Source organism: Felis catus, chromosome D4, assembly GCF_018350175.1.
Source record: "Felis catus isolate Fca126 chromosome D4, F.catus_Fca126_mat1.0, whole genome shotgun sequence".
NCBI lineage: Eukaryota > Metazoa > Chordata > Mammalia > Carnivora > Felidae > Felis > Felis catus.
Window position 1 is genome coordinate 86,516,384 of NC_058380.1, and position 552,289 is coordinate 87,068,672.

The window sequence follows — 552,289 nt, forward strand, 5'->3', positions numbered from 1 at the left end:
ATACCTTCTAAGGTCAAGGAGAGGAGCGGGGTGGAGTTCACGGAACTGTAAGAGGAGATGACGGGGGTGGGGGTGGCCACTGGTGCCTTCGAGGGCACTTGGGCTTTGATGGCAACATCATACCCCAAAGCTTTGCTCATTCTCACTTCCTGCCTTCATCACCCTGACAGGCCTGAGGGGGCAGGGATCCCTTGGGGGCCTTTCTGGCTTCGGGGAGGTGGAAGCCATCCCCTACTCACCACCTCAGTACCCCCGGAGTCCCTTCCCTCGGGGTGCACCACCCAAAGGCCATGCTAGGGGAGCTGGTTCCTCCGTAGCAGGTGGAAGAGCCCCTGAGATCCCCGGGAGTGTCATCTGAGGCCAGTGAGCCCTCAGGACAGCCTCAGGTCAGGCATTCTGTCAGTGCTGGCTCTCTTGGTGACATCTAGGAGACACTGCCCAGGGTCTGAGACCCATCGCTACCTCCATGGACAGCCAAGCCCCCATGAGGAAACTGTTTCCCTCCAGGACAAAGCTGGGATCAGCCACGGCGAGAACACTTCTGGGGGCCCAGGCATAAACGCCTGGGCTCCACAGCCAAAGACTATGGCCGGAGATGGCAGGTGACCCCTCAGTGACCTCTCAAGGATGAGGCTGAGTCCTAGCACTCACTGTGACCCATGGTTCCCGGTGTCCAGAGCAGCAGGGAGAGCCCCCCTTGGGGCCCCAGCCCCTCACCCCTTTTCACATAGTGAGGATGCATGTCCCCCATTGTCCTCCCACAGGATGGAACTGGGACTGTAGCCTCAGAGCTCTGCTCTGTCAAGCTGTCCCATTTATGGCCGGCATGCCCAGCTTGGGGATTCTGTCCACTGGGCCCACGGGAGGGACCAAGTCCCTTAGGAGCCAGGTGAGGTCTGGGTTCACCCTACCAATGAGGCATGGAGATGGGGAGGGGCTGACTCAAGATGGGAATGGTGGGACTTTGAACCTGACAGCCAAGAAACAATTCTTGAGACATCTTTGGTGCACAAAAGGTGATTTTATTAAAGCACAGAGACAAGATTCTAGGGCAGAAAGAGCTTCACTGGGGTTGTGAAGAGAGACTGGTTCGATACCATGGGGTTGGGGAGATCAAGTCAAGAGAAGTTTCTAAAGGGATTTTCCTATGGTCAAGAGACAGCAGGGAATTCCTGGAGAAATATTATACTCCATATTTGCCTCAAGAATTTGTCAACGGGCTACAGATCATAAAGAAATTATCTCCTATTTCCTTCTTTTAAAAAATTTTTTTTTAATATTTATTTTTGAGAGAGAGAGAGAGAGAGACAGAGTGAGAGCAGGGTTGAAACAGAGAGAGAGAGAGGGAGACGCAGAATCTGAAGCAGGCTCCAGGCTCCAAGCTGTCAGCACAGAGCCCGACGCGGGGCTTGAACCCATGAACCATGAGATCATGACCTGAGCTGATGTCGGAAGCTCAACCGACTGAGCCACCCAGGTGCCCCAGTCTCCGTTTCCTTCTTGCCTTTGTTCCCCGTATAACTATACTCAGGAAACTGAGTATAGGTTTCTGGAAATTAGGCTACTGATAAGATTCCCTTTTTCTCCTAATTTACCAGAATATAGGTAAACTGATGGAGGACTGTGATTTCTATCACGTAACCATTTGATTTCTTTCCTTTCCTTTGTTGTAGGTCAGTCAGGAGCGCCTGAGGAATGTCACACAGATCCCACCTGGGAGGAGAGGCATCCTATCATGTGCTTTGCCCTCGGCTTGCCTTATGTCCCTCATCAGGAACACTCCCCAGCAGGCTTTCGGTTGTGGGGTCAGGGAAAGGGTGTCTCACCTTGTGCCAGGGCCTGGGGTGGGTCCCTGGGAGGGCCAGGAACTGGGCTCTATGAACAGCACAGGGTACACTCTGTCCGTCCCTACCAGGAATGTCCTCTTTCAGCTGCCTTCCCTTCCCTTCCCTTCCCTTCCCTTCCCTTCCCTTCCCTTCTCTTCCTTTCCCTTTCAAGACCCACAAAGCAGCATGGTTCTGTTGATGTGAGCATTCTCTGCTTTGATCAGGTGCAGGAAGGGGACCTCACTGCACTTACGCCATCCTACACTTGGGCCAGAGCAGAGAGGCTCCTGGCAGTCAGAGACGACAGTTGGTCCAGATCGGAGACCCCTGACCACACGCAGTGCTAACCAGGGGGAAGAGAGTGTAGAAGGACTCACTGTCCCTGCCACAGATGTGGAGATATGGGGAAAGCCCCCTCCCTACCTCCCAGACCTTCCTGTCCCTCATCTTGCATAATACTGACCTGGGGAAAAGAGCGGAGAGCTTGCCAAAAGTTTAAGCATGATTTGCGGGCAATTGCCTCACCCTTCCTGGATTTGGCAAAGGATAAGTTGCTCCACCCTGGGGTAGCCATTGCTCAGCAGGACCATAAAAGGGGCCCTCCGGAAGCCTCCTCACTCACCTCCTCTTTCAGCTGATATCCAGAGTGGTGCCAGCTTCCTTGGCCCTGAAGTCATGGCCCTAGGTCTCCTGTGGGTAGGCCTTGTCCTGCTGGGGGCCCTGCAGACCCAGGCCCAGGACTCCACCCCAAACCTGATCCCAGCCCCGCCTCTGCTCAGGGTCCCTCTGCAGCCTGACTTCCAGGATGAGCTGGTAAGAGGCCTGGGGAGTGGGGGGCAGCTGCAGGGAAGCTCCGGGAAGAGTGTGAACAGAGGGGAGGAGAGGCAGGATGGGCTCAGGCTTTAGCTCAGTCTACCCTCGGGTCCCCTGATGGAAGGCACACCCCATGCCCCAATCCACACCCAACCTTGCTGACAAGAGGGTCAGCTGAGCAGACTCCCCAGGTCCACACTCTCTTTCAAAATCCCTGCAGTCCTCGCAAGGTGGGAAAACCTTCAGACCCTCTACATGATGAGGAAACTGAGGCTCAGGGAAGCCAGCTGGCCACTTGCCAAGGGTCACCTTCTCCCTGACACACTCAGGGCTCCCTCCTGGCCTAATGGCTCCTGCTGGCTTCATCAGCATATGGCCAGTCTGGGTCCCAGCAGCCCAGCTAGAGGGGATTCTGGTTCTGGGCCAGGCTGCCTAGAGGTGCCTGCAGGGATGGAGCAGGAGGGCCCCCTGTGTCTGCTCCTGGCTCTGCCTATCATCAGTCCCCATTGTAGTTCCAGGGGAAATGGTACGTCGTAGGACTGGCAGGGAACGCATTTAATAAAGAAAAAGACAGCCAGTTCAAGATGTATGCCACCACCTATGAGCTGAATGAAGACAACAGCTACAATGTCACCTCCACCCTGCTCCGGTAAGAGCCACCACCTCCTATGGGAATATGGGGGGCCCAGAGGGCTGCCGTGGGGGTCCAAGAGGCAGACTGATGACATAGCCAAGGGGTGACCAAAGCTGAAAGATGATCATTCATCCTACCGCTGGGCAATTGGTCCCTGTATTTATTCCTTCTTTCATTCACTGGATCAACATTTCTCAGTCACGTCAGCACAGACAGAAGACAGTCCTGGGAATGGACACAGACCGTCATCAGGAAACAAGACAAAGAGAACAGGGTGTCCTAGAATGGGAGGAGGGTCACTGGATCCAGCCTGGGATCCCACCTAGGGCTTTGTCAAGAGCTTCCAGGGAGGTGGTCTGTGGGATGGGCCTTGAGGAACCAACCTGCATCAGAAGGAGGGCTGGGACCTTCATGGCAGGGCTGTTGGACTGAGTCAGAGAGAGCCACTTCTTCAAGAAACAGCAAGCCATTGCATGGCTGCCCTGAGCAGCAGCTGATGAGCGGTATGGAGGGGGTGGTGACCACAGTGGCGGGGGCCTCAGGTACTGGTGAGGAGTGGGTGTGGCTGTAGCAGGGAGAAGAACGATGGTGTGCAGCCCAGGAGGCTGATCAGTCGTAGGTGGGAGATGACCAGAGCAGGGGCAGATTAGGACCTAGAGAGGGGAGGCAAGGCTTACCCAGCTCCTCTGGGTTTCTGGCTCTGGCACTTGGGGATGGGGCTAGAGCATCTGTCATTGAAGAATCCGAAGAAGGGCAGGTGTTGGGAGATCGGCTCTGGGTTCCCAGGGGACCAGACGGGATGCAGCTGAGAGGTCAGGGTTGGCCCAACAGCTAAGGGAGTCTTTGGCATCCAGCAGACTGGAGCCTCTGTTGATTCCCCCAGGAGAGGTTATAGCAGGAAGCCACAAGACAGGCATAGGGGACAGGGGACCCCTGGGTGGCTCAGTCGGGTAAGCCTCTGACTTTGTCTCAGGTCATGATCTCACAGTTTTGAGTTTGAGCCCCGTGTAGGGCTCTGTGCTGACAGCTCACAGCCTGGAGCCTGCTTTGCATTCTGTGTCTCCCTCTTTCCCCCCTCCCCCACTCAGGCTCTCTCTCTTTCTCTCTCTCTCTCTTTCTCTGTCTCAAAAATTAATGAACATTTTAAAAGTTTAAAAAAAAATAGGAGACAAATACCTTGGGTAAGGGGACAGTGTAGAGGAAAGTCCACCAAGGGAAACAGCCTCAAAGATGGAAGGACAGCAGGTGCAGAGGGAGAGTCTGAGCACCTCAGGTGGCTCAGGGCAGAGTAGGCAGGGACAGGCAGGGATGGGCTCAGCGAGGAAGAGACAGGCCCATCTGAGGGGTGGCGTGCGGGCCTCCTGCTGTGGCAGGATGGGGTGTCACCCTCTTACCCACACACCTCTTGTTCCACAGGAACCAGCTCTGTGACCACTGGATCAGAACTTTCCTCCCAAGTTTCCAGCCAGGCCAATTCAACCTGGGCAACATTGAGCGTGAGTCCTGAGTGGAGTGGGTCTCCGGGGGCAAGGACCTCACTGCCCCTCCACACAGATGCCAAACAGTGGAGGCAGGGGAGGAAGCAATAGCTCCCTCTCCCTGGCCAGGGTGGGCTGATCCCTCACTGTCCACCATGCAGGTTACCCTGGAATCCAGAGCTACACTGTCCGAGTGGTGGCCACAGACTACAACCAGGTTGCCACGGTGTTCTTCAAGAAAGTTTACAAAAACCGGGAGTTCTTCAAGATCACCCTCTATGGTGGGTCTTACCCCTTCTGGAACCTTGCTCTTGGTCATGCTGGGAGAGAAGAGGCCCACAACACCCAGCCCCCAAGGTCCCCTTCACTCTGAGCCCTGGGAGACGGGAGAGGGGTCTTTCCACAGACCCCTCAGGAGGGAGGGGTCTGAGGCATCATTCATGGGTTCCACAATATTCATGGAGCTTTCGCCAGCCACTCACCAGCCATCTTGGCCACAGGGAGGACCAAGGAGCTGACCCAGGAGCTGAAGGAAAACTTCATCACCTTCGCCAAATCCCTGGGCCTCACCGATGACCACATCATCTTCCCAATCCCCATCGGTAATCAGCAGCTGGGGAGAGAAGGGCACATGGGGACTGTCCAGGCCTGATGTTGCCTCACTAGGGAAGCGGGGAGAGGAGGGAGGCAGAGCCCTGCTGTGGTCACTGGAGCTCCAGGAGCCACTTTGGGTTCAAGAAGACCCTGTCACACCCAGGGTTCTGGTTCCCAAGTTTCCTCCTTCACAATAGCTCAGTCCTGCCCACATGAGAATTACACATCTGGGGCCAAGCTTCCCCAGTCTCCTTGCCTGGCCATTTCCCCCTCTTCCTCCTCCCTGCCTGACCTGTTTGTCCTGGGCCACCTCCCCCTTTGCCCTGGGGCTGGCTCACCATTGACTTGGCAGGCGCCCTTGTCCTCAGGCAGCCCGGTCTGGGCAGGTGCCTCCCCAAGGCTGAGGGTGTGTCAGAACTCAGCAGGTAAACAGGCAGAAGGCTTGGTGCCCAATCAAGACCATGGCTGGGCCTCATCTGCCTCCTTTGGAGAATGGGTGTCACCCAGGTCTGCTAGTCCTCAGGCCTCTCCCCGAGTCCCTGCCCCATCATCCAGCCCTCTGCTGTACCGTCTATGAAGGGAAGGGAAGCCCCAGAACTTCTGTGGCTAGACCAGACTGAGGCCCAGGGTAGCCCAGGGGCAGTGCAGGGCCCTGGAGGTCAGGGACCCCCCCAACCACACCCCTGTCCATACTGACCCCTCTGTCCCCCACAGATCAGTGCATCGATGAGTGAGCAAGTGTGCGGTAAGTATGGCTGCAGAGGGGGCTGATGGGAGCCAGGGTGCAGCTGGGGGGTGGTCCCAGGTCTGCCTTTGTCCCACCTGCCCAGCACTGCTGCCCTCTCTATTCCCTTGACTCCCTCTCAGGTGCCCCCGGCTCTGTTTACTCCATTGACCTCCCTCCAATCTCTGTCCAGGGCACCACCTAGCTGTCCCCACCAGCCTGGACGCTACTGAAAGATGTGGAGACCCTTCTCACTGCACAGCTCACCATCTGCTCCCCAGGCTGTCTTGCTCATGGAACCCCTCCTTGTTTGCTAAATAAACATGTGTCGTCTAGTCTCTAGTCTGTGCTCTTTGACCTCCGGGCCCTCTGAGAGGGAAAAGAACAAAGCAAAGGCTCCTGTTAGCATCACTCCCAAGAAATGTGGTTTCCAGAAAGGGATTGAGGCCACAGAAGCAAAGTCCAGCTCTGACTGAACCCTTCTAGCTCCCAACTCCAGGCCCAACCCCAGACCAGCAGGAGTCGTCCCTTGCCCCTGCCTTGTAGCACACTGCTGGGGCACAACTCACACCTATTTTCAACCACCTGCAACAGGTCCAATGACAGAGGCCCAGGCAGGGCCAGGCAGCTGGGGAGAGTTGGGGGGCCGAGGTGATCTCACCACCACTTAACCAGTGATGGAGGGTGATAGGGGTGGGGTGATGGAAGGGTCTGGAGCCAAGGGCCAAGAAAGAATTCTTGAAGATGTACTTGGGTCAAAAATGTGATTTTATTAAAGCATGGGGACAGGACCCACGGACACAAAGAGCTGGACTTGGGTTGTGAAGAGTGACTGGTTATGTTATGGCCTTGGAGGAGGTAAAGTCAAGGGAAGTTTTAAAAGAGATTTTTGATGCTAAAGAAGATTTACAGAATACTGGAGGCCTAGCTATTGTCAAGTTAAGGTATTTTTCCCTCTAGCAAACATCAACATTAAGACAGTAGGGAGTTCCTTGAGAAATGTTCTCTGCCAGCCTCAAGTATCTGTCAACGGGCTGCAGGGTATCAGGATATTTAATGTTCCCTGCCATTTCCTTCTTGTCTTTCTTCCCCATATTACTATGAGGGGTGATGTGGGGGCTCCAGGAAACTGAGTCTATAGGTTTCTGGAGATTAGGCTATTGATAAGATTGCCTTTTTCTTCTAATTTACTAAGATATTTATAAACTGATGGAGACTCATGTCCTGCATGACTGGGATCTCTATCAGTTAACCATTTGTTTTCTTTCCTTTCCTTTGATCTTGGGAAGCCAGCAGTGTCTGAGGCATGTCACACACATCTCACTTGGGGTGGGGGGAGGTGTAATGCTAGCTTGTACTTTGCCCTCAGCTTGCCGTATTCTTCCTCATCATATCACCCCTAAACAATTTTGACCCTTACATCTTTAAGGTTGTTGAAGGGGAAGGTCTCATCTTCTGTAGCTTCTTCCTGTTCAGTAGGGGAGTAGAGATGTCCCTACCTATGAGTCAATATTGATCAGTTGGGGAACATATAAGAAGTTACAGAAGGCAGAGACAGCTGGATCCAAAATGGACAATGAGTATGAACCTCCTTTAGTAGAAAGGATCATTTGTTGGCTTGAAGTTATTGTAGTGATGGAGTCTTGTCACCAGGCAGAGAAGACAGGAGAGAAAACAGCCAGATGTAATTAGAATAACAAGAAAGAGCAGCCCGAATAAAAGTCTTTTGGTAACTGATGAAAATCCTTAAGTCCAGGAGTTTAACCAATCATGAAAGGAAAGTGAGGAATTGTTTAAAGCACCAATTTGAGTATTCAGGTCAGTTAGAATCCAGAAATATTTGTGTGGTAATCTAGCATGTACACTGATGATGTTTTGGGGTTTTTCTGTGTGGTGGTCTGGAGCCAATGGACAAGAAATATTCCTGGAAGACGTTTTGTGCAAAAAGGTGATTTTATTAAAGCGTAGGGACAGGACATAGGGGCAGGAAGAGATGCACTGGGGTTGTGATGGGTAACTGACTATATACCCTCAGGCGGAGAGAGGGTCAGGGATAGAGTAAGTCTCTAAGGTATTTTGGAAGCAAAGTTTCCAGGACCTTGAGGGGCTAGCTGTTGCTAGGGAAACACCATTATTACTGTTGAATAAAACCTCAGTCGAGAGACCCTTCAGATGCATATTGTGGGATCATAAACTTGGAGTATGATTGCCAGCATATACCTTGGGGCAGTTGAGATAAAGGAAGTAGACTTACAGGATCCTGGAGGTTGGGATACTGTTAAGCTAAGGTTCTCTTTGCCCCTGGCAAACTGTCATTAATGAGGCAGCTGAGATCCCAGAGGAAGGTTACTCTGCTGGTTTAAAGGACTTGCCAATAGGTTGTAGGCATTTCATTTGCCTTAGTTTCCTACATCACCATGGCAAGCATTTAAATGCCTTTCCTTTGTTCTTGGGTAGCCAGGAATGTGTGAGAAATATGTCACATATTCCACCTGGGGGAGGGGAGATATGCCAGCCTGTTTTGCCCTCATTTTGCTCCACGCTCCTCAATCATATCTCCTCTGAACGATTTTGACCCTTATATCTTTAAGGTTGTTGAAGGAAGAAGGTGTCACCTTCCATAACGTCTTCCTGATGAGTAGGGTAATACAGTTGTCCCCATCTATAGGTCAATATTGGCCCATCAGGGAACAAAAAGGGAAATCAAGGTGAGGCAGGTGAATCCAAGGTGGATCACATGTATGAACATCCTTGAGTAGAAAGGATCATCTCTTGGCTTGAAGTTATTGTAGTTATGGAATATGGCACCAGGCAGACAGACGTGGGAGAAAACAGTAAAACCAAGTACAATAACTAGCAAGATTAGTTCAAATGAAAAGTCCTTTGGGATCTAACCAAAATCCTTCGGTCCAAGAGTTTAACTCATCACTAAAGGAAAGAGAAGGGTTATTTAATACACCAGTGTGAGTGTCATGATTGTTAGAAATCCAGAAATATTTTTGAGGTACTCCAGAATGTATATACAGTGTTTTGTTGTTATGAGAGTTTAAGTTCCACCTTGTGCAACACTTAAAACATCTAATGGCACTCTGTTTTGTAGAAGTGTTTTATGCATTTGAGTTATTTTATTTTTAATTTTTTTTTACATTTATTTATTTTTGAGAGACAGAGAGAGACAGAGCACAAGTGGGGAAGGGGCAGAGATAGAAGGAGACACACAATCCAAAGCAGGTTCCAGGCTGTCAGCACAGAGCATGATGCGGGGCTCGAACTCACAAACCATGAGATCATGACCTGAGATGAAGTCGGATGCTTAACCAACTGAGCCACCCAGGTGTGCCTTGAGTTATTTTAGTATTTAGTAATATAATGGTATTTTGAGAGTCATTTAATTCTTTAACTGTGTAACAGGTGATGTATAGCCATCATATTGACTCTTTTGTTTAGTAACCAATCAGGTAATTAAAAAGAGATACTTTTGGGGCGCCTGGGTGGCGCAGTCGGTTAAGCATCTGACTTCAGCCAGGTCACGATCTCGCGGTCTGTGAGTTCGAGCCCCGCGTCAGGCTCTGGGCTGATGGTTCAGAGTCTGGAGCCTGTTTCCGATTCTGTGTCTCCCTCTCTCTCTGCCCCTCCCCTGTTCATGCTCTGTCTCTCTCTGTCCCAAAAATAAATAAACGTTGAAAAAAAATAAAAAAAAAAGAGATACTTTTATAGAAAAAAGAAAAATACAGGTTAATTATTAGAGCAGATTAAAAGCCCAGTGTCTCCCAGTGCTGCTGGTGAGATTTTTTAGACATTAGGCTTGAAGCATCCTCAGATGCTTCTGGGAACAGGCAGTAGGAATCACATCGGTCTTTTGGCTTGTATCTCAAATGTCTGTGGTGATCCTTTTGAATGGCCCATTGTAAGAAGGAATTGTTAGTAGAAATTGGGAAAAGAGGATGAAAAAGAAAGGTACAACCATCCTAAGAGAAGTTGGAGGTCTTCCACAGGTTCACAGGAATAAGAAGGCATATTAGTTTGCTCGTTGAATTCCTGGGAAGGGGGCACAGGTTTTATTTTAGATATAGGAGCCCATGAAGTGTGCCCCTCTAACTTTATTGCAGTGGGAGTTTGTAATATGACCCAGTAGGGGCTCTTCCAGTTTGAAGTTAAACCCACTGTTGTATTAGACTTTCAATCCTTTAAATAAACCAGGTGTTTTGGGTTTATATGGTGTGGGTTTCTAGCAACCGTTAGATCAGGTTTAGGAAAGATATGTGTTGCATATTCATTTAGAGATTTAGGAATTGCACATACATTTGAACAGTTCCAGCATTTACCCAAGCAGTATCACCTAAAATTTACCATTATTTAACAGGGCTTCCATTTAACATACCAAATAAAAAGTCCTCATTGGTCAAAAAGACTTTTTTACAATTTAAATCCTGGGAAGTTTGTTAAACCTTACAAAGTATAGAGCACATCTGAAATGGGGTTGAGATCATTACAAATCTTAAAGCTTTAAATTATGTATTTAACCAAGATGGCATTAAGAGATTCCAAAGGCAAATATGTAGGGTTATATAGTTGTCAGCAAAACTTAACCTCCTTTAACAGTGAGAAATCTTAACTAAGTGATTAAAGACCTGATAAGGGCATAAGGTAAAGCTGTGGTTTTCCCAGCAGACAAAAGAGAATACAATCCTTTGTATACATGCATACATATATATGTATATTTTTTTCTTTGTATCAAGAGATAAACAATCCAAAAAACTTTGTTTTTTGAACAGAGAGAAAAGCAGAATTTCAACCTTATACCAGTGTACTTTAAAAAATCCATTCTGCAACATAGTCTGTCCTAATCACACATAAAATTCCTTTCCAAAGATTTCCCTTCATGAACCTTCTACGACTTTCCTTTGCATTCAAATTTTATCCCAAGCCATTTTTCTCCAAACCAGTCTCATTTAGGACAAAATTACTTTCTTTTACCTGCAACAAAAAAATATATTTCCATTCCTTCTCTCTTTTTTACACATTCCTACTTTTTTACATATAGAGTTGCTTTCCTTATTTCCATCAGTCTTAATTACATTTAGCAGAATTTTGACTCTTAGCAACCTTGGTCTCCAGCTGAGACTAAGTAGTAACCATTTGTAAACTGTTACACCAGAATCCTTTAGATGGAAAATTCATGAATCAATTAAGCATAAACCATGTTTTCCAATAGACCCAAATGTTCTTAGTTTCTCTGCAATAAGAAGTCAAAAGCAGAAACCTATATTCAGCAATCAATGCTTTAGCACTCCATTCTATTTGGAAAAGACCTAGATATCCAGTGAATTCAATCCCATTTATTCAAGTGTCAGATTACCAAAGACATTGAAAGCTGTCTTAACAATTTTCTGTGAAAACTTTGAGATAAACAAAATTAACCATTATTTTAAGTCATCTTGTTGCTAACAAATTGCAACAGAGACAACATGAGCTTATTTGGCCTTTAGGAAATCTTGGCAGAATAAAAGTTTCGTATTTGATGCCAATAACTCTAAATACATGTCTATCGTAGTTAAACTAACGAATTTAAATAATATTAAACACCGGATATGTTCCACCTGCGTTCACTTAAAGGACAGTTTGTTCCCCATTGTCACTTTTTTACCTAGGACAGCAGTGGGGGAATCTGAAGTGGGTGATCCAAGGGGGTGCTCATCCCTCCTTGACATCGAGGTGGGAGGATGGTATAGAAGGCAGTTATGTAGGTCACACGGAAGGTGATGCAGAAACAGGAGGAGGGAGAAGAGAAGGCAGACAAGGTGAAGTGCCAGAAGGCAGAGAAAGAAGATTCCTAGTTCTAAACCTTGTCAGCTGGGAAAGAGGAGATCCCTCTTTTTTTTTTTTTTTTTTTTTTTTTGTCTTTTTGTTTGTTTGATTCCCACCAAAGTTGAAATAGGGAGTCTATGTCTTGCTAGATAAGTTGGGGGATTTCCTTGAAACAAAGTGAGAAGGGTAGCTGCTTGGGAATATTCTTTAAAGTCCCCAACCCGAGGTAGACTAACCACAGTTGATTTCAATTATAGACGATAACTCAGGAAATGAATGAGGGAGAGGTCCCCACATCTATTAGGAGGAGGAACAGAGAAGCAGTCAGCATCCCCCTTTGTCGTGGATGGCCTGTTTCCTCTAGCAACTGAATTCCATCAGGAGGAGGCCTGTTAGGACATCCACGATGTCAGGAGGGAGTTTACTAGCCGAACACATTTGGGCCAATACATTCAATCTGGCCTTTGGCAAATACATTCAGGCCTTTCAATCCGGGTCCTGACTTAGAGCTGGGAAGGCCTGGACCTTGGGTACTTCCGTCCATTGACCTTGTTTCCTGCAGAAGAAATTTAGCTGCTAGATCCTACAAGACCACACAATGTTACAGGACATCAGTCCTTTCCTAAATTTTGCAATCCAAATTGCTTCTAGTGGGTTGAAAGACATCCCAAGGGAGAGTCCTTGGGGACTGAGGACAAGCTCCTGTCCTCCTAGAGACAGAAAAGTAGAGAAGATCCATTACCACAAAAAAATGCCCCCCAAACTCCCATGTGGTGTCCTCTGCAGAGGATATATCAGAGGTTCCTGAGGTGTCATAGTGACCCAAGACGTACCTTTAACCAAATCGCTATTGTCACCGACCAAATACTAAGGGCGTCTGTAGGAGGGATGCTGGTACCCCCTCCCCCGCTTTCCCATTGTATCCTAGGCTACAAATAGGAGCCAGCAGATGGACCTACTTTGCCTTGCTGAGAAGGCTGAAGAAACCACCGTTTTTAACCCATGGAAAACACTGGAAAAGTTTTACAAGGGAGAATTGCCCAATTTTCTATTTAAGTAGTAGTTAGTAGAGGACATTGACCAAAAACAATGAAGACAGAAACTCATCATGTTCCATGTGACATTCCAACACATAGAGCCTTTACAGCCAACTTCCTAGGAAATGGTCCCCAGTTGGGTTTTAATTCAATCAGGTACTGTTTTCAACAGTAACGGGGGAGGTCCCATAGCCAGAAACAGCTAGACCAGGGATGTGGAAGGGATCACGTTATACTAATGAGGAGGAAACCTCACATGCTAGTCACTTAGGTGGCTGTTCCGTGCCCAAGGCAGACAACAATATATAATGACAGGAGGAAAGAGAGGGCCCAAGTTTCTGGGTATTTTTATTATTCTAGCCTGGGGACTCACTTCCAGCCAAAAGGCAGGCTTTCTTCTCCCCATAGAGTAGCCATGGGCTAGAGGAGTGCAGACTGAGCAATGGACGGGAAAGTGTTCCAGTAACACCATACTCCTTGAAAAGCCCCAGAAATAAAAGTAAAGGAAGAGAAGAGAAAGTACTCACCAGGTTTGCACAAATGCTCAGGGCCCAGAAGAAAAGACTCAGGCCCCCACATAGGACACCAAAAGATGAGGTTTTTGAGTGAAGTGGGCAGGGGGTTCCAGGGCCGATGGCCAAGAAAGAATTCTTGAAGACGCATTTGGTGCAAAAAAGAGTGATTTTATTAAAGCACGTGGACAGGACCCATGGGCAGAAAGATCTGCACTCTGGTTGTGAAGAGTGACTGACTATATACTATGAAGCTGTGGGAAGTAAAGCGAAAAGGGAGGGAGGTGTCCAGAGGGACGTTGACATGCTTATGAGGACTCCTAAGATACCTGAGGCCTTGCTATGGTCAAGCTAAGGTTGTTTTACCTCTAGTAAGTCATTAATATTAGGAATGGTAGGGATTCCTGGAGACATTGTTGTACTTGGTATTTGCCTCAAGGATTTGTCACTGGGCTGCAGGGTATCAGAAATTTAATTTTATCTGCCATTTCTTTCTTGCCTTTCTTCCCCACATCACCATGGAGGGTAGGATGCTAATAGGGGCTCCAGGAAAGTGAGTCAATAGTCTTCTGGAGATGAGACTATTGGTAAGATTGCCTTTTTCTTCTAATTTACTAAGATATTTGTAAACTGATGGAGACTCATGTCCTGCATGACTGGGATCTCTATCAGTTAATCATGTGTTTTCTTTCCTTTCCTTTGTTCTTGGGCAGCCAGAGGAATGTCACACATATCCCACGGGGGGGGGGGGAGGTTTAGGGGGTTCTAGTTTTACATTGCCCTCACCTTGCCATATGCTCCCTCTTTACCCAGAGTCTCTTCTCTCAGGGCCCACCACCTAAAGGCCACGCTAGGGGAGCTGGTTCCCTTACAGCAGGTGGAAGAGCCAATGAGGTCTCCAGGAGTCTCATGTGAGGCCAATGAACCCTCAGGTTAGCCTCAGATCAGGCATTCTGTCAGCCCTGGCCCTTGTGGTGACATTTGGAGACACTGCCCAGGGACTGGGCAGGGACTGGGATGGCCAAGCCCTCATGAGGAAATTATTTTCCTCCAGGACAAAGCTGGGATCAGCCATGGCAGGAACACTTCTGGGGTCCAGGCCTAAGGACCTGGGCTCCACAGCCCAAAACTATAACCAGAGATGGCAGATGGTATCAGTGATCTCTCAAGGATGAGGCTGAGTCCTAACACTCACTGTGACCCAAGGTTCCTGGTGTCCAGTGTGGCAAGGTAGAGAGCCCTCCTTGGAGCCCCAGCCCACCACCTCTTTTCACACAGTGCAGATGCATGTTCCCCACTGACCCCCACCAGGATGAAGCTGGGACTATAGGCTTAGAGCTCTGCTCTGTCAAGCTGTCTCATTTGCGGCTGGCATGCCAAGTTGGGGTTTCTCTCCACTGGGCCCACAAGAGAGGCCAAGTCTCTTGGGGTCCAGCTGAGGTCTGGGTTCACCCTGCCAATGGGACATGGAAGAGGGGAGGGACTTACTCAAGATGGGAATTGTGGGGCTTTGGAATGGTGGGGATTCAGAGCTCACAGCCTAGAAAGAATTCTTCAGATGTCTTTGGTGCACAAAGGGTGATTTTGTTAAAGGACATGGACAGGACTCTTGGGCAGAAAGAGCTACACTGGGGTTGTGAAGAGTCATTGGTTATATACCATGGGGTTGGGGGCCATAAAGTCAAGAGGAAGTTCCTAAAGGGATTTTCATATGCTCAAGAACACTGGCACATTACAGGAGGCCTAGCTGTTGTCAAGCTAAGGTGGTTTTGTCCTCTAGCAAAGCATTAACATGCAGACACTAGGGAATACGTGGAGAAATGTTATACTCCATTTTTGCCTCATGTATTTGTCAATGGGCTGAAGGTCATAATGAAATTTAATACCATGTGCCATTTCCTTCTTGCCTTTCTTCCCCATATCACTATGGAGGGAGGGTGATATTTGGGCTTTATAAGTTTATAAGTTTCTGGAGATTCAGCTATTGATAAGATATCCTTTTTCTCCTAATTTACTAGGACATGGAGAGAGTCACGTCCTGCAGGACTGTGATCTCTATCACTTAACCATTTGATTTCTTTCCTTTCCTTTGTTGTAGGGCAGTCAGGAGTACCTGAGGAATATCACACAGATCCCACCTGGGAGGAGGGGCATGCTATCATGTGCTTTGCCCTCGGCTTGCCTTATGTCCCTCATCAGGAACACTCCCCAGTAGGCCTTTGGTGGTGGGGGGAGGGGAAGGGTGTCTCACCCTGTGCCAGAGCCTGGGGTGGGTCCCTGGGAGGGCCAGGATTGGGCTTCATGAGCGGCACCGGGTACACTCTGTCCATCCCTACCAGGAATGTCCTCTTTCAGCTGCCTCTCCTTCCCTTCCCTTTGGAGAATCACGAAGCAAAATGGGCTCTGTTGATGCGAGGTATTCTCCACTTTCATCAGATACAGAAAAGGGATGCCACCCCAGTTACTCCACCCTGCACTTGGCCCCAGCTGAGAGGCTCCTGGAGGTCAGAGATGACAGCTGGTGCAGATCAGAGACCACTGTCCTCACACAGTGCTAACCAGGGAGAAGAGAGTGTGGAGGGAGTCACTGTCCCCGCCAGAGATGTGGAGATATGGGGAATGCATCCTCCAGCCTCCTGGACCTTCCTGCCCCTCATCTTGCATAATCCTGACCTGGGGGAAGGGCAAAAACTTACCATGATCTTCAGCACGAGATACTAGCAATTGCCTCACCAATCCAGGATTTGGCAAAGGATAAGTCGCTCCACCCTGGGGTGAGCCATTGGCCACAGAGACCATAAATAGCATCCCCCAGAAGGCTCCTCACTCACCTCCTCTTTCAGCTGATATCCGAAGTGGTGCCAGCTTCTCTGGCCCTGAAGTCATGGCCTTAGGTCTCCTGTGGCTGGGCCTTGTCCTGCTGGGGGCCCTGCAGACCCAGGCCCAGGACTCCACCCCAAACCTGATCCCAGCCCCGCCTCTGCGCAGGGTCCCTCTGCAGCCTGACTTTCAGAATGTGGAGGTAAGGGTCCTGGAGGGGCAGGTGCAGGGAGGCCCTGATAAGAGTGTGAACAGAGGGGAGGTGAGGCAGGATGGGCTCAGGCTTTAGCTCAGTCTGTCCTCTGGTGCCCTGATGGAAGGCACACCCTGTGTCCCCATCCACACCAACCTTGCTGACAAGAGGGTCAGCTGAACAGACTCCCCTGGTCCACACTCTTTTCCATATCTCTGAAGTTCTTACAAGGTGGGAACATCTTCAGGCCCTCTACATGTTGAAGAAACTGAGGCTCAGGAATGCCAGCTGACCACTTGCCAAGGGTCACCTTCTCCCTGACACACTCAGTGCTCCTGCCTGGCCTGATGAGCTCCAGCTCCTGCCAGGTTCATCAGCCCAGCCTGTGTGGCCAGTCTGGGTGCCCGCAACCCAGTTAGAGGGGCTTCTGGTTCTGGGCTAGGCTGCCTAGAGGTGCCTGCAGGGATGGAGCAGGAGGGCCCCCTGGTGCTGCTCCTGGCTCTGCCTATCATCAGCCCCCATTGTAGTTCCAGGGGAAATGGTACATCTTAGGATTGGCAGGGAATGAATTTAATAAAGAAAAACACAGACAGTTTAAGATTTACGCCATCACCTATGAGCTGAATGATGACAACAGCTACAATGTCACCTCTACCCTGGCCTGGTGAGTACCACCACCTTCGACGGGAACATGGGGGGCCTAGAGGGCTGCTGTGGGGGTCCAAGAGGCAGACTGATGACATAGCCGAGGGGTGACCATAGCTGAAAGATGATCATTCATCCTACCGCTGGGTACTGGGTCCCTGTATTTATTCCTTCTTTCATTCACTGGATCAACATTTCTCGGTCACTTCAGCACAGACAGAAGACAGTCCTGGGAATGGACACAGACCGTCATCAGGAAACAAGACAAAGAGAGAATAGGTGTCCTAGAATGGGAGGAGGGTCACTGGATCCAGCCTGGGATCCCACCTAGGGCTTTGTCAAGAGCTTCCAGGGAGGTGGTCTGTAGGCTGAGCCTTGAGGAACCAACCTGCATCAGAAGGAGGCCTGGGAGCTTCATGGCAGGGCTGGTGGACTGAGTCAGAGAGAGCCACTTCTTCAAGAAACAGCAAGCCATTGCATGGCTGCCCTGAGCAGGAGCTGATGAGCAGTATGGAGGGGGCGGTGAACACAGTGGTGGGGGTCTCAGGTACTGGTGAGGAGTGGGTGTGGCTGCAGCAGGGAGAGGAATGATGGTGTGCAGCCCAGGAGGCTGATCAGTCATAGGTGGGAGATGACCAGAGTGGGGGCAGACTAGGACCTAGAGAGGGGAGGCAAGGCTTACCCAGCTCCTCTGGGTTTCTGGCTCTGGCACTTGGGGATGGGGCTAGAACATCTGTCATAGAAGGAGCAGAAGAAAGACAGATGTTGGGAGATTGATTCTATGGTGCCAGGGGACCAGATGGGATGCAGCTGAGAGGTCAGGGTTGGCCCAACAGCTAAGGGAGTGTTGGCATCCAGCAGACTGGAGCCTCAGTGGTGATTTACCCCAGGAGAGGTTATAGTGGGATCCCGCAAGATAAGAATAGGTGTGTGGCACTGTTGGCTGTCACCCTCTTACCTACCTATCTCTTCCTCCACAGGAACCAAACCTGTGACCACTGGCTCAGAATTTTCATCCCAACTTCGCGGCGAGGCCAATACAACCTGGGCAACATTGAGCGTGAGTCCTAAGTGGGGTGGGTCCTCACGGGCATGGACCTCCCTGCCCCTTTACACAGACACCATCCTATGGAGGCAGGGGAAGAGTCAATATCTCCCTCTGCACAGCCAGGGCAGGCTGAGATCTCACCATCCACCATGCAGGGTACACTGGAATCCAGAGGTATGTTTTACGAGTGGCGGCCACAGACTACATCCAGTTTGCCATGTTGTTCTTCAAGAAAATTTACAGAAACCAGGAGTACTTCAAGATCACCCTCTATGGTGGGTCTTACCTCCTCTGGGCCCCAGGTCTTGGTCATGCTGGGGGGAGAAGAGGCCCATTGCACCCAACCCAAGGTCCCCTTCACTCTGAGCCCTGGGAGACGGGAGAGGGGTCTTTCCACAGACCCCTCAGGAGGGAGGGGTCTGACGCGTCGTTCACGGGTTCCACAATATTTATGGAGCTCTGGAAGGTGGGAGAGTGGTCATCCACAGAACCCCTCAATAAGGAGGGGGTCTGACACCTCGTTCATGTTTTCAACAATATATATGGAGCTTCTGCTAGTGACTCACCAGCCATCTTGGCCACAGGGAGGACCAAGGAGCTGACCCCTAAGCTGAAGGAAAACTTCATCAGCTTTGCCAAATCCCTGGGCCTCACCGATGAGCACATCATCTTCCCTATCCGCATAGGTAATCACCAGCTGGGGAGAGGACAAATGCATATGGGGACTGTCCAGGCCTGATGTTGCCTCACTAGGGAAGGGGGGAGAGGAGGGATGCAGGTCCTTGCTGTAGTCACTGGAGCCCCAGGAGCCACTTTACATTAAGTAAGACCCTGCTGCAACCAGAGTCCTGGGACCCAAGTGTTCCTCCCTCACACTAGCTCGGGCCTGCCCATATGAGAATTGGAGGCATGGGGTCAAGTTTCCTCAGTCTCCTTGCCTGGCCACCTCCCCCTCCACCCAGGTGTGTTTGTCCTGGGCCATCTCACCTTTGTCCTGGGGCTGAGTTACCACTGACTTGGGAGGCACCCTTGTCTTCAGGCAGCCTGGCCTGGGCAGGTGCCTCCCCAAGGCTGAGGGTCTGTCAGGACTCAGCAGATAAACAGGCAGAAGGCTTGGTGCCCAAGCAGCAGTGTGGCTGGGCCTCACCTGCCTCCTTTGGAGAACAGGGGTCACCCAGGTCTGCTTGTCCTCAGGCCTCTCCCCGAGTCCCTGCCCCATCATCCAGCCCTCTGCTGTACCAGCCCTGAGGGGAACCCCCAGAGCTTCTGTGGCTGAACCAGCCTGGGGCCCAGGGCAGCCCAGGGGCAGTGCAGGGGCCCTGGAGGTCAGGGATCCCACACACACACCCCTGTCCATACTAACCACTCATTCCCCCACAGATCAGTGCATGGATAAGTGAGCAAGCGTGCGGTAAGTATGGCTGCAGAGGGGGCTGATTGGAGCCAGGATGCAGCTGGGAGGGGGTCACAGGTCTGCCTTTGTCTCACCTGCCCAGCACTGCTGTCCTCTTTATTCCCTTGACTCCCTCTCAGGTGCCCTCTGGCTCTCTCCACACCATCCACCTCTCATCGACTTCTGCCCAGGGCACTGCCCTGCTGTACCTACAAGCCTGGACACCACTGAGAGAGCCAGGGGACCCTTCTCATTACACAACCCACCAGCTGCTTCCAGGCTGCCCTGCTGATGGAACCACTCTTGCTTGCTAAATAAACACATGTCCTCTGGTCCCCATTCTGTGTTCCTTGAACTCTGGGCCCTCTGAGAGGGAAAAGAATAAAGGGCAGGCTCCTAATGGCATCACTCCCAGGAAGTGTTGTCCCCAGGAAGATAGGGGACCACAGAAGCAGAGTCCAGCTCTGACAGAATACCTCTAGCTCCCAACTCCAGGCCCAGCACCAGACCAGCAGCACCCTCACTTACGCCTGCCTGCTAGCCCACTGATGGGGCACATCTCACACCCATGTTCAGCCACCCACAGTAGGTCCAATGGCAGAGGCCCAGCCAGGGTCAGGATGCTGGAGAGAGTTGGGGGGCCAAGGTGCTCTCACCCCCCACTTCACCAGTGATGATGTTTTGGGGTGATGGTGGGTTCCACAGCCAAAGGCCAAGAAAGAATTCTTGAAGACATCTTTGGTGCAAAAATGTGATTTTATTAAAGCACAGGGACAGGATCCATGGGCAGAAAGAGCTGCCCTGGGGATGTGAAGAGTGACTGTTTATATACTCAAGTTGGAGGCAGTAAAGTCAAGGTAGTTTCCTAAGAGATTTTCATATGCTAAAGAAGATTTACAGAATACTGGAGGCCTAGCTATTGTCAAGCTAAGGTATTTTTCCCTCTAGCAAACATCAAGACAGTAGGGAGTTCCTTGAGAAATGTTCTTCTCTGCCAGCCTCAAGTATTTGTCACTGGGCTGCTGTGTATCAGGAAATTTAATATTTCCTGCCATTTCCTTCTTGCCTTTTTTCCCCCATATTCCTATGGAGGAGTGATGTGGGGGCTCCAGGAAACGGAGTCTATAGCTTTCTGGAGATTAGGCTATTGATAAGATTGCCTTTTTTCTTCTAATTTACTATGAAATTTGTAAACTGATGGAGACTCGTGTCCTATATGACTGTGATCGCTATCAGTTAACCATATGTTTTCTTTCCTTTCCTTTGTTCTTGGGCAGCCTGGAGTGCTTGAGGAATATCACACACATATATCTCACCTGGGGTTAGGGGAGGTGTAATGCCAGCTTGTACTTTGCCCTCAGCGTGCCTTATGCTCCCTCATCATATTCTCCATAAACAATTTCACCCTTACATCTTTAAGATTGTTGAAGGTGGAAGGACTCATCTCTGCAGCTTCTTTTTGCTCTTTAGGGGTGAAGAGATATCTTTACCCATGAGACAATATTGATCACTTGGGGAACACATAGAAGAGCTATAGAAGGCAGAGGCAGCTGGATCCAAGGTGGACAACAATTATGAACCTCCTTGAGTGGAAAGGATCATCTGTTGACTTGAAGTTATTGTAGTGATGGAGTCTTGTCACCAGGCAGAGACATGGGAGAAAACAGCCAAATGTAATTAGAATAACAAGAAAGAGCAGCCCGAATAAAAGTCCTTTGGTAATTGATGAAAATCCTCAAGTCCAGGAGTTTAACCAATCATGAAAGGAAAGGGAGGGATTATTTAAAGCACCAGTTTGAGTATTCCGGTCAGTCAGAAATCCAGAAGTATTTGTGTGATAATCTAGAATGCATACTGATGAAGTTTTGCATTTGACGGGGTGGTCTGGAGCTGATGAACAAGAAAGTTTCTAGAAGACATCTTTGGAGCAAAAATGTGATTTTATTAAAGCACATGGACAGGACCCAGGGGCAGGAAGAGTTGCACTGGGGTTGTGATGGGTAACTGATTATATACCCTCAGGTGGGGAGGGGGTCAGGGATAGAGCAAGCCTCTAAGGTATTTTGGAAGCAACGTTTCTGGGACGCTGAGGGGATAGCTGTTGCTAGTAAACACCAGTTATTACTGTTGAATAAACCCTCAATCATGAGACCCTTCAGATGCATAACATGGGGCCTTAAGCTTGGAGTATGATTGCTAGCATATACATTGGGGCAGTTGAGATAAAGGAAGTAGACTTACAGGATCCTGGAGGTTGGGATAATGTTAAGCTAAGGTTCTCTTTGCCCCTGGCAAAATGTCATTAATAAGGCAGCTGAGATCCCAGAAGGAGGCTACTCTGCTGGATTCAAGGACTTGCCAATAGGCGTAGGCAATAAGGGGATTTAATTTTTCATTTGCCTTAGTTTCCTACATCACCATGGCAAACAATTAAATGCCTTTCCTTTGTTCTTGGGTAGCTCGGAGTGTATGAGAAATGTGTTACATATTCCACCTGGGGGAAGGGGCATATGCCAGCCTGTTTTGCCCTCTGCTTGCTCCACCCTCCCTCATCATATTCCCCCTGAACAATTTTGATCCTTAAATCTTTATGTTTGTTGAAGGAAGAAGGTCTCATCTTCTGTAGCTTCTTCCTGCTGAGTAGGGACATAGAGTTGTTGCTACCTATGGGTCAATATTGGTCCATCAGGGAACATAGGGCTGTTAAGGTGAGGCAGCTGAATCCAAGGTGGACAACATGTATGAACCACCTTGAGTGTTACGGAACCCAGGCTGGAACGCTGGCGGGAAAACCAACTGGCACTCGGAGATCTTGGTGGATCAGAGATTAATTTAACACCAGCGGACACAGAGGAGACAGTTTCTCCAAAGATCTGAGCCCCGAATGCCAGCAGGAAGGGTAATTTATAGTTATCATCCTCCATATTTGCGGGGGGGGGGGGGAGAGTTTTGCGCACAGTAAACAAAGGAAGAAGAACCCAGAGGAGGGGTCTCTAAGCTAGAGACCAGAGTTTGTTTTCACTCCATCAGCCATCTTTGGTGTACTTTATCCACTTCTCCAACATTTCCCCCTTGATGCCTTAAAAAAAAAAACTTTTAGTAGGCATCACCTTTCAGTTTTACAGGTTGGTACTCTTGGAAGGCTAAGATGTGTGCAGTAGTTTGGTGAGCAACAGTGTTTTCAATAAAATGTACCACAGCATTCAGTATACAGGGGCCGATGGATACAAATAAAATTATGGAGAGGAGGGGCCCCGCCAGGGCAGGAAGCCAGGATGCCCAATCCGTGAGATCCTATCCTTTCCATTGATTGATACTTTTCTGTTGTCTATGTTGAATTCTTTCCTTGAGTTCCTGAACCTTAGTTGTAACTATTCCTGACTGGTTTATGAAATAGCAACATTCTTCCCCCAGAAAGATGCAAGTCCCTCCTTTTTCTAAAGTGAGGAGGTCGAGGGCTTGCCTATTTTGGAGGGTCACTGCCGCCAGAGAGTTTATTTGGCTTTGTAAGGTTACCAGAGAATCTGCCACCCGTTCCGTGTCTTCATTTATCTCTTGAGATAGTCTATGGTACAGTCCTACGCATGAACATGTGCCCGCTATTCTGGTTCCTATTCCTGTCACAATTCCTGCGCCTATCAGAATGGGTAGCAGGATTGCCCGTTTAGCCCAGAACTTGGGGCTAAAGGCTGTTAGGAGCTGATCTTCAGTGTACACGGATATCTCTGGGGTTAGGAAGAGGAAATAACATCTGAGTCCAGTTGGCCTCTAAGCATCGGTAGGCTGAATTAGAGGTCAAAGGGACAGGAGTGGCTAAGTAAACCCTCCGGCTGAGCGGCAAGCACATCCAAGCAGGTTTGGGTGTGATTATCTATTTTATGGAGGAGTTGTAGAGTAGTGTTGTCCCAACGCTGGAGTGGGGAATTGGTAAGCATCTGATTGAGGGCTGAAAGGTCAAACCTTGGTAGGCTGTCAGGGGAGTGGTCACCTTTATGGCTTATATTACCCTATCCTGGGTATCCTTTATAACTTTTTGAAGGGCCCTGTCTGGCATCCCTCCCCCATCCGAGATCCCTCATTGAGGAAGGTAAGTGTAGCAAGCTCGCTTCCTTCTCTGGAGGCCCTTGTTGTGACATGGGTCCCTGACATTTTGGGTTATCTCTACGGTCCAATACTTAGTCCTTGGGGCACCAGGTGACTGACAGAGAGTGGGTGTTTTTCCCTTGAAGTAATCTTTGTGGAGGGAGGTGAAGGTGCTGAACGCCCTTGACCCCCTTATTTTTATATAACAATCCTGGGGGCAAAGTGGGTAAGCGGCAATTGTGAGGGTGAGAGAGGTTATCATAATATACAGGAAATACTTAATAATCCTCCCATCCAGAGGAGGTATGTGAGACCTGGCATGGATCTTTTTTAAAAACTGTTTAAATGTTTATTTATTTTTGAGAGAGAGCATGAGCAGGGGAGGGGCAGAGAGAGACAGAGACACAGAATCCAAAGCAGACTCCAGGCTCTGAGCTGTCAGCACAGAGCCTGTTGTGGGGCTCGAACTCACGAACTGTGAGATCATGACCTGAGCTGAAGTCAGCTACTTAACCAACTGAACCATCCAGGCGCCCCTGGCATGCATCTTTTGTCTCATATCCAGCTTGTTAGTGCAGTCTCTATCAGCCCAACAGTAAGAAGTAAGATCAGGGCTATGACACCAGTAAGGGGCAAGGGCTCACAGAGTTGCATCCAAACCGCTGGGCTTAGTCCACATGTTGATTCCTTAAGCTTCTGCCGTGCGCAGGCCAGCCAGCTTCTGGGGTGTGGCTGGAGCAGGGCTGGAGATCTCAGGGGCCAGTGTCTTTTTGAGGGTCAGTTTAAGTGGGTTGACTGGATCTGGATCACTTTACCAGGTTGAGGGTTACTCTGAGTTACCTTCTTAGCTCTGGAGTGATGGATCCATGGGGTGATACCTGAAACTGAATCCTCTATTTGGTTATATGTCAGTAAAGTCCACCTCCAAGTCTTCAAAAGGGGCGGGTTTCTGGTAACTGTCAGATCAGGTTTAGGGAAGATATGGTTTGCATATTTAGAGACCCATCCTGTCTAGTTGTTTAAATAATCATGCCCATGGGGTCTTATTATTATCCCCTAGAATAACAAGCACTGAAGATTGTCTATACACGAAATACAGTGACAATTTTCTGAAGTTTATGTCAAGTTGTCTAGTTTAGGCAAACAACAAACATTTAAAGGCAATCATAACTAGAATTTAACATCCATAATGGTACATTGTTGAAACATAGTTGTTTTCTCTAAAAATCCCCCCTTTCTAGAGATAGCCCAATTGGGATCAATTTATTTGTAGAACAAATCCAGTCTTAACAAATCTGGCCTAATTATTTACATAAGCTCAGCAAGAATAGCGATTAGTCATGAGGATCTTTTAAAGTTTGCTTTGTTGGGACCTTTTATAAGGAATCTCTGGGTTGAACTTTTAGTAGCCTTTCCAGGCCAGAAGCCAAGCTAAATACTTGCCATCAGACAGGCCTGCAATATCTGTAGAATTGGGCGAATTCCTCTTCACAAGGTCCCCAAGATATCCTGAGGTTCCTGCACCTGCCAGGAAGTGACCTTCTTTACTCACTTGGTGAGGCTGCTGGGAACTCTGTAAGTCAGTCACCAGGCCAACATTTCCAAGGGGCTTTATGGCTCCATGTTTTATAAAGCCAACCCTAATTCCTTAAAGCTGTCTGGTCATATCTGAGTCTATGAATGTCATCCTCAAATATGACATTCCAGTCAAAGCCTTGGTAAAATAACCAGTATTTCCAGTGGTGACCTGTTACAAGATGAACAGATTCTTACTGAACTTATGCAAGCAATTGTAATTGCCATGAAAGAGTTTTGAATTTCAGGGGAGTTATGTAGAGAGAAAAGATAAATGTTTCAGTTTATAAATGCATATTTTATGACATTTTTGTATATCATAGATATCTTAAGAGAAAGTTTCCTTAATCTGGAAGACGAAACATTAGAGAACCAGAAATATTTTTTTTTATTTTTTTTTCAACGTTTATTTATTTTTGGGACAGAGAGAGACAGAGCATGAACGGGGGAGGGGCAGAGAGAGAGGGAGACACGGAATCGGAAACAGGCTCTGAGCCATCAGCCCAGAGCCTGACGCCGGGCTCGAACTCACGGACCGCGAGATCATGACCTGGCTGAAGTCGGACGCTTAACCGACTGCGCCACCCAGGCGCCCCGAGAACCAGAAATATGTTTAACAAGAATCACAAAACTATAATCTTCCTCAGTTTATTGAATCCCATGTTCCTAATTTTTGTTCAATTTGAATGCAGCTTTTGAGTTCTGGAAATTCTTACCCATTTTAGTATTAATCTTAAAGATGCTGAATACCTGTATTTATCCCCAAAGTCCTTTTTATGAATCTCCTTGAAGAAGAAACACGTTTTGTGAGAGAATAAGAACAATTATAAATGACAAAATCTTAGAAATAGACATCATTCAAGATCTGATGAGAGTTCATTATGATGCAATTGACAAAGAAATTCAGTTATTTCTGTGACACATAACATCTCAAGTAATCAGAATATTAAGTGATGACCTTATATCAAAACATTAAAACTTTAGGAATTGCATATATTCGGGCAGTTACAGCATTTACCTGTGCAATACAACCTAAGGTTTACCATTGTATGACAGTGCTTTTCCAAGTAACTTAGCATCCCAAATAAAAGGACCTAGTTGGTCAAGAAGACTTTATTTACCATTTAAATCCTGAGAAGTTTGGGGGCGCCTGGGTGGCGCAGTCGGTTAAGCGTCCGACTTCAGCCAGGTCACGATCTCGCGGTCCGGGAGTTCGAGCCCCGCGTCAGGCTCTGGGCTGATGGCTCAGAGCCTGGAGCCTGTTTCCGATTCTGTGTCTTCCTCTCTCTCTGCCCCTCCCCCGTTCATGCTCTGTCTCTCTCTGTCCCAAAAATAAATAAAAACGTTGAAATCCTGAGAAGTTTGTTAAAACCCCAGAAGTCATAAGTGCATCCTAAATAGGATTACAGATCATTACAAATCTTACAATTTTATTTATTCAACCAAAGTGGCAATGAAATATCCCAAAGGTGAATGTATAGCATTATACACATGTTATTGAAACCTAGCTCCTTCAACATTGAGAAGTTTTAACTAAGTAATCAAAGACCTGATAGAGATGAGACCTAAAACTTTTATTTTCCTGGAGGATAAGCCTTTGTTTGCATTGTCTTACCAAGAGCAGATCAACAGTTCAAGAAAACTTGTCATTTGAGCTGAGAGAAAAGCAGAATTTCAACCTTATACCAGTGTACTTTTAAAATTTCATTCATCTTTACCTGCTACAACTTTCTTTCGCTTTCAAATTTTGTCCCAAAGCCATTTTTTCCCCAAATAACCAGTCTCACTTAGGACAAAATTACTTTCTTCTACCCTCAAGAAAAGTGTATTTTCATTCTTTATATCTTTCTTATATACCTCCTATTTTCCTATATACAGGGTTGTTTTCTTTATTTTCATCAGTCTTAGGTACATTTACCAGAATTTTAACTCTTAGGAAACCTTAGTCTCCAATTGAGGACTTAGTAACCAATTGAGAGGTGTTTACATCAGAATTTGTAAAATTTTTTTACATTTATTTATTTTTGAGACACAGAGAGAGACAGAGCACAACTGGGGGAGGGGCAGAGAGAGAGGGAGACAGAATCTGAAACAGGGTCCAGGCTCTGAGCTGCCAGCACAGAGCCTGACGTGGGGCTCAAACTCACAAACCATGAGATCATGACCTGAGTCGAAGTTGGATGCCCAACCGACTGAGCCACCCAGGTGCTCCCAGAATTTTTTTTATATGGTAAATTCATGAACCAATTAAGTACAAAGCATGTTTTCCAATAGATCTGAAAAGCCTTAAATTTCTCGGCAATAAGAAGTTAAAAACACAAATCTGTGTTCAATCATCAAAGCTTTAGCATCCCATTCTATTTCGAAAGTTTCAGGTTACCAAGGACCTTGAAAGTTATCTTAACAATTGCCCATGAAAACTTAGAGACAGAAAAAATGAACTGTCATTAACAAATTGCAACAGAGATAACATGAACTTATTTGATCTTTGCTGATAACTTTAAAGACAGGTCCAATAAACTTAAATTAGTTTAAACATCGAATATGTGTCACCTGCGTCCACCTAAAAGTCAATCAACTTTTCCCCATTGTCAATTTTCATCTGGGGCACTAGTGGAGATATCTGAAATGGGTGGTCCAAGGGGGGGGGGCGGGGTGGACTTTGCTCCTTGACTTGGAGGGTGGGACAAGGAGCCAATGGTGCCTGAGACATTGAGGATGGTATAGGACCACACCCAAGTTGGTGCAGAAACATGAGGGGGAGGGGAAGGCAGAAGCAGCAACTGCTTGGGAATGATTCCTTAAAGTCCCTGTCCCGAGGTAGACTAACCACAGTTGGCTCTAATTATAGCCATTAGCCTGGGAAATGAGGGAGGATCCCTCACCTCTATTAAGCAGAGGAACAGGGAGAGAGAGTCAGTGTCCCCTTTTAGTCTGGTTCTATCTCAGCTAGACTATAAGGTCCCCTTCTCGAGGTTCCTCCTGATTTTGGCTGGGGTTTTGGGACTTTTCCCTGGTTGGGACACTTATTCTTTTTAAGTCCTTTCCCCTTGAAGTAGGTCTATATTTATGGCTTTCTCGGCTTCCTGCTCTGATCCCTTGGAGAGCCTCTTGATAGCAGTGGATGTGGACCAGCATCTGGAGAGGGCCTGAGCCTGGTGGCAGCAACACAGACAAGGGAGGAGTTTCAAGCTCAGGGAAAGGGAGAGGGAGCCTAATGAGTCATGAGGAGGCAGAACACTAGGGGAGTGTTGGGTTGCTTCTTTGCCTCCCTGGGTGAGTCTCTGGGTAAAGCAGCTAAAACCTTTGCCTGGCTCTCCTTGCTCCGTCCCAACCCCATGATGCTCCCTTGAGGCGGAGTCACAAAGACAGAGGGACAGGGGCACCCCCTCCAATGAGGAGACCAGCCAGATGCCTGCCTGGCCATGTTCTGAAGGAACCCAGGTGACACTCAGCCCCACACGTCACAGCCCTGCAACCCACGATCAGAAACCACTCTGATATTGCCACAGACCAAGTGCCATCCATCATGGAATTGCAGACGGGCCCACTCAGACTCCATGGGCCCCTAGGACCCCAAGGGCACCCGCCCGTGGAGCCACAGAATTGAACTCAGCAGGCAAGTTAGACCGAGTCGCACATTCACATACACACCAGAGGTTATTACATTCCCTCCCATAGAATCCCTATTTGTGAGACTTCTGAAGTCTCGGGGAGTGATCAGGTCCCCCTTCCACCCTTGTGAGTGGGCCTGACTAGATTGGGCCCCAGCCTTACCAGTTCCGACGTGGGGTCCAGGTCTTCACCTGCCAACTTTCCTGGAGTCCGGCGGGAACAGCAGAGTGGGGGCTGGCCTGAGGCAACTGAGCAGGAGACTGCCAAACTTCAGGCAGGGTGCTCACTCTTCCTTGCAATCCCTCATTCCATCACCACCTCACCGTTCTCCCAAATCGGTGGCAACAATGGGCCAGCGTGGTTGGGTTTACTGGTCAGGGAACCAAATTTGTTATGGAACCAGGCTGGAACACTGGCAGAAAAACCAACCAGCACTCAGAGATCTTGGTGGATCAGAGATTTATTTAACATCCATGGGCTCAGAGGAGATGGTTTCCCCAAAGATCTGAGCCCCAAATGCGAGTGGGAAGGGTAATTTATATTTATTAGCCTCCATACTGGGGGGGGGGGGGGGTTCGTGTATGCAGCAAAGGAAGAAGAACCCAGAGGAGGGGTCTCTAAGCTAGAGACCAGAGTTTGTTTTAGCCCCATCAGCCATCTTTGGTGTACTTTATTCACTTCTCCCACAATAGAGTGACTTTCCTTATTTCTATCAGTCTTAATTATGTTTAGCAGAATTTTGACTCTTAGCAACCTTAGTGTCCAGCTGAGACTAAGTAGTAACCATTTGTAAACTGTTACACCAGAATCATTTAGATGGCAAATTCATGAATGAATTAAGCATAAACCATGTTTTCCAATAGACCCAAATATTCCTACTTTCTTTGCAATAAGAAGTCAAAAGCACAAATCTATGTTCAGTAATCAATGCTTTAGCACTCCATTCTATTTGGAAAAGACCTAGATATCCAGTGAATTCAATCCCATTTATTCAAGTGTCAGATTACCAAAGACTAGGAAAGCTATCTTAACAATTATCCGTGAAAACTTTGAGATACACAAAATTAACTATTATTTTAAGTCATCTTGTTGCTAACAAATTGCAACAGAGACAACATGAGCTTATTTGATCTTTAGGAAACCTTGATAGAATAAAGTTTTAATTTGATGCTGGTAACTTTAAATACATATCTATCTTAGCTAAACCAACAAACTTAAATAAGCTTAAACGTCGAATATGCTCCACCTGCGTTCACTTAAAAGACAATCGATTTGTTCCCCATTGTCATATTTTACCTGGGACAGCAGTGGGGGAATCTGAAGTGGGCGATCCAAGGGGGTGCTCATTGCTCCTTGACATGCGGGTGGAAGGATGGTATAGAAGCCAGTTACTTAGGTCACAAGGAAGGTGAGGCAGAAAAGGAGCAGGGGGAGGGGAAGGCAGAAGAGGCAAAATGCCAGAAGGCAGAGAAAGAGGATTCCTGGTTCTAACCCTTGTCATCTGGGAAAGAGGAGACGCCATGTTTGTTTGTTTGTTTGTTTTGATTTCCACCGAAGTGGAAATAGGGAGTCTATGCCAGGCTAGAGAAGACAGGGAATTTCCCTTATACAAAGGGAGTGTCAGCAGCTGCTGGAGAATATTCTTCAAGTCCCTGCCCCTAGCTAGACTAACTGCAGTTGGCTCCAATTATAGCCATTAACTAGGGAAATGAATGAGGGAGAGGCCCCCACATCTATTAGGAGGAGGAACAGAAAGAGTCAGCATCCTCTTTGTCAGGGATGGCCTGTATTTCCTCTAGCAACTGAGTTCCATCAGGAGGACGCCTGTTAGGACATCCACTATGTTGGGAGGGAGCTTACTAGCCACACACATTTGGGCAAATACATTCTGTAAAAAAATTTTTTAACATTTATTTATTGAGAGGCACACACACACAGCATGAGCAGGGGAGGGGAAGAGAGAGGGGGAGACACAGAATCCGAAGCAGGCTCCAGGCTCTGAGCTGTCAGCACAGAGCCTGACGGGGGGCTTGAACTCACAAACTGTGAGATCATAACCCGAGCTGAAGTCAGTCGCCTAACTGAGCCACCCAGGTGCCTCAAGGTAAATACATTCTGCAACAGACCTTTTGGTCTGGGTCCTCACTTAGAACTGTGAGGACCTGGAACTAGGGTGCCTCCGTCCATTTACCCTGTTTTCTGCAGAAGAGATCTAACTTCTCCATCCTACTAAGGCCATGCAGTGTTACAGGAAATCAGTCCTTTCCTAAATTTTGCAATCCAAATAGTTTCCAGTGGGTTGAAAAGGCATCCCAAGGATGAGTCGTTGGCAACCAAGGAGAAGGTCCCATCCTCCTCCTAGAGAGAGAAAAGTATAGAAGGTCCATTACCACAAAAATCCACACCCCCCCCCAACTCCCAGGTGGCATCCCACGCACAAGATATATCAGAGGTTCCTGAGGTGTCAAAGTGATCTGAGGCATACCTTGATTCGCTATGATCAGCTGCTAAGGACTTCTGTAGGAGGGATGCTAGTGTCCCCCTGTTTTCCCATTGCATCCTAGGCTACAAATAGGTGTGAGCAGATGGACCTAGTTTGCCTTGCTGAGAAGGCTGAGGAGACCACTGTTTTTTGTTTTTTTTTTTTTTTTGTTTTTTTTTTTTAATTTTTTTTTTAACGTTTTATTTATTTTTGAGACAGGGAGAGACAGAGCATGAACAGGGGAGGGTCAGAGAGAGGGAGACACAAAATCTGAAACAGGCTCCAGGCTCTGAGCTGTCAGCACAGAGCCCGATGCGGGGCTCGAACTCACGGACCGCGAGATCATGACCTGAGCCGAAGTCGGCCGCTCAACCGACTGAGCCACCCAGGCGCCCCGAGACCACTGTTTTTAACCCATGGAAAACACTGGAAAAGTTTTACAAGGGGGAATTGCCCAATTTTGTAATTTAAGTAGTAGTTAGCAGAGGTCATTGACTGAAAACAGTGAAGACAGAAACCCATGATGATCTAACCTACATTCCAACACATAACATCGTTAGAGCCAACTTCGTAGGAAACATTCCCAGTTGGGTTTTAATTCAATCAGGACTTGTTTTGCCGGCACCCAGGGTAGGTCCCACGGCCAGAACTGGCTAGACCAGGGATGTGGAGGGGATCACATTAGACCGATGAGGAGGAAACCTCACCCGGGAGTCTTAAGATTGGCAGCCATGCTAGTCACTTAGGTGGCTGTCCCGTGCCCCAAACAGACAATTATGTATAAGGATAGGAATAAAGAGAGGGCATCAAGTTTCTGGGTCATTTTGCCTTTCCTGACTGGACACTCACTTCCAGACAAAAGCCAGGCTTTCTCCTCCCCTTAGAGTAACCATGGGCTAGAGGAGTATAACCTGAACAATAAACAGGAAAGTGTTCCAATAACACCATACTCCTTGAAAAGCCCCAGAAATAAGAGTAAAGGAACCAAGTTTGCACCGAAGCTCAGAGTCCAGATGAAAAGACTGACACTTCCATATTGGGAGACAAATGATAAAGTTTTAGAGTGTGTGTGTGTGTGGGGGGGGGCGTTGTTCCAGAGCTAATAGCCAAGAAAGAATTCCTGAAGATGTGTTTGGTGCAAAAAAAAGTGATTTTATTAAAGCAAGGGGACAGGCCCCATGGGCAGAAAGAGCTGCACTCTGGTCGTGAAGACTGACTGATTATGTACTATGAAGTTCGAGGGGGGTATAGTCAAAAGGAAGGGAGGCCTCCAGAAGGACTTTGATATGCTAAAGAGGACTCCTAATCACCTCAGCCTTGCTATTGTCAGGCTAAGGTTGTGTTACCTCTAGTAAGGCATTTGTATCAGGAATGGTAGGGGTTCCTAGAGAAATGTTGTTCTAGTCCTTGCCTCAATTATTTGTCAATGGGTTGCAGCATATCAGGAAATTTAATTTACCTTATATTTACTTCTTGCCTTTCTTCCCTGCATCACCATGGGGGTGGGGGTGATAATAGGGCTCCAGGAAATTGAGTCTATAGACTTCTGGAGGTCAGGCTATTGATAACATTGCCTTTTCTTATAATCTACTAAGATATTTGTAAACTGATGGGAGACTCATGTCCTGCATGACTGGGATCTCTATCAGTCAACCATTTGTTTTGTGTGTGTGTGTGTGTGTGTGTGTGTGTGTGTGTGTGTGTGTGTGTTTTACCTTTTCTTTGTTCTTGGGCAGCCAGAGGAATGTCACACATATCCCACCTGGGGGGACGGAGTTCTAGCTTGTACATTGCCCTCAGTTTTCCTTATGTTCCCTCTTTACCCAGAGTCCCTTCTCTCAGGGCCCACCACCCAAAGGCCATGTTAGGCTAGCTTGTTCCCCTGCAGCAGATGGAAGAGCCATTGAGGTTCTGGGAGTCTCATCTGTGGCCAGTGAGCCCTCAGGACAGCTTCAGGTTAGGCATTCCGCCAGCTCTGGCCAACTTGGTGACATCTAGGAGACACGGCCCAGGGGCTGGGACCCATCACTGCCTCCCATGGACAGCCAAGCCCCCATGAGGAAAGTGCCTCCCTCCTGGACAAAGCTGGGATCAGCCATGGCGGGAGCACTTCTGGGGGTCCAGTCCTAGCCTGGGCTCCACAGTCCAAGACTATGGCCAGAGATGGCAGGTGGTATCAGTGATCTCTCAAGGATGAGGCTGAGTCCTAGCACTCACTGTGACCCAAAGTACCTGGTGTCCAGAGAGGCAGGGTAGAGAGCCCCCCTTGGGGCCCCAGCCCACCACCCCTTTTTACAAAGTGCAAATGCATGGCTCGCATTGTCCCCCAGCAGGATGGAACTGGGACTTTAGCCTCAGAGTTCTACTCTGTCAAGCTGTCTTATTTGTGGCTGGCATGCCTAGCTTGGGGTTTCTGTCCACTGGGCCCACAGGAGGGGCCAAGTCCCGTAGGGGCCAGCTGAAGTCTGGGTTCACCTTGCCAATGGGGCATGGATGAAATGGAGCAATGACTCAAGGTATGAATGATGTGGCTTTGGAATGGTGGGGATTCAGAGCTGACAGCCAAGAAAGAATTTTTGAGATATCTTTGGTGCAGAAAAAGTGATTTAAAAAATTTTTTTAAATTTATTTTTTAAATTTACATCCAAGTTAGTTAGCATATAGTGTAACAATGATTTCAGGAGTAGATTCCTAATGCCCCTTACCCATTTAGCCCATCCCCCCCCCACAACCCCTCCAGTAACCTTCTGTTTGTTCTCCATATTTAAGAGTCTCTCAAGTTTTTGTCCCCCTCCCTGTTTTTATATAATTCTTTCTTCCCTTCCCTTATGTATATCTCTTTGGTATCTTAAAGTCTTTATATAAGTGAAGTCATATGATATTTGTCTTTCTCTGACTAATTTTTGCTTAGCATAATACCCTCTAGTTCCATCCATGTAGTTGCAAATGGCAAGATTTCATTCTTTTTGAATTGTCGAGTAATACTCCATTGTGTGTATATGCGCGCGCACACACACACACACACACACACACACACACACATATATACCACATCTTCTTTATCCATTCATCCATCGATGGACATTTGGGCTGTTTCCATACTTTAGCTATTGTTGATAGTGCTGCTATAAACATTGGGGTGCATGTGCTCCTTTGAAACAGCATCCCTGTATCCCTTGGATAAATACTTAGTAGTGCAATTGCTGGATCATAGGGTAGCTCTATTTTTAATTTTTTTGAGGAACCTCCATATTGTTTTCCAGAGTGGCTGCACCAGTTTGCATTCCCACCAGCAGTGCAGAAGAGATCCTCTTTCTCTGCATCCTCGCCAACATCTGTTGTTGCCTGAGTTGTTGATGTTTGCCATTCTGACAGGTGTGAGGTGGTATCTCATTGTGGTTTTGATTTGTATTTCCCTGATGATGAGTGATGTTGAGCATTTTTTCATGTGTCAGTTGGCCACCTGGATGTCTTGTTTGAAGAAGTGTCTATTCATGTCTTTTGCCCATTTCTTCACTGGATTATTTGTTTTTTGGGTGTTGAGTTTGATAAGTTCTTTATAGATTTTGGATACTAATCCTTTATCTGATAAGTAATTTGCAAATATCTTCTCGCATTCCATCATTGCCTTTTAGTTTTGCTGATTGTTTCCTTTGCTGTGCAGAAGCTTTTATTTTGATGAGGTCCCAGTAGGTCATTTTTGCTTTTATTTCCCTTGCCTCTGGAGACATGTTGAGTAAGAAGTTGCTGTGGCCAAGGTCAAAGAGGGTTTTGCCTGATTTCTCCTCAAGGATTTTGATGGTTTCCTGTCTTACATTTAGGTCTTTCATCCATTTTGAGTTTATTTTGGGGTATGGTGTAAGGAAGTGATCCAGGTTCATTTTTCTGTATGTTGCTGTCCAGTTTTCCCAGCACCACTTGCTGAAGAGACTATCTTTATTCCATTGAATATTATTCTTTCCTGCTTTGTCAAAGATTACTTGGCCATACGTTTGTGGGTACACTTCAGGGTTCTCTATTCTGTTCCATTGATCTGAGTGTCTGTTTTTGTGCCAGTACCATACTGTCTTGATGATTAAAGCTTTGTAATACAGCTTGCAGTCCAAAGGTGATTTTGTTAAAGCATGGGGACAGGACTCTTGGACAGAAAAAGCTGCTGCACTGGGGTTGTGAAGAGTGACTGGTTATATACCATGGGTTGGGGGAGACAAAGTTAAGAGGAAGTTTCTAAAGGGATTTTCATATTCTCAAGAAGACTTGCACATTACTGGAGGCCTAGATGTTGTCAAGCTAAGGTTGTTTTGCCCTCTAGCAAAGCATTAACATTAAGACAGTAAGGAATTCCTGGAGAAATGTTACACTCCATTTTTGCCTCATGTATTTGTCAATGGGCTGCAGGTCATGATGAAATTTAATGCCATGTGCCATTTCCTTCTTGCCTTTCTTCCCCTTCTTGCCTTCCCCCCACTATGAGGGGGAGGTTGATACTGGGGCTCCAGGAAACTGAATATAGGTTTCTGGAGATTAGGGAATTGATAAGATTCCATTTTTCTCCTAATTTACTAGAACAAGGGTAAATTAATGGAGACTCAAGTCCTGCAAACCTGTGATCTCTATCAGCTAACAATTTGTTTTCACTCCTTTCCTTTGTTCTTGGGCATCAAGGAGTGCCTGAAGAATGTCATACGTATCGCACCTGGGGGAAGAGGCATGCTAACATGTGCTTTGCCCTCAGCTTGCCTTATGCTCCTTCATAAGGAACACTCCCCGGTAGGTCTTTGGTTGTGGGGTCAGGGAAAGGGTGTCTCACCTTGTGCCAAGGCCTAGGGTGGGTACCTGGGAAGGCCAGGATCTGAGCTCCATGAGTGACACAGGGTACACTCTGTCCTTCCCTACCAGGAATGTCCTCTTTCAGCTGAGTCCCCTTCCTTTCCTTTTGGAGACCCACAAAGCAGCATGGGCTCTGTTGGTGGGAGGCATTCTCTGTTTTCATTAGGTGCAATGAGGGGGCCCCACCGCACTTACCCCACCGTGTACTTGGGCCAGAGCAGAGAAGCTCCTGGAGGTCAGAGATGACAGCTGGTCCAGATCACAGACCCCTGACCACACACAGTGCTAACCAGGGGGAAAAGACTGTGGAGACAGTCACTGTCCCTGCCAGAGATGTGGAGATATGGGGAATGCATCCTCTAGCCTCATGGACCTTTCTGCCCCTCATCTTGCATAATCCTGACCTAGGGGAAGGGCAGAAAGCTTGCCATGATCTTCAGCATGAGATACTAGCAATTGCCTCACCCTTCCAGGATTTGGCAAAGGATATGTCGCTCCACCCTGGGGTGAGCCATTGGCCACAGAGACCATAAATAGCATCCCCCCAGAAGACTCCTCACTCATCCCCTCTATCAGGGAATATCTGGAGTGGTGCCTGCTTCCTCAGCCCTGAAGTCATGGCCTTAGGTCTCCTGTGGCTGAGCCTTGCCCTGCTGGGGGCCCTGCAGACCCAGGCCCAGGACTCCACCCCAAACCTGATCCCAGCCCCGCCTCTGCACAGGGTCCCTCTGCAGCCTGACTTCCAAAATGAGCTGGTAAGGGGCCTGGAGGGGCAGGTGCAGGGAGGCCCTGAGAAGAGTGTGAACAGAGGGGAGGAGAGACAGGATGGGCTCAGACTTTAGCTCAGTCTGCCCTCTGGTGCCCTGATGGAAGACACACCTGAAACCTCCAACAACATGCAACCTTGCTGACAAGAGGGTTAGCTGAGTAGACAGACTCCCCTAGTCTACACTTTCTTCCATAATCCCTGTAGTCCTTGCAAGGTGGGAACACCTTCATGCCCTCTACATAATGAGGAAACTGAGGCTCAGGGAAGCTAGCTGGCCACTTGCCAAGGGTCACCCAGTCCCTGACACACTCAGTGCTCCCGCCTGGCCTGATGGGCTACAGCTCCACCAGGATCATCAGCCCAGCCTGTGTGGCCAGTCTGGGTCCCAGCAGCCCAGTTAGAGGGGCTTCTGGTTGAGGCCCAGGCTGCCTAGAGGTGCCTGCAGGGATGGAGCAGGAGGGTCCCCTAGGGCTGCTCCTTGCCCTGCCTATCACCAGCCCCCATTGTAGTTCCAGGGGAAATGGTACATCGTAGGATTGGCAGGGAATGCATTTAATAAAGAAGAACACAGCCACTTGAAGATGTATGCCACCACCTACGAGCTGAACGAAGAGAACAGCTACAATGTCACCTCTATCCTGGCCTGGTGAGTGCCACCACCTCCTAAGGGAGCATGGGGGACCTACAGGACTGCCCTGAGGGTCCAAGAAGCAGACTAATGTCTTAGCCAAGGGGTGACCAAAGCTGAAAGATGATCATTCATCCTATCACTGGGTACTGGATCCTTGTGCTTATTCCTTCTTTCACTCACTAGATCAACATTTCTTGGTCACTTCAGCACAGACACAGTAGAGTACTGAGGATGGACAGAGACTCTCTACCAAAGAGAGCAGGGTGTCCTAGAATGGGAGGAGGGTCACTGGATCTAGCGTGGAATCCCACCTAGGACATTCTTAAGGGCTTCTAGGGAGGTGGTCTATGGAATGGGCCTTGAGGAACCAACCTGCGTCAGTAGAAGGCCTGGGACCTTCATGGCAGGGCTGCTGGGCTGAGTCAGAGAGAGCCACTTCTTCAAGAAACAGCAAGCCATTTCATGGCTTCCCTGAGCAGGAGCTGATGAGCAGTGTGGGGGGGGGGGGGTGGCCACAGTGGCAGGGGCCTCAGGTACTGGTGAGGAGTGGGTATGGCTACAGCAGGGAGAGGAATGATGGTGTGCAGCCCAGGAGGCTGATCAATCATAGGTGGAGATGACCAGAGTTTGGGGCAGATTAGGACCTAGAGAGGGGAGGCAAGGCTTACCCAGCTCCTCTGGGTTTCTGGATTTGGCACTTGGGTATGGGGATAGAGCATCTGTCATTGAAGGATCCGAAGAGGGGCAGGTGTTGGGATATCAGCTCTGGAGTGCCAGGGGACCAGATGTTGGCCCAACAGCTAAGGGAGTCTTTGGCATCCAGCAGACTGGAGCCTTGGTGGTGATTCCCCCAAGAATGGTTATAGCGGGGTCCCAAAAGATAAGAATAGAGGACATGGGCACTTGGGTACCTCAGTTGGTTAAGCGTCCAACTTTGTCTCAGGTCATGATCTCATGGTTTGTCGGTGTGAGCCCCGCGTCGGGTTCTGTGCTGACAACTCAGAGCCTGGGGCCTGCTTTGGATTCTGTGTCTCCTTCTTTCTCTGCTCCTCCCCACCTCTTGCTCTGTCTCTGTCTCTCTCTCTCTCAAAAATTAATGAAAATGTTAAAATTAAAATATATATATATATATGGGGCAAATGCCTTGGTGTGAGGAAAAGTATGGAGCAAAGGCTGCCAAGGGGAAACAGCCCAGAAGAAGGAAGGACAGTAGGTGCTGGGAGGGAGAGTATGGGCAGGTCAGAGTGAGCTCAGGGCAGAGTTGGCAGGGAGAGGCAGGGATGGGCTCAGTGGGGAAGAGCCAGGCCCATCTGAGGGGTGGGGAGTGAGGCTCCTGCTGTGGCACGGTGGGCTAATCACCCTCTTACCCACCCATCTCTTGCTTCCACAGGAACGAGACCTGTGACCACTGGCTCAGAATTTTCATCCCAAGTTCACAGCCAGGCGAATTCACCCTGGGCAACATTGAGCGTGAGTCCTGAGTGGATTGGGTCTCCAAGGTCACTGACCTTCCTGTCCCTCCACACAGATGCCAACCTGTGGAGGTCGGGGTGGAAGCAATGGCTCCTTCTACCTGGCCAGGGCAGGCTAATTCCTTAGTGTCTGCCATGCAGGTTACATTGGAACTCAGAGCTACACTGTCCGAGTGGTGGCCACAGACTACAACCAGGTTGCCACGGTGTTCTTCAAGACAGTTTACAAAAACCGGGAGTTCTTCAAGATCACCCTCTATGGTGGGTCTTACCCCCGGGACCTGGCTCTTGTTTGTGTTGGGGAAGAAGAGGCCCACAACACCCAGCCCCCAAGGTTACCTACACTCCGAGCCCTGGGAGGTGGGAGAGGGGTCTGTGAAAAGAGAGGTGGGGAGGGGTCTGAGGCATCATTCATGGGTTCCACAATATTTATGGGGCTTTTGCCAGCTACTCACCAGCCATCTTGGTCACAGGGAGGACCAAGGAGCTGACCCATGAGCTGAAGGAAAACTTCATTAGCTTTGTCAAAGCCCTGGGCCTCACCGATGAGCACATCATCTTCCCTATCCACATTGGTAATCACCACCTGGTGACAGGAGAAGGGTATATGGGTACTGCCCAGGCCTGATGTTGCCTCACTAGAGAAGGGGAGAGAGAAGGGAGGCAGAGCCCTGCTGTAGTCACTGGAGCTCCGGGAGCCACTTTGGGTTCAAGAAGACCCTGTCACACCCAGGGTTCTGGTTCCCAAGTTTCCTCCTTCACAATAGCTCAGTGCTGCCCACATGAGAATTACACATTTGGGGCCAAGCTTCCCCAGTCTCCTTGCCTGGTCATTTCTCCCTCTTCCTCTTCCCTGCCTGGCCTGTTTGTCCTGGGTCACCTCCCCCTTTGCCCTGGGGCTGGCTCACCACTGACTTGGCAGGTGCCCTTGTCCTCAGGCAGCCTGGCCTGGGCAGGTGCCTCCCCAAGGCTGAGGGTGTGTCAGGACTCAGCAGGTAAACAGGCAGAAGGCTTGGTGCCCAAGCAGGAACTTGGCTGAGCCTCACCTGCCTCCTTTGGAGAATGGGTGTCACCCAGGTCTGCTTGTCCTCAGGCCTCTCCTTCAGTCCCCTTCCCTATCATCTAGTCCTCTGCTGTACCATCCCTGAAGGGAAGCCCCAGAGCTTCTGTGACTGGATCCAGGACAGCCCAGGGGCAGTGCAGGGGCCCTGGAGGTCAAGGATCACACACACACACCCCTGCCCATGCTGACCACTTTGTCCTCCACAGATCAGTGCATCGATGAGTGAGCAAAGGTGCGGTAAGTATGGCTGGAGAGGGGGCTGATGGTAGCCAGGGTGCATCTGGGAGGGGGTCCCAAGTCTGCCTTTGTCCCACCTGCCCAGCACCTCTTTATTCCCCTGACTCCCTCTCAGGTGCCCTCTGACTCTCTCCACCCCATCCCCCTCATGTCGACCTCTGCTCAGGGCATTGTCCAGCTGTCCCCACCACTCTGGACACCAGTGAGAGATCCAGGGGACCATTCTCACTACACAGCCCACCAGCTCACTGCTTCCCAGACTGCCCTGTTAATGGAACCCCTCATTACTGTCTAAATAAACACATGTCCCCGAACTCCAACCTGTGCTCCTTGACCTCTGGGCCCTCTGAGAGGGAAAAGAATCAAGGGCAGGCTCCTATTAGCATCACTCCCAGGTATTGTGTTCCCCAGCAAGGGATGGAGGCCACAGAAGCTGATTCCAGCTTTGACTGAACACTTCTAGCTCCCAAATCCAGGTCCAGACCCAGACCAGCAGGAGTCGTGACTTGCCCCTGCCTCCTAGCACACTGAAGGGGCACATCTCACACCCATGTTCAACCACCTGCAGCAGGTCCAATGTCAGAGGTCCAGCCAGAACCAGGCAGATGGAGAGGGTTGGGGGGTGGTTTGAGGTGCTGTCACCCCTCTGTCACCAGTGATAAAGTTTTGGAGTGATGGGGGGCTCCCAAGCTAAGGGCCAATAAATATTTATTGAAGATATCTTTGGTGCAAACATGTGATTTTATTAAAGCATGAGGACAGGACCCATGGGTGGGAAAAGCTGTACTGGGGTTGTGATGGGTAACTGATTATATTTAGCCTCAAATTGGAGGAGGTCAGGGATAGAGTAGGTCTCTAAGGTATTTTGGAAGCAAGGTTTCCAGGACCTTGAGGGGCTAGCTGTTGCTAGGGAAACACCACTTATTACAGTTGAATAAAACCTCAATCATGAAGCTCTTCAGATGCATATCAGGGGCCATAAGTTTGGAGTATGATTGCCAGCATACACCTTGGGGTAGTTGAGAGAAGGAAGTAGACTTCCTTCCTGTAAGGATCTTGGAGGTGGGGATAATGTTGACTTTAGGTTCTCTTTGCCCCTAGCAAAGTGTCATCTTCAAAGCAGCTGAGATCCTAGAGGGAGGTCACTGCTGGTTTAAGGACTTGCCAATAGGCGTAGGCAGTAAGGGGATTTAATTTTTCATTTGCCCTAGTTTCCTACATCACCATGGCAAGCAATTAAATGCCTTTCCTTTGTTCTTGGGTAGCCAGGAATGTGTGAGAAATATGTCACATATTCCACGGGGGGGGGGGGGGGCGGGTTGTCAGCCTGTTTTGTTCACAGTTGCCTCAGACTTCCTCATCATGTCCCCCCTGATCAACTTTGACCCTTAAATCTTTAAGTTTGTAGAAGGAAGAAGGTCTCATCTTCCATAGCTTCTTCCTGCTGAGTAGGGGCATAGAGTTGTCCCTACCTATGGGTCACTATTGGTCCATAGGGGAACATAGGTCAGTCAAGGTGAGACAGCTGAATCCAAGGTGGAAAACGTTGTATGAACTTGCTTGAGTAGAAAGGATCATCTCTTGGCTTGAAGTTATTGTAGTGATGGAGTCTTGGCACCAGGCAGAGAGACTTGGGAGAAAACAGCAAAACGTAAGTAGAATACTAGAAAGATCAGCTCAAATGAAAAGTCTTTGGTAGATAACAAAAATCCTCCAGTTCAAGAGTTTACCCAATCACTAAAGGAAAGAGAGGAATTGTTTAATGTGCCAATTTGAGTATTCTTGTCGTTAGAAATCCAGAAATATTTCTGTAATAGTGTGGAATGTATACATAGCATTTTGTACTTATGAGAATATAACGTCCACCCTGTGTAGCACTTAAAACATCTATTGCCAGTCTGTTTTGTAGAAGTGTTTTATGCATTTTAGTTATTTTCATATTTAGTAAAATAATGGTATTTTGAGAGTCATTTAAGGCCTTAACCGTGTAACACGTGGTATATAACCATCATATTGACTGTTTTCTTTAGTAACCCATCAGGTAATTAATACGAGGTACTTTTATAGAAACAAGACAAATACTGGTTAGTGATTACAGCAGATTACAAACCCAGTCTCTCCCAGTACTGCCAGTGAGCTTTTTTTTAGATTTTAGGCTTGAAGCATCCTCAGATGCTTTTGGGAACAGGCAGCAGGAATCAGATTGGTCTTTCTGGTTTTTAACTCAAATATCTGTGGTGATCCTTTTGAATGGCCTGTTGTAAGAAGGAACTGTTAGTAGAAATTGGGAAAGGAGGATGAAAAGGAAAGGTACAACTACCCTAGGAGAAGTCTGAGGTCTTCTACAGGTTCACAGGAATAAGAAGGCAGATTAGTTTACTCATTGAATTCCTGGGAAGGGGATACAGGTTTTATTTAGATATAGGAGCCCATGAAGTGTGCCCCTCTAATTTACTGCAGCGGGAGTACATAATATGATCCAGTAGAAGCCCTTCCATTTTGGAGTTAAATCCCCTGTTATAGTAGGCTTTCCATCCTTTAAATAAACCAGGTGTTTTGGGTTTATATGGTGTGGGTTTCTAATAACTGTCAGATCAGATTTAGGTAGGATATGTTTTGCATGTTCATTTAGAGATTTAGGAATTGCAAACACATTTGAACAGTTCCAGCATTTACCCAAGCAATACCACCTAAGGTGTATCATTATTTAACAGGACTTTCATTTAACATACCAGATAAAAAGACCTCCTTGGTCAAAAAGACTTTTTTTACAATTTAAATCCGGGGAAGTTTGTCAAACCTTAGAAAGTTATAGTGAACATCTGAAATAGAATTCAGTTCATTACAAATCTTAAAGCTTTAAATTATGTATTTAACCAAGATGGCAATATGAGATTCCAAAGGCAATATATAGGGTTATATACTTGTTAGCAAAACTTATCTCCTTTAACAGTGAGAAGTTTTTACTGAATGATCAATGACCTGATAAAGACAAACCTAAAGCTGTGGTTTTCCCAGGAGACAAAAGAGAAAACAAACCTTTGTATACTATTTATTTATTTATTTTTTAAATCAAGAGCCATACAATCCAAAGAAAACTTTGTGTTTTGAACAGAGAGAAAAGCAGAATTTCAACCTTATACTGGTGTACTTTTAAAAATCCATTCTGCAACATAGTCTGTCATAATCACACATAAAATTCCTTTCCAGGGTCTCCTGGGTGTCTCAGTCGGTTGAGTGTCCCACTTCGGCTCAGGTCATGAGCTCACGGTCTGTGAGTTCGAGCCCCGCCTCAGGCTCTGTACTGACAGCTTGGAGCCTGGAGCCTGCTTCGGATTCTGTGTCTCCCTCTCTCTCTGCCCCTCCCCAGCTCATGCTCTGTCTCTTTCTCTGTGAAAAATAAATAAACATTAAAAAAAATTTTTTTAAATTCTTTTCCAAAGATTTCCCTTCATGAACCTATGACTTTCCTTTGCATTCAAATTTTGTCCCAGGCCATTTTTCTCCAAACCAGTCTAATTTAGGACAAAATTACTTTCTTTTATCTGTAACAAAAATATATATTTCCATTCCTTCTCTCTTTTTTACACATTCATACTTTCTTACATATAGAGTTGCTTTCCTTATTTCCATCAGTCTTAATTATGCTTAGCAGAATTTTGACTCTTAGCAACCTTAGTGTCCAGCTGAGACTTAGTAACCATTTGTAAACCATTACACCCGAATCCTTTTTTTTTTTAATTTTTTTTTCAACGTTTATTTATTTTTGGGACAGAGAGAGACAGAGCATGAACGGGGGAGGGGCAGAGAGAGAGGGAGACACAGAATCGGAAACAGGCTCCAGGCTCTGAGCCATCAGCCCAGAGCCCGACGCGGGCCTCGAACTCACGGACCGCGAGATCGTGACCTGGCTGAAGTCGGACGCTTAACCGACTGCGCCACCCAGGCGCCCCTACACCAGAATCCTTTAGATGGCAAATTCATGAATCAATTAAGCTTAAACCATGTTTTCCAATAGACCCAAATGTTCTTAGTTTCTCTGCAATAAGAAGTCAAAAGCAGAAACCTATATTCAGTAATCAATGCTTTAACACTCCATTCATTCTATTTGGAAAAGACCTAGATATCCAGTGAATTCAATCCCATTTATCCAAGTGTCAGATTACCAAAGACTATGAAAGCTATCTTAACAATTATCCGTGAAAACTTTGAGATACATAAAATTACCCTTTATTTTAAGTCATCTTTTTCCTAACAAATTGCAACAGAGACAACATGAGTTTGACCTTTAGGAAACCTTGGTAGAAAAAAATTTTCATATTTAATGCTGATAACTCTAAATACATGTCTATCTTAGTTAACCAACAAACTTAAATAAGCTTTAACACTGAATACGTTCCACCTGCGTTCACTTTAAGGACAATCAGTTTGTTCCCCATTGTCACATTTTACCTGGGACACCAATGGGGGAATCTAAAGTGGGCGATCCAAGAGGGTGCTCATCGCTCCTTGACATCGCAGGTGGGAGGATGGTATAGAAGCCAGTTATGTAGGTCACACAGAGGGTGATGCAGAAACAGGAGGAGGGAGAAGGGAAGGCAGAAGAAGCGAAATGCCAGAGGCAGAGAGAGAGGATTTCTGGTTCTAAACTTTGTCAGCTGGGAAAGAGGAGACACCATGTCTGTTTGTTTGATTTCCACCAAAGTGGAAAAGTGGAAATAGGGAGTCTATGTCAGGCTAGAGAAGACAAGGGATTTCCCTGAAACAAAGGGCGTTTGGGCAGCTGCTTGGGAATATTCTTTAAAGTCCCTGTCTCAAGGTAGACTACCCACAGTTGGCTCCAATTATAGCCAATAACTCAGGAAATGAATGAGGGGGAGACTCCCACATCTATTAGGAAGAGGAACAGAGAGAAAGAGTCAGCATCCCCTTTGTCAGGGAGGGCCTGTGCTTCCACTAGCACCTGAGTTCCATCAGGAGGAGGGCTGTTAGGACATCCACTATGCCCGGAGGGAGTTTACTAGCCAAACACATTTGGGCAAGTGCGTTCTGCAAGAGGCTTTTGGAACAGGTCCTGACTTAGATCTGTGAAGGCCTGGACCTGGGGTATCCCTGTGCATTGATTCTGTTTCCTGCAGAAGAGCTCTAGCTGCTAGATCCTACTAAGGCCATACACAGTTACATGACATCAGCCCTTTCCTAAATTTTGCAATCCAATTTGTTTCCAGTGGGTTAAAAAGACATCCCAAGGAGGAGTCCTTGGGGACTGAGAAGCTCCCATCCTCTTCCTAGAGAGAGAAAAGTAGAGAAGGGCCATTACCATGAAAATCCCGCCCAATCACCAGGTGGCAGCACCCGTGCAGGATACATCAGAGGTTTCTGAGGGGTCAATGTGACCGGAGGCGTACCTCGAAGCAAATCTCGATGATCACCAACCAGCCTTTAAGGGCTTCTGAAGGAGGGATGGTGGTGTCCCCCCCCCCCACTTTCCCATTTCATCCTAGCCTACAAATCGGTGCCAGCAGATGGACCTAGTTTGCCTTGCTGAGAAGCTGAAGACAACATCATTTTTAAATCATTTTTAAATCATACTGGAAAAGTTTTACAAGATGGAATTGCCCAATTTTGTAATTTAAGTCCTAGTTAATAGAGGACATTGACAAAAAACTGTGAAGACTGAAACCCATTATGATCTACTCTACATGCCAACACATACAGTCTTTACAGCCAGCTTCCTGGGAAATGGTCCCCAGTTCATCAGGGTACTGGTTTTGCAGGCTTCTAGGGGAGGTCCCACAGCCAGAACTGGTGAGACCAGGGATGTGGATGGGATCACGCTAGACCAATGAAGAGGAAACCTCACACAGGAGTCTTAAGATTGGCAGCCATGTTAGTCACTTAGGTGGCTGTCCTGTGCCCAGGACAGACAACAATGTATAAGGACAGAAATAAAGAGAGGGCACAAGTTTCTGGATCTTTTTACCATTCCGGCCTGGGGATTCACTTCCAGCCAAAAGACAGGCTCTCTCCTCCCCAGAGAGTAGCCATGGTCTACAGGAGTACAGCCTGAGCAATAGACAGGAAAGTGTTCTAGTAAGACCAGACTCCTTGAAAAAATCTGGACTCAGAGCTTCAGTGCAAGTGCTCACCAAGTTTGCACTGAAGCTCTGAGTCCAGATGAAAAGACCCACACCCCACATTGGAGGCCAAATGGTGAGGTTATTGAGTGGGGTGGGGAGGGTTCCAGAGCTGACAGCCGAGAAAGAATTCTTGAAGATGTCTTGGTGCAAAAAAAAAAAAAAAAAAAAAAAAAAAGATTTTATTAAAACATGAGGACAGGACCCATGGGCAGAAAAAAGCTGCATTGAAGTTGGGAAGAGTGACTGGTTATACACTAGGAAGTTGGGGGAAGTAAAGTCAAAAGGGAAGAAGGCCTCCAGAAGGAGTCTGACGTGCTAAAGAGGACTCCTAATCTACCCTAGGACCTGCTATTGTCAAGCTTAGGTTGTTTTACCTCTAGTAAGGCATTTATATTTAGGAATGGTAGGGGGTCCTGGGAAAATGTACCCTGTATGTGCCTCAATTATTTGTCACTGAGCTGCAGGGTATCAGGAAATTTAATCTTACCTGCCATTTCCTTCTTGCCTTTCTTCCCCACATCACCATGGTGGGGAGGGTGTTAATAGGGGCTCCAGGAAGCTGAGTCTACAGGCTTCTGGAGACTAGACTATTGATAAGATTGTCTTTTTCTTCTAATTTACTAAGATATTTGTAAACTGATGGAGACTCATGTCCTGCATGACTGGGATCTCTGTCAGTTAACCATGTGTTTTCTTTCCTTTCCTTTGTTCTTGGGCAGCCAGAGGAATGTCACACATATCCCACCTGAGAGTGGGGGGTGGGGGGCTCTAGCTTGTATATTATGCTCCCTATTCACCCAGAGTTCCTTCTCTCTGGACCAACCACCCAAAGCCCAGGCTAGGGGAGCTGGTTCCCCTGTAGCAGGTAGACATGCTAATGAGGTCTCTGAGAGTCTCATTTGAGGCCAGTCAGCACTCACGTCAGCCTCAGGTCAGGCATTCCATCAGCTCTGGCCCTGGTGGTGACATCTAGGAGACACTGCCTGGGGGCTGGGGCCCATCACTGCCTCCCATGGACATCCAAGCTCCCATGAGGAAACTGCTTCCCTCCCAGACAAAGCTGGGATCAGCCATGGCAGGAACATTTCTCGGGGTCCAGTCCTATCCCTGGGCTCCACAGTTCAAGACTATGGCCAGAGATGGCAGATGAAATCAGTGATCTCTCAAGGATGAGGCTGAGTCCTTGCACTCACTGTGACCCAAAGTTCCCGGTGTCCAGAGTAGCAGGGTAGAGAGCCCCCCTTGGAGCGCCAGCCCCCCCCCCCCCACTTCACACAGTGCAGATGCATGCCCCCATTGTCCCCCACCAGGAAGGAACTAAGGGCCAAGTCCCTTAGGGGCCAACTGAGGTCTGGGTTCACCCTGCCAATGGGGCATGGAGGAGGGGAGGGGCTGATTCTTGATGGCAATGAGGGTGCTTTTGAATGGTGGGGGTTCAGAGATGACAGCCATGAAAGGATTCTTGGAACATCTTTTGTTCAAAAAAGGTGATTCTATTAAAGCACAGGGACAATAGTCTTGAGCATAAAGAGCTACATTGGGGCTTTGAAGAGTGACTGGTTATAATGCATGGGGTTGGGGGACATAAAGTCAAGAGGAAGTTTCTAAAGGGATTTTCATATGCTCAAGTAGACTCCCACATTACTGGAGGCCTAGATGTTGTCAAGCTAAGGTTGTTTAACCCTCTAGCAAAGCATTAACATTCAGACAGTAAGGAATTCCTGGAGAAATGTTATACTCTGTACGTGCCTCAAGTTTGTCAATGGACTGTAGGTTTTAATGAAATTCAATTCCATCTGCCATTTCCTTCTTGCCTTTGTTCCCCATATCACTGTGGGAGGGAGGGTGATGTTGGGGCTCCAGGAAACTGAGTATAGGTTTCTGGCGATTAGGCTATTGATAAGATTCCCTTTTTCTCCTAACTTACTAGGACATAGGTAGACTGATGGAGAGTCATGACCTTCAGGGCTGTAATCTCTCTCAGCTAACCATTTGTTTTCTTTCTTTTCCTTTGTTCTTGGGCAGCCAGGAGCGCCTGAGGATTGTCACACAGATCCCAACTAGGGGGAGGGGGATGCTAGCATGTGTTTTCCCCTCAGCTTACCTTATGTTCCCTCATCAGGAACATTCCCAGGTGAGCTGTTGGGAGGTGCAGGGAGCAGAAGCGTGTCTCACACTGTGCCAGGGCCTGGGGTGGGTCCCTGGGAGGGCCAGGATCTGGGCTCCATGAGCAGCACAGGGTACACTCTGTCCTTCGTGCCAGGAATGTCCTTTTCAGCTGCCTCCACTTCTGTTCCCCTTGGAGAACCAGAAAGCAACATTGGCTCCTTTGGTGTGAAGAATTCTCTGTTTTCACCAGGTGCAGGAAGGGGGTCCCACCACCCTTACCCCACCCTGCTCTTGAGCTCCAGTTGAGAGGCTCCTGGCAGTCAGACAGCTGGTCCAGATCGAAGACCCCTGACCACTCACAGGTCTAACCAGAGGGAAGAGAGTGTGGAAGGAGTCACTGTCCCCTCCAGAGATGTGGAGATATGGGGAATGCACCCTCCCACCTCCTGGACCTTTCTGCCCCTCATCTTGCATAATTCTGACCTGAGGGAAAGGGCAGAGAGCTTGCCATGATCCTCAGCACGAGTTGCTGGCAATTGCCTCATCCTTCCAGGATTTGGCAAAGGATAAGTTGCTCCACCCTGGGGTGACCTATTGGCCACAGAGACCATAAATAGCATCCCCCCAGAAGCCTCCTCACTCATCCCTTCTTTCAGGGAAACTGAAAGTGGTGCCTGCCTTCTTGGCCCTGAAGTCATGGCCTTAGGTCTCCTGTGGTTGGGACTTGTCCTGCTGGGAGCCCTGCAGACCAAGGCCCAGGATTCCAGCCCAAACCTGATCCCAGCCCCTCCTCTGCTCTGGGTCCCTGTGGAGCCTGTCTTCCAGAAACAGCTGGTAAGTGACCTGAAGGGGCAGCTGCAGGGAGACCCCCGAGAAGAGTGTCAACAGAGGGGAGGAGAGACAGGATGGGCTCAGGCTTTAGCTCAGTCTGCTCTCTCGGGTGCCCTGATGGAAGGCACACCCCATGCCCCCATCCACACCCAACCTTGCTGACAAGAGGGTCAGCTGAGCAGACTCCCCTGGTCCACACTCTCTTCCAAAATCTCCACAGTCAGTGCCAGGTGGGAAGATCTTCAGGCCCTCTACATGATGAAGAAACAGGCTCAGGGATGCCAGTGGCCACTTGCCAAGTGTCACCTTGTCCCTGACACACTCAGGGCTCCTGCCTGGCCTGATGGGCTCCAGCTCCTGCCAGGCTCATCAGCCCAGCCTGTGTGGCCAGTCTGGGTCCCTGCAGTCCCATTAGAGGTACTTATGTTACAGGCCCAGACCGCCTAGAGGTGCCTGCAGGGATGGAGCAGGAGGGCCCCCTGGGGCTGCCTCTGGCTCTGCCTATCATCAGCCCCCACTGTAGTTCCAGGGGAAATGGTACGTCTTAGGATTGGCAGGGAACGAATTTAATAAAGAAAAAGACAGCCAGTTGAAGATGTATACCGACACCTTCAAGCTGAATGAAGACAACAGCTACAGCGTCACCTCTGCCCTGGCCTGGTGAGAGCAACCACTGCCTAGAGGAGCATGGGGTGCTGAGAGGACTGCTGTGGAGGTACAATAGGCAGACTGATGTCATAGCCAAGGGGTGACCAAAGCTGAAAGATAATCATTCATCCTACCACTGGGTACTGGATCCCTGTATTTATTCCTTCTTTCATTCACTGGATCAACATTTCTCAGTCACTTCAGCACAGACACATGACAGTTCTGCAGATGGACACAGACTGTCATCAGGAAACAAGACAGAGAATAGGTGTCCTAGAATGGGAGGAGGGTCACTGGATCCAGCCTAGAATCCCACCTAGGGCTTTGTCAAGAGCTTCCAGGGAGATGGTCTGTGGGATGGGCCTTAGGAACCAACCTGCATCAGAAGGAGGCCTGGGACCTTCGTGGCAGGGCTGCTGGACTGAGTCAGAGAGAGCCACTTCTTCAAGAAACAGCAAGCCATTGCATGGCTGCCCTGAGCAGGAGCTGATGAGCAGTATGGAGGGTGCGGGGGGGGGGGGGGGGGTGGCCACCTTGGCAGGAGCCTCAGGTACTGGTGAAGAGCAGGTGTGGCTGTAGCAGGGAGAAGAATGATGGTGTGCAGCCCAGGAGGCTGATCAGTCATAGGTGGGAGATGACCAGAGCAGGGGCGGATTAGGACCTAGAGAGGGGAAGCAAGGCTTACCCAGCTTCTCTGGGTTTCTGGCTCTGGCACCTGGGGATGGGACTAGAGCATCCATCATAGAAGGATCAGAAGAAAGACAGATACTGGGAGATTGGCTCTGGGGTGACAGGGGACCAGATGGGATGCAGGTGAGAGGTCAGGTTTGGTCCAACAGCTAAGGAAGTCTTTGGCATCCAGCAGACCGGAGCCTTGGTGGTGATTTCCCCAGGAGAGGTTACAGCGGGAAGCCACAACATAAGATAGGTGACAGGGTGCCTGGGTGGTCAGTTGGTTAAGCATCTGAGATTGACTCAGGTCATCATTTCATACTTTGTGGGTTCAAGCCCTGTGTCGGGCTCTGTGCTGACAGCTCAGAGCCTGGAGACTGCTTTGGATTCTGTGTCCTCCTCTCTCTCTGCTACCACCCACACCCCAGTTCATGCTCTGTCTCTCTATTTCTCAAAAATTAATGAACATCTAAAAAAAAGTTTTTTTTTTAAAAAAGAATAAGTGACAAATGCTTCAGGTGGGAGAGAGAATATAGAGGGAAAGCCACCAAAGGGAATCAGCCCAGAAGAAGGAAGGACAGTAGGTGCAGAGAGAGAGTCTGAGTAGGTCAGGTGTCTCAGGGCAGAGTTGGCAGGGACAGGCAGGGATGGACTTAGCGGGAAAGAGCCAGACCCATCTGAGGGGTGGGATGCGGGTCTCCTGCTGTGGCATGGTGGGCTGTCACCCTCTTATCCACCCTTCTCTTGCTTCCACAGGGGCCAGCGCTGTGACCACTGGACCAAAATTTTCACCTCAAATTTGCATCTAGACCAATACACCCTGGGCAACACTGAGCGTGAGTCCTCAGTGGGGTGGGTCTCCGGGAGCAAAGACCTCCCTGCCGCTCCACACAGATGCCATTCTGTGGAGTCCGGGTAGGAATCAATAGCTCCCTCTGCCTGGCCAGGGCACGCTGATCCTTCACCATCCACCATGCAGGTTACACTGGAATCCAGAGCTACACTGCACAAGTGGTGACCACAGACTACAACCAGTTTGCCATACTGTACTTCAAGAAAGTTTATGACAACCAGGAGAATATCAAGGTCATCCTCTATGGTGGGTCTTACACCTGGTGCGACCCAGCTCTTGTTCATGCTGGGGGAGAAGAGGCCCATCGCATCCAGCCCTCAGGTCCCCTTCACTCTGAGCCCCAGGGAGGCGGGAGAGAGGTCTTTCCACAGAACCCCTCATGAAGAAGGGGTCTGAGTCTTTGTTCACATGTTCGACAATCATTATGGAGCTTTCACCAGCCACTAACCAGCCATCTTGGCCACAGGGAGGACCAAGGAGCTGCCTCCTGTGAAAGCAATCTTCATCATCTTTGCCAAATTCCTGGGCCTCACCGATGAGCACATCATCTTCCCTATCCCCAATGGTAATCACCAGCTGGGCAGAGGAGAAAGGCACATGGGGACTGTCCAGGCTGGATGTTGCCTCACTAGGGAAGGGGGGAGAGGAGGGATGAAGCCCCCTGCTGTAGTCACTGGAGCCCCAGGAGCCACTTCAGGTTCAGGAAGACCCTGCCACACCCAGGGTCCTGGTTCCCATGTGTTCTCCCTCACACTAGCTCAGACCTGCCCACATGAGTATTGCACATGTGGGACAAGTTTCCTCAGTCTCCTTGCCTGGCCACCTCCCCCTCCACCCAGTCCTGTTTGTCCTGGGCCAACTCCCCCTTTGCCTTGAGGCTGGTTCACCACTGACTTGGCAGGCACCCTTGTCCTCAGGCATCCTGGCCTGGGCAGGTGCTTCCCCAAGGCTGAGGGTGTGTCAGGACTCAGCAGGTAAACAGGCAGAAGGCTTGGTGCCCAAGCAGCAGTGTGGCTGGGCCTCACCTGCCTCCTTTGGAGAATGGGTGTCACCCAGGTCTGCTTGTCCTCAGGCCTCTCCTCCAGTCTCCTGATCCATCATCCAGTCCTCTGCTGTACCGTCTATGAAGGGAACCCCTAGAGCTTCTGTGGCTAGACTAGGCTGAGGCCCAGGGTAGCCCAGGGGCAGTGCAGGGGCCCTGGAAGTCAGTGATCCCACACACACACCCCTATCCATGCTGACCACTTTGTCCCCCACAGATCAGTGCATCGATGAGTGAGCAAAGGTGCGGTAAGTATGGCTGGAGAGGGGGCTGATGGAAGCCAGGGTGCAGCTGGGAGGGTGTCCCAGATCTGCCTTTGTCCCACCTGCCCAGCACTGCTGCCCTCTCTATTCCCTTGACTCCCTCTCAGGTGCTCTCTGGCTCTCTCCACCCCATCCTCTCATGCCGACCTCTGCCCAGGGTACTGCCCAAGTGTTCCTACCAGCCTGGACAGCCCTGAGAGAGCCAGGAGACCCTTCTCACAGCACAGCCCACCAGCTGCTCCCCAGGCTGCCCAGCTGACAGAACCCCTCCTTGGTTGCTAAATAAACACATGTCCCCCGGTCCCCATTCTGTTCTCCTTGACCTCTGGGCCTTCTGAGAGAAAAAAGAGCAAAGGGCAGGCTTCTATTAGCATCACTGTCAGGAGCTGTGATCCTCAGAAAGGGATTGAGGCCACAGAAGGCCAGAAGCCAGAAGACTGAATACTTCCAGCTCCCAACTCCAAGACCAGCTCCAGACCATCAGCAGCCCTCAGTTCCCCTTGCCTCCTAGCACACTGCTGGGGCACAACTCACACCCATGTTCAGCCACCAGCTGAATGGTCCAATGGCAGAGGCCCAGCCAAGGCCAGGCAGCTGGAGAGGGTTGGGGGGGCTGAGTTGGTGGCACACCCACTTCACCAGAATTGAAGTTGGGGTGATTGGGGGTCTGGAGCCAAGGGACAGGAAAGAATTCTTGAAGACATCTTTGGTGCAAAAATGTGATTTAATTAAAGTACGGGACAGGATCCATGGGCAGAAAGAGCTGCCCTGGGGATGTGAAGAGTGACTGCTTATATACTCAAGTTGGAGGCAGTAAAGTCAAGGTAGTTTCCTAAGAGATTTTCATATGCTAAAGAAGATTTACAGAATACTGGAGGCCTAGCTATTGTCAAGCTAAGGTATTTTTCCCTCTAGCAAACATCAACATTAAGACAGTAGGGAGTTCCTTGAGAAATGTTCTTCTCTGCCAGCCTCAAGTATCTGTCAACAGGCTGCAGGGTATCAGGATATTTAATGTTACCTGCCATTTCTTCCTGCCTTTCTTCCCCATATTACTATGAGGGGTGATGTGGGGGCTCCAGGAAACCGAGTCTATAGGTTTCTGGAGATGAGGCTATTGATAAGATTGCCTTTTTCTTCTAATTTACTAAGATATTTGTAAACTGATGGAGACTTATATCCTCCATGACTGGGATCTCTATCAGTTAACCGTTTGTTTTCTTTCCTTTCCTTTGTTTCTGGGCAGCCAGGAGTGTCTGAGGAATGTTACACATCTCACCTGAGGTGGGGGGAGGGGTAATGCTAGTTTGTACTTTGCCCACAGCTTGCCTTATTCTCCCTCATCATTTCACCCCTTGTTGCATCCACACGACTCCTGAATCAGAATGCTATGGGCACCAGTGACAATCACAACAAAGTTTATTGCAATGAGAGGCAAGCCAACCGATCAGGACTGACACTTTTGACAAGAGTGCGGTCTCGAACAGCCAGGGTACAGAGTTTTTATAGCCAACCACATCATCTTATCATCACCTGGGAACAGAACAAAGGAATAGTTCCCAGATGGAGGTGGAAATAGTTCAGACACGCCCTTGCCCCAATCCAATCAAACACTAATCCAGTTGATTTTCCTTGAACTTTTGTTCCCTTGATTGATAGGATAAGGCTGTTATCTCTTAACCTATAGTGTTAAAACAAAGCTGTTATTTCTTAAGTCTACAGGTTAGCCCTACACTACAATTTAACCCTTACACCCTAAACAATTCTGACCCTTACATCTTTAAGGTTGTTGAAGGTGGAAAGTTTCATCTTCTGTAGCTATTTCTTGCTCAGTAGGGGCGTAGAGATGTCCCTACCTATGAGTCAATATTGATCAGTTGCTAAACATACAGAAGAGTTACAGAAGGCAGAGGCTGCTGGATCCAAAGTGGACAACAAGTATGAACCTCCTTAAGTAGAAAGGATCATCTTTTGGCTTGAAGTTATTGTAGTGATGGAGTCTTGTCACCATGTGGAGAGACATGGTAGAAAACAGCAAAATGTAATTAGAATAACAAGAAAGAATTGCCCAAATAAATGTCCTTTGGGGTGTTGGTGGGGTGGTAAGGAGCTGACAGCCAGGAAAGAATTCTTGAAAACATCTTTGGTGCAAAAAAGTGATTTTATTAAAGCACAGGGTCAGGACCCAGGGGCAGGAAGAGCTGCACTGGGGTTGTGATGGGTAACTGATTATATACCCTCAAGTGGGGAGGGGATCAGGGATAAAGTAAGTCTCTAAGGTATTTTGAAAGCAAGGTTTCCATGACCTTGAGGGACCAGCTGTTTCTAGAGCAACACCATTATTACTGTTGAATAAAACCTCAATCATGAGACCCTTCAGATGCATATTGTGGGGGTGGGGGGTGGGGCATAAACTTGGAGTATGATTGCTAGCATATACTTTGGGGCAGTTGAGATAAAGGAAGTAGACTTACAGGATCCTGGAGGTTGGGATAATGTTAAGCTAAGGTTCTCTTTGCCCCTGGCAAACTGTCATTAATGAGGCAGCTGAGATCCCAGAGGAAGGTTACTCTGCTGGTTTAAAGGACTTGCCAATAGGCTGTAGGCATTTCATTTGCCTTAGTTTCCTACATCACCATGGCAAGCATTTAAATGCCTTTCCTTTGTTCTTGGGTAGCCAGGAGTGTGTGAGAAATATGTCACATATTCCACCTGGGGGAGGGGGGATATGCCAGCCTGTTTTGCCCTCATTTTGCTCCACGCTCCTCAATCATATCTCCTCTGAACAATTTTGACCCTTATATCTTTAAGGTTGTTGAAGGAAGAAGGTCTCATCTTCTTTAGCTTCTTCCTGCTGAGTAAGGGCATAGAATTGCCTACCTATGGGTCAATACTGGTTCATCAGGGAACATAGGGCAGTTAAGGTGATGCAGCTGAATCCAAGGTGGACAATGTGTATGAACCACCTCGAGTAGAAACGATCATCTCTTGGCTTGAAGTTATTGTAGTGATGGAGTCTTGGCACCAGGCAGAGAGACATGAGAGAAAATAGCAAAACATAAGTAGAATAACTAGAAAGATTAGCTCAAATGAAAAGTCCTTTGGTAGCTAACAAAAATCCTCCAGCCTAAGAGTTTAACCACTCACTAAGGAAAGAGAGGGATTGTTTAATGTGCCAATTTGAGTATTCATGTCAGTAAGAAATCCAGAATAATTTTTGGCTGTAATCTGGAATGTATACACAGCGTTTTGTTCTTATGAGAGTATAAGTTCCACTTTGTGCAGCACTTAAAACATCTAATGCCATTCTGTTTTGTATAAGTGTTTTATGCATTTGAGTTATTTTGTTATGGAATGTGGTCTGGATCACCCAGCAGAAGAACCAAGCAGCACTTGGAGATCTTGGAAGGCAGGAGGTTTATTTCACACCGGTGTACCCAGAGGAGATAACTCTTCAGAGGTCTGAGTCCAGAGCATAAGCAGAGGGGACAATTTATAGTCTGTTACTTCTGCATTCTGCATTAGTTGTAATTTGGTGTGCACAGCAAACTGAGTGGGAAGAAAAACCCAGAAGGGGAATCTTCAGTTGGGGACTGGAATTCACCTATCAGCCCTGTTGGCCATCTTATAACAGATTTTTCCCTATCATTCCCCCCCTCCCCTTTGATGCCCCTTTAAACAGATGTAGGCTGTATTAAAGGGCATCATCTTCATTTATTAATGGCTTGTCCTTTTCCTTAGTTCCCTGACTTTGGTTGTGACTATGTCTGACTGGTCTCTGAGGAAGATACAGGTGCCCCCTTTCTCAGCAGTGAGGTCTAGTGCCTGTCTGTTCTGGAGGGCAACCCCTGCCAGGGAACTTATTTGGCTCTCTATGGACACTAGGGAGTTGGCCACTCGTTAGTCTCACAGATGAGCCTATGTCTCCTATGTGACTCCCTATCCCCATGGCTATCCCTGCCCCTAGGAGGACGGGTAGTAACATCACTCGTTTAGCCTGGGCCTTAGAGCTGAAGGTTAATCTAAGCACCAACTTTTATCCTCAGAATTATTTAATCTCTTTTTCCTGACGCTTGAGGCACATACATCAGAGCAAACACTTCCCAAAATGGCATTAGGAACCTCCCTACTGGCAGGCAAACCAGTAGACTGAAAGAGGTTACACCATATTTAAGCTTTTAAGCCCCCCAGATTCTTCCACTGAAGGTGCCCTGCTCTTACAAATGGGGCCCAGATTAGAGGCAATCAATACCAACAAAACATCCTATCCATAAGAGGAAGGTGAGTGCAAACAGGAACCTCTCACTGTTTCCCCAGCTTTCTGGGGCAACCTCTGCCAATCTGATGGCAAAGAGTAAAGACAGTGTATTTATTTTATTGGACCAGTGATTCCTCAAGCTTCTGCCATGCATAGAGCAGCCAGCTTCTGGGATGTGGCTGGAGCAGGGCTGAAGATCAGACTTGGGTCAGTCTTCCAAGTCTGGGCTCCTCAGGATTGGCCCTCTTGACTCTGGAGTGATACCTGTGACCTTGAGGGCAGTAAGGGTGGTCGGGAGAATGGTATGAGGCCCAGTCCACTGTGGTTTGAGAGGGTCTTTTTTCCAGTCTTTGACCTAGACCAAGTCCCCTGGTGAGAAGGGGTGTACAGGAGATCCTAAAGAGATTGGGGCCCTCTCTATGGTATATCATTGTAACTCATTTAGGGTGGCCCCTAAAGCTTGAAGTTGTTCTCTTATTCCCTTCCTGGGAGGCTCCCTAGACATGGAGGGGGCTTCCCATATATTAGCTCAAAAGGGGAGAAACCTTGGGTTCCTGGTGTGTAATGGGCATGCAGGAGGGCCAGGGGCAACAGGTCCGGCCATGGGAGGTTCTGTTTCTTGACAGAACTTGGCTAAGGTTCCCTTAAGGGTGCAATTCATCTGCTCTACTTTTCCTGAGCTTTGAGGCCAGTAAGCAGTCCACCACGAATGCATGCCCATTATTGCTATAGGTTGTGGCTGGTAAGCTTAACTGGGGGACAACTTCTTTGAACTCCTGGTGGGGGTCACAGCATGGATAAGGGAGGGAGCTATGTCTACCTCCTTATTAGCTGCTATATTGGCTGCTTTGTCTGCTAGACGATTTCCTTGTGCTGTAGGGTCATCTCCCTTCTGGTGTCCTTTGCAGTGTAGAACTGCAACTTTTTTGGAAGCCAGAAGGCCTCGAGGAGCTTTAATATTTCCTCCTCATTTTTTGATGGTCTTCTCCACCATGGTGAGGAGGTCCCTCTCTTTGTAGATTGCCCCATGTATGTGTACAGTAGCAAAGGTGTACTGGGAGTCAGTTGACTCGCTTGTCCTTACTAATGGTGAGGGCTCGGATTAAGGCATATCACTGCATACCCCGCCTTTTGGTTTTTTGTTTGTTTGTTTTTTTGTTTTTTTTTTTTTCAATATATGAAAGTTATTGTCAAATTGGTTTCCATACAACACCCAGTGCTCATTCCCAAAAGGTGCCCTCCTCAATACCCATCACCCACCCTCCCCTCCCTCCCACCCCCCATCAACCCTCAGTTTGTTCTGTTTTTAAGAGTCTCTTATGCTTTGGCTCTCTCCCACTCTAACCTCTTTTTTTTTTTCCTTCTCCTCCCCCATGGGTTTCTGTTAAGTTTCTCAGGATCCACATAAGAGTGAAAACATATCGTATCTGTCTTTCTCTGTATGGCTTATTTCACTTAGCATCACACTCTCCAGTTCCATCCACGTTGTTACAAAGGGCCATATTTCATTCTTTCTCATTGCCATGTAGTACTCCATTGTGTATATAAACCACAATTTCTTTATCCATTCACCAGTTGATGGACATTTAGGCTCTTTCCATAATTTGGCTATTGAGAGTGCTGCTATAAACATTGGCATACCCCGCCTTTTTTTTTTTTTTAATTTTTTTTTTCAACGTTTATTTATTTTTGGGACAGAGAGAGACAGAGCATGAACGGGGGAGGGGCAGAGAGAGAGGGAGACACAGAATCTGAAACAGGCTCCAGGCTCTGAGCCGTCAGCCCAGAGCCCGACGCGGGGCTCGAACTCACGGACCGCGAGATCGTGACCTGGCTGAAGTCGGACGCTTAACCGACTGCGCCACCCAGGCGCCCCATACCCCGCCTTTTGAATGCCCTCTGTGATGAAACTGCTACCATCACTGAACAAGGTGAGGTCTGGGTTTTGGTCATACGGATCTGCCTGGTCATGCAGATCTGGGCAGCTTGCGAATACTTTATCCGTCACCTCAGAACAGTCATGATCTGGTTTCTCTTCCTCAGAAAGTAGGAAAGTTGCAGGGTTCAGTGCACTATTTTAAGAGGGACCCATGGATTCTCACAGAGGGGCCCCTGGTATTGTTCTAGCCAAAAGTCGGAGAGGCATGAGAGACATGACAGCATGAGGAACCTTGACATTTAGTTCTTGTCCCAGGGTGAGTTTATCTGCCTCTTTAATGAGCAGAACTGTGGCCGCTAGTGCCCTAAGACATAGTGGCCATTCTGCCGCCACTGGGTCCAGCCTCTTCTGGCCATTGCCAAGGTCCAACGGTCTGTGTGAGAACCCCAAGGGCGACCTTTTCCTTCTCATGCACAAAGAGATTAAAAGGCTTTTTTATATTCGGCAGGCCAAGGGCTGGTGCCTGCCCCAAGGTGGCCTTTATCTCTAGGAATGAAGCTTTAGCCTCCTTTGTCCAGATAGGTGGTTCTCAATTCAGTCCTACCAGGAGATTATAGAGGGGTCTTGCTATTGCTGAGAATCTGGGAATCCAGATTTGGCAGAATTTTGCAGCCCCAAGGAATTCTCGTAGCCCCCTCTTAGTTTGGGGCTGAGGTAGGGAGGTGATGACCTTCTTTCTCTCTGGCCCTGGTGCTCTTTTTCCTTGGGTTGGACTTGCTGTTGGCAGATCTGTACCTTGTTTTCATGAGACCTGATACCCTGAGTCTGACAGGAGTTGGAGGAGGGCCCTTGTTCCCGCTGTACAATTTTCTTGGGTATAGCTGACAATGAGGAAGTCATCTACATACTGGAGAAGGTGCAGCATGTGACCTCCCTTGGAAAGCTGGCAAAATCTCTGGCCAGTGCCTCCCAAAAGAGGGTAGGCAAATTTTTAAACCCCTGTGGGAGGTGTGTCCAAGTCAGTTGCATCTGATGCCCTGGGTCTGGTTCAGTCCATTTGAAGACAAACAAATGTTGGCTCTGGGGGGCCAAGCAGAGGCAGAAGGCATCCTTTAAGTCTAGACAAGTAAACCATCTGGTAGAGCCTGGGATATGGCTGAGGAGAGTTCGGGACCACCGGGTGCAAGGAGCTTGAATTGGCCGGTACCCTCCTACCGGCTTCTTGACTGGCAAGAGCAGAGTGTTCCAGGGTGGTTGACATTCAACCAGAATGGCTGCTTCTTTGAGTCTGGTCAGGTGTTCTTGGATGCCTGCCCTTGTCTCTTGTGAGAGGGAGTATTGCCGCTGTCTCTGTGGGTGAGCCCCTGGGATTAACTCTACAATGACAGAGGCCCCTTGTGAGCGAGTCCAGGGAGGGGGGTTGTCCTCGGTCCATACAGTGGGGAAGGCAGTCCTGAATTTGGGTGGGCCACTTGGTTGGGCCTGGGTGCAGGATAGCCTCCACTTGGATCCAATCAGAGGTTGGCGCAACCTGTTGGCTCAAAGGTTACTTGGGCCCCCAGCTTTGAGAGTATATCCTGGCTGAGGAGAGGGATAGGGCACTCAGGTAGGTAGAGAAACTCATGTTGTACCGTGTGGCCCCTGAGTTCACATAAACATCATAGTTTGATCCCCTACTTTTATTTTGACCATGGGCTCATAGGGGCCAAGAAGAACCCTGGTCCCCCTCAATCTGAATCTATTCCTGCTAGGCCTATGAGGTCTTTTTTGCAGGGTTCTTGTGCATGTCGGCTGGGTTTCTGGGACTTCCCCGGTTGGGACATTTATTCTTTTAATGTCCTTTCTCCTTGCAGTAGGCGCACTTATCCCTTGCTAAGGAGGTTTTGGGCCTCCTCCCTTTTGGTGGCTGGACCTTCCTCCCCATCCTTTTGTGGTGGATCTCTTGTGCCTCAGGGTCAAACTGGGTGTAAGCCTTGCATAGCATCTCATAGTAATCCCTGGGGGATTCTCCTTGCTGCTGAGCATATTAGTGGGCTTCTTTGTCCCTGCTCGGATCCCCCGGAGGAGAGCCTCTGGTACTGGTGGCTGTGGACTGGCATCTGGAGACTGCCTGCACCTGGCTGAGGGCACAATCTGGCCGATGGTCTGGGGGAGAGAGGATCTTCCAAGTCCAGAGGTGGTGGGGAGACTGAAGGTGACAGAGTATCAGGAACTGGGGGATTGATATCGTGAGGGCAAGATTGGTTCTTCCTCTGGATCACTGGCAAGAATTTGTGGAGGTCAGGACTTCTGTTGACCTTCCTTGAGCCACTTTGTCAAAGTGACTAAGACCCTAGCCTGTCCCTGTTTGTTGCAGGTAAATTTCACCCAAGGGGGTAGGGTTTGGGTAATCTCTAACCAGGAATCGATATACAGGAACTGATCAGGATAACCTGGGTCTCTGGTGACAACATGCCAGATGCAGAGGACCGTTGGGACATCTAAGGTTCCCTCTGAGGACCATCCTACACCAAAAGTTGGCCATTCTAACTCACATAGATTCCTGAACTTGCCGGGGGGTATCTTAATTCCATAGTCTCCTGAAAACCCCTTCTTTGCTCTGTTCTGACCCCATAATGCTCCTGTGAGACAGAGTCACAAAGACAGACAGAAGGGTAGGAGTGCCCCCTCTAATGAGGAGACCAGTCAGATGCCCATCTGGCTATGTCCCAAAGGAACTTAGGTAATGCTTAGCCGTAGCAGTCTCAGCTTTGTGACTTTCAATCGGAAACTATTCCGATACCACCATAATCTGTGTGCTGTTTACCACGGAATCGCAGATGGGCCCATTCAGACTCCATGGGCTTTTGGGGACCTTAAGGGTGCCCACCTGTGGAGCCACAGTATTGAACTCAGCAGGCAAGCCAGACCAAGTCACACATTCACACTCACATAGACACCAGAGGTTATTACATTCCCTCCCACAGAATTTCTACCTGTGAGACCTCTGAGGTCTCTGGGGATTGATCAGGTCTCTCTTCCACCCCTGTGGGTGGGTCGGACTGAATTCCTACCTGTGAGACCACTGAAGTCTCTGGGGAGTGATCAGGTCCCCCTTCCACACTTATGGGTGGGCCAGACTGAATTGGGGCTCCTTACCTGTAAGACCTCTGAGGTCTCCAGGGAATGACCAGGTCCCTCTTCCACCCCTATGGGTGGGCTGGACTGAATTGGGGCTCCCTACCACAATTCCTACCTGTGAGACCACTGAGGTCTCTGGGGCATGATCAGGTCCCCCTCCTACCACTATAGGTGGGCCAGACTGAATTGGGTCCCAGGCCTTACCGGTATCTGATATCAGGTCCAGGTCCTCATCTGCCAAGTCTCCTCGCATCTGGCAAATGGCGGAGCGGGGCCAGCTTGAGGGGACTGAGTGGGAGACTGCAGAAGATCAGGCAGGGCACGCCTTCTCCGTTGCGATTCCTCATTCTGTCACCACCTCGCTATTTTCCCAAACCAGTGGCAACAATGGGCCAGTGCAGTTGGGTTTCCTGGTCAGGGAACCAAACGTTATGGAAAGTGGCCTGGATCACCCAGCAGAAGAACTAAGTGGCCCTCAGAGATCTTGGAAGGCAGGAGCTTTATTTCACACCAGTGGGCTCAGAGGAGATAACTCTCCAGAGGTCTGAGTCCAGAGCATAAGCAGAGGGGACAATTTATGGTCTGTTCCTTCCACATTCTGCATTAGTAGTAATTTGGTGAATGCAGCAAGCTGGGTGGGAAGAAAAACTCAGAAGGGGAGTCTTCCATCGGGGATTGGAATTCCCCTATGAGTCATGTAGGCCATCTTATAACAGATTTTTCCTTATCAATTTTAGTATTTAGTTATATAATATTAAGAGTTATTTAAGGCCTTAACTGTGTAACAAGTGGTAATAGCCATCATATAGATTCTGTTTTGTTTAGTAAGCAATCAGGTAATTAAAAAGAGGTACTTTTATAGAAAAAAGAAAAATACAGGCTGATGCTTACAGCAGATTACAAACCCAGTGTGTTTCAGTGCTGACAGTGAGATTTTTTAGATGTTAGACTTGAAGCATCCTTGGATGCTTGTGGGAACAGGCAGCAGGAATCAGATTGGTCTTTCTGGTTTGTAACTCAAATGTCTGTGGTGATCCTTTTGAATGGCCCATTGTAAGAAGAAATTGTTAGTAGAAACTGGGAAAGGAAGACGAAAAAGAAAGGTACAACCATCCTCAGAGAAATATGAGGTCTTCCACAGGTTGACAGGAATAAGAAGGCACATTCATTTGCTTGTTAATTCCTGTGAAGGGGGTACAGGTTTTATTTTAAATATAGGAGCCCATGAAGTGTTCCCTTCCAACTTTATCACAGTGGGAGTATATAATATGACCCAGTAGGGGCTCTTCAAGTTTGAAGTTAAACCCACTGTTGTATTAGACTTTCAATCTTTTAAATAAACTAGGTCTTTTGGGTTTATATGGGGTGGGTTTCTAGTAACTGTCAGATCAGGTGTAGGGAGGATATGGTTGGCATATTTAGAGATTTAGGAATTAACCTGGCCTCCAGTGAATAGTAAAGCACTATAGTCTTTATACAGTTATTGGGGGAATCCATCCCATTTTCCAGTTATTTAAATAATCATATGCCCATGGGGACTTATTATTATCTCCACTGAATAACAGGCACAGAAGATTTTCTATACATGAAATATTGTGACAATTTTTCTGAAGTTTACCTCAAGTTGTGTAGTTTAGGCAAACAGCAAACATTTAAAGACAATCAGAACTAGAATTCAACATCCAGAAAGCTGCATTATGGAAATATAGTTATTCCTCTCTAAAACCTTCATTTCCAGAAAGAGCCAAATCAAGACTAATTCTTTTACAAAACAAGTCCAGTTTTAAGAAACTTTGCCTAATGATTTACATAACCTCAGCAAGAATAGTGATTGATCCTAAGTATCTTTTAAAGTTTGCTTTGCTGAAACCTTTTATAAGGAATCTCCAGATTGAACTGGAGACTGAACTGATTGGCCTCTCCAGGCCAGAAGCCAGGTCAAGTACTTCCATCAGACAGGCCTGCAATACTTGTAGATTGGGCAATTCGTCTCCACAAGGTCCCCAAGATATCCTGAGGTCCCTGCACCTGCCCAGAAGTGACCCTCTTTACTCATCTGGTAAGTCTGATCGGAACTCTGTAAGCAAGGCATCAGGCCAACATTCCCAAGGGGCTTTATTTGCTCCATGTTTCATAAAGTCAACCTTAGTTCCATAAAGCCATATAGTCATATCAGGGTCTATGCATTTCTCTCAAATAGGACGTTCCAGTCAAAACCTTGGTAAAATGAACAGTATTCTCAATTCTCAATGGTGTCTTTTACAAGGAGGACAGATTCTCACTGAACTTACGCAGGTAAGTATGATGGCTGTGGAAGTATACTTAATGAGACATTTGAATTTCAGAGGGTTCAGGTAGAGAGAAAAGTTAAATGTTTCAATTTATTTATAGAGGAATATTTTATCACATTTCTGTACATGATACATATCTTAAGAGAAGGTTTTCTTAATCTGGAAGAGCAAACATTAGAGATCCAGCAATGTTTTCAACAAGGGTCACAAAAACTATAACCTTTCTCAGTTCATTTAGTCCCATATCACTAATTGTTGTTCAGTTCAAGTGTAGCTTTTTAGTTCTGGACATTCTTACCTATTGTAGTTTTAGGATTTTAAAGCTGTCAAATACCTGAATTTGTCCTAAAAGCCCTTTTCATAAATCTCCTGGAAGAGGAAACATGTTTTGTAAGAGAATAAGTACAATAATTATAAGTGACAAAACTCAAAAATGGACATGGTTAACAATCTGATGAGAGTTCGTTATGATGCAATTGACAAGGATATTTGGTTATTTCTGTGATACATAACACTTTAATAATCAGAATGTCACATGACAACCTTATTACAAAAACGTATTAAAACTTTGGGAATTCGAACTTCAAGCTGTATTACAAGCTGTAATCATCAAGACAGTATGGTACTGGCACAAAAACAGACACTCAGATCAATGGGACAGAATAGAAAACTCAGAAATGGACCCACAAACGTATGGCCAACTAATCTTTGACAAAGCAGGAAAGAATATCCAAAGGAATAAAGACAGTCTCTTCAGCAAGTGGTGCTGGGAAAACTGGATAGTGACATGCAGAAAAATGAACCTGGACCACTTTCTCACACCATACCCCAAAATAAAATCAAAATGGATGAAAGACCTAAATGTAAGACAGGCAACCATCAAAATCTTTGAGGAGAAAGCAGGCAAAAACCTCTTTGACCTTGACCACAGCAACTTCTTACTCAACACATCTCCGAGGCAGAGGAAACAAAAGCAAAATTAACTATTGGGACCTCATCAAAATAAAAGCTTCTGCACAGCAAAGGAAACAATCAGCAAAACTAAAAGGCAACGAGGGAATGCGAGAAGATATTTGCAAATTACTTATCAGATAAAGGATTAGTATCCAAAATCTATAAAGAACTTATCAAACTCAACACCCAAAAAACAAATAATCCAGTGAAGAAATGGGCAAAAGACATGAATAGACACTTCTTCAAACAAGACATCCAGGTGGCCAACTGACACATGAAAAAATGCTCAACATCACTCATCATCAGGGAAATACAAATCAAAACCACAATGAGATACCACCTCACACCTGTCAGAATGGCAAACATCAACAACTCAGGCAACAAAAGATGTTGGCGAGGATGCAGAGAAAGAGGATCTCTTCTGCACTGCTGGTGGGAATGCAAACTGGTGCAGCCACTCTGGAAAACAGTATGGAGGTTCCTCAAAAAAATTAAAAATAGAACTATCCTACAACCCAGCAATTGCACTACTAGGTATTTATCCAAGGGACACAGGTATGCTGTTTCGAAGGAGCACATGTACCCCAATGTTTACAGCAGCACTATCAACTATAGCCAAAGTATGGAAAGAGCCCAAATGTCCATCAATGGATGAATGGATAAAGAAGATGTGGTATATAGATACAATGGAGTATTACTTGGCAATCAAAAAGAATGAAATCTTGCCATTTACAACTAGGTGGCTGGAACTAGAGGGTATTATGCTAAGAGAAATTAGTCAGAGAAAGACAAATATCATATGATTTCATTAATATGAGGATTTTAAGATACAAAACAGATGAACATAAGGGAAGGGAAGCAAAAATAATATAAAAACAGCAAGGGGGACAAAACACAAGAGACTCTTAAATATGGAGAACAAACAGAAGGTTACTGGAGGGGTTGTGGGAGGGGGGATGGGCAAAATGGGTAAGGGGCATTAGGAATCTACTCCTGAAATCATTGTTGCACTATATGATAACTAACTTGAATGTAAATTTTTAAAAAGTAATTAAAAAAAAAACACTTTAGGAATTGCACATATCTTTGAACAGTTACAACATTCACCCAAGCAATGTCACCTAAGGTGTACCACTATTTAACAGGGCTTTTCACTTAATATACCAAATAAAAAGTCCTCCTTGGTCAAAGGGACTTTCTGTACAATTTAAGTGCTGGGAATTTTGTTAAACCTTAGAAAGTTATAGAGCACATCTGAAATGGGATTCAGATCATTACAAATCTTAAAGCTTTAAATTATTTATTTAACGAAGATGGTAATAAGAGATTCCAAAGGCAAATACGAAGGGTTATGTAGTTGTTACAAAGCTTTGCTCCTTTAACAGCAGTTTTAACTAAGCGATCAATGACCTGATAAAGACAAAAGCTGAAACTGTGGTTTTCCGGGCAGACAAAAGAGAATACGATCCTTTGTATATTATTATTACTATTATTTATCAAGAGCCGAACAATCCAAAAAAACTTTGTCTTTTGAACAGGGAGAAATGCAGAATTTCAACATTACAACAGTGTACCTTTGAAAATCCATTCATTGCAACTTAGTCTGTCCTAACCACACATAAAGTTCCTTTCCAAAGATTTCCCTTCATGAACCTTCTACAACCTTCCTTTGCATTCAAATTTTGTCCCAGGCCATTTTTCTCCAAACCAGTCTCATTTAGGACAAAATTACTTTCTTTTGCTTGCAACAAAAAATATATTTCCATTCCTTTTCTCTTTTTTACACATTCATGCTTTTTTACATATAGAGTTGCTTTCCTTATTTCCATCAGTCTTTTTATGTTTAGCAGAATTTTGACTTTTAGAAACCTTAGTCTCCAGCTGAGACTAAGTAGGACCCAATTCTAAACTGTTACACCAGAATCCTTTAGATGGCAAATTCATGAATCAATTAAGCACAAAGCATGTTTTCCAAAAGACCCAAATATTCCTAGTTTCTCTGCAATAAGAAGTCAAAAGCACAAATCTATGTTCAGTAATCAATGCTTTAGCACTCCATTCTATTTGGAAAAGACCTAGATATCCAGCGAATTCAATCCCATTTATTCAAGTGTCAGATTACCAAAGACATTGAAATCTCTCTTAACAATTATCTATGAAAACTTTGAGATACACAAAATTACCCTTTAAGTCATCATTTGCTAACAAATTGCAACAGAAACAACATGATCTTATTTGACCTTTAGGAAACCTTGGCAGAATAAAAGTTCTGTATTTGATGCTGATAGCTCTAAATACATGTCTGTCTTAGTTAAACTAACACACAAATAAAATTAAACACTGAATACGTTCCACCTGCATTCACTTAAAGGACAATCAGTTTGTTCCCCACTGTCACTTTTTTACCTAGGACAGCAGTGGGGGAATCTGAAGTGGGTGATCCAAGGAGGTGCTCATCGCTCATTGACATCGCGGGTGGGAGGATGGTATAGAAGCCAGTTATGTACGTCACAGAGAAAGTGATGCAGAAACAAGAGGAGAGACAGGGGAAGGCACAAGAGGCGAAGTGCCAGAAGGCAGAGAAAGAGGATTCCTGATTCTAAACCTTGTCAGCTGGGAAAGAGGGGATGCCATGTTGTTTGTTCGTTTGCTTGTTTGTTTGTTTGATTTCACCAGGTGGAAATAGGGAGTCTATGTCAGGCTAGAGAAGACAAGGGATGTCCCTGAAACAAAGGGAGTTTGGGCAGCTGCTTAGGAATATTCTTTAAAGTCCACATCCCAAAGTAGACTACCCACAGTTGGCTCCAATTATAGCTGTTAACTTGGCAACTGAATGAGGGAGAGGCCCCCACATCTATTAGGAGGAGGAACAGAGAGAAAGAGTCAGCATCCCCTTTGTCAGGGAGGGCCTGTGTTTCCTCTAACACCTGAATCCCATCAGGAGGAGGCCTGTTAGGACATCCACTATATCAGGAAGGAGTTTACTAGCCAAACACATTCTTTTGGTCCAGGTCCTGACTTAGAGCTGTGATGGCCTGGAACTAAGGTACCTCCATCCATGGGCCCTGTTTCCTACAGAAGAGATCTAACTGCTAGATCCTCTTAAGGCCACACAGTGGTATGGGATATGTCCTTTCCTAAATTTTGCAATGCAAATTGTTTCCAGTGGGTTAAAAAGGCAACTCAAGGGAGAGTCGTTGGGGACTGTGGAGAAGCTCCAGTCATACTCTTAGAGACAGAAAAGCAGAGAAGGTCCATTACCACGAAAATCCACCCTCCCCACCCCCACTTCCAGGTGGCATCACCCATGCAGGGTGTATCACAGGTTCCTGAGGTGTTAAAGTGACCCAAGGCGTACCTCGAGGCAAATCGCAATGATCCCCGACAAGCAGTTAAGGGCCCATGGAAGCTGACCTCCCCACTTTCCCATTGCAACTTAGGCTGCAAATAGGTGCCAGCAGAAGGACCTAATTTGCTTTGCTGAGAAGGCTGAACAAACCACTGGTTTAACCCATGAAAAACACTGGAAAACTTTTACAAGGGGGAATTGCCCAATTTTGTTACTTTATTAGTAGTTAGTAGAGGACATTGAAACAGTGAAGACAGAAACCCCTCACGATCTCAGTGACATTCCAACACATACAGTCTTTACAGACAACGTCCTAGGAAATGGTTCCCAGTTGAGTTTATATTCAATCAGGTACTGGTTTTGCGGGCTTGCAGGGGAGGGCCCACAGCCAGAAGCAGCTAGGCCAGGGATGTGGATGGGATACTTTAGACCAATGAGGAGGAAACCTCACACAGGGGTCTTAAGATTTGCATCTGTGCTAGTCACTTAGGTGGCTGTCCCATGCCCAACACAGATGATCGTGTATAAGGACAGGAATAAAGAGAGGGCACAAGTTTCTGGGCCTTCTTACCATTCTGGCCTGGGGATTCACTTGCAGCCAAAAGACAGGCTCTCACCTCCCCATAGAGTAGCCACGGGCTACAGGAGTACAGCCTGAGCAATGGAGACAGGAAAGTGTTCTAATAAGACCAGACTCCTTGAAAAGCCCCTGAAATAAGAGCAAAGGAAGCAAAGAGAAAGAGCTCACCAAGTTTGCACTGAAGCTCTGAGTCCAGATGGAAAGACCCACACCCCACATTGGAGGCCAAATGGGTGAGGTTATTGAGTGGGGTGGGGAGGGTTCCAGAGCTGACAGCCAAGAAAGAATTCTTGAAGATGTCTTGGTGAAAAAAAAAAAAAAGATTTTATTAAAACATGAGGACAGGACCCATGGGCAGAAAAAAGCTGCATTGAAGTTGGGAAGAGTGACTGTTTATATACTAGGAAGTTGGGGGAAGTAAAGTCAAAAGGGAAGAAGGCCTCCAGAAGGAGTCTGACGTGCTAAAGAGGACCCCTAATCTACCCTAGGACCTGCTATTGTCAAGCTTAGGTTGTTTTACTTCTAGTAAGGCATTTATATTAGGAATGGTAGGGGGTCCTGGGGAAATGTTGTACCCTGTATGTGCCTCAATTATTTGTCACTGGGCTGCAGGGTATCAGGAAATTTAATCTTACCTGTCATTTCCTTCTTGCCTTTCTTCCTGCATCTCCATGGTGGGGAGGGTGTTAATAGGGGCTCCAGGAACCTGAGTCTATAGGCTTCTGGAGACTAGACTATTGATAAGATTGTCTTTTGCTTCTAACTTACTAAGGTGTTTGTAAACTGATGGAGACTCATGTCCTGCATGACTGGGATCTCTATCAGTTAACCATGTGTTTTCTTTCCTTTGTTCTTGGGCAGCCAGAGGAATGTCACACATATCCCACCTGGCTGGGGGGTTCTAGCTTGTACATAATGCTCCCTATTCACCCAGAGTCAACTTATCTCCAGGTCCATGCCCAAAGCCCATGTGAGGGGAGCTGGTTCCCCTCCAGCAGGTGACAGAGCCAATGAGGTTGCTGGGAGTGTCATTTGGAGCCTGTCAGCCCTATGGTCAGCATCACGTCAGGCATTCCATCACCTCTGGTCCTCGAGGTGACATCTAGGAGATGCTGCCCTGGGGGCTGGGTCCCTTCACTGCCTCCCATGGACAACCAAGCCCCCATGAGGAAACTGCCCCTCCCCCTCCAGGACAGTGCTAGGATCAGCCATGACAGGAGCTTACTTCTAGGGGTCCAGTCCTAGCTCTGGGCTCCACAGTCAAGACTATGGCCAGAGATGGCAGAAGGTATCAGTGATCTCTCAAGGATGAGGCTGAGTCCTTGCACTCACTGTGACCCAAAGTACCCAGTGTCCAGAGCAGCAGGGTAGAGAGCCCTCCTTGGTTCCTGAGCCCCCCATGCCATTTCACACCGTGCAGATGCATGTTCCCGTTGTCCCTCACCAGGAAGGAACAGAGACTGTAGCCTCAGAGCTCTGCTATGGCAAGCTGTCCAATTTGTGGCTGCATGCCTAGCTTGGGGTTTCAGTTCATTGGGCCCACAAGAGAGGCCAAGTCCCTTAGGGCCAGCTGAGGTCTGGGTTCACCCTGCCAATGGGTTGTGGGGGAGGGAAGGGGCTGATTCATGGTGGGAATGATGGGGCTCTGGAATGGTGGGGATTCAAAGCTCACAGCCATGAAAGAATTCTTCAGGAATCTTTGGTTCAGAAAAGGTGATTTTATTAAAGCACGGGGACAGGACGCTTGGGCAGAAAGAGCTACACTGGGGTTGTGAAGAGTGACTGGTTATATACCATGGGGTTGGGGGACATAAAGTCAAGAGGAAGTTTCTAAAGGGATTTTCATATGCTCAACTAGACTCCCACATTACTGGAGGCCTGGATGTTGTCAAGCTAAGGTTTCTAGCAAAGCATTAACATTCAGAGATTCCTGGAGAAATGTTGTACTCTGTGTGTGCCTCAAGTGTTTGTCAAAATGGGCTGCAGGTCATAATGAAATTTAATTCCATCTCCCATTTTCTTCTTGCCATTGTTCCCCATATGACTATGGAGGGAGGGCGATATTTGGACTCCAGGAAATGGAGTGTAGTTTTCTGGAGATTAGGCTCTTGGTAAGATTCCCCTTTTCTCCTAATTTACTAGCACATAGGTAAACTGATGGAGGACTGTGTTCTCTATCACTTAACCATTTGATTTCTTTCCTTTCGTTTGTTCTTGGGTGTCCAGGAGTGCCTGAGGAATGTCACACAGATCCCACCTGGGGGGAGGGGAGCATGCTAGCATGTGTTTTCCCCTCAGCTTGCCTTATGTTCCCTCATCAGGAACATTCCCCAGGAGGCCTTCGGTGGTAGGGGGAGGGGAAGGGTTTTTCACCCTGTGCCAGGGCCTAGGGTGGGTCCCTGGGAGGGCCAGGATCTGGGCTCCATGAGCAGCACAGGGTACACTCTGTCCTTCCCTACCAGGAATGTCCCTTTGGGTTGCCTCCCTTTCCCTGTCCCTTTGGAGAAGCACAAAGCAGCTTGGGCTCTGTTGGTTTGAGACATTCTCTGCTTTCATCAGGTGCAGGATGGGGGTCCCACCGCACTTACCCCACCCTGCACTTGGGCCCCAGAGAGAGGCTCCTGGAGGTCAGAGACGACAGCTGGTCCAGATCAGAGACCCTTATCCTCACACAGTGCTAACCAGGGAGAAGAGAGTGTGGAGGGAGTCAGTGTCCTTGCCAGAGATGTGGAGATATGAGGAATGCATCCTCCAGCCTCCTGGACCTTTCTGCCTCTCATCTTGCATAATCCTGACCTGAGGGGAAGGGCAGAGAGCTTGCCATGATCCTCAGCATGAGTTGCTGGCAATTGCCTCACCCTTCCAAGATTTGGCAAAGGATAAGTCGCTCCACCCTGGGGTGAGCCATTGGACACAGAGACCATAAATAGCATCCCCCCAGAAGGCTCCTCACTCATCCCCTCTTTCAGGGAAACTGAAAGTGGTGCCTGCCTCCTTGGCCCTGAAGTCATGGCCTTAGGTATCCTGTGGCTGGGCCTTGCCCTGCTGGGTGCTCTGCAGACCCATGCCCAGGATTCCACCCCAAACCTGATCCCAGCCCCGCCTCTGCTCTTGGTCCCTGTGGAGCCTGACTTCCAGAATGAGCAGGTAAGTGACCTGGAGGTGTAGCTGCAGGGAGGTCCCAGGATGAGTGTCAACAGAGGGGAGGAGAGACAGGATGGGCTCAGGCTTTAGCTCAGTCTGCTGTCTGGTGCCCTGATGGAAGGCACACCCCGTGCCTCCATCCACACCCAACCTTGCTGACAAGAGGGTCAGCTGAGCAGACTCCCCTAGTTCACACTCTCTTCCATAATCCCTGCAGTCCATGCAAGGTGGGAACATCTTCAGGCCCTCTACATGATGAGGAAACTGAGGCTCAGGAATGCCAGCTGGCCACTTGTCAAGTGTTACCCTGTCCTTGACACACTGAGGGCTCCGCCTGGCCTAATGGGCTCCAGCTCCTGCCAGGCTCATCAGCCCAGCCTGTGTGGCCAGCTGGGTCCCAGCAGCCCAGTTAGAGGGGCTTCTGGTTGAGGCCCAGGCTGCCTAGAGGTGCCTGCAGGGATGGAGCAGGAGGGCCCCCTGGGGCTGCTCCTGGCTCTGCCTATCATCAGCCCCCATTGTAGTTCCAGGGGAAATGGTACTTCTTAGGATTGGCAGGGAACGGATTCAATAAAGAAAAGCACAGGAGGATGAAGATGTACATTGCCAACTACGAGCTGAACGAAGACAACAGCTACAATGTCACCTCTACTGTGGCCTGGTGAGAGCCACCAGCTAGTAGGGGAGCATGTAGGGCCTAGAGGGCTGCCCTGGGAGTCCAAGAGGCATACTGAAGACATAGCCAAGGGGTGACCAAAGGTGAAAGATGATCATTCATCCTACCACTGGGTACTGGTTCCCTGTATTTATTCCTTCTTTCATTTACTAAATCAACATTTCTTGGTCATTTCAGCACAGACACAAAACAGTACTGCGGTTGGACAAAAGCGATCATCAGTGACAAGACAAAGAGAGCTCGGGGTGTCCTAGAATGGGAGGAGGGTTGGTGGATCCAGCCTGGAATCCCACCTTGAGCTTTGTCCAGGGCTTCCAGGGAGGTGGTCTGTGGGCTGGACCTTGAGAAACCAAATTGCATCAGGAGACCTGGGACCTTTATGGCAGGGCAGCTGGACTGAGTCAGAGAGAGCCACTTCTTCAAGAAATAGCAAGCCATCTCATGGCTGCCCTGAACAGGAGTTGATGAGCAGTCTGGTGGGGGGCCGGTGGGGGGCCACCCTGGCAGGAGCCTCAGGTACTGGTGAAGAGCAGGTGTGGCTGTAGCAGGGAGAAGAATGATGGTGTGCAGCCCAGGAGGCTTATCAGTCATAGGAGGGAAATGACCAGAGCATGGGCAGATTAGGACCTAGAGAGGGGAGCCAAGGATTACCCAGCTCCCCTGGGTTTCTGGCTCTTGGGGATGGGGCTAGAGCATCGGTCATGGAAGGAACAGAAGAAAGGCAAGTGTGGGGAGATTGGCTCTGGGGTGCCAGGGGACCAGATGGGATGCAGGTGAAAGGTCAGGTTTAGCCCAACAGCTAAGGGAGTCTTTGGCATCCAGCAGACTGGAGCCTCAGCGGTGATTCCCCCCAGGAGAGGTTACAGTGGGTGCCTGCAAGATACGTATAGCGAACAGGGGCACCTGGTAGCTCAGTTGTTTAAGCGTCCAACTTTGTCTCTGGTCATGATCTCAGGGTTTGTGGGTTTGAGCCCTGGGTCGGGTTCTGTGCTGACAGCTCAGAGCCTGGACGCTGCTTTGGATTCTGTGTCTTCCTCCCTCCCTCTCTGTCCCTCCCCATCTCTTGCTCTGTCTCTCTCTTTCTCAAAAATTAATGTATATCTAAAAAAAAGTTTTAAAAAAGGGGGAACAATTCCTCAGGTGGGGGAAGACAGTAGAGAGGGAAGGCCACCAAGGGGAAACAGCCCAGAAGAAGGAAGGACAGCAAGTGCTGGAGGGAGAGTCTGAGCAGGTCAGGTGACTCAGGGCAGAGTTGGCAGGGAAAGGCAGGGATGGGCTCAGTGGGGAAGAGCCAGGCCAATTCCAGGGGTGGGGTGCATGTCTCCTGCTGTGGCAGGGTGGGCTGTCACCCTCTTTCCCACCCATCTCTTGCTTCCACAGGAACCAGACCTGTCATCCCTCGACCAAAATTTTCCTCCCAAATTTGCATCTAGGCCAATTCAACCTGGGCAACATTGAGCGTGAGTCCTGAGTGGGGTGTGCATCTCAGGGGCCCCGGACCTCCCTGCCCCTCCACATAGATGCCAAACAGTGGAGTCCGAGGAGGAATCAATAGCTCCCTCTGCCTGGCCAGGGCACGCTGATCCTTCACCATCCACCATGCAGGTTACACTGGAATCCAGAACTACACTTCAAAAGTGGTGACCACAGACTACAACCAGTTTGCCATACTGTACTTCAAGAAAGTTCATGACAACCAGGAGTACATCAAGGTCATCCTCTATGGTGGGTCTTACACCTGGTGCGACCCGGTTCTTATTCATGCTGCGGGAGAAGAGGCCCATCGCATCCAGCCCCCAGGTCCCCTTCACTCTGAGCCCCAGGGAGGCGGGAGAGAGGTCTTTCCACAGAACCCCTCATGAAGAAGGGGTCTGAGTCTTTGTTCACGCATTCGACAATCATTATGGAGCTTTCACCAGCCACTAACCAGCCATCTTGGCCACAGGGAGGACCAAGGAGGTGCCTTCTGTACCGAAGGCAATCTTCATCAGCTTCATCAAATCCCTGGGCCTCACCGACGACCACATCATCTTCCCTATCCCCAATGGTAATCACCAGCTGGGCAGAGGAGAAAGGCACATGGGGACTGTCCAGGCCTGATGTTGCCTCACTAGGGAAGGGGGGAGAGGAGGGACCCAGGCCCCTGCTGTGGTCACTGGAGCCCCAGGAGCCACTTTAGGTTTGGGAAGATGCTGCCACGCCCAGGGTTCTGGTTCCCAAGTATTCCTCCACAAGAGCTCAGGCCTGCCCATATGAGAATTGCAGGCCTGGGGCCAAGTTAACTCATTCTCCTGACCTGGCCACACCCCCCTCCACCCAGGCCAGTTTTTCCTGGGTCACCTCCCCCTTTGACCTGGGGCTGGCTCACTACTGACTTGGGAGGCACCCTTGTCTTCAGGCAGCCTGGCCTGGGCAAGTGCCTCCCAAAGGCTGAGGGTGTGTCAGGACTCAGCAGGTAAGTAGGCAGAAGGCTTGGTGCCCAAACAGGAGTGTGGCTGGGCCTCACCTGCCTCCTTTGGAGAATGGGTGTCACCCAGGTCTGCTTGTCCTCAGGCCTCTCCTCCAGTCCCTGCCCCATCATCCAGCCCTCTGCTGTACCATCTATGAAAGGAGCCCCAGAGCTTCTGTGGCTAGACTAGGCTGAGGCCCAGCGCAGCCCAGAGGCAGTGCAGGGGCCCTGGAGGTCAGAGACCCCAAAACACATCCTTGCCCATGCTGACCACTCTGTCCCCCACAGATGAGTGCATGGATAAGTAAGCAAGTGTGCGGTAAGTATGGCTGCAGAGGAGGCTGATTGGAACCATGGTGCAACTGGAGCGGGGTCCCAGGTCTTCCTTTGTCCAACCTGCCCAGCACTGCTGTCCTCTTTATTCCCCTGACTCCCTCTCAGGTGCCCTTTGGCTTTCTCTCCACCCCATGCCCTCCCACCAGCCTGTATCCAGGGCACCGCCCAGCTGTCCCCACCAGCCTGGACACCATTGAGAGAGCCAGGGGACCCTCTAACTGCACAGCCCACCAGCTGCTCCCCAGGCTTCCCAGCTGACAGAACCCTTTCTTGGTTGCTAAATAAACACATGTCCCCCAGTTCCCATTCTGTGGTCCTTGACTTCTGTGCCTTCTAAGAGAAAAGAGCAAAAGGCAGGCTCCTATTAGCATCACTCCCAGGAACTCTGGTCCCCTGGAAGGGATGAAGGCCACAAAAACAGAGTCCAGTCTGACTGAACACTCCTAGCTGAACATTCCCAACCCCAGGCCCAGCCCCACACCAGCAGCTGCCCTCACTTGCCCTTGCCTCCTAGCACACTGAGGGGCCGCATTTCACATCTTACACCATGTCAGCCACCTGCAGCAGGTCCAATGGCAGTGTCCCAGCCAGAAGGCCAAGAAAGAATTCTTGAAGACGTCTTTGATGCAAAAATGTAATTTTATTAAAGCACAAGGACAGGACCCATGGACAGAAAGAACTGCACTTGGGTTGTGAAGAGTGACTGTTTATACACTATGGCTTTGGAGGAGGCAAATTCAAGGGAAGTTTTTAAAGAGATTTTCATATGCTAAAGAAGATTTACAGAGTACTGGAGGTCTAGCTATAGTCAAGCTAAAGTATTTTTCCCTCTAGCAAAGCATTAACATTAACACAGTGGGGAGTTCCTGGTGAAATGTTCTTCTCTGCCAGCCTCAATTAGCTGCAGGGTATCTGATAATTTAATGTTCCCTGCCATTTCCTTCTTGTCTTTCTTCCCCATATTACTATGAGGGGTGATGTGGGGGCTCCAGGAAACTGAGTCTATAGGTTTCTGGAGATTAGGCTATTGATAAGATTGCCTTTTTCTTCTAATTTACTAAGATATTGGTAAACTGATGGAGACTCATGTCCTGCATGACTGGGATCTCTATCAGTTAACCATTTGTTTTCTTCCCTTTGTTCTTGGGCAGCCAGGAGTGTCTGAGGAATATCACACACAACTCACCTGGGGTGGGGGGGGGGGTAATACTAGCTTGTACTTGGCCCTCAGCTTGCCTTATTCTCCCTCATCATATCACCCCTAAACAATTTTTTTGATAATGTTAAGCTAAGGTTCTCTTTGCCCCTGGCAAACTGTCATTAATGAGGCAGCTGAGATCCCAGAGGGAAGTTACTCTACTGGTTTCAAGGACTTGTCAATAGGCTGTAGGCAGTAAGAGGATTTAATTTTTCATTTGCCTTGGTTTCCTACATCACCATGGCAAGCATTTAAATGCCTTTCCTTTGTTCTTGGGTAGCCAGGAGTGTGTGAGAAATATGTCACATATTCCACCTGGGGGAGGGGGGATATGCCAGCCTGTTTTGCCCTCATTTTGCTCCACGCTCCTCAATCATATCTCCTCTGAACGATTTTGACCCTTATATCTTTAAGGTTGTTGAAGGAAGAAGGTCTCATCTTCTTTAGCTTCTTCCTGCTGAGTAAGGGCATAGAATTGCCTACCTATGGGTCAATACTGGTTCATCAGGGAACATAGGGCAGTTAAGGTGATGCAGCTGAATCCAAGGTGGACAATGTGTATGAACCACCTCGAGTAGAAACGATCATCTCTTGGCTTGAAGTTATTGTAGTGATGGAGTCTTGGCACCAGGCAGAGAGACTTGGGGAAAAATAGCAAAACACAAGTAGAATAACAAGAAAGATTAGCTCAAATGAAAAGTCCTTTGGTAGCTAACAAAAATCCTCCAGTCCAAGAGTTTAGCCCATCACTAAAGAGAGGAATTGTTTCATGTGTCAATTTGAGTATTCATGTCAGTTAAAATCCTGAAAATTTTTTGTTATAGTCTGGAATGTATATATACCATTTCGTTCTTATGAGAGTTTAAGTTCCCCTTGTGCAGCACTTAAAACATCTGAGGCCATTCTGTTTTGTATAAGTGTTTTATGCATTTGGGTTATTTTGGTATTTAGAAATATAATGTTACTTTGAGAGTCATTTAAGGCCTTAACTGTGTAACAGGTGGTGTATTAGTTTTGTTTAGTAAGCCAGCAGGTAATTAAAAAGAGGTACTTTCATAGAAAAAAGAAAAATACAGGTTAATGGTGAGAGCAGATAACAAACCCAGTGTCTCCTAGTACTGCCATGAGATTTTTTTAGACGTTAGGCTGGTGAGAACAGGGAGCAGGAATCAAACTGGTCTTTCTGGTTTGTAACTCAAATGTCTGTGTGATCATTTTGAATGGCTCATTGTTATAAGGAACTGTTAGTAGAAATTGGGAAAAGAAGATGAAAAAAAAAAAAAGGTACAACCATCCTAAGAGAAGTTGGAGGTCTTCCACAAGTTCACAGGAATAAGAAGGCACATTAGTTTGCTCATTGAATTCCTGGGAAGGGGGTACAGGTTTTATTTTAGATACAGGAGCTCATGAAGTGTTCCCCTCTAACTTTATTGCAGTGGGAGTACATAATATGACCCAGTAGGAGCCCTTCCATTTTGGAGTTAAATTCCCTGCTGTATTAGACTTTCAACCCTTTAATAAACCAGGTGTTTTGGGTTTATAGGGGGTGGGTTTCTAGTAACTGTCAGATCAGGTGTAGGAAGGATATATTTTGCATATTTATTTAGAAATTCATGAATTAACTGAGCCTCAAATGAATGAATAAAGCAATATATTTTATCTATTGATAGGTCTACAGTGAGAAAAGACTTTTCATATACAATTGGGGGAGTCCACCCCACTTTCCAGTTGCTCAAATGCTTGTATGCCCAATGGGTCCTGTTACTATTCCCACAGAATAAGAAGCAAAAAGGTTGTCCATACCTGTGCTATTATAATTTTTCTGAAGTTTACCTCACATTGTCCAGTTAGGCAAACAACATTTAAAGACAATCAGAATTTAACATTTGTAACAGTGAATTACTGAAACAGTTTCTTTCTCTCTAAACACCCTCATTTCCAGAGATAGCCAGATCAAGACTAATTTGCTTGTAAAACAAGTCCAGTTTTCATAAACTTGCCCTAATTGTTTACACAAGCTCAGCTAAAATAGTGATTGATCATATAGATCTTCTTTAATTTGCTTTCCTGTAACTTTTTATAAAGAATCTACATTGAATTTTCAGTAGCCCCTCCAGGCCAGAAGCCAAGCCAAATACCTGGCATCAAACATGCCTGCAATACCTGCAGATTTGGGCGAATTCCCCTCGACAAGGTCCCCAAGATATCCTGAGGTCCCTGCACCTGCCCAGAAGTGACATTCTTTACTCACCTGGTAAGGCTGCTGGGAACTCTGTAAGCAAGGCATCAGGTCAACATTTCCAAGGGGCTTTATTGGCTCCATGTTTCATAAAGTCAACCTTGGTTCCCTAAAGCCATATGGTCATATTGGGGTCTATGCATTTCTCTCAAATAGGACATTCCAGTCAAAGCCGTAGTAAAATAAATAGTATTTTCAATTTTACAAGGAGAATAGATTCTCACTGAACCTACACAGGTAAGTATGATGACTGTGGAAGTATACTCACTGAGACTTTTTGAATTTCAGAGGGTTCATTGAGGTAGAGAGAAAAGTTAGATGTTTCAATTTATTTACAGAGGGATATTTTATCACATTTCTGTACATTATACATATCTTAAGAGAAGGCTTCCTTAATCTGGAAGAGCGAACATTAGAGAGCCAGCAATGTTTCCCACAAGAGTCACCAAAACTATAACCTTTCTCAGTTCATTTAGTCCCATATTACTAACTGTTGTTCAGTTCAAATGCAGCTTTTTAGTTCTGGAAATTCTTACCTGTTTTAGTTTTAGGATTTTAAAGCTGTCAAATGCCTGAATTTGTCCTAAATGCCCTTTTTATAAATCCTCTTGAAGAGGAAACACGTTTTGAAAGAGAATAAATGCAATAATTATAAGTGACAAAACTCACAAATGGACATGGTTAACAATCTGATGAGAGTTCGTTATGATACAATTGATAGGGAAATTCAGTTATTTCTGTGATACACAACACTTTGATAATCAGAATGTGAAGTGACAACTTTATTACAAAAACATATTAAACTTTAGGGATTGCACATATCTTTGAACAGTTACAACATTTACCCAAGCAATATAAAGTAAGGTTTACCATTCTTTAACAGGGTTTCCACTTAACATACCTAATAAAAAGCCCTCGTCGGTCACAAAGACTTTCTTTACAATTTAATTCCTGGGAAGTTTGTTAAACCTTAGAAAGTTATAGAGCACATCTGAAATGGGATTCAGATCATTACAAATCTTAACGCTTTAAAATATTTATTTAACCAAGATGGCAATAAGAGATTCCAAAGGCAAATATGTAGGGTTATACAGATGTTAGAAAAACTTAGCTCCTTTAACAGAAGTTTTAACTAAGCGATCAGTGACCTGATAAAGACGAAACCTAAAGCTGTGGTTTCCTGGCAGACAAAACAGAAAACAATCTTTGTATATTATTATTATTATTATTGTTATTTATCAAGATCCGAACCATCAAAAAACTTTGTCTTTTGAACAGAGAGAAATGCAGAATTTCAACCTTATACCAGTGTACTTTTAAAAATCCACTTGGGGCGCCTGGGTGGCGCAGTCGGTTAAGCGTCCGACTTCAGCCAGGTCACAATCTCGCGGTCCGTAAGTTCGAGCCCCGCGTCAGGCTCTGGGCTGATGGCTTGGAGCCTGGAGCCTGTTTCCGATTCTGTGTCTCCCTCTCTCTCTGCGCCTCCCCTGTTCATGCTCTGTCTCTCTCTGTCCCAAAAATAAATAAACGTTGAAAAAAAATTAAAAAAAAATCCACTCATTGCAACTTAGTCTGTCCTAACTACACGTAAAATTCCTTTCCAAAGATTTCCTTCGCGAACCTTCTACAACTTTCCTTTGCATTCAGATTTTCTCCCAAGCCCTTTTTCTCCAAACCAGTCTCATTTAGGACAGAATTACTTTCTCTTACTAAAAGAAAAAATACATTTCCATTCCTTCTATCTTTTTAACACATTCCTACTTTTTTACATATAGAGTGACTTTCCTTATTTCTATCAGTCTTAATTATGTTTAGCAGAATTTTGACTCTTAGAAACCTTACTCTCCAGCTGAGACTAAGTAGGACCCAATTCTAAACTGTTACACCAGAATCCTTTAGATGGCAAATTCATGAATCAATTAAGCACAAAGCACATTTTCCAAGACCCAAATATTACTACTTTCTCTGCATTAAGAAGTCAAAAGCACAAATCTATGTTCAGTAATCAATGCTTTAGCACTCCATTCTCTTTGGAAAAGACCTAGATATCCAACGAATTCAATCCCATTTACTCAAGTGTCAGATTACCAAAGACTTTGCAAGCTCTCTTAACAATTATCCATGAAAACTTTGAGATATGCAAAATTAACCATTATTTTAAGTCATCTTGTTGCTAACAAATTGCAACACAGATATGAGCTTATTTGATCTTTAGGAAACCTTGGTAGAATAAAGTTTTATATTTGATGCTGGTAACTCTAAATACATATCTATCTTAGTTAAACCAACAAACTTAAATAAGCTTAAACGTCGAATACGTTCCACCTGCGTTCACTTAAAAGACCATCAATTTGTTCCCCATTGTCACATTTTACCTGGGACAGCAGTGGGGGAATCTGAAGTGGGTGATCCAAAGGGGTGCTCATCGCTCCTTGACATCGCAGGTGGGAGGATGGTATAGAAGCCAGTTATGTAGGTCACACAAAGGGTGATGCAGAAACAGGAGGAGGGAGAAGGGAAGGCAGAAGAAGCGAAATGCCAGAGGCAGAGAGAGAGGATTTCTGGTTCTAAACTTTGTCAGCTGGGAAAGAGGAGACACCATGTTTGTTTGTTTGATTTCCACCAAAGTGGAAATAGGGAGTCTATGTCAGGCTAGAGAAGACAAGGGATTTCCCTGAAACAAAGGGAGTTTGGGCAGCTGCTTGGGAGTAGTCTTTAAAGTCCCTGTCTCAAGGTAGACTACCCACAGTTGGCTCCAATTATAGCCAATAACTCAGGAAGTGAATGAGGGAGAGACTCCCACATCTATTAGGAAGAGGAACAGAGAGAAAGAGTCAGCATCCCCTTTGTCAGGGAGGGCCTTTGTTTCCACTAGCACCTGAGTTCCATCAGGAGGAGGCCTGTTAGGACATCCACTATGCCCGGAGGGAGTTTACTAGCCAAACATATTTGGGCAAGTGCATTCTGCAAGAGGCCTTTTGGTCCAGGTCCTGACTTAGATCGGTGAAGGCCTGGACCTAGGGTACCTCTGTGCATTGATTCTGTTTCCTGCAGAAGAGCTCTAGCTGCTAGATCCTACTAAGGCCATACACAGTTACATGACATCAGCCCTTTCCTAAATTTTGCAATCCAATTTGTTTCCAGTGGGTTAAAAATGCATCCCAAGGGAGAGACCTTGGGTACTGAGGAGAAGCTCCTGTCCTACTCCTAGAGACAGAAAAGTAGAGACGGTCCGTTACCACGAAAATCCAACCCCCCCCCCCCCATCTCCACTCCCAGGTGGCATCACCCATGCAGGGTGTATCACAGGTTCCTGAGGTGTCAAACTGAGCTGAGGCATACCTTGAACCAAATTGCTATGATCACCAACCATTAAGGGCTTCTGTAGGAGGGATGGGGGTGTCCCCCCCCCCACTTTCCCATTGTATCCTAGTCTACAAATAGGTGCCAGCAGAAGGACCTAGTTTGCCTTGCTGAGAAGGCTGCAGAAACCACCATTTTTAACCCATGGAAATAACTGGAAAGGCTTTACAAGGGGGAATTGCCCAATTTTGTTACTTTATTAGTAGTTAGTAGAGGACATTGAAAACAGTGAAGACAGAAACCCATCATGATCTCAGTGACATTCCAACACTTTACAGCCAACGTCCTAGGAAATGGTCTTTACAGCCAACGTCCTAGGAAATGGTTCCCAGTTGAGTTTATATTCAATCAGGTACTGGTTTTGCGGGCTTGCAGGGGAGGGCCCACAGCCAGAAGCAGCTAGGCCAGGGATGTGGATGGGATACTTTAGACCAATGAGGAGGAAACCTCACACAGGGGTCTTAAGATTTGCATCTGTGCTAGTCACTTAGGTGGCTGTCCCATGCCCAACACAGATGACCGTGTATAAGGACAGGAATAAAGAGAGGGCACAAGTTTCTGGGCCTTCTTACCATTCTGGCCTGGGGATTCACTTGCAGCCAAAAGACAGGCTCTCACCTCCCCATAGAGTAGCCACGGGCTACAGGAGTACAGCCTGAGCAATGGAGACAGGAAAGTGTTCTAATAAGACCAGACTCCTTGAAAAGCCCCTGAAATAAGAGCAAAGGAAGCAAAGAGAAAGTGCTCACCAAGTTTGCACTGAAGCTCTGAGTCCAGATGGAAAGACCCACACCCCACATTGGAGGCCAAATGGTGAGGTTATTGAGTGGGGTGGGGAGGGTTCCAGAGCTGACAGCCAAGAAAGAATTCTTGAAGATGTCTTGGTGAAAAATGAAAAAAGATTTTATTAAAACATGGGGACAGGACCCATGGGCAGAAAAAAGCTGCATTGAAATTGGGAAGAGTGACTGTTTATATACTAGGAAGTTAGGGGAAGTAAAGTCAAAAGGGAAGGAGGCCTCCAGAAGGAGTCTGACGTGCTAAAGAGGACCCCTAATCTACCCTAGGACCTGCTATTGTCAAGCTTAGGTTGTTTTACCTCTAGTAAGGCATTTATATTAGGAATGGTAGGGGGTCCTGGGGAAATGTTGTACCCTGTATGTGCCTCAATTATTTGTCACTGGGCTGCAGGGTATCAGGAAATTTAATCTTACCTGTCATTTCCTTCTTGCCTTTCTTCCTGCAACTCCATGGTGGGGAGGGTGTTAATAGGGGCTCCAGGAACCTGAGTCTATAGTCTTCTGGAGACTAGACTATTGATAAGATTGTCTTTTGCTTCTAACTTACTAAGATGTTTGTAAACTGATGGAGACTCATGTCCTGCATGACTGGGATCTCTATCAGTTAACCATGTGTTTTCTTTCCTTTCTTTTGTTCTTGGGCAGCCAGAGGAATGTCACACATATCCCACCTGAGAGTGGGGGCTGGGGGGTTCTAGCTTGTACATAATGCTCCCTATTCACCCAGAGTCAACTTATCTCCAGGTCCATGCCCAAAGCCCATGTGAGGGGAGCTGGTTCCCCTCCAGCAGGTGACAGAGCCAATGAGGTTTCTGGGAGTGTCATTTGGAGCCTGTCAGCCCTATGGTCAGCATCACGTCAGGCATTCCATCACCTCTGGCCCTCGAGGTGACATCTAGGAGATGCTGCCCTGGGGGCTGGGTCCCTTCACTGCCTCCCATGGACAACCAAGCCCCCATGAGGAAACTGTCCCTCCCCCTCCAGGACAGTGCTAGGATCAGCCATGACAGGAGCTTACTTCTAGGGGTCCAGTCCTAGCTCTGGGCTCCACAGTCAAGACTATGGCCAGAGATGGCAGAAGGTATCAGTGATCTCTCAAGGATGAGGCTGAGTCCTTGCACTCACTGTGACCCAAAGTACCCAGTGTCTAGAGCAGCAGGGTAGAGAGCCCTCCTTGGTTCCTGAGCCCCCCACCCCATTTCACACCATGCAGATGCATGTTCCCATTGTCCCCCGCCAGGAAGGAACAGAGACTGTAGCCTCAGAGCTCTGCTATGGCAAGCTGTCCAATTTGTGCCTGCATGCCTAGCTTGGGGTTTCAGTTCATTGGGCCCACAAGAGAGGCCAAGTCCCTTAGGGCCAGCTGAGGTCTGGGTTCACCCTGCCAATGGGTTGTGGAGGAGGGAAGGGGCTGATTCATGGTGGGAATGATGGGGCTCTGGAATGGTGGGGATTCAAAGCTCACAGCCATGAAAGAATTCTTCAGGAATCTTTGGTTCAGAAAAGGTGATTTTATTAAAGCACGGGGACAGGACGCTTGGGCAGAAAGAGCTACACTGGGGTTGTGAAGAGTGACTGGTTATATACCATGGGGTTGGGGGACATAAAGTCAAGAGGAAGTTTCTAAAGGGATTTTCATATGCTCAACTAGACTCCCACATTACTGGAGGCCTGGATGTTGTCAAGCTAAGGTTTCTAGCAAAGCATTAACATTCAGACATTCCTGGAGAAATGTTATACTCTGTGTGTGCCTCAAGTGTTTGTCAAAATGGGCTGCAGGTCATAATGAAATTTAATTCCATCTCCCATTTTCTTCTTGCCATTGTTCCCCATATGACTATGGAGGGAGGGCGATATTTGGACTCCAGGAAATGGAGTGTAGTTTTCTGGAGATTAGGCTCTTGGTAAGATTCCCCTTTTCTCCTAATTTACTAGCACATAGGTAAACTGATGGAGGACTGTGTTCTCTATCACTTAACCATTTGATTTCTTTCCTTTCGTTTGTTCTTGGGTGTCCAGGAGTGCCTGAGGAATGTCACACAGATCCCACCTGGGGGGAGGGGAGCATGCTAGCATGTGTTTTCCCCTCAGCTTGCCTTATGTTCCCTCATCAGGAACATTCCCCAGGAGGCCTTCGGTGGTAGGGGGAGGGGAAGGGTTTTTCACCCTGTGCCAGGGCCTAGGGTGGGTCCCTGGGAGGGCCAGGATCTGGGCTCCATGAGCAGCACAGGGTACACTCTGTCCTTCCCTACCAGGAATGTCCCTTTGGGTTGCCTCCCTTTCCCTGTCCCTTTGGAGAAGCACAAAGCAGCTTGGGCTCTGTTGGTTTGAGGCATTCTCTGCTTTCATCAGGTGCAGGATGGGGGTCCCACCACACTTACCCCACCCTGCACTTGGGCCCCAGAGAGAGGCTCCTGGAGGTCAGAGATGACAGCTGGCCCAGATCAGAGACCCTTGTCCTCACACAGTGCTAACCAGGGAGAAGAGAGTGTGGAGGGAGTCAGTGTCCTTGCCAGAGAGGTGGAGATATGGGGAATGCATCCTCCAGCCTCCTGGACCTTCCTGCCCCTCATCTTGCATAATCCTGACCTGAGGGGAAGGGCAGAGAGCTTGCCATGATCCTCAGCACGAGTTGCTGGCAATTGCCTCACCCTTCCAGGATTTGGCAAAGGATAAGTTGCTCCACCCTGGGTGAGCCATTGGACACAGAGACCATAAATAGCATGCCTCCAGAAGGCTCCTCACTTATCCCCTTTCAGGTAACATCTGGAATGTTGGGTTGCCTGCTTCTTTGGCCCTGAAGTCATGGCCCTAGGTCTCTTGTGGCTGGGCCTTGCCCTGCTGGGGGCCCTGCAGACCCAAGCTCAGGACTCTACCCCAAACCCTATCCCAGCCCCACCTCTACTCAGGGTCCCTCTGCAATCTGACTTCCAGAATGAGAAGGTAAGTGACCTGGAGGGGCAGCTGCAGGCAGGCTCTGGAAAGAGTGTCAACAGAGGAGAGGAAAGGCAGTATGGGCTCAGGCTTTAGCTCAGTCTGCCCTTGGGTTCCCTCATGGTAGGAACACTTCATGCCCCCATCCGTATGCAACCTTGCTGACAAGAGGGTCAGCTGAACCGAACTACACTGGGGTCACACTCTCTTCCATAATCCCTGCAGTCCACTTAAGGTGGGAACATTTTCAGGCCTTCTACATGATGAGAAAACTGAGACTTATGGTCTCCAGCTGGCCACTTGCCAAGTGTCACCCTGTCCCTGACACACTCAGGGCTCCAGCCTGTCCTGATGGGCTCCAGCTTCTCCTGGCTTTATCAGAGCAGCCTGTGTGGCCAGTCTGGGTTCCTCCAGCCCAGGTGAGGGACATCTTGTTCATGGTAGGCTGCCTAGAGGTGCCTGCAGGGATGGAGCAGGAGGCCCCCTTGGGGCTTCTTCTTGCTCTATCATCAGTTCCCATTGTAGTTCCAGGGGAAATGGTACGTCTTAGGATTGGCAGGGAATGGATTTAATAAAGAAAAAGACAGCCAGTTGAAGATGTATACTGCCACCTACGTGCTGAATGAAGACAACAGCTACAATGTCACCTCTACCGTGGTCTGGTGAGAGCTACCACCTACTAGGGGGACATGTGGGGCCTAGAGGGCTGCCCTGGGAGTCCAAGAGGCATACTGAAGACATAGCCAAGGGGTGACCAAAGCTGAAAGATGATCATTCATCCTATGCTGGATCCCTGTATTTATTTCTTCTTTCATTCACTAGATCAACATTTCTTGGTCACTTCAGCACAGACACAGAACAGTAATGGGGATGGACAAAGGTGGTCATCAGTGGCAAGACAAAGAGAACTCGGGGTATCCTAGAATCGGGGGAGGGTTGCTGGATCCAGCCTGCGATCCTATCTAGGGCTTTGTCAAGGGCTTCCAGGGAGGTGATCTGTGGATCAGGCCTTGAGAAAACAACCTGTGTCAGAAGGAGGTTTGGGACCTTCACGGCAGGGCTGGTGGACTGAGTCAGAGAGAGCCACTTCTTCAAGAAACAGCAAGACATCTCATGGCTGCCCTGAGCAGGAGCTGATGAGTGGTCTGGAGAGGGGGGTGACCACAGTGGCGGGGGTCTCAGGTACTGGTGAGGAGCGGGTGTGGCTGCAGCAGGAAGAGGAATGATGGTGTGCAGCCCAGGAGGCTGATCAAGTCATAGGTAGGAGATGACCAGAGTACCAGAGTGGGGGCAGATTAGGACCTAGAGAAAGGAGCCAAGGATTATCCAGCTCCTCTCACTTTCTGGCCCTCTACTTGGGTGGGGCTCTTGCATCTGTCATGGAAAGAGCAGAAGAAAGAAACACAGGTGTGGGGAGATCAGGCCTCGGGTGCTATGGGACCAGATGGGACACAGGTGAGAGGTCAGGGTTGGCCCAACAACTAAGGGAGTCTTTGGCGTCCAGCAGATTAGAGCCTCAGTGGTAATTCCCCCAGGAGAGGTTACAGCAGGAGCCTACAAGATTAGAATAGGGGACAGGTGCACCTGGGTGGTTCAGTTGGTTAAGTGTCCAACTTTGTCTCTGGTCATGATCTCACGGTTTGTGGGTTTGAGCCCCGCATAGGGTTCTGTGCTGACAGCTCAGAGCCTGGAGCCTGCTTTGGACTCTGTGTCTCCCTCTCTTTCTGCCCCTCCTCCACTCTTGCTCTGTCTCTCTCTTTCTCAAAAATGAACATCGAGAAAAAGTTAAAAAAAAAAAAAAAAGAAGAAGAAGGGACAAATGCCACATGTGGGGGAAGACAGTATAGAGGGAAGGCGACCAAGGGGAAACAGCCCAGAAGGAAGGACAACAGGTGCTGGAGGGAGAGTCTGAGCAGGTCAGGTGACTCAGGGCAGAGTTGGCAAGGACAGGCAGGGATAGGCTCAGTGGGAAAGAGCCAGGCCCATACCAGGGGTGGGGTGCGGGTCTCCTGCTGTGGCATGGTGGGCTGCCACCTTCTTACCCACTCATCTCTTTTTTGCACAGGGACCAGAGCTGTGACCACTGGACCAAAATTTTCATCCCAAATTTGCATCTAGGCCAATTCAACCTGAGCAATATTGAGCGTGAGTCCTGAGTGGGGTGCATCTCCAGGGCCCCAGACCTCCCTGCCCCTCCATGCAGACACCAAACTGTGGAGGCCAGGGAGGAAGCAATAGCTCCCTCTGCCTGGCCAGGGCATGCTGATCCCTCACCATCCACCATGCAGGTTACACTGGAACGCAGAACTACACTACCCGAGTGGTGACCACAAACTACAACCAGTTTGCCATACTGTACTTCAAGAAAGTTTTCAACAACCAGGAGCACATCAAGGTTACACTCTATGGTGCGTCTTACCCCCTCTGAGACCTGGCTCTTGTTCATGCTGGGGGAAAAGAGGCCCATCACATCCAGCCCTCACATCCCCTTTACTCTGAGTCCCTGGGTGGTAGGACAGGGGTCTTTCCACAGAACCTCTCATGAGAAAGGAGTCTGAGGTTTCATTCACATGTTCAACAATATTTATGGAACTTTTGCCAGCCACTAACCAGCGATCTTGGCCACAGGGAGGAACAAGGACCTGCCTTCTGTGCTGAAGGAAATCTTCATCAGTTTCGCCAAATCCCTGGGACTCACCGAAGACCACATCATCTTCCCTATCCCCATCGGTAGTCACCAGTTGGGAAGAGAGGAAGGGCACTTGGGGACTAGCCAGGTCTGATGTTGCCTCACTAGGGAAGGGGGTAGAGGAGGGACCCAGGTCCCTGCTACAGTTACTGGAGCCCCAGGAGCCACTTCAGGTTCAGGAAGACCCTGCCACATCCAGGGTTCTGGTTCCCAAATATTCCTCCTTCACAATAGCTCAGGCCTACCCACATGAGAATTACATATCTGGGGCCAAGTTTCCTCAGTCTCCTTGCCTGGTCACCTCTCCCTTTGCCCAGGCTCGTTTCTCCTGGGCCACCTCCCTTTTGCCCTGGGGCTGGCTCCCTACTGACTTGGGAGGCGCCCTTTTCTTCAGGCAGCCTGGCCTGCGCAATTGCCTCCCCAAGGCTGAGGGTCTGTCAGGACTCAGCAGGCAAACAGGCAGAAGGCTTGGTGCCCAATCAGAACTGTGGCTGGGCCACACCTGCCTCCTTTGGAGAATGGGTGTCACCCAGGTCTTCTTGTCCTCAAGCCTCTCCCTCAGTCCCCTGTACCATCATCCATCATTCTGCTATACCATCCGTGAGGGGATCCCCAGAGCTTCTGTAGCTGGGCCAACCTAGGGCCAAGGCAGCCCAGAGGCAGTGCAGGGGCCCTAGAGGTCAAGGATACCACAAACACATCTCTGCCCATGCTGACCACTCTGTCCCCCACAGATGAGTGCATGGATAAATGAGCAAGTGTGCGGTAAGTATGGCTGCAGAGGGGGCTGATGGGAGCCATGGTGCAGCTGGAGGGGGGTCCCAGGTCTGCCTTTGTCCCACCTGCCCAGCACTGCTGCCCTCTCTATTCCCTTGACTCCCTCTCAGGTGCCCTTTGGCTCTCTCTACCCCATCCCCTCCCACTGCTGTCTGCCCAGGGTACCGCCCAGCTGTTCCCACCAGCCTGGAAACCACTGAGAGAACCAGGGGACCCTTCTCACTGCACAGCCCACCAGCTGCTCCCCAGCTGCCCAGCTGACAGAACCCCCTCCTTGGTTGCTAAATAAACATATGTCCCCCGGTCCCCATTCTGTGTTCCTTGACCTCTGGGCCATCTGAGAGGGAAAAGAGCAAAAGGCAGGCTATTAGCATCACTCCCAGAAACTGTGATCCCTAGAAAGGGATGAAGGCCATAGAAGCAGAGTCCAGTCTGACTGAACGCTTCTAGCTCCCAACTCCAGGCCCAACCCCACACCAGCAGCAGCCCTCACTTGCCCCTGCCTCCTAGCACACTGAGGGGCCTCATCTCACATCTCACACTCATATTCAGCCACCAGCTGAATGGTCCAATGGCAGAGGCCCAGCCAGAGCCAGGCAGCTGGAGAGGGTTGGGGGGCTGAGTTGCTGGCACCCCCACTTCACCAGTGATGAAGTGCTGGGGTGATGGGGGGTTTCTGGAGCCAAGGGCCAAGAAAGAATTCTTGAAGACATCTTTGGTGCAAAAATGTGATTTTATTAAAGCACAGGGACAGGATCCATGGGCAGAAAGAGCTATATTGGGACTGTGAGGAGTGACTGGTTATACACCATGGCCATGGAAGAGGTAAAGTCAAGGGAAGTTTTCTAAGAGATGTTAATATGCTAAAGAAGATTTACAGAATACTGGAGGCCTAGATATTGTCAAGCTAAGATATTTTTCCCTCTAGTAAAACATTAACATTAAGACAGTAGGGATTTCCCCGTGAAATAGTCTTCTCTGCCAGCCTCAATTATTTGTCAATGGGCTGCAAGGTATCTGGAAATTTAATGTTACCTGCCATTTCCTTCCTGCCTTTCTTCCCCATATTACTATGAGGGGTGATGTGGGGGCTCCAGGAAACTGAATCTATAGGTTTCTAGAGATTAGGCTATTGATAAGATTGCCTTTTTCTTCTAATTTACTAAGATACTTGTAAACTGATGGAGACTCACTTCCTGCATGACTGGGATCTCTATCAGTTAACCATTTGTTTTCTTTCCTTTCCTTTGTTCTTGGGCAGCCAGGAGTGCCTGAGGCATGTCACACACATCTCACCTGGGGTGGGGGGAGGGTAATACTAGCTTGTACTTGGCCTTCAGCTTGACTTTTGCTTCCTCAACATAACACCCCTAAACCATTTTGACCTTTACATCTTTAAGGTTGTTGAAGATGGAAAGTTTCATCTTCTGTAACTTCTTATTCAGTAGAGGTGTAGAAATGTCCCTAACTATGAGTCAATATTGATCAGTTGGGGAATATATAGAAGAGTTACAGAAGGCAGAGGCAGCCGCATCCAAGGTGGACAATGAGTATGAAACTCCTTGAGTAGAAAGGATCATCTGTTGACTTGAAGTTATTGTAGTGATGGAGTCTTGTCACCAGACAAAGACATGGGAGAAACAGCAAAACATAATTAGAATAGAAAAAAGAATTGTCCAAAAAAAAGTCCTGTGTAATTGATGAAAATTCTCAAGTCCAGGAGTTTTGCCAATCATTAAAGGAAAGAGGGGGATTGCTTAAAGCACCAGTTTGAGTATTCAGAAATATGTGTGTGATAATCTATAATGTGTATTGAAGCTTTGGGGTATTGGTAGGGTGGTCCAGAGCCAACAGCTAAGAAAGAATTCCTGAAGATGTCTTTGGTGCAAAAGGTGCACCAAAGTTGCAAAAAGGTGCAAAAAGGTGATTTTATTAAAGTACAGGGACAGGACCCAGGGGCAGGAAGAGCTGCACTGGGGTTGTGATGGGTAACTGATTATATAGTATATATCCCTACCCATCAGGGATAGATTAAGTCTCTAAGGTATTTTGGAAGCAAGATTTCCAGGACCTTGAGGGGCTCCCTGTTGCTAGGGAAACACCACTTATTACCATTGAATAAAACCTCAGTCATGAGACCCTTCAGCATATCAGGGTCATAAACTTGGAATATGATTGCCAGCATATAACTCACGGCAGTTTAGATCAAGGAAATGGACTTACAGGTCCTGGAAGCTGAGAAAATGGTAACCTAAGGTTCTCTTTGCCCCTAGCAATGGGTCATTAAGGAGGCAGCTGAGCTCCTAGAGTTAGGTCACTCTGCTGTTTTCAAGGACTTGCCTATAGGCTGTAGGCAGAAAGAGGATTAATTTTTCATTTGTCTTAGTTTCCTACATCACCATGGCAAGCACTTAAACACCTTTCCTTTGTACTTGGGTAGCCGGGAGTGTTTGAGGAATACCACACATATTCCACCTGGGAGAAGGGGGTATGCCAGCCTGTTTTGCCCTCAGATTGCTCCACGCTCCCTCATCATATCCCCCCCTGAACAATTTTGACCTTTATATCTTAAGGCTGTTGAAGGAAGAAGGTCTCATCTTCTATAGCTTCTTTCTGCTGAGTAGGGGCATAGAGTTGTCCCTACCTATGGGTCAATATTGGTCCCTTAGGGAACATACAGGGCAGTTAAGGTGAGCCAGCTGAATCCAAGGTGGACAACGTGTACGAACCACCTTGAGTAGAAAGGATCATGTGTTGGCTTGAAGTTATTGTAGTAATGGAGTCTTGGTACCAAGCAGAGAGACTTGGGAGAAAACAGCAAAACTTAAGTAGAATAGTTAGAAAGATTAGCTCTCATTAAAAGTCCTAACAAAGCTAACAAAAATTCTCCAGTCCAAGACTTTAACCCATCACTAAGGAAAGAGAGGGATTGTTTAATGTGCCAAGTTGAGTATTCATGTTAGTAAGAAATCCATAAATATTTTTGTTGTAGTGTGGAATGTATACACAGCATTTTGTTCTTATAAGAGTATAAGTTCCACCTTGTGCAGCACTTAAAACATCTAAAGCCATTCTGTTCTGTAGAAGCGTTTTATGAATTTGAGTTATTTTAGTATTTAGTAATATAATGGTATTTTGAGAGTCATTTAAAGCCTTACCTGTGTAACACATGGTGTGTGGCCATCATGTCGACTCTGTTTTGTTTAGTAAGCCAGGCGGTAATCAAAAACAGCATTTTTATAAAAACAAGAAAAATACTGGTTAATGGTTAGAGCAGATTATAAATCCAGTGTCTCTCAGTACTGCCAGTGAGATTTTTCAGATATTAGGCTTGAAACATCCTCGGATGCTTCTGGGAACAGGCAGCAGGAATCAGATTGGTCTTTCTGGCTTATATCTCAAATGTCTGTGGTGATCCTTTTGAATGGCCCATTGCAGGAAAGAACTGTTAGTAGAAATTGGGAAAGGAAGATGAAAAAGAAAGGTACAACCATCCTAAAAGAAGTTTGATGTCTTCCACAGGTTCACAGGAATAAGAAGGCAGATTCATTTACTCACTGAATTCCTGGCAAGGGGATATAGGTCTTATTTTAGATAGAGGAGCCCATGAAGTGTTCCCCTCCAACTTTATTGCAGTGGGAGTATATCATATACCCAGTAGGGGTCCTTCCATTTTGGAGTTAAATCCTCTGCTGTATTAGACTTTCAATCCTTTAATAAACCAGGTGTTTTGGGTTTACATGGAGTGGGTTTCTAGCAACTGTCAGATCAGGTGGAGGGAGGATATGGTTGGCATATTTAGAGATTTAGGAATTAACCTGGCCTCCAGTGAATAATAAAGCACTATATTCATAGGTCTACAGTGAGAAAATCTTTGCATACAATTATTGGAGGAATCCATCCCATTTTCCAGTTATTTAAATAATCATATGCCCGTGGGGACTTATTATTGTCTCCACTGAATAACAAGCACAGAAAATTTTCTATACATTAAATATTGTGACAATTTTTCTGAAGTTTAGCTCAAGGTGTCTAGTTTAGGAAAACAGCAAACATTTAAAGACAATCAGAACTAGAAATTAACATCCAGAGAGCTGCGTTATGGAAACCTAGTTTTTCTCTCTAAAAACCCTCATTTCCACAGATAGCAAATCAAGACTAATTCGTTTGCAGAACAAGTCCAGTTTTAAGAAACTTTGCCTAATGATTTACATAACCTCAGCAAGAATAGTGATTGATCCTAAGAATCTTTAAAGTTTGCTTTGCTGGAACCTTTTTTTTTTTTTAAAAAACGTTTATTTATTTTTGAGACAGAGTGCTGGAACCTTTTATAAGGAATCTCCAGATTGAACTGGAGACTGAACTGATTGGCCTCTCCAGGCCAGAAGCCAAGCCAAGTACTTTCATCAGACAGGCCTGCAATACTTGTAGATTTGGGCAAATTCCTCTCCAGGAGGTCCCCAAGATATCCTGAAGTCCCTGCACCTGCCCAGAAGTGACATTCTTTACTCATCTGGTAAGTCTGCTGGGAAGGCATCAGGCCAACATTTCCAAGGGGCATATTTATTGGCTCCATGTTTCATAAAGTCAACCTTAGTTCCTTAAAGCCACATGGTCATATCAGGTGTAATCATGTCTCTCAAATTGGATATTCCAGCCAAAGCCTTGTTAAACAAACAAACAAACAAACAAACAAAAAACATTATTTCCAATGGTGTACTGTTACAGGGAGAACAGATTCTCACTGAATTTATGCAGGTAAGTATGATGACTGTGGAAGTATACTCACTGAGACTTTTTGAATTTCAGAGGGTTCATTCAGGTAGAGAGAAAAGTTAGATGTTTCAATTTATTTACAGAGGGATATTTTATCACATTTCTGTACATTATACATATCTTAAGAGAAGGTTTCCTTAATCTGGAAGAGCAAACATTAGAGATCCAGCAATGTTTTCAACAAGGGTCACAAAAACTATAACCTTTCTCAGTTCATTTAGTCCCATATTACTAACTGTTGTTCAGTTCAAATGCAGCTTTTTAGTTCTGGACATTCTTACCTATTATAGTTTTAGGATTTTAACGCTGTCAAATACCTGAATTTTTCCTAAAAGCCCTTTTCATAAATCTCCTGGAAGAGGAAACATGTTTTGTAAGAGAATAAGTACAATAATTATAAGTGACAAAACTCAAAAATGGACATGGTTAACAATCTGATGAGAGTTCGTTATGATACAATTGACAAGGAAATTCGGTTATCTGTGATACATGATACTTTAATAATCAGAATGTCAATTGACAACCTTATTACCAAACCATATTAAAACTTTGGGAAATGCATATATATTTGAACAGTTATAGCATTTAGCCAAGCAATATCATCTAAGTTGTACCTTATTTAACAGGGCTTTTCTCTTAACATACCAAATAAAAAGGTCTCCATGGTCAAAAAGACTTTCTTTTCAGTTTCAGTCCTGGGAAGTTTGTTAAACTGTAGAAAGTTATACAGCTATTTGCAATAGGATTAGAGAACATTTCACATCTTAAGGCTTTAAAATATTTATTTAACCAAGATGGCAATAAGAGATTCCAAAGGCAAATATGTAGAGTGATATAGTTGTTAGCAAAACTTAGCTCCTTTAAACAGTGAGAAATTTTAACTAATGATCAGAGACATGATAAAGATGAAACCTAAAGCTGTGGTTTTCCCGGCAGACAAAAGAGAAAACAAACCTTTCTATATTATTATCATTATTATTTTATCAAGAGCCGAACCATCAAAAAAAAAACTTTGTCTTTTGAACAGAGAGAAAAGCAGAATTTTAACCTTATAAGAGTGTCCTTTTAAAAACCCATTCATTGCAACATAGTCTGTCCTAACCACACATAAAGTTCCTTTCCAAAGATTTCCCTTCATGAACCTTCTACAACCTTCCTTTGCATTCAAATTTTGTCCCAGGCCATTTTTCTCCAAACCAGTCTCATTTAGGACAAAATTACTCTTTTACCTGCAACAAAAAAATATATATTTCCATTCCTTCTCTCTTTTTTACACATTCCTACTTTTTTACATATAGAGTTGCTTTCCTTATTTCCATCAGTCTTAATTACATTTAGCAGAATTTTGATTCTTAGCAACCTTGGTCTCCAGCTGAGACTAAGTAGTAAGCATTTGTAAACTGTTACACCGGAATCCTTTAGATGGCAAATTCATGAATCAATTAAGCATAAACCATGTTTTCCAATAGACCCAAATGTTCTTAGTTTCTCTGCAGTAAGAAGTCAAAAACAAAAACCTACATTCAGTAACCAATGCTTTAGCACTCCATTCTATTTGGAAAAGACCTAGATATCCAATGAATTCAATCCCGTTTATCCAAGTGTCAGATTACCAAAGACTCTGAAAACTCTCTTAACAATTATCCACGAAAACTCTGAGATACACAAAATTACCCTTTATTTTAAGTCATCTTGTTGCTAACAAATTGCAACAGAGACAACATGAGCTTCTTTGACCTTTAGGAAACCTTGGTAGAAAAAAAGTTTCATATTTAATGCTGATAACTCTAAATACAAGTCTATCTTAGTTAAACCAACAAACATAAATAAGCTTAAACACTGAATACGTTCCACCTGCGTCCACTTAAAGGACAATCAGTTTGTTCCCCATTTTCCCTTTTTCACCTGAGACAGCAGTGGGGGAATCTGAAGTGGGTGCTCCAAGGAGGTGCTCATTGCTTCTTGACATCGCAGGTGGGAGGATGGTATAGAAGCCAGTTATGTAGGTCACACAGGGGGTGATGTAGAAACAGGAGGACAGGGGAGGGGAAGGCAGAAAAGGTGAAGTGCCAGAAGGCAGAGAAAGAGGATTCCTGGTTCTAAACCTTGTCAGCTGGGTAAGAGGAGACCCCATGTTTGTTTGTTTTATTTCCACCAAAGTGGAAATAGGGAGTCTATGTACAGATCAACATTTCTCAGCAACAAAGGAAGTTTGGGCAACTGCTTGGAAATATTCTTTAAAGCACACATCCCGAAGTAGACTAACCGTAGTTGGCTCCAATTTTAGCTGTTAACTCAGGAAATGAATGAGGGAGAGGTCCCCACATCTATTAGGAGGAGGAACAGAGAGAGTCGGCATCCCCTTTGTCAGGGATGGCCTGTGTCTCCTCTAGCACCTGAGTTCCATTAGGAGGAAGCCAAAAGGGCATCCACTATGTCAGGAAGGAGTTTACTAGCCAAAACACATTAGGGCAAATACATTCTGCAAGAGGCTTTTTGGTCCTGGTCCTGACTTAGGTGAAGACCTGGGCCTAGGATACCTCTGTCCATTGATCCTGTTTCCTGCAGAAGAGATGTAACTGCTAGACCCTACTAAGGCCATGCACAGTTACAGGACATGAATCCTTTCCTAAATTTTGCAATCCAAATTGTTTCCAGTGGGTTAAAAAGGCATTCCAAGGGACAGTCCTTGGTGACTGAGGAGAAGCTCCTGTCCTTTTCCTAGGGAGAGAAAAGTAGAGGAGGTCAATTACCACAAAATACCCAACTCACAGGTGGGGTCCCCTGTGAAGGATATATCAGAGGTTCCTGCGGTGTCAAAGCAACCCGAGGTGTACCTGGCACCAAATCACTCTGATCACTGACAAGACGCTAAGGCCCTCTGGGGGAGGGAAGCTGGCATCCCTCTGCTTTCCCATTGCATCCTAGGCCACAAATAGGTGCCAGCATATGGGCCTAGTTTGCCTTGCTGGGAAGGCTGAAGAAACCACCGTTTTCAACCCCTGGAAAACACTGGAAAAGTTTTACAAGGGGGAATTGCCCAATTTTGTAATTTAAGTAGTAGTAGAGAACATTGACCAAAAACAGTTAAGACAGAATCACATCTTGATCTAAGTGACATTCCAACACTTACAGTCTTTAGAGCCAACTTCCTAGGAAATGGTCCTCAGTTGAGTTTTAATTCAATCAGGTACTGGTTTCACCAGCAACAGGGGAGGTCCCACAGCCAGAAATGGCTAGAACAGGGATTTGGAGGGGATCACGTAAGACCAACGAGGAGGAAACCTCACATGGGAGTCTTAAGATTGGTAGCGGTTCTAGTCACATAAGTGGCTGTCCGGTGCCCAGGACAGACAAAAAGATATAAGGAAAGGAAGAAAGAGAGGGCACACGTATCTGGGTATTTTTACCATTCTGACCTGGGTACTCACTTCCAGCCAAAAGGCAGGCTTTCTTCTCCCCGTAGAGTAGCCACAGGCTAGAGGATTACAGACTGAGCAATGGACAGGAAAGTGTTGCAATAAGATCATCCTCCTTGAAATCCCTAAAATAAGAATAAAGGAAGAAAAGAGAAAGTACTTAATCAAATTTGCACCAAAGCTCAAGGTCCAGATGAAAAGACTCAGACCCCCACATTGGGCGCTAAAGATGAGGTTTTAGAGGGGGGAGGGCAGTGGGGGTCTTCCAGAGCCGATGGGCAACAAAATAATTCTCAAAGATGTTTTTGGTGCCAAAAAAGTGATTTTATTAAATCATGGGGACAGGACCCGTGGGCAGAAAGAGCTGCACTGAGGTTGTATACTATGAAGTTGGGGCAGTAAAGTCAAAAGGGAGGGAGGCCTCCAGAAGGGCTTTGACATACTAATGAGGACTCCTTAGATACCTGAGGTCAAGCTAAGGGTGTTTTACCTCTAGTAAGGCATTAACGTTAGGAATGGTAGGGGTTCCTGGAGAAATGTTGTACTCTGTGTTTGCCTCAAGTACTTGTCACTGGCATGCAGAGTATCAGGAAATTTAACTTTTACCTGCCATTTCCTTCTTCCTCTTCTTCCCCACAGAACGATGGTGGATAGGGTGTTAATAGGGGCTCCAGGAAACTAAATCTGTAGGCTTCTGGAGATTAGACTATTGATAAGATTGCCCTTTTCTTCTATTTTTTTTTAATTTTTCAAGTTTATTTACTTTTGAGAGAAAGAGACAGAGCTTGAGTGGGAGAGGGACAGAGAGAGAGGGAGACACAGAATTGGAAGCAGGCTCCAGGTTCTGAGCTGTCAGCACAGAGCCCGATGTGGGGCTCGAACTCACGAGCGGTGAGATCATGACCTGAGCTGAAGTCAGACGCTTAACCAACTGAGCCACCTAGCAACCCTCTTCTAATTTTTTAAGATATTTGTAAACTGATGGAGACTTGTGTCCTTCATGACTGTGCTCTCTATCAGTTAACCATATGTTTTCTTTCCTTTCCTTGGTTTTTGGGCTGCCAGAAGAATGTCACACATATCCCACCTTGAGGAGAGGGGGTACAAGCTAGAAGCTTGTTCTTTGCCCTCACCTTGGTATATGGTCCCTTCTCACCCAGAATCTCTTTTCTCAGTGCCCACCACCCGAAGGCCAGGCTAGGGGAGCTGGTTCCCCAGAAGCAGGTGGAAGAGCCCATGAGGTCTCTGCGAGTCTCATCTGAGGCCAGTGAGCCCTCAGGTCAGCGTCAGTTCAGGCTTTGGTCAGCTCTGGCCCTCGTGGTGACATCTAGGACACATGGCTTGGTGGCTGGGACCCATCACTGCCTCCCATGGACACTCAAGCCCTCATGAGGAAACTGCTTCCCTCCTAGAGAAAGCTAGGATCAGCCATGGCAGGAACACTTATGGAACCTAGGCTTAGGCCCCTGGGCTCCACAGTCCAAAACTATGGCCAGAGATGGCAGGTGATATCAGCAGTCTCCCAACGACGAGTCTGAGTCCTTGCACTCACTGTGACCCAAAGTTCTCGGATACAGAGTGGCAAGGGTAGAGAGCCCCCATTGGGGGACCACCACCCCCACCCTTTTTCACACACTGCAAATGCATGGCCCCCATTGACCCCCTCCAGGATGGAGCTGGGACTATAGCCTCAGAGCTCTACTCTGTGAAGCTGTCTCATTTGCAACTGGCAGGCCCAGCTTGGAGTTTCTGTCCACTGAGCCCACAGGAGGGGCCAAGTCCCTTAGGGGTCAGCTGAGGTCTGGGTCCACCCTACCAATGGGGCATGGATGAGGGGAAGGGCTGACTCAAGGTGGAAATGATGGGGCTTTGGAATGGTGGGGGTTCAAAGCTCACAACCAAGAATGAATTCTTGAGACATCTTTGGTGCACAAAAGGTGATTTTGTTAAAGCACAGGGACAGAACTTTTGGGCAGAAAGAGAGCTACACTGGGGGTTGTGAAGAGTGACTGGTTATATTGTTGGAGAAGTGAATAAAGTATGCCAAAGATAGCTGGTGGGGCTAAAACAGACTCTGGTCTCTAGCTTAGAGACGGCTCCTCCGGGTTCTTCTTCCTTTGTTTCCTGCACGCGCGAAAACCCCTACAGATATGGAAGCTGACGACTATAAATTACCCTCCTGACTCGCTTTCAGGGCTCAGATCTTTGGAGAAACGGTCTCCTCTGAGCGCACCAGTGTTAAATAAATCTCCAATCCACCAAGATCTCCGAGTGCCGCTTGGTTTTTCCGCCAGCGTTCCAGCCTGGTTCCATAACATACTTGATTCCCTGACCGGGAAACCCAACCGCACTGGCCCATTGTTGCCACCGGTTTGGGAGAACAGCGAGGCGGTGACAGAATGAGGGATTGCAAGGAAGAGTGAGCACACTGATTGAATTTTGGCAGTCTCCTGCTCGGTTGCCTCAGGCTGGTCCCCTCTCCACTCTTCCCACCAGACTCAGAGACCTGGTAGGTGAGGACCTGGACCCAACGTTGGAACCAGTAAGGCTGGGGCCCCAAAGAAGTCAGGCCCACCCAAAAGGGTGGAAGGGGGACCTCATCAATCCCTGGAGGCCTTAATAGGTCTCACAGGTAGAAAATTTTGTGGGAGGGAATGTAATGAACTCTGGTGTGTGTGTGTGTGTGTGTGTGTGTGTGTGTGTGAGAGAGAGAGAGAGAGAGAGAGAGAGAGAGAGAGAGAGAGAATGTGTGGCTCAGCCAGACTTGCCAGTCGAGTTCGAGTTTGTGGCTCCACGGATGGGCACCTTTAAGGTCCCCAAAAGTCTACGGAGTCTGAAAGGGCTCTCCTGTGTTTTGGTGAGAATATAAGGTCTAGGGCGGTATTGGATCAGATTCCTATCACAAGTCACAAAGCTGAGTCTGCTACGGCCAAACCTCACCTAAAGTTTCCCTCAGGAACACGACCAAAGGGATATCTGATTGGTCCTCTCATCTGAGGGGATACCCTCCCTTTGTCTTTGTGACACCAAATACAAGAAAGAAATTAATAAGGGATCAAACAGCGTAAGCCTATGATTTTAGAGGTCATGCTCAAAAATTTTAAAAAGGGATTTTCAGTCAATTATGAGGTGAAAATGACACCCAGGAAGTTAAGGACCTTTTGTGAACTAGAATGGCCCATATTTAGTGTAGGATGACCCCCATAAGGGACATTAGATGCTCAAATAGTGCAACAGGTTTAGCTAATAGTCACTGGGAACCTAGACCACCCTGATCAACTTCCATACATCAACTCCTGGCTTGAAATTGCCCAAAATCCTCCAACTTGGGTGTGATTCATCATTAGCAAACAGAGCCAGGCAAAGGTTTTAGCCACTTTATCTGGAGGCTCACCCAGGGAGCCAAAGAAGCGACCCACCGCTCCTCTAATATTTAAAGGAGACATGGAGGAAGATATTGTCTTTCCACCTCCTTATAACTCTTCAAGCTCCCTCCCCCTTCCCCCTGAGCTTGAAACTCCTCCCCAGTCTGTCTCTCTGCAGTGGCAGCAGTCACTGCCGCTCTGCCCTGCCGCCCATCTCCCCACCCCTCTCAGACTCAGAGAACCCTCCCCCACAGGGGCCAGCAGCCAGACTGTGCCCCAGACCCAGACCTAACGCTCTCCAAATGCCTATAAGGGAGACAAGAGAGCCTGAAAGAGAATGTGAACAGAACAGTCCAGCCCAGCCATTCCATGATGTATTATTAACCTTTCTCTACAACTGACCTCCTCGATTGGAAAGACAACACTCCATCATACTCTGAAAGCCACAAGTAATAGTCGACTTGATGGAGTCCCTCTTCCAGACCCACTGACCAACTTGAGAAGATTGTCAATGGTTACTCCGTACTCTGTTTAATACAGAAAAAAGAAGAATGAGAGAAACACGACAGTACCTAGAAGATCACACACCTCCGGGGATCAATGACCCTGATGTCTGGGCTCAAGCTGCCGCGGCTGAAGAATGCCCAACATGGGATTTCACCATAGAAGAAGGACAGGTCCACATCCAACGATACCAGGAAGCCCTCCTTCGGGGAGTCCGAGCTGGAGCCAAAAAGCCCATGAACATGACTAAAATAGTGTCAGTCACACAGCATCCTGGGGAGTCTCCCAGAGACTACTAGAAAGATTATGTAAAATATATCATGTATACACCCTGTTTGACCCCGAGGCACCAGAGAGTCAACAGATGGTAAATACCTCTTTTGTGGCACAGGCTGCCCCAGATATCAGAAGAAAACTCCAGACGTTGGAGTGCTTTGCTGGGATGAATATCACTCAGCTGATAGAGGTCGCCAATAATGTTTTCATGACAGAGAAGTCACAGCTGAAAGAGAAGTGGAGAGAAGACTAAAAAAGAAGGCCACCCTTCTTACAACAGCACTAAAAGAAAGATGCTGCAAAGATGGGAAGACACCAACCACCAAAAGGGGGAAAGCCCAGAGCCCCCTTAGCAAAGGACCAATGTGCATACTGCAAAGAGAAGGGACACTGGAAGAATGAATGTCTGAATTGGAAGGGACCCTCAAAACCCAGCTGATATTGAGAAGAACCTTGAGGCCAGAACCTCGTTGGTCTGGCCGGGGTAGAATCGGACTAAGGGGGACCGGGCTCTTTCTCGCTTGGCTCCCATGAGCCCACGGTCGAAATGAAGGTAGGGGGGCGAACAATAACTTTCATGGTTGACCCTGGGGCTGAATACTCCATTATTACTTCCCCGGTGGCGCCCTTAAGCCAAAAGACAGCAACCATACTTGGGGCTACTGGGACACGGGAGATCCAGCAGCCCTTCTGTCAAGCTCAACAATGTGAACTTGGGGGTCACAAGGTCTGGCATGAGTTCCTCTACTTACCTGACTGCCCAATTCCTCTCCTGGGCTGGGATCTGCTCTCCAAACTTGGGGCCCAGATAGCTTTTGAACCCACTGGACACACTAGCCTCCAATTAAACCCAAGGCAGAAGGAAACCCGGGTCTTGGTGATTACCCTGCCAAGGGAAGAAGAATGGAGACTATTCTGCACCCAGGCCCTACCCTGTAGCCCCTCAGAATTCAGGCTTACATTCCCCTCCATATGGGCTGAAGATAACCCGCCTGGACTAGCTTAGAGTCAGGCCCCCATCATTGTTGACCTGATCCCCAGAGCCCAACCTCAGAGACAAAGGCACTACCCCCTTCCACTCGAGGCTAGAATGAGTATATAAGAGCACCTGACCAAGCTCAGAGAAGCAGGTATTCTAGTTGAGTGCCAGTCGGCTTGGAATACCCTGCTCTTGCCAGTCAAGAAGCCAGGAGGAGGATACCGACCAGTACAGGATTTGAGAGCCATTAACAAAGTGACTGTTGCCTTACACCCAGCGGTTCCAAACCTGTATACTCTCCTCAGCCAAATTCCAGAGTCAGCCAGATGGTTTACATGCCTCAACCTAAAGGATGCTTTCTTCTGCCTCCACCTGGCTCCTCAAAGTCAACCATTGTTTGCCTTTGAATGAACTGAGCCCGTTACAGGGCGCCCGATGCAGCTGGACACGACTTCCCCAAGGTTTCAAGAACTTGCCCACTCTTTTTGGGGAAGCACTAACTGCAGACCTCACCAACTTTCCGAGGGAAACCACAGGGTGTGTCCTCCTCCAATATGTAGACTACCTCCTCCTTGCCAGTGATACCCAAGAAGACTATCAAAGGTACCAAGGCTCTCCTGCAGCTCCTATCCTACTTGGGGTACTGGGCATTGGAAAAAGGCACAGATTTGTCAGCAGCAGGTCTGATACTTAGGCTTCCTCCTCACAAAAAGAAAAAGAGAACTAGGACCGGAAAGGAAGAAAGTTATCACCACACTGCCACAGCCCCAAACAAAACGAGGCTTGAGTGAATTTTTAGGGGCCGCAGGGTTCTGTTGCATTTGGATTCCCAGATTCTCAGCCAGAGCGAGGCCCCTCTATGACCTGTTGGGAAGAACAGACCAGGAGCCCCTCGCATGGACTGAGAAGGCAAGGGCTGCTTTCACAGAAATAAAGTTGGCTCTGGGACAAGCCCCAGCCCTCGGTTTGCCTGACATAGAAAGGCCCTTTAACGGCTTCGTATGTGAAAAGGACAAAATAGCCCTTGGAGTGCTCACTTAGAGCATGGGGCCTTTGCAATGGCCAGTGGCCTACCTGTCAAAAAAACTTGATCCTGTGGCTGCAGGATGGCCACGGTGCCTCAGAGCTCTGGCAGCCACAGTCCTGCTCATCAAGGAGGCAGACAAACTCACACTGGGACAAACACTTAATGTTAAGGTCCCACACGCGGTCATGTCCCTCATGAGCACCCAAGGATATCGTTTCCTCTCCAATTCTCGGCTGACACAATACCAAGGCCTTCTCTATGAAAACCCAAGTGTCACTCTCAAAACAGTAAGAACACTAAACCTGGCCACCTTCCTTCCCACGGAGGAGGGAGAACCCGACCATGACTGTTCCGAAGTAGTGGATGAAGTCTACACCAGCCGCCTGGACCTCCAAGACCAAGCTATGACAGGCCCAGAAATCACCCTGTTCAGCCATGGGAACAGCATTTACAAGAGAGCAACCGAAGAGCAGGATATGTGGTAACCACAACCACCGAAGTTCTGGAAGCCAAGGCCTTGCTGGAAGGATGGTCAGCACAATGAGGTGAACTGTACGCCTTAACCCGAGCCCTCATCCTTAGCAAAGGTAAACGAGTTAACATCTACACTGATTCCCGGTATGCCTTCACTACTGTGCACGTACACGGGGCCATCTATAAAGAGGCCTCCTTACTGCTGCAAAGAAAACTATCAAAAACAAGGAAGAAATACTAAAGCTTCTTGAGGCCGTATGGCTGCCAGACAAGGTAGCTATCCTACACTGTAAGGGACATCAGAAAGGAGATGAGCCCATAACTCAAGGAAATCACCTGGCCGACAAAACAGCCAGAGCAGCCGCCTGTGGTGACCCAGGCGAAGCTCCTACCTACACTATGACTCTAGCGCCCCAGAGGGAAGCCTCCCTGCCCCTGTACACAGACGAAGAAAGAAGTTGGGCCTTGACAGAAGGGGGCACGCTAAGCAAAGAGGGATGGTGGGTCATGTCAAATGGATACATCTTTGTCCTGTCGTCTATGGGAAAACACCTAGTGAAGGAAGATTACCAACATTTACCAACCTAGGGAAAACTGCACTAGAGGCCCTCCTCAAAAAGAACTACTATATCAGCCAGCCTCTGGTATTATTCCAGGCGTCAGTGAATAATGTGTAACGTGTGCCAAAAACAATGCTTGGTGTGCCCCATGGCCCCTGCCTGGCACGCAAAGGATGGGGGTCACCCCTTTCAAAGACTTAGAGGTGGACTTTACCGACATACAACCAAATAAAGGGTTCAGGTACCTCCTTGTAATAATCTGCACATATTCAGGATGGGTCGACGCATTCCTGACCAGAATGGAACGAAGCTGCGAGGTGGCCAAAGCTCTTCTATGGGAGATCGCGCCTCGATTTGGTCTACCCTTAACCATACACAGTGATAACAGGCCTGCATTTGTGGCAGACATTATACAAACCCTAACAAAGTCCCTCAACATTACCTGGAAACTGCACACTGCTTTCCGACCCCAGAGCTCAGGGAAAGTAGAGCAGATGAATCGCACCCTCAAGGAAACCCTGGCTAAGTTCCACCAAGAGACTAATCTCCCATGGCCAGATTTACTGCCGCTGGCCCTCCTGTGTGCCTGATGCACACCTGGGGCACTAAGATTCTCCTCTTTTGAGTTATTTTATGAGCGACCCCCTCCCCATGTTTAGGAAAAGTCCCAGGATACCTACACCAGATTGGAGACAAAGGAATAAGAGAATAGCTCCAGACCTTGGGGGCAGTCCTAAATAAGTTACAGAGATACACCATAGAGAGGGCCCCAATTTCCTTAGGGACCCCCATTCACCTCTTTCAACCAGGAGACTCTGTGTGCACAGATTGGAAGAGGGAACCTCTTAGACCACGGTGGACTGGGCTCATACTGTCATTCTAACAACTCCTACAGCCCTTAAAGTTTCAGGTATCGCCCCATGGGTCCATCACTCCAGAGTTAAGAAGGCCAACTCAGAAGAACCCACAACCTGGTAAAGTGATCCAGATCCAGTCAACCCACTTAAACTGACCCTCAAAAAGACACTGGCCCCTGAGATCTCCAGCCCTGCTCCAGCCACACCCCAGAAGCTGGCTGGCCTGCGCACGGCAGAAGCTTAAGGAATCAACATGTGGACTAAGCCCAGGGGTTTGGATGCAACTCTGTGAGCCCTTGCCCCTTACTGGTGTCATAGCCCTGATCTTCTTACTGTTGGGCTGATAGAGACTGCACTAACAAGCTGGACATGGGACAAAAGATGCATGCCAGGGGCGCCTGGATGGTTCAGTTGGTTAAGTAGCTGACTTCAGCTCAGGTCATGATCTCACAGTTCATGAGTTCGAGCCCCACAACAGGCTCTGTGCTGACAGCTCAGAGCCTGGAGTCTGCTTTGGATTCTGTGTCTCTGTCTCTCTCTGCCCCTCCCCTGCTCATGCTCTCTCTCAAAAATAAATAAACATTAAAAAAATTTTTAAAAAAAGATCCATGCCAGGTCTCACATACCTCCTCTGGATGGGAGGATTATTAAGTATTGCCTGTATATTATGATAACCTCTCTCACCCTCACAATTGCCGCTTACCCACTTTGCCCCCAGGATTGTTATATAACAATAAGGGGGTCAAGGGCATTCAGCACCTTCACCTCCCTCCACAAAGATTGCTACAAGGGAAAAACACCCACTCTCTATCAGTCACCTGGTGCCCCAAGGACTAAGTATTGGACCGTAGAGATAACCCAAAATGTCAGGGACCCATGTCACAACAAGGGCCTCCAGAGAGGGAAGCGAGCTTGCTACACTTACCTTCCTCAATGAGGGATCTCGGATGGGGGAGGGATGCCAGACAGGGCCCTTCAAAAAGTTATAAAGGATACCCAGGATAGGGTAATATAAGCCATAAAGGTGACCACTCCCCTGACAGCCTACCAAGGTTTGACCTTTCAGCCCTCAATCATATGCTTACCAATTCCCCACTCCAGTGTTGGGCCAACACTACTCTACAACTCCTCCATAAAACAGATAATCACACCCAAACCTGCTTGGATGTGCTTGCCGCTCAGCCGGAGGGTTTACTTAGCCACTCCTGTCCCTTTGACCTCTAATTCAGCCTACCGATGCTTAGAGGCCAACTGGACTCAGATGTTATTTCCTCTTCCTAACCCCAGAGATATCCGTGTACACTGAAGATCAGCTCCTAACAGCCTTTAGCCCCAAGTTCTGGGCTAAACGGGCAATCCTGCTACCCATTCTGATAGGCGCAGGAATTGTGACAGGAATAGGAACCAGAATAGCGGGCACAGGTTCATCCATAGGACTGTACCATAGACTATCTCAAGAGATAAATGAAGACACGGAACGGGTGGCAGATTCTCTGGTAACCTTACAAAGCCAAATAAACTCTCTGGTGGCAGTGACCCTCCAAAATAGGCAAGCCTTTGACCTCCTCACTTTAGAAAAAGGAGGGACTTGCATCTTTCTGGGGGAGAAATGTTGCTATTTTATAAACCAGTCAGGAATAGTTACAACTAAGGTTCAGGAACTCAAGGAAAGAATTCAACATAGACAACAGAAAAGTATCAATCAATGGAAAGGATAGGATCTCACGGATTGGGCATCCTGGCTTCCTGCCCTGGCGGGGCCCCTCCTCTCCATAATCTTATTTGTATCCATCGGCCCCTGTATACTGAATGCTGTGGTACATTTTATTGAAAACACTGTTGCTCGCCAAACTACTGCACATATCTTAGCCTTCTAAGAGTACCAACCTGTAAAACTGAAAGGTGATGCCTACTAAAAGTTTTTTTTTTAAGGCATCAAGGGGGGAATATTGGAAAAGTGAATAAAGTACGCCAAAGATGGCCAATGGAGTGAAAACAAACTCTGGTCTCTAGCTTAGAGACCCCTCCTCCCAGTTCTTCTTCTTTCGTTTACTGTGTGCAAAACACCCCCTCCCCCCCACACACACACACAAATATGGAGGCTGATAACTATAAATTGCCCTCCCCACTGGCATTCAGGGCTCAGATCTTTGGAGAAACAGTCTCCTCCGAGACCGCAGTTGTTAAATCTCTGATCCACCAAGATCTCCGAGTGCCACTTGGTTCTTCCACCAGCGTTCCAGCCTGGTTCTGTAACAATATACCATGGGGTTGGGGGAGATAAAGTTAAGAGGAAGTTTCTAGAGGGATTTTCATATGTTCAAGAAGACTCGCACATTACTAGAGGCCTAACTGTTGTCAGGCTAAAGTTGTTTTCACCTCTAGCAAAGCATTAACATTAAGACAGTAGGGAGTTCCTGGAGAAATGGGATACTCCATATTTTCTTAAAGAATTGTCAATAGGTAATAATGAAATTTAATGCCATGTGCCATTTCCTTCTTGCCTTTGTTGCCCATATCACTGGGGGGGGGGTGACAATAGGGCTCCTGGAAACTAAATATAGGTTTCTGGAGATTAGGCTTTTGATAAGATTCCCTTTTTCTCCTAATTTACTAGGACATAGGTACACTGATGGAGACTCACATCCTGCCAGATTGTGATCTCCATCAGTTAACCATTTGTATTCTTTCCTTTCCTTTGTTCTTGGGCAGCCAGGGGTGCCTGAGGAATATCACACAGATCCCACCTGGGGCTCAGGGAGCATGCTAGCATGTGCTCTGCCCTCAGCCTGCCTTGTGCTCCCTCATCAGGAACACTCTCCAGTCCACCTTTGGAGATGGGGGAGGGGAAGGGTGTCTCACCCTGTGCCAGGGCCTGGTTGGGTCCCTGCGGGGGACAGTGTCTGGGCTCCAAGAGCAGCACAGGGTACACTCTGTCCTTCCGTGCCGGGAACCTCCTCTTTCACCTCCCCTCCTTTCCTTGTCCCTTTGGAGAACCACAAAGCATGGAGAACCACAGAGCATGGGCTCTGTTGATATGAGGCATTCTCCGCTTTCATCAGATACAGAAAAGGGGTACCACCCCAGTTACCCCACCCTGCACTTGGCCCCAACTGAGAGGCTTCTGGAGGTCAGAGATGACAGCTGGTCCAGATCAGAGACCCTTGTCCTCACACAGTACTAACCAGGGAGAAGAGAGTGTGGAGGGAATCAGTGTCCTTGCCAGAGATGTGGAGATATGGGGAATGCATCCTCCAGCCTCCTGGACCTTTCTGCCCCTCATCTTGCATAATCCTGACCTGGGGGAAGGGCAGAAAGCTTGCCATGATCTTCAGCATGAGTTGCTGACAATTGCCTCACCCTTCCTGGATTTGGCAAAGGATAAGTCATTCCACCCTGGGGTGAGCCATTGGCCACAGAGACCATAAATAGCATCCCCCCAGAAGCCTCCTCACTCACCTCCTCTTTCAGCTGATATCCAGAGTGGTGCCAGCTTCCTTGGCCCTGAAGTCATGGCCCTAGGTCTCCTGTGGGTAGGCCTTGTCCTGCTGGGGGCCTTGCAGACCCAGGCCCAGGATTCCACCCCAAACCTGATCCCAGCCCCGCCTCTGCGCAGGGTCCCTCTGCAGCCTGACTTCCAGGATGAGCAGGTAAGGGGCCCAAGGGGCAGCTGCAGGCAGACCCTGAGAAGAGTGTGAACAGAGGGGAGGAGAGGCAGGATGGGCTCAGGCTTTAGCTCAGTCTACCCTCGGGTCCCCTGATGGAAGGCACACCCCATGCCCCCATCCCCACCCAACCTTGCTGACAAGATGGTCAGCTGAGCACAACTATGTTGGTCCACACTCTCTTCCATAATCCCCGCAGCCCATGCAAGATGGGATCATCTTCAGGGCCTCTACATGATGAAGAAACTGAGGCTCAGGGAAGCCAGCTGGCCACTTGCCAAGTGTCACCCTGTCCCTGACACACTAAGGGCTCCCCCCTGGCTAGATGGCTCCAGCTCCAGCTAGCTTCTTCAGCCCAGCCTGTGTGGCCAGTCTGGGTCCCAGCAGCCCAGTTAGAGGGGCTTCTGGTTGAGGCCTAGGCTGCCTAGAGATGCCTGCAGGGATGGAGCAGGAGGGCCCCCTGGGGCTGCTCCTGGCTCTGCCTATCATCAGCCCCCATTGTAGTTCCAGGGAAAATGGTATGTCTTAGGACTGGCAGGGAGTGAATTTAATAAAGAAAAACACAGCCAGTTTAAGATTTACTCCACCACTTATGAACTAAATGAAGACAACAGCTACAATGCCACCTCTACCCTGGCCTGGTGAGTACCACCACCTCCTACAGGAACATGGGGGGCCTATAGGGCTGCTGTGGGGGGTCCAAGAGGCAGACTGATGACATAGCTGAGCGGCAACCAAAGCTGAAAGATGATCATTCATCCTACCGCTGGGTACTGGATCCCTGTATTTATATCTTCTCTCATTCACTAGATCAACATTTCGTGGTCACTTCAGCACAGACACATGACAGTTCTGCGGATGGACACAGACTGTCATCAGGAAACAAGACAAAGAGAGAATAGGTGTCCTAGAATGGGAGAAGGGTCACTGGATCCAGCCTAGAATCCTACCTAGGGCTTTGTCAAGAGCTTCCAGGGAGGTGGTCTGTGGGATGGGCCTTGAGGAACCAACCTGCGTCAGAAGGAGGCCTGGGACCTTCGTGGCAGGACTGCTGGACTGAGTTAGAGAGAGCCACTTCAAGAAACGGCAAGCCATTGCATGGCTGCCCTGAGCAGGAGCTGATGAGTGGTCTGGAGAGGGGGGTGACCACAGTGGCGGGGGTCTCAGGTACTGGTGAGGAGCGGGTGTGGCTGCAGCAGGAAGAGGAATGATGGTGTGCAGCCCAGGAGGCTGATCAGTCATAGGTGGACGATGACCAGAGCAGGGGCAGATTAGGACCTAGAGAGGGGAGTCAAGGATTATGCAGCACCCCTGGGTTTCTGGCTCTGGCACTTGGGGATGGGGCTAGGGCATCGGTCATGGAAGGAGCAGAAGAAGGGCAGGTGTGGAGAGATCGGCTCTGAGGTGCCAGGGGAGATGGGATGCAGGTGAGAGGTCAGGTTTGGTCCAACAACTAAGGGAGTGTTGGCATCCAGCAGACTGGAGTCTCAATGGTGATTCCCCCAAGAGAGTTTAAAGCAGGAGCCCACAAGATAAGAATAGGGGACAGGGGAGCCTAGGTGGCTCAGTTGTTTAAGAGTATGACATTGTCTCAGGTCATGATCATGGTTTGTGGGTCTGAGCCCCACGTTGGACTCTGTGCTGAAAGCTCAGAGCCTGGAACCTGCTTTGGATTCTGGTTCCCCCTCTCTCTGCCCTTCCCTGCTCATGCACGTACACTCTCTCTCAAAAACTAATGAAAATCTAAAAAAAAAAAAAAAAAAGAAAGAAAAAGAATAGGGGACAAATGCCTTGGTTGGCAGGGACAGTATGGTGGGAAGGCTACCAAGGGGAAACAGCTCCGAAGAAGGAAGGACAGGAGGTGTGGAGGGAGAGTCTGAGCAGGTCAGGTGGGTAAGAGCACAGTAGTCAAGGACAGGCAGGGATGGGTCAGTGGGGAACAGCCAGGCACATCTCTGGGGTGGGGTGCAAGCCTACTGCTGTGGGAGGGTGGGCTATCACCCTCTCACCCACCCATATTTTGCTTCCACAGGAACCAGACCTGTGACCACTGGCTCAGAACTTTCATCCCAACTTTGTGGCGAGGCCAATTCACCCTGGGCAACATTGAGCGTGAGTCCTGAATGGGGTGGGTCCTCAGGGGCATGAACCTCCCTGTCACCCCACACAGAAGCAATCCTGTGGAGACGGGAGAAGATTCAATAGCTCCCTCTGCCCAGTTAGGGCAGACTGAGATCTCACCATCCACCATACAGGATACACTGGAATCCAGAGGTACATTTTACGAGTGGCAGCCACAGACTACGTCCAGTTTGCCATGGTGTTCTTCAAGAAGATTTACAAACACCAGGAGTACTTCAAGATCACCCTTTATGGTGAGTCTTGCCCCTCCTGGAACCAGGAATCTTGGTCATGTTGGAGAAGAGGCCCGTGACACCCAGCTCCCAATGTGCCCTTCACCCCAGATCTGGGAGGCAAGAGAGGGGTCTTTCCACAGAACCCCTCAGGAGGAAGGGGTCTGAGGCATCGTTCATGGGTTCCACAATATTTATGGAGCTTTCACCAGCCACTCACCAGCCATCCTGGCCACAGGGAGGACCAAGATGCTGACTCCTGAGCTGAAGGAAAACTTCATCACCTTCGCCAAATCCTTGGGCCTCACAGATCACCACATAATCTTCGCTATCCCCATTGGTAATCACCAGATGGAGAGAGGAGAGGGCCGTATGGGAACTGTCCAGGCCTGATGTTGCCTCGCTATGGAAGGGGGGGAGAGGAGGGATGCAGACCTCTGCCATGGTCACTGGAGTCTCAGGATCCACTTTGGTTTCAGGAAGACGCTGCCACAATCAGGGTTCTGGGCCCCTAGTGTTCCTCCCTCACCCTAGCTCGGGCCTGCCCACATGAGAATTGCAGGCATGGGGCGAAGCTTCCTCAGTCTCCTTGCCTGGCCACCTCCCCTTTTGCCCTGGGACTGGCTCACTACTGACTTGGGAGGCACCCTTGTCTTCAGGCAGCCTGGCCTGGGCAGGTGCCTCCCAAAGCCTGAGGGTCTGTCAGGACTCAGCAGGTAAACAGGCAGAAGGCTTGGTGCCCAAGCAGGAACCTGGCTGGGCCTCACCTTCCTCCTTTGAAGAACGGGTGTCACCCAGGTCTGCTTGTCCTCAGGCCTCTCCCCCAGTCCCTGCTCCATCATCCAGCCTTCTGCTGTACCATCCACGAAGGGAACCCCCAGAGCTTCTGTGGCTGGACTAGGCTGAGGCCCAGGGTAGCCCAGGGGCAGTGCAGGGGTCTTGGAGGTCAGGGATCCCACACACACCCCTGCCCATACTGACCACTCTGTCCCACACAGATGAGTGCATGGATGAGTGAGCAAGTGTGTGGTAAGTATGGTTGGAGAGGGGGCTGATGGGAGCCAGGGTGCAGCTGGGAGGGGGTCCCAGGTCTGCCTTTGTCCAACCTTCCCAGCACTGCTGTCCTCTTTATTGCCCTGACTCCCTCTCTGGTCCCCTCTGGCTCTCTCCACCATATCCTCTTCACGTTGACCTCTGCCCAGGGCAGCGCCCAGCTGTCACCACCAACCTGGACACCACTGAGAGAGCCAGGAGACCCTTCTCAATGCACAGCCCACCAGCTGCTCCCAGGCTGACCTGCTCATGAACCCCCTCCCTTCTTGCTAAATAAACACATGTCCCCTGGTCCTCAGTCTGTGCTCCTTGACCTCTGGGCTCTCTGAGAGGGAAAAAAATCAAAGGGCAGGCTCCTATTCGCATCACTCCCAGGAAATGTGGTCCCCGGCAAGGGATGGAGGCCACAGAACCAGTGTCCAGCTCTGACTGAATACTTCTAGCTCCCAACTCCAGGACCAGCCCCAGACCAGCAGCTGCCCTCACTTGCCCCTGCCTCCTAGCATACTGAGGGGGCACATCTCACACTCACGTTCAGCCATCTGCAGCAAACCCAATGGCAAAGGCCCAGCCAGGGCCAGGCAGCTGGAGAGGGTTGGGGGGTCAATGTGCTGTCACCCCCACTTCACCAGTGATGAAGTTTTAGGGCTATGGTGCAGGGTCTGGAGCCAAGGACAGAGAAAGAATTCTTAAAGATGTTTTGGTGCAAAAAAAGTGATTTTATTAAAGTAAAGGGCAGGACCCATGGGCAGAAAGAGCTGCTCTGGGGTTGTGAAGAGTGTCTGGTTATATACTCTGGCTTTGGAGGAGGTAAAGTCAAGGGAAGTTTTTGGAGATTTTCATATGATAAAGAAGATTTACAGAATACTGGAGGCTTAACTATCATCAAGCTGAGGTTTTTTCCCTCTAGCAAACATCAATATTAAGACAGTAGGGAGTTCCTGGTGAAATGTTCTTCTCTGCCAGCCTCAAGTATTTGTTAATAGGCTGCAGGGTATCAGGAAATTTAATGTTACCTGACATTTCCTTCTTGCCTTTCTTCCCCCAAAATACTATGAGGAGTGATGTTGGGACTCCAAGAAACTGAGTCTATAGGTTTCTGGTTGTTAGACTATTGATAAGATTGCCTGTTTCTTATAATTTACTAAGATATTTGTAAACTGATGGGGAGTCATTTCCTACATGACTGTGATCTCTATCAGTTAACCATTTGTTTTCTTTCCTTTCCTTTGTTCTTGGGCAGCCAGGAGTGCCTGAGGAATGTCACACACATCCCACCTGGGGTGGGGAGGGGTAATGCTAGCTTGTACTTTGCCCTCAGTTTGTCTTATGCTCCCTCATCATATCCCCCATAAACAATTCTGACCCTTACATCTTTAAGGTAGTTGGAGGTGGAAGGTTTCATCTTCTGTAGCTTCTTCTTGCTCAGTAAGGGAATAGGGATGTCCCTACCTATGAGTCAATATTCATCAGTTGGGGAACATATAGAAGAGTTACAGAAGGCAGAGACACCTGGGTCTAAGACAGACAATGAATATGAACCTCCTTGAGTAGAAAAGATCATTTGTTGGCTGGAAGTTATTGTAGTGATGGAGTCTTGTCACCAGGCAGAGAGACAGGGGAGAAAACAGCCAAATGTAATTAGAATAGCAAGAACAGCCCAAATAAATGCCCTTTGGTAATTGACGGAAATCCTCAAGTCCAAGAGTTTAACCAATCATGAAAGGAACAGGAGGAATTCTTTAAAGCACCAATTTGAGTATTCTGGTAATTTAGAAATCCAGAAATATCTGTGCGATAGTCTAGAATGTATACTGATGAAGTTTTGGGGTGTTGGTGGGTGGTCCTGAGCCGACGGCCGAGAAAGATTTATGGAAGACGTCGTTGGTGGGAAAAAAATTGATTTTGTTAAAGCACAGGGACAGGACCAATGGGCAGGAAGACCTGCATTGGGGTTGTGATGTTTAACTGATTATATACCCTTAGGTTGGAAGCGGGTCAGGAATAGAGTAAGTCTCTAAGGTATTTTGGAAGCAAGGTTTCCAGGAATTTGAGGGGGCTCACTGTCGGTAGCAAATGCCACTTATCACCATTGAATAAAATTTCAACGTTTATTTATTTTTGGGACAGAGAGAGACAGAGCATGAACGGGGGAGGGGCAGAGAGAGAGGGAGACACAGAATCGGAAACAGGTTCCAGGCTCTGAGCCATCAGCCCAGAGCCTGACGCGGGGCTCGAAATCACGGACCGCGAGATCGTGACCTGGCTGAAGTCAGACGCTTAACCGACTGCGCCACCCAGGCGCCCCATAAAATTTCAATCATGAGACTCTTCAGATGCATATCCGGGACCATAAGCTTGGAATATGATTGCCAGCATATATCTTGGGGCAGTTAAGAGAAGGAAGTAGACTTACAGGACCCTCAAGTTTGGGATAACGTTGAGCTAAGGTTCTCTTTGCCCCTAGCAAAGTGTCATCATCGAAGCAGCTGAGATCCTAGAGGGAGGTCACTCTGCTAGTTTCAAGGACTTGTAAATGCAGTAAAGGCATATAATTTTTCATTTGTCTTACTCCCCCATCACCATGGCAAGCACTTAAACACCTTTTCTCTGTTCTTAAGCCCTCAGAAGTCTTTGAATATCACACATATTCTACTTGGGGTGGTGGTAGAGGAGGATGTGCCAGCCTGTTTTGCCCTCAGCTTGCCCCACACTTCCTCATCATATCCTCCCTGAGCAATTTTGTTCCTTAAATATTTAAGGTTGTTGAAGGTAGAAGGTCTCATTTTTTGTAGCTTCTTCCTGCTGAGTGGGGGCATAGAGTCATCCCTACCTATGGGTCAGTATTGGCCTGTCAGAGAACAAAAATGGTAATTAAGGTGAGACAGCTGAACCCAAGGTGGATAATGTGTATGAACCTCCTTGAGTAGAAAGGATCATCTCTTGGCTTGAAGTTATTGTAGTGATGGAGTCTTGGTTCCAGGCAGAGAGATATGGGAGAAAACAGCAAAACATAAGTAGAATAACTAGAAAGCTTAGCTCAAGTGAAAAGTCCTTTGGTAGCTAACAAAAATCCTCCAGCCCAAGAGTTCAACCAATCACTAAAGGAAAAAGAGGGGTTATTTAATGCGACAGTTTGAGTATTCATGTTAGTTAGAAATCCAGAAATATTTTTGAAGTACTCCAGAATTTATACACACCGTTTTGTTCTTATGAGAATATAAGTTCCACCTTGTGCAGCACTTAAAACATCTAACACCATTCTGTGTGTTTTGTAGAAGTGTTTTATCCATTTGGGTTATTTTAGTGTTTAGTAATATAATGCTATTTTGAGAGTCATTTAAGGCCTTAACTGTGTAACAGGTGGTGTATTAGTTTTGTTTAGTAAGCCAGCAGGTAATTAATAAGAGATACTTTTATAGAAACAAGAAAAATGCAGGTTAATGCTTAGAGCAGATTACAAACCCAGTGTCTCCCAGTGCTGCCAGCACGAATTTTACATGTTAGGTTTGAATGCTTGTGGGAGCAGGCAGTAGAAATCAGATTGATCTTTCTGGTTTGTAACTCAAATGTCTGTGGTGATCCTTGTGAAAGGCCCATTGTAAGAAGGAACTGTTAGTAGAAATTGAGAAAGGAAGATGAAAAAGAAAGGTACAACCATCCTAAGAGAAGTTTGAGATTTTCCATAGGTTCACAGGAATAAAAAGGCACATTAGTTTGCTCATTGATTTCCCCTGTAGAGGGTACAGGTTTTATTTTAGACATAAGAGCACATGAAGTGTGCCCCTCTAAATTTTTTTGCAGTAGAAGTACATGATATGACCCAGTAGGGGCTCTTTCATTTTGGAGTTAAATCCCCTGTTGTATTGGACTTTAAATCTTTAAATAAACCAGGTGTTTTGGGTTTATATGGGTTGGGTTTCTAGTAACTGTCAGATCAGGTTTAAGAAGGATATGTTTTGCATATTCATTTAGAGATGTAGGAATTTCACATACATTTGAACAGTTCCAACATTTACCCAAACAATATCACCTAAGGTTTATGACGATTTAACAGGGTCTTCACTTAACATACTGAATAAAAAGTCCTCCTTGATCAAAAAGACTTTCTTTACAATTGAGATCCTGGGTCATTTGTTAAACCTTAGAAAGTGATAGAGCACATCTGAAATGGGATTCCGATCATTACAAATCTTAACGCTTTCAAGTATTTATTTAACCAAGATGGCAATAAGAGATTCCAAAAGCAAATATGTAGGGTTATATTGTTGTTAGCAAAACCTAGGTCCTTTAACAGTGAGAAATTTTAACTAAGTGGTCAAAGACCTGATAAAGACATAACCTAAAGCTGTCGTTTTCCCAGAAGTCAAAAGAGAAAACAATCCTTTGTACATTATTTTATCAAGAGCCTAACAATCCAAAAAAATTGTCTTTTAACAGAGAGAAAAGCAGAATTTCAACCTTATACAAGTGTACTTTTAAAAATCCATTCTTTGCAACTTAGTCTATCCAACCACATGTAAAATTCCTTTCCAAAGATTTCCCTTCATGAACCTTCTACAACTTTCTGTTTCATTCAGATTTTTCCCCAAGCCATTTTTCTCCAAACCAGTCTCATTTAGGACAAAACTATTTTCTTTTACCTGCAATAAAAAATGTATTTCCTTTTTTCCTCTCTTTTTTTACACATTCCTACTTTTTTACATATACAGTTGTTATTCTTATTTCCATCAGTCCTCATTATGTTTAGCAGAATTTTGACTCTTAGAAACGTTAGTCTCCAGCAGAGACTAAGTATACCCAAGTGTAAACTGTTACACCAGAATCTTTAGAAGGCAAATTTATGAATCAATTAATCACAAACCGTGTTTTCCAATAGACCCAAATGTTCTTAGTTTCTCTGCAATAAGAAGTCAAAAGCACAAACCTACATTCAGTAATCAATGCTTTAGCACTCCATTCTATTTGGAAAAGACCTAGATATCCAATGAATTCAATCCCGTTTATCCAAGTGTCAGATTACCAAACTTTGAAAACTATCTTAACAATTATCCATGAAAACTTTGAGATACACAAAATTACCCTTTATTTTAAGTCATCTTGTTGCTAACAAATTGCAACAGAGACAACATGAGTTTATTTGACCTTTAGGAAACCTTGGTAGAAAAAAAAGTTTTATATTTAATTCTGATAACCCTAAACACATGTCTGTCTTAGTTAAACCAATAAACTTAAATAAGCTTAACCACAAACAACATTCCACTTGCGTTTGTTTAAAGGACAATTTGTTCCCCATTGTCACATTTTACCTGGGACACCAGTGGGGCAATCTGAAGTGGGCGATCCAAGGGGATGCTCATTGCTCCTTGACATCGAGGGTGGGAGGGTAGTATAGAAGGCAGTTATGTGCATCCCATGGAAGGTGATGCAGAAACAGGAAGAAGGGGAGAGGGAGGAAGAAGAGGTAAAGTGCCAGAACAGCAGAGAAAGACGATTCCTGGTTCTAAACCTTGTCAGCTCTAAAAGAAGAGACCCCATGTTTGTTTGTTTGTTTTCCACCAAAGTGGAAATAAGGGAATCTATGTCAGGCTAGAGAACAGGGGGTTTCCCCGAAACAAAGGGACTTTAGGCAGCTGCCTAAAGGGAATATTTGCCTAAAGGGAATATTTTTTAAGTCCCTGCCCAAGGTAGACTAACCACAGTTGGCTCCAAATATAGTCATTAACTCAGGAAATGAGTGAGGGAGAGCCTCCCCATCTATTAGGAGGAGGAACAGAGAGAAAGAGTCAGCATGCCCTTTGTCAGGGATGGTCTGTGTTTCTTCTAGCACCTGAGTTCCATCAGGAGGCCTGTTAGGACATCCACTATGCCAGGAGGGAGTTTACTAGCCACACACATTTGGGAAAATACATTCTATAAGAGGCCTTTTGGTTCGGGTCCTTAAAGCTGTGAAGGCCTAGACCTCAGGTACCTCCGTCCATTGACCCTGTTTTCTGCAGAAGAAATCTAACTGCTAGATTCTACTAAGGTCATGCAATGTTATGGGACATCAGTCCTTTCCTAAATTTTGCAACCCAAATTGTTTCCAGTGGGTTGAAAAGGCATCCCCAGGGAGAGTTTGGGGACTGATGAGAAGCTCCCATCCTCTTTCTAGAGAGAGAAGAGCAGAGATGGCAGAGATGGTCCATTACCACGAAAATCACCCCCACCTCCCAGATGGTATCCCATGTGCAGGATATATCAGAGGTTCCTGAGGTGTCAAAGTGACCCGAGGCATACCTTGAACAAAATTGCTATGATCACCAACCAGCCCCTAAGGGCCTCTGTAGGAGGGATACTGGCATCCCCCCACTTTCCCATTGCATCCTAGGCTACAAATAGGTGTCAGCAGATGGACCTTGCTGAGAAGGCTGAAGAAACCACCATTTTTAACTCATGGAAAACACTGGAAAAGTATTACAAAGGGGAATTGCCCAATTTTGTACTTTAAGTAGTAGTTAATAAGGAACATTGACTGAAAACAGTGACGGCAGAAACCCATCATGATCTAATCTACATGCCAACACATACAGTCTTTCAGCCAACTTCCTAGGAAATGGTCCCCAGTTGTGTTTAAATTCAATCAGTTACTAGTTCTATGGGTTTCCAGGGGAGGGCCTACAGCCAGAAGTGGCTAGATCAGGGATGTAGATGGGATCACTTTAGACCAATGAGGAGGAAACCTCACACAGGAGTCTTAAGATTTGCATCTGTGCTAGTCACTTAGGTGGCTGTCCCGTGTCCAACACAGACAACTATGTATAAGAACAGGAATAAAGAGAGGGCACAAGACTCTGGGTCTTTTTTACCATTCTGGCCTGGGTACTCACTTCCAGCCAAAAGGCAGGCTTTCTCCTCCCCATAGAGTAACCACGAGCTAGAGGATTACAGACTGAGCAATGGACAGGAAAGTGTTGCAATAAGATCATACTCCTTGAAATTCCTAAAATAAGAGTAAAGGAAGAAAAGAGAAAGTACTCACCAAGTTTGCACCAAAGCTCAGGGACCAGATTAAAGGACTCAGACCCCCACATTGGCGCCAAAAGATGAGGTTTTAGAGTGGGGTGGGTGGCAGGTTCCAGAGCAACAGACAAGAAAGAATTACTGAAGACAACTTTGGTGCAAAAAATAAAAAAAGTGATTTTATTAAAGCACGGGGACAGGACCCGTGTGCAGAAAGAGCTGCACTGAGGTTATGAAGAGTGACTGGTTATATACTATGAAATTGGGGGAAGTAATGACGAACTGGAGAGAGGCCTCCAGAAGGACATTGACATGCTAATGAGGACTCCTAAGATACTTGAGGCCTTGCTATTGTCAAATCTAGGTTGTTTTACCTCTAATAAGGCATTAACATTAGGAATGGTAGGGGTTCCTGGAGAAATGTTATGCTCTGTATTTGCCTCAAGTATTTGTAACTGGGCTGCAGAGTACCAGAAACTTAATTTTACCTGCCATTTCCTTCTTGCCTTTCTTCCCCACATCACCATGGAGGTTAGGGTCTTAATAAGGGCTCCAGGAAATTGAGTCTATGGGCTTCTGGAGGTTAGACTATTGATAAATTGCCTTTTTCTTCTAACTTACTAAGATATTTGTAAACTGATGGAGACTCATGTGCTGTATGACTATGATCTCTATCAGTAAACCATTTGTTTTCTTTCCTTTCCTTTGTTCTTGGGCAGCCAGAGGAATGTCACACATATCCCACCATGGCAGAGAGGTTTCTAGCTTATATATAGCCCTCAGCTTGCCTGATGATCCCTCTTCGCCCAGAGTTGCTTCACTCAGAGCCCACCACCCAAAGGCCAGGCTAGGGGAGCTGGTTCCCCAGAAGCAGGTGGAAGAGCCCATGAGGTCTCTGCGAGTCTCATCTGAGGCCAGGGAGAACCTAAGGTCAGCCTCAGATCAGGCATTTGACAGCTCTGACTCTCGTGGTGACATCTAGGAGACACTGACCGGGGGCTGGGACTCATCAGGCCTCCCATGGACAGCTAATCCCCCATGCGGAAACTACTTCCTTCCAGGACAAAGCTGGGATCAGCCATGGCAGGAACACTTTTGGGGGGCCCAGGCCTAGCCCCTGGGCTCCACAGTTGAAGACTATGTCCAAAGATGGCAGATGGTATCAGTGGTTTCCTAAAAATGAGGCTGAGTCCTAGCACTCACTGTGACCCAAGGTACCTGGTGTCCAGAGTGGCAGGGTAGAGACACCCCCCCCCCCTTGGGCCCCAGCCACCATCACTTTTCATACATGCAGATGCATGTCTCCCATTGTCCCCCACCAGGATAGATCAGAGACTATAGCCTCAGATATCTGCTCTGTCAAGCTGTCTCATTTGTGGCTGCCATGCCCAGCTTGGGGTTTCTGTCTACTGGGCCCACAGGAGGGGCCAAGTCCTTAGGGTCAGCTGAGGTCTGGGTCCACCCTACCAATGGGGCATGGATGAGGGGAGGGACTGACTTAACGTGGGAATGTTGTGTCTTTGGAATGGTGGGGCTTTGGATCTGACAGCCATGAAAGAATTCTTGAGACATGTTTGGTGCACAAAAGGTGGTTTTATTAAAGCATGGGGACAGGACTCTTGGGAGAAAGAGCTGCACTGGGATTGTGAAGAGTGACTGGTTATATACATTGAGGTTGGGGAGATAAAGTTGACAGGAAGTTTGTAAAGAGATTTTCATATTCTCAAGAAGACTCACACACTACTGGAGGCCTAGCTATTGTAAAGCTAAGGTTGTTTTCTCCTCTAGCAAAGCATTACCATAAATACAGTAGAGAATTCCTGGAGAAATGTTATACTCCATATTTGCCTCAAGTATTTATCAATGGGTTGCAGTTCATAACGAAATTTAATGCCATCTGCCATTTCCTTCTTGCCTTTGTTCCCCATATCACAAGGGAGGTGGGAGGGTGATGTTGGGTGTCCAGGAAACTGAGTATGGGTTTCTGAGGATTAGGCTATTGATAAGATTCCCTTTTTCTCCTAATTTACTGGGACATAGGTAAACTGATGGAGACTCACATCCTGCAGGACTGTGATGTCTATCACTTAATCATTTGTTTTCTTTCCTTTCCTTTGTTCTCAGATAGTCAGGAGTACCTGAGGAATGTCACACATATCCCCTGGGGGGAGGGGCATGCTAGCATGTGCTTTGCCCTCCACTTGCTTTATCCTCCCTCATCACAAACATTGCCCAGTAGACCTTCGGTGGTAGGGGGAGGGGAAGGGTTTTTCACCCTTGTCAAGGCCTGGTGCGGGTCCCTGGGAGGGCCAGGATCTGGGCTTCATGAACAGCATAGGGTACACTCTGTCCTTCCCTACGAAGAATGTCAACTTTCAGCTGCACCCCTTTCCCTGTCCCTTTGGAAGACCACAAACAGCATGGGCTCTGTTGGCACAAGGCATTCTCTGCTTTCATCAGGTACAACAAGGGGACCCCACCACATATAGCCCACCCTGCACTTGGGCCCCAGCTGAGAGGCTCCTGGAGGTCAGAGATGACAACTGGTCCATATCAGAGATCCATGACCACACACAGTGCTAACCAGGGGGAAGAGAGTGTGGAGGGAATCAGTGTCCTTGCCAGAGATGTGGAGACATGGGGAATGCATCCTCCAGCCTCATGGACCTTCCTGCCCTTCATCTTGCATAATCTTGACCTGAGGGAAAGGGCAGAGAGTTTGCCATGATCCTCAGCACGAGCTGCTGGCAATTGCTTCACCCTTCAGGATTTGGCAAAGGATAAGTCGCTCCACCCTGGGGTGAGCCATTGGCCACAGAGACCATAAATAGCATCCCCCAGAAGCCTCCTCACTCATCTCCTCTTTCAGGGAATATCTGGAGTGGTGCCAGCTTCCTCAGCCCTGAAGTCATGGCCCTAGGTCTCCTGTGGCTGGGTCTTGTCCTGCTGGGGGCCCTGCAGACCCAGGCCCAGGATTCCACTCCAAACCTGATCCCAGCCCCACCTCTGTACAGGATCCCTCTGCAGCCTGACTTCCACAATGAGAAGGTAAGGAGCCTGGAGTAGCAGCTGCAGGGAGGTCCCAGGAAGAGTGTGAACAGAGGGGAGGAGAGACAGGATGGGCCAGGCTTTAGCTCGGTCTGCCCTCGGGTGCTCTGATGGAAGGCACACCCCATGTTCCCATTCACACCCAACCTTGCTGATAAGAGGGTCAGCTGAGCAGACTCCCCTGCTCCACACTCTCTTCCATAATCCCCCCAGTCCATGCCAGGTGGGAACATCTTCAGGCCCTCTACATGATGAGGAAACTGAGGCTCAGGGAAGCCAGCTGGCCACTTGCCAAGGGTCACCTTGTCCCTGACACACTCAGTGCTCCCACCTGGCCTGATGGCTCCAGCTCCTGCTGGCTTCATCAGCACAGCCTGTATGTTTATGTCCCTGCAGCCCAGTTAGAGGGGCTTCTGGTTGAGGCCCAGGCTTCCTGGAGGTGCCTGCAGGGATGGAGCAGGAGGGCCCCCTGGGGCTGCTCCTGGTTCTGTCTATCATCAGCTCCCATTGTAGTTCCAGGGAAAATGGTACATCATAGGATTGGCAGGGAATGAAATTAATAAAGAAAAACACAGCCAGTTTAAGATGTACACCACCACCTACGAGCTGAAAGAAGACAACAGCTACAATGTCACCTCTACCGTGGTCTGGTGAGAGCTACCAGCAACTAGGAAGCATGGGGGGCCTAGAGGGCTGTGGTGGGGGTCCAGGACTCAGACTGATGATATAGCTGAGGGGTGACCAAAACTGAAAGATGATCATTCATCCTACCACTGGGTACTGGATGTCTGCATTTAACTTTCTCTCATTCACTGGATCAACATTTCGTGGTCACTTCAGCACAGACAGAAGACAATCCTGGGGATGGACACAGACAGACATCAGGACACAAGATAAAGAGAACAGGGGTGACCTAGAATGGGAGGAGGGTCACTAGATCCACGTAGGATGTTCTCAAGGGCTTCCAGGGAGGTGGACTGTGGGCTGGGCTTTGAGGAACCAACTTGCGTCAGAAGGAGGCCTGGGACCTTCGTGGCAGGACTGCTGGACTGAGACAGAGAGAGCCACCTCTTAAAGAAACAGCAAGCCATTGTATGGCTGCCCTGAGCAGGAGCTGATGAGCGGTCTGGAGAGGGGCGGTGACCACAGTGGTGGGGGCCTCAGGTACTGGTGAGGAGTGGGTGTGGCTGCAGCAGGAAGAGGAATGATGGTGTGCAGCCCAGGAGGCTGATCAGTCATAGGTGGGAGATGACCAGAGCGGGGACAGATTAGGACCTAGAGAGGGGAGCCAAGGCTTACCCAGCTCCTCTGGGTTTCTGGATTTGGCACTTGGGTATGGGGCTAGAGCATCTGTCATTGAAGAATCCGAAGAAGGGCAGGTGTTGGGAGATCGGCTCTGGAGTGCCAGGGGACCAGATGTTGGCCCAACAGCTAAAGGAGTCTTTGGCATCCAGCAGACTGTAGCCTCGGTGGTGATTCCCCTGGCAAGGTTACAGCAAGAAGCTGCAAGATAGGAATAGGGGACAGGGGCGCCTGGGTTGCTCAGTTGGTTGGGCATCTGACTTTGCATTAAGTCATGATCTTGCAGTTTTTGAGTTAGAACCCAGGTCGGGCTCTGTGCTGACTGCTCAGAGCCTGGAGACTCCTTTGTATTCTGTGTCTTCCTGTCTCTCTGCCCCTCCCCTGGTCGTGCTCTCTCTCTTTCTCTCTCAAAAATTAATGAAAATCTTAAAAAAGTAAAAAAAAAAAAAAAAAAAAGAATAGGGGACAAATGCCTCAGGTTGGGGGTTGAGTATGGAGGGAAGGCCACCAAGGGGAAACAGCCCCAAAGAAGGAGGGAGAGTAGGTGCTGGGGGAGAGTCTAGGCAGGTCAGGAATCTCAGGGCAGAATAAGCAGGGACAGAGAGGGTGGGCTCAGTTGGGAAGAGCCAGGGCCATGTGTAGGGTGGGTTGTGTGCCTCCTGCTATGGCAGTGTGGGCTGTCACTCTCTTATCCACCCATCTCTTGCTTCCACAGGAAAAAGGCCTGTGACTACTGGATCAGAACTTTGGTCCCATGTTCTCGTCCAGGCCAATTCACCCTGGGAAACATCGAGCGTGAGTCCTGAGTTGGGTGGGTCTCTGGGGCACGGACCTCCCTGCCCCTCCACACAGACGCCATCCTGTGGAGGCCGGGAAGGAAGCAATAGCTCCCTCTGCCTGGCTAGAGCAGGCTGATCACTCACCATCCACCATACAGGTTACATTGGAACCAAGAACTACACTGTCCGAGTGGTGGCCACAGACTACAACCAGTTTGCCATGGTGTTCTTTGAGAAAGTTTACAAAAACCAGGAGTTCTTCAAGATCACCCTCTATGGTGGGTCTTAACCCTTCTGGGACCTTGCTCTTGGCCATGCTGGGGGAGAAGAGGCCCATCGCACCCAGCTCCCAAGTTGCCCTTCACTCCAAGCCCAGGGAGGTGGGAGAGTGGTCTTTCCACAGAACCCCTCAGGGGGAAGGGGTCTGAGGTGTCTTTCATATATTCTACAATATTTATGGAGCTTTCACCAGACACTCACCAGACATCTTGGCCACAGGGAGGACCAAGGAGCTGCGTCCTGTGCTGAAGGAAATGTTCATCAACTTTGTCAAAACCCTAGGCCTCACTGATGAGCACATCATCTTCCCTATCCCCAACGGTAATCACCAGCTGGGGAAAGGAGAACATATGGGGACTGTCCAGGTCTGATGTTTCCTCACTAGTAAAGTGGGGAGGGGAGTGACCCAGGCCCCTGTTGCAGTCACTGGAGTCCCAGGAGCCACTTTGGGCTCAGGGAGACCCTGCCACATCCAGGGTTCTGGGCCCCAAGTGTTCCTCCCTCACACAAGCTTGCGCCTGCCCACATGAGAATTGCAGCACCGGGGCCATGTTTCCTCAGTCTCCTTGCTTGGTCACCTCCCCCTCCACCCAGGCATACTTGTCCTGGGTCACCTCACCTTTGTCCTGGGGCTGACTTACCACTGACTTGGGAGGCACCCTTGTCTTCAGGCAGCCTGGCCTGGGCAGGTGCCTCCCAAAGCCTGAGGGTCTGTCAGGACTCAGCAGGTAAACAGGCAGAAGGCTTGGTGCCCAATCAGAACTGTGGCTGGGCCTCACCTGCCTCCTTTGGAGAACAGGTGTCACTCAGGTGTGCTTGTCCTCAGGCCTCTCCCCAAGTCCCTGCCCCATCATCTAGCCCTCTGCTGTACCATCCACAAAGGGAACTCCAGAGCTTCTGTGGCTGGTCCAGCCTGGGGCCCAAGGCAGCCAAGGGGCAGTGTAGGGGCCCTGGAGGTCAGGGATAGCACACATATACCCCTGCCCATGTTGACTATTCTGTCCCCCATAGATCAGTGCATGGATAAGTGAGCAAGCGTGCGGTAAGTATGGCTGGAGTGGGGGCTGGTGGGAGCCAGGGTGCATCTGGGAGGGGGTCCCAAGTCTGCCTTTGTCCCACCTGCCCAGCACTGCTGCCCTCTCTATTCCCTTGACTCCCTCTCAGGTGCCCTCTGGCTCTCTCCAGCCCATCCCCCTCACACCAGCCTCTGCCCACAGCACGGCCTAGATGTCCCCAACAGCCTGGACAGCACTGAGAGAGCCAGGGGACCCTCCTCACTGCACAACCAACCAGCTGCTCCCAAGACTGCCCTACTAATGGAACCCCTCCTTGTTCGCTAAATAAACACATATCCCATGGTGCCAGTCTGTGCTCCTTGACCTCTGGGCTCTCTGAGAGGTTAAAGAACATAGGGCAGGCTCCTATTAGCATCTCTCCCAGGAATTGTGGTCCCCAGCAAGGGATGGGGGCCACAGAAGCAGAGTCTAACTCTGACTGAACACTTCTAGCTCCCAACTCCAGGCCCAGCCTCAAACCAACAGCTGCCCTCACTTGCCCCTGCCTCTAGCACACTGATGGAGCACATCTCACCCCCATGTTCAGCCACCTGCAGCAGGTCAATGGCAGAGGCCCAGCGAGGGCCAGGTGTGAGGTTATGTCACCCCACTTCACCAGAAATGAAGTTTTGGGGGTAATGGGGGGCGTCCTGAGCCAAGGGCCAAGAAAGTATTCTTGAAGACATCTTTGGTGCAAAAAATAGGATTTTTTAAAGCACAGGGACAGGATCCATGGGTAGAAAGAGCTGCACTGGGGTTATGAAGAGTGACTGCTTATATACTCTGGCGTTGGAAGAGGTAAAGTCAAGGGAAGTTTTCTAAGAGATTTTCATATGCTAAAGAAGATTTACAGAATACTGGGCACCTAGCTACTGTCCAGCTAAGGTACTTTTTCCCCTAGCAAAGCATTAGCATTAAGACAGTAAGGAGTTCCTTGAGAAATGTTCTTCTCTGCCAGCCTCAAGTATCTGTCAATGGGCTGCAGGGTATCAGGAAATTAACATTACCTGCCATTTCCTTCCTGCCTTTCTTCCCCATATTACTATGAGGGGTGATGTGGGGGCTCCAGGAAACCGAGTCTATAGGTTTCTGGAGATTAGGCTATTGATAAGATTGCCTTTTTCTTCTAATTTACTAAGATATTTGTAAACTGATGGAGACTCATGTCCTGCATGACTAGTATCTCTACCAGGTAACCGTTTGTTTTCTTTCCTTTGTTCTTGGGCAGCCAGGAGTGCCTGAGGAATGTCACACACATCCCACCTGGGGTGGAGAGGGCTAATGCTAGCTTGTACTTTGCCCTCAGCTTGTCTTATGCTCCCTCATCCTATCCCCCATAAACAGTTTTGATCGTTACATCTTTAAGGTAGTTGGAGGTGGAAGGTTTCATCTTCTGTAGCTTCTTCTTGCTCAGTAAGGGAATAGAGATGTCCCTACCTATGAGTCAATATTGATCAGCTGGGGAACATATAAAAGAGTTACAGAAGGCAGAGGCAGCTGCATCCAAGGTGGACAATGAGTACGAACCTCCTTGAGTAGAAAGGATCATCTGTAGGGGCGCCTGGGTGGCTCAGTCAGTTAAGCATCCAACTTCAGTTTAGGTCATGATCTTGTTATGCCCAGAATTCGTGATCCCCAAAGACCACTAGGGAGCCGAGTCTGATGCAAAAGCAAAAGAGCCTTTATTTGAGCTAGCTCGAGCTCAATCCCCTACCTGCACCGACGCAGCGGTGAGATACTGGAGAGAGCAAATTTCAAAAGGACAAAGGTTTTATTGGGGCCTAGGGGCAGTTGGTGAGGTAATGGCTGTGGCCTCAGCCGATTGGCTGGGGAAGGGTCTGAGTCTTGTTAGGCAGGTGAGGGGGGAGGGGGGTTACTCAAGGGGAGGAGGTGTGGTCAAGGTGAAGGACACAGAACAAGATGGATTCTGCCGGCGTAGGCCTGCCCTTTCATTCCCCCCTGTCATGTAGCTTACGGACCCAATCATGGGACCAGCTGCATTTATGGTGACAAGGGGAACAGAATTTGGAGGTTTACGCAAAGTTCTGGTAACCAAGTGTCCCTGGGGTGGCTCTGGGAGGTCTGATTAAGTATTGTCCCTGAGCTGGTGTCTATGATCTGCCAGGTGATGTTCTGGGGGGCGTGGGGACTCCCAGCAGCATGAGCAATGACAAGCAGAGTTAACAGAGTTACCAATATTAGGTGGGTCGAATGCGCTGTAGCTTGAGCTTGAGCGGGTTGTGTTGGTCCCGACTGATGGCCCATCGCGTGACGACGTCCTTCCGGATCGAGGAGGGGTCCGCTGGCCGAACGTGGGTGTGATGGACCCAGGTCGAGATGCTGTCTACTTTGAGAGTGGTGGGGGTTGTCAGCACCACTATGTAGGGTCCCTTTCAGCGCGGCTCAAGGGTCTCTCAGTGGTGCCTCTTGACGTAGACCCAGTCTCCCGGCCTGTACTGATGAGGTGTCGGGGTCGGGCCAGCCTGGTAGATGGCACAAAGGCGCGGCCAAATGTCCTCGTGCGCCCTCTGGAGCCCTCTCAAGGAAAGAAAAAGTTCTTGATCTTTAAACTCAGCAAGAAGTTCAGCTCGAGGTTGGGAATAACAGGGGGTGGCCTGCCAAACATAATCTCGTAGGGAGTAAAACCCAGAGTGTAAGGAGTGTTTCTAACCCAGTAAAGGGCATACGGTAGGAGAGTCACCCAGTCCCCACCAGTCTCCATGGTTAATTTGGTAAGGGTCTCTTTTAGGGTTCTATTCATTCTTTCTACCTGTCCTGAGCTCTGGGGCCTATAAGCACAATGTAAGTTCCAGTTTACCCCCACTGCCTTGGCTACTGCCTGTGTTACCTGCGAGATAAAAGCTGGTCCATTGTCTGATCCTACCATGGCAGGAAAACCATACCTGGGTAAGATGTCTTCTAGTAGCTTCTTAGCCACCGTCTGAGCCGTTTCATGCTTGGTTGGGTATGCCTCCACCCAGCCAGAGAAGGTGTCTGTAAATACTAAAAGATATTTATAACCATACTTTCCTGGTTTGACTTCAGTGAAGTTGACTTCCCATCAGGCTCCCGGTCTGGTGCCTCTGAGCCTGGTTCCTTTTTTTATTTGATGTGGCTCTCGCGTTGGTGAGTTGGCAGGTCTTGCAGGCAGATACAACTTGCTCTATTTTGGTTTTTTTTTTTTTAATTTTTTTTTAACGTTTATTTATTTTTGAGACAGAGAGAGACAGAGCATGAATGGGGGAGGGTCAGAGAGAGAGGGAGACACAGAATCTGAAACAGGCTCCAGGCTCTGAGCAGTCAGCACAGAGCCCGACGTGGGGCTCGAACTCACATACCGTGAGATCGTGACCTGAGCCGAAGTCGGACGCTCAACCGACTGAGCCACCCAGGCGCCCCTAACTTGCTCTATTTTGGTGTCCTGTTGGTGAATCTTGATTCTGGCATGTCGGATTAAGTCTTTTAATTTTCAGGCCCCCATGTGAGTAGACCGATGCATGTGCTCTAATATTGAGACTCCAAGCCGGTCTGGCAGCACGAGTTCCTTGTTAGGTGTATACCACCATCCCTTTATCTCCTGGGCCATGGGGAGTTTCTTGATCCGCTGTAACTCCTCCTGGGAGTATTTGGGCTGGTCTGGTAAAACTGGGTCTCCCAAGTCCGGTAGTTGTTAAGCCGTTTTCTAGCTCCCAGCATCAGCGCCTTGGTGAGGGCTATGAGTTCTGCTCGCTGGGCTGATGTTCCGGAGGGTAGAGCCTCCGCCCATACGGTGTCCGTTTCGGTGACCACTGCTGCACCTGCATACCTGTGTCCATCTCACACAAAGCTGCTGCCATCAGTGAGCCAAGTGGCATCGGGGAGGGGCCGGTCGGTCAGGTCCATCCGGAATCCATGTACTTGTTCCAGGATTCCCGCACAGTCATGTAGTGGAGCACCTAGGTCAGGGTTGGGCAGCAGGGTTTCAGGATTGAGGGCTGCACTGGGGTGGAACCGCACTCGTGGAGGGTTGAGTAGGAGGCTCTGGTAATGAGTCATATGTTTGTTGCTCATCCATATATCAGGAGGCTGTTTCAGGACCCCTTCAATGGCGTGTGGGGTCGTGATCCAGATCTCCTGTCCTAGGGTCAGTTTGTCTGCGTCCTTGACTAGGAGTGATGTCGCCGCAATAATTCTTAGGCATGGCAGCCAGCCGGCAGCCACTGAGTCTGGTTTCTTGGACAGGTAAGCCACTGGGAGGTTCCAAGGGCCTAAGGCTTGAGTTAGAACCCCTTTTGCTATTCCCTTATGTTCATCTACAAAGAGGTGGAAGGGCTTCATAATGTCTGGTAGGCCCAGGGCTGGAGCACTTAGGAGGGCCTTTTTTAACTGATTAAAGGCAGTTTCTTCTTTTTCAGCCCACTTAAATGTTTTCCCCTCTTTGGGAGCTTCATATAGGGGCCTGGCGATCTCAGCAAAACCTGGAACCCAGAGGCGGCAGTAGCCAGCTGATCCTAAGAATTCCCTTACTTCTCTTCGGGAGGTGGGAGTAGGGATCTTTAGGACAGTTTCTTTTCTGGCATCTGATAACCGCCGCTGTCCGCCCTCCAGGATATATCCCAGGTAACTTACCCTCTCCCTGCATATCTGAGCCTTCTTCGCGGATGCCCGGTACCCTAAGGCCCCCAGGGTAGCCAGCAGGTCCTGGGTCCCTCGCTCACAGTCTTTGGCCATGTCGGCAGCAATTAGGATGTCATCTACGTACTGTAGAAGGGAGAGGCCAGGGTGCTCCCTTCTGTACTCACCCAGGTCCTCATGTAATGCCTCGTCGAAGATGGTGGGCGAATTTTTGAATCCCTGAGGTAGCCGTGTCCAGGTGAGTTGCCCACTGTAGCCCTCCTCCGGATCATGCCACTCGAAGGTGAACAAGGGTTGGCTCTGGGGTGCCAGTGGCAGACTGAAGAAGTCGTCCTTTAAATCTACAGTATACCAGACCCTGGAGGGCGCCAAGGATCTCAAGAGAGTGTATGGGTTGGGAACAGTTGGGTGTATGTCCGCCACCCTCTTATTTACTTCCCGGAGGTCTTGTACCAGTCGGTAGTCATTTGTGTGAGGCTTTTTGACCGGCAGTAGGGGGGTGTTCCAGGGAGACTGGCAAGGAACTAGTACCCCTAGGGTTCGTAGTCTCCGGATGTGTGGCTGGATCCCCTTCCGGGCCTCCTGAGACATGAGGTATTGTTTGATCCTTACCGGACTCTCTCCTGGCTTGAGCTCTACCAGGACCAGGGTCCTGTGAGCGGCTAGTCCTATCCCCCCCCACCCCCCCGTCTCTGCCTAAACCGAGGGGAATTCTTGTAGCCATCTGTCTATATTATCTTCTTGGGAGCGCCTCCTGGTGGAGGCGGTATTCATCCTCCAGTTTCATGGTCAGGACCTGGATGGGGTGGCCCTTGCCATCGGTGACCTGAGGTCCCCCCTTGTCTGAAAGTTATCTGAGCTCCAATCTTGGTCAGCAAGTCCCGTCGTAACAGCAGGTAGGGGCATTCTGGTTTTACCATAAAGGAGTGGGATAACCGGCCTGTCCCCAAATCTACTGTTCTTCAGGTAGTCCATGAATACTGGCTCATACCAGTTGTCCCTTGTACCCAGGACTTCTTGCTGGCTAGTTTTCCTTGTGGGGTGCGGAGGACCAAATGTTGTGCTCCGGTGTCAACAAGGAAATCAACAGGGGTCCCCTCCACTTTAAGAGTTACCCTGGGTTCGGGGAGAGGGTCCGAACCCCGACTCCCCTAATCACTTAGTTCATTTAGCTCTAGGACTTTTACTCGATCAGTCTTGCTTCCCTTCCCGCCCGCCCTTTTCGGACAATCTCGGGCCCAATGCCCTATCTCCTTGTAGTATGCGCACTGATCCTTCTGCAGCCTCTGCTTTCCCCCCTTGGCGGTTCCTTTACCTTTTCTTGCGTCGTCTGCCAGCTGCCGGAGACGGTGGTCTCGTTCCTCGGGGGAGTCAGCAGTGGTAGCTAGTAGTAGTCTGGCCAGGTCTCGAGTCTGCTTACTGCTGGCAGCCTCCATGGCGCGAGCCTGCTTGTTCTCAGGAGGCTCCCAGTTATTATATACCTTTTCGGCTACCACCAGTAAGTCCTGTAGACTTTTTTCTCCTAGTCTATCTATTTTCTGTAATTTTTTCCTAATGTCTATGGCCGATTGGTTTACAAAGGCCATAACAGCTGCCTTGCTTTCCGGAGCCTCTGGATCCATGGGGGTATAAGTACGGAATGCCTTCATGATCCATTCTAAAAAGGCAGCCAGAGATTCATCTTTTCCCTGTTGTACATTTCCTACCTTGGCCAAATTGGTTGGCTTTCTAGCAGCCATTCGGAGACCCCAAATTAGAGTCTGGTGGTAGACCCGGAGCCTCTCCTTACCTTCTGCCGTGTTGAAATCCCACTGGGGCCGAGTTAAGGGGAAGGAGGCATCTATCTGAGCCTGGTTGGTGGTGGGATTCCCGTCTGCGCCCGGAACTAGTTTTCGGGCCTCATTGAGGATTCTTTCTCTTTCTTCAGTCGTGAACAGGACCTGCAAAAGCTTCTGGCAATCGTCCTACGTGGGCTGATGGGTAAAAAGAACAGAGTCTAATAAATCAATAAGCCTTGCCAGTTTCTCAGAAAACTTAGGATTCTGAGCTTTCCAATTGTAGAGGTTACTAGTGGTGAAAGGCCAATAGTGATGGGGCTGATTCCCCTCCACGTTGGGGGTCCGGTGGCTTGCAGGGGCAGAATAGTGGAGTTGGTGGTGGAGGCAGATTGCTCCCTCTGAGCCCTTTGTCTGGTAAAGGGCGGGCTTCCCACTGGAGCGTTTCTACCTCCCGCTCTTGGAACAGCGTCTGCCTCCCCCAAAGGGGGAGGATGGTGTTCTTCCAGCATCCTAGGGGGGTTATACGGGGGAGGAAAAATTAATTCTTCAGTCCCCCCCATAGGACAGGGTAGAGGGGTGCTGAAGGCTGGGTAAGACTTTTCTTGTTTTCCTTCTTCTTTGTCCCCTGCAAAGAAAGAATGGGTTTTGGCTCCGGAGGGAGTGGGGCTAGGAAGGCCTTAAGCCAAGAGGGTAGGTAGAGGGGTAGTCTGATTCTGTCCCATAGCGTCCGTCCAGTAAGTCCACAGAACAAAACAGAGAAACACAGAAACAAATAGAGGGCCCTTAGAAAGTCTTCCAAATCCATGGAAGCAAAACTGAAAGCTAGCTTAGACCTTTGAGGAGATTCCACGTCCCTCCAAAACCGAAAGCTAGATGACGGCCTCACGCCGACCAGCAGGAGCGACCCGCCTTGTCTCAGACCTTTGAGGGGATTCCATGTCCCTCCAAAACCGATGAGGGGATTCCACGTCCCTCCAGAAGGGAGGATCGGAACGTCTTCCGAAACTCCCAGCCCGTGGTCCTCCAGTGCATCCACTTAGACCACGTCGAGCACTACCAGAATTTCAGAAATGAGCTCACACAGAAAAAATGGAATAAACAGACACTAACCATGGCCAGTCAGGCTCTCCGGGTCGGGGGTCCCTCAGGGGTCTTGGGGATCCCGGACGAGCCCCCAAATGTTATTCCCAGAATTCGTGATCCCCAAAGACCACTAGGGAGCCGAGTCTGATGCAAAAGCAAAAGAGCCTTTATTCGAGCTAGCTCGAGCTCAATCCCCTACCTGCACCGACACAGCGGTAAGATACCGGAGACAGAGCAAGTTCCAAAAGGACAAAGGTTTTATTGGGGCCTAGGGGCAGTTGGTGAGGTAATGGCTGTGGCCTCAGCCGATTGGCTGGGGAAGGGTCCGAGTCCTGTTAGGCAGGTGGGGGGGGCGGGGGTTACTCAAGGGGAGGAGGTGTGGTCAAGGTGAAGGACACAGAACAAGAAGGAGTCAGCCGGTGTAGGCCCGCCCTTTCAATCTCACAGTTTGTGAGTTCGAGCCCCACATCAGGCTCTGTGTTGACAGCTCGGAGCCTGGAGCCTGCTTTGGATTCTGTGTGTGTCTCTCTCTCTGGCCCTTCCCCTCTTGAGCTCTGTCTCTCTCTCTAGAAAATAAATAAACATTTAAAAATTAAAAAAAGAAGAAAGGATCATCTGTTGGTTTGAAGTTATTGTAGTGATAGAGTCTTGTCACGAGGCAGAAAGACATGGGAGAAAACAGCCAAATGTAATTAGAATAACAAGAAAGAACAGCCCAAATAAAAGTCCTTTGGTAATTGATGAAAATCTTCAAGTTCACAAGTTGAACCAATCATGAAAGGAAAAGAAGGATTGCTTAAAGCACTAATTTGAGTGTTCAGGTCAGTTAGAAATCCAGAAATTTTGTGTGATAATGTAGAATGTATACTGATGAAGTTTTGGAGATTGGTGTGGTGGTCCAAAGCCAATGGCCAAGAAAAATTTCTGGAAGAAGTTTTTGATGCAAAGAGGTGATTTTATTAAAGCACGGGGACAGGACCCAGGGGCAGGAAGAGCTGCACTGGGGTTGTGATGGGTAACTGATTACATACCCTCAGGTTGGGAGGGGGTCAGGGATAAAGTCTCTAAGTTATTTTGGAAGCAAGATTTTCAGGACCTTGAGGGGCTCACTGTTGCTAAGGAAACACCACTTATTACCATTGAATAAAACCTCAGTGGTGAGACCCTTCAGATGCATATTGGGGGCTATAAGCTTGGAGTATGATTGCCAGCATATATCTTGGGGCAATTGTGAGAAAGGAAGTAGACTTACAGTATCCTCAAGGTTAGGATAATGTTGAGCTAAAGTTCTCTTTGCCCCTAGCAAAATGTCAACATTGAAGCAGCAGAGATTGAAGAGGGAGTTCACTCTGCTGGTTTCAAGAACTTGTCAATGGGGTGATGGCAGTAAAGGGATTTAATTTTTTTTTTTTTGCCTTAGTTTCCCACATCACCATGGCAAGCACTTAGATGCCTTTCCTTTGTTCTTGTGTAGCCAGTAATGTTTGAATAATACACATATTCTACCTGGAGGGAGGGGAGGATGTGCCAGCCTGTTTTGCCCTCAGCTTGCCCCACCCTAACTCATCATGTCCCCCCTGAACAACTTTGACCCTTAAGTCTTTAAGGTTGTTGTAGGAAGAAGGTCTCATCTTTTATAGCTTCATCCTGCTGAGTAGGGGCATAGAGCTGTCCCTACCTATGGGTCAATATTGGTCCATCAGGAAACATATAGGGCAGCTAAGGTGAGGCAGCTGAACCCAAGGTGGACAACGTGTATGAACATCCTTGAGTAGAAAGGATCATCTCTTGGCTTGAAGCTATTGTAGTGCTGGAATCTTGGCACTAGGCAGAGAGACCTGGGGAAAAACAGCAAAACATAAGTAGAATAACTAGACAGATTAGCTCAAATGAAAGGTCCTTTGGTAGCTAACAAAAATCCTCCAGACCAAGAGCTTAACCAATTGCTAAGGTAAGAAAGGGATCGTTTAATCCACCAATTTGAGTATTCATGTCAGTTGGAAATCCAGAAATATTTTTAAGTAGTCCGAATGTATACATGCCGTTTTGTTGTTATGAGAGTTTAAGTTCCACCTTGTGCAGCACTTAAAACATCTAATGCTATTCTGTTTTGTAGAACTGATTTCTGTATTTGACTTATTTAATATTTAGTAATATAATGTTATTTTGAGAGTCATTTAAGGCCTCAACTGTGTACAGGTGGTGTATACTCATTATATTGACTCTGTTTTGTTTAGTAAGCCAGCGCGTCATTTATAGGAGGTACTTTTATAGAAACAAGAAAAATACAGGTTAATGCTTAGAGCAGATTACAAACCCACTATCTCCCAGTGCTGCCAGTGAGAATTGTTAGATGTTAGGCTTGAAGTATCCTCAGATGTTTGTGGGAGCAGGCAGCAGGAATCAGATTGGTCTTTCTGGCTTATATCTCAAATGTCTGTGGTGATCCTTTTGAATGGCCCATTGTAAGAAGGAACTGTTAGTAGAAATTGGGGAAAGAGGATGAAAAAGAAAGGTACAACCATTCTAAGAGAAGTTGGAGGTCTTCCACAGGTTCACAGGAATCAGAAGGCAGATTAGTTTGCTCGTTGAATTCCTGTGAAGGGGGTACAGGTTTTATTTTAGATACAGGAGCCCATGAATTGTGCCCCTCTAACTTTATTGCAGTGGGAGTACATAATAGACCCAGCAGGAACCCTTCCATTTTGGAGTTAAATCCCCTGTTGTATTAGACTTTCCATCCTTTAAATAAACCAGGTCTTTTGGGTTTATATGGGGTGGATTTCTAGTAACTGTCAGATCAGGTGGAGGGAGGATATTGTTGGCATATTTAGAGACTTAGGAATTAACCTGGCCTCCAGTGAATAGTAAAGCACTATAGTCTTTATCTACTCATAGGTCTACAGTGAGAAAAGTCTGTGCATACAATTGTTGGGGGAATCCATCCCATTTTCCAGCTTTTTAACTATGCCCACGGGGATTTATTATTATCTCCACTGAATAACAAGCAGAAGATTTTTCTATACATGAAATATTGGGACAATTTTTCTGAAGTTTACCTCAAGGTGTCTAGTTTAGACAAACAGCAAACATCTAAAGACAATCAGAACTAGAATTTAACGTCCAGAGAGCTGCATTATAGAAACATAGTTTTTCTGTCTAAAAACCCTCATTTCCAGAGATGGCCAAATCAAGACTAATTCGTTTGTAAATTAAGTCCAGTTTTAACAAATTTGGCCTAATGATTTACATAAGCTCAGCTAGAATAGTGATTGATCCCAAGGATCTTTTAAAGTTTGCAAAGCAACCTAAGGAATCTCCAGGTTGAACTGGAGACTGAACTGATTGGCCTCTCCAGACCAGAAACCAAGCCAAGTACTTGCATCACACAGACCTGCAATACTTGTAGATTTGGGCAAATTTCTCTCCACAAGGTCCCCAAGATATCCTGAGTTCCCTGCACCTGCCCAGAAGTGACATTCTTTACTCACGCAGTAAAGCTGTTGGGAATTCTCTGAGCAAGGTATCTGACCAACGTTTTCTTTTCTTTTTTTTTTTTTAATTTTTTTAACGTTTATTCATTTTTGAGACAGAGAGAGACAGAGCATGAATGGGGGAAGGTCAGAGAGAGAGGAAGACACAGAATCCAAAACAGGCTCCAGGCTCTGAGCTGTCAGCACAGATCCCGACACGGGGCTCGAACTCACGGACCGCGAGATCATGACCTGAGCCCAAGTCGGACGTCCAACTGACTGAGCCACCCAGGCGCCCCTGGCCAACGTTTTCAAGGGGTTTTATGGCTCCATGTTTCATAAAGTCAACCTTAGTTCCCTAAAGCCATTTGGTCATATCAAGGTCTATGCATTTCTCTCAAATAGGACATTCCAGTCAAAGCCTTGGCAAAACAACCAGTATTTCCAAAGGTGTCCTGTTACAAGAAAAATCTTACTGTACTTATGCAAATATCTGTAATTGCCGTGAAAGAAAGAAGACTCACTGAGAGTGGTTGAATTTCAGAGGGTTTAGGGAGAGAGAAAAGTTAAATGTTTCAGTTTACAAATGAAAACTTCATGACATCTCTGTACATTATAGATATCTTAAGAGAAAATTCCCTTGATCTGGAAGAGGAAACATCACAGAACCAGCAATATTTCAAACAAGAGTCACAAAAACTATAATCTTCCTCAGTTTATTTAGTGCCATGTTCCTAATGCTTGTTCAGTTTGAACGAAGCTTCTGGAAATTCTTTCCCATTTTAGCTTAATCTTAAAGATGTCGAATACCTGTATTTCTCCTAAAAGTCCTTTTTATGAATCTCCTTGTAGATGAAATACGTTTTGTGGGAGAACAAGAACAATTAAAAATGACAAGATCTCGGGGCGCCTGGGTGGCGCAGTCGGTTAAGCGTCCGACTTCAGCCAGGTCACGATCTCGCGGTCGGTGAGTTCAAGCCCCGCGTCAGGCTCTGGGCTGATGGCTCAGAGCCTGGAGCCTGTTTCCGATTCTGTGTCTCCCTCTCTCTCTGCCCCTCCCCTGTTCATGCTCTGTCTCTCTCTGTCCCAAAAATAAATAAACATTGAAAAAAAAAAATTTTTTTTTAAATGACAAGATCTCAGAAATGGACATTGTTAAAGATCTGATGAGAGTTCACGATGATACGATTGACAAGGAAACAGTTATTTCTGTAACCCATAACACTTCAATAATCAGAATATCAAAGGAGGACCTTATACCAAAACATTAAAACTTTAGGAATTATATATATATATATTTGAGCAGTTACAGCATTTAGCCATGCAATACAACTAAGGTTTACCATTATTTGACAGTGCTTTTCCAAGTAACTTAGCATACCAAATAAAAAGGTCTAATTGGTCAAAATCTTGGGAAAGTTTGTTAAAACCTTAGACAGTTATACAGCACATTCTAAATAGGATTACAGATCATTACAAATCTTAAAACTTTATTTATTTAACCAAGATGGCGATAAGAGATTCCAAAGGCAAATATGTAGCACTGTATAGTTGTTAGCCAAACCTAGCTCCTTTACCATTGAGAAGTTTTAACCTTAAGTAATCAAGGACTTGATCAAGAGGAAACCTAAAGCTTTCGTCTTCCCAGTAGACAAAGAGAAAAAAAACATTTGTTTACACTTTCTTATCAAGAGCAGATCAACAATGCCAGAAAACTTTGTCTTTTGAAAACAGAGAAAAGCAGCATTTCAACCTTAGGCCCATGTACTTTTAAAATCCATTCATCTCTGGGCAGCTGGGTGGCTCAGTTGGTTAAGCGTCCAACTTCAGCTCAGGTCATGATCTTACAGTTTGTGAGTTTGAGCCCCGCAACAGGCTCTGTGCTGATGGCTCAGAGCCTGGAGCCTGTTTTGGATTCCGTGTCTCCCTCTCTCTCTGCCACTCCCCTGCTTGTGCTTTCTCTCTCAAATATAAATAAACATTAAAAAAAATTTTTTTTTAATAAATAAAAAAATAAAATCCATTCATCTCAACCTTAGTCCATCCTGACCACGCATAAAATTCCTCTCCAGGGGCGCCTGGGTGGCTCAGTCCGTTCAGCATCCGACTTCGGCTCAGGTCATGATCTCGCAGTTCGTGAGTCTGAGCCCCGCGTCAGGCTCTGTGCTGACAGCTCAGAGCCTGGAGCCTGCTTCGGATTCTGCGTCTCCCTCTCTCTCTCTGCCCCTCCCCTGCTCATGCTCTGTCTCTCTCTGTCTCAAAAATAAAATAAAATTTAAAAAAAAAATTTAAAAAAATTCCTTTCCAAAGATTCTTTTCATGAACCTTCTACAACTTTCCTTTGCCTTCAAATTTTGGCCCAAACCATTCTTCTTGAAACAACCAGTCTCATTTGAGACAAAATTACTTTCTTGTACCCTCAACAATGAAAAATGTATTTCCATTCTTTATCTTTCTTACATATCTCCCACTTTCCTACATACAGAGTTGCTTTCCTTATTTCCATCCATTTTAAGTACGCTTAGCAGAATTTTAACTCTTAGAAAACTTAGTCTCTAATAAAAACTTAGTAACCAATCATAAACTGTTACACCAGCATTCTTTAGATGGCAAATTCATGAGTCAATGAATCGCAAACCATGTTTTCCAATAGACCCAGATTTTCTTAGTTTCTTTGCAATAAGCAGTCAAAAGCACAAACCTATATTCAGTAATCAATGCTTCAGTAATCAATCTATTTGGAAAAGACCTAGATATGCAATAAATTCAATCCCACTTATCCAAGTTTCAGATTATGAAATACTTTGAAAGCTATCTTAAGAATTATCTGTGAAAACTTTGAGGTACACAAAATTAACCATTTTTTTAAGTCATCTTTTTGCTAACAAATTGCAACAGAGACAACATGAGCTTCTTTGACCTTTAGGAAACCTTGATAGAATAAAAGTTTCATATTTAATGCTGAAAACTCCAAATACATGTCTGTCATAGTTAAACCAACAAACTTAAATAAGCTTAAACACCAAACACATTCCGCCTGCATTCACTTAAAGGATGACCAATTTGTTCCCCATTGTCAACTTTTACCTGGGACACCAATGGGGGAATCTGAAGTGGGTGATTCAAGGGGGTGCTCATCACTCCTTGACATCGAGGGTGGAGGATGGCATAGAAGCCAGTTATGTAGGTTGCATGGAAGATGATGCAGAAACAGGAGGAGGGGGAGAAGCAGGCAGAAGAATGGAAGTGCCAAAAGGCAGAGAAAGAGGATTCCTGGTTCTAAACCTTGTCACCGGGAAAGAGGAGACCCCATGTTTATTTGTTTGTTTGTTTTCCACCAAAGTGGAAATAAGGAGTCTATGTCAGGCTAGAGAAGACAGGGAATTTCCCTGAAGCAAATGGAGTTTGGGAATATTCTTTAAAGTCCATGTGCCAAGGTAGACTACCCATAGTTGGCTCCAATTAAGTCCATGTGCCAAGGTACACTACCCATAGTTGGCTCCAATTAAAGCCATTAACACAGGAAATGAATGAGGGAGAGGTCCCCACATCTATTAGGAGGAGGAACAGAGAGAAAGAGTCAGCATCCCCTTTGTCAGGGATGGCCTATGTTTCCTCTAGCAACTGTGTTCCATCAGGAGGAGGCCTGTTAGGACATCCGCTATGTCAGGAGGGAGTTTACTAGCCAAACACATTAGAGCAAATACATTCTGCAACAGGCCTTTTGGCCCAGGTCCTCACTTAGAGCTGTGAAGGCCTGGACCTAGGGTGCCTCCATCCATAGACCCTGTTTCCTGCAGAAGAGATCTAACTGCTAGAACTTACTAAGGCCACGCAGTGTTACATGACATCACCTCTTTCCTAAAGTTTGCAATCCAAATTGTTTCTAGCAGGTTGAAGAGGCATCCCAAGGGAGAGTCCTTGGGGACTGAGAAGAAGGTCCCATCCTCCTCCTAGAGAGAGAAAAGTAGAAAAAGTCCATTACCATGAAAATCCCCCCCAACTCCCAGGTGGTGTCCCACACGCAGGATATATCAGAGGTCCCTGAGGTGTCAAAGTGACCCGAGGCGAACTTCAAACAAAATTGCTACGATCACCAACCAGCCCCTAAGGGCCTCTGTGGGAGGGATGCCGGCATCCCTCCGATTTCCCATTGCATCCTAGGCTACAAATAGGTGTGGGCAGATGGACCTACTTTGCCTTGCTGAGAAGGCTGAAGAAAACACCATGTTTAACCCATGGAAAATACTGGGAAAGTTTTACAAGCGGGAATTGCCCAAGTTTGTCATTTACGTAGTAGTTAGCAGAAGACATTGACCCAAAACAGTGAAGACAGAAACCCATCATGATCCAAGTGGCATTCCAACACATACAGTCTTTACATTCCAACTTCCTAGGAAATGGTTCCCGGCTGGGGAACATTTTAATTCAATCAGGTACTGGTTTCACCAGCAACAGAAGAGGTCCCGCAGCCATAAGTGACTAGACCATGGATGTGGAGGGGATCACGTTAGACCAATGAGGAGGAAACTTCTGCCATATTCTAAAGATTGGAATCCATGCTAGTCATACAGATGTCTGTTCCATGCCCACGACAGACAACAATATATAAGGACAGGAAGAAAGAGAGGGCACAAGTTTCTGGGTATTTTTACCATTCCTGCCTGGGGACTCACTTCCAGCCAAAAGGCAGGCTTTCTCCTCCCCATAGAGTAGCCACGGGCTACAGGAGTACAGCCTGAGCAATAGACAGGAAAGTGTTCTAATAAGACCAGACTCCTTGAAAAGCCTCTGAAATATGAGTAAAGGAAGAAAAGAGAAACACTCACCACATTTGCACTGAAGCTCAGAGTCCAGATGAAAAGACTCACAACCCCATATAGGCGCCAAATGATGAGGCTGGGCGGGGGGCGCATATTATAGAGCTGACAGCCAAGAAAGAATTCTTGAAGACATCTTTGATGCAGAATAAGTGATTTCATTAAATCGCGGGGACAGGACCTGTGGGCAGAAAGAGTTGCATTGGTGTTGTGAAGAGTGACTGGTTATATACCATGGGGTTGGGGGAGATAAAGTCAAGAGGAATTTTCTAAAGGGATTTTTATATGCTCAAGTAGACTCCCACATTACTAGAGGTCTAGCTGTTGTCAAGCTAAGGTTGTTTTCTCCTCTAGCAAAGCATTAACATTCAGACTGTAGGGAATTCCTGGAGAAATGTTATACTTTATACTCCATATGCACTTCAAGTATTTGTCAATGGGCTGCAGGTCATAATGAAATTTAACGCCATCTGACTTTTCCTTCTTGCCTTTGTTCCCCATATCACTAGGGAGGTAGGTGATATTTGGGCTCCAGGAAACTGAGTATAGGATGCTAGAGATTAGGCTATTGATAAGATCACCTTTTCCTCCTAATTTTCTAGGATATAGGTAAACTGATGGAGGACTGTGATTTCTATCACTTAACTCTTTGTTTTCTTTCCTTTCCTTTGTTCTTGGGCAGCCAGGAGTGCCTGAGGAATGTCACACAGATCCCACCTCTGGCTCGGGGAGCATGTTAGCATGTGCTCTGCCCTCAGCTTGCCTTATGCTCCCTCATCAGGAGCACTCCCCAGCAGGCCTTCTCTGGGGAGGGGAGGGGAAGGGTGCCAGGGCCTGGGGTGGGTCCCTGGGAGGGCCAGGATCTGGGCTCCATGAGCAGCACAGGGCACACTCTGTCCTTCCCTACCAGGAATGTCCTCTTTCAACTATCTCCCATTCCCTACCCTTCCCTTCCCTTCCCCTTGGAGAACCACAAGCAGCATGGGCTCTGTTGATGCGAGGCATTCTCTGTTTTCATCAGGTGCAGGAAGGGGGCCCCACCACACTTAATCCGCCAGGCACCTAGGCCCCAGCTGAGAGGCTTCTAGAGGTCAGAGATGACAGCTGGTCCAGATCAGAGACCCATGACCACACACAGTGATAACCAGGGGGAAGAGACTGTGAAGAGAGTCCCCGCCAGAGATGTGGAGATATGGGGAATGCACCCTCTCACCTCCCAGACCTTACGGCCCCTCATCTTGCATAATCCTGACCTGGAGGAAAGAGCAGAGAGCTTGCCATGATCTTCAGCATGAGTTGCTGGCAATTGTCTCACCCTTCCAGGATTTGGCAAAGGATAAGTCGCTCCACCCTGGGGTGAGCCATTGGCCACAGAGACCATAAATAGCATCCCCCAGAAGGCTCTTCATTCATCTTCTCTTTCAGGGAATATCTGGAGAGGTGCCTGCTTCCTCAGCCCTGAAGTCATGGCCCTAGGTCTCCTGTGGCTGGGCCTTGTCCTGCTGGGGGCCCTGCAGACCCAGGCCCAGGATTCCACCCCAAATCTGATCCCAACCCCGCCTCTGCACAGGGTCCCTCTGCAACCTGACTTCCAAAATGAGCTGGTAAGGGGCCTGGGAGGGCTAGGTGCAGGGAGGCCCTGGGAAGAGTGTCAACAGAGGGGAGGAGAGGCAGGATGGGCTCAGGCTTTAGCTCCATGTGCTCTCGGGTGCCCTGATGGAAGGCACACCCCATGCTCCCATCCCCACCCAACCTTGCTGACAAGAGGGTCAGCTGAGCAGACTCTCCTGGTCTACACTCTCTTCCATAATCCCTGCAGTCCATGCAAGGTGGGAACATCTTCAGGCCCTCTACATGATGAGGAAACTGAGGCTCAGGGAAGCCAGCTGGCCACTTGCCAAGTGTCACCCTGTCCCTGACACACTCAGGGCTCCCGCCTGGCCTGATGGTCTCCAGCTCCTGCCAGGCTCATCAGCCCAGCCTGTGTGGCCAGCTGGGTCCCAGCAGCCCAGTTAGAGGGGCTTCTGGTTGAGGCCCAGGCTGCCTAGAGGTGCCTGCAGGGATGGAGCAGGAGGGCCCCCTGGGGCTGCTCCTGGCTCTGCCTATCATCAGCCCCCATTGTAGTTCCAGGGGAAATGGTACGTCTTGGGACTGGCAGGGAAGGAAATTCATAAAGAAAAACACAGCCAATTGAAGATGTACACCATCACCTATGAGCTGAACGAAGACAACAGCTACAATGTCACCTTTGTCCTGCCCTGGTGAGATCCATCACCTCCTAGGGGAACATGGGGGGCCCAGAGGGCTGCCGTGGGGGTCTGAGAGGCAGACTGATGTCATAGCCGAGGGCTGACCATAGCTGAAAGATGATAATTCATCCTACCGCTGGGTACTGGATCCCTATATTTATTCCTTCTTTCATTTACTAAATCAACATTTCTTGGTCATTTCAGCACAGACACAAAACAGTACTGGGGTTGGACAAAAGCGGTCATCAGTGACAAGACAAAGAGAGCTCGGGGTGTCCTAGAATAGGAGGAGGGTCGGTGGATCCAGCCTGGAATCCCACCTTGAGCTCTGTCCAGGGCTTCCAGGGAGGTGGTCTGTGGGCTGGGCCTTGAGAAACCAACTTGCGTCAGGAGACCTGGGACCTTTATGGCAGGGCTGCTGGACTGAGTCAGAGAGAGCCACTTCTTCAAGAAATAGCAAGCCATCTCATGGCCGCCCTGAGCAGGAGCTGATGAGCAGTCTGGAGGGTGGGGGGGTGGCCACCCTGGCAGGAGCCTCAGGTACTGGTGAAGAGCAGGTGTGGCTGTAGCAGAGAGAGGAATGATGGTGTGCAGCCCAGGAGGCTGATCAGTCATAGGTGGGAGATGACCAGAGCAGGGGCAGATTAGGACCTAGAGAGGAGAGCCAAGGATTCCGCAGCGCCCCTGGGCTTCTGGCTCTGGCACTTGGGGATGGGGCTAGAGCATCGGTCATGGAAGGAGCAGAAGAAGGGCAGGTGTGGGGGATCAGCTCTGGGTTCCCAGGGGACCAGATGGGATGCAGGTGAGAGGTCAGGGTTGGCCCAGCAGCTAAGGGAGTCTTTGGCATCCAGCAGACTGGAGCCTCTGTTGATTCCCCCAGGAGAGGTTATAGAAGGAAGCCATAAGATAGGCATAGGGCATAGGGGACCCCTGGATGGCTTAGTCGGGTAAGCCTCTGACTTTGTCTCAGGTTATGATCTCACAGTTTTGAGTTTGAGCCCTGTGTAGGGCTCTGTGCTGACAGTTCACAGCCTGGAGCCTGGTTTGCATTCTGTGTCTCCCTCTCTCTCTCCCCCCTCTCCCACTTCGGCTCGCACTCTCTCTCTCTCTCTCTCTCTCTGTCTCAAAAATTAATGAACATTTAAAAATTAAAAAAAAAATAGGAGACAAATGCTGCGGGTGAAGGGGACAGTATGGAGGGAAGGCCACCAAGGGGAAACAGCCTCGAAGAAGGAAGACAGTAGATGCAGAGGGAGAGTCTGAGCAGCTCAGGTGGCTCAGGGCAGAGTAGGCAGGGACAGGCAGGGATGGGCTCAGCGGGGAAGAGACAGGCCCATCTGAGGGGTGGCGTGCGGGCCTCCTGCTGTGGCAGGGTGGGGTGTCACCCTCTTACCCACCCATCTCTTGCTTCCACAGGATCCAGCGCTGTGACCACTGGATCACAACTTTCCTCCCAAGTTTCCAGCCAGGCCAATTCAACCTGGGCAACATTGAGCGTGAGTCCTGAGTGGAGTGGGTCTCCACGGGCAAGGACCTCCCTGCCCCTCCACACAGACACCATCCTGTGGTACCAGGGGAGGAACCAACAGCTCCCTCTGCTGGGAGGGCTGATCCCTCACTGTCCACCATGCAGGTTACCCTGGAATCCAGAGTTACACTGTACAAGTGGTGGCCACAGACTACAACCAGGTTGCCATGATTTTCTTCAAGAAAGCTTACAAAAACCAGGAGTTCTTCATGGTCACCCTCTATGGTGGGTCTTACCCCCTGGGACCCGGCTCTTGTTCGTGCTGGGGGAGAAGAGGCCCACGACACCCAGCCCCCAAGGTCCCCTTCACTCTGAGCCCTGGGAGGCGGGAGAGAGGTCTTTCCACAGACCCCTCAGGAGGGAGGGGTCTGAGGCATCATTCACAGGTTCCACAATATTCATGGAGCTTTCGCCAGCCACTCACCAGCCATCTTGGCCACAGGGAGGACCAAGGAGCTGACCCAGGAGCTGAAGGAAAACTTCATTAGCTTTGCCAAATCCCTGGGCCTCACCGATGACCACATCATCTTCCCAATCCCCAACGGTAATCACCAGCTGGGGGGAGGAGAAGGGCACATGGGGACTGTCCAGGCCTGATGTTGCTTCACTAAGGAACGGGGGAGAGGAGGGAGACAGAGCCCTGCTGTGGTCACTGGAGGCCCAGAAGCCACTTCAGGTTCAGGAAGACCCTGCCACAATCAGGGTTCTGGGCCCCTAGTGCTCCTCCCTCACCCTAGCTCGGGCCTGCCCACATGAGAATTGCAGGCATGGGGCGAAGCTTCCTCAGTTCTCCTTGCCTGGCCACCTCCCCCTTTGCCCTGGGACTGGCTCACTACTGACTTGGGAGGCACCCTTGTCTTCAGGCAGCCTGGCCTGGGCAGGTGCCTCCCAAAGCCTGAGGGTCTGTCAGGACTCAGCAGGTAAACAGGCAGAAGGCTTGGTGCCCAAACAGGAGTGTGGCTGGGCCTCACCTGCCTCCTTTGGAGAACGGGTGTCACCCAGGTCTGCTTGTCCTCAGGCCTCTCCTCCAGTCCCCTGCCCCATCTTCCAACCCTCTTCTGTACCATCTATGAAAGGAGCCCCGGAGCTTCTGTGGCTGGACCAGGCTGAGGCCCAGGGTAGCCCAGGGGCAGTGCAGGGGCCCTGGAGGTCAGGGATCCCACACACACCCCTGCCCATGCTGACCACTCTGTCCCCCACAGATGAGTGCATTTATAAGTGAGCAAGTGTGCGGTAAGTATGGCTACAGAGGGGGCTGATGGGAGCCAGGGTGCAGCTGGGAGGGGCTTCCAGGTCTGCCTTTGTCCCACCTGCCCAGCACTGCTGCCCTCTCTATTCCCTTGACGCCCTCTCAGGTGCCCTCGGGCTCTCTCCACCCCATCCCCCTCTCGCCAATCTCTGCCCAGGGCACCGCCCAGCTGTCCCCACCAGCCTGGACCAGTGAGAGACCCAGGGGACCCTTCTCACTGCACAGCTCACCAGCTGCTTCCCAGGCTGCCCTATTCACAGAACCCCTCCTTGTTGCTAATAAACACATGCCCCCCAGTCCCAAGTCTGTGCTCCTTGACTTCTGGGCCCTTTGAGGGGGATAAAGAGCAAAAGGCAGGCTCCTATTAGCATCCCTCCCAGGAACTGTGGTCCCCTGGAAGGGATGAAGGCCACAGAAGCAGAGTCCAGCTCTGACTAAACACTCCTGGCTCCAACCCCAGGCCCGGCCCCAGACCAGCAGCTGCCCTCACTTGCCCCTGCCTCCCAGGACACTGAGGGGGCACATCTCACACTCATGTCCAGCCACCTGAAGCAGGTCCAATGGCAGAGGCCCAGGCCCAGGGAGATGGAGAGGGTTGGAGGGCTGAGGTGCTGTCACCCCTACCTTATCAGGACCCCGTGGATGCTGGAAGATTGCAATAGAGGGGTGCACAGTGGGTGAGGCAGAAGGTTGCCCAGCTGGATACCATGCCAGACACAGAGTGTCACCAGAGGTGGTCCCTTTCCCTCTGCCAGCCCCCTATGGGCCCACTGCTGGGTGGCAGTGTCCATGCCAACCACATTCTGAGTGCTGCCCCTCACCCACATCCCTCTACCATGAGGACCTCTGGAGAACCTGGGGCAAGGCCAGGGGAGGCAAGGATGAAAATGAATATGCTGCCAGGAATCCAGATTCTAGAAGACTCAAGGGTTCCAGCCTTACACCCCTCATTTGGCCGGGCCTGTGTCTGGGGCCTGACCAGCCTCTGTCCACCCCTCTGTGTCTACATCACATGTTTGAACCCCCTCCCTGGTCTCTTCTCCCCTTGCAAGGTCAGAGGCTGGAGGGGGCGAGGCTCTGAAGAAACCCAGGCTTATCCGCCCCACAGACTTGCATACTTACCCCTTCACCCTTGGGTTGGGGGAGTGGGGAGATAACTGGAGCTCTGAGCAGTGCTGGCCTCAGCCTCCAGGGGGCAGGACAGGGTTGACTGCTACAGCCTCAGGAGTCTGGGTCAGATCCAGGAAGAGACCAGCTTGCTGCAGCCTGGGTTGAGGGACGGATGGAGGCTCTGCCCAAGTCCAGAGACACAGAAGGGCACCCAAGGGACTGCTGGCTAGAACGCCACTAGCTGGCCGAGGGGGCGGCAGGTGCACCCAGCACGCCCGGGGCTTGGGCTCCACTTTGGGCAACAGCCAGTTTCTTTGCCTTGGCCCAAGCATACAGCTTCCTGCCACCATTCGGGGCCTCCTGGGTCTTCCAGGATCAAATTCTTAGGACGCAAATGGGCTTTGTGTTTCTTCCTGGAGTCACTGGATTTTACTGGTTTCCTATTGCTGCTATAAGTTTTCACACACTGGCAGCTCAAGACAACACGCATTTGTTCTGTTACAGTTCTAGAGGTCCCAAGTCTGAAATCACTTTCACTAGCTAAAATCAAAGCCTCAGCGGGGCGGCACTTCCTCCAGAGGCTCTGGGGAGAATCTCCCTCTTTAACTTGGGGGTCTTTCTTCCTTAAAGACAGCAGTGTGGCATCTCCAAACCTCTCTCTCTCTCTGGTGATGTCATCACATGGCCTTCTCTCTTGTCTGCAGACAAATTTCCCTTGGACTCCCTCTTTATAGGGACACTTATGATTACATTTTGGGCCCACCTGGCTAATCCAGGGTAATCTCCCCCTCTCAAAACACGTCATGTAGGGGCACCTGGGTGGCTCAGTCGGTTAAACGCCCAACTCTTGGTTTCAGTTCAGGTCATGATCTCACAGTACATGGGTTCGAGCCCCACATTGGGCTCTGCACTGGCAGAGTGGAGCCTCCTTGGGCTTCTCTGTCTCTCTCTCTCTCTCTCTCTCTCTCTCTGCCCCTCCCTGGCTCATGCTCTCTCTCAAAGTAAATAAACTTAAAAAATTAAATAAACAAATAAAAACGCTTCATGTGATCACATCTGTACAGGCCCTTTTTCCACATAAGGTACTGCTCTCAGGTTCTCAGGATTAAGATCCAGGTATCTTTGAGGGTGGACCACCACAGTGGGCTTAGAGAGGGAATGATGGCAGGGCTTGTGGGCTAGGGAGACAGAGGTGAACAGGGACCCCAGAAGCAGGGCAGCACCCCGGCACACGGCATTCCCCCATCAGCACTGGAGGGAGCTGGTGGCTGTTTTGTCCTGTGGTCCGGTTTGTGGGCCTTAACCACAGGAGTGAAGTGGGCAAAGGGACAGGCCCTCCCTGGGACCACAGCAGCCTCCAACCAGGAGCCCTCACTTGCCCTTGGAGGTGGGTGGACTTGGGCCTCATGCGACCCTGTGCAGGCTCCACGCATGCGCATTTACAGCCACCTGCTGCATCCGCGTAGTAGGTGTACCTGCGCGTGCCTTGGCGCGTTTCTCAGAAACTGCCTGTCTCTCCGGGTTTTTTAGCCCATCCCATGTGCCCTGGATTCAGCATGCTTCTCCCCCGGTCTGTGGGCTCACACATAGAGTCAGGGCCTGTGATCCCAGGCGTGGTTTCAAACTGAGAGAAAAACATGTGCCCGTGGTTTTCTTTGGCTGTCTCATGCTTACAAGGATAAATGTGTTTGGATTATGTCAGCATGTCCACGTGTGTGATCTGTGTTTCTGCCACGTCTCTGCAGACCTGCGTGCCACATGAAGATACAGGTGTTTCTATGCCAGGCAGGGCACCTGGGGCTCCGCTCTCTTGGTCGGTGAAATGCTTGATCCTAAGGGGGACCTCTAACCCCTCAGCCAAAGGCGGATGCCCAGCCCTCTTTCTCAGCCCTGCCCACTGGTTGAATGCAGGCCTCACCTCCACCCAAGCCGGTTCAGGGAGAAGGCCAGGCTGCCAAGAGTGCAAGTCCGTGGTGGCTCTAATTGCAGGCGGTGGACTCAACCTCACCTCTACCTTCCTCAGGTGACATGACCGGGCAGCTTCTGGGGCAGAGAAGATCCCTCCCCGTTGTCATCATTTGGGACATATCCAGGTCCCCGTTGGGGCCCGACATCGCAGGCTCAACAATGGAAAGCAGCGACAGTCCGGTTGCTCCGACAGCCAGCGCCAGGCTGAAGGTGGAGGCGCCAGATGGACAAGCCTAACTCCTATCCCAAGATGTCCTGCCCACAGGAACTACCGGTGTGAGCCCAGGACCGGGCTGCTGCTTCCATAGGGCCTCCTGGCAGAGTCCCAGTCCCCTCTCGCCTGGAACACGGGTCTGGCTCAGCTGGACCCCTGGCCAGGATCACCCTGGGTCCAGCTGAGCTGGGTGCTTGGTGGGTGACTTTCGGCATGCCTCCCTTTCTCAGCTGGTAAAAAAGGGGTGGGGGATGATGGCCAACCTTATCCCGAAGCCGCACGCAGCCCTGTGCCAACCCAGACCCTGACTCTCGCTGAGGCTGTGAACGTTTATCTTCTGAAGCCATAGGGAGCCTTAGAAGTCACGCGTCTCAGAATTTGCCCACGCGGAGGCTCCGGCTCAGGAACTCGCAGGTCCCCACCCGCAGGAAGGGCACAGTGGAGGCTGCCCCCACCCCTCGGCCGGGCTCGCTCGCCCTAGCTGAGGGCCTGCGCCCCCACCACCTAGGCTCCTCAGCCAGCGGCCGGGATAGCCACGCCCGGCGGCCTGGAGAGGGGCGGGGCTCAGAGCTCGACTGTGAGGCAGGGTGTGGGCGGGACGCGAGGGCGGAGTCTGACGGGCAGGGGAGGAGTTCTGGCGGCGGGGCGGGGTGGGGGCGGAGCTCGGGCCGCGCGGTTCCGGCCTTGGGGGCGGGGCCGCGGGTGCCGGGCCCCGTTCCGCCGCGCCGTGCCACTCTTCCGGCCCAGCGTTCCATCCGGCGCCGCCACCTTCCGCCCGGCGCCGGCTCTCGGCGCGACGGTCGCCCCGTTCCGTCGTCGTGCTGCCCTCGCGGCGCCGGAGCCCGCAATGTCGGGCCCCAACGGGGACCTGGGCATGCCGGCGGAGGCGGGCGTGGAAGGCGAGGATGACGGCTTCGGGGAAGCAGGTGACCCAGGGGGGCTGCTGGAGCGACCTTTGCTTTCTCAGGGCTGCCTCCTGGAAAGGAGAATCGGGGTCGGACTGGGGACTTGGAAGGGACCGCAGAGCCCTCCCACCCCTCGCTCCTGGGTGGGTTGCAGCTGCGGGCGCTGGCTGGAGGTTCAGGGCGAGCGTCAGTGAGTGGGTCCCTGGAAACCGCAGCACTGGAGAACTGCGGGCAACCGGCCCCGTTTTACAGATGGGGAAACTGAGACCGCTTCAGGGTCACTCGCCCTTTTGGCATCTGCTCCAGCCGCTTCCTCCAGCCCCTGTGGCGAGGGAAGTTCCTGAAGGGGCTGGGCGAGTGGGCCGTTTTGGCTTAGCGGGAGGGGCTGTCTGGGTGGGCGAACCCGCCCTGCTGAGTCAGCATCCCCAGCCACCTTTGCTGTGATCTGGAGTCTTGGCGAATGCGACCTGCTTACCGAGCAGCCTGTTGCCTACACAGCGCTGCGGGGGAGGGGGCGGATGGGTGGTGGAGAGAGAAGCATCAGCTCCCCTCTCACCTTTGGGAGCCTCAGCTTCCCCGTCTGTAAAGTAAGAATAATAATGTGTCTCCTGCATTGAGAGGTGTCAGGATTCAATGAAAAAACAAATGGAAAATAGTAGGTTCGAAGCATGCAAGTGAGCAGTTATTATTCTCTTTAGTGTAATAAAGATGGGTTTCTCAAGTCGGAAGACAGGACCTAGTGAATGTAAGAGAAGTATGGAGTCTGCTTTTTGTTTTGTTTGGATAACAGCTTTATTGAGCTATAATTCACATACTATATAATGTATCCATTTAAATTTTACATGTCAGTGGGTTTTAGGATATTCAGAGTTGTACATCCATCACAGTAGTTTTAGAACACTTTGATCACCCAGGGTCTGCATTTAATAAAAAGGTAGAGGGCCTCCCACAGGGTGGCAAATGGTGGACTGGCCAGTGTTCCCTAGGCACCGCAGGTCAACAGTGGCCAGATGTGTCAAACGGGGCCCACTGCAGTGGTGGGAGTGATCTGGAAAAGCCACTCAAGTGTCACAATGAGTAGATGTTGGCAGGTTCACAGGACTTGGTGCAGTGGGGAGGAGGCTGTCCCAGGCAGATGGCAAAGCTTAGAACTAGGAAGTGCCCTTGACATGGATAAAGCCTGGCCCCAGTGGTGTGGAAACACTCGCCTCCCCCATCCTGCTTCGGGCCTGTGTCTCATGACACAAAATGTGCAGTGTTGATAATCATCATCTACTAAGTACTTGTCGCGGCCAGACCCTGAGTTCTTAATGTATTTGAATCCTTACAACAACCCAGTCCTTATTCCCTTCCCAAAAGATGCAGTCACTTGCTGGGGCAGAGCAGAGCTGGGAATGAAACCCGTGTGCCCCTGCTCTCTCTAAATCTTGGCTATGCCACCAACCAGCTGGAGGATCCTGGGTAGGTCCCTTCCTTCTTGGGCCTCGGTTTCCCCATCTGTACCACAAGGGGGTTGGACTCTTAAGATCCAGCAGAGACTTTCCAGGACTCTGTCCTCTGGGAGGTGTGCCAGCTCTGGGTGATGGTGGTTCCCCATCCCCCCACCCCCCCGAAGGCAGACACACTTGCACCCATATTCCAGACACACTCCTCCAGCCCTGGCCTTTTCCAAACACTGCCAGCTGCTTCCCCTCTGTCCCAAGCTGGCACCTGAGTGTATCTGAGTCATGGGCTGGCTCAGAACTGGGTCCGCAGTGGGCACAGGCCCAGCCCTTGGATCCTAAGGGACATTGTGTTGCTGAGAGGCAGGTCAGGAGTGGCCATGGAGGAGGGAGTGATGGTTTCTGGCGGACACCAGGGAAGGCTTCTTAGAAGAGGCGTTTTGAGCTGGTCCTTGAATAGCTGTTGTGGTTGAGGCATTCTGAGTGGCAGAGACAGGTGAGCAAAGGCAGAAAGGCTAGAAAGTCAGAGCCTTCATTCATTCATGCATTCATTCATTCATTCATTCAACAAGTGCTTATAGTGTGGCAATGAGGGCGTCAGGGGAACAGCAGTGAACACGAGAGCATTCCCCCTCTCAAGAGCTCTGCAGTCTGGTCGGGGAGACACAGCAGCACACGTAGCAGTCAGGCCAGAGGTGAAGGAGGGCAGTGGAGGCATGTGGAGGGCAAGGAGGTCAGACATAGAGGCTTGATCCCGTCTAGGGCATTGGGAGGTCTCTCTGTGGCAACACCCATGCTAAGACTTGAAGGAGGAGAGGGGGAGGGAAGCAAGACAGGAGAAGGACGCCCTGCAGGCAGAGGCAACAGCAGCATGTTTTAGGGGCCCCGAGGTGGGCAAAAGCGGGTGAGGAAAGGGTGAGGAAAGGAAAGGGTATGGGAGACGGAGCTAGAGAGGGGGAGGGGCCTTGGGGCTTGGGAGGTTCTTTTCCCTCAGGGCAGAGGGAGCCTCAGAAGGGCTGGAGAGTAGAGCCTGCCTGGGGACTGGGGTTTTGATTGCCCGGCAATGACTCGGGAAGGTGGGCCCTGGCCTCCAGGCAGCTGATGCAGGAAGTGGAGAGAAAACTGGCATTGGCAGGACAATGTCTGGCAGACCTCCCCCCACCACCCTAACCATAGAAAAAAGGATGGTGCCCTAAGGTATTATGTCCCCAAAGCCTTTCACTTTTGGCATCCACCCATTTTCCCGACGGTGACACCGAGGCTCAGGAAGGAATAGGGACTTGCCCAAAAGCCCATTTGTCCCCCAGGTTGGGACACAGTGTGGGTGGGGATGTTTGTGAGCCCCGAGGAGACACAGAACCTTGGCTCTCTTTTGCCTTCCTCCCAGAATATGCTGCCATCAACTCCATGCTGGACCAGATCAACTCCTGTTTGGACCATTTGGAGGAGAAGAACGACCACCTCCACGCCCGCCTCCAGGAGCTGCTTGAGTCCAACCGGCAGACACGCCTTGAGTTCCAGCAGCAGCTCGGGGAGGCTCCTAGCGATGCCAGTCCCTAGGCTCTGGGAGCCTCCAACCAGCCCCAACCCTGTCTTCCTGGGCTAGGCTGTGGCCTGGGCACTCACCACCTGGCTTAGATACCTTCTTAAGGGCGGGTCTGCAGGTCCCTCTAGTAGGTCTGCCTGCCTGGGCCACCCTTCTGGTACTTCCTTTGGCATGCCTGGGCCAGCCCCCAACACCTGACGTCCCCTCCTGGGGTCAGGTGTGGGCCTGCGACCCACCCACCTTGCCTGCCTGCCCAATTCCAGGACACTCCCCACTCTGCCCAGGCCTTGAGCATCCACATTAAATGGGTCTCCAACATCACTGTGCCTCTCCTCTGTATCCTGGGGTGAGGACCCCACTGGCCACTAGCGGTGAACAGGTCAGTGGAGGCATTCCAGGCACTGATCATACACTGATGGCTCACGGGCCTGCTGGTAGGCCTGGGGTTCTTGGCTTTCTTGTATTTCTGGACACAGAGGGTACAGGTGAGGCAGGGCTTCCTCCCCACCTGGTGCACTCCTGGCCAGCAGCTGCCTCCTCAGCCCAGCCCGTCAGATACGCTGTGTGACCCAATATGATACACTCAGCTTCTCTGGGTACTAGGGCCTTTCACTCAGCCAGCCAACAGCAATTCATGCTGTGTAACCTTGGCCATCATCCTCTTGCTCCTGGCCTCAGTCTTCTCCACTGGCCAATAACAGGTTGGTCTGGCTGTCTATCTCTAAGGGTCATTCCAAATGGGGAAATAGCCCGTGGAAAGAGCCAGCTCAGCCTCGGCCCCGTTCACAGATGATTCATCTTAGGGTCGCCTGACAAGGAGGGGTGGGACCAGAGGAGTGGGGAGGGTCCCCACTCCTGCACTTAAGCTCCCACGGGGTTCAGGTGGACAGAAAGGCCAGCACAGAGCCAGAGCTCAGGCCCAGGACCAGTTGTATGGCCTTCAGCAAGTCACTTGACCTTGCTAGGCCTCTTCACCTGTTTCTTCACTTGTAATTTGGAGATAACAAGAAGACCTGCCCCCTAGGGTCCAGACTCTGAAGGCTGAGGCAGATCTAAGTTGAAGGTGCTTTCCCTAGCCCCGACCACCTCATCAAGAGGGAAGCAGACTCGGGGAGGTGAAGTGCCTTGTGACCTCAGAGTCCCTGGTTAGGGAGCCCGTCTTTGGCCTTCCAGCTCAGCCACCACACCGTGCCCAAAGAGGGTGGGTTCTGGCTGAGAGCTGGCAGGGTTGCCCCCTCACCCTGTCCACCCAGACAGAAAGGCTGGTGGGCCCTGTACAGCCAAACTACCTTCTTTTATTAGATTTTCAGTAAAAACACCAACCATGTCAAAATTTCCACACAGACTTCTAAAAAGCAAAGCAGACCTAGACCCAGACGGGATGGGCATGAGGAGCTCCCTCTATCAGGTTTTGAGGCGGGTTGAACGCCGGGGAAGTGGGGGAGGAGGGGGTTGGGCCGTCACCTTGCTGGGGGTTTTAGCTGTGTCCTGGGTGCTGGGCTGGGTGGGTGCGCGGCCACCAGAAGTGAACAAAGCAGTCAGGGCGTTCCGGGCGTTGATTGCACACCGGCGGCTCACGGGCCTGCTGGTAGGGCTGGGGTTCTTGGCCTTCTTGTATTTCTGGACACAGAGGGTGCAGATGAGGCAGGGCTGCCTCCCCACTAGGTACGCTCCCTGCCAGCGGCTGCCTCCCCAGCCCGGCTGACGCTGCAGCGGACACACTGTGTGATGCTACGCGATGTCCTCAGCCTCCCCGTGCCAGAGCTCTGGAGCTAACAGCCTGGCCCTCGGCTTCGCCCCCCCCCGCCCCCCACCCCCCGCCCCCCACCCCCCGCCAGGACAGCAGAAAGAGCTGGGCACTACCCCTGTTCTGATTCCCTCTGTGGGCAGGGCCTTCTGTTGGGGGGTTGTGCCCCAGGGCTGAGGCCTTACCCATCAGCCAGGGCGGGTGGGGCAGGAAGCCTGGCTCACCTGCAGGTTCTCGAAGTGGGCCAAGGACTTGCAGTGGGAGAGCTGTGCCCCCGAGTTGCTGTGGTAGAACTTGTGGCAGATGCGGCAAATGTACCCCATCACGGGCACCAGGAAGTCCACACCTGTAGGACGGCAGCATCTGTGCACTCGTCCCTCCAGGCCAACCCGTGTCCCGCCCTCCCTAGGGGCCCATTTGCTCACCCAGCCTCTGAGTGGGACGAGGGGAGGCGGGGTCAGGGCTTGGGTCTTACCGTATGCAGTACTGGGGCTATAGGTCTCTGAGCCTTTCCACTCCTCTATGGATATATCTCTGGACCTCACCTGGAAATAGGCAAGTGTGGGCCTCAGTTCTGACTTCCCTGAGCTCTTCGACACCACTCCCTTGATACCCAGGAGGATGATCCCCAGGAGGTCGTGGGTGGCATTCTCTGAGCCTTTGCACATGCCTATCCTGCCAGAGTGCCCTTCCCGACCTAGACTGTTTTGGGTTCAGCTCCATCAGTCCCCTCCTCCAGGAAGCCCTCCATAATCCATGCCAGGCGTGCCCGACACATCCCAAGTGTCGTCTCTGAACTCCATAACAACCTTCTACACTTCACTCATTTTAGAGAAGAGGAAGCAGGTCCAGGCACAGTAACTCACTGGCCCAGGGTTTACGGAGGAGCAGCGTATTCAACCCTGGTGGGCCCCAGGCCCTCGTGACATTTCTACCCACGAGCCCCCTGCCAGCTTCCTGAATTCCTATCTGATGTCGCAGTGACCTGCTCGGGTGACTAAGGACCCCTCCTCCTACCTACCAGACATGAGCCCCTTCCAGACGGGGCCATCTGATTCCAGCCACAGCAGCCCATGCTTAGTAGCGCCCTCCTCCACTTACCAAGCAAACAAATGTGCCTTCCAGGAGTGACAACCACTCCCATTTGCCACCCCCGCCTCAGGCCGGGCTTCGGCCCTTCCTTAGAGCCTGAGTTGGGACTCTTAGTTCTAAGCAGAGGAAACGGGGGTTGGGGGGGGGGGTGCTCAGAGAAGGCGAGGGGCTTGCCTGAGGTCATACCACGGCCAACTGCTGAGTAACAAAGCGATCTCACATCAAACCTGCATAGGGCTGGAGGCCACCCTTGCGACACTCCATCCACAGCCCCTCCGCGATGCCCCTTTGCCTGGCTCCCCACCCCCCCACCACCCCCGGACTGCAAGGGCAAGCTCTGGGAGGGCAGGGCCAGGCCTTAATCCCCATGTATCCCCACATCAAGCACCAGGGCGTGGCTCAGAGGAGGAGCTGCGGTGTTAGGAGCACGGGCTCTGGCATCTCACTTCCCAACATCCAAGTGGGTGGGTCTCTGCCAGGAAAGTGCTTGGTACGTAACTGGCACACGGTAACTGCTCAAAAAGTGTCGTCTGCTACGGGTGTCATTGTCATCATCACCTTATGCTGACTCTTCTGTGTCCCCTGCATAGTTCCCTCTGTGCCCTTATTGGCCTAAGATGCCCTTTCCCTTCCTCAGTGCAGGTCAAAATTTCAGCCAGATTTTGAGGTCCTCACCCATGTAACCAGCCGCCCTGCAGTCATCGTGATGTGTATTTATACCTAGCCATACAGAATACAGTCCTATTTGTACTAAATTGTGGCACCCGTTAGTGCCTACAAATGTCAGCACTGTGCCCCCTGGCCCCGGGAGGTGGGGCGAGGTCCCGCCTGGGCTGGGAGCCCAGCCTCCAGCCTGCCTCCCACCCCACCTCGCCCCCCAAGTACCTGCTTGCAGAATTCTTCCTCAACCTCGATCTCTTCTTCTTCATCCTCCTCCTCCTCCTCCTCTTCTTCATCGCCCTCAAAGCAGCCCACGGCGTCCACCGTGATGAAGTGGTCCTCATCTTGACCGGCGATCTCCTTCTCAAGCATCTTCAGCTGCCCAGGAGAGTGGGCCAGGGCTCAGGTCAGCTCTGGGCAGCCGAAGCGCCCCACCCCACCCGCCCCACAACTCTGAGCGTCCCAATCCCTCCAGACCTGGTATGAGTTCAGGCTGGGAAAAACCTCAAATTGCTGTGTGGCCCTGGCCAAGGCTCTGTACCTCTCTGGGCCCATGTCCTGTGAGGGAGCTGGGGTTACCTCCTTGGCTTTGTCCTTATGCCCCTGGGACTTCACATGCTCCACAAACTTGCGGGGGGTCTTGAAATAGCGGTTGCAAACAGTGCAGAAAGGTCGCAGGGATTGCTTGGCAATCTGGGGAAAGGAGGGCAGGCCGAGTGGGTGGCAGGCAGTGTCCCCGGGTGCAGCCAGGCTGTGCCCAGTGAGATCGCATCTGCCACCCGCAGACTACCACATCTGTAACCAGCTGGCTGTGCCCCGCCCCTTTACCAGAACATGGGCAAACATATCCACTCCCTGTGCTGTTGGCTACAAGACGGGATGGCAGATGGCAACAGGACAGAGAGAAGACGAGCCGGGGAGAGAGAGTAGCCGCCAAGAGGACCCCACCAGCCCCGTGGCTGAATGACAGGATGAGATGGTGCTTCACCCACTTGGAAAAATGGAGAAACTGAAGCCCAAAGAGGAAACATCGAGAAGCCACGCTTCTGAGTTATGACCATCCAGAGATAAAGAGTGCAATTGTCTTTCCGTCCCCAACCTCGGCTCCCTCCTTCCCAACCCTGGGCTTGGAGATAGATGTGTGGGTACCTTCGCAGCACACAGGCCCTCATACCTTGTGGTCCTGAGTCCTGCGGTGCTGGATCAGGTCCCCCATGTAGTAGACCTGGCAGGTGTTACACCAACGCCTCGGCGGGGGCTCTCTGAGTGACGGCAACCAAAACAAGGGTATACAGTGGGATGCTGTCCTTGTTGGAAAGACAGCCGCTCTCCCAAGATGCTCCCCATAAATGTAATGCAGTTCCAACGGGAGCTTTTTTAGAAACTTATCAACGGTTCTGAGATTCATCTGGAAGAATCCTTAAACAAGAATAATAACCAAGGAGGAAGGAGAGGCAGCCAGTCTGAAGGACTGGCCTCAGGGGGCCAGGTCAGGATTCAAGGGGTGACGTCATCAGGAGACAGTTCGGTGAATCTCCCGCACCTAAAGCCTGTTAACAGACGGGCCACATCCTTCTGCTTTTCTTGTGTCACGAGATCCCAAGCTCATTCTGCACGTGGCAGTTTTGAACCTGTTCTAACCTGATGTTGCATCCTACCTGCTTCCTCGTTCTCATGAATTCCCTGCCGTTGTCCTGTTTATTAGAAGCACTCCACCAAGTGCACAAGCCTGATCTAACTAATCCCGCAGGTTTCGATACTCTAGAAAGTTTCCAATTAAAATCTGTCACCATTACATTACTCTGCAAGGAACATCTTTGTGAGTCATCTTTCTCCTGTATTTATGATTATTTCACCTAAGCATAATTCCTAGGTCCGCAAGCAGGGGGAAGTTTAAAGGTCGAGAGCATACTGCACAACCACGTAGGGAAGTTCTTCTCAAAGAAGCACCTAACAGAGACACCGCTGCCTCTGGAGAGAGGGTTCCGTCACCCAGAGCGTGCGGACAGGGAGCTCCAAGCTGTGACCCTCTGTAAGCGCTCAAGGCTGAGTCCCCAACCACTGCCTCGGGGACCGTCCAGCCTGTGAAGGAGTTTGGTTCGGCCTCCATAGGCTTTGTTTCATCTTGATTCTGAGCTAGCTGCTAACATTTTGAAATTGGGAGATTTCACATACAAAGCTGGGTTTCTAGATTCTCTGGAACAATTAGGAGACCTGGAGCTGTGGGGCAGCTGTTCTGTGACAGAGCCCATGTCCCCCAGCATGGCCTGAGGCAGTGCCTACCTGCTTTCCACCCCCCCCCCCCCGCCCCTCCAGCCCCCCAGCAGGCCTCCATGACTGCCCACAGGGTGTTGAAAGGTCTTGTACCTTCCACCAGGCCTTCTTAGCCCAAGAGCTAGTTTTGGACTCCAGGAGGGCACATATTTTGGGTCAATGAAGCCCCTATGGCAATGAAAAAGGGGTGGCACAGTGTAGCTGTAACCTTAGGCCACAAGGTGACGATCCTCACCATTGTGTGTCCCCACCCCCCCCCCCCAGCTGGGGTCAGCACATATGCCGGAGAAGCAGGGCTCTGTGCCACAACCCACTTCCTTCCCATGTGGGTGGTCCCACTGTTCCTGCCTGGATGGAGCCTTAAGAGACCATCTAGTTCATGAATTCTTACATTGCATCCTTCACCAGGCCATTTTACAGATGAGGAAAACTGAGGCCCGAGGCTAAACCATTAATGGTGCGGAGAGGCCTCTGGCAGAGGGCAATGCTTAACCGAAAGGCGGACCTTGAAGATGGCAGACTCAGGGCCCTTCCCAGCCTCGCCTGACCTGCAAGACTGTCTACCCCCCAGTACAGAGCCTCCGAGATCCCCCACTCACTCGTCCTCTCTCTCCAGGACATCCCGGGGCACGGGCAGCAGGGACAGGAGGCAGGCTTGGCTCATGTGCTGGATCTCCCCCAGACGCTGCTGGTGCTGGGCCCCCGCCATGTGGTCCTGGAACTCCTGTAGCCAGCAGAGCGAAGGATGGGCCTGAAGAACGAGCCCCGGAACAGCGGGCAAGGGTGGAGGAGGAGGCCTCCAACCTCGGCTTCATGGCCACCCCGCCGCTGCCGAAGCCGTCTCCCTTACAACAGCCCCGTGGGGGCCACAGAAGGATGGTGAACTGAGACACCAAGTGGGCACAGAGCGGCCGGAGCTTCTGCTCCTTCCGGAGACTGTGTGGGCCCCTCAAAGGCAGGGAGCAGTCCGATTAACCTCCGGATCCCATGGCTCTGCTCCGGATGACAGAGGTAGCAATAGCCAGGGGAATAATAATTATTGTTATTATTACGAGCCTAAGGCTGTTATTAACGTGCTGCTCGCTCCAGGAGGCGCTTGGGGCTCGTGATTTCAATGTCAGGTCGCTGAATCCTTGGAACCTCCGGGTGAGGTGGGTTCCAAGCGTTTCTTCATCTGATGCATGAGGAAATGGGAGTCATAAAGAGGAGAACTCACCTTCTGAGGTCTACGCAGCTAGTCAGGGCTGATTTATACCCGGTCTGCCGGACTCTAAATTCCTAACTTCTTGGCTGGTCAGGAACTGTTTTCAGGGCAAACGCACAGCTGCCCTGGATGGTGCTCACGGGGCCCTTGTGGCCACTCAGGCGCCGCGGGGAGGCCTGGGCATCCGCCAGAGACACCCTCCACTCTGCCCACCGGCCCTCCCCCCGTGCCGGGGCCTGGCTGGCAGGTACCTGCTGGCTGCTGCAGCTGGCCTTGCAAAGGTAGCAGAAGAACTGGAGGGTCTGCTTCGAGGGTGTGCTGGCGGAGGCAGGGGTGGCGGAGGTAGAGTCACCCGCGCGGGGCACGGGCGTGAGGGGGACTGTGCTGAAGGCCCGGCTGTCACTGCTCTGCAGGATGGTGACCTTCAGGGAGCCCCCGGCACCCCACACCTGCACCGGGAACAGGGGCAGAGCTACCACCAGGTGGGCACCTACGGTGGGCCAGGCTCTGTGCTAAACACCCGCGAGCAGGGTCTTACTGGGCCCTCCTGACAGCCCGCTTCACAGATGGGGACACTGAGGCACTGAGCACCAGGCCCACAGAGCTAGGCAGTACTACAGCCGGGACTCAAACCCAAGCCCACCCAACTGTGAAGTCCACCCCACCCCACCCTCACGTGACAGACGGAGACATGGAGACACCAGGAAGGGAACGGGTTTGGCCACGATCACACCAAGAGGTAGAGCTGGGACCCAGACGGCATGCATAGGCCTGCCCTCTGTGTTCTCTCCACTAGAGCAGTGCTCCCCCGTCAGGGACCAAGGGCTCTATTCCAGGGATGAACACGTTGGAAGGGACTTGTCACCAAAAGTACCTCTAGTTCTTCAGAGCAAAGGCATGTGAAGGCAGCACACCACACAGGAGCTTGACGACCCTCCATCAAACCCACGGCCCCGGCAGAGGGCGGCTGTCACCTTTCACAGGTGGGGAAACACAAGGGGTCCTCCCGCCGCCGGGCCCCGCGGTAAGCACACAGCCACGGTAGCGTATCTACCCACCCCTAGCATCTCTCTTGCCCTTTTTTCACATTCTCCCACATCCAGACCGCTGGTCAACTCCTCCTGGCTCTCCACGCTGACCTGGGAGCCTCCTGGCTCTGGCGAGGCCTCCTTCGGGCCTGAAATGACAGAGGGGTCCATCTCCCACCCAGGCCCAAAGCGATCCGGGCCTGAGAGCCACCGTTTCTACCCACAGCCAGGACCTTGAAGCCTCTGGTGGAGACAATGCCAGGGGAAGGGCAAAGGGTCCAGGCCGAACTGTCCCATCACGGGGCAACTGGGAGCCAGTGCTCACTTACCTGCTCCGGCGTCTCTCGGATCTGGTGGTGTCTCCGGCACCGTGGAACGAACCAGAACCGGTGCTTGCTCCGACGCTGGCATGGACACCTGCGGCCAGGTCTGAGGCTGCCCCTCAGTCCGGTCAGGGGGCTGCACGGGAGGCTGTCCTGGTGGCTGCTCTGGTGGCTGGACCTGAGGATATGTCTGCGTCTGGGCCGGCTGCTGCGGCTGCTCCTGCCCAGGGGGCTGGGGATGTGCCTGGCGCTGCACCTGTTTCTGTGGCTCCGCCTCCTTCTGCACCTGCTGCGGCTGCACCTGCTGCGGCACCAAGTGGTCTGGAGAGGTCTGCGTCTGTGCCTGTTTCTGCAGTTTGGGCCGTGCCTGGGTGTCCCCTGGAGGCGGGGGTGGCGGCGGCTGCGGCTGCGGCTGTGTCTGCGTCTGAGGCTGCACTTGGGCCTGGATCTGCAGAACCCGCGGCTGGAATCGTGGCAGCACTCGGGCTTCCGGCGGCTCAGGCAGCAGCTCAGGCGTCTGGGTCTGCTTCGGTGCCGTGGTCCGGGCCTGAGGCTGGACTTTCGCCTGCAGCTGCCCGGGGGCGCCCTTCTCTGTGGGCAACTCCGAGCTAGGGAGGATTGAAAGAGATCTTCCGATGTCTCCCAGTTGGCCCCAGGGGCTCGTCAAAAAGGCCAAGACCCACGTTCAGTCCTAGTTATAGCACGTGCGAGCCCGAGCCGGACATTTGGCCGAGCCCCTCCGGCTCTCCTGGCCCCAGTTGTACCTAAATAAATGGGCAGGATCACTCGCCCCCCCGCCTCCCACCACCTGCTATTATGTATCCAAGGCCCTGCAAAGCCGCCCATCCTCCGCCCACTCTGAGGACCCAGATGCACATGTTCACCTCTCCGAACTGGCCACCAGGTGACTCAGGCCCAGTGAAGAGACTCTCTGGCCTGGGGTCTTCCCAAGTAAGATGCAGAATTGGGTTTGACCTTCCTCCAAGCCAAAGGTCAAGGCCCTTTCCTTGTTCCAGCTCTCTATAAAGGGTCCTGGCCGTCAGCTACACCCACCCCTGGGCTTTGCAAGAATGAGAGTACAGGGCCCCTGGGCCCAGGGAAGGTTTTCAGCATCGGTTACCTCTTTGACCTCTTAGCCGGTGGCTCCGATGCCTCACAAGACTCGGGCTCAGGTGCTACAGTGTGTTTCTCTTTAGCGATGCCATCTGGGCAGGGTGGGGAATCTTGGTCTGGAACGGAGGGCAGATGAGTGACCGCCAATGCCGTGAGCAGCACAAACTAGGAGCTCCCCCCTCGAGGTGGGGCCTGGGCTCGCCCCACACCAAGATCCCTGCCTCCCAGGTCTGCCTCCATCACCGACCCCTGCACCCGCCTGCCCCAACCTGTGTCCCACCCAGAGGGCTAGCAGCCTCCCTCCCTTACCTTCTGGTGTGTCTGTTCGGGACTCGACAACTTCCTCAGACCCCTCTGGGGGGTCTGACTTGTCTTCCACGGGCATCGTCTGGGAAGAAGAATCCTGCTTCCTTTCAGAAACTGTTTTTGACACTGGCCACCCACCCTCGTAAGCAACCCCCTGGCCCAAGAGCAGCTTCAACAGTCCCGCAGGGGATGAAGAGCTGCCCAGAGACGATCCCCAGCACCCCAGGAATCCTGTGTAGGCTACCTGGCTGTTAACCCAGATTTGGGGGATACAGAGCCCCCTCCCGGCGGGCCCATGGTGCTGCCTGACTTCCCAACCACCTTCTCCACAAAGCAGCCGGAAGGGTCCTTCTAACACGCAAACCTGATCATGTCTTTTGTCTCTTTCAGGCTGAAACCCTCCTGTGACTCCTCCGACTCTAGAGTATTCCTTCCTCACCCAAGCCGACCCAATCTGCCCTCTGCCCCTACGCCCCCACCTCCAGCCAACTCCCCACTAGCCTCCTCGCCCTCTCTACGTCCACCCTGGCCTTCTCTCTGGTTCCCCAAGGTCCTAGGTCTCTCCCTGCCCCAGGGCTTCACCCCGAGCCTCAAAGGCACTTCTTGTGGGAAGCCCTCCTGACCCCAGAGTAGATAGACCCTTAACACAGGCCCAGAGGACCTTGGGCTTCCTTTTTGTGGCATTTGCCACAATGTGAATTAACTGGTAGGAACATTATTTGCATTCACGTCTTACCACTGCTAACACCCTCCTCCCCAGGCTAAGACCTCCAAGGAGGGTCAGGCCAGTCACACCATCTGTACCACTGGGGCTCCTACCAGACTTACAGATGTTTGCTAAATAAATGCACAGCTCCGGCTGGTCCTGGGCACTCCAGTTAGTCCCAGGAGCCTGCCCACAGCCTCTGTCCCTCCTCCTAAGCCCGAGGAACCAGCGCTGAGTGGAACCATGCATCCCATCAGGACTCCATGCCCTTCAGAACTACCTGCCTCTCACCCTGCATGACACGGGCCCTACTGTCCTGTGAGGCTCTGGGTCTGTCTTGACAGCTGTGCAGCATGGGGCAGCCTCCACCATACTCCCTGAGCCTCAGCTTTCCCATATGTAAAATGGGTGGGGGAGAACACCGGACAAGACCATGTTAGGAGGGGCCCAATGGGCAGGTTGAAGGCCAGGACCGCTCTCTGGAGGGAAATGCCTCACTTCCAGATGTGGGCCGGCCTGAGAGCAGCCCAGAAAGGGCAGTGTCATCCCTGCCCCCTGGAATGCTCTCAGAAGGGTGCCATATGTGAGGGGCTGCCGGGACATTCAGGGACACGACAGTCCCAGAGAAGCTATTCCTTCGACTCTTTCTGCTTCTGTCAGGGTGAGCCTCCTTCTAATGCCTTGCACCCTCTTCAAGGCCCAAGGAGGTGGCGGTGCAGCTCCAGAACCTTCCAAAGACAACACTGTAGAGTTTAGGGTCCTGTAATGTTGTTTTACCTTTTCCTTCCTTTCACTTCTGTGTACAGCAATTCTTTTGGACTGCTTTTGAAATTTCAGGTAGTGACATAATGTTTCCTTGTTAAATAAATGTAACTGAGGAGAAGCGAATTCATTTCAAGCTCAGCTACTACAGTTAGTAACCCCTGGCCGCGGGTGCCTGGCTTTTGAGTTTTCCAAAGGTAGCAAGCCAAATGGAGATACATGCCAGAATTTGGAGACTCAGTACAAAAGAAAAAGGAATGCAAAACGCCTCACTCGCGTTTTAAAATATTGATTGGAGGTTGAAGTTGTCATGTTTTTTACGCGTGAAGTTAACTCAAATCTTACCGAAATTCATCTCACTGGTTTCTTTTTACTTTGTTAGTGTGATGGCTAAAGAAATTTAAATTCCATTTATGCCTCATGTTTTATTTCTATAGGGTGGCGCTGGTTTACCGAGAACTGTGACAGGACACTTAATACAAATACAGTGTTATGGGTCATTTGTATCTCCGTGTGTTTACAAAGAGAGAAATATCAGGTAAACAACAGGATTGGTGGCGTTTGGACGTGGCAAAAGTCCCATCAGAGAGTCACAAAGATCTGAAATTTGGGAAACACTAGAAAAGTCCAACTCACTAACCTCTTCCCCCTTTTTACAGATGGGGAAACCGAGGACAAAAAGGGATGTGACCTGCCCAAAGGCCCAGTGTGTGCCAGAGTGGGTGGAGTTAGGCTGATACCAGGTATGACCTTCCCACGCCCATCCCCACCTGCTGCGCCCCAGCCATCACTCACCTTGCGATTGGGGGTGGTGGAGGAGGGGGTGCGGGCCTGTTTCTGGGGAGTCCGCCCTGGAAGGTTGATCTGGGAGGGGTTTATGGGGACTCCAACAGGAGGGGCCCCCAGCAAGGACTGCCGAGTGGCCTGGGGGAAGAACTGCTGTAGATTTGGGGTGGCCAGCTGGGGGACCGTGAGGCTGGGGCCCGTCAGGTTCGGGGTTGGCAGGTTGTAGCCACGGAGGTTACCTGCAGGCAGGAAGAGGGGAGAAGAGGTTAACAACATGGTTGGACGGTGGAGGCCAGGGTCAGGCATCAGCCCCCCAAAGCATCACGGGAACAGCACAGATCACTTGAAAGGGAACCCTTCCCATACTAGGGCAGCCAGGGGAGGCAGATGAGAGCCAGAGGCCCACCCCCACCTTGGGCATTAATGGTGAGGGGGCCTTAGGGCTGGTTTCCTGCTCCAGCTGAGGAGGAGAGAGGCACTGCCTTCTCCCTCTCCAGATGCCTCCCTGGTCCCCGGCTGCCTCCCTGGTCATGCTCCCAGTGCATTCCCAGCAACCCCACTCACCCGCAGGCATGCTTTAGGGTACACCTTAAGGGATGCGACAGACCCAGCACAGGACCCATAGGGAGAACCAGCAAGTTGACTGACTGGTCCCCGGAATAATAAAACACTCTCCTACCCCCATCCCTCTACCCCTTCATCAAAAGTCTACTGGGAACCAGGCACTTGCTAAGCACTTTGCACGCGCGGCCTCCGTCACTGGGCCCAGCCACCATCAGGGTAGGTATTAAGAGCTCTACTAATGACAAAACAGATGCAAAGCAGAGATGTAACTTGCCCAAGATCTCTGCACATTCTGCCTTTGCCCCCTCCCCATGCTGCCTAAACCCTTCTGTAGCTCCCTGCTGCTTGGAGAGAAGCCCATTCCTCACCTTGCAGGGTCTGGCCCTGCCCTCCTCCCAGACCTCCTTTCTTGCCCTCCTCCCCACACACGTACCCACTACATTTCAGCCACAGGCTTCTGTGCCTTACCTCAACAAGCCTGGTTTCTTCCCGCCTCTGGGCCTTTGCACATGCCATTCCTTCTGCCTGAGCTGTTCAGCGCCCACTACCTCCTGGTCATCCTTCAGGCCTCCCTTTAGGTGTTTATCCTCTGGGAGACCTTCCCACATTTTCCCTGTGTCCCCAGAGGCAGACTTCCTTCCCTGTTCTAGAACCAGCTGCACAATTTCCTTGTCTGCTTCCCATTGCCCACCACCCAACCACACTGGGAACTCCTTAAGGGCAGGCACCTCATCTAACTCAGAGGCCCAGTGCTCAGGAAGTGTTTGAGCCATAAAAGACAGTTCAAATCCTTGCCCCAAAGCTGGGACAGGAAGCACAGGATTGAAAGCGTGGGTCAGATGTGCTGTAAGAGCTAGTTCGAGTCCTACAGCCCAAGCTCTGTGGCCTAGAGCAAATCATTTCCCTCTTCTTAGCCTCAGTTCCCTCATCTGTACAATGGGATAATAATAGTGCCTGATTCACTGTTTTATGAGGATTCAATGACATATGCGAGTGTGCCTGGTATAGAGTCAGCGTTCAGCTAACATTAAAACAAATACATGTACACATATGTGCAGAGAGCCAACCGGCTCTTAAAAACAGTAAGATCAAGAGATCTAAAAGATCTAAAAGAAAAATGGACAAAGGACATGGACAAGTCACAAAAAGAAATATGAATGTTGAAACAGACAAATATAAAACGTTTGGCTACACTAACACTCCAAGAAATGTAAACTGAAAGATTAACGATATAGCTTTTTTGCCAACCAAGTTAGTAAGTTGTATGCGTGTATACATATATATATATATATAAAAAGCATATAATACCCAAGGTTGCCGTGGGCATGGTGAGACCGACACTGTCAGACGTGGCTGGTGGCATTGCAAACTGGTCCAGTCCTTGGGGAAAGCAAGTTGGCAATACTTATCAAGAGCCATAAAACATCCATCCCCCGACCCAGTCATCCACTTTTGGGAATCCACTCTACGAAAATAGTCTCAAACGTGATATTCATCCCAGGGTTATTTAAAACAGAAAAAAAAAAAAAAAAAAAAAGAAGAAGACGGGGAAAAAAAAGAAAAAAAGGGGGGAAAAAAGGAAGCAGCTGAGTGTAGGTACGCAAGAGCAAAACAAAACAGCTGTTAAAAAATAATCTTGGGGCGCCTGGGTGGCGCAGTCGGTTCAGCGTCCGACTTCAGCCAGGTCACGATCTCGCGGTCCGGGAGTTCGAGCCCCGCGTCGGGCTCTGGGCTGATGGCTCGGAGCCTGGAGCCTGTTTCCGATTCTGTGTCTCCCTCTCTCTCTGCCCCTCCCCCGTTCATGCTCTGTCTCTCTCTGTCCCAAAAATAAAAAAATAAAACGTTGAAAAAAAAATTTAAAAAAAATAATAATCTTTACAGAGACTGTCAAATCATCTGATAAATGACCAAGTCATTCTACTCCATGAAAAAGAAACAAGATATAGCTTTTCACTTACATCAATAACCAACCACAATCATATACAAATTCCCAAGTTTGTGCCTAGAAAAAAAATGGGAGGAAATACACCAAAATCTTCACGGGTGTTTTTTATTGTTGTTGCTATTGTTGTTTTCCTTCAGGAGGTGAGTGAGTCTATCTATGACAATTTGGGTTTTCTTGTCCTCTCAAAAATTTGTTTTCACTTTTCTTTGAGGAGTGTGACTTTTTAAATGGGAAAGAAAAGGGGGGATACATACATATGTATACATCGTGGGTCCCTGTGTGTGGTTTTCTCTCTCCAACTATCCATTGATCCTTTGTCAGTCAGCTCCAGGACCATCCCCGCTACGTGGCAGGGCTGAAGAGTGACAGCCACCACATCTTCTGACCTGGCAGCATACCCAGCTGGACGGCAGGATAGCCTGGTGTCTAAGAACATGGCGCTGGGCTCTAATTCTCCCTCTAATCCACATCTACTCCCTGGGTGACCATGGGCACATGATGCCTCTCTAGGTCTCAGTTTTTTCATCTGTAACATGGGATCATGGTATCCCCCTCCCAGGGTTGTCAGCAGAGTCAAGGAATTGTGTATGTAAAGGTCTCAGCACAGTGCCCCACCCAGAAGGACCACCCAGCAAGCCACAGCTTCCATCTGGGAGGGGCTGGGTCTGAACCTGAGCTGGCCGCAGGTCACTGGGCTCCTAAGATTACTCCCAAAGGGGCTGAAGTATCTGAAGCAGCATCTTAGAAGGAAGAGCTGAGAGACTGCTCTCCACATGGGGAAACTGAGACAAGGGCACCGGCCTAATACACAGGGCTAGAGGCCTAATACACAGGGCTAGAGACGCCCATTCAGAGACCCAGGGGGTCAGGAGCCTCAGGCCTTAATCTAGCTGTGTGATCCAGCACAAATGACTTCCCCCATCTCTGGACCTCCGCTTCCTCATCTATCAAATGGGCCGTGGGGGCAGGGGGCGGGGTGTCAAAATAGACCTTTTCACCCATCGTTTCCTCTAATCTGAATGTGAGTGAGGGGTGCTGAGGACAGCCCACAGAGTCAGCACCATGGCCAAGGGCACACCTCGGTGATCAGCATAGACCGGCATCCAGCTGAGCAACTTTGGGACTTCCACCTCCTGGGGCCTCAGTGTCCTCATCCGCAAACGAGGACGCTGAGAGTAGCTCTCTCTCAGAGTTGGCGTGTGGATCTGGGGGAGATTTAGCGCAAAAGGGGGATGCTAGGGCACCACCACTAAGATGCAGTGAGAAGGGGCCAGTAGCTATACCTTGCAACTGCTGCAGAAGCAAAGCTCTCTGTAGCACAGAGCCGTTGAGGAGGGAGGCGGGGCTGGCGCCTTGGAGGTTCAGGAGCTGCTGCTGTGGCTGCTGTTGGGGCAGCCCCCTGTGTGTTGGGAGGGGCTGTCAGAGGGCTTCGGGAGAGTCGGACCCTCCCTCTTCCCTCACCTCCATCCTCTGCCCCCTCTCTACGGCAGACAGAGGGACCTCTTAGGGTGGGAACTGATGGCTCCCAGGACTTAAACGGGGACGACCCCGGGGCGAAAGGACTGGGATGGGGTCTCCGCCACAGGGATCTGAGCGGCGGGACTGAAGCCGCCCACCCCTCCAGAGGGGAACTCACCTGCTGACGGCCATGGGCAGGGGGGGCTGCGGTGGGGACTGCTGGAGCAGCTGCTGGAGCTGGAGCAGCTGCTGCTGTTGCAGCTGCTGCTGCTGGAGCTGCTGGAGCTGCTGCTGCTGGTTGAACATGGTGGCTGAAGGGAGGGCGCGGAGTAAGGCGGGACCCGTCCTTCCCTCCTCCCCCGCCCACGGCCCTCAAATACCTGCCCGCTGAGCTTCACCGCTACACCCCAGGCCTGCCTACACCCCAGTCCTGCCAAGAGCACGCCGCATTTGCACCCTCACGCTTTCAAGAACCCCCGCCTCCCTCCACTTTCCCGTAAATCCTGTCGACAGTCCCTCCCTCAAATGCCCAACCCCGCCTGCCATCTCCCCTACTCCCACGGCTCTGTCCTTCCCGGGGCGTCCTACCCAAATGCACCGCCACCCCGCCTCCAGCCTTTCTCGCGCCACCGCGTCCCGATGCCAGCCCCCCTCCACGACAACCCCACCCTCTTCCTCGCGCCTACTTTGGTGTCAATAACAGCACCCCCAACCATTCGCTTTGGCCTCTGAACAAAGTAGGAGGAAGGCTTCCCTCCCCATTCTGTTAACCCCTTCTTCTGCCGATCGAGCCAGGCTTACACATCAAATCCGGTTACCCCACCTGCGCGCGACGCCCTCAGCCTCCATCCAGATGGCCCCTAAACCCTTCCGTGCGTCCCAAGCGGCGCTCGGCCCGCGCACCTCACTTCCCCGCACCCCCGCCGCAATCGCGCCGCCCCCACCGGCAGAACGGGCGGGGCGGCCCGAGCGCTCCGCTTCGCTGGGGCCTGACCGGGCCACAGCAGCGCCCTCTGGGGGACGGGAGGACTCGGTGCAGCGGCCCGTGGCGCAAGATTCTGCGCTGAGCTCGCGTCCGGCTGCGGGGGCGGCACCCGCTTACCCCGCGCCTCGGCTGCGGCTGGAGCGGCTCGGAGCTGCGAGGGGGCCCGAGGCAGCTCAGGCTCTCCGCCCCGCATCCTCCGCACCGGGAACCCGCGGCTCCGACCCCGAGGTCCGTCTGTCGCCCGGAGGGGTCTGTCGTCTGGTGGGGACATCGCGGGCTACGTCGAGGAGGACCGTCCCCAACCGACCTCCCCGCGGCCGCCACTGTCCCGCGATCCTGGGGCCCCCGCGCGGGGCTGAGGTGGGAGGGGCCGTGCAGCCGGCAGCGGCACATTCGGGGACCTAGACCGGGCGAGAGGGTGACCAGCACAGCGGACAGAAGAATTTGCCCTAAAACGGGCTGGCGAGGTCCGTCTGGAGGTGTTTATTCGATTTGACTCGGGAGGGGGTGAGGAGGGCCGAGTTCAATTATTAAAAACGGCGTTCATCCTGATCCTGAAATTGTCCTGCCCCAAGGACCCTTTAATTACGACTCAGTCCCGCATCCCGACGCCCCTCTCCCTCATCCCCACGTGGAGTCACTGAGCCAAACAACCGGCGGTTACTAAGTAGCGATCCTTTTTCGCTTTTCTATTACCTAAAGTCGTTAATGCAGGTAACCGCCGGGGGCAATCCTCTTCTTTTGCATTAAGCGCCAATTGTGCGCGGACACCGCGCACGGTGGCGCTAGAGGCGCGCAGACTGGAGGCCGGCCCGGCGCGCCTAGGCGCGGAGACCTGAGTGTCAGCCAGTCCCTGCAGTCGTGTGACAAGCTCTGTCCTAGAGCTCTGGACCGGCTCCACTGCAGCCCCAGGCAGCAGCACAGGTGCCTAATTCGGCCTGGATTTAGAGACGCGAAAGTGGCTCGAGTTAGCAGGACGTTGCGCCCTTGGGTGGAAGGGCAGCCTGGAGCATGGGAGCTTTGAAGGCCTGGCCTTGGGCTTTATCCCCGCAGGGCAGAGAGCGCTAGGGTATGACGGCATCGCATCCGCCTGGATTAGAAAACTCACTCTGGTGAGAACCGAGACAGAGGCAATGGGGAGGGAGAGAAGGAGCCGAGTCAAGATCGCTTAGGCTTCCACCCAGGTCCAAGCACGCTGACACCTGGTCTGAGTGCCAGCAGAAGTTGGAGAAATGGAATCGGGGCTTCACTACCTTCTGGTTAGGTGACCCGGGTTGACAGGGGAGTCCTCTCTGAGCCGGTTTCTTCTTCCCTTCCATGGTGGGTGTGAGGATAATATTATGTAATGCTTAATACTGGCACTTGACACAGTGTGAGTTTAGTAAATTGCCAGAGTAAAAACAAACAAAACACTAAAAATAATGTTCATGCTGGTGATCCTGTGTTGATTCATCTTTCTGAAAATCTACTGTAAATTCTCCATCAAGACTATTGAACGTGTTCTGCCCTTTGACCTGGTAACCCCTCTTGCAGGAAACTTGCCCAAGAAACTAATCAGAAACAAGACTTTTTAAAGCCAGTAGGTCATTCATGGAAACATTACTGATAATAGCTGTCTGGAAAGTAATCAACTTTAGGGGAACGGCTAGGTAAATCATGAGGTCTGCCTCTTAAGGAGTGGCAGGCATACAGCCATGAGAAATTATGCTTTCAGGGGCGGCTGGGTGGCTCAGTCGGTTGAGTGTGGGACTTTGGCTCAGGTCATGATCTCACTGTTCATGGGTTCCGCCCACATTGGTTCTGTGCTGACAGCTCAGAGCCTGGAGCCTGCTTCTGATTCTGTATTCCCCTCTCTCTCTCTCTCTCTCTCTCTCTCTCTCTCTCTCTCTCAGCCCCTCCCCTGCTTGCTCTCTGTTTCTCAAAAATGAATAAACATTAAAATTTGAAAAAAAAGAAATTATGCTTTCAGAGCCCAAATGTCCATCAACTGATGAATGGATAAAGAAGATGTGGTATATATATTCAATAGAATATTATTTGACGATCAAAAAGAATGAAATCTTGCCATTTGCAACAACGTGGATGGAACTAGAGTGTATTGTGCTAGGCAAAATAAGTCAGTCAAGAAAGACGAATATCATATGATTTCACTCAGATGTGGAATTGAAGATAAAAACAGATGAACATATGGGGCACCTGGGTGGCTCAGTCGTTTGAGCGTCCGGCTTCAGCTCAGGTCATGATCTCACTGTTCGTGAGTTCGAGCCCCACGTCGGGCTCTGTGCTGGCAGGTTGGAGCCTGGATCCTGCTTCGGATTCTGTGTTCCCCTCTCTCTCTGCCCCACCCCTGCTTGTGCTCTGTCTCTCTCTGTCTTTCAAAAATGAATGAACATTTAAAAAAAATTTTAAAACAGATGAAACTAAGGGAAGGGAAGCAAAAATAATATAAAAACAGAGAGGGAGACAGACCATCAGACTCTTAAATACAGAGAACAAACTGAGGGTTGCTAGCAGGGTGTTAGGTGGGAGGAAGGGGCAAAGGGATGAGGGGCATTAAGGCGGACACTGGTTGAGATGAGCACTGGGTGTTATGTGTAAGTGACGAATCACTAAATTCTATTCCTGAAAATAAATAAATATATATACTTGATTTGAAAAATGATGTTTCAAAGGGTATGCAAACACTCACAATATGATGTGAAGTGAACTCAGCAGGTTACACAACCGTATACACAATTATGATCCTGGTTTTGGAAAAAATAAATATATGTGTGTAGTGGGGCGTTTTCACTTTTCTTTTTTCTACTTTACTGTGATGGGTTTGGATGACTTTATCATGGGAAAGGAGTGAATTTTTAAAAATGCATCTGACTCTGTGCTGACTCCTTGAAGACTAGACAAGATAATAGCTGGTAACTCGTTGGGGACCCTGTTCAGCACTAGACTCGTGTTAATTGCTTTTAACCAATACCTTGCTGACAAAGCCCCCCAGTGGACTAGATTCTGAGGCAAAAGAGAAACCCCATCTCCTTGCATCTGAAATGAAGTCTGAGGCTGTACCATCACCTGGAGGCCTCTTTCTTGCCTCTAATTCGAGCTGCACCTTTATTATGTAATGAACTCTTAGACTCACAAAGATCTATGTCCAGACCTATTCTGCTCCAGGAATCTACCCATCTCTCCCCATGATGCTACCATATAATGTAATTATTACAGTTTTGGAATACATTTTAATGCCTCCATAGCACAAGTCCCCAACACTGTCATGCTTTACAAAAAAAAAAAAAATGTCTTGCCAAATTCCCAATCATATAACACCTTTTTTCCAGGTAAATTATAGAATGATTTTGTTAAAACCCTCCCCCAACTCCCCACCCGATCCCAAGGTGCATATAATAATATACATCAGAGTTTCTCCAACTTCAATAGGAGTTGAAGGAATAGAGTATCTGGGGAAGGAATGGGAATCTTTTGGGGCTCTTGGTTCTTGTTAATCGCAGGCTATGACCCAACAGATCATGAGTAGAGCCTGAGATTCCACATTTCTGACAAACCCCAGGTGATGCCCAAGCAGCTGGTGTTGCTGCATCAGTGATACAGCAGTACCAGAACTATAGTATGATCCCATTTCTGTAAAAACAAAGTCAAATAAAATGAATATATAAGGAAAAACCCACAGAATAAACACTATAAAAATTATAAGGGCCCCCCGGGTGGCTCAGTCAGTTAAGCATCCAACTCTTGATTTCAGCTCAGGACATGATTTCAGCATTGTGGGATCAAGCCCCAAACTGGGCTCTGCACTGAGTGGGGAACCTGCTTGAGATCCTCTCTGTCTGTCTCTGTCTCTGTCTCTGTCTCTGTCTCTGTCTCTCTCTCTCTCTCTCTCTCTCTCTCTGCCTCTGCCCCTCTCTCCCCCCTGTAAAATAATAATAATTAAAACTATAAATAACAGTTATCTGTGGGTGGGAGGATGACCGGAAGCTTTCAAATATTTGGTAAAGTCTTTTACAGTAAGTTTCACTACTGTAATTAGGGAAAACAACCCAGCCATGACGGTGCCCCTCCGGGCAGACATCTGTAAACTGCACCCCCTCCCCAAACTAATGGCTCCCCACTCCAGGCTTCCTCTCCGCCCTCTCTGGTTCTCAGAACATCATAAAGTGGCTGGCTCTAAGCAGCTGTTCAAGATGAGCATCGTGGGTAACTGAAGCTCCAGCTGCCAGGAGGGCTCAAAGCACTGGTTTAATAACGTTCTCCTGAGCACCAGGCCAGGGCCAGGCTCTCACAGGGATTCTATTCTCTCATTATCCCCATTACCCAGATTAGATAACTGAGGCCCAGAGGCATGTGAGCACCTGAATCACACAGCTTGACTAAAGCCCAGGCCAGGCTCCTGGGGCAAGGTCTGTTCAGTTTCCTCTGCTTGCCTGGAACCCCCAGCCCCACCCCCCCCCCCACACCTAGATGTCCACGCGGGTCGTTTCCTTACTTCCTTCAGGTCTCTGCTTACATTTGTACCAGAATCTTATGCTCATCACCCTAAAAAACACTCCCCTGCCCCTGACTTTCCCATCACGATCTGACAGAGTCATATTCATTGGCTTGTGGATACTTTGTCTCTCTTTTTCCACATATGGGTAAGGACTTTGTTCATTTTGCCTACCGCTTTATCTCTGGGGTCTAGCATAGCGCCTGGCTCAGTTAATAGGCATTAAATGGGTGAATGAATGACAGTCTCTGATTCCCAGGCCGCTGCCCTCCCAGCAGTGGCCCCCACCCCCACCCCTCACATTCACATACAGGGTGACCTGCTGATGCCCAGCAGCACAGGGTATGTTGACCTCTCTTCCCTAGACTCTTTGTGGGCTGTCCAAATGAGGTTTCTTAAATGCAGAGGTGAATGGCTAGGCCTGCGGCCCCTGGTCTCTCCGTGTGAAAGGGATAGATAGGGTAGATAGATAGGAGTCCTGGATTCAAATCCTAATTTTACCAGCACCCTGATGGGTTGGGGCGAAGTCTGACACTCTCTAGGACAAGAAGTCCCCACTCTCAGAAAGAAGGCCTTGCAAGGGTCAGGGCCCTTATACTTGCTGTTCATTCAGTTTGACCTGCTTTCCCCTCCTGATCTGCCTGTGGCTGGCTCCTTCTCATCATCTAGGTCTCTTCTCAAATGTCACCTTTTCAGAGAACCACCCAACTCCTCCCAGGCTAAGTAGACCTGCGCACCCAACACAGGTACCTCTCTTCACATCCTGTTTATTTCTTCCATCACTATTGGTATAAACTGTTTTCACTATTACTATTTCATTCACCTGGTTATTCATTTGCTGTCTGTCTCCAGCACCCAACGTAAGATCTGTAAGGGTGGAGACATTGTTGGTCTTGTTTATTGCTGTATCTCTACTGCCTACAACAGGGACTGGGTTTTGGTAGGTGCTCAATAAATATTTGTTGAATTAATGTTCTTTCTCCTTCTAGAAACAGGGAAACTGAAACCCAAAGGCGGGCAGGGGCATGTCGCCATGAATTAGTATCAGAACCTAGAGTAGAAGGAAGCAATAAGGCCAAGTGGAACTCCAGGTCAGGATACTGTGACCTTGAAGGAGACCCATCTCTTTCCAAGCCTCAGTTTCCTCATCTGTAAGACTGAGTGAGACAGCCATGACCACTATCCAAGAGGCCCGGCACTAGGGGTACACCTCGCCCATTTCCAGGAATGATACCCTTTGCAGCATCAGAGCCCCCCCGCCAGACACGGCTCCGGCGCCCCAAACCCGCAGATGAAGAAAACTACAATCCCCATGGTGCCGCAGGCTGCACCTGCGCACGACTGCCATCCCGCAGCGCCGTGGGCGCCCTCTGGCGGCATCCTGACGCAGAGCTCCGATCCACTCCCGGAGGGGCGGGGGGTCCGCGGCACAGGCAGTCGGAGCGCGCGGCTGCAGCGGCGGAGCCGGAGCCGGAGCCGGGAGCCGGAGCCGGGAGCCGGAGCGGCGGCCGGATCGTAGCCCGCGGGGCCCGCCGCAGCCATGGGGAACCGCGGCATGGAGGATCTCATCCCGCTGGTCAACCGGCTGCAGGACGCCTTCTCCGCTATCGGCCAGAACGCGGACCTCGACCTGCCGCAGATCGCCGTGGTGGGCGGCCAGAGCGCCGGCAAGAGCTCGGTGCTCGAGAATTTCGTCGGCAGGTAGGAGCGGCGCGCCTCGGAGCGGGGACTCCCCCCGCCCGGGCCCCCGGGCCTCCGCCCCCCCCCCCCCCAGCCCCGACGGCACCGCGACCTCGCAGCCCTTGGCGCTGTACCCGCGGACGGCGCGCCCCCCACCTCCAGCCACAAGGAGGCGGCCCCCCCTCCCCGAGAGCCCCTCAGGGGCAGCAGCGCCCCCCGCTTGCCCGCAAACGTCGTCAAGCCACCGACCACGGTATCACGCCCCCCTCCTCTGCCACATCCTTTAGGGAAGACGGCGCTCTGCTAAGAGACCCTGGCAAAGGGTCCCCCCTCCCCCAGTACAGGCACCAAGGGGGCCTGCATTACTCAGCGCCTCCCTTCGGCTCCCGCGTTCCCCGGAGCGCGCAGCACCCCAGGGGCAGTGCTCCCCGGCCCTGGGCTCCACGGAAGACAGCTCCCTCCCCCATGAGGATCCCTGGGCCAAGGCTGGGATCCCTCTCCCCAGCTGTGTCCCTGGGAGAGGACACAGCCCCCGGGCATCGAGGACCAGGCACAGCCTCCCCCCTCACACACACACACACACACACACACACACACACACACACACACACCTCTGCAGCTCCCGCCGCCATCCGTGCGCAGCGCGGCGGCCGGGGTGGGGGGGGGGGGTGTCGGGGGAGCTGCAGGACCAGGATGGGGGTGGCGGTGAGACCGCTTCTGATCCTCTTGCGAGCCGCCGGCCGCTGGCTCCGCCGCCGCCCCTGGGTGGGGGGCGCCTGCCGCCGTCGCTCTCCCCCGGGGCCTGGCAGAGGGCTTGTAATGGAGGGAGAAGGCGGCGGAGGGCAGAGATGACTAAGACAGGGAAGCAGGATGGCGGGGAGGGGGGAGCCATTTGCAGAACCTAATCCCCCTCCTGCCTCTGATCCCACAGGGCGCTGGGAGGGCCAGGTGGCAGGGAGTGGGGGGCAACCGCAAAGACAAAAGGTCCTGGGTTTAGGGGGGCAGGTAGGGTCGTGACCCCCTTGCCCAGGCTCCCCAAATAAAATGGACGCGGGGATGGCTTTTCCGTGCTGAGAAGAGGATGACGCTCTCCCGGGAGGGGGATGGGGGCTGGGCAGACAGGGAGAAGGCAGTGACACTGGCCTCCGCACTCTGGCATGTCCCTCCCTCAGCTTCTTCAGAAACCCTAGCTTTCTCCCAGTGACCTTCCAGGCTGAGGAAGCCACTGGCGAGGGAGGCAGAGGCCCCTCCCTCAGAGGGCAGCGGTTCTAAGGAGACATCCTGGATCCAAGCCAGGTTCTGCTGTGACGCCTCAGACCGATCACTTGCCCTCTCTGAGCCTGTTTCCCCACCTCTAATGAGGACAGCTGGACTGGATGGTTGCTCCTGCCCCTCATATGACTGAGAAGACCAGGGGCAGCCCTGGGGCTCAAGGGAAGGGTTCTGACTGGAGCAGTGTATCTGGGAGACGTGGGAAAGCCACCATTGGGGGGGGCTGGGCCCATCTGGTCAGCAGAGGGGGAGGCCGTCTGTCTCTTGGGGACCGGCTCCCACAGAGCCCCCCTCCTGCTCACGTGACCCCCCCCCCAGAGCTGCAGAGACAAACCGGCAAGAGATACACAGATGGGCCCCTTCCCTGTGGCCCAGCAGTCAGGGTGAGGGAGTGGGGGGACTCTGGAGACAGTAAAGCCCAGAGGCCTTAGTGCTTTAATGGCACCCATGGAAATGCAGCACTTTACGTGTACAGACCATAGTCCTACCTTCATCCATTGAACATTTGCTGAACGCCTGCTTATTGAAGGCTGTGTGCCCTGGGCCGAGGCGGTAGGCGGGGGGGGAGGGGGGGGGGCAGGGAAGGTGACCTCAGCCCCCATCTGCTGAGCCCTTCTCGCGTGCCCCACACCATTCTTCTCGGGACGGCTCACAACAGCCCCATGAGGCAGGTACCATGGTGCCCATCCTGCAGATGAGGAAACAGACCCAGAGTCACACAGCCAGGAAGGACAGCATCTATTATATTCCAAAGCCCAGGTTGCTAATCTCAATCTTAAGAGCCCCCGAGAACGAGGCCCTGAACCGGACACGGGGACATGCAGGAGCAGGGGCCTCCATTTTCCCCATCTGTGGGATGGGAACACTGGCAGTGGCTGCCCTGCCTTCCTGAGAGGGTGGCGCAGGGCTCCGGTGAGTCCCTGGGTGTAAAAGCCCGTGCTGGGAGGGAGCTGCTGATGGTCAGTTAGGTGGTTTGGGGACCCATGCGTGCTAGGGCAGACCTGGCCCCTGTCTTCCTGGAGTTCGCTGTCCAGCAGACCAGCCAGGCCCCAGCTGACTGTAGCCGCTGTTAGCTTGTTGACTGGAGCAAGATGTGGACTCTGTTCCAGGAGCCCTGGGCCCTCTTATGCCTCCTGTACCTGACAGTGGCCCTGCAGGGGGATAGGCGGGGTGTCACGGGCTCCTGCCCTCTCCTCCGAGGGCTGGGTCCCCAGACTGGTGAGCATGGTAACAGCCGCTCAGCCTCCTGGGGCTTCCCAGGAGCCAACACCCCATGGAGAGGAAGTGGAAAATGCACCAGGGGAAGCAGAGGCTGCTCCGGGCCAGCCCGGGCTCCTGGGCACCCCGGGGGGGGGGGGGGGCCTGCTGGCAGCTATGCAACGGAAGTGGCCCCGCAGCTGCCCAGGACGCTGCTAGGACTTCTCTGGGCCTATGCTCTTTCTTCATCCCACTTTGAAAGAAGGGGAAACTGAGGCCAATTCATTTAGTCACTCGGACATTCGTAGAGTGTCCACAGTGTCACAGCACTGGAGATTCCAGGGTGGAAAAGACAAAAGCTTTGCATTCCAGAGGGGGAAACCTCTGAAATAGTAAACACAGGGACAGGTACATGAAGAAGGCAACCGGAGAATGTGGTCAGTCCCGTGGAAGGAGGAAGGGCCGCTTTCCACAGGGAGGTCAGAGAAGGTTTCTAGGAGGGGGTAGCGTCTGAGATGAGAAGCCATGGGACGGGGAAGCATTCTAGGCGGAGAGAGCAAAGGCAAAGGCCCTGGGGCACTAATACATTTGGTGTGTTCAGAGAACAGAAAGGAGCCACGGTAGCTGGTTGTTTGGTGGGCAAGGGCAACATGGCATCAGAGAGAGATGGGCAGGGGGTGGGTCTACAAGGCCCTGAGGCTACGATGAGGAGTTGGGTGCATTTTCATTATTGCCAGAAGCTTTTAAGTAGTAGAGTGCCTTGAGCTGACTCTAGCAAGTGTGTAAGTTGGGGAGGGGGTGAGGGACAGGGGAGGAGGAGGCTGCTGCGGTGAGCCAGAGCTGCTGGGGAGCCTGGCCCAGGGCTCTCGCAGTGGGGAGGAGGAGAATGGTGGGCTTCAGGGGACATTTTGGAGGGAAGTCCCCACAAGACTTGCTGGGATGGGGATGGGGAGGGTGAAGAAAGGGGACTCAAGGCTGACATCAGTGTCTTTGACTCTGGGTGGGTGTTGGTGCCATTATCGGAGGACGGGAGGAGCAGGCACGGGGGTAAGATCGGGAGCTTGCTTTTGAACATGTTCAGTCTGAAGTGTAAGGTGGGCCGTGTGGTGATGCAAGCCTGAAGCTCAGGGGAAGGCGGGCTGGAAATGTAAATTTGGAAGTCCCAGTAGAGGTGAGATTTAAACCCATGGGAGTAGATGAGATCATCTCGGGGTAAGTGCAGACAGAGGGGTGCGGGGGGCCCAAGACACCCCGGCATTTTGTGAGCAGATGCCTGCTGCCCCGGGCCACCCTCTGTCTGCCCCTGGCTACGGGCCCGCTCCCTGCGACACCTGTCCAGTCCCAAGAGTGGGGTGTCCCGGGGCAAGCTTTCAGGCTCTGCTCCCCTCTCTCTGGTGCCCGGTCGACTGGACAAGTGGATAGTGGCCCCCCTTCCTCCCCTCTTGGTCCCTGGGGAGGCCAAGGCCGGTGCGAATGTGGCCGAGGGGCTGAGAGCTCGGGCTCTGGAATCGACCCTGGGTTTGTAGCTCGGCCCTACTACTTACAAGCTGAGTGACCTTGGACATGTTTCTTAAACCCTGCTCAGCTGCCCTTTCCTCATCGGCAAAATGGGAATAATAATAGCACCTCCCCCATGGGACTGTGCCGAGTGTTGAGATAATGCCCACAAAACACTCAGGGTAAGGCCTAGCACAGAGGACGTGCCCGTTCTGTTCCATCCGAACCAGCTGGGAGGCGGGCCGGGGTGCAGGGAGGGCAGGGGGTCTGGTGGGTGGGCTTCTGCCAGGAGGCGGCTCTGAGAGGCAAGGTGTTGGGTTTCCCTAGTGCCTCTTGCCTCTACCCCTGCTCGGGCTCCCTGCCTCCTACCAACCTCCTTGCCCCTTCCTCTACGTTCTCAGCCCAGCACAGGCTTGGTGCTGGTCTCTGGCCTCTGAGAGCCCCTCTTGAATGGTTCCATTTCCCGGATTTGGAGACTGAGGCCAAAGAGGATTAGGGGATATCTGAGACATCGTAGGTAGAAAGTCACTGACTGGAGGGGACGGAGGGGACTGACGTTTGCTGGGCACTTACAGTGTGCCAGGCCCTAGGGATACAGCTGTGAGCAAGCAGGACCCATCCCTGCCCTGGGGGGTCGAGGGGGGCGGGGAGTTCACAACTGAGCAGGACAGACAGACACTAGGTGACACAAAGAGCTCTTTTGTTGTGTGGACCCCCGAGGAAGTGGCCATTGAGGCTGGACATGAACAAGAAAGGGACCCAGTCAGGCAAAGGGGTGAGCACACTCCAGGGGCAGGGTCCCACCCGAGCAAATCGAGAAGCCAGACAAACAGCAGTGTCACCGAGTGAGGAGTGGAGGCCCCGGTGAGACCAGGCCAGAGAACACCTTTTCCAACCCCCCACCCTACCCAGTGGCCCCAAGGAGTCAGGCATGAAAGGTGACTCTGGCAGACCGCATCTGATCCCGGCTCCAACAGAATCGAGTTTCCCAGACCTTGGCTGGGGTCAGAGGGTCAGAACCTCGGGGGAGGGGATGCAGGGGGGCCTTTGCGGAGGAGGCCGGTCTAGGGCACCGTGTTATCAGGCGTGGAACAAGAGCGGGAAGGGAGGCCCACGTGCCACATGTCTAAATGTTCCAGTTACGAATCAAGCGAAGGGATTGCTGAATACGATACACTCTGTCCTCCCACCTTGGCAAACACACCTTCAGAACGACCTGGCTGACCGGGTTTGAATTAGAATTTCAGACTCCTCCGAGCTCCGTGATGGGAGGTAGAGTGTGGGGACAGGTGGCCCCTCTCCCCGACCTGCCCCTGTCTCTTACTCCAGCCTGCACCACAAGGGGCCTCCTGGGCTCCCGTGTGGACACCCAGCCCTCACATCTGGGCCTGGGACTGCCCCTAACAGTTAGGTCAGACCCTGAGGGAGGGCTTGAGACCGACGGGAAATTCCAGAACACTCCAGTGTGGCCTAGGAAGGGTACATGGGCTCCAGCTGGGACCCTCGGCCCCTGGGGGCTCCTTGCTCTAGAGATCCAAAAAGCGACCCCCCTAAAGAATTGGGCAGGGGCCCTGATTCCCCACGTCCAAGGGCAGTGTTCATTATTTTCTTGGAACCAACAGCCCAGCCCGTTAGTAGGAGAGGCAGACTATCATCCCGGGTTTTCAAATGGCGAGATGGCTCAGAGAGGGTAGGGACCTGCCTGAAGCCCCACAGCACTGGAATTAGAGGCAGGACAGGAAACTGCCCCGGTCTCCTGCCTCTGGGTCAGCGTCCACCATCTTCACCCCCACCCGTGTGTACGTGTCACATCCCTCAGCTTCCCCTCTGCTCTCCCTGGTTGTCTCTCTGGACCCTTACCCCTCCCCGGACCGGAATCCAAGAAAGGAGCAAGAGCTGTACGGGGAAGGCAGCTCTGGCAACTTGGAGTTACTACAGGCACCAGGGAAAAGGACTGTTGGCCTTGGAAGGCGTTTAAGGAAGTGGCATCTTCCCACTGCCCTGGCCAAAGGCTCCTGGACCAGCCTCCCCTCCTGTGTCATCCTCCCCACGCGAGTCGGGCCCAAACCCTGTGGATCCGGCCCCCGGCCCACCCACCTCTCTGTATCTCAGCTGCCCCCTCCTTTGTCTTAGCTCCTGGGGCAGCCTTCTCTCGTGCCCCCAACCCATTCTCCACCCGGCAGCATGGAACTTTCTGTGGCCTCCCAATCTGATCCCCTCCGCTTAACGCCCTCCTTGGCCCCTGCCCTCCAGACAGAGCCCTCGCTCCTGCTCCCGATTTGGGCCCCTGAGGCCTGCCTGCTTTAACCCAGCCTCGCTTCCTGTCCAGCCTCTCCCTGCAGGTGCGCCCTCTTAGCTTACAGTTCATGGGAAAAAAATGGGTCCTCACCTTCACCGTGTCTTCGTCTTCCTCCTTCACTGGCTCATCCTCAAAGTCTCACATCAGCCAATACCTCCTCCAGGATGTCTTCCCTGACCACCCTCTCCCCTGTGACCTGACCCTCGGTGTGTGGGGTAGGGCTCAGTTTTCTCCCACGATGAGGGGCTGCGGAGGAAGAGCGAGGCCACTGCCTTGGGCTGAGGGCTCCCGGCCGACTGCAGTTCCAACCGCAGTTACCAGGGACATCTTACCTGTTTATTAGTGCCTCAACCCTTTCATGACTCTGGCTCAGGCGTGTCTGGTCTGAGCACAGGGGACTGAGGCCACCAGCCAGGATGGGGAGAAAAATCTCAGCAGGTGAATGCGCACTCACCTCTGACCCAAGTCCCAAATTTGAAGGAGTGAAATGCTCCCTAGCACACACACAAGGCACCTCGCCTACGAGCGCCAGATGGCTCGTGTGGCACCGCCAATGGACACCCTCCATTAGACCCTCCCACAGCCGGGATCTCAGCAGCCCTAGGAGGGAGCTGCTGGGTTGTGCCCATTTCACTGATGGGGAAACTGAGGTTCGGAGCAGGGAAATCATTTAGTGGTAGTGCTACGATACTTTCACATCAAGCTGCTGGTGATAAGAAATGAGCATCCAGACGTAGCTCCATATTGAATGACTTGATGAATGTCCTTGATGAGCTGTTAGGCAAACAGAGCTGCTACTTAAGTGTGCACCGGAGGCCGGTGCATGTATAGGCACGTGAGGGGTACCTGACCTCGTCTCCCGTCCCACCAGCCTCACCCAGCCTTGCAGGGAGCAATCAAGAGGACGCAGGGGACACCGAAGCAGGCTCAGTCAGTAAAGAATGCGACTCCTGATCTGAGGGTCGTGAGTTCGAGCCCCACGTTGGGTGGAGAGATTCCTTAAAAATAAAATCTTAAAAATAAAAGCAGGTGGAGATTTCTTAAACAGCTTTATTGAGGTACAGCTTGCATGCCATAAAATTCACCTGTTTGTGGTGCGCAGCTCGATGATTTTTAGTGCATTTACACAGTTGTGCAGCCATCATCACAATCTAATTTTAAAACACTTCCATCACCCCAAAAAGAAGCCTCGTGATGATGCGGATTTTCAAGTGCCTGGCGGAGCCCCTGACCAGCAGTGCCCGATCCGTCAGTGTTTGCCATGATTATTATTGCAAATGATAAAATGTTTACAATGGAGAGCCCCAGGTGTTGGGGTGATGGTTGCTCTTTATTTTTAAACATTTGGTGTATTTTCTGAATATGTTTTCAAAGGGAGAACACACGACTTTTACAAGTAGGAGGCAAAAGAGAAATCTATTTCCATCTTGAAAATATAAAGTCATCAACACTGGAAAGGAGGGAAAGAAGGGATGAAGGAGGGAAGGATACGGAGAAAGGAAAGATCATGGACTTTTTTTAGTAGGGAAAGTGGTTGCTGAGGGGAGACTGTGTGCTCAGAGTCCAGACAGACCCCCACGTGTCAGTCCTACCCAGTCACCAACTTGCACTGTGGTCTTGGACAACACTCTTTCCCGCCTTGTGCCTCAGTTTCCACACCGATACAATGAGGGTGATGGTGGGAAAACTGGAGGAGCTCGCCTTCAAATCATTCTTTTGGCCAGCTGGGCTACCTCGAGTGCCAGCTACCTGCCCTGCTCCATGCTGGGGGCTGGGGACACTGGTAAACAGGACCAGCCCAGTCCCTGCCCTCAGGACATCAGAGCATCGGGAGAAGCCAGGCCAGGACTGCCCTGAAATGTTCAAACCGCAGCTGGAAATTCACAGGCTGTGTGATGTGGGCATGCCTGGGGCCTCCTGGGATAATGGGAACAGAGAGGGACTTCTTGCCTGGAGGCGGCCTCACCTCCTCCCAACTGTATTTCTTGGCCCACCCGCTTCCTCGCCTCCACCCCAGCTCCGTGCTTCAGAGGGCACCTCAGAGCCTGCCGGCCTCCCTTACCTTCCGCTTTCAGGGGCAAGATTTGGCTGGAAATATCCTGGCCCACCCGCCCACTCTTCCGGCCAGCCCCCGGGAGACCCACCTTCCAACTTCCTCCCTGCTGCATCATTTGGTGGAAGCCCAGCCCGTGTTCTCAGCTTGCTCGACAAGTTATATTATTTATAACCATAATAGCTACCATTGATTCAGGCCTCAAGTTATATAAGCCTCACGGCAACCCATTTTACTGATGTGGACACTGAGGTTCAGAGAGGTGTAGCCCTTTGTCTACAACCACACAGCTCCTGAGTGGCAGCTCTGACATTCAACGCCGGGCCAAGCCCAGGAAACAGGAGGCTTAGAAGCAAGACTGGGTACAGACCAAACATGCCGCTTTCTGGTGGTTTTTGCATTCCACAGGACGGGGGAAGCAGGGTCCCTGAGCTCCGGCCACAGATCTCAGGTATGAGAGTAGAGTAGGGGAGGGTCACTTTGGACGTTTGGTGTACTTTCTCCGGACCCCTCTGGGCGTGACAGCACCAAATCAGGCAGGGAGCGTGCGGCGCTTGGAGGTCCTGAGGGGTGTGCATTTCATCCTCCCTGTGCTTCAGGTTTGAAGGTGCCTCTGCAGATGGCAAGGCAAGGCCTCCTCGGGAAGCCACCATCTGTCCAGAATGAGTAGGGAGAGCTGGCATGCCACCACGCACCCCTCCCACGTGGCCCCCGAGGCTGGTGGGCCCAGCACGCTTTTCTCTGCGCACCTGTTCTGTCCTCCCTCAGCCTAAGCAGGAGCTGGGTGGGAGGTGCAGGGTGGCGCTGGCTGGAGGCCAGATCAGGCCCGAACCCCCACTTTATCAGGGCGCTGTGGGACAGTGTGTCCAGGTGGGAAGCAGGAGCCATGGAGCTATTTAGCCATGCTTGATCCTTTGAGCATCGCCTGAGCACCTACTATGTGCCAGGCCTCTGGCGAGCGCAGGAGTCCAGCGGGGGAAAAAGGAGCTCACAGTCTGGACGTGCGAACCCGCTGGCACTCTTTGCACCCGCCCAGGCCTGGAGCCCTGACCCCCGATAGGCCACTTCCTCCCTCATTGCACCTCCCTGCCCCTCTCTGGGCCTCTGTCCCCACCTCTGGACAATAACGGGGGACTGACATGGTCTCTGAAAACTTCTCCTCAGTGTTCATCATTTCCATCTAACATTTCGTGGTCAGAGTCCAGAGATCCGAGTCGTGCCTGGAGGAGGCCGTCAGAGGGTTCTGTGGGATCTGTGTTCCTTGGTGACATTTGGGAACCCTCCTAGAGAGGGGGCTGCTGAGCGCCTACTGTGTACCAGACCCAAGCCACGCTTTTTCCATGCCCCCCCCGCCCCCCCCCCCCGAGGCTGCTGGGCCTTCTTGCGGCCCACGTGGGCTAGAGGATAATGCCCGGTTTCTATAAGGCCAGTTTGCAGCTGAGGGCTTTGAGGCCCAGAGAGTGAAACACCTTGCCCAAGGGCACCAGGCGGCAGAATGGCCAAGGCGGGATTCGAGCCCAGGGATTCGAGTGCAGGCCATGTGAGGGCCTCAGTCTGAGAACCTGGGCCGTGATAGAGACGGGGCCTCTCCCCCAACCCAGGCACCTCCATCCCCACCCTGGCCGCACGAGATCCTGGTCTGAGGAGGGGCTCTACTCCCACACATAGCCCTGCCCCTCTAATCTCTGCTTCCCTTAAGCTGCTTGTCCCTTAAGTAGCCCTGGAGAGGCAGTGACTTGGGGCAGGCTGGCCCAGACCCCTGACCACCCTTCCAGCTGGGCCCTGGGCGCCGCCCCGGTACCCTCTAGGTGGCACCTCGTTGACCTCTGACCTGCAGGTCGGCAGGGACCAAGTGGGCCCATCTGTGCAGGGGAGGCCTCTCAGGGAAGAGCTCCGGGGAAGGTCCATGTCTCTGCGTGGGGGGCTTTCTGTGGGGAGTCCCATCCTTTCCAGCCCCTCCTGCAGTTTCCATGGCAACTACTGTTGCCATGGTATCGCTGGGTGAGGAGCGGGTGGGGAAAAGGGTGGACCCCAGGCCCCCAAGCCCAACCCAGCCTCTGAGAACAGATGTCCTATCTCCACAGCCCTGGGGGATCCCAAATACTAGAGGGTCACCCCCCCAAAGGAATGAGTAAAGGATGGCAGAGATAGAGATAGGAACCCCCCCCCCACCCCCGTTAATCCCCTCCTTCTCTCTGCTGACTGGTGCACCTCCGTTCCAGCACATGTCACACTGTATTGCATTATCTGTTTACTTGTCTGTCTCTCCCACCACACTGGGAGCTCCTCCTCCGGGTAGGGAGCGGTCTGACTCATCATCTCGCTTCCCCAGGGCCCAGCACAGGGCCTGGCACAGAGCAGCTGCTCCCAAATATGTCCTAGACTGAATTTAATTGAATTACATAAAAAGCCACGTCTGGCTTCTTGGATTGAAGGAGCAGCACACTTTGACAGGGAAGTTCCCAGGCTCTGGGGTCCAACAGACCCTTGGGTTTGAATCCTAGCTCTGCCATTCCCATCTGGATGACCTTGACAAGTCCCTTCACCTCTCTGACCCTCAGATGCCTCATCTGTAAAGCAATTTCCATATCAGAGCACTGTTTTGAGGCCCTGGGGATTCAGTCAACATTTATTAAGTACCTCTTGGGTGCTAAGCCTTGGGCCGGACAGTGGAATACAGTGGTGGACAGGAAGACGCCAGTCCTGCCCTTCAGAGGCTTAGTCTTGCAAAAATGAAAAGTGCTTGCCTAGCGCCTGGAAACAATGAATAAATGCAGGATTCATCATCCTTCTCCTTCCTCATTGAAGTGGCTGACTCCTCCCTATTAGCCTCTAACCTCCCCAAAGGAGGGGCAGGGTGAGAACAGGATGAGAGAGTCCTCCCCAGGGCCCAAGAAGAGACCTTGAACCCAGGAGCCTGGGCCTACTCTGTTGTGCCCGGGACCCTCCAGGCTAGGGAGTGGGGGCCGGGGGGTGGTGCAAAATGCTGTGTGGTCCCGGTCAGGCTCTGAGCTGGGGGTAGGAGGCCTGGGTTCTTCTCGGGCTCTGTCCAAGTCCTATAGGAACTTGAATGTGTCTTTTCCCCTTCTTGGGCCTCCATGTGCCTCTCCATGAATGAGGTGGCCAGCTGGAGCCCTATGGTCCCTCAGGCTGTAGCCTGCTCCCCCTTTCCTGGGTCCTGGGGATCCCGTGACTGCAGTTCTGACAGCCTGGTCCCTGAAGAGGTGCCCACCCTCATGCTTGTGCTGGCCTGGGTGGGGCCAAGGGCGGGCGGGGATATGAGAAGAGCTGACAGGACAGAGAATCCACCCACAAGGGTTAGCCAAAAGGACTGCTGAGGTTCACACTGGCACAAGCAGAAATCTGAGGTATAGACATCAGGCCTAGGGCAAGGGGCGACTTTGGGAAGCTCAGGTCCAGTCCTTCAAAGACTGGGTCTTCAGGGGACCGAAGGGCAAGGAGCTCTCACTGCAGAGTCAAACAGATCTGCATCCAGGGTCTGCTCTGCTAGCTACTGACTGTGCAACCGAAACACCTCTGAGCCTCGGTTTCCTTATCTGCAAAATGGGGATAATAATGGCACCTACCGGGGCAGGGCGCCTGAGTGGTTCAGTGGGTTGAGCATCTGACTTCAGCTCAGGTCATGATCTCACAGTTCGTGAGTTCAAGCCCCACATTGGGCTCACTGCTGTCAGCCTGTCAGCGCAGATCCCACTTTGGATCCTCTCTCCCCTTCTCTCTGCCCCTCCCCGGCTTGCGCTCTTCCATAAATAAATAAATAAATAAATAAATAAATAAATAAATAAATATTTAAAATAAAAATAATAATAATGGCACCTACCTCACAAGGCAATATCACGAGAGATTGCCCACAAAGAGCCTGGCATGCAGTAGGCACTTAAGAAGCATGAATTCTTGTCCTTGCTTCCTCCTTTCCCCCATGCCCCCCTCATCCTCAACCCCAGCCAGATGGGGCCCTGGGAAGGGGAAGTGAGATGCTGCCTTTCCCCACGGCGGAAGGGAGGGAAGAAGGTGCAGCTCCATTTCCTTGAGACGCACTCTGTGGCCACTGGACACTTGGGCATGTGGGGTACCCCGCGCCTCAATTGAATGGCAGTGCCTGGGTTGAGGCAGCGACTTGTTGGCCCAGAAGCAACACAGAGCATACCTGAGAGAAATCTGGGAGTTATTAGTCTTGTCTCCTGGCAGCTCACACGCATAAATCTGTGACCCAGGGTACATGGGGGAGGTTCTTTCCACCTTTCTTGCCTGTCATCTCCCCTTAGTGACCTGAAACCCTGAGGCTAAGGTGTAGTGGGCACTTTAGGAGAGCTTTGGAGCTCCCGGTGGCAGGACAGGTGCCCCTGGGACAGGCCTTGACCCTCCTCTCACTCCCAACTCATTGCAGAGACTTCCTGCCCCGAGGGTCAGGCATCGTCACCCGACGCCCCCTGGTCCTGCAGCTGGTCAATGCCACCACAGGTACGCGCTTTCGTCCACGAGCATCCCGACCGGGCCTCTTCAGTCCCCCACCCTATCCCCCAGGGAGGAGTCCAACCTAGCCGCTGAACTTGCTTGCTGTGTGACTTTGGCCCTAGATTCCCCACCAGGACAGTGGGGAACAAAAATGCATAACGTTAGACCTGGCGTTGTTGTGGAGAGGGAGGGGACAGAAGGCGGTATTTGGGTGTGTGGGGGGGTCTATTCCCAGTGGAAGATGGGTCCCAGGTGGGTTCCGGGCTAAGATGCTTACCCATCCACCCTTCTTCCCTCCACCCCACCCACACTTTGGGGACAGAATATGCCGAGTTCTTGCACTGCAAGGGGAAGAAATTCACCGACTTTGAGGAGGTGCGTCTGGAGATCGAGGCTGAGACCGACCGAGTCACTGGCACTAACAAGGGCATCTCGCCGGTGCCGATCAACCTCCGCGTCTACTCGCCGCACGGTGAGGAGACGTGGCCCCGCCCCCGGCCTCCTGGCTCCCTCGCTTAGCTCCGCCCCCGGGACTGAGTCTTGGCCACGCCCCTTTGCTCATTCCTCCTAAGGCGGGCTCCGCGCCTCCTGCAGACTCCGCCCCCACAGCGACCCCTCCTCTGCCCATCCTACCCCAAGCTCCACCCTGCCATGACTCCGCCCACCCCTGGCCACGCCTTTAACGGGCCGCCGCTTTGGCCCCGCGTTTCCCTAATCCCGTCCACCTGCCGCCAAACTCCCAAATGGATCCTCTCTAAACCCGGCCCTGTTCCTTAATCCGCCCGCCCACGGCCACGCCCCTCGCCTTGAGCCCGCCCTCTCGCCGCCCTGTCCAGTGCTGAACCTGACACTGGTGGACCTGCCCGGAATGACCAAGGTCCCGGTGGGGGACCAACCTCCTGACATCGAGTTCCAGATCCGGGACATGCTTATGCAGTTCGTCACCAAAGAGAACTGCCTCATCCTGGCTGTATCCCCGGCCAACTCCGACCTGGCCAACTCCGATGCTCTGAAGGTTGCCAAGGAGGTGGACCCCCAGGGTAGGTTCCTAAGGGCAGCAGAAGTGCAAGGCCCCGGGGGTCTACCCTCAGTGCCAGGCGGAGGGAGCTGCTCTGTGAAGAATGAATGAGGCGGGAGAGCAGAGGCAGGCAGTGGGGGAGGGAGGGCGTGGGGAGGGAGATGTGGGGAGCGGGATGGCAGTCGGGGTGCATGTGGGTCCCATGGGAGGGCAAGTGCAGGTGTAGACGGCCCTCTCCTGCTGCCCTCCCCCTCAGGCCAGCGCACCATCGGGGTCATCACCAAGCTGGACCTAATGGACGAGGGCACAGATGCCCGTGATGTGCTGGAGAACAAACTGCTCCCCCTGCGCAGAGGTAGGCAGGCTCCTCCCCTGACCCGCTCCACTGCCCTTCCCTGTCACCCCACCCTGTGCAAGGCTGGTTGCCCCTGACCTGGACCCCCTCCCACAGGCTACATTGGGGTGGTGAACCGGAGCCAGAAGGACATTGATGGCAAGAAGGACATCACGGCGGCCTTGGCCGCTGAACGCAAGTTCTTCCTCTCCCATCCGTCCTACCGCCACTTGGCTGACCGCATGGGCACGCCCTACCTGCAGAAGGTCCTCAACCAGGTAGAAGCTCAGGCCTGGGGAAACCAGCATGAGGACAGAATCATTTACATGTGTTTTGGGAGGGTGGCCAACAGAGGTTAGCGTCCACATCGTGCGTACGATCTGAGCCCCAGAAAACAAAGCAACTTGCCCACAGCCCCACCCACCGTGAGGTAGCACCAGAGCGTTGCTGACTTTTCCCTGACAGGGGCCTGGAAAGGGAGCCCTGTAGGCCCGGCGGGTGGAGAGAAGACCCAGACCTTGTGCGGAGGGTGGCACTGACAAGGGCTTGGGTTTGGGGGCCATCACTAGAGTGTACTTGGCCGAAGACCTTGCTTCCTTCTGAAACGGAGAGAGGCTCGTCTGGAGACAGGGATGGGCGATCCCAGGGGCTTCCCTAGGATGTTTCTCCATCTGGAATGGGGCTTCCAGAACTGAGGCATGTGTGTATGTGATGATGGAAGGGAGGCAGTGGGGAAGGCAGGGTGGTGTAGGGGCAGAATTGGGGACTCTGGAGGCCACAGACCTGACACTTGAGCTCTCTGAACCTCCATTTCTATAAAATCCTGATGATGGGAATAAGGCCCCATTTCATAAGATCCCTGTGTAGCTTCAGGGAGATACTGTGTGTGGGGACCGAGCCAGAGCGAGCCCCAGTACTTGAGAATTACCTTACAGGAGGCCTAAACCCAGAGGGTACAAGGGGACAGCCCCCCCAGCCATCCCTGTCCCAGAGAGATTTTATTTGGCCCTCATCGTGTCTAAAAATATTGTTAGTCAAAAATCAGGTAATTTCAAATAAAAATCTAGATTTCTGGCTTCTGCTGAAACTTGCATTATTCGCTTATGAATTTAGTTAATACCCCCCTGTATGCCAGGCTCTGCCCTGGGCAGCTTTCCTTCTGGTAGGCAGGGCGGTAGTGGGCAGGGTCATGGCTGCCTCCTGCAGCTCTCAACCTGACCACACCCACAGTCCCCCCGCCCCCCTCCCCCGCCCCCCTCCACCGCCCCCGGGCATCCTGGTCCCTGCTTGACCCCGTGGGCATCTGTGTTGGTGCCCATGGCCTTAACCCTTGTCTCATCCCCGCCCCAGCAACTGACCAACCACATCCGGGACACCCTGCCGGGGCTTCGGAACAAGCTGCAGAGCCAGCTCCTGTCCATCGAGAAGGAGGTGGAGGAGTACAAGAACTTCCGGCCAGATGACCCAGCTCGCAAGACCAAGGCTCTGCTGCAGTGAGGCCCTCCCCAACTCCTGACTCCCCGGCACTGAGCTGCCCTCCAGCGCGGGGTTCGCCCAGGGCTCCCTCCGCTAGGCTCCTGACGTCGCACCACTCTCCCCCCAGGATGGTCCAGCAGTTTGCCGTGGACTTTGAGAAGCGCATTGAGGGCTCAGGGGACCAGATCGACACCTATGAACTGTCAGGGGGAGCCCGCATCAACCGGATCTTCCATGAGCGCTTCCCCTTTGAGCTAGTCAAGGTAGGATGGTCTCCCCGGGGGCGGGGGGAGAGGGGAGGCTTAGAACTACCACCCTCCCCCCAGGACTTTCACACATATCTTTGCTGACCTGGCACCCAGCCCCGGGTGTGGGCCGTCTGTCTGTCTTGGCCTTCCAGGGAGGAGGAAGGCCCTGACCGGCTGTCTCTGGCTCTCCTACACAGATGGAGTTTGATGAGAAGGAGCTCCGAAGAGAGATCAGCTACGCCATCAAGAATATCCATGGCATTAGGCACGTATTGGGACTGGGGAAGGGGGCTGAGCCCTGGAAGGCAGGGGTTCTGGTGCCACGGCACGGGGAGTGGTGAAGTGAGCCGCCCTCAGGAAGGACCAAGAGCTCTGGTCCCCAGTCCCCTCGACCCCTTCTGGCTTCCAGCTCAAACGGGCTCGAGCTGGGGGAGGTGGACGGGAGGCCTGGGCCGCTCCCTCCCCGCACCTGCTGTCCTCCTTTGCTGTCCCTGGGAGCAGGGCCTGGAGGCTGGACCAGGTGGGCAGAGCCCAGGACATAGGTGGCTGGGGAAGCTTCTCCGGGCTTGGGCCCCTGCCTGTCCTCAGGATGAGACAGCTTCCCCCAGTCCTATCCAGGTAGCTGCACACAGCTGGCCAAACCACTGGGGAGGGCCTGGGATGGAGCATCGAGGTATTGGTCTGTGTCCTTTTATGATAGGACAGGGCCTCTCAACCCTCCAGATCCTCCCATAGTCCCATTAGCCCGAAGTGGGCCCCATTCTACACCACTTCCCTCCTTCTAGCTAACCCCACTGCCTTTGGAACAGGAAGGGGGGACTGGAAAAAAAGATTGTTCCTTAAAAGCTTAGCCCCCTTCAAGGACCCAGATCTACACTGTTCATTCAACAAGAAAATTTAAAGCATCTGCTATGTGCCAGGCAGTGAACAAGACAAAATGTCCCTGCTTTTATACAGGTTGAATTCCAAGGTTTGGTATGGAATTTACAGACTGATAACTGCATTGGCCGAGGCACAGAAAAAAAAAAATATATATATATGTATCGCTCCTCAGCTTAAAATAAAATGTTTTATTCCCAGAAAGGCTCCTAAAGAGAACCCAGTTTGGCATTTTTCATACCATTTCTGGCCATAGAACATTTTGTATGAATAGAATCTTAAGAGCAAGCCAGACACACATGACAATTATAAGCCGACCTTGTCTTGCCCCCAAAGAGCATCCACGGAATGTCCTTCATTCAAATCCCTCCTGCCCATTTTACAGAGAAGGACACTGAGGCCCAGAGAGGGGTAGTGGGAGGACCCCAAGGGCAGAGTTCAGGCGGTCGGGGTGGGGCCCTGACCTGGCACTCCTGGCAGGAGCTGGCCTGTGACACTGTGCCCTTCTCCCGTTCCGGGCGTTCAGAACGGGGCTCTTTACCCCAGACATGGCCTTTGAGACCATTGTGAAAAAGCAGGTGAAGAAGATCCGAGAACCGTGTCTCAAGTGTGTGGACATGGTTATCTCGGAGCTAATCAGCACGGTTAGACAGTGCACCAAGAAGGTAACCCGGTGGCCCGGGCCAGCCCCCCCCCCCCGCCTCTGCCCCCATCCTGCATTGCTGCCAGGCTCCCCTCTCCCACACCCCCCACTGCCTCCTCGGTAGCATGTACAGACCTCAGCGGGGTGGGGGAGGCAGGCCACCACAGACCAAGATGGGGGGCCTCTCCGAGGGGGCCTTACCCACCTCCTGGCCCCCAGGCACAGGGAACAGACATTGATAAGACAGGTGTGATGGTGGCTCTTGTCCTGAGAGCCCACCAAGAGCTCCCCCAGCTCAGGGAGAATAGGCCTTGAAGGGCCCCGAGCCCTCTTCCTGCCCTCAGAGGTGAGGTCATCTCTAGGGGCTCCAGGGAGGGGTCTTGGGGACACCTTGGCCCTGCAGACAGGAGAGCTACGGGCCTACTTGGCTGCTGCTCTGGGGATCTGGATGGCCAGAGGGGTGCAGAGGACCCAGGTCTGGCAGGTACCTGACTCCCCACTGTCCTTCATCCCCCCCCCCCCCGCCCCATTCCCACCCTAGCCTCACTCAGGACCCTGCCCTTCCCTTCCATCCACATCCAACCTTCCAGGGACAGAATCCTCTTCCATCTGCTATGTCATCTGAGCCTCACAGAACCACGCAAGGAGGGAAGGGCAGGGCAGGGAGGATGGCGCCCATGTCACAGCAGGAAGACTGAGGCTTAGGAGATCCAGTGACTTGTCCAAGGTCATATGAGCCGGCAGGTGGCAGAGCTGTTACTCGAAGCCACGGCTTTGGACTCCAAATCCAGTCCTTGTTTAATTCCACCCCCCAGCCTCCCTTCCTTTCCTCTCTTCACTACTGCCCTGGCCCCTCTCTACCACCTCCACTCTTTCTGTCTTTCCTCTTCTCTCTCTGTCTTTCCCAGCTGAGTTCTCCAGAGCCTTTTGGAAGAGAGGCAAAGGATGCCCCTTGAGGAGAAAGGGAAGGGCAGGAGTAGAGTAGGGAGCTGGAGAGTGGAGGTCAGGCAGCTACCCTGCAACTCCAGGAGGCATCATCTGCACCACAGTCTATGCAAATGGAGCCCCCTGGAGTTTTGCAGTGCACAGCCTGGGCAGCTGGATGCAGTAATCCTGGTGGACGTACGGAATTGTGCTGGGCTTCGGAGTCAGGATGAAGTGAATGCAGGAGGTGCTGGCAAACCTAGAACTGAACAGAATGGGTGGGTGGGGTCCTGGCCTGGGCCAGCCCCTTAGGAGGACTCAAGGCTGAGACAAAGCATCAGGAAAGACAGAGAGGGCCGGCTCAGGGTAGCTGGGGGTGGAGGACACCAAGCCCTGGGGAGAGGATCTGAACTCAGTAAGGGGCCTTGTACAGAACAGGGGGTTGGTCCCTCAGAAGCCTCCCCCCCCCCCCTCCGCCGCCCCATACCCACAGAACCCTTCAAGATACCTGGCCACTCCTAGGAGGTGCCGGCCCTGGGGGGCGGTAGGGAGGGCCGGTCCCACACTCACATTGTCTTCTGTTCTCTCTTTCTCTGTGTCGGTGTCTCTCTCTTTTCCCCCATGCCTGTGCCATCCTCCACTCCTGAATCCTGGCTCTGCTTGGCTTTCACTCCCCTTCCTTCTCCCGGCCCTGCCCATGGCTGCTTCTCCTCCTGTCCCCTCCTCCTCCCCGGGTGCAGGACGGGCCTCTTCACACCTGACCTCGCTTTTGAAGCCACAGTGAAAAAGCAGGTGCAGAAGCTCAAAGAGCCCAGTATCAAGTGTGTGGATATGGTAGTCAGTGAGCTCACGGCCACCATCAGAAAGTGTAGCGAAAAGGTATGACGGCCACCAGGGCGGGGCTGGGCCTGGCCGTCCCTTCCTCATGGCCAGGGACTCCCGTGGGCAGAACCATCTGCTGAACAGACCCGGCAGCCTCTCGGCCACCCACGTGGACCCAAACACCTGTGCTGGCCAGGTGACTCCGGGCCCTTAAGTTTCGTGCCAGCTTATCACCCTGGGTCTGTTTAAATTTATGATCCTTTTAGGCCCCCATCTCTGCCAGAGACCACCCCAACCCACGCATCCTCAGTGGCCCCTTTTCACCAATAAGAAGGGCAATGGCGACAATGCCAAGGGGACAGCTGCTATTTATTGAGCACCTATTATGTGCCGAGCACCGAGCTAAATGCTTATCCTTTTTATCTCACGTTAGCCTCTCAACAACCCTAAGAAGTGGGTAGTATTAACCCCATTTTACAGATGAACAAACTGAGTCTCGGACAAGAAGAGCAGAGTGGGGTTCTGATTTAGGAAAGCTGAGGGAGTAGACCTGGGATCAGGGCCTCCTGGAGTCGGGGAACTATCCCAGTTCCTTAAACCAAATTTGCCTAAAAGCATATTGGATTACTCACTTTCTAGTAATCCATATGCATTCGACAGGGTCAGCCTCTTTTGGGTCTGTGACCTTTTAGATGCCTTCTTCCTATTTGTCCACTTTGGGGCATTTTGAGGATTTTTAGCCAGATATTCCCAACACAGTCCTTCCCTCGGGGGAGTGCATGAGAATCAGTTGCCTGGGGGAACTCTTCCAGAATTCAAAGGTCCCTGCCCAGCTGGCTGAATCAGAATCTCAGGGAGAGCCCAGCCTCACCTGTACTTGAAAAAGCTCCCCGTGCTGGGAGGTGGGGGCCCTTCTGCCCCAACTTCACGTTTCAAATACATGGGTTTTCATGGCTCGTACATAATTAGTCATGTGCACCGCCCCCCCTCGTTATCCTCTATCACTTTGCCCACTTTTCATGCCTAATGCAGACGGTAAGCAAATTAACATCCACTCCATCCCTGTTTCAGGTGGAATAAAATCTGGGCTGGACTCCCCACTGCATAGTATTTACCACGACGTCTGAGTCATGGTCCCACTGCACCTTGACTACTAAGCCACACAATCTCACTTTTGTTACATTTTTAAAAATACCGAGTTTAGTTTAAGCTGCCTCAAGTCTCTTTACAAACGAAGACAAGGTATGACTACATTTTTTTTTTTTAACTTTGGCTTTTAATTGTAAAACTAGTACATTCTCCATTTTAAAAGTTTGGTAAACGCCAAGGCTTAGAGAGAAGGCCACCCCCCTCCCTTTCCAGGGAGGCACCATGGAGATTTTTGTACATTTCTTGCAACGTACACTCCTTTAAAAAAAAAAAAAGAAAGAAAGAAAAAAAGAAAAAGAAACGATCCTTCTTGATTTTGTTCTGATCATGCAGGATTGTTATAAAAATATTCAAGCAGCACAGAGAAAGCAAATCCCCACAATTGAACAACTCTAAAGATAAGAACAAATACGTGGACCACGCTTCCTAACTAATTATGTATATATGCCAGTTTAACCTAAATGGACCGTACTCCACACACTGATTCGGGAACTCTTTTTTACCAAGCAGTGTGTCATGGGAATGTAACCACAGGAAGATGTGCCCTTGAACTGCTGAATCGTAGCCCACGGTAGAAACGTGCTGTGATCTACATATTCAATACCTCTTGACATTTAGATTGTTTCAAACTTCTTTTTCTCTTACAAACAGTGCTGCAGCGAACATCCTTATAGATGTATTTACAACATATATCCTGTTGCTTCTTCTTTGGTTTAATGTTTATTTATTTAGAGAGAGAGAGAGAGAGGGAGAGAGAGAGAATCCCAAGCAGGCTTCGTGCTGTCAGCGCAGAGCCCAACGCGGGGCTCGATCTCACCAACCGTGAGGTCATGACCTGAGCTGAATCCAGAGCCGGACGCTTACCCGACTGAGCCATCCAGATGCCTCTCCTGTTGTTTCTTTAGAGCAAATTTTTACCCAGAGAATCGCCTAGTCGAGAGAGATGAGCATTTCACGATTTTGGTAACTTCCACAAGAGTGCTCCCCAGAAAGTGTTACCTTATTCCTCCAGATATTTTTTTCTATATGTAGGTTTATTTACTCTGTTAGGTAGTCACACTGCAAACGTACTAGCATTCGGCTTTTTCTTTTAGTAGCACACATTTTGGGGGGGTATTATCACATAGTCAACATAAACATTTTTTAGTGGTTGCATAATAGGTTTATCATGGTTTACGTAACAGTTTTCCTATTGGTGAACATTTAAATTGTCTCCAGTTATTCAATATTATAAATAATCTGACAATGAACATCTTTTTTTTTTTTTTTTTTTTTTTTTTTTTTTTTTTTTTTTTAGTGTGTATTTATTTCTGAGAGAGACAGAGAGAGACAGAGTGTGAGCAGGGGAGGGGCAGAGAGGGAGACAAGACTCTGAAGCAGGCTCCGGGCTCTGAGCTGTTGGCACAGAGCCCAACACCAGGCTTGAACTCGTGAACTGCGAGATCATGACCTGAGCCGAGGTCAGATGCCCAACTGACTGAGCCACCGAGGCACCTCCCCCCCTCCTTTTTTAAGTAAGCTCTACACCCACAATCCTGAGATCAAGTGTCGCAGGCTCCACTAACTGAGCCAGCCAGGTGCCCCTGAACATCTTTTATCTGTTCAAATGTTTATTTTTCTGTCTCTAGGATTTTTTCCTTAGGATAGATTCCTAGAAGACGGATTACTAGATACAAACACTTTTTAAAAACTGTGAAACGGGGCGCCTGGGTGGCTCAGTCGGTTAAGCGGCTGACTTCAGCTCAGGTCATGATATCGTAGTCTGTGAGTTTGAGCCCCGCATCAGGCTCTGTGCTGGCAGCTCAGAGCCTGGAGCCTGCTTCCGATCCTGTGTCTCCCTCTCTCTCTGCCCCTCCCCTGCTTGCTCTCTGTCTCTGTCTCTCTCTCTCAAAAATAATAAGCATTAAAAAAAATTTTTTTAAATAAAAACTGTGAAACACTCTGCTGAATTGCATTCCAAAAGAAAGCAGTAATTATCGTATATGGTAAAATTTTGGAAACAACCCAGATGTCCACCAAGAGGCGATCGATTATGTAAAGTATCACCCAGTCAACAGCAGACTATATGTTAGAAGGGCAGGCATATTTATTTCCATTCACATGTCCCTCTACAGTGTACTGTGGGGGGAAAAAGCAGGTTTCAGAAGACAGTGTGTAAATATTTGGGGGGAGGAAATAATATAGATAAATAACAAAATCCCAAAGGCACAGTCACCAAATTGCTAACTGTTACTTTAAGAGCAGGCAAGGAAAAATGGGAACTTTCCCATTTCCCCTCTGAAAAATTTAGTCTTACAGTGAGTCTGTAGATTTTTGTCAGGAGGAATATGGATCGACAAAAACTTTAAAGGGGAAACCTTATAAATTATTTATTTCTAAAGTTTATTTATTTTGAGAGAGAAAGAGCGAGTGGGGGAGGGACAGAGAGAGAGAGAGGGAGAGAGAGAATCCCAAGCAGGCTCCACACTGTCAGCACAGAGCCCTACACCGGGCTGGATCCCACGAACCGTAAGATCATGACCTGAGCTGAAACCAAGAGTTGGATGCTCAATCGACTGAACCACCCAGGCGCCCCATAAATTGTTTCTAAAAAATAATTTTGCCTTTTGATTTATTTAATGAGTAGTAATGATCTCTTTTCTTTACATGGCAAAATACACCCATCTTCGTCTAATTTTTTCCTCCCCAAGTCTTCTAGAAGTTTAGCAAGGCCCCCCCTGACAGAGGCTTCTAAATAGTCAGCTCTTAACTATTCCCAGACCTGCTGGGACTGCAACTTTCCTCTCTGGATAAAATCTAAAGTTTAATGTCACACGTGGGACGTACTGCTCAATCCTCTCAGCAACGCCAAAGGGGAAGGTGCTGTTACTACCCCATTTTACGTGTGGAGAAGCCAAGGCTCGGAGAGGTGGCAGTCACTTTTTTAAGGACAGTCGGCAGGGCAGGGGCTGGCTTTGAAACAAGAGTCATGTGGCTCCAGGGCCTGTGTCCTTGGCCACGAACTCGTGGGCTCCAAACTGACCGCCCTGCTCCCTCAGCCAAGGACTGAGAGAGAAATGTTCCATTTTAAAAACTGGCTAAAAGTCCTGGAAATGCTCAGAGGCAGCCAGAATGGAAAAAGATGCTCAAAGGGAACAGAACTTCTCAAAGAGGCTGAGGCTGCCCTGTCCTGTGTGACACGTGGAAAAGTTGACAAATGTAACGTCCAGGCGGTTGGTGGGAGAACTGGTCATGGTCTTTGGCAAACTGCTCCCTCGGCCCTCCCCCCCACACCCCTGTCACAGCCCCACCCTGGGAGGGAGCGCTTGGGACCACCTCAGAGGAAGCCTTCTGCTGGTGGTGACTCAGTCCTGAATCTCTGCCCCAAGTCGGAGACTTCGAGGAGGACTAGGAGCCCCTCCTTGGGCCTCGTGGGGCAGCGGACCCACCAGGCCCGTCCAGCCAGCGTTTGTTTTGAAGCCCCAGGTCTCAGGCCACCTCTCCCCCGGGTCCCCTGTGCTTGGCCACGTCAGCCGCACCTTGGCATAGGCATGGGATGGCCGAGGGTGGAGGGGGGAATGTCCCATCTCTCATGTCTACCTCTCCTGGGCATCCAGGGTGCCACTTTCTTCCCCATCCTCTTGCCTCTCCCCGTGCCCCCCCCCCCCGCCCCATCTTCTCAGCCTCCATCTTGCCCTCAGAATCACTACCTGCAACCCAGGCACGCTAACCTCCAGGTCTCTTCCCACATAGGAGGATCCACCTGAGGGGCCTGACCCAGGCATGGGAAGAGGGACAGGACTGGTTTGAGGTTGGCCCTACCTGGGTCCCACGTGACCACCAAGTGGGGAGGGCAGGCCAGTGGGACTCGAGGTTCCTGTGGGTGGGTTCCCCATCATCAGCTCAGCGAGGCCCCCTCCCCGAGGAGGAGCTTGACCATGAGCCAGAGGAACTGGCGTCCACTCACCCTGGCAAGGAGGGCAAAGACATCCATCCTTCATTCATTCTCTTTCCTTCAACATGCCCTCTTTGAGCCCCAGCCTCGTGCCTGGCCCTGCCCCTGCCCTCAGGGCAGCCACAACCCTGTTGATGGGGTGGGGGGGCCACAGAGAGGCCCCTAACCCAGCTCTTGGGGTGGTCAGGGCAGGCTTTCTGGAGGAGGTGGCAGCCAACAGTCTTGAAGGAGAATGAAGCAGCCTGGGCTTTGTCCAGAGCCGGGCTGAGCTGAGGGCAGAGTTCACAGGCAGAGAGAGAAAGGTTTGGAGCCAACTTCCCCTTCGTCCTCAGTTGATAAAAACTGGAGGGAAATGGGTGCTGCTGAGCTCCTACCCCAAAGCAGTGGGGTAGAGACCGGTCGCCTGGCCGGCTCAGAGCTGGTCGGACACCGCTGGGGATGATGGTGCCAGGCCGGGGCATGCAAAGGGAGGCAAAACTGGGTGGATCCTACCAAGAGGGCCCGGGGCCCAGTCAGGCCCCCGCGGGGTACTGCTCATGCTGCTGGCACCCCACTCCGCATGCCGCCCATCCTGTGCCCTCGCATGTCCTGCCTGGGGCTCCTGCATGTCCAGTATGTGCCTGCTTGCTTCCCCTGGCCCCTCCCTCAGCTCTGACAGGGCCACTGCCTGTCCCCAGCCTGACTCAGGAGGCCAGCTGGCACCTTGGGCCCTGCCCTCCCCAGACTCTTCCTGGATAGGAATCTCGAGGCTGTTCTCTGCCTGATTCCACCCGACTCCTGATTCCACCTGATTCCTCCAAGCTTCTGGGAGGACAAGGAGTGGCCCCAAGAGTCAGCGAAAGCTTTGGGAGCAAACGGTCCCCCAAACAAAGCCCTCAATCGAACAGTCTGCTTCCAAGATGGCTGCCACCAAGGCGGCCGAGGAGGCTGAGCCCCGCGGCATTTCCGCCCTTGGGAACTGCCCTCCCCCGGAAGTTGCCCAAGTAGGCCAGTGAAGAGGGCCTGGAACCAGAAAGACCTTTGAATTGCCATTTGGATCCCACACTTGGGGGAAAGGGTGGCCGTGGCTTGGTGCCTTCAGCTTCCTGGGACCCCAGGCCTCTCTTCCCCTCATCTCGGGCATTCTGTGTGTGCCTCCCACCCCACGCCCCTGGATCCCTGGATTCTGGTGGGGTGGGGGTGCCCCCCGCCGGTGCCCCCTGTGTACGTGGCTCTCTCCCCTCCCGCCCTTCCCCAGCTCCAGCAGTACCCCCGCCTGCGGGAGGAGATGGAGCGCATCGTGACCACCCACATCCGGGAGCGCGAGGGTCGCACCAAGGAGCAGGTGAGTCCCTCCTGCCCCCCTCCTCTCCCCCTCCCCACCCCGGGCTCTCCTCCTCCTTCCCATTTTGTCTCTTCTGTCTCCATCTCCCTTACACTTTCTCGCCTCTACTCTCTGCTTCTCTCTCTTTTTTTAAAAAAAAAATTTTTTTAATGTTTATTTAATCTTGAGAGAGACAGAGACAAAGAGACAGAGCGTGAGACGGGGAGGGGCAGAACGAGAGAGGGGCACACGTTATCGGAAGCAGGCTCCAGGCTCTGAGCTGTCAGCACAGAGCCGGACGCGGGGCTCGAACTCACACACTCACGAGCCATGACATCATGACGTGAGCCGAAGTCGGGTGCTTAACCCACTGAGCCACCAGGCTCCCCTCTGCTTCTCTTTTTTATTGTGGTAAAATATATATAACATGAAATTTACTATTTTAACCATTTTTAAGCATGCAGTTCACTGGCCTTAAGCACATTCACAGTGTCACGCAGCCATTAGCACCATCTGTCTCCAGAACTTTTTCATCTGCCCAAACTGAACCTCATTAAACAGGGACTCGCCAGCCCCTGGCAACCATCTTTCTAGTTTGTGTGTCTATGAATTTGACCGCTCTAGGTGGAAGCTTACAACTGTCCTGTTTGTTTGTTTTTTTCTGTTTCTTTTTTTTTTTTAAGTTTATTTATTTTTGAGAACAAGAGGGAGATAAGAGAGAGGGCGTGTGAACAGGGAAGGGCAGAAAGAGAGGGAGAGAGAGAGAACTCCAAGCAGGCTCTGAGCTGCCAGCGCAGAGTCTGATGTGGGGCTCGATCTCACAAACCGTGAGATTATGACCTGAGCCGAAACCAAGAGTCAGACGCTCAACTGACCGAGCCGCCCCGGCACCCCAACAATTGTCCTTTTGTGTCGGGATTATTTTACTTAGCACAATTTCTTCAGGGGTCATCCCTGTTGTAGCGGGTGTCAGAATTTCCGTCCTTTTAAAGCCTTTTAAGGTATATGCCGCATAGTGTTTATCCATTTGGGCTGTTTCCACCATTTGGCTCTTATGAATAATGCTTCTATAAACATTAGTGTGCGAATGTCTCTTTGAGACCCCGCTTCCAGCTCTCTGGGGTATACACCCGGAAGTGGGATTGCCGAATCATTTGGTAATTCTGTATTTAACTTTTTGAGGAGCCGCCATACTGTTTTCCATACTATTTATTTCCATAGTATTTCCATCCTATTTCCATACTATTTACTGGAGCTGTGCCATCTTGCATTTCCACTATCTCCTTCTCAACCTTCTGACAGTCTGTCCTCTCGTCGTCTCTCTTGGGGCCTCTCTCTCTATTTTCTACTTCTCCGGGTCACCATATACCTGTCATAGCCACCCCCTCTTCCATTTACGTAGTCATTTATCAAGTATTCATTCATTCATTCATTCATTCATTCATTCACTGATTCATTCAGTCACGAACATGGTCCCTGTTCATTCATTCATTCATCGATTCATTCAATCACAAACATGGTCCCTGAATGTTGCCTCTGAGCCGGAGGAGCAGAGATGAGCAGGCTCCCTCACGGCCCTCACGAAGCTCACAGGCGAGCCCTCCTTGCTTGTCCATCTCTCAGTCATCCTTCTGTCTATACCTACCTCTGGCTCCCAATTCCCAGCCCTTCTCCATGATGGTGCTGTCCACGTCTTTGTTTGGATGTGGTGTTTTTGAATCCTTGCAGATCTCTTTCATTTCAAGAGTGATAAATACTTAATAAAATATTCAGTCAGTATAAAAGCAATTAAATTACAAGTAAGTGTTCCTTCATTGACTCTTCCCTGCCCCCAACTCCTCCCACAAAATAACCATCATGCACAGTTCGATGTGTTCCCTTCCAGACCCAGGCATTTTTTTTTTTTTCTAGGCGCATCCAGATTCCAGATTCCATCTTAATCTTCCGTAACCACAGCCCTGCTGTGTGTCTTGCCTTTTTTCTCTAACGATAATTGTGGTAGCTAACATCTGTGGAGCCCCCGTTACATGTCAGACATGTGATCTGCCTCATTTCATGTGTCTTCACCACTCCTGTGAGGCAGAAACACTTCATCTGTGGAACTTGAGGCTCAGTGAGCACAGGCTTATTACAGGGAGCAGTGGGGCTTGGGTCAAAACCCGGCAGTGTGCCTCAGGAATGTCACTCTGGGGGCGCCTGGGTGGCTCAGGCGGTTGAGCGGCCGACTCCGGCTCAGGTCACGGTCTCACGGTTTGTGGGTTCGAGCCCCGCGTCAGGCTCTGTGCTGACAGCGAAGGGCCCACTTCGGATCCTCTGTCTCCCTCCCTCTGTGCCTCTCCCCCGCTCTTGCTGTCTCTCCCTCTCTCAAAAATAAATAAACATTTAAACAAATTTTATTTTTTCCACTTTCCACTTAAAAAAAAAGTCACTCTGGTCGTGACTCAGTTCTGAATCCCATTAGTCCTCATTATTTGCAAAGGGGATCTTCCCATGCCAGAACTTAGAAATTGTCCTCATTCTTTTTTTTTTAAGTTTTTAGAAGTTTATTTATTTATTTTGAGAGAGAGAGAGCACAAGCAGGGGAGGGGCAGAGAGAAGGAGAGACAGAATCCCAAGTAGGCTTTGCACCATCAGCGCAGAGCCCGAAGTGGGACTCGAACTCACGAACTGCGAGATCGTGACCAGAGCCGAGATCAAGAGTCAGATGCTTAACCGATTGCACCACCCAGGCACTCCTGTCCTCGTTCTTTTGAACAGCTGTAGAGTGCTTTATTGCTTAGAAGCGACCATAATTTATTTCACTTTCTTATGGACGTTGGCTTGTTTCCAATTTTTCACTATTACCAACCACACCACACTGAACACCCTGGGATACATAGCTTTGCTCACTTGATGAGCTTATCTACCAGATAGATGCCAGCTAGATAGATAGATAAATAGATTTCTAGAAATGAATATGTGCATGTTAACATTGTTAAATATTTCCAAATTACCCTCCAAGAAGGTGATGCTAATTTACATTCCCACCAACAGTGTATGAGAATCTGTCTCCCCACAGTGTGCCCACACTGGTCACTATCAATATTTATTATTCATTTGATAGATTGTGAAAGGGTCTCATTGTTTTCATTTACATTTCTTTATTAATGAGGGTGAGCTTTTTTTTTTTACACATCCTTATTGATTATATGCGTTTCTTCTATGAATTACGCAATCATGTTCTCTGACTATTTTTGATTTGTGTTTCTTGTCTGCCTTTCACTTATTGACTTGTAGGAACTCTTTTATTTATTATGGATACTATTACTGATGTGTTGATTGATTTATTATGGATTCTGTAGGTGCCATAAGTATATTTCTTCCAGCTTTTCATGAATTTTAAAACTTTGCCGTACTTTTTCCCCTTGCCTGCTGACGTGTGTATCCTCAAAGGTCATGCTTCTCATCGATATTGAGTTGGCTTACATGAATACCAATCATGAGGACTTCATAGGCTTTGCCAAGTGAGTGCTCCCTAGGCAGAGAAGGTGACAGCTCCCGTGAGTGTGTGTGTGTGTGCGTGTGTGTGTGTGTGTGCGCGCGCGCATGCATGCATGCATGTATAGGACACAGGCCTGCTGGGCTGACCCTCTGAGCGTGGTGCCCACTGGGTAGTGGCATTGAAGCAAGGCCTCTTGAGAGAAGTTCTGAGACTCTTCCTTCGCTCCCTATTAGTGCTCAGCAGAGGAGCAACCAGATGAACAAGAAGAAGGCTTCAGGGAACCAGGTGAGTGAACCCCAGTGCCCCAGCCGGAAGGATGGAGGGTGCCGGACGGACGCCAAGCTCTGAGAGTCCCCTCCCCCCGAGGGGAAGGGTCTCACAGGGGCCAGGGAGCCTGTCAGCTGCCAGCCACAAGCCTCCCACTCTGCCTCAGTAACCCTCTCTCCTCTCTCCCGATGCTTCTCGTGGTTGCTATGGTTACCTCTTTGCAGGATGAGATTCTGGTGAGTACCAGGACTGGGGCTCTTGGCTTATGTAGTGAGGGGGAGGAGGGGGCCCATTTGTAGTGGGGACACACGGGGGGGGAAAGGGCACCCTGGCCTGAGCTGCTTGCACACACCAGCACATGGGTGTCCACACACGATCTCAGTCCAGAGGCAAGGCTTAGCCATACACAGAGCCCATCAGCCTACCCATCAGCGTGCATGAGCTAAGTATCTACTTCAGTCAGAGGTAGATCATGTGGGCTGGGTGAGTGAAAATGGCTGGTGGGGGCCTGGCAATCATTAGGTGCTCCTTAAATATCTGTTGGATGGATGGATGGATGGATGGATGAGAGAGAAATCTATTTTTAAGGTAGCCATCTCTACCAGAGAGTTAAGAGATGAGTGAAATATCAAGAAACATGTCCCTCTTTGCCTTCTTCTGCCCTTCAGATCTCTGCTGAAACACCACTTCTCATCCTCACCTGTACACACAAGCCATAATCTGGAATTTTCCAGAGGCCATAGTTTCTTTACAATAATCTAGGTGTTTGTGTGATTATTGGCTTCATATCTGGTTCCTTCTCAAACCCCATGAGGGAAAGGGCCGGGTCTCTCTTGTCCATCAGCACATTCTCAGCCCTCAGCCCAGGGCCTGGCACACAGTAGGTGCTCACTAGAATGAAGGCACTGATGAATGTAATATCCCAGGGCAGTTCGGTTCAGCAAACGCTCGGTGGCGTCTACGCTGTGCTGGTCCCTGGACAGGAGTCAGACCTTGGTCCTGTCCCTTGGAGGCCTGAGCCTGCAGTCAGGACCCAAGCAGGGTGGGAGCTGGAAGAGCAGGAGGTCTCTGGTGCAGGGGCTCTGGAAGGAGGTTTGGCAGAGCTGGTGGTGGCCGAGGGAGGACGAAGGCTGCAAGTCAGCAGGAAGTAGCATGACAAGGTCTGCTGGTCAGATCCTGGGGTATGGAGTGCCGGGGTGTGGCATTTGGACTCAATTCTGAAGAGAGTGACAAGACACTGGGGGGATCCTCACCGAACCAGGACAGGGTGGGAGAAGGATCATGGGGCACCTGGCTCTCTTGTTTCTGTTAAAGGCTAAGACAGCTACACCGCTACTGGTCCACTGCATGACTTGGGTTCTCTGCAAGGTTCTTGGGGAAGCCAGAGAGGGTCAAGGAAGGCTCCAGGAGGGTTTTGGGGTCCTCAGAAGTGGGCCTGACCCCAGAGGGCTTTCCTGCGAGTCCCAGGCTCCTCTTGTCTTCTCTGGATGCTCAGAGAAGCCAGGGAGGTCAGGGCCAGGGGATGGAGCAGAAGAAGCTCCCTCACGCTCAGGATGGCCCACCGCTAGGGTCTACTTAGTGGCCTTGACCTTGAAGTAGAATCTGCAGGCCCTGGTCTGCGGTGATGGCTCAGGATGGTCTTGGGGACAGCAGCTTCCTACAATGAAAAGAGACCTGTGCCTGTTACTCTGGGCTCCCCAGGGACAAAGGGGCCTGTTCAGTTTGTGCTCAGCCTTTCCCCTTGCTCCCACTCCCCAACACCCCACTCCTGTCCAGAGCCTGGGGCCAGAGACCCGGAGAACCCTACTTCTGTTGCATTCATGTGTTCATGTCACAGATGTTTATTGATCACTTTCTGCCTGCCAAGCACACTGCAAGGTGCTGGAATATACCAGTGAGCTTTTAGAGAGCTCACAATTTAACAAGACAGGCATCAAGAGATGATCTCTCTCTCTCTCTCTCTCTCTCTCTCACACACACACACACACACACACACACACAGACAATTTTGAATATCAGCCATTGTCACAGAAGGGAGTGATAAAAGACAATAAGACTATAGTGGGGGTCCTGACTCCTACTGGGGGCCAGGGAGGACCCACCTGAGAATGTGACTCCTGAGCTGATGCCTGGGGCGGGGGGGGGGGGGGGCGCATAGGAATTTGACAGACAAACAGGAGGGGAAGTGCGTTCTAGGCAGAGGCGGCAGCAGCATGTGCAAAGTCCCTGAGGTCAGAAACAAGTCTTACAATAAGGTGCATCTCAAGCTGAAAAGACCTTCAGAATCGTGTGGCCCAGTTGGCCACCTCAACTCGACTCCACGCTTTGAGCAGTGGGGAGCTCATCCCCTATGAAGGCTACCAGTCCCCTACTCAGGTGGCTCTAACTATCAAAAGGCTCTTTATCCCGACCCGACCTCTGCCTTCCTGCCTCTTCCAGTCTGTTCACTTGTGGTTCAAACCAGAGCAGGTCTGGCCTGCTCTGACTGGCCAGGCCTCCAAGAGCTAGACGAGGGGCAGGCTTTTGAGCACCTCTCTTTGCCTACCCCATCCTCCGCAGGGAATCCGGGCCTCTGCCCACTGACCTCCTGCCCTCTCACCCTCCAGGTCATCCGGAAGGGCTGGCTGACCATCAACAACATTGGCATCATGAAGGGGGGCTCCAAGGAGTACTGGTTTGTGCTGACGGCCGAGAATCTGTCCTGGTATAAGGATGACGAGGTAAGGAAAGAGCCACTGGTCAGGGGGTGAGGCTCAGACACCCTGGGCTAGGAGTAGACCGAACCACCCAACAAACGGGTTTTTTTTAATCCCATCAAAGACCCTTGGATGGAGTTGGGCTGCAAAGATCCAGGCAATCCCGGGAGCTCATCCAGGCTGGACAGAGAAGATGGCTTATCAGGATCGGGGAGCCTGGGGCTCAGCGCCCTGGAGAGGGTGGGCAGGGGTGCTGGGCACCCCCCTGACCCCACCAGCCCTGTGGCCTTCCTGTTTTCCTGCTCCAAGGGCGCGCCGCCTCCCCCGTGGCCCCCACAGGCCTATGACACACACACGTCCGGCTGCCAGACGCCCTGTTAACCCCTGCACCCCAGTCCCCCAGACCCTGTCGGTGCAAAGGAGGTGCCCCAGATGCCTCGAGGCTGAAGGACCAGGAGCGATGGGGCCCTGTAGAGGAGCCACGGAAAACCCCTCCTTGCCCACAGGGGCAGACAGAGCCCCTGCCGTCTCCCTCCCCTGCTGCTGGTCTCCTTTAAGAATGAGTCTATTTGGCTTCCACATCTGGATTCCAGAGGTGACCAGAGAGAATAGGGAGGGCTGGGGGCGGGGGGGGGCTTGTAGTAATGAACTCCAGCTGGCCACAGAGTGGGGGAGGGGACCCTCTTCCTGAGGAAGCTTTTAGAGGAGAGTGCGCTCTCGGTGGGGGAGTGGGGCTGGGGTGGGGGCTGTGATTTTGGTCTCCGAGCCCCCTCCTTGATCCCCGCCCCCTCCAAGTCATCCCGGGCAAGCCCCCCCCCCCCCATCTTGGGCCGGGCCCTCTGTCGTCACTGGCTGGGGCGCCAAGCCATCTGGACCTCATTACCCCAACGCTGGCCTCTCCCGGAGCATGGGGCCCCTGGAAGGGAGGGAGTGTGAGGTGGCGTGAGGAGGTGGGGGGGGGGGGTCGCTTCCTGCTCTGTCGCTCAGGCAGGCTACCTAGACCCCTCGTGGGCCGGGGGTGCTGACCGCTGGCCCCAGAACTCCTGGTGCCCTTATGTTGGGCAACTCATACGGGGCCAGGGGACCGTGTGACCTGGGGCTGAGGGCTACACTGCAGGGAAATGTATCCAAGAGGGGCCCTGTCCTCCCGTGACGGGGTCTCATTGAGCTTTGTGTGCACATTCGAGTGGGGTCGCCTGTGGGAGCCGTGCTGAGTTGGTGTGGGCGGGGTGGGGGTGGGCAGCGAATGCCGGGAGGCGGGGTGTGCGAGGCTGGTGGATGTTGGGGGGGGTTGTGGGAGAGCGTTTGGGGTGTAAGCATCTAGGTGTGGTTGGGGGCAGACGGTGTGTGCCTGAGGTCTGACTCTGGGGCGTGTGCGCCTGTGCTCGGTGTATAAGTGAAGGTGCGTGTATGTGGCAGATGGACTTGAGGAGGGAGGGTGTGCACGGGGAACAATATGCATGTACTTGGGACGTAAGGATGGGAGAGGGCCGGTGTTCCATGGTGAGGGTGCGCGTGTGCGCGCGCGTGTGTGTGCGTGAGATGTGCAGGAGTCACAGATGTGTGATTTTAGTTTGGGTGTGGGAATGTATGTGCCTGAGTTGTGGGGGGTGTGCGTGTCGAGTCGTTGAGTTCGTGTGTGTGTGTGTGTGTGTGTGTGTGTGTGTGTGTGTGTTGGATGTGAGCGGAGTTTTGCACTAGAACACCTGGGGGACATGGAGGTGGTCTGGGCTGTGAGGAGCGTGATCTGTCCCCCTCTACCCCAGCCGCCAGCCCTCTGGCCTTTGGGACTTGGGTGGCCCTCTGGGCAGACAGGCGGCTGCCCAAACCCCCAGCCCTCGCTGACCCCCCGGCTTCTCATTTCTTCCTCTGCCACCCGTCAGCACCCACATCCCGTCTCACAGCAGGGTACCCCCCCTTCCCTCTGCACCTCCTCCCAGCATCCCTCCCAACCCGCCCCCCCCCCCCCCAGTCCCCTGCCCGGTCTCCAGACTCCAGTTCTGGGATGGCGTGTGGGGGTCGGTCCAGCTCTCCAGCGGCGGTGCCGAGGGTCTAACCCAGCCCAGCCTAACCAATGTGCAGACTACTGTACAATTTGGGAGTCCTGAACAGATAGTCTAAACACTGGGTAGACGGAGTGGAGGTGTCCTCTGATCCATCCAGGCAGCAGTGTCTGTCGGTCGGGTGGGAGCTTCGGCCCCGTCTCCTGGAGATCCAAGGCCCCCCAGCCCCAGCCCAGCCAGCCCGTGGTCCCCTCTCTGCTCCCGACTCCCCTTCTGCCTCCTTTGACGTGGCAGGGGTGAGCGGGAGCTGTGGCTGGGAAGGAGGGGCCTGGGGAGGGGGCCGGCCAGCAGGAAGGGAGGGGTGGGGGGAGGAGGCCGCTCCTACCTAGAGTCCAACCCCAGAGCGCAGGCAGGGCGGCAGGGCGGGTGGTGGCGGGGCCTCCCTCGAACGCTTCCAGATGTTCCCTGGCCGCGTGTGCAACTTCCTCCTCTCCTCCCCCAGCCGCCCTCTGGGGCTCCTGGCCACCCGCCTGGCATAAAGAAGGCTTTATGTGGCTGGATGGGCCAGGCGGGTGGAGGGGGGGGGGGGCAGAAGGAGGTGGGCAGGACTGGGAGCAGGGTCCTCCTAAACCCAGCCCCTGACCCGTGGTCCTGGTCGAGGCTCGTGCCCAAGCCCTGAGTCCCTGAGACCCACATAGACATCCCCGCCCGCCCCCCACACCCCACCCCCGGTCACAGCATGGGTCCCGTGGTGTGGGCAAGTGGGGTGCCGGCAGCAGAAACCCTTGTCCTCCTCCCAGAGCCCCATCCTGGACTATCTCGTCCGCAGATCCCCGGGCCTTCCCTTGAACGTAGCAACCTACAGACAGATCTCAGCCCATGGCAGGCACACACACGCGCGTGCACGTCGGCCTGGCGCCCACATGCGCATCCACAGATACACATCACTCCTCCCAGAGGGCTCCGGCCAAACCAATCCTATTAAACAGGCCACAGGCACGCAAATGTGTGTGCCCACAGTGTGGCCCGCGGGCACGCTCCGTACGACACAGGTATTTACAGTTGCCACCCGCATCTACAAAAGCGTGCACACATCCGCCTTGACACACGGTGGTGACAGCGTACGTGCTCGGGCCGGCGTGCGTTCGCACAGGCACACGGCCACACACACGTTGCACACACAGGCGTACCACCTCCGGGTCTGTGCCGTGCGCCTGATTGCTAACACATGGGTGGGTTGGGGGGAGTGGGCTGAGCCGGCCCTTTGAAGCCGCCGGGGCTGCCGGCGGCCCCCCCTTCTCTGTCTCTCTGTCTCCACAGTCAGGAAATGAAGTCAGCAGCTTATCCGAAGCAGGTCTCCTTTGGCCGGGCCGGCGGGGAGAGAGGCTTTGAGGGCGGGGTCCCTGGCTGGGGCCGGCCTGGACTGCATCCAGGGCTCGCTTGGGGTGGGACTGGGACCCACCCTCAGCCTGGCCACCCTGCGCTCTTGGGAACGGCTTGAAGGTCATTGGGCACCAGAGGTGCTCAGCAGGCCCAGGGCTCCAGCTCTCTTCAGACAGCACCTGTTCAGTGCAGGGGGCCCTGGCGCCCAGAAGCCCGGGGCCACTCTGGGGGTCCGCAGCCCCAGCCCCCCGCCCCCAGCACAGAGTGCTCTTCGGACGTGAGGCGCGGCCCCCCCTCACCGTTGCTCCCATCTCTATCCGCAGGAGAAGGAGAAGAAATACATGCTTTCCGTGGACAACCTGAAGCTACGGGATGTGGAGAAAGGTTTCATGTCGAGCAAGCACATCTTTGCCCTCTTTAACACTGAGCAGAGGTGGGTCCTCAGACCCTGCAAGCCCCAAACCAGCCTCACTGGGCAGAGAGGGGAGGGACCCTGCCCTGAGCCCCACAGCGCGTCCGTCATTCATTTGACAGATATTTACCCAGTCCCTACTCGGTGCTGGACTTCATATCAAAATCTCCTTCCCCCTTCCGCCGCACCCCCCCCCCCCACCTTCCAGTCATTCGGTTAGTGGGTTAGTGCCTGTTCTGCATAGACTCTGCCGGGCACTGGGGACGAAGAAAAGCCCATCAGGCCCGGTCCCCTTCTTGTTGCTCAGTGTCCAGTGGGGTCCGTGACAATACCGGGTCTCTCCCCTCCCAAGCCAGGGCTGACTCCTGTGGGCTTCACCTCCCTCGAGATGAAGGTTCAGTACAGTTGCCATCAGGGAGGTCCCCAGAGGGCCAGGGAGGGAGCCACTGGGGGCTTCCTGGTCAGGGATGCCCCTCTTATGAGGGGCTCAGTCCCCCTTTTTCTTAGAGCATCGTACTGCTGGTTTCACTGAATCCTGACAGTGACCCAGGGCGGTAGGAGTCATTATTAACCCATCTTCTCGACAAGGAAACTGAAGCTTGGAGAGAGGAGGATTGCCCGGGGTCACACAGCTGGGAAGTGAGAGAGCCAGGACTGGACCCCAGGCATGATGACCCCCCCCCATCCATGCATGCCCTTAACCACCTGGGTGAGTGGGTTTCATGCCTTTTCCCCTCCCTGCCTGCCCTTGCAGGAATGTCTACAAGGATTATCGGCAGCTGGAACTGGCCTGTGAGACACAGGAGGAGGTGGACAGCTGGAAGGCCTCCTTCCTGAGGGCTGGCGTGTATCCGGAGCGCGTTGGGGTGAGTGGTAGTGCCGGGAGGGGGCCAAGCCACCTGGGTCACCGGCCTCAGCCCTTAAGGGCTCAGAAACAGCACAGATCCTCCCCCTACCTGTCCTGGGGCGGGATCAGAGTTAAGCCTTCCTCCCGTCCTCCAATGCTGGTTTTACGTGACCCTCCTCTGCCCCGTTGGCATTTCGCGCATCCCCTGCATATAATGGTGGTTTCTTGTGGCTACTTCACTTTCCTCCTCTCTTTCCCTGATGTCTAGAGTTGCTTTAGAGTGGGGGTAGGGTGCCCTGAGTTCACTCCCCTTCTCCTCTCTGTGTGTGTCTGCTCCGGCTCTGCTTGCTGGTGGCGGCGGCGGTGGCAATGCTGGTGGCGTGACCTCTGTGGCTTTGGCGTGGGCCTCCCAGGACAAGGAGAAAGTGAGTGTGCCCCTCCCTCACCTTCAGCCAGGTGTCTCCAGCCTGGCCGCAGCTCCGGCCAGGTCTTTAGAATCAGGAAGGGACCTTGGAAAGCCTTTCCTAATCGATGGACTGGGAAACTGAGGCAAATTCTAGGCACTAGACTGAGAGCCGAGATAAGACTGAACAGGGTCTGGGGTCTTAAGAGGCACTGGGCAGAGCCCAGATGCAGAGCGTTTGGGGGAGTTGGCATCTGTGTGTGCAGGCCATTTGTTCTGTGCGCCTCAGTGTTCCAGGCCACCCTTGGAGGGAGGGGCCAAGCCCCTGGGGGTGCCTAGAACCTGGCTGCGAGAGCCCAGCCACCCTAATGCCCTCTATTCTCAATGGCAGGCCAGCGAGACTGAGGAGAATGGTTCGGACAACTTCATGCACTCCATGGACCCACAGCTAGAGCGGCAGGTGGAGACCATCCGGAACCTGGTAGACTCGTACATGGCCATCGTTAACAAGACCGTGAGGGACCTCATGCCGAAGACCATCATGCATCTCATGATCAACAATGTGGGTGCAACGCTTCGTGGGCGGTGGGTGCTCTTTTGGGACCAGGGAAGCAGAAGCCAGGTTGGCCCCGGGGAGGCACAGGCCAGTCCCATGGGACCAGGTCTAGAGAGGTAGGTATAGGGCCACGCCAGAGCTGTCCAAAAGAAATAAAATGTGAGTTCCTTATATTATTTTGTAGATTCACATATCCAAGTCACTACAAATGTTCTTAAATGTTTTCCAAAAGGGACTAGGAATCACATCTTTTGAGAAGTCCCAGACTGTGTTTTAAAATGCATACCCCAGAGGGGGCGCCTGGGTGGCGCAGTCGGTTAAGCGTCCGACTTCAGCTCAGGTCACGATCTTGCGGTCCGGGAGTTCGAGCCCCGCGTCGGGCTCTGGGCTGATGGCTCAGAGCCTGGAGCCTGTTTCCGATTCTGTGTTTCCCTCTCCCTCTGCCCCTCCCCCGTTCATGCTCTGTCTCTCTCTGTCCCAAAAAAAATAAACGTGGAAAAAAAAAAATACATACCCAGAGAACCACTACCATCCATGGCTTAGCGAAGAAAAGCATGGCTGCCAGAGAATTAGTACTGTGTTTGAATCCTGGCTTTGCCACAAATTCTGTTTGACTTTCAGTAAACTACCCTCTCTGAGCCTCTGCTCCCTTGTATGTAAAATATGGATAATAACAGAGTTGAGAATTAAAGGGATAAAAAGAACAGAGTAACTCAGTGCCTGGCACATAGTAGGTGCTCAGCACATCACTGAATAACGAACGAGTAAGTAAGACACAGGCCTGTGGCATAAAAAACCTCAGTGCCTCTCCATGAATATCCCAGAGCCTGGGCCAGGTAGCACCTGCGGAGTTTAAGGAGAACATTAACCCCCCCCCCAACCCCCTACACACAGACACATTTCATCCAATCCAAACACACATTTACACCTGTCACTCAAGGGCTCAGAAAATTTAAACTGTCATCCACCTTATTTTGGCCCAGTGGAGCATGCAAGTCCTTGGACAGGGTGCAAATGCCCCATTTTACAGATGGGGAAACTGAGACCGAAAAAAACCTCAACAACTAGGTGTCCTGGTTGCATGATAGGCCCTGGGAGCCCTCCCCAATCTATGACTTGGAACAGGTCACTTTTCCTCTCTGGACTATCTGAGGAAAGAGCAAGGACGGAGACGGGGAAGTGGCGGGCGGGGGAGATCTCCGAGTTCAGGTGGCGGCAAAGCCAGGACACTTCCCTCTCCCCCGGCCCGGAGTTCTCAGTCCAGCGCACACACCACGGCGCAGTCAGCGTGGTACAGGCGTCAGAGCCCAGCCTGTCCTCTCTTCGCTTCCTCGCCCGCAGACGAAGGAATTCATCTTCTCGGAGCTGCTGGCCAACCTGTACTCGTGCGGGGACCAGAACACACTGATGGAGGAGTCGGCGGAGCAGGCACAGCGGCGCGACGAGATGCTGCGCATGTACCACGCTCTGAAGGAGGCGCTCAGCATCATCGGCGACATCAACACGACCACTGTCAGCACGCCCATGCCCCCGCCTGTGGACGACTCCTGGCTGCAGGTGCAGAGCGTACCGGCCGGACGCAGGTACCAGGGCCGGCCCCCACGGCCCCAAAGCCCCCCAGCCCGGGGCCCGCGGGAGGAGGGCCGGGACCGGGCAGTGGCGCGCCCGCGTCGCCGGAGCGGCTCCCACCTGGAGCAGGGGGCGGGGCTTAGAAATGGGCGGGGCTTGTTGCGGGGCGGGGCTTGCCGTGAAGCGCTGGCTGCGGGGCTGGGTGGAGCTGGAACTTTAGAGCCACCGGAGGCGGGCCTTAAACTCCGGGAACGAGTAGGGCGGGGCGGGGCGGGGCGGGGCTTGCGCGCATGGGCGTGACCGGCACGGGGCTGGGGGCGGGGCTCAGGGTGGGGCGGAGCTGCTCATCTCTCCCTTCCTTGTCTTCCGCACCCTGTCGCCCGCAGGTCACCCACGTCCAGCCCCACTCCGCAGCGCCGAGCCCCCGCCGTGCCCCCAGCCCGGCCCGGGTCGCGGGGCCCTGCTCCTGGGCCTCCGCCTGCTGGGTCCGCCCTGGGGGGGGCGCCCCCCGTGCCCTCCAGGCCGGGGGCTTCCCCTGACCCCTTCGGTCCTCCCCCCCAGGTGCCCTCGCGCCCCAACCGCGCCCCGCCCGGGGTCCCCAGGTGAGTAGGGGCTGAAAGCGTCGGAAGAGACCACCGGGCGGGCGTGGCCGGGAGGGAGGTGGGGCCAGAGCCGACCCCCTCCATCCGGGGCGCTTCGGACGTGGGTGCCGGAGCTACGGGAGGTGTGGCCGAGGGCTGGCGGAGCCTGCCCCCCCAGGGAGCGCTGAGTCCCGGAGGTGGTCGTTTCTGCGGAGGGGGCCGTGGGACTCATCCCACCTGCCCCCTTCTTTCCAGCACTTGCATGGCGCTTCCCTCCCTTTTCACTTCTCTCTCCCACTGTTGCCTACCTCCTCCTTTCTCCTCGCTCTCTGCCGTTCTCCATTCCGTCCTCCACTTCTCTCTCCCAGCCCCTAGTGACGCACCTCACGTCTGGGGATTTGAACTCAGATCTTCTCCAGATGTGGAGTTTGTTCACTTACCCTCAGGGCTACTCTGATGCCCCCCTTCTGAGTCCTGACTCTGAATCGTCCCAAGGGGCGTGTCTGGCCTCTGGCCCACAGCAACAGAGGCCAGGCTGTGACTGTGAGCAGCAAGGTGTGTGTGATGTGTGTGTGGGCGTGCACACGGGTGTGAGTGTAAGAATGGCACTCAGGCACGGGGCTAGGACGCCGAGCAGCTGGGAAAGGGGACTGGGAGGGACGGGGCAATCTAATGGCTTTCTTCTTTCCCCCTGCCCCTACCTGGCCTGGACCAACTTGGTGGGTGGGGGGCAGCAGTGGGTGAAAGGCTGCCCCGTTGCCAGAGATTTCCAGGGAAAATCATTCTACTTCATCCCTTGGCTTTGCCTTCTTGATTCATGACCCTTTTTCAAGGAAGCTCGTTCTGATATCTCAGTCCGTGTTTCCACTGGCCACATTCTCTGAGGAAGAGCACATCAGACCAATAGCATCCACCTGTGTTTCCAGATGGCTGGAGGGTAGGACCTAGCCTTCATGGGTCTAGTTTCCATGAACCCCAAAAGAAGCAGAGATGGGACTTGCTTCCACGGTGCTCTGATGACCAAAGCAGATGGGTAAAGCAGGCAGCATGGTATTGGTCAAGAGCGCTGGACTGGAGCCCAGAGGTTCTGGTTAACCCTGTGCTTGTAAGCAAGTCACTTTCCCTCCCAGGGCCTCAGTGTCCCTTCTACCACATGATACTTAACATTCTGCCTTTCTCCCAGGGTTGGCGTGAAGATGGAGGGAGAGAGACAGTGACTGTAGAGAAGCCGCATGAAGTGCAAATGTGGCTGTAGGAACACTTTGCTAACTTCCCTGGGTGTTCAGATTCTTAAGGGAATTTGGCACGCCCAGGTGCGCGCTGAGGTGTGACACAGGGGAAGAGGAAGATCTGGCGCCTGCTCTAACTCCAGTCTTGCCAACACACAGGAAACCCTTGGCAAGTCACGGCCCTGCCTCGGGGAAGAGAACAGTCTGGGAAGCTTCAAGACAGCTTGACGTGGGGGAGGTCCGGGGGCCGCCTGGGATAAGACTCAGGTGGTGAGAAGTCAGGGGCATCTGGGTATGGAGCGGTGGTGTGGGCGAAGGTTTAGTGGGGATGCATTGAGGAGAGCCGCTGGCCAGAGGAGAGTGCAGACGGAATGAGGAAGAATAAGAAAAGGTTGCCCTGAGTACAGTGGGGCAGGCTGCAAAACCTTAAAAGTTCACAGAAGTTTGTCTTCTTGAGGCTCAATGCTGTGGGGAGTAGGGAGCCCTGGGAGGTTCTTGGGCAGAGAAATGACAGCTGGACCCTGAGAAAGCAAGACCTGTCCCTTACGGAGCACTGCAGGTGGCCCTCTGAGCACGCCAGGCACGAGTGTGCAGGGAGCTGGTGCAAACGCCTCCTGTGTCCGGGCGAGCTTCTGTGTTGTGACTCAGCCCGCGCGTGTGCTTCAGTGTGCCGAGTGGCTGCATGCCCCGGATCCGTGCTGCACGTGCCGGCCAGTGAGGGTGCTGGGCAGCGGGAGGCGGGGGAGGTGTGTACGTGTGCGTGTTGTTTGTGGGCATGTGTCAGCGTGCGCATGCGGGGCCAGGGGGCCTCACAGCATGTGTGTGCACGCCCGGGCGTGTGCGTGTGCGTGACCCCACCCCCCGGGCCTGCCCCGTCCGTGCGTGTGAACTGCCATGTTGATTTCGTGCTGTCTTTCAGAATCACTATCAGTGACCCCTGAGGAGCGTCAGCCACGGTAGGTACATACATGCCTCTCTGCCTGCTGCATGAACGGTGTGTCTGCCCCCCCGCTGCACCAGCTCCACACTGGGGGGCGCACCCGGGACCTCAGAGCCAGGCTCCCCTCCCTCTCCCTTCTGCAGCTCCAGACTTATTCTTTCCTCTTTCTGTCCTTGCTGCCAGCTGGCTCTCTCACCTCCCTTCTCAGCGAGCCTCGGGACTCAGTGCCACTGCTCAAGACCTCCATGGCTGAGCCTGGGGAGCTCTTGGGACAGGCTCCGCACCCAGGCTGGCAGACATGGGTGCTCTCTGGAGCCGTCAGGGAGGGCAGAGAGCTCACGGTTTATGGTGTAGAGGCAGGGAACTCGGAGGGGGCGGGCGTCGCTGTGCGTGGGGCTGGACTCAGACAGCCAGAGGCCTTGGAACTTCATCCTGGGGACGCCACGCTCATTCCCCCATCTGAGCTGTGCTGTTGGGGCAAGGAGCTCTGGGAACCGAATCCACGGTAGGGCAGAGGAAGCCAGAGCCCCATCTCCTCTATCAGATAGCCAGCGACTGAGCAGCAATCTGGGGCCAAGGCTCTGGTTTTGTGCTGATTTCTGAAAGCTGGAGGGCCCTGTCCACACCTCACAGGTGAGGCAGGGTCACACGGCCCCTTCCCCTCCCTCCTTGGTGTTGTCACGCCTGTGAAGGCACACTACAAACCACAGCGTCCTCGGCCCCAGACAAAGCACCATAGCCCGTCCACGGGCTCATGGGCTTGGGCCTGTTGCTCCTCGGGGTGACCTACACTTTTCAGCCCAGGGGACGACAGTGTCCACTGACCTGAGCCTAGTCAGCTTCTCCGAGTCCCACCCTGTCTGGGCCGCACATCCACCCGGCGACCCGCCTGTCACTCTTCCCCTGCCGCTGACTCTTGCTCTTCTGCTTTTCCCCAGCAGGAAGGGCCCAGCCTCACCTACGCGACCTGTGGTCCCCCGACCAGCTGAGGCTCCCCTCTTAGACTTATAAGCCTGTGGCCAACTGGCATCCGGCCGCCTGACCTCCCTGCCTCCCCAGGGTCCCTTCCGAGGACTCCGGGCTTTCTGCCCGCCCAGAGGGGTGTCCAGTGCCCCCTCCAGCCATCCTTTTAGCTTCGCCCTCCTGGCTCAAACAGTGTTCTTTCTCCTGTCTCTCTCCATGAGGACTGGTAGCTGTGGCCACGGGGCACGCGGCCCCACACTCCAAGGCTAGGGGTGGCCCTGGGCCAGTACGTTGGAAGACAAGGGGGCCACAAAAAGAGGGAAGGCAGAGGGGCCGAGCATGTGTCTGGAGCTGTGGGTGCACTGCCTGGTGGTGTATGAGAGACCAGCGTGCGTGGCGGGGGGGAGGTGGGGGGGCTGCCTTGACCTCCACCCCAGACCCTGGGGAAGCTGTGGCCCCCATTCATCTCCAGTTCTCCCACCTTCCCTTTCTCATCTCTCTCCTCCATTCCAGAACCCTTGCCCACACCCGCAGCTTCCTTTTCTCCCCCTGCCCTCCCCTCCTGCCCCACCGGGCTTGGCATTGCTTGCCTTACCAGTTCTCTCCCTCCTTCTCTCCGTTCTCTCTTTGCTTTCTCTCCAACTGCCAGCCGATCGGGTCAGGCAAGTCCATCCCGTCCTGAGAGCCCCAGGCCCCCCTTCGACCTCTAACCAGATCCCTCTGTTCCTCGGAGACCTCCCTTTCCAAGCCTGCCTGGACGGCTGTTCTGTGACTTGACAGTGGCTCCCCAGCCCCAAAGCCTCCCCCTTCATCTGTGACTTAGTCTGTTGTAGTGGTGAGCTGACACATCCAGGCGTGATGTTGGTGAAAACTTGTGCCCCCTCTGTGGTATTGCTCCTACCCCATTCTATAAATATCTATAAATATTCATATATATATACATACACACACACACACACACACACACGGCCGCCACAGCCTCGCCGCTAGTGTTGGGAATCAATCACCATGCTGTCCCTGAGGAGTCTTGTGGCCCAACTACAAGGGAACACTGTCACCCTGACATCCCCCTCTCCAGCGCGTGCCACCTCTGATGAGCCTCCCCATCATGCCCAGCCCGTGGACAGCCACCTTTCCGTCCCTCCCCCAGTCGAGCACGGGGGTGCCATACTGGCAGCTGTGTGGTTCCCTGACTACCACCAGTCTTGCTGTCTCTTGGCTGAGAATAAAACCCATTTCTGGACAATGGGAAACTGTCCTCTGTCGGCTTGTGTTCTTTGTGGAGTTCAGGAGAAGGTGAAGGCTTAAACCCTGGGATGCAGGGGTGGGGAAGGGCCCAGCCACTGCTAGTGTGCTGTGAGGAGTGGCAAAGAAAGGCGTCACCCTTTCCCAGGCCTACTGGGAAAGCACCGGGGGGCTCACAGGTCCTTATTCTAGGAAGCCTGCTCTGCCCACTAGGGGGGCAGGGCCACCAACTCAGCCTGGAGGGAGGACTGGGGGCACTGGCACGCACTATGGAGGGACGGGACAACAGGCCACCAGAGGGGCAGGGTGACGCCACAGAAACTGCCTGACCTGGAAGTCGGCACTCTTGAGTGCTGGGACCTTGCTTGCCCCTCCCCAGGATTGGATCAGGCTTCTGAGCCTCTTGGCCATTAGGGCAGGAGCCCCCCCCCCCCCACCTTCGAGTCCCCCTGAGATCCCCCAGGCTTCCCCAAGCAGCAGGAGGGCGACAGGGCTGGACCGTCTCTAACAGCTCCTTTGGGCAGGTTCAGACACAGCGGGGCTTTGCACAATCCAGAAGCCTGCCCTCTGCTGGCAGGACCTGCTCCCTGTTCAGCACCCACAGCACAGACCCCAGGACCTAGTGACCGGTGACTGGAAAAGAGGCACACACGAGGCCAAGCAGTATGGCTAAATCCATTTATTCTGAGATAAAAAGCAAAACAGGAGTCGAATTACCCCTGCAGGACCCCGTCCCCACCCCCTTCCTCTCTGTCCTATGCTATCAATAAATAAGTTTCCCTATATTCAAATATTTAATAGAAGTTTCTCCCCATTTGCCAGTTCAAACCTCTGCTATGGTACAGGGGCTGCCCTATCCCCAGAATATACAAAATGTTACACAGATAAGTATGTACACTGGGGAGGGAGCTGGGGAGGAGCCCACCCCGCCACCAGCTTACGCCTTTGCTTGGCCTCAGTTAGCCCTGACATCCCAAGGCCTGGGAGAGTGCTGCCCAGTCATCTAACTGGACAGTGTGGGGGCCACTTGTGCCCCAAAGTGCCTCTGAAGAGAGGATGCATGAGCCCCTCTGAATGAAGGACTACCTGATGGGGGCGAGGAGGCCACCAGGGAGCCCCTGCTCCCCAAAAGAGGCAACCTCCTAAATAAACTATATTTATTGAGCCTCTGGCTCTTTGTTTTTCCGGAACTGTGAACAGCCCAGAGATAAAGATACAGCCGTTGCCAAGGTGGCAAGGGGTCTGCACATATTTGTCTCCCTCGTTAGGGGGTTCATCATACCCCTCTCGAGGGTCTTATCTTGGTAGTCTAAGGATAAAAGGGTGGTCGGGAAGGAATGATAGGGTGGTAGGGACAGGCTGGGGGCAGAGACCCCAGCCCCACTTGTCTAGGCTTTGTGTGCTAGTGTTAACTCCTAGACCACCGTGATCTTCACCTCATCATTTTCATCGGCCCGGTAGAAGAAGGGGACACAGGGGTTGTTGCCCAAGCCTGGGCGTTCTCGGGGGTTCTGGATCTCACACAGCAGCTGCATGATCTGCTGAGCGGTGGGGTTCTCAACTCCAGTGTGGCGTGACAGGGCCTCTCCCTGGGGAGGCTCCGCACTGTCACTGTCGGCCAGGCTCACTTCTCGAAGATCATCTTCGGGGAGAGAGAGGGGCGGGGCCCTGAGCGCTGTGCAAGCCCTCCCCCACCGCCCGCCCACCCGCCCGCCCGCGGGCTCTACTCACCACCCCGGCCACTGGCAGCGCCAAGCTCTTGGGCTGGGGGTGCCGTAGTGGGTTCCCCAGCAGGGTTCTGGGCAGTGGCCAGGAACTTGCCCTGCCATTCATTTCGCTCGTCCACCAGACGGAGCACCAGCTCCTGCAGCTCCAGTAGCTTCACCTGGAGGGAGAGGTGCTGAGCCCCAGCTCTACCCCGGCCCCGCCCCGCCCCCTCTCTGCTCCCGGGGACGCTGAGGGCCCACCTTCATTTCTTCTTTGTCCTGAGCCAGTCGGCTAATGTACTCCTCTTTCTCCCGGTGCCGCTCCTTTAGCACGGCCCTCTGATTCTGGTAGAGGGTAATGTACTCTCCTGCGGGGCAGACCGGCTGACGCTCAGGCTCTGCGAGCCCTCACGGAGCTCCCCCGACCCCGGGGGCTGGCCAGCCCGCTCACCTATGGTGTCCGTCTCTCCAGAAAGCTGGATGCAGCGATGCTCCAGGTCCTCCACCCGCTCCTTCAGATCCACTTTCTCCTGCATGAGCTCCAGGAAGCGGCTCTGCGGCCACAGCAGCGGGGGTCAGGGCTCGGCAGCCCTCCCTAGCCATCTCCGCCCCCCCCGCCGGGGCCGTGCCGGAGCCGATTCACTCACCTGCAGCTTGTCCATGGCCACCTGGAGGGCCTGGTGGGTCTCCCCAGGCACGCTGTCCTCGGTGGTCCCAGGGGCCACCAGGCGAGCCAGGCGCTTGCAGCGCAGCCTCTGCTCCTTCAGCTGCCCGCGCAGCCGCGCCTGCTCCTCCTCGGCACTGGCTAGGGCCGAGTTACAAAATGCCACCTGCGGGCAAGACGTGTACGCGTGCGCCTTTGTGGGGGAAGCTCGGGACGAGCCGGGGCCGGGGAGGCAGAGAGGAGCTCCTCTCACCGCCTCGGTGGGCACACCTGGTGTTTCGAGGATGGCGCAAGGTCGGACCACCGGCTCCCGGGGGAGGCTGGGGGTCAAGAGAAGCCGAGGGGGGCAAACCAAGAGAGGAGAAGGGTGGCGGGGGACCCCAGGGGGAGGCGGGAAGGTGGGACGGGGAAGGGCCGCTCACCAGGGCCTCGCGGCTCTCTAGGTCCTCCGGCATGCTCAGCTTTGGCGGGGCTGCCTCCCCGTCCTTCTCCTCACCGTCCAGTCCGTCTCCTGTCGAGGCAGCCGGAGGGGCCTCAGACAACCCAACGGGGGAGGTGGAGCGGGCAGGGGAGGAAAGCCGGGCTCTGCCCCACCTCCCAGAGCGACCTTGGGCCGGCGCGTCCCCGGAGGAGGAGGAGGAGGAGGATCCGCCGCCCTGAAGTCCCCCCTCCTCCCTCCTTGGGCTCCGTCCTCTTCCCTGGGCAGGTCCCGCTTACCTTCCTCAGGCATAGCCATGAGGTTCAGCTGCGCCTGGAGCTGCTGGTTCTGCTGGGTGGCAGCTTCCAGGCGTCCCTGAGGGGCCGGGAAGGAGTGAGAAGGGATACAGGCCGCAGGCCCTCCCCGGGGGCCCGGCGCTCCAAGCCCCTCACCTGGGTCTCCTGTAACTCTTGGCGGGCCATCTCGGCCTCCGCCTTGCCCTGAACTTCCTCGTGCCGCAGCCGGTCCATAAGCTGCGTCTGCAGCAGCACCTGCTTTTGCAGCATCTCCTTGTCGGAGGCCAGCTGCTGAAAGGCGGCCACGTGCTGCTGATAGGCTGCCACGTACTGCTGCAGGTGGCTCACGTACTGGTCTCGCTGCTGCTGCAGGCTCTCGGCCTCCTGGCTCTTCAGCTCCACCTGCGGGAAGACCCTGGGAGTGAGGCAGGCGGGGAGGTTCCCTGCCGTGGGCGGGTGGGGGAGGGGGGTGGCCTGGCTCCTCCACTCCGGGACCTAAGTGACTGCCCCCTGGTGCAGAGCCCCACGCCTCCCTCACCCAGCCTCACACCTCCTGACAACCTTCTTTCCATTTTAACTTTAGTGGAAAATCAAAGCGCGCCCCCCCCCCCCCTTAAGGGCATGGTTGTCATTTAACCCTCGACACCTCTGTGAGCAAAAGGGTCATCTCCCTTCTAGATTAAGGAAACTGAGGCTGAGAGATGAGAAGTGAAGAGTGACCACTGGGGTCAGAAGCCACAGCTGAGTCCAAGAAGCTTTCGCCCCTCACTGGGGGCTTGAAGGCTCTAGCTGGAATGATGACCTTCGGCCCAGGGCTACCCACTTCTCAAAGTCAGGAGCTAGGAGCCACGAGGAGCTGTGCTCAGAAGGACTCTGGAGTCACATGCCCCCGCCACCAACCCCAGGCTGGAACCGCGGGTCCTGGCCACGCCCCCCGCACCCCCCCCTCCCCCCGGGGCCTCCGCAGCTGACGCGGGGGTTACCGTCTCCTTCAGCTCCGCCAGCTTCTCCTGCAGCTGGCCCAGCTTCTTGGCCAACTCCTTCTTGACATGCTGCTCCGACTGCAGCGCGCTGGTAATCTCCATATTCTCGTTGCTCTGGACGAAGAGAAGGAATCGGCGGCTACCCAGTGTGGTTGGAGACCCCAGAGCTTGGTGTCTGCCTCCCACAGCTCAGGGAAAGGTGGAGGCAGGTGGGAAAACCCCCCCACCCCACTCATCTGCGCTCACAGGTGCCGTGATTGGCACCGTTTCACGTAAGGTCCGTACCCCGCCCCCCACCGGCCCCATTTTACAGTCGGGGAGACAAAGGCCCGGAGAGGTCAAGAGTCTTGCCCAGCACCAAAGGACTCAGCCAGGGAGGAAGGGCTGCGCACCAGCCTGACGAAGCCATTCTGCAGCTCAGCCAGCTGCTCCTTGAGCTCACGGTTCTGGGACAGCGCACGGCTGATGGTGGTACGGTCATTCTGCATGGTTTCCAGAATCTGCTTGCGCTCCTCAGCCTGCTCCCCCCAGCACTCGGCGGCCCGCTCCAGCTCCAGCAGCCGCTGCTCCTGCTCCCAGTTCAGGCGGCTCAGGCCTTCGTTGTCCTGCACCTGGGCCCGCAGCTGCCCTGCCAGGTTCTCCAGCTCCTTCTGCAGTTGTTCGGCCTCCGCCTGCAGTCGCTCTTCCACCTCCGAGGGCCCTGCTGGAGGTTCCTGGGCTGGGGGGACCTCTGCCGGGGGCACATGGTAGAGGCTTCTTATCCCTGTGCCTTCAAAAAACCCCTCTTTCTGGTCCGCAGCTCCTAGTGTTTTTTTTTTTCTTTCTTTTTTAAAGGAGGCTCCACGGGGCGCCTGAGTGTCTCAGTCGGTCGAGCGTCCGACTTCAGCTCAGGTCATGATCTCGCGGTTCGTGAGTTCAAGCCCCGCGTCGGGCTCTGTACTGACAGCTCAGAGCCTGGAGCCTGCTTCGGGTTCTGTGTCCCCCTCTCTCTTCGCCCCACTCCTGCCTGTGCTCTGTCTCTCTCTTTCAAAAATGGATAAACATAAAAATAAATAAATAAATAAATAAATAAATAAATAAATAAATAAAGGAGGCTCCATGCCCAACAAGGGGCTGGAACTCACGACCCCAAAATCAAGAGTCGCACGCTCTACCGACTGAGCCAGCTAGGCGCCCCTCGGTCCACTGCTCCCAACGGGGCTTCCCCACCCCAAACCTTGGCTTCCTGACCAATAATCCCTCACACTCATAGGACGTGCAGTCTTTCCAGACACTTATGAATAGAGTTCTTCACGTTTTTATGCTCAAGACAACTCGGGGTAGTTGACAGTGGGCACTCAACCCAGATATGCCAACTCCGGGTCCAGACCTCCTTCCCTTGGCCACAGTGCCCTTCCATCTGTCCGCCTTCCTAGAGCATTCGAAGGCATCCTCACTGGCCCTCTGACACCAATCCTGTTCCCCTACCGCTCCGGCCCCAGCTTACCTATCTGTTTCTTCAGTTCAGCCAAGCTGGCCTCCAGCTCCTGCACCTGACTCACACTGTGCTCCTTCTCTTCCTTCAACTGCTGCATCTGCCCAGAGCACAGAAGGGATGGACATGTGGGGGGTGGGGAGGGAGGGATGGGCACGTGGGGGCTGCGGAGGGAGGGACGACCAGGCAACCGTCGCCCTCTCCACCCACCCCACCCCCACCGCCCCCGCAAAAACCACCCAGCCACCTCTGGCTGCACACAGCAAGTGACAGGCTTCCCACTTTACCGACGCCCCGAAAGATCAAATGACCTAAGGTGGGGGGGCCGAAGGTCACACCTTACCTTTTCAGACATCTGTTTCATCCTTTCCTGCCAGAAGGCATTATCCTCTTTCAGATTCTCTACGTACTTGTCTCTCTCCAGCTGCATATGCTTGAGGGTGTCTTTCAGCTGCAAGAACGGGCACAGAGGTTAGCAGGGGCAGCCACGAGGCCTCACCAGCTCCTGCTTGCCTGCGATCATCCTGCTTCCACACCCCTCGCCCTGCAAGGCCTCACCTGCCCCACACGTGTCTCCAGCCGTGCCCGTTCTTCCAGGGCCTGCTGTAACTGTTGGTTGCTGTCGGGGGGTTTAGACCCACTAGAAAACTGGAGAGTAGAAAACGAGAAGGTTAGCGTTGGGAAACCGGGCTGCTCTATGCAGGTTCCCGCAAACGGGTGTGCGCTAGGATAACGTGCATCCACATCGACGAAGAGGTCCACCCTCACATCATTAGTACTATGTCCGCAAAAGCCTCATGTTTACTGAATATTCATTGTAAGTGGCCCTCTGCCTCCCAGGCCCATCAACCTGGTGTTCATCCTTCCAGATCCTTCCTGGCTATAATGATTAAGGCTACAGAGTGGTGCTTGTCCCAGAGATGGGGTGTTCAGGTCACAGAGGACAGGCATCCATCAACTCCGGAGCAAGCATAAGCCCTCACTTTTTATCTCCAGCAGGCCATTTGTTAGACTGCCCATCACAGGAATGGGCACAAAGGAGGCATTCCAGTCGTACTGGGTGGATGGATGGGTGGATGGATGGATACAGAGCTCTGTATGCTGCCCAGGCCAGGCCGAATCTGCAGACTCGTGTTTTGCTCTGGAAGACTGACTGTAAGAGGAGCCCTGACAATTCAGATCCCATCCAGAAGAAAGCAATCAGGAGGGTGACAGACCGTGGGAGAAACAGTTGGGGCTGTTTCGGTAGGAAAAGATCTTAGGGAGGACAAGGAACCTACGCACACTCCTTCTCAGAGTATCTGAGGGTCTGTCTTGGGCAAGAGGCAAGATTTTTCCTGTGCTGATCTGGAAGGAAGAGCCTTGCCGAAGGAAGTGACATGAAGGCTGAGCGTTGCTCAGTGTGAAGAAGCACTGACAAGGGGGGGCGCCTGGGTGGCGCAGTCGGTTGAGCGTCCGACTTCAGCCAGGTCACGATCTCGCGGTCCGTGAGTTCGAGCCCCATGTCAGGCTCTGGGCTGATGGCTCAGAGCCTGGAGCCTGTTTCCGATTCTGTGTCTCCCTCTCTCTCTGCCCCTCCCCCGTTCATGCTCTGTCTCTCTCTGTCCCAAAAGTGGATAAACGTTGGGGAAAAAAAAAAAAAAATTAAAAAAAAAAAAAAGCAGCACTGACAAGGGGAAGCTCTCTGACCCAGGCACCCTGACGACCTGGTGGCCCGGCCTCCGAGAGGAAGCAGACAGACGCATGGGCTAGAACTGCCTTGTTATGTGTCATGACTCGGAACTATCATCTATACGACAACGGTTTTCAACCGGGGCGCTTTAAAAAAAAGCAAAAATAAAAAAGCCCCATCCCGGAGATTCTAATTCCACAAGTCTGGGCGGGGCCCGATTTGTAGATGCTTTATCAATGTCTGCAGCAGGATTCTATGGCAGGAGCAGAACGAGAATGCGAATCTTCCAGCTCCTGGCTGGAGACGGCGGCCCCAGATGGATGGGGCCCCAACTCCCTGGGACTCTGGCCTCACCTGCTGCAGCAGGAGCTCCGACATCTCCAGCTTCTTCTCCAGCTCCTGCACCCCAAGCTGCAGGGCCTCCTTCTCTTTCATACAGACACGCAGCCTCTCTTCCAGCTCTGAGTTATGCTCCTTTAGGTCCTCGTTGTCTTTGCTGTAGCCACGGGCAGCAAAGAAAGGTACGAGTCAAGAACAGAAAAGAGCGCTCTGGTGATCCACCCACCACCCTCACCACAGAGCCACGGAACAGTGGCGTCGGAAGGGACCCGGGGATCAGGAGTCACAAGTGGCAGGCCAGAGGGAAGACAGGAGCGGCCTGAGGCCACGGCCTGTGTTGATTGCACAGCTGGGCCCAGAGCCTGGCTCTGCATCTGTCCTAACCCATATGCCCCCCCCCCCATGTTCCTGTCCCCCTCCCACTTCCCAGCCCCCAGCCATCCTACTTGTTCTTGTATAATTCCAGTTTGAGGGCATCTCGCTCTTTGGTCAAGTCCTTGTTGTGCTGCAAACACAGAAAGGCGAGGTCAGGATCGGGCAGGCAGAAGGTGCGTCTCAAGGACTAATGGCAGCACAGGGACTCCTCTAGAGCTGTGCTTCTTCAGCCTGCACCCGCCCTTGACATCTTGTTCAAAGCATTCCCAAGCCCATGTTCTCACGTGCCTCAGCTAAGAACTCGGTAAGGGTGGGAGAGAGCCACAGCTGGCTAGCAGAGGCCCACACAGGGCAGGTAGGATTGCAATCATTATTACTAGCGGCACCAGCACTTCTGAACCTTTACTGGGCACTTTACTGGGCGCCGAGCTAACAATCGCACTGAATCCCTGCGATCACCGCCTGGGGGAGGCATGGGTGCGTGTCTGTTTTACAGGTGAACAACAGAGTAGCACAAGTTAAGTTGTCACCGAGACAGAGCTGGGATTAAACATCTGATTCTTCACCCATTTTCCCCCTGGGGTGGGGGAGCAGACACAAGGAGGGGAAGTGAGTTTGCATCGTGATCTCTGTTCCTTTTTTTTAACGGATGGTCTGTTCACACAGCCCACCACCCAGAAGGACAGAGGTGACATGCCTCCCAGCTACTCTGTTTCTCTCCCTGGGTATTTATACATCCTTTCACACACTTTATATCTAGCCCACACACCCTTCTCCCCTTCCTGTACAAATGGTAGCATACTAAAAGTACCGTTCTAGGGGCACCTGGGTGGTGCATCAGCTAAGCATCCAACTCTTGGTTTCGGCTCAGGTCATGATCTCATGGTTCATGAGATCGAGCCCCAAGGCAGGCTCGATGACCACCTGGGACCTGCTCGGTCCCCCACTGGCACATGTCTCTCTCAAGAACAAACATTAAAAAAAAAAAAAGTACTGTTCTGTACTGGCCAAGGTCCACAGCCCATGGAGGGCAGGGCTGGCTCTCAGCCTCTGGGCTCTGCATTCAGTGCTCCCTCCAGAAAGCAGCTCCCACCCCTGCCAACTCCCTCAAGTCAGCCAGCTCAGCCCCAGGTTGCTTTTAATAACCACACAACTTTAAAGCGGCGAGAAATGGCCCGTGCTGCCTTCTGGGCAGCAAGACACCCCGTCGCACCGAAGGGACCTTCAGGCCATTCCCCTGTCAGGGTAGCTGCGCCTCCAGTGGATGCGTCAGCTGCTGGGCTCACCTTGTCCGCCTGTTTCTGCTGTGTAGAGACAGCAGACAGCGTGCGCTCCAGCTCTCCTACGCGCTGGCGGGAAGACTGCAGGCGACTAGCAAGATCTTCGGACTCTCCTGGAATGACAGGGTTCGAAGTGGGACCCAGGAAGGGATCCCACCAAAGCCCTGCCAACGTGCCAGGCTGACATGGGTGTGTCTAGACTCCTACCTGCTTTCTGCCTGACTGCCTGCTGTGTATGGACCAAGGCTGTATGCAAATCGGTCTTCTCAGACACCAGAATCCCTATGGTCTGGATGTGAACCTTTGGGAGGGAAGGGGAAGCAGCAGTGAAGAGGAGGAAAGGAAGCGTTTCCTGGGGGGTGGGAGGGAGACCTTGACACCACACACCTGTAGCTGTTCCCTTAGAGAACCCTGTTCCTTCATAAGCTTCTGCTCAAACTCCTTCTTCTCCTGCAAGAAGGACACGACATCCCTGACTGGGAGGAGGCAGAGTTGAAACAGCAAAAGACACGCTCCTGGAATGCCACCGATGGCCCAGGACAGGCCGAACAATGAGGCCAGATTTGGGGCCCGGGGGGGGGGGTGGGGGGTGGGCAGCAGAGGTGGAGGGCAGGGGTGCGGGAAGAGGGGGCCCTTTATTTCTCCAGGCTGGGAGCAGACCCAGACGAGAATGGGCCTCTACAACTGAATCCTCCCCAAACCTATCCGCCACGTAATCAGCAGACAAATCATGTTACGTTACTTTTTCCAGTTGATCCAAAGTTTCCTGGTGCTGTTGTTTCTGTGGAAAGAGTCAAAGGAGGGTAACTGAGGCTGTCCCCCTTTTACTACCCTCCCCAGACCAAAACGGAGGGATGGGCAGGGGCCAGAAATGGGTTTTAAAGGGAAAGTTCATGGGGACATGAACTGACAGACTCTCCTCAAGCTCCCAAGGAAAGAGACCTTGGGTCTTGGGTGGTTTGCCTCACATCTACACAAGTGAGAGTCTGAATCCAGATACCCATGAAAGGCCAAGGACATAAACCTCTAGAAACGGGAGCTGAGAAACGAGACTACCCTTCTGCCAGCTCGTGGCTTGGAAGGGTGCACTCATTCAGCAGATATTTACTGAGCATGTACCATAGGCCCCATTCGGTTCTTAACAGCAGGGATATGGGAATGAAGGGCCCTGATCTTCTGAGCTAAATCGGACAGACTCGGACACCTCGAATTCTACCTCCTCAGGAAACTGAAGCCCACAGAGGAAAGGTGACTTGTCCGAGTTCAGAGACAGAGCAAATTAGGGACTGAGTCAGGGCCAGACCACACCAGTCAAGCCAGTGCTTCCTCCAGAGGCAACAGCCCCGGGGCAAGTGGGGAGAGGACTCGAGCAGGGGTGTCTGGAGAACAGAGAGGAGGCAAAGAGGACAGCCACAGAGAGCCATGCTGCATGCTCCGTGCTCCGGGGTCCCTCCAGCTGAGACCTAGGCCCCCCAGCACCCCACTCTCCCTTGGCAGCAGGGGCCCCCAGCCCCTCTCTTCAGAGCCCCAGGGGAAAACTAGAGCCCCAGATTGGCAGCGTGAAACCAGGGGACCCCACTGGACTCTTACCAATTCCTCTATCTTGCTACTGAGTTGTTTGTTTGTTAGATTGCTGGAGTCCAGGGCTAGTGATAGCTCTTGGTACCGGCTCTGAGGCGCATGCAGAGGAGGAGGAGGAGGAGGAGGAGTTGGACGAGGGTGGGGGGAGAGGTAGAGAGAGCAGTCATTAGGGTTGGGGGCTGTCTGGGCCGTCTCAGCTGGCAGAGGGGCACCCAGCCCCCGCTGTGGGAGGAGGTGGGGGCTGGCCTGCAGGATCACTGGGCCGTGGTCCAGGCCAACTTACCTCCAGATCCTTTATGTTAGCAGAAGTAGCCAGGCCCTCCCCATTGATGTAGGATGAAGACTAGGAGACACGAAAGGGCTCACATGGAGACGCGCGCTGTCCCCCTCGGTGCCTAAGCTCTCCAACTTCCTGTCTTGCCCAACAATTGCAAACTTTTCTAACTTGGCAGTAACCCCTTTGTACCAGCTCCTCCTGGTTCTTATCTCCCCCTCCTCCATCCCCCTCCCAGGCAGCTCTCACTCTGTGCTTTCTGCAGCAGGATCAAACGAGGTAACCAGCCTCGAGGTCCAACCCCTTCATTCGGGGAGCTTCAAAGAGGACACTCAGAGGAGCTGTGACGAGCTACACATCACCCAGCAGGCCAGCTGGTCCCAGGCTCTTCCCTCTCTCCACCTCTGTTGCTTTCTATCATATTTTCCCTCCCCATTTACTCCCCTTTGGGCTTCAAGTTCTGGGGTACCTCAGACACAAGACCATTGAGCTGCTGAGAAAGCTGTCGCAGGCTCTCGGTAGATGACAGACATCTGCGGATGAACACAGGAGTCAGGGGTGTAGGAGGCTCGAAGAGAAAGAGGGGGTCACGGGCAGTGGCCCGCCCCAACTCCCTCAGCCTAGGGACCGCTGCCCCCATAGGAGTTACTCACTTGCTTTCTTCTATGAGAAAAGGTTCATTTTTTGCATCATGGTTCTGTTAGGGAAGAAATGCATGAGGTAGTCACTCAATTTCTGGTAAGACCACCCAGGGGTGGGGGCGGGGGGGAGCCAAGCTCATTCTGACAACCTTCCATCTTCCCAAACTTCAAGGAAAGACCTGGTCTTGGCCTCCCTCACTTCAGTCCTCGGGAAGGGTGCTTGGCTCTAGAAACCAAACTACCTGAAGAACGGGGACGAGGGCCCAAAGCAGGTACGGTCCTCTGAGGAGGAGCACGGGGCGAACGTACAGTGGGGTGGCAGGCAAGGGGGGAGGGGGCACAAACCTGAGTTGATGCCATGCTAGTGACACGGGGGGGACTAGCACAGGGGGAAGGGACACCGCCAGGTGACACGGTGTCATCAACAGTTGGTGCAGCAGGAGCGGCGCGGTCTTTGGGCGCCTGTCACGGAACAGAGCAGGGGGTTAGGGGCCATGCAGGTAAGAAGGTGCCTTGCTGCCACGGATGCAGGGGTACAGAGCGGGCAGGACAGGGGTTGCTGTGGTCAGAGTGACAATCGCACATGCTGGGAGCCACTCTGGAGCGTGGAGGGCCGCTCTGCAACCTTCTGGATGGCCAAAGCTCAAAGCAGGGTGTGCATGACCTCCTTCATGAATACATGATGGCTTTGCTCTCCCTGGAGCTCAGCAAGAGACAGTACCAGGCTCTGACCTTGGCAGCCACAGCAGGTGGAAGATAGGTGTGCCCAGTCAGGGAGGAGACAGGCACGGCTCTTCCGGAACGCCAGAGTGACCCTCACCCTGGGCCCCTGCTGGGCAAGAGGGTGGTGGTGATGGAGATGTGGTCGACGCCACCCTCTGCCTCCTTCCTCTCTTGCTCTCTCTTCCTCTCCCCCCTGCTCCCCCCAATCACTGGCCATGTTTGCCTTATTCAGGCCTTTTCTGGGAAAGCAGCCGCCCAACTAGAAGCCTCACCCTCTGCCTGCAAGTAAAAAGAAAAACACGGCCACTACCCCCACCCCAATCTCCTGGCTCTAAAACCAAGAACCAACCCAAAAAGCCAGAGGTAAGATGTCTACCCTCTGATTCTTGACATCCTGGAGAACAATCCTGGGAGTGGGGACAAGGAGCCATGGAGAAACCACTTCCTCTTCCCTACCTGGACCTACTTGCTTGACCAGAGCCCCACCCAGACTCTTTCCAGGCTCAGGCCTGACACTCAGTCCAAGCGTCTGGCCCCTAGAGATCTCATGTCCTACAGGCCAGATGAGCAAAGAGATGGGGAAGATGGCTGACAAATTCAAGTTTGATGAGGGGAGAGGAGTAGGGAGCAAAGGCCCAGCCAGTGAAGCCAGCAGGAGGAGGCCATACCTCTTGCAGGGCCCAGGGCTAGCTGCTCTCTGGACCCATCAGCCCTGGCCTCTGACAATCCACCCCTACCTCCCTCCTTAGATCAAATGCTGCAGAGCCTGGGGAGCTGAAGATGAATCATTTGCATGTTTACTGTCCGTGCTGTGACCTTTGACCCCGGAACCTGGTGTTGCCATGTCAACCTGTTCAGGGAACCTGGGTTCCCATGGATCCCTAGCATGAAACACAAGAAAGTTCAGAAAAGGACAAAAGCAATTTTCTGAGGACTTAAATATATATAACACGACAATCCTGTGAACAACCAGGTTATTTCACACCGTTAGGTCTTGTAGCTAAAGTCTGGAGTGTTTAAAAAACACTGTCCACCCCCCCAAATGTCCCATTGAAACCAATCTCTCCATGATTCCCCATTTCTGGAAATGCTGTCAGCTCTGTCCAGGACCCTGCAACCACAAGCCTGCATTGCGGGAACAGAAAACCAAAGTGGGGAAACAGCTACTGAGACAAGCAGGGGCACCTGGGTGGCTCAGTCAGTTAAGCTTCGGCTCAGGTCACGATCTCACAGCTCGTGAGTTCGAACCCCACGTCGGGCTCTGTGCTGACAGCTCAGAGCCTGGACCTGCTTCGGATTCTGTGTCTCCCTCTCTCTCCGCCCCTCCTCCACTCACGCTGTCTCTCTCTTTCTCTCAAAAATAAGTAAACATTAAAAATAATAAGACAAGAAGGATCTGGGTCTTCATTTCCAGGACCACAGCAGGATACAGACACGGAATCATAGAACTCAGTGCAAATACAAGCTTCCAGACTCCTCTAGGCCTGTACTCCCTTCCCCATGCCCCTTAGCGGCTCCTCTGAGCCCATAAGGTATGTCTCACCTTCTCCAAGATGATAAAAGATGTGGGGGAAGGAAAACAAACCCAATCAACCAAGCAGGTGAAAAAGCAGACATGAACAGGCTGAGGGTTAATGACAGCAACATAAAATAAGCCAGAGGCAAAGTATCCCCCAAACCAGAGAAGCCTTGGAGCATGCACAGCTGGGAAAGAGCAAGCCAGAGAGGGGGCTCGGCACTGCCTCACCTTCCACTTGTCCAATGGGGGGAGCGCTACCCCATTGGAGCGGTTAAGGTCGGACACCAGCACCTTCAGAATGTCCTGAATCTACAGGAGGCGAAAAGGGAGAAACAAGGGCAGGGGGAGAGAGAGAGAAAAGTGGCTTAGAGAGAGGTGAGAGAGTCAAGGAAGGAAGAAGAGATGGGGTCACGAGAATGGATTGCTGGAAAAGAGAGACGGGAACGAATCCATGGCCTGTGCCGCCTTCCCAAACGGCCACCTGGCGCCTTGCAGAAATCAACGTGCACAGAGAGAAAAGTCCCCTGAAAGATGCAGTGACACAGAATGCAGTCACCTGCCCGATGCAGCTGTTTTCTGAATACATCCGTGAGACCCTCTCCTCAGGCCCAGGATGCCGGGGATGAATCTGACAGGAATCTCATCTCTGTTTTAAAAACCAGACTGCCGAGGGAAGGGTTCACTTGAACAAAGGGGGCTCCAGCTAGAAGTCTGGAAGACACTGACCTGCTGCAGCAATATCATCTTACAGATGAGGCCACTGAGGCCCGGGGGAGGAAGTGATTTTCCCGAGGTCTCCCAGCCAACAGGTGGCAAAGATGGACTCAAAACCCACTGTCTCCTGACCCAAGTGCTTGGGGCTCCCCTCACCACACCCTGGGCCTCTCTTGGTGCTTCCGAAGGGAAGGCTGTGGTGGCAAATGGCTGTTCGCACTGCCTGGCTTCCCCTTGAAGCTGGGGATGAGGAAAGTCACCCCATCAGTCACACAGCACCACCCTTGACTGAATGTTTACCCCGCACATGGCCCTATACTAAGGGATTATTCTAAAAACAACATCAAGGGGCGCCTGGGTGGCGCAGTCGGTTAAGCGTCCGACTTCAGCCAGGTCACGATCTCACGGTCCGTGAGTTCGAGCCCCACGTCGGGCTCTGGGCTGATGGCTCGGAGCCTGGAGCCTGTTTCCGATTCTGTGTCTCCCTCTCTCTCTGCCCCTCCCCCGTTCATGCTCTGTCTCTCTCTGTCCCCCCAAAAAATAAATAAACGTTGAAAAAAAAAAAATTTAAAAACAACATCAATCATCTCATTTCAGTGTCACAAGTGTTAAGTCAGACCACAATGACCCCAATTTTTACTGACGTGGGAGTATATCCCCAGCAGGGACAGGTCTCCAGCAGAGGGACAGCTGGATTCAAACCTGTACCTGACACTTTCTCCACAACCTTCATCACTGCCCTTTACTACCCCTCACGTACCCCTGTGCCCCCGGAAGCCTGGCCAGCCAATACTCACATCCTCAGGAGTGTGACAACCATCAGCAGTGGCTGTCTCAGGGTTACTGCCATTTTTAATCTTCCTTTTCTTCTTCGCTCCTGCAGGAACACCAGGGCTGTTCCTCTGCTGATACTCTCTCAACTGCAGCAAGGAAAAGCAGTAGGACTCGTGAGAACCGTAAACCCCCATATTCACATCCAACTTTGTTGTTTACAATATACTCCTCTATCCGCCACCTGATTTATTTTTTTTTCAACGTTTATTTATTTTTGGGACAGAGAGAGACAGAGCATGAACGGGGGAGGGGCAGAGAGAGAGAGGGAGACACAGAATCGGAAGCAGGCTCCAGGCTCCGAGCCATCAGCCCAGAGCCCGACGCGGGGCTCGAACTCACAGACCGCGAGATCGTGACCTGGCTGAAGTCGGACGCTTAACCGACTGCGCCACCCAGGCGCCCCAATCTGCCACCTGATTTAATGCCACCAGCAACCCGACAAGATGTTGTAATCCTTAATGACTGCAGAAATGGATAGGTAACGGGGCTTTAAAATAAAGGGGGGGGTGGGCAATAATGGAATTTAAACCCAGTCTTCTGCCTCTGAGTTCTGGGGTTATGCTACAAAATCAGCAGGTGCCAAGAGGCAATCCCAGAGGCACAGAGGTGGAAAAGTAAACATCTGAAACATCTGAATAATCAGACATCAGAGTCCATTCCTGCACATCTGTCAAGGCTGCAGACTGGTATTTCTCAAACTTTTACACCAACAGACCCTGAAGGCAGAAAGCAGTGAAGGCACACGCCTGGTGAATTTGGAAACACAACAGAACAAGGGCAACCCAAGCACCATTTCAGAGAGAAGTCTATTATAATCTTACAAATCTATGCAAATGTCATCCCTAGGTGTATTAACATAAAAGGATTTTTCTCAAGAGAACTAAGCAAAAACTGAGGCTTTGGTCCCATATTTATCCTGTGGCACTCAGGACACTCCATGTTCAGATGATGATTGGGGGAAGATTCCCAGCTGTGAAGTTCAGTTTCCAGAAATCTGTTCCACAGAGGGTAAGCAGATCTCACTCCAAAGAGCAGTGATTAAGAGGCACTGGTTCCAGAATCATAGGAAATTAAAATGTGAGGTAGAGGATTTAGATTTAAAATGTCAGAAATCTTTCTGAACAGTAGAAACCTAGGAGGATACCAAACTAAAGGAAACACATTCTCCCCATTGTCATCAAGGTGTTATCAACGTGTCTCGATCACTAGTGAAGTCAATGTCTAAGGATGGGGTACAGCCTAGTAAGGGCGCTTGAAACCCCTCCCACCTAGGTCCTACAGTCCCCAGTTCCCTTCAAACTGGAAATTTGTGCCATGACCAGACACCGGAAAGGGGATGAAAACACAGGTGGACTGAGTAGTTAAGATCAAACACCAGGCTCCTGGCGCTAATGACAGTTCCGAGGGGGATTGTGACGTAACTACATTCCACTCCTCCCTACCGACGCCCGCGGCTGGGCTCCGCGGTGGGGGAGGGGAAGGCAGGGCTAGGACCCAGGTCCTTGGAGACCGGGATCGGCCCGGGGAGCCCAGGTCGTCTGGTTCTGGGTGGCAGAAGGCGAGAGCCGAGCCCGGAGTGGGGAGCCCAGGGAGTCACTGCCCAAAGTCACCCAGGGGCGACGGGAGAGGGCGGGGGCTGGGCTGCCAGGGGGCGGGACGCGCTGAGAAGACTTTGGTGGGGGGGCGGGGGGCCGCCAAGGGGCGCCGAGGGGCTCTCCCTGTGTGCCCTAGGGGCAGCACAGACTCTGACCACCGCCCGGCCGTCGAAGGGGCCTTTGGCTGGGTCAGGGAGCCGCGACTCGGCACGCTTTACCTTTTTCCTGGCCGCAGCCAATTTGCTCTGTCGGGTTTCTTCCGACATCACGGGAAGGGGAGGGGGACGGGGAGGGCCACATCATCGCAATCCCAGCAACCACTGCGGAACTGCTCCCGGTAGTCACCGCGCAGACGTGATGGCCAGAAAAGGAGGGACGGGGCGTTTCTAGCTCCAGCTGGGTGGAGCGTAGCCTCAATCCTCCAATCCTATTGGCCGACAAGAGAGATGAAAGGGAAAGGGGGCGTGGTTAGAGCCCCGCGAGCTCAAACGGACAGGTGGAGTCACAATGAAAGCTGCGCGCGCAGCCGCTGTCCCCGCCCACCTCGAGGGGGCGGGGCGGGGCCTGGGCTCGCAGGATGCGCGCGCAGCTCGCTACCTGTCCGTTGCCGGTCTCCATCCTAAGCTTCCGGTTACCTGGCGGGCCTGAGAGGCCGCTCTCCCGCCTCCGCCCTGGACGCTCCTGCACTGCAGACTCCCCCGAAACGGGGGCCCCGGACCCCAGGGCTCAGAAGGTGGGCGAAGAGCGGACAGCAGAGCGAAAGCGCATCCCTTCACGGCCCCTTTCCTGATGCCTCATAGCCCTGCCCAACTCTCATCTCAGAGATCACTTCCTGAGCCCCCATCTAGCCCTCCACACTCCCCTTCTCAGAATCCTCCTTCCTTGAGGATCCCTGCCCTGATCCCGGACCCTATCTGCCCCCTTCCCAACTCCTTACCTCCTACACCCCCACATACCCGTTTCCTCCCAGCGCGGATTCTAGGTTCAATCAGTCTTTTCCCTCGGATTCCTCTCCAGGACTCAACCAGGACTTTCCAAAAGTTGCCGCGGGGCCTTCCAATCCCCTGTGAGTACCCTTGTGCCCGCCCCCCTTCTCACCCTCCGCGGCGTAAGTGGGTGCTGCCCCCAGCCCTCCTCCCCGTCCCCAACAGTAGCTGACCCACCCCAGCCCTCGTCAGGCCTTCACCCAGCAGACCTTGTTCTGCTGAGAAACTCCAGGCCATTTCTCAAGCCTTCCCCTTCTTTTCCTCCTGCCCACCAAGCTTCAAAGAAGAAACGGGGTCCTGGCCTTTGCCAGCGGTACCCCACGTTCTCCAAGCCGGCTCTGTCTCTCCTCCCTCCTGACAGCACCACAAGTGGTTGGTTTTGTTCTTTTTCACACCACGATCCACCCCACACAGAAACCATTCTCATTCCCTCAGACGCATGTGTTCTTTCCTGCCTTGGCCATCTAGATACACGCTCCCCTTCTGGAATACTTTCCTTCCAGCTTTTTGCCAAGCTGATGCTTGCTCATCCTTTAGAGTTGAGGTCCCTAAGAGAAGCCTCACCCCAACTTCTGGCTCAGTCCGGTTGCCCCGTTAGGCGCTCCCTTAGCACACGGTACTTCAAGTTCAAAGCACTTTTCAGGCTTGTTGTTAGTTGGTTAATTATTTGTCATTCACTCATTCATTTGGCCCATTTTATTGAATGTCCACCACGTGCCGGGCACTGTTGGGGACACAGTGAACAAAACAAAGTCCCTGCCCTCATGCATTCTACACTCCAGTGGTGTAAGGCCAACAAGGAGCATAAGGTTATTAATGAAACGTCTATGTCGGGTGGTGATGGATGTTATAAAGTATCAGGACAAAGGAATAGTGGGCCATTGAGAAGTGACCGTTTTAGGCGGGGTGGCCAGGCAAGGCCTTTCTGGTGAAGTGTGAGTAGAGCTTTCAGTGGAGCTCTCTGGAGGGAAAACACGGTTATTGGCTGTTGTAGATACATTCTGTGAAGGCAGGGGCCAGGCTTGCGGTCTTATCCGTTGCTGAATCCCTCCCTTCCTCGGTCTCTTCTGTCCTGTGCAGACAGTTGATCCAACACACATTTCCTGAAGATTAGCAGCGTCCCAGGCACTGGACTTCGCAGCTTCTAGAGGCAGAAAGGGCAAAGGTGAACAGCAGCTCCCGGGAAGGGTTTTGTTATCCAATGAGATGATAAACCCAGCGACATCATAGACTTGAGAATCCAAGAAGTAGACTTGAAGCAGATTATCTGAGGTCAGATTAGGGGCCAGGGTGAGCCCACTGGTTAGGATTACGTCCGGCTGGGAGTGAAAGAAAACCCCAAATAATGGTGGCCTAACCCTAACCCTCAGGGACCCAGGTCTATATCTTGTTTTACCACATCTTCAACATGGGTTCCATCTCATCGCCCAAGATACTGATCAACTCTATCATTAGATTCACATTCCAGCCAGTGGGAAAGAGGAAGGCCAGAGAAAGGGAGGCCCTCTTCCTGGAAGGACAGTTCCCAGACGTTGTACACACCATTTCTGATTAACTTCTACTCGCCAGAACTTACAGGGACCACATCTAATTCCAAGGGAAGCGGGGAAATGTAATCTTATTAAAAGGTGGGGGGAGGGGCGCCTGGGTGGCGCAGTCGGTTAAGCGTCCGACTTCAGCCAGGTCACGATCTCGCGGTCCGTGAGTTCGAGCCCCGCGTCGGGCTCTGGGCTGATGGCTCAGAGCCTGGAGCCTGTTTCCGATTCTGTGTCTCCCTCTCTCTCTGCCCCTCCCCCGTTCATGCTCTGTCTCTCTCTGTCCCAAAAATAAATAAACGTTGAAAAAAATAAAATTTAAAAAAAGAAAAAAAAGGTGGGGGGAGTCTGTCAGCAGGCAGAAGCAGGGGTAGGCTGTTGAGGACAACTTGTAGGTTCTAAATTGTGGATAATGGGTCAGTGTGGCTAATGACTTTTTTTTTTCATTATTGCTTTATTTTTGAGGGGAGGGGGGGCAGAGAGAAAGGAGGACAGAGGATCCGAAGCAGGCTACACGCTGACAGCAGCGAGCCTGATGCGGGGCTTGAACTCACAAACCCATGAGATCATGACCTGAGCCAAAGTTGGATGCTCAGCCAACTGAGCCATCCAAGCGCCCTTGGCTAATGACTTTCTGTGCCGCTCAGCGGCCATCTCCCAAGTCAGGCCAGGCTGATGGAGCCAGCGAGGATTCTCTGCACCTTGACATTCAGAAACTGAAGGAGAAGAGGGACCTGCTGGACACGGAGATCTCCCAACTAATATCTGAGTAAGTCTTGCTGGACCCCTCAGCATGTTTAAGATAACTTTTAACCAGTGCCCAGTAACTGAAACCCAGCCGCACTAGCTTAGTGTAAAACTAAGGACCGTACCCCATGCCCTGCTGTTGGATTCAGGGTGTCTCAGCTGAATCTTTCAGGTAGGGTGTGGTCAGACCCAGGAGGACCTGGAACTAGGAAGAGGAAAGCTGTCCAGAACAGAGGTTATCCCTCTCGAGGTCTCTCTCTGGGCCCTGGTTCTCTGCCTCTGCTCCCATCTGCACATGGACTCCATTCTTTCTCTCTATGCAGGTGGGATTCTCAGTGCCTGGGGGGAAGCTGGCTCTTTCCCAACTCCTAGATTTTCCCATGCCCCATGCTCTGGCCACGTGGCATAGACTGAGGAGCCTTTGAATGTGCCTTTCACACATGAGGGGATCTGAGTAGCCACTCCTGTGCTTATCTGTGAATCCCTCGGCTATGGCCAAGGTCACATAGTACCAGCGTGTGGCTGGGAACCACCCCCTAAGGGCACAGAGACGTTTGCCAGGAGCGAGGGGCTGGACAGATCCCCGCCCTACTGTAAGCTTCCTCAGGGCCCTCCCTGTGTCCCTAGTAGGCCCCTAGTGAACATTTGTTAAATAGATGCCTTGTTACTCTCTGAACCTTGGGTCCTCCCCAGCTTTCTTAAACATTTTCTCTCTCTCTCTCTCTCTTCCATCCCTCATCCCAGAGGCTACAGTGTGGATGAACTGGAGGACCACATCTCCCAGCTCCACGAGTATAATGACATCAAGGATGTAGGCCAGATGCTGCTAGGCAAGCTAGGTGAGCATCAGGACCCCAGAGGAGTAGCCAGGGCTCAGAGGGAAGGAGTCCCCATTCCCCAGGATGTTTGGATTTTGTTCCTGGGCCCTCTAATTTTCCAGCCCTCCCATCCTCAGCTGCCCTGCTCCCCAAATGCCCCAAAGCAGCTGGACAGCTCTTACAGGAGTCCCTGAGGTTTTTTCCTTCAAGTATAGGGCCTGCATCAGAGCCAGAGACAGGTTTGAGCATGAACTCACCAACCTGCCAGGTTGAGGGCTATGGTTCCCAGTCTTCTGGGGCCTATTCAGTAAGCAAAGGAGCACAAAGGAAGGAATTATAAAATGTGTTAACTGCTATGAAGGAAACAAAGGCCAGAGCTGGGGAATACTGAGACATGAACAGGGTGGCGGGTGGGGATGAGCTAAGGTGGTTAGAGAAGGCCTCTGAGGAGACCCCTTTTCCCTGAGAGGAAAAAAGAGTCCTTGAGGGAGCAGGAAGCATGGCATCACCAAATGGCCAGGACATGGCCCATAGGGCAGCCTAAGGAGTGAGAGTTTTCAGCAGGCCCCAGGCGCAATGTGAATATAAATTTACATCTTCAGCATATGGCTCTAGCTGCTCAGTGCAGTCTCAGCTTTGTTTGGCTCTTCTGCGAAGTGGGGTGAGGGTTCAATGAGTCTAGTTTGGGGTGGCCAAGTAGGGCCCACAGTGGAGGGGTCTAGAAGGAGTAGCAGGAGGGTATCTCGGCCAACTAGAGGAGGAGGAATAAGGTGTAGGAGTGGGTCCTGGGTAGCTCAGTCCTTGGGCCATTCTCCTTCCTATGCCTCCCACCGGACACATTCTTTCTTCCTTCTTTCCTTTCAGCCGTCATCCGAGGTGTCACCACCAAAGAGTTGTATGCAGAATTTGGCTTGGACATGAATGACTGAGCAAAGGCTAACAGCCCCTTGCCCATGGCCCACTGGGACAGGCAGATTTGGACATGAGAGGCAGCGAGAGCCCAGCCAGAACAGAACACCCACCCAGCAAGAAAGGGTCAGGAGCCCTTTTCTAGAGAGCTCAAGCTGAGTGAGGAGGGAGCCCAGAGAAGAGGCAGACAGAGAAGAAGGGCTGTTCCCTGCTCCAAGTTTCCTGAAATGTCCAGTGATATCTGTGTGTGTGTGTGTGTGTGTCTCCTATTTGTAAATAAACATACAAGCAATCTTGGTATAAATCTGTACATGGAGTCCCTCTCCTCTGATCTTCCCTGGGAAGCCCCCTGGTCATCCCTGGGAGAAAAACAGTCTGCCTTGGATTATAACAAGCTTACACAGGATGCCTGGGTGGCTCAGTCAAGCGTCTGATTGACTTGATTTCAGCTCAGGTCATGATCTCACAGTCGTGAGATCGAGCCTCATGTCAGGCTCCACGCTGAGCACAGAGCCTGCTTGGGATTCTCTCTCTTTCTCCCTAAAATTAAAAAAAAAAATGGGGGTGCCTGGGTGGCTCAGTTGGTTAAGCGCCAGACTTTGGCTCAGGTCATGATCTCAAACTTTGTAAGTTCAAGCCCCATATCGGGCTCTGTGCTGACAGCCCAGAGTCTGGAGCCTGCTTCAGACTCTGTGTCTCCGTCTCTCTCTGTCCCTTCCCCGCTCTCACTCTGCCTCTTTTTAATTAAAAAATCTTTTTTAATTAAAAAAAAATTGTGGGGCACCTGGATGACTCAGTCTGTTAAGCGTCCGACTTCAGCTCAAGTCATGATTTCATGGTTCGTGAGTCTGAGCCCTGCATTGGGCTCTCTGCTGTCAGCACAGAGCCTGCTTGGGATCTTCTGTCCCTCTCTCTCCGCGCCTCTCCTGCTCTCTCTTTCTCAAAAATAAATAAGCATTAAAAAAAAAATTGCAAACAAGCTTACACGTACCAAGCACTATGCTGAGTACCCTTCATCCATCATCTCTAATGCCGGAGTCCATCCTATGAGGACTTAGTATTGCTAAGGATGAGGAAATTGAGGCTCAGAGAAGCAAAGTGACTTACCTAAGGTCGCACAGCCAGTAAGTGGCAGAGCAGGGATTCAAGCACAAGTCTAGTTCTGAAGCTTACAGTTTGCAGAATTGCCTTTCTGGGCTGGGGCACAAGCGGGTAAGGGCTGAGGGTGAAGCCATGACACTGGAGGAATTCTTCCCTTGTGAGTCCTTCTGCACAATGAGCATTCCAGTCCCCAGCTATAGTCCGCCAAGCCAGGGTGAGCCGTGTCTTCCTTGTGTGTTGCTTATCCTGAACCACCAGCACCAGCAGAAGTCAAACTAGTGTTTCAAGTGCTCAGTACCATCCAGAATGACAGGACTTCACACTGAACTTGCCAAGTGTTCTGACTGTTCGAGCTGCTCATCCGGCTGTCCCTGCAGGACATCTTCTTAAGATCTTAGATGTGATAGCAGTGCTTGAAGACAGGCTGTCATGAGGTGAGGGATGGACGGTTTCGAAAAACCGGCCCTGTAAGTCGGGCCTGACTGTGGGTTCCGGCTCCATCCGCTTATGAGCTGTGTGGCCACAGGCCATGACCTGGCCTCAAGAAGCAGAAATAATAGTGGTATTGTATGCAGTGTGGCGGCGTGCACTAGCTACCTCAACAAACAACCCCCAGATCTCCGTGGCTGAGCACCGGAAGGGTTGATTTCATAAAGTCTGATGAGAGTCTGGCAGCCCCTCCCCCCGTCCCCCACCTCTTCGGGCTTCACCGCCGGAATCCACAGCAGGGAGAAGAGAAGACGGGAAGACACATCAACTCGGAAGGGAGCCCTCCCCAGGTCAGCAGCCATCACTCCTGCTCGCAGACAATTGTCCAGAGCTAGTCACGTGGCCCAAGCCCGCTGGGGACTGGGAAACAGGAGTGAGCAGCACATGGCTATTTGGTGGAGACTGGCTGCCGTCCGAGCCACAAGTGCCTGGCTCCACAGCATTCTTCCAGGACTCGGTGAGCAGCTGCACCTGCGCTTCCGTGGCTGGCCTGAACCATGCTGGCGCTCCAGCCCTTTCTGGACCCCAAACGCTTGTTTGCGTCTCTGCGTCCCTGTTCATGACCATGAAAGCCCAAGTACATTCTCGTTTTGGGGTTTCTTCTTTCCATCCTTGCCATTTCCTGTACTTTCACATCATAATGTCAATAGGTTTTCACAACCCCCTGATGGGATAGGTTCTATTAGAGTCCCCATTTGGCAGGTGAGGAAACTGAGGCTCAGAGAGCAGAGGCAACTTGTCAAAGTCAGAGAGTGGCCGAACCTGGACAAGAGCCCGGGTCCGTCTGGCTCTGGACCCCAGGCTTTTTCTAACCTGGACCTCACGCCGTGAGGCCTTGTGGGGCTGGGCGCCCTCTGAGGACAAGACTGTCAGATTCATCTTGGGGCACCTGGGTGGCTCAGTTGGTTAAGTGGCCAACTTCAGCTCAGGTCATGATCTAACAGTTTGTGGGTTCGAGCTCCCTATTGGGCTCTGCGCTGACAGCTCAGAGCCTGGAGCCTGCTTCGAATTCTGTGTCTCCTTCTCTGTCTGCCCTTCCTCTGCTTGCACTCTGTCTCTCTCTCTCAAAATAATAAACATTTTTAAAAAATCAGACTGTCGGGGCGCCTGGGTGGCGCAGTCAGTTAAGCATCCGACTTCAGCCAGGTCACGATCTCGCGGTCCAGGAGTTCGAGCCCCGCGTCAGGCTCTGGGCTGATGGCTCGGAGCCTGGAGACTGTTTCCGATTCTGTGTCTCCCTCTCTCTCTGCCCCTCCCCCGTTCGTGCTCTGTCTCTCTCTGTCCCAAAAATAAATAAACGTTGAAAAAAATAAAATAAAATAAAAAAATAAAAAATCAGACTGTCACTTTTCCCGCCTGCACCTCACACATACTCGTTATTTGCCAAACTGAATGTGGCCCTGATCCCATCCCCTTAGGTCCTGAAGGAGAGCTGATGATCTCACTGGAAATGGATCCCGGACTGGGACAGGCTTCTGAGCCTCTAACATGTCTCAGATCCTACCCAGCTGTCACCTCACTTGACTTTTCCCTTTCAGCTTCCTGGGCCACATCATCTTCCAGTGGAGGAGGAAGAGGAGGAGAGGTAAGCAGCCAGGCTCAGGGTGGTGGGAACCCCAGGGGGAGTGGCCCCCTCCTGGAGGTTCCCCCCCACCTCACACCATTTTCTTCACCTGGACAGCTGGCTCGTCCTGTCTCTGTCCACACGGAGCCTCTCAGTGCCAGGAGCTGGGGAGCCGTGGCCTCTGGGTCTCTGCCACACAGTGTCCCCCGGCAGCAGGAAGTCAGGGGTCTAGGAAATGATGACAATACAGTTTGGTACGTGGTTGTAGTGGGTTACAGGAGCACACGTGAGCAGCACCTAATCAGTTTGGGACACTGGAGAAATGTCCTTGGAAGGAGACACCAATGCCTGTACTGAGGGTCAGCCAGACAAGAATATGGGTGAGGATTCCAGGAGGGGAAAAGGTGTGGGCAGAGGCCCCCAAGGCTAAGATCTTAGCGGGCCCAGGACGGGCACTGGGGGACTCCGTCTGCTTGGACAACGATTAGCGACAATTTGCTGACTGTTCACTTGGACTCTTGATGCAGATGGGAGCCCACCCCAGACACAGTCATAACCCAACTCTGAGTTTGGGGCTGATCTTTTTCTGGCGGGGAGATGGATACAGTTTTTATTTTTATTTATGATTTAACTCTTACGATTTAAAAAAAATCCAGGGGCGCCCGCGTGGCTCAATCGGTTAAGCATCTGACTCTTGATTGATCTCGGCTCAGGTCATGATCTCACAGTTTGTGGGATCAAGCCCCGTGTCAGGCTCTGCGCTGACAGCACGGGGCCTGCTTGGGATTCTCTCTCTCCCTCTCTGCCCCTCCTCCACTCACACGTGCACACTCTCTCTCTCTCGCTCTCAAAATAAATTTAAAAAAACCTTTCATTCATTCATTCATTCACTCATTTAAATCCAATAAAGACTTTAACTCCAGTGAAGAAGATGGGAGGATCCTTGGTGGTTTTCCTTTTCTCACCTTTTTCTCTACGGCAGCAATGCAATTGCATTAGGTGGTGCAGCTGCCGGGACCTGCTCATCCCCACACCTCCACCTGCTGACTCTCTCAGTTCACAGTCCAGCCAGTTCAACCTGACCTTCTTGTAATTGATCCTTTCTTTGCTTTATTCCTCCCCTTTTCCCTTAACTCTGGGTTATTTTGCTTTAATGTTAAGCTTCTCTTCAACCTTAATTCCAAATACTACTAAAAATCACTTTTCCCTGGACACTTGCCTCTTCAAAGATACAGATAGCCTGGGGCGCCTGGGTGGCTCCGTTGATTAAGTCATGCTCAGGTCATGATCTCCTGGTTTGTGGGTTCGAGCCCCGCATCAGGCTCTGTGCTGACAGCCCAGAGCCTGGAGCCTGCTTCGGATTCTATGTGTCCCTCTCTCTCTGCCCCTCCCCTCCTTGTTCTCTGTCTCTGTCTCTCTCTCTCTCAAAATTAAATAAGCATTAAAAACAAAAAAATACAGATAGCCTGGAGTCCCAAGACCACCTGTGGCTCTGTATTTGTGTTCTGGCAGTTGCCCTGAGTTGCCTTTCTTCTGGAAGGCAATAGAGGGCACTAGGGTCGATTCCGGGTTTTCAGGCTGAGAGTGCATACACTGCCCAGAACTCCAAAGACGTTTGTATTTTGGACCAATCATAAGGCACCCAAGGAGGACGCTGGGAAGGAAAGCATCATCTGGATCCATTTCCTCTTATATGGGGTCAGCTCTACCGGGTGTCATGGCAGGCAGAGACCTCGAGGGGGCAGTGTCTATCCAGAGATGCTCCCAACCGCGTGGGAGGCAATCCCTGGGAGAACCTTGCTGGGGAAAGTCCAGGCCAGCAGAGCTGCTGGCTGCAGACCAGATCTTCAAAGCACCCACATGGAAGTGGGGTTCTCTCTGGCAGCACCTTACCCAGGAATCTGAAGCGATCCCCACCCCCACCACAGGTGGTAAGGAGCCAGCTGGTTGTGAGATGTGGATAGTGACAGGTGCCATTGCTGGGGGTGTGTCCCCTTGGCAGCCAAGGGTAACTCTGACACAGACCTGATTTGATCACATCTAATGTAAACCTTAGTCAAAAATATTATTCATGGGGCACCTATGACATTAACGCGACACAGCCTGCATTCTCATCCTCCTTGGGGACCGAAAGAGGCTATTTCTGGACAGTACATCCCCATGGAGGCAGTGTCACCAAATAGCACCCCACTTGAGCTTTGCTCAGAAGAGGATACTTCGGGGGGAGAGGAGACACGGGAAGACGGCCAGAGGCCCGGAGCCTCACTGTGATGGGAGAAAGGTGCCCGTGGGGCCCCCCACCCTGATGTCCTAAAGGCATTGTGATGAAAGTTCTAAGTCAGGTGGAGGGGGACTGAGAAACGAGGTGAAAGGTGACAACCACACACTCAAACCAGTCACAAGCCGGAAGTTTCCCCAGAGAAGGGTTTGATGGTGGTAACAACCAACCTTTACGAAACACACTTGTTGGTCGAGCAGGGAGACACGCACGTCACAGGCGCTGTCCCATCGGCACCTCCCAGTCGTGGAGCATGTGAGGTGGAGTCTCCTCATTTCCAAACTGCAGCTCAAGGGGTGGAGTGATTTGCTCAAGGTCACAGGTCCAGTAAGGACTGAACTGTTCGTTGGACTCCAGGCCCTGGCCCACAGGGTGCAATCCTGCCTCCCCAGCAGAGGCCCAGCCTCCCACCCAATGTCCCAGTCTCTTACCCAATGTCATGCACTGATTAAAGGAGTTAGAACTTGAACCTAGAACTCTCTGAGCCCTTAAGCCCAAGGTCTTAACCACAAATCTCTGCTGTGCTTCTTATAAGTTGTATCTGCCCAAGCCCTGCCCTAGAGGCCAGGCCAGTGGCCAGAAATGAACAGCCTCAGCCTTGGCCCCTCTCTCCTATTTCCTCTGAACCAGAGGCTTTGCTCCCTTCCCAGTGACCCTCTCATCCCTAACATCAGGACAGGAGCAGAGCCCCTCCTGACCTTCAGCTTCCTCAGCCCTTGTGTTCATCCCAGAATCCCAAAGGATCCCAGCTGGAATACCCATCACAGCAGCTAACACCGGGATAACGTGCTCTGTGCCAGCCCCCAGGCCTTGTGCTCAGCGTAACTATTACATGTGTTTGCACGTATTCCTGATGGTGGCCCTAAGAGGTACGTAATTATCTCCATTTTCCAGATGAGGCAAATGAAACTCAGAGAGGTTAAGTCACTTTCCCAAGGTAACACAGCTAAGAAGCAGACTCAGAGGTTGAAGTTTCCAAAGACGTGCTCTTTAAAAACCAGGGAATAATTTCCAAACCCCTGATTATCACAATTATCTGAAAGGGCTTTTAAAAATAAAGATTTGGGGGCGCCTGGGTGGCTCAGTTGGATAGGGATCTGACTTCGGCTCAGGTCATGATCTCACGGTTTGTGGGTTTGAGCCCCACATCCGCCTCTGTGCTGACAGCTCAGAGCCTGGGTCCTGCTTCCGATTCCTTGTATCCCTCTCTCTCTCTCTCACTCTCTCTCTCTCTCTGCCCCTCTCCCACTCGTACTCTGTCTCTCTCAAAAATAAATAAACATTAAAAAAAATTTAAAAAATAAATAAAGATTTGGGTCCCTAACTCCACCCTAGGGATTCTGATTTTGTAGGCCTGGGGCAGGCCTATATTTTTTGAACAGGCTCCCCAGCTGTTCTTGATATGTGACCTCTCGGGTGAGTGTTCCTTGGTGGTTGGTGAAATTGCTTCTAACCACAGTAATAACGTCCGACCAAATCCTGCCTCCAAACCAGCCATTTTCAAACCCACCTACAGAGTCCCTGGACCCGAAGAGCCAGCTCCAGATCAAACTCAGGTGGGATTTATCTGGCTTCTCTTCAGCGCCTGCTCACAGGTCCGGGTGTTTATTAGCTCTGCGACTTGCCTGGAGCCGACCTGCGGCCGCACCCTCCACCCTGGCACCAGTGGACCTGCCCAGCTGGTTTGCCGGGGAGCAGCTCGGCCTATCTGGCCATCTTGGGGCTCTTTTCGCTTCTGACTGATCAGAGGCTCAGGAAGTACCTGTGGGGCTTGGGAGCAGGGACCACGTGGAAAAGAGTGCAGGGTAGGGAGTCACTTTGACCATGAGCCCCCCCACCCCCGCCCCCAGACAGCCTCACCACCCCACCAGTCACCCCCTGGCCACCCACCTGATGCCTGTCTCTCTCAGTCAACCTCTACCGCCCCCTGACAGGAACTTCTTTGGTGTGACTCATGTAGGTCCCTCCTGCCATCCAGCCCATCTCCGGAGTCCCACGCTTCCTGCTAAGTGCTTGAAGGAATGGGTTAGTTAGGGACTACAGGATATTGCAGAAGAGGTCAAGACGTGGATGACATGGCGGTGGAAATAGTTTTTTGTCAGTTGTCTAATCTGTGGCCAGAGAAAGCTCAGCGGGCCATGCCACGTATAGACAGATGCAGGAGGGTGGGTGGGTTGGCACAGACTTCACCAGGGCTTAGTTTCCTCATCTACAGTGTAGGTAAAATAAAACCTGCTGTGGCCGCTTTGCAGATGATCATAGGTGTAAAGGCGGAGTTAATGATTCTAAAGATATAGGTCATTTTGTCAGCTTATTATTATGACGATGCGTTTGTGTGTTCTAAGCATACTCCTGGCCCCCAAGGAGTGCAAGGGCCTTATAACTTCAAGTGGGACCTTTACTAAGCCTGCCTCCAAACCAGCCCTTCCAGGAAAGTCCGGGGGGGGGGGGGGGAGGCGCTGGGAAGGAAGGAGTAAGAGAGGGGGCACCTAGGAGAGAAGGTAGAAGGGGAGGGGGCTGGGGAGCCCATAAAAGTAAAATTCTTACCTTGAAAGCTGTGGTTATCTGGGCATTCATTCGTTCCTTCGTTCATTCAGTAAGTATTATTTCAAGCACTGCTCTAAACCCTGGGGGTGCCACAGTGAGGAAAAAATAAATACCCGGCCCTCGTGGAGCTTACATTCAAAGGTGGAGGAGGAGACAATAAAGCGAATAAAAATAAATAAATAAATCGGTCTTCAGATGGCGATAAGTGCCAGGGAGAAAAATAAATCCGGGAAAAAGGGATCGTAGCTGAAGCTTATAAAATTTGGGCCTCCTTCCCCTCCTCCCCCAAATACATATTGAATGAATTGAAAATGCAGGTCCTGGGCCCAGGAAGGGGCCTGTTCTGGGGCAGTTTTAAGCAGGGTGGGAAGGGATTAGGGGAGTTGAGACCCACAGGAGGCGAGGGAGGGGCCCCTGTGGACACCTGCAGGGAATAGCAAGGAGAAAAGGCCCTGAGGCAAAAGTGTTTGAGGAACAGTGTAGAAGGCAGCTTGGATCTCAGCGGGGCAAACAATGGAGATGAGTTGGGGGGTGGGGGAGCAGAGAGTGAGGACCTTCCAAGCCGCTGGAAGGACTTTGGCTTCTATCCTAGGTGAGAAGGAAAGAGCTTGCAACAGAAAAGTAGCAAGACTAACTTGCATTTTACCAGAATCCCTCTGCCCACTAGGTGGAGGGGGTCACAAGGGTGAACGGTGGTGATCAGTAGTCAGATTCTGGAAACAACGATATTTTGGGGGCAGAGCCAGCAGCATTTGCTAATGGATGAAGTATGGGGTGTGTGGGAAAGGGGGCCTGCTGGGATCTGGGCGGAAGTCACTGGAAGGGTGGAGTCGCGTTCCCTGGAATGAGGAAGTCTGGGAAGATAAGGAGCTAGGTTGGGGTTCTTCGAGGTTTGAGACTCGCCAACTCATCATCCAAGTGGGAATACTAGGCGACAGGTATTTGGGAACGGAGCTCACAGGGAGGGTCAGGTGAAATGTAGAGATGGGGGCGCTGACCGTCTGACATTCCCTGGTTTAGACAGCCATGCGATTGCCCACTGACATCACCTAGGAGAAGGAACCAGGAAGGGAGGAGACCACGGGAACCACGGGAAGAGAATTGGGGACAGTCACCAGAGACAGCCTTTCCAAGAGTTGTGCTCTTAAAGGTGGTAGAGAAATGAAATTACTGGAGAGAGCCATGAAGTCAGGAAGGAGTTAATGTTTCTTTTCGAGTTTGGGCTTTTTTGGGTGGGGGGGGAGGAATATACACAAAATTGACTGTTTTAACCCTTTTTAAGTGTAGTTCAGTGGCCTGTGTACACTCACAACGCTGTGCAACCACTACTACCGTCCATGTCGATAGCTCTTCTCCTCTTGCAAAACTGAAATTCTGTCCCCGTTAAACACAGATTCCCCAACACGCCCACCATTCTACTCTCTGTGTCTATGAACTCAATGACTCTAGGGACCTCAAACAACCGGAATCATACAGTATCTGTCTTCTCGCAATGGGTTTATTTCACCCACCATGAGGCCCTCGAGTTTCATTCATGTTATAGCAGGTGCCAGAATCTCCTTCCTTTCTAACACTTGAATAATATTCTACTGTACGGACAGACCACGTTTTATTTATGCATTTATCCTTCGCGGACACATGCATTGTTTCCCTTTTGTCTACTGTGAATGCCACTGTGCACGTGGGTGTGCAAGTATCTTTTTGAGTCTTTGTCTTCCGTTCTTCTGGCTGTATGTCCAGAAGTGGAACTGTGGGATCAGACTGTCAGTCTATGTTTATTTTTTTATTATTTTTTAAAAATTTTTTTAAAGTTTATTTATTTTGGAGAGAGAGAGAGAGAGACAGAGTGTGAGCTGGCGAGGGGCAGAGAGAGAGGGAGAAACAGAATCCAAAGCAGACTCCAGGCTCTGAGCGGTCAGCACAGAACCTGACGCGGGGCTCAGACTCACAGACTGCGAGATCGTGACCTGAACCGAAGTTGGACACTTAACTGACTGAGCCACCCAGACGCCCCAGGTCTGTTTTATCATTTGAGGAACTGCCACGCTGTTTTCTGCTTGTTTGCTTTTTAAGTTTTTTTTTTTAATTTACTTAAGTAATCTCTACACCTATCATGGGGTTTGAACTCACCACCCCAAGATCAAGAGTTGCACATTCTTCTCACTAAGCCAGCCAGGTATCCCACTGCTTGTTTGTTTTTAAGACAGGAAATACAGCAGCATGTTTGTATGCTGATGAAAGGGATCAAGTAGGGGGACCCGGGTGGCTCAGTAGGTTGAGTGTCCGACTCTTGGTTTCAGCTCAGGTCATGATCTCACAGGCATGAGATCGAGCCTCACATTGGGTGCTGTGCTGGGCGTGGAGCCTGCTTAAGATTCTCTCTCTTCCTCACCCTCTGCCCCTCATCTCTCCCTCTCTCTCTCTCTCAGAAATAAAGGGAAGGGAAGGAAGGGAAAGAAGGGAAGGGAAGGGAAAGGAAGGGAAGGGAAGGGAAGGGAAGGGAAGGGAAGGGAAGGGAAGGGGAGGGGAGGGGAGGGGAGGGGAGGGGAGGGGAGGGGAGGGGAGGGAAGGGAAGGGAAGGGAAGGGAAGGGAAGGGAAGGGAAGGGAAGGGAAGGGTACAAAGGAGGAAATGATCAAGCAAAAGAAAGGGAGAATTGCCAGGGTGATGAGCTTGGGTCAGGAGAAAAGGTGGAAATTTGTGCACAAGACAGGCACACCTCATTTTATAGTACTTTGCTTTATTGTGCTTTGCACATATTGTGTTTTTTTACAAACTGAAGGTCTGTAGCCACCATGCATTGAGTCTACTGGCACCATTTTTCCCAACAGCATTTCCTCACTTTGCGTCTCCGTGTCACATTTTGGTAACTCTCCCAATATTTCAAACTTTTTCATGATGATTCTATTTGTTATGGTGATCTGTGATCAGTGATTTTGTGATTGTTACCGTTGTAATTGTTTTGGGGCACCATAAACCTTGCACATGTGAGACAGCAAACTTAGTCGATAAATGTTATGTGTGTTCTGGCTGCTCCAGTGGCTGGCTGTTCCCCTCTCTGTCTCTCTCCCTCTCTCTCTCTCTCCCCTTGGGCCTCCCTATTCTCTGAGACACAACAATATATTGAAATTAGGCCAGTTAATAACCCTACAGTGGCCTCCAAGTATTCAATGGTCTGGATAGAAGATCAAACAGGCCACCACCCATTCCCTTATGCCAACACCTAATCAAGAGCAAGGCCTTAATTCTCTTCAATTCTATGCAGGCTGAACGAGGCGAGGGGGCTGCATAAGAAGTCTACTTTACAAGCTAAAGTAGAGGTTGGTTTATGAGGTTTAAGGAAAGAGCCATCTCCATAATATCCAAGTGCAAGGTAAAGCAGCAAGTGGCTAACATAGAAGCTGCAGCAAGTTTTCCAGAAGAATTAGCGAACATTAATGAAGGTGGCTACACTAAACACAGATTCTTTTTCTTTTGTTAAGTTTTTTTGTAAGGTTTTGTTTTTTTTTTTGAGAGAGAGAGAGAGCATGCATGCATGCAAGTGGGGGGAGGGCAGAGAGAAGGAGAGACAGAATCTCAAGCAGGCACTGTGCCATCAGAGCAGAGCCCGATTCGGGGCTTGAACTCACGAACTGTGAGACCATGACCTGGGCCGAGATCAAGAGTCAGATACTTAACCGACTGAGCCACCCAGGTGCCCCTAACAGCCGATTCTTTCTTTATTTAAAAAAAAATTTTTTTTAAGTTTATGTATTTATTTTGAAAGAGAGAGAGAGAGAGCACAAGCAGGGGAGAGAGAGAGGGAGGGAGAGAGAGAATCCCAAGCAGGCTCCGCATTGGCAGCACAGAGCCCAAAGTGGGGCTCGAACTCACGAACTGTGAGATCATGACCTGAGCTGAAACCAAGAGTTGGATGCTTAACCAACTGAGCCAACCAGGGTGCCCCACAACAGATTCTTAATGTAGACAAAACAAAACATCCTTATATTGGAAGCAGATACCATCTAGGACTTCCATAGCTAGAGAGGAGAAATCAATGGCTGGCTTCAAAGGACAGGCTGGCTCTCTTGTTAGGGGCTAATGCAGCCAGTGGCTTTCAGTTGGAGCCAATTCTCATTGACCATTCCAAAAATCCTAGGGCCCTTAAGAATAGCTTAATCTACTCTGCCTGTGCTCCATCAGTGGAACAACAAAGCCTGGATGACAGCACATCTGTTTACAACATGGTTTACTGAATATTTTAAGCCTACTGGTGAGACCTTACTGCTCAGAAAAGAAAGATTTCTTTAAAAAAATTTTTTTTACATGTTTATTTATTTTTGACAGAGAGAAAGAGAGAGACAGAGCATGAGTGGGGGAGGGGCAGAGAGAGAGAGAGGGAGACACAGAATCGGAAGCAGGCTCCAGGCTCCGAGCTGTCAGCACAGAGCCCGACGCGGGGCTCGAACTCACAGACCGTGAGATCATGACCTGAGCCGAAGTCAGACGCTCAACCGACTGAGCCACCCAGGTGCCCCAGAAAAGAAAGATTTCTTTCAAAATATTGCTGCTCATTGACCATGCACCTGGTCACCCAAGAGCTCTGACAGAGATGGACAATGACATTATATTTTCATGCCTGCTAACATGACATCCATTCTGTGGCCTGTGGGTCAAGTAGTAATTTCTACTTCCAAGTGTTATTATTTAAGAAATATATTTTGTGGGACGCCTGGGTGGCTCAGTGGGTTAAGTGTCCAACTTCTGCTCAGGTCATAATCACTGAAGACTGCTCAGAAGCCCTTTAGTCAAAGAATAACACATGGTGGTATTTCTATGCCATGGAGCTGCACAGCAATAAAAAGGAAAAGAAACCACTGACCTGTCCACTGGGGTTAAATCTCAAATACACGAAGCCAGTCTCCAAAGTTTATATGCTGTCTGATTGAATTCAAACAACGTTCTGGAAAAGACATAACGATAGGAACAGAAAACAGATCTAGAGTTGCCAGGGGAGGGGCTGACTGCAAAGGGGCAGCGTGAGGGACTTTTGGGGGCGATGGGCCGGTGGGTAGCCTGACTGTGGTGGGAGTGGGTGGGCAACTGCACGCACTTGTCACGAACTGCACACCAAAAGTAGTGAACTTGCAAACACTATTTACAAAAACACAAAGTAGAGATTGAGCCTGAAAAAAAAAGTACTCTCCGCTATTTCTTAGACACCTGCCTCCACACACACAGCAGAGGAGGGTTTACCATGAAGCTAATGACACTCGAGCTTCATTCTTTTTCTTAGAGGACCCATAAATTGCACAAGCTTCAGGCCCCTCGAAACTTGGGTCCACCCCAGGACTGGGCCCCACAGGGGCGTCTGGCCCTGCCCCCTTCTCCATCCTCAACCTTCTCCCATTTGCCCAGTCTGGGCCGGCCACACCACCGCAGGGCCCGGTGTCTCTGTTCCTGTCTAGGAAGCTCTGCCCCCAGCTCTGCCCCCAGATGTCTGCACGGGGGGCTCCTCTGACATCCAGGTCCCGGCTTCTATGTCACCACCTCAGAGAGATCCTCCCGGGAGCTCTGCTGCACCACTCTGCCTGATTTCCTTCCAGGCACTCATTTCTGCCATTATATTCTTACCTGCTCTTCTCGCGATGTACCCTCTGGGAAACCAAGGGTGTTCTCTGTCCTTCGACACCAGCACCAGAGCCGGAGCAGTGGCTGGTCCACGGAAGTACTTGGGGGAAGGCTGAACTAGGGAATGACCAGGCGGGTGTTGTTTTAACCCCCATTTTACAGTGGGTGGACTGGTTTCACAGAGGTCGAAATACCCAGTGCAAGGTGGGGTTCACATGCTGGCCCTTCCGCTGCCAAAGGTTTACCGCGACACGCAGGAACAGGACAGGCAACGGCAAACCGTTTGCCCGTGGGTTTGCTGATGAAGCCGCTGTTTTGTTTTATTTTTATGTTTATTTTTAAGAGAGAGAGAAAGAGAGCACAAGGTTGAGGGGGGGGGGGAGGGCAGAGAGGCAGGGAGACACAGAATCTGAAGCAGGCTCCAGGCTCCGAGCTGTCAGCACGGAGCCCGACGTGGGGCTCCAACTCAAGAACCATGAGATCATGACCTGAGCCAAAGTCGGACGCTCAACCATTTGAGCCACCCAGGCACCCCTAAGTTGCTGGTATTTTAAGACCATGTTTTGTGCACAGTCAGTGCATGAAGTTGCACTTTCTTTGGCTTTAAAAACACAGTCTATTTCTTTCTTGTTTTCTTTCTCTTTTTTCCTTCCTTTTCTTTCTTTCTTTCTTTCTTTCTTTCTTTCTTTCTTTCTTTCTCTTGAGAGGGAGAGAAAGGGTGCAAGTGAGCAAGGGGCAGAGAGAGAGAGAGAGAGGAATCCCATGAGGGGCAGAGAAAGAGAGAGAAGTAGAACTCACCCAAAGTGGGGCTTGTGTTCACCCAATGTGGGGCACAAGCTCAGGCGATAAGGGACTCGAACTCACCAACCGTGGAATCATGACCTGAGTGGAAGTCAGATGCTTAATGACAGCCTCCCAGGCGCCCACTATTTCTTGAAATAATGAACTCAATAGTATAACTTAATGGCACAAAAACAGACACTCAGATCAATGGAACAGAATAGAGAACCCAGAAATGGACCCAAAAACGTATGGCCAACTAATCTTTGACAAAGCAGGAAAGAATACCCAAAGGAATAAAGACCTAAATGTAAGACAGGAACCATCAAAATCCTCAAGGAGAAAGCAGGCAAAAACTTCTTTGATCTTGACCGCAGCAACTTCTTATTCAACACGTCTCTGGAGGCAAGGGAAACAAAAGCAAAAATGAACTACTAGGACCTCATCAAAATAAAAAGCTTCTGCACAGCAAAGGAAACAATCAGCAAAAGCAAAAGGCAACTGATGGAATGCGAGAAGATATTTACAAATGACATAGCAGATAAAGGGTTAATATCCAAAATCTACAAAGAACTTATCAAACTCAACACCCAAAAAACAAATAATCCAGTGAAGAAATGGGCAAAAGACATGAATAGACACTTCTCCGAAGAAGCCAACTGACACATGAAAAAATGCTCCACATCGCTCATCATCAGGGAAATACAAATCAAAACCACAATGAGATACCACCTCACCCCTGTCAGAATGGCAAACATTAACAACTCAGGCAACAACAGATGTTGGCGAGGATGCAGAGAAAGAGGATCTATTCCGCACTGCTGGTGGGAATGCAAACTGGTGCAGCCACTCTGGAAAACAGTATGGAGGTTCCTCAAAAAATTACAAATAGAACTACCCTATGACCCAGCAATTGCTCTACTAGGCATTTCTCCACGGGCATGTCTCCTCTGGCTCCAAAGGCTGTTTCGAAGGGACACATGCACCCCCATGTTTATAGCAGCACTCTCAACAATAGCCAAAGGATGGAAAGAGCCCGAATGTCCATCGATGGATGAATGGATAAAGAAGATGTGGTCTATATATACAATGGAGTATTACTCGGCAATCAAAAAGAATGAAATCTTGCCATTTGCAACTACGTGGATGGAACTGGAGGGTATTGTGCTAAGTGAAGTTAGTCAGAGAAAGACAAATATCATATGACTTCACTCATACGAGGACTTTGAGATACAAAACAGATGAACATAAGGGAAGGGAAGCAAAATTAATATAAAAACAGGGAGGGGGACAAAACATAACAGACTCTTAAATATGGAGAACAAACAGAGGGTTACTGGAGGGGTTGTGAGAGGGGGGATGGGTGAAATGGGTAAGGGGCATTAAGGAATCTACTCCTGAAATCATTGTTGCACACTATATGATAACTTGAATGGAAATTTAAAAAAATATATTAAACAAAAAAAAATAGTACAACTTAAAACTGAAGTTACAAATCTCATGTTGCTAATATATTTGGCACCATTTAACAATCACTGTTAAGTTCTAGCCTTTTTTTTTTAACATTTATTTATTTTTGAGAGACAGAGAGAGGCAGAGTATGAGCAGGGGAGGGGCAGAGAGAGAGGGAGACACAGAATTCGAAGCAGGCTGCAGGCTCCAAGCTGTCAGCACAGAGACCGACGCGGGGCCCGAACTTACAAACCGCGAGATCGTGACCTGAGCTGAAGTCGGATGCTCAACCGACTGAGCCACTCAGGCGCCCCAGTTCTGGCCTTTCCAAGGTTAAAGACACCTACTGAAGAAAACATTTTACTAATCCCTAAGGGATTTGGGGTGGTTTTCCCAGCCCACTGAGGCTGCATATTGACCGGATAGTTTGGGCATGCCTCAGGGTTTTCCAGTCCCCTGCAATCCCGAGGCCCTGACAGGCCACACTGAGTCCTCTTTCATAATCTCTGTGCCAGTAAGGACTCCAAATGGGGTGGTGGGACAGCTCATGTATCTGGGTCCCAGTTATCTAATTTTCCCCCCTAACTGAGATTTGCATACACCCTCTGCTGCCCCCCAGATTTCCTCACCGTTGGATTGGATCCAGCTAACCTACACCTTACTTGATTTTATTCTGAATTTTCTACGTGCAGAAATGTGTATTTTCACATGTCTCCTATCTGTCAGGACCACAACTCTTAGATAAGATTAGATTATGTGTGTCTCCTCTGGCTCCAAAGTCTTGGTAGGAAAATCCAACTGGGGACCTACCCAGGGTACAGTTGGGTTGGGCCTAGGTCGGGCCAAGGTCAAAACAGGGAGGCCATGGTTAAAGAAGGAATAAGGGCATAGGTTCTGGAGTCAGAGTACCCAGTTCAAATCTTTTTTTTTTTTTTTTAAGTTTATTTATTTTCGAGAGAGAGAGAGGGTGCATGTGCGAGCAGGGAAGGGGCAGAAAGAGGGAGAATTCCAAGCAGGCTCCGCACTGCCAGGACAGAGCCCACTGTGGGGCTTGAACTCCTGAAGGATGAGATCATGACCTGAGCCGAAGTCAAGAGTTGGACGTTCAATGGACTGAGCCACCCAGGTGCCCCTACCCAGTTCAAATCTTGAGTCTACCCTTCACTGGCTATCTACCCTCTACCCACTTGGTGCCTCAGTTTCCCCATCTGCAAAATGGGGATTCAATTGCCTGGGAATTTTGGTGTGAGGGTGGGGCCATCTAAGAGGGGTTGGTAGGTGGAAGCTTGGAGTTGCTAAACAGCAAGAAAGGTGACTGCCTGGGGGCAGTGAATGTGGCTTGAGTAAGGAGGGGTGGAGCAGACATCTATTCACGGCTCAGCCTGCGACAGGTGCGGGTGACTGCGGTCAGAGAGGCAGGACACAGACAGGACACATGCGGGTTAAACTGAGGTGGGGAACATCTACCTGCCGCAGAAGTCATGGAGACAGCAGGGTCCTATTGGGACGTAAACGCTCCCTGCCAGCTTCCTCACCCATAAAACAGGAATAATCATAGTATCTTTCATACTGGGGTGAGCGTGCGAGCAATGGAGATAGTGAATGTGAAAGTCTCAGTGCAGAGCCCGGCTTATCAGAACCCCACAGTAAATGATAGCTGCTGTGGATGAGGGAGTTTGGGGCAAGTTGAGGGCAAAGTACAGGCTAACAGTACCCCCCCACACACCAGGTGGAATACGTGTGATATTCCTTGGACACTCCTGGCTACCCAAGAACAAAGGGAAAGCGTTTAAGTGCTTGCCACGGTGATGCGGGAAACTAAGGCAAACGAAAAATTAAATTCTCTTACTGCCTACAGCCCATTGACAAGTCCTTGAAACCAGCAGAGTGACCTCCCTCTAGGAGCTCAGCCGCCTGGATGATGACACTTTGCTAGGGGCAAAAGAAAATCTTGGCTTAACATTATCCTGACCCTCCAGGAACCCGTAAGTCTACTTTAACATATAAAAATTCCTTTGGAAACTTCCTTTAGCTCAAATCCCCCAAGATATATGCAGGCAATCGCGCTTCAAGTGTAACATGCCCCGCTGATATACATCAGAAGGGTCCCATGACTATGGTTTTACTAAACAGTAATAAATGTCGTTTCCCTAGCAACAGCTCAAGGTCCTGCACACCTTGCTTCCAAAATACCTCAGAGACTTATTCCATCCCTAACCCGCTCGCAACCTGAGGGTATATAATCAGTAATCTGTCATGACCCCAGTGCAGACTTTCTGCCCACGGGTCCTTTAATAAAATCACCTTTTTGCACCAAAGATGTCTTCAAGAAGTCTTTCTTGGCTGTCGGCTCCGGACCCCCCTCCACCCTCCACCATCACCCCAAAACTTCATCAGCTGTTATTAATGTCAGTGTTCTCTTGCCTTCAAATCAGCAGACCTATTGATCACCAAACATGCCCAGGCCCCAGGCTCGGCACTGGGCACTGGGCCCTGGGAATAATTTACAGTGATGGCACCAGTTTAGCCTTTCTGGAAGGCACTGCGCGCAGCCAGTTTCTTCCTTCTATTGAAGTTATTGGCTGAAGTGTCAAAAGGAAGGCCCAGAGGGGCTGGGGCCTGTCTGAAGAAACAAATCCTGGTCATCCTGGCTCTTAGCCCTGTGAGGTTCAAGAAAATGCGTAGATGACGAAATCGAGGTGGATCTTCCTTCCAGCAGATTATCGGTCAGATTATGAAGCGAAAGGTCCAAGGTCCCGCTTTCTGACAACACAGGACACCCACCTCCGGCGCAAAGGTCCTCAAGGTGATTCTCATTCACAGGCAATAAAGCCAATCTGGGTGCTGCTTCACCACAGAGGGCCTATTGTCCCCTGATAAGTCAGATACTCTTTGACCTGCACTGGCTGTTCCCTTGGCCTCAAAGGCTTCTTCCTCCAGACAGTTTCCTGGCTCCCTGCCTCACCTCCTTCAGCTCTTTATTCAAATGACCCCTTCTCAGGCTGCCCCTTTAACATCTCCACTTGGTGTTTGGGCCGTCTTGTTAACCGAGGTATTCCCGGGGCTTACCACAGGATCAGGAAACCGGTGGGCACTAAATAAATATTTGTTGAGTGAATTCCGGATAAAGTGGCTGGAACCCAGACCTTGGGGAAAGCTGACCCATCCTAACGGCAACAATGTGCTATGGGCAGGAATAGCCCAAGGCAGGGAGAAGGTCGGAGGCTTCCTGTACCTCTTCCTGTCCCCCTGGGTCTGGAGGAATTAGCACCCACACTTGATGGACAGACAGGGAGAAATGGTCACTCTCTATTACACATGAAAGAAGTTGTGCCACACTGCCTATTATAATTCCACCTTGTTAAAAAAACTAACCATTTGGGTTATTCATTTATTCAACACACCGATACTGAATGCATATACAGGTAAGAGAAAAGCGCCTCCTTTCTCTGCACACGCAATAGTTCTGACACCAAATGAGTGGGACTTTCCGGACCAAGCAATTCTTGGTGGGCAAGGACTGGTGTCCTACAGTTTAACTCAATTCTGATACTCACTGCCTGGAGTTAACACCAAACCCACGGGTTCAGGGCTCAGTCCCACAAGACCGGCCCCCACTTCGGGCGCTAACCACGAGTCCCAGGTTGTCACCGGGACTGCAGACCAAACTGGCTATACACCGGGAGTTCCCATGACCCCTTCATCAAGTTTGATCGTTTGCTTGAACAGCTCATAGAACTCAGAGAAACAGTTACCTACGTTGACCAGTTTATTGTCAAGGATACGACACTGGAACAGCCAAATGGAAGAGCCGCGCAGGGCCAGGTACGCGGGAAGGGGGCGGAACTTCCATGCCCTCTCTGGGTGCGCCACCCTCCTGGCACCTAGACGTGCTCCCCAACATGGAAGCTCTCAGAGCCACAACATTTAGGGGTTTTCTGGAGCTCCCACTCAGTAGGCAAGTGTGGTTGAAATGGGGCTTCTTACAAATGACAAAAGATGTTCCTTTCACTTTTATTACTTAGGAAATTACAACAGTTTTAGGTGCTCTGGCCAGGAGCCGGGGAGGAAGACCCAAATATGTATTCCTTAGGATATCTCGATATCACAAGAGGTATTCAGTTCCTTAAGCACAGAGTTACAAAGCACCTACTGTGTGCCAGGCCTGGGACTAGTTGGTAAGCCGCCACCACAAAAGCAGCAATACCACCAGCAGAGAGGCAGGGTGGTGTCGTGGTTAGGAATGTGTCTTCTGGACAACACATCTGATCCCGGGCTCTGACTCCCTTGCTGGGTGTCCTTGGACATGTCATTTGCCCTCTTCATGCTGCAGTTTCCTCATCTATAAAAGAGGGGTAGCCATAGTGCCTAAACCTCAGGCCTGTTTGAGGATTAAATGAGATCAGGTATGCTCCCGTTCTTAGCCCGGGGCCTGGCACAAAGCATTTGCTCACCTGGCTCATCTTGGCTCATCTCATCCCTGTATGAGATAGGCACCATTGTCACCCCTTCTGCATGACAGGAGAGGAAACCAGGACTCACCCACGTGAAGCTACTGGCCCCTTTCACATAGTGAAGAAAGGGCAGGGCTGGTATCCAAACCCAGGTGGTCAATCCTACAGCACCCCTTGGACCATTTCAGCTTGCAGAGGGAGCATGTTTTGTGTTCCTAAATGAAAAAGAGATGCATCCTGTTGTGATGAAGTTTGTGATGAAGACGTTGCTGTGAAGGCATCCGAAAAATGAAATTAGCATTTAAGTCAGTAGATTTACCAGACTACCCTCTGCAGTGTGGGCGGGCCTCACCTAATCAGTTGAAGGACTTCAAAGGAAAAACAAAAAGAAAGTGAGGTCCCCACAGAAGAGGGAATTCTGTTTCCAGACTGTCTGGGGACTTAAGCCGGCAACATCAAGTCTCCCCTGGGCCTTCAGCCTGTTCTTCTACCCTGAAGATTTTGGACTTGACAGGCTCCACAATCACCCGAGCAAATTTCTTAAGACAAATCTCTCTCTCTATATACACACTTATTGGTTCTCTTTCCCTGAAGAACCTTGACAAACACATATCCCGTCCCAGGAGCCTATGGCGTGTGGCTCTGGCGAATGAAAGAGACAAAGTCCTCATCTCAAAGGACTCCCGAGAGATACTTTTCTCTTTTATAATCGAAGACCAATGGCTCAAACTTTGTAAATCCTAGAATGAGACCCAGATATACTTCTTCTTTTTTTAATTTTTATTATATTTTAATGCTTATTTATTTTTGAGAGAGAGACACAGAACCACAAGTGGGGGAGGGGCAGAGAGAGAGGGAGACACAGAATCCGCAGCAGGCTCCAGGCTCCGAGCTGCCAGCACAGAGCCCGACAAGGGGCTCGGACTCACAAACCATGAGATCATGACCTGAGCCGACATCGGGCGCTTAACCGACTGAGCCACCTAGGGCATCCCCAGATAGACTTCTTATATACAGTGCAATCAAATAAAAAGTTTAAATTCTTACTTGGCTAAGGGAAGGGGAGATGCTTGCTGAAAGCCCTGGAGAGAGGCCCTGATAGGGACAGCTAGATCCCCTGACCCTGGCTTGCCACCTTCTAGATCCACTGGGGCCCTGAGCCCTCCCCACCACCCCCGGCTGGTACGGAAGGCTGTGAGCGGCTCCAGTCCCTAGCACTCCTACCAAAGAGCTCCTAAGGGAGCGTTGACTAACCACAGCATACCTGCCCCAGTCAATCTGCAGCAGATATGGAGGGAAGCACGGGGAGTTTTCTGGTCACGTGACAATAGTGCTCTGAGGAGCACTGAGCCAGCCCAGGTGAATGTCTTACCATGTGTTGTGGGTCGAATTGTGTCCCTGCAAATCCTCATGTTAAAGTCCGAATCCCCTGGTACCTCAGAACGTGAACGTTTCTGGAAACAGGGTCATTGCAGATGTCATTAGTTAAGAGGAAGTCATATTGAGCACAGCGGGGACCTAATCTGACCAGTGTCCTTAGGAAAGGGGGAAATTTGGACACAAGGTGCATCCGCAGGGAGAAGGCCATGTGAACTTGAAAGCAGGTATCTGTGTGATGCCTTCTACCGGCCAGGGAACCCAAGATTGCCAGCAAACCAGCGGAAGCCCAGAGAGAAGCTTGGCAGATTCTCCCTCACATCCCTCAGAAGGAACCAGCCCTGCTGGTTGATCTTGGACCCCTAGTCTTCTACATCCAGCCTATTGCAAGACAGTAACTTTCTACCCTTTAAGCCACTTGGTTTGTGGCACCTTATTAGGGCAGCCCTGGTGAGGTAGGCAAACCCTACCACTTGTGGCTGTTCGCTACTCTCTTCTTCAAGTTTACTTATTTTAGGAGGGGGGTGGGCGGGGAGGGACAGAGAGAGGATCCCAAGCAGGCTCCCCAGTGCCAGCGTGGAGCCCGATGCGGGGCTCAAACTCACGAACCGTGAGATCACGACCTGAGCTGAAATCAAGAGCTGAACACGTGACCGACTGAGCCCCACGTTGGCTACTCTCTTCTTAAGTGGCCCTCAAGGAGCCATCACTTTGGCTCCTGATGACTCAGAGAATGGCGATGCCCAGCTGGCTCCTGGGGGGCCCTGTGTGTACAGCTCTGGTATCAGATCCTTTAGGCACTTGCTGAAATGCAGATTTCCGGGCCCTGCTCCAGACCCACTGAGTTAGAATCCGAGGGCTAGCGCTAGAATCTGGATTCTCAAAGATCTCTCCGGCTGATCTTTTTGCCAATGGACTTTTTTTTTTTCTTTTTTTAAACAGTTGTTTGCAGAAAAATTGAGATGACATACAGAGAATTCCCATATACTCAACACGGACTCTGCCGTATTATTGTACTATTTAACACTTTACGTTAGTATATTTGTTACAATTAACGAACCAATACTGAGACATTACTATATAGTAGCTAGTGTCCAGAAATTACTTAGATTTCCTTTATTTTTACCTGAAGTCCTCTTTTTCTGTTCCAGGATCTCTATGGGAGACAGACATCTGGTGTCATGTCTCCTTAGGTTCTTCTTGGCTATGGTGGTTTCTCAGACTTCACTACTTTTGATGACCTTGGTAAGTTTTTTTTTTTTTTTTTTAATGTTTACTTATTTTTGAAAGAGCATATGTGGGGGGAGGGCAGAGACAGTGGCGGGGGACAGAGGATCCGAAGCAGGCTCTGTGCCGTCAGCATGGAGCCCCGTGCGGGGCTTGAACTCACGAGCCATGAGATCACGACCTGAGCCGAAGGTGGTGGCCCAACCGAGCCACCCAGGTGCCCTGATGACCTTGATGATTTTGAGGAGTCCTGGTCAGGTATGTCGTAGGATGCCTCACTGCCAGAATCTGTCCCATGTCCTCAGAAGACTGGAGCCATGGGTTATTGGGAGGACGACCACAGAGGTGAAGGGGCATTTTCATCACCTCACATCAAGAGGACATACAGGCAACGGCAACAACTTTACCACTGTCGCTGTTGACCTTGATCACCTGGCCAAGGTGTTTGTCCAGCTCCCAGCTGATTATCGCCCCAGATAAACAAGAGGTGATGGAGAGAAGGCCCCTGACTCTGTGACAGCTCTCTTAGGTCACCGTTCCGAAGAAAGCAGCCACGGCAGGCGGATGGCTGGATGGCTCGCACACACAGCGCTGGTCTTACCCACAGCGAGCACCTCACCATGACTTCATGTGTAACAACCCCACAAGACAGGCAGAACCATTATTCTCATATTACAGGTCAAGGAGCTGCTCTTTGAGGCCCCACAGCCAGCAGCCCACAGAGCCTCACCTGCCTGGCACCATGCCGAGGCTGGCGCTGCCCCCGTGGGAAGGTGAGGACGCCAAGGTGGCTGGGGTCTCCTCTCCCAGGGTGACAGCAGGGACAGGAGACATGCAGTGTTTCCCTTTGGGGCCCAGACTGGAACCTTAGTCAGAGGCCAACTTGCTCCTTCTACCCCAAATGTGAGTAGGAAATATCTATATGGATAGAGGTTAAAAGAGAGCCAGACCAAAAAACAAAACAAAACAAAACAAAAACCCTGTTCACAAGGGATCAAGGTGTCCAAAGCCTAGAGAAAAACCAAATTGGCAGAAAAAAAAAGGCTACAAAAATCAGTTTTTGGTTATTTTCCTGACAGTATTAGAATAGAGCCTTTTTTAGATTTAACTTTTTTTAAGTTTATTTATTCAACGTTTATTTATTTTTGGGACAGAGAGAGACAGAGCATGAACGGGGGAGGGGCAGAGAGAGAGGGAGACACAGAATCGGAAACAGGCTCCAGGCTCTGAGCCATCAGCCCAGAGCCCGACGCGGGGCTCGAACTCACGGACCGCGAGATCGTGACCTGGCTGAAGTCGGACACTTAACCGACTGCGCCACCCAGGCGCCCCTTTTAAGTTTATTTATCGGGGTGCCTGGGGTGGCTCAGTGGGTTAGGTATCTGCCTCTTCATCTCAGCTCAGATCATGATCTCACAGTTTGTAAGATCGAGTCCCACGTCACGCTCTGTGCTCAAAGTGCGGAGCCTGCTTGGGATTCTCACTCCCTCTCTTTCTCTCTCCCTCAAAATAAACTTTTTTGAGGGAAGAGCATGGGAGCGTGCACAAGCATGCACACACAAGTGTGTGGGGGGGGGGAGGGGCAGAGAGAGGAGAGAGAGAATCCCAAGCAGCTCTGCACTGTCAGCACGAGCCCGATGAGGGGTTGGAACTCACAAACCATGAGATCGTGACCTGAGCAGAGATCAGGAGTTGGAAGAGCCACCCAGGCACCCCAATTTTGTTTTTTTAGACTTATCTCTATACCGTGGGGCTGGAACTCACAACCCCGAGATCAAGAGTTGCGTGTTCTGGGAGCCTGGGTGGCTCAGTCAGTTAAGCGTCCGCCTTTGGCCTAGGCCATGATCTCGCTGGTCCCGAGTTCTAGCCCTGCATCGGGCTCTGTGCTGACAGCTCAGAGCCTGGAGCCTGTTTCAGATTCTGTGTCTCCCTCTCTCTCTCTCTGCTCCTCCCCCACTCACACTCTGTCTCTCTCTCTCTCAAAAATAAACATTAAAAAAAAAATTAAAAAAAAAAAAAGTTGCGTTTTCTACTGACTGAGCCAGCCAGGCGCCCTTAGAATAGAGAACCTTTTGACCCTATATACACCTTGTCTATTTATACAGTCCCTTACCGATGGAGGATAGTGACATTTCCTATTTGCTACTATTAAAATGCAGCTATGACCATCTATGTACCTACAATTTTCTGCAATCAGAGTAAGAAGACAGATTCCTGAAACTGCAACCACTGAGTCTCAGGGCAGGAGTGTTCTTAGTGTTGACACATACTACCAAGTATTCCTAAAAGGTTCCACAGTTGTGCATTCCTACCAATAGCACAGATTGCCCATTTTCTCACATCACCAATACTGGATATTCTCTTTTTATTGTTCTGAAAGGCAAGGAGAAGGCGTATCATTTTCACCTGTAAATCTTTCATTATTAGAGAGATTGAGCATCATTTCTGGTTTACTGGCCACTTGTATTTCTTTCCATGTATACATATTTATGTGTATATATATATGTAGAAAATATACGTATATAGAACATATATATATTATACACACACACACACACACACACAATTCATGCCATTGGCCCAATTTTCTTGTCTCTTTCTTTTTTATAAGAGCTCTTTATACATTATGGCTATTCATTCTTAATCACATTGCAAGTATGTTTATCAGTCTGTCATTTGTTTACCACCTTTTCCTTCACAAAGAAGTCCTTCCTCTTCAACTGTTTCAAGTCTGTGGATCTTTTTTCTTACAGCTTCGGAGTTTTATGTCACATGTAGAAAAGCTTCCCCCTACTCTTGCTTTCTGCACAGTTATCAGTGGCAGCTCAGGAACAACTCTTGTCTTTTCCATCCAGTGCCCCACCCGTGGCCTGGCCCTTCAATGCCCAGCACCATTCTCCAGCCCTGAGGCAGAGCTCGGCCCCCTGGAGTCCCAGGACCAGCTAGGGTTGGGGCGCTGCCGGGGTGCCCAGGCCTGGCCTCAAGCTCTTCTCCAGTTCCACTGCCACCCGGGGAGCCGTGGCCTGGATGGCATTCTGGATGCTGTGCATGTCCCACTGGGTCCTCAGGAGGGCGTCGTCCAGGGTGAAGAAGCCGTCACGGGTACGCCGCACTTGGGAGCAGACAGCAGTGGTCTTCAGCTCCAGGCCGATCTCGTGCACCAACTTTCGCAGTTGCTTCTGTGTCTCGTGCATGCACTGTACCTCTGCCAGGGGTACATGACAACAGATCCCACGGATGGGAGCACAGCCTCTGGTGTCTGCTGATCTAGATCCACACCCTGTGATACCTCCTGGCTGGGTGATAACCCTAGCAAAGTATCTTAGTTCTCCAGGGCTCTGCCATTCCAAGTGTAGCCCAAGGGCCAGCCCTGAAAGCTTGTTAGACCTGCAGAATCTTAGGCCCCACCCAAACCTGCAGAGTCAGAAGTTGCCTTTAAAGAAGACACGCCCCCCCCCCCCCCCCCCCGCCAGAGCTCTCTCTCTCTCTCTCTCTAAATGAATAAATAAACTTCAAAAAGGGGTGGGGGTGGGGGTGGGGGGGTGGGCACCTGAGTGGTTCAGTCAATTAAGCTCCGGACTCTTGATTTTGACTCAGGTCAGGTCATGATCTCACCAATGAGATGAAGCCCCACATCGGGCTCCGTGCTGAGCGGAGCGTGGAGCCTGCTTGAGATTCTCTCTCCCTGCTCTCTACCCCCTCCCCGGCTCACGCTCTCTCAAAATAAATCAATAAACTTAAAAAAAAAAAAAAAAAAAGACCCCCAGGTGACTTGTAGGCAGGTTAATGTTCCAGAAATGCTGCTCTAAGACTCCGTATGTTCATCCATAAAATGGGTGGTCGTGAGGAGTCTGAGAGATAATCTCCATAAGGTGCTTAGTACTGGGAGAGCCCTGGTCGGTACTCAAGGAAAGGAGCCCTGGTTAGTAAGACAGAGAGAAGGAGGTGGGCAGGACTGGGGAGGCGAGGGTGCCGTCTGCCGGCTTACTGAAACCTGAAACGCTGCGAAGATCCGGGAATGAGCTGCTGAGTATAACTCGCTCGCTAAAAGCTGGCTCTAAAGGGGGACTTGGCAGCGGATAGGACAGCATTCGATCCGTGTGCCGTGTGACTTGGCCAGGTCCAGCCCCGTGCGGAGAAGGACGCTGGTCCTGGCGCCTTAGCCAGCAGAGACTGGGCCTGTCACGTGGCAGCCTCTGTAAACCCATGAGCCCCATCTCACTGCTCCAACTTCCTGGGGGAGCCTACCTAAGAGGAACTCCGGAGGCGCAAAGTGGAGGCATCGAATGCCCGTTATCAGCATCGGGGACTTGTTCATGGGCCGGATCAAGCCTCTCACGGCCATGTCGTAGGCCTCCTGGGTCTGCAGGTCGAGGTTGGAGTACCTGGGGATGAGAAGGGGACTGGCGTGGAGTGGGGAGCTGGGCAGACTGTTTGCCCCCAGCCCTGCCCCCTCTCACGAAAGAGCTTTCCTGAAGTTCTTCATTCTCTTTCCATCTTCCCTGCCCTTCCAGCCACCTTTTTCTCTGTCCCCTCCAATCTTTAGATACAGGCTCTGCCCTCCTCTGCACACACCCCCCAGCTTCCAGTCATGCACAGGCTGCCTGCTCCCACCCCCTGGCTCTGCATCATATCATGTGGGTTCCTGGCTTCCTTCTCCACTAAATCATATATTCCCACTGAGGCCAGCTGGGGTCTCTTGTTCCCCCTTGGTCTCCCCAGGGGCTGGCCTGGCACAAAGAAACACTTCTGCGTGCTGTGGAAGGAAGGGCTGCTTCAAGTCTGCTTTCGGGCTCCAAAGAGATGCATGGAATCTGCCCCAGGGTGGGCGGAGCCTACAGGGAGCCCAGTGGGCATTTCTTGCTCTTCCAACACCTCCTCAAGGGCCCCTTTCAGGAAAGTGTGGGTTGGCCTCCACGTACATCACCAGGGCCTTCTGATGGGAACCTTGGATCAGGGCCAGGATCCGGTCCAGTTTCTCTCTGGTCACGTGGTCTGGAAAAGCCAGGGGGGATGGTCAGCACACAGGTGCCTGCTGAGGACAGGTGAACTCCCTCCCCCCAAACCAGCCCTGTCCTTGGAACCTGGAGGGTGTCCCAGAGCACCCTCTGTCCCAGAGTTCCCATTTAGAGGATTGAGAGTCCTTTGAGAATCTTGTGAAAGCCCAGAACCCTCTTCTTACAAAGTTATATCTGAACTCAGCATTGTGAGGACATTTTCAAGGGGCTCATACACTCCAAGTTTCTTCTGGGCGCGCCTGGGTGGCTCAGTCAGTTAAGCGTCCGACTTCAGTTCAGGTCATGATTTCATGGTTCACAAGTTCGAGCTCGCACTGGGCTCTATGCTCACAGCTCAGAGCCTGGAGCCTGATTCAGATTCTGTGTCTCCCTCTCTCTCTCTCCCTCCCTTGCTCGTGCTCTGTCTGTCTCTCTCTCTCTCTCTCAAAAATAAATAAACATTTAAAAAAAAGTTTCTTCTGGAAATGAGATTTATCCAATATTCTAAGCCAGGTCCCCTGAACCCCAATCTAGGGTTGCTTGTGCCAGGGACCCTGGGAGGGAAAGCACCATCTGTCTCAACGCAGAAACAGATGGCAAGAAGAGGGAGGGGCTCTGCCTGCTGGACCCACTGAGTGACAAGGGCAGGCAGCTGCCAAGCCTGGGGACGCTCATGAACTGCTAGAAGGCTGATCCTGGGACCCAGCTGGGCAGGTGCCAACTTCTGACTCCAAAGGCCAGAGCTCTGGGCACAGGTATGGTAACCAAAGGCTTTCCAGCTTGGAAGGGACTAAGCCTTTTATTCCTTCTGTCTGGCTTTATTCACCTTGTTGCCTTACCTGAAATGCACCCACCACTGCTTCCTTCCCCCTCGTTTATAGCCTAGTTCAAATGTAGCCTCCTCCACGAAGACTTCCTGGAGCCTGTCACTTTTTTTTTGAAGGAGAGACAGAGCATGAGTGGGGGAGGAGCAGAGAGAGAGAGAGACATAGAATTTGAAGCAGGCTCCAGGCTCTAAGCTGTCAGCACAAAGCCCGATGCAGGGCTCGAACTCACGAACTGTGAGATCATGACCTGAGCCAAATTAGGACACTTAACCGACTGAGCCACCCAGGCGCCCCTGGAGCCTGTCATTTCTTTCTCCTGGCTCCTGCCACTCTGCACCTGGGTCTCTTCCCCAGCATTAATTTGCTCTGTTTTTAACTTTTTTTTTTTTTTTTTTTCATTTTGAGAGAGAGAGAGCACAAGTGGGTGGAGGGAGAGGGAGAGGGAGAGGGAGAGGGAGAGGGAGAGGGAGAGGGAGAGGAAGAGGGAGAGGGAGAGGAAGAGGGAGAGAGAGAGAATCTCTAGCAGGCAGGCTCCACACTCAGCACAGAGCCTGACACAGGGCTCAATCCCATGATGCTGGGATCATGACCTGAGCTGAAATCAAGAGTGGGGCGCTTTAAAAAAAAAAAAAAAAAGAAAGAAAGAAAGAAAAGAAAAAAAGGACGCCTGGGTGTGTCAGTCAGTTAAGCAACCAACTTCAGCTTAGGTCGTGATTTCAGGGTTTGTGAGTTCAAGCCACGCGTCGGGCTCTGTGCTGACAGATGAGTCTGGAGCCCGCTTCAGATTCTGTGGTGTTTCCCTCCCTTTCTGCCCTTCCCCCACTCGTGCTCTTTGTCTCTCAAAAATGAATAAATGTTATAAAAAACTTTTAAATCTTCATTAAGAAATTTACAATAAATTGGGAATGCAAGCTGGTGCAGCCACTCTGGAAAACAGTATGGAGGTTCCTTAAAAAACTAAAAACAGAACTACCCTACGACCCAGCAATTGCACTACTAGAGGGATACAGGGATGCTGTTTTGAAGGGACACACGCACCCCAATGCTTACAGCAGCACTGTCAACAGCAGCCAAAGTATGGAAAGAGCCCAACATCCATCGATGGATGAATGGATAAAGAAGATGTGGTCTATATATACAATGGAGTTATTACTCGGCCATCAAAAAGAATGAAATCTTGCCATTTGCAACTGCGTGGATGGAACTGGAGAGTATTATGCTAAGTGAAATTAGTCAGAGAAAGACAAATATCATATGGCTTCATTCATATGAGGACTTTAAGAGACAAAACAGATGAACATAAGGCAAGGGAAGCAAAAATGATATAAAAACAGGGAGGGGGACAAAGCTTAAGAGACTCATAAATATGGAGAACAAACTGACGGTGACGGGAGGGGTTGTGAGAGGGGGGATGGACTAAATGGGTAAGGGGCACTACGGAATCTATTCCTGAAATCATTGTTGCACTATATGCTAATTTGGATGTACATTTAAAAAAAAAGAAGAAATTTACAATAATTTTTTAAGTTTATTTATTTTTTGAGAGAGTGAGAGAGAGAGAGAGAGAGCACGTACACATGCACAAACATGCAGGGGTAGAGAGTCCCAAGCAGGCTCTGCACCATCAGTGCAGAACCCGACGCAAGGCTCAATCTCATGAACCACGACACGAGATCATGACCAAAGTTGGACGCTTAACCAACTGACCACCCAGTTGCCCTTCTTCTTTAAGAAATTTAGATTAGGGGGCACCTGGGTGGCTCAGGGCATGATCTCATGGTTCACAAGTCCAAGCCCCACATCAGGCTCTCTGTCAGCACAGAGCCTGCTTCGGATCCTCTGTCCTCTCCCCCCTTTCTGCCCCTCCCCCACTTATGCATACTCTCTCTCTCTCTTAAAAATAAGTACACATCAAAAACGAAAAACAGAAATTTAGATTAGCATTAACAAACACCTCCCCTCTCCTCCAAATTCTGCCTTCCTCTCTCCCAGAAGTGTCAACTTGCTAGTTATCTTTAGATGTGTTTTGTATGCTGATACACCCACATGTACAGACAACCGTGTTACTTTGCCACATGTTTCTAATCCTCTCCAGGTGACGTGGTGGTGTGTGTTTGCTCTCCCTGCCGGACTGTGAGTTCACTGAGATTGGGGACCCCATCTGACTCATCATACATCCTCTCCCCACCCCCAGTACCTAGCACGTGGCTGGTGCTCAAAAAACATCCATTAAATAAGAAATGAATTAGATCTACGGAAAATGTCAGAACACAGGGAGAGTAAGAAGCAAAGAATGAGCCACCCAGCCATCCATCCCCCCATCCAACCAGCCAACCCTCCAACCATCCATCCATCCAACCAATAAGCACCTCCCATGTCCCAGGCTCTGCGCTGTGTAACCACAGGAGTGGAATGACACAGTCCCTGTTCTCACAGGTGACAGTGTAATGGGAAGACAGATATTAAATAATCACGAATCATTAGTCGATTATTGTTCTGAGAGTCCACCTCGTTCATCTGGGGGTTAGAGGAGCTTCCCTGGGGAGGTGACATTTATGCCAGGTGGGGAAGCAAAGGGGGAACACACGGCACTTGTTTATGGAAGACAGAATCATGTGCCCAAAGCCTTCTAACAGCCAGACTGAACTTAGTGTGTTGGGAGTCACCGAGGGAGGCTGAATGGTCTGCGTGGGGAGTGGGGGGGACCGTAGGAACCAAGGGACAGCAAATGCAAAGGCAGCCACAGCTGCTCCTCCCTCTGCCCTGGGATCCTGCAGGCTCTCACCATATGTTGACTTCTCCACCAGCCGCCCGTCTTCACAGAAGTCATCTGTGGCTTTGCCCAGGAGGCCACGCACCGTGTAATCCTGCAGGGACAGGGAGGGGAAGATAGGGTCAGTGTCCCTGCTCTCCCTCAGCACTGAGGAAGGAAGTGAGCCACCAGTTCAAACCCCCAACCTGCTAGACAGGCCACGGGTGGGGGGGTCCTCAGGTCTCCCCTCAGGGAGCACAGGCACTCAGAGACCCCCAGCCACCTCACTGCCTCTCTCGGGAAGGGCACCAGACTTTTCTATGACTGCAAAGGACAATGACGACCCTACTATGACCACCTCATGCCTGCATAACTCTCCTCTCCAGACAAACCTGACAACTTATCATGCTGGGCCCTTCCCAGTGCACCCTGCTGGCTTCTCCCCACCCCTCCAAATACAATCTGTGCAGCTGCCTCTGTCAGAGATGATGGCAACAGTGACAATAATTTATTGACTGTGCTAAGTGCCTGTGCTAAGTACATTGCATGCAGTTACTAATTTAAACTTCAGAGTAACCCTATAGAGGAGGTACTATTAACTCTTGCATTATAGACTTGAGGAAGGGGGGATACACAGATATTAAGCAATCCACCCAGGGACCCAGAGCTGGCAGAGGAGTAGAAGCTGTTTTTTGTGTGTTTTTTGTTTTGTTAATGTTTTTATTTATCTTTGAGAGAGAGAGAGAGAGAGAGAGAGAAAGACAGAGTACAAGCTGGGGAGGGACACAGAGAGAGGGAGACACAGAATCTGAAACAGGCTCCAGGCTCTGAGCTATCAGCACAGAGCCCGATGCAGGGCTCGAACTCATGAACTGTGAGATCATGACCTGAGCCGAAGTCAGACGCTTAACTGACTGAGCCACCCAGGTACCCCTGTGTTTTGTTTTTTAATGTTTATTTATTTTTGAGATCGAGAGAGTGGGAAGGACACTTTGAGATAGAGAGAGGGGAAGGACACAGAGAGAGGGAGAGAGAGAATCCCAAACAGACTCTGGGCTGTCAGCACAGAGACTGACACGGGGCTCCAACTCACAAACCATGAGATCATGACCTGAGCCGAAATCAAGAGTTGGACGCTTAACCAGACACCTTGAAGCTAGTTTTAAACTGAAGCCATTTGGCTCCAAAAACTGCTCTTAACCACTAAAAATGTAGGCTCTCTGACAGGGCACCTCTGTCCCCATTCATGATGCCAGACTCCATGGCCCCAGTCCAGACACAAACTCCTTGAGGTCTAGGCGGTGACATCCACTTCTCAGTCTTGAGGACGGAACGGAGTGGTGTCATGATCGGGCTCTGGTGTCAGACAGATCCAGGTTCAAATCCCAGCTCTGTTCCTTACAGGCTGCACAACCCTGGGCAAGTGACATCCCCTCCCAACGCCTCAGTTCTCTCATCTGTAAGGTGGGTTAACACTAGATCCCACTTTTTGGGGGAAGTTGTGAGGCATCCACAAGGGAGTCCATAGGGGTCCACGTGCAACGCTCGGCACAGAGCAGCCCGCACGCAGTAATGCCTACAGCCGTTGCTGTGTTATCCTTACCCCCCAGCACACGGCCATAAAACAATGCCTGCTGATGGCCGGGCCCTTTCCCCCACAGAATCCTCTCGGCTTCAGAGTCCCACCAGTGACTCCCAGGGAAAGGACTAGGGGCTAAATGAGTTGTCCCCAGCACCCCCATACCTTGGTGAGGTGAGCATTGTACATGTCGGTGAGGAGGCTGCGTCCGTGTCCCACGCCAAGCACTGAAAGACAGCAAGGCTGATCTCACACCTGGCTCCCCCTTCCCTGGGACCCCCAACCCTTACAGCCACCACCAGAATACTCCCACCTTCAATGCTACTAAAGCCAGCGGGGGGGGGGGGGGGGGCAAGGACAGCACAAGTAAGCTCTTCTGCATAGATATGAAAATGCAGATTTCGGGGCCCACCCATACATACTGACTCTGACTGCTGGAGGGGAGGGGCCTAGGATCCTTAGTAAGCTCACCAGGGGATTCTGATGTGCTCAAAAGCAAGAGACCACTGGCCCAGTCACACAGACCTGCACTCAAATGTGGGATGGCTCTAAGCATGTCCTTTAACCTACTTGGGCCTCAAGCTCCCCATCAGCAAACTGGGGATAAAAATGCCATCTGATCCCTGCGGGTGTTGTGAAGGTTGAGGCAATGCACAGGAAGAAATCAGCACAAAGGAAGGGCCCAATAAAGGGGCACTGTGACCACTCCCTGCCTTTTTCTGGCTGTTTCTCCCTCTGGCTGAAGGAGAGAATGACCCTCCATTCACTCCTGGAGAGGGAGCATGAGATCACGTCTGCCTGCCTGTGCCCCAGGAAGTTAGACAAGGGGACTGTGACTATCGTGCATGGAGGATGTGGCCACCGCCTGACCCCGGGGGCACAGATGGCTCATGACTCAGGGCTTTGTGTGTCCAGCTCCAGCGACATTCAGACCCTGGCCAACGGGGCCAGTCACGCGCTTGGCTACCCCCCACAAGTGATGACCATTGTCCCTCCCTGGACGAGGGGCATTCACTAGCCACGTGACCCAGACCAAGTCACCTAAGTTCCTGGAGCCTTCTTTTCTTCATAAAATCATAAAATATCTACCTAATAAGGTTGTAGTCAGGAATATATGTGCACAAAGGGTTTTGTACCACATGTCAGATACAGGAATTACTTGATAAAGGTGGGCAATTGTGACATCCCCTCCCCTCCACCCCCCACCGGCCCTTCCAGCAGCTGATCAGACTTGGGGCAGGAATCAGGGGAGGAGGGCAATGGTGAGAAATGGCTGTCAGGCTGGAAGTAAGCCGGGTTCCTGGTAGCTCCCCAGTTCTCCCCCAGGCTCACCACATCACTGCACCCCCAGGCTCACCACATCACCTACCAAGTACCCCAGATGCCTGGGCATCCAGCCGGTGTCCCACGCCAACCTTCAAGCTGGTGAATGCTGGTCCACAGACTGGAAAGAAACAAACAAGGTCCCTTTCCTCAATGAATCCAGCTTCCAGGATGACTTTGGCCTGCATGGTGACCTCATTCCTAGAATGTAGCTTCATGGAGCCCAAACCAGGATGGGGGTGGACTCTCGGGCTTCCCTACCATGGATTCTGGGGCCTAGAACCACTTCTTCAGTTCCCTGGGCCCAGAAAAAGGGCTTGTTACTCTGTCTCTCATCGCTCCCCCAGTAAGAGGCTTTGAGTGGACTGGGCATAACACTGGGACTCGAGTTTCCTACTCAGCTGCTGCAGAAGGAGACTCCTGGCCACCCCAGGGAGAAAATGGACATGGTAAGTTCCTGAAGGCAGGGCGTGGGTTCCTAATTCTACCCCCAGAGAACCTAGGTGCTCAGGAAATACCTAGTGAAAGAATGAACGACTCATCAAAAATACATACGTTAAAATATGTGGTTTTTTTGTATATCAATTCTATCTCAATAATGCTGTTAAAGAAAAAGAAAAAAAAAAAAAGACCGTACGCAGGAAATGAGTCAGAAGCATATACCCTTCTATAGATCAAGAGGTGTCTAAGGGAAGGATACAGGATAGTTAAGTGCCTACTGAATTCAGGCTATGTTACTTAATGTCAACACTGAGCCTCAGTTTCCTCATTTGAAAAATGAGAACAGGACCCACCTCATAGGATTGTGGTGAAGATTCTAGGAGATGGTATTTGGTAAAAGTTTAACACAGTATCTAGTACAGAGAGGATCCTCAGTACATCATACTTGTTATTGTTACACTTTAGAGTCACTAAATATCACTGTCAAAGGGATTTTAATGGTTTCTGGACAAGCCCCTCAATCTTTCTAATCTCATCTAGTGACAGAGAGCTCATTATAAAACCAGTTCCATTCTTGGGCAGCTCTGTTGACTAAAAAAGTCACTCTTTCCCAAGGGTCCGAAACTCCCTCCTTAGGACTTCTACCTGCGGGTGTCAATTGCCATCTGGAGTCCCAGAATAATTACAGAATAATTAAAAGGGGTCAGCAAACTACAGTCCACAGGCTATATCCCCAAACTTGTTTTTTTAATGGCCCATGAGTTAAATTTCTTTTTTCTTTTTTAAATGGTTCAAAAAAATCAAAAGAATAATAGTTTGTGACACAGGAAAATTATATGAAACTCAAAGGTCACTTTTCACAAATAAAGTTGCATTGGAACACAGCCAGGCTCATTGCTTTGCATACTGCCTACAGGTTCTTTTTTTTTTTTTTTAACGTTTTATTTTATTTTTTGAGAGAGAGAGAGAGAGACAGAGCGTGGACAGGGGAGGGGCAGAGAGAGAGGGAAACAGAATCTGAAGCAGGCTCAAGGCTCTGAGCTGTCAGCACAGAGCCTGATGCAGGACTTGAACCCATAAACAGGAGATCATGACCTGAGCCGAAGTCTGACTGATGCTCAACGGACTGAGCCACCTGGGTGTCCCATCTACAGGTTCTTTTGCACTACAATGGCAGAGTTGAGCCTGCAAAGCTTAAAATATTTACTATCTGGCTCTTTTCAGGAAAACTGGCGAATCCCTGGTCAAGTATGTCATCCCTGCTGTGGCCCTTCAAGGATCCGAGACAGGAATCTAAGCACTGACTGGGACACGGACTCTGGGCAGAGATTACCTGGGGAGTGACACCCAGGCCCTGGCCTGAAGGTGCCTTACCCAGCGGATGGTTGGTGAGAGAAGGCACACTGGTGGCTGTGAGGGTAAGCGCCTTCTCTTCGCTGCCTTCCATGGGGCCCAGCAGGAACCGAACACGCTGTTCAGGGGCAGGAGGCTTCCCAGCATTGACACCTGAGTACACAAAGGTAAAGGATATCCGGTCAGTTCTGTCTGAACACATGGGGAAGGTGGAACAGGGAAGAATGGAGATGTAGAAGAGAAAGCCCACGATGTAGCAAATAGCAGCAGTTAAGACACAGACTTGGGAAGGTGGGTGGGGAACGGGTGAAATAGGTACTGGGAAATAAAGAGTACACTTATCATGATGAGCACTGAGTAATGCATAAAACTGCTAAATCACTATATTGTCAAATCACTATATTGTACACCTGAAACCAATTTAATACTGTATGTTAACTATACTGGAATTATAATAAAAGCAACTTAAAAATATAAACATAAGGAGAAAAGGCAAAAAAAAGAGAAAGAAACAGACTTGGGTTCAAATTCTGATTCTACTACTTATGACAACGAACACTGAGTCTGTTTACCCATCTGAACGCGGGGGGAAAGCGAGGAGTAAGGGAGTGTACAGAACCAGCGATTTGGAAAGCGATCGGCCCGGGGAACTGGGTCACGTGACTTTATTTTGCCTGAAGGATGAGAAGCGGAGATGGATTCCCGGGAGAACCGGAGCGGGGTTGCGGGTCCGGTTCGAGGCACTCACCCTTCAGAAGCTGCAGCTCCACGGTGTCCCGCAGGTGCTTCCATTTCAGCCCCGAGGGTTTGTAGACCGCGAAGAGCCCATGCAGCCGCGCCAGCGCCAGGCGGCGGGACCCCATTCCCCTAGGCCCACGGCGCGGGTTAGTGGATTACCGGGACCCCAACGGAAGTGCCGTACTGTCCCGTTCCCAAATGTGTCCTGACCCTGGGCGCCGCCATGTTTCGCAGCCGGAAGAGGTTCGTTCTTATTGGCCTCGGGGAAAACGAGCAGTGGGGAGGGAAGTAGGGGCCGGCGCTGAAGTCCATGCCAGCGGGGCTCACGTGGGAAAGTTTTCTGGGAGTGAGGCGACATGGGGAGAGTTTTGCTTTAGTGGACGTAGGTAGTGGACAGGCCGTCTGAGTTTTCTTCGGATACTTAGCGATAGGACCCTTTGCTGGCCGTACTACGATTTTTCCCCTCCAAACGCCCTTCAGAGCGCTCCGCGCCCGGAAAGGCTTGCGGCTTCCACCCGGCCCTGCTCGCGGGTGCCCGCTGCCATGGCGACCCTGCTGCGAGCTGCCCTGCGCCCTCTCCGCCCGCCCCCCGGGCACCGGGGGCCGGCTGCAGGTAAGTGGCGGAGGCGAGAGGGAGGCCTGGGGCGCCCGGCTCCTCTGACCGCGGCGCTTTTTTTTTTTTTTTTTTTTTTTTTTTTGCCTGTAGACGTGCTGCTCCGAGGCGTGCGCCATGGCGCCGGCCAGCTCTACCCTGAGCACATCCCCACCTCCCCGCTGCAGAAGGTTCTGCTGGCCGCGGGCTCGGCCGGAATGGCCCTCTACGACCCGTACCGCCACGGTAAGGAAGCCTGGACAGGTGCCGACCTCTCTCTACCCGTCTCCTAGGGGGTAACTGGAGAATAAACTAGGCCGGGGTACCCAAACCTGGCTGCACCCCATCATCACCCGCAAGGTTCACAAAAATGCAGATGCCCGGGTCCCACCCTGACCTCAGTCTGGACCGGCCAAGCCTGGGGAAGGGAAGGGAAGGGAGGGGAGAGAAGGGCCTGCGTTTTTAAATAAACTACTTCCCGGAAGATTCAGTTATCCAGCCACATTGAGAACCTCTCCACTAAATAGATGATTTGTTTGTTATAATAACATGCGTCAAATTGTAACAGCCCACTAAAAATTAAACTTTATGAGGTCAGAGACCATGACTGCCCTATTCCACTGTATCAGCAGCATTTTTTAAGTAATCTCTATGCCTAACATGGGACTCGAACTCATGACCCAGAGATCAAGAATCATACCTCAACGGGCTGAGCCACCCAGGCACCCCTCAGCAGTATTTTAGATTGTGCCTTGACACAACAAATGCCCAGTGTTTGCTGGATGTAAACATATTGGGGTTCTACAGTACTTTTATCCTCCCTCTCAGGATTCTTAGTATTCTGGAAAGTACTATTACTCCTACTAATAAAAATGATAATGCTGGGGCACCTGGGTGGCTCAGTCGGTTGAGTGTCTGACTTCGGCTCAGGTCGTGATTGCACGGTCCATGAGTTTGAGCCCCGCGTCGGGCTCTGTACTGATGGCTCAGAGCCTGGAGCCTGCTTCAGATTCTGTGTCTCCCTCTCTCTGCCCCTCCCCCCCCCCCCCCCGCACTCTGTCTCCCCCCCCCCCTCTCTCTCTCTCTCTCTTTCTGTCAAAAATAAACATTAAAAAAAAAATTTTTTTTTTAAATGATGATGCTAACTGCTCACCAAGCTTTTATTCTGGTTGTTTACTGCAGTAAGTAAGTGTTCTATGTACACGGTGTTCTTGATTTTTCACGTTAACCCTATAAGAAAGGTATTCTCCACATTTCATAAATTAGGACCCTGAGGCTTGGAAGCAGTTTGCACAAGTTAACCTAAATAGTGAGATTGCAGCTGAACCCAAACCTAGCACTCTGATGTCAAAGCTTGGCATGATATTCTGTTGTAATAATGGGCGTAAAAGTGATTTGTAAACTCTTTAGAGCACTGTGCTAACCAGAGCCTTCTCAACCCATTAGATTGGTAACAATGGTAATAATTATAGGTACATGTATTTTGCACTTACTGTGTGCAAGGAGATTTGCTAAATATTTAACAAATCCTTGTACCTAAGAGATAGATTGTATTTCAGTTTATTCTGTAGGAGACAGGCTCAGATCAGGTCTGGTAACTTACCTAAGATCATGTCCTACATTTGTCCCCATTTCTTTTCTTTTAGACATGGTCGCGGTTCTAGGGGAGACCACAGGACTCCGTGCCCTGAAGGTCCTCAGGGACCAAATGAAGAGGGATCCAGAGGGTGCCCAGATCCTACAGTAGGTCCCAACTCTGCTTGGGGGATTGAGGAAATTCTCTGGGGATCCTGATCTCTCTGAGGTCACATTGTGTTCCTCTGGGGAGGTCTTCTTGATGCACTGGCCATGGATGTCTGCCCAGGCTGGGCACTGCCCAACTCCATGGGCGCCATTCACATAACACTGTGATGACCCGTGGGTAGTGCAGTGTAGTGGCCTCAGCCCAGTTCCAGCCACAGAGCCCTCTGCCTTCCCTAAGCTCTCCTAACAGGCTAGCTATAACCCCCCAGCCCTGCAGTGCCCTTTGTGAGTACCCTGATTACATCTGAGACATGCCCCCGAGATTGTGCCCCTATAAGCAGAGACTGTGGCCTTAGCTTGTCATAATCTCCTCGGCACCTGCCATCGTCCTGCAGTAGGATTTGTGGCCCCATTGTTGCTCTCTGCCCTTTCACTTCTCACACCCTTGCTCTAACTGGATCTCTCACCTGCCTTTGCTGATGCGCTTCTAATACCTAAGTCCTGCCTTCTGCCTTGCAGGGAGCGTCCGCGGATCTTACTGTCCACCCTTGACCTGGACAAGCTCCGTAGTCTGCCTGAGGGCTCACTTGGCCAAGAGTATCTCCGTTTCCTAGATGTGAATGTGAGTTTCCAGCTTCTGTGCATTTGACAATCACCAGGAAGGGCAGAGAAGGGCATGGGAGTGACATCCTGAGGAAGAAGGAGTCCTGAGTGGCCACCACGGGCAGGTGTGCTTTTTGTCCCTTGTGCCAAGGCTTTGTCATTTTCTATGGGACAGGCAAATGGGCCAGGAACTCCAAGGGATAATACTGGCCAGTATTTAGTAGTGTCTTACTAAAACAAAACAAAACCAAACTCTCTTATTGAATGTCAGGTGCCAGGCTCATACCTGGTCTTGCTGAACCCTCCCAGCAGCCTAGTCAGGTATGTCCTATTATTATCCCCTTTAATAGATGAAGAAACTGAGACTCAGAGCACTTAAGCAACTTGATGATTTCATATAGCCGGTATAAATGGAGGCAGTATTCATACTTAGATCACATCTTTTTTTTTTTTTTTTTTTTTTAACATTTTAAGTAATCTCTACACCCATTGTGGGGCTCAAACTCACAACCCTGAGATCAAAAGTCACATGCTCTACCAACTGAACCATCCAGGCATTCCCAGATCATGCTCTCAACTGCTGTACTGTGTCCCCCCAGTTCTAGAGATAGGGTATGACAAGTCGTGACACACTCTGCCCCAGGCAAGGAGGAAAGGAGCTGGTGGGGAGAGTCCCAGCTACTGAGGAACTCACTCATTTGTTCAGAACCTGCCCTGTGCCATCCATGGTTACGGGTGCTGGAGATATAATGGTGAACTAAACAAAGTCCTGCTCTTGAGATACCAATATTCTGGTTTGGAGAAGAAAACAGTAAAGCAATAAGAGAAAAAAAAATGTGTAAAAATTCAGGTCAAATAGTTATTGACTACTTAGAATGTCCAATACTGTTCTCAGTAGTTGAGACACAGAGAGCGGAACTGGCAAAGAGCCTGCTGTTGTGGACCTTCCATTCTCGCAGATGGTGAGAACAACAGTCAGCATGATGGAGGACGACGAGGCAGGGTCGGAGGCCCATGTCTGATGGGGAGGTCACAGGAGGCCCCTCTGAGGAGACTCGGAAGAGGAGGAGGAGCAGAGGGCCTGGCAAGTGCAAGGCCCTGTGTATTTCAGGACAGGAAAACTGACCAAGGCGGCCACATAGGAGTCGGGGGGGGCAGCCAGTGGGTGACAGGTCAGACCCTGCCAGCCATGGAAAGAAGTCTGTATTTTATAATGGGAGCAATGGGAAGACATGGAGGGTTTCAACTAGGGTAGTAACATGACCTGATTTGTTATTTTTTTTTAATGTTTATCTTGAGAGCACGAGAGCGAGTGGGGGAGGGGTGGGGAGAGAGGGAGAGAGAGAATCCCAACGTGGGGCTCGATCCCACAAACCGTGAGATCACAACCTGAGCCAAAACCAAGAGACTAATGCTCAACCAACTGAGCCACCTAGGTGCTCCATGGCCTGATTTATAAAAGGGCCTTAGGATACAGCTAGGCCTCCTTCCCTGTCTCAACCCCTCCCTCCCAAAATACACACATCCCATAAAAGCACTCTGTCAAATGGCCCTCTGGGTTGCTCTAGAACTAGGCTTCGGAACCTTGGCACTACGGACTTTTGGGCCCACTTAATTCTTTGTAGGGGCTGCCCTGTGCATTTGTAGGGGCTGCCCTGTGCATTCGAGGATGTTGAACAGCCTCCCTGGCCTCTACGCGTAGATGCCAGTAGCACCCCATTAAGTTATGACAACCACCAGTGTCTCCAGACGTTGCAAATATCCCCTGGTGGACAGTTGAGAACCTACTACTCTAGAAGATCATCGTCCCTGAGAAAATAATCTGCTCCCCGTACTCTCCTGACACTTGCCCCTGCCCCATTTTCTACCATCTGCTCAGATTTCACCAGGAAGCAAGTTCTTTCGTCAGTGGGAAACCCACCAGGGTAGCCTTCCCCAGGTGCCACCCAGGGAGGGACTGCCTTTCATCTTGTTGCTGTGGAGGGGATGGGACTGCCAGGGCCTCCCTGGGCACCCTGCCCAGTCTCAGCCCTAGTTGTGATAACAGCCCTAGAGATTGTGACACTTGTAGAGCACGGACACCAGCAGCCCACGGAATGAGAAGGAATACCTTTGTCCCAGCAGAGATTTATATCAAAGTTCAAGGTGAGGCTACCCTCCCTGAGGCTGACATTGGTAGAGGGTATGGTCATCTTGTGGTGTCAAGATTTTGAGCATGGGCGCTGGAGTTAAGAGTAGCCTAAGTTAGGATCATACCTCTCTTCCCAGCTTTATGGCCCTGAGCAAATCATTTGTCCTCTCTGAACCTCATATCACTTATCTAAGGTAAGGGAACCTAATGTTTAATTGCCAGGGCACTCAACATGGTTTATAAATAATGGATGTTAAGGCTACTGGTTTTGGAATCCAACAGACTTTGTTCCAGCCACTTGATTAGCTGTGTAATCTTCGGGAAGTTACTTAACTTCTCTGAGCCCATTTTTCTTATCTGTCTCTGAGGCTCATAACAATATCTACCGCCAGATGATCATGAGGGTGCAGTGTGATGATATATGTAAAGGACTTCATACAGTGCTGACACATAGTAGATACTTGATAAATATAGTTGTTGTCACCGTGATCGCCTTCAGCTTCACACGGCATGTAGAAGAAATTAGGAGGGGGACCTGGGTGGCTCAGTTGGTTAAGTATCCAACTTCAGCTCAGGTCATGATCTTGCAGCTCGTGAGTTCAGGCCCCACACTGGGCTCACTGCTGTCAGCGCAGAGCCCGCTTCGGATCCTGTCCCTCTCTCTGCCCCTCCTCCTCTTGCACTCTAAAAAATAAGTAAAACATTAAAAAAAGAAGAAGAAGGGGGGCACCTGGGTGGTTCAGTCAGTTAAGCGGCTGACTTCGGCTCAGGCCGTGATCTCATGGTTCGTGAGTTCAAGCCCCGTGTCAGGGCTGTGCTGACAGCTCAGAGCCTGGAGCCTGCTTTGGATTCTGTGTCTCCCTCTCTCTCTGCCCTACCCCTGCTTGAGCTCTGTCTCTCAAAAATGAATAAACATTAAAAAAAAAATTAAAAAAAAAAAAAAAGAAGAAGAAGAAGAAGAGATTAGGACCCGGGACCCAATGAGGTCACAGATGCGGACCAAGGCACTCAGCCAGCAACCCCAAAAGCAACGAAGACATCAAATCCTTTGGCCTCTGGACAGGCTGACACCATGCTTTGAGGACAGGAACACCACACTGTTCTCGTTCTGCATGGGTGCTGCTGAGGACTGAGGAGGTGAGTGGGTAAGAAGAGGACAGTTGTCATCCCTACCTGGAGTCAGAAAGTTGCCTGGAGCTGGCCTTTTACTCACGTATTCGTGAGACGTTTATTCACCCAGGCCCTGGCGATACAACAGCGAGCAAATCAGCCGGTAGCCCTCTGCAGCTGAAAGGCTGCTACCCCACCGTTCACAGAAAGAGACCGCAAGCCAATAGGAGGCTTTAAACTTGCTGTTAGCCACTTCAGTAAAAGCAGAAAGAAACAAGTGGAGTAACTTTAATAGCATATTACCGTATATTTAGCCTAATGGACCTAAAATATTATTTCAGCATGTAATCAATATTTCTAAATTACTGAGATTTTACATTGCTCTCTTCATGCCAAGTCTTCAAAACTCAGTGTGTATTTTATACGCACTACAGCACATTTCAAGGCTTGGTGGCCACATGTGGTAAGTGGCTGCTGTACTGGAAAGTCCAGGTTTAGAAGAAGGGCAGACTCACTACGTCACAATGCAAGATACAGGATGCTGCAAGAGACCGTAACGTGGACCTGATCGGTCAAAGGTCATAGACAGCCTCCCTGCAGCAGGAACACGTAAGGCAAGTCATAAAGGACAGATAGAAATTGTCAAGGTGAAACTGAGGGTTTAGGGGGAGAGTACCCTAGGCTGGGAGCAGCTTATGCGAAGGATCAGGGCCAGGACACCTGGCTGGTTCAGTCAGCAGAGTGTGCAATTCTTGATCTCAGGGTTGTAAATTCAAGCCCCGTATTGGGTATAGAGATTACTTGAAAAAATAAAACCTTTTTTTTTAAAACAGGATCAGGGGTCTTAGAAGCTTCTTCTTTTCCTATTTTATTTCTAATTGTGGTTTAAACCTAACATAAGGTGAAATAACATGAGAGTTGCTATCTCAGGGGAGCCTGGCTGGCCCAGTCAGAAGAACATGTGATTCTTGATCTCAGGGTCAGGAGTTCAGGCCCCATGTTGGGGGTAGAATTTACTTAAAAAAACAAAACAAAACAAAACAAAAAAAAAGGCGCCTGGGTGGCTCAGGTAGTTGAGCTTCCAAGTTCGGCTCAGGTCATGATATCACGATCTGTGAGTTTGAGCCCCGTGTCGGTCTCTGTGCTGACAGCTTAGAGCCTGGAGCCTGCTTCGGATTCTGTGTCTCCCTCTCTCTCTGACCCTCCCCCGTTCATGCTCTGTTTCTCTGTGTCTCAAAAATAAAACATTAAAAAAAAAAAAAAAAAGTTGTCATCTTAACCATTTCTAAGTGGAGAGTTAGTAGCGTTAAATATATTCGCGTTGTTGTGAAACCTCCAGGACTTTTACCTGGAACTCTATCCGCTTAAACAACTACCACTTCCTCCTACCCCATGAAGCTTCTTTGCCATAAATTCCAACAGGCTGAGACATTCTGTGTGAGTTGGGGTAGGCCATGGGGGTGTCAGTGCCACTATATCCCCTGCCTGCAGACTCCCCTGTTGGCAGGTATGGACAGAAACTGTCCTCAGAGGGAGCGCTTGGGTGGCTCGGTCGGTTAAGCATCTAACTTCGGCTCAGGTCATGATCTCACAGTTCGTGAGTTCGAGCCCCGCATCGGGCTCTATGCTGACAGCTCAGAGCCTGGAGACTCTTTTAGATTCTGTGTCTCCCTCTCTCTCCCTGCCCCTTCCTGGCTCGCACTCAAAAGTAAATAAACGTTTAAAAAAAAAAATTATTTATTTTAAGAAAAGAAACAGTCCTCAGATTTTTGGTGGGTATGAATTTGGTGGGAGTGGCTCACAGTCAAAGAGAGGTTGGCCAGTTAGGCCTTGGGGACAGTTGGGAAGAGATACAGGGGAGGGTCATTGTTGTCAGAGGGTCTCCCCAGACACCCGAGCACCCACCCGATTCGTGGACGATGAGGAACTAGCATATGTGATCCAACGGTACCGGGAGGTACACGACATGCTCCACACCCTGCTGGGGATGCCCACCAACATGCTGGGTGAGTGCTCCCCCCCAGTTGCCTTGAGAGTGGCGATGGGCGGGGTGGGGGGGAGTGAGGTGGGAGGTTCCAGCCAGCCTGGCCACCTGGGTCTGTCACCCACCAGTTAGCCAGCTCAGTGCCTCGTTTTCCTGCTTTCTGAACGTCTTGGGCGTGTGTGTGAACCACTGCCTGTACGATTCCTAAGCTGACCCGGGCTCCCTGCTCTGAAACCCTCTGCAACTCCCTGAGGCCTGGAGGAACCACCCTGGACTTCTCACCCTGGCTTTTAGAGTCCTCTGCACGCTGACCCCAAGCTTCCTTTCCAGCCCTTATCTTCTTCCGCTCTTCCCCAGGCCCTTTCCTGCACCCAGGCCAAGCGCTCCAAAGCCCAGTGGGAACCAGGACTGGGCACAGCTAACCTGGTAGAGATTAAAGAGGAGCCAGTGCTTTGCTCCGCTCCGCCACGAGCACCATGGCCTCTCCTCCTGGGCCCTTCTCACCTCCCACCCCATTCCTCGCCCTGCCCCCCAGGGGAGATCGTGGTGAAGTGGTTTGAGGCTGTCCAGACCGGCCTGCCCATGTGCATCCTGGGTGCTCTCTTTGGACCGATCCGACTCCATACCCAGTAAGTTCTCAAGTGGCAAGGGGTTGGGGGAGAACTCAGAGGAGCCAGGGCTCCAGGAAATGGGACAAGCCCCAGAGTTCTCTAGGAAGCCAGGGTAGAAGGAACGGGGCAAAAAGGTGAAACCGGTCTGGCATAGGATCTCCAAGGCAACGAATGAAGTTTGGATGTTTCACAGGACTCTCTAGGGGCTTTGGGGCCAGGCCTCAGTGTTGGGTCAGAGCAATGGACTTGCGAGGGTGGGGCTGGTGGGAAGGAGTGGCAAATCCAGGGTTAGTTTCCGGAGTTAGGTAGCCCCTGATTTAAATCTGGGCTTCAGCATATTCAAAATATGTAGCTTTGGGCACAAGATTTTGCCTCACTGACTTTCTGTTTCCTCATCTGCTAATGAAGATAATAACTACCTTCTTTTCAAGGTGTTTGTGAGGGTTAACTGAGAAAATGTGCATCAGCTTCTGGGCACATAGTGTGCCTGGCCCTGGGGATCTTATGTCTTCTTTTTCCTCTGCTGCCCCACAGGGGCCTGCGGGTGCTGGTTTCGGAACTGATCCCGTGGGCAGTTCAGAATGGGCGCAGAGCCCCATGTGTCTTCAACCTGTACTACGAGCGGCGCTGGGAGCAGCCCCTGAGGGCTCTACGGGAGGAGCTGGGCATCACAGACCCCCCGATGCTTGTCAGGGCTCTGGCCTAGGCCCTGAGGTACTGCCCACCCTCAACCCCTGGGGGCAGAAGACTCTTTTGCCATACCTTTGCTCCTTTTCTTTGAACACTGACCCTTGGACATCATTTGTCATAATTTGTTACAACCGCTGCTGAGTGGCTTGAGGGCCACCCAGGAGGGAGCCAGGAGTTGCCCAAAGAGAACCATGTGTGAGTGGGAATCAGTCATCCAGGCTGGTGGGGGCGGGATGTCTCAGGTCCACTGCCCCTGTTCTGGACTGCTCTTTGCCATCCAGGGTTTTTTGAGGGCCAGGCTGGATTTGCTCCAGCAGTGAGGACTATACCCAGGTACAAAGGCCTGAAAAGGAGCAGGTGAGTCTGCTGTCTGAATAAAGCCCGCCATCAGGCCAACTATCTACCTCTTCCTCTAGCAGCCTTGGGCCTTTGAGCACCAAGGGCAGCCATTCCCTTCAGCCTGAACTTCAGCTACTTGTCCTGTTTCCTTTGGTCTAAAGTCAGACAGACTGGGACTCAGATTCCCAATTCCTCCATCATTTTCCGGCAGAGGAACTTGGCCCCCCCGTCAGCCCATTTCGTCATCAGTAAAAGGGGAATGAAAACAGCACCCACTTCCTAGGGTCACTGTGGGGATTTCGTGAAGTGACACTCAGAAGAGGGCTTCAGAGAAAGGGCCCGGGGACAGAAGGCAATTATCCTCATTGTGGTCACAGGTGAGGAGGCAGCTCTGAGGCTGCTGATTCATTTTGGAATGGCACCCAGACATTTTCCCTGGGTCAGGGCCAAGGAGTTGGGGACAGGCAGGTTGAAAGGATCACCGGAAGAGTGAGTGACCCTGTCTTGGCTTTTAGAACGAGAAACACTGAGAGTTTTGGGGAGTCAGCTCCCCTTTGTGTGGATAGGACAACCAAGGCCCAGGGATGGGCAAGGAATTGCCCGAAATAACTAGAACACAGGCCACGTGTCCTCCTTGGTTGGGTTTCCTATGCCTCAGTTTCCCTATTGGTAATAAGGGTTACAGTTTATTTACAGCTGTACTCTGTGCGTTAGCAATTGAGATGCATTATTGCACTGATGCCTCCCAACAACCCAAAGAGAAAGGCCATACTATTGCTTGCATTTCACTAATGAGGCAGTAGGAGCAGAGCTGGGTCTGGAACCACGGGCCTCTCCAAAACCGGCCCCACATTGCCACACCAGCGCCTCAGCCTTCCTTGTGCCGACTGAGTCCCAGTCCAGGGCTCCCGCTGATAGAGCTGGGAGGCTGGAGGCCTACCTCGGAACAGTGGCCTCTTCCAAGAGGGAAGCCTTGTCCAGAGCTCTTTGAATTTCTGCAGAAAGAGGAGAGGATTAGGGTGAGCTTTCTATATCTAATCCTTCTTTGCAGCTTAGGCCATCTTTCCAGACCCAGCATGGTTCCATGGCTTTCCAGGGTCCAGGCACCCCTTACCCCCAGGTCAGTAAAAGTCAACAGTGCCAAGTTAGGGGGAGAAAGGCCTGACTCACAGATGGCCTTCTCTGCCCAGCTGGGGAGTTCACCTGCTCCAGCCACCTGGTGCCTGAATGGCCCTGGGCCTTTACGGCATTCAAGAGATGGGCACTGGCTGTCACAATTAGCTGGGAATGAAGTCTGGTCTCCAGATCTTAGGGTGGCACCAACTCACGATTGGAAATAAGTTATACACTGGCAACAGCTACCACTTACTGAGTTCTTACCACAGCCCATAAGGCTCTGCCAACATCTACCTAGAAACTTCCACTCTTCATCTCAATAAACTATGTTGGCCTTCTGTTTGTTGTTGTTTGTTTTGTTTTTTTAAGTTTATTTATTTTGAGAGACAGTGGTAGCAGGGGAGGGGCGGGGGGGAGGACACAGAATCTGAAAGGGGCTGTGTGCTGACAGCCCGGCGTGGGGCTCAAACTCAGGAACCATGCGATCACGACCTGAGCCGAAGTCAGACACCTAACCGACTGAGCCACCCAGGCACCCCTTCTTCCTACCTTTGGGAATAGCATCCTGTCCCCTAGTCATTACATGGCCAACTACTTGTCATTCACATTTGTGCTCAAATGTCACCTCTTCAGAGAAGCCTTCCCTGACCACCCATTTGAAGAGGTTCCCTCCCCCTTGCCACACTATGTCACCTTTTCTTCCCGGCACTTAACCACTCTGAAAAGATGTCATTTTTTAACATGTGGGGCTTTTTTTGTTTTTTTGTGGGTTTTTTTTTTTTTTTTTTTTTTGAGAGCAAGGGAGGGGCAGAGAGAAGGAGGAGGGACAGAGGATCCAAAGTGGGCTCTGTGCTGACAGCAGCAAGCCCCATGCGGGGCTTGAACTCACAAACTGTGAGATCATGACCTGAACCAAAGTGGGACACTTAACCAACTGAGTCACCCAGGGGCCCCTTATTTGTTCATTTATTTACAAGTTCTCTGTCTGTGCCATGGGAGCAGGGACCTTGTTCTTTCCCTTCACCGCTGGGAACAGTGCTTGGCACATGGTAAGGGCTTGCTGCTTCATAGTGGAAAGCATGGATGCTAAGCCCTGCATGTGCAAAACTACATTCGGTCCCCACAACCACCTCACTTCACAGTGAAGACCATGGGTCTCAGGTCCAGGGAGCGTCCTCAAGTCACACATCTGGGCTGTGACGGAACTTGTTTTGCAACAGACAGGTCTTGAGTCCCCTTCTGGCAGCTCAGGGAAAGCTCCCTTTCCCTCTGCCTGATAAAAAGCCATATGTAGCTGGCTTCAGAGCCATGTTTGGGGGCACAGGCTCTGAGGACAGACAGACATGGCCCTGCCACTGATCAGCACTGCACCCTTGCAGTAGCCTGTCACCCCTTTGAGCCTCTGGCTCCCTACCTGTAAAACGGGGAGAGTATACACCCATCCCACAACAGGGCCGTTATGCATGTGTAGTGTTAGCACATAGTAAACATTTAGGAAATGGAAGCGGTCATGTCCCAGGAAGATCCCTCAAGACCTCTGAAGTCACCACATATGCAACGAAGCCAGAGGCATTTACTCTGCACACACCCAGGGTGGGCGGACTTATGTAGTCCAAAGGTCCTGATGCCAAATGCAACCAAGCATCTACAAGATGAGCATCCACTGTGTTCCGGGGCCAAACCACTGTAGTCCCCTCCGGACCTTTAATGCCTTCAAGTCCTAACTCTTACCTGAAAAGTCTGGAAGTTTAAGTGCTGATGTTCGTTCTCTAACGCAGGGCAGACAGGGGCCATGTCAGTGGAAAGGAGCCCACTGTGAGGTCAGCCTAAACTCAGCCTGTCCCACAAATAACGGCACCCAGCTCCTACCCTCCTAACCCTCAATGGCTCTTTACTGCCCCCAAGATAAACTCCTCAGCCCAGCACACAAAGGCCTTCCAATCACATTTCCCACCACAAGGTCCTCCCCTGTCCATGTGTCCCGATGCACAAGCCCCCTGGTCTCCAGCTATTTCACAAATGCCTTCTGAGTGTTGGCCAAATGCTGGGGGTCCTGCAACGATTGAAATAGCTGCATCCGCCCGCCTTCTTGGGAGTTGAGCGGTTACAGCAGCTAAGGGCCTCCAACATGACCGCCCTATGCTGAGAGCTTGACATGCGCCATTTCCTTGAGTCCTTACCCACCCCTAGGAGGCAGGGACATGATGACTGTATTCGCATTTTATAAATGAGGACACTGAGGGGGCACCTGGCTGGCTCAGTCGGTAGAGGATGGGACTCTTGATCTCAGGGTTGTAGGTTTGAGCCCCATGTTGGGTGTAGAGATTGTTTAAAAATAAAATCTAAAGGGGTGCCCGGGTGGCTCAGTTGGTTAGGCATCCGACTTCGGCTCAGGTCGTGATCTCGTGGTTTGTGAGTTCGAACCCCGTGTCAGGCTCTGTGCTGGCAGCTCAGAACCCAGAACCTGCTTTGGATTCTGCGTCTCCCTCTCTCTGCCTCTTCTCCAGATCACACACACACACACTCTCTCTCTCTCTCTCTCTCAAAGATAAATAAACATTAAAAAAAATGTTTTTACTAAAATCTAAAAAAGAAGATGAGAGACCGAGGCTCCGTGAGAAGAGGTGATTTGCCCAATGCCTCACAGATGGGACTGGGAGTGTAACCCAGGTGTATCTGACTGAAAAGCAAAGAAGACAAGTCATAATAATGTGTGGTGGGTGTTGACAGAGGTATGGTGAGCAGTTGGTGAGGGGCAACCTATTTAGTCATCTAATCTCCACCTGCCGGTGTATCCAACTAGACTGTCAGCAACTTGAAGACAGGCTGTCTGTCTCATTCCCTCTATGTCCCCTTGCATCTCCCCCACAGGCCAGGCCCAGGGTCTGGTGGAGTACTGCCTTGGCCTCACCATTGTGACCGGGCTAGGGGGAGGAGAACAAGGGAGCTGGTCACCACTGCCATCTTGCAAACTCTCATTTGCCCACATTGTATATGACCTCAGCAAATGATGTGGACACGATCGTGTTTACACCCCTGGATCCTGTGTGGATCAGATCAGAGCCTCCAATTCACTCTCGCTGTCATTCATTCAACAAACATTTATCGGGCTTCTGTTATTTCCTAAGCCCTGCAGATATAATCAGAGATAATCTACATGTCTAGATTTTACATGAGCTTTGTGGTCAGTGAGCTTGTAAATTACAATAATAAATACGTCAAACACGGACTCAAATTCTGGGAAGTGAGCACTAGCAGTGTGTCCTCATTTTTATATATAAGAAGTGGAGGGGCACCTGGGTGGCTCCCAACTTCAGCTCAGGTCATGATCTCATAGGTTGTGAGTTCGAGCCCCGCGTCAGGCTCTGCCCTGGCAGCTCAGAGCCTGGAGCCTGCTTCCGATTCTGTGTCTCCCTCTCTCTCTGCCCCTCCTCCGCTCCTGCCCTGTCTCTCAAAAATACACATTAAAAAAAAAAGAAGTGGAGGGGTGCCTGGCTGGTTCAGTTCAGTGGAGCATGTGATGACTCTTGATGTCAGGGCTGTGGGCTCAAGCCCCATGTAGGGTGTAGGGATTACTTTAAAAAACTATTTTATTTGGGAATGCAAACTGGTGCAGCCACTGAGGAAAACAGTATGGAAGTTCCCCAAAAAGTTAAAAATAGAACTACCCTAGGATCTAGCAATTGTACTACTGGGTGTTTGCCTACCTAAAGAATAAGAAAACACACCAATTCTAAAGGGATACATGCACCCCTATGTTGATAGCAGCATTATTTCCAATAGCCAAAATACAGAAGCAGCCCAGTGTCTATCTATTGATGAACGAATCAGGACAATGTGGTGTGTGTATATATATATATATATATATATATATATATATATATATATATATATACATACACTGGAATGTTGTTCAACTATAAAAAACGATGACATCTTGCCATTTGCAATGACATGGGTGGAGCTAGCGGGTATAATGCTAAGTGAAGTTATTCAGCCAGAGAAAGACAAGTGCCGTATGATTTCATGTGGAATTTAAGAAATAAAACATGGGGTGCCTGGGTGGCTCAGTCGGTTAAGCATCCGACTGCAGCTCAGGTCACGATCTCGCGGTCTGTGAGTTCGAGCCCCGCGTCGGGCTCTGGGCTGATGGCTCAGAGCCTGGAGCCTGCTTCCGATTCTGTGTCTCCCTCTCTCTCTCTGCCCCTCCCCCGTTCGTGCTCTGTCTCTCTCTGTCTCAAAAATAAATAAACGTTAAAAAAAATTTTTTTTAAAAGAAATAAAACATGAGCAAAGGGGAAAAAAAGAGAGAGGCAAGGCAAGAAACAGACTCTTAACTATGGAGATCAAACTGAAGGTCACCAGAGGGGAGGGTGGTGGGGGGATGGATTAAGTAAGTGATGGGGATTAAGGAGGGCACTTGTGATGAGCACCGGGTGTTGTATGGACCTGTTGGGTCACTACATTGTACACCTGAAACTAACAGAATACTATATGTTAACTAACTGGAATGAAAATAATAACTTAAAAACAATAATAAATAAAAATGAAAAAAAAAACACTTTTATTTGTTTGTTTTTGAGAGAGAGAAAGAGAGCACGAGCAGGTAAGAAGCAGAGAGCGAGGGAGATAGAGGATCCCAAGCAGGCCTCACACTGTCAGCACAGAGCCTGACATGGGACTCCATCTCGTGAACCTTGAGATCATGACCTAAGCCAAAATCAAGAGCGAGATGCTTGGGACACCTGGGTGGTGTCTGACTCCGGCTCGGGTCATGATCTCATGACTCGTGTGTTCGGCCCCACATCGGGCTCTGTGTTGACAGCTCAGAGCTTGGAGGATGCTTCAGATCCTGTGTTCCCTCTCTCTCTGCCCCTCCCCTGCTTGCAATGTCTCTCTCTCTCTCTCTCTCTCTCTCTCTCAAAAAGAAATAAACACTAAAAAAATTTTTTTTAAACATTGGGACACTTAACCGACTGAGCCACCCAGGTGCCTGCCAAAAATAAAATCTTTTTTTTTTAAGGTTTATTTATTTTGAGAGAGAGAGAGAGAGAGCAGGGGAGGGGAAGAAAGAATCCCAAGCAGGCTCTGCATTGTCTGCAAGGAGCCTGATGCAGGGCTTGATCTCAAGAACTGTGAGATCATGGCTTGAGTGGAAACCAATAGATGGATACTTAACTGACTGAGCCACCCAGGAGCCACATAAAATCTGGAAAGAAAAGAAAAGAAAAGAAAAGAAAGAAAGAAAGAAAGAAAGAAAGAAAGAAAGAAAGAAAGAAAGAAAGAAAGAAAGAAAGAAAGAAAGAAAGAAAGAAAGAAAGAAAGAAAGAAAGAAAGAAAGAAAGAAAGAAAGAGAAAGAGAGAGAGAGAGAGAGAGAGAGAGAGAGGGAGAGAGGGAGGGAGAGAGGGAGGGAGGGAGGGAGGAAGAAAGAAAGAAAGAAAGAAAGAAAGAAAGAAAGAAAGAAAGAAAGAAAGAAAGAAAGAAAGAAAGAAAGAAAGGGAGACTTTGAACAAACACTCGGCTGAGAAGCTGACCCATGTCTGTTGGATGCCAATGCCCATCACCACTGCACCACACTGCCTCCCACGAGGGAGACGGAGCTTTAATTTACCTAAGTCCCCCTAAAGGATGCACTCTATACTCTGGAATAAATAGGTCCAAGTAATTATTAGACCAAAACTTCATTTCATTTTTGAGCCCTCTGACTAGACCCTGAAAATTGCCCATCCCCCCCTTTAAGGACTTCTTCCTGGACTAAGGAATTAGTGGATGTATTTCAGGATAAGAAGTGTGGACGCCCAACATGTTTGATTATCAAGGAATCAAGTTTTCAGAGGTCTCAGTGCCACACAGGGCTGGGAAGCTGGTCAGTGACCCAGGACTCAGCAGGTGGCATGACAAATGTAGTCGTAGGCTTAGAAGTTAGCTGATTTGCTGCAGGGTCCAGAGAGGTCCGAGGCCAAAGTTAGGTACAGGTCTTCAGATCCGTGCCCTTTGTACCACGAGGTGTGTCAAACTGCTTACAACACACCACGGCTAGAAAGGATTCCTAGGCAGAAATCCTGACGTCACATTTATTGCCATCCCAGAAGCAGAGGTTCCAGCCTCTGGTCTGCAGATCTTCTGAAACTCGTGAAGGTACTGAAGGCCGTAAAATATCCCCATGAAAGTGAGGGAGGAGGTATCCAAAATTCGACTCTGGTGGGACTCGAACCCACAACCTTTGAATCACCACACCAAGGATCGGCTAGAAGTCCAATGCGCTATCCATTGCGCCACAGAGCCGGCTACTGAAACCTCCCCCGGCTCACCCCCCTCAGCCTAAGCCGCCCTTTTAGCGTTCTTCTAGGGGCGGCTTTGGCCTCTCCGGAACCCTGCTCGTGTCTGCGCGCGGACTCTGGATTCTCCGCCCACGATGCTGGCGGGGGTGTTCCCCCCACGTCCGAACGCCCTGGACTGGGGGCGCAGGACCCACTCCCAGCCCGCGGGTCTCCTCCCGTCCCGGGGGTCTCCGCGGCGGGGCCGGGCAGGGCGGCGCGGACTACAACTCCCAGCGTGCCGCGCGGGATGCCGCCCGAGGCCGTCGCGCGCGCAGGGCGGGCTGGGCCGGGCGGCGTCGGCGCGTTGGAGCTGCGCGTCGCCGCGGTCGCTGCGGCTCTCCGGCCGTGGGGAAGGCGCGGGAGGCGGTGCTGCGGGCCGGCGCAGCCGGTTTGGGGTTGCAGGAGGCGGGCGGGGGAGGAGCGCCGCGGGCGGGCGGGGCCGGGAGGCAGGCGGGGCTGGCCGGGCGGCCGGGCCATGCAGGGCGCAGAGCCGGCAAAGCTCTGCTGAGACTCGGCTCTGCGCGCCCAGGGGCGGCTGATGCCCCCAGCGTTCCCCACTCCGCTGCCGCAGCCAGGCCGCATCTGGACGGGGCACCGCGCGGCGGGGCCGACGCTGGGTGAGCAAAAGCCAGGCCAGTGGGTCCCCGGGCGGGGAATGTGCCCGGCTGAGTCTCGGGGAGGTGGCGCGGCCGGCTGGGATGAGGGACGCGCCCTGCTGTTGTGTCTCCTTGCCGGGCGCTCTGCTGCCCTGGCTCCTTAGGGGCGAGGGCGGTTCGCAGTGACCAGGGACGGGGGCGCGAGGTATCTCGGCATCCCTTTCCCTTCTCGTCCCATCCCCCAGCCATCCAGGATGGGTTCCTGTTCTCTTCCCTGGCCGGTTCTGGGAGGACTAAGGACCTTAGAGACCTTGGCATTGGATTTAGGAGTGCTGGTTTGGTCTCCCTCCCGGCTTTTGATTTTCCCGTGGAGAAGGGGGAGATGGCATGTAAGGGCTCCCTGTGGTCCAGACCGTGTCCTCATACTGGCTTGGAGACTCTCAGGCTACATCACAGCCGTGACCTTCAGCCCCCACCCACGAATCGGAGAACCCTGCAAGAAAACGGAGTCCCATCTGCTTCCTCTTGAGCAAGTCCCTAAGGCTCCAGGAGAAGAGCCCAAGACTCCTAATCTCAGTCCAGTCAGCTGTTCCCCTTCCCCTATAGCCCAATCCCTAAAGATGCATGTAAATGGCTTGCTGAGTGTGTTTGTAAGGGGGTGCCTTCAGTGCCCTCTTGTGCTCCCTCAATCACCTTTCCCCTCTAGGCGGTCATCTCTCAGGCACCTCCAGGCTCTAACCCGTTTGCTCTGTCGCCCTCTGTGGGCCAGCAGAAACATGGCACCCTGCGAGTTTGTGGGCAGACACTCGGCCAGGCCCCTTTCCGGGGAGCTTGCCCCTTTGGGTGTTGTGGCTTGGCCTGGTCATCCAGAGACCCAAAGACCCATCCTTGAGTATTTGGATGAGGAGTCAAGCCAGAGACGCTTAAGTTAATACCCCCTCCAAGACATTTTGGTTCAAGATCCTGGATGTCAGGAGGGTAGACTGTCCTGTTTTGGCTGGAAGGGCTTCCAAGAGCAATTCTCACTTACACCATAGCACAGAGGGGGAGACTGAGGCCTAAAGCAGGAAAGGAACTTACCCAAGGTCACTGGAAGAGTCGTAGGAGGACTAAGGGGCTAGAATCTAGCCTCTGCGTCTCAGCCATGGAATTACTCATCTCTAGTCCCGTGCTTCTAGCCTGTTTCAAGACAGCTGTGGAAAGGGACCCCATCCTCAGCTGCCTACTCAGTATGGCTAAGCCTCACCTCACTACAGGTTGACCCTTAGGATCATAGTAGCTGCCTAGGCCAGGAGGTAGGGGACATAGACATTTGGCTCCACTGACTGCTCTGTGCCCACAGGCCGCAATGCTGCTCGGGGCGTCTCTGGTGGGGGTGTTGCTGTTCTCCAAGCTGGTGCTGAAATTGCCTTGGACTCAAGTGGGGTTCTCCCTGCTGTTCCTCTACCTGGGATCTGGAGGCTGGCGCTTTGTCCGAATCTTCATCAAGACCATAAGGCGTGATGTCTTGTGAGTATTTGGTCCAGCCCATCTTGGGGTCTCCCTAATTCCCCAGATTTCTCCAGACCAGACCAGGGCACCTGGGCCCCAGAGGAGGAACCTCTGCTCTACCTCCTTCCCCCAGCAGTAGTACCTGGTATCTCCATCTTCCAAGATGAAAGTCTTCTCCTAGGGCATCTCCCTAACTTGATGCTGTTTAGCCTAGGGCAGACTTAGGGGCCCAGGACATGCACTGAATGCCAGGTGTGTTGAGAAGACATCTACAAAGAGTCCTGAGGACATGTTTTAATTAGTGAGATGATGAAGAGGAACCCTGTGGGAAGGACCCTGTACCTTGGGTTGGCATGAGTCAAAGAGGGCACAGAGGTCAGAGCAGCGCCCTGAAACAGATGCGTGGAGGAACCTGCTCCCCAAAGAAAGTCAGGTAGGGTCTACAGGGCCATCCTGTGCCAGAAACACCTGCTGCTACCTGCTCTGTGCAAGGCATCGGGCTGGCTCTGGGACCCAGGGAGGAACAAGGGAGACCTAGTCCTGGGCCCGGCTCAGTCTGGTCAGGGAGATGAGAAGGTGATACAGTAAATCCCTAAACTCACAATGTTGTGTGGGCAGAGACCCTGGCCATCTTGCTCACAGTGGTGTCCCAGTGCTCGGCACAGTGACCCACACTCAGAACAGGCAGCTCGCTCATCTGAATTGACTGCAAAAGGAGGTATCGAGCGGCCACTGCAGGAGGGGTGGTAGCAGAGAGCTGTGAGAGTATGGAGCAGGGAGAGAGGGCTTTAGGCGTAAGCCTTGGGGAATCAGGGAGGCCTGGAGGACAAAAAGCTATGGTTAAAAGGCTCCTCCAGGTGATGGGAGCAGGCATAGAAGAGTGGAGCTCCAGTGGCGCAATTGGTTAGCACGTGGTACTTATACAACAGAATAGGCATAGAAGTCAGGGAGCTAGGAGGGTTCAGGGGTCAGAGGTGGCAGGGGCAGGCAGGAAAAGGGGATATTGCCAAGTGATTCCACATCACCTAGTGAAGCTCTGTGCCCGGTACTGAGTGAGACCCGGGGGGGTCTCGGGGTAAGCAGGATGGAGCCCCTGCTGGGCTCACAGGGAGGGAGACCGAACAAATCACAAACTTATCCCTTATTTACTGTGAGAGTGGTCTGGAGAGGTTGCAGTACAGGGCTGTGGGAGGTCCCAGATGAGCTGGGACTTTGACTTGGGCCCCAGAATCTTGGAAGACTCTGACAGAACACTAGATTCCAAGAAGAGCTTCAAGGGTCCTGGGTGTTACACTCTGGAGCCAGAGAGGACTGAGATTGTGATCTTAGCTTGTCGCAGCCTGGGCGAGCCGTGGTGCTGCAGGGCCTCGCTTTCTCCCTTGTACTGAGGAGGGAGTCACCCCCCGGGGTCCCTGGTGTTATTGTGAGGCATCAGTGGGCTGGTGCCTGTAATGGTGCCCAGCACACAGGTGCTGGGAAACGGGAGTGTTGCAAGTGATCAGGCTCAGGAGCCTCAGGCCCGTGGGACAGCAGCCTGGGCCAGGGTGTCGGGAACCCTGCTCCCAACCCCAGCAGTCACGGCTCCCTTGCTTGCTCCCACCTAGCGGCGGCATAGTGCTCCTGAAGGTGAAGGCAAAGGTCCGGCGGTACCTGCGGGAGCGGCGGACAGTGCCCATTTTGTTTGCCTCCACGGTCCGGCGCCACCCTGACAAAACAGCCTTGATCTTTGAGGGCACAGACACACATTGGACCTTCCGCCAGCTGGATGATTACTCAAGCAGCGTGGCCAACTTCCTACAGGCTCAGGGCCTGGCCTCGGGCGACGTGGCTGCCCTCTTCATGGAGAACCGCAATGAGTTCGTGGGCCTGTGGCTGGGCATGGCCAAGCTGGGTGTGGAGGCAGCACTCATCAACACCAACCTGCGGCGGGACGCCCTGCGCCACTGCCTGACCACTTCCCAGGCCAAGGTCCTCATCTTTGGCAGTGAGATGGCTCCAGGTGAGCCCCTGGGGTGTGGGGTCAGGCAGGGAGTCCCACAGCATCTTGCACAGACTACAGCCCCCTTCTGGGCCTGAGGGAGGCTATGTGGCTCAGAGGTTAAGGGCATGAGCCTTGGTGTCCGATGGCCTGGCCTCTGCCACTGGTAAGCTGGAGATCCTGAGGAAGAGACTGGAAATGTCTGTGTCTCTGTTTTCTCACTGTCCTACCTACCACATACTGTTTTTAAGAAGATACTTTGCCTGCAGCACTAACAAAGTAGCTGATGCTAGGTGAGCCCTCAGCTATGATGGTAACCATTCTTATGAGTAATTAGGCCTCATTTGCTTCATCTATAAAATGGAAACAATCTCTTTTCTGCTGTCTGGCAGAGCTTATGTTTTTGCCGCGGTGTGGAGTGCTGACCAAGACTGAGCTTGGTGCTTTAATAGGCAGCTCTAGGGGTGCCTGGGTGGCTTAGTCGGTTGAGCGTCCAACTTCAGCTGAGGTCATGATCTCAGTTCGTGAGTTCGAGCCCCGCGCCAGGCTCTGTGCTGACAGCTCAGATCCCGGAGCCTGCTTCAGAACCTGTGCCTTCCTTTCTCCCCCTCCCTGCTGGTGCTCTGTTTCTCTCTCTCAAGTATAAATAAACATTAAAAAAATTTTAATAAGCGGCTCTAATCTTCACAAAGCCTGGTAAAGTAGGGATGGCTGTCTCGGCTTTACAGATGAGGAGACAGAGGTTCCGAGTGGTGTGAGGAGATCATCTAAGGTCACACAGAGGCAGGATTTCATCTTGGGCTTGACCAGTGTCCCCTGTCCCGCATGGCTATGGTGCGGGATGACGGCCAGGGAAGGTGACTGAAATGCAGAATGGGAGAGGAACGATGCAGCAGGGAGAGGGGAGAGGGTTGGACAAATGTAAAGGGAGGCCGAGGAAGTGGGGCTGAGGGGGCCGGGACTGGCCTGTGCCTGGTGCGGGTGAGCCCCTGGACTGTGGTAGTGCACAGGGGAGCCTGAGAGAAGGTTCCCACCCTCTGACCCTCCATGCCTCCTTTCCAACCACACACGAGCGTGGCACAGTGCGTAAAGGCACAGACCTTGGTGTGCGGTACAGCTGGTCATTCTAGCTGTGAGCAGGCCCTGCCATCCTGGGAGCCTCGTCTCCTCATCTACGCAATGGGCTGCCGTTGGTACCTGGGCTGTGTGAGCAGGAAGGAGCCCACCGTGTAGCTCCATAGCAGCTAGGGAGCTGTTGCTCTTGTCAGCATCTTTCTTACAATGAGGCTGGTGCTTCACCATCGTGCCCCCCACACACAGCCAGTCTCCCCTGATGACATGCCAGCCTTGACACAAGCAGAGGTCCTGAGGACATGGAGTCCCTGGCCTGCCCCCTGATCAGCCCTGTCTTCCCCACAGCCATCTTTGAAATCCATGCCAGCCTGGACCCTTCGCTCAGCCTCTTCTGCTCCGGCCCCTGGGAGCCCGGCACGGTGCCCGTCGGCACAGAGCACCTGGACCCCCTGCTGGAAGATGCCCCCAAGCACCTGCCCAGTAGCCCTGACAAGGGCTTCACAGGTGAGTCCCCTGCCCCACAGAAGGGTTCTCAGAGGGGCCCAGGACAGAGCGCTGACCTCAGGGCGGGAGGCCTGCATACTCCTGCAGACTTGTCATGTGACCTGGAGTGAGTCATATCACCTACCTTTTTCCATCTGGGAAGATGGGCACAGTTACTATGGGTCACTCTGAAGGTTAAAGGAGCTGAAGATGCCAGGCACGGTGCCAAGCACTCGGGAGCTCACAAAACCTGATTCTTGGACTTGTTGAACGAGCCTTCATCGCTGCCCAAATGTGCAAGATCACGTGGAGCCCAAGAAACTGCTGGGTCTGAATTTCGGCTGGGGTTGGACGGGGGGCAAGACCCTCTAAATATTCACCCAGCACCTGTTTGGTGCCGGCCCCTGTCAGCCTGCGATCCTCTCCCTGCCCTAGACTGTCCTGCCTGCCCATCCCCTCCTCCAGGTAGCCTTCTGACCCTGTAGCCTCTCCTCTATGCTCCACCCTGCCCTACGGAACCCCCAGCTTGCTGCGCCACCCAGAGGGCGAGAGCTGGTGCCGAGCACATTCAGCAGCCCCTCTGCTTCCCTCGTGTCCCGGAGCACCTGAGCTGCCCTCTGAGCCTCGGTTCCCGCAGCTATAAAATCAGGGGTGGTAATGGAACCTATTTTATGGAGTGGCTTTGAAGATTGTAAAAGATAACAGTGGAAAACTAGGGTGTGACAAGAAGTGCTCAGTAACCGGTCATTGTCATTGCGGTCATTTCATCTCTGTCATACGTGGATTTTGTCTCCCGGTGCTTTTGTAAGCTACTTGAAGACAGGGTGTCTGTCTGGGTCAGCCTGGTGTCCTCATGGTGTCCAGCCCTTGGCATCAGCAGGCATCCAGAGGGCATGAGATGGTTGACACACAGCGTGCAGCTGTCCCACAGCGTTCCAGACCTAGAACCCCCAGCCCAGTGGGGAAACTAATGTGACAGCCCCTGACCTGGGCTACAGGGTGGGATGGAGAAGTGGTCTGTGGTACAGAAGTTCCCTGGGCACTGTCCTTCCTGCAGATAATGCCTCCCCAGCCCTGTGCTGTCCCTTCTCAAAGCCATTTATGTGTCTGTTTTCTTTAGATAAGCTCTTCTACATCTACACATCAGGCACCACAGGGATGCCCAAAGCCGCCATTGTGGTGCACAGCAGGTAAGGGGCAAGGCTCCTGGGGGGAGGACTGGGGGTGGTGGGACCCAGGGGCCTCTCTTCCTCCTTTCCAGGGCCCACCGAACACTCTGTGCCCTCCAGGTATTACCGCATGGCTGCCCTGGTGTACTACGGATTCCGAATGCGGCCGGACGACATTGTCTATGACTGCCTGCCCCTCTACCACTCAGCAGGTAGTACTGGGCCCTTCCTCTCAGTCTCTGGCACCCCAGGCCTCAGGAGCCCCCCCAACCCCCTCAGCAGGCAGCATCTTGTGGTAGAAACACATGAGCTTTGGAGTCAAATCTGGGTTAAAATTCAGAGGTAGCCATTGACTGGACCTCTGAATGAAGACAGCAACGTGAACCTCACAGCTTGTGTGTCCGCAACACACAGGACACCTGGGTTAGTCTGTTCATTTTCATGGGTGTGCACACCCTTGCTGCTTGGTCTTAGGAGCTTTAGGGAAGACAGAGATGGAATAAATATAGTTCCTGCCCTCAAGGTGCGTAGAGTCAGATGTGTATTTAAGGCAGGATGAAGGATGGAACCCCAACCTGACTTTAATTCGGGAAATGACATGGTGAGTGCAGAGACAGGCAGGGAGCAGGAACTCAGCTCAAGAGAAGAGCCCAGTGATGGCCAGGAAAGCTTCCTGGAGGAGATGCATTCAAGTCAGGCAGATGTGAGGTGCAGAAGCCAGGTGGGCTAGCTTGTTCCCCCCTGGATGGATGGCAGCATTACAGGTACAGGAGCAGGAGCTTGGGGCCAGCTCCAGAGGCCCCAGGGAACAGTCTAAGGAGTATGCACTTGATCCCACACTGGGGAGGTACTGGGGAGCCATGGAAGACTAGGGGAGAGGTATGATTAGTGCTGGAGGAACAGGACAGGAAAGAGGGACTGGGGGAAGGGCCTTTGAGGAGACGGGCTGGACAAGAGGAGGCTCTGGAGGGAGGGGTCTCCTGGCTCCCAGACCTCCATGGCCCATCCCTTCGCCTTCAGGAAACATTGTGGGAATCGGGCAGTGCCTGCTCCATGGCATGACGGTGGTGATCCGGAAGAAGTTCTCAGCCTCCCGGTTCTGGGACGATTGTATTAAGTACAACTGCACAGTGAGTGAGGAGGGCAGGGGATGAGCCGTCCCTGTCCCCTTGTGGCCGAGCAGCCCCACTCGGGGACGTCAGTCTTACAGCTAAGGCCAGTTGTTCACTGGGGGCAACATCCCCATTGTTCGGACGGGGAGGCTGAGGCCCGGGGCCTACAGGATTGGGAGGTGAAGTGAGGGCAGCCACGGGCCAGCCTCACTCCAGGTCCACCCACAGATCGTGCAGTACATCGGCGAGTTGTGCCGGTACCTCCTGAACCAGCCGCCCCGGGAGGCGGAGCACCAGCACCAGGTGCGCATGGCACTCGGCAATGGCCTCCGCCAGTCCATCTGGACCGACTTTTCTAGCCGCTTCCACATCCCCCAGGTGGCCGAGTTCTACGGGGCCACCGAGTGTAACTGCAGTGTGGGCAACTTCGACAGCCAGGTGGGCAGTGGGGCGGCGGAGGGCGGGCAGGGTCCAGTGTGGAGTGTGGTGGGCACCAGAGCCTCCACCGTCTGGTTAGGGCGGGCAGGGTCCAGCACAGAGGGTGGTGGGCACCAGAGCCTCCGCTGTCCGGGTAGGGCAAGGCAGTCATGGGAGTGTGAGGGCCAGGCCCCCCAACACTGCCTAGTCTCAGGCCTGTGGCGGGAGAGCCCAGGTCCAAGTCTTGGCCTTTGCAGGTGGGGGCATGTGGCTTCAACAGCCGCATCCTGTCCTTTGTGTACCCCATCCGGCTGGTGCGAGTCAACGAGGACACCATGGAACTGATCCGGGGGCCCAATGGCCTCTGCCTTCCCTGCCAGCCAGGTCTGCCCCGGGGCTGGAAGTGTGGGCAGAGCAGGGGAGGTTGGCCTGGGAGATGGGACTGGGATGGGTGAGTGGGGAGCCCTTATTCTGACCAGTGGCTGTCACTCAGCTCTTCTCTTATAGCTACGAGTCCTCTTTCTTCATCCATCTGTTCCTCCATTCCTTGTCCTCTCTACCCATCAGTCAATTAACTCACTGTCGTGTGGAGGACCCTGGGATTGATCCTGGCTCAGCCCCTTCCTTAGCTCTGTGCCCAAGTCCCCTCATCTGCCAGTGAGGCTGATGGTGGCGCTGCCTCCTGCGGCTGCCCCGGGGGTCACGTATGGTAAAGAACGGACCGCTCTCTGAACAGAGCCAGGGGCCCAAGGAGTGCTGGCCCCGGTCAGGCTGTCCCCATAGCGCTTGGCCACCCTTTCGTATCGTTCATCTTTCCATCTCACAGGCGTTACTCAGACATTACTGAGTGCCCATGTGCCGCAGACCCGCCCAGAGAAGCTCCCTGCCCTCCGGGCTCCCGTACCAGAGCAGGGCAGCGTTTCTGTGGGAAGCAGTGTGAACAGAAGTCAAATCAAGATGCAGGGCACATTGCGGGGGGGGCGGGGGGGGGGGGAGGCTGGTGGTGGAGGAGGCCTAACCCTGACCCTTCCCTGCACCCAGGTGAGCCAGGCCAGCTAGTGGGCCGCATCATCCAGCAGGATCCCCTGCGGCGCTTTGACGGCTACCTCAACCAGGGTGCCAACAATAAGAAGATTGCCAAGGACGTCTTCCAAAAGGGAGACCAGGCCTACCTCACCGGTGGGTGGGCACCAGCCCCTTTGGGGTGGGCAGGGTGGAGAGGAATGAAGGGGCCCTCGCCCACCTGCAGAGAACACCTGCCCCAGGACGCCCCAGTCCCAGCCGTCCCTGTCCAGCAGATCCCGGGGTCCGGTGAGGCCTGCCGGCCCCAGCCCTGCCTCACACAGCGCCCCCCTAGGTGACGTGCTGGTGATGGACGAGCTGGGCTATCTGTACTTCCGAGACCGCACGGGAGACACGTTCCGCTGGAAAGGCGAGAATGTGTCCACCACCGAGGTGGAGGGCACACTCAGCCGCCTGCTGGACATGGCCGACGTGGCGGTGTATGGTGTCGGGGTCCCAGGTATCTGTGGGCTGGTGGGAGCTGCCAGGTGTGGGTGGGAGGCACCCCCAGGGGGCACGGCCAGCTCCTCACGGTCCGTGCTGCCGCCTCCAGGAACCGAGGGCCGGGCTGGAATGGCTGCGGTGGCCAACCCTGCTGGCAGCTGTGACCTGGAGCATTTTGCACAGCTGCTGGAGAAGGAGCTGCCCCTGTATGCCCGCCCCATCTTCCTGCGCTTCCTGCCTGAGCTGCACAAAACGGGTATGTCCCCTCCCCTGCTCCAGCTTACAGGCCCCAGGCCTGTGCCCCTTCTTGGTTCCTTTTGGAGAGACCCGGGCGGCTGTCATTTGACCTTTACCCGCAGCATTGCTGTGTCGTTGGTAAGCAGACCTCCCTGTGTACAAGTGAGTGGACTGAGCCTTCAGAGAGAGAAGGTTCATACATCCGTTAGCGGGATGAATGTTTACTGAGTACCTACTACGTGCCTGCCAGGCTCTGTGCTAGGCTTTTGGGGATATAGGTAACAAATTCTGATGGGACCTTTGCCTTCTTGAAGCCTGTTCAGCGGTAGGGGAGGCAGCAGAGGACACGGAATTCCAAATGTAAAGGATAGAATACAGATCACACTGACAGAAAAGCAAATGAATGGGGGTGGGGTGCCTGGGAGGCCCCCCTGAGGAAGTGATGTTTGAGCTGAGACCTGAATGAAAGGGCAGGGTTTGTGGGGTGGGAGGCATTCCAGGCAGGTCCTGAGACAGGACAGCGCTTGGCCAAGAGAGGAAGGAAAGGAGGCCCCCGAAGCTGGAGCCAAGGGAGGGGGGGTGGGGGCAGGCAGTGATGTCAGGTGGGGCAGAGAGGTCAGTGGAGGCCAGAAGACTCTGTGGGCTGGGGAGGGGCCTGGACGGAGCCACAGAAGTGTTTGAGCAGAGCAGTGACCTATGTCGGGTGCATGTTCCACACAGTCCTCTGGATGCCATGTGGAGTGCAGGAGAGGGCTGCAGACAGCTCCAGGGGGGTGGGGAGACAAGTGAGGGGCTCTTGCTGTTGTCCAGGCGAGAGGTGAGTGGTGGGTCCACGGTCACATAGCAGGGCAGTGCCAGCCTCTGGCTGTTGGACCACTGACGGGTCCCCTGATGGGCAGGAAGTCTGGGGGTCCTGCCCAGTCCTGCCCCCAGCTTGCCTTAGTGCTTGTTGCCCTGTCCGGACTCTCCCCCTGCTCAGCCTCAGGCCACCTCCCATACGCTCATCATGTCAACCCCTGCCCTGCTGGAAGGCCTGCCCTGACCGAGGTGGCCCCTGCCAGGTAGTAGGCCCCTAGGAGCACCTGAAACAGTGTGTGACTGAGCCTGAGAGCTCCTGAGTTTTTGGGTGACAGCTGACTTCTCTGTGCAGGAGAGGCAGGGAAGCTGTCAGCCCTCAGGTTTCAGAGGCTTTGCTACAGCACAAACACCCCAAAACTTACTTTAGGGCATAAAACAGTCATGTTTTTGCTCTCAGTGGTGGGTCAGCAATTTGGGGTCAAGTTCAGCTGAGCGGTTCTTCTGCTGGCCCCCCCTGGAGTGGAAGAGCTGCCATCGCTTGTGACTCAGCTGGGGCTGGAGGGGCCAGGATGATGTCCTTACCCACCCGTCTGGCTCCCGGCCGGTTCTGCAGCGCCGGCCAACAGACCTGTGTGTGAGGATGATGATGTTCTGTATGTGCGCTGACCGGCACGGCAGCCACTAGCCCTGCGTAGCTACTGAGCGCTTTTTTAAATGGGGCCGGTATGACTGAGGAACTGAATTGGACATTTTGTTTAATTTTAATTAAATGTGTGTGGTCTCATATGGCCAGTGGCTATCCTACTGGATAGTGCCAGCCCAGGGGGCTTTCCTGGGATGTTTCCCCTCTGTTCTGCGTGGCTTCCCAGCCTCCAGAGACCACACCGGTGTCAGGCACTGCCAGGAGGGAGGGAGTAGAAGCTGCAAAGCCCCTCGAGGCCTAGACCCAGCACTCGAATGTTCTGTTGGTCAAAGCAAGTCACAAGGCCAGTTTGGGTTCAGGTGGGGGATGGAAAAAGACTCCAGCTCTTGCTGGGAGACATGGCCAAGCCACAAGGTGGTGGAGTGCGCGTCCAGGGAGGGAAGGAATCTAGCCGTTCGGGCAATTTGTCATACATACCTAGGTTCAAATCCCAGTTCCAGCGTTGATGAGCTGTGTGATGTTGGCCCCGGGGGCGTGTCTCACTGCGCCAGTCTCTCCTGCCCTGTAGGGGTGATGCCCCTGAGGAGAGATGGGGAATTTACATCACGAGTGCTGAGAAAACATTGCTGCCTGTTGAAACGACTTCAGATATGTTAAAAGCTGAAAATGACATGCATCGTAGAATCCATAGAAGAGTGTTGAGCACCTGCCTCTGGGGTTGATGTGCAGATTAAATTAGATCATGCCCTTCCCTGGGAGGTGCTCAAAGCCCAGATCTGAGTTCTGGTTCTCACTCTGCTGTCACTCAGTGTGTGTGGCCTTAGATGGATGGTTTCCCTTCTTTGGTTGTCAGTTTCCCCATTTGCAAAAAGAAGACGGGTAATGCAGCCCCCCCACCCCTTCACCAGGGCTGCTCTGAAAAGCAGGATATAATGTAATTAACTGGAGCCTCCTTTGCAAACTGTAAAGGGCTTGGCCCTACCGTGCTCTAGGCCGCTTTCCCGTGTTCTCTCCAGCCTTCCTTCTCTGTCCCTCTTCAGTTTTGGTGGGCAGCCTCCTGAGGCCCAGGCCCCTGCCCTGCACCCTCTGATCCATCCCCATTGCTCCCTCAGGGACCTTCAAGCTACAGAAGACAGAGCTGCGGAAGGAAGGCTTTGACCCATCAGTTGTGAGAGACCCACTGTTCTACTTGGATACCCGGAAGGGCCGCTACATCCCGCTGGACCAAGAGGCCTACGCCCGCATCCAGGCAGGCGAGGAGAAGCTGTGATTTGCCCCTGAGTCCCTCTAAGGGCCAGTGGGTGCAGGATCCAGAGCCCCAGCTCCCACCCCAGAGGGGTCATGGGCGATGCCAGACCAAAGCAAGCAGGGCCCAGCACCTCCGCCCCGAGGTGCTGACCCCCTCCCCATCAAAACTGCCAAGTGACTCACTGCCACCTCCCCCTGCCCCCCAAGAGGGCTTTCTGTGAAAGCCTCATGTCCGTATTACGTCTTCGAGGCCAGGTGGGGCCTCTAGGCCCCAGGCTAAGATGGACTGTGGCCTCAGGAGGACGTCTTGGGTCAGGGCAGGGCCAGGTGGAGGGCCGCCAAGCACTCCCCCAAAAGCAGGGAGCTTGTAAATGGGACCAGGGCAGAAGCCCCCAGACTCAGGAAGCCAGCAGAGTGGGCAGGGGCTGCAGTGGCTGTTGATCAGGTGGCCGAAGAGGATCCTAGCCCTGGAGCTGTTCCAGTGTCGCTCAGCACTGCCTGCGCCTCAGGGAGGGTAGGAGGACCACCCTGACCTGCAGCGGGCAGTCTGGACTGAGCCCCCCGCCCCGCCCCGCCACCATCCTTCTCCTCGGTGGCTGCCTGGCTGCCCCTCAGGTGGGACCTTTCTCTTTGTAGGTCTGTCTGTGTCACTTTCTCCATCTCAGTCCTGGGCCGGTTATGAGAGGAGCAGGGGTAGAGGGGGTCACTCAGGGGCCAATAAACTGCCTTGACTCCCCCTAGCCTGTGTGCGTGCCACCTGAGCTCACCCTACCTGCTCAGGCCCCCACCTCCTGCCCCTCCGGCCCACTCACTCACTCCGACTTAGGGATATAGCGGTTAAGATGCCTTCAGTGAGTTGGCAAGGTATTTAATAGCGTGAGCTTGAAAGTCCAAACCAGCCGTGTCACTTTTGAGTTCGCGGCCTAGGGCAAATGACTCAGTCTCCTCTTCTGTGAAAGGGGAGTAATCGGGAGGATTCAGAGAACAAAGGGACCCATTTTGAGGAAAGGGCTGTTCAGAGCCTTTGAGGGAGAAAAGTCTAACCCAGGATGGGATCCTGTCTCCAGACCCTCACTTGTGCTGTTCGCCTTGCCTGGGGTGCATTTCTCCAGGGGTTCGGTGGCTGTGCAAAAGCCAGAGCAGGCCTGCCTGACCAGCTGGGGCAGAGTCCAGGAAAAAGCTTCCTGGGGCGGTGTTACCAGAGCTACAGCAATCAGCAGCGCCAGTGGAGAGCCAGCTGTCTCCTGGGCCCCATCACTGGAGTCACACCCAGGCTGGAAACGGGTGGCCCATTGGGAAAGGGGTCCAACTCACCCCAGGGCAGTGGGCAATGTGTGCCCCGGGGGCTTCATCTTCACTGTTCAACCCTCACCACGGCCTGTCATTTGCTGAGGTCACACAGCAGTGGAGGCGCGGCGCTGGAAGGCAAACCCAAGCCCCTCTTGCTTCCTGCTGCCCCACCCGCCTGCTGGTGCAGAAGGCAACGGGAAAACCAACAGAGCTTCCATTCCACGAATGCCTGTGGAGCCAACTGTGGGCCCCGCCCTAGGCCTGCAGCTGACAGCCAGGGTGGAGGGGGGCCAGGGTGAGATCCGGGGTGCCTCCTGGGGGAGCGACTTTGAAAGAGGAATCTGATGCTGCTCAGGGGAAAATGGGGGGCAGAGCTGGAGTAGGGCCCTTGGAGAATGGTGTTGAGGGGGTTTAGGAGGGAGTGGTAGGCATGGCTGCAGTGTCCCAGTGTGACCAGCAGAGGGCATGCAGAGCTTGGAGAATTCCTTCTTGGCCCTTCTCAGCCTCCAAAAGCAGAAAGGAGGGGCTGCCTCATCCCCAGGCCGGTACCCAGCCCAGAGCACTCCGTCTTTGAGGGCCCAGGGTCGGACTTCCATGGGCTGGTCCTGGCTGACAGCTTTGTATCTAACCCTTAGTAGTGAGTACTTTCCAATGGGATAGCGCTGCCACCCACCCAGGGGCCCCTATTCCTTCCTGGAGATTGAGCGCAGTCACCAAAAGGCAGTATGGAGCGGTGGTTGGGTTAACAACCTCCAGCTCAAAAGGGCAGGTGCTCAAGTCCATTTGCCAGGCTAAGCCTCAGGTTCTTCTGCAAATGGAGATTCAGGGTAGTTGTGAAAATGCATTGTGCCTGGAGGTCTCTTAACTCTGGGTCTGGTGCCAATACCTGCTCAGTACACAGCAGTTACGGGGTAAAAAATGAAAAAGGATATATATACAGGTGTCAGGACCCCAGACTAGGCCTGAGTTTACCACTTCCACACTGCTTCCCCCTCTGCACCCCCTCCCCCCCGCCCCAGTGAAGGGCCTTGGGAGCTCTCCCATCTGCCTCTGGTCATCCTCAACCATGGCTCTGTGAGTTATGCGCACAGTAGCTTCTCAATATGTGCTTGTGAATTTAACGATAGCTACTGTTTATTGGGCATTTCCTGACGTTTCTATGCTGTTTCATGGTTTACAAAGTACCGTGTTAAGTTCATCTGTGGAGCAGAGTCTAAAGGCCTGCTGGGGGCAGGGGCAGAAGCGGCGCACGGTAAGATAGAGAGACCTGGGAGCCCACTGTCCGGGGACAGGGGAGAGGGAGCTAGCGAGTTAAGAAGCAGCCGGTGAGGTAGTTAGCTGCACCCAACCCAGCGCGCTGGCCAGGTAGGCAGTTGTGTTTCACGGTCAGAGAGGCTATTCAAGAAAGAGTTCTCCAAGAATTGGAGTGGGAAGAGCATCCCAGACAGGAGTAGCAGCAACATGTAAAGGCCTGCAGGGCAGGTCTAGGAAAGCAATGAAGCTGCAGGGGAGTGCGCATCCGGTGTGGAGTAGGGTTGAAGCAAAGTATGAAAAATGAGTCTTTTGTGGGCACTTTCCCTTGCACACTTCCAGACAGTGGGGGCTCTGCTAGGAGGTCCCTCATCCCTCCTCTCGGGTCACACCCACTTCCTTCGACTTGCTAACGGCCACACCGTATGGAGCCCTTCCTCTGTGCCAGGCGATTTGCAATGCGCTACGTGTGCATCAGTTTGCTAAATCCGTAAGGAAAAGCAGCTACTATTTTTACCCCCATTCCACAGATGAAGAATCTGAGGCTCAGGGAGGCAAAGTCTCTCCAAAGACCACAGAGCCTGCGAATGGCAGCTCTGGGGGTAAGACCCCTTCCTGGAGCCTCAGTGTTCCCATCTGCAACAGTGCCTGGGGGCGGGCAGAGGCTGGAAAGAGCCGGCCTCGAGCATCCCTGGAGGTCCTACCGCCCTCAGGACAGGCAAGTGGCCGACCGGGCCAGTGCTTGGAGTATCACTTTCAATTCCTGGGAAGAAGGTTAAATACCTCCGAGGGGCCCATTTAGGCGGTGGCGGCAAGGGAGGGGGTGACCAAGTGACTTTCAAAGGGGCCTGAATGCTCGGCCGGCCCCTCCCCCCACCGAGGAGGGGGCCCTGCTTCCTCCCAGCCTAATGATATTCCAGGCTCAGCCCTCATCTTTGGCGGCAGTTTAACCCGAGCCGGGGCGGATTTCTTTCTCACTGATCTCAGCTTGACACCCAATTAGCACAAGAATGGGAGGAGGAAGCCTGCGAGAGGCGCCTCCCAGCCTCCCGGGGCGCGTGAGGGGAGCAGGCTGGAGACAAAGGGCAGCAGGCAGGGGGGCACCCGCGCCCTCGCCTCCCCTGCAGACCCCGCCTTTGTCTCCCTTGGAGCTTCTGAGGAGATAGAGGCCGCCGCCCGGGCTGGCCGGCCTGCTGGAGGAGACAGGGGATGGGGCCCAAGCCCCTCTTCTGTGTGGATCCCAGGGGAGGGCATCTGGGTGAGCCTGACCCAATGGGAGGCAGTGAGGGCCAGTGATGCTGAAGGCACTACAACCTGGGGTTGAGGCCTTAGGGGGCATGAGACACTTAGGGGCCATGGGCAAACCACTGGTTCTGAGCCTCAGTTTTCTCATTTGAAAAATGGGGATAATAGTAGTCTCTGTGAGCAGCCAATCAGGTAGTGCATGTAAACACCTGGCAGGTGGAAGGTGGGCATTCAATAAATACTCTTTTTTAAATACATTTTTTAAGTTTATTTATTTAGAGAGTGAGAGAGGGAGATCATGAGCAGGGGAGGGGGAGAAAGAGAAATCCCAAAGCAGACTGTCCTGTCAGCGCAGGGCCCGACTTGGGGCTCTAACTCACAAACCGTGAGATCATGACCTGAACCAAAATCAAGAGTCAGACACTCAACCGACTGAGCCACCCAGGCGCCCCGCAATAAATGCTCTTTTAATGAATATGAATATGAACTAATATTGTTACAATTAAGAGATTGAGTGGGGTAGGCTTGTGATCAGAAGGAAGGACTTTCTGAGACCCAGGCATTCACAGAATGGGCTGACTTACCCAGAAGTGAGCTCCCAATCTCTGGGACTATGTAAGAAGCTGGAGGAACCTGTTTGTCGAGATATGGGAAGATGCCTCCTCTGGCCTTCCTAGGTGCCATCTCCTTCCCACCATCCCTTTGGATTTGGGCTTGTGTGAATTCTGGGAAGCCTTCTCTGATCCCAGGGCTGGATTAGGGGGCTCCGCCAGCTCCCACAGGGCCCCATGTTCCCCCTTTATAACATTGATCACACTGTGAGGTCCATTTTTACATCTCTGGCTCCTGCAACAGCCCCAGGAGAACAGGGACCTGTTGGTTTTGCTCACTGTTGTGTTTCCAGCACCAGCTCTGGGCCTGGCACTTAAAAAGTGCTCAGTGAATGTTTGTCAGACGGATGAAGCCCTTCAAATGCTCCCTAGCTCTCATGTTCCAGCCCCAGGAGGTGGCAGTTCCTGGGGTGAGAGGATATTCAATTCTCGAAGAGGTGAGCTGAGTTCAGAGGCTCAAGGGCTTTACCTTGTTGGTAAAGAGAAGCCATTAAATGACTTTGAGCGGGGGAGTGAAAGGTGTTCGCTTACTCACTCAACAAGCACTTACCAAACCCCTACAATTACAAAGCTCCTTACTGCAAGCTAAGGATCAAAGATGAATCAGGCAAGATTTCTGCCCTGGAAGAGTTGGGTCTAGTGAAAGAATCTTAGAATATTTTTGCTGAAAGGACCTTAGATCATTTGGTTCCCAACCTTCTTCACAGATTGGGGAAACTGAGTGCCAGAGAGGGAAAGTGACCAACCCACACAGCATGGTGAATATGGGGACTTTCCATTAACCACAGGATTCCTTCATGCTCTGAGGACCAGGCTGTGTCTGACTTGTTTTCACTTCGCCAGTGCCCCGGAACAGTGCCTAATACATTGGAATGGCTCAGGGCTATCCACGGAGTCAAACTACAGTGAAGTCATGGCCACAGTGAGGGAGATGGGAGGCAGGCAGACAGAGAAGAAGCAGGTACAGGTGCCAGGTGCCAGGGGTGGCGGTGGAACATTTTGGGGTTGCAAAATCAGCTTTAGGAGAGGAATCCAAATTGATGACTTTTTTTTTTTAAGATTTTAAGTAATCTAAGTAATCTCTACACCCAACATGGGGTTTGAACTCAAAACCCCGAGATCAAAGGTCCCATGGTCCACTGACTGAGCCAGCCAGGAGCTCCTCAAATTGGTGACTATTTGGATGTGGGACAGAATTAAGAACAATGTCTAAAGTTTCTTGCTTAAGTGTTTCAGTGTGTGGCAGTGGTATCCTTGAGATGGGGAACACAGGGCAGGGCCTGTGTTAGGGAAGGAGGCGCTGTGGCAAGAACTCATTTAGTCCTCGCTACAACGCTGTGAGTTATAGGGGGTGTTACTATCCCCATTTTACAGGTGAGGAAACTGAGGCACAAAGATGATAAGGGACTTAATGCAAAGAAACATCTAGGAAGTGGTGGGAACTGGATACAAAGCTGGCAGCTGAACTCCCAGCTCTTAACCATTATATCATTCCACCACTGACCTTCAGACTACCCCCCCCCCACATGCTACCAATGCTAAGTTCAATTTGGAAGTGTTGTGATTTAGACACCCCAGTATATCTACTTTACCCCACTTCTCCCCTGGCCTTTTGCAACAGGCTCCAGCGGTCTCCCATCTTCTTCCCTGTTCTTGTTAAACCATTCACACTCCAGCAAGTAAGGATATTTTACAGTATAGTTCTAATGTCACCCCCTCCCCAAAACTTTCAAAAGCCTCCCACTGCTCTTAGAATAGAGACTGAAATTCTTACCTGGCTCTCAAAGTGTGATTTGGCCCCTGCCCCCTTCCTAGCATCATCTCTTACCAGCCCCTCTGCTCCCCAAATTCCACTTTCCTCTCTTGGTGTCCCAGCATGGTCTCCAACTCAGGGCCTTGGCATCTTCTGTCCTCCTCATTGGAATGTTTCAGAGGTTTCTCTCCACCCTCACATCCACCTACGTTACTCAGCTTTATTGCTTAGCTGTGTCCAGCCCAATTGGTTTTCTTTTTGAAGTTCCTATAACTTCAGGTCACTTCTTTCAGTTAGAGGTTTTCTATTTATTAGTATGATTGATCTGTTTCTCTGATTACAGTTAGCTTCCACCACTACACTGTGAGTGCCCTAAAAGCAGGAACCCTTCTCATCCCGTTCACCACTGCACCTGTAGCACTGACCAAGATGCCTGGTACACGGAGGACGTGCAGCAAATGTCTGCTGAATGAGTAAAACCCAAATCGATAACCAAAGGAGCGCCCGGATAGCGACTCAATAGCTCAGGAGAGATTTCTGGGCTGGAAATAAAGACTTGTAGTCACTTATAATTCAAGTCAAGTCAAGACGAATGGACGGGCTCACCCAAGCGGTGTGCGGGCTTAAGACAGACTTGTAACTTTTGCAAGATAAGCAGTAACGTGGCTCACAGGTACGACGCAAAGATGCCCGGGCTCCCCGCCTAGCTGTGGCTCGCACGAACCGCTGCCCACTCAGCTCCCTGAGGCCCGTCTCAGAAAGGTAGGTGACCAACTCAATTGCCCCTAACGAGAGCCGCTACCTCCCCGCCTAGCTCCCGGCCTTCCTCCAATGGCTGCAGAGGATGACCCTCTGGGCACCGCCTCTTCCGCTCGTGGCGACCGGAAGTGGGCGGGAGGGCCGGAAGTTTAAGGGAATTTCCTGTGAGCTCGGCTTCCTCAACATGGCAGCGCCCTTGTCGGTGGAGGTGGAGTTCGGGTGAGTCACAGAGCTGGGGCACTGTGGGGATGGATTGAAGTCGTCGGGCCCGGAACTCCCCTCCCTCTGCTTTGGGGCCTGTCACGACCGAATCGCTGAGGCTCCTGGCGCCTTCCCAGAGCTACGCCACCCGCCTCGAAGAGTCTGAGAGGCTCGGTCTCCCTTGGCGACGAGACCGTATGTCCGGGAATAGAGGCGCAAGCCCGGGCGTGGAGGTGTCCTCTGGGCACTCCTCAGTTGCCCCGTGGCCTGCCGGACTCAAAAGGCATGACGTTAGCAGGCGGCCTCCTTACCTTCTTTACTAATCTCGTTTTGGACCAGTCCCGTTTGTCTGGCATCTGAGCTCCTAGAACCGAAAAGGACTACCCTTCACCCCCAGATTTCTTCTTCGGGCAGCAATTTCCGCTTACACGGTTCCTGGAGCCTTGTTTCTCATGGGATGTGTGGCCAAGGCGGCACTCCTTCTCTTTCCCAGGATTTGGGGATGTTAAACAGACCTGAACCTTTTTCAGGTCCTTCAGTAAACTGGCTGATTGCCTTCTGCAGATCTTGAGTCAGGCGAAGATACGGGGATAAATAGATAGCACAGTGGAGGAGAATAAGTTGACAGTGCAGTTATACACAAGACAAGAGGAGCAGGAGTGGGACACACACACCCAAAAGCTGAAGAAACACACATCAGGGAGGAAGTCTCCTCAAGCCACTATCTTCTATCCCCTACAAACGAGTTTGTCGTGTGATTTCAGAGCTGAGAGAAACTGCAGAGCTTGGAGGGAAGGCAAAGGAACTGAGACCCAAGAGATGGGTGGTATAATTTCGAGTCACATGGAAAAAGCTGGGACTAGATGTGTGTGTGCACGTGTGTGTGTGTGTGTGTGAAGGTAAACAAGCCAAGGCTTATATGAAAGGAAAAATCTGAAATGGTAATCTAAAACCTCTACCCATAAATGCCTTTCCTTCCATTGGATGCCCTCAGTTTCTTTCATGTTTTCCCTTCACTGGATAGTCCATTCAGTAGTCATTATTGAGTGCCTATCATGTGCCAGGCAGTGAGCCAGGCACTGAGGATACAAAGATAAATAGAACTCTGTCCATGCCCTCCAGTGCTCAGTGTTTCTGTCCCTTAGAAGGGGTAGTCTCATGAATGTTAACTGCATTTTAATTGACAATATTGTCTGGCCCCGTGGGTCCAATTAGGACTATGCTGGTCTGGTCTCCTCACTATTTTGCTTCACCGACCCTTGGCTCGGCTATGCCCCCTACGCCAGCCCTCCCGTAGCATGGAAGTTCTAGGAAGATCCCTGCTACTTTGACAGGCCCCAGCAGAGCTGAAAAGGGAGAAGCTGCAGACTACCGGTATCGAGGTTTCTCTGCAGTCAGCTTACCTTTCGTTGTCACTGAGTCAGACCTGGTTTTTGTTCATCAGAAATGTTTTCCGTCTGCCAGGTACTGTGCTGGCCGCAGTGGGGAAGTCCTATAAGGAAAGTATGGTCCTTGCCTTCGAGAACTTATAAACCAGCTTAATTACCCCTTTTCTAGTCTAAACATCGCTAGCCTTAGCCTCCCTTACCCGCAAGAGCAAGAGTGAGCCCCACAACATTTCTCCCCCAGTCTACCCATCTTTGAATAGTTCCGCTCACCACCACAATGTCCCATGAGAATTGCAGCTTCTCAGGAAGCAAGAATATCTAAGGTGTATTTTAAACCCAGATTCCCTGTCTCTTTGTGTCAATGCATGCTTTTGCCCCTGGCTTTTCCTTCATTTTCTCCATTTCTTCGCGGACTTCCTTCACCCTTCACTCTGAACCTGAGCAGCTTTGCAAAGAAACCTTGCCCATCATTCTCTCCCTTTTGTTCCTGAGTGCCACAGTGATCCTTGAAGTGTGTGGTTAGCCCCTGACCAGATGTCGTCCTGTCAGTCCTACCTGCTTTGAGAGCCTCTCTAGACGACCTCTCATACCTTTCATCTTGTCAGGAACCAATTCTGCCATCCTTTGTCTTGCCACCTGAAGTGTCCTTAGCGGAGCATTTTCTCAGGTCACACAAAATTCAAAGTATGCGGTAGAAATGCGTTTTGCGTCCCTGAGGTCCAGATGTGAGGTTCCCTCTCCTTTTCCTCTTATCCTTCCTCCTGAGACTGGTAGGTGTTGGCAAAGAGAGGCAATGCCATTGAGGCCAGAGAAGGAGGAGAAATGGGCATTTTCATTCATTCAGCAAATACTTCTTGAGTGCCTGCTGTGTGCCAGGCTCTGTTTTAGGCCGAGCTTGCATTCCAGCAGGCAAAGGGAAAGAAACAAAACTAAAAACGCATGGGGTGATCAGATAGAGACAAGCTAGAAAAAGTGAGGGCAGTTTGAGGAGCGTATATACCAGCCACTGGTACCAAGAAACACCCCTGTCACAAATTGGGGAGTGAAGGGAAAGATGAAGTGTCTTTAGATGTAATTCCTTAACTGAGTTTGAACAGCAAACCCTATAGGACATAAGAAAATCTGGCTTTGGTTCTCTTCTGGGGTCAAAACAGGCCCCTTGCCCGCCTCCCGAATCTCTGCAGGGGCTAGGCGTTCACCTTCCACCCCTCCAGATGTGCTGGCAGCACAAACACCAGCCCCTCCCTTGAAGGCCAGTGAACCCAGTGGTGACAGGTCACTCTGAGCCAGACTGCTTCTCCCTTACCCGCTTGCAAAGGGAAAAACAGCCTTGGCCTCTGAGCCTGGCACCACCAGGTTTGGCCGCTCTTGGTTGTTTGCCTGGGTTCCAGTGCCCCCAGTTCCCACCCCTCTTCTCTGACCCCCAACTCCTGAGCCCCTTGCCTGTCACCCTCCCCCACCCCAGCTGCTGCATGTGCCAGCCCCCACCCAGAAGAGAACGAGGCTCTTGGAAGGGGATAAATGGAGGCTCTGTGCAGGCTTGCAGCTGAAATGGCCCTGCGCGCGGCCACAGATGGGCCTCCTCTCCCCCTCCACATTTCTGCATCAACAAAGCGTGACCTTGTTTGGATGACAGTCGCCCCATGTTTCCCCCATGACAATGCTTGCCTTGCCTTTGCCTCCCAGTGGACCGTCTCAGGACATCTCTGTTCTCTGAAATTGGGAAAGGGTGGTGTAGCGGGAAGCGTCACATCCATCAAAAGTCTGTTAAGGCCTTCTCAGTTAAGATCCACATGAAGTCCGAGATGGGAATCAGGAGACCCAGAGGAAGAAGCACTGTGGGGCATTGAAAGAGCCCTGGTGTCCGCATCATAAACCCCTGGCTTCTGGACTTGGCTCCGAGCATCTCTGCTATCCCGGCCTCCCCTTGGCCAGGTGCTGGCACATAGAAGTGAGCCAAGGTCTGCCCTCAAGGGGCTTTCTGACCTTTGCGGAGTCTTGTTTTCTTCCTGCCAAGGCTGCTGGGGCTAAGCAGAAACCAGCTGGAATTCAAATCCCACTTCAGCCACGGCCTGTGTGACCGTGGACAAGTCACTTAACCTCTCCGGGCCTCCGTCTGCTTCTTCATCGGATGCAACTAGTAATGTCTTCCTCCCTTCCTCCTTACCTGGGCTGCCCTCAGAATGAAATGAGATGAAGAATATTCTCATGAATGGCAAAGTTATTTGCTAAACCCAGTGGAGTCTCAACCTCCAGCACTGTGGTGTGCCCACCGGGCCCAGCAGTGAGTGGCACAAGCAGGGGCATTTCAAACCCTCCCCTGGCCCAAGGAGACCCCTCAACACACAGGGTCTCCACCGTGCCTGATGCTGGCTCCTCACCACTTCTGTAGATGGAAAGATTGAGGCTTGAGAACATGGAGTCACATGCCCAAGGTCTGGGCATCAGGCAGAGGTGGAGCATGGCCTCCATCTCAGGGTGACAGCTCCAAAGCTTGTTCTCTGCACCTGTATGCTAAGCCGCCTCTTGAGAAAGCGGAGGAGTAAAAATGAGAGTCTGCAATTTTGGGTACTTGATCATTGGTAGAGACTATCTGCACCCACTTCACATTAGGAAGTCACATTTGAGAATCCATCACAGTCTGGTACCCGAGCTGTTCCTGAGCCTTGGTCTGTGCGTCTCTTGGGCTTCTAATGCCAGCCCCTGCGGTTTTCAGTCTCCACCAGGTATTTGCAGGAGCTCACCCGGCTGTCTTTCTCTGGCCCTCCTTTGCAGAGGCGGCGCAGAGCTCCTGTTCGACGGCATAAAGAAGCATCAGGTCACCTTGCCTGGACAGGAGGAACCCTGTGAGTATGAGCATTCCGAGCCCCGCTCTGAGGGCCGCTGAGCAGGAGCCTGGGGTCACTCAGCCCTGTGCAAGGGGGAAGGGGCAGGGTTTCCCTGGCCAGTGGGAGAGGGGAGAGGGAGGAGGAGGCATCACCATCCTCTCTGGGATGAGCCAGCTTTGTAGGAAGGAGATAGCATAGCTTAGTCCTTACAGATGCAGTTTCTGGATTCAGACGGACTCAAGTTTGAATCTCTCTAGAGCCTTAGGCCAGGCACCTCACCTCTCTGAGCTTTAGTGTTCTCACATGTGAGGTAGGGACAGAAATCCCTACGTGCTAAAAGCTGTAGCGCGCATCTCTGTTGTTGCCGGATGGCAGCAGAGAGGCGTCCTCCTGAAGGGGGTCACCTTCAGCAAAAATAGAGCCGTGTGGATGGGCTCACGTGGTGAGAGGATTTAGATGAGGAGAAAAGTATCCAGCCAGAAAGGAGGTGTGATGGGGAAGGTTGACTGAGGGGGAGACAGTGGGTCGCTGGGGTTTTTTGTTTTTTTGGTCCATTGAAGTACTTGATCTTCTTCCTTTAACAAACGTACACTGAGCATGTCCTGTGTGGAAGACCGTGTGCCAGGCACTGGGGAGACATGTAAAGAAGGGCCGGTCCCTGCCTTCACACTGGGTGGGGAGGGGGGTCGAAGAGGTAACTTACAGGGGTCCAGCTGGGTAAATACTGGGGTAGCCTGGAGGCAGGGGCCCGGGCACCGCAACCCTGAAGGGGCTCGGCAGCCCTGGCAGTGGGTCCTCGCCAGAACAGAGCGCTCGGGAATGGGAACCCGTCTCCACCTGGGGATGAGATGGCCCTGCGGGGAGGGGAGATCAGTCACATGAGGAGGCAGGGGAATGAGGTCCACGGAAGCGGGCCGTCGAGAAATGGTCATGAGGTTTGACGGGGTTCTTCTGGAACTGGACACACGTCTGCCAGGAATCAGACAATTCCCCAAATTCACTGGCTGCCAAGCTGTCTCTGACCCTCCCTTGGGTCGGAGAGCAGTGGCACAGGGTGGATCTGTGTGCCACATTCAGAGGCTGGGGGACGCCCACCAAAGTACAGGACACTGCCATCCTTGAGCTGGGAGCGGGCATGAGGCTGGGGTTAAATGTCGGGATTGGGGGACCGTGTGCATCCCTGGTGGGGGAAGACTGGGGAAGATGAAGGTGACTGTTCCTTAGTTTGACAGGTGGCCACACAGCCTTGGGAGGGAACAAGGGGCTCTCAGAAGCTTCTCAAAGATTCAGCCTTAAAGACCTGGCCAGGAAGTTAGTACAGTCTCACAGGTTAGGATTCGTTTCCCCTGCATTTGCATGGCAGGTTTAGTGATTCCAGTCCCCTTCATTCATCCGCTGGCTGAGTGTTTACCGTGTGCCAGAGATGGGAAGAAGTCCTTCGCGGTTGCGGTGGGCATATCTGGTTTTGAGTGCCCCCTTTGTATCAGGCACCGTACTAGTTGCTGGGTATTCGGTGGTGAGCAGAACAGATGTGGTTCTCGCCCTAAATGGAGCATAATGGAAGTGGAGGCAGGCAGCAGACCGGGAAACCCCTAATGTAAACTGCCCAGATGGTGGGCATTGGCATGAGGAGAACACACAGGGGCTTTGAACGCCAGCAGGTGGTAAGGGCAGGCTTCTAAAGAGGTGACTTTGAGGCGAAGACCTGAAGGATAGAAAGAAGCTGGCCTCATAAATTGGCAGGGAGAGCAGAGGTGCAGAGGGCCGTTCCAAGTAGAGGGGGTAGCTCTTGGTAAAAACCCTCGAGGTGGTCCAGGAACTGAAGAAAGGCCAGTGTGATGAGGGGCACAGGCTGAGTTTGGCGTGGTAGACCGCACCCCTGTCGTTGTGCAAATAATTGTCACAGATTCCTAGGCGGTAGCTGCCGTTATCATTCCCGTTTTAAAAACTGGAAACCCAAACTCCGAGACATCAAGGTCCACACCGTGCAGTTATTTAAGTGGCAGAACTGGGATTTAGAACCAGACTTCAGGGTCTCCAAAGGCCTTGCGTGGTGCCACTAACTCCCTTGACCTATTTGACCTCTCCTACCTGCAGTGTATTTTCTGGTTTTGATACTTTCCGTTCGTTCGTTCATCCATTCATTCATCCATGCCTTCAACAGCTACTTACTTTGATTTGTGTAGTGACCATAGTAAATATTATCTGTCAAGAAAACCAGATCTCCGAGAGAGACAGAAAGACCTGTCCAGAGTTACAGAAATAGGGAGACTGGGCTAAGCGCAGATGTTTGATGTCTCATTCTCCATTTACTGCTTATGGGGCCGATGGGGCCTGTCCTCCCCTCTCTGGGATGGCCGAAAAGGAAGTGGGAGAGAAACTGAAATGGCCCCTTTACTCAGCCTTTGGGCCCTTGGCAGTGGATCTTTACCCCTGGTTCCCATTTTTGCCCTGCTGCGCCCAGAGGCATAGGTCACACCGCAGCCACGGAGCTGGCTGGCAGCTGCCAGACATTACCCTGGCACACAGGAGCCCAGCGGGTGCCGCCAGCAGAGTCTCACTCTTCCCCCAAGCCCGTGCCCAGCACTGTCGACTGGCAGCCTTCCCAGCCCGGGGGCTGCAACTTGGCCAAGCAGGTCTTGGAGACTCCAGCAGAGAAAATAGCAACCATAAGATTATGGATTGTGACAAGTCTCACAAACAAGGGGACTCCGGGGCCCTGGGTCCTGGGCCAGGGGAGAGCTTCCAACCGAGCCAACTTGGGAAAAGAGGATGGGCAAGGCCAAAGGGGGTGAGCTTGCAGGAGGAGCCCTGGCAGTGTGCGTTTGCAGATCACTTAGTTCCTCGGGCCTCTTTTTTCCCATCTGTGAAACGGGAGGTTGGGTTAGATTTAGTCTTTATTGAGCTGGCTATTCATTGGACATCCACAGTCTGGGAAAGTTGCTTCCAGATCTGAGCATACAATTCTGGGAATCGGGATGTGTTGGTGAGAAGTTATGCGCATAGAGGGAACCTCCTAACAGCCATCTCCGTGGAGCAGGCCTTGATTGGCAGAGGTTGGTAGCACCATCAGTTTCGGACATTGTGGCTGCTGGGGGCTGGCTTTTATACATCAAGAGTTCCTTCGGTGCAAGGCCCCCAGCCCATGGTTGGTCAGTGGGCTGGAGCAAACCCAAAACTTCAGGGGAGACAGACTGTCCCCATGTGGGCCTTACCTGCCCCGGCCCCCAGGAGGAGACACTAGGCCTCACCTTTCCCTGCCCTTCTTCCTCTGCCCTGCCTTTGTATTACAGGGTGGCCCGGCCAGGGAGCTGGAGGGAGCTCCCGGGCGCTTTAAACTGCTTAGCATGCATTTCACAGCCTCTCTGGGGCCAGCTGTTCCTTTCTCTGCTCTGGGGCCTGTTTGCTGATCCCCTCCCCACCGCCCTCCTCTCCCCCAACCCCTCCCAGTCCCTGTGCAAAATTGCTTTTGAAAAGATCCACTTTCTGCTTAATTAAACAATGAGGAGCGTCCCCTGCACATCTGTAAACCTCCTTCTGAGGCCAGTTTAGCCCACAAACTGCTCCATTCTTACCCCCATTCACTTGTAAATAGACCCTCTGATGTTCCCTCTACCCTCTCTTCTCCTTTACTCCCCCCATCTCTGCTCTTTCTTCTCCCTTTTCAACTAAGGCCTGGGGTGGGCTCCCAGAAGAGCCTGGAGCCTGGTGGACTTGGTGGGAACTGGAGCGGTTTAACCTTATGGAGGAGAAGACTTAGGGGGTCTGGCTCTCCCAGAACTGAGTGGTGTGTGGAAGAGGGGCCACTTTTGTTGGTGTGGTCCCTGTGGACCAACCAAGGCCAATTGGGTGCGAGTGTCAGGAAGATAGATTTCTGGTTGGGGGCAAGGTTCTCCCTGGAGGTGATCAAAGAGAGGCTGGATGTGGGTCTGTCGCAGGCGAGTTCATGAGCAGATAAGACCTTGGGATTGTTCTCTTTCAGCCCAAGAAGCTAGGATGGACACCAGTGGCAGGGAGGGGCTGCCACAGTGGGTGGTCAGTGTCCGCAGACAAGGACAGGTCCACTGGGTGAGCAATCCTGGTGGAAGCTTCCGTAGGTGCTAAGAGGGGAGTGTGTGGTGCCCCTTTGCCAACAGCCTGCAGGAGAGGGGTCTGGCAGCCAAGGGGATAAGGAGCCCTGAGTCACTGTGGCCAGAGGACATTGTCCTGTGCGGTGGACGCTCCACAGGGCCTGCTGCTCCCTTTATGCCTGAACCCTCACGGCAGCGCTTTGGGGTTTGGATCGCTGTCCCCGTATGTCAGGCCGACTCTGCAACTGGTGCCCTCCCAGGGCATCTAGCAGCAGCTCAGGGTCCCCCAGCTCCAGAACCCCAACTCTTAACCACTCCGCCACAGAGCAGCAGCTCCCATTATTGCTGTTTCCCAAATGGGCGGGCCAGGCTTCCTTGCTGGAGACCTCGTATTAGGTGCCCATCAGATGCCGGCATTCTGGCCTCCACAGCCTCAGAATGTGATTCCTTCCACCTGGGCTGCCCTGGGAGCATCTTAGGGGTCTGAACATCGAAAATGGAAAGGAACACCTGGCTGGCTCAGTCAGTAGAGCTCTTGACCTTGGGGGTCATGAGTTCAAGCCCCACATTGTGTATAGAGTTTACTTAAAAAAAAATATATATATATATATACATATATTACATATATATATGTAATATATGTATATATATATTTTTTTACATATATATATATATTACATATATATATACATATATTACATATATATATATATATATATGTAATATATGTATATATATATATATATGTAATATATATATATATTTTTTTTAAATAATAAAGTGGAGGGAAGGCCAGTGTCTGGGGTCCCCTCACTGCTCCCAGCCCCCTACCCCATTCCCCCATTGCCTTTCCAGCTTTTGATGGCAGTGGATCCTACAGAAAACCCCAGCCAGTCCCAGCATTATCTGATGAGTCCTTGACTGTACTCCACCCCCGAGACTGTCCGAGCACATCCCCAGGGTGCCAGGGGCCTGAGCAGAGCTTGTGGAAGCTCAGGACACTGGGAGAGAGCAAAGGGTACGGGTTTTTCCTCCGGATCACAGAACAGTCACGGCACTGACGTGCCAGGAACTTTATACGGATCGTCTGATTCAGTCCTCATGACCACTGTGTGAGGCGTTCTTACCACTCCCATTTCCCAAAGGAAGCTGCGGCTCAGAGAATCCCACGGCCAAGGTCATAGGACCAAGAAGTAATGGGTTTAAACTCAGAACTGGGACTGTCTGTTCCCAACCTCTTCTCCCTCCATAGTCGTCCACATGTCCAGCAAACATCTCAGGCGGGTTCTGTGTGTGAGATTCTGTGCTGTGTGCTGTGGCCACACCAGGTCCTCGGAACACACTCTGGTTCCTAACGGTCATTCCATGAATTTGAGCTGGATCTCGATAACGTGCGTAGCCAGAGAAACAGGGAGCCCCAGCCCAGGCAGTGTGGGTTCTGTACCCACGGAGCAAAGTTGGAGTACACGAGGAAGGAGAGGCCTCTTCCGGGGAAGACCTGTCTCGAGGCCCCTGCACGCCCTGCATGGTCTGGCCCCTGGCTACTGCTTTGGTCTCATCTGCTGATCGTTTTGCTTTCTCTGTTCTATTACCTTGAACCTGCCAATTCCGTCCCGCCATTAAGTCTTCATGTGTATTCTTTCTCCTGCCTGGGATGCTTCCCCGTCCTGCCCTACTCATCCATGAGGCCTCAGCATCAACACGAACGTCCTCAGAAAAGTTTTCCTGCACCCGCACAAAAGAGATAGCATTTATCACAACTGATTGAATAAGTGGTGGCCGTCTCCCCTGCTGGCCTGTTAGCTCCATGAGGGCGGGCTCTGTGTCCTTCTTGCTCATTGCCGTCTTCCTAGCACCTGGCACATAGTAGTTGCTCAGTAAATATTTGCCTTGCAAATCCCAGGAGGGAAACCGCCCTCCGTGGGAGCGGGAAGGCAGGAGGACATAGAGGGGGAAGGTGGATCGAAGATTCCCCAGAGCCACCAGTCCCTGACTCTGCTTAACCCTTCCTCCTCCCCTGGGCGCCTTTGGAAGCCGACCATCTGGCTTGGAGATTATTTGCATATTGTCTGGGTCTCAGCAAGCCTAGCAAGATGTCCCTGGGGGTGTGTTTCAGGCCAGGCCGAGTGGCCCTTGCAGGCCTCCTTGTGAAGGGAGCCGTGAGTTCCACCTCTCCCCACCCCCAAATCCAGGCATGGGGGAACAATACGGTGGCCTCACCATGGAAACAGGCTATCAAGAATGTGGGCAGGCCTGGGGGGCACAGAAGAGGGAGGGAGTGACCTCAGCAAAGAGGAGCATCATGATAAATGAGCCCGTACCGACAGCGGACTCACCCCCCAGCCCCCAGTCCACCCCTCTGGGACTCCATGATGGTGCCTTCACTTGGATGACCCCGACATGACCACTAGCCCTCTCCCCTCCCCCCAGCCTATCCAGGGTGGAGCAGAGCCCCCCCCCCTCCTTTTGGAGGGAGCCCGGGCCTTTACCCAACGGGGTCCTGGTTCTGTACCGGCCAGCCAGGGCTGTGGAGGTACAGCTGGTGGCCCTCAGGCCAGGCACTGCCCAGTGCCTCTCAGCTCCTCCACGCACGCAGGCACAACCCCGCCTGCCATGGCTGGCTGATGGATGCGTCAGACCCCGGCGGCTGTATCGAGCGGCAGCAAGATGTATGGGCTGGCGGCCCACCAGACAGTGCCAAGATGGAGGCCAAGGGGAAACCTCTGAAACCAGGCCTCAGGGAGAAACCCAGCCAGAGTGTAAACGGACCGCATCTAGTCGGAGGCTGCACTCCCCGTCCCCTGCCCACTCCAGAGACCGTGAGGACTCGAATCTGCTTTGTGTAAAAGCAGGAATTAAAATCGAAAGGCGGCAGCCTCAGACATTGGACACTTTGCCCATGGTCCTGTGCTCTGCTGGCATACGATCCAGGGAAGTTGGCACGGAGCAGAGTGTCCAGGTCCATCCGGGGTGCAGCCTGCCTGCCTCCTAGAAGGCTCCCACGCGGGTCAGGGAGAATGCCTTAAAGTCCTGCCCAAGGCTGATGCCAGGGTCGAGACACGCTGCTGGGCCTAGACTGGGGCAGAACTGAGCTTCTCCTTGTCCAAGACGGTTTTCCCTCACCTGTGTGCCAGGGCTGTCGTTCTAGGCAGAGAAACCAAGGCACTACCTGGGCCTTTCTCCAGCTTCACCCCGGAGCTTTGTCTCAGGCATGTGTTCAGGACAGCAGACCCTTCTGAGAGACTAAGTCAGGATAGGGGTGGCTCGCCCCAGGCCCCTGCTGATTTTCCAGAGACAGTTGTCTCCCCAGGACTTTCAGTTCTCAGGTGGTCTCGGGGAGAGAAGGAACTCCTGCAGCCTTAGGAGACAGTCTGTTGGAGGTGTGGATATTTGAGAGCCATAGGCTTTGAGGAGTTCATAGAGCCAGATTTCAGTGTGCCGTGGCCAGGGACCCTGTTCCTAGGAAAGGAGAGGTGACCCAGGGGACAGATGGCTCTGAGCCTCCACATGATGTGCAAAGAGCTTGGTGACTGTCCCAGAACCAGAGTGGCAGATCTCAGTGTCCAGCTGGGAAGGAAAGGCCCTTTCAATCCTGAACCTCTTGCCTCTTCAGCGTGGCCGTCCCCGGCCTGGGGGCTCTGTGAAGGTGGGGGCAATGGGGCAGTGATTTGTCAGCGTCTCCGGCGGGTGAAGGATCCTTCTCTCCCTCTGCCAGAGGAAATTAACTGATGTTATCGGCCCAGCAATTGTTTTTCTTCCCTCACAAAGGGAAATATATGCAGACCCCTCCAAGAGCAAAGATGAATCCCCCCTTCTGGGACTGGCTGGAGACAGAAAGGTGGAGGGGGCTCTTCAGGGCCCTCTCAGAAGCCTATCTGTGGCAGCTTCAAACCATCTTCCGGAACTTGTGGGGGCCTGTCTTCCAGCCCTTTCACATGTGACAGTTCCTACTGCTGTCTGTCTTGAGGCCCCGTCACCTCCTTAAGTCTTGAGCAGAGCCACTTTCTCTGAAGACCTCTCTGGCAGGGCACCAACCTCCTAACCCATTTCCTCACCTTGGGAATCCACAAGTTCTGGGGCCATGAAAGCCTGGTCGAAAAGACGCCCCCAGAATCCCATGTTCACTTCTGATCCAGGCAAGGCTCTGAGGGCCAGAAATCATTGGGGTTTGGCAATAGTTTGTTCTGTGCCTTCCTTTCCAGGGGACATCCGGAACCTGCTTGTCTGGATCAAGAAGAACTTGCTAAAAGAGCGGCCAGAGTTGTTCATCCAGGGAGATAGCGTGTGAGTCCCTTCCTCCTCCTTCCCCGAGGAGGGCAGGCGGTGGTTTTGGGGGGAGGGGAGTGGAGGTTTGAACCCCTATCCTTGGGTTCCCCTGCAGCCTTCTTGGGGTCCTCTTCCCTTTATCCTCCCTTTGTCTCTGGGCCTCGGCTATTCTCTCCATACAGAAAGTACTGAGAAAAAGATGCTGCCCTTGCAAGGTCCCTTTCATCCCCCGACAATTTGGGACTGTCGTCCTGTACAACTTTCTGTGATGATGCAAATGCTGTGTATCTGTGCTGTCCAGTAGAGTCGCTAAGCACATGAGCCTTTTGAGCCCTGGAAATGTGAATAGAAGCTCACAGATAGGTGTGTTGGAGCGCACGGGTCTAGAATTCCAGGGAGTCAGTGTGCGCACGTGTACGCGCACGTGTACACACGCGTGGACTCACACAATACGCACACACGCACATTTGTGCTCACTGGGGACACCCCTACACCTAGCCCAAAGCATCCGTACCTGTCCAAGGCCTAGCCTGGCCTCCTGGGAAAGGAGCCATGTGCCAAGAAGTCGCTGTGCTTCTATAAGGCCAGCCTAATGTGAAAAAGAGGTGGGCAAGGTGCTTGTGGGACTCAGTCATCCCCTTGAAGCAGAGGTCACCAGCACGCCCTGGGGGGCTAAGGCTGCCATTCAGACCCCTGGCTCGGGTCACAGTCCAGCGGTGACGGAAGCTGCCCCCAAGGACAGTTACGCTCCTTGGGCTGCTGCCAGCAGGAGCCAGACCGATACCTGTCCAGACATCAGCCTACCCAGCCTTACACCAGACAGGGCCGCTCCTGGGCATGTGGGTGCTGGAGGCCACTGGCAGCCCTCCCTGATTCTGAAGAGCCAAGATAGTCTCCTCTCCAGCACGGGCATGTGGGAGGCCTGGGACAGTGAGGTGAGACACCTGGAAAAATATGCTGCTACCAGTGTCACCATGATGGACACGCATCATGCCACCTCATCTGGCACAGTCCGGGAGGAAGGCTGTGAGTTAGGCCATTTTCAGATGAGGACACTGATGCCAGGAGAAACAAAGTGAGTTGCCTGAGGTCTGGGAGGTGGTGCTGGAATTTGCACCTGTTTTCCATATCATCCCAAAGGCCATGACTGTCTGGCCTGGTTTCCCGTAGACTCAGAGTGTCCCCTCCTCTTCCTGGGTGATCTTCGATCAGAACCTCAGGAGGAAAATCTTCCACCGCACCGTCCTCCAGCCCAAGTGTCTCAGCCTCTCTACCCCTGCTGCCTCCTGCCTCCTGCCTCCTGCCCTTCACTGCCTGCTCCTCACTCCCTCTTTCCCACAGGCGGCCAGGAATTCTGGTGCTCGTTAACGATGCCGACTGGGAACTGCTGGTCAGTACCTTGGGGGATATCCCTCCCCTCACTGCTTCCCTAGGACAGCCTTCCGCCTTTCATCAGGCCCAGAGGGGGTGGCTGGTTAGTCCTCTGTCCCACTTGGCCTCCAACCTGAGGCCACTCAAGTCTCCCGTCCCGGGAAGGAAGGAACGGGTAGCTGGGGGAAGTGTGCTTTCCTCCGTCCTGGAGATGTGCAAATTAACGTCAGGGCACCCGTTTTTCTGGTAGATTTTATCCTTCTCTCCCAAAGCATCCAGGCCCCCCCCTTCCCTCCCGACCGCTGAGGAGAGGCTGCAAGAAGGGCCCTGACAGTCTCCTCTCTCTCCTGGACCAGGGTGAGCTGGACTACCAGCTGCAGGACCAGGACAACATCCTCTTCATATCCACGCTGCACGGCGGCTGAGGGCCCCGCACTGTGCCCAGGCTCCCTTGGGGTGGGGAGAAGAGAACAGTCAGACATCCCCTGGGGCCCTGCTTCCAGGTCTCCCTGTCCCCCTTGGCCGCTTTCTTCCCTGCTCTGTCCCCCGAGCTCCCTCCAGGCAGGGAAAAGAGGCCAGGTGCTAAAAATGAGCCTTTCTCAGGCACGTGAGTGGGGGTGGGCAGGCTCAGCCCTGCCTCCCTTCCCAGCAGCTGAGGTGGGGGAGGGTGCCCCTCTGGTTGGTCACAACATGAAGGGGGCTCCGTGGCCAGGTGACCCAGCCACCTCCCACTCCTTGTATCTCAGTCTGAACACTGAGTGACCACTGACACGCTCCAACTCCTGGGCTGTAGCGTCTTTGAGGAGAAGAGGAACGGACCCGAATAGCTTATAGGAGGCCCCTCCCTTCTCAAAGATGGGAGGAGTCTCTGCCTCAGTTTCCCCATCCAGACAGCAGAGGGCTCTGGCTGTCCCCCACTGATATCATTATGGAACCCCAGCTGGGGTCCCCTATTCAGTGCTGACTCCCCCCTCCCAGCAGCTGCTCTTCCAACCACACCCCTCCTCCTGCTCCCCCAGCCCCAGCCCTTGACCCTGGCTGGCCTTCCCCCACACACACAGGCCACCAGATGGGCTCCTGAGACCCTCCCCTAGCAAAAGGCTGCCTGCAGCCCATTCTGGAGAGAGAGAGCAGGCAAAAGCTTGAACTGGCAGATAGCGGCCTGGGGAGTCAGAGTGCCTCAGTTTCCTCTTCAGTGGCAATTGAGTATTTATAGTATCTGAAAGCAGGCTTGATACTTGATGGCACAAATGCAGACTTCATCTCCTTTCCCACCTCCTGCAGGAAGCAGGATGGGGGCAGGCAGCACCTGGTAGGCAGGATGGTTTGCCCCTCCTCCCTCCATCCCTTCTGGAAGTCTTGGGGCCTCAGTGTCTGCAACAGCTGGCCTTGGGCAAATAAAAGACTAGGTTGTTTACTAGCTTTGCCTGGAGCTTCATCCTTAGAAACCAATGGCACCCCACATCCCCCCAGCCATGGTCCCCGGTCCAGTCTCTGCCCCAGCCAAGGGCTTTCAGAGCTGCCCTTCACCCAACAGAGGGCAGGGGTTGAAACCCAGACTACACAGGCTGTCTAGGAGGGGGTGATCCGACATGGCCGTCTGGAGACAGGGACGGCAAAGCCAGTCTGTGCTGACCTGTCTGGGTCCCAGGACACTTCTCTACTTTGTCTGTCTGAGGCTAGGCTTTGTCCCACCAGCTGCAGGCCCAGAACGCAGAATGGGGGTGGCATATAAGACTGCTGAACCTCCCTTCCCATGACCTGGAGGAAAAGCCTTGCTGGAGGGAAACCTCAAAAAAAAAAAAAAAAAAAAAAAAAAAAAAAAAAAAAATTAGGGCATTAACATCATCCCACCCAAAACATTGCTTTCTATTAAATGTCAATGGTTTAAGGTGGAATTTCTCTCATTCTTTGGAGATGAAAAGTGCCAAGTGGTTGTCTCAGCAGCGTTGGGGATGGGGGTGATGTGTGTGCACATCATTCTCAAGGCCTAGGGGGACACACGACCCCTGGCTTCTGGGCTTCTTTCCAGTGCTCTGGGGGTAGAGACCTCCTGGGTTGCATAGGTGGGGGCCAGCCATGTTGGGGTTATGGGTAGGAGCTGGTCTGAGTGCGAGTTAAGGCCAGTGTTGGGGTCCAAGTGCTGTCTGGAAAGGCTATATGACCAACCCACCCAAGGTGCTGAGGTCAGGATATCCATGTTAGGGAACAGAGCAAGGGATTTGAAATGGCCCCCTACAATCTCACTGATTCCTGTAACCTGGAGGTCCCTCCCTGCCTCCAGCCCCACTGGAATGGCCCATTGTCCCACCTGGGATTCCAAGTCCTGGAAACTGGACGGTAGTGTTCCTTTCCTGCCTGCACCGGGAAGAGGGAGAGTAGATTCAGGATATCCCTTCTGCCAGGGCACCCCCATTTAATGCTGAGGAGTAGGGCAGGAGGATGCACTGAGAAAACCAGGTTCCCTGCGGGGAGGAATGCCAGCAGCACCACCGAAACTGGCCCAAGCGCTCTCCAGCATTTCGGGTCTTTTTCAGCCCCCATCGGGTCAGGAACAGGTGACCTGGGCTCAGCCCCAGCAACGCTCAACTGCTCCCCGCCGGCCCCCCCCCCCGCAACTCCTGACCCCCACTTGTGAGGAAATAAACAAATAAGTAAACCCCACTATCTCCGAAGATTTGTCTTTAATGAAAAGGATTCGTTTGTCCAAGTTCTGTTTCCAAAGCCGAGGCGATTGCCCGGCTGGAGCGCATCATTCCCGACGCTTCTCCGACTCCTGACTCCTGCAGCGGCTAAAGGAGGCTCAGCCCATCGGTCCGTCTGGAGGGGCTGGCGGGAGGGGTCGGTTTATTTGGGATTTAGGGGTCGGTTTAGGCTTTTTTGTCTGGGGTGTATTGGTGGGGGCTAGGTTAAAACCAATTCAAAACGAATTAGCGAGCGCGTTCCGCCGGCATCTTCTTTCGCCCCCGACTTGCTGCGGCTCGGGCCGAGGGCGGGCTACCCGGACCACATTCGTGCTCCGCCGCGGCGTGCCAGCTTCGTTCCCGGCCGAAATTTGAAAAAGGGGAAAACGACGCGATCGACTGGAGGCCCCCGCCATCCACGACTGGTCACCCGCAGAGGAGGAGGAGAAGGACGACGACGACGACGACGAGGATGAGGATGGCGGCGCTGGTGGCAGGGACCGGCGTCCCTCCTTTGCGCGCCCGGCCGGGGCCGCGATCCTCGCGCTGGGGCCAGCCAGCCGCCTCCCCGAGGGGTCTCGCCCGCGCCGAGCTCTGTCCCTGCGGCTCCCGCCCCTGTTGCGCCCGGAGCTCAGCCACAGATGTCCAGCCACAATTCTCGGTTGGCCGCAGACTCGTACAAGAATTGCGTTTGGACAATCAGTGGCGAAGCCCCCGAGTTCGGGGCCCCGGTCTCCTGCGTGCGGGGTTCCGCTTGGCTTCTTAAAAGCGCCGGACCAGGAGATCTCCGGAGCTGCGCCTCCCACTACCTCGCAGACGCTCAGCGGCAGCGGCCCATCCCGCGGTAAGGTGGCCGAGCAAGCACGCGGATCCCGACCCTGCGTGGGGATCCCCATCGCCCCTGGCGTGTGTCTCCTTCGATCTTGGCCCGGGGTCCCTAGAATAGCCCGCGTTGGGTCTCTGCGCCGCCCTGAGTCGGGGGAATCTCCTCTGTCAGGCCCGGGGAACCCCAACTCCCCTCTCCCCGCCCCCAGCCTGGGCTCCCCAGGCTCGCCGGGAATCCGGAAAGCAGGGGCCCCCGAGGCCGGGTCGCGATTCCAAGCCCGGGGGTGCGGGCTGCTGGACTCGTGGGGTCCCCGCCCCCGCCCAGCCCCGCGCACGCACCGGCTCGGGCGCTCTCCGCTTCCCTGTGGCTGAGTCGCGGCCGGGGCGCCGGCGGTAGCGGTGGCGGCGGTGGCCCGGGCGGCGGGGAGCGCTGGAATGCGCCGCCGGGTCACCTGCAGCGCCCGGGGAGCCGGGCTGGGAGCCGGCGGGCTGGCGAGGCGCAGGGCTGAACCCGAGCGGGCGCCTCTGGCGGCTCGGGGCCGGGGCGGGCTTTTAGTGGGCCGCTCCAACAATACGGGCCTGGCGCGGAGAAAGGGGCTCGGCTGCAATTGGTACTGGATTTGAATAACGCCACGGGGCCATCAATGGTCATTGTGTCGGCGGGTAATGAATCTCCGCTGTCTCTCGGGCTGGCCAGGCAGCTGCAACCTGCGCTCAGGCAGCTCTTAAAGACATAGCGTGCCCCTCCCCGGGGGCGCCCCCCTCCCCTGCACCGGCCGGACCCCTCGCCCTCCCACCCCCACTCTGTGTCCTAGACTCCCAATGCCCCGCCTGCTCCCTCGGCTGAACCTTTCGCCCATCGCCCCCTCCCTCGTCCTGGGCCAGGCACCCGCATCTCGGGGCTGCACTCCCATGGACCCGGCTCAGAGTCCCTGGCCTTGGCTGAGCTCCCCAGGAGTGCCTAGGGGACCCCAGAGTCTTTTCAGGCCCAACCCTGGCCTCCCATCTGCATCTAAACCTGAGGCCTCTGGAGCCCTCCTTCTTTAAGCTGCTGCCCCAGGGACTTCTAGCTGGAGGGTGAGGGGGAACAGTCTGGAGGTCAGAGGGTCACCCCCTTAAAAGGCTCTGCTGAAGGATAAGGGAGGAGGGCAGGCAGTCCCAGCCCCCAGGCTGAAGATGCCACCTCCAGAGACCACACCCCCACCAGGGATCTGGAGACTGCCCTCTCCCCAGACCAAGGACAAGGACTTGATTCCCAGGATACCTCCTGCAGGCTCCTGGATACCTCAGCTCTGGCAGGGGGGGTAGGGGGGAGCAGGGGGAGGGCGAGAGGGGTGTGGATGCTATTAATGCTTGTCTTGTCATGTCTCTTACACTGGACAGCTCACCACCCGTTCAGGAGGGCTGGGGCTCTGTCTAGGTGTGATGTGCCCCCCACCCCCGGCCCAGCCAGGTCTGGCACAGAGAAGGTTCTCAGTCTGCTGGGGAAATACATACCAATTTCTCACCCACAGAGCTCAGCCTGTCTTTCCCAATGAATCTCACATCCTGGTGGGGAGTGTGTGACCATTCCACCCGTACATCCTGCCCTCCTCCATCCACCCCGGCATCCCCCGGACACCCAAAGGATCCCTGCCTCTGCCCTGAAATCCTCTCCTTTCCTCACGGACTGTGGGCCACCTCACCACATCTCCCCACTGGATTGGGATTATTGGTTTGTCTGTTCTCATTGGGACAAGAAGTGGGTCCTACTAATAATCTTCATGCCTCTGGAGCCTCGTACAGTGCCCCCCCCCCCCACCCATCATTGGATGTCCATTAAGCCATCAGTGGCTTAAACACGAATCGCATAAACTTCTTGGAGTTTCTTACAAAAAGTTGAAAAAATAAGGCTTCTGGGGAGTAGCACTTGAAGTCAGGGTTTCATAGGGAAGGAGCACTGCTAACCACGTCCCAGCTCCTGGGAATGAGCCGTCTGCTAATAATAATAGCCACAACAAATGTTTTCCGTGCCAAGCACTAAACACCTTTTTTTTTTTTTAATGTTTATTTATTTTTGAAGGAGAGAGACAGAGCGTGAGCGGGGGAGGGGCAGAGAGAGAGGGAGACACAGTCCGAAGCAGGTTCCAGGCTCTGGGCTGTCAGCATAGAGCCTGACGCAGGGCAGGGCTCGAACTCACAAGCTGTGAGATCTTGACCCGAGCCGAAGTCGCACGCCCAAGCGACTGAGCCACCCAGGCGCCCCAAGCACTAAACACTTTTAAGGACTTCTCACAACAACCTAGAAAGTAGTTAGCAGCCCCACTTTACAGATGAAGAAACTGAGACTGGCGGCAGTGAAGTCCCTAGCACCTAGCTGGCAGGTGATGGAGCCAGAGCGGGAACCCAGGGCTGTGGAGCTCGGTGCCCAGCCACTTCCAGCCTCGGCTCGGCAGAGATACCGAGGGGACTGATGGACATGCACACACAAAGTGCTGAGACCCAGGAGACACCCGAGTCTTCTTAAAAATCCAGCCCCAGCCCCAGCCCAGCCTGGCAGGAACACAACCTTGACGGAGCTGGCCAGAGAGGTCTCTGCTCGAGCGGAGAACTCCCAGGCCTCTTCGGAAAACCACATTCTACAATCTAATCAGCATTTTCCACCTCCGGAGTATGTCAGAGCTATTTAAAGCCATCCGTCCTGGGCAGAGAAGGGTCAGTTGGCTTCATCCTCAGGGAAACTGAGGAGCCAAGAAGGGTCTTATCACTAGTCATTGAAAAGATATTTCTGGAATGCCTACTGTGTGCTGGTCAGGGCTTCAGCAACGGGCAGTGTCCCCAAAGGCAGACCAGCAGGGGAGGAGACCCTAGTCCCCGGGAAGTGGGGAGTTAGGTGAAGGCGACAGGCCGCTGAGGCGAGCACTGTTCCAGGCAGAGGAAACGGCACGGCCAAGGCTAACAAGCAAGAAAGAACCGGGAGAGTGGGAAGGAGAGAAATTCGGCATGGCTGGAGCTCGGAGAGAAAGAGGAAGTGCCCGATAAAGCTGGGTTGACCCTGCGGGCCCTGTAGGACATTGGGAGGATTTGTGATTTTATCCTAAACACAGCGGGGATCCTGGAAGGTCTGACAAGTTCAGATTTACATTTTTAAAGGTTTGCTGGGGCTGTTGTGTAGACAATGGGGGTGGGGCGGGCGATGGGGCAAGCTGGATGACTGAGACCCAATGAGCTACTACTGCTGATTTGCAGGTGACAGCTGGTGGTGGCCTGAGATTAGGGGATGGCAGAGCAGGGTCCCAAACCGTGTTCTTGACAGGCAGGCGACCTCAGGCAGGTCACCTGGCAATGAATAACTTTTAGTGAGTATCTGAGGTGTACTCGGTGCCTGAGGCTGGTGGGGAGGACAAAGAGAAAGATGAGCCATCTGCTCTTGCCTCTCCAGAAGTATCCATCGAGGGGCATCAGGACACTTGATCTCGGCTCACGTCAGTCATTATCTTAAGGTTCTTGAGATTGAGCCCCACGTGGGGCTCCGTGCTGTCAGCACAGAGCCTGCTTGGGATTCTCTCTCTCCTCTCTCTGCCCCTCCCCTGCTTGCACTTGCTCTCTCTCTCTCTCTCTTTAAAAAAGGAAAAAAAAAAAAGTATCCGACCGGTAGACAAGTGGACACACAAGTAGCCAGCCAGTCCCCACGAAAGGAGCAGAACCAAAGGAAAACTCCTTCACGGAAGTATTAGCAAAGCTCTTGGGGATTATAGAAGACCAAGGGATGCATTCCAACAGGGAGGATGTGAGGAGTCTTCTGCAAGAGGCAGCATTGTCTTGGGCAAGTAGAGTTCAATAGACTGAACGAACTCTAGTTACTGCCTCTGTGAGATGGGGCCGTTGTGCCTGTCCAGCCTCCTTAGAGATGGCTCTGGTGTTGGGAGGACTCAAGCACTCCTTGTATTTTCTTGCAGTAAGATTTTACCATTGCCAGGGCACCTGGGTGGCTCAGTGAGTTGAGCATCTGACTCTTGATTTCGACTCAGATCACGAGCTCACGGTTTGTGAGATCGAGCCCCGTGTCTGCTTGGGATGCTCTCTCTCTTCCTGCCCCTCCCTGGCTCGCATGTGCACACATATTCTCTCTCTCAATATAAGTAAACTTCAAAAAAAAAAAAAAACATTTTATCGTTCCCTTCCAACACACACACACACACACACACACACACACACACACACACACACACACACACAGATACATGTTTGGGCTTATGCATGCATTCAACTGTTCCTAACCTCTGCTCTGCCTTCTCCCTTATTAAGATGAGCACTCAGGAAAGAGGTGACAGAGTTGTCCACACTGCCAATTAGGCATGCCCCATCCCCCAGGACTATCATTTTACCTAACACTGTGCCCAGCACAAAGGACATGCTCAGTAAATGTCTGTTGAATGAATGACGGAATGAATGCGTTATTGGAGTGATAATTAAATGAATAGGCGGACAGACAGACAGATGGATAAGAAAACAGCTGTTGGGACACTTGGCTGAGAGATGAAATGAGTAGATTGCCTGAGAGTATGAATGTAGCCAACCAGCTGAGGTTCTTTCTAGATGCAGAGCAGGAGACGTTGCTGTGGGTGGGCTCGCTGAAGTAGGGCTAGAAGTAGTTCATGCTGCAGCCTGGACTCCACGCTTCAGAAGCAGGCCCAGGACACGGAACGTGGCAGACACGTGCCTAAGGGAGCAGCTCTGGCGACGGGGCAGTCGGGCCGCACCTCTGTGCAGGATGTTTCCAACCTTGGAGTCCTGTCCCCAAATACTGCGATCCACCCTGGTTTCCGGGTGGCCCCAGGATGGAGGAAGGAGCCCTGCCACTGCTCAGCGTGCCTCCCCAAGCCAGGCCCTGCCTATACAGAGAGTTCTGGAAGAGCGGCCAGTGTTCCGGCATGGTGCTGGCCAAGTGGCCTGACTGCATAAATGAGCTGACGACCTGACATTTACCCATTCTCAGAAAATAACAAAGCCAGGCCACCGTCCCCACCCAGAGGGGATCCTAAGAACCCCCGCGCCTTGCATAGCACGTTTCAGTTTATAAAAGATGATGTTCCTGGCTGGCTCAGTCGGTAGACCACGCGACTCTTGATCTCAGGGTCATGAGTTCAAGTCCCACGTTGGGCGTGGAGCTTACTTTTAAAAAAAGGCGGGGGGGGGGGGCACCTGCGTGGCTCAGTCGGTTGAGCGTCCGACTTCGGCTCAGGTCATGATCTCGCGGTTTGTGAGTTCGAGCCCCCCGTCGGGCTCTGTGCTGACAGCTCAGAGCCTGGAGCCTGCTTCAGATTCTGTGTCCCCCTCTCTCTCTGCCCCACCTCTGTTTGTGCTCTGTCTCTCTCTTTCAAAAATGAATAAATTTTTTTAAAATAAATAAAAAAAAAAGACTTCCTCTCCAGGAGATGACAGGGCAGGGAAGCTCTCCAAATGAAAGCCGCCTCCACCCACCTGGGGTGCTTTATCCCATCACGCTGTGCTCTTGTCTCCATCACACATATCCTCTTCCTTCACCTGTTGTCTTATTTGTCCACTAAAATGTGAGCCCTATCCAGGCAGGGATATATATGTATACATACATATAGATAGATATGTATTTTTTTAAAGTTTATTTATCTTGAGAGAGAGAGAGAGAGAGAGAGAGAATCCCAAGCAGGCTCAGCGCTGTCAGTGTGGAGCCCGACCTGGGCCTTGAATGGTGAGATCATGACCTGCACTGAAATCTAGAGTCGGATGCTTAACCAAAATGATTGAGCCACCCAGGTGCCCCAACAGCCACCATATATTAAGCACTGGTGCTGGGCTAAGCACTTTTCATGATCGCTACAGCTTTGTGAAAACTGCCATCACTTGGCCCCATTTTACAAACCAGGAAACTGAGGCCCAGAGACGGGAAGCTACTCCCCCCAGGTACAGAGTTACTGAGTGACAGAGCCAGGTCTTCGACCCAAGTCTGTCTAACTGCAAAGCCCACGTTGTTAACCATGCCACCGTGATACCTGATACTCTGTTACCCCAGTACGCCGTGGGGATGAAGCCACTGGAAGTTAAGAGTTTGGACTGAGACCTATTGCCTGATTCCATTAAAAAAATTTTTTAACGTTTATTTTTGAAAGAGAGAGACAGACAGACAGGGAGCAAGGGAGGGGCAAAGAGAGAGGGAGACAGAATCTGAAGCAGGCTCCAGGCTCTGAGCTGTCAGCACAGAGCCCAACTAGGGGTCCAAACCCACGAACCATGAGATCATGACCTGAGCTGAAGTCCGACGCCCAACTGACTGAGCCACCCAGGCGCCCCGACAGCCTACATTTTAAATGGGCAATTGCATGGTGTGTGAGTTACATCTCAGTAAAGCTGCAGAGGAGAGAGGGGTGGGGGGAGGGCAAAATGGGTGAAGGGACGTGGGAGGTACGGGCTTCCAGTTATGAATGAGGAAGTCACGGGAATAAAAGGCACAACATAGGGAATATAGTTGATGATACTGTGATAGTGCTGTTGTATGGTGACAGATGGTAGCTGCACTTGTGGGGCAAAGAGTAACTGTAGAGACATTGAATCACTATGTTGTACACCTGAAACTAATGTCACAGTGTGTAACTACACTCGAGTAAAAAAAAAAAATCTTTGTTTTGAGCAAAAAGAGTTGCAGGGAGCGCCTGGCTGGCTCAGTGGGCAGAACATGCAACTCTTCGTCTTGGGGTCATGAGTTCAAGCCCCATGTTGGGGCTTAAAAAAATAAAATAAAGGGGCTCTTGGGTGACTCAGTCGGTTAAGCGTATGACTCTTGATTTCAGCTAAGGTCATGATCTCCGAGTTCATGAGTTAGAGGCCCGCGTCAGGATCTGGGCTGACAGTGTGGAGCTTGCCTGGGATTTTCTCTCTCTCTCTCTCTCTCTCTCTCTCTCTCTCTCTCTCTCTCTCTCTGTCCCTCCCCCACTTACACTCTCTCTCTCAAAATAAATACATACACTTTTAAAAAATGTGTACTTTAAAAAATAATAATAATAAATTCGTTAAAAAAGGGTTGCGGCTGAAGGGTCTCACCTGCCATTCACCTAAAAGTGCTTGGCAAGTCACTTCCTGTCTCTGAGTGGCAGTTTCCTAACCAGTAAAAATGGGAAAAATAAATGTCTCTTGGTGTTGATGTGAGCATTAAATGAGATAGTAATACGTGTCATTATCCCCATTTCATCGAGGAGGAAACTTAGGCCCAGAGAAGGGAAGTGACTTGGCCTGGATGTAGAGCTGGTGGGTGACAGGTGAGGGCTCTCCTGGGCCCCTTGACACTGCTTCTTTTAGCATTTCTGTAGACTGGATCTGTGCTCCCACCCATCCCCATCACTGCCACCACCCCCTTCCATCCTCCACTTTCTCTGGGGCTCTGAGTCTCCCCACTGTCCGAGCCCAGAGCGCACCGAGGTAGTGAGGTCCCCCTGGAGCACAGGACGCCCTCTCCCCAGCCCCCACCCTGCTCCCCTCCTGGGGCCATGATGCTGTCTTGCTTTTGCTTGTAATAAAGAAAATATCTCAGCTACCCTTCCACAGTTGCTTGGCAACCCCAAAGGGGGGTGGGGGGAGCCAAGGGGAGGAGGGAAGGGAGAGGACTCTGGAGCCAATCTGGAGACAAAGAGTAGGATTTCGGTGACATGGAGCCTGTTCTTAGTGCTAACCTGGCCTGGCCGGGAGGCGGGCAGGGGTGGGGGCTTCCTCCCACCCCAGCGGCTCACACCAATAAATATGCATTAGGGAAGTGGGCAGAGTTTTTCCCACAGACCTGAAAGGCCACAGCTGACCTTTCTACCCTCTTTATGTACCAACGTGACAGTCAGAGAGAGCAAAGAGCAGGACCCCCTGAGACGCCTCCCCCGTGGCCTTCTGACTTGGGGAAACTTTTCACCCTCCTCCTTCCCCTGGCCCCAGACCAGGTCACAGCCTGGCCTGGGCCCCTGTCCCAGGGGTTTCAGGTGGGAGTCTGGAGTTCCCAGCCTCAGGGTCGGCCTCAGGCCTTGTAGGCCTTGGTGGCACGGAGCCAGGCCTGAGGCTCTGGCTCAGCCTGTAAAGGCGCTTCCTGCCTCCTGGGCCAGTCTGCCTGTAGCTCCCCATATTGTGCCCCTCCCGCCCCACCTCTGCCTGAGGCCTCCTCCATTAGGAGCCCGTTCTTGTTCTTCGACCAGTCCCTTCCAGAGTACTCTGTTCCTCTCTCCTTTGGGGTGGGCCCCCTCTTCCCCAACCCCCCTACTTCTGCAGTGCCCTCCTTCAAAAACTAGGAAGCCCTCGAAGCTGCCGTTTCCCTGAAGCGAAGATGGCATTTGGGGGGTGCAAAGGAAGGAGGGTGGGGGTGGTGATCTCTCTCCCTGGTGCCCTGGCTTGCTGGCCGCAGGCCGGGGGGTGGAGAAAGTCTGCTCTGAATGGAGTCAGTGTAGAGACAGGAAAAGCAAACACCTCAGCCTGGGCCCTGCCGGCCTCTTTGGGGTGAGGTAGGATGGGGCAGGGGCCCAGGTTCATCTCAGCCTCTCCCGATCAGCCCTCTCCTGCTCCTGAGAGCCCATGGCTTCCTGGACCCCTGGCCCACAGCATCCAGAAAGGAAGTGGGTTTAGGGTCTGTGGACAAGCCCCCCAAGAGACACCTTCATCAGAACCTTTCCCTGCGCCACTGCCCAACCCCCAGCCAGTGCCCTTACTGCCCGGCAGATGCCAGGAAAATCTTTGCCTGGGAAGGGCAGTCTGGCACCTGAAGTCCTGCTTGCCCAGCCCTTCTCAGCAGCAGGAACTGGGTGGGAAGTCACTTTGTGCCAGAGACGGCCCCAGCAGTGCCATCTGCCTCCCGGGCCGAGGGGACCCCAAGATGCTCTGCCCAGGTGAGTTCTCCTCTGGCCCCATGACCAGAAAGTGAGGGAGGGGGAGGCTAGGACCATCCCCCACCCCCCAAGAATCTGTGACATTTTCCTCGCCCTCCGTGGTGCATCTCACCACCCTCTGTGGTGCGTGCGTCTCTGGCACTTGGGTGAGGGGAGCTGAAGGGAAGGATGGTTGAAGAGGCTGGAGGTGAAGTCTGAGGATGGAGAGACAGGAGGGGCTAGAGTCTGGGGAGCAGGACTCCTGGGCTCCAAGCCAATCTTTCGATTAGGCTTGTGGAATCACAGAGGCTCCTGTGATGGTCTCCTTTGAGCACTTCGATTCTAAAAGACTCTGGAATGAGCTCAGAGAGGGGCAGCAACTCATCCTGGGTGACACAGCCAAGTTGGCAGAGCTGGGACTCAAATCCACCAGGCTCCCTCAGCACCCCGAGGGCAGTACTGGTGGTACCCTGGGCACCACGCTTGGCCACCTCTCCTTCACTTTCCGAGCACGGCTTGGTCCCTCTGGATTTCAGGGGTGGAGAGGAGCAGACTCTGAACAGCACCTCCCAGGGCTTCCTTCCCTTTCCTGTCCTCTCCCAAGCCGGGCACCATGCCCAGGACTGGGCCACCCCTGTCACAATCTCCTCTGATTGCCCCTGGAATGCCATGGTTGGTCTTTGCCTTAGAGATCCCGAGAACAGGTCCCCTTTGCTCGCAGTGTCTAACCATAGTCCCTCGTGCTGTAATCGAAATCCAACCACTTCCTGGAAAACAAGTTCAACAGCTGATCGACTGCCACAGGCTCCTAGCAGTGCCCACCTTGAGGTGCCCTGGCTAAGGGACTTGGCTGCAAGGATCTTACTGAATAGAAACAGGCAGCCCTCACTGAGTCAGGCACTGTTCTGAGGACTTCTATGTACCTCACTGAATGGTCACCACACTCCTACAAGGTGAGTTCACTTTTACAGGTTGGAAAACCGAGGCACAGAATGTTGAAGTAACTCGTCCATGGACACGCTACCAGGAAAAATCAGAGTGGGGATTGGAACCCATAACCTGGCTCCAGAGCCAGGGGCCCTTAAATGTTCTATCCTGCTTCTTATTCTTAGGAGGTCTCCACCAGAGGTCATTTCGTCCAATCCCCTGCATCTGGGTGTCTGCCCAGGCCAACCTCTATTCACAGACAAGAATCAATCTCGTTTTTAAAAGCACCTGCTCCAAGGGTGGAATCCCCCCTGGGGGTAATCAGACATTTATTTATTCATAGCCTTCTGGCCTAGGAGGAGAGGCCCTCCCACCCAGAACTCCCCAGGGTCCAGCTGCCTCATTGCCCCTGTCCTTCCCACTGCGGTGTAATCAGAAGTGAGCCAGTCCTGCCTGGTGTCTCAGCTCCACAGACTCAACGCTGTGTGGCCCTGGACAAGTGGCTCAGCCTCTCTGAGCATCAGCTATCAGCTGTAAACAGGAGTTAATGACGCACCTGTTTTATGAGGTTGCTGAGTATTAAGCGATCAAAGGTGACGAAAAGACTGTTTCCAGGGGTCATTTCTATCCTCTGTCATTGACAGTTTCAGTTTCTCCAGTTTCTGGAACCCCAGAAAACACAAGAGAAGCAGGAGGCAGCCTTCTCTCCTGGATGTGAAACCAGCTTTTGGTGTTGCTTCTGCACCTGCCACTTGCCATCGATAATTGTCCTTCTCTTCCTTTGGGAGAGCAGGAGAGAGAGGATGTCACTGAGTGGTCTCTGTCATTTAAAAAAAAAAAAATGAAATCCAGAAAGGGGTTAGTGATCACCATGCCTGGCACCTGCTGTGAAATGCTCAGAATAAAGTGGTGAATACTTCTCACTATCACCACCATCATCATGGAAATCCGTCTGTTCGTAAGATAAGAGCCTCATGCTTTGGGCCTTATAGTTTAGCCTCCTCATTACAGATGGGGAAACTGAGGCCCGGAATGGGGAAGGACTTGCTCAGGGTCACCTGGCAAATTGGTGGCAGAGCAGGAAGGAGCTCCCAGGCCCCCCCCCCCATCCACAGTGGAATCACCATCCCTTCTCCTTCGCTCCCTCCCCAGCTCAGGCCCTCCTCCGGGGAGCCCCCTGGGTCCAGCACCCTGGCACCCAGTCTGGTCCAGGCAGAGCCCAGGAGAGAAGTCGCAGTGCTAGGAGGAGTAGGCGCAGAAGCCGTCGCGTTCTCAGCCCTGGCTCTTTGTCTGCTGCTTTGTGATGGTAAGTGCTCCCCCTAAATCAGTTCTGTGACACTGTTATTGTTGCCCAGGGCGCAAGAGTCTAAACTTTTCCCCTGAGGTCAAGAATGTGGCCGGTCCCCAAGCCGCCAGGAGCAGGGGCCTGGGTGGCTGGGGGTGGGGCTGGGGCCTCACCCCGAGCTGGGGCGAGATGTGGAGGGGAGGGGGTCAGCGGGAACAAAACGCTTTGAAATGCCTCCTCTCCATCACTGCCAACATTGTCCGCTGCCCGCGGGGGGCCTGGCACCGCCTCGCCGGGGCTCCGGCCCCCAGCCCTGGCCAGGCCCGGCCCGGCATCTGAAAATGGACAGAAGGTTATTGTCCCTCTTCGCGGTCCTTTGTCTGCCCCAGTTCCAGATGTCTAGGCTGGGACCAGGGAGCTGACCCATGGTGGGCAGGGGGGGAGAGGACAAAGGGGGAGAGCACGGGTCACTGCATCCTGAGGGGTCGTTCCCAGACCCTGAGATCCCACCCAGCCATGGCCCAGTCACCTTCTGGGCTGTCTCAGCCCTGGGATTGTCCCTGTTCCCTTGTCCCTTCTCCCCCTCCCACCAGACCAGGTTCGGGCCACAGGAAGGAAGGCCACAGGGGTGCAGGAGTTAAGTGCAGGAGGCCTTGGGATCCCCACAGCTTTACTCCAGTAATTGTGATCTTGGGCAAGTTGTATCTCCCTTGCAGCCTGCTGTCCCCATGGAGGGAGGTTCCACAGACCAGGGTCCAGAGCCTTATGTGCCAGCTCCATACTGGGTGTGGGGGTGCACAGTGCTAGGTGGGCCACTCAGATCCTTCCAGATTATGGTTAGCGGTCACAACAGTAAGGGGTGATACTTCCCACCCCTCTCTGGGTTGGGTGTGGGCTAACCACCTCACCTGCATTATCACCATCCTTTCACAACAAAATCGAAGACACAGAATATTGTTCTCACGTCCATTTTCCAGTTTTGGACCGTGACACTGAGATGTAAAGTCACTCGCCCAAAGCCAGGATGCCAAGAACAGCAAAGCTGGGATTCTAGCCCAGGCTGACCCGCAGCCACCCAGAGGAATGATGGGCTAATAAATACTTGGAAGGTATTGAGCACAGAGCCTGGCATGGCTCCGGGAGCCGGTGGTAACTCCGCCCGTCAGTGATCCCATTTCACAGACGGTGCTACCGATACCCAGATACCTTTCCTGGTGGGGTCGGGGGGAGTGCGGCGGGCAAGGAGCTCAGGGAGAAACTTCAATAGCAACGGCAACAGCGATTCCAGAACCGCCAGGACTGGCCGGATAGCGGCAGGCAGACCAGTTTCAAACGCCAATTCTGCTTGGGCTCGGGCAAGCAACTTACACTGGCCATGCCTCAGTTTCTCCATCTGTAAAATGAAAACATTCCCGACGTCACAGGAATGTGGTGAAAATGAAACTAGATAATACGTTGAAAGTACTCAGCACAATGCCTGGCACACAGCAGTTAATGATAGCTATTATTATTCTTATTACTGTTGTTATTATTCTGAACCAATTTGTCCCTTTGAAACTTCCTCTCACCTGGGGTCACCTGAGGACAAGGCTCCAGGAGAGGAGGGGATGTCAGGTTAGCAGCTGTTGAGGGGGTGGGCATAGCAAGGCTTGGTCTTCTTGGGGGGTCTCTGGAAGTCTTGCAACAGGCTACTCCCACGGGGTGGGGGCTGGGGTGGTGGATGTAGGAGGGAGCTGGCTGGGCCCAGAGGAGTTAACAGCTCCCAGGCCCTGGCCCAGTGGGGCTGCCACGCTGCAGCCCCAGCCACAGCAACAATTTTCGCAGAGCTGCTTCCTGATGGGCAAAACAGCTGGCTACCCGGGGAAAACAGCTGGCCTAGCCCCAGCTTCCTGAGGACAGAGGCAGAGCCTCAGAGGAGGACAGCTCCACATCTGGGGTCCTGGGAGATGAGGGCATGGCCAAGAGGGAGAGGGTGGTCCTCTGGAGTGGGTGTGGGCGTTGGGTGGGACCCCTGGAGATGAGAGGGTGTGGGCGGATTCTTGGAGCAGAGGCCAAGGTATGCTAGGTCTAAGCAGAATGGGCAGAGTGACTCCAGCTGGGCAAGGGGTCTCAGTCTCCCCTCAAAGAGGAAAGATGAGGGGCAGGGGAGCCGATGGGGGTCGAGCCTGCACTCAGCCCTGGGTCCTCTTGGAACCGGGCTCGGAACTGAGCTAGGAAGGAGCACAGGCGGGTCTCCTGGACTCCTGTCTACCGAGCTGCACCCAGGATCAGAAGCAGGGCATGGGCCCCTCCTCTGGCCAGGATGCTGGGCTCCTTTGGCCACAAAGCAGGACAGGGGCCCAGAGAGCCCCCAACCCAGGAGACGTGAAGCTGGCAGCTGGTAAGAGCTCCATCCAAGCAACCTCCCTGCCGTGGGCCCCTGTTCCTAGCTTGCTTGGCTGCCAGGCTGTGAGGACCCCCAACCTTGAGGCTCTGTCTGGGCCCTGGGGTTCCCCCAGGCTGCCCCCACCCATTGGCAGGGAAGAAGCACCTGAGACCTCACATGAGGTTGGGCAGGGTAGGCGGAGGGTTAACACGGGTGTAACCAGAGTCCACTGGACCAGAGCCACCTGCCTGGGCTTCTGACCCCCAAGTCCACAGGCCAGACACCCCTAGGTTCTTTCTGACCAAGGGGGCTTCTCTAGCCCACCTTCCCAACCTTCAGGAAGAGGGGGTCGGCCCCTACCTTGGGTGTGCCAGCCTCAGAGCCCCTCTCCCTGATGAAGGCCATCCTGCAAAGCCTTTGCCAGCGGACAGGCCTTGGAGCAGAGGCTCCCAGCGGGGAAGAAGGCGCAGGGGAGGGGGACAATTCTTCCGGGGTCTCTAGCTCCCAAAGCCAGACTGAAGCCTAAGGCGCTGGCGCCACCACCTGGCTCTGCCCAGAACCACAATGGCTGAGGGATGGGTGTGAGGATTCTGGGAGTCCGGGTGGGGTCCGGGGAGCCCAGAGCCCAGTTAAATGTTGGCCCAGGGTGGTCTGGACCTATTCAGCAAGAAGGGCCCAAACCATCTTTTGTTTTGTTTTGTTTTTTCCCAGGCATAGAGTCTACATGACCCCGAGAATGAGGCCATAGGCCCCATAGGACAGCAGCTTCAAAGTTTAGCCCGCATCAAAACCGCCTGGCAGCCTTGTGGCTTTAACGTCCGCTCCCACAGTTTCTGACTCTGTGGGTGTGGGGAGGGGCCTAGGAATTTGCATTTGTAACAATGTCCAGGTGCGGCTGATGCTGGCTGGTCTGGGGACCATGCTCCGACAACCACTGCTTTAGCATTTCTGTGGATCTGGCCCGCTATTACCTCTGTAGAGTATGTCCTGTTATTATATCTGGGGGCCAAAAAAATTAGTGGAAGTACAGGTGCATGATCAGCCCATCTCAGCCCGTGACCCACCATATTTCTACTGAGAGCCCACCTTAGGTCCGGCTGGCCCTGCTCTAGGGCTGGGGATAAAATGGTAAACGGGATGGACAGGTCCCCGCCTCAGAACTGACAGCCAGGAGGGTCTGGCATGTGATCTTCCCACCTGGGAGTCTAAAAGGCAGCTCGAAAGAAGGTCCAGACAGACCCCGAGTCACAGTCTACCAGCTTCATCTCAGGTCTTCCCCGTTCAGTAACTAGCCCACCAGCCAGTCCAGCTGCAAGCCCCGAGTCACCCAGATTCCTCACTCTGTCTCCCGCATGGAATCCCACAAGGCAGGGGCTCTGCCTCCATAGTGCGTCTGCTCTCTGCCCACCGTCATCTGTCTCTCTGAATGTGATCTCCTCCTTCCCTCCTTGCCCCCCTGGCCCACCCTCTGCGTGGCAGCCAGAACAATTTTTTAAGGCATTATCACATCACTTCTCTGCTTACCCTCTCCAATGTCTTCCTTTTTTTTTTAATTTTTAGTGTTTATTTTTAAGAGAGAGACAGAGTGTGAGTGGAGGAGGGGCAGAGAGAGAGAGGGAGACACAGAATCTGAAGCAGGGTCCAGGCTCCGAGGGGGTCAGCACAGAGCCCGATGCGGGACTCGAACTCAGGAACTGTGATATCATGACCTGAGCCAAACTTGAATACTCAACGTACTGAGCCCCCCAGGCACTCCCAAGTGTCCTCCTGTTGCACTTAAAACACATCCAAAATCCTGATGCAGCTTTAAGGCCCTGGGTGGTCCTCACCTCTTCCCATACTCCCTTGCTCCCTGGGCTCCAACCACTGGCCTCCTTGCTTGTTCCCCCCGCAGGATCTTGGCCCAACCTGTCCCCTCCAGGTGGAACACTCTTCTGCTAGAACTGCCCTGAGCAGGCTCCCCTTGTGCCCTGAAATAACTTCGATGTTGCCCCCCGCCCCCAGCTACTCTCTGTTCTTATGAACTGGTTTTATTTTGTTCATAGCACTACTATTCTTTGAAACTATTGGTTTATCAGTTTGTTTATTTCCTGTCTGTGCCCTCACCAGAATGCGAGCACCCTAGAAGCAGAGATTGTCTTATGTACTATGTGCTCCATAAATACTTGCTGAATGAATGGGATTATAGAGGATGCCATGGCAGGGTAAGTCCCCCAGACATGACATGGGGAAGGTTTTCCAGAGGAAGTTAGTTGAAGGCTGAGACAGGAGGGCCTATAGAAGTTTGGGCGGAGAAAAAACAAACAAACAAAAGGATGTCGGACAGTCCTAAAGCATGGCGTGTTCAGGAAAACTGTACATAGTCCAAATCGGCTTGAGCAGATTAGAGGAGAGGGGAGGTCAGAGGAGTCAGAGAAGTGTCACATAGGCCACGCAGGGCCTCGCTGCTCTGTGAGGGGTTTGAGCCCTATACTGAGGGCAGTGCGCAGTCCCTGAAGGGTGTTAACCCAGGGCATTTAGAAAGAGTGGCTGAGGGCAGAATGGTTTCTAGGGAGAAAATGTGGGGGGCAGGTCTCTGGGAGATGCTGTGGGCCAGGTGAGTGGTACTGGTACACCGGTCGAGCGGCAGAGCAGAAGGAAAGAGGTGGCCAAGTGCCAGGGATATTGAGGAGGTGGTTTTGCCAGGATGAGGTGATGGAGTAGGTTGAGAGAGGGATGCGGCATCAGTGACACCCAGCTCTCCAGCTTGAAGGACCAGGTGGCAGAGGTGCCATTCTCTAAATTGGGGAGGCCACCAGAGGGGGAGATGTTGGGGGGAAAGGGTAGCATTCTGTTTTGAGCAAATGGAATCTTGGGGCACTTGGCTGGCTCAGTCGGCAGAACATGTGACTCTTGATCTCAAGGTTGTAAGGCTGAGCCCTACCCCTGAGTGTAGAGTTTAACACACACACACACACACACGCACACACACACAATGTGGGTCCAAATGGGTAGTGGAGACACTTGCGGTTTTCCAGAAAGACAGAGTGGCCCACGTGGTCAGCTGCTGAAGAGAACCCTCTTCTTGGTTGAGGAGGTAATATCCTTTGTGGGGAGTGGCCAGGAGGACTCTGGTCTTGACAGGAGCAGTTTGGCGGAACAGAGATGAGGAAGGGACCCTTGGAGCAAAGCACAGATCCTAGTTCAAGGGGTTTGGAGGGAGAGAGAGAGATACGACTGTGGCTGGGGGCCCGCAAACAGCTTGGTGTTTTCCTGTTTTAAACTGGGGGAGATTCAAGTCCTCTGGAATGTCAAAGGAAGCACCCAGAAGAGAGGGAGGCTGATGATTCCAGGAAGGGCAAGGGCATTTAGAGCTTAGGGGCCTTTCCATCCTGAGGAGGGGGTACCTCTTCCCGCGGTACCAGGCAGTGAGAGCTGCGGTAGGCTTGGGGGAAGGGGATGGAGGTTTGCAGGCTGGAAATGAGAGTTCCCAGGTGAGGGCTTCTCTTTTCTCCCAAAAGTATCAGGGAGATCCTCCTGGAGCAGAGATTGCAGAAGCTGTGACATGCCACTGAGGAGAGGAGGCAGGAGCAGCACAGGGGAAACGGCCCGTTGGGCCTGGTCAGAATCCAGTGGAGAGTGGAAATCCTGTCTGCAGTAGCCCCAACATGCCGAAAAGCAAGACGGTTATAGGGTTTTCCCGGGCAGGGTTGATGGGAGAACCCACAGGCAAGGGAGTCAGTGACAGGCTGGATCACTTGATGGACTGGGGAGAGAGGAAAGGGACAATGGGAGGGGTCAATGCATTCAGAGGAGAAGGAGGAGAATTGAGGAGGAGGAGTTGAGGCTGGAGAAGAATTTGGAAACCCCTGTGACCAGCAGGATGGACAGAGGCTCTGGGATGACTCCAGGATGGGAGAGGTGGGGCACACTGCTTCCTTTTAGAAATGGAATCCCCATTCTGGGGCTGGGAGTGCCTTCTGGCCAGAGGCTACCACGCAAGGGAAGGGACTCTCCCAGAGGACCTCAGACCTTTCATTGTAGGACCACTGGCCACCTAGAAGCTTTGGAGTGGGTGGGGCTGGAGACCAGGACTCCAGGGTTCAATGCCCCCACAGGTTGCCCCATCTTCAGGCAAGTCCATTCCTTGCTGGTTCCCCACCCTTCCCCCCTCAGCAGAGTTAGTGTGTATAGGCTTAGCCCTCTTCCCTGACCCTGGAAAGAGACTGAAGGGAGACCCAAAGGAGCCATAGGAAAGTAGGCCTTTACGGTGGGGAGGGGAGGTGAATGGAAGGGGAGCTTGGCTTCTTCTCCAGTGCTTTCAGCCGCAGCAATTCTTCCCGGGCCAGGCTCCATGCCAAGAGAAGCTTGGAGTGCATTCATTCCTTGCAAACCCACCCAGAGGAGGACCAGAGGTGAACCAGAGAAAGTGATACTGAGCTGGAACCTGCCGCTGGTGCCTTCAGGCCCCTCCCTTTCCTGCCCTCTCCTAAGAGAAGCTGGAGCCCCCTTCCCATCTCAGCTGGGGCCTCAGGACCCCGACTCTGCCCCAGGGGAGGCTATACCTCCTGCTTCGTACGTGGCTGGGTCAAGGTGCGGGCTCTGGGGTTCCCCCTAGCTCTACACTTAGCCTGAGAGTGGCTTTGCTCTCTTAAAGGGCCGCAGCGCCGCCGGCGCTGGCGGCGGAGGCGAGGACAACGACGCGTGGAAGACGCGGCGCTCGGGACGCAGCTGGATGGCGCGCCCAGGGCCGGGGGACCCCCGCCCCGCCCCCCAAGCCGGGAGTCGCCGCGCAGGTCTGAGAAGTTCCGCATGGGCCCGCCAGAGGGCGCCCGGGGGCGGGGGCGGGGCGGGAACCGGGGAGCCCGGCTAGGGCCGCTGCCGGTCGGTCGCGCCCCGCGGGGCTGCGACTGGGGTCCGAGGGTCGGATGGGTGGCCAGGGATTCCGGACTCAGGGGCGCCGGGCGCTCAGTGGAGCCGGATTCCGGGGGCTGAACGCTCCGGGCTTCGGAGTGGGGCGTTCTCAGGCACCAGGGCGGCTCGGAGGCCGTCCCCCGGGACCCTCCCCTCTGCCTCCCTTCCCCCCGCTGGCGCCCAGCCGGGAGGGCGCTGCCCCTGGGTCGCGAGTGCGGCGGGTCTCCGGGTCCTGGTCCTCCGCTGCCCCTGGCGGAGGAGAGGGCACTTGAGAATCGGCGCGTAGCGGGTGGGAAGGGGAGCCCACTCTTCGGGGGTACGCTCCCCCCACCCTCTCCGGCCGCCTCGGCCCCGCCCCGGCCCCGGGCCCCGCCCCGGCCCGGCCGCACCGCCCACTCCCCTCGGCCGGGCCAGAGCCCCGGGGGCCGCTGCCGCCGCCGCCGCCGCCGCCGCCGCCGCCGCCCGAGCGCCCGCCATGCGCGCCGCCCCCGCCGCCCCGCTGCTCCAGCTGCTGCTCCTGCTGGGGGCGAGGCTCCAGGCTGCGGGAGTCGTGGAGCCACCACTGCCCGCCGTGGTCCTTACCATCCTGGCCCGCAATGCCGAGCACTCACTGCCCCACTACCTGGGCGCGCTGGAGCGGCTGGACTACCCCCGGGCCAGGCTGGCCCTCTGGTGAGAGAGACTGGGCATTGGCACCCTCTGGGCATGTACCCCCGGGTCCCACGGACAGCCTCCACCCCAGATGGGCTCGTCTGCTCGTCCAGACAACACCCAGACAGGCCCCTCCCCTGGCAGACAGGCCCTCCGCAGTCGCGAGCCCCTGGAAAGAACCCCTTATCCCCTTGGCTCTGCGGACTGACCTCTGAGGACTTAGGTTGACCCCGAAACACTCACCCCGGCCCCTACTCCTCCAATGGGGACCTCCTCTGGGTTTAAGTGGGGTCCTCTTGCCCTAGCTTCAGAGCCCAAACTTAAGCCCCGTGGGCCCTGTGATTGGCTTGACCTGGAGTGGAGCAGACAGGAACAGCTGGCCTTCCCTGGGTCCCCACGTGGCAGGGATCAGCAGGACTGGGGGATCCTGGGGAGCAGGTGAGGGTGCTATCAGTCTGGTTCCATGCTGCTCTGCAGAGGGGTCAGAACTGCTCCTTCTCTGGGCAGGTCCCAGCCTCTCTGTGGAGGGTGTGGGTCCTGCCATCCGAGGGCAGAGCCCCTTCCCTAGAATCTCTCCCCCAGCCGTCCCCACAGGGCGCTGGAATCAGAGGCCACAGTCTGTGGAAGCCAGAACAGGGAGGAGTCCCAAGCTGAGGTTGGGGATAAACCGAGAGAAATGACAAACTACCCCCCACAACACACCAAAGTTGGGCTTGGGGTGGAGCATGGCCTGGGGAGGCGGCCCACAATGACCACAGTTTGGGAGTTAGTTAGTTCCCACCCCGCCAAGACATGACACGTAGTTAGTCCTCACTTCTGGGGAACTGGCTTAAAGGGGCAGGATCACCTAAAACCTAGGGTCTTGGCCGAGCCCTCTGCGTCCCCCTCTGTCCTGGGAGTCCCTTCCACAGAGGAGAGGTTATGCTCTGTGGTAAGGGAGCTCCGTCCCATCAGCCCTTCTCAGGGGATGTTCAGAGCATGGCTTGGTCCTTATTACAACTTTCGGGCAGGGGAGGCAGCAGCTCTTCTGTCCAGTCCTGAGACGGGGAAGGGACTGACCTGTCTCCTGGCGAGGACGGAAGGTATTGGGGGCACGTGGCAGGTGTGTTCCTCAGAGTCGAGGTACTTTTTCTTTCAAATGCATTCGTATCCTGTCGTCTCAGCCCATGAGCCACGCAGGACAGCTTACAGTTACGGAGGCAGAAAGTGAAGCCCAGGGACCGATGGGACTTGCCTGAGGTCCCGCAGTGGGTCACAGACCTGTGACTGGGACCCGGCTGCTTGCCTTACTCTGTAGAACACCTCCTTCCGCTGCAGCACCCAAGGGTCTAGCCTCACAGGTGCTGGTGCTCCAGGGGTCACAGCTGCCTCGGGGTTTGGCTCCTCCGTGGCTCCACCCCCTCACCCTTCTTCCTCCCGTGTCCCCAGGTGTGCCACGGACCACAACACGGACAACACCACACAGATGCTGCAGGAGTGGCTAGCCGCTGTGGGTGATGACTATGCAGCTGTGGTCTGGAGGCCTGAGGGGACGCCCAGGTGGTGATCTCAGGGGCAAGGTTCTTGGGGAGATGGGCAATAGCTATAACCTAGAGAGGAAAGGGGACAGCCCCAAGCCACAGCCTTCAGGCCAGGGCTCTGTCCGCTGCTCTGCAGAGACGAGGACCACATGTACCTGCCCCAGGGGAACATCTCGTCTCTTTACCCTCTCAGGTCCTACCCAGATGAAGAGGGTCCCAAGCACTGGACCAAAGAAAGGCACCAGTTTCTGATGGAGTTGAAACAGGAAGCCCTGACCTTTGCCAGGGACTGGGGGGCTGACTACATCCTGGTAAGAAAGCCTGGCTACGATGGGGAGTTTCCCTCAGGCGGCGGTATCAGTCCCTGATAGACATCTTGCTGTGACTTGACAAACCTGTAGGCAGGCTGGACCCTCCAGCTAGCAACCGGGGTCAGAACCCAGACCAGATATTGAGCTTGGATCCCCATGTTTGAGTTCACATTAGCTACTAAGCCTGGATCCCTGAGACAGATTGCAGGGTATATACTGAGCCTAGATTCCTAGAGCCCAGAGTATAAACTGAGCCTGGTTCCCTGGACTAGAACTCAGAGTAGGTCTTTGACTCTACTAAGTCAAATCTAAGTCAGATCTAAAATAAAGTTCTCACGGGGCACCTGGGTGGCTCAGTGAGTTAAGCGTCTCACTTTGGCTCAGGTCATGATCTCACAGTTTGGGAGTTCGAACCCTGCATCAGGTTCTGAGCTGATGAGCCCCTCTCGACAGCTGAGAGCCTGAAGCCTGCTTCAGATTCTGTTTCCGTCTCTCTCTGTCCCTCCCCTGCTCATGCTCTTTCTCTCTCAAAAATATATTTTTTTTCTAAGTTTATTTATTTTTGAGAGAGAGAGAGAGAGTGTGAGTGGGGGAAGGGCAGATAGAGAGGGAGAGAGAGAATCCCAAGCAGGCTCCATGCTGCCAGCGCAGAGCCCGATGCGGGGCTTGAACCCATAAAATCATGAGATCATGACCTGAGCTGAAACCAAGAGCCAGACGTGCAACCGACTGAGCCACCCAGGCACCCCCCTCTCTCTCAAAAATATAAATGAACATTAAAAAATGTTTAAGTAAAGTTCTTAGATCAGCAACTCAGGTTTAACCCCTGGACCCAATCCATGAACCAGTGCTCCAGACTAGATCCTTGGTCCAGAAACAAACTTACCTTGTTTATAGGTTCGAACTTTCTAACGGAAACCCTTCGGATCCCAGGAGATATGTGGGGTCTCTGGCAATCCAGAGGGATCCCACTCAGTGAATCCTTGGGGGTGTAGCCCAGACAAGGCTGGGACCTGTGACAGCCACCTCCCAAAAGTTTGCAGATACAGACAACATTCTGACCAACAACCAGACACTGAGGCTTCTGATAGAGCAGCGGCTGCCCGTGGTGGCCCCCATGCTGGACTCCCAGACCTACTACTCCAATTTCTGGTGTGGGATCACCCCCCAGGTAAGGCTGGGATGGAGGCCTCAGGTCTGTGGGCCATGGCGGGGGAGCAGTGCTCTGGGGAGGACGGGCCGCTGTCATAGCTCAGAGCAACCCTTTTCCCCAGGGCTATTACCGCCGCACAGCCGACTACTTCCCCACCAAGAACCGCCAACGCCGGGGCTGCTTCCGTGTCCCCATGGTCCATTCCACCTTCCTGGTATCCTTGCGGGCTGAGGGAGCAGCCCAACTCGCCTTCTACCCCCCTCACCCCAACTACACCTGGCCTTTCGACGATATCATCGTCTTCGCCTACTCCTGCCAGGCTGCTGGTGAGGACCAGCTCTCTGTGAGCATTCCTGGAGACCTCTGGGCCTTTGCACATGCTGTTCCCTCTGCTTTGCACACCCTTCTCCAGTCTCCAGTTCATCCTGTTAAACTCTTGTTGGTCCAGGTCGTAGCCTTTCTTGAGCCCGCTGTGCCAGTAGGCTAGATGTCCTTCTTCTGGATTCCTGGTACTTTCATGTATTGGTTCATTAGGCAAATGTTTATGGAGCACCTACCATGTGCCAGGCACTGGGGAGACAGTGGTGAGTAAACTCAGGCAGCCTCTGCCCTCCTGGAACCTCCAGTCCAGTCAGTCCAAGGAGCTCACAAATCAATGTGCAATCACAGCCATGACAGGAAGGAATGTTTCTTGATTCTAGGTGCTCAGGGAGCTTAGACCAGAATAGATCTGGTCAGGGAAGGCTTCCTGGAGGGTATGAACTTTGAGGCTGAGATCTAAAATATGGGAAAGCATCAATAAGAGCAAGAAAGAGCATTTCAGGCAATGGGACCGGCAAGTGCAAAGGCCCTGTGGTAGCAGGGAACGTAAGAAGGCAGGTGACAGGAACCCAATAAGTGAGGGAGACATGGTACAGGCTGAGGCAGGGACCAGCCTATGTGGACCTGACCAGCAAGCATCTGGTCTTCAGCCTGAGAACATTGGGCAGCCAGGAACACTCTGATGTTGGCATTATTTTTAAAATGGAAATTACTGGAGAGTGTTTGGGCTGAATTGGGCTAAATCCAGTCCTGAGAAAGAGTCAGAGATGGGAGTGAGACAGAGACACCAGTGTTGAAAAGAGAATCTTAAGAAGAGACTAATTCGGGGAGAATGAGAAGCGACCGTCTAATCCAGAAGTGCCGTACGTGAGCAAGCGGGCTGCCAACAGTGGGCAGAGGGGAAAGTGTGGTAATTGGCTTTTTCATGCAAGGGGTATTGGTGGAGTCCGTTGCAGACAGGCAAGACAGGAAATCTTACCAAGTGCAAAAAGTGAGCGAAGGGAAAACAGAGTCATGGAAAATCCGTGAGAAGAAGCGGAAGTGTTCCCTCGCTTTTCCAAGGCTACCGCTGTTTCAAGGGGCAGCCGCTGGAAGGAATTTTGTAATGGGGTTTTGTCTGTATCATTCAGGCTTCCGGCGCCCAGCTACTGAGTCCCTGCTCTGGACCAGGCTCTGTGCTCCCTGCTGGGCATGGGGTTGACTTTTAAGTAAATACCGTGCGCCTGTCGCTAAAGAGTTCGCAGTCCATACGAGATAAAAGGGAAATAAGTAATTACAATAAAGGTGACAAATATTGAAGAAATAGGAAAGGTGGAGGGCAGCGCGGGCGGGGCAGGAGGTGTGGGGTTGCTTAGAGGGGTCTGGGCACAAGGTGATGGTGCCGGATCCAGGCGGGGCAGCAGGGACGGGCATAGGTGGGGGAGCTTTAGCGGGTGGGGTGGGGCTGGCCTGGCCCGACGGCTGTGGTCAGGTGGGAGTTTGTCTGCTCCTCCCTCCCCAGGATGCTCACCACCATCCCCCAGCACCCAGCTGGTACTCTAGACACATCTGTTGAATGAATAAACCATCTCAGCAGAAGGGTCCCTTGGATACTGTTTGAGTAAAGCCCTTTCTCCCTCCAGCCCCACGGTTGGGACACTGAGTCCCCAAGAAGACACGTGCTTTGGGTTCTGAGAGCCCTGCCCCGCCTGCAGCACCCACCCAGCCTCTCTCCACAGGAGTCGCGGTCCACGTGTGCAACAAGCACCGTTATGGGTACATGAACGTGCCTGTGAAATCCCACCAGGGGCTGGAGGACGAGAAGGTCAACTTCATCCACCTGATCTTGGAGGCGCTAGGTGAGGGCTGGGAGATGGGGTGCTAGCCGGCTGCCACTGTTCCCTGCCACCCCCTGTGCCCCTTCTCCCAGGCCCTGGACCTGACTGGGCAGTGGGCTTGGGGTCTCAGCCTTACCTCTAATTCATTCCTCGTCTCTGGGCAAGTCCTTTTCCCCGCTGGGCCTCATTGTCCCCATCTCTACAATGAAGGCAGGTGAACTCTATGATCTCTGAGGGCTCTTCCTGCTGGGTGTTCTGCCGAGGGGGCAAAAATGAAGTGGGGGGCTAGGACTCCAGGGTCACTGCTGACAAGAGCCAGTAGGGATTCATGATTAGGGGGTACTTTTCTTCTGCAGTGGACGGGCCCCCCATGTGGGCCTCAGCTCACGTGTCCCGGCCCCCAAAGAAACCCAGCAAAATGGGGTTTGATGAGGTAAGTCCCCTCAGCCCACAGGAGCGGGGTGAAGAGGTGGGTGGGCTCTCCCCTCCCTCTGCACCCACCCCCGACTCTGCACCCACCTCCCCTTCCTCCTCCAGGTCTTTGTCATCAGCCTGGCCCGCCGGCCCGACCGCCGGGAACGCATGCTGAGCTCGCTCTGGGAGATGGAGATATCTGGACGCGTGGTGGATGCTGTGGATGGCCGGTGAGTCTCCCTGGGGGTGGGGCCCTGGGCGCTGAGGGAGCAGTGTGGTCCCTTGGAGCCCCCTAGGAATGGGGAGAGCAGACAAATGAATTGAGTGTTAGCTGTTCCAGGAGGTACTCAAACAGGGCCTGAGTCATTGTGTCATAGAGAACCCCAGGGCAGACCCCGATAGGACAGGATGGCCTCCTTCAGCCTACTGGAGGGAGGAGAGTACGGTGGTTAAGGCCCAGAATCTGGAGCCCCAAGGCTCGCGCTCCAGCTCTGTCACTTACCAGCTGGGTGACCTCTGGCAAGTTACCGCCACCTCTCAGCCCTGCTGTGTGAATGGCAGACAATTGTGTCTCCCTTTTAGGACTTGTAAGGGCTCAGTGAGGATTTTGCACAGGGCCTGACACATAGTAAGTATTCCAAAAATTAGGCGTCTTTATTATTATCAGGCTTATTCTTTTCCATCTTGGACTTAGGTCCCTGATGGGTGGGGGTGGGAGCGGGCCAGTCACGTGGCCCTGGGAAACCAGAGGTCACACGGCTGCACTTGCCCACTGCTGTTTGCCACTTACACCCCCACCCCCACCCCCCGCCCTTCAGATGGCAGGATGTCCATCTTTTCCCTGGGCATCTGCCCAAGGAGTAGATACCGTGTTCCCCACATTCATTCTGGGGAACATCTTCTGACAGCTTCAGGCCACATGAAGCAGTAACAAGGCTGACATCTCCTTCAAACTAAACTCCAGGGTGCCCCCAACAGGCACAGGCGAGGCGCCCCTGGATGGGTCCCTGGCGGGCACCCCGTACCCCATTAGTCCCGTCTCCCTCAGGACCCTCAACAGCAGTATCATGAGGAACCTCGGCGTGGACCTGCTCCCTGGCTACCAGGACCCCTACTCAGGCCGCACACTGACCAAGGGCGAGGTGGGCTGCTTCCTCAGCCACTACTCCATCTGGGAGGAGGTGAGGAACCCCCTTTTGGCCCACACCCCCCCCAGGCAGAGAGGGGCCACCCTACTCACTGCTCTGTGCTCAGCACCCAAGGGAATCCCTGGGTGAATTCATATATTTTTAAACACCTGGCCGGCAGCTTTTTTGTTTTTAATTTTTTTTAATGTTTATTTATTTTTGAGAGAGAGAGACAGAGTGTGAGTGGGCAAGGGGCAGAGAGAGAGAGACACACACACACAGAATCCAAAATAGGCTCCAGGCTCTGAGCTGTCAGCACAGAGCCTGACGCGGGGCTTGAGCTCACGAACCGAAAGATCATGACCTGAGCTGAAGTCTGACGCTTAACCGATTGAGCCACCCAGGCGCCCCAAGACCTGGCCTGCAGCTTTAAACTGTGTTCATCCCTGTACCTTATTCATTCTGTCATCTCTGTTGAGCACCTCCTGTGTGCTAGGAGATATTCTGCTCTGAGAATACGGAGACAAAACAAAACAAAACAAAACAAAAAAAAGGCCTTTCTGGTTCTCTTGGGGCTCAGGGACCAGAGGAGGGCACAGAAACCGAGGAAGAACCAAGCTTGCCATGGAGGGTAGATGTACAGGCTTGTCCTAGAGTGTGGACCAGCCTACATTCCTGGACTGATGTGGGGTCAGGGTGGCATTGAAGGGCAGTGAGAAGAGCCTTCTGGGCAGAGGAAAACAGTGGAGCAAAGGCCCTGAGGCAGGAAGGAACTGTATGTTCAGAAGTGGGAAGAAGAAAGGCCTGGGACTTGGCCAGGAGGACTCAGCTTAGGGCTGCCGGTATGGGCACCAGTGAGAGGTCACTGCCTGGCCACTGAGGAGGGACGAGGGGACTGGCCCTGCAAGGGGACGGTGCCCCCTCCAGGAGGCAGCACCCAGGCCCACTTCTTGTTTTTATTTTCTACTGCAGCCAAAATATGTGCATGTGAGCTCATATTTCTGTTTGTCTCCCTCTGTCTCTGAGCAGATTGAGACTGTCTCTGAACGTGACTTCTATTTCACCGTTGACTGTGCTGATTTCATGTTCTTTTCACATTTCCAGAAGTTACAAAAAGTACTTTTCCTTAGGGATCGTGGGGGCTAGGGTCTTTCTTTAGAAAAGTCCAGAAGGCCTGGTGAGGAACTGGGCCTGGAGTCCAGTAGATGAAGGTTCAGATCCCAGTTCTGCTACGGGCTGTGTCCTTGGACAAGTGGTCATACCTCCCTGTGTCTCCGTCTCCTTACTACAGTACAGGGACGTCGTGTGTCCTGCCTCTCGAGGGTCCCTGGGATAAGCAGTAGTTTTGTGGCCCCTGGGGTATGGCAGCGCTCTGTGAATACAGCAAAGGTTATGATGGCTGTCATGATTCTACTTGAAGATTCTACCTCAGGGGAGGGGGGCCTGGGGGGCCTTGAATGCCAGAGCGAGATGTTGGAATTTCAGTCCCCAGGCGGTGGGAGCCCCAGCAGGCTTTGGAGCAGCTGAGTGACTGACATGGCCAGGGCTGAACCTTTGGCATATAACTCAGGCCAGGGAGAGTCAGTCATTGTCAGGCAGGTGGAAGGGGACAGCCTGAATCTAAAGAGCCATCCCCCTGTGTTGTGTCCCCTTCCCCCACACCACAGGTGGCTGCCAGGGGCCTGGCCCAGGTCCTAGTGTTTGAGGACGATGTGCGCTTTGAGAGCAACTTCAGGGGGCGACTGGAGCGGCTTATGGAGGAGGTGGAGGCAGAGAAGCTCCTGTGGGACCTGATGTAGGCAGCCTGCGCCTCCAGGGGCAGGGGAGAGGGACGGCCTCCCCACCGAGCCTGGCCTGTGGGATGCAACTGGGGAAGGGGTCCTCTGACACCCTAGGACCTACAGTGACTCCCGGGCCCCTTGGTGTCGCCCATAGCTACCTGGGCCGGAAGCAGGTGAACCCTGAGCAAGAGGCAGCCGTGGGGGGGCTGCCACACCTGGTGGTGGCCGGGTACTCCTACTGGACGCTGGCGTATGTCTTGAGCCTGGCGGGTGCTCGCAAGCTGCTGGCCTCCCAGCCCCTGCGCCGAATGCTGCCTGTGGACGAGTTCCTACCCATCATGTTTGACCAGCACCCCAAGTGAGTCTCCGGTGGGGGCAGGGCAGGGTCACCTGACCCCGGGGAGCCTACCTCCACAAGCATGAAGTCCCCTCGCTGGGCGGCTGGGGAGACGGAGGCTGGCGAGGCTGAGTCACTAATGCGAGGTCACCAAGGAGTAGCCCAGCCAAGCTTTGGAGTCAGACCAACCGAGGTGTAAACTTTGTGCTGCCGTGTGGTTTTTAGTCAAGCCACTTCTCTGTTCTGAGCCTCAGTTTCCCCGTCTGGAAAATGGAGACGACAGAAACTCCGCTTCTGGAGTTTGTCCTGAGGTCTTGAGGGGGAGGGCAGTGAGGGGCTTCGGGCAGGTGAGGTGCCCGGGCTCCAGGCAGGGGCCCCACCTCAGCCCTCCTGAGCCTTCCCCCCCGCCTCACAGTGAGCAGTACAAGGCGCACTTCTGGCCACGGGACCTGCGTGCCTTCTCTGCTCGGCCCCTGCTCGCTGCTCCCACCCACTACGCAGGGGACGCCGAGTGGCTCAGCGACACGGAGACATCCTCACCCTGGGACGATGACAGCGGCCGCATCATCAGCTGGAGTGGCTCTCACAAGACGCTGCGTGGCCCCCCCCTGGACCTGGCTGGCAGCAGCGGGCACAGTCTCCACCCCCACCACCCTCGGGACGAGCTCTAGGTGAGGGCGGGGCTGGGAAGAGCCCCTCCGCCTCCCCTCCGCCGCCGCCGTGTGCCTCGGTTTTCTCTCCCCCACAGGCTGACTGCATCGGGGTCTCTGTGTTCCCCTTCTCAGCCTGCCTTCTCCCCTCCCTCCCTCTCTCCCTCCCTCCCTCCCTCCGGCTCTGTCTCTGTGTGTGGCTCCCTGCATTTCTGTGTCCACCTCAAGCTTTCTCTCCCTGCCTGTCTCTGTCTCTCGGACCTTCTCTGTGTCTTCTCCTGTTTCTGCCTCTGCATATCCCACTCCCGTTCTTTCTCTTTCTCTCTTCTCGCCCCTTCTGTCCCACCAGGTCCAGGCAGTGACTCCAGAAGAGCTCTCAGGAGCAGGCCGCAGCTGGCCAGGGAGCGGACCTGGAGATCACTGGCAGGAGCCGCCACCAGAAGCCACAGACCCCATAGAGACCCGACTGTCACCTTAGGCATGGCCACTCTGCCCTCTGGCCCCACCTTACGTGGGGAGAAACCACTCAGAGATGGGTCCCCTTCCCCGAAGTTCACGTAGCAAAAGGGCAGGGCTCCCAGGCCCTCTCACCCTCCTGACTCAGGATCTGGGGTGGGGGGGAAGGTGGGGGGCTCCCCAGCCTTCAGTTCCAGGCTGGGCCGACACCAGGAGCCCTGCCTTCCCCGCAGACCCAACTGCTGGGGCCCCTCTGCCATCTTCTACCTCCACCTCAGTCCCCTCCCCACTCGACGCCTGGGTCTCACCTGCCTGGGCCCACCCTCTCCCCTGGCCAGTGGGAAGTACAGGGGGGGGGGGGTGAGAGGAGGGCCCTTGCAGACTTGGTGCCCAGCACATGGTAGGCCCTCAATAAAAGCCAGCTGGTATGTGCACTTTATATGTCTAACTCCTGGATGAGCCTCTTTGTGTGTCACGAGGTCTGGGAGGGAAGGGTTCCCACCAAGGGTGCCCATGTGGAGGTGTCATGGCTGAGCAGTTGGAGAAGCAGAGAGAGGAGGGCAGCCTGGAGGAGGAGTCAGGCTGACTGGGCATGACCATCTCCTTGCCTGGTGATCTGGTGTGGATGCCATCCCTCCCTGGGTCTTAGTCTGGTGGTGAAATGGACATGGAAGAGAAGTGTCGTGGCCGGGTGGGTATGGAATGGCCCGGCCCGGCCCACAGTGAATGCTTACCCTTTGGGGCTGTCGTGGGCATCACTGGCCTCACCCTGCTGGTCAGGGGCGGGGGGGGGGGCAGTGCGCCCAGACCCGGGGCTGCTGAGCCTCCTTCCCTTTGAATCTTCACCTGTGCAGTTGCCACCCTTCCCCTGGGAGAGGTGGGACGATCCAAGACTCCCCTCTGGCCCTAACCAGCGTGGCCGCCAGAGGGCGAAAGAAAGCAGAATGTGGACCTTGTGGGCCAGGGGCGCCCTCTGCTGGGACGGAGCCAGCAATGGGGAAGGGAGCCTGGGGCACTTGGAATCGCCTCCCTGTGCTGCCGGGCTACGCACAGCAGCTCCGCGTCTTCTGCTCTTCTGCTTAGAACTGCTGGCCTTCCTCCCTCTCCACCTGCCCTTCACAGGGTCAGGCTTCTGGGCCCAGCAGCCGTCTCCAGTGCCTGCACTCAGGCAGCTGGAGGGCATAGGGCGGTGGCTCCTTGCCTTGGCCGTGGCTGCCTTGGCCTCCACCAGCACAAGACTGGCACTGGCATGCCTAGGTTTCCTTTGTCAGGGGAGCCCCTCTCCCCTGGCAGCTCCTTGACTTGGTTGTGGAAGCACCAGGGCCCTGGCAGAGTTGGACAGGCGCCCCCTGAGGCTGGGCTATCTTAGGTTCTACCCTGGCTGGGATATCTAGCCGGCTGGCCTGGCTTTGGTCCCAGGACCTGGAATGTTGTGAGAAGGACTTTGGGTGAAAGCTATAGGATTGGTGCTTTGTTCCAAGAGTGAAAGCCATTGATTTCAGATGACTATGACCTTGGCAAGTCACTTTTCCCCTCCAGGCTTGAGGTGTCCCCTTCGTTGATTAAAATAATCATTTATAGAGCCCCTCTTATGGGCCAGGTTCAGGCATTAGGGGTACAGCAGTGAATAAAAGTAGCCAAAAAATCCCTGACCTGGTGCAGCTGACATTCTAGGAGGGAGACAGACAAAAATAAATAAGTAAATATTAGAGAGTGGTAGAGCAAAATGAGGAAGGAGACATCAAGTATGGTCTGAGAATGGGGCGCCTGGGTGGTTCAGTCGATTTGAGCGTCCTTCAGCTCAGGGCACGATCTTGCAGTGTGTGGGTTTGAGCCCCGCAGCAGCTCTGTGCTGACAACTCAGAGCCTGGAGCCTGCAGCCTGCAGCCTGCTTTGGATTCTGTATCTCCCTCTCTTTCTGCCCCTCCCCCGCTCACTCTCTGTCTCTCTCCCTCAAAAATAAACAAGCATTAAAAAAAAAAAAAAAAGTATGGTCTGAGAAGTTCACATTTGACCAAAGGCTCAGAGGTGAGGGGGCAAGCTGTGGGGATATCTGAAAGAAGCCCATTTCAGACTAGGGGAACAGCACGTGCAAAGGTCCTGAGGCAGGAGCAGGACTGGCAGGTTTAAAAGACAGCAAGGAAGCCAGCGTGCCTGGAGCAGAGTGAGCAAGAAGGAGCCAGAGCCTGGAGATGATAGAGCCAAAGTCAGAGCCAGAGCAAGGAGGGCCTTGGAGGTCCTTCTGGCTTTTACTCTGGAACCGGGAGCCCCCAGAGGGTTTGAGGCCAAGAGACGACATGGTCTGGGGCGCCTGGGTGGCTTAGTCAGTTGAGCCTCCAAGTCTTGATTTCAGCTCATATCATGATCTTGAAGTTTGTGGGTTCGAGCCCTGCGTCAGGCTCCGTGCTGACAGTGTGGCGCCTGCTTGGGATTCTATCTCTCTGCCTCTCTCTCACAAAATAAATAAACTTTAAAAAAAAAAAAAACTTCTTTAAAAAAAAAAAAAAAAAGAGGGGCACCTGGGTGGCGCAGTCGGTTAAGTGTCCGACTTCAGCCAGGTCACGATCTCGCGGTCCGTGAGTTCGAGCCCCGCGTCAGGCTCTGGGCTGATGATGGCTCAGAGCCTGGAACCTGTTTCCGATTCTGTGTCTCCCTCTCTCTCTGCCCCTCCCCCGTTCATGCTCTGTCTCTCTCTGTCCCCAAAATAAATAAAACGTTGAAAAAAAAAATTAAAAAAAAAAAAAAAAAAAAGAAAGAAACGACACAGTCTAACTTATTTTAACATGATCACCCTGGCTACTATACTGAGAATAAACTGTAGGTGGGCCCAGAGAGCCAGAAACCCACTGCAATACAACGATGCATCAGCCCGGGGTGTTCACTAGCAGTGGGGTGGTAATAAGGCAGAACCGGCAGAATTTCTAAGGCAGGATAGGAGGTTGCAGATACGGACACCCAGAGCCTCCCTGTGCTGCCTAGCCATGGTCAAGCCCACTGTGCTCTTGAGCCCTTGGGCCGCACCTCCTTCAAGCTGTTTGTAGAAGTTCCCAAGACAGCAGAAAACTTGCACGCTCTGAGGACTGGGGAACGTCCATCTACAGGGAGAAATTCGATGTTGAGAATGTATTCCTGACATCTCTCCCATGGCAAATGCTGGGCGCAGCACAACTGGTCCCCAGGTTTTCATCTGCACTGCCCAGCTGGGATGGCAAGCAGGTGGTCCTTGGCAGGGTGAAAGAGGGCACAGATGTCGTGGAAGCCATGGAGCGCCTCGGGTCCAGGCATGGCAAGACCAGCAACATCATCACTGCAGGGCGTGGACAGCGCTGACAGGCTGGTCTGTGCTTTGTCTCCGGAGGGCACCCCTCCCGCCCCCAGCTGCTGGCACCACTCTGCGCCTTCGTGCTCTCACGACACGTCCTCGGGGCCGTGTTGGTGCAAGGGCTAAGTTTAGGATAATGAAATTAAAACTAAATGACAAGAAAGAGAAAGAGGAACTGAGGATGATGTCGAAGCGTTGGGCCTGAATTTCTGGAGGAATGGACCTGTCATCAAGTCAAATGGAGAAGACTGTGGGTGGGGCTGGTTTCGGGGTGCCGGTCAGGATTCCGGTGCAGACATCACGTGGTTGTTGGCTTGTACGAGCCTGGGATTCGGGGTTCAGGTCTGGGCTGCAGATGGAAGCTTGGAATCCCGTCCTGACCCAGAAGTCCTGGCCCCAAACCACACACACACACACACACACACACACACACACAGGCCCCCCCCCCCCCCCCCGCTGGTTACCTGGGGAGCTTCTTAAATGCAGATTACTGACTCATCCCACTCCCTCTGCACCCCCCCCTCCACTGCACCAGGTAGGCTGTGGGTGAGGCATGACTTTCTGAACAAAACCACCCCGGTTGATTCCTGATTCCGAGGGGCGTCTGCGGGGCTCAGTCGGTTAAGTGTCTGACGTCAGCTCAGGTGGTTGGTGATCTCATGGGCTTGTGGATTTGAGCCTGGTGTCGGACTCCCCGCTGGCAGCGTTGAGCCTGCTTGGGATTTTCTCTCTCCCTTTCTCTGCCCCTCCTGCCCCTGGCTCAAAAATAAATAAAGAAGCTTAAAAAAAAAAAAGAAAAAAGTTGAGTTTGATGATCTTTGACAAACGTAAACAGTCAGGTCACCACCACGACAATGAAGATGTGGAATATGTACATTTCCCTCCAAATTCCCCTATAGTCAGTACCCTCCTCCCAACTCCAGCCCCTGAAACCATAGATCTGTTTTCTGTCCCTGTGGTTGTGCCCTTTCCCAACCGTCGTGTGGGTGGAATCATATAGTATGTGGCCTCTTGTGTCTGCTTTTAACCAGTATAAATGTTTTCTTTGGAAGTTTCATACAAAACTGAGCATGAACACCTTCCCTGATATGTTACATTATGGTTTCTTTCTTTCTTTTTCAGTGTTCATTTCTTTTTGAGAGCGAGAGGGTGCAAGCTGGGCAGGAGCCGAGAGAGAGAAAGAGAGAGCGGAGGATCCGAAGCAGGTTCCTCACTGTCAGTGCAGAGCCCAACTTGGGGCTTGAACCCACGAACCATGAGATGGTGACCTAAGCTGAACCCACGAACCGTGAGATCGTGACCTGAGCAGGAAGGAGTGAGATCGTGACCTGAGCGGGAAGGAGGGCCGGTGGGCAGGAACCGCGTCTGCTATAACTCACTCGAGGTGGACTGCTTTTAATCTGCTCTACCCCACCCTGCAAGGTTGGTACAATTGTTTGCAAATCAAGAGACAAAGGGCTTTCCTATGAGTAAATGGCAGTTAGCTTTGGGGCATTGGCTGTTTGCCAACTGTTTTGCCCGTTCAGGGAGATTTCTGTCTCCTTGCTGGTTTTTCAGCTGAATTGTAGGCTCTGGGGATGAGCCCTCCCCTAAGGCGGCAGTCTCTGCAAACCTCAGTGTGCTCCTGCTAGCCTTGACATAGGCCCCTGGGGCTGGGGCTGTGTGTGTGTGTGTGTGTGTGTGTGTGTGTGTGTGTGTGTGTGTAGGAGAGAAAGCTGGTTTGAGTTATGTCTGCACTTTCTAACCCTGTGACCTTGGGCAAATGTAATGAGCTTTCTCGGGCCTCAGTTTTCAGCTCTGTAAAATGGGGTTAGCATTCATGCCGAGCTCACTGGATGTTGCGAGGCTTTGCTGAGCTCATGCAGGTGAGCACCGTCCCTGGCACAGTGGGAAGGGTGCACTGACGGTTGCTGGCTTCACGGCAACCCTCCAGACAGTGACAAAGTGGATCCAGATGGGCTAAGGAGGTCTGCCTGAGTCAGAAGAGAGTGGGGGGTGGTCTCTGGAAACAGATCATCTAACTTCCACTTTCACCGTTGCCACTTGAGCCGGGTCCCTTCTCCTCGCTTAAAACCCTGCAGTTTCCTCCTCTGTAAAATGAAGAGGCATGACTAGATTCGCCCTCCAAGTCCGAGGGTCCGGAAAGCGGTTCTCAAACTCTGGAGTATACCTGAATCACCCACAGAACTTGTTAAAACGCAGGTTGCTGAGCCCCATCCCGAGACTGTCTGGTTCCCTAGGTCCAGGGTGGGGTCCAAGGTTCGCATCTCTACCAAGTTCCGCGGTGATGCTGATGCTGTTGGCGTGGAGACTTTGAGAACCGCTGGTTTGGACAGCTGCAGAATCAATACTCTCAGTGAGACTGGAGGCCATCCAACCTCCGAGGGGCAGGGCCAGTGAGGGTCTTGGCCAAAGGGTCTAAGAGGAGCAAGCCTTGATAAGGCCTGGGGGAATTTTCTCTCCCAGCTCCACCCAAAACTTGAAAGGAAAAGCCAGGCCCACTCTGGAGCACAGGTTCCTTCTCCCCTGGGCAGGGCTGTGGCAGTTGCATCAGGGCCCTGGAGGAGATGCTCCTGGTTGGAAAGAACTGGTAATCAGGCCCTTGGGCAAATGGAGAGGCTGGAGCCTAAGCCCGGGGTGGTGGGGGTGGGGGACACTCAGGGGTCTCCCTCCGCTGTGAGCTGCTGGCAGGGTGGGGGCCCAATGCTGGGGCTGATGGCTGGCTCCCCCAACTGTGGTTGTTTCTAACTAACAAAAGAAGCTCACATTCGTTGTTGACATTGGGAAAAATAGAACAAGGAAAATAAAATGGTCGTATTAACATTTTGAGATAATGTCTACTGGTTTAAAACAAACAACAAAAAAAGATGTTTTAAGTACCCCCACCCCCAACACGGGCCTTGGACTCATGACTCCGGGATCAAGAGTCGCATGCTCTACTGACTGAGTCAGCCAGGTGCCCCTACAAAATTTTTAATCTCTTATTTCTTAAAGCTGAATGGTGGCTCCTTTAGTGTTTATTTGATCATACATTTTTATTTTTATTAAAAAAATTTTTTAATGTTTATTCATTTTTGGGAGAGAGAGAGAGGCAGAGAGACAGAGTGTGAGTGGGGAAGAACCACAGAGAGGGAGGGAGGCACAGAATCCGAAGCAGGAGCTGTCAGCGCAGAGCCCAACGTGGGGCTTGAACTCACAAACCACGAGATCATGACCTGAGCCGAAGTCGGACACTTAACTGACTGACCCACCCAGGCGCCCCCTATTTTTAACTTTTTGAGGAACCTCCATACTGTTTTCCAGAGTGACTGCACCACTTTGCATTCCCACCAACAGCGCAAAAGAGATTCTCTTTCTCTGCATCCTCGCCAACACCTGTTGTTGCCAAGGTTATTAATTTTAGCCATTCTGACTGTGTGAGGTGGTGTCTCAGTGTGGTTTTGATTTGTATTTCCCTGATGATGAGTGATGCTAAGCATTTTTTCATGTATGTTAGCCATCTGGATGGATGTCTTCTTTTGAAAAGTGTCTATTCATGTCTTTTGCCCATTTCTTCACTGGATTATTTGTTTTCTGGGTTAATTTATTTTTGAGAGAGAGTGTGAGTGGGGGAGGGGCGGAGGGGGGCAGAAGATCCAAAGGAGGCTCTGTGCTGAGAACAGCATGCCCCATGAGAGATCACCTGAGCCAAAGTCAGATGCTCAACCTACTGAGGAACCCAGGCACCCCTGGGTATTGCCCTTAAAAAAAAAGTGGTCAGGGGCGCCTAGATGGCTCAGTGAGTTAAGCGACTGGCTCAGGTCATGGTCTCGTGGTTTGTGAGTTAGAGCTCCAGGTTGGGTGCAATGCAGAGCCTGCTTGGGATTCTCTCTCTCCTTTTTCTCTCTGCCCCTCCCCTGCTCCTGCTCTCTCAATAAATAAATAAATAAGTAAACTTAAAAAAAAAATTAAAAATAAAGTGGTCAATGCTGGCTAGGCTCAAAGTGGTTTGCACTCAGAAAACATGGTCCAGGGCACCTGGGTAGTTCAGTGGGTTAAGTGTCAGGCTTCCGCTTGAGTCATGATCTTGAGGCTCGAACCCCACGTCGGGCTCTGTGCTGACAGCTCAGAGCCTGGAGCCTGTTTCTGATTCTGTGTCTCCCTCTCTCTCTGCCCCTCCCCCACTCACACACACACACACACACACACACACACACACACACTCTCTCTCTCTCTCTCTCTCTCTCTCTCTCAAAAATAAATAAACATTAAAAAAAAGAAAGAAAGAAAGAAAGAAAGAAAACATGGTCGGTCCAGCAATACAAAGTGATGTAAGAATAATTCAAGTTCTTTCCTTGCATTTCTCAAACACTACAAAAGGATAGATCCCCCTACCACAGCTATACTCTTAAATATGCTCCTTTTCAGGGGCATGGGGAGGCTCAGTTGGTTGGGCGTCTGCCTTCAGCTCAGGTCATGATCTCACTGTTTGTGGGTTCGGGCCCCACATCGGCCTCTGTGGTAAGTTCAGAGCTCCAGCTCAGAGCCTGGAGCCGGCTTCAGATTGTGTCTCCCTCTCTCTCTGCCCTTCCCCCACTCATGCTCTGTCTGTCTCTGTCTCTCAAAAATGAATAAACATTAAAACAAAATATGCTCCTTTTCTTCTCCATCCCACATCTTCCACACACTACAGAGGTTCCTGTGCCCTTCTTCAGTCTCCCTTCCACCACCCCTCCCTTCCCAATCTTCTGAGAAGCGTTTCCTCCTCCTCCTTCCTGTCACCTAGTGCTGCGTGTGTGTGTGTGTGTGTGTGTGTGTGTGTGTGTGTGTACGCATGGTGACCTCTCAATTCTGTCCATTCTCAGATTTTCCATCACAAAAGCCCCAAAGAACTGCACTGGCTATGAAGGGCCCTCTTCAGAGGGTGAAGAGCAGACAAAATCACATGGGCAAAATCCTTCAGTGGGTGGAGAGAGGAAAGTTTCAACCATGATATCTGGTCAAGTCCAAGAGGTTGGCTGGGTGCTCCTTGAAGACTAGGTAGGGTGTGTTGGTCTAGCATCCCTTGAACTGGGCTTAGCACATAGCAGGGACTTAATATTGGTTCAGCGAATGTGGGAGCAGTGAGAAATGATCAACAATTCTGTGCTGGGGGTAGCAAGAGACATTTTACTGAGATCTTTGATCTAGGCCTGGCAGTAAGAAGTTTACCTTGGGCAGCAAGAAGGACATCACTTCCTCTGAAGGGAGGAACTAAAAGATGGTGGGGAGGCGGGGCGGGGACTTAAAATGAGTGCAGATAGGTAGGGAGAAGGTAGAGGAAATTCTTGACGGCTTTATTTTTCTCTATGAGAAAGGAGAGTGGGGAATATGAGACGGGAGAGGCAAAGGTTTGGTAAAGCCACTCGGAGAGAGAAGGGATCTAGAGACAAATGGAACAATTTTGGGTGGTGATGAGGGCTCAGCTGAAGGTGGAGGCCATGGTGTGTGGGTTTCATCCTTGCAGAACCTCAGGTGGTTGAATGATAACAGGAGACCCGTTATTTATTCAATAGGGAGAAGATGAATGGACGTGGAGGGCTCCCTAACACCGGGGAATGAATACGGGGGGCATTAGCCAATGCGAAGAAAATGAAAGCGAAGCCAGAAAAGCAAGTACTATGTGGAGAGCGGGAAGCTGGAATTTCAGATGTCACGTGTACCAGTTGTGTGACCCTGAGGGTGCATGGCTGAGGTTCAAGGGAAAGTCATGGACATGAGGACGTCAAGCGACCGAGGCCAGATTGGCCTGAGGATGTTAAAGTCTCCCAGAATCCAGGGCGGCGCGGTGAGCCACGTGACAGCCCCCCTTGATTGCTCCACAGTGAAGCATAGTCGAGAAGATGGCGGCCCAGCGAGAACCTCATCGAAGTAGGTCTGTACACACAGCAGCGCCCAGTGTGCAGGAGGGCGGTGAGGAGCGAGGGGGACGCGGCCCGTTCCTCCAGTCTGGACAAGGATAGAGGAGGAGGTGTGGGAAGGGGCGAGATATCAGAGTCTCGGTGGTGTGCGCCACCAGCGGACTTCTGAAGGGGCTGGATGTCGGAAGCTGCGCGTCGCTCCGGCCGATTACTCGTTCTGTGTCCCCAGTCGGAGCCCAGTTTCCCAACACGTATCAAAGGGCCCGGGGTAGAGTTTTAACGCTCCTTCCAGTTAGGGGACTCGAAGGGGACGGCGACGGGGACCGCGACGGGGTAAAAATGGCGGAGGGCCAGCCGGGCCTTGAACGGCGGGGCAAGCCCCGGCAAAGCCCTCTAGTGGCGTCGCGCGTCTCCACGGCGACGGGACGCGTGGCCCAGACAAGGGCGGAGCTTCTTGTGGGGCGGGGCATCTCTGTGACGCCAGGGGCTGGGTCTAAATGGCGAAACCCGAGAGGCTCCTGGGGGGGTTTGAACTGGCCAATGGGCGAGCTGCCGACCGGGTGTCGGAAAAGGAGGCGGAAGCGGGGAGGAGTCGCCGCGGGAGCCGCACTGCATCCGCCGCGGCGTCTCCATGGCACGGCCCTGGCCTCCGACTTCAACGACTTCATAAGGAGGCGTTTCTGGGCGCAGCCGTGTCGCTCCTGGTGAGAGGCCGCCGGCAGGCGGGACCCCGGGCGCTTCGGGGCGCCCCGCCGCCGCCGCCGCCGGGCTGGGTCCCGGAGGGAGGGATGGCCCCCGCCGCTCCCCCTCCCCCCCGGCCGCCCCTGCCTCCAGCCCTCCGGCGCGCTCGTCCCGCTCCGGTCAGAATGTGGCCCCCGCCCCGCCCCCCGGCGCGGGCCCTCTCCTCCTCCGGCTAACGGGCGGGCCGGCCGCCTCCCACCTGACCTGGCCTCCGGCGGGACTCTACTCCCACCTCTGCCGCCCTCCGGCGGGGCCTCGCCCTTCTCTCTATGGGCAGAAACTGGTCCCCTCCTGCCCGCTGGTGGGTGGTCGTCGTCTCTTCCCCGCCGTCGGAGGCTGGCCCCGCGCCCCTTGCCCGCCGGTGGGCGTCGCCCCTGCCGCCTCTCCCTCCCTGCGGGCCTCGGCTCGGCAGTTATTTGTCCGCGCCTCGTAGGCAGTGCTGTTTCCCCGGGGCCGTCTCCCTGCCGCCCAACCCCGCGGGAGCGGGATCACCAGCCCAGGGGGCCTCCCCGGGGGTCCCATGCCGCTCCCTGCACCACCCGGCGTCCGACCCGCTCTAACTCGGTTACTAAGTCCTGGCGGCCGCTGGCTGTTGCGCCCGGGAGGATTTTCCCTTCGCCGTCGGGGGTACCCACTTGTGGCCGAACGCCCCCTTTCTCCTGCAGCTGCCGCCCCTATCGCCTTCAAATACTATTGGTCCTCTCCGGGTTTCTATTCTGCCGGGAACGCCCCCTTCTCCTAGGAGACCCTTGCCCTGGCCCCGCCCGGAATATCCCTCCAGCTCCCTTCTCGGATTCCGGCCCTTTGGGGCCCACTTGGGGACCTGGCGGTTCTCGCCCTCCACGCACGCCAGCCAGCACCTCAGGTTTTCCCTTTGACGGCCACCCACCACTCCTGGGTGGGGCCTGGGCGTGGTGGTCCTTGTCCTCGAAGTTCCGCCCCTCGCCCGTCCCCGGGGAGGGGAGCTTCCTCCGTGCCCCCTACCCACCTACCGGCCGTCCATCCACTGCCCCGCAAGTCGCTCAGCCTCTCCTATCTCCCCCCCCCCCCCCCACTTTGGCAGGACAGTTGCTGTGCGACTTGGACAGTAGAGGAGCGCCTCCCAAGTTTTCATCCAACTGCCACCCCCAAGCCTTCCACCCTCCTCCCCTCAGAGAGGACGTTTGATGCCGGGCCCCTGAGATTGTTATTGACAAGCCCCTCCGGGTCCCCCTGAGCAGAGCCTGCTGACCCAATTGCCCACCTTTGCGGCTTTGATGCCTAGCCATGTCTGCCTCATCCTCAGGCGGCTCCCCCAGGTACTGCGGAAGGGCAGGGAAAGGTGGTCAGGGGCCCTCAGGCCAGGCTCACCGGGGGCTTCTCTTTCCAGCTTCCCTGTTCTGTGTATTGAAAGTCTGGTCCAAGACATCGAGAAATCATTTTGAAAGGGAAGGAGGAAAAAAGTGCAGGCAGGCCATCCCAGTTCTGGCTCCCTCTTGCCCTCCCTCCCCAGGTGCCCCAGTTCCCAGGAGCAAACAGGGTCACCATTGTTGGAGTAGGAGGCCTGCAGGTCCTTTTTGAAAGAGGGCTGCATGTAAATAACAATGATGTCGGAGGTGGATTTGGCAGTTAGCAAGGTGTGGATGCAATCCAGGTGATTGCGTGGCAAGCCTGATGAGGGAGAGAGATTTCCCAAATCTGTTGGCTTTTAAGTGAGGAGGGGGGAAAAAAACCTGCCTACTTACTCAGATTTGGTATTCCTTACCCAAATGACTAGTAGGGCGCAATAAATTTCTTTTTTCTTTTTCATCAAAGCGTAATAGACGTACAGCAAGATGCATGCTACAGTGCCCGAGAATTTTTATGTTGCATCTTTAGGTTACATTATTTTCCCAGAAGTATTGATGGGGAGGGCGAAGCCATATTTTGGGGCTGTCAGGAGGTAGTGGGATGGATCAAATGAATTTTCCAAGTCCCTTTCCGTCATGGCATTCTTGACTCGGACGCTCTGCTGCAAAATATTGGAGATTAAACTTTTTTTATATTTGCAAATCTGGTGATGGGGTTGTTTATGTGTAAGCATGATGAATTGCACATATTATTAAAAAAAAAAACCTCTCTAAAACAAAAATAACCCTGCTTTTCAAGACGTTAAAAGGTAGAAAGAGGGGCGCCTGGGTGGCGCAGTCGGTTAAGCGTCCGACTTCAGCCAGGTCACGATCTCGCGGTCGGTGAGTTCGAGCCCCGCGTCGGGCTCTGGGCTGATGGCTCAGAGCCTGGAGCCTGTTTCCGATTCTGTGTCTCCCTCTCTCTCTGCCCCTCCCCCCGTTCATGCTCTGCCTCTCTCTGTCCCAAAAATAAGTAAACGTTGAAAAAAAAAAAAAAGGTAGAAAGAGGGATATTTGGGGAAATAGTAACTTTTCTTCATCTTACTTGAATGTTTGTTAATTTTATGAAATTTGAGTCACAGTGACTTTGTTCCTGGGCCTGCTGGGTTTTTGTTTTTGTCTTTTTTTTTTATGTTTTTGTTTTTTGTTTGTTTTTTTTTTTTTTTTTTTAGAGAGAAAGCTCTCAAGCAGGGTAGAGGGGTATAGGGAGAGAGAGAAAAAGAGAGAAAGAATCTTAAGCAGGCTCCATGTTCAGCTCGGAGCCCGATGCGGGGCTCAATCCCAGGACCCTGGGATCTTGACCTGAACTGGGATCAAGAGCCGGCTGGTGAGCTGAGCCATCCACACACTCCCCTGCCTCTTTTTTTTTTTTTTTTTTTAATTTTTTTTTTTTCAACGTTTTTTATTTATTTTTTGGGACAGAGAGAGACAGAGCATGAACGGGGGAGGGGCAGAGAGAGAGGGAGACACAGAATCGGAAACAGGCTCCAGGCTCTGAGCCATCAGCCCAGAGCCCGACGCGGGGCTCGAACTCACGGACCGCGAGATCGTGACCTGGCTGAAGTCGGACGCTTAACCGACTGTGCCACCCAGGCGCCCCTCCCCTGCCTCTTTTTATGTCTGTCATTCACTGAGCATTTTTCCAGGGCTGCCTCTGCTCCAGGCACAGTCCCTGAGCACTTTCATCCTTGGCCAAGTTAGTACCTTGCCCCGTGGCTCCCGTGCCGCCTGCTTTTTGCCACTCGACAGACAGGATGACAGCTGGGCGTTTCAGCAAAAGGTCACAAATATGTGCGATGCAGTGGCAGGTTACAGGGTCAGCCCTGTGAATGCCCATCACCCCCTGTTTCCATCCCGCTGCCAGGCACACCAGGCGTGCTTGGTGCTCGTGTAAAGGGAGCCAAGTGATTCCAGACTGGTTTTCCTAGCCATAAGCTTGTGTGTAATTTTGGGAGATCTAAGAACTAGAAGAGCCGTATTTTTCCGCTTACAATCTGGTTCTTGTGCCTGGGTGCAGGTTTCCATCGTGTGGGAAGAACGGAGTAACAAGTCTCACGCAGAAAAAGGTCTTGCGGACACCCTGTGTTGCGCCCAGTGTGACTGTGACGGTAGGTGACGCGCACACGGAGCGGCCCTCGGGTCTGCGGCCCCACCACCGATGCTTTTGCACACCTTTTCCAGGACCTGCCTTTCCCTGCTGGCACCACTGTGGCCCCTCGCTCTGCTGGGTGCTTCCATGCCTGTCCTGCTGATTGGGATGGTTTTTTTTTTCTTTTGCTTGTGGTCCAGCTGCTGGGTGCGAGGAGGTTGTCTTAACCTAATCCTTCCCAGTTCCAAAAGGCTTGAGAAAACTTCCAAAAAGAAAAAAAAAAAAAAAAAAAAAGAAGAAGTAGAAGAAAAGAAAAAAGTCAAAGAATGGGGAAGGGATAGTTGCTGGGGGGATGGCGGGGGGGGGGTGGGGATGGCAAGGGGTGTGCAGCTGGGGGTTCTACCCTGCTTATATTTTCTTCAGAATCTATGCAACCTTCTCATCTCAGCATTTCCTATCGCTCTCTGTGGTCGTCCTCTCTCACCTGCCTGCTGCCTGATTTGTTTTGTGCTCTAACCGTTCTGTGAGTCTCCTGCGCTAATCTGCCCGCCCAGAAGGATTCTCCTGCCCTCTCCCACTGTGCTACACTGAGTCTGAAGAAAAACTGTGCATTCCAGCAGGCTTGGCCGGAGATTCAGCGCTGAGGACCCTGGGGCTGGGTTCGGGTTCTCCTGCAGAAGGTGCGGGTCTGGCAGACCCCTCTCTTGAGTGGGCGTAGATCTTCCCAGTGGTCTTCAGCTGGGATCTCTGCGGCAGCCTGCGGGAACAGCACCGCTGCCTCCGTTCCTGCCCGCATGCCAGTAATCGGTAGCTGTCCTGCTCGCTTGCTGGCTAGGCTTTCGGTGGCCCCCAGAGGCTCTGAGCTCTGGTTTCTATGCCCGTTTACTCATCCACAGATCAACCTTTTTTGTGTTGTCCTCCCCCGCCTGCCAGAAGCGAACCATGAAGGACCGCTCTTCAACTCCCCCCTTACATGTTCACGTGGATGAGAACACTCCTGTCCACGTCCACATAAAAAAACTCCCGAAACCATCAGCAACCAGCAGCCAGGTAGGAGCCTGCCGGCCGGGCAAGGTTAAGGCTGTGGAGCAGGGGGCCACCTCCCAACCCGGCCACCTCGCGCCTCAAACTCCAAAGGTTTCCGAGACAGATGCGCTTGCTTTCAGAGGTCAGCTGCCTGCTGAGAAGGTAGGCGGCCCTTGATCCAGAAACGGCAGCAGCAGCCTTAGTCAGAAGAGGCTCCCCTGCGGAGTTGGAAGTGGGTGCCACCAGAGTGACACCACGGCCGGCTGTGTGGGGAAGTGACCCTGGGTTTGTCCCTTTCCACAGAAATCTCATAAGCGCGGAATGAAAGGGGACACCGTGAATGTGCGGCGGAGTGTCCGGGTGAAAACCAAGGTACCTTGGATGCCCCCTGGAAAGTCATCCGCCCGGCATGTGGGATGCAAGTGGGAGGTAGGCTCATTCTCGTTCAGGCTTTCCTTCTCGGACTGGTCAGGGTCTAGCAGGCCTCAAACTCGGTATGATTCAGGGTCGGCGGTAGCTCTTAGGGATGTCCAGTAGGTCCAGTAGGTCCTGCTAAACCCTGAAGGCACATGATGTTCTTGGGTCCTCACAAGACTGCAGTGTGGTAGGTCTTGCTCTCCCAAGGTACAGATGAGGAAAGCAAGGTTCCGAGAGGTGAAGTCCCAGAGAAAGCAGCAGCAGAGCCTCAGTTGGGGCTCAGGGCTGCCTCATGCTGAAGGGTGCACCCTTGGCCTCTCTGGTTTGTACGTGTGGAGCCACGTCTTTTCCCGTGTAACTGGGACAGTATCTGAAGCGTAACTTAAACGTGTACCAGAAATGTGCCTGTCTAAGAAAGCACCGCCTCTTTCGAGGCAGTCCCCACGAGAGATTACGCGTGTCCCCCAGGCCGCTTCTGGAACTGGTTAATCATTGCCTTCCGTATGAGTCTTGCGGCATAACGTTTATCGAGACTTGGGCCAGACACTGCCGGGCACTGGGGTGACAGCCGCAGACTGGCAGGTGCACCCTCCTTAGGCTTACCTTCTAGTCAATTGCAGCAAGAAACGTCAGTGACGAGACAAGAAGGTCTCATTATTGGGTCGGGTAAAAAGGACCTGAGGCTGCTTCCAGATGATGCCTGCCATTTTGAAACAGTCTTTTGCTGGTAGTTTGTTACTTCTTTTTGTTTTTGATAGTTTATTACTTTTAAAAGTAGAAATAAAAAGTGAAAGTAATTACTCTGAAGTCCTACTTCATGGGTTTGACTCCCTGATTTATCAGTTTTCCCTAAGAGATAAAGGGAGAATGGGGTATTCTAGGGAATAAATGAGAAGTGTTCTAACCAGTGTGTGTGTTTGTGTGTGTGTGTGTGTGTGTGTGTGTGTGTGTGTGTGTGTGTATGTGTATTTACATAAAAAAGATTGGAATTAGGGGCGCCTGTGTGGCCCAGTTGGTTAAGCGTCCTGCTCTTGGCTTCTGGAACCCCACACTTTGGGCTTTGTACTGACAGCACAGAGGCTGCTGTGTCTCCCCACCCCCACCCCCCCGACTAGCACTTGCACGCTCTCTCTCTCAAAAATAAATAAACATTAAAAAAATTAGATAAGGGGCGCCTGGGTGGCTCAGTCGGTTGAGCGTCCGACTTCAGCTCAGGTCATGATCTCGCGGTCTGGTCCGTGATTTCGAGCCCCGCATCAGGCTCTGTGCTGACAGCTCAGAGCCTGGAGCCTGCTTCAGATTCTGTGTCTCCCTCTCTGCCTCTGCCCCTCCCCCTCTTGCACTCTGTCTCTCTCAAAAATAAAAAAATAAACATTAAAAAAATTTTTTTTTAAGTTAAATAAATACATAATACACTTAAAAAAATTTTAATGCCTTTTAAACAAGAGGGAAAGAAAGCTTGGAATTAAAACGCTGTCTTCCATTTTTTTACCGCATGTACCTGACTAATCAGTTAGATGTAAATGAAAAACAACTATGTTTTAAAACACAAGCTGTCATTTTTATTGAATGGAATATACTGTAATTGAAAAGCTTACTGATATGTTGGCAAGGGTAGGAAAAGTCAGCAAACTTTTTTATACTGTTTTGGGAGGATTGGTGAAATCATTTAACAGTTCTGGGGCACGTATGTAAACATTGATGCTAGGTTTTATTTTTAAAAAATATTTCTTAAGATTTTTTTATTTTTAAGTAATCTCTGCACTTAGTGTGAGGTTTGAACTCACGAACCCAAGATCAAGAGTTGTACAGTTCACTGACTAAGCCAGCCAGGCACCCCAGGGATCCTGTAGTTTTATACCTAGGAATTGATATTATAGGGAGTTTTTTGTTTTTTGGGTTTTTTTTAAGTTTATTTTGGGAGAGAGGGAGAGAGAGCACGCAGGGGAGGGGCAGAGAGAGAGAATCCCAAGCAGGCTCCCTGCTGTCAGCATGGAGCCCGATGCAGGGCTCGATCTCATAAACCTCAAGATCATGACTGGAGCCGAAATCAAGAGTTGGACGCTTAACCACTTAACCGACTGAGCTGGGGTACATGAGTACAGATATCATGTATAAAGATGTTTGTAAGAGAGAAATTTTGGAAGCAACCTAAATGTCTATCAGGAGGGTATTGGTTAAATTGTGATATATCCATGCAGTGGAATACCATACAACTGTTACAGTGATGGACGTAGATATTCATACGTGATCATGAGGCACGGAGCTGCACAGCGGGTGGAGTTTGGCCCTATTTGTCCAAACAAGGGCATCTGTGGGTCACCTGGCTGGCTCGGTAGGCAGAGCATGTGACTTTTTTTTTTTTAATGTTTATTTTTGAGAGAGAGGGAGATAGTGTGCGTGGGGGAGGGGCAGAGAGAGAGGGAGACAGAATCAGAAGCAGGTTGCAGGCTCTGAGCCATCAGCACAGAGCCCGACGCGGAACTCGAAGTCACATGCTGGGAGATCATGACCTGAGCCACAGTTGGGTGCTTAACCGACTGAGCCACCCAGGTGCCCCTCTTTATTTATTTATTTATTTACTTTTGTTAGGTTTATTTTGACAGAGGGAGAGTGACAGGGGGAGGGGCAGAGAGAGAGCGAGAGACAGAATACCTGCTGTCAGTATGGAGCCCGATTCAGGGCTTGATCTAAATGAACCTCAAGATCATGACCTGAGCCTAGATCAAGTGTCAGACACTTAACCTACTGAACCACCCAGACGCCTCAGAGCATGTGACTCTTGATCTTGGAGTCTTGAGTTCGAGCCCCATGTTGGGCGTAGAGCTTACCTTAAAAAGAAGAAAAAAACAGGATGTCTGTATCCATGTGTACATACGTGTTTGTATATGTATAACATTTTCTGGAAAGATAAATAAAAAGTAGTAAGCAGTGACCACCTCTGCGGTTGGGGGGCCCTTAAAGGTTTAAAAATAAACCTTAAAGGTTTATTTTTTATTGTCTGCTTGAATTTCATTATAACAAGCATACTATGTTTTATAATTAAAAATGCTTTTTAAAAAAACAGAAGACTTAGTAGTTTTTGAAGTCTACATTAAAGATCTGCCACTATGGAAACTGGCTTCCCTACTGACCTAGGTTGCTAGGACCTATGGTCCCCCCTGGAAAGTTCAATGCCTACTTTCAGTTCTGGGGCCCCAGAATCCTAGAAATGGAGGAGCTCAGAGAGGTGACTTCTGTCTCAGATAGCAGCTGTAGTTCATGATGTCCCCTTGAGCCAGTGCCCTTCTCCTTCCCAGTGGTACTCTGTGTTTCTGGGAAGACCCAGCCTGACCTTTCCCATTATGGGCAAGTGAGAAAGGAAATGTGGGGTGAGCTGGATGTGGACCCCAGAAGCTGCTGTGTACACGTGGGGGTTCTTGTTTGATTTTTTAAAAAATGTTTATGTATTTTGAGAGAGAGAGAGAGAGAGAGAGAGTGAGCGCGGGAGAGGGGCAGAGGGAGATTGGAGAGACAGAATCCCAAGCAGGCTCCACGCCGTCAGCACAGAGTCCGATGTGGAGCTCTATCTCACCAACGGTGAGATCATGAGCTGAGCCAAAGTGAAGAGTCGGTCGCTTAACCAACTGAGCCACCCCCAGGTGCCCCCTTGTTCGATTTTTTTAAAACCCCTTCTGGTATATAAGATTGATGGCCTTTGGGAGAAAGGAGGTGTGGGTTTTTTTCTCTACCCTATTTTTATTATTTTTAAAAATTTTTTTGAATGTTTATTTAGTTTTGAGAGAGCGACAGAATGTGAGTTGGGGAGGGGCAGAGAGAGAGGGAGACACAGAATTCGAAGCAAGCTCCAGGCTCCGAGCTGCCTGCACAGAGCTCAAGGTGGGGCTCGAGCCCACAAACTGTGAGATCATGACCTGAGCCGAAGTCGGACGATCAACCGACTGAGCCACCGAGGCACCCTTCTACCCTATTTTTAAAAGTGATCTGTTTTTGTTATGAAAAGTTGAAAATTCAGAAAAATAAACCATCACCTGTCACTTTACTACTTTAATGTGACTGCTATTAAGTTTTAAAAGCTTTTTCTTAAAAAGTGCAGGAAAGTACACACATCAGAAGTATACTGCTTGACTGATGAATTTTTACAAACTGACTGTATCTGTGTAACTAACTACCACACCACTTAAGAAGCCACATCATCATGAGCTTCCCCAGAAGCTCCCCTCTGGTCCTAATGCTGTCATTACCACCCCTGTGGGGAACCACCCTCCTGAGACTGCTAATATTTTGGTACATTTACTGTCACACTTTTTCCGATGCATACTTTTGGGTTTTAAAATACCATTGTTATCATACTATATATTGTCCTATTACCCTCCTTTTATTTTTTATTTTATTTGTAAAAAACTTTTTTAACATTTATTCATTTTTGAGAGAGAGAGAGAGAGACAGACAGACAGACAGAGCACAGTGGGGGAGGGGCAGAGGAAGAGGGAGACACAGAATCTGAAGCAGGCTCCAGGCACTGAGCTGTCAGCACAGAGCCCCACATGGGGCTCAAACTCACAGACCATGAGATCATGACCTGAGCCAAAGTCTAATGCCCAACTGACTGAGCCACCCAGGCTCCCCGTATTACCCTCCTTTTAAATATTGCCAACTTTTTTTCTTAAAAAAGCAATGTGCAGTCACTGTTGAAAAATTAGAAAATCCAAACCAGCACAAGAAAGAAAGTTAAAAAAAACACCTGTAATCCCAACACCCAACACTCTGAGAAGAGCTCTGGAACTTGTTTTTTTTTTTTTGAGGGAGAGAGCAAATGCAAGCACAGCAGGGCAGGGGTAGAGAGAGGGGGCAGAGGATCCAAAGCCAAAGCTGGTTCTGTGCTGACAGCAGGGAGCCCAATGGGTGGCTGATACAGGGCTCGAACTCATGGACCCAGCGGTCACGACCTGAGCCAAAGTCAGACACTTAACTGACTTAACCACACAGGTGCCTGACCGCCTTGGAACTTCTAGGTGGAAGCCTTCCTGATCTTTTCTTAGGAAGAGACTCCTTGTTTTGATTTTTGCAGCAATGGAATTACTTAATGTATTCTTTTTGAACACACTTTGATTGTATTTATATTGTGTCTTGCTTTTTTTTTTTAAAGACAGTATTCCATTGTGGGTATATTTGTACCATGATGTATTTAACCAATACTATCTTGTCATACATTTATCTTTATCCTTGCCTTGATATTAACTATTGATTCACATTCTTAGACATTCTTGATAAGTCCCTAGAAATAGAATTTCTGGGACAAAGGGCACATGCATTTTTTTTTTTTAACGTTTATTTATTTTTGAGACAGAGACAGAGCATGAACGGGGGAGGGTCAGAGAGAGAGAGGGAGACACAGAATCCGAAACAGGCTCCAGGTTCTGAGCTGTCAGCACAGAGCCCGACGCGGGGCTCAGACCCACGAACCGCGAGATCATGACCCGAGCCGAAGTCGGACGCTTAACCGACCAAGCCACCCAGGCGCCCCCACATGCATTTTTAAAATTGTACCCTGAAAGTCCTACTTGTCTGGTATTAGAGTCATACTCTTATTTTTTTCATTTTTAAACGTGTATTTTATTTTTGAGAGAGAGTGAGAGAGAGAGCACGTGCTTGAGGGAGGGGTGGCCCAAGAGAGGGAGAAAAAGAATCCTAAGCAGGTTCTGTGCTCATGTGGAGCTCTATCTCATGAACCGTGAGATCACGACCTGAGCCAAAATCCTGACGCTTAACCAACTAAGCACCCAGGCGCCCTGAGTTATACTCAGTATTGAATACTTTTATTCCTGATATCTGGCACTTGAGCTCAAAAGGAGCACAGAACTGAACAAATAATAAGAAATAGCAAGTACTTAATGCACCAGAATAAACCTGGAGACTGAGTCAAGTTGAACATATCAAAACCCATGGAAACCCTGGCTCCCAGATTATAATGTCTTTCTTCCTGGAATCTTACAAGCAAAGAGTCATACAGCTTGACGTAATCTTTTCAGGGGGGCACTTGCATTTTGTTTAAAAAATATGTTTTTATGCTGATGTATGTAAATATTTCCAGACATCATACCATTCTACCCCTCAAGTATTCAGTATGTGTTTCTAATTTTTTTTTTTTTTTTTTTTTTTTTTTTTTTTTGCGTAACCAAAATAACAATGATTAGTCCTAAAAACTTTATTTCTTCTTATCATCTATCTGGTCCACATCACATTTACCCACTCGTCCCTTAAGTACCTTTTATAGCAGATGTGGGGTACCTGCAACTGTCCACTGTCATGCATTCATATTCATTTAAAAGGCTTTTTTTTTTTAATGTTTTTTTAATTTATTTTTGAGACAGAGACAGAGCGTGAACGGGGGAGGGGCAGAGAGAGAGGGAGACACAGAATCGGAAGCAGGCTCCAGGCTCTGAGCCATCAGCCCAGAGCCTGACGCGGGGCTCGAACTCACGGACCGCGAGATCGTGACCTGAGCCGAAGTCGGACGCTTAACAGACTGAGCCACCCAGGCGCCCCAAAAGGCTTTTGACATACTTCACTTGTGCCTTTGGTATATGAAAACATCTATCGCCCCAAACTTTTGCCATCTTGGGTATTGTGACTATTTTTGTCAGTTTGTTCTATCCTTTATTTTAAACTTGACATTGTAACACAGGCTTATTTCTTGGTAGAAAATCTTCAGAAACATCACGTAAACAGGGGTAGGTAATGTTCCATCGAGAAGGCGCGGTGTGCTCTCCGTCCTGAGGTCCCTGTGGTCGGCCCTCGGCATTTTAGCCCTTCCTGCCTCCCCTGGACAAGCAGGTGGCTCTGGAGCTGATGGCTGTGGCTTTGCCTTACAAGTTCACGTGTCTCTCCCTCCTCTGCATCAGAATCCGCCTCATTGCCTGGAGATCACGCCACCATCTTCAGAAAAGCTGGTCTCGGTGATGCGGTTAAGTGACCTCTCTACAGAAGATGACGACTCGGGTCACTGTAAAATGAACCGTTATGACAAGAAGATTGACAGTCTAATGAACGCGGTCGGTTGTCTCAAGTCTGAGGTGAGGGAGGTAGGGGGTAAAATAGCTGTTGGCCTGAGGGTGTGAAGGTCACCTTCCCAGCAGGCTGCCCCAGGGCATTAGATGCCTCTGGGGAGGTAGCCGGGGCAACCTGGGACCCCTCTCCATCAAGCGCTTAGCCCAGGCCTGGCCCTGACCCTCCTGGTGCTCTGTACAGAAGCCCTGGTTTGATCTGGCCCAACAGTAAATGAAGCCGGTGGTGTTATTGTCCCCGTTTTGGAGACGAAGTGACTGGGACGCTGGGACCTCTGTTTCCCAGTTGACACAAAAGTTTTAAAAAAGAACAAAGCCCCAAAGAGGTGAAGGCAGTTTGTCCTCAGTTGGTGGGCCATGCCCTTAATTGGAAACGACCTGGAAGTCCCTGGCCCCCAACCGGGAGGGTGGCGGAGCTGGCCTGAAGTTCGGGTCTCGAGTGCTAAAGTGGCCTGTGTCTTTAATCCCCCACCCTGCGCTTGGGGCCCGTGGGCCCTCCTGGGGAACCTGGGGCTGGCCGCCCGGCAAGCCCTTTCTCCACAGCCTGCAGCGCGTGGGCCTTTTTGTGACATCTCTCCTGCGGTGTGCCAGCCGAACCACGGTCTGTATCCTGGCCCTGTCCCCAACCAGTAAGTCACTTAGGCTCTGTGTACTCGGTTTTCTCTGTCGTGAGGAAACGAGATGAGTAGCGTCCGCCCAGAGAGTCTGTGTGATGATTAACTGAGGTTGCAGCCAAGTGGACCTAAGTGACCTATGTGTCTGTCGATCGGAGGCGCCCTTCTCTGGTCCGAAGTGATGGGCCTGGCGATGTGCGGAGGAGGAACCTCCCCTCAGTGGCCCCTGCCTGCGTGCCCCTGCACAGGTCAAGATGCAGAAAGGTGAGCGCCAGATGGCCAAAAGGTTCCTGGAGGAGCGGAAGGAGGAGCTGGAGGAGGTGGCCCATGAGCTGGCCGAGACCGAGCACGAGAACACGGTGCTGAGGCACAACATCGAGCGCATCAAGGAGGAGAAGGACTTCACCATGTAAGGCGGCCCTGCCCCAAAGTGTGCTCCTCCCGCCAGGCGGGCCCGGGCACTGCCCCCGGGTCACAGCATACCCAGGCTTACGGCTGTCCGGCAGTCACACGGCTAGCTACCCTATGGCGCCCGTGGTTCACGCTGTGAGGGGAGAGGAGGACCCCCATAGAGTGCAGCGGAAGCCTTTCCGGAAAAAGCAACATTTAGGGAGAGTCCTGCAGAGTAGTTAGGGGAGGTGGGCAGTAGGTGCTGGGGAAGAAAGGATGCTGGATCTCGAGTGAAAGCCCCCAGGGAGGAGTTTGCAACTGAGAAATGGAAGACAGGCAGGAAGGAGGAGAGGGGGCGGGCAGAGGGCAAGGGGCGCCATGGAGGTTGGCAGGGGCCGCTCTTAGCGGTCGCTTGAAGGGGGGGTTTCCATTGAGCGGCCGTGGAGGGGTGTTCAAAGCAGGGCACGGTGCGGCCAGGCTTGGCTCCGGTGTGAAGAGTGGATGGGAGGCTCAGAAGCGGATCTGACGGTGGTGGCTTCGAGGCTGTGGCAATGGCCAGGGACAGAGATGATGCTAATGACCAAGAGGCAAGCAGGGCCACAGATGCCATAACGTCACCTGATGTGAAGGCACTGCTGTGGGGCCCAGGTGGCCTCCCGGGGGCCCTCCCTCCCCCTCCCCCACTGTCCCCTGGCCAGGAGATGAGCCTCGCAGGGCATTGTGAGGCGAGCCCAGAGCTCCGGGTGGGCCGCGGCCTGGGAGGGCTCACAGAGCCCTATTCTCTCTGGCCCCAGGCTTCAGAAGAAACACCTCCAGCAGGAGAAGGAGTGCCTCATGTCCAAGTTGGTAGAGGCTGAAATGGATGGGGCTGCTGCTGCCAAGCAAGTCATGGCCTTGAAGGACACCATCGGGAAGCTGAAGACAGTAGGTGGCAGGCAGAGAACCACTCAGCCCTGGGACTGGGCCCAGAAAGGGGCAAGCTGCAAGCCGGGGAGGGGTCTTTACGCAGTCATCAGGCTGACTTTATGACATCTCCAGGCCAGGGGAGGGCACACTGGCCTCCTCGAGCCCCACCCCCACTCTTACTTCTGGGGCCTGATCCCCGAGGATGACCTCTGGTGGCCAGGGGCTCTGAGTTGACCTCATCATGGGTCTCCTGGGATCACAGTGAGTCAAGGCCTAAGTCTGATTCCTGCAAGTGTCAGCCACAGTTTGATTCCTGCGAGTGTCGGACACCAGGTGTCGTCCTCTTCCTCCACTTCTTCCAGGAAGCCTGCCTTAACTGCACTTGCCCATGCTGGATGCCCCGGCCCTTGTCCCTTGTTCTCAACTCCTGCCCCATCCTTGCAGGCCCACCTCCTCTGGGAAGCCTGCCCTTGACCGCTCCGGCTCTGTACACAGCGCTGGGCTTCTCACCTGGGCTTCCTGGCACCAGCACCTCTTAAAAGGGGCCTGGCTCCTCCCTTCTCCCCTGGCACCGTGTAAGACTGCCTGCTGTCTTCCAGGAGAAACAAATGACCTGCACGGACATCAACACCCTGACGAGGCAGAAGGAACTTCTCCTGCAGAAGCTGAGCACGTTTGAGGAGACCAACCGCACCCTCCGAGACCTGCTGAGGGAACAGCACTGCAAAGAGGTGAGCTTGGACTCAGCCGCACCCCGTGGCACCAAGGGCCCATCTGCTCCGAGCCTCCGTCCCCCCCTGTTCCTCGTCTGGGAAATGAACGTACTATCAGTGCCTGGCCTGACCTGACGAGACGTTCACGTGAAGTGCTGGGCACCCCGGTTGACGGGTGCTGCCTTGGTTGTCAAAGCTGGACCTGGTGGCTCAGGAAGGACTGAGGAGTCTGGGATGGGCTCGATCCCTGGTTAAATGGAGGACGGGTAATGATTAGTACCAACGGTAGGGCTGCACTTTTCTTAAAAGATGGTCTCTGAAAGATATTCTATATTAGCAAATGATTCTGGAAAGACTGATGGCAAAAACAGCCATCTTCCTGTTTGGTTCAAATCAAAGAGACCGTAGTGTCTTTTGTTTTGTTTTGTTTTATTTTATTTTATTTTATTTTATTTTATTTTATTTTATTTTATTTTATTTTTATTTTATTTTATGTTTAGCATTGTGAACTTCTTGTTTTATTTTTTAAAAATTAGTATTTAATTTAATTCATTATGTGTTTATTTTTTAAATTTTTATTTAATTTTTTTAATTAAAAAAAATTTTTTTTTATATATTTTTTTTTCAACATTTATTTATTTTTGGGACAGAGAGAGACAGAGCATGAACGGGGGAGGGGCAGAGAGAGAGGGAGACACAGAATCGGAAGCAGGCTCCAGGCTCCGAGCCATCAGCCCAGAGCCCGACGCGGGGCTCGAACTCACGGACCGCGAGATCGTGACCTGGCTGAAGTCGGACGCTTAACCGACTGCGCCACCCAGGCGCCCTTAATTAAAAAATTTTTAATGTTTATTTTATGTTAGAGAGAGAGACAGAGCATGAGCGGGGGACAGACAGAGAGGAGGGGAGACACAGAATTCAAAGCAGGCTCCAGGCTCTGAGCTGTCAGCACAGAGCCTGATGTGGGGCTTGAACTCACTAACTGTGAGATCATGACCTGAGCTGAAGTTAGATCATGAGACCTAAGCCGATGCTTAACCGACTGAGCCACCCAGGCACCCCTGTTTATTTAGTTTCAAGGTAGGCTCCACACTCAATGGGAGGCTTGATCTCACAACCCCAAGATCAAGAGTTGTTGTTTTACTGATTGAGCCAGCCAGGTGCCCCCCGATGAGTGTGTAAAACAAGGAATGTAAGCAGTGTGCTCACAGACCAGGCTTCCAAACGAAATCTTGTCCGAGTCATTAAATGTCTCCTTTGATGATAAGCTTATCAGAGGGATCCTTTCTCTCCAATCTGATAGTTTTTTATCACTTACATATATATCTGAGCAACATATAGTATTGTTTTGCATGTTTTCAAACCTTACATAAATGATATTGTTCCATATGTGTTCTTCTGAGTTGCTTTTTTCACTCAAAAAATATTTTTTAATGTTATTTATTTTTGGGGGGGGGGGGGGAGAGAGAGAGAGAGAGCGCGAGCATGTGCGAGAGAATGGGGGAGGGGCAGAGAGAGGGAGAGAGGGAATCCCAAGCAGGCTCTGCACTGTCAGCCCAGAGCCCAATGTGGGGCTTGAACTCACGAACCATGAGATCATGACCTGAGCCAAAATCAAGAGTTGGACGCTTAACCAACTGAGCCACCTAGGCACCCCTTCACTCAATATTTTTTATAAGATTCATCCGGTTTTGTCCCTGAGACCTAAGATAGTTAATTTTCACTATATTCCATTTTATGACTACTCCACAACTTATCCTTTCTTCTGTTGATGGAGGTGTATTTTCAGTTGTTTGCTATTAAATAAGCACTGTTATTTGGGGCATTCATGTATACTATCCTGGTGTATTTGAGAGTTTCTAGAATATATTTCTATCGGTTTTATTAGTTATAGCTAAATTACTCTCTTAAAATAGTTAATACCTGTTTAATGCCTGGCTCAATATGCTTGGGTGGGCAATTTTTTTAACTGCTTTTTTTTTTTTTTTAATTTTGAGAGAGAGGAGACACAGAAAGAGAGGGGGAGGGAGGAGCAGAGGGAGGGAGAGACAGGATTCCAAGCAGACTCTGTGCTGTCAGCGCAGAGTCTGACAGAGGGCTTGAACTCACAAACCGTGAGATCGTGACCTGAGCTGAGGTCAAGAGTTGGAGGCTTAACCAACTGAACCAACCAGGTGTTCCTGGCTGGACAATTTTTAACCTCTCTGGGCCTCAGTTTTCCCGCCTGCGAAACGGGAATAGCATCTTCCACGTGGTATCACGTGAGGGCATGGATGGGGGATTGGCATACTGCCTGGCACGTGATAGCTGTTTGGTGTGGTAGGGGCTGCTGCTGTTTGTCCTGGGACTGGGGCCTCCAGACAAACCTCTTCCTACTCAATTTGTCTCCTTTTTGACCCCTTAGCTTCTACTGTCCTAGAATCCCAGAATCTCCCGTTGGAGATGAAGGGTCAGCTAATCTGGACTCCCACCCACAGCGGCTACTCTCTGTTCAGTCTGGGCTCTCCTCTCCCCTGCCCCCATGGCTCTTGGGACGGTACCCCCCATCTCTGTGCTTCGTCGGGATGCTCAGTGGATGAGAATTTGCTCTGGCTGTGGGGTCGGTTGGCTTAGGGCCCACCGCTGCCATTTCCAGCTGTGTGATGTCGTGCAGCTCACCTCACTTCTCCCAGCCTCGATCTCCTCCTCTCTAAAATGGGGGTGGTCATAGTCCATGGCTCCTTAGAATGGGGGATTTGGTGAGAGTTGTGTGTTCGTTTGTGTAGTGTCCCCCTGGAGGCTCGGAGGACACGGCGTAAAGGACAGTGAGAGGAGCTGCAGGCCTTAACTTTCATCCCATGTTCTTTGCCTCTTCCTGTTGCTGGAGAAACCATGATGCTGGCCTCTCTCCACTCCCAGCCCTGCCATGGCTTGTGAAGGGGACCTGTGAGCCTGAGAGGAAAAGGGAAGGCGAGCCGGGCCCCCTTCTGCGGAAGAGTAGAGATGGTTCTCAGACACGGCCTGTTTGGGAGAGATGGGCAAGGGTGTGAGCAGGCAGTCGGGGAAGAAGAGGGAGCTCAGTGGCTGATAAACTTATGAGTGATGGGGGAAATGCAAGCTAAAGCAGCAGGAGTCTGCTGGAAAGACTGGCCGCCACCCAGGGCCCTCCTCCTGCCCGTGGCCATGCAAATCCGTGCAGGCATTTTGTAGGTCATTTCAGCTGCCTCAGATCACAGACCTTCTGGCCCAGGCATGCCGCCTCTCTCCACCCTAGAGAGAGACACTTTGTACATGTCTGGCGGAGCTCGGTACATTGCTACAGTGTTTGCATTTATGCAACCTGGGAACAGCTTCCTTGCCCAGAGGCTGTGCAAGGGGAGAGGTTAAAAATGCAGTGGCCTGTTGGAGAAAGAAGGCCGATTGATTAGTGGCTGCAGGGGGCTAGGGGAGGAGGGAAAGGAGAGTGTTTTAACAGGTCTTTCGGTTGAGATGATGGAAATGTTCTGGAACTGGAGAGTTGTGGTGGTTGCACAATATTTGGATGTACTATATATGCCACTGGATTTTACACTTAACCAAATGTAAAATGGCATGGTTTATGTTAGTGATATGTTACCACAATTTAAAAAATTAATAATGGAAAGTGCCAAAAAACATTGAATTGTGCATTTTATTTATTTATTTATTTTAAAATGTTTATTTATTTACTTTTGCGAGAAAAGAGAGAGAGCTCAAGCAGGAGAGGGACAGAGGGAGAGGGAAACACAGAATCTGAAGCAGGCCCCAGGCTTTGAGCTATCAGCACAGAGCCTGATGCGGGGCTCGAACCCACAAATCCCGAGATCATGACCTGAGTTGGAAGCTTAACTGATTGAGCCCCTAAATTGTGCCCCTAAATTGTGCTTTTTAAATGGGTATGGTATCTGAATTTTCAGCTCAATAAAGCTGTTGGGTTTTTTTTTTTTTAAGATTTTTAAATTTTTAAATAATCTCTACACCCAACATGGGGCTCAGATTCACAATCCCGAGATTGAGTTGCACACCCCACCCACTGAGCCAGCCAGGCATCCCTCAAGCTCTTTATAAAAAACCAAGTTGTAGGGGCGCCTGGGTGGCGCAGTCGGTTAAGCGTCCGACTTCAGCCAGGTCACGATCTCGCGGTCCGTGAGTTCGAGCCCCGCGTCGGGCTCTGGGCTGATGGCTCGGAGCCTGGAGCCTGTTCCTGATTCTGTGTCTCCCTCTCTCTCTGCCCCTCCCCCGTTCATGCTCTGGCTCTCTCTGTCCCAAAAATAAATAAACGTTGAAAAAAAAAAAATTAAAAAAAAAAAAATAAAACCAAGTTGTAGCATAAAAATACAGTATGCTATCATTTGGGTCAAATCACTCATAAATCCCTTCGCATCCCAACCCCCCAAAAGATAACATTTCTCTAGGTGTAGCTATATATAAATGCGTAGAGAAAGGATAGGCAGGACACTCATCAAACTGGTAACAATGGGGTGGGGTTTGGAGGTAGATGATGGTGATTATTTTATAATGAGGTTGCAATCTATTTATGATTCCTATAATTGGAAAATGTAAGTTTTGGAAAAGGGAAAGAATCGATAGGATGTAGTCATCTGGGTTCATTGCTTAACGACCTGTGTGCCTTCCCTTGAAGGATTCCGAAAGGCTAATGGAGCAACAAGGAGCACTACTCAAAAGGCTGGCGGAGGCGGACTCAGAGAAAGCGGTAACACAGCGCCCCCTGGCGGATCTAGTGGGTTTTAGGCGACAGTGCGCAGAGGGGCTGGAGGGACACGGCAGCCTCGCTCTGACATTTCTTTGGGTCTTAGTTTCCTGATCTGTAAAATGGGCTGATGTCCCCTGCCTTGCCTGCTCCACTGGGCTTGTCTAGCTGATCACTTGGAAGCTTGAGACCACCAAGCTGAACACCCAACCTGAGGGATGCTGTTCGTGCTGATGGAGTTACTAACCATCAGTCTGTTACTTGAATTTCCTTATTTGCATTATGGATTAAAAGCCATCCAAAGGTAGACTTTTTGGTTCAACAATTCCAGTTCTGGGAATCTCTCCCAAGGAAGCACGCTCCAAAGGCTGGTCCATGGAACCCTAAGTTCCTCGACGATGTTAATGGGTGCCAGAAACAAAAGCAGGGAGTGATCTGTGGTCACATAAATCGGGAAACTGCTGGCAGGCCTGCACAAACAATTCACCATGTTAACTCCCAAGACCTTTTGGAGTATTTGAGGTATTAATGCCCGCACGAGTCTCCCAAGGGAGAAGGAAGATGAAAGCCACCTTTCCCAAGGTTGGGCGCTCGGCCCCCGAGGCCTTTCTGAAGGTGACAGTCGGGGATTCAGCATGAAGGGGATAACGCCTAAATCTGCATCTCCAGCTTGAGAGCCCAGGAACCAAATTATGATACATCACTAAATTGTATACATCACTAACTTTAACTTGCTGTTTCAAAAGGTGTAGAAGATTTAATCACATTATGGTAAATGTTGTAGGAACATTTTTGCATAAGACTTCTTAATGTGTTTTTTTTTAAACAATTTTTTTTTAATGTTTATTATTTTTGAGAGACAGGGAGACAGAGCATGAGCAGGGGAGGGGCAGAGAGAGAGAGGGAGACGCAGAATCAGAAGCAGGCTCCAGGCTCCGAGCTGTCAGCACAGAGCCCGACGCGGGGCTCGAACTCACGAATCGTGAGATCACAACCTGAGCTGAGGTCTGATGCGCAACTGAGCCAGTCAGACGCCCCAAGACTTCTTAATGTGTTTTAACAGTGGTTCTCTTTGCCTGGGGGATTATGGGGATTCTAATTTAGCATTTTGTTTTGTTTTTCATTGTTTCCCATGACTAATATTATTTAATTTAATTAATTAAATTTTTTTGAGAGAGAGAGCGTGAGCAGGGGAGGAGCCAAGGGAAAGGGAGAGAAAGAATGCCTGGCATGGAGCCTGATATGGGGCTTGAACTCACGATCTGTGAGATCATGATCTGAGCCGAAATCAAGAGTCAGACACTTAACCAACTGAGCCACCCAGGCGCCCCTAACATTACTTTATCTTAAATTGCAAGATCAATACGTATTTGTTGTCTTGAACGTTCAATACAGATATGGGATGCTTCCTGCCAGGGTCTCTGGGACATGGGCAGTCACAGCGGGATCTTGGGCCTTGTTGCCCAGGCACTCACAGGAGTGGCTGTCCCCCCCTGGGCCTGACTCCCTTGCTCTTCCCAGGGAGCTCATGACAGTGTGTGTTCTCTCCAGCGCCTGCTGTTACTACTGCAAGACAAGGACAAGGAAGTAGAAGAACTTCTCCAGGAAATACAATGTGAGAAGGTACCATCCCTGACAGTTGCTCCTCCTTATGAGCCAGTAGAGTTTCGTGGGGAGAATGTACTCTGGAATTGGAAATCTGGGTTCAAATGCTGGCTCTGCCACTTTCTCTCTGTCTCCAAAGGCTCAAGCAAAGACAGCATCCGAGCTTTCTAAATCCATGGAGTCTATGCGGGGGCATTTGCAGGCCCAGCTCCGGTGTAAAGAGGCAGAGAACAGTCGCCTGTGCATGCAGATCAAGGTACCTGCTGGCCCCACGGGTGGGAAAGGAGGGGCCGGGACATGGCAGTCCCAGGGCGGTGAGCCACACTCAGTAAGGCTTTGCCTCAATGGTTTATGGGGCACTTGCTGCCAAGGCCCTTCAGCTTCAGAGAGACTCTGGGACAGTGGCAAGAGCAGTGGACCCCGGAGGCCTTGGGTGCCCTTCCCAGGAGTGACCGGGTTTGGTGTCGTGACCCTGAGCCAGTCACTTAATCCCTTAGGTCCTTGGGTCTTTTAACTACCCCTGGGGAAGGAACGGTCTCAGTTGCGGCTTGCCTGTGTGAGCTAGGGACCCTCTGAGGTCGTAGCTCTGCTGAGTGAGTGAGAGATCCTTCTGACCACAGCACTGGGAGCTGAAGGAAGAGTTCTGTCCTAACATTCAGACCCGATGGGTTCAGTGACCCAGAGAGGTGCCACGGAGAGCTGGGAATGGCCCTCATCCCTGGCCTGCATTTAGAGAGCCCTAAGGCCCCACGCAGTTGGTGACCCATTTTCTTTTTCCCTGTCCCCCATCCCCTCTCTTCGCTGGTCCCCTTTCCTCGTCTCTGCCCTCCGTCTCTGCCTTTCTTGTCTCTTCCTGCCCCCTGCCCACTCCCCCGACCCTTCCTGGCCCTTCCTTCCCAGAACCTGGAGCGCAGTGGGAACCAGCACAAGGCAGAAGTGGAGGCCATCATGGAGCAACTGAAGGAATTAAAGCAAAAGGGAGACCGGGACAAAGAGACCTTAAAGAAGGCCATCCGAGCCCAGAAGGAACGAGCTGAGAAGAGTGAGGAATATGCTGAGCAGCTGCATGTGCAACTTGCTGACAAGGTGACAGGCCTTCCCTGAGGGCGGCCGGGGTGGCGGCAGGCGGTGGGGGTGCGGAGGGATGGTGATAGCGGAAGGGTGAATGAGCCGGGGGGGGGGGGGGGGGCGGGCGGGGGGCAGTGGGTGAGTAAATGGGTAAAAGGATGAAAGCGGGGTGGCTGGCGGGCTGGCTGGAGACGAGAGATTAGAGGGGGGTTTAGCCTATGTCAGTTTTGTGGGTGGGAACGACGGTTGAGGAAGGATTTGCGAGTAGGGCGCATGTGACGGCTAGAAATCGAGAAGCTGCCGCCGGGCTCACGTAATCACCCTGGGTGCTCTCTGCAAAGGGACTGCAGGGGTGAAGAGTCGTCCAGGGTGAGCCCAGCCCCCAGCTGCCTCGGCTTCAGCGCTGACCCCAGGCTGACGGGCCCTGTTGTCCCATGTTGCCAGGATCTTTATGTCGCTGAAGCTTTATCCACTCTGGAATCATGGAGGAGCCGCTACAATCAAGTTGTGAAAGACAAGGGAGACCTGGAGCTGGAAATTATCGTCCTGAATGAGTACGTGCGTCTAGGCGACGGTGCCTGGGCTGATGAGGGAAGCAGGCAGACGGGTGGAAGGAGTCTGGCAGCCTGAGGGGGGCCCCAGCGCCCTCGCGGCTGCCACGTAGTGTCGTCCGTCAGGGGCCGCACTGGGCCGAGGTGTGGCGGCCCAGGCGGGGGCCGTGGAGGGGCCAGAACTCTCTGCTCACACAGGGCTAAGTCTGTTGCCGGTCCCCGGGCTGAGCTGGGTCCCGGTGTGCACAGCGTGGGAACTGGCCGTGCACACTGGTGTCCTCATTCCTGTGCCGGGGGGTGGGGGGGGTGGGGGGGGTGGATCATGTCTTCTCTCTATCGTCTGCCCAGTAACGGCAGCTGTGTTGCCCAGCCCTCAGAAGGTCAGAGTAGGAGGCCAAAATGGCCTAAAGTTGCCGGGGACTGAACTCACACTTTTCTCGCCACTAGGCACCAGTGACCATTCAAACGTCCTCAGTGTCACCTATATTCATGTGTTCGTTCGTTTGAAAAATATTTATTGAGCATCTACTCATTATCTACAGATAGTGAAGGTAGAAGGACACGTGATACAGATGAGAGGCATTGGGGAAGAGATGCCCTGAGAAAGGGAAGTCTGAACTGGGTTTTTTGGATTTTTTAAATGTTTTTATTTATTTTTGAGAGAGAGAGAGAGAGACAGAGGGAGAAAGAGAGACAGAGGGAGGATGGGAGGGGCAGAGAAAGAGGGAGACACAGAATCCAGAGCAGAATCCGAGCTGTCGGTACAGAGCTTGGTGTGGGGCTCGAACTCACAAACTGTGAGATCATGACCTGAGCAGAAGTTGGACACGACCAACTGAGCCACCCAGGCATCCCGGAACTGGGTTTTTAAGGCTGAGGAGGAGATTGCCGGGTAAAACAACAGGATATGTTTGCTTGGGCCTAGTCTGTGCTTAGCAAATATTTGCCGAATAAACTGTAATTGATCATTACTGAGAGCACATACCGTGTGAAGGTTCTGTATTGGGTCTGTGAGCCCGAATGCTCCTGTGAGGCCACAGTCCTCCGTTACTGGATTATAGCCCTGATGAGTGATGGAGGGGAAGGGGGAGGGAGCGAGGGCAGGGGCAGTTGGCTTCTCTCCCATCATGCCGTATACATTCACTGCAGTCCCCACCCGTGCTAGGCGAGTGTTCACACCTGTGAACAAGGAAGTGTAACGTCTGGGGGTGTCCCTGACCGCCCAGGCTCGGAGTTCTGTCCTGACTTTAAGACCTGCTGGACTGAGATCCAGGGGGTGCCATGGAGAGCTGGGAAGCGACCCCGTCTCTGGTTCTTGTCTTTAGGGAGTGTCTTGGCCTCATGGGAGGATCAGGACACAGAAGGCTTTTGGAGGGGGTGGAATGGGAGACCAATCTGAAGGCTGTCAGAAGAGGTGGGGTACGTGGGAACGCCACAGTGGCAGACAGGGCACAGAGATGGGACTGGCTGGGGAGGAACCCTTGGGCCCACGCCGCACAAAGACCTGGCTCCTCAGAACCCATGCAATTGCTTCTCTTTGTCTGCCTTCACTCTGCGACCTCCCAGCCGGGTGACAGATCTCGTAAACCAACAACAGACATTGGAGGAGAAGATGCGGGAAGACCGGGACAGCCTGGTGGAGAGACTACACCGGCAGACTGCTGAGTATTCCGCGTTCAAGCTAGAGAACGAGAGGCTGAAGGTCTGTCGTGAGAGCGGGCTGGCACCCTGGGTGGAGGACAGTGGCGCTGCCGGTGGGGCGCTCTCGATGGGGCCCCAAGGATGACCCGGGGATCTTCAGGGGGCCTGGAGGCAGGAGCCTGATTAGGAGGGCGTGCGCCGGAGTCGGGCCTGGATTCCAGTCCTGACCGCCCCTTGCTAGTACAGGCCCCGGGTTAGACGGTTCATCCTTTGTCCCCGAGGTTTCCTTAGCGGGAGGAAAGGGTGCCTGGTGAGAATGTGGCAACGCATGTGAGACACTTAACACGCACACTCAGCCATCGGAGGAGGACACTGACACCTGGGGGGCTGCTGGCCCCTTCATGTGTGTCCACTCTCCCTTTAACCTCCTGATAATAGGGTGGTCGTCTCTGCTTTATAGAATAAAGAAGCAGGCTTCGAGAGGGGTCAGGTTTGTTGCCCAGAGTTTGCCCTTGGAAGTGTTGGAGTTCGGATTTGAAGCCGATTCTCGTTCTAGAGTTTCGGCTTTTAACCACTTGCTATACACCCAGCACAGCAGGGACGAGAGGCACCTGAACCAAGGTTCACATTTCAGAGCCAGGTTGGATCCTATTAATTGATCTGGACAATGACACGTGGGCTTGTTTATTTATTTTTTAAAATATTTTGTTTTTATGTAATTTCTTTTTTAAAAAGAATTTTTTTAAGTGTATTTGTTTAGAGAGAGACAGAGTGAGTGGGGAAGGGTCAGAGAGAGAGGAAAAAGAGAGAGAATCCCAAGCAGGCTCTGCGCCATCAGCACAGAGCCCGATGTGGGGCTCGAACTCACGAAACCTGAGCTCATAACCTGAGCCAAAACCGAGAGTGGGATGCTTAACTGACTGAGTCACCCAGGCACCCCGTATTTTTATGTAATTTCTACACCCAACTTGGGGCTTGAACTCACAAACCTGAGATCGAGAGTCACATACTTAACCGACTGAGCCAGCCAGGCACCCCTAGATTAATTTTTTTTTTTTTTTACTGGTTTATTTGTTCAGATTGATTTTAAAAGAAGTATGACATATGGCAAGGTACACACATTCTAGAATTTTCATGAAGTGAACACATTTTTGTCCATCAGTCACCTTGACCCAAACCTTATTAGCACCCCAGTGACCTCACCTGCTTATAAGCCCCCCTGTGAAGGTGACCGTTATCCTGACTTCAGTCACCACAGGTTAGCTAGCCTGGTTTTGAATTTTGTGCCTGGCTTTCATACAGCATTATGGTTGCGAGCAATCCGTGCCGTGTGACAGGTCTCATTCTTAATGCTGTCGGGTCTGCTGTTGCACGACCACACCACAGTAGATCTATCCATTCTACTGTCCGTGGATATCTTCGTGTACCTTTGGGTGCACCTGTTTGGTGTATTTTTTTTTTAATCTTTTTTTTTAACGTTTATTCATGTTTTGAGCGAGACAGAGCCAACGAGCAGGGGAGGGGCAGAGAGAGCCCGATATCAGGCACAGAGCCTGATACGGGGCTCAAACCACGAACGGTCAGACGGTGACCTGAGCCGAAGTCGGATGCTTAACCGACTGAGCCACCCAGAATTTGTAAATTAAATTCTACCTTGAGGTAGAGTTGCCGGGTCATCAGATAGTGAGCATAAATTGGGCTTTGGTAGAAGTCACCACAGAATAAGACAGTTGTACAAATTCACCTTCCCGTCAGGGATGTGTGAAAGGCAAGAATTGCTCCGTGACTCCTCGGGGACACTTGGTACCGTCAGCCTTTCCCACTGGAGCCACTCGGTGGGGAGGGGCGGTTGCTGGGGAAATGAAAGTCAGCCTCCAAGCCTAACAAGTGGTTAGGGGGTTGGTTACAGTATGTGTGTCTGTGAAGCGTAACACAGAGTGGCCATTCAAAATAATGTTTTTAGGAGTCTGTTGTCTTAGATGATGATTACAAAGGTCACAGTGGAAGTTTAACACAGTGCACAAATGTGACGCGGAAGTCTTGTTCTTCCTTAACTGTACATAGGTATTTTTCCAGTTGTTTTCCCCCAATACTAATATAGACATTCAAACACATACATACCCATTATTCTGCAGCCTGCTTCTCATTCAACCATACTTCACGGATATCTTTTTAGGTCAGGTTTGGGTTTTGTTTTGTTTTGTTTTGTTTTGTTTTTTAGCTTTATCTCTTTCAGTGACTGCATATTGTTTTACTGTATTGAGATACAATGATTTCTTTTGTTCCATCTACTGAGGTGAACGTTTAGGCTGTAGGTGGACATTTGTTGACTTGAGAAGTAGGTATAACATCGTTGTTACTTGCAAAAGCATGTTGCAAAGCAGTAAGTACAATATAATTAATCCCATTCTTGCTGAAAAAAAAAAAGTACTCAGCTACTGACAGAAAGCCATACATCAAGGCATCCCTTGGTGCAATCATCATGCATCACAATTCGTTTTCCTTGGTCTTATCTCCATAGTCTTTAACAATTATGTATTGCTTTTGTAATAACAAGAAAACACAGGGGTCGCTTTCTTGCATCTACACTTGACCCTTGAACTGCATGGTCCACTTATATGCGGATTTTTTTTTTGGATAAATACAGTTCAGGACTATACGTGTATTTTCTCTTCCTTATGATTTTCCCAACGTTTTCTTTGCTCTAGCTCACTTTATTGTAAGAGTACAGTATCTAAGACATCTAGCATACAGAATAGGTATTAATTGACTCTATGTGTTATTGGGAAGTCTTCTGGTCAACAGTAGGTTACTAGAAATAGTTAAGTTTCGGGGGAGTCAAAAGTTCTGTGTGCATTTTTGATTGTGTGGGAGGTCGGTGCCCCTAGGCCCCCCATCGCTCAGTGGTCAAGTTCTTTCTTCACTTGAGTTGCCCTGGCGCACCTTGACTTCGGGTGTGGGTGTGAGGCGTCAGGGCTTCCCCCGGCTGGCCACTTGCAGTGGGAGGTGAGGGTGGGATGGCTGTCTGCTCTGGGAAGCTTCCTGCGGGTTACTCAGTAGGCACCCCTTCTAGGCTAGTTTCGCCCCGATGGAGGACAAGCTCAATCAGGCGCACATCGAGGTGCAGCAGCTGAAGGCGTCGGTTAAGAACTATGAAGGGATGATCGACAACTATAAGAGTCAGGTAGGTGGTCTGCGCGAGGTCAGCCAGGAGGCCTCTCCCAGGAAGGGTCGGGTGGAAAGGTGTTTTTCACTGAAACTCGGCCCAATGCTTTGGCGGCTCCTAGGTGATGAAGACCAGACTGGAGGCTGATGAAGTGGCCGCCCAGCTAGAACGCTGTGACAAAGAGAACAAGATCCTTAAAGATGAGATGAACAAAGAGATCGAAGCGGTACTGCTCCCCTTCCTTGCTTTCTTCCGCCATCCAGTCCCGGGTCTGCCAGTCTGTCCCTCTGGGCTGCCTTGATTTCGACCAGAAAATTGAGTTTTCTCATTGCTGGGCTGGTCCACACTACTGCGTATGTGCCTTCTCCCTGCTCTTGCTCGCTTGCTCTCTCTCTCTCTCTCTCTCTCTCTCTCTCTCTCTCTCTCTCTCTCGCTGCTGCTTTCCTCCTGGTTTTCTTCTTCAGTTTCCTTAAAATAATCCCCCCTGCTTAGAGCAAATCCAAGTGGATTCAGGTGCTAAGATCTGCCAGGTCTTGGCCATGCCTGCTTTGTTCTGCACCAACCCAAAGATGTGCCTCTCCTTCCCCTTTCTCCAAAGAACCTTATTCTTTTAGAGACAGCTTGGATCTCTAGAGACAAAGGGGTCATCTTACTATTACCTTTATCTTTTTTTTTTTTTTAATTTTAATTTTTTTAAATTTACATCCCAATTAGTTAGCATCTAGTGCAACAATGATTTCAGGAGTAGATTCCTTAGTGCCCCTTACCCGTTTAGCCCATCCCTGCTCCCACAACCCCTCCCGTAACCCTCAGTTTGTTCTCCATATTTATGAGTCTCTTCTGTTTTGTCCCCCTCCCTGTTTTTATTTTTGTTTCCCTTCCCTTATGTTCATCTGTTTTGTCTCAAAGTCCTCATATGAGTGAAGTCATATGATTTTTGTCTTTCTCTGACTCTCTAATTTCACTTAACATAATACCCTCCAGTTCCATCCACGTAGTTGCAAATGGCAAGATTTCATTCTTTTTGATTGCCGAGTAATACTCCATTGTCTATATGTACCACATCTTCTTTATCCATTCTTCCATCAGTGGACATTTGGGCTCTTTCCGTACTTTGGCTATTGTCGAGAGTGCTGCTATAAACATGGGGGTGCATGTGTCCCTTCGAAACAGCACACCTGTATCCTGTGGAGAAATGCCTAGTAGTGCCATTGCTGGGTCGTAGGGTAGTTCCCTTTTTAATTTTTTGAGGAACCTCCATACTGTTTTCCAGAGTGGCTGCACCAGCTTGCATTCCCATTACTGTTACCTTTAGAGATGGACTGAGTAGTCCAGGCCCAGCCACTAACCTGTGTCATAGCCTTGGGCAAGTCCCTGCCCCATCTGGTCCTCAGCCTCTTTGTTAAAAAAAATTTTTTTTTAACATTTATTTATTTTTGAGAGACAGAGAGAGACAGAGCCTGAGCAGGGGAGGGGCAGAGAGAGAGAGGGAGACACAGAATGCGAAGCAGGCTCCAGGCTGTGAGCTGTCAGCACAGAGCCCGATGTGGGGCTCCAACTCAAGAATCACAAGATCATGACCTAGGCCAAAGTCAGTTGCTAAACTGACTGAGCCACTCAGGTGCCCCCAGTCTCCTTGTTAATACAGGGATGGGCTAAATCAGAGAGTTCTGACCTTCTCCTCTGAGCTGTAGCATTGGGATTGCCTTCCTAGGGGCTTTGGAGTTAGACTGGACCTTAATCCTGGCTCTACCAGTTTCTTTTCTTATTTTTTTAATGTCTATTTATTTATTTGGGGGGAGAGGGAGAGAGAATCCCAAGCAAGCTCTGTACTGTCAGTGCACACTGTCAGCATGCAGCCCGATGTGGGGCTCAAACTCACAAACTGTGAGATCATGACCTGAGCGGAAATCAAGACACTTTAACTAAGCCACCCAGGCGCCCCTGTCTCTATCAGTTTCTAGCTGAGCAGCCTTAGGGGAATGACTTTGCTCCCTTGATCCTTAGAGTCCTTCCACTGGGACAACAGCACCAAGCTCACAGGTTGTTGTATGAATTCATTGAGTAATTCAGAGAGCTCTCAGCACAGTAACTAGGTCCTGGTATCTGCTACGTGATTGCCTTTGTTATTCAATGACGAAAGGAGTGGCAGGCTCAGGTGGCAAGTTAGGGTCCATTGTGTCCCTTGGAGAAGAGCCTGCAGCTGCCAGTGGCCTGTGGGGAGGGCAGGCCACATTCCTGCCTGTGGTTCCCACAGGATCCTCTTCTGGGGACCAGCCGGCAGCCCTGCCCTAATTCCAAAGGACTCTGCTTGGTCCCACAAGCAGCGGGGGCCCTTCCCAACGGAGGCTTTTTCTCCCCACTGCAGGCCCGTAGGCAGTTCCAGTCCCAGCTGGCTGACCTGCAGCAGCTGCCTGACATCCTCAAGATCACAGAGGCTAAGCTGGCAGAGTGCCAGGACCAGCTGCAGGGCTACGAGAGGAAGAACATCGACCTCACAGCCATCATATCAGACCTGCGCAGCCGGGTAAGGGACTGGCAGAAAGGGTCCCACGAACTGGCCAGAGCAGGGGCTCGCTTACCAAGATGAGCTGCACGCCCCCCCCAAGGGAGGACCACTTCCTTTTTCTTGGCTGCTGCTTTCTGAAAGGAGTGAGCGATCATCAGTGCTGTGAAATAAAAGTCTGGTGTGCCAAATGCCTTGTGTTTGCACAAAGTGATTGTAGTTATAGGAGCCGTCACTCTCCGGTGCTGCCCCCGCCCCCGCCTCCCCCCAGCCTGTGCTTCGAGTCCCTCTGCCCTTCATGCTCTGCTGCAGTGCTCGGCCACACCCCCAGGGGGAGACACCCAGCCTGGGGGGAGGGGGGGATGTTCTCTCTCCCAACTTTCTCTTGCTCCAGCTGCCTTTCCCGACTCTTACCAGGTCCACTGCCTGAGGTTCTGTCCAGAAAGAGGGCTCCCTTCCTCCCAGAAGCAATCTGCCTCTGGGTTACTGGAATCCTGCCTACAGTCTAAGAAATTACATGCCTCTAGTTTGCAGTGGGACCTTGGGCGACGCCCTCCCCCTGTTTTGACCTCCTTCCTTGTAATAACAAAAGTAGCTATCGTTTTTCGAGCACGGACTTTGTGCGCCAGTATTCTCCCCCGTAATTCTCCCAGGAATGTTGTGAGGTGTAGATATTCTTTTTCTCCGTTTTCCAGAAAGCAGCCCAAGGCATAGAGGCCTAATTTCCTGAGGTCCCAGAGCTGAGAGTTAGTGACCAGGGTTTGGAACTCAGCCAGTTACACCTGCTTCCCAAGCCCACATTCGCAGTCCTCTTAAATTGCCTGCCTGCCCTTGAACCTGAGTATTCTCAGGGCCTCGAGAGCCTGATATCTGAAGCTTCTGTGTACAGCAGCCCTCTGGATAACTTCTCAAACTTGCCAGCCTGAAAGACTTGATAGGTTTCCTGTTGCCTGTACTTGTCCCCATTTAAAGGGAGGATGAAATCAGCGGTGCCGACAGTGTAGTTGGTAACGCTCTGTGGCATGTCGTGTGGGCCAGTTTAGCCCAGCATCTGCTTCTGCCTTCTCGTGTCTGCCCCGGATCCCATTGAGTGGCCTCTCCTGATCAAGAAAGCGTCGCCGTGGTTCTTCGGGATCAAACCTGGCTTCTCTACGTGTGGGAAGGCCTTCACGGGAGTCGGGCCTAACCTGTCCCCACTCTCCTCTCTCGTCCAGGTTGTGCGTTGAGACTTGGATGCCTGCTGAGGGCAGCGTGTCTCCCTCCTGGGTGTGGATGACAGGTCCTAGGGGGAAGGGAGGGCTGCACAGGGAAGTTCCTTCATAAACCAGTCTGTGTTCCTGTCATTTTAGATCGAACATCAGGGGGACAAGCTGGAGATGGCAAGAGAGAAACATCAGGCTTCCCAGAAGGAAAATAAACAGCTGAGTCTGAAGGTGGATGAACTGGAGAGGTTAGAGGCACTTGGTCCCATCTCTGTCCTCTTCCTAGGACCTGAGACTTTCAGCCACTTAGCTGCTTTGGGCTTAGTGTGCAGAAGTGTTTGAGGGACTCGAGGCCCTAGAAGGTACTGGGCAGACCCCAGAGGAAAAGCTGCTTCCATTGCAGTGGTAAGCATTGTGGGAGAGGGGAAGATGGTCTTTTGACTGGGGGATGCTCCGGAACAGTGTGGTCAAGTTCAGACCACCCACAGGCTCTACCTACCAAAAAGGCACACTTCACCCGAGCAAACCAGCAGGACCAATATAAGGCGGTGAGGGGCATTCCCGTGCCTCCCCCCCGCCCCCCGCCTCATTCTGCTCTTCATTTCTGATCATCCTTCCCTAAGATCTTTCTTTTTTTCTGTTTTTTTTTTTTTAATGTTTATTTTTGAGAGAGAGAGAAAAAAAAAAAACAGCATGTGTCGGGGAGGGGCAGAGAGAGAGGGAGACACAGAATCCCAAGCAGGCTCCAGGCTCCAAGTTGTCAGCACAGAGCCCGACGCGGGGCTCGAACCCACAAGCTGAGATCAAGACCTGAGCGGAACTCAAGCTGGTCACTCAGCCAACTGAGCCACCCAGGCGCCCCCTCCCCAAGACCTTTCTGATCTGATTTTTCTCTTTTACCTATGGACTATTAGAGGCAGTCAGGTGGAGAGTACAGCTTTTGGAGTCAGAAGCCCTGGCCTTGGGTCCCAGCTTGGCCACTTAACCTGCATTGTGATCTTGAGCAAATCACTGAACCCTTTTGAACCTCTGTTTACTCACCTTGAGAAAGGGATCGAGGTAGGGGTAACAATCTAGCTCATGAGGTTATCGAAAGTCTTCCAGGAGATAATCCTCAAAGGCCTTAGCGCATTATCTGGCACAGAAAAATGCACCATATAGTTAGTGTATATTAGTTGCTATTATCCCCATGTTGAATATGAGGAAACCGAGCATGGAGAGAGGCTAAGTGACTTGCCCAGGGTGACACAGCTGGTATCTGGCAAAGCTGCGACATAGGCCCCCTGACTGTCCTCCTCTGGGGCTCTTAGCATCTGTAAAATGAGGGCTGGAGCCTTAGTTAGAGATGCAAGGCCTTTGGCCCGGGGATGCTCTGGCTGCCCAGGTGGCTCGTGCAGCCTGCATGTGGGGACTTGGGCTGGGCTCCTAGGCTCCGCTCTGGTCCCCCGGCTTCCAACATGCAGCTGGACTCAGCAGGACTTACAGAACTTTCAGTTGGAAGGTGTTCTGGAATTGCAGTGGGGACCACGTGTGCCCATCGGGAGTCACTGTGACCCCACGGTGGATCACATAAGCAGTAGAGGGGGTACCAGCTGATGTCCTTCTGCTGAGGGGGCAGCAGTGAGCACAAGCTGAGGGCATGGGTTTTGGTGACAGACCTGCCAGCTGTGCTGACCTTGGGCCAATGACCTCAGCTCTCAGTGCCTCAGTTTCTTCCTCTGTAAAGTGGGGATAATGGTGGCGCCCACCTTCCTTAGCTGCAAGGTGCTGTGTTACTAACAACAGGCACGCTCGTCTGTGCTTGCCCGCCCACTCTCCACACAGTCCTGAGCTGCCCTGGCTTCTCGGCTCCCTGCTTGCTGCCTTGCTGATCAGCAGGTTTCTTTGGTTTATTCCTGTGGTTCCTTGGAGACTCTTGGCATGATGAGAACCCCAGCCCAGGGGTGGCTGGCAGCCTCCTGGCGGGGTGGAACAGGACAGGTCGGGGTACGAGCCAGATCTGATTAAGTGCTTCCATCTAGGAAACTGGAGGCAACCAGCGCCCAGAATATCGAGTTCCTACAGGTGATTGCCAAGAGGGAGGAAGCGATCCACCAGTCCCAGCTGCGGCTAGAGGAGAAAACACGGGAATGTGGGAGCCTGGCCAGGCAGTTGGAGAGCGCCATCGAAGATGCTAGGAGGCAGGTCAGTCTTGAGTCCATTGCTAACTAGCTCTGTGACCTTGGGCCAAGTCACCTGACCTCTCGGAGCCTATTGCCCCGTCTAAAAAAGGGGGTGCAGTAGTGGCACCTGCCTCGCGAATTTGTCCCAAGGATCAAATGAGCAATTACTGTAAAGGCTTTGGCACTTGATCACGATGGCTCATTCACTTGCTGCCTGCGTGGGACTCAGCCAGGTTTTCCACAGCTTAGGTGATGATTCTTGGGGTGTGGGGAAAGGGCAGGTGAAGTGGGCTGCCTGAAGAAGTCCCTGGAGTTAGCTCCTGCCACAAGGCACCAGAGAACCATCCGTAGTGATGTGCGAGACCAGAGTGGGAGTGGCTCTGCCTTCCGGGTGCCAGGTGCTCCCCGTGTCAGGTAAGCCAGCCCCACCTCCGTGCCTTCTGGGCAGGTGGAACAGACCAAGGAGCATGCAGTCTCCAAGGAGCGAGCTGCCCAGAACAAAATCCTGGACCTTGAGACCCAGCTGAGCAGGACCAAGACGGAGCTCAGCCAGCTGCGGCGGAGCCGAGACGACGTGAGTCGGGCTGGAGGGCGGGGGCCAGAGAGAAGGGAGTGGATTGAGATTTTAGCTCCCTGGGGCCTGCGGGGCAAGGTGTCTCATGGAGGTTTTTAGGAATATGACATGGTTTGATTTTTCTCAAATCACTTTCCAATCCCTTAGGGATATCCCAGGCAGATTCCTTTTTTTTTTTTTTTTAATCAACAGCTTTGTTAAGATATCATTTACATACCATAAAATTCACTCCTTTCAATGGTACAATTCCGTGTTTTTTAGTGTGTTCACGGAGGTGCGCCATTGCCACCACAATCTAAGATTAGACTCTTCTGGGAAAGAAACCCCGTGCCCATTAGCAGTCACGCCCATTCTCCTGCCCTCAGCTCCTGGCAACCCCTGACCAAGTCTCTAGGGATCTGCCCTGGACATTTCACACACTTGACTCCTTTTTTGTTGCTCCTCATAGGCTGACCGTCGCTACCAGAGCCGGCTGCAAGACCTCAAAGATCGCCTGGAGCAGTCGGAGAGCACCAATCGCAGCATGCAGAACTACGTCCAGTTCCTCAAGTCATCTTATGCCAACGTGTTTGGGGACAGTCCCTACACTACCTTCCTCACCAGCTCTCCCATCCGCTCCCGATCTCCTCCCACCTAAGCCCGCCAGTCTTGGGCCAGGAGCCCGAACTGTTGTCCTAGGAACTGAAGAGCGGCCAAGCCACAGCTGGAAAGCCTGCCGCTTTCCTCTCTCTTCCACTGATGAAATGTGTTCAGGATCTTGTCTTAGCTACTGACTCCAGAAAAGTCCCTAAAGCACTAGGGGGAGTGAAACAGGAACCACTCAGTTTTCTCCTCTCTGATAGAGTCACCTGATGGAAATTTTTAATTACCTTGACAGGCCTTAAATCTACTGATCTTAGGGTACCAGATTTTAACTCACCATGACTTTGCTCCTTCCTTTCCTGAGCAAATGTCTGGACTGGACTTTTTCTTCCAGTCCCCTTATAGCCCTCCTCTTCTGAGGAATCTCTCTCTTGCGCTTTCTCTGACCAGCACCAGCAGGAGCTGTTAGCCAGAGGTCCTCACCACCCCTCCTGGGCTGTGAGCACATTCACCTGCTGTTTGGGTACAGTGTTTTTCCCCAAGGCCCTCCTCCCACGCCTGGTGGAAATCTCACACCCAAGTTTCCTCAAGGCCACTTGCCCCTGAGCACTTCACAATAGACACTGCAGGGCTTGTGTCCAGTGGCCTTTTAAAAGTATAATCCCAATCCCGTTGGTTTGTGTTTCTGTTTGCTAGATTTGTATCTATGGAATGCCTTTATTCTGGAAATAATGTGTGTTGTGTTTTACAAAAAACTTTTCTAGTCAATATGTAAGACTCCACTGGATGATTTCTTTTACCCACCCCATCCCTTTTCTAAAAATGATTACAGACAATGGTGCAGGAGAGCCAGTAAACAAGTACTTGGTCCATGGGACACGAGGCTTCTCATTTCACTTTGGCCCAGGTCGGTTCTTTCTTCCCTGTGCACCTTCTTCACACAATCCTGTGACATGACTGGAGGAAACACACTTTGTAAGGCTTGGCTCAGTGTCTGCGGGGTAGGGGTGGAGGGGCACTCTAGGAGTGGATAGGATGGAGGGAGATAAGATGTGTATATATTACTATTTTAAAAATGATAGTTGGGCTTCTTTTTTTAAAGATCTTATTTACTTATTTTAAGGTTTTATTTTTAAGTAATCTCTACACCCAACGTGGGGCTCGAACTTACAACCCCAAGATCAAGAGCTGCATGCTTAACTACTGAGCCAGACAGGCGCCCCTGTTAGTTGGTTTCTGAATGATAAGATGATGGGCTATTTCTGTGCTCTTCCCATTTCCCTATATTTAAAAGAAAGAACAACATATTCTTTAGAGAGGTGAATAAATGGGGTGCTGTGCTGAATCCCAACCTTTCTGTTTTAGCTGGTATTTGCCATCTGGGCGATGGCAGTCTTGTTCTGTCTACTCTAACTCAAGGACAAAACTCCAGAGATTTCCCCTATGTCCACAAAGGCAATGGGCCCCACATAGGCATCCAGCTTCCGGAAACCTCCTTCCCCCTTAAATTCTGGGGACATTTGTAGTTTCCAGCTTTTCATTTTGCCAAGGGAGATCACTGCAAAAACAAGCATCAGCTACCACTGCCACAAAAACCAAGCCTGTTTTCACAGCCTTCATGATCAATGGACTTGAACTTACAGCATATGAAAGAGCTTCCCAAGGTGCACCTGGGTGGCTCAGTCAGTTGAACGTCTGATTTGGGCTCAGGTCATGATCTCGAGATTTGTGGGTTCAAGCCCCACATCGAGCTGGCTGCTGTCAGCCTGTCAGGGCAGAGCCTGGTTCAGATCCTCTGTCCCCTCACTTTGCCCCTCCCCTGCTTGCTCTCCCCCCCCCCCCAAAAAAAAGACCTTCCCCAGGAAAGGGAAGTTGGCAAACTTACACCAATGTGGTACATATCTGTATACTTCATTTGTATTTTTGCCAAACCAATGAAAACCTCATGCAGGGCACCGCTATTTACCACGCTAGTGGGAAACACCTCTGTTGGAGTCTATCGCTAGACTCTCAACAATGTTGTATTTTCCTTTGTAAAGCTTTTTTTTGTTTTGTTTTTTGTTTTTTGTTTGTTTTTTAAGAGGGGCAGAGGGATAGAGAGAATCCCAAGCAGGCTTCAGACCATGGAGCCAAACACAAGGCTCAGTCCCACAACCCTGGGATCATGACCTGAGCCAAAATCAAGAGCCAGGTACTCAACCAACTGAGTTACACAGGCGCCCCATGTAAAGTAATTTATTGCAAACAGTACAGAGAGTTTGTAAAAAATAATAATAATAAATTTAAATGTTTATGTTATTTTCTACCTCAAACAGATCTGAAAATTCATCCTTTTAAGGTGTGTAATTCAGTCGTTTTCAGTATATTCACAAAGCTGTGCAGCCATAAACTTTATCCAGTTCTAGACCATTTTCATCAACACAAAATGAAGCCCATAGGCGTTAGTAGCCACTCCCCCTCCCGCCTCCGCACAGCCCCTGGGAGCAACAAAGTCTCCGAGGTTATGTTAACAAAAATGAAATCCAACAATTCTCTGGCCAGTCCTTTCACTTAGAATAATGTTTTCCAAGATTTATCTATGTAGTAGCACACATTTGTATTCTATTTTATGGCCAAATAATACTCCCTTGTACGAATACACCCTATTTGATTTACTCACCAGTTGGTGGACATTTGTGTTTCTAACTTTTAGCTATTACGAGTAATGCTGCTAGGAACATTCTACGAATTTCTGTGTGGATGCACATTTCAATTTCTCTTGGTATATACATTCTTAGAAGTAGGATTGCTGGGGGGGGGGGGGGGGGTCCCTGGGTGGCTCAGTCGGTTAAGCGGCCGACTTCAGCTCAGGTCACGATCTCGCGGTCCGTGAGTTCGAGCCCCGCGTCGGGCTCCGTGCTGACAGCTCAGAGCCTGGAGCCTGTTTCCGATTCTGTGTCTCCCTCACTCTGACCCTCCCCCATTCATGCTCTGTCTCTCTCTGTCTCAAAAATAAATAAACGTTAAAAAAAAAAAAAAAAGGATTGCTGAGTCAGTGGTAAGGCTACCCTTTTGAGCAACTGCCGCGCTGCCCCATTTTAGAGCCCATCAGCAATGGTCCAATTTTTCCACATCCTCATCAACACATACTGGGCTTTCTGCAATCCGCAGTCTCCAGCCTTCAGAAGCCCCGGTTCCCAGGTACAAGCAAGGGAGCCTCAGGGACCAAACCCTGCCGGCGCAAGCGCGCTGGCTACCAGGCCCGGCGCCGGAGGCGGGGCCATGCAGCCGTTAGGGGCGGGGGTTGCCCTGCGTGGTTGCGTGCGCGCCCCGGAAGCGGAATCGAGGGCCCGTTTCCGGGCGGCTGATTCGAGGACTTGTTTTGTCACAAGCGGAGCCTCTGAAGAGCTCCCTCAGGGCCGGCCATGCCGTCCGAGGGTCGCTGCTGGGAGACCCTGCAGGCGCTGCGCAGTTCCGACAAAGGTCGCCTCTGCTACCACCGCGACTGGCTGCTGCGGGGCGAGGTGAGGGGGGGCCCCCGGAGTGGGCGGTGCCCTTCCGGCTGCTCGCGGTGGTACCCTGCTGTTCCCTAGCCCCTGGCTCGGCCGGCGCTGTGAACACGTGCGTTCTTTCTGACAACCCGCATTAGTTTCTCGACTGTTGTGTGTGCATCACCCCGTCCTAGAGTTTCTGCCCTCTCCTGCCTATTCTAGCCTTTCAGCGAGCTCCCATAATTTCAGAGGTGCTCTTCTGTCTAAAGGCTTCGTTGCCACCCCCAGCCCCAGCTGTGCTGTCGTCAACGCAACCCTTTCAGGGTCAGGTGATTTACCGCCGGTCTCTTGTCCTGCGAGGTCCAGAGTTAGCGGTGAACGATTAATAGGGCTCAACCTGCTGAAAGGACCAAAATCTTAGATTGACGTTGGGCGGACTTGGAAAGTTGAATGGGGGCGTGGCCGCTATCGAGGATTTTCTTTTTCTTTTTCTTTTTCCAACGTTTTTTATTTATTTTTGGGACAGAGAGAAACAGAGCATGAACGGGGGAGGGGCAGAGAGAGAGGGAGACACAGAATCGGTAACAGGCTCCAGGCTCTGAGCCATCAGCCCAGAGCCTGACGCGGGGCTCGAACTCACAGACCGCGAGATCGTGACCTGGCTGAAGTCGGACGCTTAACCGACTGCGCCACCCAGGCGCCCCTCGAGGATTTTCAAAGCCATATACTTGACCACAGGAATGTAGGGGTGTAGACGGATTAAGGCATAGACAGTACCCGAGTTGCTGGTAATTAGCTACAGATAGGATGCTGTCTTCTCTTTAGACCTCCGTGGGAAACCATTCTAAAAGCGTTTCCCTATCTTTTATATCTCTGACAATTTTAGGGAATACAGACCATACGTACAGACATGGGTCTGGCTGGTGTAGGCTCACGTTTTGCATTTCTGGCAGGAATGCCTGAGAAATGCTGCTGTGCTGTGTCCGTCATATCGGGAAGCGCGCATATACTGCAAACTCTCCCAGCACTGGCGATGCTGACCTTGATCGCCTGCTCGCGTTGTTATCTGCCAGATAGCTGCACTTAAAATTCATGGATTTTCCTTTTGAGGTTGATGAGTGTCTTGTGGGGAGGTAATCCAAGATTGCCTCGAGGTTTCCTTGTCAAACCTCCGTCGTTGGCATTCGCTTTTTCTGCCTGAATCAGTCACTCTCGTGAGGTACTCGAATGGCATTTCCTGAATGTCAGCCACTCCTTCTATGTTTGCCGGTTGGCATTCTCCTGGAAGGAAGAGCTTTCTTTTCTCCCCTGTTTAATTAACTGGTTGTATCGCGACGTACTCGTGGGTCACTGTTCTGTGAGCTGTAACCCATTACTTGTAAGCTGGTGTGAGTGTTTCCATTCTGTGGGAAGTGCGACTTCAGGATAAACTCTGAGAGTTGAGGTCGTTGGGTCAAAGCCAAACATAGATGTCTCCCCCACCCCCCACAACGGATGCATCAAATTGCCTTCCAGTCAGCAATGCATGATCTTGCCTTTTTGCCCGCGGCCTCATCAACAGAATTGTATTATTACACTTTTAATTTTTGCTTGTCTAATAGGTAAGAATGAGATCTCGGTATGGTTTTGCAATGCCTTTCTCTTCTTATTGAGATCGAACATTTTTTTTTCATATATTCAAGAGCCAATTTTATAGCATTCTATTTTTTTTAATTTGTTTTATTTATTTATTAAAAAAATTTTTTTTAACATTTATTTATTTTTGAGACAGACAGAGAGAGACAGAGCATGAACGGGGGAGGGTCAGAGAGAGGGAGACACAGAATCTGAAACAGGCTCCAGGCTCTGAGCTGTCAGCACAGAGCCCGACGTGGGGCTCGAACCCACGGACCGTGAGATCATGACCTGAGCCGAAGTCAGCCGCTTAACTGACTGAGCCACCCAGGCACCCCTTTTAATTTGTTTTTAACATTTATTTATTTTTGAGACAGAGAGAGACAGAGCATGAACGGGGGAGGGTCAGAGAGAGGGAGACACAGAATCTGAAACAGGCTCCAGGCTCTGAGCGGTCAGCACGGAGCCTGGCGCAGGGCTTGAACTCACGGACCGCGAGATCATGACCTGAGCTGAAGTCGGCCGCTTAACCGACTGAGCCACCCAGGCGCCCCGATATAGCATTCTGTTTTTTAAGTAGGCTTCCAGTGTGGGGCTGGAACTCACGACCCCATTGTCAAGAGTTGCACACTCTACCAACTGAGCCAGCCAGGTGCCCCTCGAGCCAGTTTTATATATTTGTGAATTGACAGTTTATGTCTTCCGCTATTGGTATTTTTTTCTTTTCTTTTTCTTTTACTTTTTAAAAAATGTTTATTTTTGAGCGAGAGCACGCGCATGTGCATGCACACAAATGGGGGAGGGGCAGAGAGAGAGGAAGACCCAGAATCCGAAGCAGGCTCCAGGCTCCGAGCTGTCAGCACAGAGCCTGACGTGGAGCTTGAGCCCCCAAACCTCGAGATCATGACCTGAGCTGAAGTTGGACGCTTAACCCACTGAGCCACCCAGGTGCCACGCTATTTATATTTTTCTTTTGGGTTTTTTTCCCCCCCTGATTTTATAAGTTCTTTATGTATTAGGGATAACCGTAGCCCTTTATCTGTGACATGTATTGCATATATTTTTTCTAGTTTGTCAGTTGGAATTTTTTCTGTTTATGTTTTTTTTTTTTCTTTTAATTTGTATTTTAAGTAGGCTTCACGCCCAGTGTGGGGCTTGAACTCATGAGTCTTGAGATCAAGAGTCGCATGCTGTACTGACTGAGCCAGCCAGGCACCCCTGTTTATGGTGTTTTGGGTATGTGTGGTTTTATTTTTTACATTTGAATCTTTGGCCCTGGAGTATATTTTGGTCTAAGGAATGAGAAAAAAAAAAAAAGGTGTGGCTCAACATTATTTCTATTATGTCTTGAAAATGAGTTTCATTACTTTATAAAACGTGCATATAACCTGTTTGCTTCTGTGTCCAGATTCTTCTCCACGGGTTGAATATCTGTTTATTGCAGGTGGGATGTGTACCTACAATCTAGATCAGTCTTTCTCAACCGCAGCATTACGGATATTTGGGGCTAGGCCGGATAACTTCTGTGTTATGAGGGGCTGCGTTGTAGAATGCTTGCATTGCATTGTAGGATGTCTTGCATTGTAGGATGCTTAACAGCATTCCTGGCCTCCGCCCACTAGATGCCAATAGCACCCTCCCAGTTGTGACAACAAAAAATGTTTCCGGACATTGCTAGCTATCCGCTGGGGGATAAAATTGATCCTGCTGTAAAACCACTGACCTAGGTAAAATAAATAACTTGCAGTTTCTGAGTAGTTTTTATGTGCCAGGTATTGTTCTCAGCCCTTTATAGCTGTCATTCATTTAATCCTTCCCAAATCTTTTGAGGTGGATCCTTTATGATTCCATTTTAGAAGTAACTTGCCCATAGTTGTACAGGTGAGTGGAATGCAGGGATGGAATTCGGATTAAGAAAGGCAGGTTCCAAACTCAGTCCTCTTGGTCACTATCATACCGTGTCTCCATGTTTACTGGTAATATCTTCCTGACATGGAGTAAACTTTGCCAGAATGGCTGTATATTTTAACTGTAGTTAAATGGCATAAGCTGCTCTGGTTTAAAGTGCTGTATGCCAGGGCCAGCTGGCTGGCTCAGTCTGTTGGCTCTGTCCAACTTCGGGTCAGGTCATGATCTCACGGTCCGAGAGTTCGGGCTCTGCATTGGGCCCACTCCTGTCAGCACGGAGCCTGCTTTAGATCCTCTGTCCCCCTCTCTCTCTGTGCCTCCCGCCTCGTGCTGTATGCCAGATATACAGAGATAATGACTAACTGGTAGAGTTGAGGGACGCTTGGGTGGCTCAGTCGGTTGGGCCTCCCGACTCTTGGTTTCGGCTCAGGTCATGGTCTCAGTGATCGCATGGTTCAAGATTGAGCCCCGAACTCTGCGTTGGGATCCCTGACAGGCTTTGCACTGGCAGCATGGAGCCTGCTTAGGATTTTCTCTCCTTCTTTCTCTGCCCCATCCCCACTCGTGCTTGCTCTCTCTCTAAATAAATAAATAAACATTAATCATTAAAAAAAAAAAAACACCACAACTGGTAGAGATGTCCACACACAACTGGTAAGAATGTCTAGAACTTGTTTTATAGTGTTTCTATTTTAAATCTCATTTGCTTTAAGCCATTGGCTTTTACATCAGTGACCCCTTTTCTATGCCTATTTTTATATACTATATTCAATTTAAAAATTATAATATGTTCATTTAAAAATGAAATCTAGAGGGACAAGTGGGTGGCTCAGTTGATTAAGTGTCTGACTCGATCTCAGCTCAGGTCTTGATCTCAAGGTCATGAGTTCAAGCCCTGTGTTGGGTTCCACATTGGGCGTGACAAACAAACAAATAAATAAATAAAATTGAATCTAGAAAATTAGAACAAGGAGAAATATGTCTCTCATTACCCAAGCACAGCCTCTAGAATATTTCCTTAATGTCTAATAGTGTATTAGCATTTGTTCTTATTTTTATATAATTGTAGATATTTATTTATACCCCCTTTTTTTTTTCACTTAAAATTGAATCTCAGGGGAAGGGGAAATGGAGGATCATGAAAAGACACAAACTTTTAGTTACAAGTACTGGAGGTGTAATGTACAATGTAGTTATAGCTCACACTGCTATGATATACAGGAAGTTAAGAGTAAATCCTAAGAGTTCTCATCACAAGGAGAAAATTTTTTACCTTTTTTCTTCTTTCTTTCTATTGTATCTATAGTAGAAGATGGATGTTAGCTGAACCTGCTATAGTAATCATTTGAAATACATGTTAATCAACCGATCATACTGTCACTTTAAACTTACACAGTGATATATGTCAATTATTTTTCAATGACTGGAAAAAAATTGAATCTTAAGTATGGTGTTAAATAGGATTCAGAATCTGTACTTTAAATTTTTTTCAGTTATTATTATTTTTTAATTTATTTGAGAGAGAGAGAGCACACACAAGCAGAGGAGGGGCAGAGAGAAGGAGAGCCAGAATCCCAAGCAGGCTCCACACCATCTGCACAGAGCCTGATGTGGGGCTTGAACCCATGAACCACGAGATTGTGACCTGAGCCGAGATCAAGAGTCAGATGCTTAACCAGCTGTGCCACCCAAGCCCCCCCACAATCCATGCTTTTAAATGACCGGTATCCCACTGGTTGTGTATACTGTAGTTTACTTCAAAATTCCTCGTGTCCTTTTCCATTCTGATGTTTTAAATTGCTTTCAGATATGTTTTATTGACCATCTTTGTGCATCGTTCCTTTTTCTGTGGTTAGAGTTATTTAGTCTGATATTCTAAAAGGATAGGAGTCATGGGGCTCCTGGGTGGCTCAGTCCGTTAAGCGGCCAACTCCGGCTCAGGTCATGATCTCACAGTTCATGAGTTCGAGCCCCGTGTTGGGCTGTGTGCTGACAGCTCAGAGCCTGGAGCCTGCTCCAGATTCTGTGTCTCCTTCTCCCTCTGCTCCTTCCCCACTCGTGCTCTGTCTCTTTCTCTCTTGCTCAAAAATAAATAACGTAAAAAAAAAAAAAAAGGGATAGGAGTTGGTCATTATCAAGAAACTACTTTCTCTTCATCTCTAATTGTTAGTACAGTTAGTTTGGGTCTTTGTATGTATGTATGTATTTAGGCCTTAGAGTTTTCAGTGAGGCAGGTAGTGGATTATAAGGGCAAAATTATTTTTGGTTGCTTAGATCAGTTAACATGCAAGTTGGGCCTCACCCTCTTCTTTTCTCTAGGATGTTTTGGAAGAATGTAGGTCTGTTCCCAAGCTCTCTTCCTACTCCGGATGGGTGGTAGACCATGTCTTACCCCACATGCAAGAGAATCAACCATCCTCTGAGACTTCAGAATCCTCCAGATCCACTTCAGACCTTGAACAACCTTCCTGTGTTCCCAAATCTCCCGTCAGAACCCCTGCCTTCTCACCAGTTTCCTCAGCAACACCAGATGGAGCCGAGGTAAGGTTTGTGATTAGCTTAAGATCGGAGGCAGTGGTGGCTGAAAAGTTGAAGTATTTAAGAGGCCCCTGACGGGCTCACGTGGGGGAGCATGCGATTCTTGCTCTCTGAGTCATGAGTTCGGGCCCCACATTGGGTATAGAGATTACTCAAAAATAAAAATCTTGGGGCACCTGGGTGACTCAGTTGGTTAAGCGTCTACCTCTTGATTTCAGCCCAGATCATGATCTCAGGGTTGTGAGGTTGAGCCCCATGTTGGGTTCTGCACTGACAGCATGGAGCCTGCTTGCGATTCTTTCTCTCCCCCTCTCTCTGCCCCTCCCCTGCACACATGCACACACTCTCTCTCAAAATAAATTTAAAAAACTTAAAAATAAATAAAAATCTTAAAAATAAAAAAAGTAGGGGCGCCTGGGTGGCTCAGTCGGTTGAGCGGCCGACTTCGGCTCAGGTCATGATCTCACGGTCCATGAGTTCGAGCCCCGCGTCGGGCTCTGTGCTGACAGCTCAGAGCCTGGAGCCTGTTTCGGATTCTGTGTCTCCCTCTCTCGGACCCTCCCCTGTTCATGCTTTGTCTGTCCTTGTCTCAAAAATAAATAAAATGTTACAAAAATAAATAAATAAATAAAAATAAAAAAAAGTTGAAGTGTTTAAGATTGTCAGACGACAGTGACCTTACTCTGGGGAAAATAATGGTGGCTCCTTGTAGCTATTTTAAGGATGCCATTTACTACTCCACAGCGTTCCCTTTATGAAGAGGGGGGAGAGAGATTCCCTTCTGTTCTTAGTACTAGTGATAGTAATAAATTTCCTCAGCAATTGGATTGTTTTTTTCTCACGAATATTGCATGCATTTAACTCATGAGGTCTCCCTTTTTGGTTGGCTGTTGGAGGCTTACAGTAAAGTTTAGACCTGCTGTCTAGATGTACCTTATCATTAGTTCTTTAAAAAAAAAAAAAAAAAAAAATTGTGATTTGTGGAAAAAAAATGCATTTTTACTCTTTTTTACTCTGTTTTGTCCCTGCCTTTGCTTGTTTCTCTTCCTTAAAAGCAGTTAAATTGTTACTGGTGGAGTTCCGTTCTTCCTTTCTCTTTTTTGGGGCATGGGGAGTCATCCTTCCAGAAGTAGTTCATCTGCATACAAATATAAAGGAACACACTGTATGATTCCGTCCACTTAACATTCATGAAATAAGAGTGTTCTAGAGAACACATTAGGGGTATGGAGGTAGGTGTGGCATAGGACGCCTGTGGTGACAGGGCGGTTCCGTGCCACCGTGATTATGATGGCAGTTACTCCAGTCTATGCATGAGATAAACTTGCATGGAATGATACACATACACAAATGAATTCCTGTACAACTGGCGAAATCTGAAGAAGTTCTGTGGCTTGTACCAACATCAGTTTACTGTTCTTGATATTTTACTGTATTTATGGCTGTTACTATTGGGGGGGGACTGAGTGAAGAGTGCATCAGCCTCTCTGTACCAATTTTCACAACTTCTGTGAATTAGAATTATTTTAATTATTTTTTTATAGAGTTAAAAAACACTTTTTTTAAAAAATTTCTATGAGTGCTTCTCAGTTCCAGTCATGCCAGTGCTGTGACATGTCCACAGAGAGTCGTCTTTCCCTCCCCAGGGCTCAGTCTCTTCATCTGTAAACCTGGTACTGGGCCAAATTGCTGATGTCCTCTCCAGAGAGAGAATTCCATCATTCTTGAGGTGTTTGTTTGTTTTGTGTTTTTAATTTTTTTTTTTAATTTTTTTTTAATGTTTATTTTTTTTTTGAGACAGAGACAGACAGAGCATGAACAGGGGAGGGTCAGAGAGAGAAGGAGGCACAGAATCTGAAACAGGCTCCAGGCTCCGAGCTGTCAGCACAGAGCCCAACACGGGGCTCGAACTCACGGACTGTGAGATCATGACCTGAGCTGAAGTCGTCCGCTTAACCAACTGAGCCACCCAGGCGCCCCTGTATTTTTGAGAGGCAGAGACAGAGACAGAGCATGAGTGGGGGAGGGGCAGAGCGAGGGAGACCCAGAATCCGAAGCAGGCTCCAGGCTCCAAGCCGTCAGCGCAGAGCCAGACGTGGAGCTCGAACTCACGAACCATGAGATCATGACCTGAGCTGAGGTCAGACGTTTAACCAACTGAGCCACCCAGGCGCCCCTCATTCTTGAGGTTTAAATAAACTTTTAGATGGCTTTATATAATGAATTATTGTGTCATTTAGGAATTTTCGGGGGTTTGAGAGAAACCCAGTTCAAACTAGCTTAAGCAAAACGGAAGAGAAAAAGGAATTAATTAGCTCACATGACTAGTAAGTCTGTGAATGCATATAGAATCGGTTAGATCCGGGCAATATACTTTCTGCTTCTCTCTGCTTTACGTTGTTTTTGACTTGATCCAACGACCCACCTACGGAGCTTTGCCTGTCCCCTCAATTCTGCTTAACTCTTCTTGGTTCCATCCTTCTTATAGACTCCATGTGTCAAGATGGCCATTAGTGACCGTAGACACACATCTTCTTAGATTAGCATCCTCAGAGGTAGAAAGCCTTCCCAGATAACTCCATCAGAAAAGTTCAGAGATGGAGTCTGGCCTAGCTTGGCACAGGGGGATAGAGTACTTTGATCGGTAGGCTGGTCACATGATTACCCCTTGAAGGAAGGTGGAACAATTGGGGATGTGGGTTGGGATGGCTCCATTCAAACCACCCCAGCACACATTGACTCTTACCAGAAGAATGGGGAACAATTTGCCGGGCAGATCAAAACAAGCAAGCCAAAAAACAAAGCAAACTAAAACTGTGCAGAGAAATAACCCATCTATTGGTTTGTATATTATTATATAAACGTAATTTATATTATTATTCCCTTTACAACAGAAACAATGAGAACAAGATCAATATCATGACAAGCACACTGGTTCTAACCTAAATTGTCCTGTTGTTGTTCTTCTGGGTGGTTGTTCATAGGTAGGGATGTGGTTTTCATGTACAAGGGGTAGCATCAACTTTACCATCTTAAATGCTTAATTTTTCCATTTTCTGTCTGTATAGGACAAACATGAGTCTCAGCATGCAGAACCTATGGCACTTCAGTCCTCCCGGGGGATCAAAGTGGAAGGTTGCATCCGGATGTATGAGCTGGTGCACAGAATGAGAGGAAGAGTAAGTGTCCCATGAATTAGGGTAGGCTTGACCCACGGCAGCCACACTTAAATACAGTTCTTCAGGCATTATGAATGCCCACCTCGTGCTAATCATTGTGCCCCACATGATAGTAGCTCCTGATTCACTTGGGGAGATAGTGTAACGTAGCATTTAAGAGTGAGCTCTCTGGGGCACCTGGGTGGCTCCATCAATTAAGCATCCAACGTCAGTTTAGGTGAGGATCTCACAGTTTGTGGGTTCGAGCCCCACATTGGGCTCTGTGCTGATAGCTTAGAGCCTGGAGCCTGCTTCAGATTCTCTCTCTCTCTCTCTCTCTCTCTCTCTCTCTCTCTCTCTCTCTCTCCCTCTCTCTCTCTCTCTCTCTCTCCCTCTCTCTCTCTCTCCCCCGCTCTCTCTCCCTCTCTCTCTCTTTCTTTCTCTCTGTCCCTCCATTCTGTATTCTGTCTCTCTCTGTCAAAAATGAATGAACATTAAAAAAAAAAAGTGAGCTCTCTGAAGGAAGATAGATCAGGTTCACATCCTAGCTCATCCTAGCTCTTCTGTGTTGCATGTGACTTTGAGAAAATTACTTAGGCTCTCCTGGTTTCCATTTACTTCTCCAGAATTGGAAGATGATCTGGGGTTGTCAGATAAGGTTATACTGAGAAGATGGATCTTAACAGCCTCTTGAAGAAAGGTTAATTCTGTTTTAATAATTTATTTGACTTTATTATTTTTTTCATGCTTTTCCAATAAAAATTAGAAGGATTTTAGGGGCGCCTGGGCGGCTCAGTTGGTTAAGAGTCCAACTCTTGATTTCATTCTGGGTCATGATCTCACGGTTTATGAGTCCGAGCCCTGCACTGGGGGATTCTCTCTCTCTCTCTGCCTCTCTCCTGCTCGCTCTCTCAAAAAAATTAGAAGGACTTTAATTCTCAGGTCTTTTGAGAGAGCAAAACTAATGTAACACAAGTGAGAATATCTAATTAATGAATTTAACAACAAACCAAAGTAATTTTGTTATGTAAACGAACCCATTTATTATAGGCTGGCTGTATTTCAGGTGGCGTAGCTTCCGCGGCCTTTCACCTCCATCAGTCTGATGGGAGACTCTGCTGTGACGGCAGAAGTGGCCGTGTGGCTCCGGCACCGCCGGCTGCCGCTTTCATGCAGGCACCGCAATGCCAGATCCCCACAGCTTGTCTTTTCATCTTGGTTTTGCCACAGAAGGAGCACGTATATTTGGCGGGCTGGCCTATTTCAGTCTTCTTCACCATTTTCCTGAGGGAGGCACCATAATGGCTCCCGTATTTATGGAGGATGCCAACCATCCTGGTGCCGTTAGCCATGTTGCCTCAAACTAAGCCTGAGCCCAGGGAGCTGACGTTATGATTTTGAGATTAGAAAGACAACGCATGGTTTTGTAAGAATTTCCGCAGATCGGGGCGCCTGGGTGGCGCAGTCGGTTGAGCGTCCGACTTCAGCCAGGTCACGATCTCGCGGTCCGTGAGTTTGAGCCCCGCGTCAGGCTCTGGGCTGATGGCTCGGAGCCTGGAGCCTGTTTCCGATTCTGTGTCTCCCTCTCTCTCTGCCCCTCCCCCGTTCATGCTCTCTCTCTGTCCCAAAAATAAATAAAAAAAACGTTGAAAAAAAAATTTTAAAGAAAAAGAATTTCTACAGATCAAGTGAGTTTATAATGTGAAAGTCTCCTGGCATCTACCCTCGTTTGTTCATTCATTGAGTCAACAAATAGTTACCGAGCACTTACGTGCTTATGGAGCGCTTAGACGCTATTCTAGGTCTAGATAAAACAGTGAGCAAAGCAGACGCAGATTCAGGCCCTCACAGAGCTTCTGTACTGGTGAGGAGAGATCGAAGTAAACAAGAGAAATAAGTAAAATGTAGGTAGAAGACTTTTACTCTGAGTGAAAGGGTCTGGTTGCTTCCTCTTGGGTGCTGGCAAGGCGGATGGTGAGGAATGCTCAGGTCCTGGCTAGGGGAGTCCTTTTCAGCTGAACACTTAATGCCCTTCATCTTCGGGAAACTTTTCCCCTTTGAGTAGTTTCTCTTCCTCTCCATTGCCTTTTTTTTCTCTCGTTTTAGGAACTTTTATTAGTCAGATATTGGATCTCCTAGATTAATTCCCTACTTCTCTTATCCTTCCTCTCATTTTCCTTTTGTCTTTTTCTCTTTTCCAAGAGATTTAATTTTATCCTTCCATTGTTAATTGAAAAACTATGTACCTACCTGTTTTTTAAATTATGTGTTTAGGGGCACCTGGGTGGCTCAGTCGGTTAAGCATCTGACTTCGGCTCAGGTCATGATCTCACGGTTTGTGGGTTCGAGCCCCATGTCGGGCTCTGTGCTGACAGCTCAGAGCCTGGAGCCTGCTTTGGATTCTGTGTCTCCCCCTCTCTCTGCTCCTCCCCCACTCATGCTCTGTCTCTATCTCTCTCTCAAAAAGAAATAAACATTAAAAAAAATTTTTTTTAAATAAAATAAATTATATATTTGACTTTCATGGGCTTTTTCTTCTCTGTGTGTTCCTTTTTCAGAGCATTTAATTCTCATTTCATATCATACTAAAGTTTTTTTCAGATTTGTATTCCTTGAAATAATTTGTTTTTTCTAGATTCATTATTCTAGGGTATAGAATTTCCTCAAATATCTAACGATCTTTATTTACCAGTGGTTGGACCAAGGCTTCCAGGTGCATTGTCAGGAACAAAATTATTATGATTTTGAACTTCCTAAGTGTCAGAATTCCTAGGGTATATGTTCTGGAATACCGGCCTCCACACTAGCTGATCCAGTTATCTCTGGATAATTTATTCATTTTCTTGTAGGGAAGAACTCTCTGTTTTTTTGGCTGGGAGTATGTATGCATGATTGTGTAATAAATCGCCCCCAAACTTGTGGCTTACAGCCACTACTGACATTTCATTCCTGTCCTTCGTGTTTCTGGAGGTCAACCTGCTCAACTAGGTAGTTCTCACTTGGGGTCTCTGTGGCTGCAGTGACAAGGTCTGGAATTCTTCCAGAGGCTTCCTCACTGACCTGTGTAGCTGTTGCAGTTACTTAGCTGGAACATCTGCCCTCTCCATGTGGCGGAGCTTCCTCCTAGCACAGAGGTCGGGTTCCAAGAGCAAGCATCGTAAGAGATACTGCCTGAGCTGCCTGAGCTGCGAGCTGTGTGGCCTAGTCTCAGGAATCATGTAACATTATTTCTCTTTCCCACATTCTCTTAGCCAAGGCAGTCATGAGGGGCTGCTCAGGTTGAAGTGGAGGAGATGGGAGGGTCAGAGAATGTGCAGATCTCTCTCTTTTTTTTTAAGTTTATTTATTTATTTTGAGAAAGAGAGAGCATGCAAGCAGGGAGAGGGAGAGAGTGACAATCCCAAGCAGGCACCACTCTGTCAGCATGGAGCTTGATGCGGGCTGGAACGCACTAACTGTCAGATCATGACCTGATCTGAGGTCAAGAGTCGGACGCTTCATGGATTGAGCCACCCACGTGCCCCTGTGCAGATCTCTTTTTTTAAATCATTACACAGTACACAACAGTAAAAACAAATCCAGTACAGAATGGGCAAAAAACAGAGATACTTTACCAAAGGTACAAAGAAGTACATGAAAAGAGGTTTTCAGTGTTTATTTTGAGAGAGAGTTCAAGTTGGGGAGGAACAGAGAGAGAAGAGGACAGAGGATCCAAAGTGGGCTATGTGCTGAAAGCAGACAGCTTGATGCGCAACTCATGAATCGTGAGATCGTGACCTGAGCCAAAGTCGGACACTTAACCGACTGAGCCACCCAGGCACCCTGAAAAAAAGATGTTTTTAAAAAATCATTGCAGCACACATGCCTGGCTACCGACTGTTCTGATCTCATGATTTGGGAGGACGCGGCTGGCCGGGGGGGGGGCGGAGATTTGAGTTGACTGTTTGGTCTGAAAACATTCAGCTGATATCTCTGTTTTCAGCCCCGTGAAGCCCACCTGGTTTTAGACCTGGCATTGCCCAGTCCTGAGCCTCTTTGAGGTTCTGGTAGCTTGGTTCTCTCCCTGAGAGACGTAGTCTGCTTGTGTTTACACGCACCCTCACGTTTGCTCAGCTCTGCTGTCAGTTCACACTCCTCCACAGAAATGTTGTGTTCCAGAAGCATGGTGAAAATTTTTCCCTGCTGACAATCCCATGCACGTTCTGCTGTTGAGTCCTTTTTCCCTTCCCAACTCATATTTAAACGGAGTCTCGGAGGAGAGGTTATAGATGCTGTGTTCACTTTGCCTTCTTGCACTGGAAGCTTTAAAATAGAATAATGTGACATCCTTACAATGTATTTTGCCGTATCTTCATGCCAGTATATATAGCATCTTGTCCTCTTCAAAGGCTACAGAGTGTTCTCTAGTCTGACCTACTATAATATGTGTAGTCAATCCCCAGTTAATGTAAATTGTTTTAAATTTACTGCCATCATCGACAGGACTGCAGTGAGCATCCTTGTTCATACATCTTTGCACACACGTTCAGTATTTCCCAGTGCCAAAGGATATATACCCTTTAAATTTCAGTAGTTAAAATGTCACATCACTCTTAAAGACCAGATGAGAATACTCTCATGAATAGTAAATGGAATACCTTTAGGAATCTAGGAAGGGGACTTTCCTAAGTGGAGGTGGGGGGGGAAATGTAGGCAGAGATGATAAGGTGAGGAAAGGAGTAGATAGGAATGTGTATAGCATGTTTATGGAATTAGAATGAGTATTTCTGTTGATTACTCTAAAATCAGGGTACACAGGATGGAGGCTTAAAAGCGCGGGGCTCTTTGACACCACGATGGTAAATACCTGTCCATTCCTAGCTGATACTGGAGTGACATGAATCGCAAGGGGCAAATTGGGAGAACTTTCCAAAACAGCCGGGTGTAAACATCCACTCAGAGAGGAGAGGCGACTTGAGCATGGTTTCTGCGAACTAAGCAGCTGGTTCCATGCCCTTGAGTATCTCTGATGGAGTTAAGGACAGACGGGAGGATGTCCCGCACGGGTAAATGAGCAAGGTGCCGACAGAGCTGCAGAGAGCAGGTGCTGATTCTTTTCAGGAGGGCCTGAGGCAGTGGCAAGAGGAGCAGGAGAGGAAGGTGCGAGCCCTCTCTGAGATGGCATCTGAACAACTGAAGCGCTTTGATGAACGGAAGGAACTGAAACATCATAAAGAATTCCAGGACTTACGGGAAGTGATGGAGAAGAGGTGAGCGGGAACGTCCGTGTGCTCAGCCCGACCTCTGTCCCAGCATGAAACCCCAAGGGAAAGAGTTGACCTACTGAGGCTTTAAATATCGAAATAAAATAGCCAGTGAAGCTCATAACCTAGAAAAATGCCCAGCCTTGGAGAGGTGACCAAGGTGTCGCAAGGAGAGGGAGGCTTTTAGGAGAGGTAAGGTGAGACAGTTTCAGGAAGCATCCCTGACGTTCCTGCCATTCTTCCTGCAGCTCCAGAGAAGCCCTGGGGCACCAAGAGAAGCTAAAAGCTGAGCATCGTCACAGAGCAAAGGTCAGAGCCTGGGCAACTTTTTGTGGGTGCGTCCTGGTGTGGCTCTAACCCGGGTCTTGCCTCCCTGTGACTCCCTTTACCTGCTGGGGGGAGGGGGGCCCATCTGTAAAATATGTAGCCCACCCGGGGCTTGGGGAATGTAGAAACAGAAGGCCCGGCGCCCCTGGGAGGTAACCGGACAACCCCTCCTGCAGATTCTCAACCTGAAGCTGAGGGAGGCTGAGCAGCAGCGCCTGAAGCAGGTGGAGCAGGAGCGGCTGCGGAAGGAAGAGGGCCAGGTCCGCCTGCGGGGCCTCTATGGCCTGCAGGAGGAGGTGCTGCACCTCAACCAGCAGCTGGACGCCTCTGAGCAGCATAAAGATGTGCTGAAGGTGGACCTGTCCGCCTTCCGGACCCGGGGCAACCAACTGTGCGGCCTCGTCTCGGGGATCATCCGGGCCACTTCTGAGGTGAGCGAGCTTCGGAGCGACCTGGTCTTCTGGCTCGGAAATGGACAGTCTTTTTTTTTTTTTTTTTTTCCCAACGTTTATTTATTTTTGGGACAGAGAGAGACAGAGCATGAACGGGGGAGGGGCAGAGAGAGAGGGAGACACAGAATCGGAAACAGGCTCCAGGCTCTGAGCCATCAGCCCAGAGCCTGACGCGGGGCTCGAACTCATGGACCGTGAGATCGTGACCTGAGCTGAAGCCGGACGCTTAACCGACTGCGCCACCCAGGCGCCCCAAGGAAATGGACAGTCTTAGTGCAGATTTGTTTTCTGATTTAAAAGGAGTGCCTGGAAAAAAAAAAATAATGCTTGCTTACTGTAGAAAATAGCAAGATCATTTGTTAGAGATAATAATCACCATTAGCGTTTTCTTTTTCTTCCCTGACAAGGAGTGTGCATGTGGGGGGTTACCCTTACCCCAAAGTGGACTTTTATACATCCAGAGTTTCTTATCTTAGGTTAAACAAATAATTGTTTATTCTGATTGCAAAATACTTTAGTTCATTCAGTAATATTTTGTTGAACACCTGGTGTGCTATGGTAAAAATTGAAACCTTACGACAATGTATATAGCTTTTTTCCAGTTAACATTGTATTTTGAACACATAATTACTACAATCACTAAAAATATTTTGATGTTTGTTTTTTGTTTTTTTAAAGAATGTTTGTAATGTTTATTTACTTTTAAGAGAGGCGGGGGGGTGGGGTGCAGAGAGAGAAGGAGACACAGAATCTAAAGCAGGCTCCAAGCTCTGAACTGTCAGCACAGAGCCCGATGCAGGGCCTGAACCCACTAACCGGGAGATCATGACCTGAGCCTAAGTCAGACGCTTAATCAACTGAGACATCCGGGTGCCCCTGATGTTTTTAGTTAAAGCAGTGTTAAAAAGTGCCAAGTATTGCCACAACACATGGCAGATATTCGGTATTTGATGAACATGTGGAATTGGATACTTCCCACATGTAATAATACCAAAAAACGATAGAAAAAGACATGCTTAATGTTGAACATTTAAGTTTCTGTGTTTTCACTACCATGCATAGCACTATAGTAATGCCATTCTATATACGTCTTATTTGTATTTCTTTGAGATAAATTTTTAGAAAAGGAATTACTGAAATAATTTTAAGGTTCTTGACTCTTACCCAAAAGTTGTACCAATTCACGTTTTTATGATTTTTATGTTCCTACCCTTAGTTCTTATTTCTTCTCAAGTTTTTGTTTTAAGAAGTCAGTGGAGGGTCTAGTTGGTTAAGCGTCTGACTCTTGATTTCGGCTCAGGTCACGATCTCACGGTTCATGAGTTCAAGCCCCACGTTGGGTGCAGAGATTACTTAAAAATAAAATCTTTAGAAATAAGGGGTGCCTGGCTGGCTCCGTCAGTGGAGCATCCAACTCTTGATCCTGGGATTGTGAGTTTGGGCCCCACGTTGAGCATGGAGCCTGCTGACCCACCTGCCTACATACATAGATGTACACAGTAGTTAATTAATTTATTTAATTAATAAATTGGGAGGCCTCGTTGATTTAACAGGCAAAACTACAAAACACATTTGTAGGGCAATATACAAAATGATGGCAGCACTTCTCGATTCGTCTTACGATTCTGGTGGTCATATTCTAACAAAATAGCACACTGAAAGAAATGGGAACGTCACTCCGGCTTATATGCATTCTCATTTATGAGCAGAAATTCTTAATAAAAGATAAGTAGGGACGTCTGGGTGGCTCAGTTGGTTAAGCGTCCGACTTCAGCTCAGGTCATGATCTCGCTGCTCATGGGTTCGAGCTCCACATCGGGCTCTGTGCTGACAGCTCAGAGCCTGGGGCCTGCTTCGGATTCGGTGTGTGTGTCTCTATCTCTGCCCCTCCCCGCTCATGCTCTGTCTCTCTCTTTCTCAAAAATAAATAATAAGCGTTTATAAATAAATAAACAATGATAAGTTAAGTCAAATTTATCAGCGCCTCAAAACAATAATGTCCTATAACCAAAGAGGTATTATTCTAAGGATAATGAAAAGCTGGATCGATTGTTATGAAGTCTTTTCATGAACTTAATTTCACTAATAGGTTAATGGAGCGAAGTCATATGTTTGTCTTGTTAGATGTTGTAAAAGTATATGCTGAAATTCTACATCCTTTCCTATTAAAAAATAATAGTAAATTAAAAACTAAAATGTGTTCCCGGGGTGCCTGAGTGGCTCAGTCAGTTGAGCGTCCAACTCTTGGTTTTGGTTCAGGTCATGATCTCATAGTTTTGTGAGTTTGAGCCCCACATCACACTCTGCACTGGCAGCACAGAGCCTGTTTGGGATTCTCTCCCCCTCACTCTCTGCCCCTCCCCACTTGTGCTGTCTCTGTCTCTCTCAAAATAAATAAACTTAAAAAAAAATGTTTCTCATGAACATGATAGATTATGTATCCATTTAAGACTACGTTTTAGGGACACCTGGGAGGCTCAGTCAGTTGAGTGTCTTATTGATATGGACTCAGGTCGTGATCTTGGGCTCCTTCCTGAGCGCGGAGTCTGCTTGAGATTCTCTCTTTGTCTGTGTCTCTCTCACTATCTCAAAACAACATTAAAAACATAGACTACATTTTAGACATGCCATTAAAATTGGGAAAGAAATAAAAATGTACCATGTTGCTACAATAGTAACAAATTGTTGATGTCGTTAACATGTTTTAGCCAATAAAATGTAGTAAGACAAAGGAGAAATATTTGAGGAAATGTAATTTGATAACAATATGATTGTCTACCTAGAAAGCCAAGAGTAAAAAGCTCAGAGCTATTAAAATTTTTTTTTAACGTGTATTTATTTTTGAGAGACAGAGCGTGAGCAGGGGAGGGGCAGAGAGAGAGGGAGACACAGAATCCGAAGCAGGCTCCAGGCTCTGAGCTGTTAGCACAGAGCCTGACATGGGGCTTGAACTCACAAACCTCGAGATCATGACCTGAGCCGAAGTCGGACGCTTAACTAACTGAGCCACCCAGGTGCCCCAACATGGTATCATTTTCATCTAGACTGTTGTCACAAGCTTTTAAAGAATTATCCCAGCATTGTTGGTGAGAGCATGGAAAAATCCATACTCTGTGGATGTGATGGTTAATCAGTATTACCTTTAAGAGGACAGGAACGCAGTAGGTATCAGCATGTTGAATGTGGGTACTCCATTGGGTGCAGCAGTTCCAATTTAGCAATGTATTGTGTGAGCTGTGATTCAGCTTCACAGGTGCCTGGGGAATAGACGCTAAGCTCTGCCTCTGTCACCCTGACAGAACGGCTTTCCCACGGCAGAGGACCAGGCTGTGGCTGAGAGAGCCCTGCAGGAAATGCGGGACCTCCTTACAAGCTTGCAGCAGGAGATCGCCAGGGCCTGTGAGGACAAGAGGAGGCAGGATTTGGAGGCCCAGGTAAAGCGGCAAGACTCACACATGCAGCAGGGGCCAGAGGTCCACAGAGAGACCCCAGCTCCCAGCCAGGGCCCAGGAGGGAAACAGAATGAAGGTGGGTGTTGGCGTGGATACGGTCCTTTAGCCCAGAATGTGAAAGGAGACAAGAATATGTTTGAATTTGAATACCGTGTTAAGCTTCAGGACAATTTACCGGAACTGTTAACATAATGTAAAACTCTGTACGTTTACTGAATTACGTTCAGTTTGGTTGGTGCGGAGCCTGACTTCCAGCACTTGCCACGAGGATTTGAAATTCTGTATAATTCTAGTAGATGTATCATCCCAGGTTTTGCTGCTCTGACTTTTTAAAACAAATATTACGCAGCGTATGTTCACTGCATATGTAAGAGAATCAGTCGAGCATAATGGTTGAGAATGCTGGCTTTAGAGCCAGGTCCATGGGAATGTGGTTTTTCTACTTCCTGGCAGTGCGACTTTGGCAAATTGACCTTTCTATGCCTATTTCCTCATGTAGAAAGTGAAGATAATGATGGTGTCTACTTCCTAGGGTCCTTGAAAGCCATTAATACCTATATCAGCTGATTAGAACAGTGCCTGGCTCACGTGAAGTGGTCAGTGAGTACGATTACGAGAGCCTCTCTTCTCTTCCTCAGACCTCCAAGTAAAGGTACAAGACAGTACAATGCGGTGGTACCACCAGCTGCAGGATGTTTCCAGTCAGTGCGTGTTGGCCTTTGAGGAGCTGACCAATAGCAAAGACAGTCAGGTACGGAGGGCTGTAAGTTGCGAGTTGTCTGGGCCTGGGAGTGCTCTGAACAGCCCCGTGTCCCAGAGGAATGTTGCTAGCACGTCACCTTCCCTAATCGTGCTGTCATCTACTCAACTCTTCCGGACACTATTTGCCCTCTCACTGTTCTCTCCTGGCAGGCCAAAAAGGTAAAGATGGACCTCCAGAAAGCTGCCACCATCCCAGTGAGCCAAATCTCCACCATTGCAGGTTGGTCAGAGGAGTTCAGAACATGGCCCTTCGCTTCACTTTGTTATTTTGTACGACTCCACATCTACTCATCCGTAAGGTTCCCGTAGACAGAGTCTGTTCCAACAAATGACATGACGTTGGGTCAGGCACGTGTAAGTTATGTCTTACTCTCTTTTGTTTCCTCTTCAACGTGTAGAAGGCGATCATTACGTGTTTGTTGACTTGATTTATAAATAAGCTATATATCAACAGTAAATTATTTAAGAAGGGTCTTACCTGAAGTTGAAAGTTACTGCTGAAGGGGCGCCTAGGTGGCTCAGTCAGTTGGGGTCTGACTCTTGATTTCGGCTCACGTCATGATCTCCCAGTTTGGGAGTTCGAGCCCCACATTGGGCTCTCTGCTGTCAGCACAGAGCCTGCTTCAGATCTTCTGTCTCCCTCTCTCTCCCCCTCCCCTGCTTGCACTCTCACTCTCTCAAATAAAGTAAACATAAAAAAATATATCACAAGAATCCATATTTAGAAAAAAAAAAGTTACTGCTGAAAACATCACTCAAGGAACCTAGGATGTGACATACATTCTTTGCTTTTGTTCTACAACATGAGCCATTAGCTTATCCAAGCTCGAAACCTGCCTGAATTTTTTTTTTCATGTTTAGTTTTGAGAGAGAGAGAGAGAGAGAGAGAGACAGAGTGTGAGCAGGGATGGGGCAGAGAGAGAGAGAGACACACACAGAATCCAAAGCAGCTCCAGGCTCTGAGCTGTTAGCACAGAGCCCGACATGGCGTTCAAACACACAAGCTGTGGGATCATGACTCGAGCTGAAGTCAGATGCTTAACTGACTGGGCCACCCAGGCTCCCCTAAACCTGCCTTCATACTTTAGAACATCTTCCTTTTCTCTCCAGAGACTGAGCTTTAGATAGTGAGAACCAGACGGGGAAGTCCCTTTTTTCTCTTCATTCGGAAGCAGAGGTTTGTTTTTGTAGAGGTCAAGATGTGGAAGCCTCCAAGTTGCAGGCCATGCTGCCCAGTGGCTGGGGAGCACGAACAGCTGAAAAGCTGCTCTGACTTAGCATGGGTCCCGCTTGCCCTAATTCACTTGTTGCCTGGAAAACGTAGAAAAGTTATAATTCCTGCCCACCAGAGGCCCTGTGATGGAACTTATGTATCACCCCGCTGGTTCTCTCTGGATCAGGACAAGGTATAAATCAATAACCGCATATCACCTCTGGGCTTTAAAGTGCTGTTTCCTTTGCTGGCAACAGCAACAGGGGCGAGGTTGACCTGACAGCCTTACCTCCCCTTCACTGCTGTCCTTAGGGTTGTCCCCAGTCCTGACCCCTCAGCCAACCACAGACCGCTTTGCTTCCTCCTTCAGCGGGAAAATCCAGCGGGTGGGACACTCACATGCCAGCCTTTTCCACACGTACACAACGTGTACCCCTGCCTCTTAGTCCGTGTCTGCATGTGGAGGGAGGCATTGTCCGTGCACGCTTCCCCTTCTGCCTCTGCCTTTGTTCCCCGCTCTCCCATCCCCTTCAAGACTTGCCTCATCGCTTATCACCTAATCTCCTGGTTTCTGCAAAATTACTCCCTTTTACAGGCTCCTTTTCTTTTAAACATGCTGAGTTACTCACATCCTAAAGTATGTTTCCTTTGCTTCAAGATCTGTCTTTTCTAGCCTTCCTCACGTTTCTCTTTGGTCCTGGTGATTATTCCCTTCTCTACGAACTCTGTTCCTTTGGCTTCCATGGCAACATGCATTTCCAGGTTCTCCTTCCACCTCCCTTCCTCCTTTGTGGGCTCCTCAGTCTCCTGTCCCCACCCTAATCCCTAACTGGAGGTGCTTCCCAGGAGTCCACTGTCACCCTTGGTTCCCAGTCCACTACCCTCAGGGCTTCAGATGCTGTCTCTTTGCGGGTGGCTCCCCAGTGTCCCTCTGGTGCGCTCTTTCCTCAGAGCTTCAGAGCCCCTCGCTCTGGCCCCTGGGGGACGTCTGCCGGTGTCTTTCTCCTACCCCACGTTCAGAGTATGCAGACATCAGCTCCCCATCCTCCTTTATGCCTCCTTTTCCCCTGTTTGCTCTCAGGAACCAGAGCACCACTGGCAACTCCGGCACCTTGGCCGGAACCCTGGGAGTCCTCCCCCTGACTGCTCTCTCTGTTTCATTCTCCACATCCGATCAGGCTCTAGTTTTGCTGGTCTTCACTTTTCTGCATATTTCTTGACTATGTTCCCTTTGTCTGCACCATCACTGTGAGTCTTTGAAGAGCCAGATGCAGACTTGCTCTAGAGTTAGTGCTCAGTACATGCTGAATGACTGGGAAAGAAATGATCTCATTCCTGCCTCTTTAAAGGCAGTGGTTAGATTCGGGGCAGAATTTAATCTCTTTGGTGCTGGTGTGGCATATGGGATGTAGGAGGCCATGCCAGCCCTAGGGTTGGGGTGGAGAGGCATGGAGGAAGGAATTGACAGGGAATTTGGCCAGTGGGGTCCTTTGAAACCATCAGTAAAGTAGTACTGAAGTATGACTTAGCAGGAGTGGGTGCTACTATTTTGATAGCTCGTTAAGTTTTGAGTAATGGAGACCAATTCAGATCTGCATAGGCCAAAAAAGAAAAAGACATTTAATCTAAAGATAAAGGGGTGTTTCTCAGAATCTACTGGCAGGAACGGGGCTAGGTCTCAGGAGCTAGAAACCTTCAGACCCTTTTCTTTCATTTTCCTTCTGTACATCTCTTATGTACAGGTAGACCACTGGTCTTTGGTCCACTTGGCAGATGCAAGTCCCCGGTGTTCGTGAGCGTGTGTGTTGCAGGGCCAGCCACCTCCAGGACGTGACTCTGTGAGCTGGCTGATTGGCTCAGCTGGTCTACTCCTAATCAAACTGTAGTCAGTGTGGGCCTGGGGCTTACCGGATCCGGAATACAAATATAGCCGCCAGGAGCCCGCTTCTGTGCATCTGAGGGTGGAGGGCAGGTCCCAGAGGAGGGGGTAGTCACTGAGAGCTGGGAAGATCCTTTAGAACGGTTTTCCTAGAAATGCAAATGACTACTTTAGGGACGCCAGCTGTAGCCCACGGGATCTGTGGCCATTTAACAGCTATGTCCATCCTGTTTATCTCTCTGGTATGTTGATTTCAGAATTTGTTCATTCCCAAATAAGGAATTCCTTTGAAATAGTACCATGCCTTCTGTACTCCTGCATCCGGGACAATATACACCTGCTCGTGTACTTTTCTGCAACAGTATTTTGACGTCAGACTCTGACTTCGTGTGGGGCTGCCTGGCTGGGTTTTCATAGAGGCTTTCTTACTGCAGTGATGAGAAGCAGCGTGGCCTGCGGTTGAATCTTTTAACTGACTTTATCTCTGCCATACCCAGGCTCAAAGCTGAAGGAGATCTTTGACAAGATCCACAACCTGCTCTCCGGAAAACCAGTTCAGTCTGGTGGGCGCTCTGTGTCCGTCACACTTAACCCACAGGGCCTGGATTTTGTCCAGTACAAGCTGGCAGAGAAGTTTGTGGTGAGAAACTTTGTAACCAGAGGTATGGGGATGGGCCTGTGTGCAGCCCTTCTGCTTCTCTCCAGAGTAACCAAGGGTCCCGTCTCTGCTCCCGCAGAAACAAGGAGAGGAGGAGGTGGCCTCTCACCACGAAGCGGCATTCCCCATTGCGGTTGTGGCGTCTGGGATCTGGGAGCTCCACCCCAGGGTGGGCGACCTCATTCTTGCACATCTCCACAGGAAGTGTCCCTACTCAGTTCCCTTCTACCCACCTTTCAAGGAGGGAATGGCTTTGGAAGACTACCAGAGGTGAGGTAGTTTTTCTCCTCACTCACCCTCCCCGGGGTCTGAATAAAATACAGAGAGAATTGGGGTTTGCTCTCCCTCCCTTCACAACTCCTCATATGTACCTTGACCTTCTATCAGAGAATCCAGTGTCTTTCATGCAAACTCGCTGCTTTGGGAATTTGTGGATTCAGCTGGAATAGTCAATATAGTTTAAGGAAAAGAATATTGGATCTAGAATTAGGGGGCGGGAGGGGTCTTAGAATTTGGCCCTGCTTCATCATTTAATAGATTTGCAAAGTGGGGCAGTCATGTAAGCTCTTTGAGCATCATTTTACTTATTTGCAAACGGGGGTCATAACATCCATCTATCCTGTGAGTTTGGGGCTCCTGGCTGGCTCCTTCAGGAGAGTGTGCAACTCTTGATCTTGGGGCTGTGAACTCGAGCCCCACATTGGTGCAGACAATGCTTAAAAACAGAATGTTAAAAAAAAATTTGTGAGTTTACCTCACAAGGCTTATGTGATGATGCACAGATGTGATTGTGGATGTGTGTGCTTTGCAAACAAAGTTTTCTGCAGAGGTAATGATATGTAATCATATGAGAAGAATAATGCTAAAAACGGGTAGAGGCTGCAACTCTTGATCTCAGGGTTGTGATTTCCAGCCCCACATTGGGCCCTAGGCTTACTTAAAAAAATAATAATATAAGGGGCACCTGGGTGGTTCAGTTGGTTGAGTGTCCAACTCTTTAAAAAAATTTTTTTTTAATGTTTATTTTTGAGAGATAGAGTCAGAACATGAGGCTTCAGGCTCTGAGCTGTCAGCACAGAGCCCAATGTTGGGCTCGAACCCATGAGCTGTGAGATGACCTGAGCCCAAGTCGGATGCTTAACCCACTGAGTCACCCAGGTGCCCCCAAAATTAACCGTCTCTTAATTTCGGTTCAGGTCATGATCTTGTAGCTTGTGGGATTGAGCCCTGTGTCAGGTTTTGTGCTGACAGCATGGAGCCTAGTTGGGATTCTCTCTCCCTCTCTCTCTGCCCCTCCCTAACCTCAAAGTAAATAAATATTTAAAGTAACAATACTAATAATAATGCTAAATGTAATAGTACTAGATTGTTTCTTTTAGCCATAAAAAAATAAGTGATTTGTCACCCTCACTTTGGCCTTGTCACATTGAATTTTTTCTTCCCACACAGGACGCTTGGCTACCAAGTGAAGGACTCCAAAGTGGAACAGCAGGACAACTTTCTAAAGCGCATGTCTGGGATGATCCGACTCTACGCCGCCATCATCCAGCTCCGGTGGCCGTATGGAGGCCGACAACAGGTGGTAGAAAAGACTTGCTCTCAAGAGAGAGGCCAGACTGTATTCGTGCATTCTGTCCACAGGGACTATTGCCCTTCTTGCCAAGCGGGCAGTCTGGTTACATGATGATGTATTGTCGCTCCCTAGGTATGTTCTAGAGAAGTTGATGTTAACTATTAGGAAGTTTTGGACTATCAGAACCTTTTGTTCAGTGATTGAGTCAGCTGAGGCTTTAAAGAACTGAGTTTATAAGAGGGCCTGTGAGATGAGAGTCTGTTGTAAACCAGTCATTAAGGTTCTATAGAAGATTCTATTAGATGGAGTGAGTCTAAATGACAGTGTCAGGGCACCTGGGTGCCTCAGTCAGTTGAGTGTCTGACTCTTGATTTCGGCTCGGGTTGTGATCCACGGGTTGTGAGATCGAGCCCCACGTTTGGCTCCACGCTCAGTGCAGAGCCTGCTTCAGATTCTCTCTCTGTCTCTGTCCCTCTTCCCCACTCGTGCTGTCTCTCAAAATAAAAATGACACAGTGTCATTTTATTGTTTATTTATTTCTAAGTAAGCTTTAGGCCCAACGTGGGACTTGAACTCACAACCCTGAGATCAAGAGTTGCTCGCTCTGGGGCACCTGGGTGGCTCAGCTGGTTAAACCTCTGACTTCAGCTCTGGTCGTGATCTCATGGTTCATGAGTTCAAGCCCACTTCAGGCTCTGTGCTGACAGCTCGGAGCCTGGAGCCTGCTTCCGATTCTGTGTCTCCCTCTCTACCCCTCTCTGTCCCCTGTTCACGCTCTGTCTCTCTCAAAAATAAACACTTTTTTAAAAGTTATATTTATTTGAAATAATCTTTACATCCAATGTGGGGCTCAAACTCACGACCCTGAGATCAAGAGTCACATGCTCTTCTGTCGAGCCAGCCAGGCCCCCCCAAAAGTAAATAAACAAACAAACAAAAAAAGGGTCGCTCGCTCTACCGACTGAGTCAGCCAGGCGCCCCGTCACTGTCATTTTAGACCTGGTTGGTGCCTCACATCACAGATGAGCAGATGGAGTCCCAGCGAGCTATAGTGACATAGTCAGTGACAAAGCCACGGCTGGGTTGCAGGTCTTTGACTTGCCAGCTTAGTGCTTTTCTCAAAGGATACAGATTAGAGATGGAGAAGTTAATGTACTCAGAGACCTAAGAGAAGGGAATGTAAGTTGATTGAATCCAAGTTTTTATTGTGTACCTGCTGTGTCCCACGTTCTGTGCTAAAGGTCCCAAGAATAATAAATAAAACCTCTGTATGGATAACTGTTGGTCAGCGGACTCCCTGAAACCAGAGCTGTCAGATGTGGACTGAAGGGATCCTGTAGGCAATGTGTGGGTTCCGTTGTGTTGGGACATTTGAAAACAGAATTTGTTCGGCGTGTGCTGTGTCTGCCCTGCGGCCTGTGCTTGATTGAGATGATCTGGGGGTTCATGTCACTTAGAAATGGCTGGATGATAACCTTGGGAGTTTAGATCTCCGGATACAAGGAGAGCAAATCATGACCAAGTGTCTTCGCTCCCAGATTCACCCTCACGGCTTAAATCATGGCTGGCGCTGGTTGGCACAAATCTTAAATATGGAGCCCCTGTCAGATGTGACAGCCACTCTCCTCTTTGACTTCTTGGAGGTATGTAATGCAGTTATCACACGAGAGGGGGACAGTGGTTGAAGCAGCCTTGTGCCACTGCGTGGCGTGAATCGGGAAGCAGTATGGAAATAGGCTATTGGTGAACAGCATTAGGATCCAGTCTTACACATTTTTTCCCAAGTGCTAAAGACAAACCTGGCTTTTGGGTTTTCTTCCCACTGTGCTTTCCTTCTCTGTGTGGTTGTGTTCTCACTGTAAAGAAAAAACTGTACATCCCAGCACCAGCAAAAAGGGATGTTTGTTTCAAGGATAGAGAAGTGACTCCCAGAACCAAGGGTAGGATGTATGATTGACTCTCATGTGGGCCTGGAACTAGGAACTAGAATGTCACCAGGTACCCAGAGTCCTTTTGGGGCCACACGGTCCTTCTTGTGCTCTTCCCGTAGGCTGCTCATTCTTGTTCCTTAGGCCAGTTTTCTCTAGATCTCTGCACGGTGGAGAAGGTGGCCATCCTGGGCTATAGCCCTCTGCCTCAGTGCGGTCACCTAGTGTAGTGGAACTGGCAGCTCACTTTTGTAATCCCTCATTCCCAGGAGAGCAAATATGATCAACTAGCCTTGGCCACATATCTCCTTCATCCAGAAGGTTCTATACGGTCCTGTCTGCCTATGAAGAGCCACCACTGTAGAGTGAGGGTAAGGGTTTCTGTGGACAGGAGACATTTCTTAAAGGATAAAGGCTTAGGGCACATACCATAACAGATGTGGGCCATCAGGCCTATAATGCCAAATGCTTCCAGTCACCCTGGAGCTTCTGAAGTCACAGGACGTGAGCAGAGACCACGAATAAATTTGAGAACATGGTGGTGCCCTGCTTACTAAGGTTGGGAGGAACACCGCACCTTTGGAAAGGTTTCCATTCAGTAGACTCAAAGAAGAACAATTAAGTTAGACTCACATTCTCTGGTTTGTGAAAATACCTGGTTTCTTGGCTGTCTTATTTCACGGAGGTTTTGTCCTACACAGACAAATGCTTCAGAAGAAGGTTGGGTCTTTCCATTTGTTCCCTTGCTTAGCTAGCCAAGTGGCATTGTGACTGAAACTCTTGGTAGGAGGGAAAGGCAAAGGGCTGGTGTGCTTTATGGGTCTTTGGGTCTCTTGGGTGAGTGTGAATTTGCCTTCTCTTCTCTGATGGTGCCTGTCTTCCCCTGGAGGTGTGTGGGAATGCCCTCATGAAGCAGTACCAGGTACAGTTCTGGAAGATGATACTTCTCATCAAAGAGGACTACTTCCCCAGGTATGTGACCTGTTGAACAGACACCACGGGATTCAGTGAGTAAAACCCATGGTGTCGAATACCCTTGGGTGCCTCTGGGTTTGACTCTGTTAAAAGCAGTTGTATTGGGGCGCCTGGGTGGCTCAGTCAGTTGAGCATCGGACTTCGGCTCAGGTCATGATCTCACAGCCCAGCTCGTGAGTTCGAGCCCCACGTCAGGCTCTGTGCTGACAGCTCAGAGCCTGGAGCCTACTTCAGATTCTGTGTCCCTCACTCTCTGCCCCTCCCCCTCTCTCACTCTGTGTCTGTCTCTCAAAAAAAAAAAAAAGACCATCGTATTAAGTGTGACATCTTCTCCTATCCTTCTTTTTGATATTTGAGTAAGTGCTTTTGAACTCTAGTGAGAGTTTCTTAAACATTATTGGCTAAATGAAAAAATGAGTTAGGAAGATTCTGGATTCAGATACCTGACATGTCTTTAACTCTGTTTTCCAAACTCCTCCAGCTAATCAGGGATGGTGATTACATGTGGTCGTGAATTAAACCCAAAGAGTCAAGCTCCCTTAATCAGGTGGAGAAACTGATCTGTCGGCCAGTTTGCTTGACTGTCATGGCGTCTGCCTCTGGGTGCCCTTCTCATTCCTCTCAACACTGGCATTTCGGGGGGGGAGAGACCTTGGCAGCATCTATCCTGTCTGCTCACAGAGATCTTGGAAAGGAACGTCCTCTCCTTTATCCCCTGGTTTGAAAAGAAGGCTGAGACCATTTGGAAGAATGACAGCATCCTTGGTCCAAAAGACCTCTGCCCAAGTCGTTTGATCTCCCCCTTCTCCCGCTTCCCGTAGATCGGCAGTGCCCCTAACTACTCTAAAAGGGACGGGGAAATCATAGCTGTCACTTGCGTATTGTCTTCCTCTTCCTGCAGGATTGAAGCCATCACAAGCTCAGGACAGATGGGTTCCTTCATACGCCTCAAGCAGTTCTTGGAGGTAAGAGGTCCTTAGATCAACATGTTTCGAGCTGTTGTTGACCTTGAAGGCGCCTGTCTCTGACAAGTCCTGGACCTCTATGCTCTCGGATTACAGTCTCTTCCTATTTTTTTTGAACCCTACTTTTTTGTCCAGGATTCCCCTTAACCTTAAGGGTTGCTGTTTCATCATCCTAGATGTCACTGTCCCTACTGCCTGTGGGGAAGCTATCCTAAGGGATGAATAAAATATCCTTAATGAATCTGGTCTCACTGATACATGTTTTTGTTTTGCGGGATTTTTTTTAGTTTATTTATTTATTTTTGAGAGAGAGAGCATGAGCACAGAAGTGGCAGAGATAGAGGGAGAGAGAATCCTAAGCAGGCTTCACGCTGTCAGAGCCTGCCGTGGGGCTCAAACCCACAGAACCGCGAGATCATGACCTTGCTTAACTGACTGAGCCACCCAGGCGCCCCTCGCTGATACATGTTTTACAGGCTGGCCTGTAAAACAACTGGTTCCTTTCTCAGTGTCTGGCCAGGGGAACTGGGAAATTTGGTCACTTTTTCTCTATGATAAGAGACTACACTTTCAGCCAGACTCCTCCCCTGTTTCTCAGTGCTGAAACCCTCTTTAAAGAGGTTAAGTATGACAGACACCGTAGAAGCCTCTGGTGGGTCTGCCAAGACAGCCCACTGACTTCCACTTTCCAGTAGCCCGAGTGGGCAAACGGGGGTCATGAAGGACAAGGCCGGGCGCTGGGAAACGAGGCGGGGGCAGCATGACCAGCAGCATTCCCCTTGTCCTCTGCTGCAGTTCATACAGAAGCAGAAGTCTTCTGCACCGCCATTGGTCTTTTCCCGGTGTTGACCACTGTCCCGTGGGACTTAAGCTTGCTGTCCCTCAAAGCTTCCAGCTGGTAATTGTGGGAAGGCACGTTACCAGAAAATCATTGTTTTCTCCATCTTTCCCTGACCAGAAATGTTTGCAGCGCAAGGAGATTCCTGTCCCCAAGGGCTTTCTGACCTCCTCCTTCTGGCGTTCCTGATGGCACCCCGGCGCCCACCATCTCTGTTCTGTTGCAGAGGGACAATAATAAAGCAACTGAAAACAGCTGCATTTGGGAGAAGTCATATCAGATTTAGAAATCTACCAACCTGTGCTTTTATATATTTGTACCCATGACTAGGAGAGGAGATCGTTCAGGGGTCCCAGAATCTAGGAGGTCTCTCGTAGGTTGGACAGTCCTTAAGGGATCCACATGACAGAGTAAATGGAATCGGCTTTTCTCACTTCTACAAATATGGTGAGGTGTTTAGTTCTTGGTCTCCTCCTTCATTTCCGTTGTCTCTGCTGTCTTTCAGAAAGTAGGTGGTACCTTAACCATTTCCCTCTGAGCTGAAGTAAGCCCCCCACGCCTACTCCCCCGCCCTCCTGCCCCTCCCCAGAGTACAGGTTAATAGCTGAGGCCCAAATGCTTACATGAAAGTCTGGGCTATGGTGGTTTTGTTTTCTCGGCTTGTGGAGTAATCGTAAATTCAGAGGAAATGCCTGATGCAGACGTGGATTAAGCCCCAAATTGTATCAGAGATAGTTTAGCATCCGGGGTTAGGACTGTTGATACATGTTATATTGAACAGGAAGCACTGTTTGTCCTTTTAATTGGGACTTTGCCCCCTGAAGGACTAGGGGTGCAGGAGCCAGAGCAGGTGTGGGGTTTTGTTTGTTTATTTGTTTGTTTCTGAATTTGAATTAAGTTGAGCTGAGATGGGTTTGCAACACTATACAAGAGCCGAGCATCTACAGGCAATGATTCAGGGATTAAATGAAGGTGTTCGGGAGGAACTGAGAACTGCTTTATAATTGTTTACATGTCCTGAATGAAGAATGATGATAGATTTGCCTGAATAAAGCCACGACAGAAATTCAGAACCCGGCTGTTCAGATAAGAATTGAGATTTGTTTTACAAAAGACTCACTGTCTTTTGTAGTGCAGAGGCAGGGATATACCCCTCTGTACCACCTGTTGTGTGTGGGGATGTGTTTTGGGGAGTGGGGGTATTCCCTGGTACTCCTGAGTGGCTTGAAGTAACACACTCTATGAATTGTTGACTATGGTGCCAAAAAATAAGTAATAAAGCTTGATTTTAAAAAACCCACTGCTGGTTGATGTGACCAATTTCCTTTGCCCTGAGCTGTGTACATCATAGCTGTGTACATGGTCAGGCACAGGCCTAGCTATAGAATGGTATATGTTCCTCCCTATTTTGTCTTCTTGACCTTCACCTAGGAAGATTTTTCTTTCTGTCATTCCTTTTCCGGAATTATGTACCTGACCTTGTTTCATCTAGCAGACATGGAAAAGTACTGAAGTCTTTTCATGTGGATACAACAGAATGAACTCTGGGGAAGGTGTCAGAAGACTTGGTGAATTCACTTTTGGGTTTTGTGCCCTTGGGTGGGTCATTCTCTGAACCTCAGGATCACCACCCCTGCAAAAACACACGACGGGGATTAGTCATGAGATGAGCAGTTTTCAGTGCTCTGTAGCTTCCCAGCCAGTGTGTCGGCACAGGTCTCCTCCGCCTGTGGGGCCTGAGGTGGGCGGAGCCCCCAAGGCCAGTTGTTATTTGCATTTGCCCTCTTACCTGTGCTTTACAGATGGCATTATTGTCTATGTATCATGACAGGAAACAGGTCAGGGAGCACTGACCTAGTGTTGAGTGGACAGGGCCCGGCCCTATAGTCAAGGTCAACATAGGGAGGCTTTGTGCAGATTTTAAATTTTTTTTTTTTTTAACGTTTATTTATTTTTGAGACAGAGAGAGAGACAGAGCATGAATGGGAGAGGGGCAGAGAGAGAGGGAGACACAGAACCGGAAGCAGGCTCCAGGCTCTGAGCCATCAGCCCAGAGCCCGACACGGGGCTCGAACTCACGGACCGTGAGATCGTGACCTGAGCCGAAGTCGGACGCTTAACCGACTGAGCCACCCAGGCGCCCCATGTGCAGATTTTAAAAAGGCATCCCTTCCTTCAAGATGCTACTGCCATCTGCTGGAATAGAACCACGAATCCGTGGTAGCCCAAGGTGCAGGGGGCCTAGAGAGTCTGCACGGCTTTACGTGGAGCCCTAAGAGAATCTCGTGATCCTCTGTACCACAGCGTTTTGGCTATATGTGAGCTATATTGCAGTCCTAGGTACGATCATATACGGGAAAGCTCCAAAAGTGAAAGGTGAAAAATCACCGGACAAAATGATCGCCGAGGGCCGTTCCACTTTGAAAATTTTTTTAATGTTTATTTATTTTTGAGAGAGAGCACGAGGAGGGGAGGGGCAGAGAGATAAGGAGACACAGAATCCGAAGCAGGTGCCTGGCTCCCAGCCGTCAGCACAGAGCCCGACGCGGGGCCCAAACCCATGAACCATGAGATCAGGACTTGAGCCGAAGTCGGACGCTTAACTAACTGAGCCACGCAGAAGCCCCAGGCTGTTTCACTTTGAATCCACTAGTCCACAGAAAACACCTCTCCTGTTATTTGAATGTTCTTTCTCCAGACATGTTTAACAGTCCTGCACATGTCACTTGATGCTTGGAATTCCTGATAGGTTCTCGATGGTAAACCAAGAAAGGAGAGCATTAGGGAAGCCAGGTTTTTGATACTCTGATAGTGTTGCCTTCAGAGATACTGATTGCCAACTGATAGATGCAACCCCTGGTGGCCAGTAGCATCAGATTCCTCTGAGTGGAATACTAAGGCCTGCATCCAGTTTTTAAATTCAAGTACTCACTTGCCTGCTTGCTTCCTTTTAAGCTTGACCTCATTTCTCAGGCTGACTGCCCATATTTTTGTTGTATCATTGTCCTATGTCATTTTTAATGCTTGTTTGTTTTTGAGAGAGAGAGAGAGAGCACGAGCCAGGGAGGGACAGAGAGAGAGGGAGACACAGAATCCGAAGCAGGCTCCAGGCTTCAAGTTGTCAGCACAGAGCCTGACGCGGGGCTCGAACCCGTGAACCTCGAGATCATGACCTGAGCCGAAGTCAGACTCAACCAACTGAGCCACCTAAGTGCCCCATGTCCCTACATCATTTTAAAACAAATTTGATGATGAGTTGAAAATTCCAACAGGAGAGAACCCCTGCACATCCCTTGGATAGAAGAATGGAATTGTTCTGGAGAGTTCCTTCCCCTACTCTTCAAGCTTCCTGCAATGAAAGCGGTGACCTAACTAGGTTTGGATGTCTTATGTCTTAGTGCTAGGCAGCCAAGGGAGCCGCAGAGCTTCATATGGGTGCCTCAACAGGCCTGGCCTCTCACATCCCGTTTTTTCTGTTTTTTGTTTTTAAATGTTTATTCATTTTTGAGAGGGTGTGAGTGGGGGAGGGGCAGAGAGAGAGAGAGGGAGACACACAATCTGAAGCAGGCTCCAGGCTCTGAGCTGTCAGCGCAGAGCCCAACATGGGGCTCGAACTTGTGAATCAGCCAGATCATGACCTGAGCCAAGTCAGACACTTAACTGACTGAGCCACCAAGGCACCCCTAGGCCCCATTTAAAAAAAATAGCATTTATACAGATGATATATTCAAGAAACATTTTTCTTGTAGCTTCTTCAGGATGCTTAACACTAAATGTAGTACATGGTCCTGAATTGGAACCTGTAACAGAAAAAAAAATCTTTGTGTGTTGTCTTATAAAGAACACTTGGTCAATTGGCAAAACTTAAATAGGTCTTACTTTTTTTTTTTTAATGTTTAGTTGTTGGGGGAGGAGGGGATGAGTGGGGGAGGGGCAGAAGAGCCAAAGCAGGCTCCGTGTTGACAGCAGAGAGCCCGATGCAGGGCTTGAACTCATGAACCGTGAGATCATGACCTGAGCTGAAGCCGGACACTTAACTGACTGAGCCACCCAGGCACCCAAAACTTGAATAAGGTCTATGAGTTAGACAGTAGTATTATGTCAAGATCAATTTCCCGATTTTGATCATTATACTGTGGTCATAAAAATGAATATCCTTGGGGCACCTGGGTGGCTTAGTCTATCGAGTGTCCGGCTTCGGCTCAGGTCATGATCTCAGGGTTTGTGAGTTCAAGCCCTGCATCGGGCTCTCTGCTGTCAGTGCAGAGCCTGCCTCCCCACTCACACTGCCCCTTCCCCACTCACACTGTCTCAAAAATAGATAAACATTAAAAAAAAATCCCTGTTCTTAAGAAATACTCATGAAGTATTTGGGAGTAAGTAAATGTGTCTGCAACTTATTCTCAAACAATTCAGGTAGACAATATATGTCTACTGTGTATGTAAGTATACACATACATAGAATAATAAAGCAAATGTGTCCAAAGGTTAACAAATGGGAATCTGTGTGAAAGGTATATGGGATTTCCTTCTATTTTTGTAACTTTTCTGTAAACTTGGAATTATTTCAAAAATAAAAAATCTGGGCACCTGAGCGGCTCAGTCAATTAAGCATCCAACTCTTGATTTCAGCTCAGGTCATGATCTCACGGTTCTGAATTCTAGCCCCAAGTCAGTGTCTGCATCGCGGAGCCTGCTTGGGATTCTCTCTCCCTTTTTCTCTGCCCTTCCCCCACTCATGCTTGATCGCGCACACTTTCTCTCTCTCAAAATAAACAAACTTTAAATTTTTTGAAAAGGTAAAAGGTGAACCTCCCCCTCCCCCCCAAAACTCCAAACAAACAAAAGTCATGGGTACAGTTCTGATGAAGTGACAAAGTCAAGCTCTAGAACCTACAATCCTGAGAACAGGGCTGTGGTGATGGTTACCTTGAAGCCAGCATCTCATAAGCAGGGTGAAAAGTTGAATGAATAGATTTTGCAAAATGCTTCCTACTTCAAGTGAAATAGGTGGCTTGGTAGAAATTTTTTTTTTTAATGTTTATTTTTGAGAGAGCATGAGTAGGGGAAGGGCAGAGAGAGAGACACACAGAATCCAAAGCAAGCTCCAGGCTCTGAGCTGTCAGCACAGAGCCCGACATGAGGCTTGAACCCACAAACTGCGAGATCATGACCTGAGCCAAAGTCAGAAGCTTAACCAACTGAGCCAGCCAAGCGCCCTGGTAGGATTTTAGTTCATGGAGGATGTGATTTACATCTTGGGAGAGCGCTGGTTTGAGCTAAAAGTTCTGGGAGCTCGGAAGCTAGATCCATTTCATTTAGGTCAGCTTTGCCCTGCGAGTTTTTCGTGCAGGATTCTAAGAAAGAGTGAGGGTGTCAAAGAAGTTTGGGAATGACTGTGCTGAAGGTAAACCAGGCAGAGTTGTGAATAAAATAATGGCAAGGCCACCTGGGTGGGTCATTCAGTTGAGCAGCGGACTCTTGGTTTCCGCTCAGGTCGTGATCTCACGGTTCATGAGTTTGAGCCCCATGTCAGGCTCTGCGCTGACAGTGTGGAGCCTGTTTGGGATTGTCTGTCTCCCTGCCCTCCCCCACTCTTTTTTTTTTCAAGAATAAATTAATTTAAAAAATAAGAAAGACCAAACGTTGGTATTTGTTGAAACTCGTGATGGGCATAGGGAGGTTCGTTGTCCTGTTTACTAGATTTATCTTTGAAATCTCCCATTATAATATGTTTAGATAATAAAGGGGAAAAAACAAAAGGACTTTCTTGTGCCAGACTTGTTGGTAACTATGTTTGTTTGGATTGTTAACCTCCAGGAGTGTGCAGTGTTTCCCCAACTGACTGTGGGACTCCTTTTTCCAGGGCTTCTCAGGTCTAGTATTTCTGGGAAAACACTTTTTGAAATGCTTTACTTGGAGGTAAAGGTAGTCAAGAAAGTATCTTGAGACTGTATTCGATCCAGATACTTAAAGCTATACAGAGCTTTAAAAAAAAAAAAAAACAATTCTTGGGGCGCCTGGGTGGCTCAGTTGGTTAAGTGGCCGACTTCAGCTCAGGTCATGATCTTGTGGTTCGTGGGTTCGAGCCCCGTGTTGGGCTCTGTGCTGATAGCTCAGAGCCTGGAGCCTGTTTTGGATTCTGTGTCTCCCTCTCTCTGACCCTCCCCCGTTTATGCTCTGTCTCTCTCTGTCTCAAAAATAAATAAACGTTAAAAAAATTTTTTTTTAATTCTTTTTTTTTTAAGTTTATTTATTTTTAGAGAGAGAAAGCATGAGCAGGGGAGGGGCAGAGAGAAAGGGGAGGATCTGAAGCGGGCTTCATGCTGACAGCAGCCAGCCCGATGTGGGGCTTGAACTTACAAACTGTGACACTTAACCAACTGAGCCACCCAGGCACCCCTATAAAAGAGATTTTTTTTAAATGAGAATAAAATGTCCAAAAATCCCTTTATTCTGGGTACCCACTGTGACCATTTCTTCAGTTCTGTGTATGTACGCATTTATGCAAATATAGTTCTTAAGCAAATAGACTTGGTACTCATGTTGTTCTGAAACCTGCCATCACTCAGTAATATCTTGGATACTTTTCAGGTCCATCAGTGTGAACTGTATCACAATATGGTCTGTTGAACTTACGAATCAGAATGAACCATTTTTCAGTTGGTGACTAGTTGTTTTCGATTTTTTACAATTATTAGCATTCTTCTTTTTTTTAAGTTTATTTATTTATTTGAGAGAGAGAGAGCACGAGTGGGGCAGGAGAAGAGAGAGAGGGAGAAGTAGAATCCCCAGCAGGCTCCATACCACCAGTGAGAGCCCCATGCGGGGCTCAAACCCACAAACCGTGAGATCGTGGCCTGAGCTGAAGTTGGATGCTCAAGCGACTGAACCACCCCCCACGTGCTCCTCTTTTCTTTTTTTAAAGGTCTTATTTTTAAGTAATCTCTACAGCCAATGTAGAGATGTGTGCTTAAACTCACAACCCTGAGATCTAGAGTTGCACGCTCCACTGGCTAAGCCAGCCAGGAATCTCTGCTTTGTTTATTAATTACGGTAAAATAGACAGCATTCAAAAGTTACCATTTCAGCCATTTCTCTTTTTTTTTTTTTTTTTTAATTTTTTTTTCAACGTTTATTTATTTTTGGGACAGAGAGAGACAGAGCATGAACGGGGGAGGGGCAGAGAGAGGGAGACACAGAATCCGAAACAGGCTCCAGGCTCTGAGCCATCAGCCCAGAGCCCGACGCGGGGCTCGAACTCACGGACCGCGAGATCGTGACCTGGCTGAAGTCGGACGCTTAACCGACTGCGCCACCCAGGCGCCCCTCTCTTTTTTTTAATAAAAAAAAAATTTTTTTTTTTTTTTTAAGAGAGAGAGGGGCAGAGAGAGAGAGTGGGAGACACAGAATCCTAAGCAGACTCCAGGCTCTGAGCTGTCAGCACAGAGCCTGACACGGGGCTTGAACCCACGAACCACAAGATCATGACCTGAGCCAGAGTTGGACACCGGACTGAGCCACCCAGGAGTCCCGGCATATTGATGTCTGACTGTCATGTGGTCCATGTCCAGAACTTTTTCTTCTTGCAAAACTGAAACCCTGTACCCATTAAACACTCATTCCCCCATCCTCCTCTCCCCTCTGCCCCTGGCAACCCCTGCTCTACTTTCTGTCTTTATAAATATTATTCTAGGGACCTCAAGTAAGTGGAATGATGCTGTATTTATCCTTTTGTGTCTGGTTTATTTCACTTAGCATAATGTCCTCTGTGTTCATCCACTCACTGTGCTCCTTGCCAGTTCTGACAAGGCAGAATGTCACCTGGGAAGAAGTGCAGTTCACTTGCCCGCATAACTTCTCAGTCAATACCTTTACGGGGAGGAAAAATAGTGGAAGTGCTTGGTGCTTGGTGACTGCCTTGCGAGTGGAGGGGGAGGCAGATTGGGAGGGAGAGATGGAGACCGGGAGAGGGAGGCAGAGGGAGATTCTCCAGGGAGACTGGGCGAGTAATTTTCCATGGCTGGAACGAGTGAAAACATCGTTACATTTTGTGTATTTCCAATCAGTTGACCTCTTGAATTGAAAAGGTATTGGGACTGCCTGGCATCCAGGTGTAGGGTGCATATCAAACCTTTAGAGAACTGGGGGAATAGAAAAAGGAGCTCGGAATTCAGTCCCTACCCCCTGCTGTTCAGGAGGTCACTGAGAACCTGGAGTTGATTGCTAGACCGTCCAGTGTTTTTTGTTGTTGTTTTTGTTTTCTGTTGGTTTTTTTCCCTGAATGAGTTTCTCTCCAAAAACAAAGAGGGCCATTATCTGCTTTGTCACCTCCCTCTCCCTACACCTAACAGAGTGTTAGGCATCTGGTGAAACTGGTGGGAGGTGAGGTAGGCAGACAATAGGACACATAAAGAATGGCTTTTGCAATGTCTCATTTCCAGTGCCAAGTGCAGAATGGGGTGGGTAAGTGAGTGGGACGTGTAGAGGGCCAGAGATAATGGGTTTTGGCCATGTCTCAGATCAGACAAAGGATCAACGAATAAGATTTTAGTTTCTGTACTAATACCAAAGCTCTCAAATCTGTTTTGCATCTGGTAAAAGCAACAAAACCCCCATTTCACCAGGAGGCTGGAGTGATTTAAAAGAAAAATCCTCCCTTTTTATAGCCCCTGCCCACGGCCTTGAGATCCATTCCTTGCTGGAGCAGGTCTTAGAAATTTTGGAGAGCTATGATTGTGTAAGCCATTTTGTACCCAGAGCTGAATATGTGATTAAACATTTTGCTGCTACCCGCTGGAGAAGAGGCTGTCGACGCCATTAACTGTTCCAGAAACGCACACCCCAGGGAGGAGTTACCCAGTCCTGTTTTCTCTATATAGAAGATTGCAGGAAATGCCTCTTAGCTCCTACGTTTTTCCTCTAGATTCTGCAAAGCTGCTTCTGGGGTGTGGCCACTCCTTTTTTTTTCTCTCTACTCTGATGGGATGAGGGGACAGGAGAATTTTTCCTATCGCTACAGCAGGGCAGCTTAGAAACCAGACTGTGGATCCCAGGCACAGTGGAAGAAGGACCAAACTGCAGAGGACCAGGAAGCTGAGGGCTGGGCCTGGGCCCAAGTTCTGGTGCAATGCCCAGTGCCTTTGTATTTCCTTAAAGAGGAGGGCTGCTTGGTAACCAGGAGGCTGAGGCCTTCCGGACTGCAGGGTTCCTGGTCTGCCTGACTGCACAGGAATGATCTGGGTGTTACTCCCAATGGCTGCAGCCCAGCTGTCACTGGAGTGGGGGTGGGGAAAGGGCTTCCCAGCAGAGGACTTTGGGCTACACAACAGAGTTTAGAGCCAGGCCCGTGAACAGCTAAGGCTTTAAGGAACAGAAACTCCAGAAATCCTCTTGGTTTATCTTTTTTTAGCAGCTCGGCATCCATCGTCGCAGTGCCCCCCTTTCCTAGGGGAAGGCAACAGAGCATACGGTTTAAGAGAAGGTTCTGGGGCGCCTGGGTGGCTCAGTCAGTTAAGTGTCTGACTTCGGCTCAGGTCAGGATCTGGCAGTTGGTGAGTTCGAGCCCCGCATGAGGCTCCATGCTGACAGCTCAGAGCCTGGAGCCTGCTTTGGATTCTGTGTCTCCCTCTCTCTCTGTCCCACCCCCACTAGTGCTCTCTCTCTCTCTTTCAAAAGTGAATAAATATTAAAAAAAATATAAATTTAAAAAGAAGATTCTGACTGTTTGGATCCAAATCCTAATTTTTCTTACTAACTGCCTAACCTAGGGCAAGAGACCTAGTTTCCATGCCACAGTGCTCACTTATAAAATGGGGAAAGAATACCTACCTCATAAAATTATTGCAGATTAAAGAAAAAAAAAAGGAACATGAAATGCTTAATATAGCACCTGGTACATAAGGAAAGTTCAGTTAATTGTGGCCAGAAGAACTTTAATGTCTTATTTATAAAATAGGACTAACGGGGCTCCGGGGTGGCTCAGTCAGGCGAGGGACTCGATTTCAGCTCAGGTCATGATCCCAGGGTCCTGTGATGCCTCGAATAGGGCTCTTTGCTGAGCCTGGAGCCTGCTTGGGATTCTCGCTCTCGCTCTCGCTCTCGCTCTCGCTCTCGCTCTCGCTCTCGCTCTCTCGCTCTCGCTCTCTCCCCCCCTCTTTTCCTTTCTCTGCCCCTTCCCCCTCATTCTCTCTTAAAATAAAAAATAATAATAAAAATAAAATACGACTAATGCATCCTATTCCACCCGTGACCTGTCAGAAAGCTTTTGCGGTAAGAATATAAGAAATTATTCTCTCTCCAAACCCCAAATGACACACTTAATCTCCAAATTAGTCTTTATTTTTTAGGATCCGATTTGGCCTTTTCTTACCACCGCCTCAAACCTGGAGCTCCCAATTATCCTCGGTTTCTGCACCCCAGCCCCCACCAGGGTCGGCTGACTTGGGTGGGTCTCGGCCTCAGTCTTCTTCTAGGGAAAGGGGGCAAGAGAATGAAAATCCTGTGGGTGACCTCGCCCTTTGGGACTGGGCGTTTTTCGGACCGGGGCGCGCAGCATCCCCTGCCAGACTGCAGCGACGGCTCCTGCCCCGCCCTTCGTTGCAGTCCTGGAAGGGCTCCCAGGGGCGGAGGGGCGGGGTGGGGTGCCGAAGATTCTCTGCAGGGCGGGGAGGGGCTGGATTGGAGGATCCGAGGTGCGGAGAGGGCGGGGCGGCTGCCGCATCTCGGCCCGCCCGGGCGGTGGCAGTGACTCCACTGCACCACTGGCCCCCACCCCTGGCGCGCGCCCTCCCTTCCCATGCTCCCGCCGCGATCCCCCGACTCGGCTCTTCCCCCGCAGCGGTGCTTCGGCTCTTTCCGGGAGCGCTCGGCCCTTTCCGCCGCGTGATCGGGAAGCGAGCTGGCGGGAGCTCCGCCCCCATAGCTCGGATGGCGCTCGCCCCCGCCCCTCGCGCCGCGCCCCGGCGCTTCCCCCGCGCTCGCGCCCGCCCGCCGCCGGAACGCGCGTGGCCGCCTATAAAAGAAGCGAGGCGCGCGCGTCGCCGCCACTACCCGCTGCGGAGCGAACGGCGAGGCGGGAGGCCGCGGAGGCGCGTCGGTCCCTCAGCACCCCCCCCCCCACTCCCCCAGACCGGCGCACCTACTGCCCTCACCCCCCCCTGGAGCCGGTGAGAGGGGGAGCTGGGGAGCTCGGGGAGGGAGCGGGGCCTGAGGGCCGCAGACCCCTGGGTGGGGAGCGGGGCAGCCCGTGGGGTGGGGCGGGGCCAGCGCGCGGACAGGTGAGCCCGGCCGGCTTCGCAGCTCCCTCCGACGGGCGGGGACCAGGCTGGCGGGCCGCGACCCGCCCGTGGCGCGTGGGCTGCGGAGGAGCCGCCCGGCCGAGCCTGGGCGCCGGCCGCTGGAATGTCATTGACTGGGCGGAGGGGGGACGAGGCCATCGGGTCCGTCCCGCTCCCCCACCCCCAAGCCTGGTTGCGGCCCCGCCCTGCCCCATCCGGCTGCCGCAGGTGGGGCGGGGGCTCCTGGCCGGATCGTCACCATCCCCCTCCCTGCAGAGCGCTTCCCCCAGCGCCCCCAGTCCCTTTCCTGGGTGGGGAGCGACTTCAGCTCCTTTTCCTGAGTCCCCACGGCGGTGCCGGCCCAACCCTTGATGGAGGAAGAGCCAAGAGCATAGAGGAAAGGGCTGTTTGACCTTAATTTCATCCTATATGGCGATTCTTGGCCTTCTCTCTAGACGCAGAAAGGTCTGACACTGGCCATCTCCTATTCCTTCCTTGTAATAAACGTTTCTTCCCTACCCAGTTGTGATTTGCTTGTAAATAACAGGTAGATTCGGCGCTTTCTTTGTGTGAGACTCAAATCCAGTAACTTAACAGCTTACGAGTTCTTTGCCCCTGCCGCACCCGACACCGGGTCTTTCGATTTGAGCACCTTACATTATTTGTCAAAAATTCTGCAGCCACGCCAGTATTGAATGATAGAGCAGCCTTTTGTTTGGAAGCTAGCCCTGCGAATTGGGTAAGGTGCTTCCTAAAGAAAATTGCCTTTCGGAGTCTCTTTGATGTATTGGGTTAAAATATTTTAAATAAGGGGCTTGTTCAGGTTAAGGGTTGCATATGTTTTAAATTAAAAACCTCAAGAGCCCAGAAAGCTGGATCGAGATGATCGAATTGCCACAACACCTTGTCAGACCTCTTTTATATAATAGATTCTAAAATACGTAGGCTCTTTGTTCTGTCTTCATCATGGTATTTTAGAAAAACTTAACCATCATGGCTGGTAGGGAAGAGAGACTATCTGAAGTATTTTAATAATGTGTTGAGAAATTGCGGAGTCATAGCAATTGGACCTAAGTAAAACAGAATGTATCAAAGATGGAAGGGTGGGGGGGGGGGTGTCTTGCAGCCAGGAAACAAAATCTTAGGAATAGCAGTGGGAACACTCAGCTGTATGAAGCTATTGAGCCAAGGTTCCAACTCCTTAAGCTAGTCATTTTCCCTTTTGTTGCCACTAACGTCTTAGATTTTCAAAGGTCAAATTGAAGTCAAAGTTTAAAAATGCGCTGTAAGGGAAAAATGCTGCAGTAAAAGGGCCTCTGCAGGAAATTAACAATAAGCCTTTTTTAGTAACTGGGCCAATAATTACTCAAAGGGACCCTCAAAGTGTGTTAGCTGTTACCTAGGGACCTCCGTGGAGGGACAAGCCTCGGAGGGAAGATTTGCCCTGTGCTGGACAGGTGTGAGGCAGTTCTTAGAGTAATCCACCAGCTAAGTAACATTCTCGAATATGCTTTTGGTCTTGGCAGTGTGTTTTGTACTGATCTAACAATTGGAGAAATCTGATCTGTCACAGGCTCTGATAAGAGCTTGTCAAATAATCTGATGAACAGGTTTAGGTGGGGAGAGCTGGTGTTTAAGTATTATCTTTTGGTTCCCTGGGTTAGAATTTGCTCTACTTTGCCTTACCTGCCTTCATCCCAAGGGGAGGGGCTGCCTACCGAACCGAACCCGTGCGGTGGATGTCAGGAGCAGTCCACAGTCCTGGCATTGCCGAACCTGCACGAAGGGTAGTAGGCACGAGGCCGGCCTCGTAATCAATCCTCCGTGGGCTATGCAAGGACTCTGCTAGCTATGCGGTCTGGGCTGCTGCAGCTGTGGTCAGAGTAGGTAGAAGAATGCACGGCCCTGATGGCAAGCGCTGACTCCGGGAATGCAGAGGAGGAGCCCAGAGCCCATGATCACTTCGGGCGGGCGGGCGGCCGCCGGCCTGAGGCCACCGGCCTGGAGCAGCTGTGCTGCTTACCTCCGTCACACCTTTTTTGCATATTCCTCTCATAGGTTTCGAACAGGAAATAAGTGTCTTGGGAGTACACCAGTAAACCAGGCCCAAGTCAGATTTCTATAGCTCGAGTTCTTTCTTGTCTCTGGTGTCCTGAAATCATGCTATTTTCTTATGCTGAATGAAAAGGGATTTAGGAATCTGCCAGTCCTAGGAGTCTCAATTTATTGGACTGTGGGATCTGGGGAGGGCGAGTTTAGTGTTAGAAAGCATAGTCAGTATTCCTACTTTCTTTGGAAAGTGGAGAAACTGAGGCCCAGAGCGGGGGTGTGACTTGGCCAAGGCAGCATATTTCCACAAATAGGAACTGCTAAGACCCCATTTTAGATCCCCGGTGGGATGCAGAATCTCCACAATGAGCAAGGTGCTGGGAAGACAGTGGGAATTTGGGGTTTCCTTGTCTTCGTATGTTCCTAATGGTCTGTTTTCTCCATTTTGAAATTACGTTGTTCAGTTTGCCCTTAGAAGCTTGTTATCTTGCTCTCCCCCCTCCCTTTAGACTCCACATTCCTCCATCATGTTGTCATCGTTTCGTAAGCGCAGAGTCCAGGTATTTGACCAGCATGCAGCAAACGTGTTGCCTTTTCGGTTTTGCCTGGCTTGCAGTGAAGACACATCTGTGTCCAGAAAAGTTGAATGATCCAAAGAGAGGGAGAAAAAACCCTGCCTGCATGACCTTTCTGTTAAGTAAATTGGTTAGGGTTTGGGTTTTTTTTTTTTTTTTTTCTATTTTTTTTTTTTTCGGAAGTCTTAGTCAGTTGATTCTGAAATTTCCAAAGCCTCCTGTTTTTTTACCTTCCTCTCTTTCAGGCATGAATATATTAATTTCTTCTCACCCTACTGGTGTTTGCATGTAGCGTTTGCTGATTTTTTAATTGATGGTTACTTGGTTCTTAAGAACCAAGGGACTAAACAGATTATCCTAGATATTGGGGGTAGGGGGGATGATCTGAAAACGTGTAGTGAAAGTAGCATCTTTAAATTGGACAAATATCGTAAACTTGGGTTTGTTTCCTGTTCCCATTGACTTATTTTTTTCTGTCACAATCCTTGTAATGAAATGGAGCTTGCATTTTCTTGGCAGAAAAAAAAAAAGCCATGTAAAAAACTCACTATATATGTCTTATTTGTGTACCGTTTTTGAGTGTTTGCTAAATTGGACCTTTTTCAAAAAGAAAAATGCTTAAAACTCCAGTCTTGATAACCCCTAAGGAGAAATAAAAACTTTGCACATTTCTAGTGATTATGGGTGATAAATCCAAGGCAAGCCCTTTTATAAATCACACCGGTGAATTGCTGAAACGAGGTTTATAAAAATGGGCCATGTTACAACCTTTTCCTGTTTGGACTGTTGGTAATAATATTTTGCATTTAAATACCTCTCATCTGAATTTTACAGGTTAAGAGGTAAGTAGCAACGAGATAGTATTGGGGAAGCATTCAGAAGTAAGTTTTCTTAACTTTGTCTGCATTTCTGGATTTTGATGCAATGCAGTATGAATTTTTTGCTTTCTGAAAGCGAAGTCCCTGCTCACCTCTGCAGAAATGCGCTAATGAGTTGAAATGAATTAATCAATCTGAAGGCTGATGTGCCAATCCACAATCCTGACTGGAATGTGGCTTAAGCAGAAATATTTGTTGTTTTTATTCATGGTTAAAACTCTACATTTGTGTATTATTTCTCTCTCTGCTTACCATCAGACCTGCTGCTAAAATCTGCAGCTCAGCTGGTTTTGAGTTTATTTGCTTCATCTGAAAATCACTGGATATAAAACGTTAATAGGTGCTAAACAGTTCTTTGGTGGGTTGCTCTCCGGAGAATTTCCACATCTGTGGATGTGGCTGTCCTGCCTTGCACATGTAACATTGGGTAATAGGTTGGCTTTCCAAGCCATGGAAAAAACCTGTGTTGTCGGTTCTGCACCTTTGAGCTCTGACTAAGCAACAAAAGTAAATCTGATGAATGGTTTTTCTGACCTTTCGCTTTAGGCGGTGTTTATGAATTTCCCCACAGAGCCAAATGATCTGTTCATCCCCTTCATCCCCCAAATGCCTTTCCTTGCAGAACAGTATATCTGGTGAAATTGGAGTTTATTATGGAGTTTTCCAAATGCCTCTTACATCCAGCACGTTGGGTGGCAGGCCCCAGTGCTTTGTCTTAGTGACTCCTCTCATCTTCACGATGGGTTTATTCTCTTGTGGGGGATCCACAGAGAGATCGGGCTGAATTCTTTCACTCTCCAAGAGCCTTGTGAGGGCGTCTCTAAACTACTCACTGCAGGTGCCGGGTTCTCAGAGCCAGAAGCCTTTGCCCTTTGGCCTGAGAACCTTTCTGTCTGCAGTCATTCTCCCCTCCTGCCTCTCACATTCCCCAGAGACAGATCGCCTCTCGGCTTCTGTAGATGAGGTCAAGGCATTTAAAAATTCCCTAAATACCAAGAACTGCCTCAGACAGCTGTCTCTTGGCATTTGCAAGAAGACGGGGTTGTTAATTAGTGTCTCAGCTCTTTTGTAGAAATCCATTTTCAGTTGATGATACGTGTAAATTTGTGTCAGATAGGAGGCGTCACTCTCAGGCGTGTTCTATCTTTGGATTAAACTAGAACTTTCTACCCAAGATTCATATCTTAACCCGCCCCCCCCCCCCCCACTTTTTCTTCCCAGAGATCTGGCAGTATTATAAGAATGCTGACAAGTTCTTTTTATTTATTACAATAGAGGACATAGTTGTAATTCCTGTTTTATCCCCTGAGATCAATTCACGTTTCTTGCTGAATGATGCAGCTAACATTCTGACTGCTGCATTGCAGCATTTATAAATAGTCCACACCTTCAGTCTTCTCAGAATATTTGCGAAAATACGACCTTTTTCTTCGGTTGTCTTCAATGGGAAGCTGTCCTTGAGCATACCGAGAATACATTTAGCACTTCATTTCCCCTCCTTTATTCTCTGTGGACAGAGACCTGATTGGCAAAATCAGAGTTGGTAGGCTGGTTTGAGATAAACAGTCCACTGCAGTCTTAGGGAGTTGGGTTTTTTGTGGGTTTTTAGGCAGTTAGTGGAATAGATAGATAGGCTAGTGTGGTTAGAGATTGTTTTTTAATGGCACGTTTCCCAAAGTCTTCCTTTCTAGCTCTTGAAAGGCGTTAATCCCATTACGGCTGAGAATGGCCTGGAACGTTCTCTGTGGAGTCTGCCTTATCAGTCAACTGCATATTTCAGGGCAGGGGTGGGGTTCCTGCAGTGCAGCCTCAGTCCTGGAGGGAATGTCATGTGCATCGGCAGGGTCCCAAGGAATTCCATTAACTCCCTCACATAGTTTTGGGTGAGAGGTTGTCGCATCTTTCCGTGGCAGTAGTTCTTGGTGATGTGACCATTTTCCCCGTGTTTAATATAATCAATGGAGATGACCCTTTTAGGAGCAAAGAAACTGGACCTTCTGTAGATAAACTAGAGACAGCTTCCTATCAGGCTAAGGGGTGGGGAAGCTCTTAATAACTCAGTATCTTAGGCTCCTGTAACCATGCAAATGAGAATCCTGACCTCCCACAGCAGTGGGAGAGCCTTGATGACTTTCAGATGCCCAGCTCCCCAGGGAGAGCCAGTGGTGGCTTGGCAGAGCTCCCACCTACTGACGTCAGCTGATCTGCGGGAAAGAAAAGTCCATTATTGCCTGACCAAAGCACTTGGTATAGAATTGACTTGTTCTACTTCACTGCGGTGACAAAGAGGGCCTTTTAGGTTGGTTAATTTCAGCAGGGCCTCACTGGACTGTCTCCCTGGATTGGTAGGGTCAAATCAGCGAGCTGGACCCAAGCAGGGCAACTTGCCTCGGCGGAACCCTGGCAGCATTGTGCTGGGGATTCTTTTCTTCATCACGAAGGGTTCCTCCCCAATGTGATTTCTTAGAAATTTCCATAGCAGCTAAAGGATTTTAGAGATGCAGTGAAGGCTGTGTGTGAAGAGGCAGGACACACACCATAGACATTAATCTGAAGACTTAGATATCTTGCAGGAACTCGTGCAACGTGGTGGTTTTATACATACCTACACCTTCTTTGGCAAATTTCTTTGCAAAAAAATTCTGTGAGCAAGCAAATTAGACACAAATTCCTGCTGTTTATCCATCTTAAACTGTTTCCCAAAGGGTAAGAACAAAGGAAGTATATAAATTCTTAACACTAATTTAATTGTCTACTAAGTTAAGAAGACTCAGTCTCACATAAGCAAAATCAATTTTTATTTTTTTTTAAATAAGGAATTGAAGTTTTTATTTTTTAAATGTTTATTTTTGAGAGAGAGAGAGAGAGAGAGAGCGCGAGCACGAGTGGGGGAGGGGCAGAGAGAGAGGAAGACAAGATCCCAGATGGGCTCTGCCCTGACATCAGGGAGCCTGATGCGGGGCTTGAACCCACAAACCATGAGATCATGACCTGAGCTGAAGTCAGTCACTCAACCGACTGAGCCACCCAGGTGCCCCACGTTTTTATTTAAGTAATGTCTACAGCCAATGTGGTTCTCAAACTCATGACCCCAAGATCAGGAGCCCCATGTCCCTCCGACTGAGCCAGACACCCAATTTTTATTTTTTGAATAATTAATATATTCTCTTCCTTTCTTCCCTCCAAAGTGGTGATGGAAAAGATGAGAGATAGTGAAAGGAATTAATAACCAAACAGCCATCAGTAAAGTTTATGCTGGCTCCAATCATGTGCAGAATCTCTTGTTCTGTCATGCTAGTCTGGGAACCAGAGGACCCCAGCTCAGCCTAAATGGGCTCTGTGACTTGGTTATTAGATGACCTGTGTCTTCCTGCCTATTTAATAATGAAGTGACCACAGTTTCTCTGTTTGCAAGTTCAGAATGTTATTGGCTCTAATGTGTGCCCAGTTTTGTGGTCAAAGTAAGAGGAGTATAAAGTCTTTTTATTTTTTTATTTTTCTAAGTGTATTTGAGAGAGAGAGAGTGAGTGCAGGTGCACATGGTGGGGTGGGGGTGGGTGGGGAGAGAGAATCCCAAGCAGGCTGTGCTGCTGACAGTGCAGGGCCTGACATGGGGCTCCATCTCGAGAACTGTGAGAGCATAACCTGAGCCGAGATCAAGAGTTGGTTGCTTAACCAACTGAACCACCCAATAAGGTCTTTTTTCTGTAGTTCCTTAGGAACGCTAAATTTCCTAAAGAACTTAGAAAAATGGCAGAGAGAAAACACTAAGTACGATGCAGAATGTTGAGGGTGCTCTAAGAGGAGCATGGAGGCAGTGAGGACTTCTGATTTAGGACTTCAGAGAAGACAAGGTCGTTGCTTTGGACTTGGAGAGCTTTGTATGGTGTTAAATGCTGCAGCTGGGAGTAGGAGAGGACATTCCTGCCTAAGGAGGAGACCTTCTGAGCTGGGACGTGGGCCCTGGCAGGGCCTGTCACTTGGGGTTGGTCAGGCAGTTTGATATGAGATCTGGCTGGAGCAGACAATGCAGGGGAGTGGGTGAAGTCATGTTTACATTCTAGTAAATGTAGCTGGTGATGGTAGTGATCCTTGTCAAGATCCCTGCCGGAAGTCCGCTTTCTCCCAAAGAGACGGATTTTTTTTTAAATATTTTATTGATTTTTGGGGAGAGCACAAGTGGGGGAGGGGTAGAGAGAGGGGAACAGAGGATCTGAAGCAGGCTCTGCAGTGACAGGCTGACAGCAGAGAGCCCGATGTGGGGCTCAAATGCACGAGCCGTGAGATCATGACCTGAGCTGAAGTTGGACATTTAACCAACTAGCCACCCACGCACCCCTGAAGAGGCTAAGATTCTTAAGGCAGCAGTGTGAACCAGAACTGCCTTGTTGTAATGAAGTGTTGTCACAGAAATTCCACTACGAGCAGACATTTAATTTTTTACTGTCACCCTCAGGTTTTGGTTTTAAGGATCAAAAATATTTTTTTCGGACACAGCTATCTCTTGATGATAACAGAACTACCTCCTTTAAAAAAAAAAATATTTATTTAGCGAGGGAGAGAATCCCAAGTGGGCTCCACATTGTCAGTGCAGAGCCTGATGTAGGGCTCGATCTCACGAACCGTGAAATCATCACCTGAGCTGAAGTCAAGAGTGGGACACTCGACTGAGACACCCAGGCCCCTCCTCCTTTTTTTTTTTTTTTTAATGTTTATTTATTTATTTTGAGAGAAAGAGGGCGAGTGGGGCTAGGGGGACAGAGAGGGAGGGAACAGAACTGCTTTCTTGAGCTGTTTCACCAAGGGCTCACCTTGCCAGAGCGAAGACACCAGCTCATTTCTCACAATGCCCTGCCACGTGCTCAGTCCAAGATTAGAAACTCCCATTTGTTCAGTAGGTTGACACCTACTTGTGGGGCTTCATCGTTTGCAGTTCTTGTCACAAATCTTGCTTTTATCTGGGTGGGATTCCCGTTTCACAGTATGGGACAGGTAACTTGGGTAGATCACAGAGCTCCACCCCACCCTTCACAGATGAATCCAGATCTGTGTAGCAGCCACAGCACTCAGCATCTACTCGGTCATTTGTCAGCAACCATTTCTTAATGGGCTGTGTGTGCCAGCAATCGGGGATACGAAGATTAGGTTGTCGGTCTCCTTATACTGCGGGAAGTATATACAAGTGCTTTGTAAATCTGCAGAAAGTGTGATTAAATCTGAGAAGAGGGAAGGAGGGAGCATGGAGTATGGCTTGGTGAGGAGGCAAGATTGTACAGCTTGCTCATTTCGGCTGGGTGTTGAGATATAAATAGGAGTTATCTGGTTAGAGGAGACACAGAACATTCTACACAAAGGAAGCCTGGAAAGATAGCTGGGAATCTTTGGAGAGGATCCTGTATTTGGAGGAGAAAGAATACGTCAGTATGCCCAGAGGGTAGGGGACAAGGGTGAGAGACGTTTTGGGGGCCAGATTAGAGCGTCCTGCTAAAGCAGTGGCTTTTTTCTTCCCTCAGAAGGGAGCCATAAAAGGTTTTAGAGCATGGGAGTGACTGGCAAAGAATAAACTTCTCTTTATAGTAAAATAAATAAATCAGACTTTGGGGGAAACCATAATACAACAAAAACAACTGGTCACTACATGGAGACTAATTTGGAAGGGATGGTGACACGGCTAGACTCCCCTCCTGTTCTCCCTGTTAGGAAGATGGTGTCTTAATAGACAGGTAGTTCTCAGAGGTGATCAGGTGCAGACAGTGCTTTCTCGCCACCTCTTGAGGCTGCTTTAAATTCCTAAGGGGTTGGAAACTTTGACCTCACCTGCATCTCGCTGGTGCTGTGTACCTCCCATCTGGATGGTGGGGTCACTGTCACTGACTTCCATGCCTAACCCTCAGGCTGCTTATCCTTTCCTGTTAGCCGGGCCAGGTGAACAGGGAGGGCTCTCAATGTCTCCTGGGTAACCAACAACCGTTTTTATCCCATGTATCAATTATGAAACAGTAGCCAGAGAGGCTAGAAGGTTTATCTGGTCTGCCTTTTTTACCAAACTGGACTTGCTGGTAGAATGTAATTTTACATTTGGAAACCTCCTGAGAATGCCTCATTTTGGTCATTGTAGGAAACTGAGGCATAGGAAAGTGACTCGTGCAAGGTCACGTGGTACGGACACATTTAGAAGCTCTGGGTCTGTACCTCTTTCCCTCTGTGGTCCGTCGGTTAGAGGCTTACTCCTGATGAGCATGGATAGCATATTCTGGGTTTTGCCCATAAATAGGCCAGATTTTCTTTTTGACATAAAGATTTGGTGACAGTGTCCAGAAATCTGGGGATTTGAAGTTGGAGCCGATTGAGAGCTATGGGGAGTGCTGCCTCCATCAGCCTGCGGTTGTGGTGAACTTGAAACTGATGCTGAACTTGCAGTGTCCTGTCCACAGTAGTAGGTGGGAGTAGAGCAGGGTGCACCTTTGACCACACCTTCTCGTTCTTGTGTTTTAGATTTCTCTGTTTTTTAGTATTACATCAGATTCAGATCGAGATGTACGACTACCTGTTTAATAATTGCTACTAATCTTTTTACGTAGATAAAGCACCCATTGCTGTAAAATATACTGAACACAAGCATTGTGACTTAAGCCTACATTTTTTTAAAACTGTAGTGTGGTTAACATACCATTTACATTAGTTTCTCACTACCCCTCTTATTTTTAAGATGCACTATGAGTTTCTTTTGTGCACGTTCACGGGAAACGCAACCTGTTCTCTGCTCAGGCGCTCTGGCAGCCTGAGGAAGACGTAGTAACTGAGAAATCAGGGACTCTGACTAGGTAAATTCTATTGGTTATTGATGTTAAGGACTCGGTTGCTTTGTAACCCCCTTTTCTTCATTGAATAACAGGCTGAGACTGGAGAGAAAGAAAAACTGATTTAAGTAAATTCTTTCTCATCTCCACAGGATAGAATGCAGAGACCAGATGAAAGGACTTTTGAATGGCTTTTTCAGTAATTTTTTCTTTTTTAACGTTCGTTTATTTTGAGAGAAAGAGAGGGACAGAATGAGCAGGGGAGGCGCAGAGAGAGACAGAGAGACAGAGAGAGAGAGAGAGAGAGAGAGAGAATCCCAAATAGGCTCTGTGCCATTAGAGCCCAACAAGGGGCTTGAATCCACAGTGAGGCCGGTGACGTGAGCCGAGAGTCGGACCACTCAGGTGCCCCAATAATTCCTTTTTTTTTTTTTTTTAAGGTTTATTTAATTATTTTGAGAGAGAGAGAGAGTCCCAAGGAGGCCCTGCACTGTCAGCGCAGAGCCCAGTACAGGGCTTGAACTCACGAACCGTGAGGTCATGACCTGAGCTGAAATGAAGAGTCGGATGCTCAACCGACTGAGCCACCCAGGCGCCCCTCAGTATATCCTTTGAGTACCAATTTGGCATTTCCTTTAAATTCTCAAAGCCCTTGTAGAATTGCTGGTAAGCTCTAGTTCTCCCGGTTGTATTTTTTGCTGGGTTTCACTGTGGTATTGGTTAGACATCCTCCGAGGGAGCCATGTAGGCAGGTGTCGCAGGCCAGTAGATGACCAGTTTTTACAAAGGAATAGAATCTGGGCTCACTGTTCTATCCTGAGGACGGATTCCTTTTTTTCATCTGTCTGCCTGGGCTGTCTGAGAATTTTTGCCTTCCGAGAGGCCGATTCCATTAAATCCACTCTGGTCTCGTAGTGCTTATTTCAGGGCATTCTGTCTTTTCAGAAAATGGACCCAAGTGGGGTCAAAGTGCTGGAAACGGCAGAGGACATCCAGGAGAGGCGGCAGCAGGTCCTCGACAGATACCACCGCTTCAAGGAGCTCTCAACCCTTAGGCGCCAGAAGCTTGAAGATTCTTACCGATTCCAGTTTTTCCAGAGAGATGCTGAGGAGCTGGAGAAATGGATTCAGGAGAAACTTCAGATTGCATCCGATGAGAATTATAAGGACCCAACCAACTTGCAGGTGCGTCTCATCTCCCTGAGATTCTTGCCAGAATTCAAGAGTTCGTATGTTTTTGCCCCCAAATCACCCAAGGTCATTTAATTATGACCTTGAGAGGTTGGACAGCAAGAAGAATGGAGATCAGACATAAGTCAGGACTGACTCACTGTTCTGAAAAACCCTTGGTGTAGTAGGTATTATACTGTATACACTAAAGGCGTTTGGGGAATCTGGTAGGTAGTTATCTTTTCTGGATGCTTCAAGCTGGTGGTTCTCAAACCATTGCCTTGCAACCTTTGGTGATCCCTCACCATTTTTCAGGGAGGGTCTGGGTTGATCTCTTAGAACATGTGTTTTTAAGAAAGGCATACTAACAGTGTTGCTGGTGGAAATTTATAGTTAGGTATCTCTTTAAGCAACTCACTGGTAAGTCTTATCAAAAACAAGTCTTTAAAAATCATTGAATTGTTGCTTAATTTCGTGGCATAAGTCATGCCTCAGTGAAGTTGTTTTTTAAAAAAGGACAAAGCCTTATTGGTTTTGGTGAAAGACTTTTTTTTTTTTTTTTTTTTAATCAAGTGGAGAGCACGGTTCTCTTACTTTACTAGACTAGTCTAAGAAGAGAAAGTGTCATGTCATGAGTGAATGCAGAAGGATTATTATTCAAGGGCAAATTGTATGTGCTAAGAAAGTTGTTGATGTGGCTCTATATTTCTATATTTAATTTTTTTTAATGTTTATTTTTGAGAGAGACAGAGACAGAGCATGAGTGGGGGGAGGGGCAGAGAGAGAGGGAGACACAGAATCCAAAGCAGGCTCCAGGCTCCCAGCTGTCAGCACAGAACCTGATGCAGGCCTCGAACCCACAAACTGTGAGATCATGACCTGAGCCGAAGTTGGACGCTCAGCTGGGTACGGAGCCACCCAGGCACCCCTGGCTCTGTATTTCTAGAGGGAATTGGATGTTCACACAAGGACTAATTTCCTGGTAGACCGTAAAAGTAGGCAATGCAAAGTTGGTGGTCCTTAGTGGCCAAGCTTCCAGAAAGCCAGTATAGATGAGGTGAGAGTATTTGAGTAATTGAGCAGGTGTGGGGATGAGGGGAATGATGAGTGTCCATAATTAGAGGAAGTTGGATTCAGGAGGGAAGGAATAAGGGGGCCTGGGTGGGGGGCAGAATGGTGAATGCTGTGTGGTTGCAGCTATGGCTCACTTCATGGTGCACCAACAGGGCAAGCTTCAGAAGCATCAGGCCTTCGAAGCTGAAGTGCAGGCCAACTCGGGAGCCATTGTGAAACTGGATGAGACTGGAAACCTGATGATCTCAGAAGGGCATTTTGCGTCTGAAACCATAAGGGTGAGTAGGAGTAGTGCCTGGTACGGGTGGCCATCTGGTACTGGTAAGGGTGGCTGTCTGGTTGGCGGAAGAGTGTGGATTAAATGCCAGTTAGGGTTTCTAAAAAAGACTTTTCTAGCTTTTTAAAAGAATTTGTGAAGTCTCTGAAAGGAGTTACCCAAATCTTGCCTTTGTAATACGATGATTCAGTGTGAATACAAACAAGTATGTCTATGCTCAGTGGGGAAATAATTCTTTTTGTAGAACAAATTAGAATGCGATTATACTTTAAAGAAGATTACATAAATTAAACTTAAATTTACAGATGGTAATTAGATGGGAAGTTGGTGAATTTGGAGATCAAGACAGAAAGATCAGTAGGATTACTCACAGATGCTATAAAGATCTCCATTGGCAAAACTCGATGTCTGGATCTTGGTTGGCTGAGATCTAGTGAGCAAGCGAGTTTATGGTCCAGCTGTAAGCAGAGACTTGTGGCACCTGTTGGTGACCACGGTGATAGAGCCAACTTTGAAGCAGGTGTCCGCACGTTCTTTGATTTGACTCGTTTGGTACCAGTTCGCTGGAGCTGGGGCAACAATTGATCTTTCCCTGCTCTGCCATTTCCAATACCAGGGTATTAAAGGGAAAGCAAACCTCTTGAGGGTGAAGTACGCACGCTTAGTTCCTCATAACCAGATGTCCTTAACTGTTTCTGACTTAACGTCATACCTGTCTGTGTGTGTTGTTCTTTGTGATCCAAAGTCACGTTCCATGGAGGGACTGGCCTTTTCAGTCCTTACCAGTCGAGGCCGTCTGGAAGATTTAGATGCAAGCTACATCCGAAAGCCCGGCTAGAAGTGTCACGTCCTCTGCTGCTTGTTTCCTGACCCCCTGTAGAGCCTCCATTCCCCTGGGGTCTGGCCTAGTGGTTTTGTAACAGTAAATACTTAGTGTCTCTTTTGCAGTGATATACTCTGCAGTCTCATATTGAAGACTTGCAGTTAGCTTATTATTAATAGTTAATCACTACTAGTAATGGCTGTAAATAGGAAATAAGAGTAAATTCTAAATGCCATATGACCAACTGTTTAATTATATTCAACTCATTTGGGTAATGTTGTCTGTGTTTCTGCCGTTAAGTACAAATGTCTTCCTGCTCATTTTCCCACTGTTTTGTATACAGTCTTATGGTAAACGAAAGTGGCATGCCTTATTATTTCCTGGATAAAAGTTGTTTTCTCAGAGTCATGGCATTGCTCTGCAGCAGTATAACCAGGCTACAGATAGGGAACAGGAGAAATAGATCAAGTGTTTGACTTTATAGTAGCTAATCTGAAGAGGGAGGGACCCAAAGCTCACTTCATTCTGCTCTGTTAGTAAATACCCTCCTCCCTGTTTGGAGATCTTATTAAAGCAACATTTAAAAGTACTACTAGCTACTGTTTGTTGAGTAGCCATTTATGTGCAAACACTTTGCCATGGGACTTGACATATGTAATCTCTGATCTTGACTAGAAGCTCCCTAGGTAGCCCTTATCCCCGCAATACGGAAGGGAAGAAACTGAAGCTCAGAGAAGTTTGAGTAACTTCTCCAAATCCCACAGCTAGTAGGCGACAGAATTGGAATTCCAATCTACGCCTTTCTTTGCTGACAACTATTTGCTTTATTTTTCGAAGCTATAGTTCATTCCTGTTCGCTTTCCTTAATTTCTCTGCCAGCTGCCTCTGCCTCCTGCTGTTTTCTCATGCCCCTATTGAGAAAGCCACCCGAGTCAGAACCAGGATTTCCTCTCCACCCTGTCAGCTTTCAGTGTTTCCCAAGTGCCCCTGCCTGCCTGCTCCCTCCTGTTCCCAAACTGCGGTGCGCTTGAGAATCTGGGCTCTCTAGCCTGCAGTGTTTACGAGGTCAGATGCGCCAGGGACAGGAGGGCTGTTCCAGCCCTGGAGCGGGGCCTGTCCTAGTTCTTTACCTGAGAGCGTGAACATGAAACATGTGGGAGACTGACCATTGACTTGGGGGGTGAGGTTTTTTGGTGAGCCTTCGGTGGTCTTGTTTTTAATTTGAGCAAAGGGCTTTCATTTAATCTTTGCTGTCTTGTTCCCAGTTCCCATGGTGATCCTGGCTTGGTGCTTCATCTGGCCCCATAACTCAGTAACCTCATTTGGCAGGCAGGCTAACGTGGGGGCGGGGGTGGATTGTGAGGATTGCTTCTATGTCCTGGATAACCTGTCTGTCGCCGGTTTAGACTTTCACACCGTACCGGACGGCGTGGCGCCCCATAGTCACCGCCACCCACATTGGGTCCCACATCCGAGTAGGTGGAGTGTTGAGTTGCTGCTGCTTGCCTGTTCCTTCCCCTCTGCCTTGGAATGCCTTTCACTTCCTTCTCGTTGGCGGGGCTTCTTTGTAACCATCGGTGTGGAAGTGAATTGTGTGTTTATTTCCCCTGCTGTTTTCTCCTTTCACATGAAACCCACACCCTTGTTTCTAAGAGAATCCACCCATGTTGGCTGCCCCTTGGCCTTCAAGTTTTTAGCTGCCTGGGAGGGGCATCTCAACAATGGGTGGATCCCAGACTTCTCTCCTGTGTCCACCCCCCTTGTGGTTTGTTTTCCTTGTGTCTGCCAGTGTTAACACGGAAATTCCCAGTATCTTGGGGGAGGCTTAGTCAATACATTAAGATTGGATTAGATACCAGAAAGCGTCCCCTCAGCTTGAATGCATGATCAGTTCCCCCCCAGTTCTTGACATGTCCTTATTAGGACTTGCAGTGAGAACCCAAAGATGCTGGGAAGTGAATATGTTTGGGCCTGTGGCTACCACTTGGGTGAGGTTTGAAATGAACCTTACCTGAGATGTACCACAAACAGTCTTTTCACAGAAGTGCCAAAACCTTTTCTGCCAAGAATCCTTTTCATTGCTGATTATGTTTCAGGACCCCTTTTTTTGTGTGTGTTTTAAGTTTATTTATTTTGAGAGAGATAGCAAGCACATGTGTGTGCATGAGCGGGGGCAGAGCAGAGAAAGAATCCCAAGCAGGCTCTGCTCTGTCAGCACAGAGCCCGACACGGGGCTCAAACCCACGAACCGTGAGATCATGACCTGAGCCAAGATCAAGACTCCGATGCTTAACCGACTGAGCCACCCAGGCACCCCCTCCCCATCTTTTCTAATTTATATGAAAAGGTGTTCCTATTTACTTGTGCCTCATCATTGTTTCTTTGCATTCATGATGCCCATAGGACCTCTCGTTTTATTTTTTCCCTCTACCTCTGCAAATTCATAGTAACTCTTCAGTGATTTCTGCTGTTTCTGTGTTAATTCCTCATCTCTCCTCCCCCACTAGTTTTCCAACCCAGGAATCTCACTTAATGATTTGATTATTAATAACAATTATAAATAACATAATTATCATTTATGCATTTCTGTATTGCTTATATATATTATTTATGTAATAGTTGATGATGATTAATAATTCCCCTGAAGTAAACTAGAATAAATCCACCTGTGAAAGGTCAGCTATTTTGTTAAGACCTACCGAACCACTGTGAAGTGGATGCTGTTTCCCGTTCTCAAACTTAGATTTCCTCTTCCTTCGGAGATGATCTTTGGGGTGGGGGGGGATTATCTTTTAAAAGATGTATTCCAACCTCTGACTTGTGAGGTTTCTGACCTGCGGGAAGTCTGTGGAGGAGCCAGATCCCATAGGGATGGTTGTGATCTCCGGGGCTGATTTTTCTCACCCACAGACCCGTTTGATGGAGCTGCACCGCCAGTGGGAACTTCTCTTGGAGAAGATGCGGGAGAAGGGGGTGAAACTGCTGCAGGCGCAGAAGCTGGTGCAGTATTTGCGGGAGTGCGAGGACGTGATGGACTGGATCAATGACAAGGTACGTTTCCAGGAGGAAGGTTTGCTGAGTCAGCCTTAGCAAGAGCACGGGAGGAGTGTCTGTGTGCCCAGCTGAGGGCCGGAGCGAGCAGCGGAAGACGCTTGGTGGTGGGGTTGCCGCAGCCCCGGCTGCTCTCCGCAGCGCGCGCCCTTCTGTAACTCTGAACCCGGAGGCTCAGCCTGACGTGCCCTGAGCTCAACCTTTTAACTGGGAGAGGAGCTCAGATCACAAAGGACACGGAAAACTGCATCCACGAAAGCTAACGCCGCCCAGCCCGGTGGGCCTCGCTCGTGATAAGTGGGAGCCATGGTTACCGAGTGTCAGTTGGTGACTCTGGCTCTGTTGGTTCCCGGGCAGGAAGCAATCGTGACTTCTGAGGAGCTGGGCCAGGACCTGGAGCACGTGGAGGTTTTACAGAAGAAATTTGAAGAGTTTCAAACAGATATGGCTGCCCATGAAGAAAGAGTTAATGAAGTGAACCAGTTCGCTGCCAAACTCATTCAGGTAGGTGGCAGAGCACCACGTGCTTCTTCCCCCATCATGATACTAATTGTCCGGTGTTCCCAGAAGAAAGTTTCGGTGATCAGTTCCCTGAGTCCTGTGTGAGCACGGTGTGGAAAGCGTGTCTCAGAGTTTTGTTCAGATAAGGCAGCAATTCTGCTTACTCCTGAGTTAGAAGCTGCTTTCTAACTTGTGGCCATGGGCAGGAGGGGCCGAGTTCGTTTGATCTGTGTCCTCCACCCACTTTCGGGTAGGGCTCAGCGATGCTTTGACGGGGCTGCTGAAGCTGGGCGTCCAGGGCTGTCAGGTGAGGGTGTGGCGGTGAATGCTTCTCAGAGTTGGCAGGCGTCCACTGACGCCTGACCGCTCTCTTCCTTTCCTTTGGATTTTGATGTGAAGTCCCAGGGCTCTCTTGGGAGCCTGGGGAACCTTGTAACGAATAGGCTCTCCACTGGTGGCTCTGAGCCATCGAGAGGGGACAGTGCAGCCTTTCCCCATTGCCTACGTGTGCATTCCCGTCAGCTGCTTCTTTATCCCCGGCTTCTGCTACAGGCGCCAGAGTGCACACATAGTATTTGTGACTTTATGTGTATATATCCTTCTGTCTTACGTTGCTGCGTTATGACCAATAGAAGCGGAAATCTCTCCTTAGCAATCTCTCCAGGGGCTTCAAGTAGTAGGAACTGGATTTTCTGCTTTCAGGGAGATTTGATTTGCAGGGTATAAATCTTAAATTTATGGATCTGCTTCAGGGCTGGTACTTGTTGCCTTTCTGGCCAGTGACAAAAGAAGAGCCAGCACTCCTCAGAAACACCTCATCCTTCCCCAGCGAGAGATGTACTCTGCCCTACCCCCTGCCCCAGAATCTTGGGGCCTCCCAGGGTCGTGCTGACCAGAGCAGTCAGGCCAAGCCTAAGATCTCACAGATGGATCCCAGAACCCTGAAATGCTTCATTTATTACTTCACGTTTTTGTCAAGACAGAAACCAAAATGTAGTTCATGGGGAAGGGTACTTTTAAAGAAATAGCTCCAGTCTGAAGTCAGGAACACACCCTGGTGACCGTGTGTACGGACAGGAATGCTCGGTAGGCTCCCGAGCGTCCGAGGTGACAGATTTTCCAGCACCAGGTGCATCGGACGTAGGTGCATCGATGAAGCTACCATAAAGTTGCGGTTAAGGTGTGTGTTAACATGAAGGTTTTTGGTGCTGATGCCCGCAACCGCTTTATGGACTGTCCGCACTACTCGGAGGGACAGAGAATGGCTCTCCCCTTTTTATACAAGGAGAAACGGAAGCTCATTTTGAACAAATTTCACTCCATTTCACACACAAAGCCAGTGTTTCTTCAGAAAGATGAAGGTTTGCTGAAGCAGACACTTGTCAGGAGCCCGGGGCTCAGGACCCAGGCCGGCCTGTGTTCTCCCTCGTGTAGGAGCAGCACCCTGAGGAGGAGACCATCAAGACCAAGCAGGATGAAGTGAACGCGGCCTGGCAGCGGCTGAAGGGACTGGCCCTTCAGCGACAGGGGAAGCTCTTTGGGGCGGCTGAGGTCCAGCGCTTTAACAGGTACCGAGCCATAGAGGGCTGCTGGGCATGGGTGTATACCTGGGGGGCCTGGTGGATATGTGGCATGTGCCACATAGATGCTGGAGCTGCCTGGGCGGCACTCCCAGCCCTAGACCATCGCCGTAAGCGGCTGCGCCGGTGCCTCCATTCCATAGGGATGTGGACGAGACCATCAGCTGGATTAAGGAGAAGGAGCAGTTAATGGCCTCTGACGATTTTGGCCGAGACCTGGCAAGCGTTCAGGCTCTGCTGCGGAAGCACGAGGGTTTGGAGAGAGACCTTGCTGCTTTGGAGGACAAGGTAGGTTTTGAAAGTAGCCGGTCCCACAGAGAAGTTAGCAAGGGGCACGAGCGCTGTCTGATGGAGGGTGTTTCCAGGTCAAAGCCCTGTGTGCCGAGGCCGACCGCCTGCAGCAGTCCCACCCTCTGAGCGCCGCGCAGATTCAAGTGAAGCGAGAGGAGCTCATTGCCAACTGGGAGCAGATCCGGACCCTGGCAGCCGAGAGACACGCCCGCCTCAATGACTCCTACAGGTAGGAAGAACTCCCTGGGGCTCAGCGACCCACGCCTTTGGACCCCTCTTAGAGAAGAGGGCAGGCGGGGTTAGGGGTCGCTTCTACCCACTGAGAGAGGGCTGCTGTACACCTGCCAGTTCCTGTGCAAAGAAAGTGCCAGTGACTTTCCTACCTGTGTTACATTTGGAGACTGGCAACTCTGTAGTGTGTGTGCGCACGCACGCACACGTAGTGTTTATGACTTTATGAATATCCTTCTGGCTTCTATCGCTGTGTTATGACCAATAGAAGTGGGAATCTCTCCTTAGTGACTGGAGCACCAGGGAAATATACCACTAAAATTGAGTAAATCAAGCACTGGGGAGTGAAAGAATGCTAATTACTAACCAGAGCTCAAACTTGGGAATGCCAAGGAGGTTGGAAATAAGGGACCAGATTGGGGAATTACAATGATGGACAGAACCCAAATTTCAAAGGATTGCTTTCAGCCTTCTCTCACTTTCCTTTATAGTCTAGATGGAAGAATCTTCTGTATCCCAGGATTAGGGTTTTCATGGTTTGTTAGGCCTCTGAGGACGTAGACTTCGAAGCTTTAGGAAGGCATTTTCCATCCTGGGCTCTCCACTGGGAATGTGGCACATCTAATGGCTCTTCTTGGATTTCCCTAGGCTTCAACGCTTCCTTGCTGACTTCCGCGACCTCACCAGCTGGGTGACTGAGATGAAAGCCCTCATCAATGCAGATGAGCTCGCCAATGATGTGGCCGGGGCTGAAGCCCTGCTCGACAGGCATCAGGAGCACAAGGTAGCATCTCCGACATCTTTCAGAAGGAAAGACATTTTAGCTTGTAATGCATCGGTTGATCACTCTCATTTGCAGTCAGAGTGGCTGAAACTTTGTTCACAGCTGGCTCCCTCCATAGGATTATTGTTGATTTTGCCTTTGGAGCCTGGCTCTGCCGGCTTCTCATACCTGGTGAAGAGGGTTAAATGTTGGGAAATTAATTAAATGTCTGTGAAAATGAAGGGCTGTGCCCTGGCAAGATAGAGTGCTGTAGTTTGCACAATAGTCATGTACCATCTTAAACACTGTCTTCATTTAAATGCTGAATTTCATATTTGGTGTAAGTTTCTTACTCTGGTTTTTTTCCCCAAAGTATATTCCACAGAAAACTAGTTTTATGAGATTTTGATAGGCTTTACCTTAAAGAGAAAGGTTTCTGGAGCGCCTGAGAGGCTCAGTCGGTTAAGTGTCTGACTCTTGGTTTCGGCTCAGGTCATGATCTTGAGGTTTGTGAGACTGAGGGTTTTGAGAAATCCGCCCATCCGGCACCGTGAGGGCAGAGAGACAGTGGAACAGAAGACAGGGCTCGGACCCTTAATCGTGTGGGAACATGGCAGGCTTGGACAGAGGTGGCAGGAAAAGCCAGTGGCAAAGAGGCTTCTCAGTAAACGGTGCCCTCGTGGTTGGTAACCCCGACCGGTGTCAGGGAACCTGGCCTCATCATTGACCCTGCTCCTTGTTGGAGATGGGATGTTCTGATTTGTAACGATTGTGTAAAATTCGACCACTCTGTTTTCTTTTATCAGTTGCCAGGCATAAATTATGCCTTTTTTCCCTTTAGGGTGAAATCGATGCTCACGAGGACAGCTTTAAATCCGCAGATGAGTCTGGACAGGCCCTGCTCACTGCTGGGCATTATGCCTCGGATGAAGTGCGGGAGAAGGTAAGAGAGGAGAGGTTCTTTGAGAGTCTCTGAAAGCTGGTATCCACCCATGAGCATCCAGGCTGCATTCACCATGGTGTGCGAGAAAGCCGACGTAGAACTCGTGCCAGGAAGTTCAAGGGCAGTTTCTTAAGAGACCAAAGAAGAAGACCTATTTGTAGTATCGTGATTGATTAGAGAAAGAAAGTTCCATTTTTTTGGGATGCTTATGGTACATTTTCTACCTGAAGGGGACCTGGCAGGGAGTTGAGGCAATAAGAAAGAGATGGATTTCAAATTATACATATAAGCGTATATAATTTCAAAGTTTCACAACATCTGAGTGTAAAGATACCTGAGGAACATTAAGATGATGATGCTGTTTTAATACTGCGTAGACTAAAAAGAGTCTTTGAAATCAAAGACACTTTATTGTCAACTTTGGAGCTTAAAAATTAGCTCTAGGGCATTCCTGAATTTACCAGTTTTATGGGAAGACGCACCGAGTTGGCATTTCTCAGCTGAGAGTCCTTCCTCCATTTTTACTGCCTGCCTTTGGATAGATGCCCTTTCTCTTCTACCTAACATTTACCTACCATTTTGATCTTAAGTCACCTGTGATAACGTGGCAGTAAATTAATTCTAGATCAGCTCGCTTGCCTTCTATGTAGCCTAAACCGCTCAGGATTTGTGTGGTTTCCCGTGAGCCGGCTGCCACAAGTGAATGCAATTCGTCCCCTTTTGCAAACCAGAGGAGAGGCCGGAAGATTAGCACGAGGCTTAGAAATTCCAGGGCAGCCTTTCTGTTGGCCTGGTGGGGGAGGGGGCCACGGCAGGACCCACCCTCCCTCACGGCTTCTGTGTCTCCTCCTCCCTGCAGCTGGGCGTCCTGGCGGAGGAGCGGGCTGCCCTGCTGGAGCTGTGGGAGCTGCGCCGGCAGCAATACGAGCAGTGCATGGACCTGCAGCTCTTCTACCGCGACACGGAGCAGGTGGACAACTGGATGAGCAAGCAGGAGGTACCGCGTCGTCTCCGTCCGCCGCGCTGCCTGGGGGGGGCTGACTTGTGCCCATGTTGCCGTTGTGAGTCGGGTGACGAGGCCGTGACGAAGAGCGCCCAGCGGCTGTGCCGGCCTTGCTCCCGCTGGGGTTGGCTGACCCTCGGGACCGGCCCCAGGTTTGGACAGGAGTCTGCTGCTGTGGAATTGTCTTTTGCCGAAGAGGACTTTTTTTTTTTTTTTTTTTTTTTGGGTCTGGGACTTAGCACTCACACTATTGGTGAATTTATGTTAAGTGAATCTAAAAGGATGTCAGGCTTTCTGGAAGAGAGCTGAGAAGTTTTATGGCTATAGCATCTCCTTCCTTCCTTTTTGTATTTTGGCCAGCATATCCTTTGCTTTCCGGCCTTAGTTGATGAAAGGGCTAGGGTGTCACCCTGAGTGCTTTTGTTCTCTTTCACAAGGCCTTCCTGTTGAACGAAGACCTGGGAGACTCCTTGGATAGTGTGGAAGCGCTCCTCAAGAAGCACGAGGACTTCGAGAAGTCCCTCAGCGCCCAGGAGGAAAAGATTACAGTAAGACTCTCTCTTCTTGTTCCTTCTGGTGGTCCTCAGAGTCAGCCCGGCATCCGTTCTCCTCAAGGGTTTCTGCGCAGATGCAGCGGAGAATCTGTGTGAGAGGCGCTCCTGTAGGGGCTTCAGATCTCACGGTGGCGGCTCACGGTCCGGTGGGAGGCCTGCCTCCGCTCATGGGATGGGATCTTTCCTTGATGCGAAAACCTCCACATTGAGATTTACCTTTCACTAAAAGTACTTGGAGGTCAGGGCGCCTGGCTGGCTCAGTCGGGGCGCGTGTGACTCTTGATCTCAGGGTTGTGAACTCGAGCCCCACGTTGGGTGTCGAGACTACTTAAAAATAAAAGCTTGTGGGGCGCCTGGGTGGCGCAGTCGGTTAAGCGTCCGACTTCAGCCAGGTCACGATCTCGCGGTCGGTGAGTTCGAGCCCCGCGTCGGGCTCTGGGCTGATGGCTCAGAGCCTGGAGCCTGTTTCCGATTCTGTGTCTCCCTCTCTCTCTGCCCCTCCCCTGTTCACGCTCTGTCTCTCTCTGTCCCAAAAATAAATAAATGTTGAAAATAAAATAAAATAAAATAAAAGCTTGAGAAAAATAAATAAAAGTGGTTGGAGCTCACGTAAGAGGTATTTTTCCCCTTGCAAACAGGCTGCTAACCCGTTCTGACCCCCCGTCCAGTCACATCAGATGTGTCATGATATCAGCTGCAGTGAACATCCTGAAAGGACCTAGCATAACATTGTCGTATCTGACTAATAATGTCAGCCAGAAACTCAGAAGTTGAGGGGTAGATGTTGTCACAGCAAACCTTAGACCTGTGTTTCGGTTTAGAGCATTTTGTGACCTGTACGGTAGTTACTTTGCTCCTGCGGCCAAGCTGTGTGCTCGCGTGCTTTTGCTGGTGAAGAGCCCTTTACTCTTCCCTTCCAGGCACTGGATGAATTCGCAACCAAGCTGATTCAGAACAACCACTACGCAATGGAGGACGTGGCCACCCGCCGAGATGCGGTACGTTCCGTTCTCCCCGCACCGTCCCCACTCTCCTGTCCGTGTAACCTCTGGAGCTGGAAGAAGTCTCTGGAGAGCAGGAACGGGAGAGTCATGAGGCCCCTTGTCTTCCAGCTGCTGAGCCGCCGCAATGCCCTGCACGAGAGAGCCATGTGTCGCCGGGCCCAGCTGGCAGACTCCTTCCACTTGCAGCAGTTTTTCCGCGACTCCGATGAGCTCAAGAGCTGGGTCAACGAGAAGATGAAAACCGCCACAGATGAAGCTTATAAAGTAATGTTCTGCCAGCATTGCGCTGTAGCATTTGGCTAGGAAGCTAAATGCAGCTCTCAAAGATAAATTGAAGCTAAAGAAAGAAATCAGGAGCTCTGAAAATCACACTATTTAACATAAGCTTATCGTTCTCTGCACCCTGCCCCCTGCCAGGAAAGAGAAGCAGGAAGGTAATACAGAGTAGTTTGACGTACTCGGGTTCCAGGTAGAACCCCCTTCTTCCTTTTTTGGCAGGACCCATCCAACCTACAAGGAAAAGTACAGAAGCACCAGGCTTTTGAGGCTGAGCTCTCTGCCAACCAGAGCCGCATTGACGCCCTGGAGAAAGCGGGGCAAAAGCTGATTGATGTCAACCACTATGCCAAGGATGAAGTAGCAGCTCGTATGAATGAGGTCATCAGTTTGTGGAAGAAATTGCTGGAAGCCACTGAACTGAAAGGTCAGAGAAGGAGCCTCCCCGGATAGTGTGAGGGCCGCTGGGGAGTTAGGTGTCCCTTCCTGGTGAAGTGTTGTAGGGACACAAACCACATAGGTCGGGTGAGCTGGGCAGCCTCGGGCCTGCGCGCTCCTCTCCCGTGTAGCAGTTCCTTGCTTACGATCCTGATGCTTTGCTAATGTGATAAATGTGGTTGACGTGCTGGGTAGTGGGGGAGCCTGAGTGAGAGGGAGTGATGTGGTCACCTGCCCTTAACTGGTCCTTGTCGCCAAACATCAGCGTTCGGCTGAGAGCCAAGGGCTTTTAATAATTCTTGAACGCTCTTCTCTCATGGGGGTTAGGATGCTTTTTAAAGGACTTCTGGGGGTACCTGGGTGGCTCAGTCAGTTACGTGTTTCGGCTTAGGTCGTGATCTCATGGATCTTGGGATTCTCCCTCCCCCTCCCCTCTCTCTGTGCACTTCTCCAGTGTACACCCAAGCCAAGTGCATTCTTCTCTCTCTCTCATAATAAATATTTAAAATATACAAATAAAATAAAGGACTTCCAAGTCTGCGTTTTGTTTTTACCTTTGTGGTGGGGGTGAAGCAGTGACTGGAACCCTGACCCTTAGCTCCTCACTTAGTACCGTTGTCAATGAGCAGCACTGGCGGGGGACAGTATTAACAGGTGGACAATCATGCCTGCTCCTTTGACTAGGGATAAAGCTTCGCGAGGCCAACCAGCAGCAACAGTTCAACCGCAACGTCGAAGATATTGAGCTGTGGCTGTATGAGGTGGAAGGTCACCTGGCTTCGGACGATTATGGCAAAGACCTTACCAACGTCCAGAACCTCCAGAAGAAGCATGCCCTGCTGGAGGCTGACGTGGCTGCTCACCAGGTAGTGGGACCCGGGGGCTGCTGCCTGGGCCGCTGGTGGTGGTGAAGGTGGAGAAACGGCAGGCGATTTCTAGGCCCTACTGTTTTTCTGAGGGATAAAAGGTGTTGATTTTCTTAGGTGACCCTGTGTATTCCTTCTTGTTCTCAAATCAAACTCCTCCCTCAGAGTTTCCTGGGAGCCCAAGATGAGGGAAAGAGAAGGCAGAAAGATTACTCTCCAGGCTGGGAAGACACCTGTGTTGGTTTTTCTTCATATGTGACCGAGTCACAGTTGAAGTTAAGAGTCAGACCGGAGCATGCCGGTGCAAGCTTTCACGACTCTGTCCCTTCCTGTTTCCAGGATCGAATCGATGGCATCACCATTCAGGCCCGCCAATTCCAGGATGCTGGCCATTTTGATGCTGAAAACATCAAAAAGAAGCAGGAAGCCCTCGTGGCTCGCTATGAGGCACTCAAAGAACCCATGATTGCCCGAAAGCAGAAGCTGGCGGATTCTCTGCGTTTGCAGCAACTGTTCCGTGACGTTGAGGATGAGGAGACGTGGATTCGGGAGAAAGAACCCATTGCCGCGTCCACCAACAGAGGTCAGTCTGTCTCCCTGAGGTGAGATTCAAGTTTGAGAAAGGGCCCTACCCTCATAGCGTAAAGGAGGTGCATATCAGAGCAAGGAGGGTCAAGTTTAAGGTAAACTTGGAACCCCAGTGGAATCTTAAAGAGCGACAGGGCTGACTTTTCTCTCGATGGCTTGGATGACCAGGGAGCGGTCTCTGCTTTCAGGCAAAGATTTGATTGGAGTCCAAAATCTGCTGAAGAAACACCAAGCCCTCCAAGCAGAAATTGCTGGGCATGAACCCCGCATCAAGGCAGTGACTCAGAAGGGGAACGCCATGGTGGAAGAAGGTAAGCGGTTATCCCCCAGGGAGTGGCTTTGCTTTTGGTCTTTGTTTGCTCCTCGGTTAAGTGCGTGGACTTGAGTCAGACTGGGCTTGTGGGGTTGAGGACCATCCCTGGTCTCTCACTATATGACCTTGACTAGACCCTGCCCTCTCGATCCGAATGTCTTACCTGTGAGATGCGGGTAATAGTTGCGAGGAGCGAGTGAGATCATGTGGGACGGAGTGTGGAACAGCCTGGCACGTGTCTCAGTGACTGAGGACTGGGGGGGCTACTGTTGTTAGTTAGGTCTTTACAGTCATATCACTGGTGCCAGCTTGGGATACCTGCTTCGTAGGGTCCAGATAAGAGATCTGGGTGGCTGGAGGCTTGAGGATGCAAAAGTTGGACAAATTACTTAGAAGGCTGGGACCCAACCCTCTCCTAAAACTGGGGGTTACGAATGGGCCTGGCTTGCCACAGTGATGTAGCGGAGGTGCCGTGGACACCCGGAGGACCTTTTTCTCCGGCGTCATGTCGGCCTCCTTTGCGTGGTCTTCCTTTCCCCTGCCTGCCTTCCAGGCCATTTTGCTGCGGAAGATGTGAAAGCCAAGCTCAGCGAACTGAATCAGAAGTGGGAGTCACTCAAGTCCAAGGCCTCCCAGCGGCGGCAGGACCTGGAAGACTCTCTGCAGGCCCAGCAGTACTTTGCCGATGCCAACGAGGCCGAGTCCTGGATGCGGGAGAAGGAGCCCATCGTGGGCAGCACCGACTACGGGAAGGATGAGGACTCAGCCGAGGTGACCGTGTGTGGGGAGTCTGCCGGGGCTCGGGCTGGGGCCCGTGGGGAAGGTGACCAGTGTGTGGAAGGTGCAGCGTCTGCATCGTTGGCTCTTTAGTGTGCTTTAAAGTATTTTGTACTTTCCACTATGGAAACTTGACAAAGGAGAGAGGAGACCTCCCGTCCCTACCTTCCACCGAGAACGTTTTGCCATTCTTGTTTGTCTGGCTCTCCACACGCATGTACACACGTACATACACAGGCGTATCTTTTTGCCAGCAGTGGGTGTTTTTGAGCGAAACTCTTAGATTTTATCCATAGAGGTCTAGGTGCGGCCCCTGCACCTACCTCTTTTCTTGCCAGTCTTCACAAAACCCAGAAGAGTCGAATGGTGACATGTGCTATGCAGGATTCCCCCAGAAGATGGGGGTGGGGACAGCTGAAGAGTTTTGGAAGGGGTGGTGGTGGTGGATGATGCTAAAGCACTACGTGTAGCGAGGGAGGGGAGCGTCCTCAAGGAAGGCAGGCTTCGGTTTGTTGGTAGTGTTTGTTTCTTAAGGTGGGTGGGGGAGCCACCAAGTGCACCATACCGTGCTTTATCGACCTTGTATTTTTCCAGGACCGCATGGTCATGCAGGGGCAGGGAGAAAAGATAATACTACAAGTCCCAATTTATATTTTCTCCATATATGATGTTTATTAGAAATGGGGAGGGAAAGTGTGGAGCAGGAGGTGATCAAATCCCCGTGTAAATGAACCAGCTATCCGGGGAGGATGGTAGGTCGGTGAGGCAGCAAGGACGGGGCGCCCTGGTTCCTTGTGCGTGGTCACAGTGTGTGATTTTGGTTTCAGGCTCTACTGAAGAAACACGAAGCTCTGATGTCGGATCTCAGTGCCTACGGCAGCAGCATTCAGGCTCTGCGGGACCAGGCTCAGTCATGCCGGGTGAGCCGGGCTTTCGTGTCAGCAGTTAGCGGTTGCCTGGGGTGGTGGGGAGTGGAGAGGCACGCAGGAAATTGAAGGGCCTGGGCACCTCCGGCAGATGTGCCAGTCGTAGGTCACATTCTTGTGACCTCACTGCTAAGTCCCGTGACACAAAGATGCGTAAACAGTTTAAAATGAGTAAAGATTTCCAACAGCTTAAGTTCTGGGGTCGGTCAGATTTTACTGACAGCTTCAGAGAAGAGCTCTCAAATATGCATGTGGTAAATTTGGTACGGCCATTGAGGTTGGAGTCTGTTGTGGACTCAGGTGACACGCCACAGACAGCCTTTAACCGTGTGTGCCCTTCCTTTGGATTTTTAGCAACAAGTGGCCCCCATGGATGATGAGACCGGGAAGGAGCTGGTCTTGGCTCTCTACGACTATCAGGAGAAGAGCCCTCGGGAGGTCACCATGAAGAAAGGGGATATTCTCACCTTACTCAACAGCACCAACAAGGCAAGGCATTGAAAGTGGTTGTGCGTTTCCTTCCATGAGCACTACCGGTTTTGCTCAGCTGCATGTCTGTGAGTCGTCGTGTCTAAAATACGGCTGGGTTAGAATTCGAGGAGACCAGAGCCTCCCAGTCGGTCTCCCCCTTGATACCGCTTCACCCCGTGTGTGATCCCGAGGGTTAATCTGTCCATCTTCCTGAATGCCCGAAAGCAGCTGTCTCGAGAATGGCTTGGCTTCAAGATTGAACACCTTGAGGTGAAATTCCCTCTCTTTAGAGCCAGATCTTTTCAGGACCTTTTAAGAACTGTCGGTTCTTAATCTAGACTCTGTGGCTACAGCAGATAGTTGAAGAGCACTGTGGCATTACCCCATAGGCTCTGTCTGCTCAAATGTTTCGATGTTTCCTGGTTCATCAGCCTTCTTCCCTTGACCTGTGCTGGTTTGACAGTGGCTTTGAAGTGCAGTGCCTGGTGCTCCATGTATCATCTGATAATTCCCACAAGGTCTTAGTTAAGGCTAGAGAAATGTCCACAGCCATTGTTAAGGACCCTTACTCCTGCACCCCCAGTTTACCCTAATCGTGAGAGTTTGAGAAAAACCAAAAAAAACCCGGTGATTTGTATTTTTCTGCAGACTCTAAACCGACCTTCTGGTCTGACTCTGCTTTACCCAACAGCATTATCCAGGGGAACTTGCTATGACGGTGGACATTTTGTGTGTGTGCTGGCTCTGCGGTAGCTGTTGGTGCAAGTGGTTATTACTCTAACTTATTTAAGTGGACGTAGTCACGTGTGGCTAGTGGCTGCAGCGTCAGTGCCGTTCTGGCGTGTCTAACAGGAGGGTGTCCTTTCTGTTGGGTGTCACTGCGGCTTCCCTGGGGACCCACTCCATGCTCGGCAGGTCACAAAGGACCGGCAGGTCCGTCCTTGTGCGGAGTGACTTTGCCGCGGTCGCGGGATCCTCTTCACACGCTTAGAGCCGTCGTGTTCACGTGCGCGCACACAGGCTTCCTTGGCTCCTCCCTTTCTCGGGAGTTTGCTTTCAGTTCTCCGTCTGTTTCCTTAGGACTGGTGGAAGGTGGAGGTGAACGACCGCCAGGGCTTCGTGCCGGCTGCGTACGTGAAGAAGCTGGACCCCGCGCAGTCAGCCTCCCGCGAGAACCTGCTGGAGGAGCAGGGCAGCATAGCCGTGCGCCAGGAGCAGATTGACCACCAGTAAGGGCCACGCTGGCGACCGCAGAGGTCCCGGGGTCACTTGGGGCTTAGTTCACGCCCCACACAGGCCGAGCTTTAGGTGGCGTCTGGAGGCTCTGGAGCGGCCATTCTGGTGCCCGCGTGTACCCGGGACACCTTCTGCCCATTGTCCCCAAGTCACTTTTAACCTCCAGTGTCCTATTTGGACCTCAGACCATTGACCGATACCTTTATTTTCCTTTGTTTTGTTTCTTTCCTGGCTTTTGTAAGAGTCTTTTCCTAAACAGCTTTTTCTAAACATTACTCTCTTAACCTTTGTCCTCCAGTTGGGGATATGCTCTGGATTGGTTTTTAGAGGTTCCGCACCCCGACAACTCTGCGCCTTTTAAAAGGCTGTTGAGAGAGCGGCTCTCTCTCGTGCTTTGTGCTTGGAGGTGGAGGTTATCTTTTATAAAATGTCCCGTCCTGTCTTCTAGCTAAGCCCCCATACTGACCTGTGTCCCTCCCGTACGGCATGTCTTGCTCAGCTGATGACCTTAAGGTTTCGGACACTTGAAAAATATCCAGAAGCTATGTCTCGCTAGAGTTTAGGACAACAGAATTTTGGGGACCCTGGCGATCCCTGAAAAGATCAGTTATTTGTCTACTTCCAGACCTTTTCTGTTACTATGGAGACAAGAGAGCAGTTTGGGCCTGGATCATAACTGTGGGAGCAAAGCAGCAGGCCCCATACGTGACTGGAGGAGCCTATGAAGCTCTCAGTCCAGGTCTTTCTCATGCTAGTCCTGTGTCCCCCTGGCCTTGCTCTGTGACATGACCGGTGTTGCCAGGACAGGAAAGTTGTCTGCCTTAAACACAGCAGGTTTTTCAGGAAAATGAAGGTGAACTAACCCCTCTAATTTACTTTGCCGGCTTTTTCTTTACTGATGTCCTTCGTGGCCTGGCTTGCTTCTGAGAGCTTTTGACGGACGCCTCAGTTGCCCCTACTTGAAGCATCCTGGCACGAGTCGGAGCTGCCGCTGTCCTTTCCCGTGGATTAATCCCACTAACTCGTGCATGCTTTTGCTGTGCCCCCGTGCAGGACGCGCCTAACTAAGGAGGCCGGCAGTGTGTCTCTGCGTATGAAGCAGGTGCAGGAACTGTGAGTAGGCGGGCGGCCTTGCCGAGCGCCCGTGCCCGTTCTCCCTCTGCCGCTTCTTTCCAAGGCACTCGTTCATCCAGAAAGACGAGGTGGGGGGGACTGTGAGGCCTTGCAGCAGCTGCGCTCCTAGGAAAGAGGTTTTGGTGCCGCTGTGCCCCGTCGGTGGCCGCTTGCCTCCCCGGGTCCCTTCTGTGTGCAGCTGTGTGCTCAGAGTGGTGTCGGTTCTCCCCCCTGATGGCTTGGGTGGTGGAGCGGCCGCTATCGGCAGCGAGCCCAAAGGCCGGTGCCGGAGTGTTCCCTACTAGGAACGAAATGCCTCCCTTTAAAGTGCTCTGATTCTCGGTAGCTCGTCGCTTTTTTCTTTCACTTTGAGAAGCTTAGATTTGATGGTGATGGTAGCTTTTCTTTAAGCTTTACCTCAGTCTTACTAAGTTTGTCATTTGCACGTCTCCGAAGGTAGTGAGCAGTTCAGCCCTTTGTGTTTTAGCTCGCAAGAGTTCGAGCATTCTTTGATTCTTAAGAAGTCTTCCACCTGTCGACGTGGTACAGATACTCTGTACTCGACCTAATTTTCCTTCTGAAGTTGGCAAAACTTTCCAAGAAATAGAGATACCGCTTTAGAAATTGCCTGCTGTTCGGAGAGGCTGACGTCCCGCGTGAGGCTGTTTTAAAGTTCGGTGTGCCTTCGCCCGCCGCCAGGGGCTGCTCAGAGAGTCAGAGCGGAGCGGGAGCCCTGCATACGCTGTGCTCAGCACACTCATCTCGTCTCTCAGCTCTGCTCGCATGACCCCTGTGTTACCGTGCTAGACACTGGCTCCCAGTCATTTGTGGTCGTGACGTTGGCCCCGGGATGAGTGTGCCGGGCTGTCCGAGCCACCCAGGTGTGAACAGCGTGGCGCTCATCCCTGAGGCTGTGGTGTGGGGCCCCGGGGGCTTCATCCTCATCCGCGTTCTGCTGCCTTGTCCCCTGGGCACCGTCATTACCAACTCATGGCCTCGGACCCTCATCTCGGAGACACCCGGTGACTTGCCCTCAGGTTAGTCTCCACGGGAAGCTGACTGCCTGCCTTGCCCCCTCTTGTCACCCTGTCCGATGACCCAGGTACCGCTCTCTGCTGGAGCTGGGTGAGAAGCGCAAGGGCATGCTGGAGAAGAGCTGTAAGCGGTTCATGCTGTTCCGCGAGGCGAACGAGCTGCAGCAGTGGATCAACGAGAAGGAGGCGGCTCTGACCAGCGAGGAGGTGGGCGCCGACTTGGAGCAGGTCGAGGTGCTGCAGAAGAAGTTTGACGACTTCCAGAAGGTACGGGAGGTCTTGCAGCTGAGCTGAAAAATCGGAGACTCGGTTCTCTGCGTCTGTGACTGTAGTTTCCTGGAACCGGCGTGGCACAGGTTGTGCCCTGCCAGCTGTGTGTAGCCCTCTGTAAAAACTTGAAACTGTTTCAGTCTAGTTTCAAGGGAACACGTGCGGTTTTCTCTACGTTTTCTAAGAATGTTTTGGGACGTAAAATACCAAAACGTGTAGAAGTGTTTTTTTTTTTTATTTCTTTTTTTAACATTTATTTATTATTGAGAGACAGAGAGACACAGAGCATGAGCAGGGGAGGGGCAGAGAGAGGGGGAGACGCAGAATCTGAAGCAGGCTCCAGGCTCCGAGCTGTCAGCACAGAGCCCGACACGGGGCTCGAACCCACAAACTGTGAGATCATGACCTGAGCCGAAGCCGGACGCTCAACCGACTGAGCCACCCAGGCGCCCTCTAGAAAAATTTTTTTAATTGGCATAAAATTCAGACAGCATACAGTTGACCGTTTTGAAGTGTGCAGTTCCGAAGCATATAGCACGTCATGGTGCTAGACGACTGTTACTTTCTCTACTTCAGAAGGACACTGTCTACCCATCGGAGCGTCCTTCCCCGTGACCCCCAGCCCGTAGCAGCAAGCAGTCTGCTTTTTGTCCCTGGATTTACATGCTCTGGACGTTTCGTATAAGTGGAATGCTACGTTATATGACTTTTTGCAACTAACTGCTTTCACTGAGCGTAATGTTTTTCCAGATTCATTTTTGTATCGCGTATCAACATTCTAGGACTTTCTAGGGCTGAATAGAATTCCATCGTTGTGCATAAACTGCATTTTGTGTGTCCACTCCTCAGTGTAAGAGTTGTAGAACCAGATCATGTGGGTTGAGGGGCTTTTTCTCCCACAGGAGCTGACATCAGAATTTCATCATATTTAACTTTTTTTTTTTCTTTTTTTAACGTTTTTAAATTTTCTTGAGAGACATAGCGTGAGCAGGGGAGGGGCAGAGAGAGAGGAAGACCTAGAATCCGAAGCAGGCTCTGGGCCCTGAGCTGTCAGCACAGAGCCTGATGTGGGGCTCAAACCCATAGACAGGAGATTGTGACCTGAGCTGAAGTCAGATGCTCAACCGACTGAGCCACCCAGGCGCCCCTCATCACATTTTAAAAACACATCCCCTCGGGGCCCCTGGGTGGCTCAGTCGGCTAAGTGTCCGACTGTTGCTTTCGGCTCAGGTCATGATCTCAGGCTTCATGAAATTGAGCCGTGAGTCAGGCTCTGCACTGACAGCGCGGAGACTGCTTGGGATTCTCTTTCTCCCTCTCCCTCAGCCGGTTGCCTGCTTGCACGCATGCACACGTGCCATCTCCCAAATAAATAATTTCTAAAAAAAAAAAAACTAAAACACATTCCTCTCCTCCAAAGGAGGATAAAAGATGGGGACTCCTGGGTGGCTCAGTCAGTTAAGTATCCGACTGTTTGTTACGGCTCAGGCCACGATCTCATGATTTCATGGGTTCGAGCCCTGCATAAGGGATCATCAGCACGGACCCCGCTTGGGATTCTGTCTCTCTCTCTCTTCCTCCGTCCCTCCCCCTCTGGCATTGTCTCTGTCTCTCAAAATAAATAAATAAACTTAAAAAAAAAAAAAAAGTAAAAGAGTTCCATTCAGACAGAATAATGGTTTATGAACTACAATTAATGTAGCAAATTTGAGACCAACCGTTCCCAATGCCCTATTATTTTCTGGCTTCCTTTATAGTGACCGTCAGGATTTCTGATTTGGGTGACTGCCCAAGTAATAGAAAAACTAGCTCATAGGATACCCGTTAACCAGAAATTTGTAGGTTCGAACCATAGCTTATGAACATATTTTGCCCGCCTTCTCTTTTGAATTACTCGTGGAGTCTTAGTTATTGTGGTTTTGGCTTTAAAGGATCTGAAGGCCAATGAGTCCCGGCTGAAGGACATTAACAAGGTGGCTGAAGACCTGGAGTCGGAAGGTCTGATGGCAGAGGAGGTGCAGGCGGCACAGCAACAGGCAAGTGTCCGGGCTGGCACGGAGGCCGTGCTCCTGGCGGGAAGCAGTTTGCTTCTGGTCCCTTCCTAGCACGACCCTCGATCCGTAATGTCCCACAGCACAGAGGTGGAGCCAGGGTGTGGTTGGGTCCCCTCTGCCATCCTAAACCAATTTGTTTCCCTTCACATAGTGGGTAAAATAGCTCCTGTCTTCTCCACATGCCCATTTAATGTCGTGAAGGTTGTTTACTGTTTATGTAGCCCTTAACAGTAAAGTCACCCCTTCCAGAGGAAAAGTTTTTATATACAGACACTTGGTCTGTTAGACTCTTAAGAAGTGCCTGTGGCCTTTGTGTGTCTTTTTATAATCTTCTCCTCGCGTCCGGGTCTGACAGGTGTGTGTGCACCGTGACAGTGAAAGTTATTTCCTTCTCCCCTTGTAGGAGGTGTATGGCGCGATGCCCAGGGTGAGTCTGTGTGGAACGTGATCGTGATGGGGATGAGGTCCCGGGAAGAATATAATCCTGAGCCGCTTAAGGATTTCTGTCCCTGAACCTCAGAGATGCCTTTTGTTTATAAAACTCTGTGGGAAGGGAATAGCAGAAATCGGTTTCTGTTTCCGTTCTCTAAGAGATAAAAATGATTTTTCTGTTTAGTTTTCTAAAACTTTTTCACAACACTTGTTCAGGTTGGTTTATTAGCCTTTTTCAAAGGGAATCCTATGACCAGGACACAGAAAAGTTGGTGGATTTCTTATTAAATTTCCTCATACTCTTCATTTCTGTTCACTCCATAAACGACTAGAATTTTCCTCTCCTCTTTGTTGACTACGTTTCCCTTAAGCGGCCTTGTGGAGTGCTATGAGCCAGCAATAAGTCAGGGATCCCAGAGGGAATCCCACCCTGGCTAATCGCTCTGGGGACCCCCGCCTCAGGCAGCACAGGGTGGGGTGTGTCGTTTCCTGCTGCCCTGTACGGCTGTCTAACTCTGCTTCCTCCACTGAATAGGATGAAACGGATTCAAAGACAGCCTCCCCATGGAAGGTGAGAACCCCTTTGCAAATGATCATTTCCTAAGGTTTTCAGGAACAGAGCTACTTTCTGTGTTTCTCCGGGGGGTCTGTTTCTGAGTATTTAGGGAGTCTTTGGTCATTTTTGGACTTGTTTGGGGTGGTTTCTTTTTGATCCTCTCCTTATACTCTTTGACTCTGTCAGGTCTTAAAATGTGATCTTTGGGGCTCCTGGGTGTCTCAGTTGGTTAAGTGTTTAACTTTGGCTCAGGTCATGATCTTGTGGCTCATGATTTCAAGCCCCACATCAGGCTTTGTGCTGACAGTGCAATGCCTGGGGCCTGCTTCAGACTCTGTCTCCCTCTCCCTCTGCCCCTTCCCAGCTCATGCGCACGTGCTCACACGCACTCTCTCGCTCTCTCTCACTCTCTCTCACTCTCTCTCTCAAAAATAACATTAAAAAAAATTTTTTTTAACGTGATCCTTAACCTAGAGGAGCAAAGTGTTCCATGGAAAAGCTCAGTACAATGGCATTTATGACCCATGTTGCTGCCAGAAAAAACTTTGCAGAAGTGACCCCGTGTAGTTAGGTGTGGCCCCACCCACGGGATTGCAGTCCCCAAGGCCAGAACAGGAACAAGGACATTACCTCTGCCTAGCCACTTTCCCTGGTGGTCTACGAAATGCTTCTTGGAAGATACCAGGTGCTGCAGACAGATGTAAAAGGAGGAACAAAAAGACATACCAACCACAGTAGACATCATTCCCAACAGATGCAGGAAGGGTGCTTGACTAGGGTCTCTTGCTTCTGGCCCCCTGGCCCTGATCATTCTGCTCATTGAAGAGGCTCCATATTCCGGGCAGAATACCTTTTCCCCTTGATTCAGCTTTCTCCCCTTTTCTCACCCTTAATTATTCTTCTGTACAACATATGATCAGTGGTGATGTGACGGGGCAACACCCTTACCTGTCTAACCCTTGGCAGAGTTTCCTGGTAACAGGTATTTTTTGCAGAAGTGTATTTCGGATGGCTTTATAAACGTCAATGCCACCTCAAAAATTTAAAATTAACCAGAAAATCCTTCCATTTCTGAAAATGATTGGAGACACAAAGGCGTCTTCTGAACCCTGTACACGCCCACACTGGTTGGAAGTGTCATGTGGGTGTGTCCCAGGAACACCCAAGGAGCCTGACTAACCTGCATCTCAGTCTGGCCTGTCCTCTTCCCAACATACTTGAAGGTTACAGGCGTTGTAATGGGGGCTTTCTTTCAGACAAAAGTAAGTGGGCTCTGAGATCCCAAGGGACATCTGATTTCTACATTGATGAGAAGATAGTTAATTCACTGTTTTGTTCTGTTTAAATCTGGTAAGGCTGTTGCCCTTTGTTCAGAGGGGACACTGTTAAAAAGAACAGCAGCCCAGTAGCCAAGAAGAGATATGAAGTTCTTGGTGTATTTATTCAGTCTCATTTGCCAGCATTTGTTAAATTGGGCGTTTTCTGGACTCTTCTGTAGCATGAACAGGAAGAAGACACGAATACTTAGTCTTTGAGCTCTTTTTTCTGTCCAGCCAGCTGGTGTTTTATTTCTTTTTAAGGTTTTATTTTTAAGTAATCTCTACTCCCAACATGGGGCTCGAACTCATAGTCCTGAGTTCCAAGCTCCACTGATGGAGCCTGCCAGGCGCCCCCTCCCCCCACCCCCACCCCCAACGCCAGCCCGCTGTTTTAATGGTGGCTGTCACCACTCACTGTCTTAACCCTTCAGCAAGTGAACTTAATCACGTCGTGCTTTATGCGTTTCCACTGGCTGCTCAGAATTTTGACAGTGTCCCTTAAAGATAATTTTGGTTGATAATCGGGACCTACCGGCACTTCTCAAAATTGTCTCTTAATTGGCGGACACTTGATTAGTGTTGCTCTTCTGCTTCCCTCCCCTCCATAGTCTGCTCGCCTGATGGTTCACACCGTGGCCACCTTTAATTCCATCAAGGTAAGAGACCACGGCCAGCCCCCTCGGCTCCCGCTTCCCTTCACCGTTTTCCTTCTTCTGACTACATCTGTAGCACTTGTTACTCTCCTGGGGCCGAGTGTGTCCTGGGCAAATGTCTACTCTCCTCACACAGCAGGGCGGTGTGGTCGGCTTTCCTGGTCAAGAACTCGCCAGGTTTTAACGGGAAAGTCGGCCTTCCCTTCGGTTGTAGCGGGGCTGGGAGCTGCACGAAGTGTAGTGTCTGGAAGGCGGGGAATGTCTCCCTTGCCTCCTTACAGGAGACATTTGGCCTCATTCTGGTCCCCACGGTGTTTGGTCTCCTCCAGCACCGGGCCCTGCGCGCTCCTGCCCCTCTTGGGCTGCCGCGGCCTGCGGTGCAGCTGCCCTCGGTGCCCGGGGGAAGTAGGCTCTGGGATCTATCCACACGGCTGTGCTCACAAAGCAGTCGCTCCGTGGCAGGCACCAGGCCGGGAGATGCGAGGGAAGATGAGCCGGCTGCGTGTCTCTGCAGCTTCAGGGGTGATCCTAGGTCAGATATTCACAGAGCGTTCTCGCCATCACACGTGGCTGACATTGGCGAGGTCCTTCCCTTCTGGACTTGCGCTCTAGTGTCTGCTAACCTACTTAGCCAGGAAGGTCGGGAGTGGGAGACCATCTGGGCTCCACCCTTTCCTCACAAGCCAGGCCCCGGCGCTTTGGTCGTCTGCCCCCCATGTGAGCCTGGCTTGGGCCCGTGGCGGAGAGGATGGCTGAGCTGACCGTGTCCTCCCGCAGGAGCTGAACGAACGGTGGCGGTCCCTGCAACAGCTGGCCGAGGAGCGCAGCCAGCTGTTGGGCAGCGCCCACGAGGTGCAGAGGTTCCACAGGTAAGGGCGGCGCAGGGCTGGGGGAGCGTTGACCTTGGCAGTCCCTAAGCTGGCTGACTTGGATCTGATCGACATCTGGGCTCTGGCATCTGGGACACGTGTCATGGGGTAGACTGCTTGGTAAATAGTGAGTGAGCGAATGACCGTGTGTTCTTCTGCTCTTTTAGAGTTTTTCATGGCAGCCACTGGTGTCCAGGCACCACAGCTAAATCCGTTTCCTGTCTCGTCCTGTACTCGGGGCAGCCGTGCTCAGCGGTCGTTAACTGCCTGTGTGTCTCCCCTCAGAGATGCCGACGAAACCAAAGAGTGGATTGAAGAGAAGAATCAGGCTCTCAACACAGACAATTACGGCCACGATCTGGCCAGCGTCCAGGCCCTACAGCGCAAGCACGAGGGCTTCGAGAGAGATCTGGCGGCTCTCGGCGACAAGGTGAGAGGTGGCAGTGCCCTCTGATGTCTTGGCCCCAGGTGGAGCACAGCTGCCGCCAGGCAGAGCACGGCTCCCTCACTTGCCATCCCTCCACCTTGTTCCCGTAGGTCAACTCCCTGGGGGAGACAGCCGAGCGCCTGATCCAGTCCCACCCCGAGTCAGCCGAGGACCTGCAGGAAAAGTGCACCGAGCTGGACCAGGCGTGGAGCAGCCTGGGAAAGCGCGCGGACCAGCGTAAGGCCAAGCTGGGCGACTCCCATGACCTACAACGCTTCCTCAGTGACTTCCGGTACGGAGCGGAGAAGCGTTTGTGTGCTCGTTGGGAAAGCGCTCCGTGGCTGATGTGCAGCCCTCAAACTAGCAGATGACAGCAAGTCAAAAAATAAGTGTCCGCTTCCCGGTCTAGGATGTGCACATGCACGCCATCTCTCCCCCATTTCCCGCCAGACCCTCTTCTGTTTCTTCCTCAGACGAATCTTTCAGAGGAGAGATGTACCTTAGTGTCTTCCAGTCGTTTTATTTAGAGAAATTTCAAGGCTGTAGAAAAATAGCCTGAAGCAGTGAACATGGATGACATCCTTCATCTGTAGTCACCAGTGAAGTTCTTACGACTTCGGCTTAACCTCCAAACACATTACTCTGTCTTGCTGGCCCACCTGAAAGTCGGTTGCAAATCCGTGGCCCTTTCTTTACCTTTAAGTGCCTGGACCTGTGTCTCCTGCAAACAAGGGTTTCCTGTTCACCGCACATCTGTCCTCCACCCCACGGTCTAACCCAGTCCAGTCCAGCAGTATTGAATCCGGTCCGCGTCCAGTTTCTCCACGTTGGCTCAAATGTGTACTCAGTAGCCAGGGTTTATTTTTTGGTCCAGGATCCAGTTGAGAATTACTGTTGCAGTGATAGAATGGTCTCCTTAACCTAGAACAGTATCCCTCTGCACTTTGATGACCCTGATGGTTTTGAGAAGTCCAGACCACTTGTCTAGCAGAATCTCCCATGACCTGGGACCTGTCTTAAGACTACGTAGCGCTCCACTGGTGGGTGATCTATGACTTGGTCCCTGGCACCCATTCAGGACAGGTGTTTTTTTTGTGGCATGCTTTTGTGCTAATGAGGGTCTTGCACACATACCTGCGTGCGTGTACATGTGTATTTTATCTAGGCATTTCCTGTATACAGATAGGAGAGGGCAGGCAGTTCTCTGGCAGGAGTTGGGTTTTTTGGTTTTTTTTTTTTTTTTCTTTTTTTGAGGCTAAGGTCACATAACATAAAGTTACAATTTTCTTTTTTTTTTTTTTTTTAATTTTTTTTCAATGTTTTTTATTTATTTTTGGGACAGAGAGAGACAGAGCATGAACGGGGGAGGGGCAGAGAGAGAGGGAGACACAGAATCGGAAACAGGCTCCAGGCTCTGAGCCATCAGCCCAGAGCCTGATGCGGGGCTCGAACTCACGGACCGCAAGATCGTGACCTGGCTGAAGTCGGATGCTTAACCGACTGCGCCACTCAGGCGCCCCGAGTTACAATTTTTTTAAGTTTATTTTTGAAAGAGGGAGGGAGAGAGAGAGCATGCACTGGTGGGGGCGGGGCAGAGAGCCAAAGCAGGGGTACAGAGGATCCAAAGCAGGTTCAAGGCTCTGAGCTGACAGCAGCGAGCCCAATGCAGGGCTTGAACCCATTAACCATGAGATCATGACCTGAGCCACCCAGATGCCCCCATACGGTTACGTATTCTAAAGCGTATATAGTTCATTGATAATGAGTGTGTTTGCAGCATTATACCACTACCAGCTCTCTGTAGTTTTGACAGTTTGCACTACCCCAGACGAATACCCCAAACCCCCTGAGGAATCACTCCCCATTCCCCTCTCCTTGAGTCTGCTTTCCATCTCTGTGGATTTGCCTCTTGTGGGTGTATTTTATCGAAGGAAGCCTAGGACCTGTGCCTTTACACATTGATTTTTGCACCCTCGTGTGCGGACATCAGTAAGAACCTGGGTTCAGCATGTGCAGAGGCCTGGGACAGCTGTGGGCTCAAAGAAGAGTGATTTCATCTGGAAAACTTAACCATAGCTGTTGTCTCTGTTAGAAACTGTTCCTCTGCAGAAACAGAAGATCTGAGTTACAAACTTCGTTCATTGTCTTCTGAGGAACGCTTGATTTTTTTTTTTTTTTTTTGTCTTTCAGTTTTTCTTAATGTCTCAGTAAGACGAACAAGAGGATTTGAAATATGCCCAGAGATGTAGATGAACTAGTTAGCCATTCAGTAGATTGGCTAGTTCGTAGATAACTAGTTAGCCCTGAATAATCATTCAGTGGGTTAACTAGTTCACCCTGAATAATGTTCTGAGACCAGAGTGGCGTGGCTCTTTTTTCCTGGGCAGAAAGCCTACTTGCCAGGTAATATAATAGCCATTTCTCTGTGGGTCTGCTTGCCAGGGACCTCATGTCTTGGATCAATGGAATACGAGGGTTGGTGTCCTCAGACGAGCTCGCCAAGGATGTCACCGGAGCTGAAGCCTTGCTGGAGCGACACCAGGTAGGTGGACCTGCCGGCCGAGCAGCAGAAAGGAGGTAGCACTGCAGGGCCGGGAAGACCTTGCCTCTGCCACCAGCACCACCCTTCACTGTGAGTCAGTGGTTGACACGACGGTGGGCATCTAGAGCGGGTTATCTAACCCCTTCCCTCCTCTTGGCAGGAGCACCGAACGGAAATTGATGCCAGGGCTGGCACTTTCCAGGCATTTGAGCAGTTTGGGCAGCAGCTGTTGGCTCATGGGCACTATGCCAGCCCAGAGGTCAAGGAGAAACTGGATATTCTCGATCGGGAGCGTGCAGGTCTGGAGAAGGCCTGGGCTCAGCGCAGGATGATGTTGGATCAGTGCCTTGAACTGCAGGTACGTGTGAGGGCCATCACGCCCTGTTTGCCACGGGCTTTCTGGCCGAGGTTTCACTGCCAGAGGCCCCATCTTCCCACCTGCCTCCCCTTCTGTAGCTGTTTCATCGGGACTGCGAGCAAGCTGAGAACTGGATGGCCGCCCGGGAGGCCTTCTTGAATACTGAGGACAAGGGAGACTCACTGGACAGCGTGGAGGCTCTGATCAAAAAACACGAGGACTTCGACAAAGCAATTAATGTGCAGGTGAGGCCTTTGTACCTTCAGGTCTAAATGTAGATTTTTCCAGATGGTCGTCTCTCTTTGTTGGCTTATTTTCCTTTCTGTAATAACGACTAGAATAAAAACTAGTCACTGACTTGGGTGAGTCACAGTTTTGGCCCCTGCCTTAAATTGGAATACTTGATATCGAATATACAAAGGAAGAACCGTCCTCTCTACACCTCCAACAGATACCTGTATTGTCCAGGGAAAAGGGCACACAGAAAAATGGTTTTTAAAACTTAGGTATATAAATTCTGGTATTTCTGAGGTTTTAACAGGGATGCCACAGAGAGGAAATTTATAACGTGTAGTAAGGAAAGAGAATGCGTGAACAGAAACAACTCAGGAAGACAGGAACCTCGATTTATAACTCATCTTGTTGAAATCTGACTCCTTTTTCCCACCAGTTTGATTCTGTGTGTGACATTCTCTGGTGTCGTAGCTCCTGTCCCCAGTGTGACCTGGCGTCTTCTTGAGTTAAACTCTACTCTCGTAATGGTCGAAATCAAGCTTTCTTCTGGCCTTTTACTCGCCTTCTAAAGTGTCAGTGTATTCTGATCCTGCCACAGCGAGTTCCCAGTCACCCAAGAGTAACCATTCTCTTCGCAAGACCTGCGGTCCAGTCTGGGCCGTCCCACCCACCTTGACCTCCCGCCTTTGTTTGCCGCCAGGAAGAGAAGATCGCCGCCCTCCAGTCCTTTGCTGACCAGCTCATTGCCGCCGGCCACTATGCCAAGGGCGACATCTCCAGTCGGCGCAACGAGGTTTTGGACAGGTGGGTGTCGCATGGTGCTGACCGGCCTCCCGGCCTGTCCCATTCTGAGGGAGGTTCACCTTTGGGCTCGGTTTCACTCGGTCAGGTGGCGACGCCTAAAAGCCCAGATGATTGAGAAGAGATCAAAGCTGGGAGAATCGCAGACGCTCCAGCAGTTCAGCCGGGACGTGGATGAGATCGAGGCTTGGATCAGCGAGAAATTACAGACCGCGAGTGATGAGTCATACAAGGACCCCACCAACATCCAGGTGAGCAGGTCCAAACGGCCGCTCGTCTCTGCGATGGCCCGCGTCAGTGAACGGGGTAGGTTTTGTTAGAGGAGGCGCCTTGAAGAGGAGGCTGTGCCTAGAAAACCGGTTCTGTGTCTGTGCTGGAGCCGATGAAAATTATTCTAAGAAGCTGAGCCAGTGGAAGAGGGTCACCAGACTCTCAGACGCGAGAAAGGGCTTTCCTCATGTTTCCCCATGGAAGCCTATCAGCTCTGAAGGCTCTGAAGCCCCGTGTCAGCTCTGAAAAGTCTGCTGGGTCCCCTCCTGTTCGCCCCAAAGGCTGAGCTTTCCCAGGGCAAGTGTGACAGCAAAATGAGCTGCTGTTTAAGGGCCGAGATGTGCGTTCACCTCAGTGTACTGAACTCTTGTTGTTTTAATCTATTTTTGTAGCTTTCCAAGCTGCTGGTAAGTTTTTAATTTTTTAAAAGAGTTTTAGTTAAATGCGCTCCAGTGTTTGTGTCCTTCTGCGTAGATCCTTGTTGTGGCCACCCGCAGTCACTCGTGTCTCCTCACCCATGCTTCTCATTTCTAATGATCCATCACACTCCATCAGGTGTCCCTGTGGGATGTGGCTTTCTCTGTCCTAATGAGCCTGCAGCCCTGCGCCCCCTTCCCTCTCCCCATGTGTCACTTAGGCACATTCTGTGCAATGTTTGATTTGGGGGCAGTAGTTAACCGCTGTCTTTCCAGAGGCACTTCTTTAAAAAAATAATAATAATAATCAGCTTTGTCTGTGTAGACTCGTGCTCACGGTTCTTGGAGGCCGAGAGCATGGAGTCTGTAGCGCAGTGTGTTTTCTGACGCACCCAAGCTGCCATCCACAGGTGCTGGTCCCTGGAGAGGGACAGTTAAAGAGCCACACAGAAGCAGATGATCTGCTTCCAAATCTAACAGGGACCAGGGGTGAGAGGTTAAGGAAGAAGGGGGACATGATTACTCGGGGTTAGTGACGGGGATTTTTCAGTCCAAATGTAGCTCAGACGTCTCTGTGAACAGATGGAAGCAATGAAGAAACAGAATAGGTGGGGTTTGAGGAGTGATGGGAGCGAGAAACAGAGGAGGGGAATTGGACTGAGGTCAGGAGGGATTGGACCCTTCTCGGTCTCAGCCGGGGCTCAGGCACCGGAGTCCGTGAAGGAGCCACCTCGACATAAGCGCCGCGTTGCGCCAGCCCAGCGGCTCCACCCTTTGACAGTTCCTGCCCCTGAAATGAAACATTTGATGCAGAATCCTTCCCCGACCGTGCTGTTTTTTGTGTTTTAGTTTTTTCCCCCAAATAATACCTTCCCCTGGACCCTCCCTTTCTCACCCAGAATTGTGCCACAGCTGTGTCCTTGCACTGTTCCTTGTGGTGTTTCCTAGACCTTCTGTTTCTTTGTGGATTTTTTTTTAAGTTTGTTTATTTATTTTGAGAGGGTGGGGAGTGGCAGAGAGAGAAGAGAGACAGAATCCTGACCTAGGGCTCCGTCTCACAGACCGTGAGATCATGACCTGAGCCGAGATCTAGAGTCAGACGCTTAACCAACTGAGCCACCCAGGCGCCCCTCTCTGTGCATTCTTAATAATCCCTTCCAGCCCCAGCATCAGGAGCCCGTCATTCTCCCGGCCCTCTCTTTTCCTGGCAAAAATAAATTGCTAGCTACTGTCAAGCTTGGATGTTGACTGTATTCACAAGTTTTGATTAATGTCAGCTACCTCGTGAGAAGGCAGCAAAGCCACAGCCTACAGCAGCTATGGATTCTTCTCTGTCAGTGGAGGGTCAGCCTGACCGTCTAGAGTGATCTCGGCCTTGCAGGAGGAGCGGGCCAGATGTGTGTTATCTGGTAGATGCTCTGTGTGCTAAGGAGAAGGCCGTGGAGAGAAATTGATGTCCGAGTAAATGAAACGTTGCAATTGCCTGTTGCTGATTTATATAGAATGTTCAAAAGTATATAATCTAGGACTTCGCTCCCAGATAGCCAGTCCAGCTGGTTTAAGAACTGACTCAATTCACCTACTCCTGAGCGGGTTCGTTTCTTCTCCTGGCGCAGACCTTCTGCCAAACTCCCAACACTGAGCCCTAAAATACGTCCAAAATTCGGTGTCTGCCGTCACTAAAAAACGTCATTTGCCCCCAGTTCTTTCAGCTTTCTACCACTTTCCCTTCTTCCTGACAATCCCTCATCCCTGAAAAAGAAGCGACCGAGCAGGACCTGGTTTTGAAAGGCGGTCTTTCTGGTGTTTCAGAGCAAGCACCAGAAGCACCAGGCCTTCGAGGCGGAGCTACACGCCAACGCCGACCGGATCCGCGGTGTCATCGACACGGGCAACTCCCTCATCGAGCGCGGGGCCTGTGCTGGCAGCGAGGACGCTGTCAAGGTATGGTGGGGGTGACGATGACTTTGAAACACAGTCCTAAGTGCGTAAACTGAGTTGTGCGCGTTACAGGTGGGCAACGTTGGGAGAATGGCGCCCTCTCCGCCAGTCACTCGGCTTCAGGAGAGGGTGCTGCTCTCCGTGGCTTAGCATCTCCCATGGCTCCTTTCTCTTCCCCAGGCCCGTCTGGCGGCCTTAGCAGACCAGTGGCAGTTCCTGGTGCAGAAGTCAGCTGAAAAGAGCCAGAAACTGAAAGAGGCCAACAAGCAGCAGAACTTCAACACCGGAATCAAGGACTTTGACTTCTGGCTGTCCGAGGTAATGGCAGGTTTTCCTTCCCACCATTGGAGGATTTCTGGTTGTTTGGGATGACGGGCCAGTCAGTAAGCCCCAGACCGTGACAGGGCAGGGCTCCCCTGGTTGCCCCTTTTCACAGAAATCTTCATTATCAGATAAGAGGTGTGTGTTTTAGGGGATTTATTAGCAGAGAGAATGAAGGCGACAAGAAGAGCTTGTGTGTGGTGGGAACTGGGCTGTAGCTCACTCCTCTCTGTAGGGAAGGCAGATAGACAGTGATGATGGGGTCTCTGTGGCTGGCAGCCCTGATGAGTCTGTGCCCAGATAGAAACCAAAGTAGCAGTTAGGTCAGGAGGCCAGAGTTGGTAGAAAATTCGGGAAGTAAGGGAAGCGTAAATAAATCAAAATTTTTAGAGACCACTAGTAACATCTGTCTCTCATCTGTATGTATTTCCGTGAACATTAGCGTCGCTGTATTTTTATATATAGTTGAGCTCACGATGTCATTTCTCGTTAGTACGTGTTGGGCGTGCTATTCTAAGTCACTGCAGAGTCTTCTTAAACGTTGGAATAACTGCATGAGTCCATCACAGCTGTGCCGTGGTTTTATCATTGCCACGCTGTTGGACGCTCAGGTGTTCCCGGCTTTGTGGTGGGACATCTGCACTGAACGCCTTTGTACATTAATCTTTGTTCCTCCTGCCGGTTCTTCCCTCGGGGGAGGTTCCTCGAGGTGGGATTGCTGTTCACTTGGCCCCTGTGCCTCGGTGAAGGCTCCATGACCCTATAGCTGTAGTATTTCAAGTCCTAGGCTCTCGAATCTGCATTTGATTGACAGGGAGGGAGAAGGAGTCAGGCCGCACGGGCCGGTACAAGCAGAGTCGCCGTAATAGCAGTAACCTGTGATTGACACGTTGGCAGCTGTCCAGAGACGTGGCCGAACAGCCGGGCGTCCTGGGTTTTCCGGAACACTCAACGCATCATATAGTGCTGGGCACCACACGGTAGCCCCCACTTTTGTGTTTCACCCCCAGGTGGAGGCCCTTCTGGCATCTGAGGATTACGGCAAAGACCTGGCCTCTGTGAACAACTTGCTGAAGAAGCACCAGCTGCTGGAGGCTGACATATCTGCCCATGAGGTGACTAGAGGGGGCGGTGGCACCCTATCGGGGACACAGCTGTGCTGGAACTGGCACACTGGGGGAAGGAGTGTGATGTCTGGCAGCTGAAGCCTCGATCTCAAGTGTGTGGCCTCAGGGCCATTTTATGCCCAGCACTATGATTGAAGGTGCCCTGGGAAGTTTATGTGGGTTTTGTCTGTCCATATTTGTTGTTATTAATCACGTTTTAAAAGTTACATAAAAAAAAAAAAAAAAAAAAAAGCAGTCTCAAGGGCTTTTTGTCATCCTCAAAATGACAAAATCAGAAATGGAGAACAGAGCAGCAGTCTCCAGGAGTTAGGCACAGGGGTGGGGTGCAGCAAACGAGGAAGGGACAGAGAAGTTCCTTTGTGCTCACGGAACAATGGCTCTTGCTTTGGGTTACGTGAATCTGCACGTAGGGTCCAATTACGTGGAAGGTACTTGCACTCCCAGAGACACACGTGGACGGCGCCAGGGTCACGTCCCAGCTCTGCTAGCACGCCGTGGTCGCTGCTACCGTGGGGAGAAGCTGGATGAGGGACAGACAGAAGTTGTACTGCTTTATCACTTCTCGGCCCTTTGGCTGAGATCAGGTGGAGAAGTTGTACTGCTCTTACAGCTTCTTGTGTGTCTGTAATTATTTCAAAATGAAAAAGAATAAAACTGAGAACGAGTTTATTTACCTAAAGTAATAATGAGCTCATGAAAAATTAACACGAATAACATTCTTAAAAAAATTTTTTTTTAATATTATTTTTGAGACAGAGAAAGAGCATGAACAGGGGAGGGTCAGAGAGAGAGAGACACACACACAGAATCTGAAGCAGGCTCCAGGCTCCAAGCTGTCAACACAGAGCCCGACGTGGGGCTCGAACTCACGGACTGTGAGATCATGACCTGAGTTGAAGTCAGATGCTTAACCGACTGAGCCACCCAGGCGCCCCTAACATGATGAGTAACATGCTTTATGGATGATAATTGTATTTTTCAAAACCAAAAAAACAGAAGAGGGGCACTGGCCTTATTTTTACAAATCTCTTTAATGTCCGGCTTAATGGAGTACAGCTGGATTCTTGTAGCTGCTTCTGAATTCAGTTTATGGGAGTGTGTCAGACACGGGGCAAACACAGCGTCCCACAGGGAGTTAGGGAAGGGAAACGGTGTTTTAATCCAGGTGATGACAGATACTCTAACACCAAACTCCGTACATGCTAGTTGTGTAAAGGTGAGTTGCAAAGTGGACTCTGAAACTCTATCGATCAGTGTTTCATACCATTTAATATTAAAATCCATGGGTCCATCTTGGACTTAGAAAGGTTTTTTTTTTTGGTTTTTGGTTTTGTTGTTGTTGTTGTTTTTTACCCATGCGTGATGTTACAAGATCGTTTGGAAAACATTCTGAGTTATGCAGGACTTGTAAACGCTGGCACGTTTTTTTATGTGATATCACATGTGCCGTCTGCTGACATCAAAGCCAGTCTCAACGGGAAAATCTTCACAGATCGAGCAGCTGTCGAGCTTGTGGAGGTGAACGTGCAGCTACCGGAATCCTCATTTTCACATGAAAGTTCGGGTTTATCAGTCACAGCAAACTCCGTCTTCCCGAAAGTGACAGTGTTTGCTTTGTTCTCGACAAGTATTTGTCAGATACCGACGTCTGGATGATCGTGGTTTGCTGCTCATCGTGCTTTTGCATGAAAATGACGGCCTGTGAAGTAGCAGCTAGTTGGGCTCACGACACGTGCTCCTTTGCAGGACGGTCCTCGAGCCGGAGTACGTGGCAGAAGTATTTGGTCACACAGGACGTTAAAAGTGGCCTCTACTCCAAGATGGATATTTAATGACACTAACAACTTCTGCTTTTACAAGGATGCCCCTAAGGGAAAGCGCGCGCCCAGGAAGGATGGGATTCCTGCTGGTACGGCCTTGAGCCGAGGCGTCTGCACCGTCCCCCCCCCCCCCCCACCGTTGTATCGTGGTGCAAACATCCACGCAGCGAAAGGGGCGTATAAATGTCTTTGTGTCATTAAAAAAGTAGTTTTGATCCCTTAGAGCTCCAGGGCCCCATGTGTTGCACTTTGGCATCGTCGGTACTGCACAACCTGTGAAGATGGTCACGGGAAACCCAGGTTTCTCACCCCTCCTGCTGTGTCCCCTGCCCCAGGATCGCCTGAAGGACCTGAACAGCCAAGCAGACAGCCTGATGACCAGCAGCGCCTTCGACACGTCCCAAGTGAAGGACAAGCGGGACACCATCAACAGTCGTTTCCAGAAGATCAAGAGCATGGCGGCCTCCCGGCGAGCGAAGCTGAATGAATCCCATCGCCTGCACCAGTTCTTCCGGGACATGGATGATGAGGAGTCCTGGATCAAGTACGTGTCCCTGGGGCTTCCCATTCTGAGTCCTCCGGGACGCCCGCTGAGCCTCGGGTGGCAGGCACTGGGAGCCACAGGCGGGGCGGGTGTCCGGACCGCCTGGCCACGAGGTCTCACCCTCTCCGGGGAAGTGGGGCAGAACGTGCCGGGCCTCTCCTGGCACCCAGGTGTGCTGTGACAGGGTCATCCATGGCCTCTGGGTGGTGGCAGCACCTCACAGCTGCGCTGGGATCCCTGGGGAACTTGGCCACTGCCCCTCCGGAGACGACAGCCTGATCGCCCAGCAGGATCAGTCCTTGAAGGAAGGATTTTGTTTGTCATTCCTACCCTGTCACAAAGTTGCTGTAGCTTTATGTAAACACACCGTTATTTAAGGACAAAATCCTGTCTCCTGTTCCTCGCTTCCTTAAAAAATTCCATCCGTATCTTTATGTATTTCTACGTGTGATGTGTGCACACTTGGTGAAGTAGGATTGACAGGGCGACACCGCGTAGGTGCTCCTAGATACATACGTGGACACTCTTCGTTTGGGAAATAGAGGCTTTCGTCTCCCAGGACACTGGCAAGGATTTCTGTGGAGAGAGGGGTAAACGTAGGCAGAGGACATCGTAGCGTATGTAGGTTCACAGCTCGCGACCGACCTGTCCAGCTGAAGACAGGGAGGTGCAGAGTGCCTGTTTGTGTCCAGGGAGAAGAAGCTGCTGGTGAGCTCCGAGGACTACGGCCGGGACCTAACAGGCGTCCAGAACCTGAGGAAGAAGCACAAGCGGCTGGAGGCAGAACTGGCTGCACACGAGCCTGCGATTCAGGTGAGGGACCTCTTCCGGCCGAGACGGTGGCGGGGGCTGCGTGGGCCCTGGGGACGTGCAGAGAAATCTTTTGCTCTCATTCATTTCACTGAGGCCTACGGTGTTTATGACCCCTCGTTCCAAACCTGGAAGAAAGTTGCGGATGTGATGCTGAGGTTTTTCCTGGATGCGTCTAGAAGCAGATGATAGCTGTCGATCTAATCCTTCTCGCCCTTCAGGGTGTCCTGGACACTGGGAAGAAGCTGTCTGATGACAACACCATTGGGAAGGAGGAGATTCAGCAGCGTCTGGCCCAGTTCGTGGAGCACTGGAAGGAGCTGAAGCAGCTGGCGGCAGCCAGGTCAGCGGCCAGAGGAAGGCGCGCGTGTCCCGCACGTGGGTGCAGCGTGCAAGGCCGGGCTCAGAGCTTCTGGGCCCTCCTGCCACCGCCTGGACCTTTTTCTTGGGTGTGCAAGTACCGCAGCTGGCTCATTCAGAGCCCCTTCCGACAGGCCCGTGCTCAGCTCGTCCCACGATGTGGATCTGAACCCAGCACGTGGTTCCCAAATTTCACGTTTGAACAACACTATCTCTGCTGCATGTTACGCAGAGGGCCTGACGGAACCATTTATGTCCCGCACGTGTGAATATTTGTAAGCAGATGTTAGCTATCAGAATTGAAGTTAGTGGCAATGGCTGATTGTTTTCCGTTTCCTGTAATCAGAGGCCAGCGGCTGGAGGAGTCCTTGGAGTATCAGCAGTTTGTAGCCAACGTGGAGGAGGAAGAAGCCTGGATCAATGAGAAAATGACCCTGGTAGCCAGTGAGGATTACGGAGACACTCTTGCTGCGATCCAGGTCAGAGAAGCTGGCGCCTGCTGCTTTGTTCAGTGGCTGTGTTCACGCCGGGAGAGCTCTCGGCCAGCAGTCACGGTCTCGCTGGTTGGTTTCAGTCCTCCCACCTCATGCGAGAGACCCTGCCCCTCTGGACAAATTTGCCCTGGCCGCCAGCCCTGGTGACCAGAGCCCCATGGTCGGTCAGGGGGCCCCGTTTCCACGGGTTATTGGTGCCCATTGGTCCCCTGGGGCCCTCAGCTTGGGGCGTACAGCAGCAGGAATCTATGGGCCTGTGGTTCTGGAGGCTGGAAGGCTGAAATCAAGGTGCATCAGAACCTCATTCTCTGAAACTTTGAGGGGAGGCCATTCCTGCCTCTTCTAGCTTCTCCCTGGCATTCCTGGCTGGCTCGTGGCAGTAGAATTGCAACCTGCTTGTTCTACGTGGCTCTCCTTCTGTGTCTGTCTTCCCATGGCTTTCTCTCCGGCTGTGTCTGTGCCCAAATTTCCCTCTTAAATGACACAAATCCTGCTAGATTAGGTCCCGCCCCAGTGACCTCATGTGAACTTGGTTATACCTGCGTCTGCAGAGACCTCAGTTCCACGTTCATAGGTGCCAGGGATTAGGACGCCCTTGTTTTCAGGGGACACACGAGCCCACACCCTGAGCACACGGGTGGCTGTGGCCGTGTCACAGTCATACAGGCAGCAGCGGCTTGTTATCCGTGGTTGTACCACTTTCGAGTGGGGCCCCTCACACAGCCCCAAGGTGGGGGCTGTGGGCCAAGGAACCACGACAGTGTCCCTGGCGGCTGGCACATCTCTGTTCCCTTCCTTTCGCCTCCCTCCAGCTGCCTTGCCCAGCGGCCATAGGCAGCATTCAAAGTGGCAGAGGTGGAAGCTTCGAGGCTTAGCCCCAGGCATCACATGACACCATCCACGCCACATGGTGGCAAGCAGGCCAGGGCCACGGGCTGGATAAACGCCTCCCCTCTTGCTGGGAGGAGCCACACGTTCTGGTCGGAAGTTCCCGGATCTGGGCCACCAGCCGTGGAGACAGAGTTTGCGTTCCCAAGAGTCTGGGTAGCCCCCGAGCCACGTTCTCAGAGGGGGTGCCCTATTCGGGTGGTTTAGACGGAGGAAAGGGTTTGTCTGTCTTCTGCACGGTCCGGGCCTGTGCAGAGGCCCTGTCTCCGCCCCTTCACTTGTACCCAGGGAGGGAGACTTGGAAGGTCGCTTAGGAGCTGAACCCAGGGGAAACCTTAGCCTGAGAGTCCCCATTTGGTTGGGTGTGTCTTAAGCTTGTGTTGGGTTTAGTGCTTTCTGTGTGGTCTTGTAAGGGAAAGAGGGATGCTGTAGTGGCCGATTAGCAGGAGTTAACCCCTTCAGTAAGGCCTTCCCTGACGTCCCTTCTCAAGCTCAGCCTGCGCTGCCAGTTACTTGCCACATCATGGTCTTACCACCTTGATAATTACCTGTTAACATCGGTCCCTGTGTCCTCAGCCTCCAGCTAGACCGGGACGCATGTGAGGTCAGGTGGCTTACAGCTCTGTGCTCTGTGTCCCCTGCCCAGTACTGGCACATGCCAGGCCCTCGGCAGCTGGCCTTTCTGCTTCCACTCCAGGGCTTACTAAAGAAACACGAAGCTTTTGAGACAGACTTCACTGTGCACAAGGACCGTGTGAATGACGTCTGCAGTAACGGACAAGACCTCGTTAAGAAGGTGAGCCTGGCCTGCCTGTAAAATGTTCATTTTCCACACGAGGGATGCGTGCCCACACAAAGTCCATCTGCTGGAATATTCCCCCAAGAAAGGTTTTTGCATAGAGACTGGTAGCAATTCCATTCCCGTATTCCATAAAGAAGAGAAGGGTTATATGATTGGTCGGGTGTTCTCCCCCTTTCCGGAGCCAGTTGGTAAAGTTACTCTACAGCACTTACATTCCCTGCCTTTGTTAAGCAGAGAAGCATCCCTGATGGTCTTTCTGCGACATTGGCATTCCCACGTAGCGGCTCTCTCAGTTTTTCTTGGGAGGTACAAGCTCTTTACAGAAGTACTAGAAAATGCAAGAAAAATAAAGCCACCAGAAGGATCGATCACCAGCGAGGTCTGCATGCCTCACCTCCCTGACCCCTCCGCACGTACAGCCTCCCCTGGATAGGATAGGTCCAGTTCCGTCAACGTACGTCGCACTGCGAAGCCTGGCTGCGTCCAGGATGTTTTAGAAACAAATGTGTTAAAATCACGAGGTTTATTTCGGTCCGGCAGCCCTTGAGGGAGGGCAGACGGGAGGGGTCTTGGGCTTTCTCACCAGCAGTGAAGTCAGGTCACTTGCGTATTGGCGCTCCAGACTAGGCGCGGTGCTGCCATTGGTCGCGACTTAGTGACGCGATCACTTAGGTGCGGTGACAGATGTTCAGTACCACGAGACAAGTACCTTTCAACAGCTGTAGCTTCCTGTTGCAAACGCAACAAGTAGATAAGATTTCTCGTCACGGGATTTGCTCCAAGCCTGGGGTTGAGACTAGGGATCCGGTCCGTAGGAGGTAGCAGTATGTTCAGGTCCGTGCTCACTGCAGAGCTTCTCTCCCTTGCGCTTATGAGCCGATAAACTAACAGGAAAGCTGATTTCAGAAACGTACCACGTATGAACAGAGATGAGACCTGCAGACGATCTCCACGCGCACGCAGCCCCGCTGCGTGTTCTCTGTTCTTGTGGCCTGGGCCGTGACTGCGAATATTCTGCAGCCTTCCAGCGGAGCCCGGTGCTTTGCTGTCAGCAACAGTCTTTGTTTCCTCCCTGAGTGTCTCTCTACGTTTTATGCTGACTTGTGTATGGTTTCAAATGCGGTTTATCCAAGACTGAATCTGAGTGTTTGGGGCCCAAGAATTGTCAGTGTCCGCTTTTTCTGAACTGTTGGGTTTTTTTATTTGTTTTTTAATATTAATTTTTAAGAGAGAAAGAGAGTGTGTGCAGGCAGGGGAGGGGCAGAGAGAGAGGAAGACACAGAACCCGAAGCAGGCTCCAGGCTCCGAGCCGTCAGCACAGAGCCCGACGTGGGACTCGATCTCATGAACTGTGAGATCATGACCCGAGCTGGAGTCCGATGCTGAACCGACGGGGCCCCCCGGGCGCCCCTCTGAACGTTGTTTTTGTTGCATGTGTATAGTAGCCGTTTTTTTGGATGTGTAGTAAGTTGGAAGTATCTGTGCTTTTTCTCCATTTTTGCTATCAAGAATGCTAACGAGGGGTTCCCTCGTTAGGGGGTGGCTCAGTCGGTTGAGCATTCAACCCTTGGTCTCAGCTTAGGTCTTGATCTCAAGGTCACGAGTTCAGGCTTTGCACTGGGTGTGAAGCCTTACTTAAAAAAAAAAACCAAACTAACAAATACATCATTGTGACATTTCGGCACGTTCCTCAGTGTTTCTTCAGAACTCCTTCCTGTGAGTGGAATTGCCAGCATTCCCCTTTCAAGGCTTTTACTCCGTGTTGCCCGTGGAGAAGCCTTCCCTGCCGTACCTCCCCCCGGAGGAGGGCAGCGGGGCGCACGGCCCGCCTCACCAGCCTGGAGGGCCTTCGCGGGCGGGGAGGGTACGGGTGTGGTGGCTGCGGCCGGGGGTGAGGCCGACCAGGCTGTGCCTTCTCTCCGTGGCCTAGAACAATCACCATGAGGAGAACATCTCTTCAAAGATGAAGGGCTTGAACGGGAAGGTGTCAGACTTGGAGAAAGCCGCTGCCCAGAGGAAGGCAAAGCTTGATGAGAACTCGGCCTTCCTTCAGTTCAACTGGAAGGCTGACGTGGTGGAGTCCTGGATCGGTGAGTGAGTGCTGGCCCGTCCAGCCTGGCCCCAAGTTTCTCGTCCTCCCCGGCCAGGAGGATTGTTGCAGGGCCGTAGCTCATCTGTTTCCTCAGCAGTTGGTTTTCTTCTCCAGAGAAGAAACGGATCTATTGCAGGGGTGTCTGAGAAGACACCGTGTCCTGAGGCCGAGGGCGGGGGCCGTGGGTCAGCACAGGGGTTAACAAAGCAAAAACCCTTAGCCCAGGAGGGAGTGACAGGCGTCACAGCACAAACAAAATGGCACGGCAGCGGACACACAGCTGTGCTGTCCCCTAGCTGCCCGGGCCCAGGGTGCAGTCCGGCTCCTGGGCGAGAGGGGACCAGACTCTGGGACCTGTGTGACCCTGGTGGTTGCTGTCACTTAAGCGACAATTGAACCACAATCCAGGATGAGCTGGAAGGACCTCGTCCCGGCCCGGCTAGAGAACGGGCCTGGCTGCAGGGAGGTGGGAACCGGCTGACATGGGGTCAGAGACCGCTGTTAGCGTTATTGGGATTTAAACATCCACAGGGTGACAGCGTGCCTCAGTTTTCTTAATTCACCTCACTGTACCAAGAAGGCTGGCCTATTTCTCGTTTTTGGTTTCTCAGGTGAGAAGGAGAACAGCCTGAAGACGGACGATTATGGCCGCGACCTGTCTTCCGTGCAGACCCTCCTTACCAAACAGGTCAGTCTTGGCCCGTTTGTTGCCCGACCGAAATGTGTGCAGATAGCGCGTCCTTGCAGGCGGCTGGTGCTCTGCAGCTCTCGCTGAGAAACCCCCTGGGGCTCAGCAGTGAGCAGGGTGCGGTTCTGGTCCTCGGGGAGCTTCCAGACCAGGCATCCGTGCTCCGGCCCGACGGCAGGGCGTGCTGTGGACTTAACACCCCAGCGGTGTCTGACTCGGGTGCCAGAAAGCCAGGGCTGATGGGGAAGGTCTTCCCAGAGGGGAGCGGCTCAGCTGGGTCACCAGGGGTAAACTGCAGGCAGTCAGGTGGGGAGGCAGACGCTCGTTCCGGGCGGAGGTAGTGGGGCGAGCGGGGCACATAGAGGGAGCCCCACACCTCAATCTGCCTGTGGGGCAGGAGGCTGTCAGGAGAAGGTGGGGACTCTGGGCCGACAGTCTGGCTTGGGCGGCTGGCCAGACAGGCTCTGGTGCCGTCGCGCTGAGGCCCCCAGAAAGGGCGGGTTCCGGCGTCCCTGCCAACCCTACAGATTGGCTTACCGTTAGCTCCTCGTTCCAGGAAACCTTTGACGCCGGCCTGCAGGCCTTCCAGCAGGAGGGCATCGCCAACATCACTGCCCTCAAAGATCAGCTGCTGGCCGCCAAGCACATTCAGTCAAAGGCCATCGAGGCCCGGCACGCCTCCCTCATGAAGAGATGGAGCCAGCTTCTGGCCAACTCGGCCACCCGGAAGAAGAAGCTGCTGGAGGCGCAGGGTCACTTCCGCAAGGTAAGCGGCGGGGCCCCTGCGGAGCCCAGCCGGCCCGGCGCGCAGGGCAAGCCCGCCGGCCGCACAGACGTTCTGCATGCGGCCTGGGGTCGGCTTGAACCTAGCAGAAGGGGACCTTTGCCTCCGCGGCTGCTGCTCATTCACGTGCAGTGAGGGGAGGAAGTCGGAGGCCTTTGGAGAAGCGGGGGCACCGGCTCCACCCGGACGGCCCAGAAGCACCCCTGCCTTTCCCAGCCTCCGGCCCCAGCGTGGCGCGTGCAGCCTCGAGGCCGTGCTGAGCTGGGCTGCTCTGCTCCCAGGTGGAAGACCTCTTCCTGACCTTCGCCAAAAAGGCATCTGCCTTCAACAGCTGGTTTGAAAACGCCGAGGAGGATCTGACCGACCCCGTGCGCTGCAACTCCCTGGAGGAGATCAGAGCCTTGCGGGAGGCCCACGACGCCTTCCGCTCATCCCTCAGCTCTGCGCAGGCCGACTTCAGCCAGCTGGCCGAGCTGGACCGCCAGATCAAGAGCTTCCGCGTGGCCTCCAACCCCTACACGTGGTTCACCATGGAGGCCCTGGAGGAGACGTGGAGGAACCTGCAGAAGATCATCAAGGTGCCGCTGCCGCCCCGCCCAGAGCCGTCAGCCCGAGCTCGGGGGCTTGGGGGGCTGGCGGGTCGGTCTCACTTCCAGAAGCCGGAGCAGGTGCTGGCCAGCAGCCCATGCGAGGCCGACCATCAGTGCCTTCCCCTCACCTCTTGCTGGAGTTCGTGGGGGCGGCGGGGGGTGGTTTCCGAGGAGCCAGGGAACTGAGGGTTCTGAGCTCCCTAGATGTCCGCCAGCTTCCCTCTTTGGGTTGAGGTCAACATCCAGTCCTCCCTGCCTCCCAGCGCAATGGTCTCTGGTCATACTCGGCTTCAGAAAACTGAAATTCTGAGGCCTCTGGCCCGTCTCGAGGGCACCCCACCCCTCCCCGGAGCTAGTCCCGGAAGGAGGGCACCGGTGACACGGCGTCCCCTCCGCTCGGGCCTAGGAGCGGGAGCTGGAGCTGCAGAAGGAGCAGCGCCGGCAGGAGGAGAACGACAAGCTGCGGCAGGAGTTCGCCCAGCACGCCAACGCATTCCACCAGTGGATCCAGGAGACCAGGTGCCGTCGCCCCTGCTCCCCGTCCCCATCCCCCGCTCCAGGGAAGGGCGCGTTGTGGGCAACCCCGGAGGTGGAGGCGCTCTGGCAGGAAGGAAGGGAGGGAGGGAGGGACGGAGGGAGGGAGGAAGGGTTAGGGGCGTATGCTGGGCCGGCTCCAGCCAGAGGAGTGGGCGGAGTTCCCAAAGGTTGAGTTGTGGGGTGTCCTGGGTTGGGTGGGACTGTGCGTGGTGGGCAGTCGGTCCTAAGCAGCACATCAGGGCCTCACGATACAGGGTCGTGTGCAGTGTAGGTACTGATGTTCTTGCTTTTGTTTTTCTTTTCTTTCCTGTGTCTCTCTCTGTCCCCCACCTCCCGATTGCTGCTGTCTGGACACCACCTTGTCTTGCGGCTGCTTGGATCCCATCTGCACAGAACGTATCTCCTCGATGGGTTAATATTGTCTTCTTATTTCTCCGGGCTCGTGGTGTGGTTGTGTCTCCTGTGCTTGTCCCCTGCCCTCTGTCCCCCTGTGGCCTGGCTTGCAGAGGATCCCAGGATGGGCCTTGCTGCCCAAGGCGGGCTGCACTTCCCCTGTCCCGCCCTCACCCCACCTCTGTCCCCGTCCCCCTCCAAGGAGTGCGTGCCTTGCCTCACAGCCCACTGTCCTTGACAGCTTGCGGTCTGGGGAGGGGAGCCACTCCCACCTTCCTGTTCAGATTCCAAGGGCCCTCTCAGGGAGGGAATGTGACCAAGCCAGAGGGCCAGAGCTGGAGTCCAAAGCCTCTGAGAATCCCAGTGCTTGTTCAGCCGTTGGGATTTTACTGGACTTCTTTTCTGCCTCTTTTCCCCTTGTGTCCGGTGGGACCAGTTTTAGCTCCTAGGGGGTCATGGTCAGGAAGTAGGAGCTTCGGCTGGTACAGTGAGTTCCCAGCTGTGCACTGGCCCCTCCCCCAGTGCCTCATACCACAGCTTTCCCAGGGGAAGGGGCATAGCATCATTTGCCCCTTCAGAGGAGGCCTGGGTTCCCGGAGGTGGAGAGGCGGGGCTTGGGAGGAGCCCTGGGAGAAGCAGGGCGGCCCCGCCCAGCACTGGGAGGGGCCTCTCCTTGAGGCTTCAGCCTCTGCCTGGGTCCAGCACCTGTGCATTCTCCCCCAGGCCCATGTAAAGCCAGGGTTGAGGGGACCTCAGTGGCTGAGTCTAGCATTCCAGGGGTTCTACAGACGGGTAGTTGGGGTGTGTAAGTATGGTAATGGGAGAAACAGGTCCAGTACCAGCTGACCCAGCTACCCGTGCTGGAGGCAGAGGGGGTCAGGATTTAGGGGTTGCAGCTTCTAGCTGGAGTTGATTAGCCGCCTGACATCCGCTCCCCTCCCTAGCCCTGTGGCTGTGTCTGCCAATCTGGTCTTGTCTCCGTGGGTGCCGTTGCTCCCCTTACCACGTGGCTCCTCCCCAGCCCTGTCCCGTCTTGCTTGGTCGCAGTGTAAGCTGCCCTGAGGCCGCCTGTCCTCCCCGGCGGCGCAGCCCCACCAGGTCCCTGCCTGGGCGCCAGGTTGCCCCGCCTGTGCACTGCCAGCTTGGGCCTTGTGGCGCGTGTCTGTCTCGGTCTGCTCTTGCCTGCCCGTGCCTTCGGTGTATTCATTTGGTTTCTTTTCTTTGACTAGCATAGCGTATCGTCGGGTCATTCGTGTCTATCAGTATGAAGTTGGGGATGATCTGTCTGGAAGGTTTTTCTCCTCTTATTTCTCTTCTTACCTCACTGTGGTTTTACCAATGCACTCTTGACTTCCCCAGGCGGCTCCGCTTTCTGACTAACCCACCGCCCTCGGCCGCTTGGGAAGGAGGGGTCTGTCCTCCTCCCACTGCACCGGCACCCAGCCTCCTGCCCCTGGGTCCTGGGGGTGTTGCTTTTCTCTGGGGGACATGGCGTGACTGTGAGTCTGACCTGCTGGGGTAGGAGGAAGCCTGGTGCCTTGCCTTGCTCGAACACTAGGAACTTGGGGAAATTTCAGAGCTAAGCCTGGCTCGCTGGGTGTTGAAAGGGTAGGTTGGGGCACACGTGGGTGCCGGGGAGGCTGGGCTAAAATCCCCCCAAGGACATGCGCACAGTGTGATTCGTCCCCGCACGTAACCCTAACTTGTCTTCGTTCTCTGATGGCCTTCTGTGACCTCACACTGTAATGTCAGATAGATGGAGGCTCCCTGCTCCCTGCTGTTCAGAACTTGGCCCTGGAAGCCTCTGGCCCTGTGTCACGGAGCCTGATCACAGCCACCTCTCCCCTTTGGGCAGAATTAGAATCCCTTTCAAAACCCGTATCTGGTCATGATCTCTTAGCACCCCGCCTTCGTGTCTGAGGGGTCCTCTGCATCTCCTCCACTGCTGTCACACCTAGAATGTGGCTCCCCTCCTCAGGAACCTGCAAGAGGCCCCAGGGATTTCTAGGGGGTGGCTCTCCTTTTGTCAGCCTCCTCCTCCTGAAGGTCTCCTGGGTAGCAGGAGGCAGGGTCGCACAGAGTGGCTTTCTCCCCAGTGACTGCAGAGGCTGTCAGGCCTGCAGCCCCTCTGTCATCTCCTGAGGGGATTTCGACGCAGTTCCTAAGGTGCCCCTTGAGGGCCTAGCTTGGGTCAGGTGCCATGTCACAGCCTGGCTGGGCCTGAGGAGCCACATGAGAAAGGGTCCTAGCCTGGGAGCAGGATGGATGGGGCTTAGCCCTGGCCCACCAGCTGGCCCTGGGCAGGTGACTCAACACCTTGGGGCACCAGCTGGCAGTCTCTGAAACAGAAGAAATACTACCTGCCCTCCATGGCTCCCAGGGCCACTTAGAAAAAGATTGCCAGTAGCACGTTTCGTGTTCTTAAAAGAAATTCCAAAAGAAAAAAATCGAGATAGCAGGTACTGTTAACTGGGGATAGTTAATTCAAGCTCCCATTCAGGTCCTCCTGCTTCACTGTGCTTCTGTGTTTAGGTCCTGCATGGTGGAAGAATCGGGGACCCTGGAATCCCAGCTGGAAGCTACCAAAGTAAGTGCCCCTGCGGCTCCTGGCCAGGCTCAGACCCTCTATGCAGCCTTCTCCAGTAGGCCCATGTGGTTCCAAGTCAGGCATGAAGCTAGGCCGGTTAGGTGCCCTTTTTCTCTTAGCAGAAAGCAGCCCCGAGCCCCGTCATTTGTCTTTGAGGGTTGCCGCCGGGTGTCTTACTTGAAAGAGTCCTTTGGTTCTCAGTGTGTAGTTTTCTTGGCTTGTGACCGACGCTGAAGTCCTTCCCTTAACGGAGGCTGTTGGATTCCACTTCACACCATCCTGCCGTTGCCATTCCGCACGGCCCTGTGGGCGTCAGGCCAGGAGGGCTGCTGAGCAGGCCCCTGGGCCTGGACGCCAAGCTGAGGGCCCCTGTCCCCTGCACCTTTGCCTCCCCCTCTCTAGCGCAAGCACCAGGAGATTCGAGCCATGAGAAGTCAGCTCAAGAAGATTGAGGACCTGGGGGCAGCCATGGAGGAGGCCCTGATCCTGGACAACAAGTACACGGAGCACAGCACCGTGGGCCTGGCCCAGCAGTGGGACCAGCTCGACCAGCTGGGCATGCGCATGCAGCACAACCTGGAGCAGCAGATCCAGGCCAGGTACCTGAGCCAGGCCTGGCAGCAAGGGAGGAGGCAGGGGTGTCAGCTACCTGACGGCAGGTCCCCCCGCCCACCATTTCATGGGGATGGAGCAGAACGCGCCACCTACCAAATGGGGTGGAAGGTCCGGTCCTTAACTCCATTCTGTTCTTTTAGGAACACAACAGGAGTGACTGAGGAGGCCCTCAAAGAATTCAGCATGATGTTTAAGTGAGTATGGCCTCCCCTGCCGGGCAGGCGGGCTCAGCACCGGGGCCTGGGTGCTGAGCAGTCCTCCATTTGTACTACAGACACTTTGACAAAGACAAGTCGGGCCGGCTGAACCACCAGGAGTTCAAGTCCTGCCTGCGCTCCCTGGGTTATGACCTGCCCATGGTGGAGGAAGGGGAGCCAGACCCCGAGTTCGAGGCAATCCTAGACACCGTGGATCCGAACAGGTGAGCTATAGGGATGGTGCTGGAGGCAGCTCGGTCTTCGGTTCCTCCTGTGCCCCCCTTGCTCACTGCACTCGCTCCTCCCCAGGGACGGCCACGTCTCCCTGCAAGAATACATGGCTTTCATGATCAGCCGGGAGACGGAGAACGTCAAATCCAGCGAGGAGATCGAGAGCGCCTTCCGGGCCCTGAGCTCCGAGGGAAAGCCTTACGTGACCAAGGAGGAACTATACCAGGTCTGGGGCTCTGCTTCCCTACCCTGGGGACAAGGGTTGAGGTTTCCTTTGGAAAGTAAAGCCTGAGCTTGCCCCGGGGTCAGGGTCAGGGTCAGAATGAGTCTAAGTTAACAAACCTCCCTTTTGAGCCCTCTTCTGCTGGGTGCAGGCATTTTATCCCCATTTACCAGTGAAACTCACTCCAGACCTGTCTGAAGCGGCTCTTAGAAGTGGCTGTGGTCTCTGGGCAGGGACATTCCCGATGTCCGCACCTCCCCCGGGTGTCAGCAGACTGGACTGACAGGTGTGGTCCCTTCCCCTCCAGAACCTGACTCGGGAACAAGCCGACTACTGCGTCTCCCACATGAAGCCCTACGTGGATGGCAAGGGCCGCGAACTCCCCACCGCCTTCGACTACGTGGAGTTCACCCGCTCGCTCTTCGTGAACTGATCCCGCTCCTCGCTCCGCCCGGCCCACGCTGCCCGCCCTGCCGTTGCCTTGCTGCATGACACCTCCTCTCTGTGCTCTTAAAATATTCCAGTGTTACTTTCCAATGTGAGCTTAAGTCCGCTTAGCCTGGGAGAAGACTTAGTAGAAAATGGTGCTTCGATAAACCGCTTCCGGTCAAGTCGCATTTGCCCCGTTGCCGTGGGGACCCAGATTCCCTTCGTGAAGCCCGCTGCCCCATTCCGACTCGGCAATCTCGGCGGCGGGCCAGATCCCCTCTTGTTCTCTCCCCTCCCTTTTGTTTTCATGTGAAAGACAAATAAATGACTTGACTCCCCCAGAAGCTCGTGTTGTCTTCATTCAGCCTCTGTTGGAACTCCAGAGCCTAGCTCAGGTGCAGCTTGCTCCTGCCCCCAACCCCCACCCCCACCCCGGTTGTCCTCAGGTGGCCACCTCTGCTGCCAGCTGCTCCAGGTCCTCTGCCTCCCGGGGTCCTTGTTCAGTGAACTCGGTGCTCAGCTGCCACACCTTTACAGTGCCCTTGGCGTCACCGGCAGCCAGGAGCTGAGTCTGCTGGCGATTAAACTCAAGACAGTAGACCGGGCTATCATCCTGGGTTTGCTTGATTGAAACTGTGGGTTTCTGGGAACTTTTCCGTAGATCAAACAGCTGCACATCACCTGCAGGGAGAGAGAATCATGGGACAAGAGGCCCAGAACAGCGGCCTGTGCACCCAGGAAGAGAAACTCACGGCACAAGAGAGGTCCACCTGGTTTAGCCCTCCTTCCCCCACCTGCTGCCTCTCCCCAGCTCAGAATTCCAAGTACGTGCTGGGCCCGTATCACTTAAATGGATCTGAGCCTATCGTCCTATTTCCTACCTTCCCCGGAAGCAGCCGCAAACACCAAGGGGCGCACTGGCGACCAGCGCACGGCAAACAGGTACTTGTGGGACAGCTGCAGGGAGGCCAGGGGCTGGGCCTGCAACATGGAGTACAGGTGGATGTGGCCGTCGGTCCCCGCACTCAGGAAGAGATTCCTGGACGGGATGAAGGGCAGAGAGCCAGGCAAGGGCATGAGCACCGGGTGTCCTGCCCAACTCCCCCTGGGCTGTCACGTTCCTGAAAAGTCCCCGTGGACCCCCAAACTATAAATCCCCTTAGGGAGAGAAGGGCCAATCCCCGGGAGCCAACCACCCGAGCGCCGGGTAGGAGGGCTCAAATAGCGAAGACCTGGGCCCAGGCCAGACCACAAGCCCTGTAGGCCGCTCTATGGGGCTTCCTCACCCTCCCTGTGCCAGGTGCCCTGTGGCCTCCTCTACCTGTGGAAGGGGGAACAGCTCACAGAGTAGATGGGACCACCATGGGGAGAGAAGGTGAACCGTGCCGGGGCCCGCAAGGGCACAGAGCTAGGCATCCGCGTGAGGGCGGCCTCTTCTGCTGCCAGGGAACACTTGAGCGGGAAGCCACCTTCCGTGCCCAGAACAAAGAGGCTGGGGTCAAAGCCGGAGAAAGCCACCGCCGTAGCACCCACCTCGGTCTCCCCCCGGGGAGGCTGTGGAGAAATGAATGGCAGGGCAGACAGAGCCAAGGGAATCTGGTCAGAGTCCCACAAGAGCCCGGTCACGCGAGCGGGAGCCACGGGACCTCAGTTGCTAGCACCGCTGCCCGTGCCGCCTGCCGCCACCCCCAAGGCCCACTTGCAGGGGTCCTACGGTGGGTGGGTGGGGGCGGCAGCTGGGGCCCCACGTACCTTCTTTAGCTTGGTGTTCCTCGGGAGCTGCTGCACGACCAGGGCGAAGCCCTCCGTGAGCTGCAGCTGGCCCGCCCCGCCCCCCTGCCAGAGCAGCACTTTCCCGTCCGTGGCCACACTCAGCACCTGGAAGCGGTGGCTGTGCCGGGGCTCAGGTAGCCAAAGCACCTGGGACAACAGGGTACGGGACCAAGGTCAAGAAAGAGCTGCTTGCTCCCCAGGCTGCCCCCATTTCCCAGCAAGACCGGCGGTCACCCTCATCCCCCAACTACCCCTTCTCTTGCGGGAAAACCAAAGGGGGAATTCTGGGGGAGGCCCGGAACCGCCTCACACACCTGGGGGCAGGCCCGAGGGTTCCGAGCTCCCTCCCTGAGACGCCAGGATAGCTGGGGGCCCCACATGGCCACTCGGAAGTTGGGGGAGCTGGGAATGGCCCAGGGCCAGGGCGTGGCAGGGGGGCGGGTGTGACTTCTGCCCCGGGAGCTAAGAATGCCAAAGAATGCCGAAGGCCTCTGTCCCTAACTGCCAACTCCTTGGTGACCTGCTGTGGCTGTGTGAGCAGACCCCCTCTCTTCCGTTTCACCTCAAGGAGCAGGCCAGCGACAGCAGCACTCAGCTCAGGGAGAAGGGGAAGGTGCCTCCCCGCCCCCACCGCGGCCCACTGCTCTGACCTGGTACACAGGGTCGGTGTGCGTGTCGTCCGTCAGGCCCGTGCGCCACAGCAGCGGGTCCTCGGGATGGCTCACGTCCCACACCAGCACCTCACCACTGTACAACCCGCCTGCGGGACCAAGCGCGCCCGGACAAGAGCTGACTCACGCGCAACAACCCGGTGCCCCAACCCAGCACCAGCCCCGCCCGCCCAGGGAGCAAGGACGGAGAGCCGCTTCCCCAGAGTCTCCCCAGAGTCGCCCGGGGGGAGGAAAAGTCCTGCCCTCCCCCCACTCCGGCCTGCTGTGCCCCCACCCACCCACTGCCAGGCTGATCTCCAGGCCCGGCACCCTGCTGTGCCCTCCCGCACAACCCCTTTCCCAACACGTGTGGCTCCTGTCACCACCCATGGCTCCCCGAGGGTGCCCATGTCGCCCTGCCTCGAGTCCTGACCAGGCTGCACCCTTGCATGGCCCACACCCCATCAAGACTCAGCGAGGACCCGCCAACGCCCCCACCACCTCCTCCCCCTCCCCTTCTTCCTCCCCCCGCTTTCCTCCCCATCCTCCTCCTCCACGCTCCACAACTGGCACGGCATCCTCACCTGAGCCCAGGGCTCTGCTCCCCAAGCAGACCTGCCCCAGCCGTGCCTGGGGGCCGAGGGCCCAGTGGAGAGCTCCCCTGTGGGCACCCTGCACAGGGTGGGGAGCAGAAGACGGCTCACCTGCGACATGGGACGGCTGCGTGGGGTGGAAGGCCAGGCACATGACGGCGCTGGGCACCTCCACCACTGCTGACGGCTGCTGGGGGTTCAGGCCTCGCCTGTCCAGGTTCCAGGCACACACGAAGGACTTCAGTGTGCTCCAGTCCCCGTCGTCCAACCTGCACAGGGACATGCCTGAGCCGGCTCTGCCCCGAGGCCAGGACCTCGTCCCCGCCCTGCTCCTAGCACCAGACCCGCCACCCACCCACCGCCCCCAGATCAGCCTGCGTCCCCGTCACACCCAGACCGTACTGGGTGCTGTAGTGGCACAGGTTCCTCCATAGCACAGTGGCAGGACCTTCTCTAGAAAAGGGCTCCCGAGAACCAAGATGGGTCCACACGATAGCAGGGTCGGGGAACCGTGGCCCATCAGGAAATGGCTCACGGAGAAGAGGGGGCAGGCCCAGGGCGCACTGCCCTATGCTGGCAGGTGGGCACCAGGACTGTGGGCTCTAAGCCCCTCCCTCTGCTGCTCTTCCCAGCCAACCCGGTGCCTAGGCAGCCTCGAGAGTAAGAAGACTCCCAGAACGGCCAGGCTCCAGGCCAACCTTCAGCACACAGACAGGGAGAAAGAGGCTTAAGCCAGAGTCTGAGGACCTCCCATTGCCCCACAGCCACCCCTGCTGCCACTCACCGGCCATAGGCACAGGCCACCACGGAGCCGGTGGTGTTCCAGGAGACACTGGTCACATGCAGACCCTGCCCCTGGGCTGGGGGGTAGCCCAGGGTGTGCAGACACGTGACCTGCAAGAGACAAACCATCCCTAGCCCTGAGCCACAGAGCCACCCAACAGGCGGCCTTGTAGCCACCTAAAAAACACTACATACAAGCTTGGACCTCCAAAGCCACCCAGGTCCACTGCCCGGTCCTGGAGGGAAATGCAGAGCCTTCATCCCAACACCACCCCAAATAGGATACTTCCAGAAACCCAGAAGAAAGGATCTTACGAACCGAGACAGATGCCAGGTTCTGGCTCAGAGTAAGACCCTGTTCTGTACACAGTTTCAAAAGCTCTGGCTTCTGGAACTGGATGGTGCTGTATGTGCCACTAGACTATGCACCTGGAAATGGTTACAGTTTGGGGCGCCCGGGGGGCTCAGTCGGTTCAGCGTCCGACTTCAGCTCGGGTCATGATCGCGCGGTCCGTGAGTCTGAGCCCCACGTCGGGCTCTGGGCTGCCCCTCCCTGGCTTGCACTCTCTCTCTCAAAAACAAATAAACATTAAAGCAATTTTTTTAATGGTTACAATTTTATGAATATTCTACCACATTAAAAAAAATTTTTTTTTAAACCTCTGGCAGCTTCGCTCTCAGCCCATAGCAGCCTGGCACACCAAATGAAAAGGCTGGCAGTGCTGGCCACTGTGAGCGATCAGCCCAAGGTTTCTGGGGGGGGGATGTGCCACACAGATCAAAAGGTCTGTGAAAAGCTGCGTACTCCTTGACCTTATGACTCCATATAAAGAAACTACCCGATGGAAAGAATCTAAAACGTGCAAAAAGCTGTATGGCGGGAACCCTCACACACTGCTAGCAAGGACGGAGAACGGCAAGGCCACGGTGGGGAGACAGTCTGGTGGGTCTTCAAAAGCTAAAACATAGAGGCACCACACAACCCAGCAATTCTGCCCCTAGGTGCACGCCCAAGAGAACTGAGCACACACGTTTACAGGGGCGCCCTGCTGGCTCTGTCCCTGGAGCATGTGACTCTGGATCTCAGGGTCGTGAGTTCAAGCTCCACGCTGGGCACAGAGATTGCTTAAAAATTTTTTAAAGATTAAAAAAAAAAGCTGTCAAGTGTGGTAGGAGGTGGAGGGAACTCAAGAAAACCTTTTGGCGGGGGGGGGGGGGGGGGGGGGGGGCGGGGTGCCTGGGTGGCTCAGCCAGTTGGGCATCTGACTTCGGCTCAGGTGATAATCTTGCAATTTGTTGAGTTCGGACCCACGCCAGGCTCTGTGCTGACAGATTGGAGCCTGGAGCCTGCTTTGGATTCTGCATCTCCCTCTCTCTCTGCCCTTCCCCTACTCATGCTGTGTATCTCTCCCTCTCTCTCTCAAGGATAAATAAACATTAGGAAAAATTAAAAGAAAAGAAAAGAAAAGAAAAAAGAAAAGGAAAGGAAAGGAAAGGAAAGGAAAGGAAAGGAAAGGAAAGGAAAGGAAAAGAAAGGAAAGGAAAGAAAAGAAAGAAGGAAGGAAGGAAGGAAGGAAGGAAGGAAGGAAGGAAGGAAGGAAGGAAACAAACAAACAAACCTTTGGGGTCTGATCACATTCGGTTTCTTGATCTGGGTTCTGGCTCCACAGAAATGTTTTACTTTGGAAAGCCACAGGCCTGGACACTTGTGGTTTGTGCACTTTTTTACGTCATGTTCAACTAAAGTGTACATCAGAAAGGCACCACAGACATTAAGTTATTTGTCACAACACCACGTATACCTGCAACCACTGCTTATACCCAGTGCACTTTAAAATCTGAAGATAAACCTACAACATGGGAGAAGCAGGGGGACAAGGGACTTGTCTACACCTTCACTGTGGCGGACACGTGTTGGCCAAGACTCAGAACGGCATGGCCATGCCTGGGTGGCTCAGTCAGTTAAGCGTCTGACTTCGGCTCAGGTCACGACCTCACAGTTCGTGAGTTCGAGCCTCGCATCAGGATCTCTGCTGTCAGCACGGAGCCTGCTTCAGATCCTCTGCCTCCCTCTCTCTCTGCCCCTCCCTTCCTGCTTGTTTTCTCCTCCCCCCCTCCTCAAATAAACATTAAAAAAAGAAAAAAGAAAAAAAAGACTCAGACCGGCACAATGGGTGAACTGCCTGCACAAAGAACACACCTGGATAAACTCGGCTCAAAAATATAAAGTGTATGGATGAAACATTAGGTGGTGTTTTATTTTTACTTATTTTTATTTTTTCGAGAGAGAGCGTGTGCAAGCAAAATAGGGACAAAGGGAGAGGGAGAGAGAGAATCTCGAGCAGGCTCCACGCTCAGTGCAGAGCCTAATGTGGGGCTCAATCTCATGACCATGAGATCAACAGAAATCAATAGTCAGATGCTCAATCAACTGAGCCACCCAGGCTCTAATTAGGTGTTTCAAAAGGACAAGTGTGAAGTCTCCGTAGCAACCTGACAACACAGAACAGGCTTTGCTCCTGACCAGAAAAGACCCCAAGACTGGCCACAGTGACTCACAGCTGTCAACACACGTGTGAAACAAGAGGCAGGAAACAACAGAACCAGGAGGTCGGCGGTTCCAATGGGAGACCCTGGGTGGTCTCTTCCTTATCTCCAATTTCTAAGCTTTCCACAAGGTTGTCCCACTGATTTTAGAATTCTGACATTATGGTTTCTCGTTAAGAGCAGCATCCCAGCCCTTCCAGAGCTACTACAGCAGTGCCAGGGACAATGATGAAATGTCAAGGCCAACACATTGACAGAAGTAGAGAGAAAAACCCCAAGACAGTAATTCCATCATGAGGGAATCAACAAAGAACTGATGCCAAACAAGAAGTGGGAGGACAGACTCGCTGTCGATGTGATATAGCAGCAAACTGCTAACGCCCTCCTCTGCCCAATGCTCGCACACCGCTAACACGCGGGGCTGTCCAGGGCCAGCTCACCAGGCTGCCACTCAAAGGGTGCAGACTGATCTCCCGCCTACCCTCCCGTTTCTGGAGGATACCTCTCTAGAAGTGAAGCTGGGTGTCCACCCACAGGGGACTCAGATAAAGGACGACGTGTCTGTGCAGTGGGACCCAGTGTAGCCGCTGGGACGCCTACAGCACCTTTGTAGGAACTGACATGGAAAGCGCGAAGTGAGGAAGGTCATCAGGAAAACATACAGTGCTTTCCACTTGTTTAAAATGTTCTCAGTGACAACACTAGTTATGATGCTTGTGTTAGTGTAACACAGAGAAGACTCTAAAGGCGTGTGGGCGTGGGAACAAAGTGTCCCCTCCCACTGTCTACATGGTATATGTTCTGTATTTCTATACTGCCTGGACTTGTTATAATGAACATACACTGCCTCTGTAGTCAGAAAACAGATATTTTGGCACCTGGGTGGCTGAATCTGTTAATAAGGGTCCGAGTTCAGCTAAGGTCACGATCTCACGGCTTGTGAGTTCGAGCCCCGCATCAGGCTCTGTGCTGACAGCTCGGGGCCTTGAGCCTGCTTTGGATTCGGTCTCCATCTCTCTCTGTCCCTCTCCTGCTCATGGTCTGTCTCTCTCTCGCTCTCTCAAATATAAATAAACATTAAAAAATTTTTTTAAAGGAAAAAAACGTATTTTTTAAAGGGGGAGAAAGTAACACACACTTGGACCAAGTTAATCCATAGAAATGTGGGAACGTGCTAATAATAAAGAACAAAAGCTTAACCTCTGTAAAACTGGGTGGTGGGGCGGTGGGGACGGGGGGCACGAGCAATGGCAAAGAGAGACAACATGCTAGGCTCTTCCTCTTCCCTGAGCCCTTCTTGTGCCCGGTTTATAAGGAGTCAGTGACTGCCCACTGAGGTGTGGCCTCGGCAACTGCATTTCAGAGTGAGTTTGAGGACTTCCCTCAAACTGATTTTCCCAAGCCTTCCAGTGGCTTGGTGGGAAGAGGGCAGAGGAGGGGGAGGGGCTAGAACAGGGCTATGACCTCTGAATACATAGTTACTCATCTGTTTCTACAGGAAGAAAGCACTGTACAAAAAAAAAAAGTCTGGCTCAGAACTCCAAGGCTCCCCAGTCGGGGGCCGCAGCCGTGAGCGAGCAGTCTGTCCACAGGGGAGGCTGAGGCCCAGCACGGAGCAAAAGCCAAGAGCCCCCCATTCATCTCAAAGCCTAGCCTGCCTGTGCGGCCGGACACCTAAGTGTACAGGGTCACTCTGAGCTGAGCCTCGGAGACACTGAAGTCACTAGAGCATGGCAGTGAAACCAGACAGACCAGGGCTCAAATCCCAGCCTGGCCCGTTACAGCTGGGTGACCGTGGACAAGTCAGTTAGCCTCTCTGGGCCTTGTCTATAAAACAGAGATCATCCAAGTACCGCCTCACGCCGCCGTGCTGAGGAGTGAATGAGACGGCACAGAGAGCCCTCACCACATGGTGTCAGGGGAGACAGCCGAGCAGTGGACAAAGTCTGGTCCAGAGTCAGACTCCCCACGTTCAGGCCTTGCCTCTACTGCTCACTAGCTCCATGTGATCCCAGAAAAATCGTTTCAACTCAGGAGCCTCCCCATCCCCAGCTGTAAATGGAGGTAACCACAAACTACTTCTTGACAGCAGGGAAGGCTCGATGACTTACTCTCATAAAACTCAGCTCAGCACCTGGCAAAAAGTAAGACCTCCATGAACGCAGTTACTATTATTGCTATTAACAGCATCTGGCCTAAGAGGACTTCAAACGGGGGCGGGCGAGGCTCAAGCTGGGGCAGAGGAGGAGGGCGTCCCAGGCTGCAGTTCCCTACCGTTGGCTGCTGCTCTGTCCAGTTCACCTCGAAGCCGTCAAAAGCGTGGCTCTGCCAGTTCTTATTCAGCTCTCGAATAACCATGGCCTCCACCCTCCGAAGAAAGGCTGCAAGCCTGGGGCTGTCGTGCTGGGCCACAGTCCGAGCGCCGACCGGTGCAGGGACCTCGGTCTGCACCTCAGCATCCGCATGCTTCCGGGTCTGGACAGACGCTTCAGCAGTGGCAATGCTCGCCGTCTGGCAACTTTTCTGCAGAAAATCAAAACCCAGTGGTCACCAGTCAGCGGTCAGTGGTGACCAGTCAACCCAGGTCGCTAGTGACCGCCTGCCTGGGCACTCTGTTCCCCCTACTAAACAGCACCCCTCCCGCGCTGCTGCTTACCCTCGGGCCAACGGGCCTCTGGTCATCCTGCCTGCCCCAGTCTGTCCCTTGGCTCTTGTAACTGGCCCATCTTTCAAAGGAGGAGCCCGATCTGTGCGCTATGGGTGAAGATGATCCCTCAACCCTCCTATGTGCACTGGGCCACAGTGAGTGGTTCAGGGGTGGTCAACATGATCCAGTAAGAGCCTGACCCAGGACTTTCGGTGACACTAGGACACCATTTGGAGGGGATGCTGGAGTGTCACTTTTCTTTTTTTTTCCCAGGAGTGCCCGTTTGAAGATCCTGACAGCAATAAGAATCCTGTAATATTACAGCCAGCAGTGGTCATCCCAGCCAGCACAGGGAAGCATCGCAGACCTGGCCACCAGCATCTCCCTCCCTTCGCAGGCCCCTTCCAAGGTGCCCCCGTGATCAAAGGAAGCAGGTGAGTCTGTGATGAGCTGGTTGGTAGAAAGAAGGCAGGCTTCTCCCCAGCTGCCTCTTTTCTCCACCCTGACCTCTGTCTCCAATTCCTTGTCCCCTCTTTAGCTGGCCACAGGGATAGACATCAGATCAGGGAAGGAACTACCAGCCTCCCTTTCTTATGAACAGGACCCATCATTTATCAAATGAGGGGGCCTAGCAGATCGTCATCTGCAAGAGGCTCTGCTCACACAGCCCCTCACCAGGCACCTGAACGTGCAGGGCAACGGCGAGGCCCGGAACCCCTGTGCACCTCCCCCACCTGGCTCGGGCTTGGGAGGGCAGGGCTGTGCACTAGGCCAGTGCTAGTAAGCCTAAAGGAAGGGAGCGGGCCCCACACAGGGGCAGCTCTTCCTAGTACATGAAACACCTGTCGCCACGCTCCCCATCACATTCCACTAAATTGTCTTTTCTTATCCACCTCCCATTAAATGGAGTTCCTCCAGCATCAGAACCCTGTCTGATCTCTATACCCAGCACTTTGCACGTATTTGGCACACAACACAAGCCCATTTAGACAAGATATATGTACATATATTTTTAGATATCTATCTCCACTATACTGTATGTATTATGTTGTATACACACATAGACTATATGTATTACACATATACTATTTACATCTATTTCCTTTACACCACACACACACACACACACACACACACACACACACACATTATTTACCGAGTGTCCACTTGCCAGGCACTGTCTGGGTACTATGGATACAGCAGAAAACAAAATTAGCAAAATCCCTGTGCCCGAGAAGCTTCCACAGGGGTTGGGGGTACACGAACAAGAAAATACCCACCAACTACCTATGGTGCCAAGTGCAGCAGATGTGTGGGAGAGAAGGGAACAGCCAGGGAGGTCTCTGGGGAAATGGCACTTGAGCTGAGGTGTGAAGGACAAGGGGAGAGCTGCAGGAGAGGGTCCTGGACAGAGATGGGAGGGGGAGGCCAGAGCAAAACCTTACAGTAGAAAACGTTCCGTGCTCAGAGACTGGACAGCAGGTGGCGTGCCTGGCCACAGTGGGTAAGGAGGGTGGCCCGAGCACAAGGGCAAGGCCAGGAGGTGTCTGAGAGCCACAAGGTGTGGCCTGAGTGGGTTGTAAGCAGGGCCATGCCTTTTTGGCTGCTCGGGAAGAGGCGAGGAGCAGAGGACAGGTTTGACAACCAGTGGAATGTGATGGCAAATTCTGGGAAAAGAGAACACAGAAGCAGTTCTCCTGGGCCTCGTTTAGACCGAGATGCCTCCCATCCACATGGAGGTGTTGAGGATTCCCGAGAGTGGTTGCAAGGCGTGAGGCTCTGGAGAACATCCGACAGAGACATGACTTGAAACCACAGCACTGGAGGGGTCCACCAAGGGAGTGTGCACACTGAGGAATTCGTGGATGGGCATGAGGATCAGAAAGCATACAGGCTTGGGGTGCCTGGGTGGCTCAGTTGGTTAAACATCTGACTTCAGCTCAGGTCATGATCTCACGGTTCATGGGTTGGAGCCTCATGTCGGGCTCTGTGCTGACAGCTCGGAGCCTGGAGCCTGCTTCGGATTCTGTGTCTCCCTCGCTCTCTGCGCCTCCTCTGCTCGTGCTCTGACTCTCTGTCTCACAAAAATAAATAAAATAGAAGAAGAAGAAGAAGAAGAAGAAGAAGAAGAAGAAGAAGAAGAAGAAAGAAGAAGAAAGAAAAAGAAAGAAAAAGAAAGAAAAAGAAAGAAAAAGAAAGAAAAAGAAAGAAAAAGAAAGAAAAAGAAAAGTAAAGAAAGTGTACAGCCTGAGCCAAAATTCTAAGAGACTGGGTGAAAATCAAACTTCCAGAAGCCACAATGATGGCGAGAGTGTTAGTTACTAAGTGCTAACTCAGGCACTGTCCCAAAAGTTTTACCCATATCTTATTCATCCTCACAACCACCCTATGAAGAAACTCCTATTTTTGCATTACTAACATGGACACTAAGGCACAAAGAAGTAATTCACCCAAGACCACACGGCAAAGAGGTGATCACAGTAGGGCTTGAATTCAGGCAGTCTGACCTGTGACACGAAACTGTCCCTCAGCCATGGTGTTCTCACCCAGTCTAACATCCTGGACACTCATCACATCAGATAAACTCAAAAAGTTTCTAAAAGAATGGTACCCCAATGACTTAATCTAGGACAAAAATGTCCACAAGATAGCAAGCTGTTATCTTTCCATCTACTTCCATTAATATTTCTTTGCTGGGGCGCCTGGGTGGCTCAGTCGGTTGAGCGTCCAACTTCAGCTCAGGTCATGATCTCACAGTTTGTGGGTTCGAGCCCCGCGTCGGGCTCTGTGCTGACAGCTCGGAGCCTGGAGCCTGCTTCTGATTCTGTGTCTCCCTCTCGCTCTCTGCCCCTCCCCCACTCGTGCTCTGTCTCTCTCTCAAAAATAAATAAACATTAAAAATTTTTCTTAAATATTTCTTTGCTACTTGCTTATTCAGACAAAAGACAAATGTCAAAACACTAGGGAAAATTCAGAGGAAAAAAAAAACTTAAAACCAATGACACACTGCACCCACAATTTTTTCTGTGAATTCGTAGGAAACTACTATCATTATTCTCTTTTCACTCTGGGACAACTAAGTAGTTTCCCTAGTTCAAGATCTGATTATCTGGCCCGACCCTGATCCGTCCCATACATCCCATCCCATCTGGGGATGAAGCCCCAAAGCCTCCAGAAGGGAAGGGCTTGCCCAAGGATACCCTGTGTAGACTGGTACCTTCTGTGCCAGGCAGTGTGTGGCTAGACTGAGGCTCCCATAACAAGCCCTCTGAGACATCAGAGAAGAAGTCAGGGAAGAATGAGATCCTTGCTTCCTGGGCCTCAGCAAGGTCAGGAAGAGGAGTGTTAAGGATGCTGGGCTCCCACACCTCAGAGGCAGAGGCACTACAGGAGGGACTGGGACCAGACTTTAATTACACTGGGAGGTGTGGCCAAGGGAAACAGAACAATTCCCAAACCAAGATCACCAGTCACCACGCTCTGGAGTCTGAAGTCCCAGTGACCTCCAGCAGAGAGGAAGGCAGTGAGATTCAGGGACCAGAACCCAGTGTGGGAGCCCAGCTCTCCTGCCCCCAGGAGAGCCTGCAGACACCCAGAATGTCAGGACTCCTACCCAAGCCACCAAATGTGTCCCGATACCAGGACTGTAGCTTCTGACTAGATGAGAAGTGGACGCGAACCTAGGCTGGGCCAATCAAGCTCTCTCAGGGAAATTCACAACAGAGACAAAGATTTAACAAGATGGCATATGCCTAGAACTGAAACCTGGAAACGTTGGCCCCAACAATTAGCCAGGGCCACAACCAGGAGACAAGCAGAGACAGGCCTTGGGGGATACATGGTAACATCAGAGTTGAGAGGTGGGGGACCCCCAAAGTTTCCTAGATTCCTCAGGACCAGCTGCACCTTCACAGGCCCAGGAGACATCCGGCATCCTGAAGAGAAGTGCTTGACAGGAGCTGGTTTGGGCTGGTTTCTGTCACTTGCTATCAGAGTCCTACACTGACCCCTAGGAAGGCTCCCTGACTCCCAGGCCAATACCCCTCAACACCTCACTTCTGAAATAATAGGTCTCTAGCTGGCATCTAGGACTGGCCGATCAATTTCAGGAACACTGGTGATGACAGAGGAAACGGCCCCACTGGGTCAGGTGATCAGCCACCACCCCAGGCCCCGAGGGGTGCGCTGAGAGAATACTGGGCTCTGCTTTGCATTCAGGTTCAGGCTGAGATTGACCAATGTCAGGTTAACTGTGCTCATGTGTGATTCAGTCATTCAGAAACCAGCCAGCCAGAAAAATGTATTCAGGGGGGGTCACTATGAGGCATGAGTACTTCAAAGTCATGAGTAGAACAGTCACTTTCTTACTAAAAATATACATTCTAGGGGCACCTGGGTGGCTCAGTCGGTTAAGTGTCTGACTCTTGATTTCAGGTCAGGTGATGATCTCACAGTTTGTGGGATCAAGCCCCACATGAGGCTCTACTCTAACAGTATGGAGCCTGCTTGGGACTCTGTCTCCCTCTCACCTCTCAAAATAAATAAACTTAAATAAGTAAATAAATAAATAAATACACACATACATATATACATACATACATACACACATTCTAGGGGTGCCTGGCTGACAGTGCAGAGCCTGCTTAGGATTCTCTCTTTCCGTCTCTCAAAATAAATAAATAAAACTCTTACAAAGAAATACATTCTAGGGGCGCCAAACTGGCTCAGTCAGTAGAGCATGTGACTCTTGATCTTGGGGTCATGAGTTCAAGCCCCATGCTGGGTACAGAGATTATTTAATTTTATACATTCTAGATCTCCTCGACTCTACAATGTATTGTTTATAAAACATTCCAGGGGCGCCTGGGTGGCGCAGTCGGTTAAGCGTCCGACTTCAGCCAGGTCACGATCTCGCGGTCCGTGAGTTCAAGCCCCGCGTCAGGCTCTGGGCTGATGGCTCAGCCTGGAGCCTGTTTCCGATTCTGTGTCTCCCTCTCTCTCTGCCCCTCCCCCGTTCATGCTCTGTCTCTCTCTGTCCCAAAAATAAATAAACGTTGAAAAAAAAAATTTTAAAACATTCCAATTGTTTAATAATAGCTCTTCAGGGGAAAACTAGATTAAATACACAGGCCATCTGTGAAACACACCGATTTTTAAGATGTGTCCTATGACTGAGGAACATCACCATCCAGAGAGAATGCGTCTTTGAAGGTCTGAGATGATGTGCAAAGGGAGGCCAAGCCCCCATCAGTCCCTTGGGTACTAACCACTACCAGCAAATAGAAGCAGCACAGCATCTCATTTCATCAACCAGCCTGGGCCAGCACGTCTGACTCGAGTGCAAAAGGACCTCAAAGACATTCTAGACCTGACTTCTCAACGGGCAGGCCCCACAATCCCTCAGAAGCTTGCTAAAACACAAGCTGCCTCCTCCAGCAGGGGGGCCGAGAGTGTGCTTTGTGAACAAGCCCCCGGATGATGCTGAGGCTGCAGGTGCAGAGGGCTGTTACTCAGACCCCACCTGTGGGTCTCACCCATCTGTATGCTTCCCAGGGCCACAGCCCAGGGTCCATCACCTCTTGCCCCCACCCCACCCCCACAGCACAGACCATGCTCACACACACCCCCCACTTCTACCTCTGTCGCTCTGGGAGCTGAAGCTTCACCTAGGGTGGGGTGAGATATAGTTCATCCCGGAGGCTGAGGGATGCTGTTAAGGCCACCTGAAGGACGCTGCTGGGCAGGTGGGGTGCGTGTGGCCTGTTGCTGTCACCTTGCCACATCCAGCGGGCCCACTTCTGATCCTCCTCCCCAGAATTTCCCTTGTCCTCAGGTGGCCGTCACCCCCAAGGCCTCTCCCGCTTCCACCTCCTTCCCCATCAAGTCCTGCACACACACCTGATGAGAACACAGGTATGATGGGAGCCAGAGAGGACTCCGGCCTGAGCCAGCGTCTCTGGGCCCACACTGCAAACCCCATGAGCGAGCACCACAGTTTGACCCAGGTGTGAGGCACAATTCACAGCTAATGAGCAGACAAGGTGAGACAGGAATGTCTTAGATGCGAAGTTGAGCTGAGTGGGTTTCCTTTTTTTTTTTTAATTTATTTACTTTTGAGAGAGACAGAGACACACAGTGTGAGTAGGGGAGGGACAGAGCGAGAGGGAGACAGAGAATCAGAAGCAGGCTCCAGACTGAGCCGTCAGCACAGAGCCCGATGCGGGGCTCAAACTCACGAACTGTGAGACCGTGACCTGAGCCGAAGTTGGACGCTTAACCGATTGAGCCCCCAGGCGCCTCCAGCTGAGTGGGTTTCGTGGTGGGATACAGGGACAACTGTCTCACCAGAGGCCTCTGAGAACGTAGAGTAACGGAACAACCTCCGGTTCATGTGAACTTGCCTCTTAGTATATCGGGGCAACAAACAGCTAGCTACTCAGAGAAGAGCGTGGAGCCAAGAGCCGACCAAGAGGACAATCACAGACGTTTCCATGGAAGTTGGGAGATGCGTTAGGCTACACAACCTTGGAGCTGCAATTACTGCCGACTACCTTGGTGTCGTCTTGGTCTTTCAGTGTGCTCTCATGCCCCTTGAAAAAAAATCTAGTATGGAAACTGTGTAGCAAACCCAAAGGTAGGGAACCACGGATTTAATTCTCCTTGAAAATCTGTAACAGGCCAGACCCAGGTTCAAAACAAACGCCCTCCAGCAGGGGGTGACATTGGCTACAGAAGCCACCAAGGCGAAGAGGCAGCCTGGGAACAAGGAAGAGCCGGTGGGCAGGCAGCTAGTTGAACTCCAAGCAGGGGAGGAGAGTCGCAGGCTATGTGGGACGTCAGCACACAAGAAGATTATTCAACCCACATTTCCCGGGCGCCTCCGGGAGGTGCAAAAGTACACAAGACCCACTCCCTGCCCTCTGGGAGCTCACAGTCCCAGAGACACAGACCTGAATGTCAAAATGCATTCCATGGATGGAAAAGTTCCAGAACCAGATAGCGGTGATGGTTCCACATTGTGAATGTACTTGACACACTCAATTGTACACTTAAAAATTGGGAAATTTCTGGGGCGCCTGGGTGGCTTGGTTGGTTGGGCGTCTGACTTCGGCTCAGGTCATGGTCTCGCGGTCTGTGAGTTCGAGCCCTGAGTCGGGCTGTGTGCTGACAGCTCAGAGCCTGGAGCCTGTTTCAGATTCTGTGTCTCCCTCTCTCTGACCCTCCCCTGTTCATGCTCTGTCTCTCCCTGTCTCAAAAATAAATAAACGTTAAAAAAAAAAAAATTAAAAAAAAATAGGGAAATTTCTATTATATGTACCTTTTTAAAAAAGTTTTTTTATGTTTATGTGTTTCTGAGACAGAGAGAGACAGAGCATGAGTGGGGGAGGGGCAGAGAGCGAGGGAGACACAGAATCGGAAGCAGACTCCAGGCCCTGAGCCGTGGGCACAGAGCCGAATGCAGGGCTCGAACCCACAAACCACAAGATCATGACCTGAGCCGAAGTCGGACGCTCAACTGACTGAGCCACCCAGGCTCCCCCCCACCATTTTTTAATTTTTTTTTAACAAACTTTTTTTTTAAATTTTTTAAATGTTTTTTTAAATTTTTTTTTGATACAGAGACAGAGTGTGAGCGGGGGAGGGTCAGAGAGACGGGGAGACACAGAGTCCGAAGCAGGCTCCAGGCTCTGAGCCATCAGCACACAGCCCGACACGGGGCTCAAACCCACCAACCGCGAGATCATGACCCGAGCCAAAGTCGGACGCTCAACTGACTGAGCCAGCCAGGCGCCCCTCTATTATATGTATCTTTTTTAAAAATTTTTTTTATGTTTACTTATTTCTGAGACAGAGAGAGACAGAGCACGAGCAGGGGAGGGTCAGAGAGAGAGGGAGACACAGAATCCGAAGCAGGCTCCGGGCTCTGAGCCATCAGCCCAGAGCCCGACGCGGGGCTCGAACTCACAGACGGTGAGATCATGACCCGAGCCGGAATCAATTGCTCAACCGATTGAGCCAGCCAGGCGCCCCTCTGTTATATGCATCTTTCCACAATTTTTTTTTTAAGTAATCCCTACACCCAACGTGGAACTCAAACTCACGACCCCGAGATCAAAAGTCACATGCTCTAGCCACTGAGCCAGTCAGGCTCTCCACCACAATTTTTAAAAAATGAAAAAAGCACACAGCCCACATTTTCCTAGGATCCACATCGGGCTGGCTTCCGAAAGGTAATGCTGCTGCTCGAAAGGAGGATGCATTCAATTGGTGGGTCTCAAATTTTGCTACCTATCAGGACGACCTGGGGAGCTTTAATAAAACCAGATTCCCAAGTCACAACACATACCAATGTAGCCAGAACCGCTGGGAGCCAGACATCCATATTTTTCAGGAGTCTCCAGGACATTCCAGTGTCAACCATCTGGTTTGAGAAACCGCAGATGAGCAAGGAGGGATGATTAGGCACCCTCTATCTCAGGCAGCTGGACTGGTCCCTGCCACTCCTCTGCCATCCGAGCAGCCCTAGGCTTTCAAACTGTTTTCTTATCCACAGTCTCATTTAACCCCTCACAAGGGGGTGCCTGGGTGGCTCAGGTTCCGTTGGTTGATCCATCCATCCCCTCAGGAAGTATTCTACCACGGACCCATTTTGCAGAGGAAGAGATCATGCGGCTGGCCCAAAGCCCTAAAGAGGGTGTGCACCCCGGTCTTGAACCAAAGTCCAGGACCCTATCCCTCTGTAAACAGATTGGAATATGACAAGAAAAGCCAGGTCAGGCCAAAGACCATTAATATTAAAAAAAAAAAAGGGGGGGGCACCTAGCTGGCTCAGTTCGTAGAGCATGAGGCTCCTGATCGCGGGGTCGTGAGTTCAAGCTCCATGTTGGGTGTAAAGATTACTTTAAAAATAAAATCTGAGGGGCGCCTGGGTGGCTCAGTCGGTTAAGCGTCCGACTTCAGCTCCGGTCACGGTCTCGCGGTCCGTGAGTTCGAGCCCCGCGTCGGGCTCTGGGCTGATGGCTCAGAGCCTGGAGCCTGTTTCCGATTCTGTCTCCCTCTCTCTCTGCCCCTCCCCCGTTCATGCTCTGTCTCTCTCTGTCTCAAAAATAAATTTAAAAAAAAGTTAAAAAAATAAAAAATAAAAATAAAATCTGAAAAAAATAAAAAACTAAAAAAATTAAAAAAGAAAAAAAATCCATCAATGGAACATGGAGGTACATTACAATATTGCACCACTACATGGGCCAAAAACCGCTGTCCAACTTTTCCAAAAAAACTTTTTAAAAAATTAAGAAACTGTATTTAAAAATTAGCTAAAACACTCATCACAGGACTTATTGATAAGAAAAAAAAAAATGTAAACTGCCTAACAACTCCTCAAAAGAGACTGGTTAAATAAAATGAAGTTACAAAAAAAAATTTTTTTTAAACATGGACATTTGTTCAGGATGTATTAAGTGAAAAAACTGGGTCTATGAAATGTTGTGCACAGTGTGATTCCGTTTTTATTTTAAAAATGGGGCAGGGGCGCCTGGGTGGCTCAGTCTGTTCAGTATCCGACATCAGGTCATGACCTCGTGGTCCAGGGGTTCCAGCCCCGCATTGGGCTCTGTGCTGACGGCTCAGAGCCTGGAGCCTGCTTCGGATTCTGTGTCTCCCTGTCTCTCTGCCCCTCCCCTGCTCACGCTCTGTCTCCTCAAAAGTAAATAAACAGGGGCGCCTGGGTGGCACAGTCGGTTAAGCGTCCGACTTCAGCCAGGTCACAATCTCGCGGTCTGTGAGTTCGAGCCCCGCGTCAGGCTCTGGGTTGATGGCTCAGAACCTGGAGCCTGTTTCCGATTCTGCGTCTCCCTCTCTCTCTGCCCCTCCCCCGTTCATGCTCTGTCTCTCTCTGTCCCAAAAATAAATAAAAACGTTGAAAAAAAAATTTTTTTTAAATAATAATAAATAAATAAATAAATAAATAAACATTTAAAGAAATTTTTTTAAATGGGGCAAAACAGACAAAGCACGTACAAGTCGAATGGCTGGGGAATGGGGTGATTTTTATTTCCACTTTTTTTTTTTTTTTTTTTTTGCATATCCAGATTTTTTCTAAATTTTGGACACACAACTTTTATAAAGAGGAAAAACTATTTTGGAAAAAGCCGTTTACCTTCTTCTGACCCTTGCAAAATTCTTACAACTTAACAAAAAAAATCTGCTTCAGCAAGACAGGGGATGCTAGTTCAAGGGAACCACCCTCACTGATGAGGGCTTACACCTCCAGTGTTAGAATTAGTTCTTAGAACCTTACAGCTTAAAGCTATAGTTACAAGAAAATGAACCTGCCTCAATTTCATTCTCTGTAAGGAAAAAAAAAAAAAAAAAAAGACGGATTCGGCGGTTCCCAGCCTAAAGTCTTCTAAAACCTGAATCTTCAGCAAGCAAGAGCTGTGTGATAAGGATGGAGATCAACTAAAATACCCCCTTCGCTTTTCACCAGCACCATTTCTGTGCAGCCTGGTTAAGTGGGGAGTGCCTTCCAGGTAGATCAAATCCAGGCTCGAGACCCGCAGGCACACTACTGGCCTGAGGCAAGAAACCGGTCTTCCAGAGTTAGACTTCATTGGAAAACTCCCCAGTGTCGGGGAGGACCTAAGGTCTGCTGATGGGGTCACTTGCGCAGCAAGCTAAGCCTCGGTTCCCTTTTCTGCTAAATGTGCGGCACCCTACAACGCCCCCCCACCAAAAATACCCATTTTCACCGAGGGGACGCCAACATCCCTACAGTGATCTGCAAGGCACTACCTGACCCTCTCTGACCTCAACTGGGACCACTCCCCCTTCTCTCATTCCTCCCCAGCTCTGCCACCGCCTCAAAACACAAGATCTGCTCCGACGCCAACCCCAGGGCCTTTGCACTTGCAGTTTGCGCTGTCTGGCGGTTCTACCTCAGGTATCCACTTGGCTCACTCACTCCTCCCGGTCTTTGCTCAACTGTCGCCTTCTCGGTGAGGCCCACCCACCCTCTCACTCTCCAAACCAGTCCTTCTGATCCCGCACCCTTCTTTTACTTTTGTCCATGATGGCGCTACTCGCCCTCTGACACACGACCAAATTTAACAGCGTAAGTTGCCTACGGTCGCTGCCCTGCAAACGGCCCCAGGTCAGCTCCAGGAGGGACTTCATTCACTGACGGGTCCCAGCGCCACAACGGCTCTTGGCACACAGCAGGCCCTCAAAGTCCGCACAAAGACCCCTCCGGAGAAGACCTGGCACCCGGGAGCCCTGCCTCCTCTAAAAAGCCTCGTTTTGTGTGCTTTTCATTAAACCACTGGCAAACCGGCGTGTCTCGACCTTAAATGCACTTCCTTCTTCTTTTTAAAGGAAAGTTCGCTTGAAACGCCTGAAAACTGCGGTTCACACAAAATCCTTCAAAACATGGGGTCTTCAGATGTTTTTAAGGAAAACCCCTTCTGTTGTTGGGTCTGGGGGGAGACTGGCACGGGAATGCCACAAGGGCGGGCCTCCGTGGGTTAAAATACAAAAATAAAACGGGGGGACCCCAGAACCCGGCCCGGAGGCCGCGCGCGGACGGACCCTCGCCCTCCCTCCCGCGTCGCCGCGAGTCGGGCCCGCGCCCTCACCGTCTCCCGGCGGATGCCCTGGACGCCCCTCCACTGAGAGGGCACAGACGCCACGCCCAGGGTCTCGTCCTGCAGCGGCCCCGGCCGCCCCGGCCCCCCGGCGCTCGCAGCCCCGCCTGTCGCCAGCGCCTCAGCTCCCGCGCTTCCCGCCGGGCGGAACGGCCCGGGCTGCGCGCGGGTTGCCATGGAGATAGCGCCGCCCTGTCGCGCCTGCGCACTGCGACATGACCTTCGCCCCTGCGCCTCCAGAGCGGAAGCCTGGGGAGGTGAGGCTGTCGGCACCATTTTTTAATGGGTCAGACAGCCACCTCCGAGACCTGAGAGAACGAGATAAATTATTCTTTTTGGCCAGTGTGTGACAAACCCGGCCAGTTTTGGATACTCCATCCCCAGGAGGGGCACGCCTGAGCATGTGCGGGTACCCCTGGCCCGGGAGGAAAGTGCGGAAGTGGGGCACCGTGCCAGGCTCAAAGATGGCGCAGAGCGGCCGGGCACAGAGGCGAAGACTGGAGGCTGCGACCAGAGTCCGCTGATGAGTTGTGGGGCCTGGGAGTGCCCAGCGGAGAAGTTGGGCGCTCCCAGCAGATCCCGCTCCAGATTGCGGCCACTTCGAGGCCTGGTGCTCACTCTCTGCTCCGTAGTTTCTGCCTCGATAGAATGGTGATTTAAAATATCCATATGCGGATCGGGAGTTTGGTTGGATCATTGGAAGGCCCAAATGAGGTCGAATACAGAAGACTGCTTGTTACATCGAAACTAAAGACCCAAGTAACTACCAGTTATTGGGTGTGTGTCGTGCGTCGGTCGGGCAGAGCCCAGAGATTTATGTATATTGAACTTATTAAATGCTCCAAACAACTCTATGAAGAAGCAACTGCTCTAAGTCCCATGAGGGTGCCAGTGGTTTGAGAAGTAACTGCGCCGCTCATCCAATAAAGCCCACAACACGTTTGCACAAGCCCCCGTAGATTGCTGCTTGGCCACAAAGCCCGCTTCTGGGCTTCTTGGCGGGTATCCTCCCGCCAGGTCCTCTGCGCCGCCTTCTTTCTATCCCTGAACTCTTCAGGGATGCACCAACTCTGCACCCCCCTCACACAACTGAGTCCTCATTTAGGACCCTGTTCCAGCCAAGGCCATAAAGACTGATTAGATTAACAGCACTGGGGGCGGGGGGCGGGGATGGAATGCAATAGAAATTTCTTCCAAAAAGAACCAGACAAAATTCTCCTTGTGAGGCCCTCTTAACGCTAAAGAATGTACACATGTCACCAAAGATTCCAAAAACCACGCTCAAAAAGAAGCTCAAGGCTGTGGGAGTCAAGAGGCCTAGATTTGAACACTGTTTGAATAGTGTTGTGTCCTCTTTAGTAGACTTGGTAATTCTCTGGGCCTCGGTTTCCCAGCTGTAAAATGAGGCTAGTAAGACTGGACCTGCTTTACCTGACCAAGGAAAATATTTCAGGAAGAGAAGAGTGGTCCACAGTATTAAATTCCCCAAACAGGTCAATGAGGATAAGGCCAGAAAATAGATCAGCCACTGAAACTGGCGTTCTGAATGATATCTGATGACCTTAGTGAGAACAATTTCAGTGGAATACGGGGAACAAAAGTCAGCCTGCAGAGGGTTTAAGAATGAAAGAAGGAAGTAGAGAAAGTAATGGACATTATTGACCAGCTAAACACAGGAAGTGGGTACGAGTATAAATTGGTAAAATCTAATTGGAGGGTAATTTGACCTTAAAGTCTCCTCTTTAATCTAGAAATCTTACTTGCGGGAATTTTTCCTGGGTCAACGATTACAGGTCTGCACAGATGTTGAGCCCCAAGGATATTCAACAACACATCATTTATAATAATATTACCATGATAATAGTAGGATCCTGCGGTCAACCTAAATTTCCAAGCAAAGTCATGCCATACAACAGGTGTTCACTAAATATCTGAGAAAGAATGTATAGTAGGCCTTTAACGGAGTATTTCTGACACACGGTATATACAGAATCTCAGGTGGCCACTAGCAGTGTCATTATAGACGTTTAAAAGTGGCAAAATGTGTAGCACATTAAAGTTTCTATAAAATGCAATTTACAGATAATGTATCTTGTTTCTATAACAATGTCTATTTCTAATAAAATCTAGGAATATAGATCTAAATATTGATCGCAGCTGCCTCTGGGTAATTTAAATTTCATTTTTTTTCTCTTTGGGGCATTCAAGTTTTATGTGGCCTATTTGGGGACAAGGAGAAGGGCAGTTGGGCAGCAAGTGGCCCTGTGGTGTCTGTCCAGTCCTCATTTCTCTCACCCTGAAGAAGCAGGCACTCTAGCCCATCCTCTGTTACCCTGACAGCAACTCAAACTCCTCTGCCCAGCCTCTGGGACGCCCCTCCCTGCTCTCTTAACCTTCAGTCCTCCCTGGAAGTGTTACTTGCTAAAGGGACCAGATCCCAAAACCCTGTTATTGGCTCCCAGGGGACTAAATTTCTCTCCTCTGGAGCACTCCTCAGACTTGTAAGTAAGTGACAAGGTACTAATGCCTATCTTTGCCCCAGTGGGGCTTGGCAAGCCTCACCACCATAGAGACCACAGGTGTCCCCAGAAGCCCAGCACTGTGTCTGGCATACAGCAAAGACTAACTGAATGCCTAGCCGCTGGTAAGTACAGTTTCCAGCCTAATAGGAGGCCAGAGCCCCTTTTAAATCTCGAATGGCTTATCAGGCCATTTCCAGGAAGCTTCCTGCTTCCTACCTCTCTACTCCTTGCTACACAAAAAGTTCAGTAAATGTATGTTCAGAGAACATTCAAATGCCTTCAAAGAGGCCCTTGCAAAGAGTCAAAAAAGAAGGCATCCACATTTTATGGGGGCCTGCGTGGCTCAGTCAGTTAAGCGTCCGACTTTGGCTCAGTCATGATCTCACGGTTGGTGAGTTTGAGCCCCACATCAGACTCTGCTGACAGCTCAGAGCCTGGAGCCTGCTTTGGATTCTGTCTCCCTCTCTCTCTGTCCGTCTCCCACTCATGCTCTGTCTCTGTCTCTCTCAAAAATAAATAAACGTTAAAAATTTTTTTAAAAAGAAGTCATCCCCATTTTAAAACTCTGTTGGCAACTATTTTAGGAATGTTCAGTTCTATTTAATAAACAACTCAACTTTTGAATGTCCATGCCACGCACCAAGGATGAAACAAGAAATATAATAACACCTCCTAGCATATGGGGTCCTCGCCATGTGTTAAGCACTTTGCATGAATTCTCACAACATCCTGATAGGTCAGATATTATGTCCCACCCATCACAGAGGTAGGAAAGAACAAAGGCTCAGAGAACCTCTTGACTTGCCCAGGTCATGCATAGCTGGTGAGATGGAGGTTGGGTTAACACCAGAACGGCCTGATTCAAAAGGCCATGCTCCTTCCTTTAAATTTTTTTCAATGTTTATTCCTTTTTTTGGGGGGGGGGGAAGGCCAAAGAGAGAGGGGGACACAGAATCGGAAGCAGGCTCCAGGCTCTGAGCTGTCAGCACAGAGCCCGACACAGGGCTTGAACTCAGGAACTGTGAGATCATGAGCCAAAGTCGGATGCTTAACCCGACTGAGCCACCCAGGCACCCCATGCTCCTTCCTTTAAACCACTCTGTGCCTCAACTATCTTGTCTGTAAAACTGGGATGCTAGTGTCTATGTCTTCGGGGTTGAGATAAGATTGAATGAGTTAACACTTGAGCACAAAGCAGTGTGCCTCGTATGCATCAGTACATCATACTTTTTAATCATTTTTTAAGTTTATTTATTTAAGTCATCTCTACACCCATCATGGAGCTTGAACTCACGACCACAAGATCAAGAGTCGCACGCTCCTCTGACTGAGCCAGCCAGGCGCCCCACTACTCCTTAATTATTAACATTATTATTACCACCAAGCCATAACGGGTCAGGGAGGCCATCCAAAGGGAGGCTGGGCCTTAAAAGATGGATGAGATGAGTCCTGAGTAACACTGAGCACAGTCTAGGTATGTGCACACATACACATTTGGGTGTGGCCATCCAAATAAATGCTGTCTTCCCCAAGTTGCCACCAATTATGTGCCAGGCGCTACACTAGGTTCTGGGGACTGAGAAAGTTCTGCCTTCGCCAAGCTAACAGGTTGACAAGAGAGACAGGAACAATACCCCTGAGTCAACTCTGGTGATGCCAGGGATGTGCGGCCAACAAAGGACCCTCATGAAACTGGGGCTCATGAAGGTCCTCTGGAAGGACCGGGTTTCTAGGCTGAGGTCTGAAGAAAAAGAAGTCATCCACACAGGAAGAACTCAAAGGTGGAAATGGAAGTAACAACAGGGAGAGAGTTTTCCAAGTAGTTTCTTTGAAGAAAGTCCTCAAGACAAGAGAGAACCTGGTACCTTGAAGTGGCAAGTGACCCCAGACTGGATCATGCAGGTGTTAAAGGTATAAGGAGGAGTGCCTGGGTAGCTCAGTTGGTGAAGCATCTGACTTCGGCTCAGGTCATGTTCTTGCGGTCTGGGGGTTTGAGCCCCGCATCAGGCTCTGTGCTGACAGCTCGGAGCCTGAAGCCTGCTTCGGAATTCTATGTCTTCCCCTCTCTCTGCCCCTCCCATGCTCAGGTTCTGTCTCTGTCTCTCAATAATGAATAAATTTTTAAAAATTAAAAAAAAAAAAAAACTTTAAAGGTAGAAGGAGTTTGGATACCAGGGAACCATAGATGGGTTTTCAGCAAGAGAATGACCTCACTGGATCTATGTACTTTAGGAAGCCACCTGGCTGCAGAATGAAAAATGGATTGTGACAGCTAGATTCTATTAGCCCAGGGCAGCCCCACCAATTCACTATGTTTAAGGTGGGCTCTGGGATTTCCCTGGTCATTCTTCGGTGCTCTGAAGTTTAAGACCTATTTGTTCAAGAGGTATTCCAGAACCATTTAGAGTAAAGGTATATCAGGGACATAAGAGCCGCTTGGAAGAGGAAAAATCCCATGGAGTTCTGAGCAGTAGACATTGCCTCAGAGTCCTGCAAGCAAGCTTCCCAGCTTAGCCTTTACCATTCATTCATTCATTCATTCATTCACTTACTCACCTAGCAAATAAGTATCCTGCACTTCCTATGTGTCAGACACTGTGCTTGAGAGCAGACATCACCACCAGTCTTATTTTCTTGGAATTTACACTTTGTGCATGGACACCGTGCTCATAAGTGATTACAGGGTGGAAAGTGCTTGAAAGAGGCAGAAGGTCATTAAGGTGAGGAGGTGGTCGCCGCTGGGGAGATGGGGAGTGGGGTGGGAAGGAAGTGGTAACAAAAGGCCAAACTCCATTCCTCTCTCATGGAAGAAGACATAACTTTTCAACAAATATTAATTGGATGCCTACTGTGAGCTAAGTGCCGAAAGCAAAGCAAAGCGGGGGAAGGGAAGAGAAGGGCAGGGGCACATCTGGGAACAACCGTTTTATCCAGGGAAGAAAAGGACGGCCTCCTGGAGGAGGTGACATCTGAGAGGTAAATTTAATCCCTGCTCACCCAGCCCTCTCACTGCCCCTAGGCCTTTGCCTCCACCCAGCTCAGGCCCCAGCCCACCCACCCCCGGAGAGGCCCCAGCTCAAAGGTCCACTGAACAAAGGAGCCTTAATAAACTCATTAAAACAGCCTTGTCAGAGCTGGAGTTGGGGAACAGGAAGGAAGGGAAGGACAATGGGGTAAAACTCCCACCCCCCTCCCGAGGGAGGCCCAGGACAATCCATCCTCCCAGGATCAAGCAAGGGGGATTTTTCTTAGGACCTGCTGTAGGTGAGCCCCCATGTGAGACCAGTTAATGGCCCCTTATTAGAACCTCACGGAGTGGAATTTGACATCTGGCGGTAGCATTTTAAATCTTGGTGCTTCAGTGTGGCTGCTGTGTAATCTCTTGCCTTTCCTGTCTTTCTCTGTGCCCGTTTCCTGTGCCTGGAATACTTGTCTCCTAGCCTTGCGAGGTGTTGGCTCCTTTTTATTTTTATTTTTTTTTAATGTTTTTAAATGTTTTTATTTATTTTTGAGAGAGACAGAGACAGAATGCGAGTGGGTTAGGGGCAGAGAGAGAGGGAGACACAGAATCCAAAGCAAGCTCCAGGCTCTGACCTGTCAGCACAGAGCCTGATGTGGGGCTCGAACTCACGAGCCCTGAGATCATGACCTGAGCCGAAGGCGGATGCTCAACGGACTGAGCCACCCAGGCGCCCCTCCTTTTTATTTTTTAAGTCTGAGATTGGAGATTGGCTTCTTAGACGGCCTTCCCTGAAGCCTTCATTGGAAAAGGCCTACCTTGTTATCTCCACTTCACCTCTGGTTGGCTGCCTTTTTGGTGGCCTTCTGAGCTTGGCATTCACGCCTTCGGTGTTTGTTTCCTGCTTTGCCGCGTGCATCTTCCCATTCCCCCATGTGCTGCAACCATTGTCCCCTTGGCCTCAGGTCCACCTCTGCTGGGTCAGTGCTCACCCACGGTAGGTCATCAATAAATATGTGCCCTAGTCGTTTGAGTGTCGGACTTTGGCTCAGGTCATGATTCCATGGTTCATGGGTTCGAGCCCCGCGTCGGGCTCCGTGCTGACAGCTCAGAGCCTGGAGCCTGCTTCATAGTCTGTGTCTCCCTCTCTCCGGCCCTCCCCCACTCGCACTCTGTCTCTCTCTCAAAAATAAATAAACATTTAAAAAAATCAGAAAAACATATATGTGCCCGCCTTAAATGAACACACATAAAGGGGCATGGTAATGATACTTGCTGTAGCTGGTCATTGTGAAAGTTAAGTGCATCGGGCACCTGAAAGGGCTTAATAGAGAGTGGCTGTGATTACAATGGCTGTTCCACACATGCTCTTCGGGTTTGGGAGCCGGTGGGTATTCATGGTTCCAAGATGTCGGTGGTACAGTCCCCATTACACAGATTACAAATAAACAAACAGCTGATGTTCTGAGAGAAAGATTTGCCATACAGCTGAGTATACAGATTTGTTTTTAAGAAACAAACCAGAACTCACACATGAAGCGCCCTTCTATTAGTTACCTTGTAAGGTTATCATGTATTCATTCTGGGCCACAGTTTAACATGGTATGATACTTTCTGGAACTTTCTTTTTAGTCTGACAGCCTGTAAAAATAAAACTATCCTCTGTTCCTTCAAGATGGATAATATTTTAATGTTTATTTGTTGAGAGAGAGAGAGAGAGAGAGAGAGAGAGAGCAGGGGAGGGGCAGAGAGAGGGAGAGAGAGACAAAGGATCCAAAGCAGGCTCTGTGCTGACAGCAGAGAGCCCAATGCAGGGCTCAAACTCAGGAATGGGGAGACCATGAAGTGAGTCAGTCGCTTAACTGACTGAGCCACCCAGGCTCCCCTGGATTTTTTTTTTTTTAAGATTTTAGTTTTAAGTAATCTCTACACCCAATGTGGGGTTTGAACACAGAACCCCAAAATCAAGAGTCACAGGCTCTACCAACTGAGCCAGCCTGGCTCCCCAAAGATGAATTTAATTTTTAGACTCAAGATTTAGCCACAGACAAAATAAATGATTACGTTGGGACCTAGCAGAGCGATCTCCATTGATTTACAGAATGAGTTGTGAACACGATCTCTTCCCCAGGTCGTTGGGAAGAATAAACCCATCAGAATGCCCCCCAAAATTCCTAAAATTGAAGACTAATGAAAGAAGCCAGGCCCCACCACATAGTTAAGAAATAGACAACATAAAGCCATATACACTAGATGACATGTTGTATGATTCCATTTATACGACGTGTCCAGGAAAGGCAGATTTATAGAGACAGAAAGTACATTAGTGGTTGCCTGGGGCTGGGAGTAGGAATGGGCATTGAGGTTTTTTGGGAGGAGGTAATGAAAATACTCAGATTGTGGTGATGGTTGCACGGTTTTGTAAACTTACTAACAATCATTGAATTGTATACTTAAGATGAGTGAAATATGTGGCATGTTAATTATACTCAGCTAAAGCCGTTGGGGCAGAAACAGAGAGAGAAACAGTCCAAGAAAAATAATATAAAGAACACGGACTTGAGACTGGAATAATCATAGAGATCTATTCAATGGACTAGAAAGCCCAGAAACAGATACATGTAAGTATATGTTTAATGTATGTCAAAGGTGACAATTCAGAGTAGGGTGGAATACTTTAGTTGTTCAATAAATAATGTTACCTTTGTAACTCTGCAAGCACACATACTCCATTGGTCTAGAGATTTGATTGATGGGGATATATTGTTTTGATCTTTGCAACCCTAAGGTCTAGCTCAGTGCCTAGAAACGTATAATATCCAGTCAATTATCTGTCAATTCCTTGCAATTTTCAAAGTTTCAGAAGAAGAGAATTCTCATTTTCTTTCAAAAGAAAAATGTACACAAATACTCTTCCCAAGCAAAACTTTCTTCTATCTAAAATGTCTATCCATTCTACTTGAGACCTGAATTCATTTTTTTAAATTATGACCGTTTTATTGAGATATACCTCATATGCTGTACAATTCAGCCATCTAAAGTGTGTCTGTGTCTTTTGTATATTCACAGAAACGTGCAACAGGTCACCACGATCAATTTTAAGCCATTTTCATCACCCCAAAAAGAAATCCCTTACCACCCATTAATTCTTACTGACCCCATCTTAACCTTCACCTTTGATATCTGCCAATGGATTTATTTATTCCGTTTTCTCTAATCCTATAGAATTCTGTTCATATCTATTACAGTTTTGGACACAAATTGTGGATACTCAGGACACGGGCATGTCTTAATCAGCTTTGAATATCGTATGCCCAATGTAGAAAACCCCAGAAACCCTGACAAAGACCACAAACCCTGCAAGACTGAACCTCCAACATTCTCCTAGCCCATCTCCCTCTACTTACCCCCTTCCAACAACCTGACTTCTTTGCTTCTCCTGGAACATGCTTCTACCTTAAGGTTTAGTCCTTCTTGTTTCAGTCTCTAGAATGTTATTCCCCTAAAGGTCACAGTGCCTACACTCCGTACTTCCTCTGTCCAAATGCTAGGTCATTAAGAAGGCCTTACTTGGGGCACCCATGTGGCTCAGTCCGCTAAGCTTCTGACTCTTAATTTCAGCTCAGGTCATAAGCTAAGAGGTTTGTGTGTTTGAGCCCTATATCAGGCTCCGTGCGGACAGTGTGGAGCCTGCTTGGGCTTCTCTTTCTCTCCCTCATGCTCGCACCTTCTCTCTCAAAATAAATAAATACACTTTAAAAAAAAAAAGCCTTACCTCATTATCAGTATTTTGATCATAGATCTTATAATCATTGCTACCTAGCATGTATTAGACACTCAGTAATATTGACAATTGAATGAATGAGTGTGGTTCTATATAAGCAAATTTTCTTCTAAATATGTCAATTCCAATATTTCTTTTGTCAACATTATGGATTTCAGCACAAGTTCTATTGGAATAAATATGGGGGAGCCTGGGTGGGTTAGTCGTTTGAGTGGCTGACTCTTGGTTTCAGCTCAGGTCGTGATCTCATGGTTCAAGAGTTTGAGCCTCATGTTGGGCTTGGCACTGACACTGCAGAGCCTGCTTGGGATTCTGTCTCTCCCTCTCTCTCTGCCCCTCCCCCATGCACATGCACACGTGCTCTCACTCTTCCTCTCTCTCTCTCTCTCTGTCTCTCTCTCTCTCTCGCAAAATAAATACATAAACTTAAAAATTTTTAAACTTTTTATTTTATTATTTTTGAGAGACAGACAGAGACAGAGCTCGAGCAGGGGAGGGACAGAGAGCGAGAGGGAGACAGAATCCAAAGCAGGATCCAGGCTCTGAAAGCTGTCAGCACAGAGCCCAATGAACCCACCAGCCTTGAGATCATGACCCAAGCTGAAGTCGCCTGAGCTGAAGTCAGACGCTTAACTGACTCAACCACCCAAAGTGTCCCAATAAACTTAAAAAAAAAAAAAAAAAGAAAAAAGAAAAGAAAAAATTAAAAAGAGAAAGAAAGAAATGTGGCATATAGTTATTTGGGTAAAATTAAGCTCCATGAATCTCAAAGTTATTCAGTGAGGGATGGTATAGGTTATAGTCATTCTTATGTTTGCCGTGACTTTTTAAAAAGTTAAAAAAAAAAAAAAGGGGGGGCACCTGGGTGGCTCGGTCGGTTGGGCAACCGACTTTGGCTCAGGTCATGATCTCAAGGTTCATGAGTTCAAGCCCCCATCAGGCTGACTGCTTTCAGTGCAGAACCTGTTTTGGATCCTCTGTCCCATTCCCTCTCTGCCCCTCCCCTGCTCACACACTCTCTCTCATAAATCAATACACGTTAAAAAAAAAAAAGTTTAAAAAAAACTTTTTTTTTAAGTAACCTCTACACCCAACGTGGGGCTTGAACTCACAATCCCAACATCAAGAGTCATATATGCTTTACTGACTGAGCCAGCCAGGTGCCCCTGCCATCACTTTTAATTGGATCTTTCTCATAAAAAAGACTTAATTGATATATATTGAATAAAAAAAAAAGTGTGTTGGATCAACTGATGAGTCGTTTGGGGGGAAAAAAGTCTAATTATATTGTGCCTCACATCAGACTCCAGAATGAATTCATATAGCTTATAACTTGTAGGATTAAAAAGGAAGATATACCAACACAAGAAGAAAACACAGGTGATTATTTGCAGTACCTTGGGATGGAGGAGTCTCTCCGCACATCTCCAAAGGCAAAAACCATTTTAAAAAGAAGAAGAAGGACAAGGATGAGAAGAAAAGGAAACATTGAGAGCCTTGATCACATAAAAATAAAATACTTTAGGGGTGCCTGGATGGCTCAGTTGGTTGACCCTCCAACTGTTGATTTGGGCTCAGGTTATGATTCCAGGGTCATGGGACAGAACCCTGCATCTGGCTCCGTGTTGAGTGTGGAATTTGCTTAAGATTTTCTCCCTCTATCTCCCTCTGCCCTTCCTTCCTCTATGAAATAAAATAAAATAAAATAAAATAAAATAAAATAAAATAAAAATCTTGAACAACAAAAAAATTAGAGCACATTTACCCAACAGAAAACAATGCAGCAATGAAAAATGTCATGGGAGAATATATAATAGCAAGAAAAAATGGTAAAGAAAAATTGTTAATGGGAAAAATTAGACTAAAACCCAGTTTTATGCTACAGTCCCCATATTTTATTTTATTTTATTTTTTTATAAAGTTTATTTATTTTGAGAGAGAGAGCGAGCACAAGCAGGGTAGGGCCAGAGAGAGAGGGAAAGAGAATTCAAAGCAGACTCTGTGCACTGTCAGCACAGAGCCTGACATGGGGCAGGAACCCACAAACTGGGAGATCATGACCCGAGCCAAGACCAAGAGTCCGACGTTTAACCGACTGAGCCCCCAGGTGCCTCACAGTTCTCATGTTTTAAATGCACAGGAATATGGGGTGCCTGGCTGGCTCAGTTGGAGGAACACGTGACTCACGATCTCAGGGTTGTGAGTTTGGGCTCCACGTTGTATGTAGAGATTACTAAAAAATAAAATCTAAACAATAAAATGCACAAGGGGGATGCCTAGGTGGCTCAGTCAGTTAAGCATCTGACTCTTGGTTTCAGCTCAGGTCATGATTTCATGGTTCGTAAGTTCAAGCCCCATGTCGGGCTCTGCACTGGCAGTGCAGAACCTGCTTGGGACCCTCTCTCTCCCTCTCTCTCTCCCTCTCTGTCTCTCCCTCTCTCTCTGCATGTTTCCTGCTCATGCTCACACTCTCTCAAAATAAATAAACCTTTAAAAAATGTGCAAGAATATATGTTATGTGACATAAATGTTATATTATGTAGGTGGGTTATATATGCTATGTCTTGGTGTATAATTTTTTTGTCTTATTTTAGTTTTCTTTAAAAAAATATTTTTTACATTTATTTATGTTTGAGAGATAGAGACAGAGCACAAGTCTGGGAGGGGCAGAGAGAGGAGACACAGAATCAGAAGCAGGCTCCAGGCTCTGAGCTGTCAGCACAGAGGCGGATGCAGGTCTTGAACTCACGAACTATGAGATCATGACCTGAGCTGAAGTCGCACGCTCAACCGACTGAGACACCCAGGTGCCCCTGTGATAATTTAATAGGTATAAGGAGCCAGAGCAGCATGAGGGGTAATGAAAGAGGGACCAAGTGCCTTCAGGCCCTGGCACTCAATTAAGAAAAAAGATTGTCCTGGGGCACCTGGGTGACTCAGTTGGTTGAGTGTCTGACCCTTGGTTTCAGCTCAGGTCATGATCTCCCCGTTTTGTGGGTTCAAGCCCCGCCTCAAGCTCTGTGCTGACAGTGTGGAGCCTGCTTGGGATTCTTTCTCTCTCCTCTCTGCACCTCCCCTGCTTGCTCACTCTCTCTCTGAAAATAAATAAATAAACATTTAAAAAGAAGAAGGAAAATTAAAAAGATTGTCTTAATCTGAGTGCTTCTTCTGTGCTAAGAAGTGTGAAGCAAAATCTACCAGGAGAGGGTCAGAGATGATTTCCTGAGGTTCTGCAAGTCTCAGAGACAAATCTTGGTGTGTTTTGGGCTCACCTGGCGATCAAGTTCCGGGTAGCAACTTGTTTGTATCATATCAAGGCCGAAAGTGGTACAGAGGAGTCCGAAAGACACAGGTTCAAATCCTGACTCTTCTCTCCCTTTGATTTTGGGATCAGATTCTTGACTATTGATTCTTCATTTGGGTTGATTCACCCAGCTGCGAAATAAGTACATGATGCTGGTCCTGGCACAGATGAGGGTATGTTTATTGAACACCTCTCCTACTACCAATGCTCAATAAATGATAGCCATTTATAGCTAATTTGTGGTGCATGCAGATAACTAAACAATAGGGCATTTGGGATATTTTGGAAACTTCTGGCTCCCAGAATGAGCCTGGCCCCAGGGTTACAGAACATCAGGAGCCGGTCAACCTTTGGGCGGGTTGGAGGGAGGCCCCCACCTTGCCTGCAGCTGTCCTGGAATGAAGCAGAGTTGCACAGTTGCCTAGTAACCCCTCTGGGAATCCAGGAAATTAGAATTTTGGAAGCTGTAGAGGAAAGGAAAGGTGGGGTCTTGCATGTTTGAATGTAAGCTGACACGTACCACCAAGTGGGGGCTGTATTTAGGTGATCTAAGTGATGCTAAGTATCCTGGCTCAGGTAATCTTTAGTTGTTGTCATGTTTATAGACATATATAAGATATTGAGAAGTTTCAAAATTCAAAACGTACAAGAAAGAGTGAAATATTTCCCTCATATTCCTGTCCTCTCATTTGTCACCACCCAATCCCCTCCCCAAGGATGGTGGGTTATAGCCTTCATAGGAACCTTCAAGAGCTGTACTATAGCCATCAAGGCAAATAAGTGAACATGTATTCCTTTTCTACCCCCACCCCCCCTTTAACACAAATAGTAGCATACTAACTACTTGGTTTAAGATTTTGCTTCTTTTACTTAACCACTGGCTCTGGTTCCCTATTTGCTTTGATGTTGCAAGGGTTCCCTGGTTTGTATCTTTCCCTTGGTGGGAGGAGCCTAAAGAAGCTGTTAGATTGTTTCCAGTATTTTGCTTTTACAATGTTGCAATGAGTTGCCTTGCGCAGGTGCCGACCACCACAATACAATGAATCTGTGGGACAAATTCCTAGAAGGAGAATTCCTGGCTCAAGGGTAATGTACTTTTGTACTTTCCATAGATCCTCTGATGGCTAAATGGCCCTCCAAAGGAACTGTATCCTTTTAAGCTGCCACTAATATAAAGAACACCTCTGTTCACACCCTCTCCAAGGTAAGATGTTTCTAACCTTCTGGATCTTAGGTTGGTGGGTAAGAAACAAGGAATCTCAAGCTAATTCTAATTTGCATTGGTCTTAAGAGGCTCCTCTGGGCTACTCCTCATTTAGCCCCTTCTTTGCTCTGGAAACCTATCCAGTGCAGCATCCTGTCAGGACACCCCTTTGTGGCTGCTATAAGCCAAGGGATTTTGAGTTTGAGTTTGCCCTTCAGCTTCTAGAAGTGTCCCTTGCTGATACTCCCAGAAATCTGTAGCCAAGGCATCTGTCCTTTCTTCCTGCACACATACTGTTTCTTTTCCACTGCTTTGGCCAACCCACCACCTATTCTGTGGTTTGGGGCTGAGCTGACTCCCAATTTCATCAAAAGAAGGTTTTCATTTTTGTTTCCCCTACTGTTTTGGGGCAATTTCTGCGGCAAAAAAACAGGGAAAAGATGACCCTTTGTCCTCACATTGAAAATCCTAAAACAGGGGCGCCTGGGTGGCGCAGTCGGTTAAGCGTCCGACTTCAGCCAGGTCACGATCTCGCGGTCCGTGAGTTCGAGCCCCGCGTCAGGCTCTGGGCTGATGGCTCTGGGCTGATGGCTCAGAGCCTGGAGCCTGTTTCCGATTCTGTGTCTCCCTCTCTCTCTGCCCCTCCCCCATTCATGCTCTGTCTCTCTCTGTCCCAAAATAAATATGGGAATGCAAATTGGTGCAGCCGCTCTGGAAAGCAGTGTGGAGGTTCCTCAGAAAATTAAAAATAGACCTACCCTATGACCCAGCAATAGCACTGCTAGGAATTTATCCAAGGGATACAGGAGTACTGATGCATAGGGCCACTTGTACCCCAATGTTCATAGCAGCACTCTCAACGATAGCCAAATTATGGAAAGAGCCTAAATGTCCATCAACTGATGAATGGATAAAGAAATTGTGGTTTATATACACAATGGAATATTACGTGGCAATGAGAAAAAATGAAATATGGCCTTTTGTAGCAACGTGGATGGAACTGGAGAGTGTGATGCTAAGTGAAATAAGCCATACAGAGAAAGACAGATACCATATGGTTTCACTCTTATGTGGATCTTGAGAAACTTAACAGGAACCCATGGGGGAGGGGAAGGAAAAAAAAAAAAAAAAACAGGTTAGAATGGGAGAGAGCCAAAGCATAAGAGACTCTTAAAAACTGAGAACAAACTGAGGGTAGATGGGGGTGGGAGGGAGGGGAGGGTGGGTGATGGGTATTGAAGAGGGCACCTTTTGGGATGAGCACTGGGTGTTGTATGGAAACCAATTTGTCAATAAATTTCATATAAAAAAAAAACTGCCTGGCACTTAGTAGATGTTTAGGTAATGCCTATGCTCCAAAGAATAAACATTTTCTCAAATATGCATTCTGAGTTTATGATTCACTCTCAAATATTTTTGCTGTGTGCATGCTTAATAAAGCACAAAAAAAAATAATAAATAAATAAACGTTGAAAAAAAATAAAAAAAAAGAAAAGAAAATCCTAAAACAAAGAGGCAGGCGTTATTATCACCTATTTTACAGACATAAACAGTGAGACTGAGGCTGATTAGAAGGTGCATCCCCAGGATCAAGTGACTTCAAGACCCTGGTTCTAGCTACTAGTTATTCTCCTGGTGACCTTAGGGACCTTAGGCAAATTACTTCTCTGAGGTCTTAGCTTGCTCATCTGTAAAATCAACACACTTGTGACTTTCAAAGTGTCTTAGAAGGAGCCCAAAGTCCCTCAGAAACTGACAAAGGATGGAGGGATGGAGGGGAGCAAGAGGTGTGTGTGTGGGGGGGGGTCTTCTACCAGAAAGAACTGAACTTTTTACCAACATTAACATCATTGACTTATGCCTAAGGTTTATTTTGTTAAGAGGGTAATTGATGGGGGACAGCGCCTGGGTGAGTCAGTCTGTTGAGTGTCCGACTTCAGCTCAGGTCATGATCTTGCTTTTGTAGTTCATGAGTTAGAGCCCTGCTTGGGGCTCCCTGCTGTCAGCACAGAAGCTGTCAGTGCAGAGCATGCTTCAGATCCTCTGTCCCCTTCTCTCTCTGTCCCACCCCCACTTGTGGTCTCTCTCTCTCAAATAATAAATAAACATTTTTTAAAATGGGTGGAATTGGTGGGGAAAAACAAAGTTTTTTTAATTTTTAAAAAATGTTTATTTATTTTTGAGAGAGAGAGAGAGAGAGAGCACGAGTGAGGGGGGGCAAAGAGAGAGGGAGACACAGAATCCAAAGCAGGCTCCAGGCTCCAAGCTGTCAGCACAGAGCCCGACGTGGGGCTCGAACTCACAAACTATGAGATCATGACCTGAGCCAAAGTTGGACACTCAACCAATTGAGCTATCCAGGCACTGTCAGTGCAGGGCCTACTTGGGATATTCCCTCCCTCCCTCCCTCTCTCTTTCTCTCTCTCAAAACAAAACAAAACAAAACAAAACAATCCAGAGAGTTCACATAAAAATGTGTACTCTGGCTTCTCTTTAGGAAAACCAGACATGTGGCAACACAGATGTCATAAACCAAGCACAGTGGTGTAGCCAGTCCCAGATCCAGAAACCAGGCACCAGGATTCTAGAGGCCCCTCATGTCCCCTTTTATTTATTTATTTTTTTAACGTGTATTTATTTTTCAGACAGAAAGAGACAGAGCATGAACAGGGGAGGAGCAGAGAGAGAGGGAGACACAGAATCGGAAGCAGGCTCCAGGCTCTGAACTGTCAGCACAGAGCCCGACGCGGGGCTCGAACGCATGGACCGTGAGATTGTGACCTGAGCCGAAGTCGGACGCTTAACCGACCGAGCCACCCAGGCGCCCCCCTCATGTCCCCTTTTAATGATGTCCCTCCTCAAGGCAAGGTTAACCACATTCCGGGGTTCTACTAGCATAGAGAAGTTTTGCTTGCTTCTGTACTTTACATAAATGAAATTACACAGCCTATTCTATGTTTAGTGTCTTTCATTCCACATTATGTTTGTAGGTTTCAACCACATGGTGGTAGGTGGCTGTGGTTCCTTTATTTTCACGGCTTTATCATATTCCGTTGTGTGAATATCTCACAAATGTATTCATTCAACCATTGATATATTTTTTTTGTTTCCAGATTTTTACTGTTATGAATCTCACCCTGAACATTCTTTAAAAAAAAAAAAAAGTCTTTTTACTTTATTTTAAAGTGTATTCATTTATTTTTGAGAGAGAGAGCAAGAGCAGGGGACAGGCAGAGAGAGAGAGAGAGAGAGAGAGAATCCCAAGCAGGCTCTGCACTGTCAGCACAGGGTCTGATGCAGGGCTCAAACTCATAAACTGTGAGATCACGACCTGAGCTGATATCAAGAGTTGGTCACTTAACTGACTGAGCCGCCCAGGCGCCCCTGAACATTCTTGTACACATTCATCGCACATACGCGAATACACAGGCGTGCATTTCTGGCGGGAATACAAGTGGGAGTAGAAGTGCTGAGCACAGGTTCAGGTGTGGTGGAGTGGCCAGTTTTCCCCAAGTAGCTGTGCCACCCCACCTGCCACCAGCTATTATGGAATCCGGTTGCTAGCTCGTGCATAGCTATTACCTGACGGGCTGCAAGAGACGCTGAAGTTTGTGACCCTCCTCTCCTCGTCCCTCCGGACAGGATGCCTCTTGAAGTTTTTTTCAAACTCAACCTTCTATCCTTTTCCAAAAGGTTCCAAGTCTTCTCAAGCGTACTTGCTTTTCCCTCTTCCTTTGCAATTCTTGATGGGGACTTCGTATTTCAACATCCACTTATGTCTCCAAGCTGAGACCTGGAGGTTGGGTGGGAATCAGCCAGACGTGGGGATGGGGGGTGAGGGTATTGGCCCTGAAGAATGTTCCAG

At 51.2% G+C, this 552,289-nt stretch overlaps 23 protein-coding genes, 5 long non-coding RNA genes, 2 other non-coding genes and 1 pseudogene across 114 annotated transcripts; 20 read left to right on the top strand and 11 right to left on the bottom strand.

Annotated features, from left to right (window-relative positions):
• Nucleotides 1–2,401: 2,401 nt before the first annotated feature.
• Nucleotides 2,402–40,336, top strand: LOC101098498 (neutrophil gelatinase-associated lipocalin-like). 2 transcript variants are annotated; one of them, XM_003995927.4, is made up of 7 exons: nucleotides 2,404–2,639; nucleotides 3,152–3,288; nucleotides 4,690–4,769; nucleotides 4,913–5,032; nucleotides 5,252–5,353; nucleotides 6,060–6,090; nucleotides 6,263–6,404. In XM_003995927.4, exons 1-6 carry the CDS (start codon nucleotides 2,502–2,504, stop codon nucleotides 6,077–6,079), a joined length of 597 nt encoding a protein of 198 aa, XP_003995976.1. In that variant the 5' UTR covers nucleotides 2,404–2,501; the 3' UTR covers nucleotides 6,080–6,090; nucleotides 6,263–6,404. The 2 variants fall into 2 exon arrangements, with proteins under 2 accessions (XP_011286708.1, XP_003995976.1); XM_011288406.3 differs by lacking the exons at nucleotides 6,060–6,090; nucleotides 6,263–6,404 and adding an exon at nucleotides 40,252–40,336 and having other exon boundaries at nucleotides 2,402–2,639.
• On the top strand, nucleotides 16,241–126,952 carry LOC101086640 (neutrophil gelatinase-associated lipocalin-like). 2 transcript variants are annotated; one of them, XM_019816608.2, is made up of 7 exons: nucleotides 16,241–16,448; nucleotides 16,967–17,103; nucleotides 18,065–18,144; nucleotides 18,288–18,407; nucleotides 18,717–18,818; nucleotides 19,513–19,543; nucleotides 19,666–19,860. In XM_019816608.2, the coding sequence occupies exons 1-6, from the start codon at nucleotides 16,311–16,313 to the stop codon at nucleotides 19,530–19,532; spliced, it is 597 nt and encodes a 198-aa protein (XP_019672167.1). In that variant the 5' UTR covers nucleotides 16,241–16,310; the 3' UTR covers nucleotides 19,533–19,543; nucleotides 19,666–19,860. The 2 variants fall into 2 exon arrangements, with proteins under 2 accessions (XP_019672167.1, XP_019672168.1); XM_019816609.2 differs by lacking the exon at nucleotides 19,666–19,860 and adding an exon at nucleotides 126,810–126,952.
• On the top strand, nucleotides 36,683–39,610 carry LOC101091057 (neutrophil gelatinase-associated lipocalin-like). The gene is made up of 5 exons (XM_045043572.1): nucleotides 36,683–36,865; nucleotides 37,389–37,525; nucleotides 38,901–38,980; nucleotides 39,124–39,243; nucleotides 39,456–39,610. Exons 1-5 carry the CDS (start codon nucleotides 36,728–36,730, stop codon nucleotides 39,608–39,610), a joined length of 630 nt encoding a protein of 209 aa, XP_044899507.1. The 5' UTR covers nucleotides 36,683–36,727.
• Nucleotides 49,168–53,143, top strand: LOC101091317 (neutrophil gelatinase-associated lipocalin-like). Its single transcript, XM_006939511.4, has 7 exons — nucleotides 49,168–49,365; nucleotides 49,886–50,022; nucleotides 51,439–51,518; nucleotides 51,662–51,781; nucleotides 52,002–52,100; nucleotides 52,795–52,825; nucleotides 52,948–53,143. Exons 1-6 carry the CDS (start codon nucleotides 49,228–49,230, stop codon nucleotides 52,812–52,814), a joined length of 594 nt encoding a protein of 197 aa, XP_006939573.1. The 5' UTR covers nucleotides 49,168–49,227; the 3' UTR covers nucleotides 52,815–52,825; nucleotides 52,948–53,143.
• On the top strand, nucleotides 72,246–76,175 carry LOC101091569 (neutrophil gelatinase-associated lipocalin-like). Its single transcript, XM_003995991.4, has 7 exons — nucleotides 72,246–72,418; nucleotides 72,937–73,073; nucleotides 74,469–74,548; nucleotides 74,694–74,813; nucleotides 75,034–75,135; nucleotides 75,826–75,856; nucleotides 75,979–76,175. Exons 1-6 carry the CDS (start codon nucleotides 72,281–72,283, stop codon nucleotides 75,843–75,845), a joined length of 597 nt encoding a protein of 198 aa, XP_003996040.2. The 5' UTR covers nucleotides 72,246–72,280; the 3' UTR covers nucleotides 75,846–75,856; nucleotides 75,979–76,175.
• Nucleotides 86,195–90,179, top strand: LOC101091822 (neutrophil gelatinase-associated lipocalin-like). Of its 2 annotated transcripts, none has more exons than XM_019816615.3 (7): nucleotides 86,195–86,416; nucleotides 86,933–87,069; nucleotides 88,473–88,552; nucleotides 88,696–88,815; nucleotides 89,036–89,137; nucleotides 89,831–89,861; nucleotides 90,034–90,179. In XM_019816615.3, the coding sequence occupies exons 1-6, from the start codon at nucleotides 86,279–86,281 to the stop codon at nucleotides 89,848–89,850; spliced, it is 597 nt and encodes a 198-aa protein (XP_019672174.2). In that variant the 5' UTR covers nucleotides 86,195–86,278; the 3' UTR covers nucleotides 89,851–89,861; nucleotides 90,034–90,179. The 2 variants fall into 2 exon arrangements, with proteins under 2 accessions (XP_019672174.2, XP_019672173.2); XM_019816614.3 differs by having other exon boundaries at nucleotides 86,196–86,416; nucleotides 89,984–90,179.
• Nucleotides 109,544–113,476, top strand: LOC101092062 (neutrophil gelatinase-associated lipocalin-like). Its single transcript, XM_003995993.3, has 7 exons — nucleotides 109,544–109,760; nucleotides 110,280–110,416; nucleotides 111,808–111,887; nucleotides 112,031–112,150; nucleotides 112,368–112,469; nucleotides 113,128–113,158; nucleotides 113,332–113,476. Exons 1-6 carry the CDS (start codon nucleotides 109,623–109,625, stop codon nucleotides 113,145–113,147), a joined length of 597 nt encoding a protein of 198 aa, XP_003996042.2. The 5' UTR covers nucleotides 109,544–109,622; the 3' UTR covers nucleotides 113,148–113,158; nucleotides 113,332–113,476.
• Nucleotides 123,095–126,952, top strand: LOC101092306 (neutrophil gelatinase-associated lipocalin-like). 2 transcript variants are annotated; one of them, XM_019816610.3, is made up of 7 exons: nucleotides 123,095–123,232; nucleotides 123,746–123,882; nucleotides 125,250–125,329; nucleotides 125,472–125,591; nucleotides 125,812–125,913; nucleotides 126,604–126,634; nucleotides 126,757–126,952. In XM_019816610.3, the coding sequence occupies exons 1-6, from the start codon at nucleotides 123,095–123,097 to the stop codon at nucleotides 126,621–126,623; spliced, it is 597 nt and encodes a 198-aa protein (XP_019672169.1). In that variant the 3' UTR covers nucleotides 126,624–126,634; nucleotides 126,757–126,952. The 2 variants fall into 2 exon arrangements, with proteins under 2 accessions (XP_019672169.1, XP_011286940.2); XM_011288638.4 differs by having other exon boundaries at nucleotides 126,810–126,952.
• A 7,679-nt stretch (nucleotides 126,953–134,631) lies between these two features.
• Nucleotides 134,632–149,474, bottom strand: LOC109493984. Of its 3 annotated transcripts, none has more exons than XR_006588983.1 (5): nucleotides 144,985–145,713; nucleotides 142,425–142,596; nucleotides 141,450–141,548; nucleotides 135,801–136,718; nucleotides 134,632–134,688 (listed from the first exon to the last, which is right to left on the bottom strand). It is a non-coding gene; the product is annotated as an uncharacterized LOC109493984 (long non-coding RNA). The 3 variants fall into 3 exon arrangements; XR_006588982.1 differs by lacking the exon at nucleotides 134,632–134,688 and adding an exon at nucleotides 146,617–149,474 and having other exon boundaries at nucleotides 134,705–136,718; nucleotides 144,985–145,227; XR_006588981.1 differs by lacking the exon at nucleotides 134,632–134,688 and having other exon boundaries at nucleotides 134,705–136,718.
• Nucleotides 143,751–147,737, top strand: LOC101092559 (neutrophil gelatinase-associated lipocalin-like). Of its 3 annotated transcripts, none has more exons than XM_019816613.3 (7): nucleotides 143,751–144,019; nucleotides 144,540–144,676; nucleotides 146,081–146,160; nucleotides 146,298–146,417; nucleotides 146,635–146,736; nucleotides 147,395–147,425; nucleotides 147,611–147,737. In XM_019816613.3, the coding sequence occupies exons 1-6, from the start codon at nucleotides 143,882–143,884 to the stop codon at nucleotides 147,412–147,414; spliced, it is 597 nt and encodes a 198-aa protein (XP_019672172.1). In that variant the 5' UTR covers nucleotides 143,751–143,881; the 3' UTR covers nucleotides 147,415–147,425; nucleotides 147,611–147,737. The 3 variants fall into 3 exon arrangements, with proteins under 3 accessions (XP_019672172.1, XP_019672171.1, XP_019672170.1); XM_019816612.3 differs by having other exon boundaries at nucleotides 143,752–144,019; nucleotides 147,548–147,737; XM_019816611.3 differs by having other exon boundaries at nucleotides 143,754–144,019; nucleotides 147,599–147,737.
• A 1,942-nt stretch (nucleotides 149,475–151,416) lies between the features above and the next one.
• Nucleotides 151,417–154,947, top strand: BBLN (bublin coiled coil protein). The gene is made up of 2 exons (XM_003995928.4): nucleotides 151,417–151,659; nucleotides 154,468–154,947. Exons 1-2 carry the CDS (start codon nucleotides 151,581–151,583, stop codon nucleotides 154,638–154,640), a joined length of 252 nt encoding a protein of 83 aa, XP_003995977.1. The 5' UTR covers nucleotides 151,417–151,580; the 3' UTR covers nucleotides 154,641–154,947.
• Nucleotides 152,406–171,899, bottom strand: CIZ1 (CDKN1A interacting zinc finger protein 1). Of its 15 annotated transcripts, none has more exons than XM_023242768.2 (18): nucleotides 171,697–171,896; nucleotides 170,773–170,905; nucleotides 168,500–168,571; nucleotides 166,637–166,866; nucleotides 164,377–164,470; nucleotides 164,075–164,183; nucleotides 163,211–163,562; nucleotides 162,961–163,132; nucleotides 162,662–162,780; nucleotides 161,855–162,052; nucleotides 160,999–161,150; nucleotides 159,300–159,387; nucleotides 158,705–158,818; nucleotides 158,351–158,503; nucleotides 156,849–156,918; nucleotides 156,598–156,719; nucleotides 156,091–156,246; nucleotides 152,406–153,559 (listed from the first exon to the last, which is right to left on the bottom strand). In XM_023242768.2, exons 3-18 carry the CDS (start codon nucleotides 168,552–168,554, stop codon nucleotides 153,449–153,451), a joined length of 2,295 nt encoding a protein of 764 aa, XP_023098536.2. In that variant the 5' UTR covers nucleotides 168,555–168,571; nucleotides 170,773–170,905; nucleotides 171,697–171,896; the 3' UTR covers nucleotides 152,406–153,448. The 15 variants fall into 15 exon arrangements, with proteins under 15 accessions (XP_023098536.2, XP_044899276.1, XP_019672157.2 ...); XM_045043341.1 differs by adding an exon at nucleotides 170,420–170,535 and having other exon boundaries at nucleotides 162,961–163,562; nucleotides 171,697–171,891; XM_019816598.2 differs by lacking the exon at nucleotides 171,697–171,896 and adding exons at nucleotides 170,420–170,535; nucleotides 171,418–171,566 and having other exon boundaries at nucleotides 162,961–163,562.
• Nucleotides 171,900–177,518: 5,619 nt separating this feature from the next.
• DNM1 (dynamin 1) lies at nucleotides 177,519–221,863 on the top strand. 21 transcript variants are annotated; one of them, XM_023242785.2, is made up of 23 exons: nucleotides 177,522–177,772; nucleotides 190,478–190,551; nucleotides 190,868–191,017; nucleotides 191,382–191,585; nucleotides 191,820–191,918; nucleotides 192,015–192,175; nucleotides 193,248–193,390; nucleotides 193,501–193,636; nucleotides 193,819–193,886; nucleotides 195,027–195,165; nucleotides 203,210–203,296; nucleotides 206,708–206,778; nucleotides 206,990–207,041; nucleotides 207,248–207,259; nucleotides 209,630–209,743; nucleotides 213,429–213,538; nucleotides 214,272–214,383; nucleotides 214,778–214,789; nucleotides 215,159–215,329; nucleotides 216,665–216,906; nucleotides 217,279–217,494; nucleotides 219,622–219,658; nucleotides 220,581–221,863. In XM_023242785.2, the coding sequence occupies exons 1-22, from the start codon at nucleotides 177,612–177,614 to the stop codon at nucleotides 219,641–219,643; spliced, it is 2,556 nt and encodes an 851-aa protein (XP_023098553.1). In that variant the 5' UTR covers nucleotides 177,522–177,611; the 3' UTR covers nucleotides 219,644–219,658; nucleotides 220,581–221,863. The 21 variants fall into 21 exon arrangements, 14 of the variants coding, with proteins under 14 accessions (XP_023098558.1, XP_023098550.1, XP_023098549.1 ...); XM_045043348.1 differs by having other exon boundaries at nucleotides 220,584–221,863; XM_045043350.1 differs by having other exon boundaries at nucleotides 221,251–221,863.
• Nucleotides 221,864–222,514: 651 nt separating this feature from the next.
• Nucleotides 222,515–239,253, bottom strand: GOLGA2 (golgin A2). The gene is given in 28 exon segments (XM_045043346.1): nucleotides 222,515–223,492; nucleotides 223,582–223,735; nucleotides 223,818–223,924; nucleotides 224,008–224,110; nucleotides 224,204–224,386; nucleotides 224,643–224,731; nucleotides 224,938–225,013; nucleotides 225,091–225,336; nucleotides 225,918–226,031; nucleotides 226,310–226,647; nucleotides 227,404–227,491; nucleotides 227,735–227,842; nucleotides 227,950–228,039; nucleotides 229,418–229,559; nucleotides 229,849–229,907; nucleotides 231,064–231,170; nucleotides 231,265–231,358; nucleotides 231,445–231,507; nucleotides 231,800–231,838; nucleotides 232,648–232,728; nucleotides 232,922–232,981; nucleotides 233,382–233,445; nucleotides 233,566–233,609; nucleotides 233,899–234,015; nucleotides 236,024–236,104; nucleotides 237,307–237,429; nucleotides 239,157–239,226; nucleotides 239,228–239,253. Coding segments are annotated over 28 exon segments (3,081 nt in total). The 5' UTR covers nucleotides 239,242–239,253; the 3' UTR covers nucleotides 222,515–223,265.
• Nucleotides 239,254–239,561: 308 nt separating this feature from the next.
• Nucleotides 239,562–244,243, top strand: SWI5 (SWI5 homologous recombination repair protein; the record flags this gene model as incomplete). Its single annotated transcript, XM_045043352.1, has 6 exons — nucleotides 239,562–239,671; nucleotides 239,956–240,004; nucleotides 240,201–240,296; nucleotides 242,107–242,228; nucleotides 242,951–243,045; nucleotides 243,889–244,243. Coding segments are annotated over 6 exons (537 nt in total), but the record flags the coding sequence as incomplete, so codon positions are not given.
• Nucleotides 244,244–269,159: 24,916 nt separating this feature from the next.
• TRUB2 (TruB pseudouridine synthase family member 2) lies at nucleotides 269,160–281,063 on the bottom strand. The gene is given in 9 exon segments (XM_003995997.6): nucleotides 269,160–269,773; nucleotides 269,775–270,016; nucleotides 271,060–271,196; nucleotides 271,734–271,806; nucleotides 275,421–275,502; nucleotides 277,132–277,193; nucleotides 278,336–278,410; nucleotides 280,105–280,236; nucleotides 280,832–281,063. Coding segments are annotated over 9 exon segments (1,002 nt in total). The 5' UTR covers nucleotides 280,947–281,063; the 3' UTR covers nucleotides 269,160–269,689.
• Nucleotides 281,064–281,123: 60 nt separating this feature from the next.
• On the top strand, nucleotides 281,124–292,078 carry COQ4 (coenzyme Q4). Of its 2 annotated transcripts, XM_003995932.6 has the most exons (7): nucleotides 281,138–281,434; nucleotides 281,528–281,659; nucleotides 283,060–283,156; nucleotides 283,676–283,778; nucleotides 288,877–289,006; nucleotides 289,520–289,613; nucleotides 290,130–292,078. In XM_003995932.6, the coding sequence occupies exons 1-7, from the start codon at nucleotides 281,365–281,367 to the stop codon at nucleotides 290,299–290,301; spliced, it is 798 nt and encodes a 265-aa protein (XP_003995981.2). In that variant the 5' UTR covers nucleotides 281,138–281,364; the 3' UTR covers nucleotides 290,302–292,078. The 2 variants fall into 2 exon arrangements, with proteins under 2 accessions (XP_019672178.2, XP_003995981.2); XM_019816619.3 differs by lacking the exons at nucleotides 288,877–289,006; nucleotides 289,520–289,613; nucleotides 290,130–292,078 and adding an exon at nucleotides 284,658–285,034 and having other exon boundaries at nucleotides 281,124–281,434.
• Nucleotides 292,079–297,934: 5,856 nt separating this feature from the next.
• TRNAR-UCU lies at nucleotides 297,935–298,026 on the bottom strand. Its single transcript is given in 2 exon segments — nucleotides 297,935–297,970; nucleotides 297,990–298,026. It is a non-coding gene; the product is annotated as a tRNA-Arg (tRNA).
• A 471-nt stretch (nucleotides 298,027–298,497) lies between these two features.
• Nucleotides 298,498–311,553, top strand: SLC27A4 (solute carrier family 27 member 4). The gene is made up of 13 exons (XM_003995933.5): nucleotides 298,498–298,678; nucleotides 300,000–300,166; nucleotides 301,753–302,147; nucleotides 303,546–303,704; nucleotides 304,804–304,873; nucleotides 304,973–305,064; nucleotides 305,873–305,982; nucleotides 306,193–306,402; nucleotides 306,639–306,765; nucleotides 307,423–307,560; nucleotides 307,739–307,903; nucleotides 307,997–308,143; nucleotides 310,678–311,553. Exons 2-13 carry the CDS (start codon nucleotides 300,006–300,008, stop codon nucleotides 310,833–310,835), a joined length of 1,932 nt encoding a protein of 643 aa, XP_003995982.2. The 5' UTR covers nucleotides 298,498–298,678; nucleotides 300,000–300,005; the 3' UTR covers nucleotides 310,836–311,553.
• LOC102902067 lies at nucleotides 308,330–317,831 on the bottom strand. Of its 2 annotated transcripts, none has more exons than XR_006588478.1 (3): nucleotides 317,039–317,831; nucleotides 310,043–310,144; nucleotides 308,330–309,550 (listed from the first exon to the last, which is right to left on the bottom strand). It is a non-coding gene; the product is annotated as an uncharacterized LOC102902067 (long non-coding RNA). The 2 variants fall into 2 exon arrangements; XR_002148530.3 differs by having other exon boundaries at nucleotides 317,389–317,829.
• Nucleotides 317,806–353,979, top strand: URM1 (ubiquitin related modifier 1). 3 transcript variants are annotated; one of them, XR_002737682.2, is made up of 5 exons: nucleotides 317,806–317,941; nucleotides 322,087–322,157; nucleotides 330,412–330,493; nucleotides 346,284–346,437; nucleotides 353,418–353,979. XR_002737682.2 is itself a non-coding variant. In XM_003995934.5 (5 exons), exons 1-5 carry the CDS (start codon nucleotides 317,907–317,909, stop codon nucleotides 332,269–332,271), a joined length of 306 nt encoding a protein of 101 aa, XP_003995983.1. In that variant the 5' UTR covers nucleotides 317,846–317,906; the 3' UTR covers nucleotides 332,272–333,266. The 3 variants fall into 3 exon arrangements, 1 of the variants encoding a protein (XP_003995983.1); XR_006588477.1 differs by lacking the exon at nucleotides 353,418–353,979 and adding an exon at nucleotides 350,891–352,433; XM_003995934.5 differs by lacking the exons at nucleotides 346,284–346,437; nucleotides 353,418–353,979 and adding exons at nucleotides 331,817–331,865; nucleotides 332,203–333,266 and having other exon boundaries at nucleotides 317,846–317,941.
• On the top strand, nucleotides 345,733–345,949 carry LOC111557682. Its single transcript, XR_002737912.1, has one exon. It is a non-coding gene; the product is annotated as a small nucleolar RNA U3 (small nucleolar RNA).
• On the bottom strand, nucleotides 347,369–350,897 carry LOC123381470. The gene is made up of 2 exons (XR_006588479.1): nucleotides 349,142–350,897; nucleotides 347,369–347,809 (listed from the first exon to the last, which is right to left on the bottom strand). It is a non-coding gene; the product is annotated as an uncharacterized LOC123381470 (long non-coding RNA).
• A 136-nt stretch (nucleotides 353,980–354,115) lies between the features above and the next one.
• On the top strand, nucleotides 354,116–364,651 carry CERCAM (cerebral endothelial cell adhesion molecule). 3 transcript variants are annotated; one of them, XM_011288391.4, is made up of 14 exons: nucleotides 354,216–354,346; nucleotides 355,336–355,407; nucleotides 355,754–355,864; nucleotides 356,039–356,156; nucleotides 357,193–357,327; nucleotides 357,431–357,635; nucleotides 359,349–359,468; nucleotides 359,804–359,880; nucleotides 359,985–360,091; nucleotides 360,910–361,042; nucleotides 362,656–362,783; nucleotides 362,924–363,127; nucleotides 363,522–363,777; nucleotides 364,106–364,651. In XM_011288391.4, the coding sequence occupies exons 3-13, from the start codon at nucleotides 355,791–355,793 to the stop codon at nucleotides 363,775–363,777; spliced, it is 1,557 nt and encodes a 518-aa protein (XP_011286693.2). In that variant the 5' UTR covers nucleotides 354,216–354,346; nucleotides 355,336–355,407; nucleotides 355,754–355,790; the 3' UTR covers nucleotides 364,106–364,651. The 3 variants fall into 3 exon arrangements, with proteins under 3 accessions (XP_044898391.1, XP_011286695.3, XP_011286693.2); XM_045042456.1 differs by lacking the exon at nucleotides 355,336–355,407 and having other exon boundaries at nucleotides 354,116–354,346; nucleotides 363,985–364,651; XM_011288393.3 differs by lacking the exon at nucleotides 355,336–355,407 and having other exon boundaries at nucleotides 354,116–354,346.
• Nucleotides 364,652–372,823: 8,172 nt separating this feature from the next.
• Nucleotides 372,824–374,836, bottom strand: LOC123381802. The gene is made up of 2 exons (XR_006589246.1): nucleotides 374,790–374,836; nucleotides 372,824–373,501 (listed from the first exon to the last, which is right to left on the bottom strand). It is a non-coding gene; the product is annotated as an uncharacterized LOC123381802 (long non-coding RNA).
• ODF2 (outer dense fiber of sperm tails 2) lies at nucleotides 373,116–409,278 on the top strand. 24 transcript variants are annotated; one of them, XM_019816623.3, is made up of 22 exons: nucleotides 373,286–373,427; nucleotides 375,218–375,452; nucleotides 377,539–377,629; nucleotides 378,544–378,660; nucleotides 378,940–379,065; nucleotides 385,959–386,129; nucleotides 386,983–387,143; nucleotides 387,919–388,048; nucleotides 388,630–388,761; nucleotides 393,383–393,454; nucleotides 395,003–395,074; nucleotides 395,196–395,312; nucleotides 395,957–396,142; nucleotides 396,569–396,678; nucleotides 398,242–398,377; nucleotides 401,390–401,500; nucleotides 401,604–401,708; nucleotides 403,851–404,009; nucleotides 405,338–405,438; nucleotides 407,212–407,374; nucleotides 407,801–407,926; nucleotides 408,375–409,278. In XM_019816623.3, the coding sequence occupies exons 2-22, from the start codon at nucleotides 375,421–375,423 to the stop codon at nucleotides 408,561–408,563; spliced, it is 2,607 nt and encodes an 868-aa protein (XP_019672182.1). In that variant the 5' UTR covers nucleotides 373,286–373,427; nucleotides 375,218–375,420; the 3' UTR covers nucleotides 408,564–409,278. The 24 variants fall into 24 exon arrangements, with proteins under 24 accessions (XP_006939583.1, XP_019672182.1, XP_019672184.1 ...); XM_023242803.2 differs by lacking the exon at nucleotides 373,286–373,427 and adding an exon at nucleotides 373,976–374,117; XM_023242805.2 differs by lacking the exon at nucleotides 373,286–373,427 and adding an exon at nucleotides 373,993–374,117 and having other exon boundaries at nucleotides 375,223–375,452.
• A 2-nt stretch (nucleotides 409,279–409,280) lies between these two features.
• Nucleotides 409,281–411,788, bottom strand: LOC109493987. Its single transcript, XR_002148533.3, has 2 exons — nucleotides 411,638–411,788; nucleotides 409,281–409,465 (listed from the first exon to the last, which is right to left on the bottom strand). It is a non-coding gene; the product is annotated as an uncharacterized LOC109493987 (long non-coding RNA).
• A 35-nt stretch (nucleotides 411,789–411,823) lies between these two features.
• GLE1 (GLE1 RNA export mediator) lies at nucleotides 411,824–442,761 on the top strand. Of its 2 annotated transcripts, XM_003995943.6 has the most exons (16): nucleotides 411,824–412,011; nucleotides 417,820–418,041; nucleotides 421,107–421,217; nucleotides 426,297–426,445; nucleotides 426,688–426,748; nucleotides 426,943–427,197; nucleotides 430,518–430,746; nucleotides 431,309–431,421; nucleotides 431,583–431,652; nucleotides 435,022–435,164; nucleotides 435,262–435,452; nucleotides 436,632–436,761; nucleotides 438,294–438,398; nucleotides 439,573–439,655; nucleotides 440,560–440,623; nucleotides 441,582–442,761. In XM_003995943.6, the coding sequence occupies exons 1-16, from the start codon at nucleotides 411,913–411,915 to the stop codon at nucleotides 441,648–441,650; spliced, it is 2,094 nt and encodes a 697-aa protein (XP_003995992.1). In that variant the 5' UTR covers nucleotides 411,824–411,912; the 3' UTR covers nucleotides 441,651–442,761. The 2 variants fall into 2 exon arrangements, with proteins under 2 accessions (XP_003995992.1, XP_044899868.1); XM_045043933.1 differs by lacking the exons at nucleotides 439,573–439,655; nucleotides 440,560–440,623; nucleotides 441,582–442,761 and adding an exon at nucleotides 438,953–439,557.
• On the bottom strand, nucleotides 422,259–422,548 carry LOC109493988 (annotated as a pseudogene).
• A 9,717-nt stretch (nucleotides 442,762–452,478) lies between the features above and the next one.
• On the top strand, nucleotides 452,479–514,363 carry SPTAN1 (spectrin alpha, non-erythrocytic 1). 10 transcript variants are annotated; one of them, XM_019816634.3, is made up of 58 exons: nucleotides 452,479–452,629; nucleotides 463,988–464,227; nucleotides 465,439–465,564; nucleotides 469,297–469,437; nucleotides 469,795–469,941; nucleotides 471,373–471,506; nucleotides 471,662–471,806; nucleotides 471,884–472,038; nucleotides 472,689–472,824; nucleotides 473,645–473,746; nucleotides 474,606–474,743; nucleotides 475,187–475,297; nucleotides 476,224–476,301; nucleotides 476,416–476,571; nucleotides 476,806–477,010; nucleotides 477,706–477,887; nucleotides 478,227–478,470; nucleotides 478,664–478,786; nucleotides 479,342–479,559; nucleotides 480,393–480,485; nucleotides 480,846–480,980; nucleotides 482,043–482,191; nucleotides 483,252–483,311; nucleotides 484,414–484,612; nucleotides 486,547–486,651; nucleotides 487,073–487,096; nucleotides 487,637–487,672; nucleotides 489,585–489,632; nucleotides 490,407–490,498; nucleotides 490,784–490,928; nucleotides 491,036–491,217; nucleotides 493,368–493,467; nucleotides 493,628–493,825; nucleotides 493,924–494,070; nucleotides 494,760–494,863; nucleotides 494,949–495,111; nucleotides 495,523–495,537; nucleotides 497,359–497,490; nucleotides 497,668–497,805; nucleotides 498,819–498,923; nucleotides 501,091–501,299; nucleotides 501,992–502,112; nucleotides 502,331–502,452; nucleotides 502,816–502,948; nucleotides 504,549–504,647; nucleotides 506,584–506,743; nucleotides 507,357–507,433; nucleotides 507,990–508,199; nucleotides 508,499–508,795; nucleotides 509,214–509,326; nucleotides 509,738–509,755; nucleotides 510,967–511,029; nucleotides 512,270–512,324; nucleotides 512,727–512,923; nucleotides 513,080–513,133; nucleotides 513,214–513,360; nucleotides 513,446–513,593; nucleotides 513,898–514,363. In XM_019816634.3, exons 2-58 carry the CDS (start codon nucleotides 463,991–463,993, stop codon nucleotides 514,021–514,023), a joined length of 7,497 nt encoding a protein of 2,498 aa, XP_019672193.2. In that variant the 5' UTR covers nucleotides 452,479–452,629; nucleotides 463,988–463,990; the 3' UTR covers nucleotides 514,024–514,363. The 10 variants fall into 10 exon arrangements, with proteins under 10 accessions (XP_019672193.2, XP_019672191.2, XP_019672196.2 ...); XM_019816632.2 differs by lacking the exon at nucleotides 452,479–452,629 and adding an exon at nucleotides 455,302–455,349; XM_019816637.3 differs by lacking the exons at nucleotides 452,479–452,629; nucleotides 510,967–511,029 and adding an exon at nucleotides 455,302–455,349.
• Nucleotides 510,903–534,843, bottom strand: DYNC2I2 (dynein 2 intermediate chain 2). 4 transcript variants are annotated; one of them, XM_019816644.3, is made up of 10 exons: nucleotides 534,643–534,843; nucleotides 531,360–531,434; nucleotides 522,640–522,888; nucleotides 517,820–517,929; nucleotides 517,147–517,304; nucleotides 516,443–516,552; nucleotides 515,772–515,939; nucleotides 515,341–515,573; nucleotides 514,901–515,000; nucleotides 510,903–514,700 (listed from the first exon to the last, which is right to left on the bottom strand). In XM_019816644.3, exons 1-10 carry the CDS (start codon nucleotides 534,826–534,828, stop codon nucleotides 514,551–514,553), a joined length of 1,539 nt encoding a protein of 512 aa, XP_019672203.2. In that variant the 5' UTR covers nucleotides 534,829–534,843; the 3' UTR covers nucleotides 510,903–514,550. The 4 variants fall into 4 exon arrangements, with proteins under 4 accessions (XP_019672203.2, XP_019672201.2, XP_006939588.3 ...); XM_019816642.3 differs by having other exon boundaries at nucleotides 514,901–515,058; XM_006939526.4 differs by lacking the exons at nucleotides 531,360–531,434; nucleotides 534,643–534,843 and adding exons at nucleotides 524,169–524,200; nucleotides 524,970–525,020 and having other exon boundaries at nucleotides 514,901–515,058.
• Between the last annotated feature and the right edge of the window lie 17,446 nt (nucleotides 534,844–552,289).

Excerpts from the sequence above, each read along its gene's own strand:
- DNM1 (XM_023242776.2), top strand. The coding sequence starts at position 177,612 with ATGGGGAACCGCGGCATGGAGGATCTCATCCCGCTGGTCAACCGGCTG. Across the intron at positions 215,330-216,664 it reads TGCATCTCATGATCAACAAT|ACGAAGGAATTCATCTTCTC; the intron begins GTGGGTGCAACG and ends CCTCGCCCGCAG. Across the intron at positions 216,907-217,278 it reads AGCGTACCGGCCGGACGCAG|GTCACCCACGTCCAGCCCCA; the intron begins GTACCAGGGCCG and ends TGTCGCCCGCAG.
- LOC101098498 (XM_011288406.3), top strand. The coding sequence starts at position 2,502 with ATGGCCCTAGGTCTCCTGTGGGTAGGCCTTGTCCTGCTGGGGGCCCTG. Across the intron at positions 4,770-4,912 it reads CAACCTGGGCAACATTGAGC|GTTACCCTGGAATCCAGAGC; the intron begins GTGAGTCCTGAG and ends TCCACCATGCAG. Across the intron at positions 5,354-40,251 it reads CATCTTCCCAATCCCCATCG|ATCAGTGCATCGATGAGTGA; the intron begins GTAATCAGCAGC and ends TGTCCTCCACAG.
- LOC101092062 (XM_003995993.3), top strand. The coding sequence starts at position 109,623 with ATGGCCCTAGGTCTCCTGTGGGTAGGCCTTGTCCTGCTGGGGGCCTTG. Across the intron at positions 109,761-110,279 it reads CTGACTTCCAGGATGAGCAG|TTCCAGGGAAAATGGTATGT; the intron begins GTAAGGGGCCCA and ends CCCCCATTGTAG. Across the intron at positions 111,888-112,030 it reads CACCCTGGGCAACATTGAGC|GATACACTGGAATCCAGAGG; the intron begins GTGAGTCCTGAA and ends TCCACCATACAG.
- CIZ1 (XM_045043341.1), bottom strand. The coding sequence starts at position 171,850 with ATGTCCCCACCAGACGACAGACCCCTCCGGGCGACAGACGGACCTCGG. Across the intron at positions 170,536-170,772 it reads CTGCCCATGGCCGTCAGCAG|GGGGCTGCCCCAACAGCAGC; the intron begins GTGAGTTCCCCT and ends CCCAACACACAG. Across the intron at positions 168,572-170,419 it reads GCTTCTGCAGCAGTTGCAAG|GACTGGACCAGTTTGCAATG; the intron begins GTATAGCTACTG and ends GCTTTCCCCAAG.
- CERCAM (XM_045042456.1), top strand. The coding sequence starts at position 354,150 with ATGCGCGCCGCCCCCGCCGCCCCGCTGCTCCAGCTGCTGCTCCTGCTG. Across the intron at positions 356,157-357,192 it reads GGGGGGCTGACTACATCCTG|TTTGCAGATACAGACAACAT; the intron begins GTAAGAAAGCCT and ends ACCTCCCAAAAG. Across the intron at positions 357,328-357,430 it reads GGTGTGGGATCACCCCCCAG|GGCTATTACCGCCGCACAGC; the intron begins GTAAGGCTGGGA and ends CCTTTTCCCCAG.
- URM1 (XM_003995934.5), top strand. The coding sequence starts at position 317,907 with ATGGCAGCGCCCTTGTCGGTGGAGGTGGAGTTCGG. Across the intron at positions 317,942-322,086 it reads TCGGTGGAGGTGGAGTTCGG|AGGCGGCGCAGAGCTCCTGT; the intron begins GTGAGTCACAGA and ends CCTCCTTTGCAG. Across the intron at positions 322,158-330,411 it reads GCCTGGACAGGAGGAACCCT|GGGACATCCGGAACCTGCTT; the intron begins GTGAGTATGAGC and ends CTTCCTTTCCAG.
- LOC101091317 (XM_006939511.4), top strand. The coding sequence starts at position 49,228 with ATGGCCTTAGGTCTCCTGTGGTTGGGACTTGTCCTGCTGGGAGCCCTG. Across the intron at positions 49,366-49,885 it reads CTGTCTTCCAGAAACAGCTG|TTCCAGGGGAAATGGTACGT; the intron begins GTAAGTGACCTG and ends CCCCCACTGTAG. Across the intron at positions 51,782-52,001 it reads TATCAAGGTCATCCTCTATG|GGAGGACCAAGGAGCTGCCT; the intron begins GTGGGTCTTACA and ends TCTTGGCCACAG.
- LOC101086640 (XM_019816608.2), top strand. The coding sequence starts at position 16,311 with ATGGCCTTAGGTCTCCTGTGGCTGGGCCTTGTCCTGCTGGGGGCCCTG. Across the intron at positions 18,145-18,287 it reads CAACCTGGGCAACATTGAGC|GGTACACTGGAATCCAGAGG; the intron begins GTGAGTCCTAAG and ends TCCACCATGCAG. Across the intron at positions 18,408-18,716 it reads CTTCAAGATCACCCTCTATG|GGAGGACCAAGGAGCTGACC; the intron begins GTGGGTCTTACC and ends TCTTGGCCACAG.
- BBLN (XM_003995928.4), top strand. The coding sequence starts at position 151,581 with ATGTCGGGCCCCAACGGGGACCTGGGCATGCCGGCGGAGGCGGGCGTG. Across the intron at positions 151,660-154,467 it reads TGACGGCTTCGGGGAAGCAG|AATATGCTGCCATCAACTCC; the intron begins GTGACCCAGGGG and ends CCTTCCTCCCAG.
- LOC101091822 (XM_019816615.3), top strand. The coding sequence starts at position 86,279 with ATGGCCCTAGGTCTCTTGTGGCTGGGCCTTGCCCTGCTGGGGGCCCTG. Across the intron at positions 86,417-86,932 it reads CTGACTTCCAGAATGAGAAG|TTCCAGGGGAAATGGTACGT; the intron begins GTAAGTGACCTG and ends TTCCCATTGTAG. Across the intron at positions 88,553-88,695 it reads CAACCTGAGCAATATTGAGC|GTTACACTGGAACGCAGAAC; the intron begins GTGAGTCCTGAG and ends TCCACCATGCAG.
- SPTAN1 (XM_019816632.2), top strand. The coding sequence starts at position 455,317 with ATGTTGTCATCGTTTCGTAAGCGCAGAGTCCAG. Across the intron at positions 465,565-469,296 it reads TTGCGTCTGAAACCATAAGG|ACCCGTTTGATGGAGCTGCA; the intron begins GTGAGTAGGAGT and ends TCTCACCCACAG. Across the intron at positions 483,312-484,413 it reads ATGAAGCAGGTGCAGGAACT|GTACCGCTCTCTGCTGGAGC; the intron begins GTGAGTAGGCGG and ends CCGATGACCCAG.
- SLC27A4 (XM_003995933.5), top strand. The coding sequence starts at position 300,006 with ATGCTGCTCGGGGCGTCTCTGGTGGGGGTGTTGCTGTTCTCCAAGCTG. Across the intron at positions 303,705-304,803 it reads CCCTGACAAGGGCTTCACAG|ATAAGCTCTTCTACATCTAC; the intron begins GTGAGTCCCCTG and ends TGTTTTCTTTAG. Across the intron at positions 308,144-310,677 it reads GCCTGAGCTGCACAAAACGG|GGACCTTCAAGCTACAGAAG; the intron begins GTATGTCCCCTC and ends TTGCTCCCTCAG.
- ODF2 (XM_023242798.2), top strand. The coding sequence starts at position 373,954 with ATGGGCGAGCTGCCGACCGGGTGTCGGAAAAGGAGGCGGAAGCGGGGA. Across the intron at positions 388,762-393,382 it reads GGGAACAGCACTGCAAAGAG|GATTCCGAAAGGCTAATGGA; the intron begins GTGAGCTTGGAC and ends CTTCCCTTGAAG. Across the intron at positions 395,313-395,956 it reads GCCTGTGCATGCAGATCAAG|AACCTGGAGCGCAGTGGGAA; the intron begins GTACCTGCTGGC and ends CTTCCTTCCCAG.
- GLE1 (XM_003995943.6), top strand. The coding sequence starts at position 411,913 with ATGCCGTCCGAGGGTCGCTGCTGGGAGACCCTGCAGGCGCTGCGCAGT. Across the intron at positions 426,446-426,687 it reads CGGGAAGTGATGGAGAAGAG|CTCCAGAGAAGCCCTGGGGC; the intron begins GTGAGCGGGAAC and ends TTCTTCCTGCAG. Across the intron at positions 435,453-436,631 it reads GCTTTGGAAGACTACCAGAG|GACGCTTGGCTACCAAGTGA; the intron begins GTGAGGTAGTTT and ends CTTCCCACACAG.
- LOC101092306 (XM_019816610.3), top strand. The coding sequence starts at position 123,095 with ATGGCCCTAGGTCTCCTGTGGCTGGGTCTTGTCCTGCTGGGGGCCCTG. Across the intron at positions 125,330-125,471 it reads CACCCTGGGAAACATCGAGC|GTTACATTGGAACCAAGAAC; the intron begins GTGAGTCCTGAG and ends TCCACCATACAG. Across the intron at positions 125,592-125,811 it reads CTTCAAGATCACCCTCTATG|GGAGGACCAAGGAGCTGCGT; the intron begins GTGGGTCTTAAC and ends TCTTGGCCACAG.
- DYNC2I2 (XM_019816642.3), bottom strand. The coding sequence starts at position 534,828 with ATGGCAACCCGCGCGCAGCCCGGGCCGTTCCGCCCGGCGGGAAGCGCG. Across the intron at positions 516,553-517,146 it reads GCAGCCGTCCCATGTCGCAG|GCGGGTTGTACAGTGGTGAG; the intron begins GTGAGCCGTCTT and ends TTGGTCCCGCAG. Across the intron at positions 515,574-515,771 it reads GGAACACCAAGCTAAAGAAG|CCTCCCCGGGGGGAGACCGA; the intron begins GTACGTGGGGCC and ends ATTTCTCCACAG.
- COQ4 (XM_003995932.6), top strand. The coding sequence starts at position 281,365 with ATGGCGACCCTGCTGCGAGCTGCCCTGCGCCCTCTCCGCCCGCCCCCC. Across the intron at positions 281,435-281,527 it reads GCACCGGGGGCCGGCTGCAG|ACGTGCTGCTCCGAGGCGTG; the intron begins GTAAGTGGCGGA and ends TTTTGCCTGTAG. Across the intron at positions 281,660-283,059 it reads CTACGACCCGTACCGCCACG|ACATGGTCGCGGTTCTAGGG; the intron begins GTAAGGAAGCCT and ends CTTTTCTTTTAG.
- LOC101091569 (XM_003995991.4), top strand. The coding sequence starts at position 72,281 with ATGGCCTTAGGTATCCTGTGGCTGGGCCTTGCCCTGCTGGGTGCTCTG. Across the intron at positions 72,419-72,936 it reads CTGACTTCCAGAATGAGCAG|TTCCAGGGGAAATGGTACTT; the intron begins GTAAGTGACCTG and ends CCCCCATTGTAG. Across the intron at positions 74,814-75,033 it reads CATCAAGGTCATCCTCTATG|GGAGGACCAAGGAGGTGCCT; the intron begins GTGGGTCTTACA and ends TCTTGGCCACAG.
- LOC101092559 (XM_019816613.3), top strand. The coding sequence starts at position 143,882 with ATGGCCCTAGGTCTCCTGTGGCTGGGCCTTGTCCTGCTGGGGGCCCTG. Across the intron at positions 144,020-144,539 it reads CTGACTTCCAAAATGAGCTG|TTCCAGGGGAAATGGTACGT; the intron begins GTAAGGGGCCTG and ends CCCCCATTGTAG. Across the intron at positions 146,161-146,297 it reads CAACCTGGGCAACATTGAGC|GTTACCCTGGAATCCAGAGT; the intron begins GTGAGTCCTGAG and ends TCCACCATGCAG.
- LOC101091057 (XM_045043572.1), top strand. The coding sequence starts at position 36,728 with ATGGCCTTAGGTCTCCTGTGGCTGAGCCTTGCCCTGCTGGGGGCCCTG. Across the intron at positions 36,866-37,388 it reads CTGACTTCCAAAATGAGCTG|TTCCAGGGGAAATGGTACAT; the intron begins GTAAGGGGCCTG and ends CCCCCATTGTAG. Across the intron at positions 37,526-38,900 it reads GTCACCTCTATCCTGGCCTG|GAACGAGACCTGTGACCACT; the intron begins GTGAGTGCCACC and ends TTGCTTCCACAG.